Source organism: Podarcis bocagei (assembly GCF_964188305.1).
Source record: "Podarcis bocagei genome assembly, chromosome: 4".
NCBI classification, from domain to species: domain Eukaryota; kingdom Metazoa; phylum Chordata; class Lepidosauria; order Squamata; family Lacertidae; genus Podarcis; species Podarcis bocagei.
In genome coordinates this window covers 2,596,211-3,170,998 of record NC_138128.1, presented here as the reverse complement: position 1 = coordinate 3,170,998, position 574,788 = coordinate 2,596,211, and the positions used below count along the sequence as shown (strand labels likewise).

Genomic DNA, 574,788 nt, shown 5'->3' with positions numbered 1-574,788 from the left:
CTTTATATGTCCAGCTGTCCTTTGTCAACAGCAAACTGTCACTGTTCTTTTGTGTTGAATATATGCTGCATGGTAATTTATGGACGTAATTACATCATAGGAGCCCACACAAAACGGCTGCTGTATGTAGGTTTTGTTTTATTTGTTTTTTCTCTTATATTTTGGAAATGTACATCCAGGTTTTTTTCCCTTTAAATTTTTTGGGGGCCCCCAAGAGAGTGGGACCCTAAACTACAATATAGATTGTTTATTTTATATGTAAATCTGGCACTGGATTCGGGGCATCATCCAGACTGATACTTCTCCAAACTCATAACAATAAATTGAAAACACTACCATGACAAAAAACCCTATACAGTGGTACCTCAAGTTAAGTACTTAATTCGTTCCGGAGGTCCGTTCTTAACCTGAAACTGTTCTTAACCTGAAGCACCACTTTAGCTAATGGGGCCTCCTGCTGCCGCTGCACCACCAGAGCATGATTTCTGTTCTCATCCTGAAGCAAAGTTCTTAACCTGAAGCACTATTTCTGGGTTAGCGGAGTCTGTAACCTGAAGCGTATGTAAGCCGAAGTGTCTGTAACCTGAGGTACCACTGTAGTTTTTGTAAAATGTGAAGTCCCCCCCCCCATTACCTAGGATACGACATTGATACTCGGCTATTTCCTTCATGCAATGTGCTCAGTTCCAACACATCACCACCCATCCTCACATAAGAACATAAGAAGAGCTTGCTGGATTAGACCAGTGCGCTATCTAGTCCAGCATCTTATTCCCACAGTGGCCAATGAGATGCGCATGGGAACCACGCAAGCAGCATTTGAGTACAAGAGTTGACTCTCCCCTCCTATGGTTTCCAGCAACTAGCGCTCTCCTCTTCCATGAGTTTGTCTAATCTTATTTTAAAGCCATCCCAGTTGGTGACCCTCACTCACTGCCTCCTGTGGGAGGGAGTTCCATGGCTTAATTACGTGATGCGTGGAGAAGGGCTTTATTTTATCTGTCCTGAATCTTCCAATGTAACACTCCTTGCACAACTTGAATCAACTGAAACCATCCCATTTGCCACTCCCCCCCAAAGACACAACCATCTCTTTGGAGAATACCATATTTTTTGCTCTATAAGGCTCACTTTTCCCCTCCTAAAAAGTAAGGGGAAATGTGTGTGCGTCTTATGGAGCGAATGCAGGCTGCGCAGCTATCCCAGAAGCCAGAACAGCAAGAGGGATTGCTGCTTTCACTGCACAGCGATCCCTCTTGCTGTTCTGGCGTCTGAGATTCAGAATAGTTTTTTTCTTGTTTTCCTCCTCCAAAAACTAGGTGCGTCTTGTGGTCTGGTGCGTCTTATAGAGCGAAAAATACGGTATATGGCATGGTACCTTCCCCGGGTCACGTTGGCTTGCTGATTCCAAATCTTCAAAGAAATGAGATCAAGGCACGCTGGCAGACAGGGTGCTGTGGGTGGAGGCCAGGCCTGCTGCCTGTGATGTATTTATTTCGAGAAAGTCCAGGGTTGCCAGCTCTCTGTTGCTAAATCTGTTTCTCAACCCAACCAAAATTAAATGCCCAGAGAGCTACACGTTCTCTCGAGTCAGTGGCTAGCTTTTTCCAGTGGGATTATTGCATTTAGCAACTCTATCTAGGCCACAACACCTGGGCGTTGATGGGGAAAGGTCTGTGCCCACAACTAAGACACCACAAATATGCTTCATGGTCGCCAGAAGGACAGAAATGCCCGGAAGGGGTTGGATTGGGGTGCAACTCGCATGGAGAGCACGAGAACCATGCCAATATAATGGAGACATGATGGCTATGAAGTAGAGTTGGCTTTGAAAGAAAGAAACTATGCCGCACATGGTTAAATTGTGGAGCTCTTTCCCACAAGAGGCAATTATGGCTGCCATCCTAGATGGCTTTATGAGAGGATTAGACAGATTCATGGAGGAGGAGATGGCAATTCAGAGTGTTGGTGCTGGCCTTTAAAGCCCTAAACGGCCTCGGTCCAGTAGACCTGAAGGAGTGTCTCCACTCCCATCGTTCAGCCCAGACACTGAGGTCCAGCTCCGAGGGCCTTCTGGCGGTTCCCTCATTGCGAGAAGCCAATTACAGGGAACCAGACAGAGGGCGTTCTCGGTGGTGGCGCCCACCCTGTGGAACACCCTCCTATTAGATGTCAAAGAGATAAACAACTACCTGACATTTAGAAGACATCTGAAGGCATCCCTGTTTAGGGAAGTTTTTAATGCTTGATGTTTTATCGTGTTTTTAATGTTTTGTTTAAGGGACGCGGGTGGTGCTGTGGGTTAAACCACAGAGCCTTGGACTTGCCGATCAGAAGGTCAGCAGTTCAAATCCCCATTTCGGGGTGAGCTCCCGTTGCTCAGTCCCTGCTCCTGCCAACCTAGAAGTTCGAAAGCACATCAAAGTGCAAGTAGATAAATAGGTACCGCTCCAGTGGGAAGGTAAACAGCGTTTCCATGCGCTGCTCTGGTTCACCAGAAGCAGCTTAGTCCTGCTGGCCCTCCCCAGCCAAGACCGGGCTCAGGGCGACTAACACCAGGTATAAAAACAATTGATTAAAATACATCTTAAAAACAAGATTAAAATACAACAATAAAATGCAGCCTCATATCAGTGGAAACTCAAATCAAAAATGTGTGGGGATGAAAACGTCAAGTCTTTACCAAGAAAGTTACTGATATTTTAAGGTTGTTTAAATGAATATTCTAAAATGTAAAACAGAAAATTTAATAACAATTAGGAAGGAAACAAAAGTGTTGCACAACCATTGGATCAGGGGAGTCTTTGCCCCTGCTCACGGCACCTGAGAGACTGGGGCAGTTCAGCGATTCCTTGAAAGTGTAGCTGTTCTGGTGAGGTCATGATGAATGGAGTTTCTTCACAGGCCATGGAAGGTGGCAACTTTGGGGGCAGTCATGGCCTTTTGGGGTGGTTTGGCAGTGTTTTAAATCTATGGTGTGAATGCGGCCAGACTATTAGTCCACCTGGTTCAGTATGGTCCACATTGATTGACAGCCGCTCTCCAGGATTACAAAGCAGGAGTCTGCCTGTAGATGCCATGGGGGATCAAACCTGGAACTTTCTGCATTCCAGGCAGATGTTCTGCCACTGAGCTGTGGCCCTCCCCAAATCTCGGGCTTTTGAGATGCACAGCACAGGGTTGGTGTATCGTGGCAGAAGCACTTGAGAATCTCTCTGAGCAAAAAGAAAATGAATTGTGCAAGAGGACACTCAACCTCTCCATTGATGGGATATCCCACACATTTATCTCAGCGTTGACCTTGGTGCTTGGGTGGAAGCTGAAGGAGGACAGCTATGTTGCTGTCTGGCTAGATGAGGGCAACAAACACCACATGACAGGTCTCCCCTGTTGTTGTTGTTGTTGTTTAGTCATTTAGTCATGTCCGACTCTTCGTGACCCCCTGGACCAGAGCACGCCAGGCACTCCTGTCTTCCACTGCCTCCCACAGTTTGGTCAAACTCATGCTGGTAGCTTCAAGAACACTGCCCCACCATCTCGTCCTCTGTCTTCCCCTTCGCCTTGTGCCCTCCATCTTTCCCAACATCAGGGTCTTTTCCAGGGAGTCTTCCCTTCTCATGAATTGGCCAAAGTCTTGGAGCCTCAGCTTCATGATCTGTCCTTCTAGTGAGCACTCAGGGCTGATTTCCTTAAGAATGGTTTGATCTTCTTGCAGTCCATGGGACTCTCAAGAGTCTCCCCGAGCAATCCTTGTTTAACCTCCCAATGGGAAGCCACGCCTTTCAAACACAGCTGAGTACCTTGGGTGCTCCAAGGACAGCTCCAGGAGGTCAACTCAGATCCTCTCTTCAGATGAAGCCTTGGTCAGTTCTCATTTCTTCCAGGAGACAGACCAGTTCACCCTGCTCCTGTTTTCACCTCCAGCCTGGGTGGGGTTCTGGCATCGCTCCCTTGGCTTTTGGACAAGTTGAGGTGCTTCAGAAAAGGGAAAATGAAGCAAGGCTGGAAGCAATGGGGAGACAAAAAGGTCCATGGGGAGTCCTTCATGGAGCAGCAGTAAAGCTGGGAAGCTCCTGAGATGTGGGCAACACCAGGCTGTGCCTTGATCTCTTCTGGATTCCCAGGTTGTTATAGATAGGTCTGGAGGAAATCTGGAGACATGAAGGTGCCTTGAGGGGAGGCAATGTCCGTCTTTACACTACTGCCACTATTATTATCTGTCACATTTTCTCTCTGCTCATTTATCAATTTATTTAAAAAATAGGGTGTATTTATTTTTAAAATATGTGTACAGTGGTACCTTGGGTTACAGACGCTTCAGGTTACAGACTCCGCTAACCCAGAAATAGTACCTCAGGTTAAGAACTTTGCTTCAGGATGAGAACAGAAATCATGCTCCGGCGGCACGGCAGCAGCAGGAGGCCCCATTAGCTAAAGTGGTGCTTCAGGTTAAGAACAGTTTCAGGTTAAGAATGGACCTCTGGAACGAATTAAGTACTTAACCCAAGGTACCACTGTATACTGCTGTGTCATATATGATTTAATAAGAACATAACACCATGCAACAAACACGAAAAAAGGTAAAAATAGACATCATTTAGCCACTGTGTTAGGCTGTTCCTCCTTCTTTGCAACCATAAGTCTAGCTCTCCACATTTCCACATCCATTTGTGATCGCCCCGGAAAAATCTCTCACAAAACTCACCAGTATTTTAGTGCAGATTCCTCCCCTTATATGCATTTTTTGTATGTGACTTTCCCTAACATGCACAATTTTTAAAACCAATTTCTGCTACTGCGATGCAATTTTGTGTGTTATTTTCACAAATGTGTGCATTTCTACGTACATTCCCCCCTGATGTACATACTGAATTCCACCAAGTAACAGCGGTATTATAGTAATACAAGAAACAGTGGATATCGTAATTAAATAGCACTTCATGAATGCTGGACCACTCGCTATTTAGAGGCGAAGGCTGCCATTCTGGTTCCACCATATGCAAAATGAAGGGAATTGGGGTGGATGTCTGAGGTACAAGAACATCCATATAAAAATAGGGAGAGTATTCATGAGAAGCTTTTTTAAAAGTGCTCCTCCACACACACACCGCATGCCTTTTCCAAAGATGATCCATTTGCATGTATAAATTTCACCTAGTAAAGGATAATCTGGGAAATGCTAGCAGGAGATTGCATTTGAAAGAAAGGCTTTATTAATTCTTGGAGATGAGCTAGCAATTGAGCAAATCTTCCCTGAGTGGTTGCCATGGGATCAGGATCCATTTGCTGTTTCATAGAGAAGGAGCAGCTGGGGGTAACCCACATTGTTTGGACAAGTATAGCACTTCACCGCCATAATTTGATATCTGTGGTCCTTATAAGGCAAATTGGACTTGCATTGTCTAGTTCAATTTCCAATCTTATTATAATACTGCAATTTGTTTTATCTAACATTGTGGCTGTCTCTACTATGCTGCGGTAGGAGATTTAGTGGTGCAAGAAGACATTGGATAGAAACACCATCTCCAGCTCCTTGAAAGGTTCCATCAACGGTGTCTCTGAAAATTTTTACACATCGCTTGAGAAGACAGGCAAACTAATGCCAGCATCCTGGAAGAAGCAAAGATCACCAGTGTCAAAGTGATGATTCTTCAACACCAACTTCGTTGGACTGGTCACGTTGTGCGGATGCCTGATTATTGTCCTCCAAAGCAACAACTCTATTCCCAACTTAAAAATGGAAAGCGTAATGCTGGTGGTCAACAAAAGAGGTTTAAAGACTGTCTCATGGCAAATCTTAAAAAATGTAGTATAAACACTGACAACTGGGAAACATTTGCCTGCGAGCGCTCCAGTTGGAGAACAGCCTTTACCAAAGGTGTCATGGGCTTTGAAGACACTCGAACTCAGGACGTAATGGAGAAACGTGCTAAGAGGAAGGCACCCTTGGCAAACCCTCACCGCGATCAACTCCTGCCCGGAAACCTATGTCCCCACTTTGGAAGGACGTGTGGATCCAGAATTGGCCTCCACAGTCACTTATGGACTCATTGTTAAAACCGTGTTCATGGAAGACAATCTTACTTGGCTACGAGTGATCGCCAAAGAGGAAGAAGAGGATAGAAACCTTGCGCAGAGTTTTGCTCAGGTAGGTGCTTGGACTTTACTTCAACGTTCCTTCTATCCATTGAGTTGTACCTGGCTGAGTCTTTACTCAGACCAGACTTATTTGAATCAATGGACTTCAGTTAGTAATGCCTAACCTAGGGAGCAATCCTCAGGCTGGGAAGCCAGTCGAAGCTCCCTTGGCTTGAGTTAAGCTGGTGTAAAGCAGATCTTCATGGATCACTGCCTTGTTGTGGCGAAGCAGCTTGAATTACTCCAAGAAGCTGTGAGCTATACTGTGTAGGGCCACCCAAGACTGACAGGTCATAGCCAAGAGTTTAGACTAAATGTGACCCACCTGGAGAAGGAACTGGCAAACCACTCCAGTATTTTGCCAAGAGAACCTCATGGACATAAAAAAGGAGAAGCTTTGAGAAGAAAGTGGGAGTTTCCAAGGCATGCTCTGGTTCATGGGGTCACGAAGAGTCGAACACTACTAAGATGACTAAACAACAACTAAACAAAGCAGACCAGACTCAGGTGCTGGAAGCCACAGGAGGAGAGAGGGCTGAATCCTGCTTGCAGGTTTGCCATTGGGGCATCTGGCTGATCACTGTGAGAACAGTGTGCTGGACCCAGGGATAAGCCATGAAACATGGTCCAGGACTGGTCCAGAATCTGAAGGTTCCTCTACTAGTCAGTCTGACAGGGCCAAGGCAGGACACGAGGCAGGAAACCAGGCAGGGACAAGTACAGGATCTCAGGCAGGATCTGGCATACAGCAATGTTGCTCCCTCAACCTGGGGCGGGGTCCGACAGCCTTTTATCTTTGTCGGGGTAACGGCTGGTCCTGATCCCCCAGTGACTCACCTCCCTGTTTTGCCTGAAGGCGAGCACTCCTCCTGCGAGTACCCAGGTCTCTCCTTCTCTCAGACCTCAGTCTCTGCAGCTCAGGAGACGTCGGTGGGTTACTAGACCCAGAGGCCGCCTCAGCCTCCCCTGACCCAAGTGGAGCAGCTGTAAGTGATGGCCCAGCTGGAGGCAAGGAGGTCATCCCCACATCTGGAGCCAGGGCAGGATCAGGCCCCTGACTCGGCCCAGCTGGGGTTTGTTGCAGGGGAAACTGTGCAGACTGGGACTCTTCAGGATCAGGCCCCAGACTTGGTTCAGATGCCGCCTGAGGCAAAGGATCCGGTGCAGACTGAGTCTCCTCTGGTTCTGAGTCTGAGCCCGAGTCCCCGGCCATCGCAAACAGGAAGCTAGACTAGACGGGTCACTAGCCTGATCCAGAGTCTCTTATTGCGTTATTACGTTCATACCTGCAGTCACCACTGTCTGTGGTCATTGTTGGCAGGATCACCTGGTGCAATGATGGTCTCAAGGGAACAGACAGGTCCACAGGGGGGCAAGTGGCGTTTCAGCTGCCCAGGTCCCCAGCCCATCCTTCCTCTTTCGAATAATTTTTCATTGAGTTTTACAAATTTTATCATCATCACAATCAAGATTATCTCAAAAATGAAACAGAATATAAATCCCCAACCCCCTCCCCCCTCACAACTTCCCTCAACTTCCTTTTCTGGTTCTTTGAATGTTTATTTCCCCTCCTTGTTTTATTTTACCTTAATATGCAATCTTTAACTTAAATGTTATTATATTCTTCACATTTTTATACCCTACTGATTTTTGCATTTCCTCTGGCACTTTATCATTTTCCAATTTTTACATCTTAATTTCTTTGTTGTTAATTGTAAATGTTTACGCAAACCCTGCTAGTGAGTCTACATCTTTACAGTTTTTCTGTAGGTACAACATAAATGGTTCCCAGTCTCTTTTAAAATCTCTGTTGTCCTTGTCTCTAAGTTTTGCAGTTAACTTTGCCATTTCAGCATATTCCATCAGTTTTTCTTGCCCATCCTTCCATCAGCTCCCCGATAAAAGTTTCTCCCTCTTTCGATCCATGCCGAACAGGGTCAGTATACTTTGGCACACCTAATCCAAGCTAGTTTAGCTCTGTTTACTTAAGAAAGGTATATCCTCTCCAATTATCAAGATATAGGCTGATAATAGACGTCAGAAGCAGATAACAAACACCAACATAATACGTACAATAAAGCAATCCACCTAAAATCAGCACGATCAAAATAGCACCATATTAAACGATACCATATGATACGATACGATAATCTTTATTATCATTGTCCCATACAGAACAACGAAATTGAAAAAATCTACATCAGACATTCAAAAACCAACAAGCCTGCTACCTCAGCTATCCCAGCCTGGTTAGCCCCCTAAAAACTCTGATACCCCATAATTAAATACAATATACTCCCATACAGACTCCTTACGCTGCGTTTAAAACCAAAGTCGCTTTTGGATAGAAACTGTTTCTCAGGCGGCTAGTCCTAGTCTTTATAACCCTGTCCCTTCTTCCAGAAGGCAGAAGCTGAAAGAGATCATTTCCTTTTTTTTTAAAAAAAAGATTTTTATTAGTTTTACAAAAAAAATTTAAAACAATACAAACATATAAAAAGACATACAAACATGTATAGTTTCATACCCTTTTTTTCATAAACCTTGTTTCTCGGACTCCCCCATACCTCCCCCTTCTGTATCCAAATGTCCAAAGTTTTTCAGCAACTTCTAAATAGTTCTGTGAAACGTCTGTCCTCTTAAACTTTCCTTCATTCTAATCTTATATCGCTGTAGCCCTTTCTTTCCCAAAACCTCGACATTCTAACATTCATGCAGTTTATAATAGTCCTTAAGGTAGACTTTAAACTTCTTCCAATCCTCTTCCGCCGTCTCCTTCCCCTGATCACGGATTCTGCCAGTCATCTCAGCCAATGTCATGTAGTCCATCACTTTCATCTGCCATTCTTCCAGGGTGGGTAGATCTTGTGTCTTCCAATACTTTGCGATAAGTATTCTTGCTGCTGTCGTGGCATACATAAAAAAGATTCTATCTTTCTTTGACACCAATTGACCAACAATGCCCAAGAGAAAGGCCTCTGGTTTCTTAGGGAAGGTACATTTAAGTACCTTTTTCATTTCGTTATATATCATTTCCCAGAAAGCCTTAATCTTCGGGCACGTCCACCAAAGGTGGTAGAAGGTACCTTCAGTTTCTTTACACTTCCAGCACTTATTGTCAGGCAAATGATAAATTTTTGCTAGCTTGACTGGGGTCATGTACCACCTATAGATCATTTTCATGATATTTTCCTTTAAGGCATTATATGCCATAAATTTTATACCGGTGTTCCACAACCATTCCCAGTCAGCGAACATAATGTTATGACCAATGTCCTGTGCCCATTTAATCATAGCCGATTTAACTGTTTCATCTTGTGTATTCCATTTCAGCAGCATGAAAGAGATCATTTCCGGGGTGCTCACTATCCTGCACTATCTCTGCAGCTTTCTTATGACACCTGGAAGCATAGATTTGATCTAAGGTGGGAAGAGGGCACCCAATTATTCTCTCCACAGTCTTTACAACCCTGGACACACCATCTACTGTATTTTTTGCACCATAACACTCACTTTTTTCCTCCTAGAAAGTAAGGGGAAATGTCTGTGCGTGTAATGGAGCGAATGCCTACGGATGACAGGGGGATGATCTGCTGCAGTCGTGAGCAGAGGAACCATGGTTACAGCCTGCACCAAAAAAATCATGCACCCACTGTTGCCTGGGGCCACAATGGTGCAAAAACATGGTTACAAAGCATGGATCCACATGGATCCTCAGGATTTTTGCATTGGGCCACCCCAAACTCACCGTCAGATCACATGTCTGTGGCTGCAGCATGAACCACAAAAATCATACATTCACTGTTTCGTTTAGAATATTTTTTTTCTTGTTTTCCTCCTCTAAAAACTATGTGGGTGTTATGGTCGGGTGTGTGTTATAGAGCGAAAAATACGGTATCTATCTATCTGCAAACTTTGTGGGAAATCCATGCTGTTAAGCTGTGGTAGAGCAACCATGTTTTTGCAGGATTTGGGGCAACCACAGAGAAAGATGAGCCACAAATCTCACCAACTTTGTTGCAGGGAGTTGGACTAGAAATAGCTCTGGGTCTCTTCCAACTCCACAGCTCAGTAGTATATTATTATTATTATCATTATTATTATTATTATTATTATTATTATTATTATTATTATTATTATTATTATTATTTGTACCCCGCCCATCTGGCTGGGTTTCCCCAGCCACTCTGGGCGGCTTCCACAAAAACCAAAAACACACTAATATGTCATACATTAAAAACTTCCCTGAACAGGGCTGCCTTAAGATGTCTTCTGAATGTCAGGTAGTTGTTTATCTCTTTGACATCTGGTGGGAGGGCGTTCCACAGGGCAGGCGCCACCACCGAGAAGGCCCTCTGCCTGGTCCCCTGTAGCTTTGCTTCTTGCAATGAGGGAACTGCCAGAAGGCCCTTGGTGCTGGACCTCAGCATCCGGGCAGAACGAGTGGAGTGGGACTCCACTCCTGATCTTAAGGGACAGGTAGTGGCATTCTTTGACACACGGGTGAAGAGAAAGTAGACTCAGCTGAGGGCCAGATCAACTATAAAACTTATGAAGCTTAAGCTTAATAATTCTGGAGAGGCCCAGAAGCAATTTTATTCATGCATGTATATAGCATTTCCCCAATTTTCACCCTCCCATAACCTCCCAAAAAATGAGGCACAGGAATTTTTTTATTCACACCAATGACTTTGACATGTGAGATAATCCAGTGCAGCAATTCTAATCAAAATCTGACGTGTAGTAGTTAATTTCTTTAAAAGAGTTTGTGGTGATCTTTCATTGAAGAACCCCACTGAAGACGATAACAGGGGTTACCCAGACCCTGATGATGATTGCAAAGGTGACCCCATAGCAGTTCAGGATTTATGGCCCCCCAAATGTAGGTCTGCCACTGGTACTGCCGGTGGAACTCTGGGTGCGTAGAAGGAGATCAGTATAGGGATGGAAATCAAGATGCCGTCTCGCACTGTTCGTCTTTGGCGAATTGCTGAGCCCATGCCACTTTGCAGTGCTTTCTCTTTTGTGGTAAGACTCGCAGGCTGCGTACAAAGCGGAAGAAGTATCTTGACAATCTTCCTTTTGTATCGGCCTCCACAATGGAAATTCCCACAATTTCTGCCGGAGTGCAGCTTGCCTGCTCCCTGGCTACACTGCAACTTTGCGGATGAATTATAGGAACAGCTTGCCAGCTGGCACCCAAAACTGCTGTGCAAATATTCTCTCACCATGCTGGAGCTCTAACATCCCTCAAAGGTGTTTGCACCTGTTTCCTTGTGCATGGCGAAGCTGTCCTTTTACGCACCCAGGAATGATTCACTCATTGTAGTAGATCAGTAGTATTCGTGAGGGTATTAGCTAAGAGCTTTTTAAGAGCTAGTGAATTGTCCAGGTAGGAGTAACAGATACTGTGTGGGACATTCAAACTGAAAGGGTGGGTGGGAAGCCAAATCAATTATGAGCTGTCAAATCCTATTTTATGTCATCTTCACTTTGGAAACATGGGGAAACTAAGGTTGGTGGGATTGGAGCCCCAAAGTTGAAGGGTTGGGATTCAAATTCTAGGTTAAAGAGCTTATTTTTGAATGCTACACACACACACACACACACACACACACACACACACACACACACACACATGGTACAAGCTGTTTAACAGTGGAACAGACTGCCTCAGGAGGTGGTGAATTGTCTTCTTCATTAGAGGTTTTTAAGCAGACTCCGGGTGAACAGGAGGGACGGGGGAGAAGCTACCTTCGGTTTGCATTTAAAGCCAAATCAGATTTCCAAAACAATAGGAAAACCGAAACAGACATCCTTTGAGATTTGCACAAATCTGAATTTTGCACTGCAGTTCTCCAACCGAGGTTTACAAAAACATGAAGTTGGAGGGAAAGGGTACCAAAAGGACTACATTAGTGAAAACACCATGGAGAAATGCGTTATATTAGGAGGGATTCCCCGTGAAGATGTGTATCTTAACCAAAACTGCATACAAAAATGTGATTATTAGGAGAGATTTACCTTAAAATGCTTATTGTGCCCCCTCCAGGAGAGGTCTGGAGGATGGCGACATGGGAATGGGCCTTTTCTGTGGTGGCACCGGAAGTCAGGTTTCCGAGACCTCGCAAGGCCTCGTACAGCATCTCCAAGGTCTTGTGAGGCCTGGGACGTGACTTCCGGTGCTTCACGAGGCACTGGAAGTCGTGTCGGGGGCCCTGCAGTGTGGGGGCTACAACAATTTTTTTTGTGGGTGCTCTGGCCCCCAGGGCCCCCTATAGTTGGTGCCCCTGCAGCATTAAAACACAACATAAAAGTAATTTAAAACTACTTCCAACCATAAAAATAAGGTGGGTCATTTATGGCACATCATAGCTCTAATACCACCTATAGGGTGTTCATATAACGAACAATCAAGCATGCAATTGCCATCACGCCCAGAGTGCTGTCTGTTGGATTTTGGGAAACATGACAGTCTCAATTTATCGGTTTCAGCAAGGTTGACTTGAATCAAGAGACTCAATCTATACTGGTAAAGTTAAAATGGTTGCGAAATGTGTAGGACTCAAATTTAATGCACCTTGTTCAATTATTCAAGGCAGTGTTCTGTTGTGTTTTGTTTTCTTGTTGTTCTTTACCCTGGGAACTTGGGAATCCATTTGTATTATACATAATTCAAGGTGAGTGTTGAGTCAGTCTCACGTTGGTTCATGAAAAAGCAGGTGTCCCACCGCTGAACTATGGCCCTTTTCGGAGGGTGATCATCAAACAATTTTCTCCTCCAAGGGCCCTATTTTACTTCTCTAACGCTACCTCCTTCTCTTCCTCCAAGCTCATTGTACCAACCCATTTCTTGGCACCGCAGTCCAAGAAGAACATTGACAAGCTGGAAGGTGTGCAGAGGAGGTCAACCAAGATGTTCAAGGGTCTGGAAACCCAGCCTGATGAGGAACGGTTGAAGGAGTTGGGTATGTTGAGCCCGGGGAAGAAGAGAAGACTGTGAGCGGAATAGACTATATGGAGATGGCGGAAATGACTGGCAGAATCCAAGGCCAGGGAGAAGAGTTGGTGGAAGAAGATTGGAGGAAATTTAAAACTTATTTGCAGAAATATTGTAAAATTTTTGAATGCTGATGACATTGAAATGAATTGCAGGGGTTCTAGCAACAAGGTAAAATGTAAGATTGGATTAATAATAGATAAACTAATAGGACATGAATTTGCTAAACCAATTTTTAAAAGGGATACAAAAATGGGAGACTTTGGAAGTCAGGAAAATAAGTTAACTAAAGATGAGAAATTAAGAAAGAGGGAATTTTTGGTTTTTTATATGTGTTTTTTTCTTTTTCTTTCTTTGTGTTCAATGTCTGTATTTTTGTATTTTGTAATTTTGTATCTTTTTTGTTTTTGTATTTTTCTAAACTTTTCTATTGATAAAACCTAATAAAATATTATATGTATAAAAAAAGAGAAGACTGTGAGCAGATATGAAAGCCATATTCAAATATGTCAAGGACTGTCAACGGAGCAAGCTTGTTTTTTGCTGCTCCCGAGGGCAGGACCCGAACCTGGTGTGCGTAGTTGTTCCAGTTGATGGAAGTCCAAAGCTGGAGTCTAGGGGACACCTCCTTCAGCGTCAGGGCTAAAAAGGTAACTTGAATGAGGGGAGGTAAATCATTTCATCGGGGCAAATTCCATTTGCAAAAGAGTACAGTGGTATCTCGGGTTACATACGCTACAGGTTACAGACTCCGCTAACCCAGAAATATTACCTCGGGTTAAGAACTTTGCTTCAGGATGAGAACAGAAATCGTGCTCCGGCGGCGCGGCAGCAGCAAGAGGCACCATTTGCTAAAGTGGTGCTTCAGGTTAAGAACAGATTCAGGTTAAGTACGGACCTCCGGAACGAATTAAGTACTTAACCTGAGGTACCACTGTACACAGCCTCACCATTAGAGAAATGGTGGCAAACTCCAGCGGATGCAAAATGCCGTGTCGAAGCTCCTTACGGGGTCCTTGCCATGGGATTACATTCATCCAATGCTTTACCAACTGCACTGGCTCCCGGTGGAGAACAGGATTGGGTTTAAGGTGCTGGTTTTGACCTTTAAAGCCCTATGCGGCCTAGGACCCTCGTACCTATGGGACCGCCTCTCCTGGTATGCCCCGCGGAGGACCTTAAGGTCCACAAATGACAACACTTTGGAGGTCCCAAGTCGCAATATGGTTAGACTGGTCTCAACTAGGGCCAGGGCCTTTTCAGTACTGGCCCCAATTTGGTGGAATGCTCTGTCCCAAGAGACTAGGGCCCTGCAGGACTTGACATCTTTCCGCAGGGCCTGCAAGACAGAGCTGTTCCGCCTGCCCTTTGGTTTGGACTCAGTCTGACCCTTATGTTTCCCTCCCCTTATAGTTTTGATCTATGGGCTATTTTAAAAATGAGGCTGCATTTTAAACCTGTATTTTAAATTATTTTTTTTTCTCCCCCCCCCTTCCCTATTATGTTTTTACTGTAATGTTTTCTGTTGTCAGCCGCCCTGAGCCTGGCTCTGGCCAGGGAGGGCAGGATATAAATTATTATTATTATTATTATTATTATTATTATTATTAGTTTCGTTGATGCATTTGTTGGCTCGAATAAGAAAAATGACTTACTGCAGCACTCCATAGACTGGAGAATATGAGCAGAGAAGGAGCAAACACTTGTGCAATTCCATTGCAGTGGGAGAAATAGCTGCCACCTTTGACCAGGATAAGCTAAGCTTGCAAATGCAGAACACAAGGCGAGTGCCTTGTTCGCCATATTCACACTGACGCACCTGCAAACCTCCTATCTTTGTCATGGCAGCCTAATTCATTTCCAGTTCAAATTTAGGCACTTGCTCATATCTGGGGGCATTTGATAAGTTTCTTAACTTGTTTCTGTGTGCACCACATCAAATTGTGGCACGCACTCTCAACTCAGAGCCGCAACGTGAAGCCGGATGAGAGATGCTTCTTGCTTAAAGACGTAACGTCTTTAACCGATGCAGATTTTGCCAGCTGCTTAACATCAGCTGTGGCATTACGTGAAAGCAAGGTTCCCCCTCAATTTGCAGCAGAAAAAGGTGAGGAAAGCATTTCTTGTTGTTTTTTTAAAAAGAAATCAAATTATGTTTATAGGGGGCCGTCTTATTCACAGATAGTGCAAAGGGGGGGGGGTGATTTGTGGCAGCCGCGAGCTGGAGATTGTCAGCTGTGATTGGGCGGGTGATTGGTGGCTGCGGCAATCTCTGGGCAATCTCCCCCCATTTCCTTAATTTGGAGTCCCCCCAAAGTAAGGGTCATCTTATACACGGGGGCATGCTATACACGGGAAAATACAGTCTGTGGTGCTTTCCCCAAGGCATCTAGGGTGCCCTAACCCCTCAAAGTCCTTCCTCTGTCTCGCTGTCCCCTGACACTATGTGTTCTCCCGCAATGTTTGTCCTGGGAGTGCTCCTCTGAAGAGGATTTCTCCATCAGGGTCACAGCAGCTGAGACAGAGAGGCCCGTGGTCTGACTCAGTATAACACACATTCCCATGTCCCTATATTTCACAGGAAGGCAGAGAACGATAGGATCTTGCACACAGGCTTACCAACTAGATAAGCAAACATGTGTGGAAAAGGAAGAAGACAAGACAATGAAAAAAGAGAGAACACGAACTGCAAAATAAGACCACCTGACTTCACCATCTGCTAGAGGCCAGTCACTTCTGCGTTGCCCCCCAAAAAGGGGCAACTGCATAACCAAAGCAGACGGCAAAAGAAGACAAGGATTTGCATAACCTTTACATGTCTCCATTCATACATAGAGGTGTGAATTTTAAAATAATTGCTGTGATTTAAATAGAAATGTAATCTATCAGGCCATCGTGGGGGAAGCTGTGACCGGGGGGGGTGGGAGGTTGGTGTTCCTGCTGAGTCTGCATTTTCCAGGCTCCTCCTGCCATTCCTTATAGAATCATAGAACTGTAGAGTTGGAAGGGACCCCGAGGGTCACCTAGTCCATATCCTTCTTAAATGGTGGTGCCCTGAACTAGACACAGTATTTTAGGTGTGGTCTGACCAAGGTAGAATAGAGCGATACTATGACTTCCCTTGATCAGGACACTAGACTTCTGTTGATGCAACCTAGAATAACATTAGCATGAGTTTGCTGCTGCATCACGCTGTTGGCTCAAGTTAAGCTTGCTTATTAGACACCATAATCCTTATCAGGTGCTTCATCTTTAAACTAGAGTGACACCAGGCAGCCTGTGAAACAGAGAACCTTTAAGGAGGAGGCTGTGCTCAGCCTCAGGTTGCAATGAGGGAAATCTTTCTTCACACAGAGCTTAGGTAAACTATGGAACTCCCTCCCACAGCAGGCAGTGATGGCTGCCAACTTGGATGGCTTTAAAAGAGGTTGATGATGATGATGATGATGATGATATTTTATTTATATCCCACCCTCCCCAGCTGAAGCCGGGCTCAGAGCAGCTAACAACAGTAAAAGTAACACAGTTTACATAAAATCACAATCAATGAATAGAAATACATTCTAAAATCAATTCATTCTAAAATCAATTCAGAATCAAATTAATGGCAACCATTGGGCTAGAGTTCTATGAGGATTACAGAAGGAGAGAGGGGGTCAGACTGTGCCTTGGCCAAAGGCCTGGTGGAACAGCTCCGTCTTGCAGGCCCTGCGGAAAGATGTCAAGTCCCACAGGGCCCCAATCTCTTGTGACAGAGCGTTCACAACGGCCGAAAAAGCCCTGGCTCTGGTTGAGGCCAGCCTAACCTCCCTGTGGCCCGGGACCTCCAAGATGTTTTTGTTTGAGGACCGTAAGGTCCTCTGTGGGACATACCAGGAGAGGTGGTCCCGTAGGTACGGAGGTCCTAGGTCGTATAGGGCCTAGGCATGGCAAACAACAGTTGTTTGTGCTTTAGGCAAGCAAATGGGCACATCTGCTAGTGGGTTGGTCCTGTGAGGTTGGTTTCAAAGTGCTTGGTGCCAGAGGTGCCAGTTAAGTATCCAACTTACTCTCCTGGAGGAGGCTCCTTACTGATAGAAGGAACCAGCAGCTGCATCGACCCTATCGGAGGTGCCTGACTGGTATCACAGGGGTGAGAACTTCTCTGACAACCTGCTTGAACCTTCACCAGAATCAAACTCCTGATCAAAGTAGACAAATTCATGGAGATGGAGAGGGTTGTTGGTGGCCACTAGCCAGGATGACTGTGCTCTGCTTCCACAGTTGGAGGTCTCAGTGCTTCTGAATCCTCGTTGCTGGAAGTCACGGAACGGGAGAAGACAATTGTGCTCAAATTCTGCTTGCCTGTTTTGCATTGCCGGTTGGCCACTGTGAGAACAGGGTGCTGGACTGCATGGGCCACTGTTCTCCTCAAACGGCTCTTCACATGTTCTTATGTCCTCTTAAAGACTTTGAACTGGGAACTGCCCTCAGCAAAGTAAGCCACAGGGCCACACTGCAAGAGAGGTGTCATTTTGGGTTCAATCAACCTCTCTTCTCCAAGCTAAACCATCTGCTAGCAAGCAAGCAAAGTCCTTTGCCGGGTCCATTCTGTGGGACAACCAGCCTCATCCAACCAACATGCTGAAGTCCAATGAAGGGGTTAAGGCCATAGAGTAAGCTGTCCTGCCAGGCTTAGATCACTTTGGGAGGAAATGGGCAATGAAGCCTATTATTCAACCTCCAGTCTACCTGAGAAGCTCAGTTGCTCCAGCTCAGACCACATGGTTCTTGCAAGCCACTCTTGAGTTGCTATACCGATAATTTAGGAACTTTCACCGCTGTAACTAAACCAAGTTGTACTGCCTAAGCAACTTTTTCTGAATGCTGTATGGAAAAGCACATGAATCCAGCCTTTGAAGAGTTTGTAAGTAAACCATTTTAAGCTTAACAAATGTTTGGTCTTCTTCTATGCTAGGGGAAGAGAGGAACTGTGGAAGGATCTCAGAAGGGCATATTTTAAAGGTCTAACAGCCTATATTTCCAGGCGTTACTTTGCTGCATAATTTGTAATTTTAATTCTATGCTGGGGTTCTCTCACCAAAGAGTACTTGCCCCAAATTTGGATATTGGCATCCAGGAATTCTCCTTTTATACCTATTTCCCCCCCTTGCAGCCAACACATTCCATGGCGATATTTAAAGGGTCTCTGCTGTTATTCTGCCAGGCTTCTTAAGACCTTGGACTGTTTGGAGACCTGCAAAAAACCACACATGTCTTCCATGATCTTTTAATGGGTTGTTTTACGGTGTTGTCATACCCAGTTTACAGTGTGTTTATTGTAAGCAGCCCTGAGGGCCCAGTTGGGAAAAGCAGTCTATAAATTTAGCTACAACACAAAATAAGAAACAGGCTGGGTCTCCTGACTACTCTTTTTTCAAAAAAAAAAATAATAATTAAAAATTAATCCATATTACCCAAATAACAAAACAGAACTTGCTGAGACAAAGACATAAAATCTTAACTGAGCCGAGCCAAGGCTGGGACGGAGTGTTACATTCACAAGGAAAAAAAAATGATAACATCTGGATGTTTTTGATAAAACACAGATTAGAGGATTAGTGGAGAGCACCATCGTAAGAAACGAGAGAGAGAGATCAAGAGACGTGACACATGTAAATTGCAAAATGTACAGAAACGTAAACCTGAAACTGAAATCATCAGAGGCACAAGGAGTACAAAGAACAAAAGGCTCTGTATTACATCAATAATTCCCCTCCCCAGCCAATTAGACACTACTTATCCCAGCAACACGGGATGCGGGTGGCGCTGTGGGTAAAACCTCAGCGCCTAGGGCTTGCCGATCGCATGGTCGGCGGTTCGAATCCCCGCTGCGGGGTGAGCTCCCGTTGTTCGGTCCCGGCTCCTGCCCACCTAGCAGTTCGAAAGTACTCTTAAGTGCAAGTAGATAAATAGGTACCACTTCCTAGCGGGAAGGTAAACGGCGTTTCCGTGTGCTGCGCTGGTGCCGGCTCGCCAGAGCAGCTTCGTCACGCTGGCCACGTGACCCGGAAGTGTCTCCGGACAGCGCTGGCCCCCGGCCTCTTAAGTGAGATGGGCGCACAGCCCTAGAGTCGGACACGACTGGCCCGTACGGGCAGGGGTACCTTTACCTATCCGAGCAACTATTGATGCTACAAAGAACCTACATCTCAGTCCACTCTTCTTCCAAGGAGGTACATTCTTGTGAGATTCAGGTTATTCAAGTTGCCTTTCACTTGAAACATGAGCTGTGTTGACAAGTGTGTAGACTGTGGAAGAACGCCTGTTCAAAGATTTCTCCTGGACTACTGGCCATCTTCAAATCTCAGAAGAAGAAGAAGAGTTTGGATTTGATATCCCGCTTTATCACTTCCCGAAGGAGTCTCAAAGTGGCTCACAATCTCCTTTCCCTTCCTCCCCCACAACAAACACTCTGTGAGGTGAGTGGGGCTGAGAGACTTCAGAGAAGTGTGACTGGCCCAAGGTCACCCAGCAGCTGCATGTGGAGGAGCGGAGACGCGAACCCGGTTCCCCAGATTACGAGTCTACCGCTCTTAACCACTACACCACACTGGTTGTTGCATGCAAGACAGAGCAAGTTTGTTTTCTGTGGCTCCAGGGGGTGGGGCCTGAACCAGTGGAATCAAATGACCCAGAGGAAGGCTCCAGTGGGATACTGGGAGTGGCCTCTGCCTGCCCCAAGGGGGATGTTTAACCAGCTCCCTGGAAAATGGCGTGCCCTCCAACAGGAAGTACAACAATCCAGAATGTGCCAGCTAGACTGGTAGCTGGTAGGAGTCACTGGGGCCATATAACACCAGTCCTAAAAGATCTGCATTGGTTTCCAGTATGTTTCTTATCTCAATTCAGTGTTGGTACTAGCCGTTAAAGCCCTAAATGGCCTTGGCCCTGTATACCTGAAGGAGTGTCTCCACCCCCAGCATTCTGCCCAGACACTGAGGTCCAGCTCCGAGGGCCTTCTGGCAGTTCCCTCATTGGGATTATTCAAGTTACAGGGAACCAGGCAGAGGGCCTTCTCGGTGGTGGCACCCGCCCTGTGGAACGCCCTCCCATCAGATGTCAGGGAGATAAAGAGCTGTCTGACTTTTAGAAGACATCTGAAGGCAGCCCTGTTCAGGGAAGTTTTTAATGTCTGACATTTTATTATTTTTTCTATTTTGCTGGAAGCCGCCAGAACATTTCAGAACTCGAACTCCGTAAACCTGGAAGTAAATGCTTCCATTTTTGAACACACCTCGGAAGTCGAACGGAATCCGTTCCAGAAGTCTGTTTGATTTCCAAAATGTTCGATAACCAAGGCGTGGCTTCTGACTGGTTTCCGATTGCACAGGCGTGCCAGAAACAATAGCGGAAGCCACACCGGATGTTCAGCTTCCAAAAAAATGTTCAAAAACCGGAACACTCAATTCCAGTTTTCGATCATACGGGAGCTGTAATGTTCGACTCTCAAGGCCTTCGGGAGCCTAGGTACATCTGTATATGTTATTCTTCCCAATTTTCTCTGTTAGATTTGCAGACTGCCCTTTGCGCCTCGGTTTTCAGACGTTTCGGAATTCAAACAGTCTTTCGGAATAATAATAATAATAATAATAATAATAATAATAATAATAATAATAATAATTTATTATTTATACCCCGCCCATCTGGCTGAGCTTCCCCAGCCACTCTGGGCGGCTCCCAATCAGTGTTAAAAACAGTACAGGTAATTATTTATCTCTTTGACATCTGATGGGAGGGCATTCCACAGGGCGGGCACCACTACCGAGAAGGCCCTCTGCCTGGTTCCCTGTAGCTTCGCTTCTCGCAATGAGGGAACCGCCAGAAGGCCCTCGGCGCTGGATCTCAGTGTCCGGGCAGAATGATGGGGGTGGAGACGCTCCTTCAGGTATACAGGACCGAGGCCGTTTAGGGCTTTAAAGGTCAGCACCAACACTTTGAATCGTGCTCGGAAATGTACTGGGAGCCAATGCAGATCTCTCAGAACCGGTGTTATGTGGTTCCGGCCGCCACTCCCAGTCACCAGTCTAGCTGCCGCATTCTGGATTAATTGCAGTTTCCGGGTCACCTTCAAAGGTAGCCCCACGTAGAGCGCGTTGCAGTAGTCCAAGTGTGAGATAACTAGAGCATGCACCACTCTGGCGAGACACTTCGCGGGCAGGTAGGGTCTCAGCCTGCGTACCAGGTGGAGTTGGTAGACAGCTGCCCTGGACACAGAGTTAACCTGTGCCTCCATGGACAGCTGTGAGTCCAAAATGACTCTCAGGCTGCGCACCTGGTCCTTCAGGGGCACAGTTACCCCATTCAAGACCAGGGAATCCCCCACACCAACCCGCTCTCTGTCCCCAAAAACAGTACTTCTGTCTTGTCAGGATTCAACCTCAATCCGTTCCGCCGTTAGCCGGAATGGATTACATTGGAAAACCGAGGTACCATTGTGCTTTGAATTGGGCCTGGAAGGTCACTGGCAGGCTGAGCAGGCAGGGCAGGATCCGTGTCATGTGCTCAAAAGCTATCGCCAGACGAGTTCCACCTCTGTAGTGCTTCTGAATACCAGGGAACCACAGGTGCAAAGAGTGCTGTTGCGCTGATCTCTTGCTTGCAGACTACTCAGAGGTGGGGCTTTGGCCTGATCCAGGAGTGCTCTTCTCATGTTCTTATGTTCTCATGACATGCAAAGGACAGCATTAACCCTTCTCTCCCCAGCTGCAACTAACTTCTGTGTGGCAGTTAGGTTTGGGCAAAGCTCTGTGTGAGCTGTGGAGCCCAGAACATGGAACCATGCCAGCTTTGGGGCTTGCTGGTTCTCATGACTGGCAAAGAAGAGTTTCCCTTCATCTCAGCATTTTTGGGAACATTTGGGAGCAAAATCTCCTGAAGATGCCAACCTCGCCCACTCTGGTCTCCAGTCTGCGGCTGCAACAACAACAAAAAAGCCACCATGCCAACTGGAGCCATGAATTATGCACATGCCATGGATTACACTGGCACCAAGTGCAAGGCGTTGCTCTTGACTGCCAGCTGCGCCCATTTAGAACCCAGGAGCAGCACCCACCAGCAGTGTGCAGGAATAGGGGAGTGGGCAAAGGCAAGAGCGTACAAAACATGCAATCTGCCAGAGAAGCAGCTGTGCCGAACATTGGAAAAACTTGGAGGGAGGGAGCGTCATATTGAGTTTGTTCACATTATCAAGGCTGCCAAACATCTGTGGCACAAGTCCTAAACTTACTCTGGCTTTCGTCACTAAGGGTGGGTGAATCTCTCTGTCTTGGCTTCTCTCAGTTTCTCATTTTCCCAACCTTATCTTCAATTCCCCATATCAATTTGCATATTTTTTTTTAAAAAAATAGGCATTTCAGTGCAAATTTCTATAAATGCACACATTTTGCCGAATGTGCAGATTTTTCCCCATATCAATTTTCCCCATTATAATGCATCTTGGCGTGCTTTTTCATGAATATATGCATTTTTTAAAATGTGTGCTTTACCCTATTATATGCATTTCTGTGTACATTACTTGGTCAGAGAACTGCCTGGCAAAAAATACATTGCGGGAATGGCCTTCTTTCGGCCAATGTATCATTTTGGAAAGTGCATTATGAGGTAAATTTGCCTTTAAATGCAAACCAAATCAAATCAAATCCCTGTTCTTCACTAACAGTTTATTCTGACTTCCTTTTCATCTGCTGTCAAATACTACACACTCCACCTTTTTTTTTTTTGGTTGGGGAAATAAAAATTGATTCTTCCTGACCCTTTTTAAGAACATAAGCTTTTTTTCTCAGACAACTGTGCGCAACATGACCACGGAGGAGTTGTACAGTCTTCCTACGTGCTTAGCTTCTTCACACAAGCAATGTAATACCGGGACTTCTATCAATTTCATTTTTCGTTTTTTCCTATTTCCTCCCCAGTCTTAAATTCAGTTTGCCATATTTCTCCATCAGCTAGCATAACAATAACAAGTCCTCATGAAGATTTCTCAGCATTTTAGTGAGTTTATTTTCACAGTATTCAATTCATTTTTGGTCTAACACACACAATTTCCTGCTATGTAATAAAGCATTATTTTTTGTTATTTTCACTGATGTATTGGTTCTTTTTTTAAAAAAAATGCTGTATTGAAATTAGGGGGGGAAACAAAGTAATGTATAACAAAAAGGGGGGAAAGGGAAAAGAGATTATTGTTTGTTACATTATATCACATTCTTCTTAAGATTCTAATGACTTCCCACCAAACCCTCATGCCTCTAAACATTGTTTTACGTATTGCACTATTTATTTCAATTTTCTTTTGTTAAGTTCCATATATATTATGCTTTTTAATACTCATCCAATATCTCACAGAAGTTATTCAAGAGCTGCCACAGACTTTATGTTATCACAACAATCCTTGAGATACTTTTGTACATGCCCCATTTCCTAATAAAAGTTTGTTCAGTGTGGTCTCGCAGTTTTTCTGTTAATTTCGCCAAATCAGCATATTCCAACAATGTATTCTGCCTGTCCAGCTTTGTCAGTATTCTATCACCCTTCCAGTTCATAGCTATCAATATTCTTGCAGCCACTGTGGCGTACAAGAATATTTCCCTTGCATTTTTTGGTATTTCAGGGCCTAGTATCCCCAAGAGAAAAGCCTCTGGTGTGTGTTTTTTAAGATATCTTAAACATTCTTTTAAGCTCATTGTAGATATATTGGTTCTTAATGTACACTTCAAGCACAAACTCTGTATGCAAAATGAAAGTCTATTGTGCACTAGACATCTCAAATGCACACATGCATTTTTGAACCCCTTTTTTTGGGTTGGGCAACTGCATTACAAAATTTGGAGAAGTGCAAATCTCAAAAGATAACTGACTTAAGTTCTGCAGATTATTTCAGGAAGTGGAAACTGGGTAGGTCGCATTAAAAAGCCCAACTGAACTTCTCCTCCATCTCTTGCTGCCACCAAACCATTCTGATGTTCTTCTTTTTCATGGTGGCACAAGTAGAATCGCAGCCTCTGCATGCTGTATGGTCAAGGGAAGCGATAGTGTAGCTCTATTCTGCCTTGGTCAGAGTACACTTGGAGTCCGGTGTCCAGTTCTGGGCACCACAATTTAGGAAGGATGACAACCTGGAACATGTGCAGAGGAGGGCAACCAAGATGATCTGGAAACCATGCCTGATGAAGAACAGTTGAAGGAGCTGCGTATGTTAGCCTGGAAAAGAGGAGTCTGGGAGGAGATATGATAGCCATCTTCAGATATCTCGAGGGCTATCACATGGAAGACGGAGCAAGCTTGTTTTCTCCTGCTCTGGAGGGTAGGACTCGAACCCATGGCTTCAAGTTACAAGAAAGGAGATACAGACTAAACATCAGGAACAACTTTCTGGCAAAATAAAAAAATTCCTTCCAGTAGCACCTTAAAGACCAACTAAGTTAGTTCTTGGTATGAGCTTTCGTGTGCATGCACACTTCTTCAGATACACTGAAACAGAAGTTGCCAGATCCTTCTATATAGTGAGAAGGTGGGGAGGGGTATTACTCAGAAGGGTGGTGGGAATGGGAGATTGGCAGATAGCTGAGATGAGCCTGTTGACGACTCTTAACGACTGCAACTCATTACCAAACTCAAAACCCTGAAGAGACCTGGTCTGAACAGAGACATTGGATTCTTATCTCATTATACATGACTAAGCCATTTTTCACCTTCTCACCCCTTGCCTTTTCCTGTAAGACCTATTACAGTCGTTAAGAGTCGTCAACAGGCTCATCTCAGCTATCTGCCAATCTCCCATTCCCACCACTCTTCTGAGTAATACCCCTCCCCACCTTCTCACTATATAGAAGGATCTGGCAACTTCTGTTTCAGTGTATCCGAAGAAGTGTGCATGCACACGAAAGCTCATACCAAGAACTAACTTAGTTGGTCTTTAAGGTGCTACTGGAAGGAATTTTTTTATTTTGACTATGGCAGACCAACACGGCTACCTATCTGTAACTTTCTGGCAGCAAGAGCTGCAGAACAGGGGGACAGACTCGCTTGTGATGTGGTGGACTCTGTCCTGGATGCTTTAGCTGGGGCTAGACTAAATGATCCTTGGGGTTCCTTCCAGCTCTAAGATTCTGTGATTCTGTGGTGCTGCAGAAACTGGATTGGTGGAGGTAAACTTTCTTATTTACTGAGAAGCATCACCATTGGGGGCTGTTGGACCTTCCCCAATTCCCCGTTCTGTTGCCCCCTGCCCACACCAAAAGTTAAGTAATGAAAATGTTCCCCCAACTATTAAGCAGTTGCTTGCTGCTAGCAAAACCTCTAAACGGCAACATGAAGTCCGTTTGTCCCATTTTACAGACGGGGAACACAGGCGCAGGGATCAGCCATTTCTCCGCAGACGTTTCAGGCACAAGAGCTGCCGCTCTGTCCCAATTCACCCCTTTTTATGGGCAGGCAAGCATCCAAAAGTTCAAACATTTGGCCCATCAGGAATGAAAAGTCTTCATGAGTGCTGGGGTCCACCAGTGTACCCAACCCAACCCACTGGGCTGTCCCTCTGAAACCACCTACTCTGGTCTTTATCTCCTGGCCTAGATTTCTGCTCCAGAACGCACCTGGTACCCAATTCTTAAAATGCATTTTAAGCGTTGACAGCACTAGTTATTAGGCTACGTGCCTGGTGCAATCCTGAGCGTTGCTGTTTAAATTACAATGAATTACAACTTGTTCCCGACACCTATCTGAAAGGACGGGAAACTGTTGCCAGGGTGGTTGGAACGAGTTGTTACCAATATGGGGAGGACACCGATTCTATCTTTCTCTTCCACCTAAACAAGGAAAGGTGCTTGAGGCAGTAGGCTGGTGCTTTGAGGTAGTGATCTGAATTTGGGCTCATAAAGTGAAGCTGAATCTTTTTTTTTTAAAGATATTTATTAAAATTTTCCAATTTTTTGCAAACAAAAGAAAAAACAAACATAAAAATATTAAAAACAGTTAAATTTTACACCTTATTTTCTTGTAACTTATTTCCCCGACCACCTCATACCTCCCCTTCTTGTATACCCAGTTTGAATTATTTGTACAGCAAATCCCTATCTCAACATCTTAGATTATTATAGCTTTAAATTCTTACTTACAAAAAGAAAGTCGTTTTATCCTAGTTCCAGCTTGAAACCACTTAATTTCAATCCAGCATCATTCAACATTCCTTAATTTTACAATATTTTTGTAAATAGTCCTTAAATTTTTCCCAATCTTCTTCTGCCGACTCTTCTCCCTGGTCCCGGATCCTGCCAGTCATTTCTGCCAGTCCCATACAGTCAATCATCTTCATCTGCCATTCTTCCAAAGTGGGTAGGTCTTGTGTCTTCCAGTACTTTGCAATAAGTATTCTTGCTGCTGTTGCAGTGTACATAAAAAAAGTTCTATCCTTCTTTGGCACCACTTGGCCGACTATGCCCAGAAGAAAGGCCTCTGGTTTCTTAAGGAAGGTATATTTAAATACCTTTTTCAGTTCATTATATATCATCTCCCAGAAAGCCTTAATCCTTGGGCACGTCCACCAAAGGTGAAAGAATGTACCTTCAGTTTCTTTACATTTCCAACATTTATTATCGGGCAAATGATAGATTTTTGCAAGCTTGACTGGAGTCATGTACCACCTATATATCATTTTCATAATATTTTCTCTCAAGGTATTACATGCCGTAAATTTCATTCCAGTGGTCCACAACTGTTCCCAGTCAGCAAACATAATATTATAACCAACATCTTGTACCCATTTAATCATGGCCGATTTAACTGTTTCATCCTCAGTATTCCATTTCAACAGCAAGTTATACATTTTTGACAGAAAAATTGAAGCTGAATCTTGCCCAGACAGGGGTGTACTGAATTCTCACATCCTCAATGACAAGGAGCTTGCCTGCTGCAGACACACCTGTGCTTCCCCAGAAGGAACTTTGCGGCGAGACCGTTGCCCTGGCTCCAACCCTGAGGCTCAGGTGATGTCAGGGACTGGTTGGATGAGGAAGAGTGATAGATGCCACCTGCCCAAGAACCCCCCTGGGGCTTTGCCAGGTCAAACCCCCTAGAGGCCTCTGTTGTTGTTGTTTAGTCGTGTCCGCCTCTTCGTGACCCCATGGACCAGAGCACGCTAGGCACTCCTGTCTTCCACTGCCTCCCGCAGTTGGGTCAGACTCATGCTGGTAGCTTCGAGAAGACTGTCCAACCATCTCGTCCTCTGCCGTCCCCTTCTCCTTGTGCCCTCCATCTTTCCCAACATCAGGGTCTTTTCCAGGGAGTCTTCTCTTCTCATGAGGTGGCCAAAGTCTTGGAGCCTCAGCTTCAGGATCTGTCCTTCCAGTGAGCACTCAGGACTGATTTCCTTCAGAATGGATCGGTTGGATCTTCTTGCAGTCCATGGGACTCTCAAGAGTCTCCTCCAGCACCAGAATTCAAAAGCATCAATTCTTCGGCGATCATGAACATCAAAGCAGCAGAAATATGAGAGGATTGGACCCTTCTGAGCTCAAAGCATGGGTACCCCAACAAAAATTTTAAAAATTCGGCAAAATATTTGGACTTTATGATATGTATTGACATAATTCGGATTAATTAATGAGACATGATTGGATTGTTAAATGGAAATTTAATAAAAATTATTTTTTTAAAAAAATTCTTCGGCGATCAGCCTTCTTTATGGTTCAGCTCTCACTTCCATACATATGGAAGTGAGAGGCCTCTAGACAGTCAAAATCTCACCCGCCCACCTCCAAATAATCTCCTAATACGTTTTTGATTTGATATTTCAAGATCAAATCAACATTTATCTGGTACGCAGGCTGAGACCCTCCCTGCCCACAGACTGTCTCAACAGAGTGGTGCATGCTCTGGTTATCTCCCTCTTGGACTACTGCAATGTGCTCTACGTGGGGCTACCTTTGAACTACAACTAATCCAGAATGCAGCAGCTAGACTGGAGACTGGGAGCGGCCGCCGAGGCCATATAACGCCGGTCCTGAAAGACCTACATTGGCTCCCAGTACATTTCAGAGCACAATTCAAACTGTTGTTAGTGTTTTGACTTCTGCTGTGCACACTGCCTTGTGCAAGGAAAGGTGGGATATTGATTAATATAAATAATAGTTTCAAACTCCACTCTGCAGTATGGGAAGAATGATGCTGATGTGTCTTAAAATGTACCTGTAGTTGTTACCTAGAACAGCCTTTACCAAAGGTGTCATGGGCTTTGAAGAAACTCAAACTCAGGACGCAAGGGAGAAATGTGCTAAGAGGAAGGCATGTTTGGCAAATCTTCACCGTGGTCAACTCTCAGCCAGAAACCTGTGTCCCCACTGTGGATCCAGAATTGGCCTCCACAGTCACTTACGGACTCACTTTTAAAGCCGTGTTCATGGAAGACAATACTACTCAGCAGTAAATCTACATTGTTGTTTTGTTGTAGTAGTTTTTTTTTTTAATGTTTGATGTTCTACTGTGTTTTTATATGTGTTGTAAGCTGCCCAGAGTGGCTGGGGAAACCCAGCAAGATGGGTAGGATATAAATTTTAAAAAATTATTATTAAATCATCATCATCTTTCTTAGCGGGCTGTGCAAACTGCTATTCCGAAGAATGCTTTTTATAGGGTAGGGGGCACTGGGATGAGTTCATGGAACCAAGATGATCCAAAAACGTTTGGGAACCCCTGATTTGGCTCAGTACTCTGCTGACTTGCAGCTGAACTCCAGTGTTTAAGGCAGAAAATTGTCTTTCCCAGCCCTGCCTTAGCTGCCAGTGCTCTGCCATTGAACTCTCTCCCCTCACCTCAGGAATAAGGTGTGTGGGCTTTCTCTATTTCTTTTTATTTTGCAGAGTTTTCCGCGTATTACAACGAAACCTTTTAATAAAGGCAAGCACGCCTCTGCACTTCATCACCCTTTGAAATCGCAGCCTCAGCTGCCCCCAGGAAACGGGGTCATTCCCAGGGACAAGCGTTGCCTGCACCCGAATTGCATCATTTCCCGGGGTGCTTGAGGTTGCAGTTTCAATGTGCATGCTCTTGCAGCTGCCAGACTGAGCTCGCGTTTGTGCTGGGTTGGGGGTTAACCCAAAAACTATAGAAGGAACACGAGAAAAGCCAACCCTCTGGATCAGAACAGGGCCCAACCCAGTCCAGCACCCTGTTCTCACAGTGGCTACCCAGATGCCTGTTGGATGCCTTCAATCAGGATTCGAACACAAGAGTGAGTCTTCTGCTGTGGTTTCCAGAACTGGCATTCAGAAGCATCGCTGCCTCTGACTGTGGAGGCAGCGCAGAGCCACCCATAGTCTCTCCTCCTCCCTGAATTGGCCTGATCCTCATTTAAAGCCCTCCAAGTTGGTGGCCATCTCTGTCCCCTGTAAGAGGGCGCTCCATAATTTAACCCTGTGTTAGTAACACGTGAAGAAGTTTCTTGATTTATCCTCTTGCATTTCTGTCCTACCTTTCTTCCACTGACCGTCCCCAAGTAGTATCCCATCCAGGCATTGAGCAAACCCGGACCTGCTTATAGACTCAAAGACTCAGAGAACTGTAGTGTTGGAAGAGGAGGTTAAGGGGTGATATGATAGCCATGTTCAAATATATAAAAGGATGTCACATAGAGGAGGGAGAAAGGTTGTTTCTGCTGCTCCAGAGAAGCGGACACGGAGCAATGGATCCAAACTACAAGAAAGAAGATTCCACCTAAACATTAGGAAGAACTTCCTGACAGTAAGAGCTGTTTGACAGTGGAATTTGCTGCCAAGGAGTGTGGTGGAGTCTCCTACTTTGGAGGTCTTTAAGCAGAGGCTTGACAACCATATGTCAGGAGTGCTCTGATGGTGTTTCCTGCTTGGCAGGGGGTTGGACTCGATGGCCCTTGTGGTCTATTCCAACTCTATGATTCTATGATTCTATGATTCTAAGGGACCCTAAGAGTCATCTAGTCCAACCCCTGCAGTGCAGGAATCGCAACCTGGGGCCAGATCGTACCCTGGTCTGGCAGGTTCTAGAAGCCCCATCTGCACACACAGGGAGAGAAGGGCCTGTGCGCTGTCCCCTTGAGCCCAGATATAAAACATAAGTTGAATTATGCCTGCGTTGCAGAGGGTTAGACTAGATGACCATTGGGGTCTACAATTCTAGGATTCTGAGATTCTAAAAAATGTCAGTCCAGAAGAAAAAAAACTGATAGCCATCTGCTTGGATTCAGTGGTAGAAACTGGGTTTCCGGGGAAAATTTACGGGGCAAGGACAAGTCTGGATGAGGTCTTAGAGCAGTTGTTCCCAACCTTTTATCGGCCACCTAAGCACCTCTAAAATTCTGGTGCCTCACCCCCCCCCATGACATATAATTCTTATTACAGTCATACCTTAGGTACGTTAGGTTCATGTAGCAGACCTTCGGGTTGTATACTTCCGGGTATCGCCGTGCGTGCACACACAGAAGTGTTCTGTGCACTTTGCGCATGTGCAGGAGCGCTCTGTTTCATCACACGCACATGCAGAAGCGGCACTCAACTTATGGACTTTTCGGGGTGCAAATGGCACCCCGGAATGGATCACATCCATAAGTAGAGGTATCACTGTATTCAAAAAGTAAACTATTCACATGGAGGGTGCCTAAAAGGCCATCAACTGTTAATAACTCATTCTCGAATTATTCCCTTTAAATATCAAATTGCCCCCCTGTGGGGCGTGTGCCTACCATTGGGAACCACAGCCCTAGAGTGTGGAGTGGTAAAAGGTAAAGGGGCCCCTGACCATTAGGTCCAGTCGTGACCGACTCTGGGGTTGCGGTGCTCATCTTGCTTTACTGGCCGAGGGAGCTGGCGTACAGCTTCCGGGTCATGTGGCCAGCATGACTAAGCCGCTTCTGGCGAACCAGAGCAGTGCACGGAAACGCCGTTTACCTTCCCGCCGGAGCGGTACCTATTTATCTACTTGAACTTTGACGTGCTTTCGAACTGCTAGGTGGGCAGGAGCAGGGACCGAGCAACAGGAGCTCACCAGTGGCGTAGCGTGGGGGGTGCAGGGGGGGCCAGCCGCACCGGGCGCAACATCGGGGGGTGGAGGGGCGCGCTCGCACTCGCAGCTCTCTGCCCCTAGGGCAGAGGGGGCGCAAATTACTTGCCTTGCCCCGGGTGCTGACAACCCACGCTACGCCACTGGAGCTCACCCCATTGCGGGGATTCGAACCGCCAACCTTCTGATCGGCAAGCCCTAGGCTCTGTGATTTAACCCACTGCACCACCCATGTCCCTTGTGTGGAGTGGAGGCATGACCTAATAAGTCGCTGGGGTTTAAGCCACCTGTCCAAGCAGAGCAGACAACCAGGCCTCTAAGCCGGGCTTTGCCTTGTCCCTGAGCTGGGATTTAAAGTTCTGCTCCAGATGCAAGGGCTCCTCGCGAGGAGGGCTGGGCTGGCAACACTTCTTAGGAGAGAGGTTGGAATCCTGGAACCTGATTACAAGGACAGGGCAGCTTTCAAGGGCTTTCGCTGCTCCCAGGAGCTTAAACCCTGCAGGACAACAGCTGCACGCCTCCATGTGCATGACGGACGCGGCGATTGCATTTTGTCCTCTCTCCTCCCCAGCTCGAAAAAGGAATCCAGGACAAGGCTCCAAAGTGTAGGACGCAAGGGCGCATTCCAGGCCCGCGCGAGGCGGGGTCACCCGCACCAAATAGGCCTTTTCATAATAGCTTTCACACCTGCGAGAGAAGAGGCTGGTTTATTGCCTCGGTAAACAAAAGTTCGAATCCAGGCAAAGTACAAACTCTGCCCCGGGCTGTTCTGAGAGCACACCTTCTGTTGGTAAAATGAACTCGGTGAGATACAGGCGAGAGCCACGTGAGGGAATGGGGCGCTTTCTGGCTCTCTCAGCTGATGTGTCCAGGGTTTAAAAGTTCAGTTTTAATTCTCGTTCTTTAAGGTTGTTAAGGGAGTTTTATGCACCGTGGCTGCTGCCTCTTTCAGAAGCCTTCTGGGAAGCAACGCGGTGGTTGACTCTCAGGGTCCAGTGCTGGATTGACATATAAACTAAACAAGCTATAGCTTAGGGCCCCACTCTCTTGGGGCCCCCCAAAAAATAAAGGAAAAAAACCTGGATGTACATTTCCAAAATATAAGATAAAAAATAAATAAAATCAAACCTAAAGGTAAAGGGACCCCTGACCATTAGGTCCAATTGTGGCCAACTCTGGAGTTGCAGCGCTCATCTCGCTTTATTGGCCGAGGGAGCCGGCGTACAGCTTCCAGGTCATGTGGCCAGCATGACTAAGCCACTTTTGGCGAACCAGAGCAGCGCACAGAAACGCCGTTTACCTTCCCGCCAGAGTGGTACCTATTTATCTACTTGCACTTTGACGTGCTTTCGAACTGCTAGGTGGGCAGGAGCAGGGACCGAGCAACGGGAGCTCACCCTGTCGCGGGGATTCGAACCGCCGACCTTCCGATCGGCAAGCCCTAGGCTCTGTGGTTTAGACCACAGTGCCACCTGCGTCCCCTACATACAGCAAAAGTGTTTTGTCCATGCGGACTGATTTTAATTTGCTGAAATCAAAACATTCAGCCAGGGCGGTCTTAAGGATAACCAGCGCTGTGGTGCAAAGATCCCTCCGGCGCCCCCGTTTCCCAGAGTTGTCGACCTTTTCTCAAGCCTCTGCGGGGATTGCTCTGCTCCTGCAGAGGCTTGATTTGATCCTGGAATGTCCCGGTTTTCTTTAGGACCTCCTTATTTTCATCAGATAAATGTCGGAGGGTATTGCATAGCCCTCATGGCTAATAGCCCTCAATAGCATATTCTTCCGTGAATTTGCCTAATCCTTGTCTAAAGCCATCCAAGATGGCGGACATCACTGCGCCTTGTGGGAGGGAGTTCCACAGTTTAACTCAACCCTGCGCAAAGAAATCCTACTCTAAATTTTGCAACGTTCAGCTTCACTGGATGTCCCTGAGTTCTCATGTTATGAGAAGGTGGGGGGAAATCTTCTCTAACCATGCATAATGTCATAAACTTCTATCAATGTCCCCCAAAACCAGGGTGCCCTGCTTCTTCCTTGGTACTCCTCCCTCTCTGCTAGCTCTGCAGATATTATTAAAAGTAGAAGAGGCTTCTGCAAAGCTGGACACAGCTGTGCAACTCTGCAGGTGTGCATTTGCAGAAACTTTTTTTGAGGGGGGGAATCTGCACAGTTGTTCCCAGCTGTAGGGCAAGATCACATCAAAAATAATAACAACAAAGTTATACAGCTGACATACCAGCCAGCTCAAGGAAGATCAGGTAGGGGAAACTCAGTTGTATCCTTCTGGAAACCTCTCCAAAGATGTAAATGGGGCAGAAAGGTTCCCTAACAGGCTGTGCAGGCGAAAACACTTTCACTTTACAAATGTAAGGTCCTGTACTTAGGCAGGAAGAGAAAGCTGCAGAAGTAAAAGATGGACTCAATCGACCGCAAGCTTAACAAGAGTCAACAGTGTGATGCAGCAGCAAAAAAGGCTAATGCTATTCTAGGCTGCATCCACAGAAGTCTAGTGTCCAGATCAAAGGAGGTAATATTATCACACTATTCTGCCTTAGTCCAGACCACACTTGGAATACTGTGTCCAATTCTGGGCACCACAATTTACCATATTTTTTGCTCTATAAGACTCACTTTTTCCCTCCTAAAAAGTAAAGGGAAATGTGTGCGTGTCTTATGGAGCAAATGCAGGCTGCGCAGCTATCCCAGAAGCCAGAACAGCAAGAGGGATTGCTGCTTTCACTGTGGAGCGATCCTGCTTGCTATTCTGGTTTCTGAGATTCAAATTTTTTTTCTTCTCGTTTTCCTCCTCCAAAAACTAGGTGCGTTTTGTGGTCTGGTGCATCTTATAGAGCGAAAAATATGGTAATTATCTTGGGGGTGACCAAGATGATCAAGGGTCTGGAAACCAAGCCTTATGAGGAACGGTTGAAGGAGCTGGGTATATTTTACATGGTTAAGAGGAGACTGAGAGGAGATAGATAGATAAGATAAAACTTTATTCACATTAGCCAATGGCCATAGCAAAAGTAAAACATTACAGTATATAGTGGTACCTCAGGTTACATACGCTTCAGATTACATACGCTTCAGGTTACGGACTCTGCTAACCCAGAAATATTACCTCGCGTTAAGAACTTTGCTTCAGGATGAGAACAGAAATTGTGCAGCGGTGGTGCGGCAGCAGCAGGAGGCCCCATTAGCTAAAGTGGTGCTTCAGGTTAAGAACAGTTTCAGGTTAAGAACGGACCTCCAGAACGAATTAAGTACGTAACCAGAGGTACCACTGTACATGGAAAGGAAATTTGATATAAGAGCACAATCAGTCGTCAGTTAGTGGCCCTTATTCCGATTGCCCCTGCTATGAACCTAGCAACCTTTGCTGTTATCTGCTCATTTTGATCTGATAGAAGAAAGGACCTTGTGGCAGTGGTTGAGCGCCCGGGGATGGTTATAGAATCATATAATCATAGAATCATAGGGTTGGAAGAGACCACAAGGGCCATCGAGTCCAACCCCCTGCCAAGCAGGAAACACCATCAGAGCACTCCTGACATATGGTTGTCAAGCCTCTGCTTAAAGACCTCCAAAGTAGGAGACTCCACCACACTCCTTGGCAGCAAATTCCACTGTCAAACAGCTCTTACTGTCAGGAAGTTCTTCCTAATGTTTAGGTGGAATCTTCTTTCTTGTAGTTTGGCTCCATTGCTCCGTGTCCGCTTCTCTGGAGCAGCAGAAAACAACCTTTCTCCCTCCTCTATGTGACATCCTTTTATATATTTGAACATGGCTATCATATCACCCCTTAACCTCCTCTTCTCCAGGCTAAACATGCCCAGCTCCCTTAGCCGTTCCTCATAAGGCATCGTTTCCAGGCCTTTGACCATTTTGGTTGCCCTCCTCTGGACACGTTCCAGTTTGTCAGTGTCCTTCTTGAATTGTGGTGCCCAGAATTGTGGTTAGTACGAGTGGAGTGGTGATCTCGTTCCTCAGGTCTTTGTAGAGAGCACAGGACATGTGCCGCTGTTTCGGTGCTACTATCTCCACAGGGGCAAAGACATTTCTCAGGCGGGACCTTTTGGAATCGACCCTCAAGTACCGCAGATGGCAAAACATCCAGTCTTGCGAGTGTAAAAGCACATCTGTATTTTGGGAGACAGGCATCTTCAAATATCTGAAGGGCTGTCTTATGGAAGAGGGAACAAGCCAGGTTTCTCCTGCTGTGGAGGGTAGGACTCGAACCCATGGCTTCAAGTTACAATAAAGGAGATTCCGACTAAACTTACGGAAAGGCTTTCTGTTCGACAGAGGAACGGTCTCCCTCAGAAGGTGGTGGACTCTCCTTCCTTGGAAGTTTGTAAGCAGCAGTTGGATGGATGCTTTAGCTGAGATCCCTGCATTGCAGGGGGTTGGGCTAGACGACCTTTGGGTGCCTTTACAATTCTGTGATTCTGTGATCTGGAAGCTGCAGTTAGCGCAAAATGCTGCAGCACAATTGCTGTCGGGGTGAGGCCTTTGCTGGCATACAACACCTGTGCTCCGAGATCTGTGCTGATTTGCTATATAATGACCTTGACAACTCGGGACCAGTTTATCTCTGAGATCCCCTTACCCTAAATCTGTCCACTCCACCACTTTGTTCAGTAAAACTGGCTCTGTTATAGGTGCCATATAATATTCGTTCCACATTTGTTAGAACTTGATATTTTAGCACCTGAACTTTGGAACTCCCTGCCTAGTGATACCAGGCAGGTGTGTTCCCTCTTTCGGCACCTGTTAAAAAGATTTCTGTTTAGGCAAGCCTAGCCTGATGTTTAGGAAGTTGATGCGAGTTTTAATCTGCTTTTAGTCTATTCTTATTTTAACTTTCAAAGTTTCAAATTATTGCTGTTATTTCTTTGTAGTGATAATTTTATTTTTTGCATTTTTTTGTAAAGTGCTTTGAATTTTTTTTTTGGGGGGGGGGGTTGACAATCAAGCAATGTAGATTTCTCTCTCTCTCCAAAATACAAAAATAAAGCCACTCGTGCCATTAAAGCATAATGGTTGGCAAGACTGCAAACATTCATGTGATGGTGATGCAACATACCTTAAAACAGGCCACGGAGGGGAAAATTGGAGCCAAGAGGGGGAAGTTGCAGGGACGCATCTGTTTAAATGCAGGCTGTCAATTGTGTCCTGAGGATTATTGAGAGATCAAGACATTGCAGTGATTGTGTTGTGCAAACCTGTTATGCAAAATGCAAAACTCAGATTGGTAATTTGACCTGTGGTAGCACCTTCCGTGCATCGTCAGTCCTTACTAGACGGATTGCAGGAGCTGTAGGGACATAAGAAGTCACCTTGTACCAACTCAGCCCATGGGTCAATCTAACACAGTACTGTCTACACTGGCAGGCAGCACCTCTCCAGGGTTTTGGGCATGCCATTTGGGAATTGAACAATGGGACCTCCTGCATGTAAACAGATGCTGTACCACTGAGCTAAGGTCCTTCCCGTAGAAATAAAGATGCTAGTCCTCATGGTTTCGAACAAACACCTGATTTTAAATAGGAGCCTAGGAAGCTGCCTGACCCTGCGTCAGATCATTGGCCCGACACAGACTGGCAGCAGCTCTTGGGGATTTCAGTCTCTCTCAACACTACCTGAGGAATGGGACCTTCTGCCTGATGCTCTACCCATTGAACTTACAGCCCTTCCACTTGTTTGCATCTACTGCCCTTGCGGTAATGTTAAGTAGACCTGGAAATATGTGGGTAGCGCCAATCCCATGAGTGACCACCACCCAGGGCCTCTACAGGTTTTGGGGTGTGGGTTTGGGGTGGGTTGTACCCCTCTACTGCGTACAACACTCACAAGAAAGCACTTCATTGTGCAGCACAGAGTTAAACTATGGAACTCCCTGTCTCAGGAAGCAATGATACCAACCATCTTGGGTGGCTTTAAAAGAGGGTTAGGCAAATCCATAGAGGAGGCCACTAGCCAGGATGCTTAACTTGCCTCCACAGTTAGAGGCATCCATGCTTCTGAATACCAGTTGCTGGAAACCACAAGACGAGAGAGTGTTGCTCTTGAGCTCAGGTCCTGCTTGTGGGATCTTGTGTTCGAATCCTGCCTGCAGGCTTCCCACGAGCATCTTGTTACCCATTGTGGGAGCAGGATGCTGGACCAAATGGGCCACTGGCCTGATCCGGCAAGTTCTTCTTATGCTCTTGAGTCTCAGTTCACCGGTTCTCGCTCTTCCCAGGCTCAGAAAGGGCAAGTTTCCAACCCGGCCATGTCCTGCCTACGGCCTCATAACCACCCCTGATCCAAGCTATGAAGCAATTGCAGAGGAAGGACAGAGAATCAGTGAATCTTAGAGCTGGAAGGAATCCCAAGGTCATCTAGTCCAACCCTCTGGAATGCAGGAATCTCAGCTAAAGCATCCATGGCAGATGGCCACCCAACCTCTGTTTACAAACCTCCAAGGAAGGAGAGCCCACCACCTCCCGAGGGGCTTTGTTCCACTGTCCAAGAGCTCTTACTGCCAGAAAGTTTTTCCTGATGTTGAGTCGGAATCCCCTTTCTTGTAACTTGAAGCCATGGGTGTAGAGTCCTACATGGGTTCGAGTCCTACCCTCCAGAGCAGGAGGAAACAAACAGGAGCAAAGGGGGTCTCCCAGGTGGTGCTGCTTTGAAAGGACCAGTACCCCTCTCTCTGCTGCTGCAAGGTCTGAAAAGGGCGCCTTCGATTTGTGGCCAAAAAACGTTGGCGCTTGAAGTTGGCCTTGAGAAGGTTTTGCAAGGCGGGACATGGCTGTGAATCCTTTGCACACTGCTGCAATTTTGCAATGAAGGACAAGGTTAATTTCCAGGCTTTGAAAGCGACGCGGAATTCATTAGGCTTTATTAAAGGCAAAACAAATGATCCACAAAGAAACAAAAGCCCTCAACATTATAATGATTTTTTAACTGCAAGGGGGGGGGGGATAAGGATGCCTCTCTGCCAGCCAGTCACTGTTTTTTGGAGAGATGGTGTGTTTGGAGCGAGAGGGAGCGTTTCGTCAGGGGACGGGAGCCGGGCAGGGAAGGTGATGTCACCCGCAAGAGCGCGGAGTCAGCTTTCTAAGCAAAGCTTCTGTTGACCCAGTCACTTTGCCGGATTACAAAATAAAGGGCAGACTCCAACAGAGGCCTCTGACGTAGCTCCCATCCCTTTTAAGCAAGACAGCTTCCCAGCAGAGTTTGCCCTAAGTCACGACGGCTCCTTTTCACTTCTGGTGATGCAGTTCAATTTGTTGGCTCAGTTCTTTGCAAGCTTTATTAATTTTTTTTCTTCCTTCCCCCTCTGAAAGAAAGAGGGAGAAACATCTCAGAAGATGGGTATTTATAGACAGGAAACATGGATTTTGCAACAAAGATGACTTGCGTGAGGCTGGTGGAGAGTCGCTCCCACCGGCGGCAGCCCCCAATCTGCATGGCTTTAAAAAGAGGATGGCACAAATTTATGGAGGAGGGGGCTGGCTCCTAGCCAGGATAGCTCTGCTAAGCTCAGTCTCCCTAGTTTTGATTTCTCTGATTTAACAAAAAATAAAAACCCAAAGCTCTTCAGTTTTCCGCATGCAGCATTTAGACAGCTTCACTTCTGGCAAAAGGTTGGGTGAAGAACAAGGGACAGTGAGGAGACCCAAAAGGATCTCTCAAAGTTGAGTCAATGGGTGTTAAGTGATGCGCAGTGGAACAAACCACCCATCCCTAACTTCACCGTTATCTCGGTCCGTATGGACTGACTAGAAAAAGGGTCTTGGAGTAGAGAGCTGCATGAAAATGTCAGCTCTGGGTGCCTCAGTTGCGAAAAAGGCAAAATTCCAGGGTGAAAATTATAAACAGGATTGAAAGTGAATCTGCCAACATCATGACTGTGTTGTACAAATTTATGGTGATGCCTTACTTGGAGTACTGTGTACAGTTCTGGTTTCCTCTACCTGGGCCTTAGTGCATCACAATCAGGACACACCGCTGTGATGCATCTCTGTAAAATGCATGTTCAGACTCAGATGTCACACAACAGAGGAATAGTGTCCAGATCATGAGAAGTCATAAAGCCACTCCTGTCTCAGCACCAGTCAAGCCACATCTGAAGCTCTGTCCTGGATGCCAGATAATAATAATAATTTTTATTTATACCCTGCCCTCCCCAGCCAAGGCCAAGCCCAAGGGAATCAAATTGGCTCCAAGCCAAAGGCCAGGCGGAAGAACTCTGTCTTACAGGCCCTGCGGAAAGAAATCAGATCCTGCAGGGCCCTGGTCTCAGGAAGCAGAGCGTTCCACCAGGCTGGAGCCAGTGTTGAGAAGGCCCTGCCTCTGGTTGAAGCTAATCTAACTTCCTTAGGGACGGGGCCACTAAGAAGCACATTTGCTACCTGGAGCATGTCTTAAAGAAGGTGACTAAGATGTTGAGAGGTCTAGAAACCACATCTTATGAGAAACTTTTTTTCCAAAAAAGAGCTGGCCATGTTTCCGTTTAGCCTGGAGAAGAGAAGGTTAAGGGGAGGCATACTAGTGCTCTTCAGATATCAGAAGTATCGAAAACCTGCAGCTTGCAAAAGAGAAGGCTCTGCATGGGGCAGAGTGAGGAATATCCACATTCCCAGACTACCCCTGTACCTTTAACCCATCAGCTCACTTCTCTATCTCTTTGTTTGTTTACTAGACTGATATGTCTTGGGTTGCATCCCATTAACCCCTCCCCCCCTCAGCTTTTCTCTCAGACCTCAGAATGAAAGGTCCCCTTTGAACTATCCTCTGAGAGGACAGAGGAACAAGCACCGCTGCCTTTGCTCACCTCCAGACTAGCCAGTTGCACTACAGCTAGAAATCCAAGCGATGCATTTCCTAAAATAAGCAACTTTGTCATTTTATTGCATGCAAGCATTTCTCTTTCTGTGTTTTTGCAACAGGTGAAGTCTACCCTCTAACCAAGGTGTTCTCACCCTGCATTTTGAAGGGTTCAGTCAGTCATTGGACCCTGTGACCCTAATAGGACAGGCTGCACTATAAAAAGTGCAGTCAGATTGCTCTTTGGACTGCAGAGTTAGAAGGTAAAAAGGTAAAGGTAAAGGACCCTTGGACATTGAAGTCCAGCCAAAGGCAACTATGGGGTGTGGCGCTCATCTCGCTTTCAGGCCGAGGGAGCCAGTGTTTGTCCACAGACAGCTTTCCGGATCATGTGGCCAGCAGGATTAAACTGCTCCTGGTGCAACAGAACAGCGTGACAGAAACCAGAGCACACGGAAATGCAGTTTTGCCTACCTTCCACAGTGGTACCTATTTATCTACTTGCACTAGTGTGCTTTTGAACTGCTAGGTTGGCAGGAGCGAGGACAGAGCAATGGGAGCTCACCCCGTCGCGGGGATTTGAACCGCCAACCTTCTGATCGGCAAGCCCAAGAGGCTCAGTGCTTTAGACCACAGCTCTCCCATGAGTTAGAAGAGACCCCAACGATCATCTAGTCCAACTCCCAGCAATGCCGGAATCACAGCCATTCAGCCTTCATTTTTTCCAGAGGGCAGGACTAGAACCTATGAGTGTGAACTGCAAGGAAACAGAAACTCCCTAAGGGTTATGGGATCGCCTTTACTGGATGTATGTTTAGGCAGAGACTGGGCAGCTGCCTGTCAGGGATGCTGTCATCACATCCTAGAGGGCAGATTCTGCATTGGAAAGGGATGGGGGGTTTAGACTAGATAACTTCCAAGTCCCCATCCAATGCCTGGGCTTCTGTGAAACAGCCAAGAAAGCTGGATATCGTGTAAATTTCAGAAGGACATTACTGCTGAATTTCAAGTGGGAAGAGGCAGTTGAAAAAGGCAGGAAGGGATGAGAACCCGCACCCTGAGAAAGGTGTCAACAAGTAAAGTTAACACTTTGAGCACCTGATCCCCTGCAAATGTCTGGGAATTCAAGTAATCCAACACAAACACTTGCAAGAATGAAATTGAAGGGGAAAGAGTAGGCATAGGAAATCTTGTAAAAATCAACTCTTCTATCTTGTATAAATAAACAGGCACCTAAGCCACCGCCGCCACCACGGCATGTGTGATAATAAATAGAAATGGGAAAGAAACCTTTGAAAAAAGAAAAATCCTTTTGTTCACTTCACTTTCCCGTAAGCCTCTTCGATGATTAATCATGGGGAAAGTGCGAGTTACTTCAGAGCGCAAATGTTGGTCACGACGCAGGGCCTTGTTAGTTTCAGATTTGTTCAAAATCACTTTCTAGCTCTCACCAATTGCCGGGGAGGCTACTTTGCATTTTAAGATTTGGTCCCCGTTGAAATTGGGGCCCGTCTCTGAGCTTTGCAGACTGACTGGCTTTTGCAAATGTGGTCTTGGGCGCGGTCTCGGTGCAACATTTGTGCAAAGAGTCACATATACGGTATAAATGAAGCTCTTCCAGAAACTGCAAAGACCTCCTGGCATTAGGTTCTGAGCACCAGCCTCTTTGCGGCCAGCTTTCTCTTTTTCACTGTGACTCTTTTGGCTAAGCAGCTGAGACTCCAGGCTTGCTAGCCTCTCAGAGAGGTGGTCTGTTATGGGATGGTGACACATTCAAATACCAGCAGAGATCAGGAAAGCTTGCAAACGCTCAGAACAGACCGTGCCCCCTCCCTCATCCTTGCTCCCTGAAAATGAGGACTATTTTTAGGTGGGGTCAGGGGTCGTTTCAGCCCGGCCCTAGACGAAATAAATGTTTGCAGGTCAGATGAGGAAAAATACTAGTTGGTTGAGGAAACTGATCCCAGGGTGGGGAACCATGGGAAGCAATCTAGTCCTGCTCCACAGGTCCTTCAGACACTCCCTGGGCTTTCCTTGAATGCTTTTGCCTGGTGGAGTGGTGGTCTTGGACTCCCATGATGGGCCTTGCTGGATGCAGGATGCAGGATAGAGAGGGGTCTGTGTATAGTAAAAGGTATTCTACCTTACAAATGTGGGAACGTTCAGGGAGGCAGGAGAGGATATCCTTCCTAACTTGCGCTGATCACTGCAGATGGTGACAGCAGTCACGAAATTAAAAGACGCCTGCTCCTTGGGAGAAAGGCGATGGCAAACCTAGACAGCATCTTAAAAAGCAGGGACATCACCTTGCCAACAAAGGTCCGAATAGTTAAAGCCATGGTTTTCCCAGTAGTGATGTATGGAAGTGAGTGCTGGACAATAAAGAAGGCTGATCGCCGAAGAATTGATGCTTTTGAATTCTGGTGCTGGAGGAGACTCTTGAGAGTCCCATGGACTGCAAGAAGATCAAACGCATCCATTCTTAAGGAAATTAGCCCTGAGTGCTCATTGGAAGGACAGATTGTGAAGCTGAGGCTCCACCTCATGAGAAGAGAAGACTCCCTGGAAAAGACCCTGATGTTGGGAAAGATTGAGGGCGCAAGGAGAAGGGGACGACAGAGGATGAGATGGTGGGACAGTGTTCTCGAAGCTACAAACATGAGTCTGACCAAACTGCGGGAGACAGTGGAAGACAGAAGTGCCTGGCGTGCTTTGGTCCAGGGGATCACGAAGAGTCGGACACGACTAAATGACTAAACAACAACAACAACTTGCGCTAGCAAGTTCTATAACTTAGCAGAGTTTTACATTCCCCTTTTAAATGCACAGCAGATAGCTGGTTGCAGGCTTGTTAAGCCTCTCAATATTAGTGACCTGGTAAGTTCCCTTACAGGGACGCGGGTGGTGCTGTGGGCTAAAGCCTCAGCGCCCAGGGCTTGCCGATCGAAAGGTCGGCGGTTCGAATCCCCGCGGCGGGGTGCGCTCCCGCTGCTCGGTCCCAGCGCCTGCCAACCTAGCAGTTCGAAAGCACCCCCGGGTGCAAGTAGATAAATAGGTACCGCTTACCAGCGGGAAGGTAAACGGCGTTCCGTGTGCTGCGCTGGCTCGCCAGATGCAGCTTTGTCACGCTGGCCACGTGACCCGGAAGTGTCTCCGGACAGCGCTGGCCCCCGGCTAATAGATGTGAGATGGGCGCACAAACCCCAGAGTCTGTCAAGACTGGCCCGTTCGGGCAGGGGTACCTTTACCTTTACCTTTAAGTTCCCTTACATCCCTCTTAAAAGAATAAACACGTCACAATCTTGTGTAAAGTATATAAAAGAAGTTTACTCACATCATCAGTTCACTGTTGGATCCCTGAAGGTAGACCTAGTTACAAAGTATATACATGTGGATCTATCCCAAATGGAGATACAGTGGTACCTCAGGTTAAGTACTTAATTTGTTCTGGAGGTCTGTACTTAACCTGAAATTGTTCTTAACCTGAAGCACCACTTTAGCTAATGGGGCCTCCTGCTGCCGCCGCGCTGCTGGAGCAAGATTTCTGTTCTCATCCTGAAGCAAAGTTCTTAAACCGAGGTACTATTTCTGGGTTAGCGGAGTCTGTAACCTGAAGCGTGTGTAACCTGAAGTGTATGTAACCCAAGGTTCCACTATAGTCCCAGTGTCCTCTGTCGGCTGAGAGCCAACAGAGCAATTCTAGCTAAAAGTTGCTGCTCCAGCGACAGAGAAAGTCAAAGAGAAAGAGTATGCCGGCATGCCTTGTCCCTTTTTTTACCTGGACAGGTAAGGCCACACCCACCTCTAGTCACATGCAAAGGAAATATGTCCTAGCCAGGAGGAAACAGGGAGTTGTCGACTGGCTGGACCAAACATTCCCCTGCATGTCCACTCTAGGAAAACAAGGAATGCTGTACTTGACTGCTACTTGTGTATCACATCCCACAAGAAAGGTAAAATGATCAACGGTTGCCCTCCGGGCTCCCACTCACAGATTTGCTCCTCGAACTCTCAGCTCAATTCAGAACACAATGACATGAGGAGAGCCTGCTGGATCAGGCCAGCAACCCATTTAGTCCAGCATCCTGTTCTCACAGGTGGTGGGAAACTAGCAAGTAGGATTCATTTTTTTTAAAAATAAAATTTTTATTGGTTTGTCACAATTTTTATAAACACAAACATCACACAATAAAAACAAACAAACACATAAACAAACATGTATAATTTCAAATCCTTTTTTCTTTAACCTTACTTCACCGACTTCCCCATACCTCCCCTTTCTGCATCCCAATTTCCAAATTTGTTTCAGCAAATCCTACCCCTTAATTTTATCATAATTTCCCCCTAATCTTTTCCTTTACTTACTCTTTTACAGCTGTAATCCCCTTTTTTCAAAAACCTCAACATTTTAACATTCATTAATTTTGCAATATTTCTTAAGATAAATTTTAAATTTCTCCCAGTCTTCATCCGCCGTCTCTTTCCCCTGGTCACGGATTCTGCCGGTCATTTCAGCCAGTCCCATATAATCTATCACCTTCATCTGCCATTCTTCCAGGGTGGGTAGATCTTGTGTCTTCCAATACTTTGCGATGAGTATTCTTGCTGCTGTTGTGGCATACATAAAATGCCCAAGAGAAAGGCCTCTGGTTTCTTAGGGAAAGCACATTTCATTTCATTATATATCATTTCCCAGAAAGCCTTAATCTTCGGGCACGTCCACCAAAGGTGGAAGAAAGTACCTTCAGATTCTTTACATTTCCAACATTTATTATCGGGCAGATGATAGATCTTTGCCATCCAAGTTGGTGGTCATCACTGCCTCCTGTGGCAGCGAGTTCCACAGATTAACTATGCGTTGCAAGAAGAAGTCTTTCATTTTGTCTGTCCTGAATCTTCCAGCCTTCAGCTTCATTGGATGTCCACGAGTTCTGCTGCTATGAGAGAGGGAGGAAAACCTTTCTCTGTCTACTCTCTATGTTGTGCATAACTTTATAAACTCCTATCATATTGTCTCAGTGCGCAGACAAAATATCAGGAACGGGAAGAGTCATGACGCGCAAAGTATCCTGGGAGCCAAACGCTTTTTGTCCTTGGCCTTACTCTGTAGTCTGCATCGTGCACATAAAAACTGTTTGTTATATTAGCAAATGTGGCTTTACAAACAAATTAACATAGGACGCTGGTGGCGCTGTGGTCTAAACCACTGAGCCTCTTGGGCTTGCTGATCAGAAGGTTGGCGGTTTGAATCCCCGTGACGGGGTGAGCTCCCGTTGCTCTGTCCCTGCTCCTGCCAACCTAGCAGTTCAAAAGCACACCAGTGCAAGTAGATAAATAGGTACCACTGTGGCGGGAAGGTAAACGGTGTTTCCATGTGCTCTGGCTTCTGTCACAGTGTCCCGTTGCACCAGAAGCAGTTTAGTTCTGCTGGACACATGACCCAGAAAGCTTTCTGTGGACAAACACCAGCTCCCTCAGCCTGAAAGTGAGATGAGCGCCACAACCCCAGAGTCGCCTTTGACTGGACTTAACTGTCCAGGAGTCCTTTACCTTACCTTTTTTTAAACCTTACCATAGATACAAATTAAAAAACGACACCACCTGCAAATACATAATATCAATATTGTTAACTATTTGGAAAAAAAGAATTAAAATATTGGTCAAAATATATACTTTTGACCAATATTTTAATTCATTTTTTTATATATCAAAGCAATACTCATCATTTTGGACTACCAACAAAAATACTTTGTAGGCTTTGAGTGCCACACTCAAACATGTGAATGCCTTGTTGCATCTGGTGAGCTCTCCAAGAACACGAACTGCCCTTCTAAATGGAGCCTCAAAGCAGCAGGGGGGGGGGAATACCTATTTATTGCAAATTGTGCATTGAATACAAATAATATTAGTTTAACACACATCTCACCCCACACGTGGTACTTAGGTAAAGGTAAAGGGACCCCTGGCCATTAGGTCCAGTTGTGGATGACTCTGGGGTTGTGGCGCTTATCTCGCTTTACTGGCCAAGGGAGCCGGCGTACTGCTTCTGGGTCATGACTAAGCCACTTCTAGTGAACCAGAGCAGTGCACGGAAACGCTGTTTACCTTCCCGCTGGAGTGGTACCTCTTTATCTACTTGCATTTGACATGCTTTTGAACTGTTAGGTTGGCAGGAGCTGGGGGGAGCAATGGGAGCTCACCCCGTCGCGGGGATTCAAACCACCGACCTTCTGATCAGCAAGCCCTAGAGGCTCAGTGGTTTAGACCACAGCGCCACCCACATCCCTCCTACACGTGGTACTTACTTACTGGTAGTTTAAAAAACAGTTTGGCTACTGAGCCACCAAACATCCCTGTGTATCCTTGGGCTGCTATCTGGCTCCCCAATAAATTGGTTGGCAGACGTGTTCTCTTCTCTACTTCCAAGTCCTTCTGGGTGGTGTTACTGATAATGCAAATGCGAGTTATAAAAATAAAATAAAAAATTGCTTAAAGGGATGCCGCCAATATTTATCCCACAAAAGTGCAAACGTTTCCAGTAACACATATACGTAAATAACAGAAAATGTAACAACCTAACATTTATGTCTCCTTAGACTGATTTAGCGTGCTCACTCCTCCTGCCATCTGTCCTGCTTTGTGGCAGAAGACTCAGATGGAGGTGAGGAGGTCAGGTGAGTGGCACAGATCCACTGCATCTTCCACTGCTGGAAGCTGACCTGGTGAGGAAGGAAAGGCAGGAGAGAAGGCTCTCCTCCTATGAAGAGAGGTTGGAGCGTTTAGGACTCTTTTAGTTTAAAGCAGGGGTCAGCAAACATTTTCAGCAGGGGCTGGTCCACTGTCCCTCAGACCTTGTGGGGGGCTGGACTATTTTTTTTGGGGGGGGGATGAACGAATTCCTATGCCCCACAAATAACCCAAAGATGCATTTTAAATAAAAGGACACATTCTACTCATGTAAAAACCGATTCCTGGACCGTCCGTGGGCCGGATTGAGAAGGCGATTGGGCCGGATCCGGCCTCCAGGCTTTAGTTTGCCTACCCATGGTTTAGAGCAGCGGTTCTCAACTGGTGGGTCCCCACAGTGGTGTAGCGTGGGGGTGCAGGGGGGGCCGGCCGCACCGGGCGCAACATCTGGGGGGGCGCTCACACTCGCAGCTCTCTGCCCCTACCTGGCTCACTCTCTCTCTCTCTCTCACTGCAGTGCTGGCTGTGCGAATCCGATCCGAGCCGCTGGGTCGCCGCCCACTGTGGAGGGGGTGGGTGCCAGGTGTGCGGTGCGGAGAGAGAGCGAGGGACTATCTGGGGGAGGGACAGTGCAGCGGCCACCCAGCGCAGCGCTGAGCGCGGGAGAGAACCACACCAGACCAGACCAGGCAGCAGCAAGAAGAAGCTGGCAGCGGCGGCAGGTTAGGGGTTAGGGGGTGCAAATTACTTGCCTTGCCCCGGGTTAGGGGGCGCAAATTACTTGCCTTGCCCCGGGTGCTGACAACCCACGCTACGCCGCTGGGTCCCCAGATCTTGTTGGACTACAACTCCCATCATCCCTGAGCTCTGGCCTTGCTAGCTAGGGATGATGGGAGTTGTAGTCCCAAAACATCTGGGGATCCACAGGTTGAAAAAGGCTGGTTTAAAGAAAAGGTCAGAGGCAGCATGATAGAAGTTTGCAAAATCAGGAGCAGTGGGGAGAAAGTGGGGAGAAAAAAGTCGCCCCCCCTTGTAATACTAGAACTGGCAGAAATCCAATGAAGCTGAGAGTTGGAAGATTCAAGACATATACAAGAACATCCTTCTTCATGCAGCGCATTGTTAAACTATGGAACTCCCTCCCACAGGAGTTAGTGGTCCTAACCAATGTTGATGACCTGGTTAGTGGGGTAGAAGTGGAAGGATCATTAGGCGCGAGTGATCATGCTCTTCTGAAGTTTACTATACAGCGGAAAGGAGCAGCCAAGCATACTAGGACTTTATGGGTAAAGACTTGCTGGAAACCACAGGAGGAGAGAAAGTGCTTTCTGTGCTAATTTCATGCTTGCAAGCTTCCCACAGGTATCTGGTTCCCCCCGTGAGAACAGGATGCTGGACTAGATGGAGCAGTGGCCTCATCCAGCAGAAAGGTTCTCCTTCTGATTTTAATTACAGATTTCCTATTGACATATATAGCCAGGGATTTTTTCCAGCCGGAATTCACAGGAACTCAGTTCTGGTCCCCCTCAGGTGGGCTCCATGGCCATTACAGTGGTACCTCTGGTTGCGAACAGGATCCGTTCCGGAAGCCCGTTCGCAACATGAAAAGCCCGCAACCTGAAGCACCATGTCTGCGCAGGTGCACGGCGTGATTTGGCGATTGTGCGCATGCACGAAACGCAATTTAGTGCTACTGTGCATGCGCAAACAGCGAAACCCGGAAATAACCCTTTCCAGTACTTCGAGGTCACTGTGGGACGCAACCTGAAAAAACGTAACATGAAGCAAACGTAACATGTGGTATGACTGTATAAGAGAACAAAGGAGGTGTTCACCTCTTTTCCTAGGAAAAATAGCACTGCATATACTACAGCCTGGCACCCTCTAGGTACTGCTGGACTATAACTCCCATCATACTTGACCTTTAACCCTGCAGGCTAGGACAACTGGGAACCGAGTCTTCGAGGATGCAGAGAGCACCAGGTTGGGGAAGAGTAGCATGCCGTTTGATCTGGAAAGATGAAGCAGATGTTCTCTCCAGCAGAGCATTATGCAACAATTAATATCTTGAAATTGGAGTGACTCACCAGCTTCTGAATGCCGTGCCTGATAGGAACGTTGCAGGTAGGAGCTCGAAATATACAATCACCACCCAGTGTGACTAAGTGTCATTACTGCATTGTGGCTTCAGGGCTGCCCATGCAACAGAAGCTATCGCAGTTTACTCATGCACCATCCTAAATGAGGCTGCCAGCTGTTGGCACACAGATTTCTGGCTAACTGGGCAGGGTCACAGGGTGAAGCGCAAAGACTGTGCTCTGTTTATGTAAGGCGCACCACTCCTTGCGTGTGCGTACAAGTCCCCTGACACCGATGCTGCCTTGACATGATAACAGACCATCAGGGATCAAAGCAATGCAGCCCCAACTACAAGTGTTTCACAAGCACCGAGCAAGACGGAAACAAGCACATAGTAGTCAGTTGTGGAACACATTTTCTGCGCGCAGAAGGCCACCCTGGTTCCCGCCCAGTGCGAAAGAGATCTTTATGCAGGCAAGTAACTGTACAGGCTTGGCAGCAGAAACATGGAACAGTAGTCATGATTGAGGAACAGGTGAGAAGTTCAGAACTGGATGCGAGCAATGAAGATGTCCCAACAAGTTCGCTCACCCACTCCCACCAAGCTTTAAAAAGAGAGGCATGGCACACTCACTTGCAAGACTCTTTCACGTGGGAATATCAAGATTGCGAGCAGGCATTCCACCGCGGAAGGCGAATCAGCTCCCATCTGCAAAGGTGGTGCCTGGCTCTATATATTTATTTAACTGCATTTCTATCCCTTTTTCTCTGAGGAGCTCGAGGTGGTGTAGAAGGTTCTCCCCCTCCTCATTTAATCCCCACAACCATCCGGTGAAGTAGGTTAGGCTGAGAGAAGGCATTGACTGACACCCAAGGTCACCCAACGAACTTTGTGGCCAAGTGGGGATTTGAACCCAGGTCTCCCAGGTCTTAGTCTGATATGCCAGCCACTACACCACATTGGCTCTTGACAAAAAGACTGCATCCTCTTGTTCTGCTGCTGCCATCTCCTGCTCAGCCTTTCCACTGTGGTTGATCAAAGACCTCCCTAACTTCCTCTGCAGGCTTCCAGTCTGCACGGAGGTCAGATGTGAAAGCCAACATCCCTTATCTTCCAACCCACATTCCCGCAACTTAGAGCCCCTCTCATTTCTCCTCCTCCTCCTCCTCCTCCTCCTCCTCCTCCTCCTCCTCCTCTGTCAGAGCCTGCCTACCCATGTCTGATCTTGGTGTATCATGGCCAGTCCTAGATTCAACCCCCAGTATTATAGCAACGATGAGCAGACCTGTACTAAAGAACCATAGAACTGTACAGTTGAAAAGAGGGACGCGGGTGGCGCTGTGGGTTAAACCACAGAGCCTAGGATTTGCCGATCAGAAGGTTGGCGGTTCAAATCCCCACGACGGGGTGAGCTCCCGATGCTCGGTCCCTGCTCCTGCCAACCTAGCAGTTCGAAAGCACCTCAAAGTGCATGTAGATGAATAGGTACCACTCCGGCGGGAAGGTAAACAGCGTTTCCATGCGCTGCTCTAGTTCACCAGAAGCGGCTTAGTCATGCTGGCCACATGACCCGGAAGCTGTTCGCCGGCTCCCTCGGCCAATAAAGCAAGATGAGCGCCGCAACCCCAGAGTCGTCCACGACTGGACCTAACAGTCAGGGGTCCCTTTACCTTTACCTTACAGTTGAAAAGGACTACGGGTGTCATCTAATCCAAGCCCTGCAATACAGGAATCGCAGCTGAAGCATCCATGACAGATGGCCGTCCAACCTCTGCTTAAAAACCTCAGAGGAAGGAGAGTCCACCACCTTCCAAGGTAGTCCATTCCGCTGTTGAACAACCCTTAGTCGGAATCTCCTTTCTTGATTCGAGTCCTGCCCCTGGAGTAAGAGAAAACAAGCCTGCTCCATCTTCCGTGTGACAGCCCCTAAGATATTTGGAGGTGGTTTTTACATCTTCTCTCAGTCTCCTTGTTTCAAGGCTCAACATACCCAGCTCCCTCAACTGTTCCTCATAAGGCCTGGCTTCCAGATCCTTGATCATCTTGGTCACCCATCCAGATTTTTCTGGACTCCACCTCCCATCATCCCTGAAAACCGGCCAAGCTGGATGGAGTTGCTGGGAGTTGGAGTCCAACAATATCTCAAAGGCTACAGGCTCCCCATCCCTGAATCAAAGGCTCTTGGGCAGGAGAGATGGGAAAGCTCCTTCTCTGCCTGAGACCTAGGGGGGCTGCTGCCAGTCAGAGTTGATTATACCAGGCTAGAGCACAGTGTTGCTGCCCTGGGAAGATAATGGGGTTGGCTTTTCTCAAAACTAAAAGGTGTGCTGGGCCCGGGGTAACCCAAGCAACACGGTCTGAAGGTGAGCACTCCTCCTGTGAGTACTCAGGTCTCTCCTTCTCTCAGACCTTTGTCTCTGCAGCTCGGGAGACGTCGGTGGGTTACTAGACCCAGGGGCCGCCTCAACCTCTCCTGACCCAACCAGTAGTGGAGCAGCTGTAAGTGATGGCCCAGCTGGAGGCAACGAGGTCATCCCCGCATCTGGAGCCAGGGCAGGCTCAGGCCCCTGACTCGGCCCAGCTGGTGCTTGTTGTAGGGGAAACTGTGCAGACTGGGACTCTTCAGGATCAGGCCCTAGACTTGGTTCAGATGATGCCTGAGGTAAAGGATCCGGTGCAGACTGAGTCTCCTCTGGTTGCGAGTCCGAGCCTGAGTCCCAGGCCATCACGCAAGTTATCAGATGCTGCAACCTTTCGTCTTAAGCATCTCGCTCCATCCCTTTGATTGCCTTGGTTGTCTTGCTCTGAAAAATGGGAGTCAGGAAGGAAGGAACGGAGAGAAGATCTTCCACGGTTTCAGTACCAGCTTTCCCCCACAATGCTTGGTGCTCTTTGTAAATATATTTGGTTGCACAAATCTAAGCATATGGCTTGTGACATGGCAAAGACAATCTGTTTTTCTGGGAAATGGCAAGGACCAGTAGGTCATTGCAAAGGGTGTTTGGGGGCATCGTCTATCATTTAGAGAGCATCTCTCTAAGATGACATTTGGGTGCCTGGAAATCTCTTTCGATTAAGAAGAGCAATCCTATTGCTTTCGTTTCTTCCTTCCCCACCCCTCTCTAAAGCCGCTCCTTGGCCTGCTGCTTCCTCCAGGCGAAATTATGAAACGCTCAACTTTTTGAAGTCCTTATTATGTCAAAACAAATGGAGACATATCAGGGCACGGATTAGCTTAATTCTCCAAAAGAGGTCAGTCTGACCTTGCCAGGAAATGTGTCAAGAGTTGCTGGAGCAATGTAGGGCACAGAAGAGCTTTCACTGACTTGAACCCCTGACTTGGTCTTCAGGTAAACTTTGGAAACAGGTGAGCACTGGGCTGGCACACAGGTGGTAGGAGAGAGTTGGCATTTGCTGCCCAGTTTGTGAGCTTCCAGGTTCCACTGGGGGAAACAGAAGGTGCAATGTAGTGGTTATGGTGTCGGACCAAGACCTGGGATCCCAGGGTATTTCAAATCCCTACTCAACCATGAATCTCACTGGGTGACAGTGGGGGGCAAGTCACGGCTTCTCAGACTGACCTATCTCACAGGGTTGTTGTGTGGATTAAATGAGGAGAGATAGAACCATGTACATCACCTAGAGTTGCTTGGAGGAAAAGGTGGGATATAAAAGCAAACAAGCAATAAATAAATAAATAAATAAATAAATAAATAAATAAATAAATAAATAAATAAAATTGTATTAAATTATATAATTAAATTATTAAATTATTTTCTTGGGAGAAAAGCCATGGCAAACCTAGACAGCATCTTAAAAATCAGAGACATCACCTTGCCAACAAAGGTCCGTTATAGTTCAAGCTATGGTTTTCCCAGTAGTGATGTATGGAAGTGAGAGCTGGACCATAAAGAAGGGTAATCGCCGAAGAATTGATGCTTTTGAATTATGGCGCTGGAGGAGACTCTTGAGAGTCCCATGGACTGCAAGAAGATCAAACCTCTCCATTCTGAAGGAAATCAGGCCTGAGTGCTCACTGGAAGGACAGATCCTGAAGCTGAGGCTCCAAGACTTTGGCCACCTCATGAGAAGAGAAGACTCCCTGGAAAAGACCCTGATGTTGGGGAAGATGGAGGGCACAAGGGGAAGGGGACGACAGAGGACGAGATGGTGGGACAGTGTTCTCGAGGCTACCAGCATGAGTTGACCAAACTGCGGGCTGCTTCTTGAAAACACTGACGTGTTGGATTTAGAAGGTTTCAATAATGTATTTGGTTGGCATGCATATTTGTGGTACGATAAGGTAAAAGCACATAAACCGTTTAAAAACCATATTGTTAGGAAAGCATTGTTTAATGTTTGGATAAGATATAAAGATTTGTTAGAAAAGAAAACCCCAAGATTGTTGTCACCAATGGAAGCGAAGGCACAGAAAAAACTCAATATGGAGGCCAAATGGCCGAAATATTGGGAAATTCTGGATCAAGATGGAGACAGAATAAAATTGCAGAGCTTTGAAAAATTGAAAAATAAAGTGCGAGATTGGCTCCATTATTATCAAATAATGGAGGCATACAATTTGGACAAAAAAGTTGGTTTCCAGGTGGAAAAATCAAAATTGGAAACAGAATTGTTAGATTCCAAAATTAAGAATGTGTCAAAAATGTATAACTTGCTGTTGAAATGGAACACTCAGGATGAAACGGTGAAATCAGCTATGATTAAATGGGCATAAGATGTTGGACATAACATAATGATGGCTGACTGGGAACAGTTATGGACCACAGGTATGAAATTTACGGCATGTAATGCCCTAAGAGAAAACTTAATGAAAATGATTTATAGGTGGTACATGACACCAGTCAAGCTTGAAAAAATTTACCATTTGCCCGACAATAAATGTTGGAAATGTAACGAGACTGAAGGCACATTCTTTCACCTTTGGTGGACGTGCCCAAGGATTAAGACATTCTGGGAGATGATTTATAACGAAATGAAAAAGGTATTCAAATATACCTTCCTTAAGAAACCAGAGGCCTTTCTCCTGGGCATGGTCGGCCAATTGGTGTCAAAGAAGGACAGAACTTTCTTTATGTATGCAACAACAACAGCAAGGATACTCATCGCGAAGTATTGGAAGACACAAGATTTACCCACCCGGGAAGAATGGCAGATGAAGTTGATGGACTATATGGAACTGGCGGAAATGACTGGCAGAATCCGAGACCAGGGAGAAGAGTCGGTGGAAGAAGATTGGAAAAAATTTAAAGATTATTTACAGAAATACTGTAAAATTAATGAATGTTAGAAAAATGTTGGAATGAAGTTACATGGCTTTAGTAGAAACGTTATAAGGAATTAAGTATAAATAGATTAATAGAGTATTAAAGGAAAAAATAAGGTTAGAATGAGTTAAGATAATTATAGGATAGAAAACAGAGGAAGATGGAAAGGAATTGCTGATATAATTAACAGAAGTGGAATACAAAAAGGGAGGTGTGAGGAGGTCATGGAAATAAGTGAATGAAAGATGGGATAATGAAATTGTTTGATTTATTTTATTGTTTTTATTTTAATGCATTGCACTGTAATGTATTGCATTGTATTGTCTTTTTAGTGTTTAAATTTTTGTAAAAGTAATATTTTTTTTTTTTAAAAAAAGGGGGGGTTTGACCAAACTGCGGGAGGCAGTGGAAGACAGGAGTGCCTGGCGTGCTCTGGCCCAGGGGGTCACGAAGAGGCGGACACGACTAAAGGACTCAACAACAACAAGGCTGAGAAAGCCACCTGAGAGGGTTGGATGTAGAAGCACCTCCCAAGGTACAGGCCTATTCCTTGCAGGGGGTGAAGATCGGCCCAGCAGAGCCCACCTCCCCACCTTTTGAACTCAAAACACCTAGCACCAACCTTTCCTCAATCCAGTTTCAATTTATTGGCTCACGTCCAGCTCATCAACACTTCAAAGCACTGGTGAAGCACCTCAACCGCCTCCCCTGATTTAGATGGAGCAGAGAGATAGAGTTGGGTGTCGTCACCCGTGCGTTGGTGACACCTCACTCCAAATAACATCTCCCAGTGGTTTCAGATAGGTGTTTAATAGCACAGGGGACACTAAGCTATGGATTGTAATTTAAATCGCAAAGCAATGGATTGCGCCAAGTGTTCAAGCACGGTCAACGATTGCGCCAAGGGTAGAGCGGCCGGCTTTTGGAAAAGGGAAAGGGAAAACTGGTTCCTAGTGTGTTCTGGAGCAGAATTCTCGGTCAGGAGATAAAAATCAGAGCAGGTGGAGGTGGAGCTAGTGGCTTTTGGGCGTATGCGCTGGTGGACCCCAGCACTGATGCAGACTATTTACAGAATTACATAGCTGGATGGGACCCCATGCAATGCAGGCACCACAGCTAAAGAATACCTAACAGAGATATTCATCGCAGCTGGGCGTCTCTCTCTCTCTCTCTCTCTCTCTCTCTCTCTCTCTCTGGGACAGCTTTCCATCTTTTGCATTTTGCATTCCTCTATCTAGTTATCTAGCTCTCTCTCTATGGTCTGGAGCATAACAAGATCTTTGTTGGGTTGGCAGCTGCCATTTCAGATTTCCCAGAATGCCATGCTCTAAAAAGAATGGCCCTTGCCGCAGGAATGGTGCCGCCATCGCGACGGCTTTAATCCTACCCCAAAGTGCCCATCAGGACAGTGCATTCTGGGAAATCCAAAATGGCGGCTCACCCCCGCACAGAACATCAAGAACTCTGGTACATTTCTCCCTCCAGCTCCTGAAATTATTCCCCCAAAGTGGCTGGGAATTGTTTCGAAACGGAGCCACAAAAGCTGGTGCGGCTGAGCGGAGATGACTGGCAGAATCCGAGATCAGGGAGAGGAGACGGTGGAGGAAGATTGGAAGAAATTTAAAATCTATTTGCAGAAATATTGTAAAATTTATGAATGTTAAGGACATTGAAATGAACCGCAGGGGTTTTAGCAACAAAGTAAAATGTAAGATTGGATTAACAACAGATAAATTAATAGGATATGAATTTGCTGAATTAACTTTCAAAAAGGGATACAAGAACGGGAGACGTGAGGAAGTCCAGAAAATAAGCTAATTGAAGATGAGAAATTAAGAAAGAGGGAATTTTTTGTTGTTGTTGTTTGCTATTATATGTGTTTTTATCTCTTTTTCCTTTTTCTTTTGATGTGTTTAATGTTTGTATTTTTGTATTGTATTTTTCTTTTTGTGACTTTGTATCTTCTTTGTCTTTTATTGTGAAAACTTAATAAAATATTTATATAAAAAAAAGCTGGTGCGGCTGAGGAACGAATCCTGCTACTTGCTGTATTTACAGAGTGCCTTTCAGCTCTAACAGATCCCCAGGCAGTTTTACAATTAAAAGCAAAGTAATGCGATACACAGCTAAAGCAATCCTGGTCTGAAAGGCAACACCAATGTCTAACCAGTAGGACATTTAAGCAGGATGAGCCTCAGAATTTGCTCAGCCTCATGATATGCTCACAGAATCCCAGGACCGTCCCTATTGCCCAACACAAGGTAAATGATATATATTTGATATAGGCCATCTGACACCTGGCAAGGGTGATGATATCTCTATGAATCATTGTGCCTCTCCTCCACCCCAGCGACACTCTCTCCCGACTGCTGAGGGTTGCACTCAGACAAGACCAGCTGCCTCATCTTAATAGTGCAAACTAGGTCAGCTTTATCATCCACAATCATGTCCTGGATGAATTCCATGTGTTTGTGTATCTTTGGCAAAATGAATGACTGATCATGCCGTAAGCAGCCTCACATGCGCCAGCTACCCCTCGATCGTCTGTAGTTTTGACTGGAAAGGGAGGATATTGTATTTCGTGGAAAAGTTAAGTGAGAATAGCCAGAAGGGTCAGCTTTCAGAAATGGCACAAATGCTGCCATCTTGGATCACACCCACCAAGTGTTCCTGTTTTCCAGGAACAGCCCTGGATTTACAGAAGCCTTAAATAGCTCAGGAGCGCAATACCTCAAGAAATGCCTCTTTCCATATGAACCAACCCGGACTCTGTGCTTGGCATCTAGGACCCTTCTCTATGTCCCCCCAAGAGGTCCTGAGGGTGAGAACACGAGAATGGGCCTTTTTTGTGGTGGCTCCCTGTTTGCAAGATGCTCTCCCCAAGAAGGCTCACCTGGTACCCTCTTTATGTATCTTTAGGCACCAGGCAAAAACTGTCTTCGAGGCCTTTGGCTAATTAAACACTCTATGGCCTTTAAAACCAAGGGAGGATATTGTCTTTGCTTGTTGCTGTGGGATATATTTTTGTGTTTGTGTATTGTAAACAGCAGTAGAGACATCACCTTGCCAACAAAGGTCTGTATAGTAAAAGCTATGGTTTTCCCAGTAGTGATGTATGGAAGTGAGAGCTGGACCCTAAAGAAGGCTGATCGCTGAAGAATGGATGCTTTTGAATTCTGGTGCTGGAGGAGACTCTTGAGAGTCCCATGGACTGCAAGAAGATCAAACACATCCATTCTGAAGGAAATCAGCCCTGAGTGCTCACTGGAAGGACAGATCCTGAAGCTGAGACTCCAAGACTTTGGCCACCTCATGAGAAGAGAAGACTCCCTGGAAAAGACCCTGATGTTGGGAAAGATGGAGGGCACAAGGAGAAGGGGACGACAGAGGACGAGATGGTGGGACAGTGTTCTCGAAGCTACAAACATGAGTTTGACCAAACTGCGGGAGGCAGTGGAAGACAGGAGTGCCTGGCGTGCTCTGGTCCAGGGGATCACGAAGAGTCGGACATGACTAAACGGCTAAACAACAATTGTAAACAGCCCTGTGATCTTCAGATGAAGGGTGATATACAAAGTTAGTAAGTAAATCAATCAATATGGCATCAAATTGGCTAACCCTACGCAGGTCCAGGTAGCCAGTTTGACTGGCAGTGGCTCTGCAAGGTCTCAGCCCGAGGGTCTCTTCTCCAGGGAAGCTACCTGAGATAGTTCTGATGAGCAATGCTGTGCTTTGAGCCCATGACATTCTGCATGTCTAGCACCTGCACTGCCACTGAGCTACATCGCCCCTCCCACAGCCTCGTTCAACCCAATTTTACTGCCCAAACCGGTATGATCCTGGCTGTCTGGCAACCCTGTTCCAGAAAGTGTTTCATCGCTTTCCTTCCTTCGCCTTTGGAATCCAGCCAAACGGAAGATTTTAGAGGCACATGATGCTCCTCTTCCAAATGTTACGTTACGAAATACGTTTCCTCTAGGAAAGTGGGGGGTCACATGGTGGAGAACTCCTCCTCCCCTCATAATTCCATAACAAGTCATAAATTGTTCATGCCACCGATCGTCGGAGATCAGAGCTCCTCCACCAGAGCGGAATTATGAAACTGTTAATGTCTTAAAAGGGCTGGATCCCTGGGAGGGGCTGTTTGTGCAATCGGTGGCTAAATTTAGCCTGAGATTTTCGTCTTTGCCTACTGTTTTCACACACTGGGAGAATTAAAATCTTGCCCTTCCGAGTTCTTGGGGTGGGGTTGGGGTATGAGTGGCGCAACCTCAAGGGGTTGGCGGGGTACAAAAGAGAAAGCCATTAAGGAGTTACATTTGTGTTTGTCGATCTCTTACCACAGGCTCCTCTGCAGAGGGAGGACACAAAGATCAGTTGGCTTGTGTTACGCAAAGTTATGTAACTTTTATGCTAAGCATGGGAGAGCAGAAAAGGACCCAGCCGAGCAGTTGTTCTGTTGGAAGGCTCAAGTTCATAGAGACCATTTCCACCAAAAATATCACAGTCTGGAGGAGGGTGGAAGATTGCAGAGCAGCGCATTTGTATGTCTAGGGCTGCAATATAATATCAGCCTGGTCCAGTCATTCAGCAAGGTGTTTAATGAATCAGTGTGCTTGCATGTATGCACCAGTGGCTCGGAATCTCAGGAGGAGAGCGTGCACCTGAGTTCGAATCCTGATTGCAGGTTTCCCACAGGTATCCAGTTGACCACTGTGAGAACGGGGTGCTGGACTGGGTGAGCCAACGCCTGATCTAGCAGATGCTTATTATGATCCAATGGGCAGAGGGCCTTCTTGGTGGTGGCGCCCGCCCTGCGGAATGCCCTCCCATGAGATGTCAAGGAAATAAACAATTGTGTGGCGAGTTCCCGCCCCCCCCATGGAAATAATGACACATGACACAGTTATTAAGGCTAATGGGCTAAATAAGGCCACAACTTTTATTGGTTACGGGTGATGAGCAGTATTGGCTTAGGTATTGGTCCTACCCAACTATATCGGAATTCAGCCTGTCCGCTTGAAATCCGGGAAGGGTTAACCACCAGTAGGGGGAATCCTGCTGATGCACATCAACTAGGAACTCCCCCGGGGCCACTGCTAGGGGGCGTGCCTTAGGCCCTCACCTCCCCAGGCTTCGGACAGGGCCACGCCCCCCGGGATCCTTTATCGGACTACACTTCAATATGTGGGGCAGGTGATGGCGCTTCCTCCCCTCTTCCATCTACAGAGCAATACCAATGCCCAACTGCCAATACCCAGAAAGTTGTGACGGTTTGCAACGAGGTAGGTGAAAACCAAGTGGCTGGTGCCAATTTGCCAAGTGGAACAATTCCTACCAGGCCCCTCAATGGTGACCAACCAAGGTCCATAGCAAGGTCAAGGAACGAAAACCTTATAGGGCAGGAGGGTGGGAAACACGAACAGCTGGTAGGCAGCAAAAGAGGGAGATCCCCAGCCGCGTCCTGCCTTTATAGGGCAGGCCATGCCCACAGAGCCAGCTGATTGGCTGGCCAAGGGATCATGCGACAGGGAATCCCCCCAATTGCATGGGGCTGGCTCCAGCTGCCGCGCGCATGGTGGGGCCATGAAGCCCACAAATCTACCTCCTTGAAGTGGCTCTATCTGCCTTTTAGAAGACATCTGGGAAGTTTTTAATGTTTAATGGTTTATCGTGCTTTTAATTCTGTTGGGAGCCGCCCAGATTAGCTGGGGAAACCCAGCTAGGTGGGTGGGGTACAAATATATTATTATTATTATTATTATTGGATTGCAGTGGCAGGATACGCCCCATGTCCCGCACCTCAAGAGCTCAGGAGCTCTCACTCGCATGGTTGCAAATCCTGCCTACATACATTAACCTGGTGGTGGACAGAGGCCACGGCACATATAGCAGGATACAGCGATGGTCACTGGTGTAGGTTGAGCGGGTCTGTGGGGGTGGTGGCCCCGGGCACATGATTCTGAAAGGGTGTGAGAAGGCACAACCAGGACAAATTGAAATTGCAGAGTTTCGAAAAATTTAAAAAAAAACAAAGTGAGAGATTGGCTTCATTATTATCAGATAATGGAGGCATATAATTTGGACAAGAAAATCGGCTTCCAGGTGGAAAAGTCAAAATTAGAAACAGAACTGTTAGAACCCAAAACTAAGAATCTGTCAAGAATGTATAACTTGCTGTTGAAATGGAATACTCAGGATGAAACGGTGAAATCAGCTATGATTAAATGGGCACAAGATGTTGGACATAATATTATGTTTGCTGACTGGGAACAGTTATGGACCACAGGTATGAAGTTTACGGCATGTAATGCCTTAAGAGAGAATATTATGAAAATGATATACAGGTGGTACATGACCCCAGTCAAGCTTGCAAAAATCTATCATTTGCCCGATAACAAATGTTGGAAATGTAAAGAAACAGAAGGTACATTCTTTCACCTTTGGTGGACGTGCCCAAAGATTAAGGCTTTCTGGGAAATGATATATAATGAACTGAAAAAGGTATTTAAATATACCTTCCTGAAGAAACCAGAGGCCTTTCTCCTGGGCATTGTCGGCCAATTGGTGCCAAAGAAGGACAGAACTTTTTTTATGTATGCTACAACAGCAGCAAGGATACTCATCGCAAAGTATTGGAAGACACAAGATTTACCCACTCTGGAAGAATGGCAGATGAAGGTGATCGACTACATGGAATTGGCAGAAATGACTGGCAGAATCCGAGACCAGGGAGAAGAGTTGGTGAAAGAAGACTGGAAGAAATTTAAAGACTATTTACAGAAATATTGTAAAATTAATGAAAGTTAGAAGGATGTTGGATAGAAACTCAGGGGTTTCCAGCTGTAATGCTTTAGGAGATACGAAAAAAAAGGTTTACAAATGGGTAAAAGTTTAATGGTAAGGATTTGCTGAACTAACAAATTGAAGTGGAATACAAAGAAGGGAGGTATGAGGAGGTCTGGGGAAATAAGCGTAAGGAAGATATGTTATGGAAAATTATTTGTTTTTTAACTGTTTTTATGTTGTATTTTGTTTCTTTTTATTTTTTATTTTTTTCATTGTTATATTTTAAAAAACTTTAATAAATATCTTTTGGGGAAAAAAGAGAAGGCACAACCAGGTGCCCCCACAACAGGCACCCTGCGGGGAGGTAAGCTGCTCCAGGGCTGGGCCTTTGGGGCTGGGACGGCAACCCCTTCTTGTAGAGAGAGTGGAGAGTGCAGCTCTGCATTGGCTCTCTGGGGTCCGCCCCACCAGAGTCAAGTAGGCGCGCACTGCCTGCTCACCCACTCAGTGCCCGCCCCGAAGGAAGCATTGGAGGCATCAGTGCCAGGGGCTCCGTTGACCCTCTGCTCCCTGCCCCCTCCCCATTTGTGGTTTACCTTTAAATATACTCACAGCAGAAGGGCTTGAGTTAAATAAATGGCTTCACCCAGTGCCTATGGCAAACCTTTCACATCTGTAGCCTATTTGAATCCCAAAACTAAGGTAAAGGTAAAGAACCCCTGGACGGTTAAGTCCAGTCAAAGGGGACTATGGGGTTGCAGCACACTTCTCGCTTTTAGGCCGGGGGAGCCGGCATTTGTCCACAGACAGCTTTCCAGGTCATGTGGCCAGCAGGACTAAACCGCTTCTGGTGCAACGGGACACAGTGACAGAATCTAGAATGCATGGAAATGCCGTTTACCTTCCTGCCGCAGCAGTACCTATTTATCTACTTGCACTGGTGTGCTTTCGAACTGCTAGGTTGGCAGGAGCTGGGACCGAGGAACGGGAGCTCACCCCGTCGCGGGGATTCAAACCGCCAACCTTCTGATCAGCAAGACCAAGAGGCTCAGTGGTTTAGACCACAGTGCCACCGGCGTTTCCGTGCGCTCTGGTTTCCATCACGGGGTCCCATTGCGCCAATAGCAGTTTAGTCCTGCTGGCCACATGACCCAGAAAGCTGTCTGTGGACAAATGCATTGTAGGTATTTCAAGACAAGTGTTATGTGGTCCCGGCAGCCACACCCAGTAACCAGTCTAGCTGCCGCATTCTGGATTAGTTGTGGTTTCCAGGTCACTTTCAAAGGTAGCCCCACATAGAGCGCATTGCAGTAGTCCAAGCAGGACATAACTAGAGCATGCACCACTCTGGCGAGACAGTCTGTGGGCAGGAAGGGTCTCATCCAGTGTACCAAATGTAGCTGGTAGACAGCCACCCTGGACACAGAATTGACCTGCGCCTCCATGGACAGCTGTAGGCCCAAAATGATTCCTAGGCTGTGCTCCTGGTCTTCAGGGGCACAGTTACCCAATTCAGGACCAGGGAGTCCCCCCCACCCGCCTGACCCCTGCCCCCAAAAAACAGTGCTTCTGTCTTGTCAGGATTCACCCTCAATCTGTTAGCTGTCATCCATCCTCCAACCGCAGCCATGAAGTGGGAATCTAAGGCCACCACAGAGGAGAGGCGCTCTGAATCATGCCAGGAGGGTACAGAGCCCAGGAGACCCCAAATGGCAACGCCAGCAGCGCCTCCTATTTCTGACGCAACTGTCGTCGAGGTGGCATGTGGGGAACTTGCCAGATCTTGCCTCCAAGGAGCACATGGCAGTGGCGCCAGGAACAGGCAATGCATTCCTCGCAGACCAGCTCTGCCGCTGCCCCTGTCAATCCTGCCACCCGAGGCAGTTGCCTCCCCTTGCCTGCTGGGTGGGCCGGCCCGGTGTTGTAGTCTTCTCCCCCATTCACACTTTGACTGTGGAGGAACTCAGTCGGGTTTTGTGGGGCAATGGTCAAGCCATAGTGAGCACGAGATGGTGTAGAATCATCACCAGCAGGCTGAAGAAACCAGGCGCATGCCTTGACCTACAGCTGTGGTCAAAGAAATAAACAAGTCCCCCTCTGTTGGGAGGACCTGGGACTTTCCAGATCTATCGGACTCTGAGTGCCTTCAACGCCAGCCACAATGGCCAGTGTTCGGGATATTGGGGACTGTCATCCAGCAAGATCTGGTCCTCCGCCCTCTGTAATCACCATTCCCAGTGTCTTGTCCATCTCTCTCAGCTTTCCAGTTGTGAAGCCAAAAGGATACAATATGATAATCTTTATTTATTGTCATTGTCCCATACAGAACAACGAAATTGAGAAAATCTACATCAGACATTCAAAAACCAACAAGCCTGCTATCCTAGCTATCCCAGCCTGGTTAACCCCCTAAAAACTCTGGTACCCCATAATTAAATACAATATATTCCCATACAGACTCCATACACTGCGTTTAAAACCAAAATCACATTTGGATAGAAACTGTTTCTCAGGCGGCTAGTCCTAGTCTTTATAACCCTGTCCCTTCTTCCAGAAGGCAGAAGCTGAAAGAGATCATTTCCGGGGTGCGCACTATCCTGTGCTATCTCTGCAGCTTTCTTATGGCACCTGGAAGCATAGCTTTGATCCAAGGTGGGAAGAGTGCACCCAATTATTCTCTCCGCAGTCTTTACAGCCCTGGACAGCATTGTTTTTTTCCTAGCCGTGCAGCTCCCAAACCACACACAGACCATAAGTTAATACACTCTCCACAGTACAATGATACAATGGATTTCAATGAGATTAGCCAGAGCTTTTCGGAAGAGCTTCTCACCTCTCTAGGTATAGCTCACTGCAGACCTACCTGACTTGTGATCCTGTCCGGCCGCCATATAATTGGGGGGTTGGAGAACCAGGGCTTCCTGCCAGGCTCAATCTGCAAAAGCAGGGAGCCTAGGTCCCAGTGGCAGGTCCATGATAGATGGCTGCCGGCCTGTGCTTGGCTTGGTGGGCCACGCATACTCTCCCCCCCCCGCCAACATTTCTCCAATTAAAATAGGGACATCCTAAGGAAAAATTTCCCAGTAGTGATGTATGGAAGTGAGAGCTGGACCATAAAGAAGGCTGATCGCCGAAGAACGGATGCTTTTGAATTATGGTGTTGGAGGAGACTCTTGAGAGTCCCATGGACTGCAAAAAGATCCGACCTCTCCATTCTGAAGGAAATCAGCCCTGAGTGCTCACTGGGAGGACAGATCCTGAAGCTGAGGCTCCAAGACTTTGGCCACCTCGTGAGAAAAGAAGACTCCCTGGAAAAGACCCTGATGTTGGGAAAGATGGAGGGCACAAGGAGAAGGGGACGACAGAGGACGAGATGGTGGGACAGTGTTCTCGAAGCTACCAGCATGAGTTTGACCCAACTGCGGGAGGCAGTGGAAGACAGGAGTGCCTGGCGTGCTCTGGTCCATGGGGTCACAAAGAGCTGGACACGACTAAACGACTAAACAACAACAACAACAACATTGAAAAGTGGGACATTCTGGGATCAAACCAGATACCGGGATGGCTTCTTTAAATCAGGGGCGTCCCTGGATAACAGGGATACTTGGAGGGTCTGCCACAGTCAACACAGGCTTGGCTTCTCCTTGTTTCAAAACCTGTTCCTCTGTACAGATTGCAGGCTGGGGTGACATTATCTGTAAATGCAGCAAGCCAACCTGATAGGGCAAGAAGGAAATTTAAATAAATGAGATAGGACAGTGTGCATGTTGCTGCTTGACTCTGCACACTGCGCAAAGCTTTGTCTTTTTGCCTCAAGAAACCAGTTGCAAGGTTCAGGCAAGGAGCTTGGTAATGGGCCTTGGTCTCTTGCAACATCCCGGAGAGCTGAGAAAACAGCCCAAATTCTAGATCTGCACTGATTTCCTCCAAAGACTCCCCGACACATCTCTGAGAACCTGTGAGGTTCCCAACAGGTGTAGCCTCCTGGTTCCCACCCTTTCTCCCCAACTAGAACGATTCTATCTTCCCTTCTGCAATATCCCACAGAACCAAACACACCCCTGCAGGGAAGAACAGGGATATCTCCAGTTCAAAACAAACCAATTGTGGCTTTTTAATTAAAGTCAAAGACAGACTTTCACTGGATTGAGGCAATGGGAGGAATGCAAGAAAAACACACAGGAGGAGGAGGAGGAGCGGAAAGTTGCAATTGCTCCGTGAGAAAAGATCCTGCAGGTTACATCCAGCCCTTTTTGCGTCTCACGTAGGTATGATGTCTCGTGAGATAAAGCCCGCCAGCTGAACAAATTGGTTCCTTTGGAATGCATAACTAGAAACGCATTTGACAATCTGCATCCCTTTTCTCCCCTAGAGTAAAGAAAGGTACTTTCCGGTTTATCAGTACGATGCCCAACAGCTTGTGATGGCTTTATTTGTTTTATTTATTCCATAAAATTTATATGCTGCTTGTTTGTTTGTTCTTTAACCCTCTAAGTGGCTTGAGAAGAAAATGAAACAATAAAATTATCTGTGAAAGCATATTCATTCAAAACCTAAAATCAACAATTAATTGAAAACGCATCAAAACATACCTACGTATTCTACACGTCTGCATAGGCTTGTCTGAACAGGAATGTTTTTAGCAGGCTACAAAAAGAGTACATTGAAGGCACCTTTCTGATGTCAATAGGCAGGGAGTTCCACAGTGTAGCTGTTGAGGGCCAAGGCCCTGTGACCCAATAGCTCCCTATGGGTCATGACAGCAGCATGTAGCTTTGGGGTTTAAATAGGCTACAGATGTGAAAGGTTTGGCATAGGCATTTATTTAACTCCAGTCCACCTGCTGGGAGTGTATCTAAGGTTAAACCACACATGACCCCCAAGACTTACATCACATAGGGGTACCCCCAAAGGGTAGGAGGAGTTCTATGGCCCAAGCCCCCATCTGGGCATCGGACAGAAGCAACTCAAAGTTCCCTTCGACGAGATACCCTTAACCAAGGAGGGGCTACAACCTTCCCTCCAGCCAAGGCTAGGCTTAAAGATAAAGGTAAAGGACCCCTGACAGTTAAGTCCAGTTGCAGACGACTCTGGGGTTGCGGCGCTCATCTCGCTTTACAGGCTGAGGGAGCCAGTGTTTGTCCACAGACAGTTTTTCCGGGTCATGTGGCCAGCATGACTAAGCCACTTCTGGCGAACCAGAGCAGCGCACGGAAACGCCGTTGACCTCCCTGCTGCAGTGGTACCTGTTTATCTACTTGCACTTTTTGGCGTGCTTTCGAACTGCTAGGTTGGCAGGAGCAGGGACCGAGCAACGGGAGCTCACCCCGTTGCAGGGATTCGAACTGCCGACCTTCTGATTGGCAAGCCCAAGAGGCTCAGTGGTTTAGACCACAGCGCCACCCGCGTCCCAATGCCACTGGGAGCCAGTGTGGTGTAGTGGTTAAGAGCGGTAGTCACGTAATCTGGGAAACTGGGTTCGTGTCTTCGCTCCTCCACATGCAGCTGCTGGGTGACCTTGGGCCAGTCACACTTCTCTGAAGTCTCTCAGCCCCACTCACCTCACAGAGTGTTTGTTGTGGGGGAGGAAGGGAAAGGAGAATGTTAGCCGCTTTGAGACTCCTGAAGGGGAGTGAAAGGCGGGATATCAAATCCAAACTCTTCTTCTTCTTCTAACCTCACAAAGTTGTGACGACTTGTCCATAAAGAGTCTGTAAACAAATAAATCTTTCTATATACACAATTCTTATTGTTTGTCAGATAGACAGATAAAGAACAACTATATACAAAATGGATAAAGACAATGCGGAAAATTTAGAGACGATATAAAAAAAGCCAGAGGAAGGAAGGAGGGATTTCAGCTCTTAGGAGCAAGTATAAATGTAAAATGTAATGTAATATGTGTATGTATAAGGTAAAGGTAAAGGGACCCCTGACCATTTGGTCCAGTTGTGACCGACTCTGGGGTTGCGGTGCTCATCTCGCTTTACTGGCCGAGGGAGCCGGCGTACAGCTTCCGGGTCATGTGGCCAGCATGACTAAGCCACTTCTGGCGAACCAGAGCAGCTCGTGGAAACGCTGTTTACCTTCCCGCCAGAGCAGTACCTATTTATCTACTTGCACTTTGACGTGCTTTCAAACTGCTAGGTTGGCAGGAGCAGGGACCGAGCAATGGGAGCTCACCTCCCGTATAGTATGTAACTAAAAAACTAATAAAGATTATCTTGGGGGGGGGGGAGTTGTGACAATTGCTATGAGGTAGGAGAAAACCAAGTGCCAAGTGGGAAAATGGCTGCCCAGCTCCAAATATCTCCACAGCAATGTCTTAGCATGAAAGAAGAAACATTTGAAAAAGGGAGGGGTGAGTGAGAGATCCGACAAAAAGATCGAGGAGGAGCTGGGCCAGCCTTGATTCCCCCCGGGCCAGACCCAAGCAATGCCCATTCGGCAGTCGGACCCACCTTCCGGCAGACCACCTGACCCAAGCCTGCCTGCCTACTGTAAGCCAATCAGGTTGTGGATTCACTCATATCTGGAGCATGATTGGGTGGTTCCTGCCAACCAATCATACTGCTGCATTGTTCTTGGACCAATCAGACTGCTGCAGTTTGGATCCTATTCAACTCAGTACATAACACTGCCATTGGCTAATCCGCTGGCGTGGGGCCTGTGGCTGAACCACGCCAAAGGTTCGATCTCTTGCAAGTGCGAGAAAGGTCTTACGTGGCACCTACAATGGTGTCCGTTCCTATGTCGCTGTGAAGTGGGATGGCATGTGGTCAGAGTGCAGGTGGTGAATGCAGTAGCATCTCTTGAAAGGCGGCCATCAAATGGTCACCAATACCTGGACTCTTTATCCAGCTCAATAATAATAGTAATAATAATAATTTATTATTTATACCCCGCCCATCTGGCTGAGTTTCCCCAGCCACTCTGGGCGGCTCCCAATCAAATGTTAAAAACAGTACAGCATTAAATATTAAAAACTTCCCTGAACAGGGCTGCCTTCAGATGTCTTTTAAAGAAAGGATAGCTGCTTATTTCCTTGACATCTGAAGGGAGGGTGTTCCTCAGGGCGGGCGCCACTACTGAGAAGGCCCTCTGTCTGGTTCCTTGTAACCTCACTTCTCGCACTGAGGGAACTGCCAGAAGGCCCTCTCTGCTGGACCTCAGTGTCCAGGCTAAATGATGGAGGTGGAGACGCTCCTTCAGGTATACAGGACTGAGGCCGTTTAGGGATTTAAAGGTCAGGACCAACACTTTGAATTGTGCTCGGAAACGTACTGGGAGCCCATGCAGATCTCTCAGCACCGGCGTTATTTGGTCCCAGAATCAACCACCCAGAATCCATTTCTGTTGTCACAGATGGAGAAGAGCCCTTGCTTTTGACAGATGCAGCAATCTATCTACAATCGTGGATATGGAGAAATCAATTTTTTCCCTCTTTTTTTGCAGGACTTTATCAAAGGGCTTTGGAGCCATGTATATTCTGATGGCTTTTGAGTCACCGTGAGGCTGATGAATATCTAGTCTGGGCTTTTCTCTGCCGGTTTCAAAATTCCCCATCATTGTCAACTTTGCTGCTCTTCTTTCAGAGGGTGCAAGAAAAATGCAAGTCCTTCACACTCGTGCCAGTGCTTATTTCAGACACTCCGTCTAGCTGCCTATTTACATCAAATGCATCACTGGACCCCTGTGAAGACTTTGATGCCAGCTTCTCTCTTGATTGGAGCTTAAAGTCAGCCTCCACTCCACTTTCAATATGTCCCAGCATTGCGTCTATATCAGGTGAACAGCTTGGGAATACCTCAGCAGAAGGCCCGATGATCTGGTTCTCTGGTCATCGCCAACCCCAAACTTTGGACTGGTATTTCCTGTTTTCATCTGATCTGTCAGGTATCTTTTTATGTTCCTAAGCTGTGTTTAAGTACAGATTTCAGAGCGAGGGTTCCCAAACTGGGCTGTGTGAACCCCCCCGGGGGGGGGCGCAATGGGATTCAGGGTGGGCAAGCGCTCAGAGGCAAGGGGTTGGCAGGGTGGGTGTTGGAGGTGTAAATGACCATCAGCCTTTGAAAACCTGGTATCTATGGATCAAGTACCCCTGCTCTGTTGAATTAATGAGACTAAACTGCTTTAATTGAACTCGAATGAATGTGTGATTAATTGTTCCCCTTCCGAATTTTACTGTGTCGTTATCTTCCTTAGTGGGCTGTGCAAACTGATATTCTGATTAATGCTTTTTTATGGGGTAGGAGGCACTAAGGGGATGAGTTCATGGATCCGAGAGGGCAGTGGCCTCAAAGGTTTTTGGGAACTGCTGTTTTAGAGAGCTCTCTCAGGCTGCAGTCATGTAACCTCTCACCTGGGAAGTCAAGGGGGTGGGGGGTGGGGTGGAATTATTTCCAAATCACCAGGTGTCCATGTGTACAGTTAGACTGTGGCCTCTTCCTCCCTGGGCTGGAGGAGCTGGGTGTTGCTCTCAGCTTCTATCTGCCTGCATTTAATGGCTCTTGCGTATCTCTGCCACGCTCACACGCCCACAATGTGTTAATTAGATCGGTCCAGATTGGATGGTGACGAAACCATCTGCCAACAGCTGCCTCTGGTTAGACTCCGAACTAACCTGGCCCAGCTTCCATCATTCTGGAGTAATTAGGCTAATGACCCCCAAGAACACGTCGTATCCATTGCTTATCTCCTCCTTCGTGGGATGGCAAGGATAACATTTTATTTATTTGATGGGATATGTATGCCACTTAAATAACGAAAACCTCTAAGAGGGGAAGGGAACGCTATTGGGTTGTTTTTGTTTTTATTATGTATTTTGCTGTAAAAGACAGGTCAGAGTCTTGACTGGTTACTCATGAGCAACCACCAGCAGCATCTGACAGTGGGGAACTTTGAGTGACAACCCTAGTTATAGAACGGTCACAGGGACCGTGATTGAGTTTGTTGCGTCAGACGAGGATAAGATGCAAAGTGGGGAATCCTCTGAGTCAACCACACATCAGTCATCAGTCACGGATGCATTTAATATTGCTGACCTACATTACAGGGTTCTCACTCACTGGATCATCACCTTGTCGTGGTGAGTGGGCTTGCATGTTCCTATGACCCTTGTGAGCGAAGCCGTTGGGAATCTCGTACTCCCAGCCGGGTCACCCAAGGCGGTAAGGCCAAAGGGAAGGAGCTAGACAAAGAATGATCCAAGAAGTCCTCAACGGCAGAACAGGCGGATGATAACAAGCGGTATGTTACAATGGCTGTGAAGGCGGATGAAGGCTGCAGAGGATAAGAATCTACCGGTCATCACGAGTACTCGTGCCATCGGATCAGAGCCTTACTGCGAAGACTGATCTACACACATAAAACAAATTCATAGCACAGGCATCTTCCAAAAACCCATCCCAAACCCCAAAAGTCCCATGGCGATCGGCAAATGGTAATGGGGGCAGGATCGTGGAAGCCCCTAATAAATAATAATAATAATATTTTTTTATTTATATACCACCATCCCTGGCCAAAGCTGGACTCAGAGCGGCTAACAGTAAAAATAGCACAATTTACATAAAATCACAGTCAATTAATTAAAATACATTCTAAAATCAATTCAGAATCAAATTCATGGCAACCATTGGGCTATAGCTCTATGAGGATTACAGAAGGAGAGAGGGGGGTCAGACTATGCCTTGGCCAAAGGCCTGGTGGAACAGCTCCGTCTTGCAGGCCCTGCAGAAAGATGTCAAGTCCCGCAGGGCCCTAGTCTCTTGGGACAGAGCGTTCCACCAGTTCGGGGCCACGACCGAAAAAGCCCTGGCTCTGGTTGAGGCCAGCTTAATCTCCCTGTGGCCTGGGATCTCCAAGATGTTTTTATTTGAAGACCGTAAGGTCCTCCATGGGACATACCAGGAGTCATGAACAGGCACATGGGCGGTGGATACAGAGTCAGTCGTTCTGACACAAGGAACGAGGCAGCTGAGCAGCTCGGCAGCTGTATCCATGACTGAGCAGCCCTTTTTGGGATCCACTCTGCTCACCCCGTAAAGGGGGAGGGGCTAGAAGAGGTGCCCTAAGGCATCCTTGGCAAATCCACACCGTGATCAACTCCCACCCTGTGTTCCCACTGTGGAGGGACGTGTGGATCCAGAATTGGCCTCCACAGTCATTTACAGACTCACGGTTAAGACCGTGTTCATGGAAGACAGTCTTACTCGGCTATGAGGGATTGCCAAAGAAGGCAACGACACTACAGGGTTGTTTTAAGAAATGCTGGGATAATAATGCAGAAATCCTTGCACTTAGGGTCGCGGCCTTGGCTCAAGGGTGTGGATGCAGAAGTTGCCAGGATCGGTCCGTGGCATTTCCAGGTAGGACTGGGAGAATGTTCTGCTGAAATTTTTGCAACGAAAGCAAATGCAATATTTTTCAAAATGCGGTGCTCAAATTAATGCAAAACCATTTTTAAATCAGCTAAATTGATAGATCGGCTAACTAAGGAGGCAATCCTGAGGGGGTTGTTGTTTTGCAGCGGAACGTACTTCAAAGGAAAATAGGCGCAGGATTGCACCGTGAAGCTTTTACAATGCCATTTACCTTGCATAAAGCATCTTGGTTGCTAGGCAGTCATTAAGTTTCTCCAAGAACCATCCTGCCTGCAAGACTACAGTCTGAAAGGAGGATTAATCAGTGGGGCTTATTTTTAAAGGCATACTGATTCAACCTTTTTGCAGTCACCTTGGTTCCAGTGTGTTAATGCAATATCAGTCGGTGGGCTTGGTGGTGCTTACCTGACCTCTTGCCCTGGTGCTAATGTAGCTTCCCAGCAGGGAGAGAGACGCAAGGCAGCTGGGAGGTCAGCGCAGTGCACACACACCGGCAGAAATGCCAGAATGCTTCTGCACTTGTTCTGGGCCAAACTTGCCACGGCTTTATTGCTCCCCCGTCTTGGTAAATGATGCTGGTGACTGAAGGCTGGGTAATTGCAGCTGCTGCTGCTGCCACCTGCTTCTGTGCATGCATCCCCTCCAACATTTCTCCGATGAAAACAGGGGTGTCCTATTCTACACCAGGAAGCTTCTCCTGAGTTTGATCTCTTGCAGAAATGGATGTCCTATACATATCGACATCGGTCACCTTGAGCCAATGACAGCCTCTAACTCCCATCTGTTGCGGGGGTGCAATTAGTGCCAGCACCGTCCGTTAAGAGTTTGGGTGTAATCTTCGATACCTCCCTCTCCATGGAGGCGCAGATTGCAGCTATAACAAAGGCGGCATTTTTTCATCTCCGCCAAGCTAAGCAGTTGGCTCCTTACCTCTCTCGCCCTGACCTAGCCACTGTGATCCACGCGACGGTCACCTCCAGACTGGATTATTGTAACTCGCTCTACGTGGGGCTGCCCCTGAGACTGACCCAGAAACTCCAGTGGGTGCAGAATGCCGCAGCGAGACTCCTTACGGGGTCTTCGCTGCGGGATCACATTCATCCGGTGCTATACCAGCTGCACTGGCTCCCAGTGGAGTACAGGATCAGGTTTAAGGTGCTGGTTTTAACCTTCAAAGCCCTATACGGCCTAGGACCCTCGTATCTACGGGACCGCCTCTCCTGGTATGCCCCACAGAGGAACTTACGGTCTTCAAATAAAAACATCTTGAAGGTCCCAGGCCTCAGAGAGGTTAGGCTGGCCTCAACTAGAGCCAGGGCTTTTTCGGCTGTGGCCCCGATCTGGTGGAACGCTCTGTCACAAGAGACCAGGGCCCTGCGGGACTTGACATCTTTCCGCAGGGCCTGCAAGACAGAGATGTTCCACCAGACCTTTGGCCAGGGTGCAGCCTGACTCCCTCCTTTGGCAATCATCACAGAACTTTAGCCTAATGTTTGCCATCAATTTTGATTTTAATTAATTCTTTGATGTTTTATAATGTTGCACTATTTTAGTGTTGTTAGCCGCCCTGAGCCCGGCTTCGGCTGGGGAGGGCGGGATATAAATAAAATTTATTATTTATTATTATTATTATAAGTCGAACCTACCTTGCAAGATTGTTGTAAAGAAAAAAAATGTGTGAGGGACGGGATCCTGTACAAGACCTTCCACAGATAAATGGAGTGAAATTGTATCTGTAAGTTGCCTTGACTCCCTGTCTGGGGAAAAGGCAGGATATAATAATAATGATAATGATAATAATAATAATTATACACACACATTATATTTTTATATATATTATATATATAAAATAATATTTTCCCCCAAATGACACTTGAATTTTTCTTGATATTGATGCTGCATTTTACGTTGCATTTTATGCTGTTTTATGCTGTTCTTAAGTCGCATTTTAATCAATGTTTTATATTTGCTATTAGCCACCCTGAGCCCGGTTTTTAAACTAGGAAGGGCAGGGTATAAATAAATAATAATAATAATAATAATAATAATAATAATAATAATAATAATAACAACAACTCTGAGAATGCTCAGGAACACAGCAGAGAGTAAATCCTGTTGAACTCAGTGGGACTTACTTCTGAGTAAAAATGGTTTGGATTGCAGCTTAAGGCTGCCCAGTCTTCACCCAGATACCTGGGAGTGAGTTCCATTAATACATTGGGGCTTACTTCTGAGCAGCCAGAGGAAGGCTTTTAAAAATTTTATTTTTAATTTTTACAATAAAGGAATAAACACTCCGTGCATTTCCTAAGAAACGGCTGACTGCTGAAGCATTGCAAAGAAAGAATATAAAATGGATTGGTGACTTTTTCCTTCAAAATTATAGGAAGGGCTTTGTATGCCAGCCTCACTGTTTCCTTCACTCGGTGCAGGATTTTTATGTATATTTTCATCTCCTCTCACCCCTCACTGTTGGTCACACGGGCTGAGTTCACCACCCCTGATGTAGGGAAAGAAAAAAACGTAAAATTGCAGAGTTCGAAGGGACCCCAGAGGCCATCTAGCCCAACCCCCTGGGATGCCCCTGCCTACAGTACAGAGAATCCCTTCAGCTAACCATTTCCTAAGAACAGTCCATGTTTCCAATTCCAAAATGGAGCTTTGCTGCACAGCAGCTTTCTTTGTCCCATAGATTGGGGCAGACTTGTCCCTGCTCAATCCTGAACAGTTCCTTCCATCTCTTCAAGAGGCAAGGCTTCCCCAAAGGCCGCTAGGAAGCTTCCAAACAAACAAATGTTATTGCATAAACGTATTTAAATGTAATCAAGGAAATAATCAATTAGTTGATTACAAGGGAGATGGCTAATCAACGTAAACAATCCTTAATCGGTTGACGTTGGCAGCTGTTTTTATTATTATCATCGTCAGGGTGCTGGAGATGCAAAACAAAGCTGAAGAACTCAGAATCCAGCCAGCCCCCTGGAAACCTGGGACTGTCCGTAGCTCCTCTGAGTATTTTGTCTAGGGTCATCTAGTCCAACCCTCTGCAACACCCGAATCCCAAACACTTGTTCAGATCAGATAAGGGAAATGGCTGCAGGACTGGAGCTGCTTGTCTTGCTGGGTGTGTGTCTGTCGGACTGTTCCAACTTGCTCCAGCTTCTGATTTATCCTTTGAAGCTGTAAACAAAGTGAATGTCATTATGGAGTGGGCAGGAGTCCTCAACGCAAGACAGCTGACCATGTAAACAAGCCCAGAGGCTTAACTGCACCTGAATCTGGCAAGCTGAGGAGTGACATTCCTAGAATTTCTCCTTCCAACCATTTCCTCCCCGGCTTTGTTCTGGGTTACTTTGAGGAACTTACGCTCCCAAGAGAAAAGGCACGGTTTGTGATTCCTCCGGCCTTCTCCGTCCCCTGGGAAATGGATACCAGGCGACCACCGTTTCCATTGCAGCAAATTCCGAGGTCTCCTTTACTTTGCGACACAGACAAATCAGCCTGAAGGATACAGAACAACCACCACCAGAAATTTCACTGAAACTCATTGGGCTCCCCTTGCCTGTCACCCCCTTTTATTATTTAAATTTAAACAAAAATCTGTATTGATTGCAGGAAAACCTCTCGCCACTGTGATCCACGCGACAGTCACCTCCAGACTGGATTATTGTAACTCGCTCTACGTGGGGCTGCCCCTGAGACTGACCCAGAAACTCCAGCGGGTGCAGAATGCCGCGGCGAGACTCCTTACGGGGTCCTCGCTGCGCAAGCACATTCACCCGGTGCTATACCAACTGCACTGGCTCCCGGTGGAGTACAGGATCAGGTTTAAGGTGCTGGTTTTAACCTTTAAAGCCCTATACGGCTTAGGACCCTCGTACCTACGGGACCGCCTCTCCTGGTATGTCCCACAGAGAAACTTACGGTCTTCAAATAAAAACATCTTGAAGGTCCCAGGCCACAGAGAAGTTAGGCTGGCCTCAACTAGAGCCAGGGCTTTTTCGGCCGTGGCTCCAATCTGGTGGAACACTCTGTCCCAAGAGACCAGGGCCCTGCGGGACTTGACATCTTTCTGCAGGGCCTGCAAGACAGAGCTGTTCCACCAGACCTTTGGCCAGGGCACAGCCTGACTCCCTCCCTCGGCAATCTTTGCGGAGCTCTGGCCCAATGGTTGCCAGTGGCTTTAATTAATTAATTTTATAATGAATGATTTTAGAGTGTTGTTTGTGCTGTACTTTTGTACTGTTTTATTGTTGTTAGCCGCCCTGAGCCTGGCTTCGGCTGGGGAGGGCGGGATATAAATAAATTTTTTTTTATTATTATTATTATTATTATTATTATTATTATTATTATTATTATTATTGAATAACAAAATGATCAATGAAAGCAGATGAAAACAATTTAAAGCATTTGGAAATAGTACAAACTAATAAAGATTTTAAAAAATTAAAACATCTACATGTCTGGATAGGCTTGCTGAAGGGAAAAAAAATGTTTTAAGCAGGAGACAGCAGAAAACAAGCTTTCTCCATCTTCCATGTGAAGTGGCTGAATCGGTCAGTGGGTCTTAATTGGTCAGTCTGTTAACCTGAAGGTTGGTGGTTCAAGCCCACCTAAGGATGGCTGTGGGCAAGATTCCTGCATTGCACAGGTTTGGACTAGGTGATCCTTGAGGTCCCTTCCAATTCCACTCTTCTATAGGAAGGAAGTTGAGCAGTTGGGGGAGTGAATGGAGAGGTTTGATCTTCTTGCAGCCCATGGGACTCTCAAGAGTCTCTTCCAGCACCAGAATTCAAAAGCATCCATTCTTCAGCGATCAGCCTTCTTGATGGTCCAGCTCTCACTTCCATACATCACTACTGGGAAAACCATAGCTTTAACTATATGGACCTTTGTTGGCAAGGTGATGTCTCTGCTTTTTAAGATGCTGTCTAGGTTTGTCGTTGCTTTTCTCCCAAGAAGCAGGCGTCTTTTAATTTCGTGGCTGCTGTCGCCACGAAACAGCAGCATAGCAAAAGCAATATACGATGGAAGTTCCCAGCAGACTGTGCTGGAAGTAAACAGACATGTAGCATACAACAATCTAAACATCTGTTCTAAAGGTGGGATGGAACTATATCCCAACAGAGTTATGGCTCTCCAGCCCCTTCCTAAACGCTTTGCCCCTTTGTGTGAGTAACGAGGGAAGAGGCTTTCTCCTAGCACAACACGGAGGAAACCTCTCCATGACGCAACCTGCAAGGGCCGTAAGCAAGGTGGCAGAACACCTGCCTGGCATTCAGGTCACAAGTTTGATCTGCGGCATTGCCACTGATCACGCCTCTTCTGCAAAGTGGTTGGATACGATTGGCGCCCAAAGGTCTTTGTCCTTCACAGCTGAGCAGAAGCGTCCCCACGAGGGGGTGGGGGGTCTGGAGGTAGCATGTGACAGCCCTGTTTGCAGCCACACCTCCTCCAGGTGCAACAGTTTGGAATGATAACCTGCCATTCCATTGGGATGATCTGCTGGCAGAGATTTGCATCCATCGCAGGAAGGGGAGAGGATCTTGTGCCGCGTGACTCACTGGGTGATGTTCCAATCGTGGGGAGGGGCAAAGCTAGATAGCACCCGTCAGGTAGCTGATTGCGCCCACACTTGTTCATAAATCAACAAGTGCTAGCTTTAAACAAGGGCCGCAACTTAATTACCAGATTTGCAACAACCTAATTCCTACTCTTTGCATCAACCTCATTCCTGCTCTCCTGCCTCCACCGTGCAGCTACAGTTCCCTGAACGGAAGCAGAAGTCCTACTGTCTCGCCCCAACTTTGAGTGAGGACCCTTGTGAGAATGTAAGAAAGGCTTGCTGGATCAGGCCAATGGTCCACCCAGACCACATCTGGAATACTGTGCACAGTTCCAGTTGCCTCACCTCAAAAAGGAGGTTACACAGTATTCCAGATGTGGTGGCACCCAAGATTTGTATACTTGTATTATCATACTGGCCACCATTTCCATTCTGCAAGTATAATGACTTAGTTAGATGCAAGCAGTGCTCTTTTCTGGGGGGACGCAGGGGGGGGTGCATACCCCTAAACATTTTGTGAATCTTTGTAATTTTGTCCATTTACTGTATTTATTTTTCCTGATTTGAACTATAAAATGGTGATTTTCTTGAGTCAAAATGAGAGTACCTCTAAACATTTTTTTTTATAGAAAAAAAGCACTGTCTGCAAGCAGTGGATTGCTTCAAGCTACCTACTTTAAAAATGGAGCTAGTCTTCACTATTATAAAATGTACTTCTGATTGAAGGACTGTGCAATCATATTCTTTAGGCCTCGCCATGAACCGCAACCCTTCCTGCTTTTTAAAAATAATCTTAGTCCTGATTCACACATGCATGGACGTCACACGCAGTCCCCTCATCGGATGACTCACAGCTCAACGTGTGAACCACCTCAGGTGAAAAGATCTCAGGAGCTTGCGGTGATGCTGAAAGTGAAATGAAAACTTTCTCTCTCCCTTTCTTCTCACTTTTAATCTACGGCTGGCAAGTCAGAGGTGGGTCAAACTGGAACATGTGCAGAGGAGGGCGACCAAGATGACCAAGGGTCTGGAAACCAAGCCTGATGAGGAACGGTTGAAGGAGTTGGGGATGTTTAGCCTGCAAAAGAGGAGACTGAGAGGAGAGAGCCCTCTCCAACTCTACAATTTAATGAGATTCAGGACAGACAGAAGTCGCCACCATCAGTACCCGGTAACCTCCCCCGAAACACAGCTGTTCTTACTATTAATCATTATGGATTATTACAATTATTGCCTGTTGTCTTTGTCCATGGAGTTTTCTTGGCAGGGATACTGGAGTGGCTTGCTGGTTCCTGCTCCAGGTGGATCACATTTGGTCAAAACTCTCCACTATGACCTGTCCATCTTGGGTACCCTACCTGGCATAGTACATAGCTTCTCTGAGTTATTCAAGCCCCTTCGCCACGGCAAGGCAGTGATCCATGAGGGTGAAAGAGGAGAGCGCAAAATATGGTTTGAAGCTCAACATCAAAAAAGAAGAAGATCATGGCCACTGGGCCCATCACCTCCTGGCAAATAGAAGGGGAAGAAATGGAGGCAGTGAGAGATTTTACTTTATTGGGCTGCATGATCATTGCAGATGGTGACAGCAGCTGCGAAATTAAAAGACGCCTGCTTCTTGGGAGAAAAGTGATGACAAACCTAGACAGCATCTTAAAAAGCAGAGACATCACCTTGCCAACAAAGATCCGTATACTTAAAGCTATGGTTTTCCCAGTAGTGATGTATGGAATTGAGAGCTGGACCATAAAGAAGGCTGATCGCCAAAGAATTGATGCTTTTGAATTCTGGTGCTGGAGAAGACTCTTGAGAGTCCCATGGACTGCAAGAAGATCAAACCTCTCCATTCTGAAGGAAATCAGCCCTGAGTGCTCACTGGGAGGACAGATCCTGAAGCTGAGGCTCCAAGACTTTGGCCACCTCGTGAGAAAAGAAGACTCCCTGGAAAAGACCCTGATGTTGGGAAAGATGGAGGGCTCAAGGAGAAGGGGACGACAGAGGATGAGATGGTGGGACAGTGTTCTCGAAGCTACCAGCATGAGTTTGACCCAACTGCGGGAGGCAGTGGAAGACAGGAGTGCCTGGCGTGCTCTGGTCCATGGAGTCATGAAGAGTCGGACACGACTAAACGACTAAACAACAACACAATTATTGCATTTGTTAGTCGCTTTCTACAGTCTGAAGCAACCTAACAGCATGATAAAAGTATAATCAATTAAATGACAAATCAAAAACAATATGCAATACAACATCCCCTCCTTCTTTGTTTCTCTCTTTCTCCCCTTCTCTCTTTACCAAAGGGGATGTCAGAAGAGTGGTTTTTCAGCCATAACCGGAGGGCCAAGCAGAGTCCTTTCATTGGCCCAGATTTGGCGTGTGGGCCGCAGGTTGCTGACACCTGCAAAGAGCGCTCATCCGGTTATAAATAGGACAGGGGTCACATTCTAGCAGGAGGTGGTGTTTGCAATAGCTGCTGCCTCCCTCCCAGGCAGCTGTGGTACCAAAAGGCTGTATATCATGGAGGCCCCAGAGGGCTCGTGCCAGGCCACCTGATCACCCCGTCTCCTCCCTTGACAGCTGTGCTGATAGTGGCTTTCCGTTCTGTTTGGCGGCAGCCCTTACCTCATTCCGTCCCACCTACGGAGGGAAGAGCCCCCAGCTAAGCCAGTTCTCAGCTGACTGAGCAACACCCGGCTCACTTGCATTCCAGTAAATTTCCAGGCGCAGTTGCTCTGGGTTGTTGTCGAGCCAGCAAGGCTCTGCTGCTGACTTCCCTTGTGTTGGTGATCTCGCTTCCTGGATCTGCTGTAGATGGTGACTTCTGAAGAAGGGTGTGCAGCCCCTTATCCACGGCTCTCCTTTGCCTCTGGGGCGCACAGTGAAGAACAATGCATGTTCTTACAAATTTACAGAGCCCTGAACAACTTAGGCTCCATCCTTATATCCCAGGTCAGTCACCGAGATCACTCGCTGGAGCATCACTGAACATTCCCCAAGTTGGTAAGGCTCATCCGATAACAAGAAGTTGATCCTTTAGCGTCATCTGACCAGTCCTGTGGAACTCCCTGCCACTGGAGATTCAGCAGGCTTCTTCCATGCCAACTTCTAAACACCCACTGAAAACTTTTCTATGCAAGCAACTAAGAACGCGTCCTTCCACGACGGTTGATTGTTGCCTGTTTTAAGCTTTTTCACATGGTTTCTGTAGTGTGGTTTTATAGTTTCATCACGGTAAACTGCATTGATATAATTTTTTTTATGAGCTAGCGATGTCCAGCATCTAGTTCCCACAGTGGCCAACTGACTGACTTCTGACTGTGGAGGGAGAACATAAACATTGTTGCCATCGATAGCCCCTCTCCTCCATCGTGAATCTGTCCAAAACTCTTTTACAGCTATCCAAGTTTGGTGGTCATCACTACCTCTTGTGGCAGAGAGTTCCGCAGTTTAACTCCATGCTGTGTGAAGAAGCAGCTGCTTCTTCCAACATTCAGCTTCATTGGATGGCTGGGACTCTTGCATTATGAAAAGACTTTTCAGCTGGGAGGGAGGAGATTTTGCCCAAAGACCTCCACTTCCTACCTTAAGGACAACTCTGAATTAGAGATGGAGGAGAACTGTGCTTGATTCACATTTTGATCAGGATAAACCAAGTTCACTGTTTCTCAACCACTACAAAACCCGAAACACAACTGTCCTTCAAAATTCACAGTTCTCCAAATTTCTGGATGTACGTCTCCAGCCAAAAGATGTGTACAAAAAAAAGAAAGATGCATTTTAGGGAAAGTGTTCACAAATGGAAGTTAAAATAATGCCTAAAAAATGTGTAAGATTTGGGGAAACAGTTTCCAAGAATGAGGAGAACTGTGTACAAAAATGAGTACAATTTTTGTGAGTGCAGACTTTGCCAAAATAAATCGCCGACTGATGTAAAAAAGGAGGCCAGTTGCGCTTCAGGGAGGAAAGACAAGAAACCAAAACTGACCGCCGATTTGCCCATTCCCACCGAGACCCCCTTTTCCAGCTGTCCTCTGGATGACACATCTTCTTGATTGTGAGAAAGGGCAGGCAGTCGGAGATTCAGAGGGCACCACTCTGTTGCTCTCCAGGTATCAAGTCTTTGGCAGCTGCACACATAGCTCAGGCTTTCGGCCTTCCTGCCTGCCTTCATCCTGCAAGTCTGGAGGCCGAGAGAAGTCTAATTTCACAAAGACAGAGAGATGCTGGCTGGTGAGTCACTTTCCATGCTCAGTTTCAGCGGCACGACTTCCTGAAGGCAAAGCAGCCGCTTGCATTACAAAGGCCAGGTGATCGGCCCACCAGCTCCGGAACTGAAACCTCTAATTCATTTTCATGGAGAGATCTTGCTCTTTGGCGTGCAGCCACAGCTGTGCGTCCCGGAGATAAATAAGTCTCCCCAAAGCATCCTTTAGCCTGAGAGTCACATGCTCGCCTGACATTTTCCTGGGTTAATAGGGACTTTATAGGCACCTGCTCAGCAACACGGCTGCTCGGGATGTTTGCTCAGCAAACCGAGTGTGAAATTTCCTTTATCACACCCTTTTATATTCCTTTTCTGTTTTCTTCTTCTGCACGGAAAGGATCCTTTCCAATAAAAAATCCTTGGAGGTGAAGGGGACATCGAATCATAGCGTTGTGGCAGGAAGCGCAGTTAAAGGGCCATTGAGAGGTGGAAACTCAACCCAGCCACTGTTTAAAAAACATTCCATGGAAAAGCAGAAGAAAGCAGGAGAGAGGAAAAGGAGAGCGAGAGAGAGAGAGAGAGCGAGAGAGAGCGAGAGAGAGAGAGAGAGAGAGAGAGAGAGAAATATTTAGAAGTGAACAGAAAGGTCTGTTGTTGTTGTTTTTTTGTTTAGTCGTTTCTGCCTCTTCGTGACCCCCTGGACCAGAGCACTCCAGGCACTCCTGTGTTCCACTGCCTCCCGCAGTTTGGTCAAACTCCTGCTGGCAGCTTCAAGAACACTGTCCAACCATCTTGTCCTCTGTCGCCCCCTTCTCCTTGTGCCCTCCATCTTTCCCAATACTAGGGTCTTTTCCAGGGAGTCTTCTCTTCTCAGGAGGTGGCCAAAGTACTGGAGCCTCAGTTTCAGGATCTGTCCTTCCAGTGAACACTCAGGGCTGATTTCCTTCAGAATGGAGAGGTTTGATCTTCTTGCAGTCCATGGGACTCTCAAGAGTCTCCTCCAGCACCAGAATTCAAAAGCATCCATTCTCCTACAGACCTTTCTTTGAAGAATTGAAGAAAGGTCTGTAGATGTACTGAATCAGTGTCATCTTCAGCTCTCAGGTAAAAAATATATCTTCATGAGCCTTCCTGCCCATCTCCTCACTGCAGCTGGTCCAGGGACCCAACTATGCTAACCCCTGATGTACAGCAGGGGTGAATTTAGGGCAGCGCAAGAGGCGCAGTCACTCCAGGCATTCAGCCAAGAAGGGCACCTTCTCAAAGCCTAGTAAGCACATGCCCGACTTCAGGAAGGAGGTGTGAGGGCTCTAGCAGGCTCCTGGGGTGCTCCTGCCTCTTTTGCAAACTTGGACAAGCACTGCCAAGGAGGGAGGAGGGCTCCAGGACCCTGCCAGAGCCTTGCGCTTCCTTCCCGAAGCCCAGCTTAAGTTGGTGCCATGAGGGCTGGGGGGAGGGCGTCAAATGTTGGGCCTCACATAGGGCAGCATATTGCCAAGGCATGCCCTGTGTACAGAATTCCAGGTGATTCAGCCAGTCTTTTTGTGGTGATGGCTAAGGACACACTGAACATCTTGATGCAAAAGGGGAATACAACATTTTGAATGGATGAAAATTATTCATGCAGTGCATCGTTAAACTACAGAACGCTCTCCAGCAGGTGGCACCGGCCTGGATGGTGCTATAAGAGGATTGGACAAATTCATGGAGGAGGAGGAGTTTGAACTTGATATCCCACCTTTCACTCCCCTTAAAGGTAAAGGGACCCCTGACCATTAGGTCCAGTCGTGGCCAACTCTGGGGTTACGGTGCTCATCTCGCTTTAATGGCCAAGGGAGCTGGCGTACAGCTTCCTGGTCATGTGGCCAGCATGACTAAGCCGCTTCTGGCGAACCAGAGCAGCACACGGAAACACCGTTTACCTTCCCGCCAGAGCGGTACCTATTTATCTACTTGCACTTTGATGTGCTTTCGAACTGCTAGGTTGGCAGGAGCAGGGACCGAGCAACGGGAGCTCACCCTGTCGCGGGGATTCAAACCGCCAACCTTCTGATCGACAAGTCCTAGGCTCTGTGGTTTAACCCACAGTGCCAACTGCGTCCCTGGCACCAGCCTAGATGGTGCTGTAAGAGGATTGGACAAATTCATGGAGGAGGAGGAGGAGGAGGAGTTTGGACTTGACATCCCATAGGCGCCGACTCCATGGGGCTTGAGGGGGCCCGAGCCCCCTCAAAAATTCGTTTGGGGGGGCTCTGCCCCCCCAATAATCTCCGGCGCCCCTCCAGCAGAGCGCCATCGCCGCCCCTCCCCCAGCCCAAAATGCATAGGGGCGGGCTGCATGCCTCCTGCCCTCCCTCCCGAGCAAAAGCTCCACCCAATTTCCTTCGGAGCTGATTAATAGGCGCAGCACGCTCTCCCCTATTCGGTCACGAGGAGGCGGCACCACTTTATTTGCATATTCATGAGCTTATTTATTATTCATGAGCTTTCCCGGCCCCCCCCCCAATATTTTTTATAAGTCCGCGTCCCTGTGACATCCCACCTTTCACTCCCCTTAAAGAGTCTCAAAGCAGCTAACAATCTCCAAGGTCACCCAGCAGCTGCATGTGGAGGAGCAGGGAATCGAACCCAGTTCACCAGATTACGAGTCCACCACTCTTAACCACTACACCACTGCTGGCTCTCAATGTCTATTGGTCAGGATGGAGGCTATGCTTTGCCTCCACAGTTCATAGAATTGTAGAGTTGGAAGTGTTCCCAAAGGTCATTTAGTCTAAGTCCCTGCAATGCAGGAAATTGGGGGCAGAAATGCTTCTGAATGCCAGTTGCTGGAAACCACAGGAGGGGCAGAAAGTGCCCTTGTTCTTGGGTCCTGCTTGAGGGTTTCCCACAGGCATTTGGTCAGCCATTGTGAGAACACAATGCTGAGTGTCAAGAATGAGCCAGCTCCTGGAGAAGGTGTGCAGCCAGGAACAGGGAGACTCAGATGTGAGACAGGCAGGGGAGAACCGGCAACTGCAGACTTTGGCTCTTCCTTACCTTGACAAGCAAGCTGATAAGGCAGTAATGGAAGGCAGGCTAGAACACAGCCAAAGCTCGCCGAGGCAGCAAGAGTCTCAGAGGCAGCCTCTCAGACCAGTAAGAAGGTGGAGCTGACCCACTACATCCTAAGTGTCAGTGAGTGGGAGGGTTGTTAGACAGGAAGCAAAACAAGAGACACAAGAGTCGTAAGTTCAATATCTTCTGTAGATCCCGGAAGGAGTCTTCAGAAGGGTCATCTTGAGTCATGATACCAAAGGCTTTGTTCGAGCCGTCCGGAGTTATCTGTTTGTTTTTGCAATAAATCCTCCTTTTAATTATCTATGCTTACTGTGTTACCAAGCTGCGAACTTGGACTCCTGACATGGAGCTAGATGAGCCTTTGGCCTGATCCAGCAGCCTCTTCTCATGCTCTTACAACTCAGGGAGGAAAGACCTCAACCACGAGTCCCAGTTTGGATCGCACTCTAAGCCAAACCTTGGTTTAGCTTGGAACAGAAGGACCCGAGAGGGGGGAAAGTGACCTCAAACATCTCTTTGGGAACCCACATGTTGTGATCCCTGGTTTGGCTTAAGATATCATGCAAACTCAGCTCCCAGACAAGACCCCTGCACTAGGAAGCCATCATTCCATCTCGCCAAGTCAAGATACAGCTTTGGCCAGAGGGCAACCATTAGGAGCGGCTCTGCTTTGCAGCCCGTCTCTCGCTAGGTTGGTGCAGAAGACCTATTCCCCTCTTGGTGGCCAACCCTGGTCTATTTCCAGATATAAGCGAGAGCTGAATCTTTTAATACCCTTCCTGCAGAAGCAGAGAGCGCACATGGACTGACATTTAGTGAAACCTGAGGTTTATGTAAAGCATCTGATTCAAACCCCGATTCTCTCAGCAGCCTGGCTGGAGATCGAAATAGCGAGATGCATTCAAAACAAGCCTCAGGGCTCAGCAAACGGGAAACCCAAGTGAAATTGCACATCCTGGCGATATTTATTGTTCTGTGAGATTCGTTCTCTTTCTCTGTGTGTGTCTCTCTCTCTCTCTCTGCCAAATCTGGCATTTAGATATGTTCTTGCAATATATGATCAATATATATTGCTTTTAAATCTCCTTTCTCCCCTTACTTTCTCCTACACGGGTGGATGCTTTGAGCTGGCTAGTGACTGGCAAGTATTGCTCTCTGGGGGAATTGGCATGTGTGCCCACGAACAGCCTGACTGTTCCCAGTTGGTAAGATGAGTGCAGCCTTCAAGATAACCTATGAGTAAAGGGGATTGGGGCCCAGGAGTCTCCACCACTGCCTTCTCCAACACAGCAGCCTCCAGATCTTGCTGGAGTCCAACTCCCATCATTCTTGACCAAAAATGGCTGACATCTGGGTGACGCCACATTGTGGAAGGTTTCTCAGCTCTTCCTCGTATTAATAGATAACTTGTGATTCTGAAACCGCTAGAACTCTGCTGCAAAATTATGAGACTATAGTGGGTAGTTGTCAAGAAAGTTTTACTCAGAGTAAACCCACTGAAATTAATGGATCTAACTTAGAGCACACCTACAGTACGGCTTAGGGATGCGGGTGGCACTGTGGGTTAAACCACAGAGTCTAGGGTTTGCTGATCAGAAGGTCCGCGGTTCAAATCCCCGTAATGGGGTGAGCTCCCATTGCTCGGTCCCAGCTCCTGCCAACCTAGCAGTTCGAAAGCACATCAAAGGGCAAGTAGATAAATAGGTACCACTCCAGTGGGAAGGTAAACGGTGTTTCCGTGTGCTGCTCTGGTTCGCCAGAAGCGGCTTAGTCATGCTGGCCACATGACCCGGAAGCTGTATGCCAGCTCTCTCTGCCAATAAAGCGAGATGAGTGCCGCAACCCCAGTCGTCCGCGACTGGACCTAACGGTCAGGGGTCCCTTTACCTTTACCTTTACAGTACGGCTTCCCCCAAAGAATCATGGGGGCTGCAGTTTGTTATGGGTGCTTGGAAATCATAGCTCTGGGAAGGAGAAGCTACAATTTCAAGGATTCTTTCATGGGAAGCCAAGTGATGCAAACATATGCTTTACATGTACGGTGCAGATAACTCTTTAGTCACTGATTTGATCATCATCATCACCATGCATACATTCTCCCCATCTCTGATGAAGAAAAGAAATCAGAGCACCGTTCCTACACTGAGTGGAAGTATGACATAGTAGAGGCAGAAGGAGGAGCTCAACCTGGTGGACACCAGATCTCGCATGGTTAGGGCTGACAACCAGGCACTGATAATGTACCAGTACTACCAGCAAATCTTTTCTCAGACAACCAGTGTTGAAGGTCTAAACAGCAATAAATCCTAGTTCTGACCCGGCTCTGCCCATCACCCAGCGAAGTCCACCAGTGACCCACCAGAGTCTATTGTGCTGCATCAGCTCTGCCTTGCAAAATCCATCCATGCTCTCTTCTGACTCAACAACTGTGTGTGTGTGTGTGTGCGGGGTTGCAAATATACTGCAGAAAAAGGGTCTGTTTGCCTGTTCTTTTTAGCAGACCTTAAAGGTGCCATAATTCTGACCAATAAAGTTTCAAAGGAAGATTCAGTGTGAAGCCACCAAACCGAAACTCATTAGCACTTCGGAGACGATTTAATTTGACCTCAATAAATCCTGCCTCTCGCTCATTACAGCAATGAATTGTCCCTCTTTAGGTGTCTGCTTACACTGTTGCTCTTTCTGTGTCTTTTCACCACTAAATGGTTACTTAAATCCAATGCAATTAGCAAAATCTGAGGCCCAATCTGGACATTCAGACTAAGTGTGGTATCGCACCAATTTTTAGCTAGCATGGACCCACCCAAATGAATGAAGACGACCAAGTTAGGTCCATCAATTTCAATGGGTTTGCTCTGAGTAAAACAGAAATTGAAAATTGCATATCGTGTTCATTAGGTAACTGTGATGAAGTTACTAAACAACAACAACAAAAAATCCCCCCAAATTCAGTTTGGAGAAAATGGTAGGGTTTGAAAATTTCTCTCTGTTTGGCTAAATGCACCCACGTTCTAAAACAAATTACCTAAGTTGGACACTCTTGTGTGCATTCTGGCCACAAGCTTCCTATTGGTTTTAATGTATCTGTGTCAAGTTTATTGTCTATTTGTTTGGTTGTAAGCGGCTTTGGGTTGCCCTGGGCAAGAGAAAGCAAGTGACAAATGTAACAAACAAACAAACAACAGCTAGGAACAGATAATCAGAAGTAAAGAAAACTTTAATGTAAACTGCTTAGAGTTGGGGTTTTTTTTGGTGTTTTTTTTTTGCAAACAGGCAGTTCATAAATTCTATTAAAGAAAAAAATATCTGATGTTAGAATCCTTATTCCCTCCCACCCCAGTTGTAATCAGATTGTTATATGGGCAGCATTTAATAGATGTGTGGACATTTAGCTATCATCTCTTCCAAAATTGCATTCGGATGAAGCGGGCAGGGAAGATGTCAGCAGCTGCCTCAGTCTGGTGGGGCTGGAAAAGGTTAATTTGCTGGGGGACAGACGGTCTCCTCAGGTCTCGGCTCACAACTCGCGGTTTGAGAAAGTGCATTTGGCATATCTGAAAAGAGGCTCATGAAGCCACAACCTAAACTGGCCCGGCCAGCGTTGCAGTTGCAGAATGACAAAAGTTCTTAAAATGGCAAAAATAATCTACTGAAAATTTCGATACAGAGAGGAAAAGAGGATAGAGAAACCAAGACTAGTTTTGGTAAGTAGGAGGTGAAAACCAGCTCAGAGAAGTTCTGTTATAGCTGCAAGACTCAGCAGCCTCCTTAAGCCGGAGAGTTTCCAGTTTACACCAAAAGCTGGGTCAGATCAACTCTACTTTGTTTTCACTTTTTCCCCCTCGTTCTGAATTATTATTATTTTTAGTCTGTTAACAGAAACTCTTGCCCCTCTTTCATTCCATTTGTGTGTTGGTATGACATATATAATGGGAAGGAGTTGCTGTTTTTAGCTGCCGGAAGGGGCATGTGGGTAGGTGAAAATTAGCAATGATACTGTGGAACTCCCTGCTACAAGAAATAGTCACGGCCACTGACTCAGGTGGCTTTAAAAGGGCTCAAGACAGCTCCATGGAAGATGAGGCTATCAATAACCACCTTCCAATATCTACAAAGGGCTGTCACATGGAAGATGGAGCAAGCTTTTCTTCCTGCTGCTCTGGAGGGTAGGACTCGAACCAATGTCCTTGTTCTCCTTGCTCCAGAAGCTGCCGCTACTGCCTCCCCATCTCCCCCAGCCACCTGAGGCAACTGCCTCACTTTGCCCAACGGCAGAGCTCGGTGTGTTCAGGGGAACATTTTAAAATAAAGTCAGGAATCAAAGACGGGAATCAAATTCAAAGTGCTGATGTTGACCTATAAAGCCTTAAATGGCTCAGGACCGCAATACTTCAAGGACCGCCTCTCGCCAAATAAACCACCCCAGACTCTGCGTTCAGCATACGAGGCCCTCCTTCGCGTGCCTCTTCCACAAGACATCCAGAGGGTGGCAACACGAGAACAGGGCCTTCTCTGCAGTGGCTCCCCATCTGTTATATATGGGGAAGGTCTGGCACCTTCATTATATATTTTTAGATGCCAGTCAAAAATGTTCCTCTTCAACCTGGCCTTTGGCTGATTAATATTCTACGGCTTTTTAAATGTGTTTGTGGGAGCAGGGATTAGAATCATAGAATCTTAGAACTGAAGAGTTGGAAGGGACCCCAGGGGTCATCTAGTCCAACCCCATGCAAGACAGGAATTTCAGCTAAAGCATCCATGTCAGATGGCCATCCACCCTCTGATTAAAAACCTCCAAGGAAGGAGATTGTTTTGTTTTGTTTTCTATTTGTGCTTTTATCCTGTATTTTGTGAAATGCCCTGGCATCTTCAGAAGAAGGGGGAGGTATACGAATTTAAGAAACAAGAATAAGAGCAAATAATCCATATCGCTTTCTCCTTTATGCAAGAGCCTTGCTTCTCTTCTTGCTGCATTTATGCTTTCAATAAAAGGGGGGGGGGGAGCACACAGTTACTTGACCTATATCTTTATCTCCTCCTGCCTTAAAGCATCTATATTTAGTTTGTGGTTAAGAATGTTTTTTTCCTGTGTAAAGGTCAGACCTCACACATCTAGGGAGGGGGCAAGGAAGAAAGAAAGAACCCTGCTTCTTGCTAAAAAGCAGGCAGGTGCATTTGCCGAAATGAAGGGGGGGGGGTCGCAGAAGAGGGGAGGTTTCTCATCTCTGAGCTGCCAGCTGCAATGGAGCAAAAAAACACAAAACTCTGTCCCACTCAGCTTGTTTGGTGCTCTGTTGAAAACAAGTCAAAGAATCCCTCTCCTTTCTCATTGCAAGCAATTGCATTTGCACTGAACCACAATTGCAGAGAGGCATGAAACTCCTACAGGGAATTATGCCGTGGAATCCATTCCCTTGGTCTGCAGACACATATTTCATATATATACATTCATTCACTTTAAAATTTTCATGCATCCTGTCAATAGCATTGTTTGTCTCAGTTCACATGCCCTGGATGCTGTTGCACACGACCAAACATGCAAACACTAAAAAAAAATGTATCTCACCAATACTGCACCATGGTTTGTGTAGTCCGCTAGCTTATTTCGCCCTGCATCATGGGTTCTGTAGTCTTCGGTGAGCAAAGGCCATTAGTACATTCATATTAGAACTTCAAGCAAAATATCTCGGCTTGAAAGTTGTACTATCATTCCACGGCAAAAGTCTGTCTGGTTATTTTGCTGATGGAAGCGCCGCAGGTTGCTAAAAATCTGCCAGGGGTTATGAATACAAGCGGGGGAAATGCAATTACACTCTGGCCCTGCTTTCAGACTTCTCACTGAGGCCTCTGGGTGAGAACAGGATGCTGGAATAGATGGGCTCGATCCGGCTGCCAGGCTCCATACTGTTGTCGCTCCAGGCAGTGTAGGCAGAAGCCAGCCAAGTAGCAGAGTCTCGGGGGGTACTGGCCTGGAGGGTCCAGTCCAGTCCCAAGGTCAGGAGTATCTCGGTTCATGTAATCAGATGATCCGGGGGTCCAGAAAGTCGAGGGTCCAAGATCATGAGAAACAAGAAGCAGCAAGGTCTGGCCAGGAACAACGAATGTTGTTTCCAACAACTAACTGAGGCCGCAAACCCTGCTTAAGGAAGCTGGAGCCCAGTGGCGTAGCGTGGGTTGTCAGCACCCGGGGCAAGGCAAGTAATTTGCGCCCCCTAACCCGTGGATTTGCACCCCCTAACCCGTGGATTTGCGCCCCCTAACCTGTGGATTTGCCCTAACCCCAGATGTTGCGCCCGGTGCGGCCGGCCCCCCCTGCACCCTCCACGCTACGCCACTGCTGGAGCCAGCTGGTTCTCATCAGGAGCAGGAAGGCTGATTAGCAGCAGGTGGAGTCACTTCGCCTTCTGCTCCTTTAGGCTGCTGCTCAACAGGTGAAGCCGACTCCTGGCCAACGACACATATACCAAAGCAGCAGAACAGCAGAACTGTATCTGAATAGTGATGGGGTCTTCTTTGGCGATTCCTTGTAGTTAAGTAAGATGGTCTTCCACGAACACAGCCTTAACAGTGAGTCCGTAAGTGACTGTGGACACCAATTCTGGACCCACACTTCTTTCCACAGTGGGGACATTGGTTTCCGGGCGGGAGTTGATCACGGTGTGGATTTGCCAAGCGTGCCTTCCTCTTAGCATGTTTCTCCCTTGCGCCCTGAGTTCGAGTGTCTTCAAAGCCCATGACACCTTTGGTAAAGGCTGTTCTCCAACTGGAGCACTCACAGGCAAGTGTTTCCTAATTGTTGGTGTTTATACTACATTTTTTAAAAATGTGCCTTGATACAGTCTTTAAACCTCTTTTATTGACCACCAGCAGTGATGGGGTGGAGAGTGGAAGGCAGCACTTCTTTGAGGGAGGAGCTCCAAAATTGGGGTGCCACTACCAAGAAGGCCCTGAATTAGAACACCAACCCTCAGCGCTAACATCTTGAATTGGGCTTGGTAGCTCACAGCCAGACAGTGCAGAGCTTTGAGTTTTCAGCAAAAATTGGCACACACACCCTGGCTCTTGCCTTCCATTCTACATCATTGTTGCGGCACCACCTCTTGGCTTGGCACTCAATACGGGCAAACCGGTCATGTTCCTCTAAATCCGTCTCTGCTAGGTGCACTTTTCAGGCTGTCTTCAAGGGTTGCCCCATGTAGAGTGCATTGCAGCAGTCCAGCCATGAGGTTATTAGAACATGGCTTACTAAGGCCAGGTTGCATCACTCAGTGAATCAGCCGCAGCTAAAAAGACCCTGTGCCTCCAGTGAGAAAATTGAGATCAGATTGAGAAGAACCCACAAGCTATGTACCTGTTCCTTCAGGTTGCGTGCGACTCCATCAAGGAAAGGCCACCTCTATAAATCCTGGATTCGAGAACCATGACCCATAGCATTTCCATCATACTAAGATTCAGCTCCAGTTTATGGGGCTCCATGATCACTGCAGATGGTGAGAGCAGCCACGAAATTAAAAGACGCCTGCTTCTTGGGAGAAAAGCAATGACAAACCTAGACAGCATCTTCAAAAGCAGAGACATCACCTTGCCAACAAAGGTCCGTATAGTTAAAGCTATGGTTTTCCCAGTAGTGATGTATGGAAGTGAGAGCTGGACCATAAAGAAGGCTGATTGCCAAAGAATGGATGCTTTTGAATTCTGGTGCTGGAGGAGACTCTTGAGAGTCCCATGGACTGCAAGAAGATCAAACCTCTCCCTTCTGAAGGAAATCAGCCCTGAGTGCTCACTGGAAGGACAGATCCTCAAGCTGAGGCTCCAATACTTTGGCCAGCTCATGAGAAGAGAAGACACCCTGGAAAAGACCCTGATGTTGGGAAAGATGGAGGGCACAAGGATAAGGGGATGACAGAGGACGAGATGGTGGGACATTGTTCTTGAAGCTATGGACATGAGTTTGACCAAACTGCGGGAGGCAGTGGAAGACAGGAGTGCCTGGCGTGCTCTGGTCCAGGGGGTCACGAACAGGCGGACACGACTAAACGACTAAACAACAACAACAACATCCAGCTAAAGGGTCTCGAAATCAAGCTTTCCAGGAACGGTTGAGGGAGTTGGACAAGTTTAGCTTGGAAATGAGGAGGCTGAGTGGAGATATGATAACTGTCTTCAAAGATCTTAAGGGTTGTTCCACGGAAGATGGAGGAAGCTTGTTTTCTCCAGCTCTGTAAGAGAGGATCTGAACCAATGGCTTCAAGCTACAAGAAAGGAGATTCTGATTAAACACCAGGAAGAACTTTCTGACAGTGAGAGCTCTTTGACAGTGGAGCGGTCTCCCTCGGGAAGTTGCAGACTCTTTTTCCATGGAGGTTTTTAAGCAGAGTTTGGATGGACATCTGTCTTGGATGCTTTAGTTGAGATTCCTGCATTGCAGGGGGGTTGGACTGGATGACCCTCAGGGTCCCTTCCCTCAAAGCAGTTTATGAAAACTAAAACAATAAAGTCAAGAGGCAAAAAGCAAGCATACTTAGAGGCACATGAAGATTGTTGATAGCACTTCACCTCCAAATCCTGAGATGAAAGCTGCTAGTGCTATCATTTAGGTAAAGGTAAAGGGACCCCTGACCATTAGGTCCAGTCGTGGCCGACTCTGGGGTTGCGGAGCTCATATCATTTTATTGGCCGAGGGAACCGGAGTACAGTTTCTGGGTCATGTGGCCAGCATGACTAAGCCGCTTCTGGCGAACCAGAGCAGTGCACGGAAACGACGTTTACCTTCCCACCAGAGTAGTACCTATTTATCTACTTGCACTTTGTGCTTTCGAACTGCTAGGTTGGCAGGAGCAGGGACCAAGCAATGGGAGCTCACCCTGTTGTGGGGATTCGAACTGCCGACCTTCTGATTGGCAAGTCCTAGGCTCTGTGGTTTCATTTACTTGCTATCATTTACTTATTGATTAAATTTGTATACTGACCTGCATCTGTAGATCTTAGGGTTGTTCCCAAGATGCAAAAACAAAAACACAAAATGCACAATAAAAATAAGAGCAAAAGAAGCAACAACCACAAACCAATACACACACACACACAAGCACCCTGCTGCCACAAACATGTTTAAAAGGGTGTGATTCATTCATGACAACAAGGTGACTATTCCATTGGTTGGCTCACTCCCAAATTTGCAAAAAACAAAACAAAAACAGCTTGTGAGTGTGAACTGCAGTATGTGTGTTGGGCAAGTGGGGCATTGAGTTTTGTGGCTAGAACTTTAAGACCAGAGAAGAATGGCAAACCAAGTTGATGGACTACGCTGAAATGGCAAAATTAACCAGGGAGCTCAGAAACCAAGAAGACAAGAACTTTAAGAAAGAATGGGAAAAGTTTATAATTTATTTACGAAACCTCTGTAAGCAGGTTAAAACACTGGCAGGATTTTAACCACACTTTTAAAGTAACAGAAAGTATGGATAATTTAGGAGGAAATTTAAGGACTATTTGAAGAAATATTGTAATATAAAAAATTAGAAACTACTTGAAAGAAACAAATAGGCCTAGGATTAAACTAAGTTATAATTAAATAAATGGGATTTAGAATATTAAGAAAAGTGAATAAGATGGAATATAATAGGAAATTGTTTTAGTTTAATAATGATATTGGAAAGCTGTTACTTTTAATTACAAGGAAACTCAGAAGGGAGGGACTAGAGGAAGTCAACCAAGATGTTTAAAAGGTTGGATTTGTAATGAATTAACTTTGTTGTTATTGTTTATCTGTTTATTGTTCCTTTTTTCTTCTTTCGTTCATTGATGTATTTTTCTTTTTCTTTGTTTTTGTGTGTCATTCTGCTTTGTGGCTTTTGTTATAATTGTGGAAAATCTAATAAATTTTTTAAAAAAGAAAAGAAAGTATGGATAATTTAGAAGTATAAAAATTTGGATAAGTAAGGCTGCACTTTGCCTCCCAGGATCCTTCAGTACATGCTCTGGTACCCCCCCCCCAATATATTTTTTCCGAAGTCCAAGGCCTGACACTGAGGTCCCTAGGCTTTGTCGGAATGCAGCTCTGCTTACCTTACCCTGAAATGTTCCAAGTTCCTTGAAAGCATCCGCACTGGAAGCAGGACAGGGATAAGAACAACAAGGAAGGCGCACAAAGCGAGCTCGATTTGCAGAACAGCTGCCAAGCTGCGCAGACACACACTGGCATTCCTTGCATCCTCATTCCGGAACATTTCTGTGCAGCAGTGTGCAAAAAAAAAGGGGGGGGGGATCCAATTCTTCAAAAAGCTGCAGAGAGAAACTGGAATGCAGCCCATTTTGTGCTTTTGTGTTTGTGTGTGAAAGAGACAAAGAGAGAGGGAGGGGGAGGCCCAGTATCATTCGGATGTGAGGTGTGGGGGGACGATGCTCTGCTATTTTCGGCAGAATCAATCAAAGGTTCAGTTTACTGGGGATCCCCAATAAAGCAGCCAAGCCTGTTTTCCCCCAGCTGACCTGCTGTGATCCTCATGGCATGTCTGGCTGCAGCAGCTGTGGATGAGACCAGGAAGCTGCATGCACGCACATGCACACATTGAGAGATTCACCCCGCTGTGACCTTGCAAGCATTCACCCCATTTGCCCTTCTCTGTTCCCACCATCTGGCCATCGGGAGAAGCGCTAATTGACTCCAAAGGATGGGACAAAGGCAGACAGAAGGAGGTAGCAGCTGAGGGACCAGGAATGCCTTGCAACCTGAAGGCCTGATCTGAGCAAGGTTGGAGCTGAAGGGTGCTCAACCCGCAGAAGGTGCTGGGTTCAATTCCTAATGGCAGCTCCAGGTAAGGGCGAGGAATGTCCCTTTTCTGAAATCTCGGAGTTCAGCTGCCAGCCAGAGTAGACAATGCTGAGCTGAACGGAGCAATGGTCAGACTCGTTTTTAATTTCTGCTGATTCAGATACTACCTACTGGGGTCTCATCCTGCATACCAGATGGAGCTGGTAGACAGCTGCCCTTGACACAGAACTGACCTGCACCTCCATGGACAGCTGGGCTTTGAAGGTCAGCACCAAGACTTTGAATTGTGCTTGGAAACGTACTGGAATCCAATGTAGGTCTTTTAGGACAGATGTTATGTGGTCCCGGCGGCTGCTCCCAGTCACCAGTCTAGCTGCCGCATTCTGGATTAGTTGTAGTTTCCGGGTCACCTTCAAAGGTAGCCCCACGTAGAGCACATTGTAGTAGTCCAAGCAGGAGATAATTAGAGCATGCACCACTCTGGCAAGATAGTCTGCAGGCAGGGAGGGTCTCATCCTGCGTACCAGATGGAGCTGGTAAACAGCCACCCTGGACACAGAACTGACCTGCGCCTCCATGGACAGCTGTGAGTCCAAAATGACTCCCAGGCTGCGCACCTGGTCCTTCAGGGGCACAGTTGCCCCATTCAGGACCAGGGTGTCCTCCACACCTGCCTTCCCCCTGTCCCCGCAAAACAGTACTTCTGTCTTGTCAGGATTCAACCTGACCAGATGGCCCTTGATCCCTCCCAACCCTACAATTCTACCTTTCTATGATTCGCCCCTTGCCTCCGTAAAGGGGAGAAAACTATGCATGTTCATCTCAGCCACAGTTAAGCAACCAGAGCGTGGTCCTCATACAGCTGACACAAGATCTGCACCTGGCCTGCAGACCCATCTTCTGTTTATTTCACTGCTAGGTGCCTTGGACCAAGGAGAAGGCAGCGGGGAATGACGATCCGCCCTAGTGAGCCCGATCCACCTGCAGGGCCCAGCTGCATCTCCTGGCGGGCAACTGGGACCCGGGCAAGGTGAAATCGAGCACAGGCTTGTGGCTGGCTGGTGGCGATGTTGCAGGGATGTTTTCGCACTAATACCAAGAGCAAAACAAGAATTATATCTGCTGTTGTGAGTCAAACTGAGAATCTGTTTGTGCGACAAGCACGGCTTGAGGCAGGAAGAGAAACTGTGGGGCTTAGTCAAGACAAGCACTGCTTGCAGACGCTTGCAAGGGGCCGGGGAGTTTGGCCTCGGCTCTACCCTGCGATGGCCTCTTTATTTCTTTGTTCAAATGTGCTTATTTGTTTATATATCTCTTCCCATCACCCACCCAAGCGCTTGGTGCAGAGCGATATTTTCAGAAAACAGCTTTGCATATTGAATATCATAACTCATTCGCAGGCCCTGTTAACAGTGGTGGGAGAATTGCACAACAGCTAGAAAGTTGATAGTGGCTCTAGGCGTCGCGATGATGTGATGTGGTCGAAGTCTGTGGGAACCCAGGTTCAGTTCTCCAGGAACTTTATTTGGGAAAACATGAGAGAGAGAGAGAGAGAGAGAGAGAGAGAGAGAGAGAGAGAGAGAGTGTTTTACATAACAAATTTGCAGTCAAACATTAAACATCAACATCATCATTTAGGATTCCCTGATTCCATCAACTCCCCTCCACCCTTCCACGGTTACCATTATCAATCTTTTTTTAACTGCCTTCCTTATTTTCTCTAATTTTAAGGAAATAATCCATTTTTACCATAGTTCTTTGTATATTACAGTGGTACCTCAGGTTACATACGCTTCAGGTTACATACGCTTCAGGTTACACACTCCACTAACCCAGAAATAGTGCTTCAGGTTAAGAACTTTGCTTCAGGATGAGAACAGAAATCATGCTCCGGCAGCATGGCAGCAGCAGGAGGCCCCATTAACTAAAGTGGTGCTTCAGGTTAAGAACAGTTTCAGGTTAATAACGGACCTCCGGAACGAATTAAGTACTTAACTTGAGGTACCACTGTACAAGCATTACTCAAATCCTTCCAAAGTTTTTAGCTGTTTGCAGTGTTCTCCTAAGTACCGTATTTTTCCGTGTAAAAGACTAGGTTTTTTTTAACCCAAAAATTAGGTTTAAAATTGGGGCTCGTCTTATACATGGGTAGTGCTGAGGAGTGTTTTCTTAATTTGGAATCCTCCAAAATACACTGTGGGGTCTTATAGATGGAAAAATACAGTATGTTGTAAGCTTTCCCCATTTCTTCTTAAAGTTCTTCTCTTCTTGGTTTCTGATTTTCCAGGTCAATTTCACCATTTCGGCGCAGTCCATCGTCCATTCGTCTCTGGTTGGAACTTTATCGTCTTTCCATCTCTGGGCCAGTAGTAGTCACACTGCTGTCGTCGTATTTGGGAAAACTCTTGTACCCATCACCATTTTGCAGCCTAGCCATCCTTGCAGGCTTGTGCAGAGAGAGCTGTGGAGGGAAAGCATGTTTGCCACCCTGAGCAACTTGGGAAAGGGATGGGATAAAAACAGTTGGTAGCTTTATGTACAGAAATAAAGGGTTCCCCCCCCCCTTTTCCTTTTACTGTGTACACTCCTAGAACAACAAACACTTATTGCGGTGTAACCAGTTGCTGGAAACCACAGGAGGCCAGAGTCGTTCTTGTACTGGTCTGCCCCCCGGAGGACCTTAAGGTCCACAAATAACAACACTTTGGAGGTCCTGAGCCTCAAGGAGGTTAGATTGGTCTCAAGCAGGGCCAGGGCCTTTTCAGCACTGGCCCTGACGTGGTGGAATGCTCTGTCATAAGAGACTAGGGCCCTGTGGGACTTGGCGTCTTTCCGCGGGGCCTGCAAGATGGAGCTTTTCCACCTGGCCTTTGGTTTGGACTCAGTCTGACTACTGCAATGCACTCTACGTGGGGCTACCTTTGAAGGTGACCCGGAAACTGCAATTAATCCAGAATGCGGCAGCTAGACTGGTGACTGGGAGTGGCCGCCAGGACCACATAACACTGGTTCTGAGAGATCTGCATTGGCTCCCAGTACATTTCCGAGCACAATTCAAAGTGTTGGTGCTGACCTTTAAAGCCCTAAATGGCCTCGGTCCAGTATACCTGAAGGAACGTCTCCACCCCCATCATTCTACCTGGACACTGAGGTCCAGTGCCAAGGGCCTTCTGGCGGTTCCCTCACTGCGAGAAGTGAGGTTACAGGGAACCAGGCAGAGGGCCTTCTCGGTAGTGGCGCCTGCCCTGTGGAACGCCCTCCCAGCAGATGTCAAAGCAATAAACAACTATTTTACTTTTAAAAGTCATCTGAAGGCAGCCCTGTTTAGGGAAGTTTTTAATGTTTGAAGCTGTACTGTTTTTAATATTCAGTTGGAAGCCGCCCAGAGTGGCTGGGGAAACCCAGCCAGATGGGCGGGGTATAAATAATAAATTATTATTATTATTATTATTATTATTATTATTATTATTATTATTATTATTACTTTATGTTTCCCTCTCCTTATGGCCTTGATTTATCAGCTACTTTAAAATGAGACTGCATTTTAAATTGCATTTTAAATTGGTCCCCCCCTCTCTTTCCCCCCTATGATGTTTTTACTGTGATTTTATTGGTGTTAGCCTCCCTGAGCCCGGCTCTGGCCGGGGAGGGCGAGGTACAAATAATAATAATGATTATTATTATTATTATTACTTGAAACTTGCTTCCCCCCCTACTTGAACCTTGCTTGTGGGTTCCCCATGGATATCTGGTTCGCCACTGTGAATAAAAGATGCTGGACTAGGTAGGCCATTGGCCTGATCCAACACTATTTTCTCATCAAAGTTGCAGGTAGTGGTGCTTCCAAAAACCAGTTTGCTGATGTTCTGGACATGACAAACAGTTGGCATCATGTTTTCAAGATCTGGCTCCCTGGGAATACGGAGGTGGAAACACAGCCATCCTAGCGAGTAGCCATCAATAGCCTCTCCTCCTCCATGAATTTGTCCAATCTTCTTTTAAAGGCTTGGTGGCCATCACTGCCTCCTGTGGCAGGGAGTTCCATAGTTTAACTCTGTGCTGTGTGAAGAAGTCTTTCCCTTAATCTGTCCTGGATCTTCCAGACTTCAGATTCATTGGATGTCCGCAAGTTCTAGTGTTAGGAGAGAAACTGCTGCCAGTTAAGGATAAATAATATTAAGCTAATACTAATACTAAGACAAACAATCTGATTCAGTGTAGGGCAGCTTACAATATGCTTGGGTGTTCTAGAAAACTTTTTGATCTCACTAATGAGTATTGTTTAGATTTTCCCCATCCAAAAACTGCCGAAGTGTATCTGTACAGGAAACACATGAACAGCGCTCCCAGGGGATCAAAGGACAGAGAGAAGCGAAAGAAAGAAAGAAAGAAAGAAAGAAAGAAAGAAAGAAAGAAAGAAAGAAAGAAAGAAAGAAAATGAATATATACCAGTAATAAATCTCCAGAAAGGGGAAACAATTATTTGCATGACTGTTACATTTTTATTCCTGCCCTTTGCACAATGCACAATAGGAGAACTCATTGCCACATCATCATCATCATCATCATCATCATCATCATCAATCTTTATTACGGTCCAGAGACCCAACAAATTGTTACAAAGCAATACACAATTCACGCAGTCTACCTCCAGGTTAAACAAGCATTTTGTTCAGAATATAGGGATCATTGGTTCTTGCAAGCACTGCTAAAAACTTCGCCACTGCTGATGTTCTAGCATTTGTCCGGTCTTCCAATAGGAACCTGACATAGTGAGCCTCTGATTTTCCCGGGAAAGGTACCAGCAAGGGTAGTATCAGTTCAGCCCTGGCTTGCTCATATTTTGCACAGTGCAGCAAAATATGTTTTATGGAATCAATGTCTTGAGCACACGAGCAAAGTCTGTCCTGGTAGGGAACTCCTCTCAACCTGCCATCCAACGCTGCAGAAGGAAAAACGCTGAGTCTGGCTTTGGTGAAAAGCCTTCGATAGTTTGGTACTGCCAGGTTTTTAAGGTAAGATGTTAACTTAAAGACATGCCCATATTGTACTCCTACTGCCAGCAGACTACAGACTGCGTGTGATCGAGATTGCAAGTCACTGTCTGCATTGCCACAAGATGATGTGAAGACCACTAGAATGGTATTTGAAAGACAAGCGCTGGGACAAAATGTTGCAGTGCGGAGTGATGCTGTTTAGGCAGCCTGCCGTTCTTACAAGTTGCTAAATTCCATTCTCTTTCCCAGGGCAAATCTCAAAGCTGTCCAGCAACCATCAATGCAGTTTCCCCTGTCCTAAGGCATTTCACAATTAGAAGCAAATCCAGAAATAAGAATGGGGGAGGGGAATAAATAAACAAAACTAATAAATGCTCTTTTTTTTGCAGCCACTGGGAGTTATGCTTCAGGTTCTATGGGAAACCTTTCTAGCCATCCCTGATGGGGCAACTTCTGGAGTTTCCCTTCTCTGATTTCTTGGACGCCGTGATCAAGCCTGGAATGATCCTCAGGAACGTTGAGGAGCCACTGGAGAAGGTAAATGACCCTTGGGAAGGGGAGACGTTTTCTGGGCTGGATTCCATAGGAGGTTCCAGCCGCCTCATTGGTCATCGCCGGAAGGCAGAGCCCCTGGCCTGGCTTCCTGATTGGCCAGACTGACTGCTGTGACCCTGTTCTTTTGAGAACACTGAGTTAGCTTTCGTTCGGGATGACCTCGTTGCAATGGCATCATTCTCCGACGCCCAGAATAGATGCAAGTGAAGGCCAGAGGTGAGGTTCTGAACTCGTTGGCCCTAATATGAGACCAAACTGATTTTATGCCAGAGGTTTTTTCCCCCATTTTCATTAATTTTCAATATAGGAACAAACCTGCAATCAGTTACAGCTCCCCACCCGTAACAACCCCAGATATGTCCAGCTGTAATAGCAATAATAAAATAAAACATTAACTCAAGAGCTAGTAATTTAGAAAGCGTCGTTCCCGTGCGTCTCGGTTTGGTTTCTAAGCATGTGCTTCTTTTGCTACAAATGAAATAAAAGCAGACCACATTTTGTAAAAGTTTTGTAGATTCGTATGTTGTCTTCTTTCTCATAAAATCATAGAAATGTAGAATTGGAAGGGATCCTAAGGGTCATCTAGTCCAACCCCCAGCAGTGCACTTTTTTTTGTAGAACCTAGCCCTGTCTTTAGCATATACGCCACCGGGGTGCAAAGATTCGCCTAGCGCCCCCAAATTTAGTTTAGCCCCCAAATTAACTTTTATTATGCTTGTGTCAGTCACCACGCTTACGCTTCATAGAATCATAGAATCATAGAATCTCATAGAATCATAGAGTTGGAAGAGACCACAAGGGCCATCGAGTCCAACCCCCTGCCAAGCAGGAAACACCATCAGAGCACTCCTGACATATGGTTGTCAAGCCTCTGCTTAAAGACCTCCAAAGGAGGAGACTCCACCACACTCCTTGGCAACAAATTCCACTGTCAAACAGCTCTTACTGTCAGGAAGTTCTTCCTAATGTTTAGGTGGAATCTTCTTTCTTGTAGTTTGGATCCATTGCTCCGTGTCCGCTTCTCTGGAGCAGCAGAAAACAACCTTTCTCCCTCCTCTATGTGACATCCTTTTATATATTTGAACATGGCTATCATATCACCCCTTAACCTCCTCTTCTCCAGGCTAAACATGCCCAGCTCCCTTAGCCGTTCCTCATAAGGCATCGTTTCCAGGCCTTTGACCATTTTGGTTGCCCTCCTCTGGACACGTTCCAGTTTGTCAGTGTCCTTCTTGAACTGTGGTGCCCAGAACTGGACACAGCACTCCAGGTGAGGTCTGACCAGAGCAGAATACAGTGGCACTATTACTTCCCTTGATCTAGATGCTATACTCCTATTGATGCAGCCCAGAATTGCATTGGCTTTTTTAGCTGCCGCGTCACACTGCTGGCTCATATCTCTTGTTGTGAATGACAAGCGCCGTCGTTCAATCTGACAAGCGCCGCTGTTGTGAATGACAAGTGCGGTGCATCTTTGGTAAATTGGGTCCTCCCTTAAAGAGGGCACGTGTTGCGGTGAGACCTGACAACCAAACCCTGTGTTGTGGGTGGGTACGATTGTTTAACTGCAACACCCTATTGGTAGGTCCCTCGATGCTGGGCTTAATCAGGCCAATGGGATGCAAGCTACACGGATCAAGGGACCTATATATGCCCATGCACATGACCCAGAGCTTCCTCTTTCAGCTCGTGCATTGGGACCCCCGCCCACCTCTCCCTACTTTTAGGGCTTTGCGCTTGACCTTGCTATGCCGTCGTGTGTCGTCTGTCGTTGGGACAGGGGCATGGCAGGAATTTTCCCCACTTGGCTGATTGGCTGTTGCCATTTGGGTTTCGCCTGCCGTGTCACAACTTGTAAGGTTGCGGAAAGGCTCTGGTTCAGGTGACAGGGATGGGAGAATGCTCTCGCGATCCCTATGTGAAGGGTATTCCGTTAAAGGAATCCAGGGACTCAATGGATTTGGTCAACCCTGTGAGGGGGTTGTGCCCATGCCAGAGTTCAGGGGGACATTTGGGTGGTGGAGATAGCCTGTTCCGGGCTTTCCACTTATCCAGGTATTCACCCTTGGCTGACCTATGCTGGAACCCTGGATCAGCGCTACCTGCAACGGTGCAGGGAGCTAGTCGAACCAGAGCCTATGCAACCAATCATTTTCTGTAATCAATAAAGTTGCGGCCTAAATTTTGTCAAAAACCAAAACTTAAGTCAAGTGTGAATTTATTTAGGGGGAAGGTTTCTGGGTCTGAGCACGCAAATGAGTGCACAAAGTTGAAAGTCTTTTAGTGAAACAGTAGTTATACATTGCAGTAATGCCTAGGTATATATGTATTTTGTTTTTCTAGCTTGAACAAAATTATTTATTATTTCATAACAGGTAGATAGCTAAGAGCTTAGGCGGCTTCAGTGGCGGGCGCCTGAAGCCCCCCAGAATTCGGCGCCCGGATGCCCCGCACCCCTTGCACCTCCGGGTAAAGACGGCCCTGGTAGAATCAAGACACCACTCAAACTTTTGCAATTTTGGGAAGTGGGGATTCCAACACCCTCTTCAATGCAAGGTGGTAGCTTGCTTTAAAAGTTGACTTGGGGAAAAACAAGCTCATTGAGCCATTCTGTCCATGCTCATTTGCCAGGAATTCAGCCCTGCCTGGCCCACAAACCTGGGGTGTCCTAGAGGAGGAGCAGGGGAGGCAAGACTCCCCAAAACACACACACACACACACACACACACACACACAGACACTGCCGGGCCCTCAATAGCCACTAGATCCAAGCCCCAGGGCTGGAGGCCTCCACCCCATATATCTGGCAGTCCACTGTGAGAAGCCCAATCACCTTTTCCCGGTGGGCGGCATTGTGGCCAGGCTTAGGGGGCAGAGGGTTGCCGCCTCCTTTCTGTGTCATGCCAGCCGTGTTGTTGTTGTTGTCCCTTGCGGGACAGCCTTGACCAATCGGGTATCAGTGTGGGTGTGGCCGCGGGCGATTTAACTGTGGTGAGGCTGGACTCCACCCTCTCTCTCACCCCATCATCTGATCATCCAACCCACCACCATCTTTTCATGCTTTGCTCAGATATGACCTTGCTATGGACAATTTGTCAGCTGCCATGTTGTTGGCAATTTTCCCACTTGGCAAATTGGCACCGGCCATGTGGTTTTTGCCTTCCTAGTAGCAACCGTCACAACTTTTGTGAGGTTAGGCATTGGGTAAGCCTTTGTTTGGTTGGAGGGGAGGTTGTAGCCTTTGCCTGCCCCTCCTCAGTAAGGGTACCCTGTTAAAGGGATCCAGCGTGCGAATCCTGTCCGAAGCCTGGGCATGGGGACCCTTCGAGGTGGTGCCACTATCTGATGCGAGTCATAGGGCACCCCCTATCGGTGGTTTTCCCTTCTGTGGATTCCCTGCAGATGGGCAGGAGTCAAGATATAGCCTGGCTTCACCCCAATGCCTAAGCCAAACTGCTCACATCTGTAATCAACCAAGTTGTGGCCTATTTGAACCCATAAACCAAAATACTTTGTATCCATGTTCTTTATTGTTCTCCTGGGAACTTTGTGGTCCAGTAGACCTGAAGGAGCGTCTCCACCCCCATCATTCTGCCCGGACACTGAAGTCCAGCTACAAGGGCCTTCTGAGGGTTCCCTTCCTGCAAGAAGTGAGGTTACAGGGAACCAGGCAGAGGGCCTTCTCGGTGGTGGCACTGCCCTGTGGAACACCCTCCCACCAGATGTCAAAGAGAAGAACAACTACTAGACTTTTAGAAGACATCTGAAGGCAGCCCTGTTTAGGGAAGCTTTTAATGTTTAACAGACCACTGTATTTTAATACTTTGTTGGAAGCCGCCCAGAATGGCTGGGGAAACCAAGGCAGATGGGCGGGGTATAAGTATGATGATGATGATGATGATGGCTCGGGTGTCTTGGCAACAGGACACTGGACTTAATGGGCGATTGGGCTGATCCTGCTAGACTTTTGTTCTTGTGGAAGGCTTCAGTAGACAAGAGTTAGAATCCTATAACTGTAGAGCAGAAGGGATTGCCAAGAGTCATCTAGTCCACCTCCTGCAAGAATCCTTGGCAGATGAACATTCAACCTCTGCTTAAAAACTTCCAAGGGATGAGAGTCCACTCCCAAGGGACTCGATTCCACTGTTGAACAGCTCTTACCATCAAAAAGCTATTCCTATTGTCCAAGTATCTAGATCAGCCTTTCTCCACCTGTGGGTCCCCAGATGTTGTTGAACTACAACTCCCATCACCTCTAGCTAGCAAGGCCAGAGCTCAGGGATGATGGGAGTTGTAGTCCAACAACATCTGGGGACCCACAGGTTGAGAACCGCTGATCTAGATAGATAGACCATTGATCTCCCCCAAAATTGCAAAACCACAGTGAAACATCACACATGACAACTTCCCTATGCAGGGGCTGCCTTGAGATGTCTTCTGAAAATCAGATGGTTGTCTATTTCCTTGACATCGGATGGGAGGGCGTTCCACAGATAATAACAATGTATTCTTCTATGTTTCCATTATTATTTTGGGAGGAGGGTTAATAGAGAAAGTCGGTTTAGATCAGCATCAGCAAAAACCTGACGCACAGGACACATTTCTGCATTAACTGTACCAATCTGATTGCAACAAATTTAAACGAGAGGCCGTGATCACAGCCGTGCAACTCAAGCCATAGTCAAAGCCAGCATAACTGTACTTTCTCATCTGTCTAATAAACCACCACAGTTCTGGTGGAATGGAAATCACACACAGTCAAGAAACAGCGCTCTTATCTGCTGTCCAAGATTATTTCCATAAACACTCATCCCTTTTCAGGAGCACAGAAAACTGCAGAGCCTTCTCTAGGCTCCCCCCACAAAAAAACCGCAGACTTAAATGGGAATCCCCACATATAATTGATATGTAAATACTGCAAGTGAATTGTGAGAAATTTCAGAAGCCTACGCCTTTCCTAGGCACTTTTGAAGATAAATCAGATAAAACCAGTATGTACCAAATGTTCTCCCATTTTGATTTTCAGACGAAAAGTCGCCTTTTGTGGTCGACCAGGAGGGAGGGAACATGCCAGTCGGGCATGTGTCTCTGCCAGGGTCCTACTCGAGTGTAGGATGAGCTCCTGACAGAATGTGTGCTTTTATTTAAAATGCATCTCTGGGTTATTTGTGGGGTATAATAATTTGTTCATTTCCCCCCCCCCAAATATAGTCCAGCCCACCACATGGTCTGAGGGACGGTGGACCGGCTCACGGCTCATGGCTGAAAAAGGTTGCTGGCCCCTGTCCTAGTCTAACACAGGGTCTAAAGTTTTCCAGAGGACAGGACTTTCTGCAGTGCTAGGTAAGGCTGAACGGGCACACCCACCCATCCAAATAAAATTTCACAGTAATATTTCATCCCTGGCAGCTGATAGGCTGTAATTTTTATGCCCCACTTTCCAGAGGGGAGCAGAAAATTGACAACCTGGCAGAAGGCTGGGCAGTTAGCTACAGATTCAGATCTTGGGAGCTGTCTGCGGGGGGAGGGATATTTTTTTGGGGGGGGGGTCATTGGAACGATAGCAAAGTGGTGAGCCTGCCTTACCTGCCAGCCCCAACCTGTGGATATTTGCAGATACTTAACAAGCAACCCCTCTCCAATATGTTGTTCTAGGTAGCAATGAACTCATGTCCAAAACCAAATAATAATACATATTGTCAGGGTTGGATTAGATTACCCTTGGGGTATCTTCAAACGCGGTTTCCAGTTTCATTTTCCCATGTTGGGCGGGCCTCCTGGGATCACCCTGAATTCTCAGCATCTTTTCCAAGCCTTGTGCATCTTCTCCTTGCTTTGAGTCCCCCTTGCATTCAGTAGACGCTGACAAGTTTGCGGGCACAAGTGCTAAACCCTGTCTGTGGTGCCTACTCCTATTACCTCAAATGATGAGACAAGAGACCGGAGTATGGGTTCAAATTGGCCACAACTTTATGGAGCTTCAGAAGTGGGAAACTTGGCATAGGCCTTGGCAGGTAACCCTCTCAGCCCACCTGGCTGAAGATATGCAGGCAGATGAGGTCCAGTGAGAGGGGACTGCAAAGCGCAAACTTATACAGAATGCCCTTCCACCGACCTCGTCCTGGGAGTTTGACCTACATGCCACCGCTCTAGGGCCAGGGACTCCCGGTTTTTGCCCTTTAATGGCCCCTGCAAGCACTGCCGCATGGGGAGCATGAATGCACCCCCTGACTTGATGTTAGACTAAAGGATACCTTGCCAAGGCCTAAAACCGCCAGCCGAGTCCCTAAGGGCGTCGCCACCAAGTCCCACAACTGAGGACCAATCAAACCCTGTAGTCTACTGTTATGTACTGAGTTGAATAGGATCCAAAATGCAGCAGTCTGATTGGTCCTAGAACAATAGGATCCAAAAGGCAGCAGTCTGATTGGTCCTAGACAATAGGATTCAGAATGCAGCAGTCTGATTGGTCCTAGAACAATGCAGCAGTATGATTGGTCTGCAGGAGACACCCAATCCAGCTCCAGATGGAAGTGAATCCACAACCTGATTGGCCTACAGAAGAATTCCGGAATTAGCCAATCACATGCAGCCCATTGTGTAAATAATGTATATAAAGCAGATACTTTGAGGGGACATTCATTCCTCCTCACCACTATGAGCTGAATAAAGAGCATGAAATCCACTCTAGACTCTGAGTATATTTCATCTACCCAGTCCCTAAGGACTTGTTGCAAGTCGTGCAGCCAGAGGTCATTACCCAGTGGGGTCAGGTGCACTCCATCCTCCCGGAATAGGTCAACCTTATCTGCCCTGATGGTGGGATGTGGGATAGAGAACCCACCAATTTGCCACATGGTATCGTGCATGGCCCTGTTGATTTTTTTTCCACACCATAATTGATGCGAGGGGGATTGGAAACCCCCCTCCAGCTCATGTCCAAAACCAAATAATAATAATAATAATAATAATAATAATAATAATAATAATAATAATAATAATACATATTGTCAGGGTTGGATTAGATTACCCTTGGGGTATCTTCAAATTCTATGATTCTGTGACAGGTTTCGGTTTCCAGTTTCATTTTCCCTGCTAGGCAGGCCTCCTGGGGTCACCCTGAATTCTGAGCATGTTCTCCATGCTTGTGCATCTTCTCTTGCTTTGAGTCCTCCTTGCATTCAGTAGACGCTGACAAGTTTATTGGGTTATGGGAACAAATGAAAGAGGCTCAACGCAGAGCTCTAAACGAGGGGCAGGGAGCAAGGGGATATGCAGGGAAGTTGGAGAAACGAGGTGGTAGACTGTGAAGCAGACTCAGTGAGCCAGGGCAGGAGGGAGTGGGGTTGGGTGTGGGGAGGAGTGTCGGTGGATGATTCACAGATAATGGCCCAGAGCAGGGTCCCATGAACTCTGAGCCAAAAAGGCGGGGAAGGATTCAAGAAGAGGGTAATTGGAGCCAATGGTGAAATCTAAGCACATCACACAGATTAGTTTCAGTTGCATAATGAATTCCAGTTGAAGAATTCGATCTGCATGGGACTTGGACGCTCTTTTTGCAGAAGAGCGTGTCTGACATTGGAGTGCCTTTCAGGATAAGGCCCATAACTCACCGGGAGAGCAGGCAGGTTGCATGCAGAACACCTCAGGTTCAATCCTGGTCATATCTCCAATTGTTCTTTTTCAAGTGATCGGGTAGCTGTCAACGGCAAAGCTGAATGACAACGCTTCAAGGAGCAACTTCGAGCTGTGAACCGGCTGCTTTGAGGAGACTTTGAGGGGACTAGTTAAACTACGGAACTCAGTCCCACAAGAAGTTGTGGTGGCCACCAAACAATGTGAATGGCTTCAAAAGGGGACTGGACCAATTCGTGGAGAACAGGAGCTACTAACTGCCATGAGCCATGACCTTTAAAGCCCTAAACGGCCTCGGTCCAGTATATCTGAAGGAGCGTCTCCACCTCCATCGTTCTACCCGGACACTGAGGTCCAGCGTTGAGGGCCTTCTGACGGTTCCCTCACTGCGAGAAGCAAAGCTACAGGGAACCAGGCAGAGGGCCTTCTTGGTGGTGGCGTCCGCCCTGTGGAACGCCCTCCCACCAGATGTCAAAGAGAACAACAACTACCAGACTTTTAGAAGACATCTGAAGGCAGCCCTGTTTAGGGAAGCTTTTAATGTTTGATGCATTACTGTATTTTAATATCTTGTTGGAAGCTGCCCAGAGTGGCTGGGGAAGCCCAGCCAGATGGGCGGAGTATAAATAAAAAAATATTATTATTATTATGAGTCACCATATTCAGTCATAATATACCCGTTGCTGGAAAGGGCAGGATGGGAGAGTCCTGTTTCTCTCAGGCCTACGTCGAAGCTGCCTTATATAGAGTCAGACCAATGCTCCACTTAGCTCCGTATTCTCTAGCTCAGACACTCTACGGCTGAACTTCCCCCGTGGGCATCTTGGAGGATGCTGGACTAGACAATGTATGTAGCAAGCTCTCCTTACATTCTTACGGAATAAGTAGGTGATGATGTCTTCATTACAGAGGTGCATTCCTGCTGGTTTACTAGAGAGAGAGGGAGGCTTGTTTTGTTTTTCCCTCCTCACACCAGCATCTGAGTCACTCTCTTGACTAAGCCGACTAAACTCTTGCTGGAGACGTCTGTTAGCCCTAACAGTCTGAGCAGCAAGCCCATCTCTTCTGGTGCTCTGCAAGTCACAGATAACGAGGAGGAAGCGAAGGGAACTTGACACCGAGGTGGAACTGATGAGCGTTTGGATCCAACGGGGACTGAATAATGCACGAAGGCTAAGCAGATCCCTGCCCTTGATGGATCAGGCCAAGGGTTCATCTGATCCAGCATCTGGATTCCAGCTGTGCTCAGCCCAGGTGACTTGGAGAAACCCACAAGTCCGCCGTCGTTTCACCCAGTGCCTGGTATTTGCAGGTAAACAGCCTCTGCTCCTGGAAGCTCCATCTCACCATCATGAACCCATAAATAGATGATGAAGAAGAAGAGTTTGGATTTGATATCCTTTTTATCACTACCCAAAGGAGTCTCAAAGTGGCTCACAATCTCCTTTCCCTTCCTCCCCCGCAACAAACACTCTGTAAGGTGAGTGGGGCTGAGAGACTTCAGAGAAGTGTGACTAGCCCAAGCAGCTGCAGATGGAGGAGTGGGGAAGCGAACCCTTTTCACCAGATTACGAGTCCACCGCTCTTCACCACTACACCACACTGGCTCTCATGTATCCTCCATGAATTTTAATCCAGGTCTGCAATGTGATTGAGGCTCCCAACCTGACTATACAAGCCAGCATTAACTGGGGTTCCCCCCCACCCCATGCAACTGTCTTTTTAAATCTTTTTTATTTCATAAAAATATTTATTTCATTGCTTGCTTGATTATTTTTTTTAAAGCGGTTTCCGGAAAAAGATTTTAAAAATAAAATTATCAATAAGGAATAACAACGGATATTCAAGACTTTCAAAAAGTTAAAATAACAGTAGACTACAAACAGGTGAAAACTCATGTTCACTTTCTAAACTTCTGGGTAGGTTTGTCTAAATACAAATGTTTTTCGCAGGTAAAGGGAGCGAAAGGGCTCTGCCTGCTGAATTAAGGTGGGAGGGGTTATGCAGCTGAAACTCTGGCAACTCTCACTAACAGAATTTTAATTCAGAGTTCCCAAAGGTGTGTGTGTGTGTGGGGGGAATAGCATCAAACAGCCACGGGGACATTTTTTTAAAAAACTGGGGCTCTCCCTGGTAAATAGCTTATGTAAACATGATTAGGATCTGGTTGTAAGGGAGGTGGCTGGATCATAGCAGGGCTAAGTAAACCCATTGCATAAACAAAGGCAAAGATCGGATGGGACTCAAATGTTATGAAATGGTTCACAGCTGAGAAGTTAATCATTGTGTGCGTTAATTAGCAAGCCTGAGAGGGCGGCAAAGAAGGCTGCAATACGATTCACGTTTACCTAGAAGTCAGTTCCACTGGACTCAGAGCTCCTGTTCTGGAGAAACATGCCAGGGTTTGCCTCCAAACTTTCTGTGTAGGGTGAGAGGTGGAGATCGAGATGAAGTCCGTTAGCAATAGGGACAGCGAGGGGTCATTTCTGGAGAAACCGATTTACCCGTTAAGGGCTGCGCCTGGTTTCGAAAGACCTTTCTTCACCTCAAGCATCTTCTAGGCATTTGTGATGGACCGTAGGCTCGCTTACCATGAGTTAAATCAAAGGTCAGCCGGAATGGATACGTTCTGTTCCCTCCTTCTGTAGAAATGCTGCCCCTCCTTCTGTAGAAAAGATGCGGGTTTCCTATATGTCTGAGAGAGGACGTTGCTGCAACAGGCTTTCACCACAGGGAGAAGCGGAGTTTGTTGGCTTACAAGTGTTATGACATAAAGTACCTGGTGATGCAACACTCAAAAGAGGACACTGGAACATGCAGATAAATATCTGTTATGACTATCTTGATCTTATGCATGTTTGCAGGCTGGCAGTGACGTTCCCTGGAGTGTGTTGTGGGCAGAATTGTAGGCCAATGCCACAATCCTGTACAACATGTTTCCTTGGAGGAATATTTCAGAATAATGTCCAGCGCTGGCCCAAGACCTTTTGCTACCTGAGACAAAGGACAAGCCTCTCTCTCTCTCTCTCTCTCTCTCTCTCTCTCTCTCTCTCTCTCTCCCCCCCCCCCCCTTCACAATCCATGTGCAAAAGCCAATACTATAAAGCGGGCATCATCTTCTGTTATGCTCAAGAGACACTGGCTAGATTAGGGCAAGGCATGTGATATACGCTCAGATGCCGCCCCATTGCTGCTGCCTGAAGCAGCTGCCTCACTCTGTCTAATGGCAGGGCCCTAGGAAGGCCTCGGGCAGATTTTCTTAGAAGTCTCTCTATTTCCCATTTTTCCAGGGTTAAGTCCAGCTCTCCACATTGCTACATTGCTTTGAAAATTAAAGCCCTCGTGAAAATTCAGCAGCATTTTAGTGTGAATTCCCCCCTGCATGATCCGAACCCCTGCAATGCAGGAATCTTTTGCCCAACCTGGGGCTCAAACCCACAGACTTGAGATTAAGGGTCTCATGACTGACTGAGCTATAGAGACCATCTCAATCTTCTACACTGACTGCCAGTACGTTTCTGAGCAAAGGTGTTGGTGCTGATCTATAAAGCCCTAAACGGCCTTGGCCCAGAAGGAGCGTCTCCACCCCCATCGTTCAGCCCGGACACTGAGGTCCAGCGCTGGGGGCCTTTTGACGGTTCCCTCCCAGCAAGAAGAGAGGTTACAGGGAAGCAGGCAGAGGGCCTTCTCGGTAGTGGCACCCGCCCTGTGGAACGCCCTCCCATCTGATGTCAAGGAGATAAACAACTATCTGACTTTTAGAAGACATCTGAAGGCAGCCCTGTTTAGGGAAATCTTTAATGTTTGATGTTTTATTGTGTTTTTATATATAATGTAAGCTGCCCAGAGTAGCTGGGTAAACCCAGTCAGATGGGTAGGGTATAATAATAATAATAATAATAATAATAATAATAATAATAATAATAATTTCCTGAACTTAGAAGAACACCCACACCCACCCTATGTTTTCTAGTTAGTTAGTTCGTTAATTAGTTAATTTGCTTTTAAATTGCTTTATTGAAACTATAAAAGAAAAATATGTAACAAAATTATATGTAATAAAGAATTTTTTTTAGTAATTATTGCATTGTATTAAATTCTTGAAATTCCAATGACTTCCCGCCAACCCCTTATGCCTCTAAACATTGTTTTACCTATCACACCTTTTATTTCAGTCTTCTTATTCATTATATCTCATGTATATTATCTTTTCTAGAACCCATCCAGTCTATCACAGGAGTTAGTCTACAGCTGCCACAGACCTCATATTATTACGATATTCCTTAAGATAATTTTTGTACGTACTCCATTTTCTAATAAAGGTTTGTTCCGTACGGTCTCTCAGTTTTTCTGTTAGTCTTGCCAATTCAGCGTACTCCAACAATTTATTTCGCCAATCCAATTTTGCCGGTAACACCCTTCCAATTAGGGGCTATCAATATTCTCGCAGCCACCGTAGTGTAGAGAAACATTTCCCTTATATGTTTTGGTGTATCCGGGCCTGTAATCTCCAGGAGGAAAGCCTCTGGTTGTTGTTTTTTTAAAAAAATGATATCTTAAACATTCTTTTAAGCTCACTGAAGACTATCTCCCCAAATGCCTTAATTTTCTTGCATGTTCTCTAATTTAGACAACCTGCCCCCTAAAGAAAAAACTCCACAGCTTCTCTTGCAAATGCTTATTGCCCAACTCTTGGTGGCTCGGCGGGTCGGGAACTTGGCAAGCTCCGAAGGGGTGTGCTGTTTTACGAGTCAGCAGCCAGTGCGCGCGGAGAGGGCTGTGGGTGGGTGTGCCATGGCCAACACACCTCTTTTTCTCTCTGTCTCCGGCAAAGCTAGTTGCTGATCAGAGCCCTTCTCTGAAGCTTCTCCTGTGGAGCAAAGCCTGCGCAGCCGTTGGCACAGGCTCTCCGAGTTATCTTTATGGGCCTTGACCTTCGGCCGACGTGGAAGAACAGCCCCACCAGCTCTCGCCCCCAAACCCTAATCCTCGCTGTCTCAAATTCCAACTCCATTCCCTGCAGAGCAGATGTTTTGCTTCTTGAGGGGGAACAGGCAACGTTCTGCAAGGGGCGGTCTGTGGCTCAGAGGCAAAGCGTCTGCCTTGCTAGCAGAAGGTCCTGGGTTCAATCCCACCCACCCCCATGGCATCTCCAGGTAGGGCTGGGAGGAACCCCTGCCTGAAATCCTGGAGCTCAACAAACCCCTGTGTTGCAAACTTCACACAACAAACAATACAGGCAACACGAAGACCAGTTTACTAGACAGCACTGCAGTTCTTATTGCATAGTATACATGATTTAGTACACCAAAAACGAAATATATACACTGGGTGTCCATCAATATGCAGATGACACCCAGCTCTACCTCTCTTTCAAATCAGAACCAGTGAAGGCGGTGAAGGTCCTGTGTGAGTGCCTGGAGGTTGTTGGAGGATAGATGGTGGCTAATGGATTGAGGCTGAATCCTGGCAAGACAGAAGTGCTATTTTGGGGGGACAGGGGGCGGGCTGGTGTGGAGGACTCCCTGGTCCTGAATGGGGTAACTGTGCCCCTGACAGACCAGGTGCGCAGCCTGGGAGTCATTTTGGACTCACAGCTATCCATGGAGGTGCAGGTCTATTCTGTGTCCAGGGCAGCTGTCTATCAGCTCCATCTCGTACACAGGAGACCCTCCCTGCCCGCAGACTGTCTCGCCAGAGTGGTGCATGCTCTGGTTATCGCTTGCTTGGACTACTGCAATGTGCTCTATGTGGGGCTACCTTTGAAGGTGACCCGGAAACTACAACTAATCCAGAATGCAGCAGCTAGACTGGTGACTGGGGGCGGCCGCCAAGACCATATAACACCGGTCCTGAAAGACCTACATTAACTCCCAGTACGTTTCTGAGCACAATTCAAAGTGTTGGTGCTGACCTTTAAAGCCCTAAACGGCCTCGGCCCTGTATACCTGAAGGAGCGTCTCCACCTCCATCGTTCTGCCCAGACACTGAGGTCCAGCGCAGAGGGCCTTCTGGCGGTTCCCTCATTGCGGGGAGCAAAGCTACAGGGAACCAGGCAGAGGGCCTTCTTGGTAGTGGCGCCCACCTTGTGGAACGCCCTCCCATCAGATGTCAAAGCGATAAACAACTGCCTGACATTCAGAAGACATCTGAAGGCAGCCCTGTTCAGGGAAGTTTTTAATGTGTGATATTTTAGTGTATTTTTGGTCTCTGTGGAAGCCGCCCAGAGTGGCTGGGGAAACCCAGCCAGATGGGCAGGGTACAAATAATAAATTATTATTATTGTTGTTGTTGTTGTTATTATTATTATTATTATTATTACTTGTGAATGCTCTAATATATTTGAAAGCGAATGAACACACGTCTGTCAATCTTTGAAAGTCCGTAGAAGCATAATAAGTCTGTGGCGGAAACAAAGTAATAGATGCTATCCTGTCGGCTAAGCGGTAAAACTTTTTAGGTGTTCATGGTGCTGAAGTAATAAGTGAAGAACAACGTAGGAAAGTGATCCCGGATAATCTGACTGTTTCGCTGGAATCTGTTGCCTGTATGGTTTGTTGAAATCCTGGAGAGAGCTGTTGCAAGTCAGTGTACTGGGCTAGATGGGAGCAATGGTCTGACATGGTACAGCGATACCTCCAGGGCCGTCTTTACCTGGGGGTGCAAGGGGTGTGGGGCACCTGGGCGCTGAATTCTGGGGGCAGCTTCAGCCAAAATCCTCCACTGAAGCCGCCTAAGCTCTTAACTATCTACCTGTTATGAAATAATAAATAATTTTGATCAAGCTAGAAAAACAAAATACATATATACCTAGGTATTACCGAAATGCATACCTACTGTTTCACTAAAGGACTTTCGACTTTGTGCGCTCAATTACCAAAAATGCACTGCGCCAGCGGTGGTGCTTGTCATTCACAATGGCGGCGCTTGTCAGACTCAACAACGGCGCTTGTCACTCACAATGGTGCTGTGCACATGAAATTAACTCTAACAAAATATTGTGTTACGTATTGTATTGAGCTGCTGTGAGGCAGCGGGGTGAGGCAGCGGAACCTTTGACACGACTGATGTTTCTCCTAAGTAGGTGCCTAAACAATACTTATAAATTTAAGTGTGGTGGTGTTGCATACATAAGTATAAGTGTCTTGTAAAGAAATGAGTAAATAAAAAAGTTTGTTTCTTTTTCCTCCCTTCTTCCGTAAACGAGAGATATGGTGTAAGCGTGGTGTCTGACATAAGCATAAGTTAATTTGGGGGTGCTAGGCATATCTTTGTACCCTGGCGGCACATATGCTAAAGGCAGCGCTGGGTACCTTGGTTCTCAAACTTAATCCATTCCGGAAGTCCGTTCCAAAACCAAAGCATTCCAAAACCAAGGTGCTCTTTCCCATAGAAAGAAATGCAAAATGGATTAATCCGTTCCAGACTTTAAATACAACCCCTAAAACAGCAATTTAACATGAATTTTACTATCAACGAGACCACTGATCCATAAAATGAAGGCAATAATCAATATAAAAAAAGTAAAGGACCCCTGACAGTTAAGTCCAGTCTCGAACGACTCTTGGGTTGCGGCTCTCATCTCACTTTACTGGCCGAGGGAGCCGGCGTTTGTCCACAGACAGTTTTTCCAGGTCATGTGGCCAGCATGACTAAGCTGCTTCTGGCGAAACCAGAAATAGCTCACACAAGGACACGGATATTGTTCTTTAGTCATTTAGTCGTGTCCGCCTCTTTGTGACCCCCTGGACCAGAGCACGCCAGGCACTCCTGTCTTCCACTGCCTCCCGCAGTTTGGTCAAACTCATGCTGGTAGCTTCCAGAACACTGTCCCACCATCTCGTCCTCTGTTGTCCCCTTCTCTTTGCGCCCTCCATCTTTCCCAACATCAGGTTTGATCTTCTTGCAGTCCATGGGACTCTCAAGAGTCCTCCTGCACCAAAATTCAAAAGCATCTATTCTTCGGCAATCAGCCTTCTTTATGGTCCAGCTCTCACTTCCATACATAACGCCTGGGAAAACCGTAGCTTTAACTATACGGACCTTACACGGATATTAGGTTTATGTTATTGGGCAATTTTGGCCACAACTTTATTGAATTACAGAATGTGAGCGGTATTGGCTTTGGCATTGGTTAGACCTGACTATATCTGACTCCTGCCTGCTGCGGTAAGTCCGGTAAGGGTAAACCACCGGAAGGGGGAGCCCTGACAACACGTACCAACTCGAGCTTCCCCAGGTGTTCCCATCAGGGTCATGTCATGGCCCTAGCCCCCGACTGGGCTTCAGACAAGATCAACACCCCCGGATTCCTTTAACAGAATACCCTTAAGCATGGAGGAGCAGGTGATGGCCACACCTCCCCTCCCCCACACAAGGTCAAACAATGCCTAACCGCAACCCTAACAAAGTTGTGACGATTGCTACGAGGTAGGCGGAAACCAAGTGGCCAGTGCCAATTTGCCAAGTGGAAAAATTCCTACCAGGCCCCTTGGACAACCAAGGCCACCAACCGAGGTCCATAGCAAGGCCAGTGCCTAACCTGCAAAATAGGGAGGGAGGGAGGGTGATTGAGGAAGCGAACCAAAGAGGAAGTCCTCTGGCTCGCTCCTCGGTTTAAATGGTCCCGGCCATGCCCCCCTGCTCTCACGTGACCAGGATCCCCGGGGCAACGGGGGATGGGGAGGCCACACGGTCCCCTGCAACTCCTCCCCACTGGGAAGTGGAATGGATTTGCCCACATCTCAGGAGCTTCCCAGCTTTACTGCTGCTCCATGAAGGAGTCCCAAGCCATTTATCTCCCCATCCCACCCCATCCTATCACTTCCCTTCCCTTCTCACCCTTCCACCTCCTCTTTCCCAGATCCCTCAGATGGGCACAGAGTCTTTCTTCCCAAAGCCCTTGATGTCCCAGCCAAGCATCCCAGCAGGCACCAAATTGGCGCAGCTCTCTGGGTGGCAGGCTGCCAACTGCTCCCAGCCTTGCTTCTCCTCCTCCTCTCTTTGCTTTCTTTTCTCAAGCACCTCAACTTTCCCAAACGCCGAGAGAGCGATGCCAGGACCCCACCCAGGCTGAAGGGGGGGAACGGGAGCAGGATGGGCTGGTTCTGTTGCCAGAAGAAAGGAGAACTGGCCAAGGCTTCATCTGATCTGAGTTGACCTCCTGGAGCTGTCCTCGGAGAACCCAAGGCTGTGTTTGGAAGGTGCAGCTTCCCTTTGGGAGGTTAAACAAGGATTGCTAGGGGAGAGACCTGTCAAGTGGTGTTTGTCGCCCTCATCTCGCTAGATGGCAACATGGCTGTCCTCCTTCAGCTTCTAATCTTGATCGGATGCCAACTTTAGGAAGGCAAGCACGAGGGCGACCTAGATATTAGCCAGCACTGACATAAATGTGTGGGATACCCCACCCATGGAGAGGTTGGGTGTCCTCTCACACCTGATGCAGCTCAATTCATTTCCTGTTTGCTCAGTGCCTCTGCCATGACACACAAACCCTGCTACTGGGCACCTCGAAAGCCCAAGATTTGGGAAGGGCTGTAGCTCAGGGGCGGAGTATCACTGCTTGGAATGCAGAAGGTTGCCGGTTCAATCCCCCCTGGCTGCTAAGGTTACCAGATTTTTCTCAATGAATCTGGAGAGACTTTAATTAATTAATTAAATGCTACGCATTCAGGACGTGGATGCTGCAGCGATGGCGGTGGCAGAGGGGTGGCCGCCACCTTGACCTCAACCGCCACGTTTCTCCTTCCTCTGAGGCTTCTATCTTCTTTTTCCATGAGCCTGGGCAGCCCCTGAGTTGTTGGTTCTTTGGTGGTGGTGGTGGTGGGGAAGCGGTGTGCGGTGGGTCAGGCATGGAAGGCAGAGAAGGAGGACCCAGAGTGGTGGTGGTGAGGCTTGGGCAGCGCAATGCCTCCCTTCCCATTGGAGCAGCCCCAATCCCACTCCTACTTGCATGCAAGCAGGAGGAGGCGGGGATCCCTCAGCTGGGAAGTATGAAGTAATGAAAACCACAAGAAGAGGCCTCTCTCCTCTTGCAATTGGTCTCCAGAAGCATTGCTGTCTCCAACTGCGAAGGCAGAGGATACTAACATGGTTAGTAGCCATCAAGAGCTCTCTCCTCCTCCAAGAATTTGTCCAATCCTCTTTTAAGACCATCTAGGTTGGCCATCACTGCTTGCTGTGGCAGCGAGTTGCTGCATGAACATGGACTTTATTTTTCTGTCCCGAATCTTTCAACGTTCAGCTTCATCTTATGCCCGCAATTGGAAACATAGCTCCTCAAGAGTCCACATTCACACGGAGAAAGCATTGCACCCCACATACAGTGGTACCTTGGGTTACATACACTTCAGGTTACATACGCTTCAGGTTACAGACTCCGCTAACCCAGAAATAGTGCTTCAGGTTAAGAACTTTGCTTCAGGATGAGAACAGAAATCGTGCTCCGGTGGCGCGGCGGCAGCAGGAGGCCCCATTAGCTAAAGTGGTGCTTCAGGTTAAGAACAGTTTCAGATTAAGAACGGACCTCCGGAACGAATTAAGTACTTAACCTGAGGTACCACTGTATATAGGCCGCTGGGAGAGATCATCAGGGGGTTTGGACTGGGTGTTCATCAGTATGCAGATGACACCCAGCTCTACCTCTCCTTTAAATCAGAACCAGTGAAGGCGGTGAAGGTCCTGTGTGAGTGCCTGGAGGCGGTTGGAGAATGGATGGTGGCTAACAGATTGAGGTTGAATCCTAACAAGACAGAAATACTGTTTTTGGGGGACAGGGAGCGGGTTGGTGTGGGGGATTCCCTGGTCTTGAATGGGGTAACTATGCCCCTGAAGGACCAGGTGCGCAGCCTGGGAGTCATTTTGGACTCACAGCTGCCCATGGAGGCGCAGGTTAACTCTGTGTCCAGGGCAGCTGGTGACTGGGAGTGGCTGCCGGGACCACATAACACCGGTTCTGAGAGATCTGCATTGGCTCCCAGTACGTTTCCGAGCACAATTCAAAGTGTTGGTGCTGACCTTTAAAGCCCTAAACGGCCTTGGTCCTGTATACCTGAAGGAGCGTCTCCACCCCCATCATTCTTCCCGGACACTGAGATCCAGCGCCGAGGGCCTTCTGGCGGTTCCCTCATTGCGAGAAGTGAGGCTACAGGGAACCAGGCAGAGGGCCTTCTCGGTAGTGGCGCCCGCCTTGTGGAACGTCCTCCCACCAGATGTCAAAGAGATAAATAATTACCTGACATTCAGAAGACATCTTAAGGCAGCCCTGTTCAGGGAAGTTTTTAATATGTAACGCTGTACTGTTTTTAACACTGATTGGGAGCCGCCCAGAGTGGCTGGGGAAACTCAGCCAGATGGGCGGGGTATAAATAATAAATTATTATTATTATTATGATTATATAGGTGCTCTGCAGACGTCTAGATAAATATTCAAAGGTCAAAGGATGGAGCTTGCTTCCATGAGGTCACACAGTCTGCCCTGCCACCGCATCCATTCAGTGAGCATGTACAGAAGACCCTTCAGGGTCTTCCTGTGTGTTTCAAGCTTGAACTTGACTGCCTCAGGCACTGTCAACAAGGGTAGGAAAAACTGAGAAACCCAGATGCAGTTTGACTCTTCACTTGAAGGCTGAGATATCAAAATGAAAGTCAGTGTGTTTCATTTAGGACAGCATTCTGCATTGAAAAAATGAGCCAGTTTCGCCCACAGGGCCATTTTCCAGTTGTGGTGATTTTTTTTGGGGGGGGAGGGTGCAACTGTGCAAAACACAACACATTGTGGTTTAGCTTCCTTTTAGAAAGGTTATGCTTTCATTCTCTCCCTCTCTCTCCTTCTCCCCCTCTCTCTCTCCCTCTCTCTCTCTCTCTCTGGTATGATGGCTTGAAATTTGATTTTCTGGGTCCTCTCATAAACATGATAAATAAATGTGCAAATTTCAGCATGAAAGTTAGCTTGTATATTTAGGACAAACTTTCTCTTTCAGTTGATGTCTCAATGTACTAAATCTCATTTGCGAATCGCTCACGAGAAACCTCTCACAAGCGATTTCACACTCTCAAAGGTCAGCAACGAGAAGATATATAGAAAACAATCTTGTGTATAAAAACAATTAAAAACAATCTCATGCAGAAAAGCAGTGTTCACATATAAATATCTAAATGTATGAAAACATGTTCAAAACTGAATCCTCGCCCCCGGTGTGGTTTCAAGAGGGTGAAGACAGCCCGTGGGTTAAGGACAGGAGAATCAATTTCACTTTCTCTCATTTTCTCATTATTCAGATCTTAAGTGCATTTGTCCACATTTTCACATCAGTTTCACATCAGTTTGTGATTTTTTTAAAAAAAAGTGCTCATGAAAATTCATCATTATTTTTAGTGCAAATTTCCCCTGATATACACTTTATTTATGTATGTGTTTATTTATTTATGTATTTATTTATTGAATTTATTTACCACTCTATACCCAGAGGTCTCAGGGCTGTTTGCATTCTTGCTTTAAGCATGTAGGCAAGCATTCTACCCTAACAGAATACATTTTTTTGTACGCTATTTCCACCAATAGACGCATTTTTGCCCAGATTGCAGGACTGGAGAACTGCGTTGCAAAATTCAGAGAAGTGTGGTATCTGAAAGGATGGCTGTGCTTTCATTTGCCTGCTGTTTCAGAAAGTGAAAAATTGGGTGGTTTCACCTTTCAATGGGAACTGAGTTGAATTTCTCCTCCATCCATTCTTCCTTTGTTTTCCTAAACGGATTAACTTGAGAAAGAACTTAAACAGATTCGCCTTCCTAGATGGGAGAGAGCCCACTGTGTCTGAACAGCTGGAGCATTTGGAACGGGGCAGTATACTCTCTCTCTCTCTCTCTCTCTCTCTCTCTCTCTCTCTCTCTCTCTCTCTTTCCTTAAAAAGAAAATACATATACCATCCTCCACCCCCACTTCCTAACATCTAAGCAGGAGTGAATTCTGCTGCAAACACTCTCTGCTTTGGACTGCCACACAGTTCATTGTTTGAGATGGCTGCAAATTGGAAAATAAAGCATTGGGCGATTCTTAAATGCCGCACAAGGGGAGTGAGGTTTCCCAGGGGTAGAAAAAAAGCATTGCTGTGGGTGGGACTGTCCTGACAGCCTCTGACATGGCTAGATTCAGCTCATGGGGTGTCTCTGTTCCCAGTGCAGCACAAATTGGTGTTTATGTGGTCCATGTTGCATAAGTGTACAGTAAGGTTGGAAGTACAACAGCTTTCTAAACAAGCATTTTGGTTTCCCTGAGAATGAAGACAGACGTACTAATGCCAGTGTCCTGGAAGAAGCAAGGATCACCAGTGTCAAAGCGATGATTCTTCAACACCAACATTTTTGGACTGGTCATGTTGTGCAGATGCCTGGTGATCGTCTTCCAAAACAACTACTCTACAGTGGTACCTCGGGTTAAGTACTTAATTCGTTCCGGAGGTCCGTTCTTAACCTGAAACTGTTCTTAACCAGAAGCACCACTTTAGCTAATGGGGCCTCCTGCTGCTGCCGCGCCCCCAGAGCACGATTTCTGTTCTCATCCTGAAGCAAAGTTCTTAACCTGAGGTACTATTTCTGGGTTAGCGGAGTCTGTAACCTGAAGCGTATGTAACCTGAAGCGTATGTAACCTGAGGTACCACTGTATTCAGAACTTAAAAATGGAAAGCATAATGCTGGTGGTCAACAAAAGAGGTTCAAAGACTCTCTCAAGGCAAATCTTTAAAAATGTAGTATAAACACCAACAACTGGCAAACACTAGCCTGTGAGTGCTCCAGTTGGAGAACAGCCTTTACCAAAGGTGTCCTGGGCTTTGAAGATGCTTGAACTCAGGATAAAAGGGAGAAACGTGCTAAGAGGAAGGCATGCTTGGCAAATCCACACCATGATCAACTCCCGCCCGGAAACCCACCGTGGAAGGACGTGTGGATCCAGAATTGGCCTCCACAGTCACTTACGGACTCACTTTTAAAATCTTGTTTATTGAAGACAAAAGCAACTACTATACTCCATACTCAATAAAAGCGCTAAGAGGAAGGCACACTTGGCAAACCCTTACTGTGATCAACTCCCGCCCCAGAAACCTATCTCCCCACTGTGGAAGGATGTGTGGATCCAGAACTGGCCTCCACAGTCACTTAGGGACTCACTGTTAAAACCGTGTTCATGGAAGATAATCGTACTAGGCTATGAGGGATCACCAAAGAAGCAGCAGCAGCAGCAGCAGCAGAAATAAGGGGGGAAAGCCAGAGAATAGTAGTAATAATAATAATAATAATAATAATAATAATAATAATAATAATGCCTATTGTTTTTGTCCATGGAGTTTTCTTGGCAGGGATACTGGAGTGGCTTGCCGGTTCCTGCTCCAGGTGGATCACGTTTGGTCAAAACTCTCCACTATGACCTGTCCATCTTGGGTGGCCCTACACGGCATAGCTCATAGCTTCTCTGAGTTATTCAAGCCCCTTTGCCATGGCAATGCAGTGATCCATGGAGGAGTAGACTCTTGAGACTGCAAGAAGATCAAACCTCTCCATTCTGAAGGAAATCAGCCCTGAGTGCTCACTGGAAGGACAGATCCTGAAACTGAGGCTCCAAGACTTTGGCCACCTCCTGAGAAGAGAAGACTCCCTGGAAAAGACCCTGATGTTGGGAAAGATGGAGGGCACAAGGAGAAGGGGACGATGGAGGATGAGATGGTGGGACAGTGTTCTCGAAGCTACCAGGTTTGACCAAACTGCGGTATTGTATTGTATTATTGGATGTTTTTTCTTTTTTGGTTTTTTGTAGTGTTGTGTTCAATTTGTTGGAAAACCAATAAATATTATTATATAAAAAAAGACCAAACTGTGGGAGGCAGTGGAAGACAGGAGGGCCTGGCGTGCTCTGGTCCAGGGGGTCACAAAGAGTCGGACACCACTAAACGACTAAACAACTAAACAACAACGACCCCCCCCCCAAAAAAACCTGCCAGTATTCTGGTGGCACATAGCTCCACATTCAGGGGAAACAAGCATGACAACCATATGTCAGGAGTGCTCTGATGGTGTTTCCTGCTTGGCAGGGGGTTGGACTCGATGGCCCTTGTGGTCTATTCCAACTCTATGATTCTATGATTCTAAGCAATCTCTCGTGACTCAGGGTCCCACGTGCTGGGATGCCTTTTGCAAGTCGGAGAAACTACCAGCTTCCTTGATCAGAAAGATCATGCAAGACTCTGCGGGTAACCCCAGGACAACCAGAACCTGCGTGTCACATTCAAAGGCTGAGGGTGGCGTCACTCTGATGGGGACCCAAACAGGAAAACACCTCTCTTGCTCAATCTCTTGGCTTCTCTGCTGTGTGTGAAGCCTTGACCAGCCATTTCCCCCTCTGCTTTCAAAGGTTTTGCTTTTCCCCTTTCTATTTCATGTGCAATGCTTTGAACTTGTGAGTCTCGAGCCTTAAGAGGGGTGTTGTGCTGTAGTGGTTAGAGTGTCATACTAGCGCCTGATAGAGACCAGGGTTCAGGAACCAGCTGTCTGAGCTGCACATTCGCTCCATCCCAATGGATCTTGCCCTAGGATTGCTCCCTTATTGAATTGCCTGGAAAGGTCAGTGGCAGCGGAATATACAGAATTACATTACCTGCAAGAAGGATGCTTTGCTGGAACACAGAGTAGCTCACACACTCCCTATTTGAGAATATTTTGCAGCTCTCAGCAGATTGACACATCACCTTAGAGAAGAAAAACCAAGGTGTGCAGGTTTTGTGGTGAGATGGAAAGACTTCACTGCGTGTTGCAGAAAACAGATGGTCGCAACCCAACGAAAGCTACCCATTCAAAATGCATCGAGATCCTGGGAATGTAAAAAAGTAAAGAACTTCTGGGAAATGATATATAATGAGATGAAAAAGATATTGAAACACATTTTTTTTTAAAAAACCAGAAGCATTTTTACTTAGTATTATAGGTCAGGACATTAATAGGCAAGATGTTAAATTGTTTTTATATGCAACAACTGCGGCAAGAGTATTGTTAGCCCAGAAATGGAAACTAGAAGAAATTCCGACAAAAGAAGAATGGCAGACGAAATTAATGGACTATGCAGAATTGGACAAAATGACAGGAAGGATTCGAAACTTGCGGGACCAGAGATTTACAGAAGATTGGAAGAAGTATATGAATTATTTGAAGAGCAACTGTAATGAACAAATTACGCTAATAGAACTACAAGAAGTTTTGTAAGGAGAAATATACGAAGTGTTACAAAGTAGAAAAAGATATAGATATTGGTTATGAGTTTGAAATGTAATAGGGAAGATAAGAAATGCATACTGAGAGATTAGATTGGAAAATTTTCAGACAGGATTGATGGAAGTCAAAAATTTGAATAAGATGTAAAAGTATGTTTAATTACTGTTGAAAATGTATCTGAAGGTGTATCTGAAGAAGTGTGCATGCACACGAAAGCTCATACCAAGAACTAACTTAGTTGGTCTTTAAGGTGCTACTGGAAGGAATTTTTTTATTTTTACTGTTGAAAATGATATGTTAAATAAACTAATAAAAATTATATCTATCTATCTATCTATATCTATCTATCTATCTATCTATCTATCTATCTATATATATATATATAAGAAAACAAAATGTATCAAGATCCGACGGAAACAGCTCTGGAAATATTATAATTCAGCAACTATCGTGTCTTCAACAGGGCAACACCGTTCTCCTTATGAGTATGGCGTGATTTGTCTGAGTCGGTGACATTTTGCAACTGATGGTGACCTTTGATAAAAACTATGCTGTATCAAGCATGTTCATGGAAAGAGTGGGTAGCTGAAAGATCTAGACACCCAGCATGGGAAAGGCTGTGGCTGTCAGCAACAATGGGGTCCTGCCAGGGCAGTGGAGCTCAGGTACTACTACTGTTGTTGTTGTTTAGTTGTTTAGTCATGTCCGACTCTTCGTGACCCCATGGACCACAACACGCCAGGCACTCCTGTCTTCGTACTACTACTACTACTACTAAAATATTATTTATACCCTGCCCATCTGGCTGGGCTTCCCCAGCCACTCTGGGCAGCCTCCAACAGAATATTAAAAACATGATAAAACATCACATCTCTAAACAGAGCTCCCTTCAGATGTCTTCTAAAAGTCAGATAGTTCTTTATTTCCTTGACATCCGATGGGAGGGCGTTCCACAGGGAGGGCGCCACCACCGAGACGGCCCTCTGCCTGGTTCCCTGTAACCTCACTTCTTGCAATGAGGGAACCACCAGAAGGCCCTCGGAGTTGGACCTCAGTGTTCGGGCTGAGCGATGGGGGTGGAGACGCTCCTTCAGGTCTACTGGGCTGAGGCCGTTTAGGGCTTTCAAGGTCAGCACCAACACTTTGAATTGTGCTCAAAAACATACTGGGAGCCAATGTAGGTCTTTCAAGACCGATGTTATGTGGTCTCAGCGGCCACTCCCAGACACCATGCTGGGAATGTAAAGAAATGGAAAGTACATTTTACCATATGTGGTAGACTTGTAGAGTAGCTAAAGAATTTTGGGAGATGATACATACAGTGGTGCCTCGCAAGACGAAAAGAATCCGTTCCGCGAGTCTCTTCGTCTTGCGGTTTTTTCGTCTTGCGAAGCAAGCCCATTAGCCGCTTAGCGGATTAGCGCTATTAGCGGATTAGCGGGCTTAGCGGATCAGCTGGTAAGCGGTTTAGCGGCTTAGCGGATCAGCTGATAAGCAGCTTAGCGGATCAGCTGTTAAGCGGCTTAGCGGCTTAGGGTCAGCTGATAAGCGGCTTAGCGGCTTGGGAAAAGGGGGGGGGGAGGAAAAAAACCCCGCAGGAACTCGCAAGACATTTTCGTCTTGCGAAGCAAGCCCATAGGAAATTCATTTTGCGAAGCACCTCCAAAACGGAAAACCCCTTCGTCTAGCGGGTTTTCCGTCTTGCGAGGCATTCGTCTTGCGGGGCACCACTGTAATGAGTTGGGGAGGGGGATATTTAAGACGAGAATCCCAAAGAGACCTGAAAGGTATAACTGGGTCAGACGTACCAAAGAATCAAATGAACTTATTTCTGTATGCAACTGCTGCAGCGCAAGTATTAGGTAAAAGTAAAGGGTAAGGGGACCCCTGACCGTTAGGTCCAGTAGCGGATGACTCTGGGGTTGCGGCTCTCATCTCACTTTACTGGCTGACGGATCCGGCGTATAGCTTTCAGTTCATGTGGCCAGCATGACTACCAGAACAAATTTCCTCTGACCATGGAGCGTCATGGCTGGGAATCAACTAGGAATCAACCCTGCCTGAGCTTCACCAAACAGGGCAAGAAAATCCAGTGAGTTGAGGGCAACACAGGTGATTTTTTTTCTTGGGCAGATGAAAGTTTGCAAAGGAAAGGGTTAAACCACTCCTTGACCTCACTGGGTTCCTCCTGAGATCACACGCAGCTGCTTCATTATATGACCAAAGTAGTTTTACTCTCGTTTCAAAAATAGCAATCGGTATTTAAATTGGCGGCTTTAAGAACTGTGTATTTTTGACATACATGTGTCATTCTGGGGGGGACCAAGAAGAGAGTATGCTTTTAAAATAATAATGATAGTAATAGTCATAGTCATAATAATAACCTTTCATGAACACTTTATTATTGTCATTATTTCTTTCCCGTTTTTGTTACTTGATGTCAAACAATTCGAAGAGAAGGAAGAAATCATAATAGTAAAAGAACAAAAAAACAAACAATCCACTAGATGAAATAATATTTGGGAATTTGTCATCTGTGTGGCTGTATTGTTATTATTTCGATTTATTAATCACTTTCCACCGAAGCCTCAAGGGCATCACACAATTAATATCAAACATAGATTTTTAAACAACGGAAAGAACATGTGAATATAGGTTTTAGATCAGTACAACACAGTTATATGCATACAGCATGTACTTACATTAAAATTCCTGTTGTTCAGATCTACAAATGGGGAAAAGCAATAGTTTGAAAGTGATGAGCCTAGTTGCAGTGGTTTTTTTGGCACACATTTTTTGCGATAAATGGGGCATTCCCCACAGTGCATGAAAAGGGGGGCGGGTGTGCAGTGGGGCAGCAGCTCTCCATTAAGACAATGTCTGTCAGTTGCAGCGTTTATAGTAACCTGCTCTAGATTAAATTCTACAACAGAAAAATAAAAATATCAAAATTATATTTCATTTCCTTGAGGGTTTTTTTTTTTTTTTTTGCCTGATCAGATGTGCTTCCAATCAGGCTAAATCTCAGGGATGGCTCATAGAATCACAGAATTGTAGAGTAGACACTGAAAGGACATCTAGTCCAACCCCTGTCGTGCAGGAACGGCAGCTGAAGAATCTATGACAGATGACCGTTCAATCTCTGCTTTAAGAAATCCAGCAAAGGAGAGTCCGCCTTCTGAGGACGTCTGTTCCGCCATCGAACGGCTCTTACTATCAGAAAGTTCTTCCTGACATTTAGTGGAAATCTCCTTTCTTGTCACTTGAAGACATGGGTTCGAGTCCTACCCTCCAGAGCAGCAAAGAAAAGTTTTCTCTATCTTGCATGCACTGGCGGAGGAACAGGGGGCGGGGGGAGCGCACCGCCCCAGCACCACCGGGGAGAGGGGTACCGTCGCAGCCGCCCCCGACGCAGGGCGCCACGCCCCCAGGACACACGCCACGCCCCCGGGACACGCACCAGCCACACCCTTGCCTGTTCTCCGCTCCCGGTGCTGGAGCATGCAGCTTCGCCACCGCTTGCATATGATGGACCTTCAGATATTTGAAGATCCCGCAGTTGGGTCAAACTCATGCTAGTCGCTTCGAGAACACTGTCCAACCATCTCGTCCTCTGTTGTCCCCTTCTCCTTGTGCCCTCCATCTTTCCCAACATCAGGGTCTTTTCCAAGGAGTCTTCTCTTCTCATGAGGTGGCCAAAGTCTTGGAGCCTCAGCTTCAGGATCTGTCCTTCCAGTGAGCACTCAGGGCTGATTTGCTTCAGAATGGAGAGGTTTGATCTTCTTGCAATCCATGGGACTCTCAAGAGTCTCCTCCAGCACCAGAATTCAAAAGCATCCATTCTTCGGCAATCAGCCTTCTTGATGGTCCAGCTCTCACTTCCATACATTGCTACTGGGAAAACCAGAGCTTGAACTATACGGGTTTGATCTTCTTGCAGTCCAGAAGCAAGGAGTCTCCTTCAGCATCACACCCAATTCCCTCAACCCCTGGCAGGTGGCCGGCCAATCTCTGCTTCAAAACCTCCAATGAAAGAGAGTCCACCACCTTCTGAGGGAGTCTGTTCTACTACCAACCATCTTTTGCCATCCGAAGGGTTTTCTAATGCACCTTTTCCCAGCTGATTAAAAGCTTTTCAGCCAAGCTAACAGGTTCATCAATCAAAGCTTTTGTGGAATCGGCAACAGCAATGATCTCCTGCTGACTGGGGCAGGCTAGCCTCCTGTTAAAGGAGAACGTGCAGGAGTTGATCGTTTTGTTGGCACCCCAATTTTCATAGAAAAATAGAATTGTAGAGTTGGAAGGGACCCTGGCAGGCATCTAGAATCATAGAATCATAGAATCATAGAGTTGGAAGAGACCACAAGGGCCATTGAGTCCAACCCCCTGCAAAGCAGGAAACACCATCAGAGCACTCCTGACATATGGTTGTCAAGCCTCTGCTTAAAGACCTCCAAAAGAGGAGACTCCACCACACTCCTTGGCAGCAAATTCCACTGTCGAACAGCTCTTACTGTCAGGAAGTTCTTCCTAATGTTTAGGTGGAATCTTCTTTCTTGTAGTTTGGATCCATTGCTCCGTGTCCGCTTCTCTGGAGCAGCAGAAAACAACCTTTCTCCCTCCTCTATGTGACATCCTTTTATATATTTGAACATGGCTATCATATCACCCCTTAACCTCCTCTTCTCCAGGCTAAACATGCCCAGCTCCCTTAGCCGTTCCTCATAAGGCATTGTTTCCAGGCCTTTGACCATTTTGGTTGCCCTCCTCTGGACACGTTCCAGTTTGTCAGTGTCCTTCTTGAACTGTGGTGCCCAGAACTGGACACAGTACTCCAGGTGAGGTCTGACCAGAGCAGAATACAGTGGCACTATTACTTCCCTTGATCTAGATGCTATACTCCTATTGATGCAGCCCAGAACTGCATTGGCTTTTTTAGCTGCCGCGTCACACTGTTGGCTCATGTCAAGTTTGTGGTCAACCAAGACTCCTAGAAGACAGAGCAAGATTGTCTCTCCTGCTCTGAAGGGTAGAACTCAAACCAATGGTTTCAAGTTTTTGTTTTGTGTTTTGTTTTGTTTTTAAAGCCACTTCCGCCCTGCAGAGAAGGTGGGATTGTGGGCGTTACAGCCCCACCACGCGCGCTGTGGCTGGAGCCCAGCCCCTGCGCGACTGGGGGAATCCCCATCCACGTCACCCCCTGGCCAGCCAATCGGCTGGCTCTGGGGGTGCGGCCTGCCCGATTTAAACGCAGGCGCGGCTGGGGATCTCCCTCTTTCCCTGCCTGCCTTTTCCCACCCTCCCACCCTATAAGGTTTTCTTTTCTTTGACCTTGCTATGGACCTGGGTTGGTCACCATTGAGGGGCCTGGTAGGAATTTTTCCACTTGGCAAATTGGCACCAGCCACTTGGTTTTCGCCTACCTTGTAGCAAATCGTCACAACTTTCTGGGTATTGGCGGTTAGGCATTGGTATTGCTCTGTAGATGGAAGAGGGGAGGAAGCGCCATCACCCCCCCTGCATATTGAAGGGTAGTCCGATAAAGGATTCTGGGGGGCGTGGCCCTGTCCGAAGCCTATGGAGGGGAGGGCCTAAGGCACGCCCCCTATCGATGACCCCGGGGGAGTTCCTAGTTGATGTGCATCAGCAGGACTCCCCCTACTGGAGGTTAACCCTTCCCGGACTTCAAGAGGACAGACTTAAGTCGGATATAGTCGGTTAGGACCAATGCCTAAGCCAATACCGCTCATCACCTGTAACCAATAAAATTGTGGCCTTAATTAGCCCATTAACCTTAATAACTGTGTCATGTGTCTTTATTTCTACTGGGGCGGGTGGGGGGGTGGGAATTCGCCACAGAAATGCTTTATTGGTTGGAAATTGCATAACATAAGATGATCAATTGATGTTGAACACAAAAGAAAAACAAAAGTATACAATGTTTCATTCCTTAATTGATACTTGGTTTGTACATCGTTTTGTAATTCAATTTAACTTGACCTCTGATCCTCCCGTTGCATTCCCTGATAAAATTATTTAAATATGCACTTGTAAAATGCAATTTGAAAACAATTAAGGTATGAAAATGACTAGAATATCACCATATTTAACTTAGAGATTGCAATATCAAGGTAGAATAAAACAAGCAGGGGAGTAAATATTCAAAGAACCCGAAGAGGAAGTTGAGGGAAGTCCTGGGGGGGGTGGGGGTGGGATTTAGGTTCTTTTCTGCCTTTGAGATAATATTGATTGTGATGATTGTAAAATTTAATAAAAAATATTTACAAAAAATAATAATTAATGGGTAAGTTGAATCCTGCCAAATGCAATCCTACCTAGCAACTCTTGGAAGAACTAATAAGCCGTAAAGATATGGGAGGCTCTTCTGTCGAAAAAGGACCCAAATGGCCCAGGAGAAAGCAGAACAGAACTTTCCCCCTCCTCTCCTCGACCGCCTCCTTCTTCCTTTCGGGAGAGCTATTCTGAGCCCCTCATACAGGCTCGCTTTGCATGTCAGTTATGCTATTTCTGAATCTATTTATTTTTATTTTTCTTCCGGTGACCAGAACCCCATCGCCAGCTCTCGCTTTGCTCCTTTCTACTTCCTCTCACTTTCTGGCTCTGAAGCTTCCCTCGCTGCGCAGCTGCCTCTCTTTCTCTGCAATAAAATAAAATTAAAAATTAAAAAAAAAAAGATCGGGTGCTGATTATTATATTTTTAGTTCATTTTCCAAAATATGTGTGTGTGTGTGTGTGTGTGTGTGTGTGTGTGTGTGTGTGTGTGTGTCAAGCTAATAAGGGACACCAGCGGCTTAATTTGTGTTGGCGGTAATGTTTCGTTTTGTTTTATTTTTAAAAGAAGAAGAAGAATAGACCAATAAAAGAACGACTAAGGAAAATTAGCAGCAATAATTTGAGACTTTGAAAAAATAATAACAACAATAGACTTCCTAAGCATCTAGGAAGGCTCGTCCAAACAAGTATGTTAATAATAATAATAATAATAATAATAATAATAATAATAATAATAATAATATTTTATTTATATCCCGCCCTCCCCAGCCGAAGCCGGGCTCAGGGCCGCTAACAACAACAAATAATACAACATTCTAAAATCATTTCATTATAAAAGTTCATTTTAGCAAGTGCCGAAAAGAATGTAGGGAAGTCTCCTGTCTGATATCAACAGGCAGGAAGTTCCGAAGTGTAGATTTTGTCACACTAACAGGTTGAATTCTTATAAATGCAGAATGAAGTAGTCAAGTGGTCGTATATTGGATAAGGCAATCTCGCAAGTATTATTTTTTTTAAAAAAATGATATTTATTAGTGTTTCACAAACAATAAAAACAAATCCCAACATTTAAATTACAAAAACAAGACAGATAAAAGATACACAGTAGAAAAACAGTTGATAAAAGAAAGAAGAAAAAAGGAAGAATAAAGAATAAGAACAAAGAGAAAAGCCAAAAATCAAAACTAAAAATAAATTAATATTTTCAAATCTTATATTTTCTTCACTAGTTTCTTGACCTCCTCACACCTCCCATTTTGTATTCCAGTTCAAATATTAGATTCAGCAAATCCTTACCCTCTAACATTTATCCTTACTCCATATATTAACCTATTATTATAAATATCCGTTTCCAATTATCAATCCCTATTTACATTTTCTTAAGCATCTCTTTGCGAGTACCACTTATTTTCAATCAAACGTCATTTCAACATTCCTTAATTTTACAGTGCTTCTGCAGGTAATTTTAAACTTCTTAGAGTCTTCCTCCACCGACTCTTCTCCCTGGTTACGGATTCTGCAATCTCTCAAGTAAACTGTCTTTCTTTCGTGGCTGAGGAAAACCCCTGTGTTGCAATACAGAAGAATGTGAAAGCAACACGTGGCTAAAAATGTATTACCAATCATTTGATCATGCTATAAAATGTACAAATCATAAACATCCACATATGAGACATGCAAAGTTATGCAAAAGTTCATTGGAAAGAAATACTAAGCGTAATCAGTCGCTATCAGGGAGCAAGATGCCTTTCAATAGTCAATATCCAGCAATATTGCAGCAATATTGTAGATCCTCAAAACGTAGGAATAATGTACAGTGGTACCTCAGGTTAAGTACTTAATTTCTTCTGGAGGTCCATTCTTAATCTGAAACTGTTCTTAACCTGAAGCACCACTTTAGCTAATGGGGCCTCCTCCTGCTGCTGCTGCGCCGCCGGAGCACAATTTCTGTTCTCATCCTGAAGCAAAGTTCTTAACCCGAGGTAATATTTCTGGGTTAGCGGAGTCTGTAACCTGAAGTGTATGTAACCCGAGGTACCACTGTATTCGAAGTGCTGTAGGATGCAGCAGTAAACAGCAAACAGAACAGAACAGTTTTTCCAGGATAAGTAAACTTGTGAGTACTGATCCATAGTCATTATTTGTACCTGAGAGGACAATTTGTTTGGAATTTGTGAAGAATCATCCTTGAAACCCGATTTACTGAACAGCTTGTTTTGGACCTGGAAAGGGAACTTGGGGGTCACGGTGGATGACGGCTCAATCAAAATGATGACTCAGAGTGCGGCAGCTGCAAATAAGGTGAATTCTATGCTGGGAATTATTAGGAAAGAGACTGAAAATAAAACTACCAGTAACGGCAATTCCCTTGCAGAAATTTACGAGGTGGGAGTGCCGTCAAAGGACCTAGAAGTGAAACTTGCCTCTTCAGAACTATGGAAGAATTGTCAACGAGAGCAAACATTTCACATGCAGATCTCCAAAAACAAAACAGAAAGCAGAATAAAGTATTGTGACATTCAACCCTGTTCAAAAACAGTTTGCGGCAGGTGGAAAAGCAATTCCAAAGAATTTACTTATCATGTCGTGGATCGAAGAGGAAAAGATAAATTTAGAAGTTTCTATGTTTGGAAAAGAAGAAGAAGAAATGGGATGCTCAGCTACCAAGGCTGCCATCGAATAAAAATATTCAAACAATCTTAGAAAAGTTGCAAGTTAGCCCATTATTCTTTCACTTTTGATAAATCACATTACCTATTTGAGTAAGATAGCAAAAGGAATTGAACTGAAAAGACCGAATCTGGAAGTGGGGGAGGTGTCAGAGAGAATGGAGGAAAAAAATATTTTCGAAATTCTGTCATATATTGTCAAAACAGTATTACTAATGAAAGCGTTGTTACAAAAATAGAGCAAAGATACCGAAACATTGGTTACAGAAGAAGTGTAAATTTTTTGAGTGATAAAAGAGCAACTTTCATGGCACTGTAAAGAATCTGTTAAGAAGCCGCCATGATGGTGTTGGGCCCCTGTGGAAAGCAGAGCAACATGGGGGATGCATAGAATCGTTGATTTGTAGAGTTGAAAGGGAACCTCAAAGATCATCTAGCCCAACCCCCGACAAATTGCCTTCCAACCCCTGCTTAAAAACCCCTTAATGAAAGGTGAGTCCATCACCTCCTGAGGGAGTTTGTTCCACTGTTGAATGGCTCAAAAAGTGCTTCCTGATGTTTAGTCGGAATCTCTTTTATTGTAACGTCAATCCATGAGTTCGAATCCTACCCTCTGGAGCAGCAGAAAACCAGCTAGCTCCATCTTCCATGGGACAGCCCTCGAGATATATATATATTTTATCACACTGTATATTTCATAAAAACTTAACATTAAATTATGTAATTTTATTTGAGACGCACATAGTTATAAAAGAGTTCACCTGAAATAATACCCCCCTTTTTTACACAGTATCAATACACAGTTAATGATTAAGTTTACAAGTTAACCACATGATAAGTTCACATTATCTGCCAGAGCTTTTCCACTTTAGGCTTTTGGAGTATCGAGAGTATGTGCTTCACACATGGCAGAAAAATTATGTAAAAATTAGGCTCTTCTGGATCACACTTTATTTCTCAGAATTTAGTATGTCTCATTAAAATTGTAAGTTCAAGGGAGAAACATGATCTTTGGGCAGAAAAATATATTCGTAAGGCCATAGGAACACACTACAAATTCCCCTGAAGCTAGGGAAACTTATCTAAGCTGTTTATCAGCTCCATCTGGTACGCAGGCTGAGACCCTCCCTGCCCACAGACTGTCTCACCAAAGTGGTGCATGCTCTAGTTATCTCCCGCTTAGACTACTGCAATGCGCTCTGCGTGGGGCTGCCTTTGAAGGTGACCCAGAAACTACAACTAATCCAGAATGCAGCAGCTGGACTGGTGACTGGGAGCGGCCACCGAGATCACATAACACTGGTCTTGAAAGACCTACATTGGCTCCTAGTACGTTTCCGAGCACAATTCAAAGTGTTGGTGCTGACCTTTAAAGCCCTAAATGGCCTCGGTCCAGTATATCTGAAGGAGCGTCTCCACCCCCATCGTTCTGCCCGGACACTAAGGTCCAGCTCCGAGGGCCTTCTGGCAGTTCCCTCGCTGTGAGAAGCCAAGTTACAGGGAACCAGACAGAGGGCCGTCTCGGTAGTGGCACCTGCCCTGTGGAACACCCTCCCACCAGATGTCAAAGAGATAGACAATTATGTGACTGAAGGCAGCCTTGTTTAGGGAAGCTTTTAATGTTTAATAGGTTATTGTATTTTAGGGTTCTGTTGGAAGCCGCCCAGAGTGGCTGGGGAAATCCAGCCAGATGGTCGGGGTATAAATAATAAATTATTATTATTATTATTATTATTATTATTATTATTATTATTATTATTATTATTATTACTAAGAAGCTCTGTATTGACATGTATTTTAAAATGAAAGGCATAAGACTAGAATATGGTGATACCAGACATACTGTTAGCCCCTGCAGTCTTTGTGTTGTTGTTGTTTAGTCATTTAGCACGCCAGGCACTCCTGTCTTCCACTGCCTCCTGCAGTTTGGTCAAACTCATGCTGGTAGCTTCGAGAACACTGTCCCACCATCTCGTCCTCTGTCGTCCCCTTCTCTTTGTGCCCTCCATCTTTCCCAACATCAGGGTCTTTTCCAGGGAGTCTTCTCTTCTCATGAGGTGGCCAAAGTCTTGGAGTCTCAGCTTCACGATCTGTCCTTCCAGTGAGCACTCAGGGCTGATTTCCTTCAGAATGGATACTTTTGATCTTCTTGCAGTCCATGGGACTCTCAAGAGTCTCCTCCAGCACCATATTGCACTAGCCCTTGAGATATTTGAAGCTGGCTCTCATATCTCCTCTCTTCCAGGCTAAACATTCCCCATTCCCTCAACCGTTCCTCATAAGGCTTGGTTTCCAGGCCCTTGCTCATCTTGGCTGCCCTCCTTTGCACGTGTTCCAGCTTGCCAATGCCCTCCTCAAAATGTGGCACCCAGAACTGGACACAGGACTCCAGACGTGGTTTGACCAAGGCAGAGTAGAGCAGGACTCTTCTTCCCTTGATCTGGACACTAGGCATTAGACCAGGCATGGCCAAACTTGGCTCTCCAACTGTTTGGGGACTACAACTCCCATCATCCCTAGCTAAGAGGACCAGTGGTCAGGGATGATGGGAACTGTAGTCCCAAAACAGCTGGAGGGCCAAGTTTGGCCATGCCTGCGTTAGACTGTTGATGCAGCCTGGAATAGCATTTGGGGTTGTTGTTGTTTTGCTGCTGCATCACACTGTTGGCTCTGCTGGATCAGTCCACCAACTTCTGATGGACAATTTAGAAGGATTGGGTCCAGTATCATTGAAATATACTCCGAGTCGAGTATGGATTTCATGCTCTTTATTCAGCTGATAGTGGTGAGGAGGAATGGAAGTTCCCCCACAATGTCTGCTTTATATACATTATTTACACAATGGGCCTCACGTGATTGGCTAATTCCGGGATTCTCCTGTAAGCCAATCAGGTTGCGGATTCACTTCCACCTGGAGCTGGATTGGGTGGCTCCTGCGGACCAATCAGACTGCTGCATTCTGGATCCTATTGCTCTAGGACCAATCAGACTGCTGCATTCTGGTTCCTATTGTTCTAGGACCAATCAGATTGCTGCATTCTGGATCCTATGGTTCTAGGACCAATCAGACTGCTGCATTCTGGATCCTATTGTTCTAGGACCAATCAGACTGCTGCATTCTGGATCCTATGGTTCTAGGACCAATCAGACTGCTGCATTCTGGATCCTATGGTTCTAGGACCAATCAGACTGCTGCATTCTGGATCCTATTGCTCTAGGACCAATCAGACTGCTGCATTCTGAATCCTATTGTTCTAGGACCAATCAGACTGCTGCATTCTGGATCCTATTGTTCTAGGACCAATCAGACTGATTGGTCCTCATCGACCCCATAAAGTCAAGTGTGGAGGTTTACTTGACAGGCATAAAAGCATATTGGTAGCAAATATATACAGACATTCACCACTGCCATCGCCAAGGCACGCTAAGAGTCCGACAAGAGCCTAAGACTCTCTCTCCACTTCTCTTAACGCCAAAAAAGAACAGTTTTCAAAGAAAACATCCTTTCACAGACATAACAATCTCCGCCTTCTGCTGCTTCTTCAAACTCCTTCTCTGTTCTTCCCTGTTTCTGGAACAAATGCTTCTCTCTCACACAGAGCGAATATCCAACAGCCTCATGCTAAGCTTGTGGTCTTTACTGAAGATGTCTTGCTCTCCAACAGCAGTTGCCCACTCTGGGAAGCAGGAGGTTAGGCAGCCATGGCTCAAGGAAAGGGGTCTCCTTTAATGTTCTTCTGCTCTGGGCAAAATTTCAGAGCATACGAAGGCCCTTGAGAAGCCACCCCAGTTTCAGAATGATGCATTTCTGACAAAATTTTACTATTTGTGTCGCTAGAGTGCTAGCACATGTCAGCGAAAGGTGGAGGAGAAGGAGAGGTGCGGGCGGATGGAAGGAAAGCTCTCCAAAGCTCACAGAAGAATCAGCAAACTCAAAAACTGTGTGCCGATGTTTGAATTTATACTTCAATCAAACATTTAATTGCCCAATTTTTAAGCCAACCCTACTGTTGCATAAAACGGTTCTTAGAAGAGTCCAGGGTGTGCAAGAATGGGATTTCAGTTCCTATGTCCTTGTTTCTCAAGACGAGCTGAGAACAAGGTTCTGTTTTCTTCCTCTTTTCAGTCTGTTTCTCAAAACCACCTTGCAATATGTCCAGATTTCAAATTGCGGTAACACAGCCGGGATTTGACACTCAGTGTTTTGACCCTTGGCATGAAATATTTGTTTCATAAAGATTACACACTACTTGATTGCTGAAGAACTTCAAAACAGTTTACAAATAGATTATTATTATTAATTATTATTATTATTATTATTATTATTATTATTATTATTATTTCTTCTGTTTGCATCCCATCTTTCCTCTGAGGAGTCCGAGGGGGCTTTCATACATAGAATCATAGAATCATAGAAGAGTTGGAAGAGACCACAAGGGCCATCGAGTCCAACCCCCTGCCAAGCAGGAAACACCATCAGAGCACTCCTGACATATGGTTGTCAAGCCTCTGCTTAAAGACCTCCAAAGTAGGAGACTCCACCACACTCCTTGGCAGCAAATTCCACTGTCGAACAGCTCTTACTCTCAGGAAGTTCTTCCTAATGTTTAGGTGGAATCTTCTTTCTTGTAGTTTGGATCCATTGCTCCGTGTCCGCTTCTCTGGAGCAGCAGAAAACAACCTTTCTCCCTCCTCTATGTGACATCCTTTTATATATTTGAACATGGCTATCATATCACCCCTTAACCTCCTCTTCTCCAGGCTAAACATGCCCAGCTCCCTTAGCCGTTCCTCATAAGGCATCGTTTCCAGGCCTTTGACCATTTTGGTTGCCCTCCTCTGGACACGTTCCAGTTTGTCAGTGTCCTTCTTGAATTGTGGTGCCCAGAATTGGACACAGTACTCCAGGTGAGGTCTGACCAGAGCAGAATACAGTGGCACTATTACTTCCCTTGATCTAGATGCTATACTCCTATTGATGCAGCCCAGAATTGCATTGGCTTTTTTAGCTGCCGCGTCACACTGTTTGTATCCCGCCCAAATCCCCAGCCACTCTGGGTGGCTTCCAACAGAGACCAAAAATACACTAAAATGTCACACATTAAAAACTTCCCTAAACAGGGCTGCCTTCAGATGTCTTCTAAATGTCAGGTAGTTGTTTTTCTCTTTGACATCTGATGGGAGGGCGTTCCACAGGGTGGGCACCACTACCGAGAAGGCTCTCTGCCTGGTTCCCTGTAGCTTTGCTTCTTGCAATGAGGGAACCACCAGAAGGCCCTTTGCGCTGGACCTCAGCATCCAGGCGGAACCTTCCCCTTAAATAAATTCAGGCAAGACTCAAAATTTTGGTTTTGTTTTTGGCAGAATTTAGGCCGCAACTTTATTGATTACAGCAAGTGAGTGGTTGCATAGGTTCTGGATTGACTAGCTCCCTGCACCGTAGCAGGTAGTGCTGACCCAGGGCACCAGCATAGGTCAGCCTAGGGTGAACACCCGGATAGCCGGAAAGCCGGGAACAGGCTATGTCCACCACCCAGATTGTTAAGTTGTGGGTGCACATATCAGACGACACAACAATTCTTCAGACAGCTTTTGTTTATTCACAGGCCAGAACACAACTGGGCTGAAGGGTTCAGCCAACCTGGTTATATAGAGCTCAACTACAAAGCAACAGTAACAATTTACTGTAACTATCCAATCACTGAACATCACTTGCAATTCCTTATTTGCATATGTGGACCTGAGTGAAAACTATCTACAGTATCCCCCTGCTGGCCCACTGTGAGAACTTCAGTACATAACACAGATGTCCCCCTGGACTCAGGCACGGGCACAACCTCCTCACAGGGTTGACCAAACCATCGAGTCCCTGGATTCCTAAAATGGAATACCCTTCACATAGGGATGGCGAGAGCGTTCTCCCATCCCTATCACCTGAACCAGAGCCTTTCCGCAACCTTACGATCTGTGTCAATTTGGTACGCGGCAGGCAAAACCCGAATGGCAACAGCCAATCAGCCAAGTGGGGAAAATTCCTGCCGTGCCCCTGTCCCAACGACAGACGACACACGACGGCATAGCGAGGTCAAGCGCAAAACCCTAAATATAGGGAGAGGTGGGTGGGTGTTCCAATGCACTGGCCCAATGAGGAAGCTCAGGGTCATGTGCATGGGCATATATAGGTCCATCGATCCGTTTGACTAGCATCCCATTGGCCTGATTAAACCCTGCATCAAGGGACCTACCAACGGGGTGTTGTGGCTATCCAGTCGTACCCGCCCACAACACAGGGTTTGGTTGCCAGGTCGCACCGCAACACGTGCCCTCTTTAAGGGAGGACCCGATTTGCTGGAAACGGCAGAAGTGGAGAGAGTTGCTCTCGTGTTTGAATCCTGCTTGAATCCTGTGGCATCTGGTTACCCTCTGTGAGAACAGAGGTCTGTATGGGCCACCGGCCTGATCCTGCGGCAGGCTATCCTTATGAGAAGGAGATTTTCCCCCCCTCCCTTTCTCATACCATAAAAATTGAGGAGAGGAGATGATTTGCCAACAGGCTGACGTGGGGCAGAGGGAGCTGTTTACACAAATCCCATTAATTACAGCCCACTAAGTAGATTGCAGGGGAAGCCCCAGAGAAAGAGGGCGCTGATTTGCATGCATTTTGCATTTGAAATTTATATGCAGAGCAGCTGATTTGGAAAATCATGACAAAGAGGGCGTGAGCACGTGCTTTGCATGCAGAAGGTATGAGGCATCTCCAGGCCGGGCTGGGAACCTCTCCTCTCTGAAACCTATTTTCCTATTATGTTAAAATAGAAATTCTGCACAGCCTATAAAATTTTTATTGGTTTTACAACATTTTTAAGAAAAACAAACAAACACAAAAAGTGACAGACATACATGAATAGTTTCAAACATATTTTCATAAACCTCTTTTCTTAAACTTCCCCATACCCCCCCTCTCTGCATCCCAATGTCCATAATTCAACTAGCAACTCCCAGTTGTTACTTTCTAATCTCTGTCATCTTAGTCCTCTTTTATAGTCTAGCCTTGTATCCCTGTACCCTTTTGCTTCTGAAAACCACAACACTTTAGCATTCATTAAGTTTATAGTAGTCCTTAAGATAGCTTTTAAATTTTCTCCATTCTTCTTCCACCGTCTCTTTTCGTTGATCACGGATTCTGCCTGTCATCTCGGCCAGTGTCATATAGTCCATCACTTTCATCTGCCATTCTTCCAAAGTGGGTAAATCTTGTGTCTTCCAATACTTTGCGATGAGTATTCTTGCTGCTGTTGTAGCATACATGAAGAAAGTTCTATCTTTCTTTGTCACCAATTGGCCGACAATGCCCAAGAGGAAGGCCTCTGGTTTTTTAGAAAAGGTACATTTAAGTACCTTTTTCATTTCATTATAGATCATTTCCCACTGTTGGTCAGAAATTAAAAAAGATCTAGAAATATGGTCAAATTTGAAACTGTCAATGTTAGGCCGAATTGCAGTAATTAAAATGAATGTATTGCCTAGAATGTTGTTTTTGTTTCAGACCTTGCAGATTCTTGACAAGATGGAATGTTTTAAGAGGTGGCACAAAGACATTTCGAAATTTGTCTGGCAGGGCAAAAAGCCCCGAATTAAATTTAAAATATTGACTGACGCTAAAGAAAGAGGGGGTTTTGCCCTGCCGGACCTAAAATTGTATTATGAGGCAGCAGCTTTTTGCTGGCTGAAAGAATGGATGCTCCTCGAGAACACGGACATCTTGGATCTGGAAGGTTTTAATAATGCTTTCGGTTGGCATGCATATCTTTGGTATGATAAAGTTAACAGTGCCTTTAAAAATCACATTGTTAGAAAAGCATTATTTAATGTTTGGATAAGATATAAAGATCTATTGGAAAATAAAACCCCTAGATGGGTGTCACCAGTGGAGGCTAAAGCAGTGAAGAAACTCAATATGGAGGTCGGATGGCCGAAGTATTGGGAAATCTTAGAACAGGATGGAGATAAATTCAAACTACAAAGTCAGGAGAAATTGAAGCATAAAGTAGAAAATTGGTTCCAATATCGCCAAATAATGGAATTTTTTAAACAGGATAGGAAAATTGGTTTCCAGGTGGAAAAATCAAAACTAGAGACCGAATTGTTAGAACCCGATACTAAGAATTTATCTAGAATGTATAACTTGTTGTTGAAATGGAACACACAGGATGAAACAGTTAAATCGGCTATGATTAAGTGGGCTCAGGATGTTGGACATAACATTATGTCAGCTGACTGGGAATGGTTATGGAACACCGGTATTAAATTTACGGCATGTAATGCCTTAAAGGAAAACATTATGAAAATGGTTTACAGGTGGTACATGACCCCAGTCAAACTGGCAAAAATCTATCATTTGCCCGACAATAAATGTTGGAAGTGTAAAGAGACTGAAGGTACTTTCTATCACCTTTGGTGGACATGCCCGAAGATAAAGGCCTTCTGGGAAATGAAATTCTGCACAGCCTAGTGGGAAAGATTGTGTGTCCACTGAGATCGCTACTTGGATAGATGGGCAACCTCTAGGCCAGGGGTCTGCAACCTTTAAGACAAAAAGAGCCACTTGGACCCGTTTCCGAAGGGGGAAAAACTGGGAGCCGCAAAACCATTGCGACATTTAAAACAAATATATCTCCGGAGCCATGATCTGACAGCGGGCGGGAAGGTGACGTCGGGACGGTGCATGACTAACGCATGCACCGCCCCCATGCAACATCACAGCCAGTACAGCGCCCGCCACAGTGGGGAGTGTCGGGGCGCACAATGCGCCTCCTCCCCTCGCTAGTATCCGCCCCGGAGCCGCGGCAAAGGTGTAAAAGAGCCACATGCGGCTCCGGAGCCGCGGGTTGCAGACCCCTGCTCTAGGCTCTCGGTGTGGTCGTGGTGTGTTGGCTGTACAGCAGGCAGGCAGTCCTCTGTTTGAAAGTGTCCTGTATAAAGGAAGGAAGATAAAGTCCCGACCAGAGAAGAATAGCAGATTAAGTTGATGGATTATGCCGAAATGGCTAAAATGACTTTTGGGCATAATGGAGATGTAAAAGATTTGGATTATTATAAAAGATGCAGGAGGAAATGACTAACGATAGGACCCACAAAGGGGAGGAAGTAAGTCCAGGAGATTCTGTGGAATCTGGTTTTTATGATGTATGTTGGATATGTGGTTGTAAAACTTTGATCTGAAAAACCAAATAAATAATGGTGTTTTTGTTTGTTTTTAAAAATAAAGTGTCCTATATTTGAAGGACGGTCCAAGCCTGATTAAAAGAAAATGTTCCATGAAAAGGGGGAGAACAGGAGGTGTGAAGCTGTCCCTGGGCTGATGAGATGCACTATATTTCTGCCTAAATGGCCAGTATCCAAAGCCCACGTTCGGTTAGCGCAAGGATTTCTGCCTTTGCGATGGCACTTTGCCTTCTCTCCTTCCCACATGCAGACCCTGTACCTCCCCCTCCCCCAAGAATATGCTCCAGAGCATTGGGGAGAGGGGCAGGGAACTCTGGAAGATAAGATAAAGATAAATAAAACTTTATTCGCATTAGCCAATGGCCATATCAACAGTAAAACATTACAGTATACGCAGAAAAGGAAATTTGATATAAGAGCACAATCAGTCGTCAGTTAGTGGCCCTTATTCTGATTGCTCCTGCTATGAACCTCGCAACCTTTGCTGTTATCTGCTCATTTTGATCTGATAGAACAAAGGACCTTGGTGGCTGTGGCTGAGCGCCCTGGGATGGTTAGTATGAGTGGGGTGATGATCTCGTTCCTCAGGTCTTTGTAGAGAGTGCAAGACAGGAGGACATGTGCTGCTGTTTTGGTGCTACCATCTCCACAGGGGCAAAGACGTTTCTCAGGTGGGATCTTTTGGAATCAACCCTCAAGTACCGCAGATGGCAAAACATTCAGTCTTGCAAGTGTAAAAGCACGTCTGCATTTTGGGATAATAGGCTTGTGCAGATATGGGGCCAGAGAATCAAAATGGAGAGGTGGAAACTGAACGTACCAAGGGCAGAATTTCCATATAGTAGCCAGGTTGTTCTGATCCTCGATATCTTTTGAGACGTTGACCAATTAGACTGTCTGCTTTAGTGGGGCCCATAGTGAGTAGGTGTTGTGGGGATAGGCCACGAGAGTGAAGTTTTTGATAGACGGTTTTAAGCCAGGCGCTTTTATGGGAGTCTTGAAATACTAGGGACAGTAAACCAGGGAAACTCTGGAACGTGCGAGGAAATAAAGGGAGGAGTTCTGTTGCCAATGCAGAAAATTTAAGAAAGTGTTTAAGAGACAGCATGGGTTTCTCAATAATCAAGTCACGCCCGATCTCTTTATTTTTTAAGAGTTACAAGCTTGGTGGATCAGGGGAATGCAGTGAACATAGTATATCTTGATTTCAGTAATGCTTTCGACCAAGTCCCCCATGACATTCTCATGGAGAAACTGATAAAATGTGGGCTGGATTTGTAGATTTGTAGCTGGTTGACAGACTGGATGTTTTCCTGGGGAAAAGTCACAATTGGGGTACCACAGGGTTTTCTCCAGGGGCCTGTCGTTGTTCAATGACTGTACAAGCAACTAAGATGAAAGAATTGAGAAGATACTCAACCAATTTGCAGATGACACCAAACCGGGGTGGGTGGAGTAGCTAATGTTGCAGAACCGGAATTCGAAATGACCTTAACAGATTGGAGAACTGGGCCCAAACTAACACAATGAATGCCAACAGTGACAAATGTAAAGTTCTGCACTTAGGCAGGAATAACCAGCTGCATCAATATAAGATGGGGGACACCTGGCTCGCCAATACTACATGTGAAAAGGATCTCGGGGTCTTGGTGGACCACAAGCTTAACACAAGTCAACAGTGTGATGCAGAAGCAAAGAAAGCGAATGCTATTCTAGGCTGCATCAAAAGAAGTCTAGTGTCCCGATCAAGGGAAGTCATAGCACCACTCTGTTCTGCCTTGGTCACACCACACTTGGATTACAATTTCCAGTTCTGGGAACCACAATTTTAGGATGTTGACAAGCTGGAACATATGCAGAGGACGGTGACTGAGATGATCAGGGGTCTGGAAACCAAGCCTGATGAGGAATGGTTGAAGGAGCTGGGTATGTTTAGCCTGGAAAAGAGGAGACTGAGAGGAGATATGACAGCCATCTTCAAATATCTCAAGGGTTGTCCCCTGGAAGATGGAGCAAGCTTCTTTTCTCCTGCTCTAGAGAATACGACCCCAACCAATGGATTCAAGTTACAAGAAAGGAAATTACGACTAAACATCAGCTTTGTGGGAATAAGAGCTGTTTGACGGGGGGGGGGGCTGTCAGGAGGTGGTGGGCTCTCTTTCCTTGGAGGTTAAAAGCAGGAGTTAGATGACCATCTGTCTTGGATGCTTTCGTTAGCATTTCTGCATTGCAGGGGGTTGGACTAGATAACCCTTGGGGGAACCTTCCAATTCTAGTAGTAGTTGTTATTTGGTGATTTGATGTTTTATGGAATTATTATTATTATTATTAAATCTATTTGTCTTTTTGTAAGCCTCCCTGTGGCTTGCACAAAAGAGGGCCATAGAATAATCTATATAGATAATTCCTTGCACTAAAGGAGCAAGATTATTATATTTTTTTAGCACTACTCTGCATGCGCACTGATATTTCTAAACTGCACCTATACAGGTAGACTGCCATGTCCTAACTGGCTTTAATTTCAGGCAGACTTTGAAGTCCTCGGCGAAGCAGCCTGAACGGTTGTTTATGCACTTGAAAGTTTGAGTGGGGGGGGGGGGAAAGAAGACTAGAAAGCAAAAAGGAACTTGGGTACGAGAAAGTTCGGAAACGGACCGAAAATCTTGTGAAATGCCCCTTTCTCTAGAGGGGAAGAAGAATACTGGAAGAGAACAGAGGGCTTCCTACTTTTGCTGGTGACGAGGGGGAAGTGGGATGACGAGATGCAAAAGAGGAGAGTCCATCTGGAACCTGAAGAATTACGCAAAAGGAGATTTTGCAAAAGCAGAATGCTTAACATTTATCTAGCTGTGATCCTCACAACGTTTCTGCAAAGCAAACCAAAAATTACGCTGGCAGAAAATTGTGATTCTATGAATTTCCTGGCCTGGATCAGACCAGGGTCATCTGAGGACTGCAGTCTAGAACGCCTTCCAGTCTTTCAACGCAGAGGCACCAAACTGGACAACTCGCTTGTAGGATAAGCGCCTTGTGCGTGAAAAGGTCTCAGGTTTAATTTCTGGCCTCTCTGGCTGGGATGATCTGGTTACAGGAAAGACCCCTTCCCACATCCCGAGACCTGACCCCTCGCTGAGATCCACTGCCAATCAAACTGGCAAACATGGGCTAGGTGGACCAATGGTCTGACTCAGTATAAGGTACCTTCAAATATCACCTCTGCAGACTGGATTACTGCTTTGGCCCTTCTCGTCCACTTGGGCTCTCTTACTCTTACTTACATCATCAGCACCAATTTCCCTATCCAAAACGAAATCTGGTCACCTCACCTCAAAATGGGTATTTTGAGAAGGTTCAGAGAAGGGCAACCAAAATCACCCAGGTGATGGAGTGACTTCCCTGTGGAGGAAGCTTGCAGCTTTTGGGAGCTTTTATTTAGAGAAAAGGCGAGGGAGAGGGGACATGATAAAAGTTTACAGAAGTATTCATGGAATATCTCGTATTCCTGGAACTCATGAACATTCAGTGAAGATTCAGGGCAGAGAAAAGAAAGTAACTCCTCCATGCAGGACAGAGTCAATAAACTGTTTCCATTCCTCTATAAGAAGTTTATCTGGATTTCTTATTCTTCCAGTGAGTTTCACCATTTCTGCATATTCCATAAGTTTTTGCATCGAATCTTCCTTTGCTGGGACTTCTTCTTTCAATTTTTGGGCAATTAACACTCTTGCTGCTGTAGTCGCATACATGAATAAATTTCTATACAATTTAGGTAGTTCTATCCCTATAATTCCCAAGAGAAAGGCTCCTGGTTTGTTTGTTTTACAAATGTTATTTTAAACATCCTTTTCCTTTCATTATATATCATTTCCCAGTAAGCTTTAACCTTCCTACAAGACCACCGCATATAATAAAAAGAATCTTCTTTCTCTTTACATTTCCAACACTTATTTGACTTAGTTTTATACATTTTTGCCAGTTACTTCGGTGTCAGACAGCATCGATAGATACGTTTAAAGAAGACTGGAAAATGTTTGCTGGATATATGGGGGGGGGCTGTGTACATTTGAAAACATTGGCAGCATTAAGATAAATGCAACAGTGTAAACAAGTCTTGATGGATGTATTAATGGAATACTGAACGGTTTAGTTTATGTAAAATATGCAGGGATTTATGATATGCAGACTCAACCATGGAAAGAGAAGAAGGGAAGTCATTGACATTTTAAGGTTGTTTAATGAATATTTTAAATTGTAAAATAGAAAATGTAATAAAAATTATATACAACAAGAAAAAAGAGAGAGAAATACTGGTAACTAACTGACCAATCACATTGGTTCTGCCCCCCCCCATATAAAATCCTGGCTACACCCATGCTGGACTCGATGGGCTGGTGGTCTAATCTAGCAGGCTATTCCCATGTTCTTATTAACCAGTTAAGCGTTACACGAAGGAAGGTGGAGCACACCTGCTGTTTGTCATCACAGTGTACCCATCAGTGCTGGATTGTATCATCTAAACAAGCTATAGTTTAGGGCCCCACTCTCTTGGGGCCCTAAGCTAAAATTTAAAGGGGGGGGACTGGATGTACATTTCCAAAATATAAGAAAAAAACTGTTAAGTTGTGGGTGAACATATCAGACGACACAGCGATTCTTCAAACAGCTCTTGTTTATTCACAGGCCAGAACAGAACTGAACTGAAGGGTTCAGCCAGCCTGCTTATATAGAGCTCCAGTACAACGCAACTGTAACCACTTTCTGTAACTATCCAATCACTGAGCGTCACTTTCAATCCCTTATTTGCATATGTGGACCTGAGTGAAAACTATCTACAGTATCCCCCTGCTGGCCCAGGGTGAGAACTTCAGTACATAACAAAAATAATAAAATAAAACCTACATCCAGCAACAGTGTTTTGTGTTGTGTCGGCTGCTATGATGTAAGTCATGTGCCCCACCTGCTAGCCTGCTCCCTAAAATATCCCTGGTTTGCTCTTTTCTATACCAATTACTTTGATAAAATACATATTTTGTTATGTGCAAACGGCTTGAGATACCTACGAGGTCCATCAATTACCATATAGGATATGTTCGACACAAAAACAGCGACTTTGATCTTGACAAAGGACAGCTGGAGATATAAAGGGCCCCATTACCTTCAGTAGCTTAGGGCCTCATCAAACCTAAATCCGGCGCTGGTACCCATGCGGGAGTCTGCCGTGCTGCGGGATCTACCTCCAGGTCTTGATGAGACCCAGGAGGCATCTTGGCCCGGGTTCAGGGAACGCAGAGGGGGCAGAAGAGGGTGTTTAATCTACAGCATGTCTGTGTAAGCTCCTGACTTTTACTGCTGTAATGTGCCTTTGGTGGAGATGCCTTTGAAGACGATGCAAAACTACAGCTGGTTTGAAGCAGGATGGCTCTCATCCAGGCAGGGTGGGCGGGTGAGATGATATGCTGGGTCTCTTTGATAGCTTTCCAGGCACAATTGAAGTTCACAGCGTTTTTCTCTCTCTTTCCCTCCCCACGGTGGCTAAAGGGTGGGTGCGTGGGGACAAATCGCCACCTTCGTTTCAGCTGGGTTCTACTGTGGCTGAGAACTTTCTCAGCTACCCCCCCCCCCCTGCTAAAAGCTCTGCGGCGCAAAAGGATCACTCACCCATCAAACGCATCGCCAGCCCCTGCGCACAATTAAATCCACACAATCTGGTCCGAGCTCCGAGCAGAGAACAGGTGCAATTAATCACATGAAAATATATTTATATGAATGAATCTGCTTTGTGCAGTTTCTGCAAACAAGGCATAGGTAATGTAGGGTTAACAGACATCCCCGTTTCCTGGGGACAGTCCCCAGATTTGTGAATAAGTCCCCGGACAAATTCCATCCCTGGAATGTCCCCGGATTTCACCTAATGTCCCCGGGAAACGCAGCAGCGGCAGTCTCAGAAGCCCGGAGCAGTTGGCTCTGGCTGGCTTCAGGAGCTGCTTGGAAGTCCCCGTATGATGGTGGAGCAGGGGCTCAAAGGTGCAACTTCCAGGCTGCCTCCACCTTCCCTGACCCCAGCAACTAAGGTGTGAAGGGAGGCTTCACGCTGCCTATCGGAGCAGCCTCCCAACTCCTACTTGCGTGCAAGCAGGGTGGGGATCTCTCAGCTGCGAAGGGAGGCTTCACACTGCCTATCAGAGCTTGCGTGCAAGCAGGAGGGGCAGGTATCTCTCAGATAGGCAACGGGAAGCCTCGCTTCCCAGCTGAGGGATCCCCACCCCCTCCTGCTTACACGCAAGTAGGAGTTGGGATGGGGCTGCTCCGAAAGGCAGTGTGATACCTCCCTTCCCTTTGCCACCGACATCGCTGCAGAATCAACGCAGACCACCAGAGCACAGGGATCTTGACGCAGACCACCAGAGCACAGGGATCAATGCAGGGGGGTATTTAAAAGTTTGCTTTATGCCACAATTCACTCTCCACATGCTTGTTCTATTGTGCACCCATGATGATTTGTGCTCCCGCTTTCAATGCTTTTTCAGCCTGCAAATTTGTTTGGCGTGGCCATGCGCCTTCATTTCCAATCACCGTGCCTATTCTCAAACTTCCTGCTGAAATCCCGTAACTTTCTCTACACCACAAACGTCCCGGTTTGTTTTGGTTCTGCTTTCGTCGTACCACAGCTCCTCTGCAGAGGGATAATGCGGTAACTTTGGGGAAGCGTTGCAGGGCAATGCAGGACAATGCTTGAATCTTGGGGAGGCGGTGGTTCGTATGTTCGGGAAATTGGCAAGTTCCCTACTCTGGATGGGGTTGGGCACCCTCTGGGGGAGCAAGTGCATAGCTGGCAGGTGGTCTTAGATACACCATTGTCACCAGAGGCCCCAAAATGCCTTCTGTGGCTAGGAGGGCCTTTTGTGAGCTCTGTCTGGTTCATCAGCTATGCCTGTTCCCAGTTGGAGATAGCCTGACCTCTGCATTCCATGCACCATGCATGTCTCGATTTTTCAGGGATGGTCCCATAATGACAGAAGCCATCTTGGTTTCTGATTGGATCCTGTTGGAATGTCCCTGTTTTTCCTTTTCCCTCCATGTCTCAGAGAACAATTAAAAGTGGTGTGCAAAAATGGAGTCCTGTTTATCCTGAAAATAAAATCCCTGCACCAAACAAAGGATCCAGTTACAGATAGGTAGCCATGTTGGTCTGCCATAGTCAAAATAAAAAAATTCCTTCCAGTAGCACCTTAAAGACCAACTAAGTTAGTTCTTGGTATGAGCTTTCGTGTGCATGCACACTTCTTCAGATACACCCTGAAGATACACCCTGTATCTGAAGAAGTGTGCATGCACACGAAAGCTCATACCAAGAACTAACTTAGTTGGTCTTTAAGGTGCTACTGGAAGGAATTTTTTTATCCAAACAAAGGAAACAGTGAAGCTGGCCTACGAAGCCCTTCCTATGAAGTTGAAGGAAAAGGTCACCAATCCGCTTTAAATTATTTCACCGCAACGCTTCCACGGCCAGCCATTTTTTTAGGAAACCCAAGGAGTGTTGATTCCTTGACTGTAAATGGAGCCAGACACTGTCTACTCAGAAGGAAGTCCCACTGTATTCAATGGAGCTGACTCTAAGGCAACTAGGCACATCCGACACTGACAAGGAGACATCCAGGAAAAATCTCTGTTTCATCACCCTTCTTCAGGTTGGTCCAAGTACATTGACAAACAGACAACTTTGTTGAGAATTCAATTGCCTCCATCAATGTACTTGGACCAACCTGAAGAAGGGTGACGAAGCAGAGATTTTTCCTGGATGTCTCCTTGTCAGAGTCCTCCTCGTACACAGTTTCTCAACTACAAGATTTAACACAAAGAATCTACACTCTGGTCTTCAGTACATTACAGCTGAACTCTTGAACCTGGTGACATTGAATAGTTATCTGTAAGATTGTATATATCTCTTCAAGACTGATTTGAGTGTGTGTTTGTGTACATCTATCATCTATCTATCTATCTATCTATCTATCTATCTATCATCTATCTATCATCTATCTATCATCTATCTATCTATCTATCTATCTATCTATCTATCTATCTATCATCTATCTATCATCTATCTATCTATCTATCTATCTATCTATCTATCATCTATCTATCATCTATCTATCATCTATCTATCATCTATCTATCTATCATCTATCTATCATCTATCTATCTATCTATCTATCTATCTATCTATCTATCTATATCTATCTATCTATCTATCTATCTATCATCTATCTATCTATCATCTATCTATCTATCTATCTATCTATCTATCTATCTATCTCTATCTATCATCTATCTATCATCTATCTATCTATCTATCTATCTATCTATCATCTATCATCTATCTATCATCTATCTATCTATCTATCTATCTATCTATCATCTATCTATCTATCATCTATCTATCATCTATCATCTATCATCTATCATCTATCATCTATCATCTATCATCTATCATCTATCTATCTATCTATCATCTATCTATCTATCTATCTATCTATCTATCTATCTATCTATCTATCATCTATCTATCATCTATCTATCTATCTATCTATCTATCTATCTATCATCTATCTATCATCTATCTATCATCTATCTATCATCTATCTATCTATCATCTATCTATCATCTATCTATCTATCTATCTATCTATCTATCTATCTATCTATATCTATCTATCTATCTATCTATCTATCATCTATCTATCTATCATCTATCTATCTATCTATCTATCTATCTATCTATCTATCTCTATCTATCATCTATCTATCATCTATCTATCTATCTATCTATCTATCTATCATCTATCATCTATCTATCATCTATCTATCTATCTATCTATCTATCTATCATCTATCTATCTATCATCTATCTATCATCTATCATCTATCATCTATCATCTATCATCTATCATCTATCATCTATCATCTATCTATCTATCTATCATCTATCTATCTATCTATCTATCTATCTATCTATCTATCTATCTATATCTATCATCTGTCAACTTCATTGGACTGGTCATGTGGTGCGGATGCCTGATTGTCGTTTTCAACTACTCTATTCCAAACTTAAAAATGGAAAGCGTAATGCTGGCGGTCAACAAAAAAGGTTTAAAGACTCTCTCAAGGCAAATCTTAAAAAATGTAGTATAAACACCGACAACTGGGAAACACTGGCCTGCGAGCGCTCCAGTTGGAGAACAGCCTTGACCAAAGGTGTCATGGGCTTTGGAGACACACGAACTCAGGACGCAAGGGAGAAATGTGCTAAGAGGAAGGCACGCTTGGCAAATCCACAGCGGGATCAACTCCCGCCCAGAAGCCTATGTCCCCACTGTGGAAGGACGTGTGGATCCAGAATTGTCATCCACAGTCACTTATGGAGGGCACAAGGAGAAGGGGACGACAGAGGATGAGATGGTGGGACAGTGTTCTCGAAGCTACCAGCATGAGTTTGACCAAACTGCGGGAGGCAGTGGAAGACAGGAGTGCCTGGCGTGCTCTGGTCCAGGGGGTCACGAAGAGTCGGACACGACTAAACAACAACAAAATTTTCTTCAGAGAAATGTTGGAGGGGAAACATGCATTGGTACCCTCAATATTAGATGACTGTAGTGTTCTGTATGTGGCGTTGCCCTTGGGTTTGGTTTGGAAACTGCAGCTGGTGCAAAATGCTGAGGCCAGACTGCTGACAGGACCTTCTGGTCGAAAACATGTGGCACCAGATGGAGGCAGCGATGCTTCTGAATACCAGTTGCCGGAAACCAAAGGAAGGAAAAGCTGCTTTTGTGCTCAAATCCTGCTTGTGGGCTTCCCTTCCAGGCTGGCCACTGTGAGAACAAGTTGCTGGGCTGGATAGGGGCCTCTGGGGCCTGATCCAGCAGGGACTTCTTATGTTCTTAGGAAACCTTCGAGTCACTGTTGATTTTTCAGCAAGGCACATCCATTGTTGCACTTGAAATTCATGGAATCATAGAAGAGCAGGAATCACAACTAAAGCATCCTCTTACTTTCTCATTTGTTTTGCCCCTTTTTGCATTTTTTTAAAAATAAAATAGCCTGCTTGAAATTTAATTGGCACACCTTGCAGTGCAATTCTCTCAGTGTACCCATCTTTATATGAAAGACACACATTTCTTCAAGCAACGTTCCCTGATACGATGCATATTTCCATGTTATTCTCACTAATATATCTATTTTTTAAAGTGCACTTTCCCCTAATATATGCATTTTCAAACACACTACTGGGTTGGAGAATTGCACCGCAAAATTCAGAGAAATGTGACTTTTGAAGGGTAGCCTGCCTGTGGGTTTGTGACGTGTAAACTGCTGGACCTAGCTTCTCACCCATATGGTATGCATGGGAGACATTGTTCTGTGCAAATGCAGAGCCCATTTTCATAAATGACGCTTCATCTGCATAGAAATAACTCTTAAGGGGGTATTTCAGTCTTGGTATACAGCTAAAGCATCCGTGACAGATGATCATCCAACTTCTGCATAAAAATCTCCAAGGAAGGAGAGTCCACCACCTTCCAAAGAAGTCCATCTCACTGTCCAATGGCTCTTACCACGAGAAGGTCCTTCCTAATATTTAATCAGAATCTCATTCCTTGTAGCTTCCAGTCCATTTCTTTGAGTCCCCCATCTAGAGTAAGAGAAAACAAGCTTGCCCCATCTTCTGTGTGGCAACCCTTCAGGTTTTTTGTTGTTTTTTTGAGTCTTTAACTTTTTAATTTTTTAAAAAAAGCAAATCCATAAGAATGCATGGTTTTTAGAGTCTACACACATTTTACATGTTTATATTTACAAATTACGCTTTAATACATATTGTGACTTTTGAGTTTCCGCGTTATTTGATTTTTTTCAGACTTCATAGCAGCAGAAATATTCAATACCCCTGTTTCCACAGTAGTCAAAACACCAATTTTTTGAGTAACCCTTGACCTAGTCCATCCAGTCTTTTCCTTTTCAAATCTTGCTCTTTCAAGATGGCTCTCATATCTCCTCTCCTCTGTGGATGTATGCTAATCTGCAACCTCTGTAGCCCATGGATTTGAGATCTCCATTTGGTAGCTACTTGCATCATATGACCCACGTGGAGTGGGAAGGAGCCCCCATCTGATACCCCCCTCCCCATGCTGCAAAGCTCATGTTGGGAAGGGTTTTTCCATGCCTCTCGTGACTGTCGCTTCAGAGAGAGGGAAGGCAGTGCCGTGACGGGATGGCCCCGGGCTAATTCCGACCTGATTCGACCCCACCACACGGCAGGAGACGTTCATCTTCCCCGGCAAGCAGAGTGGTGGCAGCAGATGGCTTTTCCTCTTCCCAGATTGCAACAGCCAAAACAAATCTGCATGCCCAGCTGAAGGCAGCGGGGGAAGAGAAGAGAAAATAGACAGGTTGGGTGACTAAGCACCAGTGACTCAGCTGGGGAGCAGGAAGGGGGGGCTGGGAGGAGAGTGAGAGCGAGGAATCGGTGGGTTGCTCCTCTTCAATGAAGGCTGCCTTGTGTAGCCATCGCCCACTCACTGCAAGGTCTTGGAGCAAGTCCTTTTGCACAATACTTGGAGGAGCACGTTTACAAGAGATTTAAAAAGCGTGGGTGGACATTTTCCATCTTGCATGCACACACACACACACACACATATCCATATCTATATCTATATCAGAAATTTTAATCTCTTGCAGCGAAACCTTTCAGCTTCCTCCTTTGTCAGTTGCTCTGATAAGAAGCAGTTTCGAAGGTGGCTGTTGCAGATCTTTAAGAACATAAGAAGAGGTTCTGGATCAAGCCAATGGCTGATGTATTCCAGCATTATGTTCTCACAAGGGCCAACCAGATGCTTATTATGGGAAAGCAGGATTTGAGCACGAAAGCAACTCCCCCCCTCCTTTGGTTTCCAGCACTGTTGCCTCCACTGTGGAGCCAGACCATAGCCAACATGGATAAAAGCCTTTGATGGCCCACTCCTCCTAGGTTAAGCTGTCTGATTCTCTTCCAAAGCCCCCCAAGTTGGCAGCTGTCAATGCCTGCTGCATTTCTCCCTCTCTAATAACACTAGAACTCACTGGAAGATTTGAGACAGATAAAAGAAAGTGCATAGTTAGACTGCGGAACTCTTTCCCCCAGGACCCAGGGAAGGCCATCCATTTGAATGGCTTTGAAAGAGGATTCGACAAGTTCATAGAGTAATAATATAATAATAATAATGATTTATTATTTATACCCTGCCCATCTGGCTGGGTTTCCCCAGCCACTCTGGGCAACTTCCAACAAAATATTATGTTCAGTTTCTGTTAATTGGTTCTTGTGGGAAACTTGCAGAAACTCTGCTGGTTTTATTTTTCCTTTTAATAAATCCTGTAAATAGTTATTCTGAGTCTAGCTGACTAGTCATTACCGCCGCGACTAGCTTCTTCGCTGTGCAGGAAAACTCTGCTACGTTTGGGCTAAAGCCAATAGGGCTATGCCTGACACTCCAAAGTTCCATGAGGTTATGGGCATTGTGCTGCCAGCCTGAGTTGCGGTGGTGTCAGCATCAACGGCGTTGGTTCCAGTAGTTCCAGAGGTTGTTGTTCCTGGCTGGTTCCTGACCGTGGTGAGCTGGTGACGCAGCGGACACAAGGACAACAGCTGCAGCGTGTGAGTGCTGGGTGCTGTGGTTCCTGTTTTCTCTCTCGGTGGCCGTGAGTAGCTGGTTCCGGGTTCCAGGGACATCGCTCTCAAGATGGCCTCACAACCAGTTCAGATGGCTTTTGAGCGTCTGAATGACTCCAATTACTTGCTGTGGTCGGAACGCATGCAGGCAGTGCTGCAGAGGGATCGTCTCTGGCAAGTGGTGAGTAAGTTTCCTACGAAGCCTGATGATGAAGACCTCGATAAAGACCAAAGAGCAAGGGCCACAATTGTCTTGGGGCTGGAAGATTCCCAGTTGCCGTATGTGAGGGGAATCAAGACAGCTAGAGGTGTGTGGCAAGCACTTAAAGAACTCCATGTGCGTGAGACAGCGGTTTCCAAGCTGTTCATTCGCAAGGCATTGTACAAGGCAATGTTACAGCCTGGGGTTACAATGCAAGAACACCTACACAGTTTACAGTTAAAGTTTGCTGCGCTACAGGAAAGAGACTGTGCGTTAGACCAGCAGGAGAAGGTGGCTATTATTTTGAGTTCTCTCCCGGAAAGCTGGGATAATTTAGTTTTGTCTCTAGAAGGCATACAGGAGCATGATTTATCAGTCAGTTACGTTACTGGGCGTTTGATTGAAGAATGGCAGAAGAGGCAAGAAAGGTCGGTGGCTGCAGAGGCTTCTACAGGTGGGCGGTTTGGAAGGAGTTCTCATGCCGTGCCAGAGGTGAAGCAAAAGCAGCGTACCGGTGAGGAGTCAGCGTTTGCTGTTAGGCGTTGTTTCCGATGTGGGTCTTCAGCGCATCTAAAACGACAATGTCCGGAGTTGGTCAAGTCTCAGTTGCCGGTGCAGGAGCAGAGACGAGATCAGCAGCAGCAGCAGCGTAAAAGGAAATTCTTCAAACGAAAACAGTCGGCTCAGCTGGTGACCGGCGAGGTCAAGATTGCTGATGAGAAACAAGCGGTCTGGGTGGTCGATTCGGGAGCGTCTCGCCACATCGTGAATTCAGATGAATTGTTTGTTTCCAAGAACTCAGCACAGCGCAGCCAGGTGGCTCTAGCACAGTGTTTCCCAACCTTTTTTGGGCAAAGGCACACTTGTTTGATGAAAAAAATCTCGAGGCACACCACCATTACAGCCCCGTGACGTCAGCGCGCAGCGTCACGCCGGGAGGGACGCATGAAAGTGTAAGTTTCAATTTTTTTCCCTCCCCCTTGCCGGGGAACCTCCAAGCTTTGGGGGTGGGGGGGAGGAGGCAGCAAAGCGAGGCAGGAAGGAGAGCGCGGCTTGGCTGGGTGAGCTTTGGCAGGGGCAGGGAATGAGAGCCGCGAGGCGAGCGCTGCGGACGGAGGCGCTGCCCGCCGAGCTCGCAGGCAGCCAGGCAGGCAGACGGCGAGAGCCCCGCGCTGGGCGGCCTCTCCTCGCCGCCGCCGCCCCGCCTCTCGCCGCCTGACTCGCCCACCTCCCTCCAGGCAACATCTCGCGGCACACCAGGCAACATCTCGCGGCACACTAGTGTGCCGCGGAACAGTGGTTGGGAAACACTGCTCTAGCAGACGGAAGTACTTCCGAAGTGATTTCGGGGGGTGCAGTTTTTGTTCCTTGTCTTCGTGAATGCCTGAAAAATGTACTTTGTGTGCCGTCATTAAGGAGCAATCTGATGTCTGTAGATTGTTTGCTAAAAGCTGGGTTTAAAGTGTATTTTGAAGGAGACAGTTGCATGATTAAGAAGGCTGGTGAGATTTTAGGCACTGCTAAGTCAGAGGGAGGCTTGTTTTGGCTTAAAGCAGGATCTCAAGTTGCAGCAGTAGTCAGTAAATCTCAGCCTGCAGTGAATAACAAAGCTATACATGACAACTGTGTGCACTTATTGCATAGGAAAATGGGGCATGCTTGCTGGAAAAGTGTACTAAAAATGTCTGAATTGGCTGATGGGGGTAATTTAAAGAGTTGTAACAAGTACCTTGATTGTAATGTCTGTAAAAAGGTTAAAACCCACAGAGTCTCTTACCCCAGAAGTGACAGAGTTAGTGAGTCACCGCTACAGCTGGTTCACATGGACGTAATTGGTCCATTTGCTGTAAGCAGGGGTGGATCGCGCTTTTCACTAACAATTGTGGATGACGCCACGCGTTACTCCTGGGTTTTTCCCATGAAGAATAAGGGTGACGTGTTCACTAAGTTTAAAGGCTGGGTGGCATCCGTGGAAAGATTTCTGTCCATTAAACTCAAAAGGATTCAGACGGACAGAGGTGGCGAATTTATGTCAAATGCCTTTAGAGATTGGTTGCAAAAGCGTGGCATTGGGCATAGAAAAACGAACGTTTTTTCCCCAGAGGAGAATGGCGTTGCAGAACGAAAAAACAGATCTTTACAAGATATGATGTTTGCCATGCTTGATGATGCTGATTTACCCATGTCTTATTGGGGGGAGAGCATGCTCACCGCGTGTTATCTCCAAAATAGGCTCTTTCATCAAACAATAGGTACAACCCCATACTTTAAATTGTTTCAGAAAAAACCCAAAATTGACCATTTGCATGTGTTTGGATCAAAGGCCTGGGTATTAATTCCGAAACAAATGAGAAAGAAGGGAGATCCTAAGACCAAACAATTAGTGTTTGTGGGTTACCAGGAGCTGGGAAAAGGTTTCCGTTTTGCTGAAGGGACGAATGGCATTGTGATCTCCAGGAATGCCAGTTTTTGTGAACATAGTGGCTGGGAGAGACTACATGCCAATACTGAGGTTTGGTTTGAACCTTCCCAGGAGCTTCATGACTCTGAAGGTAGACACAGAGAATCAGAGTCTGAGGGGGAGGAAAGTTCAGATAAGAGCTCTCAAGAAAGTGGAGTTAGCCAGAGACCAGTTGCTAAGCAACAAAAGAGAGGTCGTAGTTCTGAGGAGGAAAGTGGGTCAGAAGAAAAATTTTCTCCCAGAAGATCTAAAAGACAAAACAAAGGAGTGCCTCCGGTGCGTTTTTCTCCTGATACTGCAAATGTGTTTAGTGTAAGTGCAGAGCCCAAGAGTTTTCAGGAGGTGTTAAAGTTACCAAAAGAGGAGGCAGAGCTCTGGAAACAGGCAATGGAGGAAGAGATGTCCTCTCTGAATGAGCACAAGGTTTTTACACCAGTAGCAGCGCCTGAGGGGGCAAAGATTGTAGGCTGCAGGTGGGTGTACAAACTTAAACCTCTGGTGACAGGAGAGTACAAATACAAAGCTCGTTTAGTGGCTCAAGGATATTCTCAGAGGCCTGGAAAAGATTATGACGAGACTTTTTCCCCTACTGCTAAGGGGGACAGTGTAAGGCTGATTCTAACGCTTGGAGCAAAGAGAAAACTCCTGTTGAACCATTTTGATATTCAGACTGCATATTTACATGCACCAATATCAGAAGACCTGTATCTAGCCGAACCGCCTGGTTATGAGACAGGTTCCAATAGAGTGTTGAAATTAAACAAAGCTCTATACGGTCTCAAACAGGCTGCAAGATCTTGGAACAGATGTTTCCATGAGGCCTTAGTGTCCTTTGGTTTCAAGCAGAGTACAGCTGACAATTGTGTTTATGTACGTGGTACAGGCAGTGATCAAGAGTTTTGTCTGATTTATGTAGATGATGTATTGTATGCCTGTAAAACAGATAAACAAACTAAAAGATTTGCCAAGCAATTGTCCAGTAAGTTCAAAGTGAAGGACTTAGGCCCGGTTAGGACATATCTAGGGTTGGAAGTGTGCTGGGCCCAAGATGGCAGCTGCCTAATTAGTCAGCAGAACAAAGTTAAACAACTACTGACTACATACAGGATGCAGGATTGCAAAGGGGCAGCGGTGCCTATGGATCCAGGTTTCATAAAAACACTTCACATAGATGAGAGTCCTGAATTTGAACATCCTGATGTATATCACTCTGTAATTGGAAGTTTATTGTATCTAGCACAGTGGTCCAGACCTGATATTAGCTATGCAGTAGGCATATTAAGTAGATTGGTCTCAAAACCCACACTAAATGCCTGGAAAGGGGTAAAACAAGTTCTGAGGTATCTCAAGCAGACAATTGGCTATATGTTACAATTAAATTCTTCAGAGGATGAAATGTTGAGTTGCTACTGCGATAGTGACTGGGGAAATTTGCCAGATAGAAAATCTGTCACAGGACTAGTTATAATGGTCGGTGGAGCTTTAATCAGCTGGCGGTCGCGCAAGCAAGACGTTGTAAGTGTGTCATCAACGGAATCAGAGTACGCCGCATTGAGTGAATTGTGCAACGAGGTGATTTATTTCAAGCATTTGATGGCAGATTTAAATGTAAATTGTGGAGAACCGGTACAAGTTTACATTGATAATCAAGCTTGTATAACCTTAAGTAAAACAGAGGGTTTCAAATCGCGTTCCAAACATATCTCTGTAAAATACCAAAATGTACGTTGCTGTGTACAAGACAATGTAATCACCTGTACTTATGTGTCAAGTGAAGAAAATGTAGCAGATGTATTAACTAAACCATTGGCAAAGATAAAGAACAAGCGAATGTGCAAGGGTTTAGGTTTGCTGGAAAAATGATCTCCTACATAGGTGTATTTGGTGTTAATTGTTCAGCAGAATCTGTGAGGGGGTGTTCAGTTTCTGTTAATTGGTTCTTGTGGGAAACTTGCAGATTCTAGCTTCACCAATTAACTCCAGCTGGTGTCAATTTACTCTTGGCAGAAAGCCCAGGTCTGCTTGACCTAGAAACTACTCGCTCTGATTGGTTAACGAGCAGCACTCAACTCTGTTATCTAGGGATTGCTAGCACAGTTTGATGTGAGGTGTGTTAGGAGTTAGAAGTGCTGTGTATGGTTATGAGAGAGAGAGAGTGAGAAAGAAAGAGAGGGTTTATTTTGCTTTTATTTGTATGCAGAAACTCTGCTGGTTTTATTTTTCCTTTTAATAAATCCTGTAAATAGTTATTCTGAGTCTAGCTGACTAGTCATTACCGCCGCGACTAGCTTCTTCGCTGTGCAGGAAAACTCTGCTACGTTTGGGCTAAAGCCAATAGGGCTATGCCTGACACTCCAAAGTTCCATGATATTAAACTACAATAGTGCATCAAACATTAAAAGCTTCCCCAAACAGGGCTGCCTTCAGATGTCATCTAAAAGTCTGGTAGTTGTTTTTCTCTTTGACATGTAGTGATACACCCATTCCACAGGGCAGGTGCCACCACAGAGAAGGCCCTCTGCGTGGTTCCCTGTAACTTCGCTTCTCGCAATGAAGGAACCGCCAGAAGGCCCTCGGCACTGGACCTCTTGAAAGACCTACATTGGCTCCCAGTACGTTTCTGAGCACAATTCAGAGTGTTGGTGCTGACCTTTAAAGCCCTAAATGGCTTCAAAGGCCCAGTAGACCTGAAGGAGCATCTCCACCCCCATCATCCAGCCCAGACACTGAGGTCCAGCTCCGAGGGCCTTCTGGCGGTTCCCTCCCTGCGAGAAGTGAGGTTACACAGAAACAGGCAGGGGGCCTTCTCGGTAGTGGCACCCGCCCTGTGGAAAGCCCTCCCATCCGATGTCAAGGAAATAAACAACTATCTGACTTTTAGAAGACATCTGAAGGCAGCCCTGTTTAGGGAAGCTTTTAATGTTTTATTCTGTTGGGAGCCACCCAGAGTGGCTGGGGAAACCCAGCCAGATGGGCGGGGTATAAATTATTATTATTATTATTATTATTATTATTATTATTATTATTATTATAGTTTTCTTGGCACAGGTGCAGAGGAAGGTGCCTTACACGGAGACAGACCAATGGTCCATCTGGGTCCACACTCGTTGGCAACAGTTCATCAGACTCTCCGGCAGGGAATGGTCTTTTCCATCTGATCCTTTTAATCAGAGATGCAGGGGGACTGAAGAGCTGGGACTTTCTGCCCAAGCCATGGGCCAAGTCTTCTCCAAGCCCACCCACCCTGCTCTTCTCCCTGCATAGCCTCAGAGGGACAACCCCTGAACCGCAGCATCTTCAGGCTGTTGTGCAAGAGGGGAGCCACACACGATGTCTCACGCCCTTAGTCACACACCCTTTCTTGCAGGGTAGTCTCTCTCTCTCTCTCTCTCCCCCACCCCCAGGCAAATGCTCTGTGGGTCATCGCTGACTTGTCTCTGTCGCCAAAGGGAGCTTTTGCTCTTCTTGATCACGTGAGGGTTTCGCAACGCACCCACCCTGCTCTAGGAAAGAAACTGAAATCTGGGTCAACGGGGCCATTTGGCACGGATCCAAGGAGAGTTTAGGAGCAGTTCAGAGGGCGCATCGAGCAAAAGCTCAAGGCAAGCCCAGGCTTCAGGGCTTTAGCTGAGATTCCCCTGCACGCTGGTGGGTTGAAGCGGCTACAGGTGACTCACAAGAGGTTGTAACAGCCAGTTTGCATGAGTGCAGAAAGGGGGAACTCCCTGAATATCCCAGATGTTTTGCTCACCCCAAACAGAGATGCCTGCTGGGACAGGAAGAGGGGCGTATCCGTGGAAGGCAGAGATTGAATTCCAGTTTGCTTCGTAAGAACATGAATACGTAAAACGTATCTGCTGAATCAGGCCAATGGACTGTCTACCTCAGCACCTGTTCTCTCTCTTTGTTTAATTTTTTATTGATGCAGCAAGAAAGGAAAAAAGAGAAAAAACAAATACCAAATTACACACAAGAATAACAATAGATAATGACTTTTCTTAACAAACAATAAGACACAAATTGGTCTTAACACTAAAGACCCAACTTCCGGTCTATTCCATATTTCGATTTTATATAACTTATTGCCAGTACACACCTTTATCATTATTAATTCCTTTCTTAATATATCTTAATTCTTATACCTGCCTTGCAACTATTACGGAAGTTCCTCGAATGCTGCAACCGAGTTTAAACTATTTTATTTATATTTCAGATATTCTTTGAAAACCTCCCCTTTTGAAAGAAATTCCTGTTTTGATTTCTCACAGTGGCCAGCCAGATGTCTGTGGGGAAACCAGCAAGCGAGATCTCAGCACAGTGGCCCATCTCATCCAGCTTCCTAGAATCCGAGAATCTTAGAAACATAGAATTGTAAAGTTGGGGGGCGGGGAATCCCATGGGTTATCTGGTCCAACCCCCTGCAATGCAGGAATCTCAACTAAAGCATCCATGACAACCTCTGCTTTAAAATCTCGGAGGAAGGAGAGTCCACAACCTCCCAAGGGAGACCATTCCATGGTCTAACAGCGCCTACGGTCAGAAAGTTCTTCCTGACGTTTAGTCGGAATCTCCTTTCTTTTCACTTGAAGCCATTGTTTTTGGGGGACAGGAGGCAGGCAGGTGTGGAGGACTCCCTGGTCCTGAATAGGGTAACTGTGCCCCTGAAGGACCAGGTGCGTAGCCTGGGAGTCATTTTGGACACACAGATGTCCATGGAGGCGCAGGTCAATTCTGTTTCCAGGGCAGCTGTCTACCAACTCCATCTGGTACGCAGGCTGAGACCCTCCCTGCCCACAGACTGTCTCGCCAGAGTGGTGCATGCTCTAGTTATCTCCCGCTTGGACTACTGCAATGCGCTCTACGTGGGGCTACCTTTGAAGGTGACTCGGAAACTACAGCTAATCCAGAATGCGGAAGCTAGACTGGTGACTGGGGGCGGCCGCCGAGACCATATAACACCGGTCTTGAAAGACCTACATTGGCTCCCAGTACGTTTCCGAGCACAATTCAAAGTGCTGGTGTTGACCTTTAAAGCCCTAAACGGCTTCGGCCCAGTATACCTGAAGGAGCGTCTCCACCCCCATCGTTCTGCCCGGACGCTGAGGTCCAGCGCCGAGGGCCTTCTGGCGGTTCCCTCATTGCAAGAAGCAAAGCTACAGGGAACCAGGCAGAGGGCCTTTTCAGTAGTGGCGCCCACCCTGTGGAACGCCCTCCCATTAGATGTCAAAGCGATAAATAACTACCTGACATTTAAAATACATCTTAAGGCAGCCCTGTTCAGGGAAGTTTTTAATCTGTGATATTTTAGTGTTTTTTGGTTTCTATGGAAGCCACCCAGAGTGGCTGGGGAAACCCAGCCAGATGGGCGGGGTACAAATAAATAATAATAATAATAATAATAATAATAATTATTATTATTATTATTATTATTATTATTATTATTATTATTAGTTCAGGTTCTACACTCCAGAGCAGGAGAAAACAAGCTTGTTCCATCTTCCATGTGACAGCCCTTTAGATGTTTGACGATGGCTATCATATCATATCTATTATGGTGCTGGAGGAGACTCTTGAGAGTCCCATGGACTGCAAGAAGATCAAACCTCTCCATTCTGAAGGAAATCAGCCCTGAGTGCTCACTGGAAGGACAGATCCTGAAGCTGAGTCTCCAAGACTTTGGCCACCTCATGAGAAGAGAAGACTCCCTGGAAAAGACCCTGATGTTGGGAAAGATGGAGGGCACAAGGAGAAGGGGACGACAGAGGATGAGATGGTGGGACAGTGTTCTGGAAGCTACCAGCCTGAGTTTGACCAAACTGTGGGAGGCAGTGGAAGACAGGAGCGCCTGGCGTGCTCTGGTCCAGGGGGTCACGAAGAGGCGGACACGACTAAATGACTAAACAACAACAAGAAGAAGATAACTCTTATTAGAATAAATAAAAAAAATTCCTTCCAGTAGCACCTTAACGACCAACTAAGTTAGTTCTTGGTATGAGCTTTCGTGTGCATGCACACTTCTTCAGGGTCAGGGTTAGGGTTAGGGTTAGGGTTAGAATAATTAGAATAATTAGAAGAAGCAAGAAGCAAGCCTGCTCACAGGTGCCAGGCCACAGCAACTCTGTGTCACAAAGAGTCTGACACCACTAAACGACTAAACAACAAATCATATCTCCTCTCAGTCTCCTCTTAGCTAGCTCCCTCAACTTTTCCTCATAAGGCTTGATTTCCAGATCCTGGATCATCTTGTTTGCTCTCCTCTGCCCTCTTCTGACAGTGACCAACCAGATGCCCTTAATGGGAAACCTCTAAGCAGAAGTTGAGCACAATGACGCTCTCCCCTCCCAAGGTTTCTAGCAACTGGGGTTCAGAAGCTTTAGGCTTCATGTGAAGCTGTTCTAATCCTTGGATTCAACAAGTGCTAAAATATAAGCCAGGCTAGCTTCCTGTGTTGAGGTGATAGCCTGGGTGATGGGCCATTAAGGAGAACAAAGGCACGGGGATCTGTGTGAGATGGCAAATGGTTGCCCTCAGCTCACGGTTCATTAGAAGGACAACGTCTGAGTTTAGGGCTGAATTGCAGTAAGATGACCTAGAAGAAAAACACCAAACTGGAGAGAGAATCAGAGCAATGTTTGAGAGAAATGTCCAGTTTTTGTTTCAAACCAAGGCTATGGGAGAAACAAGACCCCCTTGGAGTGTTAATGCCGTCCATCATAGCCCCAGGTTGTATATATTTGTAAATAAACCATATATCATAAATATACCACAGTGTGTACTGAGCCTCATTCTCAAAGAAAACTTGAACCCCAGGAGCCTGGAAACCCTGGAATATCACACAATTAGGGGATTAGGGTGGTGTGCAACACTGGTGTCAGAAGTGGGATTTGTGTTTCCTGAAGGAGCACCAGTGAGCAAAGTTTGACTGAGTCGAACTGGAGGGAGAAATAGCAACATTCCTGGACCAGCTGAGGTTAATGAGGATGCAGAGTGTCAACGGGCAGCTGAGGGGCTGAAATTGCAAAGAGATGCAGTCAGCAGCTGAAGACAAGGGGGAAGATGATGCTTCAGAGAGGAGCAAGTTGGATGGAGCTGAGGAGCTCCTGCTGATTCATTTCTCCACTCTCTGTGAGCCTGCTGTGGAAGACGGGAGGCAATAGGATTGCATACATGAACAGGAGGCGTCGGAGGTCCTTGCCAAATCGCAGGGGGAGCAGCCAGCACCTGAGGAAATGGCAGTGGAAGAAAGCATGCAGAAAAAGCTTGAGGCATGTGCATGCACATGAGGAGCAGCCAGCAACTGCTGATTTGGAGAGAGGGTCAGAGCAACGTTTGACAGCAGTGTTTGATTTCTGTTTGAATCCAAGGCTAGGGCTATGGGGTAAACAAGACCGTTTGGGGTGTTCATGCTGCGAACCCCTCTATTGCAAGGTCAGGTTGTATATGCATGCAAATAAACCACATATCATAAAGACGCCACAGTCTCCTCTATGCCTCATTCCCAAAGGAAACATGAACCCTGGGACCCCTGGAATCTCGCGCCACTTAGAGATTGGGGTGACATGCAACATGAGTCATGCAAGGCTGTAACAATCCATTTGCATGAGCGCAGAAAGGGGGAAATCCCTGAACATCCCAGATGTTTTGCTCACCCCGAACAGAGATGCCTGCTGGGACAGGAAGAGGGGCGTGTCAGTGGAAGGCAAAGAGTAGATTCCAGTTTGCTTCATAAGGACATCAATACACAAAAAGAGCCTGGTGAATCAGGCCAATGGTCCATCTCATCCTGCACCCTCTTCTCGCAGCAGCCCACCAGGTCCCCTTAACAGGAAAGCCATAAGCTGGGTCCAACACAAGAGCAACTCTCTCCCTTCCTGTGCTTTCTAGCAACTGGGATTCAAAAGCATTGCTGCCTCTCTTCTTTTTATTTTATTTAAGCCGAGAGGGAGAGAGTTTGTATTTTATCTTGCTTTTTGCTGCAGGGAAAGAGTAACAGGAGCTTCCTGCTTCCCTGTAGCTCAGCTAGCAAAATCCTAGAAACAGGAGAGACCGAGTTCTGCTCTGCTAAGTGTGTTGACAGAGCAGATGCTCAGAATGCAGGTCGGAATCAAGCGAAGGCTGATCCCGGGAGAATCCCTAGTGCTGAACCTTTGCGGCAAAGGAGTAGGACCCAATTCCCTGTCTTTTCCTTGCCAACAAAGGTCTGTATAGTTCAAGCTATGGTTTTCCCAGTAGTGATGTATGGAAGTGAGAGCTGGACCATCAAGAAGGCTGATTGCCGAAGAATGGATACTTTTGAATTCTGGTGCTGGAGGAGACTCTTGAGAGTCCCATGGACTGCAAGAAGATCAAACCTCTCCATTCTGAAGGAAATCAGCCCTGAGTGCTCACTGGAAGGACAGATCCTGAAGCTGAGACTGCAATACTTTGGCCACCTCATGAGAAGAGAAGACTCCCTGGAAAAGACTCTGATGTTGGGAAAGATGGAGGGTGCAAGGAGAAGGGGACGACAGAGGACAAGATGGTGGGAAGTGTTCTCAAAGCTACCAGCATGAGTTTGACCAAACTGCGGGAGGCAGTGGAAGACAGGAGTGCCTGGCGTGCTCTAGTCCAGGGTGTCACGAAGAGTCGGACACGACTAAATGACTAAACAACAACAACAAAGACACAGACTGGAATTTCAGACTGGAATGTGTGGCTCTGTGTTGCTGAGATTGGTGATGCATCAACTGAGGGCTTATACACAACCTGCATTTGCGATTTGTTGCACCTCTGCTTTTAAAGAGTGGGGTTGTGTTTTTTTACTATTATTTTTTGGGAGATCATAGCCAGGTTTCTTGCAACACACAGTGAAGACTGGTGAATGTTACACGACAGCATTGCAATTGTTGATGACATACAAACTGCGGGACAAGGACAACTGTGACTTTAAGGAAGAATGGGAGCTTTTTAAAACTTATCCAAAAAGACAACAAAACGAATTGGACTCCTTGGCAGGTTTTGAATAAACAAACACAAATTTATTAGTTGATAACATGGTAGATAGATAATGTAAGGACATGTATAACTTTATAACATGCAGAGAGTAATATGTGTTGAGAAATCAGAGAGAGGAGCTGAGGAAAGTCTTGGGGGGGAGGGTTTGAAGGGGGGAAAGGTGGAAAAAATAAAGAATATGATATGTTTTGACAATTTGTTATTTGGAATTTGTTAATAAAAACATTTTTTTTAAAAAAAAGCATTGCAATTGTTGGATGCAGATTTTTGCCGAGTGATTTTATTCTGCTATAAACCTTTCGGAATTTTGTCTATATGCCAATATAGGTTTGAGAACGATGGACTGAGCAGGTTATTGTGGGTGACGCTATAGGAGGCTGGGGAGAGAGAGAGAGAGCTCTCAGACATGGAGTTTTAAAGCAGAGACCTGGGCCTGGAAAGAGTAGGGCAGAAGTTAAATGTGGATAAGCCCTGAGAGAAGAACAGCTTCTTGCTTTGAAAAACCCTGACTTTCTACCTCTTTCTGATGCTTCCCATATGCCCACTGACCTTGCTCATCTGTTTTTGCTGAGAAATTCATTTGTGAGCAGGGGAAAGGAATGCACTCACACGCACATGCGGCGTTGCAGCTGGGATTCTGTGTTGGCCGAGCTCAGCTCAACGCAACACACACACAAAGAGAGATTTCTTGGGAGTCCTGGGCGGCACGCTTTGGTCGGAAGAGAATGGAAGAGGGGAAAGGCCACCCAAATGATCCAGGGTTGGAGCGAAAGGTCGTAGCATTTTGACTTTTTAGTTTAGAGAAAAGGCAAGTAAGAGGCGACATGATAGAAGCTTGTACAATTATGCCTGGCATGTGGAGAGTGGATGGGGATCTTTTTCCCCTCCTTCTCTCATAACACTGGAACTCCTGGACATCCAGTGAAGAAGATGGTTGGAAGATTCAGGACGGATAAGAGGGAGGACTTCTTCACAAAGTGTATGATGGTTAAACTGTGGAACTCACTGCCACAGGAGACAGTGATGGTCACCATCTTGACTGGCTTTGAAAGAGGATTAGACAAATTCAGGGAGATGATGATGGTGATGATGATGATTGTTAAGTTGTGGGTGAACATATCAGACGACAAAGCGATTCTTCAAACAGCTCTTGTTTATTCACAGGCCAGAACAGAACTGAACTGAAGGGTTCAGCCAGCCTGCTTATATAGAGCTCAACTACAAAGCAACAGTAACAACTTTCTCTAACTATCCAATCACTGAACGTCACTTTCAATTTCTTATTTGCATATGTGGACCTGAGTGAAAACTATCTACAGTGTCCCCCTGCTGGCCCAGGGTGAGAACTTCAGTACATAACAATGTTGATGATGATAATTTATTCTTTATACCCCGCCCATCTGACTGGGTTTCCCCAGCCACTCTGGGTGGCTCACAGCATATATCAGAACATAGTAAAACATCAAACAATAAAAGCTTCCCTAAACAGGGCTGCCTTCAGATGTCTTCTAAAAGTCTGGAAGTTGTTTTTCTCTTTGACATCTGATGGGAGGGCGTTCCGCAGGACGGGCGCCACCAGCAAAAAGGCCCTCTGCCTGGTTCCCTGTAACCTCACTTCTCGCAGCAAGGGAATCGCCAGAAGGCCCTCAGCGCTGGATCTCAGTGTCCGGGCAGAATGATGGGGGTGGAGACGCTCCTTCAGGTATACAGTACCGAGGTCGTTTAGGGCTTTCAAGGTCAGCGCCAACACTTTGAATTGTGCTCAGAAACGTACTGGGAGGCAATGAATGTCTTTCAGGATGGGTGTTATGTGGTCTCAGCAGCCGCGCCCATTCACCAGTCTAGCTGCTGCATTCTGGATTAGTAGTAGTTTCCGGGTCACCTTCAAAGTTAGCCACATGTAGAGCGCATTGCAGTAGTCCAAGCGAGAAATAACTAGAGCATGTGCCACTCTGGTGAAACAGTCTGCGAGCAGGGAGGGTCTCATCCTGCGTACCAGATGGAGCTGGTAGACAGCTGCCCTGGACACAGAATTGACCTGCGCCTCCATGGACAGCTGAAAGTTCAATAGAAGGATGTCGATGGCTCTTAGGCACAATGGCTGTGCTTGTTTCTGAATACCAGCTGCTGGGACCCACAGGAGTTCCACTTGTGAGAACAGGATGCTGAGCTAGATGGGAAACTGGCCTGATCCAGCAGCCCCTTCTTATGTTCTTACATTCTATACAGACAGAAGTGGTCTTCCAGAAAATCATAAATGCAGGGAGCAAAAGTGGAAGAATTATGTGCCACCCTGTCCTTGTGGCAGTTTCTGGCTGTTAGTGCTTTTTTGGGGGTGGTATTCAGTCAGTTTGGAGTTCCTGTGCAACAAAGCCACTCCCCCACTCCCATTGGAGTTTTTGCAATAAGGGGGGTGATGGTGGATGTACTGGGAAACTTGAGAGAACAACACTTGCTGGACACAACTTTGTCTAAGCTCCCCACCAACAAGCAAGAATGGATAGGAGAGCTGGACATACCCATGGTCTGGTATAACTGTAAGTTTTCAGTCTCTGCTGAACTTCATACAATCTGTGCTTTATCGAATCCTAGAACTGTAGAGTTGGAAGGGACCCCGGGGGTCATCTAGTCCAACCCCCTGCCAAGCAGGAATCCCGGCTAAAGCATCCAGGACAGATGGTCAAAATCTACAGTTGTTCCTGAACCACAGTGTTTTCTGCCACCTCAGTCAGTAGCAGTAACTCATCTGTCATCATCAGCAAGATCCCCCATCCCACTGTCAAATGCTTTGACATTTGTGTAATCTCACTGTATACAAGTTGTACAAGTGACAATAAAGTATTTCAATTCGAGCTGTTAGCAAGGCGTTGGTTATGTATTCAGTGTTCTGTGTTTGCCTGAGATTGAGTCTGGACTAAGGAATCTGAGCTCCTGATTCGATCCATGTTGTCCAATCACAGAACATTTCAGGATTTGGGCCTCTGCCATTGGCCCTTGAACTCTGAGCCGTGATTTGCAGCTTGGAAGTTTAGACAGCCAATCACGTTGGGCATGGGAGTGGCCCAGGATTTCAGGAATGTATATAAGCTTTGCCCCTGTTTCCCAGTTATGTAGTTAAATAAAGGTTCTTGCTATTATCACGGTGTCTTGCCTCGTGGGAACCCACCTACACTTCAGCGTTTTTGCTCTCAATTCTTTTTTCCCACTTCACTTCCTGTCTAAGGATCCATCTGCCCTATATGTTCAAAGCTGTAGCATGCCACTTCAAACAGCCAAGGCCCCCCACGAAAGAATCCCAGGAACCTCAGCCCATCACGGGTGCCACAATCTTCCAGAAAACCCTCCTATTCTCACAGAGCTACAACCCGTGTTATATTCTTCGTTGCAGAGTGCCTGGCACTCCAGTAAAATAATAAACAAACATTAGGCCAACCCATAGCAACCACAACATATGGGGTTTTCCAGCCTTTGTTATCCAATGTTCTGTGACCCATCCCATGACTAGAAGAAGCCAAGTCCGTTGTGCAATAAAGGATATTTGATTTATGTCTTTAATTCAGATCATAGGATTGAGTTTTTCTTGGCTCGGAATCTGGGTTCCTTTCGTGCAATTTTCTAGCTGTGGCGGCAGTTGTTCGTTTTGTTTTGTAAAATATCATTGAAAGTGCCCTGCATTTCACAGGTTTTCTTTCAGAAATCTTTGCAACAACCCTCTGAGGTAGACCAGGACGATTATCCTCATGTCCCCATGACTTGGAACGCTTCTGCACATCAGAGAAGGTGCGTGGCCCAGCTGAACAATTCTTTTTCCAAGACCACTTTTTTCCAAGCAAAAGACTTAAAAACAAAAAAAAAATGTTGGCAGTGGTAAGGCTAGAAACCACATGATGCATTGTAACAGCAAGAAAAAACCCAGCCTACATGAACATAGGGACACAGGTGGCGCTGTGGGTTAAACCACACAGCATAGGACTTGCTGATCAGAAGGTCGGCGGTTTGAATCCCCGCTATGGGGTGAGCTCCCGTTCTTCGGTCCCTGCTCCTGCCAACCTAGCAGTTCGAAAGCACATCAAAGTGCAAGTAGATAAATAGGTACCGCTCTGGCGGGAAGGTAAACGGCGTTTCCGTGCGCTGCTCTGGTTCGCCAGAAGCGGCTTAGTCATGCTGGCCACGTGACCCAGAAGCTGTACGCCGGCTCCCTCGGCCAGTAAAGTGAGATGAGCGCTGCAACCCCAGAGTCGGCCACGACTGGCCCTAATGGTCAGGGGTCCCTTTACCTTTACCTTTACCTGAACATACCTATAGTTAAACTGACAGATGCCAAACCCAGGCAACACAAACAGAAGCATTGCTGATTATTGATTTAGATACAAACAATCCAGTTGAATACTGAACTGAATTCAGTCATACTGAAACTGCTCTCTTTTGGGTCATGGCAATTCTAGTTCACTCCAGAGTGTCCCTGATTTCCAGGGGCAACCCCAGATTTACAGAAGCCACCCCGGTTTCTGATTTGTTTCCAGAATGTCCCGTTTTTCATTGGGACGCCCCTATTTTCAGTGCTTTTCTTCTTCAAGGGTACGCAGTACCGCTACACGCCTCTCTTAAAAAGTGTAGCACTTACTGTAACAACTTCATGGTGAATTCCGGCACCTATTTTTCTAGGAAAAAAGCACTACTTATTTTCATTAGAGAAACGTTGGAGGGCATGGAGTTATGCAACCCCCCAAGGAGATAAGTAACTATACAACCTTTGGAAGACACCTGAAGGCAGCCCACTATAGGGAAGTTTTTTAATGTTTAATGTTTTATTAAATTTTTACATATGTCAGAAGCCGCCCAGAGTGGCTAGTGCAACTCAGACAGATTGGGGGGGGGGTATAAATAATAAAGTTATTTTTATTATGGAACAGGACGTCCCTATTTTCATCAGAGAAACGTTGGAGGGTATGTGAGAGTAGTTCATAGTTGAATGTGCTCTGTAAGAAAGCCAGACAAGCTGTATCCAAAGTGTTGTAATTACAAAGTTCAGCACCATATATGGAGAACACCAGGCTAGGGAGGAGAGGACATTGGCATTGCTCATTAACAGCTCTAGCTTCCAATATAGGGCCTGAAATACCGTAAGTGGCTTGAAATGTGGCTAGTAGTGGGGGCGGAAGACCCATAGCCTTCAGGACCTGTTGGGCTGCAATTTGCTAAGGACATTCCCCTTTGGATGGAATACCACGTCTCTGAGTCTCATGCACTTATGTGAAAAAAAGTTATGAATATGTTGGTTTTGCAATGCAAGTTAATGGGAATACTGATGAGTCAGATTTTCTAATTGCAATTCAGATCTGGGGTCTGTACTTGCAGCGCAGGGGGTTGGACTAGATGACCCTTGGGGATCCTTTGCAATCCTACAGTTCTATGATTATCTGCTTTGAGTAGAACTTACTTGGTTGTGATCTAAAGTGGCTTTAAATTTAAAACAAAAACAAAACCAAAAAAGGCAAGAAATTCACTCTGGAAGGATGTGATCTTTCTTACCGGTCAATTTTGCCAAATTCCAAGGTTCAAAAAATTCACTGTGCAGAGGCAGGGAAACAGACAGAAACACAGAGACACCTGTTGCCATTTCCTGAACTGTGTTTGTGTTGAAAGACTTTGCACTTTTGTTTCCTCTGTGGCGGGTTTGCCAGCCTTGCACATTTGAAAAGCGTCATCGAACCGTTTCCTCATCAGATAACATCATCACACCTTAATGATTTCGTTCTCCACGAGTCATTGTTGACAGTTTTGTCAACTTAGATTCATACCAAAGCAGAGAGTCAAAGAGGGTATTTTCTTCTTTCTTTCTTTTCCACACCCTGGAGCTGCCACACAATAATATATGTTGCTTAAAAGTTTTTTTAAAAAGGAAAGCAAAAATTGGGAGTTCCTGCTCTGTCAAAACATTTGAGGCGTTGGGGAGAGGAGAGAGACAGGTCTGATAAAGGGAGAGAGGAGTTTCAAAGAGTAGGATTTGGGATTCCTTGCAACCTTTCACCTTCCTTATCTTGAAATGATTAAAGTGAGATGGTAGCGAAGGGAGATGGTTTGAGGGAGGAATAGCAAGAGCAAGATTTATAAATGGCATCTTGGGTAAGATTGAAAATATGAAGAAGCCTGGCTCTCAGTTGAAACCTTTGGTGCTGCTCCTTGGGCTGCAGGCAGCTCGCCAGGGCCACAGGGACCTCACCTGACCCTTTTACCTGGAGGTGCCAAAAACTGAACTGGAGACCTTGTATAGGTAGAACACCTGTATGATTTGGACACTGAGCTATGACCCCTTCCAAGACCAGCTCTGCATCTCAGAGACATTTTCGGTAAAGCCAAATTGATGACTTTTCTTTCCAATTTTGGAGATCTTCGTTTTTCTTAGCCCTCCAGCAAAAGAAGCCCACTTTGCAAGATAGTCTCCAAATTTTCTCCACGTTCCCTCCCATGGGGCCTGCCATCCTCCACTCCCACAGACAGATAAAAAGAAACACACACACACACACACACACAGAGAGAGAGAGAGAGAGAGAGAGAGAGAGAGAGAGAACAAAATTTGGTAATGGTGAGACCCAACTTCAAGAGAAACTGTTGGAGAATTTCTGCTCTCCCTGGAGAAATTGAGTACAGTGGTACCTCGGGTTACAGACGCTTCAGGTTACAGATTCCGCTAACCCAGAACTAGTACCTCGGGTGAAGAACTTTGCTTCAGGATGAGAACAGAAATCATGCTCTGGTGGTGCAGCGGCAGCAGGAGGCCCCATTAGCTAAAGTGGTGCTTTAGCTAAAGTGGTTAAGAACAGTTTCAGGTTAAGAACGGACCTCCAGAACGAATTAAGTACTTAACCTGAGCTACCACTGTATAACAAACAGGTATATTGGGCCAAGGCCGTTTAGGGCTTTCAAGGTCAGCATCAACACTTTGAATTGTGATCGGAAACGTCCTGGGAGCCAATGTAGGTCTTTCAGGACTGGTGTTATGTGGTCTCGGCAGCCACTCCCAGTCACCAGTCTAGCTGCCGCATTCTGGATTAATTGCAGTTTCCGAGTCACGTTCAAAGGTAGCCCCACGTAGAGCGCATTGACATCTGGTTGTCCACTGTTAGAATAGGATGCTGGCCTAGATGGGCCATTGGCCTGATCCAGCAATGTTCTTCTTAGGTTCTTAAATAATAATAAATGGAAGCCCAGGAGCAGCCCATAGAACGGTATAATAATTTGTGATGGTCTTTCCAGGAACTGCATCTTCTGAGGAATTCAGAGAACCTAGGGGAATGCTTTGCATGGAAGGCCTTTGCGTCACTCCCTGGCCCTCTGTCTTCCAAGGACCCAAGAGCAGATCACGGTCTGCTCTGCCCCTGCAGCCCATCCACCCCGGAGAGCGATTTCCCAATGTGGTTAATGTGGCAACCATAAATCACAAAGGCGAGCGTAGGAAACGCAACTGCGGTTGTCTTAGTCACCCACAGTTAAGCAAGCGGTGGTCAGTTCCCGAGCGCCACCAAACGGAATGTGCCCAGCGAGGCCCGGAAAGTCACAAGACAGGAGTCGGCGCCGTCAGGGCTGTGGCTTGGTGGCGCAACAGGGCTTCTCGTCACCTCTCCCCACCGACTGCTGCTACTGTCATCCCACAGCCCTGTACAATATCTACAGTATTATATAACAGCTGGCTTGTTGTCTTTGTCCATGGAGTTTTCTTGGCAGGGATACTGGAGTGGCTTGCCGGTTCCTGCTCCAGGTGGATCACTTTTTTTGTGGGAGAAAAGCAATGACAAACCTAGACAGCATCTTAAAAAGCAGAGACATCACCTTGCCAACAAAGGTCCGTATAGTGAAAGGTATGGTTTTCCCAGTAGTGATGTATGGAAGTGAGAGCTGGACCATAAAGAAGGCTGATCGCCGAAGAATGGATGCTTTTGAATTCTGGTGCTGGAGGAGACTCTTGAGAGTCCCATGGACTGCAAGAAGATCAAACCCCTTCATTCTGAAGGAAATCAGCCCTGAGTGCTCACTGGAAGGACAGATCCTGAAGCTGAGGCTCCAATTCTTTGGCCGCCTCATGAGAAGAGAAGACTCCCTGGAAAAGACCCTGATGTTGGGAAAGATGGAGGGCGCAAGGAAAAGGGGACGACAGAGGACGAGATGGTGGGACAGTGTTCTCGAAGCTACCAGCATGAGTTTGACCAAACTGCGGGAGGCAGTGGAAGACAGGAGGGCCTGGCGTGCTCTGATCCAGGGGGTCACGAAGAGTCGGACACGACTAAACGACTAAACAACAACAATAACAGCTGGCTTCTCCAGCCAGACCCATTCCCCCCAAAGCATGGAGGGGATATGACAGCCGGCGGGTGTTCAGGGAAGCTTGCACCCACAAAATTCCTCATGAAGGGCCGGGGCACCCACAAATTTCTATGCCGGGGCCATGCACGCTGCATGGCACCCACGGCCCTGGGCACCCGCAGTCTCAGGACCAAGTTGGCACTCCTGTCACAAAATATACTGTTGCAGGTTTGGGGGAGTCAGTCTGGATGATGCTCACTCAATTCTAGGGATCCTGTGTCTATGAGGATAGAGCCAGCATGCCAAACCAGTCCCTTTGTCTCCAAGCAGTGGTTTGGAGTGGTTAGTTAAGCACCATGATTGGTGTAACCAAATAAGTTGCTCTTTGCCATAGAACAACTCCCCCACCAGCCCTCAGCTAGCTGCAAGGTAGGAGAACGATAGCCAAAGTTGTTCCCCTCCCCCCCCCAATCACTTCCCTCCTGCACGGAGAATGGACCACAATACCTCAAGGACTGCCTCTTTCCATATGAACCTCCCCAGACCCTGAGATCATCTTCCGAGGCCCTCCTTCATATGCCTCCTCTTCAAGAGGTCCAGAGGGTGGCAACACGAGAACGGGGCCTTCTCTGCAGTGGCTCCCCATCTGTGGAATGCTCTCATAGAATCATAGAATCATAGAGTTGGAAGAGACCACAAGGGCCATCGAGTCCAACCCCCTGCCAAGCAGGAAACACCATCAGAGCACTCCTGACATATGGTTGTCAAGCCTCTGCTTAAAGACCTCCAAAGGAGGAGACTCCACCACACTCCTTGGCAGCAAATTCCACTGTCCAACAGCTCTTACTGTCAGGAAGTTCTTCCTAATGTTTAGGTGGAATCTTCTTTCTTGTAGTTTGGATCCATTGCTCCGTGTCCGCTTCTCTGGAGCAGCAGAAAACAACCTTTCTCCCTCCTCTATGTGACATCCTTTTATATATTTGAACATGGCTATCATATCACCCCTTAACCTCCTCTTCTCCAGGCTAAACATGCCCAACTCCCTTAGCCGTTCCTCATAAGGCATCGTTTCCAGGCCTTTGACCATTTTGGTTGCCCTCCTCTGGACACGTTCCAGTTTGTCAGTGTCCTTCTTGAACTGTGGTGCCCAGAACTGGACACAGTACTCCAGGTGTGGTCTGACCAGAGCAGAATACAGTGGCACTATTACTTCCCTTGATCTAGATGCTATACTCCTATTGATGCAGCCCAGAATTGCATTGGCTTTTTTAGCTGCCGCGTCACACTGTTGGCTCATGTCAAGTTTGTGGTCAACCAAGACTCCTAGATCCTTTTCACATGTACTGCTTTCAAGCCAGGTGTCACCCATCTTGTATTTGTGCCTCTCATTTTTTTTGCCCAAGTGCAATACTTTACATTTCTCCCTGTTAAAATTCATCTTGTTTGTTTTTGCCCAGTTCTCTAATCTGTCAAGGTCGTTTTGAAGTGTGATCCTGTCCTCTGGGGTGTTAGCCACCCCTCCCAGATTGGTGTCATCTGCAAATTTGATCAGGATGCCCTTGAGTCCATCATCCAAGTCGTTGATAAAGATGTTGAATAAGACCGGGCCCAAGACAGAACCCTGTGGCACCCCACTAGTCACTCTTCTCCAGGATGAAGAGGAACTTCCCTCTCCCCAGGGAAGTTCGCCTGGCGCCTTCATTATACACTTTTAGGCGTCAGGCAAAAACGTTCCTTTTTAACCACCCTATATCCTTTTAAAATGTGGCTCTTTTCGGTGGGGGGGGGGTGTTATTGGGTTCAGGGCCAGATTTAGGTATGATGAGGCCCTCAGCTCCTGAAGGTAATGGGGCCCTTTATTTGTCTAGCTGTCCTTTTTCAACAGCAAACTGTATATATGCTGTATATATATGCTGTACGGTAATTTAGATGCCTAATAGGTATCTAAAGCCATTTGCACATAACAAAATATGTATTTTATCAAAGTAATTGTTGAACTGAAATACAATTAAGAAGAAGTATATTAATAGTGATATTGGGGGGGCAAGAGGGGGGCCCCTCAGCTATAGCTTGTTTAGCTTATACATCAATCTAGAACTGATTGGGTTGTTGTTTTATTCTGATTTTATATGTTGTGATCTTTTCTGCTTTGAGACCTCTGGGTATAGAGTGGTATATAAACTCAATCAACAACAACAACAACAACTATACAGTGGATGCTCAGGTTGCGAACGTGATCCATGCGGGATGCAAGTTCGCAACCCACAGCGTTCGCAACCTGCAGCTGCACGTCTGCGCACACATGGACTGTGATTCAGCACTTCTGCGCATGCACAAAGCGCAATTTAGCGCTTCTGTGCATGCACAACCACAGAAACCCGGAAGTAACCGGTTCCAGCACTTCCAGGTTTCAGCGGTCCATAACCCGAGAAAGCGCAACCTGAAGCGTCTGTGACCTGAGGTATGACTGTATTGATGGCAGATGCAATAAGCAACTGAAAGGTCAGCTGCCCTGACTTGAGGAGAAAGGTCCTAGTTCTGCCCTCTACTGGAAGTCATTAGAAGTCCACTGCAATGTGCCAGGGCCAACAGGCAGTAGCCTTTGGCTATGAGTCTTCTTTCCCCAGCTCTGTATGCTGCAGCCCCTAAAGACACCGGTGGAGAGGAACCACAGAGAAGAACCACTTGTTCCCTTCTCTTGCCAGTTACAAGCATAGAACTGTAGAGGTGGAAGGGACCCCAAGGGACATTAGTCCAACCCCCTGCAATGCTGGAATCACAGCTAAACAGTCCAAGACAGATGGCCTTCCAATCTCTTTTAAAACGAAACAAAAAAACTCAAATGAAGGAGAGTCCACCACCTTCCAAGGGAGCTCATTCCACTGTTGAACAGCTCTGAGTGCCAGAAGGTTCTTCCTAATGTTGGGTTGGAATCACCTTTGTTGTCATTTGAATCCATTGGTTTGGGACCTGCTCTCTGGAGCACGAGAAAACAACCTTGCTCTACCTTCCATGTGACAAATCAGATCTTTGAAAAATGGCCGTCCTATTACCTCTCAGTCTCCTCTTCTCCAGGCTGTTCTTGTTTAGTCGTTTAGTCATGTCTGACTCTTCGTGACCCCCTGGACCAGAGCACACCAGGCACTGCTGTCTTCCACTGCCTCCCGCAGTTTGGTCAAACTCATGCTGGTAGCTTCAAGAACACTGTCCCACCATCTCGTCCTTCTCCTTGTGCCCTCCATCTTTCCCAACATCAGGGTCTTTTCCAGGGAGTCTTCTCTTCTCATGAGGTGGCCAAAGTCTTGGAGCCTCAGCTTCAGGATCTGTCCTTCCAGTGAGCACTCAGAGCTGATTTCCTTCAGAATGGATAGATTTGATCTTCTTGCAGTCCATGGGACTCTCCAGAGTCTCCTCCAGCACCATAATTCAAAAGCATCAATTCTTCGGCGATCAGCCTTCTTTATGGTCCAGCTCTCACTGCCATACATCACTACTGGGAAAACTATAGCTTTTACTATACCGACCTTTGTTGGCAAGGTGATGTCTCTACTTTTTAAGATGCTTGTCTTCATAAGGTTATCATCCTGGTCAACCTCTTCTGCACTGTCCCAGTTTTTCAATATTCTTCTTAAACAGGGGTGCCCAGAACTGGACACAAGACTCAATCTGGGGCCTGACCAAAGCAGGATAGAGTGGGACTATTCCTTCCCTTGGACGCTCAGATAATACTCTATATCTTTCTGGTTGCCTCACCTCCCGATAGGTGTCATGGAGTTGGAAAAGCTTGGAGAAGGACCACCAAAGTTATCAAGGGTGTGGAGTTGCTCCCCTAGTAGGAAAGGCTGCAGTGTTTGGGACTTCTTAGTCAGGCAATATGATGGAAGTTTATAAAACGGCGCATGGCCTAGAGAAAGAGGCTAGGGGAAAGCTTTTCTCCCACAAGAACCTGTTGACACCACTAAGCTGAATGTTGGAAGATTCAGGACAGATAACCTCTTCATGCAGTTAAACTATGGAACTGCCTGGAATGATATAGAATTCAGTTTGTAAGTGTTGTCCACTGACATGCCTTGGGCCACCTGAACTCATGAACCATGGGTGGTTTGCGAACCTAAGACCCTCCAAGTGTCCCTGTTTTCCAGGGATCGTCCCAGATTTAAAGAAGCCATCCCAGTTTCTGATTTGATCCTGGAATGCCCCACTTTTCCTTAGGTAAAGGTAAAGGGACCTCTGACCGTTAGGTCCAATTGTGGACGACTCTGGGTTTGCGGCGCTCATCTCACTTTATTTATTTTTGTTTAAATGATATTTATTAAAGTTTCAAAAAAGGTTACAAAATTAAGAAACGGGGAAAAAAGGAAAAGGAAAAGTACAAAATACAGAAAATAAAAACATTTAAAAACAAATCAATCTTTCCACATCTTGTCTTTCATTTACTTGTTTCCCTGACCTCCTCACACCTCCCTTTTTTGTATTCCAGTTCAGTTAGTTAATTCAGCAAATCCTTTCCCTCTTTGTTTTTATCCTAATCCTTTAATTTAATATATTATAACTTTGGATTCTCACCTGTTAACAAACCATTTTTACATACTCCTTTGTAACAGTGCTGCTAAAACCACTTAACTTCATTCTGACATCATTCTAACATTCATTAATTTTGCAGTATTTCTGTAAATAGTCTTTAAATTTCTTCCAATCTTCTTCCACCAACTCTTCTCCCTGGTCTCGGATTCTGCCAGTCATTTCCGGCAGTTCCATGTAGTCCATCACCTTCATCTGCCAGCTCATCTCACTTTATTGGCCTAGGGAGCCGGCGTAAAGCTTCTGGTTCATGTGACCAGCATGACTAAGCTGCTTCTGGCGAACCAGAAACAGAAACGCCGTTTACCTTCCCACTGGAGTGGTACCTATTTATCTACTTCCACTTTGACGTGCTTTCGAACTGCTAGGTTGGCAGGAGCAGGGACCGAGCAACGGGAACTCACCCCGTCAAGGGGATTCGAACTGCCGACCTTCTGATCGGCAAGCCCTAGACTCTGTGGTTTAACCCACAGCGCCACCCGTGTCCCCTTTTCCTTAGGACGTTCCTATTTTCATCAGAGAAATGCTGGAGGATATGAGACCTCCGTTTGCAAACCCCAGATCCTGTTCACCTGGATGAAGCTTGCAACGACACCAGATCTAAGCTGCTTTCCTTCACGAAGGGAATATGGGGGGAGAACAACACGCTGAAATGTCTGAGAGAGGTTGTGAACGTGAGCACCTTACAATGTCTGCACCACCAGGCCCAAGTCCAGCCCAATTTCCGTCTTGAGAAGTCACTGGCTCAGTGTTCTGTAGGCATCCCAATAGCTCCCTTTCCTTCATCTATGACTTCCTGGCTGTTTCTGGATCAGCAGTTTAAGACTCGCAATGGAAAAATACCTGGTTCGAGTTTACTGCTGGGAGCAAAGGGTGTGTGTGGCTGGGCAGGGGCGAGGGTGGGAGTGGCACGGCCAGCATTCCTCGGCCATTGGCTTCCGCCTTTGTACGGCGTCTTGCCTCGGTGTTTTCGAGCCACTAAGGTCATTCCTAGTTAATCGTTGGCTAGGAATCAATAGTCGTGGAGCGATGGCTGGGAACGATAAAATACATTTTGCACAATCAGATCTCTGCGCAGTTTATCTCCCGGGCTTCCAAGTCAGCGCAGCCGTGCGTTGCTTGGGCTGCAGCTGTGCAAATTCCCCTTTTGGAAAGCCTTCTCTGCAGAGGCGAGAAAGGCTGGCTCAAAGGGGATTGAGGTACCCCAAGCCTCCTTGACTTGGTGCCAAAATAAACCCAGCAAAGGCAGGTTACAGAAGAAGAACGGGGCTGCTGGTCAGATCAAAGGGGACTTGCCCAGTCCAAGATGCTGTTGTCACAAATGGGAAACCTGAATCGAGGACCTGAGTGCAGAGGCAACTCTCCCCAGTGCAATCACTGGGTAATAATAATAATAATAATACAGTGGTACCTCAGGTTACATACGCTTCAGGTTACAGACTCCGCTAACCCAGAAATAGTGCTTCAGGTTAAGAACTTTGCTTCAGGATGAGAACAGAAATCGGGCTCCAGCGGCGCGGCAGCAGCAGGAGGCCCCATTAGCTAAAGTGGTGCTTCAGGTTAAGAACAGTTTCAGGTTGAGTACGGACCTCCGGAACGAATTAAGTACTTAACCTGAGCTACCACTGTAATAATAATAAATTTTATTTATACCCCGCCCTCCCCGGCCAGAGCCGTGCTTAGGGCGGCTAACACCAGTAAAAATTACAGTAAAAACATAATAAGGCGTAGGAACCAATTTAAAATACAGGTTAAAATGCAGTTTAAAATGCAGCCTCATTTTAAAAGTAGCCCATAGATCAAGACCATAAGGGGAGGGAAACAGAAGGGTCAGACTGAGTCCAAACTAAAGGCCAGGCAGAACAGCTCTGTCTTGCAGGCCCTGTGGAAAGATGTCAAGTCCTGCAGGGCCCTAGTCTCTTGTGACAGAGCGTTCCACCAAGTTGGGGCCAGTACTGAAAAGGCCCTGGCCCTAGTTGAGACCAATCTAACCATCTTGCAACTTGGGACCTCCAAGGTGTTGTCATTTGTGGACCTTAAGGTCCTCCGCGGGGCATACCAGGAGAGGCGGTCCCGTAGGTACGTGGGTCCTAGGCTGCAGAGGGCTATGATGATGCCTCTTCCTTTTCTGGATGGAGACTAGAAAGGACCCCGACTCAACTGCCACTGTTAACATGTGCCATGTGATACCTGTTCCACATCCAGAAGAAATCAAGTGTAGTGACAAGGACACTTTGGAACTCCCCGCCTAGTGACATCAGGCTGGTTCCTCCCCTTTACTCTCTTCAGCACCTGCTAAAAACTCCCCCCCCCCCCTGCCAAGCCTACCCAGACACATGGAACGTTGATGCATGCCTTAATTCTGTTTTTAATTTATTGCCAGTTTTGGTTTTTGAATGTTTTTAAAGAATTGTTTTTACTGATAATTTTCTTGTTTGGTTCTCATTGCAAACCATTTTGAGGTTTGTTTGTTTACAATCAAGCAGTGAATACAGTGGTACATCGGGTTACATACGCTTCAGGTTACATACGCTTCAGGTTACATACGCTTCAGGTTACAGATGCCGCTAAGCCAGAAATAGTGCTTCAGGTTAAGAACTTTGCTTCAGGATGAGAACAGAAATCGTCCTCCGGCGGCGCGGCGGCAGCAGGAGGCCCCATTAGCTAAAGTGGTGCTTCAGGTTAAGAACAGTTTCAGGTTAAGAACAGGCCTCTGGAACGAATTAAGTACAGTGGTGCCTCGCAAGACGAAATTAATCCGTTCTGCGAGTCTCTTCATCTTGCGGTTTTTTCGTCTTGCGAAGCACGGCTATTAGCGGCTTAGCGGCTATTAACGGCTTAGCGGCTTTAAGAAAAAGGAAACAAACTCGCAAGAACTCGCAAGACATTTTGTCTTGCGAAGCAAGCCCATAGGGAAATTCGTCTTGCGGAACGACTCAAAAAAGGGAAAACTCTTTCGTCTTGCGCGTTTTTCGTCTTGCGAGGCATTCGTCTTGCGGGGCACCACTGTACTTAACCTGAGGTACCACTGTAGATTTTATGAAATGAATGAATAAATTGTCTGCTCCATTTCCGCCCGGACGTCTCGGGGTGGAAGGATGACTTATAAATGAAATTGTTAAACTACGGAACTCCTTCCCACAGGAGACAATGCTGGCCCTCAACTTGGATGACTTTAAAAGAGGATAGGATGAATTAAAAGAGAATTGGAAATGAAGGCTGTCCAGGGGCGGAGATACCTGCCCCAGCACCTGGAGTGGTGCAGGGGCGGAGCTAGCCGGCCTGCAGGGGCGGGGCTAGCTGTCTACTGCCCGCATGGCAAGCATGGGGGTGCGCTGCTAGCAGCCCGTGGTAGCATTGTTCCTAGTGGCCCACCGCCCGCGCAGCGAGCAGGGTGTGTGTGTCGCGTGGCGATGTCACCCACCCTCAGGGCTGATACCAAGTGACACCCAGTGCCCGCCTTCCTCTGCCGGTGGGGCTGTCAATGACTACCATATTTTTCGCCCTATAGGACGCACTTTTCCCCTCCAAAAATGAAGGGGAAATCTGGGTGTGTCCTATGGGGCGAATGCAGGCTTTCGCTGAAGCTTGGAGAGCGAGAGGGGTCGGTGCCCACCGACCCCTCTCGCTCTCCAGGCTTCAGGAAGACAACCGCAGCCTAGGCAGCCCTGTGGGAGTTCCCGCAGGGATGTCTAGGCTGCAGATAGCAGCCTGTTTCCCAGAGCGCCGGGCGCGCTGAAAGCAGAGTGCCCGGGACTTCGGGAACACATCCGCAGCGTGGGGAGCCCTGCAGGAGTTCCCCGCAGGGCTCCCCATGCTGCGGATAGCAGCCTGCTGCCCGGCGGGTGGGGCGCCCTGAAGCAGAGCGCCCCTCGCACTGGGCAGACATCAGCCAGCCCCACAAGCTCGGGTGACAGCAGGTAGGCGCAGCGCCGCCATCCCGCTGTTCCTTGACCTTGTTCAGTTTCCCTGACCTGCTTTTGGGGGGGACATAAAGGGGATTTTTTCCCCCCCTTTATTTCCCCCCCAAAAAACTAGGTGCGTCCTATGGGACGGAGCGTCGTATGGGACGAAAAATACGGTACTAGCCAAGATGGTTCTGCTCTGCCTCCACAGGAGGCAGCAATGGTAATGTTGCTCAGAATGGAATGCCCTAAAAGGTCCCCCACCTCTCTGATCTAGTATATTTGGAAATAAATCAACCACAAAAAGAAAAGCCCTGCAAAGTTTCCAGAGGTCTCTTCTCCAAAGGCAGTCAAAACCTGGCAAGCGTTCTCCCTACAATACTTCACTCCTCATGGAAGTGGGGAGCACGCAAAGATATATGTTGTTGTTGTTGTTGTTGTTGTTGTTGTTGTTTAGTAGTTTAGTCGTGTCCACCTCTTCGTTATCCCCTGGACCAGAGCACGCCAGGCACTCCTGTCTTCCACTGCCTCCCGCAGTTTGGTCAAACTGGTAGCTTCAAGAACACTGTCCCACCATCTCGTCCTCTGTCGTCCCCTTCTCCTTGCACCCTCCATCTTTCCCAACATCAGGGTCTTTCCAAGGAGTCTTCTCTTCTCATGAGGTGGCCAAAGTCTTGGAGCCTCAGCTTCAGGATCTGTCCTTCCAGTGAGCACTCAGGGCTGATTTCCTTCAGAATGAAGAGGTTTGATCTTCTTGCAGTCCATGGGACTCTCCAGAGTCTCCTCCAGCACCAGAATTCAAAAGCATCCATTCTTCGGCGATCAGCCTTCTTTATGGTCCAGCTCTCACTTCCATACATCAATACTGGGAAAACCATAGCTTTAACGCAAAGATAAACTACAACTAATCCAGAATGCGGCAGCTAGACTGGTGACTGGGGGTGGCCGCCGAGACCATATAACACCAGTCTTGAAAGACCTACATTGGCTCCCAGTACGTTTCCGAGCACAATTCAAAGTGTTGATGCTGACCTTTAAAGCCCTAAACGGCCTCGGTCCAGTATACCTGAAGGAGCGTCTCCACCCCCATCATTCTGCCCAGACGCTGAGGTCCAGCGCCGAGGGCCTTCTGGCGGTTCCCTCATTGCGAGAAGCAAAGCTACAGGGAACCAGGCAGAGGGCCTTCTCGGTAGTGACGCCTGCCCTTTGGAACGCCCTTCCAGCAGATGTCAAAGCGATAAACAACTACCTGACATTCAGAAGACATCTTAAGGCAGCCCTGTTCAGGGAAGTTTTTAACGTGTGATATTTTATTGTATTTTTGGTTTTTATGGAAGCCGCCCAGAGTGGCTGGGAAGGCCCAGCCAGATGGGCGGGGTATAAATATATTATTATTATTATTATTATTATTATTATTATTATTATTATTAATCCACAGGGGCAAATCATGCAAGGCAGGGATAACCAGCTGCACAACTATAAGGTGGGGACACCTGACTTAAGGCAGTACACGACGTGAAAAGAATCTAGGGGTGCCAGCGGACTGCAAACTGAACATAAGCCAAAAGAGAGCAGTAATAATAATAATAATAATAATAATAATAATAATAATAATAATGATGATGATGATGATGATGATGATGATGATGATGATGATAGACCCTTGGTTTAACTTCCAACCCTACTTTGCCAATTCCATGCAGAATCACAAAATCCTGGCTTTAAAATGCAGCATCGTAGTCACACTGAAGCTGCGGTCAAAGGCAGGAAAAGGTGAGAAGGTTATTTGCCAGTCTTAGCTTGCAGGTGGGAGGGCTGCATCCTCATGTTAGCAGCCCAGCATTTGATGGTATTTGGATTTTCCCCTCCATTGCTTTGGCACGTGCGTGGGGGGGTTTTGTGTGTGTGTGTGTGACACGCATTTGCATCCTGGCATTGAGCCTGACCTGAAACCAAAGGCCTTTCTGGGCTGATAATGCGAATCATGTAATGAGGCGAGGGACACTGAGCGGTCGTTGCACTTCTGGGCAGGAGGCGATGCCAGCTGGTTCACGAGTGGAGAGGGGTCATTTGGGAGATAAACAACTGCACAGGAGTCAAACAGCTCCTTGCATGAAGACGACGCCCCTTCAATTCTCCATGGAGGTACAAACTTAATAATAGCAAACTTAATAATATTAATAATTTCATTACAGTGGTACCTTGGTTCTCAAACTTAATCCGTTCCGGAAGTCTGTTCCAAAACCAAAGCGTTCCAAAACCAAGGTGTGCTTTCCCATAGAAAGCAATGCAAAACAGATCAATCCGTTCTGGACTTTTAAAAACAACCCCTGAAACAGCAAGTGAACATGAATTTTGCTGTCTAACGAGACCATTGATCCATAAAATGAAAGCAATGAACAATGCACTGCAGTCACACAATCAATCAATCAATCAATCAATCAGTAGCTGAACCGGGTTCCACACAGTCACAAAAAAAGAGGCGCAAAAACAAAAATGCAGAATAAATAGGCACTCAAAATGGAAGCGTAACACTCAAAACGGAGCACGTTTGGATTCCGAAACAAGTCTGCAAACCGGAACACTTATTTCCGGGTTTGCAGTGCTTGGGTTCCACGTTGTTTGAGTACCAAGGCGTTTGAGAACCAAAGCACCACTGTATTTATACCCCACCCATCAGGCGGGGTTGCCCCAGCCACCCTGGGCAGCTAAAACCCCTTTAATTGTTATTCCTGCTTCTCTCAAGACTGCAGTTGCGTCTATGAAGGAGAAGAGGCACCCCTCATTGAATTCTCAACCGTTTCACCAACCTGCTGGCCCCTGATTCCTTGTGAGAGGCTGTGATCCTCTCTGCATGGTATTTTGTGTTTGTGCTTATATCCCACCTTTGGGTGGCACACATGGCCCCCACCCCTCCTCATTCAGTCCCAACAACACGCCTGCCAGGTAGGCTAGACTGAGAAGCAGGCAGTAACTGGTGTCCAAGGTGACCCAGTGAGCTTCATGGCTAAGTGGGGATTCAAACCCTGGTCTCCCTGGTCCTAGTTTGACACTCTAACCACTACAACACGCTGTCTCATAGAATGAGCCAATGGAATCCTGGGCTGGATTCCTTGAAGATGCTGGTGAAAATGGGTGGGGGAGTTGTTTTGAATGCCCCACCTACATTATAGTAGTTCCCTGCATGTAATAAACTAGTGAGTCAGCATTTCCCATTGACATGAAATAGGAGGAAACAGTTGGCAAAAATGAGATTTCAGGAGCACAGCTCTTAAGCTAAGGATACCAGACTTTTTTCAAAGAATCCGGGGACCCTTTTTAAAAAAAGGGGGGGAGTTATTTTAAAAAATAATTTTATTTTTTTTAAAAAAAGAAGTAATATCTTCTCTTCTGTGGTCTCCTCTGTCGGGCAGCCTTCCTCTGGGCCCAGGGGTCTGCAACCCGCGGCTCCGGAGCCGCATGTGGCTCTTTTACACCTTTGCCGTGGCTCCGGGGCAGATACTAGCGAGGGGAGGAGGCGCATTGTGCGCCCCGACACTCCCCACTGTGGCGGGCGCTGTATGGCTGTGACGTCGCATGGGGGCAGTGCGTGTGTTAGTCACGCACCGTCCTGACGTCACCTTCCCGGTTTTGCGGCTCCCAGTTTTTTTTTCTTCGGAAACGGGTCCAAGTGGCTCTTTTTGTCTTAAAGGTTGCTGACCCCTGCTCTGGGCCCTGGCCTGCTCTCTTGGAGCATTAGCCACAGAGGAGTAGACTTGGGTCAGGCCTGGGCTTGGCCACGTGTCCTTGTCCTCCCAGTGCTCTCCTACCTCTCCTCCTCAGCGGTGGCAGTGGCGGCATGGCAAGGTCGGGGCTCCCCTCTTTTTTCTCATTCCTCTTTCTCTTCCTTCTCCTTCTCCTTCTCCTTCTCCTTCTCCTTCTCCTTCTCTTTCTCCTTCTCCTTCTCCTTCTCCTTCTCCTTCTCCTTCTCCTCTCCTCCTTCTCCCTGCGTTCGCTCAGGGGTTTTCCTGGCCCCAGAACGCCACTGGGAAGTCAGCCAAGTGGCTGGGCGCTCTTGTTCCCGGCTCAATTTGGGTCACAGAGTGAGTGTGTCAGCGGTTCCCCCAGTTGACGCGCTGGGCACCCCCAGTTCCCCCTTGGCAGTGGCAGTGGCGGCAGCAGTCTCAGCAGCCCAGAGCCAGCCTGGTAGCGCAGTTGGCTCTGGCTGGCTTCAGGAGCTGCTCACTGCCATGGTACCCACCATTTTGCCTCACCGGAAGTCCCCATATGATGTGTCTTGTGCCGTTGAACCGATCACGCAACATTCATTCCCTGCTAATAAATCTACAACACTTAAAATATAAATCCGGGGACATTAAATGAGATCCGGGGACATTCCGGGGACAGATTTGTAAATCTGGGGACTGTCCCCGGGAAACGGGGATGTCTGGTAACCATATCTTAAGCACGATGGTGGAAGGAGGGACAGGCATGGAGCAAGAAAAGGCAGGAAGTGTCTGAGAGGGCAAGAATGGAAGAATATGAATATAAGAAGCTGCAGAAGGAAGATGGCCTTCACTGCCTTCTGTGGGAATGGGTTCCACAGTTTAAAGGACTTTCCTTTATTGGGGTCCTGAATCTTCCAGCCTTCACCTTCACGGGATGCCCCCAAGTTCCAGTGCAACCAGCCTCCCTTGCCCTTTCTCATTGCACTCTTGGCTCGAGGTTTAAAACGCAATAACCCTGGTTTGGCCGCTGTAGCTCTCAGCGAGGAACCAGGAGGAATGGAATTAAGGTCTCGGTTCATTAAGTGAACATGGAACACAAAGCAGCAGTTTAACTGGAGGCAGTAATCGTCAGCTCATTGTCATTAGCTGGCTAAGCAGAAAGAGGAAGGGCAATGGGAGGCACAGAGCAGAACTTTGCTGCAGCCTCACGGACTAGAGAGACTAGAGGAGCCTCAGAATCATAGAACTGTGGACTTGGGAGGGACCCTGAGGGTCATCTAGCCCAACCCCGGCAATGCAGGAATTTGCAGCTGTCTCATATGGGGCTCAAACATCCTGTGTAGGGCAGAATTCAGCATACAGTCATACCTTTGTTGTCGAACGCCCTGGAACTTGGAGGTTTTGGCTCCTGAATGTCGCAAACCCGGAAGCGACTGTTCTGGTTTGCAAACTATTTTGGGGAACCAAACGTCCAACAGGGCTTCCACAGCTTCTGAACATTTTGGAAGTCAAACGGACTTCCAGAACGGATTCCGTTTGACTTCCAAGGTACGACTGTATATTGGGAACAACTTGGTCTCCTAGAACAGCAGCACTGGGTTCAACATAGGGATGGGCAAATCTATGGAAGATGCTTTGTAAGTTCCTTTTAGATCAGCGGTGGGGACCTTGAGTGGGGACCCCTAACGTTCTGCCCGGACACCGAGGTCCAGCTCCGAGGGCCTTCTGGCAGTTCCCTCATTGCGAGAAGTGAGGTTACAGGGAACCAGGCAGAGGGCCTTCTCGGTAGTGGCACCCACCCTGTGGAACACCCTCCCTTCAGATGTGAAAGAAATAAACAGCTATCCTATCTTTAAAAGACATCTGAAGGCAGCCCTGTTTAGGGAAGTTTTTAATATTTAACGCTGTACTGTTTTTAACACTTGACTGGGAGCCGCCCAGAGTGGCTGGGGAAACTCAGCCAGATGGGCGGGGTATAAATAATAAATTATGATGATGATGATGATGATGATGATGATGATGATGATGATGATGCAACACTTCAGATTTTCCTGGAACCCCAGTTTATACTACATTCCTGCTAAACAGAGTGAGGATCTGACTAACTAAAACAGTGATTGGTACTCGAGTTTTTTGATTCAAAGCCCACTGGTCAAATACAAATGTGACAGGGTCAATATTAATGTGACATAAAACTGGGGCAAACAAAGCACCAATTTCAATAAGTGGAGATACTTTTTTTTTTCCCACGGTCTGCATCTGTATTGGGTTCGAGATTGTTTTTATGCATGAAATTGTTACTGTGCATGTGCTTATGGTTGACATTATTTTGTTAGATACCAATGAGAGGTTTCACAGGATGCTAAGGCCATCCTGGGACAAGTGAGGTTGGGGGGTCATGATGCCGGGGTGTGGGGTATGGGGGCAGCCAGGAGGCAGAGCCTGGGAAGGTGAGAAATGCCATAGCCACAAAGGTCAAAGGCAATAGGAAGAAGAGTAGCAGGAAGAAGATAGCATCTCCATGCCTTTTCTTATCCTGCTCTGGGGACTTTTAGATAAAGCCACTTCCGCCCTTCAAAGGAGGTGGAGTTGCAGTCTTCATGGCCCCACCACGTGTGCAGCGGCTGGGGGGATTCCCGGCCACGTCATCCCCTGGCCAGCCAACCAGATGGCTCTGGGGGCGCGGCATGCCCTACTTAAGGCAGGATGCAGCCAGGGATCTCCCTCTTTCCCCGCCTGCCAGCTGTTCCTGTTTCCCACCCTCCCACCCTATAGGGTTTTCATTCCTCGACCTTGCTATGGACCTTGCTTGGTCACCGTTGAGGGGCCGGGTAGGAATTTTTCCACTTGGCAAATTGGCACCAGCCACTTGGTTTTTGCCTACCTCGTAGCAAATCATCACAACTTTCTGGGTATTGGCGGTTAGGCATTTGTATTGTTCTGTAGATGGAAGAGGGGAGGAAGCGCCATCACCTGCCCCCCATATTGAAGTGTAGTCCGGTAAAGGATCCCGGGGGGCGTGGCCCTGTTCAAAGCCTAGGGAGGTGAGGGCCTAAGGCACGCCCCCTATCGATGACCCCGGGGGAGTTCCTAGTTGATGTGCATCAGCAGCACTCCCCCTACTGGAGATTGACCCTTTCCGGACTTCAATCGGACAGGCTGAAGATGGATATAGTCGGTTAGGACCAATGCCTAAGCCAATACCGCTCAACACCTGTAACCAATAAAGTTGTGGCCTTATTTAGCCCATTAACCTTAATAATTGTGTCATGTGTCATTATTTCCACGGGGAGGGGGACTGGTCATGCAACGCCACTCAGCACAAAATAAATTGAAGATACAGCTCTCCCTCTCTTGCAACAACAGGTCACAATCTGATACGCAGGCTGAGACCCTATCTGCCTGCGGACTGTCTCGCCAGAGTGGTGCATGCTCTGGTTATCTCCCACTTGGATTACTGCAATGTGCTCTACGTGGGGCTACCTTTGAAGGTGACCTGGAAACTACAACTAATCCAGAACGCGGCAGCTAGACTGGTGACTGGGAGCGGCCGCAGAGACCACATAACACCGGTCTTGAAAGACCTACATTGGCTCCCAGTATGTTTCCAGGCACAATTCAAAGTGTTGGTGCTGACCTTTAAAGCCCTAAACGGCCTTGGTCCAGTATATCTGAAGGAGCGTCTCCACCCCCATCGTTCTACCTGGACACTGAGGTCCAGCACCGAGGGCCTTCTGGCAGTTCTCTCACTGCGAGAAGCCAAGTTACAGGGAACCAGGCAGAGGGCCTTCTCGGTAGTGGCGCCTTCCCTGTGGAACACCCTCCCACCAGATGTCAAAGAGAACAACAACTACCAGGCTTTTAGAAGACATCTGAAGGCAGCCCTGTTTCAGGAAGCTTTTAATGTTTGATGTATTATAGTATTTTTATATTCTTTTGGAAGCCGCCCAGAGTGGCTGGGGAAGCCCAGCCAGATGGGCGGGGTATAAATAATAAATTATTATTATTATTATTATTATCCACAGAGGACCAAACTGACCAGCCGCTGCTTGGAGTGGGGGAAGGAAGAACAGCCACCTTCTCAAACATCACTTTTAAGTTCCAAAGAGATGGCTGATTGGCCCGCAAAGGCAAGGCAGAGTCCTGTGGCCCCTTAAAGGCTAATGCGTTTATCTTATCAGACGCCATCGATCGTGGGCACAGCGCAAAGAGGAGAGTGGAGGGCCTTTTTTCACAAAGTGCAGCCAAAAGGTCAGAGCATGCGAGGGATTACATTGCAGAGCATCGAGGGAATCAAGGTCGTGCCACATATATATATGATCTTATCTGAGGGAGTGTGACCTAACTGGCAAAACAAGATGCGTATAGAATACGAAAACAGCTCACAGGGGACAATGACTTTCTGTAGCAAAGCAGACCAGGCCTAGCTCAGCCTCAGCCTGACGCTGCTGTATTTGAGAAATGAACTGCAACTCAGCAGATTCGCCCTGCAGCCTCCTCCCCAAAGCCGGTTGTTTGTTTGTTTTGGATCAAGCCTGTTACTATCAAGGACAGCCGTGATGCAAACCATTTAAGCTGCATCCCAAGCGCTCGTTTTCTCTCCCTTCCTGCACGCATGTGCAATTTAGTTTTTGTTTGGTGCTACGTTATGTAATTTTGCGGTTTTATATTGGAAACTGCCCTCTGGTCCTTGGATGAAGGGTGGGATAGAAATTGGAAGAAGAAGAAGAAGAAGAAGAAGAAGAAGAAGAAGAAGAAGAAGAAGAAGAAGAAGAAGAAGAAGAAATAATAATAATAATAATAATAATAATAATAATAATAATAATAATAATAATAATGGGAATAATAGCCCTGGTCAAGCTTACTGGGTTGTTGTAAAGACTGGGGATGGATTAATCTTCTCGCTTCCGTGGGAGACAGTGATAGCTACTCTTATGTTCCCTCACTTTCTCCTGTTTTTCCAATCTTAAATTCCATTCACCAAATTGATACATCAGCTTGTGAATTTTCTTCAAAATCCTCATGAAAATTCAGCAGCATTTCGCTGAACATTTCTCCTAATATTCACATTTAGCTGTGCAATTTTGCATGACGTACACCTTTTCTTTGGGGTAAGCTATTCCCCACTCTGCCACCTCACTAACATAATGGATTTCCGTAATTCATTTTCACTAATATGTGTGTTTTAATGCACGCTTTATGGCTGTGTTTCCGTTTGCATCTTACTTTTGGGAAGCACAAATTGCCCAGGTTTGCATTAAGAAGCAACCTGTACCATCTTTCTCCTGCATACCTAGGATTAGCAAGTTATCTTTGTGAAGTGCTTTGACCATTCAAAAAGAAGGTGGATTGAGAGAAAGAGTCAGAGACAACTCTTGTTTGATTTGAAAGCTCGAAAAACAGGCAAACATAATTTTCTCCTGTTCTGTGCCTGTATTGGTGTTCTACTCTCTGCAAATCGATTTCCTTATGCCTTCAAACTGGAACTGCCCCCTATTTCTAAATCCTCCCATTGCTCCGCTTTTGGCAGTTTGCAAAAGATGTGCCACTTTGCAAAAGACTGCCTTTCCTTGCTTTATCCTACATATCACATGCCTGCTTTCGTTTAAGAAGGCTTAGCCTGAAGTGTGTGATGGAAGATTAATTGAACAAATCTCAGAAATGGCATTTTGCATGTTTTGTGTTTTATCTTGTTTTTAGAATCTGTATTCATTTTTCCTCACACTGGTTTGATAGCCTCTGGTTGTGAAGCTGGTTAGGAACAGAAGAACACAAGAACAGACCATGTACCCTTATTTTCCAGGGACAGTCCCGGATTAACAGAAGCCGTCCTAGTTTCCAATTTGATCCTGGAATGTCCCTATTTTCTTTTCTTTCTTTTCTTTTGTTATTTATTGATTCCAAAAAGAAAACAGTCAACAAAAACACTTTAACACATTACAAAAATATATAATAGTTTCATAATACATATCTTCTATGGCGACTTCCCTTTTTTTATAAATATTTTATTAAGTTTTAACAATAGAAGAAAATTCAAGAAAAATACAAAAACAAGGAAAATACAAAGTCATAAAATACAGTACAAAAATACAAACATTAAACACAACAAAAGAAAAAAGAAAAAAAAGATAAAAACACATATAATGACAAAAGAACAAAAATTCCCTCTTTCTTAATTTCTCATCTTCAATTAACTTATTTTCCCGACTTCCTCACGTCTCCCGTTCTTGTATCCCTTTTAAAAATTAATTCAGCAAATTCATATCCTATTAGTTTATCTGTTATTGATCCAATCTTACATTTTACTTTGTTGCTAGAACCCCTGCGATTCATTTCAATGTCATCAACATTCAAAAATTTTACAATATTTCTGCAAATAAATTTTAAATTTCCTCCAATCTTCCTCCACCGACTCCTCTCCCTGGTCTTGGATTCTGCCAGTCATTTCCGCCATCTCCATATAGTCTATTAGTTGCATCTGCCAGTCTTCCATGGTGGGTAAATCTTGTGTCTTCCAATGCTTTGCGATGAGGATTCTTGCTGCTGCTGTAGCATACATAAAAAAGGTTCTATCCTTCTTTAACACCGATTGGCCAACTATGCCCAGGAGGAAGGCCTCTGGTTTCTTCGGGAAAGTATATCTGAATACCTTTTTCAGTTCATTATATATCATTTCCCAGAAGGCCTTGATCCTTGGGCACGTCCACCAAAGGTGAAAGAATGTACCTTCAATTTCTTTACAGTTCCAACATTTGTTATCGGGCAAATGATATATTTTTGCAAGCTTGACTGGGGTCATGTACCACCTATACATCATTTTCATAATATTCTCTCTTAAGGCATTACATGCCGTAAATTCGATCCCGGTGGTCCACAACTTTTCCCAATCAGCAAACATAATATTATGGCCTATGTCTTGTGCCCATTTTATCATTACAGATTTTACCGTTTCTTCCTCAGTATTCCATTTCAACAGCAGGTTGTACATTCTTGAAAGTATCTCTTCTATGGCGACTTCCCATCACCCCAGCATGATTCCTTAGTGCTTCTTGGTTTGTCACACTTATCTTTATCACTAATAATACATCTTAGTTCTCTTAGATTTCTACGGTTTCCTACTTTCCTACGGAAGTCACTCCAGGCCTGCCAACGAGTTCAGGTTTTCGCAGTGCTCCCTGAGATACTTTCTATACATGTCCTAAAGGTAAAGGTAAAGGTACCCCTGACCATTAGGTCCAGTCGTGACCAACTCTGGGGTTGTGGTGCTCATCTCGCTTTATTGGCCGAGGGAGCTGGCGTACAGCTTCCGAGTCATGTGGCCAGCATGACTAAGCCGCTTCTGACAAACCAGAGCAGCGCACGGAAACGCCGTTTACCTTCCCACCGGAGCAGTACCTATTTATCTACTTGCACTTTGACGTGCTTTCGAACTGCTAGGTTGGCAGGAGCAGGGACAGAGCAACGGGAGCTCACCCCGTCGTGGGGATTCGAACCGCCGACCTTCTGATCAGCAAGTCCTAGGCTCTGTGGTTTAACCCACAGCACCACCCGCGTCCCTGTCCTATTCCCTCATAAATGTTTGTTCAGTCAGGTCCCTTAATTTTCCCATCATTTTTGCTAATTCTGCAAACTCTAACTGTTTTGATTGCCACTCTGGTTTAGTCGGTGTTACATCTCCTTTTCAGTTTCTAGCTATTAGAATTCTTGCTGCCATGGTGACATAGAAAAATACATTCTTCTCCTTTTTTGGTATATCTGTGTCTATTTAAGGGGAAGCGGGAATTGTAGAACTGAATATTCCTGCATTGCAGCGGGTTGGACTAGATGACCCCTGGGGTCCCTTCCAGCCCTGAAGTTCTATGATTCTATGATCCTATGATATAAAAAGGTCTTCAAGAGCAGCCCCTCTGAGTGTCCCTTGTACAGTCATACCTTGAGTTACAGATGCTTCAGGTTGCGTGTTTTCGGGTTACGGATGTGCCGAAACCCAGAAGTACCGGAACGGGTTACTTCTGGGTTTCTGTGCTCGCGCATGCACAGAACCACTAAATCATTCTTTGCACATGTGCAGAAGCGCCAAATCGCAACCCGTGCGTGCGCAGACATGGCGCTGCAGGTTGCGAATGTGCCTCCTGCACGGATCACGTTCGCAACCCAAACGTCCACTGTATATGATCTGATTCCAGAATGTCCTGCTTTTCCTCAGGATGTACCTCTTTTCATCGGAGAAATGTTGGAAGGTCTGGAGTTATGCGACCCCCGAGCCAAGGAGATAAGCAACTATACAACCTTAGAAGACAGCGGAAGGCAGACCTGTATAGGGAAGTTGTTTAATGTTCATCCACAGAGGCTAACCAGATACCTGTGAAAAACCTCCTCCTCCTATTTTTGGTGCAACGTGCATAAAAGGATGGCAGTTCATCTTCCCTCTGTGCCTCCACACCTGAAAGAATTTTATCCCAGATTCATTAAAAATAACGGCGGTGATGTAGCTTACCCCTTTGCTGTCCTGCACCGACTGTGTGCCGGCCTGCACCGAATGATTTATTTTTTTTAAGGAAAGGACTTTTAAGAGTGCTGTGCTGTTTTTGCCATTTGCATTTTAATAAATTTCTTTTTTATATATTGTTTTAATTCAATTAGAGTTTAATTACTGTTTAGTGTCTATATCATAGAATCAGGGGTTTTGTTTTAATGTTTGAAGTTTTATTCTGTTTTAAATGTTCTGATGAAAGCTGCCCAGAGTGGCTGGGGAAACCCAGCTAGATAGGCAGGGTAGAAATAATTTATCATCATCATCATCATCATCATCATCATCATCATCCTTAAGTTAGAAGGGACCATGAGCATCATCTAGTCCAGGGGTGGTCAGCTTCCAAGAGACTGCAGTCTACTCACAGAGTTAAAAACTGGCTGTGATCTACCCCCTTTTGGGGGGTTAGGGTCAAAGTTGTTGAGTTTTTTCAGGGAGGAGGTAAAATGTTGAGCTTTTTTTAGGGGAGCCACAGTTGTTCAGCTTCTTGGGGGGAATGATCTACCAGTGATCTACCGCAGATGTCCAGTGATCTACTGGTAGATCACGATCTACCTGTTGGACATGCCTGGTTCTAGTCCAGTGATTCTGCAATGCAGGAATCTCTTCACCCATTGTGGGGCTCGAACCCACCCCCCTGAGATTGTTTTTAGTTTCTTCTATTTTATCTGTGCTGTTTTAATTTGTGTAAGCTGCCTTGAGTCTATTAGTATTATAATAATAGTGAAAGTGAATTGAAGCAGGGGATCATGGGAATCAGAGTTTCTGCCGTGAGCACAAAGAAACAGAGAGAAAAATGGTGCCAATATCATTTCACTGGCTGCTCCAAATTTGTGGGAAACCAGGCAAGATTGCCATTGCAGGTGTTCGTGTTGAAGCAATACCTCAACCATGATGGGACCTGATTAGAGGCCTCCCCGTGAAGCCATCGTTAGGTAACAGCACCTCAGGTCACCTGCGGTCGGAGAAGGATATTTGCGAGATAGTAAATATTTGAGGTCCACACTCTTTGCGGCCAACAAGCCTGGCATGGAAGTAGGAGAGGCCTTGGCATTTGCAAGGGGAAAACCAAATCTGGGACATCTTTGGTTGTGTTTTGCATAGCGAATGTCAGCCCAGCGCAAATCCCCAGCTGCTTTGATTAGGAATTTCAGTGAACCCGAACCGCTATTCAAACCATGCCAGGGAGCCTGATACAGAGAGACAGGCACAGAGGAATAGCCTCTGTTCCTTTCATTTAAGACACCCCAGTGGAAAACAGGAGGGATGCAGCCAAAGAAATTCCACGGAGAGAGAGGAGAGCCACCTCACCAACCCCACCAGCTGCCCCGTCAGCTGTTTTAGGCAAGATCCCTCGCTGGCACCCCTGGGAATCTGGAGTCTCCAATGGGCAGCCAGTTGCTAACCCCCGATACAAATCGATTCGTGAGTCATCCACTCTGCCTTTGATCTGCTTCCATGTCACGGCCATATTTCTTGGTCCTTGGCTATGCCAGGACCACAAACACGATAGTTACCATGGCCAAGACAGCTGGCAAAGTTCATCCAGCAGCCTCTGCCCATCTCTAGACAAGATTTCTAATGCAATTCTGGGCTGTGTCAACAGAAGCCAAGGTGTCCAAATCAATGATGTGTTTAGGGGTACTCCTAAATATCAAAAAGTTGTTGTTGTTTAGTCATTTAGTCGTGTCTGCCTCTTCGTGACCCCCTGGACCAGAGCACGCCAGGCACTCCTGTCTTCCACTGCCTCCCGCAGTTTGGTCAAACTCATGCTGGGAGCTTCGAGAACACTGTCCCACCATCTCGTCCTCTGTCGTCCCCTTCTCCTTGTGCCCTCCATCTTTCCCAGCATCAGGGTCTTTTCCAGGTAGTCTTCTCTTCTCATGAGGTAGCCAAAGTCTTGGAGCCTCAGCTTCACGATCTGTCCTTCCAGTGAGCACTCAGGGCTGATTTCCTTCAGAATGGAGAGGTTTGATCTTCTTGCAGTCCATAGGACTCTCAAGAGTCTCCTCCAGCACCATAATTCAAAAGCACCCATTCTTCGGCGATCAGCCTTCTTTATTGTCCAGCTCTCACTTTCATACATCACTAATGGGAAAACCAGAGCTTTAACTATGCGGACCTTTGTCAGAAAGGTGATGTCTCTGCTTTTTAAGATGCTGTCTAGGTTTGCCATTGCTTTTCTCCCAAGAAGCAGGCATCTTTTAATTTTGTGGCTGCTGTCACCTAGACTCTGGTCTTGGAGGGGGGCAAAACAGCCTTGCTGATTCTAATACCCGCAGCTTGTTCTGTCATCTCTTAGGCATCTGTTGTGCTGACAGCATCCTTCAGCCACTACCTGTTCAGCACAGAGCACCTCACACAAATGTCTCCTCACTTCTTTGCCAAGGAGCACAGTGCAATTAAGAAGGTCAATGGGATAACGCAAGAGCTGATCTGATCACCAGGAGAAGCTGTCATTACACTCACGGCAAGAGGAAGCAAACAGCTCTTCTGTCTCTGCACAACAAAGAGATTGCCAAAACCCGACTGTTCTTGTTATTCTTATTTTGGTCCTGCAAAAGCAAGATGGGAGAACGTGGTCGATATTTATTCCTTGCATAGGAAGGCAGGAGATGAATCATAGTGTCCCACACCACCCCAATCTCCGAGCGTTGCAAGATTCCAGGGTCCTGGTACGCTTACCAGGGTCTGTGTTTCCTTTGAGCCTCTGAGGCACAGTGGAGTCTGTGGTGTCTTTAAGATATATGGTTTATTTGCACATATTTACAACCTGCATTAGATGGAGAAAGTGCAGAGCATTCGCATCTCAGGAACGTCGTGTTCCTCCCATTGCTGCAGCTTCAAATTCCAAGAAATGTCAAACATTATGTCTGATCTTCTCTGCGGCATAAAACAGGCTGCCCCAGCCAGCCCAGATCCTGCTCCGCCCTCCATCCTGCTCCCCAAAGCACTCGCAAAATGAACACTCTTTCCCTCTTCGCTTACATTATTCACCCTGAAATCCTAGCCCCTGTGGACTCTGCCCACCAGCGTACAGCTGGAGGAGGCAACGCTCTCCTCCTCGCCTGGCAGTCTTCACTCTCCTATGCTTGATGGAACATCTTTGTTTCCTAACGCTCTCCATTCAGCTCACCCTGTCAGGTTGGCTCAGCTCCTCACAGAAACTGCATCCAGCAGCCTTTGGCACAGTTCAGTCAAACCTCAATGAATTCGAACTTTTACTAAACCCAAGAATTACGAGTGTGCTGCACCCACAAAACTCTGGCACCCCAAGAAATAACCATTTGTCCTCTCGTCATGCTAAGTTGAACTGGTTTCCTCCTTTCCCTGGAGGGTGTAAAAGAAGGGGGAGATGGAGGTGATAAAGTGGGAGGCTGGGAGGGGATCCTAGGCCATCACTGTAAACGGTCTGGTGAACTTCCGGAGGTCTCCTCCAGTCAGCATTCTCAAAGGACTGTAGAGTTGGAGGAGACCTCAAGGATCATCTAGTCTAACCCCCTGCAACACAAAAATCTCAACTAAAGCATCCATGACAGATCCAGCCTCTGCTTTAAAAACTTCAATGAAGCAGAGCCCACCAGCTTTCAAGGTCGCATATTCCACTATTGTTCTTGCCACCAGAAAGTCCCAACTAATGTTTAGCTGGAATATCCTTTCTTCTCATTTGAATCCATTGTTTTGAATTGTAGAGTTTTAAGGGACCCCAAGGGGCATCTAGTCCAACCCTCTGCAATGTAGAAATCTCAACTAAAACATCATGAGTTTGACCAAACTGCGGGAGGCAGTGGAAGACAGGAGTGCCTGGTGTGCTCTGGTCCAGGGGGTCACGAAGAGTCGGACACGACTAAATGACTAAGCAAGACCAGAGTCCTCTTTAAGCCGATAGAAGAGAAAGCATCAAGTCAAATCTGGTGACAGCACCGAGAGTTCCAATCAAAAATGCAGATTGCATTCAGACATGGGAAATATCTAATTAGTGCTCCTGGTTTCAATGCTGGTCCTTCTGTCCCTAATGTTCTTTTCATACTGCAGTAAGTGGAAGTGTGGATTTTTGATTTTCTGCTAAAGGCAAATTCTATGCTAGGGGTCATTAGGTAAGGGACTGAAAATAAAACTGTCACTATCTTGATATCGGTATACAAAACGACGGTGCGACCGCATTTGGAAAACCATGTGCTGTTCTCGTCGCCTCGCCTCAAAAAGGATATTGTAGAGTTGGGGAAAGTTCAGAGCAGGGCCGCCACAAAGTTTGAGGGGGTGTAAAGACTCCTCTAGGGGGAAGAGTAGCAGTGTTTGGGAACTTTTAGTTAAGAGAAAAGATGAGCGCTCATCCAGGCCTGTGCTTGTCCAGCACCTATAAAACATGAGTTCAAGTTGTTTTTCTGCTTGTTTCATGCTTTCCAGGCATGGGTCCAAGTGGTTCTGCCCCTGGCCTGTTGCTTCCCCCCCCTGGAAAAAGCTGCGCTTTAGCCCTAAGTCAGGGGGAAACGTCAATCCAGAGAAAACGTGATTCACGTTTGCTCGCATGCAGAAGTAAACATCAGGTTTCCCCAGGGGAAAGTGGTGGGTCAAAGGGGAATCTGGATGAGCCCTGCGAATAATGATAAATAATAAAATAATAATATTTTATTTATATCCCACCCTCCCCAGCTGAAGCTGAGCTCAGAGCGGCTAACAACAGTAAAATAATACAGCATTCAAAAATCAATTAATTATAAAATCAGTTCAAATCAAATTGATGGCAACCATTGGGCTAGAGTTCTGTGAAGAATTACCAAAGGAGGGGGTCAGGCTGTGCCTTGGCCAAAGACCTGGTGGAACAGCTCTGTCTTGCAGGCCCTACGGAAAGATGTCAAGTCCCGCAGGGCCCTAGTCTCTTGGGACAGAGCGTTCCACCAGATCGGGGCCACAACCGAAAAAGCCCTGGCTGTGGTTGAGGCCAGCCTAACCTCCCTGTGGCCTGGGACCTCCAGGATGTTTTTGTTTGAAGACCATAAGAAGTGACATCATAGAGGTGTATAATATTAACCATGGCATGGAGGAAGTGGTTTTCATCCTCGTAGCACAGGAACTTTCAGACATCCCATGAAGTTGAAGGCTGGAAGATTCAGGATGGGTAAAAGAAAGTCCTTTGTACAGCACACCATTAAACTATGGAACTCACTCCCACAAGGCCCAAGCTAAATGGCTTTAGCATCATAGATTCATAAAGTTGGAAGAGATCCCAAGGGTCATCCAGTCCAACCCCCTGCAATTCAGGAATCTCAACTGTAGCTGGAGTCAGTCCAGAATCTCAACTGAAGCATCCATGACGGATGGCTATCCAACCTCTGCTTATAAACCTCCAAGGAAGGAGAGTCCACCACCTTCCGAGGGAGACTGTTCAACTGTCAAACAGCTCTTACCCTCAGAAAGTTCTTCCTGTTGTTGAGTTGGAATTTCCTTTCTTGTAACTTGAAGCCATTGGTTCGAGTCCTGCCCTCCAGAGCAGGAGAAAACAAGCTTCCTCTATCTTCCATGTGACAGCCCTTGAGGAGAGTCCCATGGACTGCAAGAAGATCAAACCTATCCATTCTTAAGGAAATCAGCCCTGAGTGCTGACTGGAAGGACAGATTGTGAAGCTGAGGCTCCAAGACTTTGGCCAGCTCATGAGAAGAGAAGACTCCCTGGAAAAGACCCTGATGTTGGGAAAGATGGAGGGCACAAGGAGAAGGGGACGACAGAGGACAAGATGGTTGGACAGTGTTCTTGAAGCGACCAGCATGAGGGAGGCAGTGGAAGACAGGAGTGCCTGGCGTGCTCTGGTCCATGGGGTCACGCAGAGTTGGGCACGACTAAATGACTTAACAACAACAATCATATCTCCTCTTGGTCTCCTCTTCTCCAGGCTAAACATGCCCATTTAAAACAGGATTAGACAAATTCATGGAGCCTATGGGTGGTTACCGGCCACTATGGCTATTCCCTATGCCCAAGGTCAGAGGAAGCGATGTTCCTGAATCCCAGTTGCTGGAAACCGCAGGAGGGGAGTCATGGAACTTTGAAATGTCAGGCATAGCCCTATTGGCTTTAGCCCAAACGTAGCAGAGTTTTCCTGCACAGCGAAGAAGCTAGTCGAGGTGGAAATGACTAGTCAGCTAGACTCAGAATAACTATTTACAGGATTTATTAAAAGGAAAAATAAAACCAGCAGAGTTTCTGCATACAAAACAAAGCAAAATAAATCCTTTCTTTCTCTCTCTCTCTTAACCATACACCACACTTCTACTCCTTCAACACACCTAACCCCAAACTGTGCTAGCATTCCTAGATAACAGAGTTGAGTGCTGGTCGTTAACCAGTCAGAGTAAGTAGTTTCTAGGTCAAGCAGACCTGGGCTTTCTGCCAAGAGTAAATTGACACTGCCTTGAGTTAATTGTGTGAAGCCAGAATCTGTAAGTTCCCATGAGAATCAATTAACAGAAACTGAACAGGGAGAAGTTTCTTGTGATCAGATCCTGCTTGTGGGTTCCCAATAGAGACATCTGGTTGGCCACTGTGAGAACAGGAATCTGGAATAGGTAGGCTGGCCTGATCCACCAGGCTCTTGTTACGTTTTTAAATTTAATTCACACCAGTCAGCGTGGGGTGACACAAAAGTGCTGCCAGTGTGGTGTAGTGGTTAAGAGCGGTAGTCTCGTAATCTGGTGAACCGGGTTCGCTTCCCTGCTCCTCCACCTGCAGCTGCTGGGTGACCTTGGGCCAGTCCCACTTCTCTGAAGTCTCTCAGCCCCACTCACCTCACAGAGTGTTTGTTGTGGGGGAGGAAGGGAAAGGAGAATGTTAGCCGCTTTGAGACTCCTTAAAGGGAGTGAAAGGCGGGATATCAAATCCAAACTCTTCTTCTGCTTCTGCTTCTGTCCCTGAGCATCTCTCCCCGTGCCCCAGTGGCATCCATACACCAGTCCCTCCCAGAGTTCCCCCATGAAAACAGCAGGAAATAGACAGCTGAAAAAATATATATATTTACAAATAAAGCTGTATTCGATGGATGAAAGGACATATGATTTCTGACATGACTGAGAATCGCAAAGCCAGGGATGGAGAACTTTAAAGCGTGAAGATCAGAAGGTGAAAAATATGAAAACAATGAGAAGAGGCAGGAATGAAGGTTTGGATATATCCTTCAGAGGTCCAGACTATGGAGAGCCCAGAAAAATCAACAATTACAATTTGGTCGGTTTTTTTATTTTAGTTTATTGTTTTTAATTGGATTATGATGGAGATATGTTGATTGGCTGTTTTTATTGGAAAATCAATAAAAATGATTTTAGAAAAAGAAAAAGAAAAGAGCAGGAAAGAACTGTGTGCCCAGAGACCGCCCCAAATTTCATCACTTACCGCCTGCAATTTTCTGGGTTGATGGGCTGCAAAGAATGGAAGCAATGAACACGAATCTTCCACCAGAGTTTCGGAAGTGGCTCTTATGTCTTTTGAAAGCTAAGATGTAACGCAGAAATTAACAGTTAGGGAAATGTCAAGGGAATGGAATAAACTGCCGTGTATATCTCAGTAGCATTGCAACTAGCACAAAATGCTGCAACCAAGGTGCTGAGAAGTGCTAGGCCTCAATCTTCTGCATATATATATATATATATATATATGCAGGTTTTGGTGTCTTCGGGTGTCTTCCCGTGTAAGAGTTGGGGTGTCTAGGCGACGTTTCGACGAGGTCTCACTCGTCATCTTCAGCACCAGCCTGAAGATGACGAGTGAGACCTCGTCGAAACGTCGCCTAGACACCCCAACTCTTACACGGGAAGACACCCGAAGACACCAAAACCTGCATTCCTGTACCCGTGAAAATCTACGAAAGTATATATATATATATATATATATATATATACTACTGAAATCTGCATTTTATTGCAAGTGTTTGATCTCAAAATATGCATTTCTGACCATGTTTCAGCCTAAAACAGGCAGTTTTTCATTCATTTTGTTTGTCACCACCCCACCCCCTCAAAAAATCTTTAGGGTTTATTTCTCCAAACCTGCTCAGACTCCATATACGATAACTGACATTTGGAGGAATTTAGTTTGCTATTGTGATGCAGAACCAAATGCTAGAAATTTCCTCAAAGGACATCTAGCCCAACCTGCTGGAGAACCGATCTTTCGGTAGCCTCCTTAATCTTTTGTTTGTTTAAAACAGAGATAGAAGCTCTTCAAAATAAAGCAGAACTTGTGTCACCTGCTTCCCTTGCCTCCAGAGTTTACAATGCTGAGAATCCCATTATGAACTGGGTCCCTGGTAGGTTTGAAAAAATGCAGTGTGGATTGGGGTGTGTGGAGGAGAGATGCCACCCACCCACAGAAATAACTTCTGCTTGAAGTGCTTTTGTGTGCAAGTTTGCCTAACGCATCTCTTGAGGAGCCTGAGATGTTCTCAGTGCCTTTGAGGCTCCGGTTAAGTACCAATTGCCATGTTCCTGAAACACACTTAGCAGATAGAAGTGTTTGTTTCCTTCCATCGCTGGCGGATTTTATTATCCTTCTGGCGTATAATCACATCCCATTTGGGCCGTTTTCATCTTTCTCTTAGACACGGCCCCAAAAGAGAGAGGAAATCTATAAAGGAGGACAAAGAAAGGCGCTGAAAAAGAACAAGGGAGCCTCCAGGGATAGGCCTTCAGCCTCGGGGCATCAAGGATCAGTGAGAACCTGTTGTTGTTGTTTTGTCGTTTAGTTGTGTCCGCCTCTTCGTGACCCCCTGGACCAGAGCATGCCAGGCACTCCTGTCTTCCACTGCCTCCCGCAGTTTGGTCAGACTCATGTTAGTAGCTTCGAGAACACTGTCCCACCATCTCATCCTCTGTCGTCCCCTTCTCCTTGTGCCCTCCATCTTTCCCAACATCAGGGTCTTTTCCAGAGAGTCTTCTCTTCTCAGGAGGTGGCCAAAGTCTTGGAGCCTCAGCTTCAGGATCTGTCCTTCTAGAGAGCACTCAGGGCTGATTTCCTTCAGAATGGATGTGTTTGATCTTCTTGCAGTCCGTGGGACTCTCAAGAGTCTCCTCCAGCACCAGAATTCAAAAGCATCAATTCTTCGGTGATCAGCCTTCTTTATGTTCCAGCTCTCACTTCCATACATCACTACTGGGAAAACCATAGCTTTAACTATACGGACCTTTGTCGGCAAAGTGATGTCTGCTTTTTAAGATGCTGTCTAGGAGAGATCAATACAGGTTTCCACAACCTGGTGCCTTCCAGGTGCATTGGACTACAACTCCCACCAGCCCATGCCAACGCAGGTGAACTCAGCATCATAGGAGCCAACTCCTAGGGGACACGGGGGCTTTGGCCCCCACAATAAAATATTTGAATATTTGAGGGGTGCGGTGGGCCCCCCAAAGTTGATGGGCATTCAAATTCAAATGGTGTGTGTGCACTACAACTAATCCAGAATGCGGCAGCTAGTCTGGTGACTGGGGGCGGCCGCCGAGACCATATAACACCGGTCTTGAAAGACCTACATTGGCTCCCAGTACGTTTCCGAGCACAATTCAAAGTGTTGGTGCTGACCTTTAAAGCTCTAAACGGCCTCGGTCCAGTATACCTGAAGGAGCGTCTCCTCCCCCATCATTCTGCCCGGACGCTGAGGTCCATCGCCGAGGGCCTTCTGGCGGTTCCCTCATTGCGAGAAGCAAAGCTACAGGGAACCAGGCAGAGGGCCTTTTCGGTAGTGGCGCCCGCCCTGTGGAACGCCCTTCCAGCAGATGTCAAAGCGATAAACAACTACCTGACATTCAGAAGACATCTTAAGGCAGCCCTGTTCAGGGAAGTTTTTAACGTGTGATATTTTACTGTATTTTTGGTTTTTATGGAAGCCACCCAGAGTGGCCGGGGAGGCCCAGCCAGATGGGCGGGGTATAAATAAATAAATAAATAAACAAAACAAACACTGCAACATGTGATTGATTATGTGGGGCAGGGCTTACCTGGGCGCCCACAATATTTTATTCAAGTTGGCCAGTTCAGCAGTGCCAGTTTCTTCTGCGGCTCAGCTTCCATGGCTCTGACTGCTGCAGAACCAGGGGAAGTCCAATTGCATGGTCATAGAATCATGGAAGTTTTGTAGAGTTTTTAATATTTTGTTGGGAGCCACCCAGAGTAGCTGAGGCAACCCAGTCAGATGGGTGGCTGCTGCTGCTGCTGCTTCTTCTTCTTCTCCTTCTTCTTCTTCTTCTTCTTCTTCTTCTTCTTCTTCTTCTTCTTCTACACACACACACACACACACACACACACAACCTCAGATATGCAGATGACACAACCTTGATGGCAGAAAGTGAGGAGGAATTAAAGAGCCTTTTAATGAGGGTGAAAGAAGAGAGCACAAAATATGGTCTGAAGCTCAACATCAAAAAAAAAGATGAAGATCATGGCCACTGGTCCCATCACCTCCTGGCAAACAGAAGGGGAAGAAATGGAGGCAGTGAGAGATTTTACTTTCTTGGGCTCCATGATCACTGCAGATGGTGACAGCAGTCACGAAATTAAAAGACGCCTGCTCCTTGGGAGAAAAGCAATGACAAACCTAGACAACATCTTAAAAAGCAGAGACATCACCTTGCCAACAAAGGTCCGTATAGTTAAAGCTCTGGTTTTCCCAGTAGTGATGTATGGAAGTGAGAGCTGGACCATAAAGAAGGCTGATTGCCAAAGAATGGATGCTTTTGAATTCTGGTGCTGGAGGAGACTCTTGAGAGTCCCATGGACTGCAAGAAGATCCAACTGATCCATTCTGAAGGAAATCAGTCCTGAGTGCTCACTGGAAGGACAGATCCTGAAGCTGAGGCTCCAATACTTTGGCCACCTCATGAGAAGAGAAGACTCCCTGGAAAAGACCCTGATGTTGGGAAAGATGGAGGGTGCAAGGAGAAGGGGACGACAGAGGACGAGATGGTTGGACAGTGTTCTCGAAGCTACCAGCATGAGTTTGACCAAACTGCGGGAGGCAGTGGAAGACAGGAGGGCCTGGCATGCTCTGGTCCTGTTTTTTTTAGCCGTGACATTGTTTTGCCAACCTGGCTAGTGCTGAATGATAATCCTGCTCCACCCACCTGGAACTGTCATGGTCACGGCGTGTCTGTGTGCGCAAAAAGATGACTCCCTTTGCCAAGGGTGTCTCTGGCGAAAAAATCCTAAATGAGCCGCAGACTAGAAGAGACTTCGCTCGGTGTTTATTTTTAACCAGCTGCAAAATTCTGCGCTGTACCGTTCTCTGCACCCTGAATAGATCAGCTGCCGGTTTACTGCCGTAAGCTGGTGAATTTATGGTGCTGATGTCACACACTTCGTTAGAGACACACATGATGGTTCTCCCATAAGGAGCCAACAAAGTGGGTGCTGTGATTTCCCAGCGGTTTGACTTCACCCTCGGAGGTGCACTCCATTGTCTCTTGAGAGAGATGGTTACCAACAACAACATCACCAGCCATCATCATCACCAGCTCCTTCCCCTCCCTCCACGGGCCGAGTTTGACCAGCGCATGAGGCCACCATGCTGTCAATCGGCTGATGTCATGGTGATATCAATTGGTCCGTTTTTATCCATGCACTTTGAAGTTAAGCAACATTGGCGTGGTGGTGCTTGGGAGTTCTGGCAACCAGCTGAACACTCAGGGAGGGGGTGAAACCGGGCAAGAAAAGTGGGTGGCTTAGGAGGGAGTCCTGAGAGCATTCAAGGGCCCCTGAGGCTGAAGTTCCGCACTCCAGTTTTCTTTTTGCCCTGATCCCTTTAAGAGATGGATGAATGAACAGATAGATCAGATCCAAAACACCTCGTGTTGCCCTAGTAAAGGTAAAGGGACCCCTGACCATTAGGTCCAGTCATGAATGACTCTGGGGTTGCGGTGCTCATCTCGCTTTATTGGCCAAGGGAGCTGCCGTACAGTTTCCGGGTCATGTGGCCAGCATGACTAAGCCGCTTCTGGCGAACCAGAGCAGCGCACGGAAACGCCGTTTACCTTCCCACCGGAGCGGTACCTATTTATCTACTTGCACTTTTTGGGTGTGCTTTCGAACTGCTAGGTTGGCAGGAGCAGAGACCGAGCAACGGGAGCTCACCCCGTCTTGGGGATTCGAACCGCCGAACTTCTGATCGGCAAGCCCCAGGCTTTGTGGTTTAACCCACAGTGCCACCTGCTTCCCTAAGCCCTAGTAGGGTGGACTATAAATAAGTTTGACAGACATCCGTAGGAGAGGCTCTTAGCATCCAAGGCAAGAACTGGGCAAGATACTATTTCCCCAGGGAGTTGCCATCACACGCTGCCATTCTGCACGTCTGGCAAGGCTGACACCTTTCCGAGCAAAATGCAAAAAAAAAAAAAAAAAAAAAAAAAAAAGGAAGAAGAAAGCATACCAGGCCCTGGGCTATAATTTCTTCTGAGAGCGCCGAGTAATGGAAGGGGATGGCTGAGGAGGAGCCAGTGCACCTGTAGTTGACAACGCCATCGCTGCCACTTTGATGAGAAGATTGGCTGTCTGTGGCAAGCGCTCTGATATGAAAGGCCTCAGTGAGGAAAGAGCTTCTGTGCAACTGACCCGGTGAAAATCAGGATCTGCCTTGCCCTTCTCCCTGCGGGAGGTTAAATCTTCCCAGTTTCCCCAATCCGTGCCACCATCGCAGGTGCTCAGCAACTTTTTGAATGAGTCACACTAAGCTGGTGTGTGGGAAGGGAGGGAACAGAAAGCGATCCCTCATAGCCGAGTAAGATTGTCTTTCATAAACACGGTTTTAACAATGAGTCCATAAGTGACTGAGGAGGCCAATTCTGGATCCACACGTCCTTCCACAGTGGGGACATTGGTTTCTGAGCAGGAGTTGATCACGGTGTGGATTTGCCAAGCATGCCTTCCTCTTAGCATGTTTCTCCCTTGCGTCCTGAGTTCAAGTGTCTTCAAAGCCCATGACACCTTTGGTAAAGGCTGTTCTCCAACTGGAGCGCTCACAGGCCAGTGTTTCCCAGTTGTCGGTGTTTATACTACATTTTTTTAGCTTTGCCTTGAGAGAGTCTTTCAACCTCTTTTGTTGACCACCAGCATTATGCTTTCCATTTTTAAGTTCAGAATAGAGTGGTTGCTTTGGAAGATAATCATCCGGCATCCGCACAACACGACCTGTCCAACGAAGCTGATGTTGGAGAATCAGTGCTTCAACAAGGTGATCTTTGCTCCTTCCAGGACACTGGTATTAGTTCACCTGTCTGCCTAAGTGATATGTAAAAAATTTCAGAGACACCGTTGATGGAATATTTCAAGGAGTTGGAGATTGCGTTTATAAGTGGTCCTCTCTGTGGGAAGTTAAATCTTCCCAGTTTCCCCAATCTGTGCCACCATCGCAGGGGCTCAGCAATTTTTTGAATGAGTCATACTAAGCTGGTTTGTGGAAGCGAGGGGAGAGAAAGGGAGGGCCCCCTTCTCTGGACACAGGTTGTTCCATCATTTCTCTGTGCATGGATGGAAAATTAGATCTCCGCAGGATCCTTTGTGTTCGTGTGTCAAGAAGCAATTATGTTAAGTACTTTGAATAAAGCGAGGAGTGTCTGACAAACACTTGCTATTTTTCCAATCATGCGCCTGCCGGTGACTACAAAATGTGCCAGAACAGTGTTCTTTATGGGATGGAGTGTGCTCGCCTGGCAATACGAAAATAAGAGTTGGCTTTCGCAGTGGGAGGAATGATGTTGATTATTATTTTATGATGATGATGGCTATTTATACAGAAGGCATCAAGCCCGCACAGCCACCTAGCAGAGCTTTTCTGCAGGCAAGAGCTGACAGGTGTTTGGCGAAACGTAGTTTGCGAGTGCATTGCAAAACATTTGCTCACTTTAAAATAAGGGATAGGGGATTGGTTCAGTTTGGTTCTTAGCTAGATCACACTTCTTGATGCATTGCGCAAAATGAGCTTACAGATGAACTGAGAGTTAAGAAGGGCATGTACAGTATGAGAAATGGAAGAAAGGAGGAATCACAAAGGAGGAGTATAAATGAGGAGCCAGCAGTCGCAGGGGGGGAAGTCAGACTGGCTAAAGCTCAGAATGTGCTCAGGCTTGCAAGAGAGGATAAAAAAAGGTTTCTTCAGCTATGTCCAAAGTAAGAGGAATGTTATGTACTGAGTTGAATAGGATCCAAAATGCAGCAGTCTGATTGGTTCTAGAACAATAGGATTCAGAATGCAGCAGTCTGATTGGTCCTAGAACAATAGGCTCCAGAATGCAGCAGTCTGATTGGTCCACAGGAGCCACCCAATCCAGCTCCAGGTGGAAGTGAATCCGCAACCTGATTGGCCTACAGGTGAATCCTGGAATTGCCAATCACGTGGGGCCCATTGTGTAAATAATGTATATAAAGCAGACATTGTGGGGGAACTTCCATTCCTCCTCACCACTATGAGCTGAATAAAGAGCATGAAATCCACACTCAACTCCAAGTTTATTTCAAGGAAGAACAAGCAACTGGTTGGTCCTCTGTGTGGGGAAGATGGATAAATGCTATTGGATGACAGAGAAAAGGCAGAACTACTCAACACCTACTTGGCCTCTGTCTTCAAAGGAAAGCGATGCCCAGCCTGGTGATAACAAAATATAATAATGATGGCAATGCTACTATTTATACCCCACTCATCTGAATGGGTTGCCTCAGCCACTCTGGGTGTCTTCCAACATATATAAAAGCATAATAAAACATTAAGCATTAAAGAACTTCCCTATACAGGGCTGCCTTCAGATGGCTCGGGGGTCGGATAGCTGCATACCCTCCAACATTTCTCCAGTGAAAATAGGGATGTGCCATGGACAGCAAGAAGATCAAACCTCTCCATTCTGAAGGAAATCAGCCCTGAGTGCTCACTGGAAGGACAGATCCTGAAGCTGAGGCTCCAATACTTTGGCCACCTCCTGAGAAGAGAAGACTCCCTGGAAAAGACCCTGATGTTGGGAAAGATGGAGGACGCAAGGAGAAGGGGACGACAGAGGATGAGATGGTGGGACAGTGTTCTCGAAGCTACCAGCATGAGTTTGACCAAACTGCGGGAGGCAGTGGAAGACAGAAGTGCCTGGCGTGCTCTGGTCCAGGGGGTCACGAAGAGTCGGACATAACTAAACAACGATAACAACAACAACGAAAAGCGGGACATACCGGGATCAAATCAGAAACTGGGACAGCCGCTGTAAATCCCTGGAAAATAGGGACATTTGGAGGGTGTGTAAGAGACGCTTTGGCTGAGATTCCTGCATTTCTGGGGGTTGGACTAGATGACCCCGGATGTCCCTTTGTACTCTAGAATCCTACTTGAAAGCTGACTGGAGGAGGCCTCTGGAAATCCACCAAACTGTCTACAGTGGTGGCCGAGGATCCCTTCCCAGCCTCCCACTTTGTCCCCTCCATTTCCCCCTTCCTTTACACCCTGCCGTCCCCACCTCCAAGAGGAAGCCAGCTCAGCTTAGTGTGACAGGCAGGACGCAGAGGTTAAAGGTCACAAGGTCCCCAGGAGAGGGAAAGGAGGGGTGGCGCAGGGTGGCGGGGGCAGCAGCCCACTGCTGCAAATGTGGCGTGACAGGACTGAGCACCGACACACGCACACAGACTCCTTGCCAACTCGGGTGTCGCAGGTCAGGTGCCAAGCGGTCTGCCGCCCGCCTGCCTTCTCCGGACCCCGTCCCCCCAGGTAGCGGCTGACCGCTGGCCTTGTTTCGCCAAGCCTGCGACTCGAGAAGAGAAAAGTTTCCTAATCAGCCGAGACAAGAAGCACATTCGCCCCCAGCAGTGACATTTTTAGCAGGGACACTTGACTTAAAAAAAATAAATAGAAGCAAACGTGTTCTCTCATTCCTCCCGCCAACAAGCTCTTTGCTTCTTGGACACTGCTGTTTTTTTGCTTAATCTCCTCTTTTCTTCGCCCCCTCTCTGCCGCCCTTTTCTGACCCCCTTCCCTCCTTTTTCCGGCAAATCACAATAGCCTTTTAATGCACAGCTTTGCACCTTGTGAAACACACCACGGCCACAGAAGCCACACAGAGAATGGGTTGCACCCATAATCAGAGTAAATCGCATTCAGAATAGGCTCGTTGGAAATATTGGAGCTAAGGTTGCCATTTTGAGCAGAGGATGCTTGTTACTATTATTCATTAATTTATTTTTCCTCTTCTAAACCACTGTCTCAAGGCAACTGTCCTGTTTTTTTAAGGGACTTTTTTTAACAGTGCTGTGATGTTTTTATTATCCGTCTCTTAATAAATTCATTTCCTTATGTCATTTTAATTTTATTAGCATTTAAAAGCATTCTGGTTGGCTTTTTGAAAAAAATATTTATTCTCTTTTCTGTTACACATTCTCCACTGATACATAGACTGCATACAGAATACATAAACTAAAACAATCAAAACTAAACAAATAAATAATCTTGTGACATTTGATAGTTTTCTAACAAGTGTCTTTTATATCAGCTTTTGGCTTTTTGCATTTTATCTGGGTTGTTTTTGATTTGTGAAGACCACCTTGAGTTCTGCTCCAGGAAAAGGCAGGATAATAATAATAATAATAATAATAATAATAATAATAATAATAATAATACAGAAGATAACAGAAAACAAGAAATGCATTTAAAACACACCAAAAACCCTAACAAATTGACACTTGTGCTAAAGACTCATCCAGCCATCCATTTTATTATTGTTCATTTCATTTGCATGGACAGGCGGAGACCCCCCAACCCCAGGCCGGCTCCCGCATGAAATAAAGACACATAACAATGTGTTTGTTGTTGTTCTTGTTTAGTCGTTTAGTCGTGTCCGACTCTTTGTGACCCCCTGGACCAGAGCACGCCAGGCACTCCTGTCTTCCACTGCCTCCCGCAGTTTGGTCAAACTCATGCTGGTAGCTTCGAGAACACTGTCCCACCATCTCGTCCTCTGTCGTCCCCTTCTCCTTGTGCCCTCCACCTTTCCCAACATCAGGGTCTTTTCCAGGGAGTCTTCTCTTCTCCTGAGGTGGCCAAAGTATTGGAGCCTCAGCTTCAGGATCTGTCCTTCCAGTGAGCGCTCAGGGCTGATTTCCTTCAGAATGGAGAGGTTTGATCTTCTTGCAGTCCATGGGACTCTCAAGAGTCTCCTCCAGCACCAGAATTCAAAAGCATCCATTCTTCGGCGATCTGCCTTTTTTATGGTCCAGTTCTCACTTCCATACATCCTATTGTCTTTGTCCATGGAGTTTTCTTGGCAGGGATACTGGAGTGGCTTGCCGGTTCCTGCTCCAGGTGGATCACGTTTGGTCAAAACTGTCCACTATGACCTGTCCATCTTGGGTGGCCCTGCATGGCATAGCTCATAGCTTCTCTGAGTTATTCAAGCCCCTTCGCCACGGCAAGGCAGTGATTGCGTTATGGGATTAAAATTGGCCACAACTTTATTGGGTGTTTATCCCTCCTTGGGCGTTTATCTCTCCCAGTCCCCGGCCAGGGAGCTGGGGAACATCAGGGATATCCAGATTGAGTGGGGATTTGGCTGGCTCTGGAGAACATCTGTCCAAGCAGAGAGCCCCCCCATTCGCCGCAACATGGGGGAGACCAATCACAGCCTCTCGACTTATGGCCAATGACTCCCCTCAGAACAACCCCTTTAACTGGGAACCCTGGGATTGCCGCCATGGGGGGCGTGGGTCCCTGCTTCATGCCCCCCCCCCATTTTAGGGAAGAAAGACTAAAGGATTCCACCCAGTTCTGCTGTCTGCCTGCTGCCTCCCCCCCCCCAGCTGTAAGGTGGCTGAGGCCCCACAGCACGCGGCAGTGCCCACAGGGAGCGTGGCGCTGAGCACGGGGGCCTCAGCTGTCCTGCAGCTGGGGGGAGGCAGCAGGCGGACAGCAGAACTGCACGGTATCGCACCAGGCGCCCGGAAACCTTCCTCCGCCACTGGCAGGCAAAATTTTCAGAAGTCAGTTATATGGCAGCTCATTTGGGAAGTGCTGGTGATTATTATTATTAGAATCATAGAATCATAGAATCATAGAATCATAGAATCATAGAGTTGGAAGAGACCACAAGGGCCATCGAGTCCAACCCCCTGCCAAGCAGGAAACACCATCAGAGCACTCCTGACATATGGTTGTCAAGCCTCTGCTTAAAGACCTCCAAAGTAGGAGACTCCACCACACTCCTTGGCAGCAAATTCCACTGATGAACAGCTCTTACTGTCAGGAAGTTCTTCCTAATGTTTAGGTGGAATCTTCTTTCTTGTTTAGGTGGAATCTTCTTTTGCAATTTTCCATAAAAAGATATTTTGCAACAGATCTGGCTTTTCCATTTGTTGTTTGGACCCAGCACAGAGCATGCAGGTCTCTGTGTCTCCAGCTTCCAGCTCAGCTCACAACCCTGACTCTGGCTATTGTCCTACCTAGCAGACAGGTGAGGGGGTGTAGGAAGAACCTGCCAATTGCCCAAGGGCCTCATCGCTTGCAACCTGGCTGTTGCAACCTGACACATTCTTTGGAGAAGCTTATGAGGACATCCAAGTGGTCAGCTGAGGGCCTTGTCTTATAAAGAAACCAGTTCAGCAATAGAATCTGACCTTCACTGGGTACAGGACCCCCACCCCCAAGAACTGGAAGGGATACAGGGCATCATCTAGACTGACCCCCTCTCCGCAAACCCACAGCATCACATCAGGAGCTGGCGAGCCTTCAAGGCTGTGGAGAAGCTAACCAGAGAGCTTACCGGCTATGGGTGGATTCGAATCTGGGGCTTGCCTGTCAATGCCAGCAGTTCCCTCCCTCCCACGGCATATTCCTCGCCGGCGCCTCTGTACCCAGCAGTTTCAACAAGGCAGCGATCTTTTACTTCCCTCAAAGCCCAGGAGTTGAAAGGCAAAGCGCAGTCCTTAAAAGTCTCCCTGCTCAAGAGTCCTTCCACAAATCCTTTGGCATTCAAGGACGCCGATGACAAGATGGCAGTGACTCAGGCTCTGTTGAAAGGCGGGCGATAAATGGAGGCGGTGATAGGAATGAGATCCGGCAGACAGGTGGATTGCCCCATGAGGCATCGAGAGAGTGACACGACATCTCTGGGCCAAGACGATAATCGCCAACATGGGATGGGTGTCTGGTTTCAATGCCTACCACACCTTTTAAATCAAGTAGGGGAAAGGTGCCAGACCTAGCATGGTGAAATATTCATTCATTTGCTTTATTTATACCCCACCTTTCCTCAAGCGCAAGGTGGCGTACGTGGCTTAACTTGTCCCCAATTTATCTTCACAGCACCCCTGCAAAGTAGGCTAGGCTAAGAGATTCACTCAATCAGCTTCCGGGCTGAGTGAGGGATTTGATTCCTGGTCTTCCTAAGCTCAACATCAAAAAAAAACCAAAGATCATGGCAACTGGTCCCATCACCTCCTGGCAAATAGAAGGGGAAGAAATGGAGGCAGTGAGAGATTTCACTTTCTTGGGCTCCATGATCACTGCAGATGGTGACTGCAGTCACGAAATTAAAAGATGCCTGCTTCTTTGGAGAAAAGCAATGACAAACCTAGACAGCATCTTAAAAAGCAGAGACATCACCTTGCCAACAAAGGTCCGTATAGTTCAAGTTATGGTTTTCCCAGTAGTGATGTATGGAAGTGAGAGCTGGACCATAAAGAAGGCTGATCGCCAAATAATTGATGCTTTTGAATTCTGGTGCTGGAGGAAACTCTTGAGAGTCCCATGGACTGTAAGAAGATCAAATGTCTCCATTCTGAAGAAAATCAGCCCTGAGTGCTCACTGGAAGGACAGATCGTGAAGCTGAGGCTCCAAGACTTTGGCCACCTCATGAGAAGAGAAGACTCCCTGGAAAAGACCCTGATGTTGGGAAAGATGGAGGGCACAAGGAGAAGGGGATGACAGAGGATGAGATAGTTGGACAGTATTCTTGAAGCTACCAGCATGAGTTTGAGCAAACTGCGGGAGGCAGTGGAAGACAGGAGTGCCTGGCCTGCTCTGGTCCAGGGGGTCACGAAGAGGCGGACACGACTAAACGACTAACAACAACAACTTCCAGGTCCTAGTCCTCAATTAATCCCCACAACAGCCCTAGGAGGTAGAATAGGCTGAGAGGCAATGACGGGCCTCACCCATTGAGATTCGGGGCCGAGCAAGGATTTGAACCCAGGCCTCCCAGAGCCGGTCCAGGCATTAGGCAGGGTGAGGTTGCTGCCTCAGGTGGGGTAAGCCCCCAGGGTGGCACCCTCACAGGCGCCCCACCTGCCCTGACACTGCTGCCATCGCCGCCGATTTCAGGTGAGATCATTTTGGGCAAGATCTCGCCTGAGAACTTGTGGAGTGTGCAAGATCTCAGGGGATTTGGGGTGAGACTGGCATGATCTTGCCTGAAATTGCTGCCAACGGTGGTGCTGCTTCTCTGCCAAATAGGGGGATCGTGAACTGATGCAAAAATGGGAGGGCTACGCTATGTCAGCAGCAAGAATCCTGGTGGCTAAGTATTGGAAAGGGAATCAGTTACCCGCTAGGGGAGAGTGGCTATGTAAGCTCTCAGAATACTTAGAATTAGCCAAATTGACAGACTTATGTGACAAAAACCAAAAAGTGAAGTAAAAAAAGAATGGGAGTGCCTAAATGAATACCTCAAAAGTCAAGGTTCGAGGACAGAAATCTGGCTGAGTCTGGAATAACCTTGTGAAGCGAAAAGATATGAAAGAGGGATTTATATCTAGATGTTAGGATAGAGATGACAAAGAAAACAGGAAAACAGGAAAACACAATGAGAGATAAAGGAGGTGCTGTGGGATTGGTGGAAGTCAGTGTCTTGTTGTCGCTGTTTTAGTGTTTATAATATTAACTTGTAAGATATGGATTTGTTTTTTGTTTTTGTTTTGTTGTTGTTGCTTTCTTTAGTTTCTGAATGTTGATTTTTGTGTGTTGTATCTTGTTATTTTTCGATATCTTTCGTGTTATTGTTGAGTGGAAAACACTAATAAAATTAATATTTTAAAAACAGAAAAAAGGGGGGAAAAAGAAATTGGAGGGCTGAACCTGGAAAAATGAAGAAGAAAACGAAACTCACAGACCCGTCATGAGAACATAGTAAGAGTCTTCTGGATCAGGCCAATGGCCCATTGAGTACAGCCAGCATCCTTTTCTCCCAGTAGCCAACCAGATGCCCATTATGGGAAACCTGCAAGCAGGATTCGAACACAGGAGCGACTCTCTTCCTCCAACTGTGGAGGGCCCAGCACAGCCATCCTTGCTAGTAGCCAGCCAGCCAGACATAATTTTATTTGCAAGCCACTGTTTCACAGTTCAAACCATGCTCAAGGCGGCTCACACTATGAAAAAAACCCAAGCGCAACAAAACAACAGGGGCCATAAACAATAAACAAAATGTTTAAAAATACAAAACCAATCTGAACAATTTCTGCATGATTCTAGATTCAGGTAGGTAGCCATGTTGGTCTGACGCAGTCAAAATAAATTAAAAAAATTAAAAATTGTCCAGTAGCACCTTAGAGACCAACTAAGTTTGTTATCGGTATGAGCTTTTGTACACATCTTCAGATACCTGTACAGTGGTACCTCGGGTTAAGTACTTAATTCGTTCTGGAGGTCCATTCTTAACCTGAAACTGTTCTTAACCTGAAGCACCACTTTAGCAAATGGGGCCTCCCGATGCCACCACGCCACCGGAGCACGATTTCTGTTCTCATCCTGAAGCAAAGTTCTTAATCTGAAGCACTGTTTCTGGGTTAGCGGAGTCTGTAACCTGAAGTGAATGTAACCCGAGCTACCACTGTATCTGAAAGTATCTGAATCCGAACCTGTATCTGAAAGTACCTGTATCTGAAGTATCTGAAGATGTGTGCATGCACACGAAACCTTATACCCAGAACAAACTTAGTTGGTCTCTAAGGTGCTATTGGACAATTTTTTAATTTCTGCATGAATAATAACAGAATATAAAATAAAGATTTTTATTTTTAAACCAACAGCAACAACCCTATTGCAACAAACTACCCCCCCCCCAACAACCGCCATCCAAAACAACAGCCTAGCCCAAGCATCTGTTCAAGCATCAGTCTCAGCTTTTGTAGCTGGAGTCAGTCCGGACCCCACCCTCCCAGGCCAGGTGGGAAAGACCTGCAAGGCAGGGATCAGGTCTTCCAGGACTCCCAGCCAAGAAGGTCTGCCATCGATCACCCTCCCCTAAGGTCAGACTCGGCCTCAGCTTTGCTGTTTTGCAAGTCCGTTGTGTGTCCTCGTTGCAGCATTCCTTTTCACCACCCTCTAGCTAATCTGCTCTACAGATCTTCCTCCATCAGGAACACCTTCTCTGCGTTCCTGAGCCTGCCAGATACTTTTCACCTTTGTTTGGGAGGGGATGGAATGTACGCAGCTTACCTGAGAAAGCAGGGATAGAATGGCCTCTAATGATACGTTGAGGCAGCGCATGATTATTCCTTTTAACGTAATGATTGTTTGTGCTGACGGGACCAGGAGAAGATCTCCTGGGACATGCCGTATTCAGAGCAAAACCTTTTCTTCCTGGAGATCAAATCCACACTTGGGTATTCTGTTGTGTGTCAACTCCACCTCTACCTCTCTTTCGAATCAGAACCAGTGAAGGCGGTGAAGGTCCTGTGCGAGTGCCTGGAGGCGGTTGGAGGATGGATGGTGGCTAATGGATTGAGGTTGAATCCTGGCAAGACAGAAGTACTGTTTTTGGAGGACAGGAGGCGGGTGGGTGTGGGGGATTCCCTGGTCCTGAATGGGGTAACTGTGCCCCTGAAGGACCAGGTGCGCAGCCTGGGAGTCATTTTGGACTCACAGCTGTTCATGGAGGCACAGGTCAAATCTGTGTCCAGGGCAGCTGTTTATCAGCTCCATCTGGTACGCAGGCTGAGACTCTCCCTGCCTGCAGACTGTTTGGCCAGAGTGGTGCATGCTCTAGTTATTTCTCGCTTGGACTACTGCAATGTGCTCCATGTGGGGCTACCTTTGAAGGTGACCCGGAAACTGCAAGTAATCCAGAATGCGGCAGCTAGACTGGTGACTGGGGGTGGCAGCTGAGACCTCATAACACCGGTCTTTAAAGACCTACATTGGCTCCCAGTATGTTTCCGAACACAATTCAAAGTGTTGGTGCTGACCTTTAAAGCCCTAAATGGCCTTGGTCCAGTATACAGTGGTACCTCGGGTTAAGTACTTAATTCATTCCGGAGGTCCGTTCTTAACCTGAAACTGTTCTTAACCTGAAGCACCGCTTTAGCTAATGGGGCCTTCTGCTGCCACCTTGCAGCCAGAGCACAATTTCTGTTCTCATCCTGAAGCAAAGTTCTTAACCTGAGGTACTATTTATGGGTTAGCGGAGTCTGTAACCTGAAGCATATGTAACCTGAAGCGTATGTAACCTGAGGTACCACTGTACCTGAAGTAGCGTCTCCACCCCCATTGTTCTGCCCAGACACGAGGGTCAAGCGCTGAGGGCCTCCTGGTGGTTCCCTCCCTGCAAGAAGCCAAGTTACAGGGAACCAGGCAGAGGGCCTTCTCGGTAGTGGCACCCGCCCTGTGGAATGCCCTCCCACCAGATGTCAAAGAGAAGAACAACTAACAGACTTTTAGAAGACACCTGAAGGCAGTCCTGTTTAGGGAAGCTTTTAATGTATAATAGGCTATTGTATTTTAATATTCTGTTGGAAGCTGCCCAGAGTGGCTGGGGAAACCCAGCCAGATGGGCGGGGTATAAATAAATAAATAAATTATTATTATTATTATTATTATTATTATTATTATTATTATTATTATTCCTCCCAGCACAATTACAAAACTGAAGAGCGATGACTGACATAAATTCTCTAGTGTTGGGGAAGTGGTTTGAACTCTCTCCTCCTCTGCATTCTGGGTCATCTATTCTGTGGGGCAGAAGATCAGACCGTGTGTGGAGTTCAACTCCAGCCCCTCTGCCTTTGAACACCTGCCTGTCTTCAGCCTTACTTAAAAGAGCAAACTCCCAAGAGTGTGTTTCAGCCACCGCAGCAACAGAGCAGAGAGTCCCAGGGCGATTGCTGAGGCTGCTCCAGTGTTTATCACTCACTGCAGTCGCTTCCTCCCCAAGGGCAAAGGGGGGGGGGGCAGGGAGCCGCAAGAGGAACAGTTGGCAAGGCTTTGAGCTGCCAAGAAAGTGCACATTAGGTCATCTGCGGAGATGCGCAGGTAGTTCTCGAGAAAGGTGTCGCAACGGTTGTTGATCCAGGTGAAGCTGCGAAACAAAAGAGTCCGATCCAGGAACGAAGAGCGAACAGAGAGGGTGTGTCTGGAAGTGCTGTCGTTTTAAGATGCTGTCACTCAACAGGCCTGCAAAACCAACAATGCCCGGGCCATTTCCATAGCTTTTATTTTCACGCTGTGCAATCTCTGTGAGTTTCAAATGTAAAACAGTGCCGTGATGTGCTTGCCAGGCAAAGGACAGCGGCTGTCAGGAAGATCAAGACACACAGGGATAGGTAACTTTTCTCTGTCCTGAATCTTCCAGCGTTCAGCTTCCTTGGACGTTCACGAGTTCTAGCATTATGAGAGAAGGAGAAAAACTTTTATCAAGCCACTCTTCTCCAATGGACGACTGCAATGCGCTCTACGTGGAGCTACCTTTGAAAGATCTACATTGGCTCCCAGTACGTTTCCGAGCACAAGTCAAAGTGCTGGTGCTGACCTTAAAAGCCCTAAACGGCCTCGGCCCAGTAGACTTGAAGGAGCGTCTTCACCCCCCATCGTTCTGCCTAGACACTGAGGTCCAGTGCCGAGGGCCTTCTGGCGGTTCCCTCCCTGCGAGAAGCCAAGTTACAGGGAACCAGGCAGAGGGCCTTCTCGGTGGTGGCACCTGCCCTGTGGAACGCCCTCCCACCAGATGTCAAAGAGAACAACAACTACCAGACTTTTAGAAGACATCTGAAGGCAGCCCTGTTTAGGGAAGCTTTTAATGTTTAACAGACTACTGTATTTTAATACTCTGTTGGAAGCCACCCTGGAGAGACCCAGCGAGATGGGCGGGGTATAAATAATAAATTTTTATTTTATTTTATTTTATTTTATTTTATTTTATTTTATTTTATTTTATTTTATTTTATTTTATTTTATTTTATTATTGCCTTTTCTCTAAAGTAAAAAGTCCTGAATGCTAGAACCTTTCTTCAGAGCGCAGTCCCTTCCAGTGGCGTAGCGTGGGTTGTCAGCACCCGGGGCAAGGCAAGTAATTTGCGCCCCCTAACCCGTGGATTTGCGCCCCCTAACCCTAACCCCCAGATGTTGCGCCCGGTGTGGCCGGCCCCCCCTGCACCCCCCACGCTACGCCACTGGTCCCTTCATCCTGCTGAACATTTCAGTGGTCCTTTTCTGAACCTCCTCTCTGAATTCTGGCCCTATAGCTGAATGTGCCTAATGACCATCCCTTTCCAGACCCTAAAAGGAGCTCAGAGAGCCCATCCCCTGCTTGGCTCAGTGGAACTTTACACAGGCAGTGAAAACTGAGATGTCCCCATTTGCAAAGGGATTTTGCTATTTTTATGTAACGAGCGGAGCCCAGTGAGGAAACCTTTTGTTTCCTGGACAAAATGCCTGAATTACAGATGAGGAAATTTCAGCGGATAATCTCTAAAGCAAACAAGCCAGGATAAGGGAAAGCCAATCCCTTTGCTGAGCTAGAGAGGTGTTTTCTCCCACCCAAACTTAACACCTCTCCCTGCAGTTTTATAACCACAACCATGAGCAAACAAACAAACAAACAGACAAACACTTGGAGCCAGTTTGCACTCAGAAATATTTGGCTGGAGGATTTGTGTGGCAAACCTTGACTGGGGTTTCCGGCCACTTAAGAAAGACTCCCTTTTGTACACCTGAAGCATTTAAGGGCAAGCAGGAATTGAAGAACTGAAGATTCCTGCATTTCAGGGGGTTGGACTAGATGACCCCAGGTTCCCTTCCAGCCCTGCAGTTCTATGATCCTATGATATAAAAAGGTCTTCAAGAGCGGCCCCTCTGAGTGTCCCTGGTTTCTGATTTGATTCCAGAATCTCACGCTTTCCCTTAAAGGTAAAGGTAAAGGGACCCCTGACCATTAGGTCCAGTCATGGCCGACTGCGGGGTTGCAGCGCTCATCTCGCTTTACTGGCCGAGGGAGACGGTGTACAGCTTCTGGGTCATGTGGCCAGCATGACTAAGCCGCTTCTGGTGAACCAGAGCAGCGCACGGAAACGCCGTTTACCTTCCTGCCAGAGTGGTACCTATTTATCTACTTGCACTTTGACGTGCTTTCGACTGCTAGGTTGGCAGGAGCAGGGACTGAGCAACGGGAGCTCACCCCGTCGCCGGGATTTGAACTGCTGACCTTCTGATCGGCAAGTCCGAGGCTCTGTGGTTTAACCCACAGTGCACCCCATGTCTGCTTTTCCTTAGGACGTCCCTATTTTCATCAGAGAAATGTTGGAGGGTATGGAGTTATGCGATCCCTGAGCCAAGGAGATAAGCAACTATACAGCCTTTGGAAAACTGCTGAAAGCAGATCTGGAAGTTATTTAATATTCAATGTTTTATTATTTTATATGTGTTGGAAGCCGCCCAGAGTGGCTGGGGCAATCCCGTCAGATGAGCAGGGTATAAATAGTATTATTATTATTATTATTATTGATGTCCCTATTTTTATGGGAGAAATGTTGGAGGGCATGCAAGAGATGACTACACCAGGAGTTGGTTCTCCCTGTCACCTTCCTCCTCCTCCTCAGCCTCAGAGTTGCCCTTGTAAAACTCAACAAAGGAGAGAGGAACAGAGCCAAAAATCGAGGATTAGCTGGCTCCTCCTCTCGTTGGCTGCTCCTAGCAGTGCCTCTGGCTCCCCCTGCTGTTTGCCTCCCCGCCTTCTCCCCTATCAGCCCCCAAAGGCTGCAGCTGCCAATGCTTTTGCGTAGCTGGAAATGATGTATCCTACTGACACCGGTGGCACTTTCCCCCCCTGGGCCGGCATACTTTTGTTCCTCCGGCCTAACGCACCATTGGCACATGGCCACCGGAAAGTTGTCCTGCAGGATGGACTATTGCCTTCCAAAGACTGGAACACACCCTGCACCCCTGGATTACGACGAAGGATCACCACAGACAACCACTTTGAGCGCAACCTGTGCAAGGCAAACTAGCTGGCTCACCTCTTAAGCGACGAGAAAGCCCCTGGCAAGGGGGCGGGTGGGTGATAATTTTTCATAAACAAGGCTGAAACGGCCAACTCATTTCCCGCTTGCTCTACATTATTTTGTCAGTACATTTTGCTAAGAGCTCTGGGTTTAAACAGGGCCTGTCTGTTCCTTGGCTTCTCGCGGAGGTAATTTTCTTCTCTTGACAGCTTGTCCAACGTTCTCCGGTGCCAAGAGAGAGAGGAAGACGGGCTCCTTTTCTGCCGACTTCGCTGCTGTTCCAACAAGCTGCTGCCGTTGTTCATCTCCCTGCCATGCGAAGAGGCTGGCTGGGGCTTCCGAGATTTTTCCTTCCAGTTCCGGACCCATTTCCCCTGCCAGATATAATTCCTTGATTTCTGAATTAATATCCTGCCCTTCCTCTCAAAGGAGAGTGGCGAGGAAAGCGGCGATGACATGATACCATTTCTGAAATATTAAAAAGGTAAAGGTAAAGGACCCCTGACCATTAGGTCCAGTCATGGACGACTCTTGGGTTGCAGTGCTCATATAGAATAGAATCATAGAATCATAGAGTTGGAAGAGACCACAAGGGCCATCAAGTCCAACCCCCTGCCAAGCAGGAAACACCATCAGAGCACTCCTGACATATGGTTGTCAAGCCTCTGCTTAAAGACCTCCAAAGTAGGAGACTCCACCACACTCCTTGGCAGCAAATTCCACTGTCCAACAGCTCTTACTGTCAGGAAGTTCTTCCTAATGTCTAGGTGGAATCTTCTTTCTTGTAGTTTGGATCCATTGCTCCGTGTCCGCTTCTCTGGAGCAGCAGAAAACAACCTTTCTCCCTCCTCTATGTGACATCCTTTTATATATTTGAACATGGCTATCATATCACCCCTTAACCTCCTCCTCTCCAGGCTAAACATGCCCAGCTCCCTTAGCCGCTCCTCATAAGGCATCATTTCCAGACCTTTGACCATTTTGGTTGCCCTCCTCTGGACACGTTCCAGTTTGTCAGTGTCCTTCTTCAACTGTGGTTCCCAGAATGAACTGTGGTGCCCAGAAATCACCCATATCACTTTACTGGCTGAGGGAGCCGGCGTACAGCTTCCGGGTCATGTGGCCAGCATGACTAAGCCGCTACTGGCGAACCAGAGCAGCGCACGGAAACGCCGTTTACCTTCCCGCCGGAGTGGTACCTATTTATCTACTTGCACTGGTGTGCTTTCGAGCTGCTAGGTGGGCAGGAGCAGGGACCGAGCAACGGGAGCTCACCCTGTCGCGGGGATTTGAACCGTCCACCTTCCAATCGGCAAGCCATAGGCTCAGTGGTTTAGACCACAGTGCCACCCATGTTTAAAACAATTGAAATCATCTAAACATAGGAATGTAACCCACAAGCAGGAATTTGAGCACCAGAAACTGCTCTCCTACTCTGATTCAAGTGGGATTCAGAAGCATCGCTTCCTCTGACTGGAAGCGAAGCAGAGCCATGGCTAGTAGCCATCGATAGCCCTCTCCTCCCTGCATTTGTCTAATCCTCCGTTAAAACCATTTATGTTGTCGGCCAGCACTGCCTCTTGTGGCAGGGAGTTCCACAGTTCCCCTCTGCGCTGCATGAAGGAGGACTTTCTTTCCTCTGTCCTGGTTTCTCTGGTTGTGGGGTGTATGTGTATGTGTGTAAACAGGGACGTTGGAAGGAAATGGAATTCAAGTTCCCGCAGTGATAATTACACGGCTGTTCACACAGAGAAAACAGTGTTTGACAACATAATCTTGGGAGTGATACGCCAATTAATTCGCACGGTAGTGTAATAAAAATCCATTGTGCAGATTCAGTGAACAGGTGAAAGCGCTGTCTCTCTCGAGGCGTTGCAATAAAACACTCTTAAGAGCTCACTTAAAAGGGGCAACGAGGCTTTCCCACGATTTAGGCACCTCACCCTAAAGAGGCTTTTTTGCACAAACACCCTTTTTTAACTCTACAAGTCGCACCATGGCTGGAGGGGGCACAACAAGAAAAGCCCTGGAAATGGGTGGCAATTGTGTGTTGATTCATATGAGAAAATAATTTTCAAGCTCGTTTAGGGTTTTAAGGGAGAAAATCAACTTCTCAAATGGAGCCCAGGAAATAGATTGGCAGATACTATTAGAGAGTAGCATCACTAGTTCTTTTTTGTTGTTGTTGTGCACGGGCAATGATTTATGCTCATGACGCTATTGGGAGATTTATATGCGACCCCACTTTCAATACTGTGGGCGTCTGCAAAGGCGTCGGGGTGGGTGCCCTACACCCTTGTGCAAATTAGTTAAAACAAACAATGTCGTTTATCATACAAAACTCACATATACATACATTAGTAACGGATATGACCTCCGCTATTTTTAAGCAGCATTTGAACACGGTTTGGCATGGAGTCTACTAGTTTCAAACAGTCTCTGTTGATTTTCGGATCCCTGCACCACACTTGAATCAGTGCCTGAATGAGCTTCTCCAGAGTCGTACAGTCTACAGCATGGAGGCGACTTTTTGCATACAGCCCACCAATTCTCAATGGGATTTACATCTGGGGAATTCCCTGGCTAATCAAGTACCTGCATTTGCTGCTCTTTCATGAATTTCTTCACCACTTTCGATGGGCTAGGTCCTGCTGCAATATCCCAGTACCGTCAGGATACCTCTTTTCCAGCTCTGGAATTACTCTCTTTGGTAGAACCTCAATATATTGTGGTGAGCGCATCATTCCTTCTATTAGCTGCAGGCACCATAATGATCAACTGACTTTTTCGACACCATAATGATCAACTGACTTTTTGTGTTTGTTTTAAGTACAGGATTACGAGTAAGATAGAAAACTTGCTTTGTTTCAATTAATTTGCACAAGGGTGTACAGTGGACGCTCGGGTTGCGAACGTGATCTGTGCGGGATGCATGTTTGCAACCTGCAGCGTTCGCAACCCATGTCTGTGCAAGAGCGGGTTGCGATTCAGCGCTTCCGCGCATGCCCGAAGCGCGTTTTAGCGCTTCTGTGCATGTGCAACCATTGAAACCTGGAAGTAACCCATTCCGGTACTTCCGGGTTTTGGCAGTCCACAACCCGAAAAAACGCAACCTGAAGCGGCTGTAACCCGAGGTATGACACTACTTAGATTTCCAATTAGCAAGTGTCCCGTAGCTTCCTGCTGAAATCCTGTAACTTTCCATCCCGCAAATATTCCAGGGTGCCTATGTTTTCTGTCATCTTTGTCCATGGAGACAAACCTAGACAGCATCTTAAAAAGCAGAGACATCACCTTTCCAACAAAGGTCCGTATAGTTAAAGCTCTGGTTTTCCCAGTAGTGATGTATGGAAGTGAGAGCTGGACCATCAAGAAGGCTGATCGCCGAAGAATTGATGCTTTTGAATTCTGGTGTGGGAGGAGACTCTTGAGAGTCCCATGGACTGCAAGAAGATCAAACCTATCCATTCTTAAGGAAATCAGCCCTGAGTGCTCACTGGAAGGACAGATCCTGAAGCTGAGGCTCCAAGACTTTGGCCACCTCATGAGAAGAGAAGACTCCCTGGAAAAGACCCTGATGTTGGGAAAGATGGAGGGCACAAGGACAAGGGGATGACAGAGGACAAGATGGTGGGACAGTGTTCTTGAAGCTACCAGCATGAGTTTGACTAAACTGCGGGAGGCAGTGGAAGACAGGAGTGCCTGGTGTGCTCTGGTCCAGGGGGTCACGAAGAGGCGGACACGACTAAATGACTAAACAACAACAACAATGTTTTCTGTCCCACTTTTGCCTCACTACATAGGAAGACTGACCCTCCAGATGACAATAATGCGATAAGGTTGGGGATGCCTTGCTGAACAACCAACCAGGTGGAATGATGTGCATTATGATTGACACATGGCAGAACACACCCACAAACAAAAAACCACACCAGCTTGGAGGGGCTGAAAAATGGATGTTGAGTCAGTGTGCAGCATCTGTTAAATGGACAGATCCCATGCTAGGAATAACGAGAAATGAACTGAAAACGAAACAGCCGATATAATGACGCTGTTAAAGAAATCGACCACATTTGGAATACCGCGGGCAGTTCTGGTTACCTGTCTCAAAAAGGATACTGTAGAGTTGGAAAAGGTTCAGAAAAGGGTAGCCCAAGTGATTGATGGGGAGACTCCCTGATGAGGAAAGGCCACACAATTAATGGCCTTCAATTTAGAGAAAACATATATTCAAAAATACAGTAAAGGTTTGCTATCTATGCTAGCATTTGATTGCCATTGGAATGAGACTGAGTTGAGAAATAAGACTAAGAGCACATATTGATATAGGAATGTATTAGATAAAATGTAAAGAAATATACAATAATAAGAGTACATTCATTTGTAAACAAGGAATATACAACAGGATAGACAGGAAGTCTAGTGTGTTGGTATGTATATGATTGGGGGGGATTGTTTTTATTTTTTCCTGTTTGTTCTATTTTTTTGTTTCATTTTCTTTCTAGGTATATAAAATTTGTATATAATTTTTGTATACATGTTGGAAATTATATTATAGTAAGTCCTGTAATGTAATATGACAACGTCTACCGATGTAATATAAGAATGTTAACAAATAAATAAAATGCAAATTAAAAAAAAAAGTTTAGAGAAAAGGTTGGACATGCATATTCCTGCACTAATGGGGTTTGGACTTGATGATCCTCAGGGTCCCTTCCAAATCTAGGATTCTATGAAAATTATGCATGACAAGGAGAAGTATATATAGAGAATACCTCCTCCAACGTAACGGTAGAATTTGTAGGCGTCCAATGAAGCTGAATGTTGGAAGACTCAAGGCTGATAAGGGTACTTCTTCACACAGCCCACAGTTGGACTATGGAACTCCCTGCCACAGGAGGCAATGATGGGCGCCACCATGTGCATCTTTAAGAGAGGACTGGACAAATTAATGGAGGAGGGTTGGGATTTCGGTGGCTGCGGTTGGTGCTGTGGGTTAAACCACAGAGCCTAGGACTTGCCGATCAGAAGGTTGGCGGTTCGAATCCCCATGACAGGGTGAGCTCCCTTTGCTCAGTCCCTGCTCCTGCCAACCTAGCAGTTTGAAAGCACGTCAAAGTGCAAGTAGATAAATAGGTACCACTCCAGCGGGAAGGTAAACGGCGTTTCTGTGCGCTGCTCTGGTTCGCCAGAAGCGGTTTAGTCATGCCGGCCACATGACCCGGAAGCTGTACACCGGCTCCCTTGGCCAATAAAGCAAGATGAGCGCCGCGACCCCAGAGTCGGCCACGACTGGACCTGATGGTCAGGGGTCCCTTTACCTTTTAGCTAGGCTCTGCCTCCACAGTTGGGCACAGCAATGCTTCCTATTACCAGTTGCTGGAAATTTCAGTAGGGGAGAGCGCTTTGGGGGATTGGGTCCCGTTTGCGGGTTTCCTGTAGGCATCTGCTTGGCGCTGTGAGAACAGGATGGTGGACTAGATAGGCCATTGGCCTCATCCAGCAGCCTTTCCTTTATGCCCTTAATTTACATCCCTGCCCTTTGCCCTGTGTGATTTCTCAATCTCAAACCAGGGCAACGCACCAACTCCACGCCCCTTGCAACACAATCCCTCTGGCAATCTAATTGTCTGACAGGTTTCTTTTTGCTCCACATCTGTGACCTGGGAAGATCCCGCCTGATCCCAACGGCGGTGCCTTTGTTGGCGAGCACAGAGTGAGCGACACAGGAGAGAGGAAATACAGGAACGAGGTAAAGCGATATCTTTATATCAGGGCATCTTCTGTTTGTGTAAAAAACATTAACATGACACAGAGCTCGCTAGGCAGGCCTCAACAGCTGGGCCCAGGGAAGATTTCTGAAATATACTCGGAGTCGAGAGTGGATCTCATGCTCTTTAATCAGCTCATAGTGGTGAGGAGGAATGGAAGATCCCCCAGAATGTCTGCCTTATATACATTATTTACACAATGGGCCCCACGTGATTGGCTAATTCCGGGATTCTCATGTAGGCCAATCAGGTTGCGGATTCACTTCTACCCGGAGTTGGATTGGGTGGCTCCTGTGGACCAATCAGACTGCTGCATTCTGGATCCTATTGTTCTAGGACCAATCAGACTGCTGCATTCTGGATCCTATTGTTCTAGGACCAATCAGACTGCTGCATTCTGGATCCTATTGTTCTAGGGCCAATCAGACTGCTGCACTCTGGATCCTATTGTTCTAGGACCAATCAGACTGCTGCATTCTGGATCCTATTGTTCTAGGGCCAATCAGACTGCTGCATTCTGAATCCTATTGTCCTAGGACCTATCAGACTGCTGCACTCTGGATCCTATTGTTCTAGGATCAATCAGACTGCTGCATTCTGGATCCTATTGTTCTAGGGCCAATCAGACTGCTGCATTCTGGACCCTAGTGTTCTAGGGCCAATCAAACTGCTGCACTCTGGATCCTATTGTTCTAGGACCAATCAGACTGCTGCACTCTGGATCCTATTGTTCTAGGACCAATCAGACTGCTGCATTCTGAATCCTATTGTTCTAGGACCAATCAGACGGCTGCATTCTGAATCCTATTGTTCTAGGACCAATCAGACTGCTGCATTTTGGATCCTATTCAACTCAGTACATAACAATTTCTGTGTAGCCTAGAAATACACCCTCCTACGTTCTTCTGGCAAAAGATGGCAATTCATTGTCCTTGCTTTTTTCCTCTGCCTTGAGCCACGCTATTATTGAACCCCATCCCAGCTTCCCAAAGAACGTGGCTCATCCCTTCTCAAGAGCCACCTCCTAGTTTTGCCAAGGCCCTTTCCCGCTTTAAAATAGGAGTGTGTAGCCTTTGACCTGCCAGCTATTGTTGGACTACAATTCCCATGAGCTCTGGTGCACCCTGTTTTTGTTTTTTCTTAAGGGGTGATGCCAGAGAAAGGGAACAACCTCATCCAGACTGGTTCCAGCCACTTGCAGTTTTCCTAACGGCTTATATTGAAAAGCAATTGCATTCAAAGCAATGAGCAAACTGGGGGTCCCTTCTGAGACAAACTCAGTAAAATCAGTAAAAAAAAAGAGGGACGTTTAAAATGAATAACCTAAGGAGAACTTTCTGGATCAGGCCAAAGGAATCCAGTCCAGCATCTTGTTCCTCCACTGGCCACCCAGATGCCACAAGGGAAACCTGCAAGCAGGATTTGAACACAAGATCACTCTCCCCTTCTTTGGTTTCCAGCAACTGCTATCCAGAAGAATCGCTGCCTCTGATTGCTGAGGGCAGAACTCAGCCATCCTGGCTAGTATCCACCAAGAGCCTTCTCCTCCATGGATATCTCCAATCCCCTTTTTGCAGCCACCCAAATTGGTGACCATCACTTCCTCCATATAGTTCAAGCTCTGGTTTTCCCAGTAGTGATGTATGGAAGTGAGAGCTGAACCATAAAGAAGGCTGATCTCCGAAGAATTGATGCTTTTGAATTATGGTGCTGGAGGAGACTCTTGAGAGTCCCATGGACTGCAAGAAGATCCAACCGATTCATTCTGAAGGAAATCAGCCCTGAGTGCTCACTGGAAGGACAGATCCTGAAGCTGAGGCTCCAATACTTTGGCCGCCTCATGAGAAGAGAAGACTCCCTGGAAAAGACCCTGATGTTGGGAAAGATGGAGGGCACAAGGAGAAGGGGACGACAGAGGATGAGATGGTGGGACAGTGTTCTCGAAGCTACCAGCATGAGTTTGACCAAACTGCGGGAGGCAGAGGAAGACAGGAGTGCCTGGTGTGCTCTGGTCCATGGGGTCACGAAGAGTCGGACACAACTAAATAACACCACTTCCTCCTGTGGCAGTTAGTTCCATATTTTAATCTAACCTCCCTGAACTTGGTGCTTTCCAGGTTCTTGTTGGGTTCCTGATTCCCATCAGCTCCAGCTAGCAGGGTCCAGTCAGGGAGGATAAGATTCTTTGGCCAAACATCTGGAAGGGACCACATTTAGAAGGGCCAATCAAACAGATGAACGCTTGCAGCCCGAGCAAAAGACTGGAGGACGTGTTATTTATTTCCTTATTTAAGCCCAAGGGCCTTATTCCCTTGTGAGCAACCTTCCTGAGAGACTCTTTTCAACAACAGGGCGATGAAACATTTCAAAAAGAATGGGGGAAATTTATGTTATACGTAGGATAAGGTGAAATGGTGAAATCAGTAGAATGGAAATAAGCCTCATAATGGGAAATTAAAAGAAACTTTATTGGATATTAATGACAACATGAATTAAAATGTAAAATACAATCAAGGTAACTAATTGTATCTGTAAATGAATATAGACAAACAACAAGACGTGTATATGCAGAAAGATTTATCTGTATATAGACACAGTACGGATAAAGTTGAAAGAAGAACAACAATATACAAAATCGATAACGACAATGCGAAAAACTTAGGGACGATATAAAAAAGCCAGAAGAAGGAAGGAGGGAAGTCAACTCTTAGGAGTAAATGCAAATATAAAGTAATGTGTATATGTGTAGTATGTTATAATAAAATCAGTAAAGATTATCTTCAAAAATAAAAGAAAATAAAATAAAAGAAAGAGGGGTATGACTCTCATCACTTTGCAGGAAGTGGCATTTTAGCCACGCTAAAGCTGGGTTTCAGCACCAAACTGGCTCAGCCCTCTCCACCCAAGCAAGCGGTTCAGGGACACATTTTCTTGAGAGTTGTCACCCTGTTATAAAACACTTTACTGATACAACCCTGAAGAATGGCCGCCATCAAAACCACAGATTGGCCTTTTTTTTTTTTTTTGCAAATTTAACTAGATTGAGGTGTCCTGGAGGGGGAAAGTGGGATTTCATTTTTGCCCCTTTTTCCTTTTGTTGTAATTGTTATATATTGCAAATTAATACACCATTTTTATTTTATTTTATTTTTTTGTAGAAAGGACCCATCCCAGCCAGGCCAAAGCCCTCAAGGAGGGGGTGATATGGGCCCTGGAGTCACTCCCAAGGCCTGTCCGCAAGGCAAGGAGGCCTGAAGTTCCCCACAAAGGGACTCCTCCATCCCCAGCTGTTTGGTCCAAGCATCTGACACCCGAAAGAGATACTGCCACTAAACTTGGAGGTTCCATTGAGCTGTCACGTTTGCTTTGCAAGCTTGTCCAATCCATTTGAAAAGCCACCAGAGGCCATTGTGGCTTCTCAGGGCAACGAGTAATAATAATAATAATAATAATAATAATAATAATAATAATAATAATAATAATTTATTTATACCCCGCCCATCTGGCTGGGTTTCCCCAGCCACTCTGGGCGGCTTCCAACAGAACACTAAAATACAATAACCTATTAAACATTAAAAGCTTCCCTAAACAGGGCCACCTTCAGATGTCTTCTAAAAGTTTGGTAGTTATCTTTCTCTTTGACATCTGGTGGGAGGGCGTTCCACAGGGCGGGTGCCACTACCGAGAAGGCCCTCTGCCTGGTTCCCTGTAACTTGGCTTCTTGTAGCGAGGGAACCACCAGAAGGCCCTCAGCGCTGGATCTTAGTGTCCGGGCAGAACGATGGAGGTGGAGATGCTCCTTCAGGTATACTGGACCGAGGCCGTTTAGGGTTTTAAAGGTCAGCACCAGCACTTTGAATTTTGCTCGGAAACATACTGGGAGCCAATGTAGGTCTTTCAAGACTGGTGTTATATGGTCTCGGCGGCCATTCCCAGTCACCAGTCTAGCTGCCGCATTCTGGATTAGTTCCAGTTTCCGGGTCACCTTCAAAGGTAGCCCCACATAGAGCGCATTGCAGTAGTCCAAGCGGGAGATAACCAGAGCATGCACCACTCTGGCGAGACAGTCTGCGGGCAAGGAGGGTCTCAGCCTACGTACCAGGTGGAGCTGATAAACAGCTGCCCTGGACACAGATTTGACCTGTGCCTCCATGGACAGCTGTGAGTCCAAAATAACTCCCAGGCTGCACACCTGGTCCTTCAGGGGCACAGTTACCCCATTCAGGATCAAGGAGTCCTCCACACCTGCCTGCCTTCTGCCCCCCCCCAAAACAGTACTTCTGTCTTGTCAGGATTCAACCTCAATCTGTTAGCCACCATCCATACTCCAACCGCCTCCAGACACCCACAGAGGAGCTCCACAAGGCAGTTATGCATGGGTCATTTTCAACCAGAACATCTCTCTCTATTTGCTGAATTCCCTCGCACTCTGGACAGAGCAGTCCAAGAATTCTGCCTGCCTCTCTGGGCAGATCCCCTTGCCAGAGGGTTTCTGGCATTCCCCCTGCCTGTTTTCCTCCAGCGAGGTTGATTTGCCACGCTCATGCCTTACATGGTCAAAACGGCCTTCGGGGAAACATAGGAATTTTGGGTCCTGACGTCAGCCCCGCAGCCAGGGTTTTGGGTAAAGTGCAGGAAGAGGCTAGAAGGGGGTGAGGAGAGGAAAGGGGGGAGGCATTAGCCCAAGAGCAGGAGCTGCAGGCACATTTCACATTCGCTTGGGGGGCAGACCTGGACGCCCCTCCCTCCCTCCCCTTCATTCCAGGGATTCACCTGGAGGAAAGGAAGCAGGCCAGGTAAGGTGTGGTGCCAGAAGATGCTGGTGAGGTAGGAGATTTTAATTGGGGGGGGGGGCTAAGAACGGTGGGATGTGGTGATTCAGAGTGGAAAAGGAGGAGAGGAAAAGGATGAAGGAGGCAGGCAGGGACAAGGAAGGAGGAGAGGCGGAGATGGAGTGGTCCATGGCAGGTGAATGAATGAGAATGAGAGGCAGGGTGGTGTAGTGGTTAGAGTGTAGGACTAGGACCTGGGGGACCAGGGTTTGAATGCCCCCACCCTTGGGGTACCAGCCGCTGCCCCTCTCAGCACAGCCTACCACGCAAGGAGACCCCTGGAAGAAAGCTGCTATGTATGTAGGCAATGCTTTGAACAGCTGCCGAGACGCAATACAGTGGTACCTCGGGTTAAGTACTTAATTAGTTCTAGAGGTCTGTTCTTAACCTGAAACTGTTCGTAACCTGAAGCACCACTTTAGCTAATGGGGCCTCCCGCTGCCGCCGCACCACCGGAGCACGATTTCTGTTCTCACCCTGAAGCAAAGTTCTTAACCCGAAGTAATATTTCTGGGTTAGCGGAGTCTGTAACCTGAAGCGTATGTAACCCGAGGTACCACTGTATTTGATCATGTCCACAGTCTGGTGGTATTGCTTTAGTGGCAAAGCTAGAGAGGTCCCTGTCCCCAGGAAACTTACAATCTAAAGTGAGACAGCAGGCAGCCCAGTGGAGACGAGGGAAGCAAAGGTTCAGAGGGGCGAATGAGTTTTGTTGCGTTCTGTATCATTAGATGGGGATAAGGACCGGGATGATGATGTGAAGGCTTCACTGCATTTTTGTGCCAGTCACAGCCTCTCAGTTGATCCTACCTCACAGGGTTGTTGTGGGGAGCAACTGAGGAGTGGGAGACCCATGGACGCCATTTTGATCTCCTTGGAGAGGAAGGTGAAGACATAAACGCTATATAAACAATACTACGCAAGCGACTCAGTCTCGACAGCTCAGCAGGTTAGAGCGTGGGGCTGATAACGCCAAGGTTACAGGTTTGATTCCCGTATGGGGCAGCTGCAGATTCCAGTATTGCAGGGGGTTGGACTAGATGACCCTCAGGGTCCCTTCCAACTTGACAATTCTAGGATTCTATGAACTCAGTAAAGGCAGAATGTCATCTGGTCTCCGTTGTAAGCACCGCGCAAGCAAACCGGGATGGAGGTTGCCCGCTGTGAGAACAGGGTGCTGGACTAGTAGGGCGGCTGGCCTGATCCAGCCAGGCTCTTCTTATGAGAAGGGAGACCATGGAAGAGGAAATGAGCAAGAGGAAACTGGGGCAAAAGCAGAGCATGGCAAAAAGCAGGCTGGATTTTGAAAGCGGGGAAGAGAAGAAAGCAGGGAGCAGGAGGAGAGAGAGAGAAGGGGAGGGCAGCACACCGCCATAACTCAGGCATGGGCTAGCTAAGTAGAACCTCCATGCATAGGCACAGTCTACCTGCCACAGTCCCAGGAGGCTGGGAGTGGTGTGGTCTTCCCTAGACTAGACACCTGGCTCCCAACCACCTTGGGAAGTGGAAGGCTTGGGTGGGGTGACCCCTTCTTTGGTCCTACCCGGCAGGGCTCCTTGCGGGGTGAAATGGGGCTGGACTGAGTGCAGAAGGCGAGGGAGCAGTACCCCCCCCAAAAAAGAGGCTCTGTTTTTGAAACAGGCAGGAATGCGAAGGGCGAAGCCTCTGCTTGATGCGAGCCAACCGTTTTCCCCCCAAGGGGAAGTAAAAGTGACAAGCAAAGTGGGGCGAGGAGCTGGGTTGGAGGCGCGGCACTGGGAGGCTGGAGTCGGGCGCTTCCCTTCCCCCTCGGCCCCAGCTTGCAGGGAGAAATGGGGCTGGGGTTCGCGGGGGGGGGGAGGGCAGCAGAACCTCCCACCCACCCCCAGGCCCTTTCCAGAGGCTCTGTTCAGCCGCTTCAACCACGCTGGCATCTCCAGAGGCTCCCTGGTTGAAACCCCGGAGATGTAGTGCGGGAAATATTGAGCTGGATGCAGCTTCCTCCGTTGCAACAGGCAGGAATCCCACCGGTCGAGCGTTCCCCGGCGGCGGGGAGGCGGGAATAGGGACCGCGGAGGCTGCGTCCCTCCATCCTTCCAGCCTCCTCCTGCGCTCGGCGGCGGCGGCGGGCGGAGCGAAGCGTCCGCGGGGCGGAGGCTGCTGTGCCGTCCGGGCTGCGCTGGGCTGGCTCGTCCGCCGGCTCCTCCTCCTCCTCCTCCGCTGCTCCTCCGCCGCCTCCTCCTCCGCCGCCGCCCGAGGCTCCCTCCCCGGGCCCGGCGCCGTCCGCTGCCCGCCCGCGCAACGCTCCGCTCCGCCCGGCGCAGGTACGCCAAGCTGCCGCGCCTCGCGGGCGCCGCGATCGCCGTCGAGGGCGCAGCAGCGCCCGCTTGGGCTGCTCTCCCTGCGGGGCCGCGGACGCGGGTGGGGGGGGGAGGGAAGGGGTGGGGTGGGGGTTCCCAAAGCTGTGCGCGCCCCCTCCCACTTCCCCCTTTCTCCGTCTGAGTGGGGATTTTGGGGAGGGGGAAAGCTTGGGCGCTCCACCCCCCGGAAGGAGGATCCGGGAGGGGGGGTAAAAGGAGTTGGGGGGAGGGAGGAAACATGGGGCACCGCCCCCAAGGAGGATTTGGGAGGGGGGTTAAGAGAGAGGGGGGAGGAGTTGGGGCAGACACCCCCCTAGAAGGAAGATCTAGGAGGAGTTAGCGGAGTTGTTTTGGGGAGGGACTTTGGGCACCCCAAGGGGAGTCTGGGGACGGAAGGGAGTTGTTTTGGGGAAGATATGGGGCAGCCAGGGGGATTTGGGAGGGGGTGTGGTGTTAAGGGAATGCAAGAGGGGACCTGGGACAGTCCCCCCCCCCCATAAGGAGGACGTGGGAGGGGGAATTAAGGGAGTGGGGAGAGATTTAGGGCAGTCCCTCCTCAAAGGAGGACGAAGGAAGGTGAGTTAAGGGACGAAATATGGGCACCGGGATTTAAGGTGCTGAGGGGTTGTCTGCTCTTTTGGGATCCGGGGAGGGGGCGCCCAAAGAGTCATGGGGGGCTGTGGCGGCTGCTGGCCCCCTTTGCAAGAGAATGTGGGCCCCTGGCTCAAGGAAGTGGCCTAGCTTGTGGCTGAGCACTTGCCTTTTTCAACTTTCAACTTTCCCAAATGAAGGATGCTGAAAAGTTGTATCGCGACATATATTGTTGCAGCGTGAGTTATAAAAGTTGCCATGTCAGTTATTTTAGTTTGTTTGTTTGTTATTGCTATTATTTAGCATCACCCGGCATTTTCAGAAGGCAAAATTAAAATTCTCTGGTCCCCCCCCCCAAAGCAGCTGATGTGCTTCTTCATCAGATGTAATATTGCCAAGCTAACTGTTGCCCAGTTGCAAAAATAACAGCAGATTTCAGTTCATCCCACCCAAAAATGTATTTTAAAGAAATTGGCAAAAGTTAAGTTTATTCCCCTAAACATGATACGCCTTGAGTGAAGAAGGCCCGGGTTGGACTGGGAAAGACCCCTAGATTGCAACCCTTATTTATTCCTAGAATCATAGAACTCTATGATTATGAGTTGGAAGGGACCCCAGGGGTCATCCATTCTGACCCCCCTGCAGTGCAGGAATCTCAGCATCCATGACAGAAGGCCACCCAACCTCTGCATAAAAATGTCCAAGGAAGGAGAGTCCACCATATCCCAAGGCAGACGGTTCCACTGCCCAACAGTCCTTACTGTCAGAAAGTTCTTCTGAATGTTTAATCGGAATCGCCTTTATTGTAACTTGAAGCCATGGGTTCGAGTCCTACCCTTCCAGAGCAGGAAAATACAAGCATGCTCCCTCTTCCATGCGACAGCCCTTGAGATATTTGACTTGTATACCACCCTTTTATCCAAAGATGCACAACATGAACAACATAAATTTATGGATCATCATCATAAAAACCGTAGAATTGTAGAACTCCCTGCAGTGCAGGAATATTCCTCTGTGGGGATTGAACCCACAACATTGACATGATCAGTGCCACAACGGAGCTAACTTCCTTGCACATAATAATAATAATAATAATAATAATAATAATAATAATAATAATTTATTTATATCCTGCCCTCCCCAGCCAAAGCCGGGCTCAGAGCGGCTAACAACAGTAAAAATAGCACAGTTTACATAAAATCACAGTGAATTAATTGAAACACATTCTAAAATCAATTCAGAATCAAATTAATGGCAACCATTGGGCTAGAGTTCTATGAGGATTGCAGAAGGAGAGAGGGGGTCAGACTTTGCCTTGGCCAAAGGCCTGGTGGAACAGCTCCATCTTGCAGGCCCTGCGGAAAGATGTCAAGTCCCGCAGGGCCCTAGTCAGACAATAATAATAATAGATAGCATAATAAAAAATAACCATAATAACAGTGCCCTCAGCCATAACTTTAAAAGGACTTACCGTATTTTTTGCTCTATAAGACACACTTTTTCCCTTCTAAAAAGTAAGGGGAAATGTGTGTGCGTCTTATGGAGCGAATGCAGGCTGCGCAGCTATCCCAGAAGCCAGAACAGCAAGAGGGATTGCTGCTTTCACTGCGCAACGGTCCCTCTTGCTGTTCTGGCTTCTGAGATTCAGAATCCCCCCCTTTGTTTTCCTCCTCCAAAAACTAGGTGTGTCTTGTGGTCTGGTGCGTCTTATAGAACGAAAAATATGGTATATCATTTATAGGCCAAAGGCCTCGGGAAAGAGGAATTTTTTTTTCACCTGGTGCCTAAAGACATGTAATGATGGCAACCAGGCGAGCCTCTGGGGAAAGCATTCCACAGTCAGGGAGCCACCACAGAGAAGGCCCTTTCTTATGTGGCCACCGTCCAAACCCCTTGAGATGGGGGGGGCATAGTGAAGGGCCGCTGATGACAAGTGCAGGGTCCAGGTTGGTTTGTATGGGGAGAGGCAGTCCTTGAGATATTGTGGTCCTGAGTCATGTAAGGCTTTATAGGCCAGCACTGGAAACTAACCAAGTAGCCAGAAAACACTATTATCATGGCTGTGAAGGTTATTGTGATTATTGGGTCATTCATTCAGACTAGATGATGCTGAGCTTGCGAGGCCTGCAGAGGTCTGGCTCAGCCAAAGGGCCGTAGCTCAGCGGCAGGTTGGGCTGAGAGAAAGGCTCTGCCTGAAATAATAATAATAATAATAATAATAATAATAATAATAATAATACAGTGGTACCTCAGGTTACATATGCTTCAGGTTACATACGCTTCAGGTTACAGGCTTCGCTAACCTAGAAATAGTGCTTCAGGTTAAGAACTTTGCTTCAGGATGAGAACAGACATTGTCCTCCGGCGGCGCGGCAGCAGCAGGAGGCCCCATTAGCTAAAGTGGTGCTTCAGGTTAAGAACAGTTTCAGGTTAAGTATGGACCTCCGGAACGAATTAAGTACTTAACCCGAGGTATTATAATAATAATAATAATAATAAGAATAAGAATAAGAATAATATATTATTTATACCCCGCCCATCTGGCTGGGTTTCCCCAGCCACTCTGGGTGGCTTCCAACAGAATATTAAAATACAATAGTCTATTAAACATTAAAAGCTTCAGATGTCTTCTAAAAGTCTGGTAGTTGTTCTTCTCTTTGACATCTGGCGGGAGGGCGTTCCACAGGGCAGGCGCCACCACCAAGAAGGCCCTCTGCCTGGTTCCCTGTAACTTGGCTTCTCGCAGTGAGGGAACGCCAGAAGGCCCTTGGCGCTAGACCTCAGTGTCTGGGCAAAATGATGGGGGTGGAGACCCTCCTTCAGGTATACTGGACTGAGGCCATTTAGGACAGCTGCTGTCCGTCGGTGTAGACAGTACTGAGCCGGGTGAACTAATGTTTTGAGGCAGCTTCGTAGGCTATCCTCACCAGCGCAGAGTCAGGAGCAGAGACGTCAGTGGGCGTTTCTTGAACCTCTTCCAGCATAAAAGTTGTTTGACACCCAGTCTCCTCCTCCTCTCACTGCGCGGGAGTCTTCTGCGCAGGGAAGGCGTGGGTAGCGGAGGACCTGGGCTCTCCTCACTGATGTCCAGTGAAGAGTCCTGGAGCCCTCTCTCCGATTCCCCCATCTGCCCCCCTTTCTCCCTGGTGTTGCGCTGATTGGCTTCCCCCTCTACTGAGCTGTTTCTCCCCCTGCTGCTGGGTCCTTCGCCAGCATCATCTGGGAGCCTCCCCTTCGCCTCTCCCTCCAATGTCAGTTCCCTGACAGTAGAGCATGAGACTCCTAACCTCAGGTTCGTGGGTTTGAGTCCCACGTTGGGTAAAAGATTTCTGCACTGCTCGGGGTTGGACTAGATGACCCCTGTGGTCCCTTCCAACTCTCCAACTATGCAATTTCTATGAACACGTGGCTGAGCATTTCCTTTTCTTCATTTAGTAAATCGTATGTGCCACTGAACTGGCGAAAGCCTCCAAGCGGTTCCTTTGCTTATTCTGATTTATTGCGTCTCTATCCCACCTTCTTTTCCAAGGAGCTCAAGGCAGACATACATATTTTCCCCACAAACAACAACCCTGTGAGGTAGGATGGCTGAGAGAAGGCCGTGACCGGTCTCACACCTAGTGTATTTCTTGGCTGAGTGGGGATTTGAACCCAGGTTTCAGCCTGACAACTGCAGCACACTGCCATCCGGTTTTCACAGGAGGATACAAAATGTTTGTTAAACACTCCAACCCCAAACGTTGTCAAAAAAGAGGAGGTGTAAAAATAAATAAATAAATATTGAAATATAAACCTGATCAGCAGCTTAGGAAAAAAAATATGCATGTACTGTAACAAAATGGCATGTTAAAGTTATATGTCTGGGTTAGCTTGCATAAATTAAATACATAAATACATAAATAGATAAATTATTTTGTCAGGCGCTGGAAAAAAATCTGCACACGTGTGTAGCAATCTTTCAGCTGGGAACCTTTCACTCTTTGCCGCAAGCGCAGAACTCTTCACAGAACTCTAGCCCAATGGTTGCCATCAATTTGATTTGAACTGATTTTATAATGAATTGATTTTAGAATGCTGTATTATTTTATTGTTGTTAGCCGCTCTGAGCCCGGCTTCGGCTGGGGAGGGCGGGATATAAATAAATTATTATTATTATTATTATTATTATTATTATTATTATTATTATTATTATTAAATTGGAAAGGGATCCCCAGGTATCATCTAGCCCAACCCGCTTGCGAGGCAGCCACAACTTAAGCTCATATCTGTGTAAAGGGTGTGATTGTGTGTGTGATATTGCCCCTATCTGAGTTTAAGGGGGGATTTTTTTTCTGCATAGACTTGTGACCTCAAGGACTCAAGAGACCTGCTTTTTGGGGTTTGTGGTGCGCTACCCAAGAGGAGCTTGGGGGGGGCATCAGTTGTGGTGATCACAGCTGTAGAGTTTGAAAGGTGCAGAAATCCTTGTGAGGCCTGTGCAGGCCTGGCTTATGGATGATGCCAGGTGTGCAGAGCACAGGTGAGCGATGCTTTCTGTAGGGTGGGGGTGTGTGCAAAGGAAAGGTTGTGGGCTCTTCATCTATCTGTGGCTGGAGAAGGACAATGGTTTGGTTTTTTCCGTTGCCTGTGGCGATCTCTCTCATTTCGACTGTGCCTCTGTCTTTCCTGGCCAACCCGTTTGGTGGCTTCTAACTTTGCAAAAAACCTCCAAAGTCTGTTTAGCGGAGATGAGGGAGGGATGAGTGTGTGTACCGCATCTAGCGATGCTTCAAGTCAAGCCACTTATTCCCCTGAAATCTCTCCGCAGTCCTTGCGGCCGCTGGTGCGTGTATTGATTTGCCACATCCGAAACACCCGGATGAGCCTCTGTTCAACCTGTTGAACGGTTCAGCTTGCCCCACTTGGAAACTGGGACTGGTAAATTTGCCAGCTGGAAATTGTGTCTGTCGAAGTGGCTGAGTCAGCAAGAGGCTATCTATGTGCAAATTGATGCCAGAGATGTGCAAACGTGACAAAAATGTGCAGGTCTATGACACATCGATGTGAAAGTGTGTGTGGGGGGGGGGGGAGAGAAATCTCTGTTTTGAAATGCTGATCTCCTGATTGTTGTGGCGGGCCGATGCCCTAGTTCATTTGGCTTGCAAAATAATCTTATGGCACAACATCTCTCCGTGTCAATAATCTAAAAAGAGTGTGCTTGTTTTGTGTGCCTGTTAACTATATGGGGTGCGTGTGTCGGGGCTGGGGAAGCATTTCTGCTGAGCGAATGATACAGGGGCAGGTGTGCTTAGACAGGCAGAGGCTGCGCATGGCTAGGTCATGCCATGTCAATATGTGCAGCAGATATGAGCAGGGAATGGCTGTAGCTCAGTGCTGGAGGAACATCTGCCTGGCAGGTAGAACGTTGCAGGTTGAAGCCCCAATGGCATCTACTGATACGGCTGGGAGAGACTTCTGCTTAAAATCCTGGGACACTGCTGCCGCTCAGTGTGGACAATCCTGCGGTCAACTTGAGCACAGCACCCTGATCTCACAGTGGCCAACCCATTGTCTCTTGTTTTCTCCTACTTTGGAGGGTAGGACTTGAACCCATGGCTTCAAGTTACAAGAAAGGAGATTCCAATTCAACATCCAGAAGAAACTTTCTGACAGTGAGAGCTGTTCGACTGTGGAACAGTCTCCCTTGGGAGGTGGTGGACTCTCCTTCCCTGGAGGTTTTTAAGCAGAGTTTGGATGGCCATCTGTCATTGATTTTTTATAGCTGAGAATCCTGCATTGCAGGGGGTTGGACTGGATGGCCTTTGGGGTCCCTTCCAACTCCTAAGATTCTTCTGCAGGCAGGACCCAAGTACGATAGTGCACACCCAACAAGAGTTTCGTTGTTGTCGTCAAATTTATTGCTCTCATTTCACCAGGAGGTCCCAAGGCAGGTTGCAGCAATGATTAAGAATTGTTGTTGTCGAGTCGTTTAGTCGTGTCCGACTCTTTGTGACCCCCTGGACCAGAGCACACCAGGCTCCTGTCTTCCACTGCCTCCTGCAGCTTGGTCAAACTCATGCTGGTAGCTTCGAGATCACTGTCCCACCATCTCGTCCTCTGTCATCCCCTTCTCCTTGTGCCCTCCATCTTTCCCAACATCAGGGTCTTTTCCAGGGAGTCTTCTCTTCTCATGAGGTGACCAAAGTATTGGAGCCTCAGCTTCAGGATCTGTCCTTCCAGTGAACACTCAGGGCTGATTTCCTTCAGAATGGAGAAGTTTGATCTTCTTGCAGTCCATGGGACTCTCAAGAGTCTCCCCCAGCACCAGAATTCAAAAGCATCCATTCTTTGGCAATCAACCTTCTTTATGGTCCAGCTCTCACTTCCATACATCACTACTGGGAAAACCACAGCTTTAACTATACGGACCTTTGTTGGCAAGGTGATGTTGGAAGTGAGTGATGTCTCTGCTTTGTAAGATGCTGTCTAGGTTTGTCATTGTTTAAGCATTAAGATTAAGAATTAGGCACAGTTGAAACACAGCACTGTCGCAGGGCCTGAAAACACACACTGAAAACCTGGGGAAAGGGGCATCTGCAGCATTTCCTGAAATCTCTGTTTTCCCTGAAGGATGGAAGTAAAAGGAATTGTTATGGGGTAGAACCTCCTGCTGCCTTGCAGAATAACAATGGGAGCATAGATCCTCAGTCCACCCAAGGAGCTTACAGTTTCAAGGAGAGAGAAGGAAGGATGCCATTAACACACACTTCCAGCATGAGAAACGATTAAATTGCGAACCAGCAGTGCGCGTATTAAGAACGTTTGCTGTGGTTGCACCATGCCTTATGATAATGGCAGCGGTGATAACAAAACAGAGAGCTGTCAATGCTCTTTTGTTTGTATACAATTTGTGCCAGCCGCAGTGGCTGCTTCCTGCCTCCACTATTGGAGTCCGTATTCCTTTGGATGCCAGATCCTGGGAACCACAGCAGGGCCTGATCCTGCTACAGGGCTCTTCCTATTTCCTTACGCTTTGGGGATGCATACTTAGCTCATAGTCTCCTTGAATTGATCACCAAAGCCTACACCCATCCCATTTGCACATAGCACTAAGCTGAACCATGGATTTGTGTCTGAACCTGAGCAAACCAGACAAACCACAAGCGGTAAACCGAGGACAAACCTTGGATACAAACTCATGGCTCCTCTGGAGTGAGACAAACCATAACCCCGGGTTCAGGCACAATGCTGAGCTAAACCATGGCTTAGCTCTGGTTGGTCTGATAATTGCACAACTAGGTGAGGGGTTAAGTGGCTGTGATTTTTCTTGTGAATACCTATAATAAAATCATTTATGGCGATCTTCAGCACATGGGTGAAGACACCTTGTGTTCACACAGGCCTTTATGTTTCAGAGTACAGGTTTTTTTTCCATTTTTTTCCATTTAACATTTTTAAAATAGTTTTAGAGTCATAGAATTGTAGAGTTGGAAGGGAGCTAAAGTGTTACCTTGTCCAACCCCTTTGCAGTGCAAGAAAGCACAGGTAATTACATCTGCATACTTGCACATTCATGGTTAGTCATGGTTTGGCTTAGCCTTAGGGTTATTGCATAGAACACATTATTATTATTACTTCTTTATTTCTACACCTCTTTATATTTTTAAGAAAAAAATCTCAAAGCTGTTTACAGCCTACATTAAAGTATCAAATAAAACAACCCCAGATAAAACATCACTGAAGAAAGTCAAAGTTAAGATGCACATTTAAAACAGCATAATTAACAAGAGAATATTTTATTATCATAAGCAGAGAACGTCTCTGCTGCTGAGGCTGCCAATCCGGTGGTGGTTCATGGCGGCGATGGAAAGTCAGGCTCGATGACCTGGGTCTGCACTAAGAGGAAGCCAAGATGTTCTCTGGCTTTTTCAACAGCGGCAGCTTTTGTAGCTGGAGTCAGTCCGGGCTTCACCCTCCCAGGCCAGGCGGAAAATCAGGGCAGGGAGCAGATCTTCCAGGACTCCCAGCCAAAAGAGCTTGCCATCTGTACCAGAGGAATGGACTGAATTGTGTTTGGTGGGGAAAGTCTCCTTGTTCTCCCTCAGTGGCCCCAGGGCTCATTCCTATTTCCCTCAGGGAGGGGTGGCGCATGTTTTGCACGATAGAGCGCAAAACGCCAAAAGGAGGAACAGTCCTTTCAGGTGGTTTCCCATCACCTGCTCTGCTTCTGCAGAAGGGAGTGGCAGATTTCCCCAGCTAGATGAGTCTTCTGATTTTATTTTTGATTTGTGCTCTGTTTGAGCTGCCAAACCATGTTCCCCTGCTCCTTTGCGGCTCACTTGGCACCTCAGCTCTCTCTCGGGGGCCTTTCCCAGTGAGTAGAAGGTGCTGATACGTGGCAAACTCAGCCGACCGTCACTACATTTCCAACATGAGATTGTCTCTGGCTGTGGAAGACGAGTCGGATGAATCTTTGCAGAAGCTCCTCCCAAATATAGTTTGCTGGGATTTCGGGATTAGTATCCCCCATATTAGGGACGCGGGTGGCGCTGTGGGTAAAACCTCAGCGCCTAGGACTTGCCGATCGCATGGTCGGCAGTTCGAATCCCCGCGGCGGGGTGCGCTCCCATCGTTCGGTCCCAGCGCCTGCCAACCTAGCAGTTCGAAAGCACCCCCGGGTGCAAGTAGATAAATAGGGACCGCTTACCAGCGGGAAGGTAAACGGCGTTCCGTGTGCTGTGCTGGCTTGCCAGATGCAGCTTGTCACGCTGGCCACGTGACCTGGAAGTGTCTGCAGACAGCGCTGGCTCCCGGCCTATAGAGTGAGATGAGCGCACAACCCTAGAGTCTGGCAAGACTGGCCCGAACGGGCAGGGGTACCTTTACCTTTACCTTTATCCACCTGGTAAGACTTTTTGTTTTGTTTGGCCTCTAACTCTTCCCGTCACCTTTGCTAGCTGCAAGTATTCTACCATTAGTGTTTGCCAGTCTGATATATTAGGTCTTCAGATACCTGAAGAAGTATCTGAAGAAGGTGCTACTGGAAGGAATAGTTCTGCAAAGCTATTTCCCCAAATGTAACGCATTATTGCATGCTCTTTTCACTAACACATACATTTTGTCCCCTAGCAAGTGCATTTTTCTGTGCCCTCCTTAGCCAGAGAACAGCACTGCAAGATATAAAAGGTAAAGGGACCCCTGACCATTAGGTCCAGTCGTGACCGACTCTGGGGTTGCGGCACTCATCTCGCTTTACTGGCTAAGGAAGCCGGCGTACAGCTTCCGGGTCACGTGGCCAGCAGGACTTGCGATTTCACACAGGCTGGCAATGACCCGGAATGCAACCCGCAAGCAAATCAGGGGTTGCCTGTATATTAGGCATAACTGGGCATACCACCAAATATATGTATCAGCAGAAATCCACATTCTCAGTGGTACTCATTTTCAAGTAGATTTTTGCAGGACCAATGCAATGAACGTACTTATGCATGAGCAAACCCTTCTGAGCTCTGAGACACCATCTTCTTGGTGCTTAGGATTGCAGTCTGAATTAAAGGTACAAACGACACAGGAGATGAATAAAAATGAAGGCCTGGTGGTTTCCCCGAGGCATCTGAGGTCTGGGCAGGCGGCCGGTCCCTTTTCTAAGGTGCAGGGTAGAGGACCAAAGATCTGATTCTCGCTCTGTCGCTTGCGGTTGCTTTTAGACAGAATGCACTGGCAGAAGACCCTGGCAAAGTCTTAATGCACATGGACCCCTCTGAATTGCCAGCAGGGCACTGAAGGTCTCAAGGAGGAGGACGAGGAATCTTGCCAACTTTCTTACGGTTTACGAAAGCACCCTCAGCTCGTCAATTGGTGCTGGCTCTCTCAAGGCCGCCAGGTGAGTGGCTTGATCTCTGAAGGTTTTGTCATTTACAAATACTGGGTTGTGCTAGGCAAAGGACAGGACAGGTAGCTGTGTTGGCTCAAGAAAAACGCCAGATCCATCGTCAGGCGAGGCTTTAATTAGACCTGCCAAATGTCACATAATAGCATTTCAACACTGTTTTTAACACTTTTCCGAGCTCTTAAGGCTAGAACTCATGGACTTCCAGAAATGCTGAATGTTGGAAGGTTCGGGACCAGGGCTAGATTTAGGTTTGATGAGGCCCTCAGCTCCTGAAGGTCATGGGGCCCTTTATAGGTCCAGCTGTCCTTTGCAACAACAAATTGTCCCTGTTTCTTGTGTTGAATATATGCTGTATGGTAATTTATGGACCTCATAGGGATCTCAAGCCATTTGCCCATGTTGCCCTGCAACCAGTCCATGCAGAATGTAGGCGCCCTATATATAGAAAGGAGCAAACCAGGGATATTTGAGGGAGCAGGTGAGCAGGCGGGGCCCATGACTCACATCATAGGAGCCGACACAACACAAAACACTGTTTCTGTATGTAGGTTTTATTTTATTTGTTTTTTATATTTTGGAAATGTACATCCAGTCCCCCCCCCTTTAATTTTTTTTGGGGCCCCCAAGAGAGTGGGGCCCTAAGCTAGAGCTTGTTTAGCTTATACGTAAATCTGGCACTGCTCGGGACAGATGAAAGGAGGGACGCCTTCACGCAGCGCCTAATTAAACTGTGGAACTCCCTCCCACCTAGATGGCTCCATGGAATCATAGAATTGTACAGTTGGGAGGTATCCTGAGGGTCATCTAGCCCAACCCCCCTGCAATGCAGGAATAAGAGGATCGCACAAATCCATGGGGCAGGAGAGGGCTGTCAATGGCTACTATAGTCAGGGCCATCTTAAGCATATTCGGCGCCGTGGTGCAAAGATCCTTCCAGCGCCCCCCCCCCCGGAAGCTCCAAAACAAGGGAGGGGCAGTAGAAAATGTCCTTTGCCTTTCCCAACACCCTGATCCATGGCGTGGCGATCCGGCAGGAGAACGTGCTGGCGGACATGCTCTATGGCATCAGGGCTCCCGAGAAGGCAGGCTGGGAAGGCTGCACACTGCCTTTTGCTAGGAAGCAGAAGGAGGACAACGACTGCTGCGTGGATTGCTCTCCTGTAGAGGCTTGGGAAGAAAGCTGCAAGCCCGCCCGCCAGCCATATAGTTGGTGGGGCACAGCTGGTGGGCGTTCAGGGAAAGGGGAGGCCTCCAGCAAAGCCGCGCAGCTCCTTCACTCGCTGGGGCGCCCCTGAGAGGCCGGCGCCCTGGCGCAACGAACCATTAACACCAATGGGAAAGATGGCTTTGACTACAGTTGCAGGCACTGTGGGAATAGGGTGCTGGACGAGATTCCTGCATTTCGGGGGGGTGGACTGGATGACCTTTGGGGGTCCCTTTCAACTCTGATTCTATGACTAGATGGACCATGGGCCTGATCCAGAGGGCTCTTCTTATGTTTTCGACGTTGAAGCAAGTGGGAAGACAGTAGGAGGAAACAAATGTGGTTGATATTGTAGCCGCAGAGTTTTCATTCCGTCTCAGGGTATGTGGGAGGTGGTAGCAGATGATGAGATTAGGTTGCACCATGTGGGTGCCAGAGAGCCTCTGGGCTGCAACCCAGGATTGCTGGGACAAAGAAAATGACAGGGGTCGATCACTTTTGAAACTATAACACCCAGCTGTCCCTTGGATCTTAGGCAGAAGGCACAGGTCATCTGGAAGATTGAGAACAGAAGCAAAAGTGAAACTAGACAACATTTATAGTAACAAAGCTGGAAATGAATTTTAGACCACATACTAGGGCTGGGGGATAAGTGGTCTTCAATATGGCGTTATATCAGCAGCCAAACATCGCAATACAGTAGTCCTTCCAGTTACGTAACCCTCTGGTTACGTAAACTTCAGGATGCGAAAGTGGCAAACCCGGAAGTATTTGACCGAGTTTCTCCCCGCGCACATGCGCAGAAGCAGGCTGTAGAAACCTCGGGATCCGACCAAACCTCCAGAACGGATCCCGTCCGCAACTGGAGGTGCTACTGTATATTGATATACCATGATATCCGAAATAAGGAAGGAACTATGCAGAGGTGAACAGGTGAACGTCCTGGCAACTGCTACTAAACAGAATAAATGACAGTATTATCAGTCATCACACACTCAGTTTCATCAGCAGGCAAGCCAGAATGCATCCCAACAGGACTTTGGGTTTTGGACTTGGCTATCAAATGGTGATATTTGGATTAATCAGGTTCGGCAGGCAATGAAGAGCACATCTTTCCACCATGGTTAGCTGATTTCTGATTTCCACTTTTTATACGGTTCATATTTTTAGGTATGGTTATTCTGAGCCTCTTTGATTTTTTTCTTTTTTGATGAATTAGCAGTGTATGAATATTTTTCTATAAATAAGACTGATAAAGTGAGAATGGACAGATTAGCCCATCGCTCACTGGTCGTTCAGATTATGCCAGCAAATCTATGTATCCTTTCGTAGCATTGGGTGCTGGGTACGGATGGGAGCAGTTTGGTTCAGTTGGCATTTCAGGGTGAATCTTCCAATTTGGCGCTTTCCAAAGCAACAGGAGATCCAAAACTTGGCCGCCTTTCGAAATTTGCCCTGAATTCTGCAATGCAAAATGCATGTGTTAGGGGAAAACTGAGTTTAGCGAGAGCTATTTTAGTGCAACTAACACCTGGAAACGTTTGTGTTTATTTATATATTTATTTATTTATATGCCGCTTGAATGTAGAAAGGCAAGAAAACCCTCAAAGTAGTTGAGACGCATTACATTTGGGGAAATTCCTTGCAAAAATATGCACATTGGTCAAAACTGCATGCAAGGATGTGCTCATTAGGAGAAATTTGCCCTGAAATGCTGCTGAAATTTCCATGAGGGTTTTCTCTCGCTAAAGAAATTGCAGATTCATAGAATCATAGAATCATAGAATCATAGAGTTGGAAGAGACCAGAAGGGCCATCGAGTCCCACCCCCTGCCAAGCAGGAAACACCATCAGAGCACTCCTGACATATGGTTGTCAAGCCTCTGCTTAAAGACCTCCAAAGTAGGAGACTCCACCACACTCCTGGGCAGCAAATTCCACTGTCAAACAGCTCTTACTGTCTGGAAGTTCTTCCTAATGTTTAGGTGGAATCTTCTTTCTTGTAGTTTGGATCCATTGCTCCGTGTCCGCTTCTCTGGAGCAGCAGAAAACAACCTTTCTCCCTCCTCTATGTGACATCCTTTTATATATTTGAACATGGCTATCATATCACCCCTTAACCTCCTCTTCTCCAGGCTAAACATGCCCAGCTCCCTTAGCCGTTCCTCATAAGGCATCGTTTCCAGGCCTTTGACCATTTTGGTTGCCCTCCTCTGATTGTTGCAGCAGGGTGGAGAACTGAATTTAATGTTGGAAACATGGCAGACTGAGGGAGCCGTGATGGACGAGCCCTTTCCTCCCTCGTACTAAATGGCCCTCTGCATTTTTCTGGGGCCTTAATATGACTCTGACTCACAGGCTCCAGCGGATGGCTACCTTGAGCTGGCCTGGCTTGTCCTCGGCTCCTGAACGCTCCCAGAACTACCTAGGCAGGGCATGGGAAAAAGCACCACACGATCCCTGCAGTGCCAACACGCTCCTCTCCAAATGGTCCACACCCTTCCGATTGCTGCAGACAGTTTCCCCCCTCCTTCCCCGTTTGCTTTCCTGACAGCCGTGTGAATTTCTTTAATGCAAATCCTCTGGCGGGATGTTCTGTGCTCTGCCTTTTGGCGCTTGTCCCTGCTGGATTCTCTGTTGATTTATGGATTCCGTTTGTCGGAGAGCAGAAATCGGAAGGGCGTTCCTCCCCCTCGTGGCGGGAGAAGCATCCTTGCTGTATCCAGACCTTCCTAGAGAAGCTTTCTGTTCTGAACGCCTCGTCTTTCCTTCTGAATGTGGCCGTTGACCCAACTTGGTGCCCCAACTTGATGGATCTTCAGCTGTGGCTCGCGATCTGCAAGCAAGTCACTAGAACCGTGCGCTCCCACCGAAGCTGAATTTTGGACAATTCAGGACAGATAGAATGAAAGGTCTTCTTCACGCAGCAGGAGACAATGATGGCCACCAACCTAGATGGTTCAAAAAGCTTTTCACAGAGGCGAGGAGCTGTGGCTCCTTGGACATGACACTGTATAGCTTCCTGGCCAACAGCACAGAGTGAAAGCTCATTAAATAACCAAGATCATCCAATCCCTCAGCAAACAATTTAGGAGGAAGGCTTGACAAATAGGTCATTGGGAAGCACCTCTCAGATCTCACGAAAATGATTGACCTATGCCTGGGTTGTAGTGCTTTAGGCCATTTGAGAAGTCCCACCCAAGGAGGGGGGGGAAATGTGGATGTAGAAAACCAAGATGTCAGGGACAGCTTCCCCCCTGAGTTGCTGACTTTCTGCATGCAAGGAATTTTTTATTTGTGGGATGGAGCCTTGGTTTGAACTAGTTCACACCCTGTTTTAGTGACGACCCAACTGCTTAGAACTCCTTGTTCACACTCAGCGCCCGGCCAGAGGACAGACAACTTGACGGAGAACAGCAGGCGATAAAGAGTTTTCCAAACATGGGCATGAGAAAGAAGGATGTTGCAAGCGTTTCATATTAAAGGAATTGTGGGCGAAATCTGAAAAAGAAGAAGAAGAAGACGTTTTGAGTGTGTGTCCATGTGCCCCTCCCTCTCCCCCTCCTGGAGAGCTTCTGAGTTTTGCAAAATAGAAGCAAAACCAGCCCCAAACAGAAGATAAAGTCAAACTGAAAACCACAGACCCCAAAAACCCCCTTGAGACAACATGTTTTTGGTGCTGTGAGTGCATGCCCAAGAAACTGGGTTAGGCGGGTGTGATAATTTGGTTGTTTTTGCTCGGGAGGCCTGGAGGAATACAGCGTGCGGTTATGTTACTAATCCTGATACCAAGAAGGTTGCCTGATTGTCGAGATTAAAGAGCATTTAAGATGAATGTCGGAGGCACTTGAGTTGCAATTCTGCCTTAATCCCGAGGAGATTAAGCTCAGCGGTAAAGCGCAAGTTTTGCAGACAGAAGGGCTAAGCCTCCACCTTTGGCATTGCCAGCTGAAAGGTCTGTGGAATCATAGAATCACAGAAATGCAGAGTTGGAAGGGACCCCCGGGGTCATCTAGTCTAGCCCACTGCAATGCAGGAATCTCAGTTATAGCATCCATGACAGATGGCCACCCAACCTCTGCTTGAAAACCTCCAAGGAAGAAGAAGAAGAAGAAGAAGAAGAAGAAGAAGAAGAAGAAGAAGAAGAGGAGGAGTAGTAGTAGTAGTAGTAGTTTGGATTTGATATCCCGCCTTTCACTCCCTTTAAGGAGTCTCAAAGCGGCTAACATTCTCCTTTCCCTTCCTGCCCCACAACACACACTCTGTGAGGTGAGTGGGGCTGAGAGAGTTCAGAGAAGTGTGACTAGCCCAAGGTCACCCAGCAGCTGCATGTGGAGGAGCGGAGACGTGAACCCCGTTCACCAGATTACAAGTCCACCGCTCTTAACCACTACACCACACTGGAGAGTCCACAACCTCCTGATGGAATCTGTTCTTACCGTCAGAAAGTTTTTTCCTGACTTTTGGTCGGAATCTCCTTCTTTGCCTTACCCTCCAGAGCAGTTTGTTCCCTCTTCCATGTGACAGCCCTTCACATATTTGAAAATGATTCTTATATCTCCTCTCAGCCTCCTCTTTCCCAGGCTAAACATACCCAGCTCCTTCAACCGTTCCTCATCAGGCGTCTGGTTTCCAGACCCTTGATCATCTCGGTCTTCCTCTTTTGTACACCTTCCAGCTTGTCAACATCCTTCTTAAATTGTGGTGCCCAGAACTGGACACAGGACTCCAGATGTGTTTCCTGGATGCCAAAGACCAAAGGAGGCAGGGCTGGTGGGCCAAATCCCCTTAAGAACTGACTTGCAGTTTCATAACTTTTTAGAAGGAGGCTGAGACTCATTGGGAGAGCAAATGTTCTGCATGTGAGCACCTTCTCTTAAAAGGACCTCAGGCAGTAATATAAGGGTGGGGGACATAAACTCTGCATCGGTTGTTCCCAAACATTTCTGGGGTGCTGCCTGCTTGGTTCCATAAACTCACCCCCTGTCCTAGAAAAAGCAGTATTCAAAACAGTGTTTTTTGCACAGCCCCTTATTCAGCAGCCGATTCCTATGTTCTTTATAAAGACCCCTGAGTCTCCATTTTGGCTTCCGGGATCTTTCGAAGCACTTAACTCAACTGTATTGGTGAACTTCGTAAACCACCACAGCAACACGCCCCCCCACTGAGTGCTTTCACTTGGTTTCCACATGGTGGCTGTAACGTTTAAATAGGGAAGCTTCAAATATCTGCATCTCTGATGATTGTGAAGCAAACAAGGTGCATTTGCTTGTTGCAGATAAATACTCCGAGGAGTTTTGGGAAAGTGTGTGTGTGTGTGTGTGTGTGTGTGTGTGTGTGTGAGAGAGAGAGAGAGAGAGAGAGAGAGAGAGAGAGAGAGAGGAAGCAGCAACTTGGAGCCCCCCAACTCTTCATGTAAGCATTTAATGCTAAATGGGATTTTAACATGAGAGGAGTCCTGGATCAGGCCAGTAGCCCACCTCTCCTGTGGTTTCCAGCAACTGGTGTTCAGAAGTATGGCTGACTCTGTCTGCGGTTTATACTTTTGCAAAGGAAAAGAACACAGGGCAGTAAGCCAGAAACTACCTTGGAAGGTTGAAGAGCAACGATGAAAGCAACTTACTTGCAAACGCTGGCCAGATGGGGTCACGCTGACTTTGGGAAGATGCGAGAAGCGTGCGAGGCTTTGAGCGACCTTGCACGTTAACCCTCCCTTAGCCGGCAGCATTGCAGGAGTTTAAAAAATGGGGTTTAAAAGCCAGGAGGATCCTCGGAGCTCAGGTGGTCAAACTGCCCAGTCAGTGCAGGGGTCTTGCAACTGCAGCCTCCTCCCAGATAGATGGCTGACCAATGTCTGTTTAAATACTTGTATCGAAGGAGGATGTCACCTGAGGATGTCAATCATGTATCTTTCTGGGGAGAAGTCTGTTGCGCTCGAATCCTGCATACAGGTTTCCCACAGGGTCTTGGGAGAACAGTCTGCCATTCTGGCCTGGTCCGGCAGGCTCGTCTTATCTTCTTCCGTCCTCAAAATTTCGCTGCAATCTCTTTCCCCCGATGTTTCCACCTCCTGGTTTCTCCCGTGTCTTCCGGAGCAATAGTCACCCTGTTCCTTCTTGCACATTGCAAGCCTTATGATATTTCAAAATGGCAGCTCTCATGTCTCCTCCTGAGAAACAGAAGCCGCTCTTCCACGCCTTCCACACCGGACTTGGTTCATCAAAGCTTCTCCAATTCGAACCCATGTCCTCTTTTAGCTGTGAGCTCTGAGCAGGCCAGGGGAGAAAGAACACACCCAATGGCTTAAAACAGAGGCGGGGGTCTCGCAATGGAGGAAAATACCCCGGGTCTTCCTGCGTTCTTTGCACATGCCTCTCCGGTGCTTACAGGTCTCTGCTGGCTGAGATCCGCCTGCTTCTAATTTCTTCTCCTGCAAGCAGGCGTCGTAATTACATGGTTGTAACAGCAGCAGCGAAGGGGGTGGAACCCGGTTCCCGGATCAAATGTACGCTCGAGGGTTTCCTTCATCCGGATCCTTGGCAGTCCCCATTAAATCTAAATATCCGCTGGCAGTCTCTGATAGGTCTGCTTGCAACTTTGCAGCCTCCTTGGGGCAGGGGACCTAGCTATCTCCCTGCGCACCTGGCAGGCAGGTGCTGTCGGTGATGGTGTTAAATAGCGCCCCTGTGTGGTAGGCCAGTAGCTCAGCAAAAGGGGTTCAGCTGTTGTCTGTCCACATACTCCATAATGACATTTGTGGTGAAGCCTGGAGATGGGAATATAGGTATCATGTGACACCTGTCAGTTTCGCTGATCAAAGCAACCAAGTGGGTGCATATGGGGCAAGGTACAGTGGTACCTCGGGTTACATACGCTTCAGGTTACATACGCTTCAGGTTACAGACTCTTCTAACCCAGAAATATTACCTCGGTTTAAGAACTCTGCTTCAGGATGAGAACAGAAATCGTGCGGCAGCAGCGGGAGACCCCATTAGCTAAAGTGGTGCTTCAGGTTAAGAACTTTGCTTCAGGATGAGAACAGAAATTGTGCGGTGGCAGCAGGAGACCCCATTAGCTAAAGTGGTGCTTCAGGTTAAGAACAGTGTCAGGTTAAGAACGGACCTCCGGAACGAATTAAGTTCTTAACCCGAGGTACCACTGTAAAAGAATTGTACATCTAGTCCAGCCTCCTGCAGTCGAGGGAGTTTGGTATGTTTAGCCTGGAAAAGAGAAGACTGAGAAGCGATATGATCGCCATCTACAAACATCTCAAGGGCTTTCACATGGAAGATGGAGCAAGTATGTTTTCTCCTGCTCCAGAGGGCATTGCAGGGTGTTGGACTAGATGACTGGATGTCCATGGAGGTGCAGGCCAATTCTGCGTCCCGGGCAGCTGTCTACAAGCCCCATCTGGTACGCAGGCTGAGACCCTACCTGCCCACGGACTGTCTCGCCAGAGTGGTGCATGCTTTAGTTATCTGTCGCTTGGACTACTGCAATGCGCTCTACGTAGGGCTTCCTTTGAAGGTGACCCGGAAACTACAACTAATCCAGAATGCAGCAGCTAGAATGCAGACCGCCAAGACCACATAACACCGGTCCTGAAAGACCTACACTGGCTCCCAGTACGTTTCCAAGCACAATTCAAAGTGTTGGTGCTGACCTTTAAAGCCCTAAACGGCCTCGGCCCAGTATACCTGAAGGAGCGTCTCCACCCCCATCATTCTGCCTGGACACTGAGGTCCAGCGCCGAGGGCCTTCTGGCGGTTCCCTTTCTGCAAGAAGTGAGGTTACAGGGAATCAGGCAGGGGGCCTTCTCGGTAGTGGCACCCGCCCTGTGGAACGCCCTCCCATCAGATGTCAAGGAAATAAGCAACTATCTGACTTTTAGAAGACATCTGAAGGCAGCCCTGTTTAGGGAAGTTTTTAATGTTTGATATTTCATTCTGTTTAATATTCTGTTGGGAGTAGCCCAGAGTGGCTGGGGAAACCCAGCCAGATAGGCGGGGTATAAATAAAATTATTATTATTATTATTATTATTATTATTATTATTATTATTATTATTATTATTATTATTATGACTCTTAGGGTCCCTTCCCACTCTACAATTCTATTCCATGAATGCAGGAATCACAGCTAAAAAAAATCCCCGACAGATGGCTGCTCAACCTCTGATTTAAAATCTCCAAGGAAGGAAAGTCCACAACCTCCCGAAGGAGTCTGTTCCACTGCCGAACAGCTCTTCCCGTCAGAAAGTTCTTCCTAACGTTTAGTTGGAGTATCCTTCCTTGCCGTTTGGAGCCACCGTTTTGGGTCCTCCCCTCCGGGGCAGGAGAAAACAAGCTTATTCCCTCTTCCATATGACAGCCCTTAAAATATTTGAAGATGGATAGCATATCTCCTCTCAGTCCCCTATTTCCCATGCGGAACATACCCAACTCCTTTGGAAAGAGCAATACCCGTATGAAGAATGTGATTTTGTGATGATGTGATATCTGTGCAAGAATTGGAAGGCCCCGTTCCTGCATGTGGAAGGGGCCTGGATGAACGATGTGGCTTAGCTCTTGAGTTGGGACTTTTCGGGAAGTGAGACGTGTGGCAGACCAACTCCTCCAGGGACAAATGTACCCCCAAGAGCACCCCACAGCCTTTCTGATTCCCTTTTTTCTTTAATCAACAGTGTTTCTGACGTCCAGCCTTCGTAGCTGGACCAGGGGGCGGGCATGGGTTTTGTTTTCCCTGCGCAGCCCCTGCTAATAAGAGAGTTGCGTTTGATTTGGTTATTTCAGCTAATTGCGAGGCACCAGGAGAGGCTGCCTTTCCACAGTAATTATCCGGGATAAAAAGAAGAAAATTGCACCTATTACCAATTTGCTTCCTCACTCCTACTGGGCCTTGATCTGCAGAGCCCGAGAGACTAATGCGGTTGCCAGCAGTTTTCATTATGAATCGTGTCAATTTAAAAGGGACTGTAAAAGCCCCCCTCTCCACGACTCCAAGCCTGGCAGGAGTAATTTTGTGCAGTGCTCCAGCGAAGGCTAGGGATTGGTCTAGGCTTGGGGTGGGGGGCACCGGTTGGCTGGCTGGCTGCCAGCCCCTTCTGCAGGCAGACTGGAGAGTTGGGGGAAAGCTAGACTGCTCTCTTCCCCTAGTTTTAAGCCTTATGCTAGGTAAAGGTAAAGGGCACCCCTGACCATTAGGTCCAGTCGCAGATGACTCTGGGGTTGCGGCGCTCATCTCGCTTTATTGGCCGAGGGAGCCGGCGTACAGCTTCCGGGTCATGTGGCCAGCAGGACTAAGCGAATCAGAGCAGCGCATGGAAACGCCGTTTACCTTCCCGCCAGAGCGGTACCTATTTATCTACTTGCACTTTGACGTGCTTTTGAACTGCTAGGTTGGCAGGAGCAGGGACTGAGCAATGGGAGCTCACCCCGTCGCAGGGATTTGAACCGCCTACCTTCTGATCGGCAAGTCCTAGGCTCTGTGGTTTAACCCACAGCGCCACCCGCGTCCAAGCCTGATGCTACAGCCTTGCAAAAGCAGCCTCCTCTAACCAGGAGCCCCGAAAATGTTTCTAAAGACAAAGCAAAAGAGCATAAGGTGGGGCCTCTTCCCACTTTTATGATTCCGTGATTCTAAGTTTGTGGTCCATTGCTGCCAGCTGTATGTGTGAAGGAGGCCTTAGTTAAACTGCAAAAGGGTTGTGCTTCTCTGCAAGGATTGTGGCTCAGTGGCAAAGCATCTTCTCTGCACGCAGAATGTCCCATGTTCAGTTCCCCAACATCATTTCCAGGCAGGGGAGGGGGGACGACTTCTGCCTGAATCCTTGGCGAAGCAAGTCTCAGCAATACTGAGCCGGACGGATGACGAGTGAAGGCAGTTCCTCTGAGGACAGTTGCCTGGGGGAGACGGGTATGTTTTAGGCTGGAGAGAAGGAGATTAAAGAGGCCATGCTGACAGCTTCCAAGTGTTTAAAAGTATGTCGGGAAGAAGCTAGGGAATAGTTGTTTTCGCCCATCAAGTGAGGATCAGACAAGAGGCAGGGGATTTGAAATCAATGTTGCCGTTACGTGGGGAGATCAGTGTGATTTCGCCTGTCCTATGAGGTTGCTCGCCTGCAAATGTTAGCAGAAGTATGCAGAGGTATCTTTCAACACCAGTTTTAATGGCAGACAATTGGAATGGGGATCCCCTTAGGATAAGTGTTCCAACCTTCAAGATCAGCTCACCAAGCAGGCAAGCAGGACGTCGTTCTCTTTTCCTAACTTTTCCTAAGAGAAACTTTTCCTAAGAGAAAGCTGGTCCACTTCTTCTTCTTCTTCTTCTTCTTCTTCTTCTTCTTCTTCTTCTTCTTCTTCTTCTTCTTCTTCTTCTTCTTTTTAAAGAGCATTAGATAGATCAGATGCAATATAAAGAACAGTGCTGTAACGAAGCAGAAAGATTACACGGATAAATAAAGGTAAAGGTAAAGGTACCCCTGCCCGTACGGGCCAGTTGTGTCCGACTGTAGGGTTGTGCGCTCATCTCGCTTAAGAGGCCGGGGGCCAGCGCTGTCCAGAGAAACTTCCGGGTCACGTGGCCAGCGTGACGAAGCTGCTCTGGCGAGCCGGCACCAGCGCAGCACACGGAAACGCCGTTTACCTTCCCGCTATAAAGCGGTACCTATGTATCTACATGCACTTAAGAGTGCTTTCGAACTGTTAGGTGGGCAGGAGCTGGGACCGAACGACGGGAGCTCACCCCACCGCGGGGATTCGAACCGCCGACCATACGATCGGCAAGTCCTAGGTGCTGAGGCTTTACCCACAGCGCCACCCGCGTCCCTTACACGGATAAATATTGCCCTATAATTCCTACCACCCCTAATGATTTTTATTGTTTTTTGTTTAAGTACAAGAACAACATACAGTCATACCTCGGGTTATGGACCGCCGAAACCCAGAAGTACCAGAATAGGTTACTTCCGTGTTTCGCCGGCTGCGCATGCGCAGAATCGCTAAATTGTGCTTTGTGCATGCACAGAAGTGCTGAATCACAACTCGCGCAGACGCGCAGCTGTATAACCACAGTAAATTGTTCAATGGTTCAGTGGTACCTTCCTGTTAAGTTTAATATGCAAGACATAATACACACGCAATATGTTTATTTATGTATTATCAATCCAAGTAGCCTCTCCGCAGAGAATCTTGTGTTGAGGGTGGAACAGAAATATTTTCTGTCTCTTTTATGAAGGAAAAGGAAGGAAGCGAGGTCTCACCAAAAGTGTCTATCCCTGAAATGCCTTTAGTTATCCTTCTGTGAATTTCACCGTATAATTTACTGTTTCAAAATACAATAGAGTCCACCGTAAAACAAATCTGTTCAGTGCTTGTTCTTTTATACTATTTTACAATAATTTGTTTCACAAATTTATGTAGCACATGATTGTAAAAAACACATACCTTCAAATACAGTTAACAATACAATTATCACAAAGGAAAATTAACAGTAACAATGTAAAATTTTGTAAATTGAAAATAACCATAAGCTGAAAACCGATTCAAAGTTGCATCAACTTTCTAAACATTTGGGTAGTTTGGCACTTTGCTCATTATCCCAGATTTTTTGAACCATTCTGAAACTAAAGGTGCCGCTCAGCACCCCGTAACCCCCCCCCCCCGAAATGTTCAAAATACATAAAAGCCACTTTCAGATATATAGCGGAATATGTTGTTGTTTAGTCGTTTAGTCGTGTTCGACTCTTCGTGACCCCCTGGACCAGAGCACGCCAGGCACTCCTGTCTTCCATGGAATATAGTGCAAGTTTATTGCTCGTTTCCATGTAATTTGCTTCCAGGGATGGGGAGACGGGGACCCTTTTTGCAAATAAGATGGAAGTATTGATCGCTTCTATTTCTATGCTGTTTTTTATTCAAATAAATTCCAAAGCGGCTTACAAACAAAAGATAAAAATAACATAATGGAACATCACGAATACAGCAGAAATCGTATAGAATACTTAACCAATCATCACTAAAACTATCCCAAATTCCCAATGAAACAATTACCATCTATGTAACACTATTGCCAAAACAACTAAACAATAATATAAACATCAAAAATCATATTATAGGATTCACAAAGTACAGCAGCATTCATATCTATAAAACAATATTAAGAACATTAACAAAATAGCAACAAAACATAGTGTTGAATTTGTACACATTTTTCCCCAATAAATGATTTTTATTGGTTTTACATATAATCACATTACGTAACATCGTAGCCTCTTATTTTATCTCTTTGGCTCGACTGAGCCCAACAACTTCCCTCCCTCCCATCTGATGGTTTACAAAATGTAAACTTTACATCTTTACATTTCGCTTCGTTTCCTATCCTGTTATATCATTACCTAAAATATTTTATTACTCATCCTGAAAAGGTTGCTATTTCATCTTACGTATAACCCCGCTAGTGATGTTAACTGCTTACAGTTGTCTTTCAAATACAGTGGTACCTCGGGTTAAGTACTTAATTCGTTCCAGAGGTCCGTTCTTAACCTTGAACTGTTCTTAACCTGAAGCACCACTTTAGCTAATGGGGCCTCCCGCTGCTGCCGAACTTTGCTTCAGGATGAGAACAGAAATCATGCTCCGTCAGCACGGCAGCAGCAGGGGGACCTATTAGCTAAAGTGGTGCTTCAGGTTAAGAACAGTTTCAGGTTAAGAACGGACCTCCGGAACGAATTAAGTACTTAACCTGAGGTACCACTGTATTCCTGTTGTGCTTTGTGATTTTCCTGATGTTGTAAGTGAGACGGAACTGGTCTGTGACCATAATAATACAATTCCATTTAAAGCTCAAATATAATGCGGGAATTAGCAGGGGAACCTTGTGAAAACGGAATGAAACTGCCATGGGAATGCGTGGTTGGTTGGGATTGTGGGCTGGTATTACCCAAGCGAGGCCTCTGCCAGAGCCACCAACCCTTTTACTGGTTTTGGAGGTATTATAGCTGCGTCTTTTGGGAGAGAGATAAGGAGAGACTCTCTGCTCAGGGAGCAGCAGCAGCCCTTGCTCAACACCTTGCTTACCTTGGCTGGGCGTGGAAGGCGCTAACTGTGGGGTTAAGGGGAAAGGTCGACGCTTAGTCATTCTGCTCTTGCCAGCAAGGCATTCGCTTTCTGGGAGAGACTCCCTGAGGCAGACACACTTGGTGCCTCTTTCACACTTCACCACTTGACTCGATTTCACCCAGTGGCACCACCAATTCAGCTGATCTCTCCCACTGCCTCTCACTGTGGGATGTCTTGTCGCCACGGACTGGCGGAGGCATTGAGTCCCAGTACATCTGACCATGGCACATCTGGTGCCCTGGGCAACGGGAGAGCTGGGCCGGGCACCAAATTAAGAGAAACTGAGCTTTTAATGTCATGGGCCCAGTCCTGTGGAACTCTCCGCCACTGGAGATTCAGCGGGCGCCTTCTGTGCCAACTTCTAAGCGTCTGCTGGGAACTTTTCTATTCTTCCAGGCATGTGCAGGCAACTCAGAATGCATCCCTTCACAGTGGTTTATTGAGGCTTTCTCCTTTAAAATTTGTGGCTTTTAATTTTTTAAGACGTTTTCATGCTTTTATTGTATGGGTTTTTAAAATCTTTTTAATGCTGTAAACCACTTTGACTTTTTAATGATTTGTTGCTAAAAAAATAAATAAATTTGGGTCCCCAAAGCCATTAATAAGTTTAATTTGCAGAGGCTATTCATATTCCACATAGCCATCGGGGATCAATTCATTAGATGCACATTTTAACGGGAACCTAGCTAATCCTCATTTCCTGAAAACTGAAACACAGCCATCCTTTGACATTTGCACTGCTCTGCATTTTGCAAGGCCTTTCTCCAGCAGCCGTGCGCGGGAAAATGTGCATATTTGGAAAAATAGCGCACAGAATGCATCACATGTAAGGATAACTGGCTGCAAAATTTGTGTGTTAGTCAGAAGTTCCTATTAAAGTGCTTAGTCATTTTTTTATATATACTTTTAGTATTTTTCAAATACCTTTCATAGTTTTTATTCCTGTGACAAGCCTACTCAGGTGGTGCCTTGCTCCATCCATCTCTCCTGCGCCTTGCGGGCGAGATCCCGATTGCGGAGACCTCTCAATCATTTCTAACGTGGCAGAAGTAAACACCGCTGCCTTTCGTGTTTCCCTTGCACCCGCGTCTTCTTGTTGATGGATGGGGCAAAAGGACTTGTGTGCCTGAACATGGAGGTCCAGGGGGTTTGATGTTACGCTATTTCTTTCTACTCCTCTGGCCTTTGAGATGCGGATTCTGTTTTGATGAAGGGAGAGGCATCGCTGAGTGGCAAGGGAACTGCGGCTTTTGGGGAGCTTTCGGGGTTGCGAGAGGGGACCGTGGAAGTCGGCTTCTCAGCTGAAAGGGTGGGGAAACCTCTTCCCCCCCCCAAGGGATGCACCACTTTGGGGAAACTTTTGTAGACTGGCTGGGCTGAGAGGCAGCAGTGGGTGGAGCGATGGCGCTGACTCTCTGTGCAACCTGCGGTGCAAAAAGGACAAGGTTTTTACATCTTAAATTTCACATTTAAGCAGATAGATGGCCTTCTGTCCTGGATGCTTTAGCTGAAATAATAATAATAATAATAATAATAATAATAATAATAATAATAATAATAATAAATTTATACCCTGCCCATCTGGCTGGGCTTCCCCAGCCACTCTGGGCGTCTTCCAACAAAATATTAAAATACAGTAATGCATCAAACATTAAAAGCTTTGCTAAGCAGGGCTGCCTTCAGATGTCTTCTAAAAGTCTGGTAGTTGTTTTTCTCTTTGACATCTGGTGGGAGGGAGTTCCACAGGGCGGGTGCCACCACTGAGAAGGCCCTCTGCCTGGTTCCCTGTAACATCACATCTCACAGTGAGGGAACCGCCAGGAGGCCCTTGGAGCTGGACCTCAGTGTCTGGGTAGAACGATGGGGATGGAGACGCTCCTTCAGACATTCCTGCATTGCATGGGGTTGGACTAGATGACCTCTGGAGTCCCTTCCAGCTCTACAGTTCTGTGATTCTATTATCTCCACCTGTGCCATCTGAGCAGTTTCTGTTCAATCCAGCAAGAGTCATTGTCACCTATTGTACCCCTGATCCAGTTCCCACCCACCAGAAACTGTCTTTAAAAATCAGAAAAGCAAGCTAGCCATGGCTGATCCTGGTAGAATCATAGAATCGTAGAATTGGAAGGGACCCCCAAGATTCATCTAGTCCACCCCCCTGCAATGCAGGAATCTCAGTTAAAGCATCTGAGACAGATGGTCATCTAACCTCTGCTTAGAAACCTCCAAAGAAGGAGAGTCTACAATCTCCCGAGGGATTCTGTTCTACTATCAAACAGCTCTTACCGTCAGAAAGTTCTTCCTGATGTTTAGTCTGTATCTCCTTTCCTGTAACTTGAAGATGTGGGTTCGAATTCTACTCTCCAAAGCAGGAGAGCCCTCTTAATGTGACCTGGAATTACGGAACTATAGAGCTAGAAGGGACCCGAAGGGCCATATAGTCCAACCCTCTGCAACGCTGATGTGGCAGCCTGTTGCAACCGTGGCACGGCTGACTTGGGACACAATCATAGAATCATAAAATTGTAGGGTTGGAAGGGACCCTGAGGGTCATCTAGTCCAACCCCCTGCAATGAAGGAATCTCAGCTAAAGCATCCAGGACAGATGGCCGTCCAACCTTTGCTTAAAAACCTCCAAGGAAGGAGAGATCTGAAGAGCTTCTGGCAGAATACTTTTTCAGGACTTGCATGTCTGCTTCTGTGTAATACAGTCATACCTCGAGTAACAGATGCTTCAGGTTGCGTTTTTTTGGGTTACAGACTGCCGAAACCCGGAGGTACGGGAATGGGTTACCTCTGAGTTTTGGCGGCTGTGCATGCGCAGAAGCACTAAATCGCGCTTTGCGCATGCGCAGAAATGCTAAATCGCAGCCCGCGCATGCGCAGACGTGCAGCTGTGGGTTGCGAATGATGCGGGTTGTGAATGTGCATCCCGCATGGATCACGTTCGCAACCCAAGAGTCCATTGTAAAATAATAATTATTATTTATGATTTATGATTTATGATTTATGATTTATGATTTATGATTTGTGATTTATGATTTATGATTTATGATTTATGATTTATGATTTATGATTTATGATTTATGATTTATGATTTATGATTTATGATTTATGATTTATGATTTATGATTTATGATTTATGATTTATTATGGACGCGGGTGGCGCTGTGGGTTAAACCACAGAGCCTAGGACTTGCCGATCAGAAGGTTGGCGGTTCGAATGTGACGGGGTGAGCTCCCGTTGCTCAGTTCCTGCTCCTGCCCACCTAGCAGTTCGAAAGCACGTGAAAGTGCAAGTAGATAAATAGGTACTGCTCCAGCAGGAAGGCAAATGGCGTTTCCGTGCGCTGCTCTGCTTCGCCAGAAGTGGCTTAGTCTTGCTGGCCACATGACCCGGAAGCTGTACGCTGGCTCCCTCGGCCAGTAAAGCGAGATGAGCGCCACAACCCCAGAGTCGGCCACAACTGGACCTAATGGTCAGGGGTCCCTTTACCTTTATTATTTATACCTGCCCTGGCTGAGTTTCTCCAGCCACTCTGGGCGGCTTCCAACAAAATATTAAAAATACCTTAAAAGTGTAGGACTTGATACGATCCTGTTCCGCACCAACCTGTATCAGATTGGCGTGTGCTTGCGTCCTCCCCACCTCTGGGTCTGTGCAGCCTAGGGATCAGTTGTGCAGACTGACAACGCCCCTGGCACACATGCACAGCCCGACTTTCCTATCCCTCCCTGTGAAATCTGAGCGATATCCTGTGCTGCCGCCAGATCTTCTCTGCTGCTGGCCTAAGTCCCCTCTGAGCCCTGCAGTAGTACATCATGAAGCCAGTTTCTGAGCAGATCCTTGCCATATATGGCCAAAGCCCAGGACTCCTGCTCCTTTGCCTGCAGAACTGATAAGTGTCTTGTTTTAAGAGAGCAGCCACAGCCTGCCCCCGCAATCTCCAGCTGCGTCACAGCCTTTTTCTTCTGGATTGCGCATTCTTTAGATTTTCGGTCCTCAAATCGCGGAGAGAGGACTGTTTGCACTGGGAGGGCTGTCTTGTCTTCTGCAACTGGCCCCCAGGGAAAATAGATAAATAAAATAGAGGGCATATAAAGGCTGCAGTCCCATTGAACTCTCTCACCCCAGGGCCCAAGGAGGGGGAAATCCGAAGGCTTCCCAATCCAGGGAGGGGGGAGAATTACATTTACAAGGCAAAGCATTGTAAGCCACTCTTGGGCTCTATGTGTGTGTCCTCTTTTCCGTTCGAGCTGGAGAGGGGGTGCATGGAAGGATTATTTATTATTATTATTATTAAATTTATATATTGCCCTATACCCGGAGGTCTCAGGGCAGTTCACAGAACAAAAGCAAAATATAAAACCACAAAACATATAATGAAAATAAAAACAACAACCCAATACACCCCCCAAGATCGGTGGGGGCTGATCTTGTACTTTCTTATTTCTTTTTTTTTAATGCAGTTACAAACTTGGTAGATCAGGGGAATGCTGTGAACATAGTGTATCTTGATTTCAGTAAGGCTTTTGACAAAGTCCCCCGTGATATTATTGCGAGGAAGCTGGTAATATGTGGGTTGAGTGAGGTAACTGTTAGGTGGATTTGTAGCTGGTTGACTGACCGAACCCAAAGAGGACTCATTAATGGTTTCCCGTCATCCTGGGGAAAAGTGGCGAGTGGGGTGCCCCAGGGTTCTGTCCTGGGCCTGTTGTTGTTCAATGTCTTTATAAATGACTTGGATGAAGGATAAACAAAATTCCTTCCAGTAGCACCTTAAAGACCAACTAAGTTAGTTCTTGGTATGAGCTTTCGTGTGCATGCACACTTCTTCAAGAAGAAGTGAAGAAGAAGTGTGCATGCACACGAAAGCTCATACCAAGAACTAACTTAGTTGGTCTTTAAGGTGCTACTGGAAGGAATTTTGTTTATTTTGACTATGGCAGACCAACACGGCTACCTATCTGTAATTGGATGAAGGAATTGAGGGGATGCTCATCAAATTTGCAGATGACACCAAACTGGGAGGGGTAGTTAATGCCTCAGAAGACACAATTGGGATTCAAAATGACCTTAACAGATTGGAGAACTGGGTGCAAGCTAACAAGATGCAGCCCCACCCAGCATGGCTGCTGTAAAGGGATGATAGACGTTAGAGGGTTCCAGCAACACCTGAGCCGTATAGGCAATGCTGTGTCCATGTGTCCAACCCCAGGTGTGGACCTGGTAAAGCCACTGCTTTGCTGAAAGCCTTGTCTATGCCAGAGCTCCTGTGGTCATCGGCACATGGCAAGGCCATTGGCTGCTTGTGAAGCCCTGTGCTTTGTGAGAGCTGCTGATCAGCTGGGGTTGGCGCTTGGTTTCTGCCAGGTGATGGGCAGACAGGCGGCCCCCGCCACCTCTCCAATGTGGGAGAGATAAGGATTCAGTCAGCTGCCCGGATCCAATTGCCCACCTGTGTTGTTGCTACAGGAGTGAATGGATGCACATAGTCTGAGGAAAGCCCTTTCCAGCTCTGGATTCGACAGTTTGCAAATAAAGAGCATGGCAGTTGCCCTGTTGCATCAGATAGATTTGTGGAGTCATAGAGTCGAAAGGGACCACTGAGGGCCATCTAGTCCAGCCCCCTGCAATGCAGGAATCACTGCTAAAGCATCCCGGGCAGATGGCCGTCCAACCTTAGCTTAAATCCCTCCAAGGAAGGAGAGTCCACCACCTTCCGAGGGAGACCATTCTGCTGTTGAGCAGCTCTCCGAAACTGCTTCCTAATGTTGAGACGGGATCTCCTTTCTTGCCATTTGAATGCCCTCTGGAGATCAAGCAGTCCGGCGTCCCGTTCCCCGCAGTGGCTAAGCAGATGCTCTCAGGAGTGGCGACCGTCGTCGGGAGGTGCTCTACCTCTGAGCGTGAGACTTCCACTTTGCTAAGAGCTGCTGATAAGACTCTCAGGGCTTGCTGAACCCACTGAGGAAGAGAAACCTGCAGGAGCTGGTGGCCTTTGCAACGCCTTTTGTAGTTTGTAGTTCCCTGCAACGTTGGCAAGGCGCTGACCTGGCAGGCCAGCGAGGCCCAGCACCCGGCTTGACGTTAATCATTGACCCACAGCGGGGGAATTCCGCCTCTGGAGCAGCCGTCCCCAAGTTGCCCGAAGAAGGGCGATTTTCCTGACATCCTTTGGTAGTCGTGATCTCCATATTTGGAAATGTTTACCCATGCTCTGATCTATTGGAAGGGGAGGGGAGGTGACTCAGGGCCTGGTGGAAGCGAGATTTGAATTCCTCCAGGCAGGAGAAGTTTTTCCCCTTCCTTCCTTCTTTCTTTCTTTCTGCCTGCCTCTCTCCCTCTTCCTTGTGCTTGTGGTCACTCCGGCAGTTTCGCTCACTCCTGGAGCCGGTTCCAAATTTGTTCCGCTCTGGGACAAGGGAGAACAGCCCAGCCTCCAGTAAGTACCTCCTTATTGGCCTCGTGAGCGGAATGGCGAACAACCAGGGTGGCAGGGTGAGGGGTCACAACGGAGCTTGCATCGTGCCATGTGGGTCCGGTTAGCGAAGAGGCAAAATGCCCAGTGCCAGACAGCAAGGGAGGGCAAGGGGAGGAGGAGACAGGCAGCTGTGCTTCAGAGTCCTTTCCGGCAGACTGTCAAGGTCCTTGCCAGTGAGGCTCAAGGCTGGCCTTGGCATAAATTGGCAGTGCCAGCCATGGTTTGCAGTCCGTTGTTGCCATTTGCCTTGAGTCCCAGGAAGGCGTCAAAACAGCCTTTATGGTTCCTGACATGCTTTGTCTCCAGAAAGAGCTGCCTGCCCATGTATGGTCCGTTGAGCCGGAGGACTTATTCATTGCTCGAGTTAATATTTATCTCTGATCCATCGAAGGAATGGAGATCTCAACAGGAACAGTTTCTTCAGCTCGCAACTTGTTTTCTGTTGGTGCCGTAATCGCCTCTTGTTTTCCTCCAACGTGCCAGCCCACATTTTGCGTGCAAAAATTTAGAAATCTGACCAGATAGGGAGTACGTAGGAAGCTACCTTGCAATGAGGGAGACCATTTAACTTAGTATTTCCTACACTGACTGGCAGCGCTGGGTTTTGGGCAGGAGGGTCTCGCAATCCTGCTCGGCCCCAGCTTCCCTCCTTTATCTTACTTTGCAGGGCTGCTGTGACGCTGGCCACAGATTCAGGGCATGCGGGAGAAAGTTCCCATAGCGCATTGTTCCCCTGTGGAACTCACTGTCACATGAATGTGACAGTTGCAGGATTCGGTAGCTTAGAAGGCGGAATTGTGCAAGAGAGGGGCTCTTTTGTTGCAGAAGGGGAATGTTTTTTTGGGGGGGTTGTGGAATACCCAGAGGACACCAGGTTGGGAAGGACTGTTCCAGGTGGTCCTCTTGATCTGAACCAGTGTCCTTAAGATTTTAGGGTGCATGCCAAACCTCTGATCTGGGTTGTGTGTGTGTGTGTGTGTGTGTTGGAAGGGGTGGAGGTCTGATTCCCCCCAGCCTAGAACAGCTACACTGGCATCTATCTGCCCATGGAGGGGTGCCATTTCTCTGCCGGTGCCCAGCTCCCTGCTTTGTCCGGGTTGAATTTCTGTGAAATGGGCGTTACAGGGGAGGAGCTGAACTGCTCAGGATCCACTGGGTCGTGAGTTGCCCCCAATTCTGTCACTTCAGCAGGCCCAATTCGGGCCCAATGACTAGGCCAGCTCCGAATTTGCACCTTGTTTTTATTATTGTTATGACTGATAGCATTTATACCTCGCCTTCTCCTCCCAAGGAGCTCAAGGTAGCGTACGTGGTCTCCTTGTTCTTCAGCTGATCCACACAACAACCCTGTGAGGTGGGCTAAGCGGATAGGCAGTGTGACTGGCCCCCAAGGTCAGCTCAGTCAGCCTCATGGCCGAGTGGAGATTTGAACCCTCATCTCCCCCCGGTCCTAGTCTGGCCCTCTAACCATTACACCATACTGCCTCAGAACCTAGCCCAGAGCAGACTTTCATTTGCCCCCTGCCTTTTGCCCCAGTTGGAGTGATTAACCCCCCACCCCACTGCCCAGCCAAAGTCCCGGGTTCAGTTCCTGGCATCCCCAGGTAGGAGGATAAAACTTTGCTCTTCCTTTTAGTTCTGTCCCCTTGGTGTGTTTATTTTCATAGACTCACAGAATTGCTGGAAGGGACCACGAGAGTCTGGGACGCGGGTGGCGCTGTGGGTTAAACCACAGAGCCTAGGACTTGCCGATCGGAAGGTCGGCGGTTCGAATCCCTGCGACAGGGTGAGCTCCCATTCCTCCCTCCCTGCTCCTGCCAACCTAACAGTTCGAAAGCACGTCAAAGTGCAAGTAGATAAATAGGTACCACTCACAGCTGTTTGCGTTGTTTCGTACTTTGCTTTGATAAACCCCTTTCTGGGTCACGTTTGCTGGACTTGGGAGGGCGGGATGCAAAACGTTCTGAACATGGAAAAAAAAGCAACAAAAAAACCGTTTCTGCCACTTTGAAATAAACTCTTATAAGGCCAAGTACCCCTGACGCAAATCCCAGTTTCTGGAAGCCACAGGAAGGGAAAGTTGCTCTCGGGGTGGGATCCCACTTGCTGGTTTCCCACTGTGGCATCTAGTTGATTCCAACAAGAACAGGACAATGGACTTGATGGCTCATTGGCCTTATTCAGCAGATGGTCTGTATGTCCTTATGCCAGTTCTGGGAGGTGGAGAGGTGTTATGTACTGAGTTGAATAGGATTCAAAATGCAGCAGTCTGATTGGTCCTAGAACAATAGGATTTAGAATGCAGCAGTCTGATTGGTCCTAGAACAATATGATTCATAATGCAGCAGCCTGATTGGTCCTAGAACAATAGGCTCCAGAATGCAGCAGTCTGATTGGTCCACTGGAGCCACCCAATCCAGCTCCAAGTGGAAGTCAATCCGTGACCTGATTGGCCTACAGGAGAATCCTGGAAATAGCCAATCACGTGGGGCCCATTGTGTAAATAATGTATATAAAGCAGACATTCTGGGGGAACTTCCATTCCTCTTCACCACTATGAGCTGAAGAAAGAGCATGAAATCCACTCTCGACTCCGAGTGTATTTCATCCCAGAGATCCCTGTTGGATCAACAGTGCCATAATACATTGGGTGACCCCCAAAGGGAGAGATCCCAAAGGACATCACCCCTTGGGGTTTGGCCCCTCAGGGTCTCCAAAGGGCGAAGGCGCTCCTCTCCCTTCTTTTGTGTGTTTGTGTGCACGCACACATTTTCGCTCTCTGGTGTTATTGTGGAACAAGGGGGTGGGAGGTTTCTGCCGTGGGTGTTGTGGGCAATGACTCATACCGGAGCCTGGGTGGGTGAGGACCGGGGTTGGAAGTTGTGAAGAGGCTCACAAGCCACAGAGCGAGGTGCACATTGCGTGAGAGACAGCGGAAGGCTACGTGGGATGGCCCAGGTGATTGAGGGGGTGAGAACTGTCGATCGGGGTGTTTTCTAGTTTCAGTCAGCTGAATGGCCTGTTTTTTTAATCTGGGTCTTCAATTAAATTGGAAATTCTGGGTGTTGCTCTCGTCGTTGTTTTATTTTATGCTGGAGTTTTTAATTTGTAGTTATTTCTTGGATTTGTTTTTATGGAGTCTGTAATTTTTGCGTCTTGCTATCTTGTGTGTTACGTGTATATTATTTGTTGTTGTTTAGCCATTTAGTCATGTCCGCCTTTTCGTGACCCCCTGGACCAGAGCATCCACTGCCTCCCGCAGTTTGGTCAAACTCATGCTGGTAGCTTTGAGAACACTATCCCACCATCTCTTCCTCTGTCGTCCCCTTCTCCTTGTGCCCTCCATCTTTCCCAACATCAGGTGTCTTTTCCAGGGAGTCTTCTCTTCTCATGAGGTGGCCAAAGTCTTGGAGCCTCAGCTTCAGGATCTGTCCTTCCAGTGAGCACTCAGGGCTGATTTCCTTCAGAATGGAGAGGTCTGATCTTCTTGCAGTCCATGGGACTCTCAAGAGTCTCCTCCAGCACCATAATTCAAAAGCATCAATTCTTCGGCGATCAGCCTTCTTTATGGTCCAGCTCTCACTTCCATACATCACTACTGGGAAAACCACAGCTTTTACTATACGGACCTTTGTTGGCAAGGTGATGTCTCTACTTTTTAAGATGCTGTCTAGGTTTGCCATCGCCTTTCTCCCAAGGAGCAGGCGTCTTTTAATTTTGTGGCTGCTGTCATCATCTGCAGTGATCATGGAGCCCAAGAAAATAAAATCTCTCACTGCCTCCATTTCTTCCCCTTCTGTTTGCCAGGAGGTGATAGAACCAGTGGCCATGATCTTCGTTTTTTTGATGTTGAGCTTCAGGCATATTTTGCGCTCTCCTCTTTCACCCTCAATAACTTTATTTCATTGTTTGCTCTGGGATGGAAATATTCAGTGGGAAGCAGGCGATAAATTTGCGCTGGCCGATAAATATGCATCTTCCAGGACAAAAAGCCATTTCAAAGATGTCCTTTTTTACCTTTAACACCTGTAGAAATGAGGGAGGGAATTCAAGAGATTGCAAAAAAAAAAAGGAGGATGGGTTTTGCAATTCAACCAAAATGCGACACTTTACATTTGACTTTAATCCCCAAATTTTGAGTTGTATCTTCAAAACCTTGCATTTGAATAGTGAGCTTTCAGAAGCTCCCAAATCAGGCCTGCAGCCAGATATCCTATGGCGAATGATCTAACCTCTGGGCCTAATCCCACTGTAGTTAGATTAAGTTGTGATTAAGTGCTATATAGCGGGGTGGGAATTTAATTGGCTTGGTTAGTTGAATGGTATTATTGATGTATCGTGGCCCGGAAATGAGTTGATTTTCTTCTGCCTAATTTTCTCCCATGTTATTTTTTAAAAAAGGTTGAATTTTGTACTTCATTGCTGACCTTCCTTTGTAATATTTTTCATGGTTGTTTTCTGTGCCTATTAGGAATTTTCATTCTATTTTTGTAGCTGATCTTTTAAGGTGCAATGTTTATTTTGGTGCTTGAAAGAGGACGCTCTGTTTAGTTGTTCATTGTGTTTTAGAAAACGTAGCCACTCCCTGGTTGTTGTTTTTTTAAATAAACCATGATGATGGCCAAGTGACTGATCACGTGCAAAGTCCCTCACTACAGAAGGGCACCTTCTCATATGTGTGTGCTAATTTTTTTTATATATAAAGTTACAAAGCAGCCACTTATCAAACACTCCCTTGCCTCTGCACTTGCCATTTAAGATATTTTAACCTATTGTGTGTCGAGGTCCCCAAGCCATCCCAAATAACTCACACATCACATGGAATTTTTGTTTAAGGTTTTTGGCATAATTTTGGCCACAACTTTATTAAATTACAAAATGTGAGTGGTTGCTTAGGCATTGGTTGCGACTATCTGCTCCCCAGTGGGGGACAGACTGACATTTCGCAAGCCTGTGAAAGTCAGAAAAGGGGAATACATTTTGGGGATAGCGACGGAGCAGGGAACCTGCCCTCAGCCCTCCCCAAATGCAACCAGGGGCTCTTGCATGGCCCTAGCCCCTTGACAGGGTTCGGACAAAAGCATGGAGAGCCCCTGGGTTCCTTTAACGGAAAACCCTTGCAGCAGCAGCATTGGAGGGGCAGGCACAGCCAATCCATGTCCCTCAACCAACCAAACCCTAAACCAATGCCTAACCACGAACCTTACAAGTTGTGACGATTTGCTACGCAGTAGGCAAAAACCAAATGGCCCCAGCCAATCAGCCAGATGGACAAAATTCCTACCGGGCCCCTGCCCCAAGAGCAGACCACCCCACGACAGGCATAGCAAGGTCAAGCGAACAACCCTAAATATAGGGAGGGGGGGACGGGCAATCCGATGCACGGAGCGATAAGAGGAAGCTCTACGCTTCGTGCAGGGAGTTTTAACAATTCTGGCTGTCAATCACAGAATGGCAACATTAACTTCTTCCCAACAACAAGGGAAGCCCAATCACAACCGTGGCCAGTGATCAATTTACCCGCCCCACAACTTTGGAGTGTCTTGTCGGTCCCCACCGCAACACGTGATCTCCATGAAGGAGAACACGCTTTATGCAAACTGCGGGGAGTTTTGTTGTAATATGCGCAGTATATAAACTGTCCGATGAAATAAAATGCATTCAAAAGGTTCTCCCAGCTTAGGAAGTTCCACACATTTCTGCAAGGAAAAGCACAGGTGGAAGAGGTGAATTCACGTGTGCTGAAGGGTTCATTGGGTACTGGGTGTCCTTTTTCAGGTGAAGCAATTCTCTCTACGAAGTAGGCAAAGTTGACAAGACTGGAATTGGAATGGCTGTTGTTTTTTTAAAAAAATCCCTGCAGCTAAATGATGGGGTGAGTGTGGAGGAGCCTCTTTTTGGGGGTTTTGATGAAAGTTAGAAATCAAAAGGGCGGCATTTGTTTGGGGTCTGAGGCAGGCCCATCTCTGAGGGTGCATCTCTGATTTTGATGTACTGGACAGACACCTTCCTCAGGCAGACTGTACAGCTTTTAAAAAAATAATCTTCAAGGAGGAGAAGAATGCTAGGACTGTGTCGTAAAAGTGAATTATGCTGCGTGTCGGATACAGTCTAATGAGGTTTACGGTGCATAATAATAATAATAATAATAATAATAATAATAATAATAATATCCCGCTCTCCCCAACCAGAGCCGGGCTCAGGGTGGCTAACACCAGTAAAATTACAGTAAAAACATAATGGGGGGGGGACCAATTTAAAATGCAGCCTCATTTTAAAAGTAGCCCATAGATCAAAACCATAAGGGGAGGGAAGACATAAGGGTCAGACTGAGTCCAAGCCGAAGGCCAGGCGGAACAGCTCCATCTTGCAGGCCCTGCGGAAAGATGTCAAGTCCCTCAGGGCCCTAGTCTCTTGGGACAAAGCGTTCCAACAAGTCGGGGCCAGTGCTGAAAAGGCCCTGGCCCTAGTTGAGACCAATCTAACCACCTTGCAACTTGGGACCTCCAAAATGTTGTCATTTGTGGACCTCAAGGTCCTCCGCGGGGCATACCAGGAGAGGCGGTCCCGTAGGTATGAGGGTCCTAGGCCACATAGGGCTTTAAAGGTCAAAACCAACACCTTAAACCTGACCCTGTACTCCACCGGGAGCCAGTGCAGATGGTAAAGCACTGGGTGAATGTGATCCCGCAGCGAGGACCCCGTAAGGAGCCTCGCCATGGCATTCTGCACCCGCTGGAGTTTCTGGGTCAGCTTCAAGGGCAGCCCCGCATGTGGATGGTTAGTGGTTTGTTAATGGAGCCATGGATGGCCGAGTGCTGTTGAAAGTAATCTATCGGAATCCTGTGGATTATTAGGGATCTGGTGCTTGGCAATGATTTAGGAGAGCTGCGTATTTCCCGCCCCGCCCCCATTTTCTATAAGAGGCGGATTCGTGCTACAGTGAGTGAATCTTCGTAAGTAAGTCTGTTTGCATCACATAGTTCAACTGTGGAACTCCCTGCCACAGGAGGCGATGGTGGCCACCAACCTGAACGGCTCTGAGAGTGGATTAGACAAATTCCTGGAGGAGGAGAGGGCTACCGATGGCTACTGGCCAAAATGGCTTTGCTCTGCCGCCGCAGCTGGAGGCAGCCGTGCTTCTGAATTGCTGGAAACCACGGAAGGGGAGAGGGGCTGTTGTGGTGGAATCCCACAGGCAACTGTGGGAACAGATGCTAGACTAGATGGGCAATTGGCCTGATCCAGAAGACACTTTTAACGTTCTAATGTTCTTATGTAGATAATACAGGACTCTTTGCTGCCTTGGTGTGTTTTCAAGTGATTTTCTGCCACCCTGAGGCCTAGTAACGTAAACGTGCGTGGTGGAAATGCGAAGATCTTGAGATTTCCCTTTTCTCAGATCTAGGATGAGATGGCCGTACCTTGCATTGCGTGGTGATTCATAGTAAGGCAGATTGGTAAATCCCCGTCTCTCCTTCTTTGAGTAGGAGTCCCTTTACCGCCGCTGCCCTTTAGAAACGAAAGCAAAATTGCAATTAACCTGTGTAGCAGAATGATTGCTCGATTTTTGCCTTGACAGTGGTCCCATTTATCTTCCTTTAGTTGCCTCATCCCTGCCACAAGCAACTATTTTGCGGGCAAAGGAAGATAAACTTTTCTAAATTTTTTTCTATAAAATTTTATTAGTTTTTTAACATACCATTTTCAACAGTAATTAAACTTTTACATCTTATTCGATTTTTTTGACTTCTATCAGTCCTGTCTGAAAATTTTCCAATCTAATCTCTTAGCATGCATTTCTTATCTTCCCTATTACATTTAAAACTCATAACCAATATCTCTGTCTTTTTCTACTTTGTAACACTTCGTATATTCCTCCTTACAAAACTTCTTGTAGTCCTACTAGCATAATTTGTTGGTTACAATTGCTCTTCAAATAATTCATATACTTCTTCTAATCTTCTGTAAATCTCTGGTCCCGCAGATTTCGAATCCTTCCTGTCATTTTGTCCAATTCTGCATAGTCCATTAATTTTGTTTGCCATTCTTCTTTCGTCGGAATTTCTTCTTGCTTTGAGGAAGATAAACTTTCCTAAACTTGGGTTGCCCCCAGCTTTGCTGCAAGAAGCAGACTCCTGATTTGCCCGTAAACTGGGCAGCAGAGGGCAAGACGGGGATTCAGAAGTGGGGGTACCAACCACCTTTGACTGGCTTTGGTAGCCATTATTTTTGGTTGTGTTCTGCCCCCCCCCCAGGGGCAGGGAATTGTCCAGCCTCTCGCTTTGAGCCGCCAGCCCAAAGAATTAAGAGAAATAATTGATAATATTTATACCCCTCCCTCCTGACTCGGTTGCCTCAGCCAGTCTGGGCGGCTTCCAGCATGCATAAAAACATAATAAATCATTAAAGATTAAAAAGCAGGGCTGCCTTCAGATGTCTTTGAAAGGTTGTATAGTTCCTTATTTTCTTGACTGGGGGGGGGAGGGGTCACATAATTCCACGCCCTCTAACATTTCTCTAATGAAAATAGGGACGTCCTAAATGGTCAAAGGCCTGGAAACGATGCCTTATGAGGAACGGCTAAGGGAGCTGGGCATGTTTAGCCTGGAGAAGAGGAGGTTAAGGGGTGATATGATAGCCATGTTCAAATATATAAAAGGATGTCACCTAGAGGAGGGAGAAAGGTTGTTTCCTGCTGCTCCAGAGAAGCGGACACGGAGCAATGGATCCAAACTACAAGAAAGAAGATTCCACCTAAACATTAGGAAGAACTTCCTGACAGTAAGAGCTGTTTGACAGTGGAATTTGCTGCCAAGGAGTGTGGTGGAGTCTCCTACTTTGGAGGTCTTTAAGCAGAGGCTTGACAACCATATGTCAGGAGTGCTCTGATGGTGTTTCCTGCTTGGCAGGGGGTTGGACTCGATGGCCCTTGTGGTCTCTTCCAACTCTATGATTCTATGATTCTCTGAAAAGCGGGACATTCTGGGATCAAATCAGAAACCGGGATGACTTCTGTAAAGTCCGCAACTGTCCCTGGAAAATAGGGGCACTTGGATTGTCTGGCATTGAGTGTTTGTCCCATCGTGATGGGACAAGTCTCTCTCTTTCCCTTTCTCTCGTGTTTTTCCAAAACAGAACACACACTCACGGTCCGAATCCTTGCAAAGACCTCATGCACACACCTTCACGCCAGATTTACGTATAAGCTAAACAAGCTCTAGCTTAGGGCTCCATTCTCTTGGGGACCCCAAATTTATTTAAAGGAAAAACAAACTGGATGTACATTTCCAAAATATAAGATAAAAAACAAATAAAATAAAACCTACATCCAGCAACAGTGTTTTGTGTTGCGTAGGCTCCAATGATGTAAGTCATGGGCCCCACCTGCTTGCTTGCTCCTTCAAATACCACTTCTTTGCTCATTTCTATATATAGGGTGCCTATATTTTGCATGGACTGATCACATGGCAACATGTGCAAATGGCTTGAGATACCTATTAGGTCCATCAATTACCATATAGCATATATTCAACACAAAAAAAATGACAATTTGTTGTTGACAAAGGACAGCTGGACATACAAAGGGCCCCATGACCTTCAGTAGCTTAGGGCCTCATCAAACCTAAATCTGGCCATGTGAGACCATCAGACCACAAGTGCTGGTAAGGAACTGGAAGAGGTCCTCTAGCGAAACCTTTTAATGCACAGTTACTGCAGTTCGGTCCAGCTGTTGAATCAGAGCGGCGTTTTCCAAGGAGTGCATTTCACATCTGAAAATTGGATGCCTCTTTGCCTGGGTGTGTTGAGTTTCTGCGCGGATGGAGGCCCTGACGCTTTTTATTTTTGAGCGGGCTTCATGTGTACCAGAAGAATAACAAAGCCAATTCCATCTTTTATCTGTTGCCTCTCTGGGCTCTGCTTATGGGGTGGAGAGCATAGCACCCGAGCCTGCAGGATAGCTCAGTGGGTAGAGCATGGATAGACTCTGAACCTCAGGGTCGTGGGTTGGAGCCCCATGTTGGGCAAAAAGACTCCAGCATTTCAGGGGGTTGGACTAGATGACCCTCAGGGTCCCTTCCAACCTGACTGTGCTATGATTCTATTATCTCTTGGCAGTCTTAGCATCAAGACTTGTGGGTCTTGTGCATCAAAAAACCAAATCTCATCCCAGGCAATACAAATGAAAGCTGATTTTTTCAGGTTGTATGTGCCTTTCAAACTGAGCAGTTTTATTTGTCTGATTTTGGTGTGAGTCATTATTTTGCCCAATTTGTTTCCCACTTGCTTCTAATGGGGTCCACAAATTCACTTGCTGTGGCCAGCAATCCCTCCCTATCCTGGTCCCCGCATTTTTTTAGGGGGGGGGTTAATTTTCTTTTTTTAATTCCCTTAATATTTTTCCTTTAAAAATGTCTTTTTTAAATTAAGGTTTTATTAAAGCTTTTCCATAATAATCGAATCTAAACCAAAACAAAAACAGAGAGAATAAGAGAAAACACCAAAGGAAAACAAAAATGAAAAGAAGAAAAAAAGAAAAGAGGAAAAAATAAAAACAAGAGGACTTTTGATTTTCTCTCTCAGTTACATAAAAGAAACTATTCAAAATATTCACCCTAGAATTGCATCCAACTAATCTGCTTTCTGCTGGGCCATGTTTTCCCAATCTGCCTAAAAAAATCTTGTACAAATATGCCTTTTTGGGGTGGCTCCCCTGCCCCCAAGCCTGTTGACTTGTCCGTAGGTTGATAACCATTTTGCCTACAATACAAAGGGCACTTGCAGCCCGAACATTGTGAAAAAAGAGGGAATGGGGATTAATGGCAGCGTGATGAACCTCAAGTGCTGTCGGCCCCCAAGAAGTGCATGTGTGTACAATCAGTGTGACACTTTTCCTGGTTGACGGATCTTTCCTATAAATGCCCGGCGCCGAGTTCTAGTGCCGCGGTAATCAGTGGTGGCCGCAATTACCTCCTCCTCCTAATTGTGGATGTGAGGACAGCAAGAATGGCTTTTCTGCTCCTGGAGTTCTGTGGTCTTTAATCTCCTTCATATTATCGGGCGAAAAGTGCTCCCAGGCTCCCTGTATTGTCGCATTAGCTAGACAATGGCCACTTTTATCATTGCTCCTCTCCTGCAAGATGCACTCACAAATGCTTCAGGTAGAGGGAAGAGGGAGGCATAAATCACTCCATTTCAGTTTGCCTCTGTTTGTATTTTCGCCCAGTCTTAAATTCAGCTCTCCACATTTCCACAGCAATCTGCATCCCTCCCCTGCCCGTTTTTTTAAAAATAATCCTCATGGAATCTCTTCTGCAATTTTCTCCTAACAAACACATTTCGCATGCAATTTGGCCCAATATAAACATTTTTTGCAAAACATTTTCCCCCAATGGAATGCACTTATGTATGTTCCCACCCCTTTGAATATGTGTATTTTTTTAAATGCACGCTTACTCACTCCCAATGCATGTCAATTTTTGTTAGTGGGTTGTGTTGCAAAATTCGGAGAATTGCGGTGATTTCAAAGGGTAGCTGTGATTCGTTTTGCGTGTTGTGAATTAGGTGGAGAGGCAATTGCATCTTCCTGCCCCCAATTGCAGAAACCAGGAATTGTCGTTGGCAACATTGAATTCGCAGCTGGTACTTTCAAAGCAGAACGCTGCAGCAATGCTTCTGTTGCACACTTCGGGGGTGCATGTTTCCTTTAAACATTTTGGAGGGCAGGTGGCATAGTGAGATTCTCCCTCCCCCATGAAGTTGCCTGGAATTCTCTTGGGACGTGGAAGGAGTGAGGAAGATTAGGAGATCTTGAGAAATATGCTTGGCATTCAGAAGCGCCTGATCCAGTCATTCTTATTTCAACAACAACAACAACAACAACAATAATTTATTTATACCCCGCTCATCTGGCTGGGTTTCCCCAGCCACTCTGGGCAGCTCCCAACAGAATATTATACAGAATAAAACTTCAAGCATTAAAAACTTCCCTAAACAGGGCTGCCTTCAGATGTCTTCTAAAAGTCAGATAGTTGTTTATTTCCTTGATATCTGCTGGGAGGGCGTTCCACAGGGCGGGTGCCACCACCGAGAAGGCCCTCTGCCTGGTTCCCTGTAACCTCACTTCTTGCAATGAGGGAACCGCCAGAAGGCCCTCTGAGCTAGACCTCAGTGCCCGGGCTGGACGATGGGAGTGGAGACGCTCCTTCAGGTATACTGGGCCTTTGAGGCCGTTTAGGGCTTTAAAGGTCAACACCAACACTTTGACTTGTGCTCGGAGCCAATGGAGGTCTTTCAGGGCCGGAGTTATATGTTCTTGGCCCCCACTCCCAGTCACCAGTCTGGCTGACACATTTCCAGGTTAATGTTGGCATCCGTCTGTCTCGAGAGACAATGGAGCGTGCCTTTGGGGGTGAAGTCAAACCCCTCTGTTCGCAGCCCTGAAATGACCTCTCTGGGACACAAGCCTGGGCAGTGTATCTGGAGGTCTTGGGCTACCCAGACCACAAAGACCCCCTCTCTGCCTGGCTGAAGTGGTCCAGAGGAAAGCTGAGCAATGTGTTTGGCACCAGCTTGGCTGCAGGAAGGAGGCATGCAAGACGCCATCCAACTGTTTTAGGAGCTCTGTGCCGAATTTGTGTGGGGTTTCCTCCTGAGCCTTCCAGGTGGATGTGGATTGTCGGAGGCCACAGACGGTCAGACGGTTTCTCCACCAACACTCTTGACTGGGAGCAGATCTCTTTCCAGGGGCTCAGGCAGAAACATGAATTGCACACTGCCTGCTTCCGGATCCTTTTAAATGGAGGTCTTGGGGGTTGGATTGCAAAGCATATCTTCTGCTCTCGCTGCAAGGGATGCAGGTGAGGGGGGAAATTCTCCAGGAGCCCCTGCCGCCAGTTTAGAGAGCACTGGGCTAGATGGACTCAAGTTCTGACTCAGAGAAGGAGAGCTGCATGAAGTTCCTATGGCAGAGCCTTCTTCGTCGTGGCCCCACAACTCAGGAATTATCTCCCCAGGGAAGATCTGACAGCTCCCTTTCATATGGGCTCCGAAACCCTTTGTATTTGGGAAGGCACTTTTTACGGCGGATTTATTCCTGTTTTAGCTAATCATCTGGTTTTTCCGCTGTGGCATTTGCTGTGTCTTATTTGCAAGAATATTTCTGCCTCTTTTTCTGGAATGCACTTTCATAAGCCTGTTAAATGCAGGTTATATATAGCCATGGACCGTAGCTAAGCTTTGGAGCAGCTCTTTTGAATACAGAAGGCGCCAGGTTTTTATTTATTTCTTCATTTACTGCATTCACACCCACCTTTTCATCCCAACGAGCTGAAAGAGGCATCCATGGTTTTCTCCTTCCTCATTCAACCCCCCCCCCAACAACCCTGTGAGGTTGGTTAGCCTGAAACACAGTGACTGGCACCCAAACTCACACCCAGTGAGCTTTATAGCTTAGTGGGGATTCGAACCCTGGTCTCCCACTCTTCAGACACTGGTTCAATCACACACATCTCCAAGTACAACTGGAAAAGATTCCCTGCCTAAAATCCCAGAGAAACACTGCCAGGAGCTAAAGGGACCCGTGGTTCTTGGTTTCTTGTGTTCCTAGAGGTAAAGGGACCCCTGACCTTTAGGTCCAGTTGTGACCGACTCTGGGGTTGCGGCACTCATCTCGCTTTATTGGCCGAGGGAGCCGGTGTACAGCTTCCGGGTCATGTGGCCAGCATGGCTAAGCCACTTCTGGTGAACCAGAGCAGCGCACGGAAATGACATTTACCTTCCCGCCAGAGTGGTACCTATTTATCTACTTGCACTTTGACCTGCTTTCGAGCTGCTAGGTTGGCAGGAGCAGGGACCGAGCAACGGGAGCTCACCCCGTCGCGGGGATTCGAACCGCCGACCTTCTGATCAGCAAGTCCTATGCTCTGTGGTTTAACCCACAGTACCACCTGCATCCCTGTGTTCCTAGAAGTAGCTGAATAAAACAGATTTCCAAGTGAAGCTCACCCACTTATACCGAAAGTGAGGATCTGTGTTTGAACACAAACACACTTTGGAAGCCCACAAACTTTTGCGCATTAGAGAGGTCTGAGGTTTGTGGCTTAGCAAGGAAGGTTAAGGATCAAGGGTTTGGTAAACCCCAACCTCCTGGCTATGATATCCGAAAGCCCCCTGTGTTAAACCTCAGGCGATCGCAATCTTGCATGGAGAGATGAGATTAGGAGAGGTTGGGGTAGCCATGCAAATCCCCCCCTCTTGATTCAGCCTTGCAGCAAAAGAGACACTGTGAGATCATACTAGATAAGAGTTTCAAAAAGCATGGGGAAAATGCAGAGAATACTTCACAAAACAGTGCGCTAAAATACATACCTGGACATGTTTCGATTAGTGTCTGCAGGTGACTTTGTGGATATTTACCGTATTTTTTGCACCATAACACTCACTTTTTTCCTCCTAGAAAGTAAGGGGAAATGTCTGTGAGTGTTATGGAGTGAATGTCTGCGGGTGGCGGGGGGGATCTGCTGCAGTCGTGAGCAGAGGATCCATGGTTCCCCTTCCTTCCCTCCTCCGTGGTTACAAAGCACGGATCCACATGGATCCTCAGGATTTTTGCATTGGGCTACTCCAAACTCACTGTCAGATCACATGTCTGTGGCCACAGCATGAACCACAAAAATCATATATCCACTATTTCGTTTAGAATATTTTTTTTCTTGTTTTCCTCCTCTAAAAACTACGTGCGTGTTATGGTCTGGAGCGTGTTATAGAGCGAAAAATATGGGTAATTAGAAAAATCTTAATAATTACTCATAAAGGAAACAGCTTATAAGAAGTAAATAAGGAGGCCAGATACAGGACAAAGGAAGTATTTTATTTGGTTGTTCTGCTCCTTCGGCCTATAGAGCGAGATGAGCGCCACAACCCCAGAGCTGTCTGCGACTGGACCTAACGGTCAGGGGTCCCTTTACTTTTACCTTTTTATGTTATGCTTATTGTATGTTATGTTCATGTTTAATGAGGGTGGGTTTCTGTATTGGGAGGTGGGAGGTTATGTTGTAAATAAAATTTCTAATAAAAAAAACAAAAACAAAAGAGACACCGCGAGTTCAAAGCAAAGGGAGCTTTGGGTCAGGTGTGGCCCAGGGCGTTCCTGGAATGCCGATCTTCCTTATTTATTGCTGTGCTGCAAACGACCCCCATAAATGTATATGGCACTTAGCAAACAGACGAGGGCCAAGAATTCCAGGCCTGGGAAATTTACAGCCCGAGAGGAGCCCAGACAGGTAGAAGGAGCAAGAATATTGCTGCCGTGTGATAAGAGCGGTTCGAAGAAATGCAGGCCTCCTCCTCTGGGGGTCGGCAGGACCCTGTTTGGGCTGCATTGCTGCAGAGGGCAAGAGAGGACTCACTCCACAGAATGTTGTTGTTGTTGTTTAGTCGTTTAGTCGTGTCCGACTCTTCGTGACCCCCTGGACCAGAGCACACCAGGCACTCCTGTCTTCCACTGCCTCCCCCAGTTTGGTCAAACTCATCCTGGTAGCTTCGAGAACACTGTCCCACCATCTCGTCCTCTGTCATCCCCTTCTCCTTGTGCCCTCCATCTTTCCCAACATCAGGGTCTTTTCCAGGGAGTCTTCTCTTCTCATGAGGTGGCCAAAGTCTTGGAGCCTCAGCTTCAGGATCTGTCCTTCCCGTGAGCACTCAGGGCTGATTTACTTCAGAATGGAGAGGTTTGATCTTCTTGCAGTCCATGGGCCTCTCAAGAGTCTCCTCCAGCACCAGAATTCAAAAGCATCCATTCTTTGGCGATCAGCCTTCTTGATGGTCCAGCTCTCACTTCCATACATCACTACTGGGAAAACCATAGCTTTAACTATACGGACCTTTGTTGGCAAGGTGATGTCTCTGCTTTTTAAGATGTTGTCTAGGTTTGTCACCACTTTTCTCCCAAGAAGCAGGCGTCTCTTAATTTCGTGGCTGCTGTCACCATCTGCAGTGATCATGGAGCCCAAGAAAGTAAAATCTCTCACTGCCTCCATTTCTTCCCCTTCTATTTGACAACCTCAGATATGCAGATGACACCGCAGAATGTTATTGCACACAAAAAGGCAAGGTGCTGGTCCTCATGATCTCAGAGACGGCTGAGTGGCAGCGTTGTCGCTAAGGGTGGGTCAAGAGAGTCGTGGGTTTAAACTGCAATGCAGGAGAATCTCAAGGATAAAGCCCTAATTGTAGGAATACAACAGCCCTGCAAGGTTGGTCGTTAATGTGGCTCACATATTATTTATGGGAGGGCAGAAGCAGAGGTGTAAGAGTACCAGGAGAGCCTCTCGGATCAGGCCAGTGGCCCATCTAGTCCAGCACCCTGATCTCACAGTGGCCAACGGGGTGCCCTAATGGGAAACCCGCTAGCAGGATTCGAACACAAGACCTCTCTCCCCTCCTCTGGCCTCCAGCGACTGGTATTTAGAAGCTTTGCGGCACCAAAAACACATGTGGCACTCCACGCAGAAAGCAAAAATGTCTACGTACAGTTCGTCAGCCTAGCCATCCTTCCTGACACGCTGGTCTTCAAAACGACAACAAACCTCTGGTTACGTGAAACATATTCAATAAACACACAAGACGTAACCGGCTGTACGTTTGAAAAAATAATATATACTATTCATTGTATTGAATTGTAGATTTCAACAGAAGTAGCTCATAAAGTTAAATGGAAAAAGTAGAAGACCCAGTGGATCAGTTCATTCTCTAATCAGTTTATGCATAAGGTGAAAGTGTCTATTCCACCTGTCTGTTCATAGAGTCCAACTATCCACACAAAAGGTTGTTGCAGTTCCACAGAATCCTTTCATAGACCCTAAGACAAGGATTTCCAGAATATTAGCCTTGTTTTGCTGTCCTGGGCTTCATCAGTGGTACAAACTCTAGGTAATGCAAATAAATACAATATCGTAATCTCGCACATTTTTACAGCAAAAATAATTTAAAAACTGTCAACAACCGTACATACCATATATGATATGACAGGACAGTGGATCTCATATCATAGCAGTAGCTTCTGTAAGCAGCGACTTTTACAGAGTGGGCTCCTTCTTATGTTCTTAATTTCATTTATATCTGAGTCATCCTCCGAGGGAGCGTGTGTTGATGCACATTGTTCCCATTTATCTTCCCAGCAACCCTGGAAGGTGAGCCGGGCTGGGATGTGGCTGCCCCAAGGTCGCAGTGTGACCGAGTAGAGACCTGAACCCTGCTCTCTCTGGTCACAGTCTGAAACCGTGACCACTATACCACACTGCCTCTACTTTTTTAAAAATAAAGATTCTTTATTGATACAACAAGAAAAAAGAAAAAAAAACACAAATACCAAATTACATACAGGAATAACTAGAGACACATAATTTTCTTAGCAAACAATATAACAATATAACTCCATATTTCGAGTTCATATTACTTATTGCCAATACACATGTTTATCATAATTAAACTTATTCTTAATATATCTAATTTCGTATATATACCTTGCAACTATTACTCAAGTTCCTCGAATGCTGCAACAGAATTTAAACTACTATATTTATTTTTCAGATTTTCTTTGAAAACCTCCCATTTTGAAACAAATTCCTGTTTTGATTTATTCTTTATTTTTTTCTGATAGGCCATCTAATTCAGCATATTGTGTTAGCTTTTGGATCCAATCTTGTATAGAGGGGATTTCATTACTCTTCCATTTTGCCGCGATCAGAACTCTTGCTGCCGCCGTCGCATATAAAAAGATACTCTTCCTCTTTTTATACCACACTGCCTCTAGCAGGCTCCTCCCCACACCCCGTGGCCCTTATTTCAATGACGGGGTTCCCCTGCAAGAACCACCTGAGGCGTTTGCCCTGGCTGCTTGAACTTCCTCGACAGCTAGCTAGTAGGCAGGGAAGCCCTTGCAACGATCCACAAAGCCATCATTATTTAAAACCCAGAAGCCCACACGCTCCGCTGCCTTTCCTTCTGCGGGATTTTCTCATTTCCTCAAAAAACCGCCCGGACTGGTCTGCTTCCCTGCAGAAAGCTCTTTTGGGTTTCCTGGAGAGAACGTCTCCTCGCCTGACGCAACGAGGCAGTTAATCCATTGCATGAGCGAGGCCATGTGTTCCTAGGTGGGGTGGGAGAGACCGTAGGGAAATGCGTCAAAAATAAAAATGCAATAATAATCCGGGGATCCTGCTCATCAGCTTGTCTCCATAGGCTGCAGTTCTTTCCTGTCTGCAATGGAGATAACAAGGCCTTTGGTTCTTTTGCAGCAAAGGGATGTGAGCACACAGGAGAGTTTGTCTTTCTCTTTCTCTCTCTCTCCCTCTTGATCTCCCTCAAAATAAATCCAGCTCGAAGGGATTGCGCTCTCCGCACGACTACCTGAGAGGCCTCGCCGACAGCCCCAAGCAGCGTCGAGCGTGCAAAAAAAAGGCTGTCAGGTTTCTTTGCTTTTTGGGCAGTCTGGGCTGCCACAACAGCTTTAAAAATAAAATAAAGTAACTTGGTTGATAAGACGCTTGGCTTAACATTTATCCTGTGGGGGTGCGGGGAAGCGCTATGTGAATAGGAACAAAAGTCAGGTGACACAGCAGCGGTTTGTGGTAAATGGTGACTTCGTTTAAAAATGAAAACCATAGTTAGGATTCTAGTCCTCATGGTTATGGAGAGATAAAGTACTATAGGAAGGCTGCAATTGAGGGATAAGGGGCAGCAAAGGCTTCTTGAGCCAGATTCAGTTTTAAGGTGGTGTCCAAAGGTCATTGGGAAAGTTAGCAATTTAGGGTGATCTGCAAGGGGGGGTGAGGGGGTGAGTCACAAATGTTGGTGCTAGGATTAGGGATAGGGTTAGATTCTGTTTGCACTTATCGGTACTTTTTGAAATAGAAAACCGAACTGAAACACAACCGTCTTTTGAAATTTGTACCTCTTCTGAATTTCGCAACTTGGGCAAAACGTGTGTACAGAAATGTCCATATAGTGTAGAACATGAGATACAAAACGGCGTTGCGTCTTTGCGATTGCTTGCAAAACTGGGCCTGGCAGGCAAAACGGCATACGGAACAGGCACATTGAGAGAAAGGCACACTGAAACATTGCAGATTTTTGTGAGGGTTTCTCCTTTTGAGAGAGAGAAAATCGCAAGCTGGTGTGGAAATGTGATGGGAAGTGAGCTGGTGCCTGGTGAAACGAGGAATGGTGCAAAACCCAACCTGGCAGGTCCTTCCATCCTTAGGGAGGGTATCCGTCTTGGATGAGCAAAGGTTTTTGGATTGTAGCTCAGGCATAGGCTGGTCTGCCTTCTGCTAGAATAATAATAATAATAATAATAATAATAATAATAATAATAATAATAATAATTTCTTATTTATAACCTGCCCTGCGGAAAGAAATCAGATCCTGCAGGGCCCTGGACTCATGAGACAGAGCATTCCACCAGGCTGGAGCCAGAGTTGAAAAGGCCCTGGCTCTGGTTGAAGTTAATCTGACTTCCTTAGGGCCCGGGACTTCTAGGGTGTTGCTATTTATGGACCTTGAGGCTGTCTGTGGGGCATACCGGGAGAGGCGGTCCCGTAGGTACGAGGGTCATAGGCCATGAAGGGCTTTAAAGGTCAAAACCAGCACCTTAAACCTGACCCTGTACTCCACCGGGAGCCAGTGCAGCTTGAAAAGCACTGGATGAATATGCTCCCATGGCAGAGACCCCGTGAGGAGCCTCGCTGCAGCATTCTGCACCCGCTGGAGTTTCTGGGACAGCTTCAAGGGCAGCCCCGCGTAGAGCGAATTACAGTAGTCAAGCCTGGAGGTGACCGTCGCATGGATCACTGTGGACAGGTCGGGGCGGGAAAGGTAAGGGACCAACTGCTTGATGCGGCGAAGGTGGAAAAATGTTGCCTTGGCTGTTGCTATAACCTGTGCCTCCATGGAAATGGAGGCGTCAAGGATTACACCCAAACTCTTAACGGAAGGCAATGGCACTAATTGGGCCCCCGCAAGAGAAGGGAGTTGGTCCCTCATCCCCATGCCATCCCGACCCAGCCATAGGACCTCTGTCTTCGAAGGATTTAGTTTCAATCGGCTCCCACGAAACCATCCAGCCACAGCTTCCAAGCATCTGGTCAGTGTGTCCGGGGCTGAGTCGGTGTGGCCATCCATCAGCAGATAGAGCTGAGTGTCATCAGCATATTGGTGACAGCCCAGCCCAAAGCTCCGGACAATCTGGGCAAGGGGGCGCATAAAGATGTTAAAGAGCATCGGGGAGAGGATTGCGCTCTGCGGCACTCCACACACCAAGGAGTGGCGCGACGACATCTCCCTCCCTAGCGCCACCCTCTGTCCCCGACCAGAGATAAAAGAGCACAGCCATTTAAGGGGGAAACGCAGAAAATCCCAGGTCAACCTTGACTCCTGCCATTGGAGGTGTCTTGCCCAAGAAGGCCCTCCACGGTCTCTTGCTGGAGGGGGGGGGCCCTTGACCCTTGCTGACCCCTGGTGCCGTCCTTGGGCAACTGAGCCCCCTCTCCTGTCTAAGAGACAGGACATCTCTCTTCCTCCTGTCAACAAGATATATGCATCTCCCTCCCTGACCCCTTGAGGGGCTTTGCCAAGGAGGATGCTTCCAGTGGTGCCGCAGGGTTTGAACTCAGCGGGACCCCCTCGGAAGCCCCTGCACTGCAGATTCTTACAACCTGACCTACGTTGGCTGCAAATGTTGTACATCATATCTGCGCTCCCTGGCTGTGCGCAGATCTATATATAACTCTCCACGGTGGGAGGTATTTTGGCTGATACACTCGCAGCTATGATCCGCGGCGAGAGATTTAAAAATATCTCGCTGAGAGCACACGGTGACAGAAGCCGTCGAGAGGGCCGTGCGTGGCAGAGACCGCAGAAAGAGGCTCGTGAAAGGGAGGAGAGAGAGAGAGGGGGGGGGGAGCGCTTGTTGCTATCACTCTCTGCATTTGTCTCCTGGACTGTTTGCTACTTTTCTTCCCCTGGCAAAGCTCCTTGTTTTTCTCCTGCCAGAAACGTTTTGTGCTTCCAGTCGGGGGGGGGGGAGCAGCTGTCTCTCTTCCCCTCCCTCCTAATTCCCACTTCACTGGTTCTGATGTCGGTGGGCAGCGTTCTAGGCAGTTTCTCTGGAGCCAAGGAAGCCCCGAGTCACAGGAGAGGTCTGGGTTGCTCTCGCATTTAGCCAACAGCCAGGGTGGCGCATGGTTTGAGAGGGCACATCCAGTCTGCAAAACCTCTCCACCTAGAAGGATGGATTGGTTTTCTTTCCAGAGAGCTGGGAAGTGGGTCGTTCTGCCAAAGATGGATTGTTTGCATGCTTCAAAGCGGCACATTCTAGGGCATTGGCATTTGAGGAAACAGAGCCTAAGACTTGCCGATGAGAAGGTCGGCGGTTTGAATCCCTGCAACGGGGTGAGCTCCCGTTGCTCGGTCCCTGCTCCTGCCAACCTAGCAGTTCAAAAGCACGTCAAAGTGCAAGTAGATAAATAGGTACCACTCCGGCGGGAAAGGAAACGGCATTTCTGTGCGCTGCTCTGGTTCGCCAGAAGCGGCTTAATCGTGTTGGCCACATGACCCGGAAGCTGCACGCCGGCTCCCTTGGCCAATAAAGCGAGATGAGCGCCGCAACCCCAGAGTCGTCTGCGACTGGACCTAACGGTCAGGGGCCCCTTTACCTTTAAGCTCAGATAAATCTAGGCAGAAGGCAGTTTGGATGCACTGGGAGCACTGGGCTCAACCCTGGAGAGTGTGCAGAGAGAGACTCAAACTACACGCAATGTTCATCACACGTTCTTTCCATACAGGCACCCCTTTTAGTTTGAATCCACGATGATTTGTGCTCATGATGGTTTCGGGGTGCTCATACATGATCCCACTTTCAGTTCCATTTGCAGCCAAAAAGTTTTGGGGCTTCATTTCCATCCAGTGCATGCCCCCGTAGCGTAGCTGAAACCCCATAACATTCCATAGCACAAATGAGGGGTTTTTGGTCCCACTTTTGTGGTGCTATATCACAGGGGTGGCAAACTTCCAAGAGACTGCGATCTACTCATAAAAACTGGCAGTGATCTACCCCTTTTGGGGGGGGGGTTGGGTCAAAGTTGTTGAGTTTTTTCAGGGAGGAGGTAAAATGTTTTTTAGGGGAGCCACAGTTGTTCAGCTTCTTTGGGCGGAAACCAATGATCTACCAGTGATCTACTGCAGATGTCCAGTGATCTACTGGTAGATCACGACCTACCTGTTGGACATGCCTGCTATAGCGTAAAGCAGCTCCCCCTGCAGGAACAATAATGTGTTAACATTGGGGAAGCATTTCAGAAGAAATAAATGAAGCAAAATGATGTGTGGACAGTCCGGTGTAAATCTGCCACATATGCGTTACTAATTGCATCCATGACAGGTGGAGGAATATACCTGCAAGATCAAAACCAGTTGGGAGACACACCCCCCCCCAGTCTTTCCTTCCACCCCCAGGGCAACCTCCTGTCTGGGTGATGGAGGGTGTGAAAGTAGTGGTTAGAAGTTATGCAACCCCCCCCCCCCTGAGAATTCGTTAGTGTTACGGCCAGATCTGATTGTGAGGGGACAGGTGGTTGCACAGAGAGGGATAAAACCATTGGCGTACCTTCCAGTTCTACAATTCTGTATGTTTCTTCAGATTTGGCTCATGTTAGGATCTTGAAACCAAGCCCAACTCATTTCCAGGGCTCCCCGTAAGCTGCGAGGGAAATAAAAGGTCCTGCGTCTTGAACCCGGGGCTTCACCTACCATGAACTCTGGGCCTTGGGCTTGGAGTCTCGTGGCCTTAGCCCAGAGAGTTGCCCACAACTGTGTCTCTGCGCTGCTGAGAGCTCTTTTTAAGCATAGATACGTTTTTGCAAGAGAACCAGTGTAGTGTAGCAGTCAGAGTATTGGACGAGGACCTGGGAGAGACTTGGGTTCGAATCCCCCACTCGGCCATGAAGTTTGCTGGGGTGACCTTGGGCCCCTCACTGCCTCTCAGCCCAACCTTCCCCTCAGGGTTGTTGTTGTGATTAAATGAGGAGGGAGAGAACCCTGTTTGCCTGACCTTGAGCTCCTTGGAAGAAAAGGAGGGATTTAAATGCAATGAATGAATGAATGAATGAATGGGTCTCTAGTAAGGAAAAGGAAAGGGACCACGTAAAACGGAAGGGACCACATCCGTGGTCTAGTAGAGAGATGCTGAGAGTCGCGACAAAGGTGGTGTGTAGGGAATAAATGGAACTGGCGAGACTCTCTGGATTTAGCTCAAAGTTGTGGTCCGATTAGGCACACTCTTGCCTTACTCGAATCCTTGAGGACTCCTTGTTTAAAACATATAATTTTTATTAGATTTCCTGCTTTACAATTTTGAATATGCATTTAAACAACCGTAAAATATCAACGACTTCCCTTCTTCACTTTCCATGGTTCATTTTGCATACCATAAATCCCTGCATATTTTACATAAATTAGAGACGTCACCTTGCCAACAAAGGTCCGTATAGTAAAAGCTCTGGTTTTCCCAGTAGTGATGTATGGAAGTGAGAGCTGGACCACAAAGAAGGCTGATCGCCGAAGAATTGATGCTTTTGAATTATGGTGCTGGAGGAGACTCTTGAGAGTCCCATGGATGGCAAGAAGATCCAACCTCTCCATTCTGAAGGGAAATCAGCCCTGAGTGCTCACTGGAAGGACAGATCCTGAAGCTGAGGCTCCAAGACTTTGGCCACCTCATGAGAAGAGAAGACACCCTGGAAAAGACCCTGATGTTGGGAAAGATGGAGGGCACAAGGAGAAGGGGACGACAGAGGACGAGATGGTGGGACAGTGTTCTCGAAGCTACCAGCATGAGTTTGACCAAACTGCGGGAGACAGTGGAAGACAGGAGTGCCTGGCGTGCTCTGGTCCAGGGGGTCACGAAGAGTCGGACACGACTAAACGACTAAACAACAACAAAAACCATTCAGTATTCCATTATTACATCCATCAAAACTTATTTACCCCGTTGAATTTATCTTAAGGCTACCAACGTTGTCAAGCGTACACAATTCCTCCCCCATATTCAATAAACATTTTCCTTGAGGGCTCTTGAGGGCAGCCCCGAAGGTTGAAGGTTCAAATCTTCTTCTGGCTCCCAAATCCGGCTTACTTCGTTGCAAGCATGTCACAAACGCTACCAGGGATCTGGGCGTCTGTGAAAAATTTGAGGTGGGTGAAAAAACAACTCCTGGCACAGCCAGGGGCACGAGCTAGCCGGGGCGTGAAAAACGAGCCCAGGTCAGAGTCGGACAAGAACACCTAAGTCGGAGGCCCCGTGCGACGCGGCTGGGCACCCACCCCTGCCATGCGCCATCTCTGGAAGTTGTCGGCAGCTGCGAGACCCAGAGCACATCTTGTACATTCCCCCGGCTTCTCGGAGACTGCGATGTAAGCCTCCTGTCCTCAGCCTCCGCTGTAGGAAGGCACGGGATGAGCTGGAGGAGACGAGAGCGGCCGTGGCAGTTTTATGTTCCCCTGCTGGGCGTCTAACGTGGCTGGCACTTAATTATGGTGGCACCTGCTCCTCTCGCTCGGTTTTCCCTCCCCGGAGCGAGACGTTGTGGGCTTGTTTCGCCAGGCCGGAGGCGCTGCCTGTAAACAGGACGGGCTATGGGGTTTCCGCTCTGCCTTGTCGGTGTAACCTTAGACTCTTCTTCCCAGGCAGAGCTGACACTCCAAAATAATCCCTCTCGTCATGCGCCTCGCCTGAGCTCATCTCCAGAGATGCTTCTGACCTTGTTCGCACCAGCGGAAAGGCGCCTTCGCTGGGGGCTTAGCCCCAGAACCTGTTTGCAACGGGAGGGGCTAGATCTTCTCTGTTTAACATAAAAAATAAGCTGCTTCTCTTTCCTGGTCGGCCTGTTAATGTTTGAGTACTGCGGTGAGACTCCCTCTTCTAAAATCTATCTAAGACTAATAAACTTATAATAATAATTTTATTATTTGTACCCCACCCATCTGCTGCCCATCTAGTCCAGCACCCAATTTACTATGGTTTAGAGATGGGTGGATCTGTCAATTTAGATTTCTTCCGGTTTCTCATCCCCCACCCCCAATCTTTAGGTTTCTGCATTTGTTTGTGATACTTCTTATTCTTTTTAAAAATCCTCACAAGAATTCACCAGCATTTCTCTCGATGTGTCCTGTGGTGTACACTTTTTGTATGCAATTTTGCACGATAATACACTTTTTTTTTGCACAAAATGTTTTCCCCTGTCATAATGCACATTTGTATGTTATTTCCACCAATGCATGCATTCTTCTGCACACTTTCCCTATGTCTATTCATTTTTGTACACATTAACTGGCTTGAGAAATGCACAGCCAGATTTGGAGAAATGCGAGTTTCTTTGGATCCCTATATTTTGTTTCATGTACTGTTTGGGAAGGCACAAAGTGGATTAAAAAGGTAAAGGACACCTGACAGTTAAGTCCACTCGCGGACGACTCTGGGGTTGCGGCACTCATCTCGCTTTACTGGCCGAGGGAGCCGGCGTACAGCTTCCGGGTCATGTGGCCAGCAGAACGAAGCTGCTTCTGGCGAACCAGAGCAGCGCAGGGAAACGCTGTTTACCTTCCCGCTGGAGTGGTACCTATTTATCTACTTGCACTTTGACGTGCTTTCGAACTGCTAGGTGTGCAGGAGCAGGGATGGAGCAAGGGGAGCTCACCCCGTCGCGGGGATTCAAACCGCCAACCTTCTGATCGGCAAGTCCTAGGCTCTGTGGTTTAGGCCACAGCACCACCCGCGTCCCTTCTGCAAAGTAGATTACTTTCCCTTTAAATGAGAACAGCGTCAGATTTCTCCATCCTTTTCCGTCATGGCAAGCTGGACATGAGCTCAAATGCGCCTTTCCGAATTTGCTACCCTTGCATGGCTGCTGTCACTTCTTGGCCCGCCAGACCTCCAGCCCCAACCAAACAATGTCCCTATGGAGAAATACTGTTTGTTTCCTCCACAAGTGTCTCTAAACCAATTCTAATTCCATGATAGATGTGATACCTTTCAGATGCCTCAGTAAGGGGAGGCTGTGCTTTATTAAAGTCCTCTCTGTATTGGTTCTCTGTAGTACCATATTCCATGCCCACTACCGACCATAGACTCATGGAAGGAACCTCAGCAGTCATCTAGTCCAACCCCCTGAAATGCAGGAATCTCAGCTGAAGAAGGCCACCCAACCTCTGCTTAAAATGCTCACAGAAGGACCTTCCAAGGGAGTCTGTTCCCTGATCAGCTGGACAGCTCAGTTGGTTAGAGTATGGTGCTGCTGATGATGCCAAGGTTGCAGGTTCGATCCCCGTTTGGGACACTTGCATATTCCTGCCTTGCAGGAAGGTGGACTGAATGATCCTCAGGGTCCCTTCCAAATCTGTGATTCTATGGTTCTCCTATCAAAACAGCTCTCACAGTCAGAAAGTTCTTTCCTAGCTGGAATCTCCTTTCCTATGATTTGAATCCGCTTGTTCAGGTCCTGCCCTTTGGAGCAGCGGAAAACCTGCTTCCCCACAACCCCATTTGACAGCGCTCCAGAGATCCTGGAAGATGACTCTCACCTCTTGGTCTCCTCTTCTCCAGGCTAAACATACCCAACTCCCTCAACCATTCCTCATAAGGCTCGGTTTACGTGTCAGTAACATGACACAGTCTTTGGGACCTCAGCTACTTCCAGTTGGGCTGAGCGGAGTTTCTGATTCCTCGCCCCGTCTGCACACCCCGTGCTCTGCGGGGTGACAGGATGGCCGAATGTAGCTGGGGGGGGGGGGAAGCTGAGAGCTTAGAAGGGAGGGAGACCAGCCACCTTCCTGTGTGCACAGAAATAGCATTCAATCTCTTCTGCAGCAGGATCTTTCTGGTTCCTAAATGTTGGGAATATTGAGGGTTAAAGAGACACATGTTTCTGACACTGTGCGTTAAACAGTTGGCTCAACCTCTCTAGAATTAAAGGGACCCAGGTGGCTCTGTGGGTTAAACCACAGAGCCTAGGACTTGCCGATCAGAAGATCGGCGGATCGAATCCCCGCAATGGGGTGAGCTCCCGTTGCTCGGTCCCTGCTCCTGCCAACCTAGCAGTTCGAAAGCATGTCAAAGTGCAAGTAGATAAATAGGTACCACTCCGGCGGGAAGGTAAACGGCATTTCCGTGCGCTGCTCTGGTTTGCCAGAAGCGGCTTAGTCATGCTGGTCACATGACCTGGAAGCTGTACGCCAGCTCCCTCGGCCAGTAAAGCGAGATGAGCGCCGCAACCCCAGAGTCGGTCATGACCGGACCTAATGGTCAGGGGTCCCTTTACCTTTACCTTTACCTAGAGTTAAGTATGTAAGGAGCCAGGCAGCTGGGACATGGCTGGCTGGTGCATCAGAGTAGATCTGGTGGGACCCACTTTTCAGGGACAGAGGGAGCAACGCCCCTGCCTCCTTCCTCAAAGGCAAGGCTGGAATTGAAAATGGGATTATAGCATTGTGGGTGGGTGATGGGGCACATTCGCCATTCTGGCAATTTGAAAAGGAGCCTTGAAAGAGACATCAGTTACCTTAAATTTAGACTCCCAATTTACATTTTTGCAAAAACGAGCTGGCGTTGAGAAACCCAAGGGCAATAGAAACGTATTTCTCAGACCGAGATCCAAAAAAATAAATAAATCAGCGTGAATAGCCTGAAAGTAAAACTGGCCGGGAGCCAGTGGGAAAACCAATTTGGTTAGTGTTTTTCCTCTCCTCCCCAAATTCTTGAGGCTGAAAGGAGAAGAGAGAAGAAAATAAGAAATCAAAAGAGCTGAATTCAGAGGGAGGGGAGAGACATGCGGAAGCCCTGTGTGGGAAAGTTTTATACTGCATTTCATTTTGTTTCTTTCAATACAGCTGCATTTCTTCCCAAGCACCTAACTCGGATTGCACATAGCATCCTACAAATAATTGAGTGGACACGATCCGCTGGGGCGTCTTTTGCACAAGCCCTTGGAAATTGCTGGGACTTGTGCGAGTCTTGCTTTTGGGCCCGTGTTGCTTCTAAAGAAGAATAAAGTTTAGGACAACTTATGGCACAAACAGGGAGGTGTTAGGGAGCAAGACACTGAATCCCTAGTTCCTCTAAACTTCCCCATAAGTACATGTTTGAAGTAGAACCACTGTTTGGGGAATGCCTCATCTTAAGACTATTTTGACACGGAGCCTCTGGACGACTGGGCTGCCATGTTCTGGGGCCTTCTGTTGTGTTAAAAAAAGCGAGTGGTGAAATCAGACGAGATTGCTAGCCTGTCGTATCGCTTGCTTGTTTTGCTTCTTGTCTGCTGCGTGGATGCCTTGGAAATGCAAACATTTCCCTGACTGCAAAGGCATTTCGCGGCTCGCTCGCCATGAGGCCAGCGACGCTGGGATGCTTTGAGCCTTGCTGTTCAGTTCGTGGAAAACAGGATCGCGTTTCGCCATGCCTGTCTCTAGTAAACACATTGCTCGCCTTTCTGGAAGCGGCTGTGACTCAATAGAAGGCCAACTTTGTACGTTCCTGGGGGGGGGGAGAGGGGGCGATTATGCAGCCGTAGAGCAACATGCACAGCTTCCAGAAGGGCTCCAGGTCCTCAGTATCTCGTGTTACAAGGCTCAGGGGAGGGTCCTTACCTGCCCAAGCCCCCCAGAGAGCCACATTAAACCATGTGGAGGTAGAGGAGCCCTGACTGTAAAAGGCAGCGTCGAATGTTCATACTTGGCGGTTTGGAAAAGCACCAAAGTATGTTTGACCTCTTTTGCAGTGGCTCGATTCGGCGTTGCTGGAATTCTGCAAAGTCACTGTCTTCCTTGAGCTTGCTATGAATTGCTGGTTGGCTTCAAAATTCAGGGAAGCAATTTGCACACGTTTCTGCTGAGCGGCCCCCAACATGCTTGTGGGCACATTGCGGGCCATGCTCAGTGAGCACAGTTCCAGTGGCGCACCGGGGGAAAGGGGCTTGCTTTTGCTCCCCCACCCCACCCCTAATCATGAGCTATACACCCCCAAGACTCTCCTGCAGCTGCAGATGGGTGTCTTGCCTTTGGAGAAATTTTGTGCAACGTTTTAAGACATCGTTTCTAAAATGAGGCATCCTAGGGCTAATGCCCTGATCCTGTGGAAGTTAGGCATGCTTACCTGGGGTGTTTCGGCTGCTGTTACTTATGGGTTCAGGGCAGCAGGTTTGAGTGCTGGCATGGAAAAGAGAATGTGGAACTGAGCCCTGGCTCAAGCTGTAGCCCAGGGGTCGGCAAAGTTTACCTCGCCTGGATCGGTTCACTCCAGCCAAGATCCCTTCATGGGCCGGATCCCGCATGCGCCCACGATTTCTGGCGTCTGTACAGACCCAATTTCTGGTGTCTGAGCATGCGCAGAAACGATTTCCAGCACTGTGGAAGCAAGTCCCCGTGCTGCGCTGCACCAGTTTAGCACAGCATGCGGGGACTCGCCGAGTGGGTGGCTTGGTTGAGGGGTGGCTTGTGGGCCGGTTCAATGCCCCCCGTGGGCTGCTTGTGGCCCATGGGCCTTAGGTTGCCTATCCCTGCTGTCGCACTTCAGCCTTGCAGTCCCTGTTTGGTTATGTGAAAAGGTCACCTGAACAGGGGAGCTTTTATGCACATCTCTGCATGTGCAGCTGCCATTCATTTCAGGGGGACCTCATGCAAATGATGGTCCTGATGTATTTACCTGGTAAAGCTTCCTCCAGGCCATATGCTCTTATCCAGTTTCTGGAAAGGGTTGATTCAGGACTGCTGGGATTTGGACCCCCGAGAATCTACTCTAACAATGTAGGTTCCTGGTCCTCATTTGTTAAGAGTTTGAAACCAGGAGGTGGTGCCCGTGAAAGGTCCAGGCAGTGTTGCCAAATGGCTACAGACCCTTTAAAATATCAGAGTTCAAAATGAATCCCATAACTTTGACGATTGCTTTGCAAACAGTGGTTTAATAATTTGCAGGACACGTTTTGACCAAGGAATTTGGAGCTGGATTTGGTGGTTGTCTATTGCGTTTTCCTTAGGAATCACTATCCTTTCAGGCTTAATAGCTTATTGTTGAGGTCTGCTGTAGTCAGACCTTTTTAAATTCCTTGCATCTGTTCTCCCCACACGTGCTTCAGATATTGTATTCTGGGGTGGGGGAACCACTCAGCTTTTGTTTGAGAAATGCCTAGCCCCTTATATTGATGTCTACCACTTAACAAAAGTTGCAGGTAACTGTGTTGGTCTATTAGGAAAGCAAACAGATATTCCCACAAAACAACAAGAGGATAATGTCCTTATTATCTCACAAAGGGAAAGTTGCTCAGGTGAACTTCATTAGGCATTCAAATCATGCATAAGAAGGTTGCTTGAGCCTGACAATGTATTGGACAAGTGTGAGAATCATAGAATTGTGGAGTTGGAAGAGACCTCCGAGGGTCATCTAGTCCAACCCCCTGCGATACAGGAATCTCAACTAAAGCATCTCTGGCAGATGGCCACCTAACCTCTGCTTAAAAACCTCCAAGGATGGAGAGTCCACCGTCTACCTCCTGAGGGAGTCCGTTCCACTGTTGTACAGTATTTAGTGTCAGAAAGTTCTTCCTAGTGTTTAGAGTCCATTGGTTCAGGTTCTCTGGAACAGCAGAAGACTAGCTTGCTCCATCTTGCATGTGACAGCGCTTCAGTTATCTGAAGGTGACATGACAGCCCATATATTAGCAACACTGGGGATGAGTTTTGAGGGTGTGTTGATACCTTAACATTAGTAAAGGTAAAGGGACCCCTGACCATTAGGTCCAGTTGTGACCGACTCTGGGGTTGCGGCGCTCATCTCCCTTTATTGGCCAAGGGAGCTTCCAGGTCATGTGGCCAGCATGACTAAGCCGCTTCTGGCGAACCAGAGCAGCGCATGGAAATGCCGTTTACCTTCCCGCCAGAGTGGTACCTATTTATCTACTTGCACTTTGACGTGCTTTTGAACTGCTAGGTTGGCAGGAGCAGGGACTGAGCAACGGGAGCTCACCCCATCGCGGGGATTCGAACCACCGACCTTCTGATCAGCAAGTCCTAGGCTCTGTGTTTTAAACCACAGCGCCACCCATGTCCCACCTTAACATTGCCAAGTGCTTAACCTGGTTAACAATAATGGCTTTGTTTTATTTCCGCAACACCCTGTCCCTGCCAGGTAGGCCAAACAGCCCGTCAATGTTCGAACGCAGGACTGTTTTGAGACTAAACCTCTTGCTTCTCTTTGCTTGCTAGGCCCAGTCGGTTCTCCAGAGCTCTCCTCCTGAAATCACTTCCCAACAGACAACATTCCTTTTTAAACTGTGGGATCCAGAACTGAGCAGCAGACTCCAGGTAAATCCTTGCCAGAACTGAAATCTGCAGTGCTGATTAACTATTGCATCTTCTGATCTGCACAAGGAACAGCTAATACGATGTATTGGTTTAAAGGCATGAGAAACTGGGTTCAAATCCTCACGCAGCCTCAAAAAATCACCATCTGATCTTGGGCCAGTCCTGATTTTGATCTTGCAGCCTCTCCTACCTCGAAGGGCTGTTGTGCAGCTAAAACAGGTGATCCCTCAGATTCCTGGAGGAAAGGCAGGATAGAACTGCCAAAGATGGTTGCATGGGATTATTGAACGTGGACCTCCATGTCAAACAAAATTCCTTCCTTTAAAAAAACTGCACACCAGGGAGAAGGCTGAGAGCAAGAGAACTCATTTCCCTGACACCCGACTTTTCCGTGTCCTTGCATCACACGCTACCCTCTCGTTTGCTTTTCGGTCCAAGGTTGAATGTTTTCGTTTCTGCTGTTCTGGTAGCTTTGTGGCCCTGGCAAAGGTGATTTGGGGTCAGCAGAGCGGCTTTACAATGTGTGTGTACACAAAAGCCCTCTCCGAAGTGATGGAGCATTGATTTCTTCAAAGGCTTGCCTTTTTCCACGGCTCTTGTTGCCCTTCCTTTGCTACGCTTCTCTCTCTCTTCTTTCGCTCTTTAGTAAAGTAAATAATGCATGCAGGATGCAAACGAGGACTGAAATTTTAGAAGGGCTGACCCAACACATTACTGCAGATCAATCCCTTCGGTTACGCGAAGCACTTCTTTAGAGGAGGAAAGGAACTCTGGTGTCGAGAAAAGAGCTGGGGTTTATTTTGGGACTCGGTTTAGCTGCTTCTCCCTGCATCTGGGGCAGAGGGGCGAAGATTCTTCGTCAACAAACAACAAGCGCTGCGTGTGCCACTGCCCCCATTCCCTCGCGCTGCCCAAATTCATACCTTGGAACAGTTAGAGTGCAAAGCCAGGGGTGCCCCCAACCTTTTTGCTCCTGGTGAGAATGCAGAGAGGGCGGGGAATAATCTGCAGCCGGGTCCTGGAATTGTGCATGCCACTTCCTGTACTTTATTGCAAACTTTGGTTCCGTCCATCACTGAGCATGCCAGCGTCTTTGCAGCACCTTTCAGGATGAGACTTTCCTTCCCCGACTACATTTCCAGAACCCTCCTGAGTTTGCCTGTCTAATATGTCCCCAACCTCACTATCCCTGTACCAAATTTAGTTTGCAGCAGGGATGGCTCATTGTGGAAGGCTGCCTGCCTGGGCTGGCAAAATACCAGCAACCCAGTTCCCCCCCCCCTTCATAAAATTTATTTGTTGTTGTTGTTTAGCCGTTTAGTCGTGTCCGCCTCTTCGTGACCCCATGGGCCAGAGCACGCCAGGCACTTCTGTCCTCCACTGCCTCCCGCAGTTTGGTCAAACTCAGGCTGGTAGCTTTGAGAACACTGTCCCACCATCTCGTCCTCTGTCGTCCCCTTCTCCTTGTGCCCTCCATCTTTCCCAACATCAGGGTCTTTTCCAGGGAGTCTTCTCTTCTCATGAGGTGGCCAAAGTCTTGGAGCCTCGGCTTCAGGATCTGTCCTTCCAGTGAGCACTCAGGGCTGATTTCCTTCAGAATGGAGAGGTTTGATCTTCTTGCAGTCCATGGGACTCTCAAGAGTCTCCTCCAGCACCATAATTCAAAAGCATCAATTCTTTGGCGATCAGCCTTCTTTATGGTCCAGCTCTCACTTCCATACATCACTACTGGGAAAACCAGAGCTTCCATAAAATTTATACTTGATTGAAAAAATAAATAAATCTGAAATAACCTCCAAATGGATCACAAAAAGATTAAACAAGAAAATAATAATAATAATAATAATAATAATAATAATAATAATAATAATAATAATAATAATTTATTATTTATACCTCGCCCATCTGGCTGGGCTTCCCCAGCCACTCTGGGCGGCTTCCAAAAGAATATTAAAATACTATAATACATCAAACATTAAAAGCTTCCCTAAGCAGGGCTGCCTTCAGATATCTTCTAAAAGTCTGGTAGTTGTTGTTCACTTTGACATCTGGTGGGAGGGCGTTCCACAGGGCGGGTGCCACTACCGAGAAGGCCCTCTGCCTGGTTCCCTGTAACTTGGCTTCTCGCAGTGAGGGAACCGCCAGAAGGCCCTCGGTGCTGGACCTCAGTATCCGGGTAGAACGATGGAGGTGGAGACGCTCCTTCAGGTATCCTGGGCCAAGGCCGTTTAGGGCTTTAAAGGTCAGCACCAACACTTTGAATTGTGCTCGGAAACGTACTGGGAGCCATAAATAAAGGGAAAATGGCAACAATGGTTTAAAATATATAAGAAGTTAAAATACTCAAAGCAGGTTAAAACTCTCAGCAGCTTCCTAAGCATTTGGACCAGCTTGTTTAAACAATAATGTTTTTAGCTAGTGCCGAAAATAATGCAGCGTAGGGACCTTCCTGGTGTCAATCGGCAGGGAGTTCCAAAGGTGCTGCCACACTGAAAGACTTGAGTTCTGAAAGTGTCTGCGTATTGGGGGAGGGGAACGCCTCGCTCTCTTTTCTTTATCTTCGAAATTCTCCTGTATTGTCGCTTAGAGCCGCTGCTCTCTTTTTCTGATATTAATATTTTATTGGAAGAATTTCCTGTATAAAAAGAAAGAGTGATTAAAAGGAAAAGGAAGGGAAAAAAGCGCGTATGAAAATAGAAATGAAGGGAAAATGCTCAATACGTATGTGCTTAGTCCTATTGTCCTGGTAGAAATATATTTATCAGTAACCTAATATATTCTGTGTAAAGTCTTTCCAAATATCATTATATTTATCCAAAGAAAGGTTGCATCTGTATGCAGTCCATTCATACGTTGCTAATATTGTCATATTTTCAGGCCATTGGTGAAGGGGAATAATAATAATAATAATAATAATAATAATAATAATAATAATAATAATAATAATAATAATAATTTATTTATACCCCACCCATCTGGCTGGATTTCCCCAGCTACTCTGGGCAGCTCCAACAGAATATTAAAAACCCGATAAAACATCAAACATTAAGAACTTCCCTAAACAGGGCTGCCTTCAGATGTCTTCTAAAAGTCAGATAGTTGTTCATTTCCTTGACATCTGCTTGGAGGGCGTTCCACAGGGCAGGGGCCACCACCGAGAAGGCCCTCTGCCTCGTTCTCTATTCTTCTAGTTCACCAGTTTCAATCTCTTAGCCATCATTACTGGACCCACAGTTCCGCCAGCAGCAACTGGCCTGCCTATCAGCCTTCTCTCCCAAGATCATGAGGACCAGAATCTTGACTTTTATAAAAGGGCCGGTTGTCTGAATGCCGTTCTGTGCTGATCTGAGCTCGTGCTGGGCGGCTCTTCCTGTTCCGTCTATAGCTCCCCAGACTCAGGAAGCTAAGATGACGGGGAGAATTGTTTGTCGGAGGCAGACGCAGCTGTTATCTAAGCCCACTTAGCCTCAAAAACAAGTCCTTGAAGAGTCTGCCTGCAGCAGTCTGAATGTTTTCAGCTGTTTGAGCTGCTCCCCGGTCAGACAAAAGCAATCTGTTGCCTGTTCTATAAAGGGAGGTTTAAGAGCGGAGAGTCTCAAGCTTGGAAAAAGGGGCTTTGGAAACGGAGGGGAGATGATGGTTATTTATAAAATCGAAAACGGTGTGGAAAGGATGAATTCCGGGGCCAATTCTACTGACTCTCACAACCCCCCTTTGTATCAATCACCCGCTGACTGGCGACAAGTCTCGGGTGAGCAGGTCCACACTCAAGACATAAACCCGAGGAACGGATTGCTGCAGGCTTGTTGTGGTAGCTGCCGGCAAAAGCGCTTTGGGGGAGAGAAGAAAATATCCGAAAGAAGAAAGGATTAGGCAACTTCACAGAGGTTTGATAGAACCTCCATAGCCAGAGGCAGTTTAGCTTAAGTTACCAAACGCCAGGGACAAACACGAGGAGATGCAGGAAAATTTCCTGCAGGCATTTTCTCTGTTCTTACTTAAACTGTCTTTGGGAAACTAGGAAGGTGCCTTATAGTGCGTATGACCATTGCTCCATCTAGCTCAGGCATCCCCAAACTCGGCCCTCCAGCTGTTTGGGGACTACAACTCCCATCATCCCTAGCTAACAGGACCAGTGGTCAGGGATGATGGGAACTGTAGTCCCAAAACATTTGGAGGGCCGAGTTTGGGGATACCTGATCTACCTCAATATTATCTATCCTGACTGACAGTGACTGGCCAGGTTTTCTGACAGGGAATCCTTCCCAGCCCTACCCAGAGACCACTGAATCAGAGAATTGCAGAGTTGGAAGGGAACCCCTAAGGTCATCCAGTCCAACCCCATGCAATGCAGGAATTTCAGCTAAAGCATCCCTGACAGATGGCCAGCGGATCTCTGCTTAAAAACCTTCAGTGGAGGAGAGCCCATCACTTCCCTGCTTTCCTGACTGGGGCTAATGGTTGTTGTACCTCACAACTGGGTAAGAGTGGTGGACTCGTAATCTGGGGAACCGGGTTCGCGTCTCCGCTCCTCCACATGCAGCTGCTGGGTGACCTTGGGCCAGTCACACTTCTCTGAAGTCTCTCAGCCTCACTCACCTCACAGAGTGTTTGTTGTGGGGGAAGAAGGGAAAAGGAGATTGAGAGCCGCTTTGAGACTCCTCAGGGTAGTGATAAAGTGGGATATCAAATCCAAACTCCTCTTCCAAACTCCAATGTGCCCTATGCTTGGCTTCCCTTGGGCTGAGTCCGGAAACTGCAGTCAGTGCAGAATGCTGCAGCACGATTGCTGACAGGAGCGAAGCCTTGTCCACATGTGACACTTGGGCTCAGATTTGTGGCTGGGCCAAGTTCAAGTGCTTATTCTTAGTCTATAAAGCCCCTAACAACTTGGGGCCAGTTAACCTGCAAGATCTCCTTTCCCCATATTTTCCCCACTCGATAACTTCAGTTGGAACAACTGGCTGGATAATCCTTGCTCCGCTTTTGTAATAACTCAGTCTTGCAGACCTTAACTTTGGAACTCCCTGCCTATTGATATCAGGGAGGCCCTTTCCGTGTATTTTTTTCGGCGCCTGCTAAAGCATTTTTCTGTAGGCAAGCCTACCAGGTGTTCAGAAAGCTGATGCCCTTTTTAACCTGCTTTTAGTCATTCTAGAGGGACGCGGGTGGCACTGTGGGTTAAACCACAGAGCCTAGGACTTGCCAATCAGAAGGTTGGAAGTTCTAATCCCCGCGACGGGGTGAGCTCCCATTGCTCGGTCCCTGCTCCTGCCAACCTAGCAGTTCAAAAGCACGTCAAAAGTGCAAGTAGATAAATAGGTCCCGCTCCGGCGGGAAGGTAAACGGCGTTTCCGTGCGCTGCTCTGGTTCACCAGAAGCGGCTTAGTCATGCTGGCCACATGACCTGGAAGCTGTACGCCGGCTCCCTCGGCCAATAAAGCGAGATGAGCGCGCAACCCCAGAGTTGGTCACAACTGGACCTAATGGTCAGGGGTCCTTTTACCTTTACTAGCCATTTTAACCTTTCAGATGTTTGGAATCACTGCCATCAATTCTTCCTTGATTGTAGTTTTATCGTTTCCTCTGTTTGGCGAACTGCTTTGCGCTCTCCCCCTTTGCACTCAAGGGTTGTATTAACCTTCTGCGAAGCAAACTGATGTCTTGTATTAACCTTCTGCGAAGCAAACTGAGGGCACCAGGTTGGGGAAGCTGGCCCCCTTTGCTCACATGCCTCCTATTCCTAGAGGGAGACGCTGGCTTTCCAGCAAAGACAAACAGAGGTGGAAACCTGAGCGCGCCTTGTTGCCGCATGTGGCTGCTCCGTGACCCGGGGCCTTGCCACACTCGGCTCCATATACGGCCCGGAGGAGCGAGACGATGCGGAGGCTCTGGGAACGAGAGCGCAGCTCTGAATACCAGACATACATTAAATTCTTCCCGGCTGTGCTTCCCCCTCTGCTTCCCCATTAATTCAGAACATGAGCAGGGCGTCGCAGACAGAGAGAATCCAATGTTCTGAGTGTCACCTCCAGGGAACACTTAATTCCTGTGCATGTGTGTACTTAAAAAAACAACAACCGTCTCCTGCATATTTGAAGGCCAGATTGTCCCCAAATGCCCAGGGGCTTCTTGGCACACCGTAGGCAGGTAGGCTTTTTGGAAAGGATTGTGAACGGAGAAATCCGAGGGCTCCCTTGGACAAAAAAACAAGGACACCAGCCAGGAATACCAGAGCAAAACAGCAGCCAGTAGGCTTGGTCTTTATTGAAGACTGTTGCGACAGGACTCCCACCTGCCACCAGGTGAAACAAAATGGAAGCCCAGAACAAAAGAAGACCCCAACTTTTATTAGTTACTAATCCCCCAAACTACACCCCTAGAACTACATCACAACTACATCATGACTACATCACTGACACATCACAAAAAGGAGGGGTTGAGGGAGGAGTTGTGGAGGTAACCTGAGTGTCCTGTCACCTGGCTGGTTCCTCCCTTCCCCCTCCCCATGAGTCATTTCCAGGAGACAAAGGGGAGCTGGCAGTTTCCTGCCCCCAGAGGGAAGATCTGATCATTGTCCTTTGTTTCAGTCCATGCTGAATCCACTCCCATATGCAAGTCCTTTGTGACCTGGATGGTCTTCTGTCTGGGACCATCAAGGCTGTCATGCCAACTGGGTAGGGCTCCTGTGTATGTGCTGGTACGGTTAAGAGATTATGGCCGTCCTGTATCAAACCACCCCCCTTTGATAGTCCTTCCTTCATGGAGCAAAATAAAAGTGGAGCGGTGTAAATCTCATGTATGGTTGATTTACCATGAATTTATAACAGAAACAGCGTGTATGTTGTGTGTGTGTCGTGTTTGTACAAACTGAATGATTGGAGAGGGGGAGTTCCTGCAACAGGATGAATTTTGCTCTCTTTCGCTGTCTGGCTCTGCACCATCCCTAGTCCTCTCTCCTCGCTCCCTCGGCCTCCTCTCATGGGCAGCTGCCAGCAGAGGGTGAAGGGATCCAGTCAACAGGAGATATCTGCTCAGAAAGCCCCAAGCTGGCTATCCAAAAGGAGCCCTGCCAAATCAGGACGGTGGTCCATCCATTCCAGCATCTTTTTCTCTCAGTGGGCAACCTGATGCCTCTTTTGGGAAATCTGCAAGCAGGACCCGAGTGTGACAGGGACTCTCCGCTCCTGTTGGTTTTCTAGCAATGGGGATTCAGAAGCGTCACTGCCTCTGACTATGGGTGCCGAGTGTGGTCATGGTGGCTCCACTGCAAGGAGGACGGGGGCAGGCAGGAAGAGTGTCCATACTGGACAGGACCTAGCTGTTGTTGTTGTTTAGTCATGTCTTCGTGATCTGTCCTTCCAGTGAGCACTCAGGGCTGATTTCCTTCAGAATGGAGAGGTTTGATCTTCTTGCAGTCCATGGGACTCTCAAGAGTCTCCTCCAGCACCATAATTCAAAAGCATCTATTCTTCGGCGATCAGCCTTCTTTATGGTCCAGCTCTCACTTCCATACATCACTACTGGGAAAACCATAGCTTTTACTATACGGACCTTTGTTGGCAAGATGATGTCTCTGCAGGACCTAGCTAGGAAGGGGCATATAGAATCATACAATGGCGGAGTTGGAATCATAATTTATAATAATAATAATTTATTATTTATACCCCGCCCATCTGGCTGGGTTTCCCAAGCCACTCTGGGCGGCTCCCACCGAATATTAAAAACAATACAGCGTCAGACATTAAAAACTTTCCTAAACAGGGCCACCTTCAGTTGTCTTTTAAAAGTCAGATAGTTGTTTTTCTCTTTGACATCTGGTGGGAGGGTGTTCCACAGGACGGGTGCCACTACCAAGAAGGCCCTCTGCCTGGTTCCCTGTAACCTCACTTCTCGCAGGGAGGGAACCGCCAGAAGGCCCTCGGAGCTGGACCTCAGTGTCCGGGCTGGATGATGGGGGTGGAGACGCTCCTTCAGGTATACAGGACCCAGGGTAATCTATGCCAACCCTGTGCTATGGAGGCGTCACAACAAAAGCATCGCTGGCAGATCTCGGCGCACTAACTCCGGCTTCCATCTCCGGGGGAAGCGGGTTCAGGTGCTGCTCCCCTCTGCTTGAGAACTTGGTCAAGGCCTTAAGAGGACGGGCGCAGCATCATCCTTTGGTGAGCGGATGAGAGAGAGGGAGGGAGGGATGGTGACGAGCCCCTGCCCATTCCAAAATCAATTGAGGAAGGAGCAAAGTGTCTCATTACCGTCTCTCATCCCTCCTGCAGCAACAATAGGTGGTGAAATTGTGAGAGGAAATTAATCACGGAGACCAAACCCTTATAGCCTCTGTGTTTTCCCGGAACTGTGGAAGGTAATTAGCAGGTCTGACTATCCCCTGGGTTCAATACGAGATTAGCTGTGTGACGTAAATGGAGGTGGCTTTCTTTTTTGTTTTTTTTGTCCTTCTGGGGGTAAATTTGAAGGAACGGATTGCTGCGAAATTCAGCGGTGCCGATTCTGATTTAACCTTGTAGGGAGGACTAAAAAACACACTATCCCATATATATGCGGCAATTAAAAATTTAATTCAACATGCCACTCAAAATCTTGTTTTCTTATGAATCATCCCTTTAATTGAATATGGTGAGCTTGGGGAACCTTCCTAGCAACAAAAGGTGTTTTATTTTGGCCTGGGCCAAAAAGTTCTTGTAGGAGACAAGCCTCATAGGCTCAGGCAAGAATGCCAGAGCCAGTGAAATCTCTGTTATAACATTGGTAGCCACTGTTATAACATTGCTTGCCTCCACGGCCAGAGGCAGCCCTGCTTCTGAATACCATAGAATCTCAGAACCGTTGAGTCAGAAGGGACCCCCAATGGTCATCTAGTCCAACCCCCTTTGGTGTGGGAATCACAGCTAAAGAATCCCTGGCAGATGGCCACCCAACCTTTGCTTAAAAACCTGGGGGGAAAGAAACCTTTAAAAATGGGCATAATTGTGTAGGCCGCCTAGTTTTCCCCGGCGTCTCCAAGCGTGAGGCTTTGGGGAAAGGCAGAAGGGGCGGATGCCCCCAGAGGCAGATACATCTCGGTCCCCCATCTCAATCTGAGAACCTGCGCTTGCTTTTGTGTAAAGGACCTGTGCTGCCTCCTTCAGCCGCTGCTGGGAATGCCAGCCTTGGGGGTTAGAATTATAGAATCATAGAGTTGGAAGAGACCACAAGGGCCATCGAGTCCAACCCCCTGCCAAGCAGGAAACACCATCAGAGCACTCCTGACATATGGTTGTCAAGCCTCTGCTTAAAGACCTCCAAAGAAGGAGACTCCACCACACTCCTTGGCAGCAAATTCCACTGTCGAACAGCTCTTACTGTCAGGAAGTTCTTCCTAATGTTTAGGTGGAATCTTCTTTCTTGTAGTTTGGATCCATTGCTCCGTGTCCGCTTCTCTGGAGCAGCAGAAAACAACCTTTCTCCCTCCTCTATGTGACATCCATTTATATATTTGAACATGGCTATCATATCACCCCTTAACCTCCTCTTCTCCAGGCTAAACATGCCCAGCTCCCTTAGCCGTTCCTCATAAGGCATCGTTTCCAGGCCTTGGACCATTTTGGTTGCCCTCCTCTGGACACGTTCCAGTTTGTCAGTGTCCTTCTTGAACTGTGGTGCCCAGAACTGGACACAGTACTCCAGGTGAGGTCTGACCAGAGCAGAGCAGGGTTGTGGCTGCTCTGGGTAACTTTAAAAAAACGCATTAGAGGAGCTTGGTCTCTTTGAAGCCGTGAGAACCCTTAACAAACTACAACTCCCAGGATGCTTTGAGGCATGGAGGGGGGGAGCCATGGCTGTCTATAGCAGCCTGGTGCTGCTTTAAATGTGCAGCGTAGCTGGGACTTTGGTTCGGATACCACCTCCCTGGTTCAGCTTCATATTACCCCCCATTCTTTGTCCTGCCTTCTGGCTGATAAGAGTCGATTCTTTGACATTAAGCAGATTTATAGGGGGCTGGAGGGAACTCGTGAGTGTGCTGTTGGGGGGCCTCTTAGCATTTTAGTGTTGGAAGGGATCTTGGAGGTCGCGCAGACCAAACCACTACTAATCTGGGGGAGGGGGTGTGGACATCCATCATAAAGTATGTCTGAATCCATCATAAAGTATGTCAAAGAAAGTTAATATTCACCTAGAGTTAAGTGCGATTATTTATTTTTTTACTTAAAAATAAAATTGAAATTAAGGACATATTGATTTTCTATATATTCCCCGTTAAGTGGCATCCTTCAAATGCCATATCCATAAATACGAATAAGGTTTTCTGATTCCAATTTTCAGGTAAGATTAGCTTATCACCGAGCGCACCATCTGCTATGTGTTATACTTCACATTTACATCCTCTCTGGGTTATTATCATAATTGAGCTGCTTCAGAAACAATATATATATATATATATTCACTCATCAAACAGACGCCTTTCCCTCCCTGGCAATTTGTCACTTGAGGCTTTTTAACTTAATGTCCCACGAGTCTTATTTATTATCTTACTAAAATTGGGAGGATAAATTATTAATTTGTTCTGCGTGCGTCGGGTGCTTGACGATAGGTGCCAAAAGAAAAAAGAAAAATCAACTTGGAAATACTTTAAGGACTTTTTACTTTTGTTCTGCCCTGCGAATAAAACAGTCAGGTTGTTAAACAGAAAAGAGAAGGGGATGGTATGGTATGGCTTTGAAAATGGGCTTGATTCACTTTGCTAAGATGAAAAAATGAAAGGAAAGAAGGGCAAACTACTTCTTTTTTTTAAAGGCAGGAAGGAAGCCCCAAAGCTGGCTTGCGGGTTTCGAGTTTGCTCTGAATGAAATGACTGCTAGTTTCGTTTGAGGTCTCATCCCCTGTGAGGGAGGCTTGGGAAAAATCTGTAGGCTGGGCAGCCCTGGTTAAAAAAGTTCTGCCAATTAGAATGACAGTCAAAGTCTTTCCAAAGTGTCTGGTCGTTCTGGCGGGCAGATTTTCTGATATAAAATTGGATGCACTTTGGACACCTGAAAAGAGAGTATGTGTATTTTTGTTGTTGTTTAGTCGTTTAGTCGTGTCCGCCTCTTCGTGACCCCCTGGACCAGAGCACGCCAGGCACTCCTGTCTTCCACTGCCTCCCGCAGTTTGAAGAAGAAGAAGAAGAAGAAGAGTTTGGATTTGATATCCCGCCTTTCACTCCCTTTAAGGAGTCTCAAAGCGGCTAACAATCTCCTTAGACCCGGCCAGTATGGCCAACTATCGCCCAGTCTCAAATCTTCCATTCTTGGGCAAGGTGATTGAGCGTGTGGTTGCTGAACAACTCCAGGCACGCCTGGAGGATGCGGACCATTTGGATCCCTTCCAATCAGGGTTCAGGCCTCATCATGGGACTGAAACTGCCTTGGTCGCACTGGTTGATGATCTCCGGCGAGCTAGGGACAAAGGTGAGAGCTGTTTCCTAGTTCTGCTGGATCTCTCAGCGGCCTTTGATACAATCGACCATAACATCCTTCTGGACCGTCTAGAGGGGTTGGGAGCTGGGGGCACTGTTATACAGTGGTTTCGCTCCTTTCTCCTGGGCCGTGTTCAGAAAGTGGTGGTGGGGGATGAGTGTTCAGACCCTTGGGCCCTCACTTGTGGGGTGCCTCAGGGTTCCGTCCTCTCCCCCATGCTTTTTAACATCTATATGAAGCCGCTGGGAGAGATCATCAGGGGGTTTGGACTGGGTGTCCATCAATATGCAGATGATACCCAGCTCTACCTTTCTTTCAAATCAGAACCAGTGAAGGCGGTGAAGGTCCTGTGTGAGTGCCTGGAGGCGGTTGGAGGATGGATGGCGGCTAATGGATTGAAGTTGAATCCTGACAAGACAGAAGTACTGTTTTTGGGGACAGGGGGCGGGCTGGTGTGGAGGACTCCCTGGTCCTGAATGGGGTAACTGTGCCCCTGAAGGACCAGGTGCGTAGCCTGGGAGTCATTTTGGACTCACAGCTGTCCATGGAGGCACAGGTCAATTCTGTGTCCAGGGCAGCTGTTTACCAGCTCCATCTGGTACGCAGGCTGAGACCCTACCTGCCCGCTGACTGTCTGGCCAGAGTGGTGCATGCTCTAGTTATCTCCCGCTTGGACTACTGCAATGCGCTCTACGTGGGGCTACCTTTGAAGGTGACTCGGAAACTACAGCTAATCCAGAATGCGGCAGCTAGACTGGTGACTGGGGGCGGCCGCCGAGACCACATAACACCGGTCTTGAAAGACCTACATTGGCTCCCAGTACGTTTCCGAGCACAATTCAAAGTGTTGGTGCTGACCTTTAAAGCCCTAAACGGCTTCGGCCCAGTATACCTGAAGGAGCGTCTCCACCCCCATCGTTCTGCCCGGACACTGAGGTCCAGCGCCGAGGGCCTTCTGGCGGTTCCCTCATTGCGAGAAGCAAAGCTACAGGGAACCAGGCAGAGGGCCTTTTCGGTGGTGGCGCCCGCCCTGTGGAATGCCCTCCCATCGGATGTCAAGGTGATGGACAACTACCTGACATTCAGAAGACATCTTAAGGCGGCCCTATTCAGGGAAGCTTTTAATATATGATATTTTAGTGTTTTTTGGTTTCTGTGGAAGCCGCCCAGAGTGGCTGGGGAAATCCAGCCAGATGGGCGGGGTACAAATAATAAATTATTATTATTATTATTATTATTATTATTATTATTATTATTATTATTATTTCCCTTCCACCCCCACAACAAACACTCTGTGAGGTGAGTGGGGCTGAGAGACTTCAAGAAGTGTGACTGGCCCAAGGTCACCCAGCAGCTGCATGTGGAGGAGCGGAGACGCGAACCCGGTTCCCCAGATTACGAGACTACTGCTCTTAACCACTACACCACACTGGCTCTCGTGGTCAAACTCATGCTGGTAGCTTCAAGAACACTGTCCCACCATCTCGTCCTCTGTCTTCCCCTTCTCCTTGTGCCCTCCATCTTTCCCAGCATCAGGGTCTTTTCCAGGGAGTCTTCTCTTCTCATGAGGTGGCCAAAGTCTTGGAGCCTCAGCTTCAGGATCTGTCCTTCCAGTGAGCACTCATTCCTTCAGAATGGAGAGGTTGGATCTTCTTGCAGTCCATGGGACTCTCAAGAGTCTCCTCCAGCACCAGAATTCAAAAGCATCAATTTTTGGTGTGTTGCAATTCAGCAAGGACTTCCTGCCCTGAGAGAAGATCCAGCCTCCTGCATATTTAGCAGATTGGGGAGTTTCTTGGAAGAAAAAAGGTCAACCCCCAGAGTCCTGGATTGGCAACCAGGAGAATCCTAGAGGCATTTTGCTGCAACTCTGTATTGGGGTTTGTGGTGTAGCCGGACACATACTGGCACCTCAGAGGGCAGAGCCCAACTCATGTCCCCTCTCCCCTGCCAATAAGCTGAACACTGTGATATTCTGCAGGGAGGAAATAATAATAGTAGTAGTAGTAGTAGTAGTAATAGTAGTAGTAGTAGTAGTAGTAGTAGTAATAATTTTTATTTATACTCTGCCTACCCTAGCCTTGACTGGGCTCAGGGCGACTAACAACCGATATAAAAACAAATTGATTGAAATACAACTTAAAAACAAGGTTAAAATACAACATTAAAACATTAAAATACAGCCTCATTTCAATGGAAACTCAAAACAAAAACTTTTGGGGGGATGTAAACGTCATCTTCACCAAGGCTAACTTAGGAAGGGGGTTGAAATTAAAATAATGCAACATTACAAAGATGTGGGGTGTATTGCAGAGCTGGAAAATGTTCAGAAGAGGGCAGCCAAAATGATCAAGAGGCTTTAGGGTTGCAGCGCTTGGGATGTTTCAGCTCAGAGAAAAGGTGAGGAAGAGACATCACATAGGAAGTTTATAAAATTCTGCATCGCTTGCAGAAAATGGGCAGGGGAAGGTTTTTCTCCCTCTCTCATAACACTGGACCTTGTGAAAATCCAACGACGCTGAACTTTGGAAGATTCAGGACAGAAGAAAGGAAGTCCTTCTTCAGGCAGTGTGTAGTTAAACTATGGAACTCATTGCCACAGGAGGACCACCCACCTAGATGGTTTGAAAAGAAGATTGGACAAATTCGTAGGGGAGGAGAGGGCCATCGATGGCTATTAATGGCTATGCTTTGCCCTCCATAGTCAGAGACAGCAATGCTTTGGAATACCAGCTGCTGGAAGCCACAGAAGGGGAGAGTTGGTCTTGTGTTCAAATCCTGCTTGGGGGTTTCCCATGGGGGCATCTGCTTGGCCAATGTGAGCTGCTGAACCAGATGGCCTGATCTAGCAAACTCTTCTTATGTTTTATGAGGGAGACATATTTGCATTTGAGCATTATTAGGTTACGGCAGCATATTTTTCAGCAGGGGGCCAGTCCACTGTCCCTCAGACCTTGTGGGGGGGGGCAGACTATATTTTTTTTGGGGGAAAGAATGAACTCCTATGCCCCACAAATAACCCAGAGATGCGTTTTAAATAAAAGCACACATCCTGCTCATGTAAAATCACGCTGATTCCCGGACCGTCTGTGGGCTAGATTGAGAAGGCGATTGGGCCGGATCCGGCCCCTGGGCCTTAGGTTGCCCACCCATGGGTCACGGGTTCAATCACAACACTGCAAAACTCGTCACCGGAGAAAGCAGCCAATTACTAACCCAGAAACCGAAAGTTAAGACTGTGTGGCCAAATTCCCCCCTTGCTATGGTTAGGAAATTCTTGCCATCCACTTCAGATTGTAATCTAAGCACAATTAGAAGCTTGCAGTCAAGGAATGGTCTCAGCTCTTCATTTCCTGTATACTCTTGCTTTCTTCATTCCATCGACAGCTGTACTTCAGCCACCTTCCCTCCGGGCCTTCTAACCCCTGAGCATTCCTACTTCCTGGGCAACTTTTCAGGTCTCGGTCAATCTTTGCCCCAGTGACTGCGTGGGATTTTAATCCCTGCCAAACTGACAAGTTTCACTTCCCTTTCAGAAGTTGGGCTACCAACATTCCAACAGCTTTCCTCTGTGAGCAATGGAAGTCTTTTGAGCGCAGCAGGCCAAATCACAATCAAAGAAGCGTAACTTCGGTTTATTGGGCGATGACTGAATTGACTAGGCACTGGATTTGACTAGGCACTGGACTTTAGGAAATGTAAACTGAATATTCAGCCACTTATTATTGAGGGGAGGTGCGTGGAACAGGTCTCGGTGTTTCAATTTCTGGGAATGGAGTTGAGAGATGACCTAACCTGGGGAGAAAACAGCAAAGACCTGATGAAGAGAGCACCGCAGAGGTTATATTTTCTGAGAATCCTCCGGAAAAACAATCTCTCAAAGGACCTGTTGATGACATTTTACCATTGTACTGTGGAGAGTGTATTAACTTATGGTCTGTGTGTGGTTTGGGAGCTGCACGGTCAGGGAAAAAACAATGCTATCCAGGGTTGTAAAGACTGCGGAGATAATAATTGGGTGCACTCTTCCCACCTTGGATCAAATCTACGCTTCCAGGTGCCATAAGAAAGCTGCAGAGATAGCGCAGGATAGTGCACACCCCGGAAATGATCTCTTTCAGCTTCTGCCTTCGGGAAGAAGGTACAGGGTTATAAAGACGAGGATCAGCCGCCTGAGAAACAGTTTCTATCCAAATGCGATTTTGGTTTTAAATGCAGTATAAGGAGTCTGTATGAAGGACGCGGGTGGCGCTGTGGGTTAAACCACAGAGCCTAGGACTTGCCGATCAGAAGGTCGGTGGTTCGAATCCCCGCACCGGGGTGAGCTCCCATTGCTCGATCCCTGCTCCTGCCAACCTAGCAGTTCGAAAGCACATCAAAGTGCAAGTAGATAAATAGGTACCGCTCTGGCGGGAAGGTAAACGGCGTTTCTGTGCGCTGCTCCGGTTCGCCAGAAGTGGCTTAGTCATGCTGGCCACATGATCCGGAAGCTGTACGCCGGCTCCTTTGGCCAATAAAGCGAGATGAGCGCCGCAACCCCAGAGTCGGCCACGACTGGACCTAATGTTCAGGGGTCCCTTTACCTTTACCTAAGGAGTCTGTATGGGAGTATATTGTATTTAATTATGGGGTATTAGAGTTTTTAGGGTGCTAACCAGGCTGGGATAGCTGGGATAGCAGGCTTGTTGGTTTTTGAATGTCTAATGTAGATTTTTTCAATGTCGTTGTTCTGTATGGGACAATGACAATAAAGATTATTGTATCGTATAGCAAATCAGATTTGGAGGTGGACTTGCAAATCATGGTTTGATGTGATGTCTGAATATAGAGACCCGAATTGCTGGCCAGGAGGGAAAGAGAAGCATATCTAAACCATAGGTTGTGTCCACAATGCGAAAACATGGTTTGGGTACTAAACTGGGGCTAGCGTAAACCGTGCTTTGGCATGATGGTGCCGTCGAACTTCCATGTTGCAGGTGGAGAACATGTCCTTCTAGATATAGTTTGACTCCAACTCCCATCAGACCTGACCAGCACAGCCAGTGATCTGGGATGTTGGGAGTTGGAGTCAAGCAACGTTTTGAGACCACCATTGCTATATTGATACATACAGAAGTGGGAGAAGCCATCTCAGTTCCTACGAGGTCTTCCTTTCAGCAAGGTTGGAGAGACACTTGCCAGAATCCTTCAGACCAACGTAATGCCCCCGTTTCGTATTTCTTGGACCACAACTCCAGCGGTGCTGTTGCTGATGGGAATTGTAGTCTCAAAAATCTGGAGGGCACTGGGTTGGCGAAGGCTCTTTTTAGGCATAGGACACACCCAGTTTTAGCAAGGAGGGAAGACAAGATAACCTGGTTTGAGGAGTCTGTGACGTCTGTTGGCCAATAATGGATCCATTATCTAACCTACGGGTCACAACAATATAGGATACCCAAGGGCTCTGTGGCAAATGGGTCGGAGAGCCCATCAAATTCAGACGATGCTTAGCACATTAAGTTTTTACAGCGTCCAGGGCCTGCCAGCTCTCTTGGTTCCCCTTTCAGGTGCCAAAACCTCCTGTACGACGAAGCTTTCAGGCTTTGCTAGTGATTCGTAGCATGGCTTGCTTAGAAACAATAGTTGCAGACTCACACACCACTCTGGTATGTTTAGTTAGACTTTCATATCCACTAAGAGGAGATGGGGAAGTCCCGCGCTGGCCTTTCCAGCATAGGGGATCTTTTACGGTGAGTTTTATGCACGGATGAGGTTTTGTCTCGGTCTCGTTGTGGTCCCTGTAAGCCTGTGGTGTTGCAGTGTGTCATGCGATTCACCGAGTGTGGTTAAGAACACACTAGATTCGTAGAATCAGAATGGACCTCAAGGACCATCTACTCCAACCTCCTTCGATTCAGGAATCACAGCTAAGAAGAGCTAGATGGACCAATTGTCTGACTCAGTACAAGTTGGCCTCTGATGTTTCTGTGTTTCTGTGTAATAGCGGGGCAGTCTCTTGATTCCATTGAGGAGTGTGTTAAGTTGTGGGTGAACATATCAGACAACACAGCGATTCTTCAAACAGCTCTTGTTTATTCACAGGCCAGAACAGAACTGAACTGAAGGGTTCAGCCAGCCTGCTTATATAGAGCTCCACTACAACGCAACTGTAACCACTTTCTGTAACTATCCAATCACTGAGCGTCACTTGCAATCCCTTATTTGCATATGTGGACCTGAGTGAATATTATCTACATATGTAAATAAGGGTGAGAACTATCTACATATGCTGGCCAGGGTGAGAACTTCAGTACATAACAGAGTGGACAGAGGTCGACGGTGCCTTCCCTTCCATCGGGATGTTTGCAAACATTCCGTGAGGTCACAGCAGTCTTGCCAATGGCTTGCTGCACACAGCACATGCCCAGGAGTTAGAATTGAGCTTATTTTGTATATGAGAGTCAGCAATATGTACATTGCACCCATTTCAGGTGTTGCTGCTGAGGGGAACCCCTTGCAAAGGGAGATTAATTACAAGGGAATTAACGGACCCCTCCCAGCTCCTTCCTACATCTCGAGTTTAGCTGCAGGCCTGCTCTGGATAAACCACTCTTATTTTTTATTTGCAAAGCCATTATCTAGTCCCAAGAAGCGAGGAAGGAGAAGGAAGTAAGGTAGTCAGAGAGCAGATGCTGGGATGACTCAGCTGGCAATTTATGATCCTGGCCTATTTCTGTCCCATTTTTAACACGCGCCTGTTCCTTTCTCTTAACGTTAGATCATTGCTGTGCAATAATGCCGTCCTCAGCTGCGCAAAGCAAGGAACACTTTCTTTTCCAAAGCTTTTTTCTCCCCTCATTACCAGGCTGCTGGGGGCCAGTGACCCTTCCGCGCGGCCTCACATTGTTGCAGGTTACACCGAGTCTTGCTTCAAAGCCGCTTGATCTCTCTACGCCTCTCGGTTGTGAGACGCTGCTTTGAATCCAGGGCCCCTGTTTCCTTCAGGTGGGAGGTCAGGATAGATGCGCATGGCGGATTAGCCAGCACAAAAGCTCAGGCGGCGTCGGAGGGGCCATAGGGCAGGAGTTGCACAGCGAGAGCAAATTGCAGCGGTATCTTGGTTCTCAAACTTAATCCGTTCCGGAAGTCCGTTCCTAAACCAAAGCATTTCAAAGACCAAGGTGCACTTTCCCATAGAAAGTATGGGGGGGGGGAGAGAGAAAATCTGCTCCAGACTTTAAAAAACAACCCCTAAAGCAGCAATTTTGGGACACGGGTGGTGCTGTGGGTTAAACCACAGACTTGCCGATCAGAATAATAATAATAATAATAATAATAATAATAATAATAATAATAATAATAATAATAATAATTTATTATTTGGACCCTGCCCATCTGGCTGGGTTTCCCAAGCCACTCTGGGCGGCTTCCACAAAGACCAAAAATGAACTAAGGCGTCACACATTAAAAACTTCCCTGAACAGGGCTGCCTTAAGATGTCTTCTGAATGTCAGGTAGTTGTTTATCGCTTTGACATCTGATGGGAGGGCGTTCCACAGGGCGGGCGCCACTACCGAGAAGGCCCTCTGCCTGGTTCCCTGTAGCTTTGCTTCTCGCAATGAGGGAACTGCCAGAAGGCCCTCGGCGCTAGACCTCAGTGTCCGGGCAGAACGATGGGGGTGGAGATGCTCCTTCAGAAGGTTGGCGGTTCGAATCCCCGCGACGGGGTGAGCTCCCATAGCTCAGTCCCTGCTCCTGCCAACCTAGCAGCTCGAAAGCAGGTCAAAGTGCAAGTAGATAAATAGGTACCACTCTGGCGGGAAGGTAAACGGCGTTCCCGTGCGCTGCTCTGGTTCGCCAGAAGCGGCTTAGTCATGCTGGCCACATGACATGGAAGCTGTACACTGGCTCCCTCGGCCAATAAAGTGAGATGAGCGCCGCAACCCCAGAGTGGGTTAAACTCTGTGGTTTAACCCACAGTGCCACCCATGTCCCAAGGTTGCGGTTAGGCATTGGTTTTAGAAAACTCACATTTTTTGTATTTGTGGCCAAAATGATGGCAAAAACCTTAAACAAAATTATGGTGTGAAGTGTGAATTTATTAGGGGTGGCCTGGGGACCTCGACACACAACTCCAGTCTTGCAGCAACGGCTGATGCCCCCACCTGGGTTCACCTTCGGTGACTCTCCTTTGGGACCAGGGAGCCACTGTCTACCTTCCTTCCTCAGGTGGAGTTCTGAGCCCCCAAACTGTGCTCAGACCCAGGTGTGGCAGGGATGATGAATAAGATTTTCTGCTGCGTAGATGGCCGTTTGTTGACAAAGTGAGCAAGCATTCTCTCCTGTTAACTTGTGTGTGTGTGTGTGTGTGTGTGTGTGTGTGTGTTACTTCTGTATGCTATCCCTTACAAGTTTTTATTTTTGCTTCATTATTTTTGGGTTCGGCTTCTGATTCCCCCCCAAATATCCCCCCCCCACTCCCATCTTTTTATAGAAGATTGAGTGTTGTTTGGGGAGACCTTGGTTAACAGCTTTCCTGCTCACTAAATGTCATCTCGTTTGTTCTAAAGTGAAAATGGAGAGTTAGAAATGGAAAGTGTGTATTTTGTGGGAGGCTGATTGTGGGGAAGTTGAGCGGCATCCCAAAGTCTGCTAGCAAATTTCTTAACTGATAGGGGATTTCGGCTACTGCAGCTCAGCTTTCTTGCACAGCTACTTTCTTAAAGCCCATCCAAAGTGGCTTACGGACATAAAATAGCAAGAGATGGCAACACAATAACACAGAACTGAACACTGAAAATCAAACAACTCGTCCAAACACTGTCTACAATAATAATAATTAATAATAGCCGGGGGGCGGGGCGGGGACCATAATTCAACAGAGCCCAAACTTAACCTGTCTATTTTTGCACGATTTGCACCTGGTTTAATTTGCATATATTTGCAATTAAATTGATTTCTAAATTTTCTAGCCCTGTTGACCCAAGAGTTTTGGATCAGCAGTGACATTAAAGAGGGTTTCACACATTATTTTTTTTTGGGGTGGGCGTATAGTTGAGAGTGTGTTGTTCAAAGGCAACAAAGCTGTTCCTCATTAGGTGCACCATTGAAGGTTGTGGGTTCAGTGAAAGATCTTTGGTAAATCAAGTTAAAATGCAATGGCGATCCTTTCAGAACTCACAGATGCATGCATGCGTGGACTCATACAAAAGTTTAAATAAAAAAATTCCTTCCAGTAGCACCTTAAAGAAAGTATGAGCTTTCGTGTGCATGCACACTTCTTCAGATACACTGAAACAGCTGTTTTACTACAAAGGAATTTCAGAAATAGACTGGAAAGAGAAGCTGCTGAATTGCAACTCATTACCAAACTTAAAACCATGGAGAGACCTGGTTTGAACAAAGACATTGGATTCTTATCTCATTATACATGACTAAGCCATTTTTCACCTTCTCACCCCTTGCCTTTTCCTGTAAGACCTATTGCAGTCGTTAAGAGTCGTCAACAGGCTCATCTCAGCTATCTGCCAATCTCCCATTCCCACCACCCTTCTGAGTAATACCCCTCCCCACCTTCTCACTATATAGAAGGAACTGGCAACTTCTGTTTCAGTGTATCTGAAGAAGTGTGCATGCACACGAAAGCTCATACCAAGTACTAACTTAGTTGGTCTTTAAGGTGCTACTGGAAGGAATATTTTTATTTTGACTATGGCAGACCAACACGGCTACCTATCTGTAAACAAAAGTTTAAGGCAGTGGTCCTAGTGCGCAGCCTATCACTCTCTGGACCAGGATACATAAAAGCAGGGTGTTGTTGTTTTTTCTAGAAAAGGAAGTGCCGAAACTTGTTGACCTTTTTTCTAGATAATCTAGAAGGAGCTGGCATGCTACTGCTGCTGTTTAAAGCGCTTTATAATATTTTTAACTGTGTTTTTACATGCCTAATGCTTTAACTCTGTTTATTGCTGTAGATGTTACTACATTGCAAATTGTTTTGGGATGCCTCGTGGGAAGCAGTAAATGAAATTATTATTATTATTATTATATATCTTTATTGCGGTCCAACAAAACAGTTTCAAAACAAGATACAGTTAAGACAACCAAACAACAGGCGAAAGAGACTAAATGAAATTAGTAATAAGGATAATAATAACCAATGTGCGCTTCTTTAAAAGGAAAATTTGTGCCCAGTATAATTTTGAAACCAGACCAGATGGAGAGAGAGAGAGAGAGAGAGAGAGAGAGAGAGAGAGAGAGAAAACCAGAAAATCAGTCCTGCTCTTATATTTTTCCTCCTTTCCTTTGGCTCATAACCCTGCTGGACCAAGGCCTTAAAACGGACTTCCTTTGATAGTTTCCTTTTTGCAAAATTAAAAAAAAAAGCAGGGAAACGAAAAACCGAGGCGGGTTAGGAGAGGAAAAGGTTAAAGATCAGGTGTGGATTTTGATTTGTGGCAGGTCCCTGTTAACGACTGATATGGCATTAGCCAGGGATTAAGTGCAACATTAAAAGCAACAAAGCTGGCTTGTCAGGAGAGGGGTGGCTGCGATCCTGCTCACAATATATGACCCGCACACTGGCGGGCGGATGCAATAATTAATTTGCTTCGTGGAGAACCTTGTCATTCCAAAGTGATTTCTCGCGCCTCTTGGATTACCGCTGGACGGGACAAATAGAATTTCCTCCACAAGTCATGTTCGTCAAGGTCGGAAGTCCTAGCATCTTAATTGCTTGGGAATTCTTGCCAGAGGATAATGTTTAACTAATTCCGGCCCCTCCCCGCCTGAATCTACACGTTCCAATTTTACATGACAAAGCTAAAGGCAGAAGCCTTTGCACACACAAAACCTATTCTCAAGATTTGCGCACCTCTCCCCAATTGACCTGCATGTTGCAGCGTTTTTATTATTCTTATTTTGATCACCGTTTGCCCCGTGGGTGGCCTTGCGGAATGCAGACATTCCCCCCTCATGGAGACATTCCCCCCTCATGGAGGAGGGGGTTGTCAATGGTTACTAGCCACAAGGGGGGGAAAAGCTAATTCAAGGCTGCATTAATAATGTTCTGATCAAGAAAAGGAATTGTTGTTTAGTCGTCTCCGCCTCTTCGTGACCCCCTGGACCAGAGCACGCCAAACTCATGGTCAAACTCATGCTGGTCTCTTCAAGAACACTGTCCCACCATCTTGTCCTCTGTCGTCCCCTTCTCCTTGTGCCCTCCATCTTTCCCAACATCAGGGTCTTTTCCAGGGAGTCTTCTCTTCTCATGAGGTGGCCAAAGTCTTGGAGCCTCAGCTTCAGGATCTGTCCTTCCAGTGAGCACTCAGGGCTGATTTCCTTAAGAATGGAGAGGTTGGATATTCTTGCAGTCCATGGGACTCTCCAGAGTCTCCTCCAGCACCAGAATTCAAAAGCATCAATTCTTCGGCGATCAGCCTTCTTTATGGTCCAGCTCTCACTTCCGTACATCACATGATAGAAGTTCATAAAATAATACGTGGTTTGGAAAGAGAAAAGTTTGCTAAGTTCACCAAGAGACCAGAAGCCTTTTTATTAGGTATCATAACAACAGAAATTAAGAAGAGGCTTTGACCGTTATTCATGTATGCCACGACTGCAGCCAGGATTCTAATTGCGGGAAATTGGAAAAGCGAAACCATCCCCTCAAAAATCGAACGGCAAGCCAAATTGATAGAATACCTACGGTTAGCAAGGATGACTGGAATAGCGAGAGGAAACTCGATACAAGATGTTAATAAAGAATGGATAGTAATTAAAGAATACCTCTTATATGTACAATCATATCTCATGTTATGTTTTCTTCAGGTTACGTTCTTTCAGGTTACGCCCTGTGGCCACCCGGAAGTACTGGAAAGGGTTACTTCTGGGTTTTGCCACTCACACATGCGCAGATGCACAAAATGACATCATGCGCATGCGCAGAAGCGGCAAATCGCAACCCACATGTGCGCCGATGCAGGTTGCGCTCTTTTCATGTTGCGAATGGGCCTCCAGAATGGATCCCATTCGCAACCAGAGGTACCACTGTATTTTAAGGTTTCTGTATAATAAAGGATTATAAAAAATAAAAAAAAGGAAAGAGAGAAGTTTGCAGGAGGATAAAAGACTTGAGAAGAGAGAGTAAAAGCAAAGGACATTAGGAAAGTCTCACGCTTATCAAACTTCTCAAAGCTGGGTGAGGTTTTGGAGTCTGTAAGTTTTGTTCTGGTCTGATGTGGGTCAGCTCCCGAACCTGGTATTAGGCACATTACTTGTGCCCGCTCCTTAAAAATAATATGCTAATCTGTAGAAATTGTTGAGAGGAGTTTCGCCCATGCCAGTTTTTCTCCCCACTCGGTTATTTAATGTGGCACCAGCCTGCTCTGGTTTACAGCCCACGCGGCCGATTGGCATTGAAACTTGCCGCGGACTTTTGCCGCAAATGGAGACGCGGTTGAAGGAGGCGCAGAACTTCCCCTGGAGGGTTTTTGCAGTGTGTTCGCATCCTTCTTTTCCATCCCCGCTCCACATCCTTGCAGATCCTTTCGGCCTGATCTGAATCCTCAAAACGTGCCTGGGGTTTTGGCTCCTCGGAGGCCACCATTGCTCAACAGGGGAGAATAAACTATGTGCCGCACGCGTCATGGGTTCGGAGTGGCTGCATCCGCCTCAATCTTTCCTCTAAAGTTTTGCAACATTGCTCAGCTCTCTCCCCATGATTTAAAAAAAGGCAAAACAGGAAAAGAAAAGAAAAAAGCAAGCTGATTTCATTTCGAGAGTGACGGGGGAGGGAATTGAGAAAGCGAGAGCCTTTACAGTAAGTCTCGGGTTTTCAATGACAGAAACTCGACTCTTAGAAGTCTCTGGGTGTTGCAGAAACCCACTTTCACATCACGAAAGACAAAAAAACTCCCCTGAAGTTGGAAATATCTGCAGGACGTTTCAGAAACCACAGAAAGTAAAAGGGTGCTCTTATTTCCCCCACCACTCGTTTGGGTGGGCTCGGTCCTTTCTTGATAGAATGATCTCCAAATATTCCTGGATGTTCAGACTTGCTGAGCTGCCTAAGGCTGCTGCCGGAAGGTGTAGACTTGTTGATGTGCACAGCTCAACTGTGGTGTACCTAGACTGTACACTTGTTGTACACTGTATGTGGGTGGCACTGTGGTCTAAACCACTGAGCCTCTTGGGCTTGCCAATTGGAAGGTCGGCGGTTCAAATCCCCATGACGGAGTGAGCTCCCTTTGCTCTGCCCCAGCTCCTGCCAACCTAGCAGTTCGAAAGCACACCAGTGCGAGTAGATAACTAGGTACCACTATGGTGGGAAGGTAAATGTGTTTCCATGCTCTCGGCTTCCGTCATGGCGTCCCTTTGCACCAGAAGCAGTTTAGTCCTGCTGGCAAACATGACCCGAAAAGCTGTCTGCGGACAAATGCTGACTCCCTCAGCCTGAAAGCGAGATGAGCTTCACAACCCCATAGTCGCCTTTAACTGGACTTAACTGTCCAGGGGTCCTTTACCTTTACCTTTTACGAGTGTACAGCTCAATTATTTTTGTAAACAGATACAGTGGTACCTCGGGTTAAGAACTTAATTCGTTTTGGAGGTTTGTTCTTAACCTGAAACTGTTCTTAAGCTGAAGCACCACCTTAGCTAATGGGGCCTCCTACTGCCGCCACGCCACCGGAGCACGATTTCTGTTCTCATCCTGAAGCAAAGTTCTTAACCTGAAGCACTATTTCTGTGTTAGCGGAGTCTGTAACCTGAAGTGCCTGTAACCCGAAGCGTCTGTAACCCGAGGTACCACTGTACACCCATTGAATGTAACATGGCAGCCCACCTGCGTAGAGATGCAAGAAGACATAGTTTACTGTTCAGCCCTTTGTTGAATTGCCAGAGATGCATTTTAAATAAAAGCACACATTCTACCCTTGTAAAAACACCAGGCAGGCCCCACAAATAAACCAGAGATGCATGTTAAATAAAAGGACACATTCTACTCATGTAAAAACATGCTGATCCCCGGGCCTTAGGTTGCCTACCCATGGGTTAGAGCAGGGGTGCCCAAACTTTTTTCAAGGAGGGCCAGATTTGATGAAGTGAAGGGCCGTGAGGGCCAACCAAAGTTGTTGCGCTTTTTTTAGGATTGAAGTTGTTGAGCTTTTTTTTTTTTAGGGTTGAAGTTGTTGAGGGTTTTTTTGAGGATTTTACCCCATAAACTGCCGAAGAGGCCGGATTAGGCCCCCGAAATGGACTTTGGACATGTCTGCGGTAGAGCCTTTGGCCAACAAGGGAATCAAAGGTGTGCTAAAGGTGGGAAAGGAGATTGCAGAGGAGCTGAACGGATTATTTGCATCTGTCTTCAGAGCAGAAGACTCGCGAGTAACATAAAAGTAATAAGGAGTGATGCGAGCCGGGAAGGGCGACAGAAGGGCCGGGCCGGGCGGCGACTCACCTCGCAGGCGGTGCGCCATCCCTTTGGCCCAGGCGAGGCGGCGGCAGCTGCTCAGTGACCTCCTTGCCCGTCTCCTCGTGAGGGAAACGCGGGGTCGGGGCGCCTCCGGCGGAGCAAGGCCGCTGGCTTGCCTTCCCCTCCGCCTTCCTCCTTTTCACCGCGCCGCCTGCACCTCCGCTGCCTCCCGCTCTCGGCGGGCCCTCCCGGGCGTCGGGCTCCGAGGGCGAAGGCACCCCTCCTCGGCCCCACTCCACCATGCCCATCTGCAGCACGGCCCCCGCCGCCACGCTCCTGCCAGCCGCCCTGGCCGCTTCGCCCGCCTCCTCCTCGGGCTCGAAGCCCGGGTTGTCCCAGCTCCAGGCCTGCCTCGAGCAAGACGAGAGCGGCAGCAACGGCGAGCAAGACAAAGGAGAAGGAGAAGAAGCGGCGGCGACTCCACCGCCGCCGCCGCTGCTGCCCGGCAGGTCCCGCAGCCGCCCCAGCTCCAGATGCTCCAGGCCGCCAGGAGGGCAAAGTCCTGCTATGGCCCCCCGACCCTGGACGAAGGCCGCCGCCGCCTCAGAAATTTTCTCTCCGGCCGGCCAAGTAACGGCGCGGGAAGGGAGCGCCTTCGCTTTCTCCACCGTCCGCCTTCCAGCCCCCCATCCCCCCCATCCCCGCCCACAGCGCGCCGCCTCGCAGGGGGAAGCAGGCTGGCAGCTACACGGGCCACATGACAAGGTCTGGCGGGCCGGATTCGGCCCGCGGGCCTTGTGTTTGACACCCGTGGGTTAGAGTGTCAATATAGGAGGACCAGGAAGACACAAGTTCGAAAACCCCTCTCCCTGCCTTTCAGCCTAGCCTACCTCTCAGGGTTGTTGTGGGGGTTAAATCAGCAGGAGATGCTGGACTCTCTGTCTCTGGAGGCTTTTAAGCAGAATTTGGATGCCTGTCTGCCAGGGATTCTTCCGCTGTGGTTCCTGCATTGCAGGAGGCTAGACTGGATGGCCCTGGGGGGTCCCTTCCAACTCTCTGATTCCATAATATAGTAAACACATTGGAAGAATAATTTCTCTCTGTCTCTTCTCTTTCTCCAAACCCCATAAGACAAGCCCTTTGGAGGTGGGGGGGGGGGTTCCCCAGGCAAAAGCATCACACACAGTTCTTATTGTTTTCTTCCATCCTGAGAGAGCAACTCTCCCCCCCACCCCCCCCACCCCGGAGAGGGAAGATATGGGGTGTGCAACCTTTCAGAAAAGAGTTTTGGAGCAGTTTGGAGCTGTTCTGCGTGTCTGAAGTCACTCTGGGAGATCGAGGGATTTGCAGGAAAGGTCACTCGGAAGAAGAGGGAAAACAGGCTTGTTTGGAGGGGGGCGGGGAGAGCAAGGGACATTCTCTCTCTCAAGCTGTGGATTTCCCCTTGCTATAATAAAACCTGCAGCATCTTCTCCAATGGCTCTGCGGAGAGTCATAAGTTCTGCCACTCACGCTCTGTTAATCCCAGCTTGCCTTCTCTTATTTGATTAAGACGCTGGAAAGAAAGAAGACGATGCAAGCGATTTCCCCCGCCCCCGTGAGCTGTGATGCGAGGGAAGTTTCGGCATAAATGCCTCTTGTGGAGGTAGCCCCGAAAAGGCCGCGTCCAGAAGGGGGAGGTCAGGCCAACGGGGATTTTCTTTCAAAAAGCTTTCTCCTTTCTGCTCGCGAAACGGCCGAAAACGCAGAACGTTGCATTTGCTGGTCCAGAACCCGTCCTCTCGGAAATGCCAGGAGCCTGCTGGGCTATTGCATTCTCTGCTGGCAGTTGGCAGGGGACTGGAGTGGCATTTCCTGGATTTGAGCTGCAGAGAAGCAGATGGAAGGCCAACGACATCTCTCTAGCTGGCAGGAGATTTCGGCAACAGAACATGCCACTGCCTAGGAACAGGGCAGAGGCACCGGGCTATTTTTTGGGGGTGTCTGGCATGTTCCAGCTGGTGCCCCCTGTTTTGGCTCCTCCCTTTGCATGGCCAAGTGGCGATTCGAACCCAGGTCTCTCCCAGGTCCTAGCAGTCGAACACTCTTAACTGCTGAACCAGGCTGGAGAACCTTGATTTGACTTACAAGGGTAGTGGGTGGCGATTGCGCTCTGGGGGAGAGGAAAGAGCCCCCAAATCTCCCCAGTTTGCTTCATTATCCCCCCCCCCCCAGAGAACTGAGGCGCACCCCAAGGATTTTGATCTCCCCCAGGGATCTGCCAGGGGATCCAGTCAATCACTGGGTCTTCTTCAGCAGCGCAGGCCTGTCCCAAGGCACAGTTGCAAAAAAGTGGGGAACGAAATTGTTGTTGTTTAGTCGTTTAGTCGTGTCCAACTCTTCATGACCCCCTGGACCAGAGCACGCCAAGCACTCCTGTCTTCCACTGCCTCCCGCAGTTTGGTCAGACTCATGTTAGTAGCTTTGAGAACACTGTCCAACCATCTCGTCCTCTGTTGTCCCCTTCTCCTGGGGCCCTCCATCTTTCCCAACACCAGGGTCTTTTCCAGGGAGTCTTCTCTTCACATGAGATGGCCAAAGTCTTGGAGCCTCAGCTTCAGGATCTGTCCTTCCAGTGAGCCCTCAGGGCTGATTTCCTTCAGAATGGAGAGGTTGGATCTTCTTGCAGTCCATGGGACTCTCAAGAGTCTCCTCCAGCACCATAATTCAAAAGCATCAATTCTTCGGCGATCAGCCAAAGAAACAGAATAATGGCGTTTATTGCAATGGGTTCAGAAGCTCCAAGTGTCCTGATTTTCCTGGGACAGTCCCATAATTATGAAAGGCTTCTGATGTGATCCCAAAATGTCCCTATTTTCCCTGCCAGCCTTGCTGCTTGGGAAGGAGGGCTTCCCTGGGTGGGAAGAAAAGGCAGAGCAGATCACAAGAAATCTTGATCTTTTAAAATAATAATAATAATAGAAAACGCCTTGTGCATCTGCGTCTAACCTTGTCTTCTTCCAAAAAATTATTTGTTGGTGTGTGCTTTTCTTTCTGTAAATCCACCAAACAATAAAATAAAATTGGGTTTATGGGTTTTTCTCAGGACGGTGAAAGCTGTGTGTTGTATGCCATTGGTTTGGTGGGGCTGGCAGTCACCCTTCTGATAGTCTGGGAGGTGGGGGGGGGGCAAAAAGAGGGGGTTTGAGGGGGGTCAGGTGGTGAGGGCATGAGAAATGCCCCTATTTTCATCGGAGGAATGTTGGAGGGTATGTGAGTTATTTGCGGGGTCTGTGAGTCGACCCTCAAGGTCCCTTCCAGCGCTACAATCCTGTGACTCTTCTCCTGCGCCACTTAGACTTGTTGTAAGCAAACGGTGTTCAAACTGTCAGAATAAATAAAAACCCCACGAAGAAAGAAGGAAAGAGAAACTTCTGGAGATCTGTAATTAACACAGCCAGCCCGTGACTGGAGCAGGTTTGCGGCGAATGAGCATCTTTGCTCAGCTTTGATGGTTGTGATTCAGAAAAAAAAGTTATTAAACAGACAGGAGGTAGGAAGACTATATATAAATACGCAAAGCTGTGTTTCAAGTCAGCCTGTGAGGAAGGAGTGAAAATTGCATCTTTATTTCTCTCTTTTCTGAGTCATCTTCAAAGGACAGATCATAATGATACAGAGGTTTGGCCCAGAGAAGGCTAATGTTTTGGAGACTGTAGGAGAGGAATGCCAGCCTTTGCAGCCCCAAATGTGGGGCTCTGTGTGGGCTCTGTTGTATGTCTCTGTTGTTTAACCATTGGCAATTTTATTGACTGACTAAGGGATCTGTAAGATTTCTTACCAGCCTTCCACCGCAAGCTCCCAGGGTGGGTTACAGCAATAGAATATGCAATTATATATGGAAAAACGAAAGCTTCGCGGCGATAAAAGAAGGGGAATCATTTGAAATGGGGCAGAACCGTATCGGTTTTGCAAAAGAGATGGGTCCCACGAAAGAGAAACTTGATAAGTGTCAAGGCCAGGACAGAGGTCCCTCTTTGGAAAAGGGTGAAAGTTGTATAATGAAAATCAAAGAATAATAGAAGTTTGAAGGGACCACAGGGGTCATCTAGTCCAACCCCCTGCAAGGCAGGAATCTTTGCCCAATGTGGGGGTTGAGCGTGTGATGACCTGGGACTCGGACTCAGACTCGCAATCAGAGTTAGTCTCCGTCTGCACCGGATCCTTTGCCTCAGGCATCATCTGAGCCAAGTCTGGGGCCTGATCCTGAAGAGCCCTAGACTGCGCAGGTTCCCTTGCAACAAGCAGGTAAAGGGACCCCTAATGATCAGGGGTCCCTTTACCTTTTTAACCTAGCAGAAAACCTGGCTAAATCTTTCAGATATTGCTTTGAAGGAAAAAATAAAGACTTCTACTTTGGCCACCAGCATTCCAAGATTTCAAAGGAAGGTCTTTCTCCATCACCTACCATGTCAGGTATGAGGATCATGGAATTGCAGAGTGGGAAGGGACCCCGAGGGTCATCTAGTCCAACCCCCTGCAAGGCAGGGATCTCAGCTGAAGCATCCATGACAGATGGCCATCCAACCTCCGCTTAAAAGAAAGAAGATTCCACCTAAACATTAGGAAGAACTTCCTGACAGTAAGAGCTGTTGGACAGTGGAATTTGCTGCCAAGGAGTGTGGTGGAGTCTCCTCCTTTGGAGGTCTTTAAGCAGAGGCTTGACAACCGTATGTCAGGAGTGCTCTGATGGTGTTTCCTGCTTGGCAGGGGGTTGGACTCGATGGCCCTTGTGGTCTCTTCCAACTCTCGTTACAGATAGGTAGCCGTGTTGGTCTGCCATAGTCAAAATAAAAAAAATCCTTCCAGTAGCACCTTAAAGACCAACTTTCGTGTGCATGCACACTTCTTCAGGTATCATACCAAGAACTAACTTAGTTGGTCTTTAAGGTGCTACTGGAAGGAATTTTTTATCTTCCAACTCTATGATTCTATGATTCTAAAAACCTCCAATGACAGAGGGACTACCTTCTTCCAAGGAGTAGATTCCATTGTCAAAGAGCTGTTAAAGTGATTCCTACTGTTTAGCCAGAATTTCCTTTCTTGAAATTTGGAAAGAAAAGAAACTTGCTCCATGTTCCATGTGACAGCCTTTCAGAGAAGATGGCATGATACTCCTTATAGCAACAATCAGTGCCGGATTTACGTATAAGCTAAACAAGCTGTAGCTCATGGCCCCACTCTCTTGCCCCCCCCCATCACTTTTAATATACCAATACTTCTTCTTAATTGTATTTCAGTTCAACAATTACTTTGATAAAATACATATTTTGTTATGTGCAAATGGCTTTAGATACCTACCTATGAGGCCCATAAATTTCCATATAACATATATTCAACACAAAAAACAATGGCAATTTGTTGTTGACAAAGGGCAGCTTTCAGGCCGAGGGAGCTGGCGTTTGTCTACAGACAGCTTTCCAGGTCATGGGGCCTATGCAGCCTAGAACCCACATACCTACGGGACCGCCTCTCCTGGTATGCCCCACGGAGGACCTTAAGGTCCACAAATGACAACATTTTGGCGGTCCCAGGTTGCGAGGTGGTTAGATTGGTCTCAACTAGAGCCAGGGCCTTTTCAGTACTGGCCCCGACTTGGTGGAATGCTCTGTCACAAGAGACCAGGGCCCTGCGGGACTTGACATCTTTCTGCAGGGCCTGCAAGACAAAGCTGTTCCGCCTGGCCTTTGGTTTGGACTCAGTCTGACCCTGATGTTTCCCTCCCCTTATGGTCTTGATCTATCGGGTACTTTTAAAATGAGGCTGCATTTTAAATTGCATTTTAACCTGTATTTTAAATTCGATTCCCCCCCTATTGTGATTTTACTGTAATTTTACTGGTGGTAGCCGCCCTGAGCGTGGCTCTGGCCGGGGAAGGCGGGGTATAAATAAAAAATAAATAAAATTTATTATATTATTATTATTTATTATTAAACGACTTCTGGCACAATGGAACACTGTGACGGTAACTAGAGCAGCGCACGGAAACGCCGTTTACCTTCCCGTCAGAGCGGTACCTATTTATCTACTTGCACTTTGATGTGCTTTCGAACTGCTAGGTGGGCAGGAGCAGGGACCAAGCAATGGGAGCTCACCCCATCGCAGGGATTCGAACCGCCAGACTTCTGATCGGCAAGCCCAAGAGGCTCAGTAGTTTAGACCACAGCGCCACCAGCATTTCAATGACCACTGTGAGAACAGGATGCTGGAATATATGGGCCACTGGCTTAATCCACAAAAGGCTCTCCATATATTCTTAATAAAAAAATTCCTTCCAGTAGCACCTTAAAGACCAACTAAGTTAGTTCTTGGTATGAGCTTTCGTGTGCATGCACACTTCTTCAGATACACTGAAACAGAAGTTGCCAGACCCTTCTATATAGTGAGAAGGTGGGGAGGGGTATTACTCAGAAGGGTGGTGGGAATGGGAGATTGGCAGATAGCTGAGATGAGCCTGTTGACGACTCTTAACGACTGTAATAGGTCTTACAGGAAAAGGCAAGGGGTGAGAAGGTGAGAAATGGCTTAGTCATGTATAATGGGATAAGAATCCAATGTCTTTGTTCAAACCAGGTCTCTCCATGGTTTTAAGTTTGCAACTCATTACCAAGTTTGCACCGACCCCTCTTGCTCTCCAGGCTTCAGGGATAGCCCCCTGAAGCCTTCGGAGCACAGCACAAGTTCCCGCTGCATTCTGGAGGCTTCAGGTTCCTTTCGCTGAAGCCAGGAGAGTCTCTTTAGCAAGGCTAAAGAGGAATCCAAAACAGCGAGCGGGATCCATCCCGCTCCTTGCCTTGCCTTGTGCCATAGGCCTGCGCAACCCCTCCGGCAGGGAGAGGTTGCGCAAAGCCTGTATGCTGCTCTTTGGGGCTGGGGGGGAAAATAAGATTTTTTTTTCTTGATTTCTCCCTCTAAAAACTAGGTGCGCCCTATGGTCCGGTGCGCCCTATGGAGCGAAAAATACGGTCTTTAATTTATTTATTTAATGGTTATGATTATCATGAACTATAGCAGCTGCTTTACACAAGAGGTGTTGGACTCTTCTTCCTTGCAGGATTTTTTAAAGCAGAGGTGGGACGGTCATGCATGATCTAGCTGAGATTCCTGCATCGCAGGGCAGAAGTCTTTTCTTCTTCCTTCAAAGCAATATCTGAAAGGGACCCCTGGTGTCCCTTCCCACACTAAGAGGCCTATTCTTCTTCGCTCTCTCTGCGGAGAGGGGTCTGAAGGCTGGGATCAGAGAACACCTGGCATCTTCCTAACACCACAGCTCCGTCTCTCTCCCTCTCGACGCAGCAAAGTCAGTTTCCAAGGCACGAAATTCTGCCTGAGCAAAAATGTGCGACTTACCCCCTTGTTACCATTCTAAATATACCCCGGTTGCCAAGGCAACAAAGGGGAGACTGACGGGTCTCGCACACGTCCTGCATCTATCTAATTGTCAGCATTTCAAGACTGACTCAGAAGAAAACATCGCCCGAGATGTCTTATCGCCATGGTTACCACCGGCTTAAGCTACAGGTGTTTTCAAGCTGCCAAGCCGAAGTCCACCGACTGATTGAGGGTCGCAGGTGCTGTTGGCTGCTAGGTTGTGGGGTGCAGGGAGAGGGTGGAAAAGCTCTTGCAAGCCCCCAAAAGAAAGGGGAAAGGGTAAAGGACCCCTGACAGTTAAGTCCAGTCGCGGACGACTCTGGAGTTGCGGCGCTCATCTCACTTTACTGGCCAAGGGAGCCAATGTTTGTCCGCACACAGTTTTTCCGGGTCATGTGGCCAGCATGACTAAGCCACTTCTGGCGAACCAGAGCAGCGCACGGAAACGCCGTTTACCTTCCCGCCGGAGTGGTACCTATTTATCTACTTGCACTTTGACGTGCTTTCGAACTGCTAGGTGGGCAGGAGCAGGGACCGAGCAACGGGAGCTCACCCCGTCGCGGGGATTCGAACCGCCAACCTTCCGATCGGCAAGCCCAAGAGGCTCAGTGGTTTAGACCACAGCGCCACCCGCGTCCCCTTTCTGCTAGGTTACTGAGATGCTAAGGAAAAGAAAACAAAAGAGCATCTTGGCAAACGCTTCATTTTTGGGTGTGCTTGTGCTGTTTGTGTTTGGCAAGTGGGATGTGGGAAGAGAGGACAAATATTCGTGTAGCTCGGAGGGCATGACCTTAATCTGGCAATATTTGTAGCCACTCCTTCAACCTACAAATACACTCAAGGAAGGCTGGCTAACTTTGGACTTCCTGGGGCAAGACTCTGCCTGCTGAGGTGAGAGGTGAAATGAGCAGTCCCTGAGGGTCCATGCAAGCAACTGGGTACATTGGTCACTTGGTCAGTCTCAGGGTCACATTTAAGTGCAGTTGCCCTAATCACGATCTGGTGCCACCTTGAGAGCAGCTTTGTTTTTTTTTTAAAAAAAATATTTTATTAAGTTTCCACAATAAAAAAGCATACAAAGACAAAGAAAATACAAAATCACCCAGACAAAAAAAACCCAATACAATACAAAAATACAAACATTAAACACATCAAAAAAGAAGAAAAAAGAGATAAAAACACATATATTAACAAAAAACAAAAATTCCCTCTTTCTTAATTTCTCATCTTCAATTAACTTATTTTCCCGACTTCCTCACGTCTCCCATTCTTGTATCCCTTTTTAGAAATTAATTCAGCAAATTCATATCTTATTAATTTATCTGTTGTTAATCCAATCTTACATTTTACTTTGTTGCTAAAGCCCCTGCAATTCATTTCAATGTCCTTAACATTCATAAATTTTACAATATTTCTGCAAATAAATTTTAAATTTCTTCCAATCTTCCTCCACCGTCTCCTCTCCCTGGTCTCGGATTCTGCCAGTCATTTCCGCCATTTCCATGTAGTCCATTAGTTGCATCTGCCATTCTTCCAAGGTGGGTAGATCTTGTGTCTTCCAATGCTTTGCGATGAGAATTCTTGCTGCTGCTACCTTGAGAGCAGCTTTGGGGAACCTTTGGCCTTCCAGATGCAATACAGTGGTACCTTGCTTCTCAAACTTAATCCGTTCCGGAAGTCCATTCCAAAACCAAAGCGTTCCAAAACCAAGGCACGCTTTCCCTTAAGAAGTAATGCAAAATGGATTAATCCATTCCAGACTTTTAAAAACAACCCCTAAAACAGAAATTTAATTTTACTATCTCTGTTGTTGTTCTGTTAATGGTTCTCTTGGCTTTGCAACTTTTATCCATTTCCGCAGTCACACAATCAATCAGTAGCTAAAATGGGTTCTACACAGTCACAAAAACAAATGAACTGAAAAAGGCACACAAACAAAAACACAATTCTTTTAAGCAGAAACAAAAGCACCCAAAAAAGCTCAAAATATCTAATCGGAAGTGGGGGATTCAAATCAGAAACAGAAGACTCAAACAGGAAGAGGAACACTCTAATCGGAAGCAGAGGACTAAACATGGAGCATGTTTGGCTTCCGAAAAAGTGTTCGCAAACTGGAACAGTCACTTCCGGGTTTGCAGCGTTTGGGTCCCAAGTTGTTCGTGAACTAAGCTGTCTGAAAACCAAGGTACCACTGCAAGACAAAAATACAAACATACAACAAAAATAAGAGTATACCTTTGAAAGAAAGAAAGAAAGAAAGAAAGAAAGAAAGAAAGAAAGAAAGAGCAGTATATCTGAGAGAGGCTTGATGTCAGACTAGTTACAGGTAGGTAGCCATGTTGGTCTGCCGTAGTCAAAACAAAATAAAAAATTCCTTCCAGTAGCATCCAAGAGACCAACTAAGTTTGTTCTTGGTATGAGCTTTCGTGTGCATGCAAAATTCTTCAGATACACTGAAACAGAAGTCACCAGACCCTCCCCACCCTCTCACTATATATAAGGGTCTGGTGTGTATGCACACAAAAGCTCATACCAATAACAAACTTAGTTAGAATCATAGAATCATAGAGTTGGAAGAGACCACAGGGCCATCGAGTCCAACCCCCTGCCAAGCAGGAAACACCATCAGAGCACTCCTGACATATGGTTGTCAAGCCTCTGCTTAAAGACCTCCAAAGTAGGAGACTCCACCACACTCCTTGGCAGCAAATTCCACTGTTGAACAGCTCTTACTGTCAGGAAGTTCTTCCTAATGTTTAGGTGGAATCTTCTTTCTTGTAGTTTGGATCCATTGCTCCGTGTCCGCTTCTCTGGAGCAGCAGAAAACAACCTTTCTCCCTCCTCTATGTGACATCCTTTTATATATTTGAACATGGCTATCATATCACCCCTTAACCTCCTCTTCTCCAGGCTAAACATGCCCAGCTCCCTTAGCCTTTCCTCATAAGGCATCGTTTCCAGGCCTTTGACCATTTTGGTTGCCCTCCTCTGGACACGTTCCAGTTTGTCAGTGTCCTTCTTGAATTGTGGTGCCCAGAACTGGACACAGTACTCCAGGTGAGGTCTGACCAGAGCAGAATACAGTGGCACTATTACTTCCCTTGTAGTTGGCCTCTAAGATGCTACTGGAAGGAATTTTTTTATTTTATTTTGACATCAGACTGGTAAAGCACTTAGGAGCATTATGAAAAGCAACTTTCACATTGTATATTTTGCACAAAAGAGAAAATCTCACCGAACACAGGATTTTCATGGCCCTTTGTGCCTTTGACAACATGCAGTTTACGAGTTACTGTTTCTGCTCATTCTAAGCTTCCCATATTTTTATCCCAAAGCAAAAGTCACACGTCTTGTAAGGCTTTCCATTTTTAATCCATTCCATTGTTAATGTTGATTTATCCCTCGTTCTTCACCCCGGGGTCTCAAGGTGGATTGGAACTTTCAAACAACATTGAAAACAGTTCAATACAACTTGCAATCCTAAGAAATAAGGTGGGCCCTGGAAACATCCACCACAAGTGCCAAAAGCCACAGTAAAAAGGTGCGTCTTCAGCATCAATGAAGGTGCCAGGCACACCTCTGTGCGAAGGGAGTCCCAGAGCTTAGGGGCCACCACAGAGAAGGCCCTCTCTCCCTGGACTGGCACCAACCTGAGCCTCTGAGGGCACAAGCACTGACAAGGGGGTGCCAAGCTCACCACCCGAGAGCACCTGCGGGAAGGAGGCGGCCTCCCTGGTACAGTATTTGGGGCTTGAGTCGTTCAGGACTTTAATCACCAACATGAACATTGCGCCTGGAAACAATCTGGAAACTGGTGCACCCATTTTAAAACAGGAGTTATGAGCCCCAGACAGGAATCTGCATTTTGGATCAGCTGAAGTTTTTGAGTCATTTGCAAGGTCAGCCTCGCCATAACACAGCTTGGAAGTTACCGCGCCGAACTACAACTCCCAGCGCCTCTGACCATTGGCCATGCTTGCTTGAACTGATGGGAGTTGTAGTTCAGCCATACCTGGAGGGCCTAGGAGAGGTGGCCAATGTGTTTGGGGGTCTCTTTTCTTTAAAAATGTGGACTCGCTTGAATATTGCTTCCCGGTTATTGTTATTCTGCTACAAGGTGTTTCTTCATTTGGTAGATTTAGGTGCTATCTTCCCTGCTGGCATGCTGGAGGCGACTCGTGAAACATGTCACTGCACAAAACAAGCTTTCCAACCAGTTGCCTTCCAGATGTTCCGATGGCAAATGCAGTCCCAGACATCTGGAAGGCTACGGGTTGGGAGACGCTGCTGTCAAGCAAAGCGATTCTGTGCTAGCGTCGTAACAAACATGGGGGCCTTTGTAGGGAAAGCGATCCTTACTGGAAACTTGGTGGACCTCTTTTTCTCTCTCCATTCTGCTGCCTCCTGTTGGCTCAGAATCTTTCGATTGTAGAAGCAATGATGGGGAAATGGAGGCTTGGGGTTTGCCCCACTCTCTGCTGACATCAGTTTCTTTGACAGCAGAAGAACTGGAAAAACGTAGTCTTCTTCGGGCGTTTTTGAGCTCCTGAAGTCCTCCAAGTATGCTACTGCAATGCACTCTGCATGGGGCTACCTTTGAGGGTGACTCAGAAACTACAGCTAATCCGGAATGTGGCTGAAAGACTGGTGACTGGGAGTGGCTGCCAGGATCATAAAACACCGGTCCTAAAGGATCTAAACTGACTCCCAGTACATTTCCGAGCACAATTCAAAGTGTTGGTGCTGACCTTTAGAGCCTTAAACAGCTTCAGCCCTGTATACCTGAAGGAGCGTCTCCACCTCCATCGTTCAGCCCAGACTCTGAGGTCCAGCTCCGAGGGCCTTCTGGTGGTTTCCTCAGTGCACAAAGTAAAGTTACAGAGAACCAGGCACAGGGCCTTCTCGGTAGTGGCACCTGCCTTGTGGAATGCCTAGGAGATAAGTACAGGGGAGTTTTTAATGGTTGATGTTTTCAGCAACATCACCATCATCTTGTCATGCATGTAAAAGCCCTGTGAGTCAGTACTCTCTCCCCATCATTTGCATCTGGGGATGTGGTCAGGCAAATAGCAAGCCTAAAGCTGCTTAGTAAGTTCATGGGACATCCTGAATGGCAGCTCAAATGTTCTGCAACGTCACAGCTCAGTTTTTTGCTTCCACCTTTTCTCAGATAGCATAGAGGTTTGTGTGTGTCAGGGAGCTCAGGCCTCGAAGCTGAATGTCACCCTCCAGACCCCTCTCTCTGCATCTTGGGGTGCTTCCATCCCATGCCACACCTCTCAACAGCCCTGGGTCAAGTTTTCCTCGAGTGCTTTTCCCTGGGTAGAATATCTCTTTGAACTGCAATTGTTTCATTGGACTGGATGGCCTTTGGGCCCTTTCCAACTCTGCAATTCTGTGAACTGTGATACTCTGTTTGGAGCGAACATGCAGTAAATCACACAGAGTAAGTGAAGTTAACTCTTTATTTGAAAAAAACAGCATCTGCACATCAATTTTTTCCTGGCAGTCCATGAAAATCAGTTGCCAAGACTGAAAGCTGCCTAAGTTCCCCAAGCAATCTGAGACTGTGCCTGCATGAAGCGAACTTCTCTGCTCTTTTCATGTCTCTTCTGGTTCTGGGAGACCAGGGGGAGGGGAGTTTATTGCAGCAGGAGGAGGAGACACCCAAGATACTTTACCAGCCGGACTCATGGCCTCCCTCCTTCCACTCTCCTGCTTCAGCTTCTGCCTCTGATTCTTGACTTCTCTCTGTCACAGACTCTCCCAGCTCACTAAGCCCTGTTTCCTCTTCAGCTTCCAATAGGTTGAAGGAGTGCCAGTTTCCTCCCTCTTCTCCCTCTGACCACCCATCGTTGTCCCACCACCAGTCCCTGGGCTCTTTTCTACTCTCTCTCTCTCTCTCTCTCTCTCTCTCTCTCTCTCTCTCTCTCACACACACACACACACACACAGTGGCACCTTGGATTAAGAACTTAATTTGTTCTGGAGGTCTGTTCTTAACCTGAAACTGTTCTTAACCTGAGGTACCACTTTAGTTAATGGGGCCTCCTGCTGCCGCTGCGTGATTTCTGTTCTCATCCTGAAGCAACGTTTTTAACCCAAGGTACTATTTCTGGGTTAGCGGAGTCTGTAACCTGAAGCATCTGTAACCTGAAGTGTCTGTAACCCGAGGTACCACTGTGTGTGTGTGTGTGTGTGTGTGTGTATGTATGTATTTAAATTTTCTAAATTACATTTCAAAATATTCATTTAAGCAACCTTAAATCAATGACATCCCTTCTTCTGCTGTATTGTTTTTAACACTCAATTGGGAGCCACCCAGAGTGGCTAGGGAAACTCAGCCAGATGGGCCGGGTATAAATAATAAATTATTATTATTATTATTATTATTATTATTATTATTATTATTATTATTATTATTATTTCTCTTTTGGTGGTTCATTTTGCATATCCCTGCATACTTTACATGAACTAAACCATTCAATAATCCATTGTTACATCCATCCAAACTTACTTACACTGTTGAATATATCTTAATGCTACCAGCATTTTCAAATACAGTGGTACCTCCGGTTGCGGACGGGATCCGTTCCGGAGCTCCGGTTGGATCCCGAGGTTTCCACAAGCGGAGGTGCCTGTTCTGCGCATGTGCATGACATGGTAGAGCACTTCTGTGCATGTACGTATGGCAAAACCCGGAAAAATACTTCCAGGTTTGCCGCGTATGTATCCCAAAGGATATGTAACCGGAGGTGAACACAAGTAGAGGTACCACTGTATACACAACTTCCCCCCATATATTCAACAAACATTTTCCAATCTTCTTTAAATGTATGTTCGTCTTGTTCTCTTATTCTAAGTCTGCAAGCTGCACATATTCCGTGAGCTTAAGTTGACATTCTTTGGTTGGGACCTTGCTCATTTTCCATTTTGGGGTTAACAAGACATGGGCCGTGGTAATGGTGCACATAAATAGTCTTTTTTGACACCTGGGAATTTCCTTCTGATAGTCCCCGGACTCTGAACCTTCTTCCCTTGATGATTTCCCAGCTGGTTCCTCTGTATCCAACCTGTCCATCGCACCCTGCCTCTTGCTTGCCTGGTCGGAAGACGAGGTATTTGTGCATGAGGCTGCAACAGCGCCTGCTTATGAAACATCCAGGGATCCACCTCCTTTTGCCCCTGGCTCCACCCGCCACAGGCACGTGGTCCCCGGCAGATTCTCCTTGAAGTTATGTGGTCCTCAGTCCCTCTCGCTGCAAGAGGGAATGCATCAGGTAATCTGCAGCAATGTCACAGCAAGTTCACATTCATTTTGGCTGCACCGAGGGAACGGCCAGCAGTAGGATGTTGATAAGTTGTGCCGATTCCATCAGACTCACAAGTGTTCAATTCAGCTTCAAGAAACAGAGCATTGCTTGGTTTCTTGGGGGACGAGAAGTGGGGGCAGAGAGGGAACTTCCGCAGCCGATGTGAGCTAGCTTGCTTTCAGGGCAAGGTACGTGAGATACAGCACAGCGCTGTAGGAATTCAGCTGATAAATAATTTGTGCCTGCGTCGGAAATCCCAGCAGCTCCTTGTCTTGGCGTGACGAGGATCCTCGCAGACGGAGCAAAAGGACGCCTGGCAGATGTGCAGCTCCATCAAACACATGCTTACTTGAAAGTAGGTCCCACTGTTTGCTGGCTTAGGTTTGCAGGCTTAGAATCGTAGAATTGTGGAGTTCTAGTCAACCCCCTGCAATGCAGGAATCTCAACTAAAGGTCTCTTTAAAATACACAGTTCTATGATTCTACAGGGATGCGGGATTCTGAAGGGACGCAGGTGGCGCTGTGGGTTAAACCACAGAGCCTAGGACTTGCTGATCAGAAGGTCGGCGGTTCGAATCTCCGCAATGGGGTGAGCTCCCGTTGTTCGGTCCCAGCTCCTGCCAACCTAGCACTTTGAAAGCATGTCAAAGTGCAAGTAGATAAATAGGTACCGCTCCGTCGGGAAGGTAAACGGCATTTCCGTGCGCTGCTCTGGTTCGCCAGAAGCGGCTTAGTCCTGCTGGCCACATGATCCGGAAGTTGTCTGCGGACAAACGCCGGCTCCCTCGGCCAGTAAAGCGAGATGAGTGCCACAACCCCAGAGTCATCCGTGACTGGACCTAATAGTCAGGGGCCCCTTTACCTTTAGCTTATGATTCTGCAGGAGGGAGATGGGTGGCATTGTGGTCTAAACCACTGAGCCTCTTGGGCTTGCCGATCAGAAGGTCGGCGGTTCAAATCCCTGTGATGGGGTGAGCTCCCGCTGCTTGGTCCCTGCTCCTGCCAACCTTGCAGTTTGAAAGCACGTCAAGTGCAAGTAGATAAATAGATACCGCTCTGGCGGGAAGGTAAACATGCGCTGCTCTGGTTTCGCCAGAAGCAGCTTAGTCATGCTGGCCACATGACCTGGAAAAACTTTCTGCAGACAAACGCTGGCTCCCTTGGCCAGTAAAGCGAGATGAGCACTGCAACCCCAGAGTCGTCCGCGACTGGACCTAATGGTCAGGGGTCCCTTTACCTTTACCTTTTTATGATTCTACAACCCAAAGAGTCCCATGTTGCACTAGTCTCCCTGTTAATACGCACAGTTTGGGCCACTGCAATGTGTGGGGTGCAGCTGTTTCAACGAGCCTTTCTTCTTCCAGTGCACCTTATCTTCCTCCCCATCAACTCCTCATTTATCTCCAGCCTGCAAATTGCAAAGGACGCCAGGTGGGGCTTGGCCATCTTGTTTACCACCAGCAACTGCGGGCATTAATAAAGGGGCGAGATGGAGAGGCAGGCAGGGGATTAATAAGAGTGCGTCAGAATGTGGTTCAAGGCCTGCTTCTCCTAGTTGCCGGGATACAGGAGTTTAATGGCTCTGTCGCTCCGGCTAATTTTGCTCTCTCAAAAGTCCGCTCCAGAGCTGGGAGGAATGAAGGCTACAACGACAGCAATGGACGCTCACCATGCCAGATGCTTTGGTTTTGTAACGATACAGGTGATGTTAGCTTTTCCCAACCCGGCATCCTCCAGAGCTTTTTATGGCACTGTAGTGTTGGAAGGGATCCCAATGGCCATCTAGTCTGATCCCCATGCAGGGCAGAAATAAATCATTCTGCCTGGCCGGCCCTGGCCATCCAGAAATAATGTCTGGAGAGACCACATTGCGGATGACTGACCCGATGCTCTCTTGTTTTATTTAAAGCCCGCCTCTTCGGAAATGTTCTGGGCACGCTTGCAAATCAAAACAGAGCACACAGCTTGACATAATTCAGGGCATCATAAACAAAGATAAAAACAGCAAGGCCAGTGTGGCAGCAATGAAACGGCCTGCTTGGAATCTGGAACAGCGATTCAAGTAAGAATTTGCTGGATTAAAAAAATGGTTGTGCAAATGAAACGGGCTTTGTCTGGCCCTAGGAGCTCAAGACAATCAGTGCTGGGTGCATGGACTCTGGGAATGGCAGGGAGCATTCAACAGATATGGTGCCACCATGAGAAAGGCCTTCTTTCAAGCTTCTATTTGCCTAAGCTCAGTAGACTAGACGTGTTCATAGGTGACGTTCAATGAGTGTTCAATACGTCTACCCATGTACAGTCATACCTCATGTTACGTCCGCTTCATGTTACGTTCTTTCAGGTTACGTCCTGCAGTGACCTGGAAGTACCGGAAAGGGTTACTTCTGGGTTTTGCCACTCACGCATGCGCAGAAGCGCAAAATAACATCACACGCATGCACAGAAGCAGTGAATTGCAACCCGCGCATGCGCAGACATGCCGCTGCGGGTTGCACTTTTTTCATGTTGTGAACGGGCCTCCGGAACGGATCCCATTCGCAACCAGAGGTAGTGGAGTCATATGCATCAACAAGCATGCACCATTTTCCTGCAAAGACTTGTCCAAGACAGCATGTACCTGTGATCAGTGTAATATGTGAATATGTGGGAGGAAGCCAATACAGTTTTAAGTTGTTTAAACAGTTTTTTTAAAAGTTTTTTTTTTCATTTGTGCAACCTGCCCAAGGTCTTTAGCCTGAGGGGCAGGTAAATAAATAAATAATAATTTATTATATAATATCAGGCACAGCTGATAAAAAGGACTCCCCGTGCTAGTAATGTGGTGACCAGGAGTCAGTTATGACCCTGCAAAGGCCTTCTTTAGCTTTGTGATTCCGGCATTGCAGCGGGTTGGTCTAGATGAACTCTATAGTTCTCTGATCTTTCGTCGCTTGCGGTCCTCTCTGCCCCTTTCCCCCTTCTGGAGTTTAGGCTCCTTGCGCTGGGGGAAGGATTGCAGGAGCAACTCGCATGAACCTCTCTCTTCCTCCACATTTGATTCCCGCCCTCCCTCCTCCTCCCCCCCCCGACCGCCATCACCAAAAATACATCCTGCTCGGCGGCTCACGACTAACAAAATATTTTTGTTTCCTTTTCCCGAAAGCATATGGGGAGCTCCGGGGAAGCATATGGGCCTTTTCAGGAAAACATATTGGTGAATGGACAAATTAGAGCAGTTGCCAATCTGCTTTGGGTGTCTGGCGAGACCACCAACCACGGCGACTCCGCTTAGATTTCCCGCAAGACTTCCCAAGGTGGAAGCCAGGCAAGCAGGAGGGATGGTGAGAGCTCCATGCGCTGACGCAGAAACAGAGGCATACAGGGATCGGTGCTTACATTTTAAAAGAATGGTGCAAATCCTGATTTCCCTGTCTGGGTCTGCTCACTGATCAACTGCCACGGTGGATCGGGCCCCCAGCAGGAAGTCAGCTTAGAAATATGGGGGAGTGTGGGGGGAGCTCACTTAACTTTGTGTGTAAATGTGTGGACATACCTAATCTGCAGTTTCTGAAACTATACAAGCGCAGTGTCTGAAATTCACACTTCTTTGAATTTTGTAATGCGGTTCCGCAGCCAGGTCGTGTGTTCGAAAATGCATATACCAGTGCATTAAATTGCATATAATAGGGGGAATAGCTTACAAAACAAACAAACAAACAAAAACACAACCCTGTTGTATTACGGAAAATTGCTAGCAATGATGTCTTTATTAGGCAAAATGTCATAAAAATGTGTAGATCAAAATGCCCAAATTCTCCAGCTGGGTTTTGATGAGCCTGGGATAGCATGAGACTTTTAATCTCAGGATTGTGTGTTCAAGCCCCACGTTAGGCCAAATATTCCTGCATCGCAGGGAGTTGGGTAGCTGACCCTAATTGTCCCTTCCAACTCTGCAATTCTGTGATTCTAAGCAAAATCTGTGAAATAAAATAAACAAGTATGACTGCGATCTACTTTCAGAATTAAAAACTGGCAGCGATCTACCCCCATTTTTTAGGGGTTCAGTGCATGGCAATCACAGCATTAAAATCCCCAGTACTCTTCCCAAACGACAGTTCCCAGGATTCTTTCAGGGGCAAACAGTGCATATGCAACCTTCCACCTGCTCTGACTATAAAAATGGCCGCACATTTAAAGTCCTTGCTTGGTTGCTAATTCCCAGGGCAGCTGGGGGATTTGCTGGAGGCTCATGCGCCCACACGCCGTTCCCTTAAAGAGGCGCTTTGCCTTGTAGGATCTCCTCCCCACCACGCTCTGCTTTGCGAATCTTCCCTACTTATAGACAGAGCAAAACTAGCAAATCCTAAACGTTACAGTCCTCTGGGGGGCGGGGGAGACTCGGCTCTGTTCTTTGTCACAATATTGAACACGAGTTGCTATTTACAGTAATGAATCGAAATGTCAGCTATAAAAATACGGAGTGTCAGAGCGCTCCTGCATCGCTCAAAAAAGTTTGATTTGACAGTTTGTTAATCATACGATGATTAAACGTGTTTCGCGGCGTTGACTGCCCAGGTCTTCCTTCCTTCTTTCCTTCTCACCACCAACCCTTCCCCTTCCCTCCCTCCTTCTCTCTGCTGTTAAGCCATGGTTGGCCATGCCAGGGGGCTGATGGGATTTGTAGTCCATCAGAATCTGGAAGGCGCCAGGCTGGGGCGGAAGGCTGCTGCAGCGATAGCTGTGTGACAGAAGAGCCTTGTTCTCAACTTTACTTGGCTTCATTCGGCTCTCGCTTGGACCTCTGGCCCTGTTTTCCTGCCCACCTCACTTTCCCACCGACTCATTGCAGAGATTGTGCAGACTGGGGAGCGGCTGTGGGCAGGTGTGCAATTAGCAAGGCATGAAATTCAAAGTCCCCCCGGCGCAAGCAGGGAGAATCGCTGGCTGCCAAGCTCCTTATATTGGATAATTAAGGCGCATGCAAGAGAGCCTCTTCACTGCCTCTCTCCAGCAGTCCTGGCCCAGGTGCTATTTAACTAATAGAAACGCCTCTTTCTCCCGCAACCTCAACCCCAACAGGACCTGGGTTTTGAATTCTGCCTGTGCCTCAGTAAATCCGCGTTTTGGACAGCGATGAACCCTTCGGTTGACAATTCTGGAGGAGGAGGAGGAGTTTGGATTTGATATCCCGCCTTTCACTCCCTTTAAGGAGTCTCAAAGCGGCTAACATTCTCCTTTCCCTTCCTCCCCCACAACAAACACTCTGTGAGGTGAGTGGGGCTGAGAGACTTCACAGAAGTGTGACTGGCCCAAGGTCACCCAGCAGCTGCAGGTGGAGGAGCGGAGACGCGAACCCGGTTCCCCAGATTACGAGACTACCGCTCTTAACCACTACACCACACTGGCTCTCAATTCTGGCAATGTTTTGAGGCCTGGGAGGGAATCAATGGGCAGGGAGGATGAGTTCTCTGCCTCAGAGAACTCCTTGTCATCAGTGTAACAAAGGATTTGGGCCCATAAAGGTAAAGGGACCCCTGACCATTAGGTCCAGTCGTGGCCGACTCTGGGGTTGTGGCACTCATCTCACTTTATTGGCTGAGGGAGCCAGCGTCCAGCTTCCGGGTCATGTGGCCAGCATGACTAAGCTGCTTCTGGCAAACCAGAGCAGCACATGGAAATGCCGCTTACCTTCCCGCCGGAGCGGTACCTATTTATCTACTTGCACTTTGATGTGCTTTCGAACTGCTAGGTTGGCAGGAGCAGGGACCGAGCAACGGGAGCTCACCCCGGTGCGGGGATTCGAACCACCGACCTTCTGATCGGCAAGTCCTAGGCTCAGTGGTTTAACCGTATTCAGGACCATAGAAAGCCCCTAAAACAATACAGCAGGATCCTGAAAGGCAGAGCATAAATCCAGCCCGTCCCCTGACCTTATCTTCAGAGGCCCTTCTGGGTGTGCCACATCCCATGCAGAGCCATCTGGTGGCAAAGATGAGGCCTGATGATGAACGGTTGAGGGAAGTGGGTAGATTTAGCAGCCTGGGGAAGAGAAGGCCGAGAGGTGACCCGAGAGCCGTCTTCAGATAGCTTAAGGGCTGCCACATGGAAGGTGGAACAAGCTTGTCTCCTGCTGCTCCAGGGGGCAGCCAGTGGATTCCAGTTGCAAGAAAAGCGGCGAACCGCATGTGCATTGTAGGAAACCTGCAAGCAGGGTTTGTTTTGTTTTTTACTATTATTTATTAAATTTGTATACTGCCCTTCATCTCAGGGCTCAGGGTGGTTCACAACATAAAAATACAAGATAAAAATGCAAAATACATTAAAAAACAAAAGCCACAACCCAATACCACCCCCATATGCTGCCATATAAGAAAGGATCTGAGTGGTTTATGGTTTTTTAAAAATGCAAATAATTATGACACACATGGAATTTGAACAAAACAAAACCAGCAACAGCATCCAGGGTCCTTTATATTCCATGAAGACGCCCTCTAGCCCTAGATAAGTGGCTCCCTCTGAACCTCAGCTGCAAAACAGGTATTCCAGTGGCCCACCTACCAGGCTGGCATATGAGCCAACCACCCCCAAGAATTGCAAAGAGCTTTGCTGATTAAAATTAGGAATAGTGGCATCCGCAGTCAGCGAGCTGGTATCTGGACAGACGTGGTCCTCGTAGTAGCCAACTACTACGGAAAAGGCAAGGGGTGAGAAGGTGAGAAATGGTTTAGTCATGTATAGTGAGATAAGAATCCAATGTCTCTGTTCAGACCAGGTCTCTCCATGGTTTTAAGTTTGGTAATGAGTTGTAATTCAGCAGCTTCTCTTTCCAGTCTATTTCTGAAATTCCTTTGTAGTAAAACAGCTACTTTGAGATCTTGTATAGAATGTCCTGGGAGATTGAAGTGTTCTCCTACTGGTTAAGCCATTTCTCACCTTCTCACCTTCTCACCCCTTGCCTTTTCCTGTAAGACCTATTGCAGTCGTTAAGAGTCGTCAACAGGCTCATCTCAGCTATCTGCCAATCTCCCATTCCCACCACCCTTCTGAGTAATACCCCTCCCCACCTTCTCACTATATAGAAGGATCTGGCAACTTCTGTTTCAGTGTATCTGAAGAAGTGTGCATGCACACGAAAGCTCATACCAAGAACTAACTTAGTTGGTCTTTAAGGTGCTACTGGAAGGAATTTTTTATTTTGACTATGGCAGACCAACACGGCTACCTATCCAGCTGTGAAGACTGAGCACAGCCATCCTGGCTAGTAGCCACTGGTGGTAGTAGTAGTAGTAGTAGTAGTAGTAGTAGTAGTAATTTGTTATTTATACCCCGCCCATCTGGTTGAGTTTCCCCAGCCACTCTGAGCGGCTCCCAACAGAATTAAAAGCACAATAAAACACCAGACATTAAAAACTTCCCTAAGCAGGGCTGCCTTCAGATGTCTTTTAAAAGTCAGATAGTTGTTTATTTCCTTGACATCTCGTGGGAGCGTGTTCCACAGGGCGGGTGCCACCACTGAGAAGGCCCTCTGCCTAGTTCCCTGTAACCTCGGCTTTTCACAGGAGGGAACCAACAGTAGGCCCTTGGATGTGGACCTCAGTGTCTGGGCTGAATGATGGGAGTGGAGACGCTCCTTCAGGTATACTGGACCGAGGCCGTTTAGGGCTTTCAAGGTCAGCACCAACACTCTGAATTGTGCTCGGAAACGTACTGGGAGCCAATGTAGGTCTTCCATGTTCTCTTCCTCCATGAATTTGTCTAATCTGCTTTCAGAGCCATCGAAACTGGTGACCATCACTGCCTCCTGAGGTCAGCAGGTTGCAATTCTCCTGCAGCCTGAAAGCAATCCAGGATGAAGATTGCTTCCAGAATTCACTTGTTGCAGATTTCCCTCCCTCTTGAGATCAGAGTGTCATTAATAGTGAACGGGTTATCATTTCTGTCAAAATCAAACTCCCCAAATCTTGCACAAACTGACATCCCCACCGTAAATGGTATTATGTACCAAGTTTATTGCAAATCCTCCAAACAATTTTGTGGTGCCGAAGAAAACATTTTTGACATTTGCAAAGAAGACCTATATACCATCTGTGTTAATAATCCTAAGGAGTTTTCCCCAAGAAAACGTATTCGTGATGTTCCATTATGTTATTTTTATCTTTTGTTTGTAAGCTGCTTTGGGATTTATTTGAATAAACAGCAGCATTAAAATAAAATAAAACAATTCTCAGTCCTTGTGAAATACACCCAGGACAGCTAACAAGGAGGGGGAAGACACAATGATCCTGCATCTCTAACGAGTCTTTGCTTCTAAGTCTCGTGGGGCCACAAGGAATTTGCCCAAAATCTGAAGTCCAAAGGATGGGGCCTTGAATGCCAAAGCTCTTTCTCGCCTTTTTGGTGAGAATTTGAAATTTAAAGGCAGCTGATACAAACTTTTTCAAATAGGAAAATATGTTATTGCAAAAAGGGGGAGACAATTACAAATGAATTTCATCTATATATGTAAACATAATTTTGTATTATAAAGTGTTCTGTTCCTGTGCAAGAAGTCAATTATGGTCGGAAGAGGGTTGCATGGAATTAATAGCTTAGGCAGACTTGGTTACAATTACGTTTTTAAGCAAGGCGTCCAATTGTATGAGTTAAAATTATGCACAAGGTTGGACAATGTCTCCGAGTTTTATATTATAGTAATTAGCAAACAGACTCGTTTCCCCCATAAATTTGAAAGGCTGTTTGTGCATTTTAAGGCCACAACTTGGGACTTTCGCCTGTCCCACAGCATCTATTGTGTTGTCCTTTCCTGGGTAGTCTGCAAATTGTCTCTCCTCCACCCTAGACAGATTCTTTCTTCAGCCTTCTGCAACAAATTCCTCTCCTTGATACCAAGCAGGTGAAGGCAGCAAAATCATTTTTCTCCTGGTTTACTTAATTATGTCCATGGCTACTCTGTGGTGGTTAACATCAGCTGAATTGTGGTGTTGTGGGTTAAACCACAGAGCCTAGGACTTGCCGATCAGAAGGTTGTTGGTTCGAATCCCCGCGATGGGGTGAGCTCCCGTTGCTCAGTCCCTGCTCCTGTCAACCAACCAGTTCGAAAGCACGTCAAAGTGCAAGTAGATAAATAGGTACCACTCCGGTGGGAAGGTAAATGGCATTTCCGTGCGCTGCTTTGGTTCACCAGAAGCGGCTTAGTCATGCTGGCCACATGACCCGGAAGCTGTACGCTCGCTCCCTCGGCCAATAAAGCGAGGTGAGCGCCACAACCCCAGAGTCGGTCACGACTGGACCTAATGGTCAGTGGTCCCTTTACCTTTTTACTGTTTAAGGATGACCTTTTGGTTTACCTGCAGGTACACAACTCTTCACATTTCCACATGCGTTTGTGATTTTAAGCGAGACAAACTCACGGAAACCCATCAGTGTTTTCATCCTACTTTCTTCCGATATGCCCAATTTCCTTTGCAATTATGTACTTTTGCAGGCTGTTTGATAGACCACAATGCATATATTTTTTTGGCCTGTAATTTTCACTCATCTATGGATTTATCTGAACACTTTACCCAACCCAGTGCGTGCATTTTTTGCTGGAGAGCTGCATTGTGAAATTCAGAGAATGGCAAATTTCAAGGGATTTCGTTTCGTTTCTCATATCGTTTCAGGAAGTGTGGAGCCGATAGGTTCAGCTTTGGCCCCGATCCAATGCAGAACCAGGCGTGCTCAAGCCGTTTGATTCTGACAAGCTGGAGTGTGTCTTGCTGTCTTCTGGATGACACCCAGGGGCTAGTAAACATGGATCCCCAGAGCATATTTTTGTTAACAGGCTCCTTCATCATGGAGCATTTTCTCCCCTTTCAATTTTTTTATTTTTGCAAAGCAGTTTCACATCATGATGAACGGCCTTGGGTGGCCAGTGGTTATACACCAGGCCACCGGGATGGACTTCTGTCATCATAGCCACTCTCCTTTCTTGGAAGCTGCAAAACAACAAAACAACTCTCTTTTTTTGCAGTTTACATGTGAGGCAGAAGGAAAATAAAAACCCCCAAACCTGACCACAATCAATTTCAGATTCAAGGAGTTTAAAGTTAATTTTCTTTGTTGAGGTTGCAGCCTCTGAGACCAGAGTTTTCTGGGCAGCAAGAGAGTTGCTAAGAGATTTCTGGCTGGGGGAAGCAGTTTCTAGGATGCAGGATCACAGGAGACTCCCTTGAACTGAGTCAGACCATTGGTCTGTCTTGCCTAATGTTGTCTACACTAACTGGCAGCTGCTCTGCAAGAGTTCAGACAAGGGATTTTCCCTGACCTACCTGGAAATGCCAGAAATTCAACCCAGGACTTGTTGCTCTACGGCTACTTAGTTTGTGCGTTTGTGATGAACACCAGAATAGCCCTGCTGGATCTAGCATCCTCCCAGTGGCCAAACCAAATGCCTCTGGTAAAACCTACAAGCATGACCCATGTGCAACTGTTATAGAGAGGTGCGCTGCCTCTGATAGTGGAAAGATAACATAGCCTTCATGTCTAGTGGCTGTCGAAAGCCTCATCCCCATGAATTTTGTCTTTTCAAGGCTTCCAAGTTGCTGGCCGCTGCTACGTCTTGTGGCAGGGAGTTCCACAGTTTAACTATGTGCTGTGTGACCCCCTGGACCAGAGCACTCCAGGCTGTCCTGTCTTCCACTGCCTCCCGCAGTTTGGTCAGACTCAGCTCGTCCTCCGTCGTCCCCTTTCCTTGCACCCTCCATCTTTCCCAACATCAGGGTCTTGTCCAGGGAATCTTCTCTTCTCATGAGGTGGCCAAAGTCTTGGAGCCTCAGCTTCAGGATCTGTCCTTCCAGTGAGCACTCAGGGCTGATTTCCTTCAGAATGGAGAGGTTTGATCTTCTTGCAGTCCATGGGACTCTCAAGAGTCTCCTCCAGCACCAGAATTCAAAAGCATCAATTCTTCGGCAATCAGCCTTCTTTATGGTCCAGCTCTCACTTCCATACATCACTACTGGGAAAACCAGAGCTTTAAGTATACGGACCTTTGTTGGCAAGGTGATGTCTCTGCTTTTTAAGATGCTGTCTAGGTTTGTCATTGCTTTTCTCCCAAGAAGCAGGCGTCTTTTAATTTTGTGGCTGCTGTCACCATCTGCACTGATCATGGAGCCCAAGATAGTCTCCTATTTGTGTTTTCTAAAAAGCCCCAGATGTTGTAACTTTTCCTCCTCGCAAAGCTGCTCCATCCCTTGATGGCTTGGGCTGCCTTTTCCAATCCTTTGCAAGGCTCTTTTTGAGGCAAGGCTGTGGACGTAGACCAGAGGGCCACTAATATTTATTTATTGCATTGCCCCCCTTTTCCTCCCAGAAGCTCAAATTGTCATAAATGGTTCTCCACCACTTCCTCATTCAATCCCAGCAGCAACCCTGTGAGGGAGGTTAGGCTGAGAGGCAGTGACTGCCCCCCCCCCCCAAGCTCACACCCAGGGAGAGAGCTTCATGGCCCAGGGGTGGGGATTTGAACCCAGGTCCTAGTCAAACACTCTAACCGTGGCGACTCTCCATTCTATTCCAGTCTTAACACACACACCCTCCTCTGCTGCAGAGGGACAGATCAAACGTGTTGGGTAACAGACTCTCCAACGGACAGATCTCACTCCTCTGTGACTGTAAAAGTGGATCTATAGAATCGTTATAACATATAATCTTCTGTTGTCCATTACATTCAGCTGCACGGTCCAAGTTTCTGGCCCCATATTTATCGAGAATTGCTGACGGTCCTCAGGAAGCCCAAATAATATACTTATTAAACGACGGAGATTCAAGTAGATCCCTTGCAGTCGCTAGATACCTGATTAATGTTTTATTTCAAAAGAGGAGAAATGGATCACTGTATGTCTCTGACAGCTTAGCTAAACTTAAAAACCATCAATAAGTGCCAGAACTAATACGCATACCCCCCAAAATCTGATGGATCTGAATTGCGGTTTACATAGAGGGAGCTTACTGTGTATAGTGTTTACTTAACTGAAGTAAAATTGGTTCTATATGGGTGTTTTAACTTGGAACTGTTTAAATTGTATTTTGTATGGATAAATTCTGATGTATTGTTTTCGATATGGGCCAATGGCCGCAATAAATCTATCTATCTATCTATCTACAGAGGGACAGACCAGCTCACAACTGATCATAGCTGTCAACATTTCCCTTTTTTTAAGGGAAATTCTGAATAGGATTCCTCGCCAGAAAAGGGGAAAGTTGACAGCTATTCAACTGATCCTGCCTCCAGATCGGCCGTCCCAAAGCGCCAAGCCCCTCTTGTCCCGACTTGCGCCTTAGCGTGCCACGAGTTTTGCCCAGCCGTGCCAAAACCTCCAGAACCATAGGGAGGAAAACTATTTTCAAATTCATTTTGCCGCTGCTAAAGGCAGATGGCAGAAGGGAGATGCAGAAACACATTGCCCTGTGTTGCCATTTGCAGATGCGAAGGCAGCTCTGGCGGAGAGTGGCTGCTTTCTCTTCTATTTTACCCATATTAGGAGAGGCGATTTTGCTGCTCTGGTTCATTTTCTTCCCAAACAATTTACGGCGGTTTAGTAGCAATCGAGGCTCCCCGCTGCGAGGGCTTGTTTTGCTTCCCTAAACTGGGACAATTTGAGCTCTGAGCTTGGCAAGGCTGCCCGGCGTCCTCCTTCCTCCGGTTTTCAATCTCTGTTTCAACATCTTTTGCAACCCTTTTGTGTTCCTTTGAGCTGGCAAAGGCTGCAAGCAATGAAGAGAAATGCCTTCTCTCCCTGGCCCCCCCTGCCCCCCCAAAACCCCACTCACCCTGTATCCATGCCTTTTCTCATTGCAGTGCAGAGGGGCCGCAGGACAATGTTGTTGCAACAGAGGCATGCGATGGAGATATGGGGAAAATTGGGTCTGCGCCTTCCCTGGGGTGCTGCAACCATCTTGCAGCATGGAGAGTTTGGGAAGAACGTTAACTAGCTGCAGAACTGCCGAGGTGATAAAAGGCTATGCCAGGGCCAAAGCAGATATAACTTTTTAAAGCAGTAAGGCCAGATGTCAATTCAGGGTGGGTGGGTACAGTGGTGCCCTGCAAGACGAATGCCTCGCAAGACGGAAAACTCGCTAGACGAAAGAGTTTTCCGTTTTGGAGGTGCTTCGCAAAACGAATCTCCTATGGGCTTGCTTCGCAAGACGAAAATGTCTTGCGAGTTCCTGCGTGTTTTTTTCTCCCCCCCTTTTTCTAAGCCGCTAAGCCACTTATCAGCTGATCCGATCAACAGATAAGCCGCTAAAAGCCGCTAATAGCGCTAATCTGCTAATCCGTCAATGGGCGTGCTTCGCAAGACGAAAAAACCGCTAGACGAAGAGAATCACAGAACGGATTCTTTTCGTCTTGCGAGGCACCACTGTACATAGATCAGGGGGTCAGGATCCAAGCAGAATGTGTTAGCTGCAACAGTGCAGGCTAGCTGCCCCTGATCCCTATCACTGTTTTGCATTTCAATTAAAGGGTGTTTTGTTTTAAAACTCATAAGGCAGATAAATGCAGTGATTCTTGCTCAGGTCTCTGCTTGCGGGTTTTCATCTGGTTGGTCGTTGTGAGATATGGATGCTGGACTCGATTGGACCAGGGGGCCTGATCCTGCAAGGCTCTTCTTGCATTTTTAATCCTTGACTCTTGGTGCTAAAGGTTGCAGATCAGCAGATTGACATTCTGAGTTGGGGGGGCGGCGTGTATTCCCTTCCACCCAATTCCTATCCGCCCCACCTCCGAGATGCTTCGAGGCTTCCAGTACAGATTTTGTCAGATGAAACCGTCAGCCCTTCTTCCCCAAACTGGGTTTCAGATCCAAGTCTCGATTGCTTGCATTTCCATATTAAGCCAGAGTTCAGCCTTGCTGCAAAGGGGCCACTTCCCCCAGTTGGGAGCCCCTCCAAACCGCAGTGAGATTTTCCCCTCCTCCACAGACAGGGTTTTGCTTTCCAGTCCATTCTCTCTGCTTCCTTAAACGCGAGTTTCATTTCTGTGTCCTTCGGCACTTCTAGAAACTCATTCCCGAAAGTAAAGAGAGAGGGGTGTGGAGGGGAGGAAGCAGCCCAGGAATCTATGACCCCACCAAACTGGCTGCCATTGCTTGTGGGCAGTGAGGAGACTCAAACCCCTTCCAGCAGCTGAGCTTCAGCAGCCTTGTGTGTGTGTGTTTTTGTGTTTTTCTGAGTGCTAGTAAAATTCATGTTAAATTGCTATTTTGTGGGTTGTTTTTAAAAGTCTGGAACGGATTAATTCATTTTGCATTGCATTCTATGAGAAAGCATGCCTTGGTTTTGGAACGCTTTGGTTTTGGAACGGACTTCCGGAAGGGATTAAGTCTGAGAACCAAGGTATACAGCCTAAGAGAGATGTCCTCCTTGCTGGATACAGACCAGCTTTTGTCTTCCCCATCTTTGCAGGGGAGCTGTTTCTAATATGCCCATTTTAACGAGCGATCTCTCCTGCAACGATTACTCAACCTTTGACGGCTGGCGGGCTGGAAGTGTGAGCTGTCTGTGCTGCATTATCAGTATTGCACTTGAGCCGACGCTGAGCGGGGCGAAAGGTTTCTATATGTGGCGCGTGGTCTGAGACAACTCATCTTCACGTGCATCTGATCCCCAGAGCCTGGCTCAGTCACATGCTGGGCATGAGTAGTGCCAGCCACGAGGAAGGACTGCTCAAAAGGACTGCATCCGGTAGCCTCAACCCTAGAGGAGGGTCACCCGTCCTCCAGCAGTTTGGCATCAATCTGAAAGTTGCCTACGCTCTGAACAGTGCTTTGGCACCCCATAATTTTTTTTAAGGGATGTGCATGCGTACATCTCCCTCTGTGAACCTGCCTGGGTGCTAAGATCATTGAGTGAGCAACTTCTCACAGTCTCTCCAACATCGGAGGCACAGATGGTGGCGATGTGAGAGACAGGGCCTTTTCTTTGGTGGCTCCCAGGTTGTGGGATTCCCTTCCAAGAGAGGTTAGATTGGCTTCCTCCTTGTTATCCTTCTGCTGACAGGCTGAGATCTTCCTCTGGAAACTAAGGCGCTGACAGTGCAGACCGTCGGGCTGCCGCCAAAGCACATTATATTTTACTTGCTGGTTCTAAAAACCTTGCAATGCATTTTCGCTTGTTGCTTTCATCATTCTATATTTTGCATTGATATTTTTACATGCAGGCATCGTTTTATATGTACGCTACCATGCAGCAATTCAAGTCATGCTCAAAGCTGCTTACGACCTGGGAAAAATCCCTAAGTGCAACGTAACAAAAGTAGCCAAACACAATAAATGAAACATTTAAAAAATGCAGAACCGAAACAGTTTCCACATTTATCACAGTATCTAAAATGAAGATGGAAAATAGTGGAGAAGGCGGGCAGCAGGTCTTCCAGGACTCCCAACTGAGATGTTATGCCACCTTTGCATAGTTAAAACTGTGTTCAAGGTGGCTTACAACATGAAAACAAATACAGTGGTACCTTGGCTGTCAAACTTAATCCATTCCGAGAGTTGGTTCAACTCCCAGAACGGTTCGAAAACCAAGGCACGGCTTCTGATTGGCTACAGGAGCTTCCTGCACTCAAACGGAAGCCGTGGAAGCTGTGTTGGACATTTGGCTTCCAAAAAACGTTCGCAAACCAGAACACTCACTTCCGGGTTTGCAGCATTCGGGAGCCAAAACGTCCGAGTACCAAGGCATTCCACAACCAAGGTACGACTGTACATATAACAGAATAATAATAATAATAATAATAATAATAATAATAATAATAATAATAATTTATTGATACCCCACCCATCTGGCTGGGCCTCCCCAACCACTCTGGGCAGCTTCCAACAAAATATTAAAATACAATAGTCCGTCAAACATTAAAAGATTCCCTAAACAGGGCTGCCTTCAGATGTCTTCTAAAAGTCTGGTAGTTGTTTTTCTCTTTGACATCTGGTGGGAGGGAGTTCCACAGGGCGGGTGCCACTACCGAGAAGGCCCTTTGCCTGGTTCCCTGTAACCTCACTTCTCGCAAGGAGGAAACCACCAGAAGGCCCTCGGCGCTGGACCTCAGTGTCTGGGCAGAACGATGGGGGTGGAGATGCTCCTTCAGGTATACTGGACTGAAGCCTTTTAGGGTGTGTCACCTTGAATCACAACTTGGAGGAAAGGAAGGATATGAATACCTGAAATAGAAAAACAAAGAGCCCTCCACGAAAGACCCAGATTGTTGAGTGAGCTACAACAATGTGATGCTGAGGAGCAATTGGGTGATGGCTTAGTTGTAAATTCATTATGTTTGCTGACCCTAAATAGCATGGGGAACTAAGGGGGCATCTCTTGAAAAGCTTGTCTTGCCTATATCCATCCCGAAGGAGCCACAAGGCACCTCATTCCTTGCAAAGTTTGCGTCTCATTCCTTGCAAAGCGAATCTTGGCTGCGTTCGCCGTTGAGGAACGAACATGTGTCCACTTACGAGACTGTAATTGTTGAATAAGCAGAAGCGGTTGCATTTAGAGTGAAACCACCGGGAACAAAGGGTCCCTCTTGAGTCTCTCTTGTTGGGGAGGCGGCCTGGCCGTTGCTGGAAAATTATTCTCTTTTTCATGTGGCGCCTTTTAAGGGAGGCTTCCTGGAGGGTGTTTTTTTTCTGCCATTACTCGAAGATTTGCTCGCTCGCAGAAGAAAAGAGCAAGCCATCTGTTTGAGCAGGAGATGGAATAACGAGACAGATCTGTAGCTAAATAAGTTCACATCTGCTGGAAGGAACCATCAAAAGACAACTGAAGGTTCTAATGAGAGCCACATGCGGATGAAACCCGAGAAATATTGAGGGAGATCGGCTGCCAAGAATTGTGTGTGTGCGTCTTTGTGTGTCTCTGTGTGTGATCTGGGCCAGCTTGCTTTCCTCCTCCTCCTCCTCCTCCTCCTCCTCCTCCTCCTCCTCCTCCTCCTCCTTCTTCTTCTTCTTCTTCTTCTTCTTCAGCTTTTCCTTTTCGAGTCACGCAGAAGCAGAGAGAGGGCGAGATCTAGGTGACAAGACGCCATCGCTGCTCTCAAATCTCAGCCTTGTATCAGCAGTTTGGGGTCGTAGCAGAGAGGTTTGCTGGTGTGGGGCAGCAGACAAAAGCAAATGGGGGAGCCCTTCCCCACGAGACTGTAAGAAGAGGTTGCTGGATCAGGCCATTGGCCCATCTAGCCCATCATCCTGTTCTCACAGGGACCAACCGGATGCAAAATTATCCCCCATCATGACCGAAAATGTTCTGCTGTTATTTTGCAACATTGCTCCTTCCTTGGGAGCACAGAACTTGCAGTTTCAGTTCCGAAAATGTATATATTCACAAATTTTAAAAAAGTGTTTCCAGTTACAGATAGGTAGCCGTGTTGGTCTGCCATAGTCAAAATAAAAAAATTCCTTCCAGTAGCACCTTAAAAGACCAACTAAGTTAGTTCTTGGTATGAGCTTTCGTGTGCATGCACACTTCTTCAGATACACTGAAACAGAAGTTGCCAGATCCTTCTACATAGTGAGAAGGTGGGGAGGGGTATTACTCAGAAGGGTGGTGGGAATGGGAGATTGGCAGATAGCTGAGATGAGCCTGTTGACGACTCTTAACGACTGTAATAGGTCTTACAGGAAAAGGCAAGGGGTGAGAAGGTGAGAAATGGCTTAGTCATGTATAATGAGATAAGAATCCAATGTCTCTCCCCGTCAACAGGCTCATCTCAGCTATCTGCCAATCTCCCATTCCCACCACCCTTCTGAGTAATACCCCTCCCCACCTTCTCACTATATAGAAGGATCTGGCAACTTCTGTTTCAGTGTATCTAAAGAAGTGTGCATGCACACGAAAGCTCATACCAAGAACTAACTTAGTTGGTCTTTAAGGCGCTACTGGAAGGAATTTTTTTTATTTTAAAAAAGTGGAGAGGGGAAACTTTTCTCTCCCTCATTGCACTAAAACTCATGGGCATCCAAAGTAGCTAAATGTTGGAACATTCGCTTTCTAATGTTGCACACCACCCTGAGAGCTTTTGATAAAGGGTAGTATAGTGGAGCCTCTGGTTGCGAATGGGATCTGTTCTAACATGAAAAGAGCGCAACCTGCAGCGGCGCATCTGCGCAGGTTGCGATTCGCCGCTTCTGTGCATGCATGTGGTGTCATTTTGCGCTTCTGCGCATGCGCGAGTGGCGAAACCCAGAAGTAAGCCTTTCCAGTACTTCCGGTCGCTGCGGGACGTAACCTGAAAGAACGTAACATGAAGCGGACGTAACATATGACCGTATAGAAATTGAAATAATACTAATGCTAATAACAGGAAGGATTCACGCAGCATGTAGTTAAACTAGGGAACTGGCTTCTGCAGGAGGCAAAGGTTGTCCCCAGCTTGGATGAAAGAGAATTAGCTAAGTGTGTGGAAGAGGAGAATCCACAGCCAGAAGTAGCAATGCTTCCGAATGTCAGTTCCTGGAAACTGCAAAAGGGTGCTCTGGTGCTTGATTCCTGCTTGCAGGTTTCCCAGAAAAGGCTTCTGGCTGGCCACTGTGAGAACAGGATCATAGCTGTCAACTTTTCCCTTTTCTTGTGAGGAATCCTATACGGAATAAGGGAATTTCCCTTAAAAAAGGGGGAGCAGTTGACACGGAACCAAGAGAATTAAAGCAAACTTGGATAGCTCAATTGGTTGGAGCGTGGTGCTGATAACGGCAAGGTTGCATGTTAGACAGCTGCATATTCCTGCATTGCGTGGAGCTGAACTCTGTGATTCAGCAGACCCAGTTAGGAACCTGGAGTTTATCAGATACTACTGAAATTTGGGACTGCAGAATGGGATGCGGGTGGCGCTGTGGTCTAAACCACTGAGCCTCTTGGGCTTGCCAATCAGAAGGTCGGCAGTTTGAATCCCCGTGATGGGATGAGCTCCCTTGCTCTGTCCCAGCTCCTGCCAACCTAGCAGTTCGAAAGCGTGCCAAAAAGTGCAAGTAGATAAATAGGTACCACTCTGGTGGGAAGGTAAATGGCGTTTCTGTGCGCTGCTCTGGTTTCGGTGTTCCCTTGCATCAGAAGTGGCTTAGTCCTGCTGGCCGCATGACCTGGAAAAACTGTCTGCGGACAAACGCTGGCTCCCTCGACCTGTAAAGCGAGATGAGCACTGCAACCCCAGAGTTGTTCACGACTGGACTTAACTGTCAGGGGTCCTTTCCCTTTTTACTGCAATAGAACAGAGCTCAACTTAACATGGTTGTTTTGAGTCTAACTGCCGCTTAAGAAGAAGGCCTACCCACAAGCCAACGGTCTTCTTGCTTTTCTCTTTCCCCAGTACTGAGTGATGTCTCACCCGTCATGGCTGCCCCCCAAGAACCCCAGCGAGCCCGTGGGCCATGTGACCGCGAGGATGGAGACCACCCATTCTTTCGGGACCCCCAGCATCTCCATATCCACTCAGCAGACCCCAAAGAAGTTTGCGCCAGTCGTGGCCCCCAAACCGAAGTACAATCCCTACCGAGCGGCTGAAGGGGAAGGTAAGAATTGTTGGTTGCCGTAGTTCATAGGATGCCTCCATATATTAAACAGCAATAACGTACGATAAGTCTGTGAAACAGTAATAAATACAGCGGTATCTTGGTTCCCGAACTCAATCCGTTTTGGAAGTCCATTTGACTTCCAAAATGTTTGCAAACAAAGGCGCGGCTTCTGATTGGCTGATTGGCCCTGGAAACAATGGCAACAGCCAAAGCAGACATTTGACTTCTAAAAAAAGTTCGCAAACCGGAACACTTCCGGATTTGCAATATTCAGAAGCCGATTTGTTCGGGATGCAAGCCGTTCGGGAACCAAGATACCACTGTGATGGAGAGAGAAAGGGAGTCAGTGTCGATAGAAGGAAGGAAGGAAAGTGGCAATTGCGGTATACGGTTCCTTTTTAATTGTGGCATTTTTATCCTTTCGCTATTTGATTTTTTAAAACTTCCCTGCAAGGCGCTCTAAGAACCTGTTGATGGGGAGGTAAAAACTGAATCAAACATACCCATAAATAAAACAAACTGCAGCTCCTCACAAAGGTGATTCAAATCTCTCTGGCAACAGCTATGCGGCTTCACTCCGTGGAAGAAGCAGACGATTCGAAGCACCGTGCCGCTCACCCCACGTCGCTCCGGATCCCTGAAACCGGGTCTCCCTGCGAGTAGGGGAGGCGCAAAAGGTGCCCGCCGAATCCCACGCTCACAGGCTTCTCCTGCCTGTGATTTTTACGGGTCTCCGCCTTCGCTGTGGCGGCCAGACCCAGATTTCCACGGAGCAAATTCCTCCCGGTCAGAGGAATTCAGCCATTACCAGAGGCACCTCCCCGGAAGTCCCAACCATCTCGTCCTCTGTCATCCCCTTCTCCTTGTGCCCTCCATCTTTCCCAACATCAGGGTCTTTTCCAGGGAGTCTTCTCTTCTCATGAGGTGGCCAAAGTCTCAGCTTCAGGATCTGTCCTTCCAGTGAGCACTCAGGGCTGATTTCCTTCAGAATGGATAGGTTTGATCTTCTTGCAGTCCATGGGACTCTCAAGAGTCTCCTCCAGCACCAGAATTCAAAAGCATCCATTCTTCGGCGATCGGCCTTCTTTATGGTCCAGCTCTCACTTCCAGACATCACTACTGGGAAAACCATAGCTTTAACTACACGGACCTTTGTTGGCAAGGGGATGTCTCTGCTTTTTAAGATGCTGTCTAGGTTTGCCATCGCCTTTCTCCCAAGGAGCCGGCATCTTTTAATTTCGTGACTGTTGTGCAGAGCACTCTTAAGCCCATCTCGCCCCTCCTTTGTGGGCTTCTTGGATTCCACAAGGGCCTGCCCACACCTTTTCCAAATCTTTCCTTATCCATAAGGGCTAGAAAACTGAAAGAGGGAATGGAATAATAGAATCATGGAACTGCAGACTTGAATGGGACCGCAATGGTCAACTAACTCAAACCCCCACAATGGAAAAGTGAGAAAGCGCCAATTCTATACTTGAAGGGTATTAAGAGAGCCTTGGGGTGGGGGGGATATTTTTGGCTGGTGGGGTCAACCGACCATCTGGCATCCGACCCACCAGCCCACTTGTCGAAATTGGCTTGCAGAGGTTGGCGTGGGTGCCGACAGTGACCAAGTAGGATTTGGGGGGTTCCACCTGCTTCCTGCGTCTCATCCAGCCCCACACCAGCTGTGTTTCTCCCTGCCCCACACCTGACACCATGTAGGAGATCAGTTGTGGGGCAGGTGGGTGTGTTTGGTGGGCAAACGACCTCTTGGGGGGCAAATGGAGGTGGCTGGAGGGACAGGGGGTCCTTACCACCCTGGGATGGAATTGAGAGTGACCAGATGTAAAGAAGGCGCCTTGGCTTGTGGGGTGAGGTCCCAGACGCACCTGTGGGCCTGAGATTCTGCCCCTTTCTTGTAAGCCGCTCACTATCTCTGCGATGTTGGACGGGGTTTCCCTTCTCCTTCCAGAAACATAATTAGCTGAAGAATAGAACTGCTATTTCTTACTCGGCTCTGTCGGTTAGTTACTCCGATAGAAGCCATCTGGTTTCTTCTTACAAACTTGTATCCAAAGAAACGGAGGATTCCCCCCCCCCTGCATACGATGTCAGTCTCTGTGAGCGTTTAGAGCCTTTTCTTTCTTTTGTGCTCGGCTGCACCCGAATAATTTTTTTTTTTGGGGGGGAGACACAAATTCCGTGCATTCCTCATTCCTCTTGCTCCTTTGCGGTTTTCTGTCCTACCCCCCCCCCAGGGTAAAACCTTGCTTGTCCCGCGCTGGGCGGCTGTGGTGCTTCTGTCAGCTTTCAGCTGCCCTTTGGAAACTGCTGTCATAGAATTGCAGGGCTGGAAGGGACCTCAGCGGGCATCTAGTCCACCCCCCTGCAATGGAGGAATCACGGCTAAAGAATTCATGGCAGATAGCCATCCAACCTCTGCTTCAAAGTCTCCAAGGAAGGAGAGTTCACAACTTCTCAAGAAAGTCTGTTCCTCTGTCAAATGACTCTTACCCTCAGAAAGTTCCTCCTGATGCTTAATCAAATCTCCGTTCTTGTAACTTGAAGCCATGGGTTCGAGTCCTACCCTCCGGAGCAGGAGAAAACAAGCTTGCTCTATGTTCTGTGTGACAACCATTCAGATATGTGAAGATGGCTATGTTGGGATACTGCCAGGGAGATAAAGTCCATCATGGCCCCAAGCCGTCTGCCGGACGATCCATCGACCTCCCATAGACACGCAGTATCAGCAATTAAGTGACATGAGCTCCAGAACATTCTAGAGCCGATGCACACTCTTTATTAGCAGATAATGCACAGCCAAAAGTTGCACTCAGGAGAGCATTATTTACAAGCTTTATTCAGCGTTGATCAGAACAAAGAAAGACATGACTGCCTGCGTCAGTGTCTCCAGACACAGAGAGAGAAACGAAAGCAAAGACACAACAGAAACATCCTGTGAAAACAGGAAATACGCAGGCTGTGACACAAACATCCTGCTCCCTTTTAAGGTGGAACGGAAATATCCTAACAGGCTATTCTATCCCCTCCCAGTCTCCTCTTCTCCAGGCTAAACATACCCAGCTCCTTCAACCATTCCTCATAAGGTTTGCTTTCCAGACCCTTGGTCATCTTCGTCGCCTTCCTCTGCGCATGTCCAGTGTCATGGGATTTCACCAAATACTTCTCACATACCTTAGGCTGGGGGATTAGTTGTGGGTTGTTGTTTTTCTGGCAGGGAGTTATTTCTGCTGTTGCTGTTGGTTTCTTGTGTCTCTATTTTAGATCTTGTGATTTATGCAGAAATGGTTCAGTTCGTTTGTGGGTTTTGAAATATTGTTAATGAGTACTTTTGTTACGTTGCAGCTATGCAGCTTTTCATGTTGTAAGCCGCCTTGAGCAGGGCTCAAACTGTGGGAAGTCGTCGCACAAATAAAAGTGTGCATGTGTGAATGCATAAGAAATAGAAACTTAAAAAGATGGAGGACTGGCAGTCAAAAGTTTCCAAACTCTTGTGTCTGATAGGGATTTATATGTTGATGCTCACTTGTACATATTGTCTGCAATTTGGGCGAATTAAGTTTCCTTGGATCAGCACTCCAAGGTGAATGTTGAATTTACATCTGGGACTCTACGTTGTTCTGGGACAAAAAAACGAAATGCTGCAAACACGATTATTTTTCTTTTAATGAACTTGCAAGATTTTAGAACCATGTTTTCCTTTTGGAACATAAAAATGGGCGTGTTTCTGATTGACATTGTACACCCTTGTGCAAATTAATTGAAACAAACAATGTTGTTTATTGTACAAAACTCACATATACATACATTAGTAACGGATATGACCTCCGCTATTTTTAAGCAGTGTTTGAACACGGTTTGGCATGGAGTCTACTAGTTTTGAACAGTCACTGTTGATTTTCGGATCCCTGTACCACACTTGAATCAGCGCCTGAATGAGCTTCTCCAGAGTCGTACAGTCTACAGCATGGAGGCGACTTTTTGCATACAGCCCACCAATTCTCAATGGGATTTACATCTGGGGAATTCCCTGGCCAATCAAGTACCTGCATTTGCTGCTCTTTCATGAATTTCTTCACCACTTCCGATGGGCTAGGTCCTGCTGCAATATCCCAGTACTACCAGGATACCTCTTTTCCAGCTCTGGAATAACTCTCATTCATGGAACCTCAATATATTGTGGCGAGCGCATCATTCCTTCTATTGGCTGCAGGCTTCCGACACCATAATGATCAACTGACTTTTTGTGTTTGTTTTGAGTACAGGATTACGAGTAAGATAGAAAACTTGCTTTGTTTCAATTAATTTGCACAAGGCTGTACTCTGCTGAAAATCTGGGCAAATATATAGAATTTATCTTACCAATAATAATAATAATAATAATAATGACAGCTATCGTCTGCTGTTCTTGCTCATTCTGATATAGAGATCGGGAAAGTGGTTTCTCTGTTTTTTTCCAAGCATTTGGAAACCGACACGGGTTTTTAAAAAGTCCTTTCCTCTCTGCTTTACGGCATTCCTAAAGTGAGCGACATGGGTCAGTCAAAGAAAACTTGCTCACTGGAACACCAATAATTCCCTTTGCCAGCATATAGCCTGGCCTGCTTAGTTTAAATAATCTCTGCAACCTTTTCATGCCAAACCCTCATCTTATCTGCAACACACAAGAAAGAAAGTACATTACCCAGTTAACCCATTACCTCTAGAACTTGACTGTGTTACTTACCTGTCTTGGAGGACCTGTGCAAATTATAAGAACAAGAGAATAATAATAACAACCTCAAAGTGCAAATGTCACTCCTGTAGCTGGCTGACTTTGGTTTTGGTTATGACTGCAACTAGTTATAAGTAAATTATAGCTATGATTTTTGAATCTTGTTTTATTTTGCTCCTCTATTTGAAGGTTTTGTTTAATATTGCCCAGGTTCAATATCCCACAGATGTATTGCAACCAAAAATGAGGGGCTTTGTGAGAGCGGTATTGAATTTCCTTTGTGTACCATTTCAAAAGTTTAAATTACATTAGAGAGGAAAGGGAAAAGGGGGAAAGAAAGGAGCTTACTCATGGTCTGTGCTCTGCTTCTGCAGCAAAAAACCCACACGGCTGAATGACGCAGATATAGATGGAATAAATTGCAAATTGAAGGGGGAGACTTGAAGAGGGACAGGAGATTTCTCCTTAGAACGGCTAAGGCTGATTCTGAAGAGCCCTCCAGAAGTCATTGATTTTTGCCTAATGGCATCTGCTCCCTGCTGGCCCAACGGATAATGGAGCTGGCTGGTGATTTGCGGGGGCCTGAAGACTAAACCAAGACAAGGCCCTCCTGCAAGGCCAGTTTGGAACTCCCCACCTTGAAAAAGATTCCTTGTTGTTGTTGTTGTTTTCTATCCCACCCTTCATCCGAAAATCACAGGGCTGCTTACCACTATTATTACTATTATTATTATTATTATTAGGACTATCCTAGGATCATAGAACTGTAGAGTTGAATGGGACACCAAGGGTCATCTAGTCCAACCCTCTGCAATGCCAGAATCTCGTTGTCGAAGAAGTGCAATATCCCTTTTCAGGAGTGGCAATCGGGACTGTCTCAAGTGTGGCTGCACCATAGGAACAATGGAAGCTGCCTAATACAGAGTGAGATCAATTGGTCTATCTTGTTGTTGTTGTTAAGTCGTTTAGTCGTGTCCGCCTCTTCGTGACCCCCTGGACCAGAGCACGCCAGGCCCTCCTGTCTTCCACTGCCTCCCTCAGTTTGGTCAGACTCATGTTTGTAGCTTCGAGAACACTGTCTATCTAGATCAGCCTTTCTCCACCTGTGGGTCCCCAGATGTTGTTGAACAACAACTCCCATCACCCCTAGCTAGCAAGGTCAGAGCTCAGGGATTAGGGGAGTTGTAGTCCATCAACAGGGGATGCGGGTGGCACTGTGGGTTAACCCACAGAGGCTAGGACTTGCCGATCAGAAGGTCAGTGGTTCGAATCCCCACGACGGGGTGAGCTCCCCCCGCGGGGATTCGAACTGCCGACCTTCTGATCGGCAAGTCCTAGGCTCTGTGGTTTAACCTACAGCTCCACCCACATCACCTTGATATGCTTAATCCCGCATAAATAGGGATTTGATCCTCCCCTGCTTTCTTGCAGCCCCAAAATCTTTTGGGGGGAGTAGGGGCTGGGGGGACATGGCCCTTAAAAGCCAGGATCTCCATCTCTTTTGAAAACCGTGTCAAATTAGTGGCCAGCACCCCAACCAGATGCTATATTTAATGTTTTCGCCTCGCCATCATTGCAAACTCTTGCCTAGTGATTCATCCAGACAGTGTCCTGTTTGTGAACCACAGGATATTAATTTGAGCAAAAGGGTGTGTGTGTTTTTTTTTTTGGGGGGGGCGAGAAATCTTGGAAAGGGGGCGGGAAGCGAAATTAAAAATCCTGACATACTTAGTGATGGCATGAAAATTGTGTTTTTGAGAACAGCTACTGCCAGTACATCTCTCCTCGGCTATATTAAACCTGTTTTGAAAAAAGATAAAGGTTACTCTGTCTATATTTACCCATGGTGTTTGTGCTTAATGAAGGTACAACATTCTAGCAAAGAGAAAATGCTTTTAATGACAGAAAGCAGCAAGACGAACGCCTCGCGAGACGAAAAACTCACAAAACGAAAGGTTTTTTCGTTTTCGAGTTGCCTCGCAAGACGAATTTCCCTATGGGCTTGCTTCGCAAGACGAAGCTTGCCCCGGGGACAGCGGGTCTTCTCTTTTGAAGCAAGGGGCTGCGGGGAAGCTAAGCGCTTCTTCCCTGCTGCCCCCCGACGTCTTTTGCAGCAAGGGGCTGCAGGGAGATCGCTATCTCCCTGCAGCCCCTTGCTGCAAAAGACGTCCGGGGGAAGCGGGGAAGAAGCCGCTTCCCCCGGACGTCTTTTGCAGGGTTGCCGCCATGCCGAAGCCTGTGCGCGCTGACATCAGCTGATGTCAGCGCGCGCAGGCTTCGGCATGCCGGCAACCCTCCGCCAGCAGCAGCAGCGCTGCCGCTGCTGGCGGAGAGGTCCGCGAAGCCTGGGAGCGCTGATGTCAGCGCGCGCAGGCTTCGGCATGCCGGCAACCCTCCGCCAGCAGCGGCAGCGCTGCCGCTGCTGGCGGAGAGGTCTGCGAAGCCTGGGAGCGCTGATGTCAGCGCGCGCAGGCTTCGGCATGGCGGCAACCCTCCGCCAGCAGCGGCAGCGCTGCCGCTGCTGGCGGAGAGGTCCGCGAAGCCTGGGAGCGCTGATGTCAGCGCGCGCAGGCTTCGGCATGGCGGCAACCCTCTGCCAGCAGCGGCAGCGCTGCCGCTGCTGGCGGAGAGGTCCGCGAAGCCTGGGAGCGCTGATGTCAGCGCGCGCAGGATTCGGCATGCCGGCAACCCTCCGCCAGCAGCGGCAGCGCTGCCGCTGCTGGCGGAGAGGTCCGCGAAGCCTTGGTCGGACAGCTTTTGAAGGCAGGCGGGGGGGGGGAGCAAAGACTTTCGCCCCCGCCAGCTTTCAGAAGAGGAAGGCTGGCGAGGGGCAAAAGTCTTTGTCCCCCCTGCCTGCCTTCCCAGGGGCTTTTAAATCGCCCCGGACAGCGGAGAAGTCCTCCGCTGTCCGGGGCGATTTTAAAATGCCGCCCGCCAGCATTTTAAGATCGCCCCGGACAGCGGAGAAGTCCTCCGCTGTCCCGGGGTTTTTTAAAATGCTGGGGGTGGGAAGAAAAGCCCTTGCCCCCCCCCAGCCTTCAGAAGAGGTCCGGGGACAGACTGTCCCCGGACCTGGTCTGAAGGCGGTTTCCCTAGGAACGCATTACTTGATTTTCAATGCATTCCTATGGGAAACCGTGCATCGCAAGACGAAAAAACCGCAAGACGAAGAGAATTGCGGAACGAATTAATTTCGTCTTGCGAGGCACCACTGTACCAGCTCCATCTGGTACGCAGGCTGAGACCCTCCCTGCCCACAGACTGTCTCGCCAGAGTGGTGCATGCTCTAGTTATCTCACGCTTGGACTACTGCAATGCGCTCTACGTGGGGCTACCTTTGAAGGTGACCCGGAAACTACAACTAATCCAGAATGTAGCAGCTAGACTGGTGACTGGGAGCGGCCGCCGAGACCACATAACGCTGGTCTTGAAAGACCTACACTGGCTCCCAGTATTTTTCTGAGCACAATTCAAACTGTTGGTGCTGACCTTGAAAGCCCTAAACGGCCTCGGCCCAGTAGACCTGAAGGAGCATCTCCACCCCCATCGTTCTGCCCAGATGCTGAGGTCCAGCGCCAAGGGCCTTCTGGCGGTTCCCTCACTGCAAGAAGCGAGGTTACAGGGAACCAGGCAGAGGGCCTTCTTGGTGGTGGTACCCGCCCTGTGGAACGCCCTCCCGTCAGATCTCAAGGAAATAAACAACTACCTGATTTTAGAAGACATCTGAAGGCAGCCCTGATTAGGGAAGTTTTTAATGTTTAATAGGTTATTGTATTTTAGTGTTTTGTTGGAAGCCGCCCAGAGTGGCTGGGGAAAGCCAGCTAGATGGGCAGGGTATAAATAATAAATTATTATTATTATTATTATTATTATTATTATTATTATTATTATTATTATTGACTTGACAATGTGAATGGGGAACCCAGGAGGTCCCAGTGGTGGCAACAAGTTGACAGAAAACTGAACAGCGATATCAACTTGACCTTGCCGTGAAGATGCATTCTGGCTTGGTGGAGATCAGCCGTGCAAAAGGGGAGGATGATAACATTTATTAAGTTATGAGGAGCGTGTCTGCAGTTTGACAGTGATGCACAGGAAGCACTCCATTTTACCTTGCCTTGATTTTTAATGCTTGGCCTTCGCTTGTTATTCAAGTGCCCTGGAGAAGACGCTTTTTTTGTTTTTGCTGCTGAATCGAGCAGCCTGGTTACGTAGGAACTTAGGAAGCTGCCCTTGTACCGAATCACAATATTGACCCACAAGGCTTGGTACTGTCTACACTGACTGTATACACAAAATTGTGGTCTGACCAAGGCAGAAGAGAACAGTTCTTTTACTTCCCTTGATCTGGACACTGGACTTCTGTTGATGCAGCCTAGAATAGCATTAACCTTTTCTTTTTCTTTTGCTGCTGCATCACAGTGTTGACTTGAGTTAAGCTTCTGGTCCACCAAGACCCCGTGATCCTTTTCACATGTACTTCTAGGAAGCCAGATGTTCCCCACCCAATATTTCTGCATCTGGTTCTACCTGCCTAAGTGCTGAACCTGACATTTGTCCCTATTGAAATTCATTTTGCTCCCAGTTCTCCAGTCTCTTAAGGTCATTTTGAGCCTTGATTCTGTCTTAGCTACCCCTCCCGGTTTGGTGTCACCTGCAAATTTGATGAGCATCCCCTCAATTCTTTCATCCAACTTGTTTATAAAGGCTTTGAACAGCAACAGGCCCAGGACAGAACCCTGCAGAACCCCGCGTCTCACTTTAACGTCTTCCCACTAATAATGTTTTCACCCTTACTGCAAGCCTCCCAGAGTGGCCAGGGCAACCCAGTCAGGTGGGTGGGATTCAATCAATCAGTCAATCAATCAATCAATCAATCAATCTCTTTGATTTGTTGCACTTGGGCATCATACTGCCTTAATCCACTTTGAATGCACAAATCTAATGTCCTTGACTGCTTTGGCAAAGAGTGAGGTTCTGGAGGCACCCTCTGCCTGAAGGTTCTCAGATCAGGAGGCAGGGGAGTTTTAAGGCCCATTTTTTTATTTTTTTAAAAAGAGGGATGGAGATGGAGAGACTGCCAAGTGGTGCTTCCAGATCTCCACAGAGACTACTCCCTGCCCCCTGCCCGCCCCACCCCAGCCAGGGTAGTGGAGAGTTTAATGTGCCTCATCGCCCCACAACATGCCCGGCGTTTGAGGCTGCGCTCAGGCAGCCTTTGCCGCTTGCCATAATCGGGTCAAAAGAGAACGCAAAGTATTAGTGCGTTCCTTAGCAACTGGTCCCAGGAGAAAGGAAGAAAAAGAACTACGCAAACAAGAAAGACTACCTGGGCCAGGGAAGTGGAAATATAACATATATTTCTTTCTTTCTTTCCTTTTCTCTAAAGCTCTCCTGGGAAGGTGGCGGGGAGAATCATTCCTCTCGACAGAGGAGGGGCATTTGTCTGTCAAATAAAGCTTCCCCTCTCCATCTTTCCGCCTGCTATTTCTTTCCAACAAAACCATCCCAGTGCAATAATGGAATCGCCTGAGGCCATACTTTGAAGGAAGCAGTCTGCGGGCGCTTGTTTGGATAATCACCCTTTTTTTTTTTTTTACTTCGTTTATTATATCCCACCTTTTTTCTCCAAGGAACTCAAGGGGGGGGGTGTATACACTTCTCTTAATCTTCATTAAAAATTATTAATATGTAAAGTGGGGAACATTTGAATAGAGCAATCCCTAGAAAGGTGGTGGCTGAATCGGAACGGATCTGTCTGGCGTGCCTTTCCTTGTTCGTATAGAAGTGATCCTGCAGACGATCTGTTGCCGAAAGCCTTTCTGAGCTGTAGTGGCAGGCCTTGGGCGTGCGTTTCGGTAGAGGGATTTCTCTTGCACAGCAGAAAACGGTGCGTGAGACATCTCCGAGAGCAAGAAAACCTTGACATTTAGTTGGATAAGTGTGGCGTTGCTTGTGCAGACATGGGATGCTCAGAAACCAGCTCAAGGGTCTCTGGCGGAGAACAGCTCCAGGATGTGGGTCCTTGATCCCATTTCCTTCCCCGGCGTCTGCTGTGCCACCATAATAATAATAATAATAATAATAATAATAATAATAATAATAATAATAATAATAATAATAATTTATTATTTATACCCCGCCCATCTGGCTGAGTTTCCCCAGCCACTCTGGACGGCTCCCAATCGTGTGTTAAAAACAATACAGCATTAAATATTAAAAACTTCCCTAAACAGGGCTGTCTTCAGATGTCTTTTAAAAATAAGATAGCTGCTTATTTCCTTCACATCTGAAGGGAGGGCGTTCCACAGAGCGGGCACCACTACCAAGAAGGCCCTCCGTCTGGTTCCCTGTAACCTCACTTCTTGCAGGGAGGGAACCGCCAGAAGGCCCTCGGAGCTGGATCTCAGTGTCTGGGCTGAATGATGGAGGTGGAGACGCTCCTTCAGGTATATAGGACCGAAGCCGTTTAGGGCTTTCAAGGTCAGCACCAACACTTTGAATTGTGCTCAGAAACGTACTGGGAGCCAATGTAGGTCTTTCAAGACCGGTGTTATATGGTCTCGGTGGCCGCTCCCAGTCACCAGTCTGGCTGCCGCGTTCTGGATTAGTTGTAGTTTCCGGGTCACCTTCAAAGGTAGCCCCACGTAGAGCACATTGCAGTAGTCCAAGCGGGAGATAACCAGAGCATGCACCACTCTGGCGAGACAGTCTGCGGGCAGGGAGGGTCTCATCCTGCGTACCAGATGGAGCTGGTAGACAGCTGCCCTGGACACAGAACTGACCTGCACCTCCATGGACAACTGTGAGTCCAGAATGACTCCCAGGCTGCACACCTGGTCCTTCAGGGGGCACAGTTGCCCCATTCAGGACCAGGGAGTCCCCCACACCTGCCCAGTCTGGCTCATGTCGGAAGATTCAGTACCGATAAAAGAAAGACACTTAACCCATGGAACTCTCTCCCACATGAGGCAGTGAAGGTCACCCAATTGGATGGCTTTCAAAGAGGATTAGACAAGGTTACTTTTGTGAAAAAAAACAGAAGATTTTCTTTTAGGTCTGATGGGTGGGGAAGTACCTACTGAAACAGAAAAAAAATTGCTTATGTATGCTACCCCGGCTGCTCAAATGATTTAAGCTGAAAGATGGGAGGAAGACGTGGTTCCAACTGAGGAAGACTGGCCATTTAAATTAAAGGAATATGCAGAAATGGCAGAACTCGCCAGAAGAATAAGAAATCAAGAAGAGAGACTTTTAAAAAATAGAATGGGGGAAATTTATTGATTACTTGAGGAAACACTGTTAAACAAATTAAAACATTAGCAGGATTGATATAAACACATGCAGATAATTAAGGGGAGGATACGGGAAAATTTTTAAGTATTTTTGAATTTGATATGCAGTTATATGAATACAGGAAAAAAATAACCGCAGAAGGGAGTGGAAGGAAGTCAAAGGGAAGGTAAATTAGATTTGTTCTGGCTTTGTTTTTCTGGATATAATGTTTCTTAAAGTTGAAAATGAAAAATATTTTTTAAAAAATAAAATAAAAGAAGATTAGGCAAATCCATGGAGGAGGAGAGGACTATCAGTGGCTACTAGCATTATAAAGATGCCTGCAAGCATGAAATGAAGGTTGTCAGTACCAACCCTGCCAGTGACTGCAGTGCCTGGAGGCGGACAGTCAGGTCATGTGTCTGTCGCAGTGACCAGAGGAGGAATGTGCACTGGGATAAGAAATGCCATGGTGCATCTTTCTTTATCTCGCAGGGAGTTGACCTGGCTTGTGTGACGGAGACCTGGGTGCGCGAAGGGGTAACTGTTACCTTACGAGAGATGGCGCCCCCGGGTTTCTCCGTCCTCCACCAGTCACGGACTGTGGGCCGGGGGGGAGGGGTGGCAGTATTAATCCGGGAAGATTGTTCTTTCAGGGCTCTACCATCGCCATCGATCCCCGGCATTGAATGTGTTGGCCTAGTGTGGGGCTCCGAGGAGAGCTTGGCTGTCTGGCTGGTGTACCGGCCACCTAGCGCACCAGCAGCCACCCTGTCAGGCCTGCTGGAGGCGGTGGCCGGCTGGGCCTTGGAGTTCCCTAACCTATTGGTATTGGGAGACTTCAACTTCCACGCTGATGCCACTCCCTCCTCACAGGCTCTGGACCTGGTGTCTTCCATGGCGACACTAGGGCTCTCCCAGTTTGTTTCGGGCCCCACACATCAAGCAGGCCACACGCTGGATTTGATCTTTGGCGCCGGTATAGATGTGATCATGTCTCCTTCGATGAAGGTGCCATGGTCTGATCACTACGCTCTGAAAGCCAGGATTGACTTTCCACCCCCACCCTGCTTAGGTGGCGAGCCGATTTGGGCTCGCCCGCGGAGGCTGATGGACCCGGATAGATTCCGTCAAGCCTTGCGGGACCATGCTCCCCCTGGCGACTCATTGACTGAGCTTGTTGAGGGCTGGAATACCCAGCTCCTGTCAGCCATCGATGAGATCGCACCTAAGCGCCCTCTGCGACCCCGCAGAAACCGGGCTCCCTGGTTTACCGAGGAGCTTCGGAAAATGAAGCGGGACCTCAGACGGCTAGAGCGAGTATGGCGGGGTGCCCGTGACGGAGCCTCAAGAACATCTTATAGGGTTTTTATGAAAACCTATGAGATGGCAGTGAAGGCTGCTAAGAAGTCTTACTTCTCGGCCTCCATTGCATCCGCTAGCTCTCGCCCGGCGCAATTATTTAGTATAATTCGGTCTTTAACGTCCCTTGAAGGACAGCCAAATTTAAATAACAATCTGACACACAGCTGTGAGGCATTTGCAAGCTTTTTTGCGGAGAAGGTCCTGTTGCTCCGCCATGACCTCCCTGCCAATTTGGATACAATAAAGGAACTGGAGGCCCCTCGACTGTCCTCGGGTCCAGTATTGGACCACTTTGACCGGATATCTCCAGCCGATGTGGACAGATTCCTCCAAGCTGGAAAGCCCACCACCTGTCCTCTGGACCCGTGCCCGTCATGGCTGATTAGAGCGTGTCCAGACGAGGTGCGGGGCCCCCTGGGGGATATCATCAATTTGTCCCTTGGCACCGGGATATTCCCAGGGGAACTGAAGGAGGCGGTGGTGCGTCCGCTCTTAAAGAAAACATCATTAGATCCCTCAGATCTATCCAATTACCGCCCGGTCTCGAATCTTCCATTCCTGGGTAAGGTGATTGAGAGAGCGGTTGCTGAACAGCTTGGTAGGTTTCTGGATGAAACATCTGCTCTGGACCCATTCCAGTCCGGCTTCCGCGCTGGTCATGGGACCGAGACGGCTCTGGTCGCCCTAACAGATGATCTCCGCAGACAGCTGGATCGAGGCGGGTCGGGGCTGCTGATTCTTCTAGATCTGTCAGCAGCCTTTGACATGGTCGATCACGAACTCCTGGACCACCGCCTTGCCGACGTGGGGATCCAGGGCACAGTCCTTCAATGGCTGCGCTCGTTTCTCTCTGGTCGGGGACAGAGGGTGGCGCTTGGGGGGGAATTGTCATCACGCCACTCCTTGGTGTGTGGAGTGCCTCAGGGTGCAATTCTCTCCCCGATGCTTTTTAACATCTTTATGCGCCCCCTCGCCCAGCTTGTTCGGAGTTTTGGGCTGGGTTGCCATCAGTATGCTGATGACACCCAACTCTATCTGTTGATGGATGGCCATCCTGACTCGGCCCCAGACACACTGACCAGATGTCTGGAAGCTGTGGCTGGATGGTTACGTGGGAGCCGGTTGAAGTTAAATCCTTCGAAGACAGAGGTCCTCTGGCTGGGGCGGGACGATATGGGATCGAGGGGGCAACTCCCATCTCTTGCGGGGGTGCAATTAGTGCCAGCACCGTCCGTTAAGAGTTTGGGTGTAATCTTCGATACCTCCCTCTCTATGGAGTCGCAGATTACAGCTATAACAAAGGCGGCATTTTTTCATCTCCGCCAAGCTAAGCAGTTGGCCCCTTATCTCTCTCGTCCTGACCTAGCCACTGTGATCCATGCGACGGTCACCTCCAGACTGGATTATTGTAACTCGCTCTACGTGGGGCTGCCCTTGAGACTGACCCAGAAACTCCAGCGGGTGCAGAATGCCGCGGCGAGACTCCTTATGGGGTCTTCGCTGCGAGAGCACATTCATCCAGTATTATACCAGCTGCACTGGCTCCCGGTGGAGTACAGGATCAGGTTTAAGGTGCTGGTTTTAACCTTTAAAGCCCTATACGGCCTAGGACCCTCGTACCTACGGGACCGCCTCTCCTGGTATGCCCCACAGAGAAACCTACGGTCTGCAAATAATAACATCCTCAAGGTCCCAGGCCTCAGAGAGGTTAGGCTGGCCTCAACTAGAGCCAGGGCCTTTTCGGCTGCAGCTCCAAACTGGTGGAATGCTCTGTCAAAAGAGACTAGGGCCCTGCGGGACCTGACATCTTTCCGCAGGGCCTGCAAGACAGAGTTGTTCCGCCAGGCCTTTGGTCAGGGCGCAGCCTGACTCCCTCCTCTGGCAACCTGCACATAATTCTACTTAATTGGTTGCCATCAATTTGATTTAATTAATTTTTATAATGAAATATTTTTAGATTGTGTGATTATTTGATTGATTATTTTATTGTTGTTAGCCGCCCTGAGCCTGGCTTTGGCTGGGGAGGGCGGGATATAAATAAAATTTATTATTATTATTATTATTATATTATTATCTCTGCAACAGCCCGACCGGACCCCTTCCTCTGCCCCGGCTGCAACAAAACATGTCTCTCCCACATCGGGCTCTGCAGCCAACAGTGGGCACAGTTTGACTTCAGTCCCAAAGGCACACTCCTCCCTTGTCTTCTGAGACAGATGCCTAATAATAATAATAATTAGGCTGTGGGTTAAACCACAGAGCCTAAGACTTGCTGATCAGAAGGTCGGCGGTTCGAATCCCCGCAACGGGGTGAGCTCCCGTTGCTCGGTCCCTGATCCTGCCAACCTAGCAGTTCGAAAGCACATCAAAGTGCAAGTAGATAAATAGGTACCGCTCTGGCGGGAAGGTAAACAGCGTTTCCGTGTGCTGCTCTGGTTCGCCAAAAGCAGCTTAGTCAGGCTGGCCACATGACCCGGAAGCTGTACACCGGCTCCCTTGGCCAATAAAGCGAGACGAGCGTCGCAACCCCAGTTGGTCACGACTGGACCTAATGGTCAGGGGTCCCTTTACCTTTATAATAATAATAGTAATAATAATAATAATAATAATAATAATAATAATAATAATAATAATAATAATGATGGCCAGGAGAGCAAACTGGCTACTGAGCAGTAGCTCGGCTACCAATGCCGAAAAGCTTCCCTTTCTTGCCTCATTGGCAGAGCGAAGAAAGAAAAAGTTTTCTTCCCCGGTCTTCAGCAAGAGAAGACTTTCCTTTGCTATTTTTAGGACTACCGGTAAGAGAGACTTCCGGATGTTTTCCCCTCACTGCTCTGCAGAGAGAGAGAGCCCCAGGAGGCTGGCGGCGGTGACTCAGGCCAAGAAGGGAGAAGAAGCTTCCTCAGAGCTACCAGGCAGTGTGACCACGGCCAAATGCAGAACTTCTGCAAAGCTGAATCTGCTTTAGGCTCTGCCACATTCCCCACCCTCCATGCTGAATGAAGAGTTTCCTATTTTTGCTATTTGTGACCTGGGCTTAATTTCTCCCTCTCTCTCTCTATCAGGGATGGATTGAGGTTTGATGAGGCCCTAAGTTCCTGAAGGTCCTTTCTTTGTCCAGCCCTTTCTTTGTCCAGCTGTCCTTTGCCAACAACAAATTGTCGCTGTTTTCTGTGTTGAATATATGCTATATGGTAATTTATAGACCTAATAGGTATCTCAAGCCATTTGCACATAACAGAATATGTACCGTATTTTTCACCCTATAAGACGCACTTTTCCCTCCTAAAAAGTAAGGGGAAATGTGTACGCGTCTTATGGAGTGAATGCAGGCTGCGCAGCTATCCCAGAAGCCAGAACAGCAAGAGGGATCGCTGCGCAGCGCTCCCACTCACTCTTCTAGCTTCTGGCTTAGCCGTGTGAAGCCTCTTCAGGGCACGGGGACCCTTCATCCCGCTGCCCTGAAGAGGCTTCGCAGCTATCCCAGAAGCCAGAACAATGATCCCTCTCGCTGTTCTGGCTTCTGGGATTCAGAATATTTTTTTTCTTGTTTTCCTCCTCCTAAAACTAGGTGCGCCTTATGGTCTGGTGCGTCTTATAGAGTGAAAAATACAGTATTTTATCAATTGTTGAACTGAAATACAATTAAGAAGAAGTATATTAATAGTGAAATACAGTTAAGAAGTATATACCAGTCCGTGCAGAATGTAGGCACCCTATATATAGAAAGGAGCAAACCAGGGATATTTGAGGGAGCAGGCTAGCAGACGGGGCCCATGACTTACATCATAGGAGCCTACACAACACAAAACACTGTTGCTGCATGTAGGTTTTATTTTATTTGCTTTTTATCTCATATTCTGGAAATGTACATCCAGTTGTAATTTTTCCCTTTAATTTTTTTGGGGGTCCCCCAAGAGAGCGGGGCCCTAAGCTATAACTTGTTTAGCTTATACATAAATCTGGCACTAGGAACAAGAATGCTTCCTGTTGCTCCAGAGAGCAGGATCTGAGCCAATAGATACAAATGGCACGGAAGGAGATTCCGACTGGACATTAGGAAGGAACTTTCTGACAGCAAGAGCTGATGGGCAGTGGAACGGACTCCCTGGGAAAGTGGGGCGATTCTCCTCCCTCGGAGGTTTTTAAGCATTTGACATGGATGCTTGGGTTGCGACCCCTGCTTCTGTGGAGTTTCATGGTGTATGTGCTGCCACACCGAAAGAGCTAAATGCAAATTCTGCGGCACCTGTAGCAGGACCAGTTCCACAGATGGAAGTGGTTGACTGGCCCCGTACGAGTTAAGACTGGTCCCAAGTTGTCAAGGGCTTAATATACTAACATTGACACCTTCAGCTTGGCCAAGTAGCAAACGGGAAACCTGTTTGGATTTCTGAGTGCGGGAATTAGATGCTGACAAGGCCTTACCCCAACCAGCAATCGTGCTGCAGAATCCCGCACTAACTGTGTGGGATGTGATCCATGAGAGGCAGTCATGCTTTCTTCTTCTTCTTTGGCGATCCCTCGTAGCCGAGTAAGATTGTTTTCTATGAACACGGTTTTAAAAGTGAGTCCATAAGTGACTGTGGAGACCAAATCTGGATCCACACATCCTTCCGCAGTGGGGACATTGGTTCCCGGGTGGGAGTTGATCATGGTGTGGATTTGCCAAATGTGCCTTCCTCTTAGCACGTTTCTCCCTTGCGTCCCGAGTTTGAGTGTCTTCAAAGCCCAGGACACCTTTGGTCAAGGCTGCTCTCCAACTGGAGCGCTCACAGGCCAGTGTTTCCCAGTTGTCGGTGTTTATACTACATTTTTTAAGACTTGCCTTGAGAGAGTCTTTAAACCTCTTTTGTTGACCACCAGCATTACGCTTTCCATTTTTAAGTTCGGAATAGAGTGGTTGCTTTGGAAGACGATCGCCAGGCATCTGCACAACATGACCAGTCCAATAAAGTTGATGTTGAAGAATCATTGCTTCCTTGCAATGCTAGAGAAGACATGCGAGGGAATGTTTGGTCCAGCCAGTCAAAAACTTCCTGTTCCTCCTGGCTGGAACATCCTTCCTTTTGCATGTGATAGAAGGTGGGCGTGACCTAAACTGTCCAGGTAACAAGAGGATGAGTCACACAGCACACCTCTCTCTTCCTTTTCACTTCCTTCTTCACTTGACCAGCTTTTAGCTAGGACTGCTCTGCTAGCTCTCAGCTTGCAGAAGCACAGGGATTATTCCCCCATATGGGGCAGATCCACATGTACATATTTGTAACCAAATCTGTCTCCAGGAATCCAACTGTGAACTGATGTAAGTAAACTTCTTTTATTGACTTTGAATAAGATTGTGGTGTCTTTATTCTTTTAAGTGGGATTTAAAGGGAACTTGCTAGGAACTATACAATTCAATCTGAGACAGACGGAATTGTATAGTAGTGAGAGGCTCACACGAGCCTGCAACCAGCTATCTTCTGTCGATGAAAAGGGGAATGTAACTCTGCTACATAAAGAAACTTGCTAGCGCAAGTTAGGAAGGATACTAATTAACAATATATCCTCTCCTGCCAGCCTGAACATTCCCACAAACTGCAGCTTTCAGATCATGTGCAAGGGAAGCCCCATATAGACCTTTTTGGGGTCCTGCCCACAATTCTTTTCCTATGCATTTGAGCTCGGACCCTATCCTGTCTTTGGGTACCTACTCCATCTTTGGCTCTGTCCTTTCTCCTCTGCACAAGTCCTGCTTCTCAGACGAGAGTCGCCAACTTTTTGCAAACTCTAAATCAGACCTCACAGCTCTCTCTGTCTCTGTCTCTCTCTTTCTCTCTGCTGCTTTTATTATTATTATTATTTTTAAAAATAAGCCTACAATTAACTCCATAGGTTCTTTTGTCTGCCTGCCGTGGTATTCGTCACTCTCTCCGATTGCACCCTCGTTCCTATGGAGACCGGTGCATCTTCGCTCATTTTCTCGTCTCTGCCAGAGAGGGCATCTGGACAGGTGGGTGGACGTGGTCTGCTAATGATTGACCCATCCACACCAGGAAACCTGTAGTGCTCAACTAAGCGGCTGGAAGAGAGCAGGAGAGGTGAAAAGCACGGTTGTGGCACCCGCAAGGGTACCAATTAGTGCGCTCAGTCATAGAATCACAGAATTGTAGAGTTGGAAGGTACCCCTGGGGGTCATCTAGTCCAACCCCCTGCAACACAGTCAAAAAACGACTACCTAGCTCTGCAAGGGGGGGCAGGGTGGAACCAGCTAATATATTTGCAGGTTGGTTTAGGTACCGTATTTTTCACTCTATAAGATGCACCTAGTTTTAGAGGAGGAGAACAAGAAAAAAATGTTCTCTCCCTCTCTGCTTAGCGCCTCTCCAGCAAAGCGGGAGGAAAACTGGAAGGGGCTCCATTTCTCCTCTCACTTTGCTGAAGGGGCGCTGCGCAGAGAGGGAAAGATGTGCAGTGGCTCTCCAGCAAAGCAAAGCCTCCGGAGCGCAGCGGGAGGAGCGCTCCTCCCGCTGCGCTCCGGAGGCTTTGGGCGGCTACCCTGAAGCCAGGAAAGCAAGAGGGAATTGGTTCACACCGATCCCTCTTGCTCTCCTGGCTTCAGCGAAAGCTGCAAATCCTGCATTTGCTCCATAAGACACACACACATTTCCCCTTACTTTTTAGGAAGAGAAAAGTGCGCCTTATAGAGTGAAAAATACGGTATGTTTGAAATTCTACGTGTGTATGTTTGCGAAGTGGGTGGAGGGCAGACTTGTGGTTTCCCATCTGCATTGGCACACTGTTGCCATCACGGACAGTCCATAGGCGTTTCGGCTTCGGAAGAGTGTGGGGTGGTGCTGGGGTCTCAGCGGTCAGCGCAGCTGCTGTGGGTCAGGCGGGAGGTTTGTTGGGTTGAAGGGAAAGTTACTTGTCTGGGGGCAAGGGATGAGTCCGAGGGTTGAGCGAGACGGGATCAGGGCCTTGAGGAGGAGGAAGAAATTTATTGCAATTTATTAATAAATTGTTTTGGGAGTGGGAAGGAATGGCAAGTTGGTGAAGGCTAAATTTTAATGGAGACTCTCAATCACTGGGTTGTGGGTTCGAGTCACACACCGGGTGAAAGATTCCTGCATTGCCAGGGTTGGACTAGATGACTCCAACTCTACAATTCCATGATTCTATGTTCTGATTTGAAGCCGGATTTTGGACTGTCAATCTCTGATGTGCCTCTGCATATCATTCTTATCCATATACAGTGGTATCTTGGTTCTCAAACTTAATCCATTCCTGAAGTCCATTCCAAAACCAAAGCGTTCCAAAACCAAGGCACACTTTCCCATAGAAAGTAATGCAAAATGGATTAATCCGTTCCAGACTTTCGAAAACAACCCCTGAAACCGCAATTGAACATGAATTTTACTATCTAACGAGACCATTGATCCATAAAATGAAAGCAATAAACAATGCACTGTACTGTAAAATAAATAAGACAGTATTGTAGATGATAAAAATTATCATCCACACAGTCACAAAAACGAATTAACCGAAAAAGCCTCAAAAACAAAAATGCAAAATAAATAGCAAAAACAAAAGCGCTGAACTTAATCCGTTCCGGAAGTCCGTTTGACTTCCAAAATGTTCGAAAACCAAGGCTTCTGATTGGTGCAGGCGCCCCAGAAACAAGAGCCGGCAGCCACATTGGACGTTTGGCTTCCAAAAAACGTTTGAAAACCAGAACACTTACTTTTGGGTTTTTGGTGTTTGGGAACCAAGGTGTTTGAGAACCAAGGTACCACTGTATTGAAAGCCCATTTATAAATTGCAATGTGTCTCTGGCTTTGCACCAAAGCGAAGTTTGATAGGTAGTGTTGCGTAGTGGTTAGAGTGCCAGCCGAAGGACCCATCCACTCTTACATTTTGCCCCTGCTTCCTGAGCAAAGGCCTGCGGTTTCCCAGGCCATGTCTTTATTCTTGTCCCACCACGTTACCCAGGAAAGCCCGCTCATTAATGCCTTTCAGGTTTTCCATGGATTACTGAGAGCATTAAAGAACAGAGAGAGCAGCAAGGGACCCCCCCCCCCAAATGCTTTGACACGAAAAGTGTGGACCTGTGCTTAGAAAGTGTGGAGGGGAAACAACATGTCTGGTCCCTAAAACCTGGAAGAGACCAGGGTTCAAATCCCCACCGGGCATCTTTTTGGGTGCCAGTCTCCACCTCTCAGCCTGCTACACCCCCTTCCTGTCCCTATCTCTTGCATCTCCTATTACCCAGGAAGCTTTGTTGTTGTTGCTTAGTCGTTTAGTTGTGTCCAACTCTTCGTGACCCCATGGACCAGAGCACGCCAGGCCCTCCTGTCTTCCACTGCCTCCCGCAGTTTGGTCTAACTCATGCTGGTAGCTTCCAGAACACTGTCCCACCATCTCGTCCTCTGTCGTCCCCTTCTCCTTGTGCCCTCCATCTTTCCCAACATCAGGGTCTTTTCCAGGGAGTCTTCTCTTCTCATGAGGTGGCCAAAGTCTTGGAGCCTCAGCTTCAGGATCTGTCCTTCCAGTGAGCACTCAGGGCTGATTTCCTTCAGAATGGATAGGTTTGATCTTCTTGCAGTCCATGGGACTCTCAAGAGTCTCCTCCAGCACCCGAATTCAAAAGCATCCATTCTTCGGCGATCAGCCTTCTTTATGGTCCAGCTCTGACTTCCATACATCACAACTGGGGAAACCATAGCTTGAACCATACGGGCTGTTCTGGGGATTAAATGAGAAGAGGGAGAATCGTGTCTGTCGCCTTGAGCTCCTTGGACAAAAAGGATGGGACATAAATGCAATGTAATAAATAAATGCAGAAGCCCCCTCCCCTCCCGTGTGGTGTAGTGGTTAAGAGCAGTAGACTCGTAATCTGGTGAACTGGGTTCGCTTCCCCGCTCCTCCACATGCAGCTGCTGGGTGACCTTGGGCCAGTCACACTTCTCTGAAGTCTCTCAGCCCCATTCACCTCACAGAGTGTTTGTTGTGGGGGAGGAAGGGAAAGAAAGGAGAATGTTAGCCGCTTTGAGACTCCTTAAAGGGAGTGAAAGGCGGGATATCAAATCCAAACTCTTCTTCTTCATCTTCTTCTTCTTCTTCACAGACGATGACGGGAGAATCTGGGTGGAAACATGCTGAGAGGCAAGTTCTTTGGCTTGGTGGAGAAGTTATAAACTCGTCGAATCGTTTATTTGCATTGCTGGAAATAAATGATTTGCAGTCCAACCCCCCCACCCCCACCCCGCAATGCAAATTTATACCCCAGCTACCCCACACGGAGAGTGGGAAGATCCAAAATGTGCTCTGTGATTTGTGTGAACTGAGACGGGGAAAACCCCGATGCGAAACTTTGCACAAAGCTATTAAAAAGCGACAGTGCTCAGAAGTGTTAGCAATTTGCTTAGGATTTCCCCACGATTGTTAATAAACAGAAGCAGTAGCTCTTTTGAGGATTCAAGATGCCTTATAGGGACAGTCCCGTCGTCATGTGGCGTTTGTGGGAGATTTGTGGTTCCTCAATAGCTCTTCGGGAGAGACGTCTGGTCATGCTGGGGGGGGTCAGCGCCAATTTCACATAAGCCTCTTCTATCCTATTTCTGCATTAATTTGCAGTTTTGGGGTTGTTGTTTTTTTTTAAAAAAGTAAAGCATGCAAGTTCATACCTGTCCATGCATAAAAAACCCCACCTCTAGTTGCGATTCTAATTTGTTTTAAAGTGTTAATGTTGTGTTTTTCATCCACGTGACTCTTTTGGCGAAGGGTGGGTGAATAATAATCATAATTATATGGATGCAAATAATTCATGCTTAAATACTTGTTTGATTATGTAATTAAATGTGGTTCTGTGTACTCTAAATGCTCATTTTATCTCAATTTCCCGACATATCCTATGATGTGAGAAATATCTCTTATCGTAAAAGAGGGGCTTTTAATGCATGTCAGGCCGTGTGTGTGTGTGTGTGTGTGTGTTATGTGTGTTGCCTTCTTTTTTAAGGCTGAGAACTGAGTTGCAAAATGCAGAGGAGTGCAAAATCTGAAGCTTAATTGCATCCTGATCCTCATATTCCACCAGGAGGTGCGATTTGGGTCCATTTCCTTTAAAAGGCAGAACAAATGAAATCTCCTTCCCTGGTCATGGGAAAGAAAGATTGCTCAAAGAAAGATTGTTGTTGTTGTTGTTTCATACCCCATCACTTTCCCTGACAGAGACTCAAGGCCTATAATTCAGTCACAGTTCTGCAGCCACAATTCACACACACACACACACACAGTCATGTCTAGTGTCAAGTGTGTTCCACAATGCTCTGAGTGCAGAGATGCCGACGCCATAAAGTTGTGCATGGGTGCTGTGATGGGATGATTAGCTGCTTGTGCGTAAAATCGTGGTCCCTCAGAGTTTGTGCACCTCCACAAACCTCTGTGTGTGACAGAGCTCCTCAAACATGTCTGCCCTAGTCACTCGTAGATTCCGACAGTGGTTGTCTGCGGAAGCGCTTCCAGCATAGAAGCTCCTTAACGGAAACGCGTCTCCTGGACTCACGACGTGGCAGCTTCCGGCGAAGCATGGGTCTCCCTATGGGAGCTTCTGACACCTCCCCGCTGTTCTCGCTGGACGTGTCCCTGATCCCTCCCTCTTCCCTGCTAGTTCCTGCATTTGCTGCTGTGTCTCTCTCCGCATTCATGAGACCTTCCTCCAGAGACCCCTCTCTCCCCCTGCTGGTCCCTGCTTTCGCTACTGACTCCTTCCCAGCCTCTGTGAGCCCTTCCACCTCCCTTTCCTCCGATGGCAGTTCCCTGACATCCACCTCCCCTCCAGGGCCCCCTTCCCCCCCGCCCATTCTCTCTCCTCTGGGCGGTGAGGAGATAAAACCCCGAAAAGAATCCTCTTCATCTTCCGACGTCTCGAACATTTCCCTCCATCGGTCTTCGTTCCGGCTCACTGAATCCTCCTCCTCCTCGGAATCAGGGAACCCCTCCAACTCTTCTTCTTCGTCGGTGGTGGCAAAGTATTCCCTCCGGAACCTCGCCACTGGCTGAGGTTTACGTGGGAACCTCTGATGAAAAGTTTCTATTAAAACCTCGTCATCTACATCCTCTGCCATGACCCAGGTGTTTTCCGACTCCGGTTCCCCTTCCCACATTACCAAATACTCTACTTGATCTCCCTTCCACCTGGAATCAAGAATCTCCGCTACATGGTAGCTGTGTTCCTTCTCCTCCATTGCTGGTCCCCTATTGACCCTCCCTTCTCTGTCCCCTTTATACGGTGACAGCAGCGACCTGTGGAAAACTGGGTGCAGCTTCATGTGGTTCGGTAACCGGAGTCTGAAAGCCACTGGGTTGACCTGCTGCGTGACTTCAAATGGGCCCAGTCTTTTGGGTCTTAACTTCTTACAACCCCCTTTGAATGGTAACCCTTGGGTTGACAGCCACACCTGGTCCCCCACCCTAATGGTTTCACCTTCTCTTCTGTTTTTGTCTGCCTGCCTCTTATATTCCTCCTTAGCCCTGTTTAAGTTAAGTTGGAGCTGGCGATGGATCGCCTCCATTTCCTCTACGAACTGTTCTGCAGCTGGAACGCTCCAGTTCTCCCCTTCCCCCCCTGGGAAGGCTCGGGGATGGCACCCGTAATTAGCCAAAAAGGGGCTCATCCCCGTGGACACGTTCTCTGCATTGTTGTAGGCAAATTCTGCCAACGCCAGCTTCTCCACCCAATCATTCTCTCTGTCATTCACATAACACCTCAAATATTGCTGGAGGACGCCATTAGCTCTTTCCGCCTGCCCGTTGGTTTCAGGATGCCGGGCAGTTGAGAAATTAACCTCTACATGCAGTAAGCTCATGAGCTTCCTCCAGAACCTGGAAGTAAATTGTTTCCCTCGGTCTGAAACCACCCTCAAGGGGGCGCCATGCAACCTAAACACATTTTCTACAAACAATTTAGCGGTTTCTTCTGCCGTGACCGCATGTGAGCAGGCTATAAAGTGGGCCATTTTGGTTAACAGGTCTACCACAACCATGATGGCTGTTTTCCCTCTGGACCTTGGCAGATCAGTCATGAAATCTATTGCCACTGCTTCCCATGGTCTTTCAGGTGTGGGTAGTGGTTCTAATAACCCTGCCGGTGCCCGCCTCTCCCCCTTGGCTCGTTGGCATTGGTCACACCCTCTCACATACTCCCGCACATCTTCCCTGACCTTGGGCCACCAAAATTCCCTGGTAACCAGCCACATGGTTTTGTGTTGCCCAAAATGCCCTGCTGTGGGGCTATCGTGCAGTTGCTTGAGTACCTTCTCCCTCAATTCACCTTCAGGTATATATAACGCTCCCTTGTAATACAACGCCCCGTTTCTCTCCTCAAAACCCCCGGGTTTGTATCCCTCCCTCCTGAGACCCCTGAGTTTGTCCTGGGCGTATTCATCATGCACCGTTCCCTCTACCAGTTCCCTTTGCCCCACCAGTGCCGCCCCACACACCCAGCGGTCCTCTGGAATGACATGGGTCTCTTCGGGTGCTCCCTCCCCCTCCAAATATTCAGGTTTGCGTGAGAGAGCGTCCGCCCTAACGTTCTCTGGGCCTGGCACGTAACAAATCTCAAAGTTAAATTTGGAAAACTCCTGGGCCCATCTCAACTGCCGTTGGTTGAGCACTCGCGCAGTTCTCCAATACTCTAGGTTCTTATGGTCCGTGCACACTTGCACCTTATGTTGTGCACCAATTAGCAGGTGCCTCCATCTCCGGAAAGCCTCATGGATAGCAAGAAGTTCTCGATCGTACACCGTGTAGTTCCTCTCGGATTTGTTCAGTTTTCGCGAAAAAAAGGCACACGGTCTCCACTCTGACTCCTCCCCCCCTGGCTGCAGGAGGAGCACCGCCCCAATGGCTCTGTCTGATGCGTCTGTTTCGACTCTCATCTTTTTTTGTAAATCCACATGCAGAAGTTGTTCTTCAGAGGCGAAGGCCCTTTTTAGCTCCTCAAAAGCTCGCTCCGCCTCCTCAGTCCAAACAAATTTCTTCTTACTGCTGAGACAGTCCGTTATGGGCGCCGTCAGGTGGGCAAAGTTTCGGATGAACTTACGATAAAAGTTCCCAAACCCTAGGAACCTCTGCACATCCTTCTTGGTTTTGGGAGTTTTCCATTCCAGCACTGCCTGGACCTTGCCGGGATCCATAGCCAATCCCTTGTCTGACAGGCGGTACCCCAGGAACTCTACCTCCTTGGTATGAAACTGACACTTCTCCAGTTTCACCCACAGCCGGTTGTCTAGCAGCCTGCGCAACACTTCTCTGACGTCTCTCACATGCTGCTCCTCATTCTCAGAATACACCAACACGTCATCCAGGAAGGCCACGCAATTCTTGTACAGCAAAGGCCCTAGTACGTGGTTCATCAGCGATTGAAAGCACACTGAGCCTGCTTGTAATCCAAATGGCATAACTAAATATTCAAATGCCCCCAAAGGGGTGAACATGGTGGTTTTCCATTCATCCCCTTTCCTTATACGTATCAGGTTGTACGCCCCCCTTAGATCCAGCTTTGTAAAAATCTTTCCCTTCCGCACCCTGGTCAAAATGTCATCAATCCTGGGCATAGGGAAAGCCACTGGTTCTGTCACTGCATTTAACCCCCTGAAGTCACACACAAGTCTCGGCTTGTCCGTGTTCTTTTTATCCACAAAAAACACTGGGCTACCCCCCGCTGCTTTGGACTCTCTGATGAAGCCTCTCTTCAGGTTCTTGTCAATGAACTCTCGCAGCTCCTGCATTTCTCTGTCTGACATGGCATACAACTTGCCTACAGGAAGCTGTGCTCCAGGGAGTAAATTGATCTGACAGTCAAAGGGCCTATGCGGGGGTAGTTGGTCGGCTTCCTTCTCGCTGAACACGTCGCTGAGATCTGCATATTGTGGTGGTACCTTCACCTTCTCCATTACGTCTGTCCCTGCTAGGGTGGCTTGGGCCCCTGCTGAACCCTTTCCCCCTTTGCAGTGTTCTAAGCAATGTGCTGAACCAAAGGAAACCACTCTCTGATGCCAGCCCACCAGCGGATCATGTAGCGCTAGCCAGCTCATTCCCAAAATAATGGGAGCGCCTCCCAAGGTGGCCACATTAAACGCTATCAGTTCTGTGTGCCTTGCCACCCTCATTATCATTGGGACGGTCTGCAAGCTGACTCCTCCTCCCAACAACTCCCTGCCATCGATCGTGGTCACCTGCAGGGGGTTGCTTAAAGGGATCGTCTGTATCTGGTGTTCAGCAGCAAACTCTTTGCTCATAAAATTGCAGGAGCTGCCTGAGTCCAACAGCGCCTTTATCTTTAGGGGGTGTCCATTTTGCAGCTCTAGCGACACTTCAATCACTAGAGCAGGTTGAGGAGCTTCTGGCATGGGCACTTTCACTGCTCTTTGGCCTGGCTGCTGTGCCCCGACTGTGGCAACCAGGCGTTGGCTTTTACCTGCTCCGGTTCTCCCTGCTCTCTTCCCTCAACAGCTCCCACCATCCCTTGCCATTCCTTCCTCTGGGGGCAGACTCTGGCAAAGTGGCCTGGCTGTTGGCAGAGATAGCATTTCCGGGCGCCTTTTCCCTCCTTCTTAGCCCCCTCACTGGGCTTTGAAACTGCGCGCGCGCGCGCTGTTCCGATTTCCATCGGCTCTGCCAGCGGGAAAGTTGTCTCTGGAATCTCAGGAATGCGGAACTCCTTCCAGCGTTCCCCTTTCCCTTCCCGCCTCTCCAAAGCTCTCGCCTCCTGGCGCGCTCCTATGGTCAGCGCAGATTTAGTCAGCTGATCCATGGAATCCCCCCTAGGACCCCGGGACAGCTCGTCTTTCACGGTCGAAGCCAGGCCTTCTTCAAATAGCATTTGAATGGGTGCTGCCGATAAGTCCCACCCCAATCTGTGAACCAGCATAGTGAACTCAGTCCAGTACTCACGGACAGATCGGCTTCCCTGCTTGCAAGCCATCAGCTGTCTGCGCACCACTCCTTCCTCAATATCGCTGGAAAACATGAGATCCATTGCACGAAAGAACTTCATGGTGTCCTTTAGTACGTCATTGTGCGTTGCCATCAGGGGCCTAACCCAGTCTCTCGCCCCCCTCTCAAGATGCCCAATCACGAAAGCAACTCGCGATTCCTCGTCAGGGAATTCATCAAACTGCACATTGAGAGCATATTGCATCTCTGTTCTAAAGGCATGATAGTCCTTGGGGTCCCCCCCAAATTTCTGCACCAATCCTGTTACCTTTCTGTTGAACTGGGTGGCTCTCCCCTTCTTGTCTGCATCCTGAGCCCTTCTCTCCTCAAGCCTAGCCGTCTGCAGCGCCAATTGGATTTCCAACGCTCGGTACCTATCTTCCAAGCTTGGACCCGCTCCAACTCCTGCCTCTCCGGCTCCGGCTGGGTCGCTCATGATGCCTTCTCCTGCACAGGCAGCTTACAAAGACTGTCGGAATGCTGTGATGGGATGATTAGCTGCTTGTGCGTAAAATCGTGGTCCCTCAGAGTTTGTGCACCTCCACAAACCTCTGTGTGTGACAGAGCTCCTCAAACATGTCTGCCCTAGTCACTCGTAGATTCCGACAGTGGTTGTCTGCGGAAGCGCTTCCAGCATAGAAGCTCCTTAACGGAAACGCGTCTCCTGGACTCACGACGTGGCAGCTTCCGGCGAAGCATGGGTCTCCCTATGGGAGCTTCTGACACCTCCCCGCTGTTCTCGCTGGACGTGTCCCTGATCCCTCCCTCTTCCCTGCTAGTTCCTGCATTTGCTGCTGTGTCTCTCTCCGCAGTTCCCTGACAGGTGCCATTCTAGGATGTGCCATTTTAGGGGGTGAAACTTAATTTTTGCAAATTTATTCAGTGAGAGGTCTTAATAATGCTTTTTGGAGTACAAGGAATTCAAATCTGCTATTATTTTTGCAATGTGACAGGATTTCACTCGGTAAATAGACATTTGATTGAAAAGCACATCAGCTGCTCTCGGGAAAATGAAGAATTTTAGTTTTACCTTCTGAGGTCTTGGAGCCTCAGCTTCAGGATCTGTCCTTCCAGTGAGCACTCAGGGCTGATTTCCTTCAGAATGGATCAGTTTGATCTTCTTGCAGTCCATGGGACTCTCAAGAGTCTCCTCCAGCACCAGAATTCAAAAGCATCAATTCTTCGGCGATCAGCCTTCTTTATAGTCCAGCTCTCACTTCCATACATCACTACTGGGAAAACCATAGCTTTTACTATACGGACCTTTGTTGGCAAGGTGATGTCTCTATTTTTTAAGATGCTGTCTAGGTTTGTCATTGCTTTTCTCCCAAGAAGCAGGCGTCTTTTAATTTTGTGACTGCTGTCACCATCTGCAGTGATCATGGAGCCCAAGAAAGTAAAATCTCTTACTGCCTCCATTTCTTCCCCTTCTATTTGCCAGGAGGTGATGGGACCAGTGGCCATGATCTTCGTTTTTTTGATGTTGAGCTTCAGACCATATTTTGCGCTCTCCTCTTTCACCCTCAATAAATGGCTCTTTAATTCCTCCTCACTTTCTGCCATCAAGGTTGTGTCATCTGCATATCTGAGGTTTTTGTTGTTTCTTCCGGCAATCTTAATTCCGGCTTGGGAATCATCCAGCCCAGCCTTTCGTATGATGAATTCTGCATATAAGTTAAATAAGCAGGGAGACAATATACAGCCTTGCCGTACTCCTTTCCCAATTTTGAACCAATCAGTTGTTCCATATCCAGTTCTAACTGTAGCTTCCTGTCCCACATAGAGATTTCTCAGGAGACAGATGAGGTGATCAGGCACTCCCATTTCTTTAAGAACTTGCCATAGTTTGCTGTGGTCAACACAGTCAAAGGCTTTTGCATAGTCAATGAAGCAGAAGTAGATGTCTTTCTGGAACTCTCTAGCTTTCTCCATAATCCAGCGCATGTTTACAATTTGGTCTCTGGTTCCTCTGCCTCTTCTAAATCCAGCTTGCACTTCTGGGAGTTCTCGGTCCACATGCTGCTTGAGCCTTCCTTGTAGAATTTTAAGCATAACCTTGCTAGCGTGTAAAATGAGTGCAATTGTGCGGTAGTTGGAGCATTCTTTGGCACTGCCCTTCTTTGGGATTGGGATGTAGACTGATCTTCTCCAATCCTCTGGCCACTGCTGAGTTTTCCAAACTTGCTGGCATTTTGAGTGTAGCACCTTAACAGCACCATCTTTTAAAATTTTAAATAGTTCAGCTGGAATACCATCACTTCCACTGGCCTTGTTATTTGCAGTGCTTTCTAAGGCCCATTTGACTTCACTCTCCAGGATGTCTGGCTCAAGGTCAGCAACCACACTACCTGGGGTGTACGAGACATCCATATCTTTCTGGTATAATTCCTCTGTGTATTATTGCCACCTCTTCTTGATGTCTTCTGCTTCTGTTAGGTCCTTACCACTTTTGTCCTTTATTATGGTAATCTTTGTATGAAATGTTCCTTTCATATTTCCGATTTTCTTGAACAGATCTCTGGTTCTTCCCATTCTGTTGTTTTCGTCTATTTCTTTGCATTGCTCGTTTAAGAAGGCCTTCTTGTCTCTCCTTGCTATTCTTTGGAAATCTGCATTCAATTTCCTGTATCTTTCACTATATCCCTCACATTTTGCTTGCCTTCTCTCCCCCGCTATTTGTAAGGCCTCGTTGGACAGCCACTTTGCTTTCTTGCATTTCTTTTTCATTGGGATGGTTTTAGTTGCTGCCTCTTGTATAACGTTGCGAACCTCCATCCATAGTTCTTCAGGCACTCTGTCCAGCAAATCTAAATCCTTAAACCTGTTCCTCACTTCCACTGTGTATTCATAAGGGATTTGGTTTAGATTGTATCTTACCGGCCCAGTGGTTTTTCCTACTTTCTTCAGTTTAAGCTTGAATTTTGCTATAAGAAGCTGATGATCTGAGCCACAGTCAGCTCCAGGTCTTGTTTTTGCTGACTGTATAGAGCTTCTCCATCTTTGGCTGCAGAGAATATAATCAATCTGATTTCGATGCTGCCCATCTGGTGATGTCCATGTGTAGAGTCGTCTCTTGTGTTGTTGGAAAAGCGTGTTTGTGATGACCAGCTTGTTCTCTTGACAGAACTCTATTAGCCTTTGCCCTGCTTCGTTTTGATCTCCAAGGCCAAACTTGCCAGTTGTTCCTTTTATCTCTTGATTCCCTACTTTAGCATTCCAATCCCCTATAATGAGAAGAACATCCTTCTTTGGTGTCACTTCTATAAGGTCTTGTAAGTCTTCATAGAATTGGTCAATTTCAGTTTCTTCAGCACCAGTAGTTGGTGCATAAACTTGGATTACTGTGATGTTAAAAGGTCTGCCTTGGATTCGTATAGAGATCATTCTATCATTTTTGAGATTGCATCCCAGTACAGCTTTCGCCACTCTTTTGTTGACTATGAGGGCCACTCCATTTCTTTTACGGGTTTCTTGCCCACAGTAGTAGATATGATAGTTATCCAAACTGAAATCGCCCATTCCCGTCCATTTTAGTTCACTGATGCCCAGGATGTCAATATTTATTCTTGCCATCTCATTTTTGACCACATCCAACTTACCCAGGTTCATGGTTCTTACATTCCAGGTTCCTATGCAATATATTTCTTTACAGCATTGGACTTTCCTTTCGCTTCCAGGCATATCCGCAACTCAGTGTCCTTTCGGCTTTGGCCCAGCCGCTTCATCAGATCTGGATCTACTTGTACTTGTCCTCCGCTTTTCCCCAGTAGCATGTTGGACACCTTCCGACCTGAGGGGCTCATCTTCCAGCGTCATAACTTTTATATGCCTGTTGTCTTTGTCCATGGAGTTTTCTTGGCAGGGATACTGGAGTGGCTTGCTGGTTCCTCCTCCAGGTGGATCACGTTTGGTCAAAACTCTCCACTATGACCTGTTCATCTTGGGTGGCCCTGCTTGGCATAGTTCATAGCTTCTCTGAGTTATTCAAGCCCCTTCGCCACGGCAAGGCAGTGATCCATGAAGGGGAGGCAGACCTTAATTGGCAGCTAATCCTGAACCACCACGTTAAGCTGAGCTCCATTGCAATAGCTGCAATAAACGCCGGGTCCCTCTTGGATCATGGGCTTGACTTAATTTCCTTGGTTCCGTGTAAAAGGTTGTTACCCCTCACTCGGGTAATGAACAAAGCAATGAAGAAGTGAATTAGTTCCACAATGGTGACACCACAGCAGCGTGAACAGCCCTGTGACGTTTGGGTGAAGGGTGGAATAATAATAATAATAATAATAATAATAATAATAATAATAATAATAATAATAATAATAATAATGTGTTGCCTATGTGCTGACATCACAGAGTGTCAGTAAAGCCACTTCACACAGAAGTCGAGGCATTCTGAAGCGGCCAAAACTCTCGCCTTATTTTACAGCAATAACTGGGGAATTGGCAAGGCCGCCGAGTGGGCAGGGGGCATCTCAACAGTGAAATGTATTCGCACCCCCCTCCAGTTCCTCACACTTTCCCCACTCAACATTGCTTTGGGTTGGGCAAGGAGAAAGCCAATTCTAGATGGCGAATAAATGTTAGCACTGTTTTAATCATGACCCTTATATGTATATCCCCATGGCAACCACATTTCAGCCTGTTCCTGCCTGGGTTGTCTGTTGCCTAATATTACTAATTCGCGATGAAAAAGGTCCCTTTGCTTTCTACAGCTCTGAAGCCCAAGTTTGGTTGCTCCAACTTGCTTCGCCATCCATCTATGGAAAGAGCAGGATATAAATAAATGCAGTTATAATAGCAATAATAACCACAGGGTTCTGCTGATTGCCCCTGATCAGTTTCAGTTGCTTAATCCACCCACCCAACCCAAAATCCATTGGGTGGTGGCCTTCTTGGAAACCGTAGCTAGTGGCAAAATTCTGTGGCTCTAAGCTGGAAGACCTGTTTTAACCAGCCCAACAGCAGGAAGAGAGTTGGTGAGAGATCCCTCAACACTTTTGTGGGGTCTTTTTTGGGGGAAAAGGAATGACAAACCTAGACAGCATCTTAAAAAGCAGAGACGTCACCTTGCCAACAAGAGGTCCGTATAGTTAAAGCTATGGTTTTCCCAGGAGTGATGTATGGAAGTGAGAGCTGGACCATAAAGAAGGCTGATCGCCGAAGAATGGATGCTTTTGAATTCTGGTACTGGAGGAGACTCTTGAGAGTCCCACGGACCGCAAGAAGATCAAACCTCTCCATTCTGAAGGAAATCAGCCCTGAGTGCTCACTGGAAGGACAGATCCTGAAGCTGAGACTCCAAAACTTTGGCCACCTTGTGAGAAGTGAAGACTTCCTGGGAAAGACCCTGATGTTGGGAAAGATGGAGGGCACAAAGAGAAGAGGGTGATAGAAGACTAGATGGTTGAACAGTGTTTTTGAAGCTACCAGCATGAGTTTGACCAAACTGCGGGAGGCAGTGGAAGATAGGAGTGCCTGGCGTGCTCTGGTCCAGGGGGTCACGAAGAGGCGGACACGACTAAATGACTAAACAACAAACAGTGTGGTTAGTTCATTGTTTGGTTCAGAAAACCACCCCATCCATCCCTGAAACTTCACCAAATGTCTCACCAAACCTCCTTTTGCTTCCCTCTGAAATGCCTCGACTCTTTTTAGAACTTTGAGACTTCCTGCATTACAGAGGGTTGGACTAGATGACCCCTTGGTGTACCTTCCAGCTTAAAATTCTCTGATTTTATGAGGCTGTAGAGGGATGGAAACAGCAGAAGGAGGGCCTGCCCCAGAGGCTGCCCAGCCGATGATATGAGAACAGAAGGAGCTTTTTTCTTCTTTTTTTCTGTTGTGCAAATACTCTGGCGCTGCTTTTGAGGACGTTTTTGACGAGGATGGCACGAGATGACCTTTCCGGGGGCCGGGGAGGGATTCTCAGCGTCCTCCCCCCATGCCATTTCTAATGATAGGCATCCCATCTGTCCATGTGTGGTGTTTCCGAGGGGAGGAGAGCCGGAGAACGAAAGCCGCAATCGTTTCATATCACAATTATTATGGTAGCTTTAACTCTTGGGCTTGGTGCTTACGGAAGGAAGGAGTCAGGTCTTTGCTCCTGCCTGAATGATCACTGTAAGGAGAGATGCCACATGGCTGACTACATCCTACAGAGAGATCGGGCTGTCCGGCACTTTGCCAACCATCGGAGAACATCATCAGAACATCAGGAGAGCATCTGCTGGGTCAGGCCAATGGCCCATTTAGTCCAACATCATGTTCTCCCAGCGACCAACCTGATTCCGCACTGGAAAACCCACAAGCAGGATTCAAACACCAGAGCAGCTCTCTCTTCCTGGGGTTTCCAGCCACTGGTCTCCAGGAGCATTTCTGCCTCTGATTGTAGACTCAGAGTAGAGCCATCCCGGCTAGGAGCCATCAAAAACCTCCTCCTTCTCCGTGAATTTGCCTCCTCCTCTTTTAAAGCCATCTTAAAACTTGGGACCCAAAGTAAGAAAGACAAATTCTCTTTCGTTTGGTATGACTTTATTAGTTTTGAGATGATATACAGTGGTACCTCGGGTTAAGAACTTAATTCATTCCGGAGGTCTGTACTTAACCTGAAACTGTTCTTAAACTGAAGCACAACTTTAGCTAATGGGGTCTCTTGCTGCTGCAGCGCCGCTGGATTTCTGTTCTCATCCTGAAGCAAAGTTCTTAACCTGAAGCACTATTTCTGGGTTAGCGGAGTCTGTAACCTGAAGCGTATGTAACCTGAAGCGTATGTAACCCAAGGTACCACTGTATATTTTTTAAAATGCTTTTTATTAGTGTTTCATTTAATACAAACAAACAAAATACAGTAAAGTTCAACAATCATTTACCCACATTCTTTCCCCACACTCCGCTGAGCATTGACTTCCTTCCCTCCCTTCAACAGGTTTTCTTATGTCAGTTACTTTCCCACAGTTTGTTATTGTAACCAATCCTATCTACATCGTCAGATTTATTTCAGTCCTGCCAGAGTCTTCAGATTTCTACAGTTACTATTTATGTACTCCATAAATTTACTCCAATCTTTTTGGAATTTTGCTTCCTCCTGATTTCAGATTCTACAGGTCAGTTTTGCTAGTTCCGCATAATCCACCATCTTCGTCTGCAACTCCTCTATTGTTGGTAATTCTGGTACTTTCCATTTTTGGGCTAACAAAGTTCTGGCAGCAGTTGTAGCAGACATAAATAACCTTTGATCTGCTTTTTCTATTTCCTCTCCCATCAAGCCTAGCAGGAAAGCTTCCGGCTTTTTTGGGAAAGTGTATTTAAATATCTTTTTCAATTCGTTATAAATCTGTTCCCCACCCCAATCCGTTGTATACAAATGAATAAGGTTAATCCAATATGACCTAATTACTGGATTCTGCTTCTTTTGTGGACATAAACATAGAAGGCACATAGAATTGGAGAGCTTGAAGGGACCACAAGAGTCATCTAGTCTATCCTGACTCAAAGCAGAATTAATACATTACATACCTCCCTCCCAGAGACATCACCTTGCCAACAAAGGTTCGTATAGTTAAAGCTCTGGTTTTCCCAGTAGTGATGTATGGAAGTGAGAGCTGGACCATCAAGAAGGCTCTGGTCCAGGGGGTCACGAAGAGTCGGACACGACTAAACGACTAAACAATAACACTGCAATGGAAAGGGCGACTTCTTTTTTATTTTTTAATATATATATTTTAGCAAAGGCGCTCTAGAACCAATTAACCGCAGGAGAACGAGTGACCGTCTTAGCAGTCCGAGGGACGGTCCACAGACAGGAATCCTTTTGAAGCCGTGCAAAGGCAAACTGGAGAGTGCAGGGTGTGGAACAGGAAGTTTTGCAAAGGTGAAACCGTATATGGAGGGACATGAAAAATTCATCGGGGAATTTAAGCTACTTCCAAAACGCATGAAATATTAAATGTTCCTGCCGAGAAGAGTGTGGTGTCGCTGATCAGTACAGCCTAGCCTACTTCATTCTCCTCCACCTCCCTGAGGTTGCTTCCAGTTGCGTTCTACTCATGAGTTGTTGTTGTTGTTTAGTCATTTAGTCATGTCCAACTCTTTGTGCCCCCCTGGACCAGAGCATGCCAGGCACTCCTGTCTTCCGCTGCCTCCCGCAGTTTGGTCAAACTCATGCTGGTAGCTTCAAGAACACTGTCCCACCATCTCGTCCTCTGTCGTCCCCTTCTCCTTGTGCCCTCCATCTTTCCCACCATCAGGGTCTTTTCCAGGGAGTCTTCTCTTCTCATGAGGTGGCCAAAGTCTTGGAGCCTCAGCTTCAGGATCTGTCCTTCCAGTGAGCACTCAGGGCTGATTTCCTTCAGAATGGAGAGGTTTGATCTTCTTGCAGTCCATGGGACTCTCAAGAGTCTCCTCCAGCACCAGAATTCAAAAGCATCCATTCTTCGGCGATCAGCCTTCTTTATGGTCCAGCTCTCACTTCCATATATCACGACTGGGGAAACCATAGCATTAAGTATACGGACCTTTGTTGGCGAGTAGACCCATTGAAATTAAGGGACCTGAGTAAGGACAGGAGAAGAGCCTGTTCAGTGGGTTGAGCGTCTGCCTTGCAAGTGGAGGCTCCCGGGTTCAGTCCCCAATGGCGTATCCAGGCAGGGCTGGGAGAACATCTCTGTCTGCAATCCTGGAGAGCCATGGCTGCCAGTCAGTGTAGGGAATACTGAGTGAGATGGACCAATGGTCTGACTCTGCATTAGGCAGCTTCTGATGGTCCTGGGAAGGCTCAGCCACCAATCGGGTAGTTCTTAGCCCTGTTTCCTGTGGTTTCCCCACCCTGCCTGACTCGCCGACCTGCTCCATGTCTGTGTGCACCCAACACATCTGAGACTCAGTTTGAATCAAGATTTAGGCCACAGACAGACCCAGTCAACAGCCGAATAAAGAAGGGGGCCACCACCAAAAAAAGGCCTTTCGTGTGTTCCAGCTGGGGTAATTGTACATTACTATTACCAGTGCTTTTTTCTAAAAATAAAAATAAAATAATGTTTAAGGGTACTCTCATTTTGACTCACCATTTTATAGTTCAAATCGGGGGAAATAAATACAGTAAATGGACAAAAGTACAAAGATTCACAAAAATGTTTAGGGGTATGCGTCCCCCCAGAAAAAAACACTGACTATTGCTATTTTGCACCCCACCAACTGAATGGGTGGGGAGGTTCCAATAGATATAAGAACACAATAAAACATCAAACACTAAAAACTTCCCTATACAAGGATGTCTTCAGACGTCTTCTAAAAGTTTCAGCTGCACAATTGAGTGGAGAAAAAGAAAATCCACGTGGCCATGATTTCTGGAGCTCATTGGCTATCGATTTTGTACTTGACACCCCACAAGTGGCAGATTTAGAAGCAAGTCCTCTGAGCTGATCTCAGCGATGGGCAGATTCATATAGGGATGCAGGTGGTGGAGTAAACCAGCCCCAAACTCTGAAGGGCTTTAAAGGCCGTACAAAGCAGTTTGAAATTGGGCCCCAAAGTGAACAGGGGCCAGGGTGGCAGCTGTGGTCTCGGAACAATCTGTTCCACTTGCCCCCACTCCAATGGAGAAACATCTGGGCAGCTGCATTTTGCACAGGGTGGAAATTTCCAGACTGTCTTCAAAAACAGCGCTATCTAGACGGCATTGCAGAACCTTACAGTGGTACCTCTAGTTGCGGACACGATCCGTTCTGGGGTGCCGTTTGCACCCTGAAAAGTCCGCAACTAGAGCAGTGCTTCTGCACAAGTGCGGAGTGCGATAGAGCGTTTCTGCGCATGTGCAAAGCACACAGAACACTTCTGTGCATGCGCAAAGCACACAAAATGCTTCTGCGCATGCATGCGTGGCAAAACCCGGAAGTATACCCTTCCAGGTTTGCCTCATTCACAAGCCGAAAAGACGCAACATGAACCTAACGCAACACAAAGTATGACTGTATTTCCGTTGGATTTGAGGGCCAGTGGGGAGGGGGGAAAAACCCTGAAAGATCTTGAGTAGATAGGAGTGTTCTCTCCTTCAGGCCTCTTGAAGTGAAGTAACCAAACCCCAGATTGCCTAAAAGCTTCTGTGAAGATGCCTGTGGACCATTTGGCTCCTGGGGAAGAGCACCCTGGCTGGAGCTCTTGAGAGGGAGAGAGCCTTTCAGCCTGCGGTCGAGGGGGCTGGCGGGGTGTCAAGTGTCAGGTCCAAAGTGGGGATCGATAGCTGATGAGCACCAGAAAGCTGGGGCAGGTGGGTTTTCTTTTTCTCCATTTGCGCTGCTCAAATGTGAAGGAAGGAGGAAGTACCGTATTTTTCGCTCTATAGGACACACTTTTTCCCCTCCAAAAATGAAGGGGAAATGTGTGTGTGTCCTATGGAGCGAATGGAGGCTTTCGCTGAAGCCTGGAGAGCGAGAGGGGTTGGTGCGCACTGACCCCTCTCGCTCTCCAGGCTTCAGGCAGCTATCCGCAAGCCTTCTGAGCGTGGCGGGAGTTCCCGCCGGGCTCCTAAGGCTTGCGGATAGCAGCCTGTTCTGGGGGCTGGGGTCAGGGGAAGCTCGGGCTTCCCCCACCCCTGCCCTGTAGCTAAAAATGAAGCCAAGACAGTGAGAGGGATCCATCCCGCTCGCTGTCTTGACTTCTGCCAAAGCCGCGTGCAGCGTCTCCCGGCTGGAGAGGTTGCACGTGGCTAAAGAGGAAGCCAAGACAGCGAGCGGGATGGATCCCGCTCGCTATCTTGGCTTCTTTGCTCTTTGGGGCTGGGGGGGGAATATATTTTTTTCTTTATTTCCCCCCCTAAAAAGTAGGTGCGCCCTATGGTCTGGTGCGCCCTATGGAGCGAAAAATACGGTAATCTAGAGAAGTTCGTGCAACTACTGAAAGCGAAGTGGGGATGGGGCCTCGAGGTTGCTGGATGAGGCCAGGGGCCCATCCAGTCCAGCATCCTGTTCTCACAGTGGCTGACCAGATGCTGCTTTTACGCTCGAATCCTGCTTGCTGGTTTCCCATAGGTATCTGGTCGGCCAAGATGAGAGCAGGATTCTGGACTAGTGTGGCCGTTGGCTTGATTCTGCAGGCTCTTGTCAAGTTCTTATGTTCCGTTCTTAGGGTCAAGAATAGGGCTGTGGAGTTTGCAGGGTGTTTGTGTGAGTATTTTGGCAGGGGATGCATGCAAGCAACAGAAAAGGCAATTGACGTAGAAGGCGGGCGGTCAGAAAGAGAAGGGCTGTGGCATCTGAATTGAAGCTGTTTCTCTGGCAAACGCCCATCCTTTCCATAGCCAAGCCCAGAAGACCAAAGGGGGTGTCTTATACCATGGTGACCCACAAAGGATAATTTGGATTATTTTCAGGCTGTTTCCTCTGGGAGAGAAGCACCGGTACCTCCCAATTGGGGCCAAAGGCCCAGCTCTACTGCTGAACTAGATTCAGAGGATGAGTCTGTCTTTGCCATCTGGTCTTCTGTAAGCCAGTGGCTATAGAACCAGGCACGGCCTCTTTAAGCACCCAGTCAGCTAGCCAGCTCCTCCCCGGCCACCCTCCAGGCCTGGTCAGCCTAAATAAAGGCTTCATTCCGGCTTGGCTTTCTGCAAAGGCAACATCTCCCAGAGCTGCTTTAGCAGGGGCAATTGGAGCTCTCCAAGGTGCTGTCTGTTCTCTTCTTCACCGGACGCTACCTGCTTCCTCTCCAAAACGCAAGTGTGCTGGGCCCGGGGGTACTCCGTGAAATGTGGTCCAGGACTGGTCCAGAATCTGAAGGTTCCGCTAGGAGCCAGTCCGACAGGGCCAAGGCAGGATGTGAGGCAGGAAACCAGGCAAGGACAGGTCCAGGATCTCAGGCAGGATCTGGCATACAGCAATGTTGTTCCAGAACCTGGGGCAGGGTCCGACAACCTTTTATCTTTGTTGGGGTAGTGGCCGGTCCTGATCCCCCGGCGACTCACCTCCCTGTTTCACCCAAAGGCAGGCACTTCTCCTGCAAGTACTCAGGTCTCTCCTTCTCTCAGACCTGAGTCTCTGCAGCTGGGGAGACGTCGGTGGGTTACTAGACCCAGAGGCCGCCTCAGCCTCCCATGACCCAACCGGTAGTGGAGCAGCTATAAGCGATGGCCCAGCTGGAGGCAAGGAGGTCATCCCCGCATCTGGAGCCAGGGCAGGCTCAGGCCCCGGACTCGGCCCAGGTGGTGCTTGTTGCAGGGGAACCTGCGCAGACTGGGACTCTTCAGGATCAGGCCCCAGACTTGGTTCAGATGATGCCTGAGGCAAAGGATCCAGTGCAGACTGAGTCTCCTCTGGTTCCGAGCCCGAGCCCAAGTCCCAGGCCATCACATCAAGCTCTCACTGATCTGGACAGTCATGGATGGACACATGCTGGGAGTGGGGGTTTGTGTGACCCTTGTCTCCTCTTTCTCCTCCTCCTCCTCCTCCTCCTCCTCCTCCTCCTCCTCCTCATCATCTTTTATCATAGAATTGTAGAGTTGGGTGGGACTCTTATTGCTTGTAAGCCGCTCTGAGCCCGGCCTTGGCTGGGGAGGGCGGGGTATAAATAAAAAATTATTATTATTATTATTATTATTATCTAGTCCAACCTCCTGCAATGCAAGAATCTCAACTAAAGCATCCATGACAGGTGGCCATCCAACCTTGGCTTAAAAAATTCCAGTTGTCCTAGGTTGGCCATTCAACTGTCAAACAGCTCTTGTCAGAGGGTCCTTCTTCTCCTTCTTCTCCTTCTCCTTCTTCTTCTTCTTCATCTTCACCAGCAAGTGTGCCCATAAAACTTCTGGTTCTGATCTCAGCTCACCCAGAGATCTCCTTCTTACTTGCAAGCCCAGAGCGTATGGCTTAAATATCACCACGCACATTTTCAAAAACCATCTTGGCTGCTGCTCATATCTGGCCTAAGCGATGCGTCAGTCCCCTGCACACGCCTGAGTGGAGGCCTGCCATGTGTGCCCGGGCGAAGCCGAGTGTTTTTCGATTGGGTAACCATCCACTTGGAATATTCCCGGCACGTCTCACTGCCCTAATCCACCCGGAATTTGATGGCTTCAGGAACGGGAGGAAAACATCCACATACGCCTTCGGCGGAGGGCAAATTATCGACTTCTGAAGCTGGAAACAGCAGAGCGGATTTCTGTTTGTTCAACATTTGGCTTCTTAGAATGATGGTGTCGCGAGGGAGTTACTTAAACAAATTGCTTTATTATTACAACGTGGCATGGAAGAATTAAGGAGTGTGTGTGTGTGTGGAACTGAACTTCTCCTTTTATCTCCCGTAAGAAAAGTTACTTCATTATCACTTTCTCTTCGTGTAAGCTCCTTGCTTTTAAGATGTAGCCTACCTCCTAGGGTATCACGGTTATTTATTCTGAGTTTTAGCCCGGATGTTTTCCACGTGGGCAATATTTAAACCTTATTTCATGTAATTATTATCATATCTTTGGGAGGTTTGTGCCAATTGGGCTGCATCTCTTTAATGTGCTGTCAGTGATGGAGGGGAGAAGAAGCAGTCAGGCTGGCTCTGGGCCTCCTCAGAGCTTCCACCTATGGGGAGGTACCCTGCCTCTCTGGGAACTATAGCGCAGAATTGGTAAACTCGGTGCAGAGTTAAGAGCCGTTGCTCACCCTTCACCAACCTGCTGACCTCCAGATGTTTTGAACCTCAACTCCAGCAGCCCCAGCTGGCATGAGAAGTGTGGTGTAGTGGTTAGAGCGCTGGCCTAGGACCTAGCAGACCAGGGTACTAGTTCCCAGGTGGCCATAAAGCTCACCAGTCTTCCAGCCTAAAATGGGCTGGAATTCCAGGCTAAATTGGGAAGGGGAGAACCCCACACTCACATACCTCTTGGCTGGGCCATGCTGTAGAATTGGCACTTTCTGGGAACGTGACGGAGACTATAATAGGTGTGATGGCCTGGGAATTGGATTCAGAGGCTGAACCTGAGGAATCCCAGCCTGCACAGGAGTCCCCACCTCCAGAACCAGCTGAGCAGGGGCTGGGGCATGAGCCTGAAGGGTCCTCACCTGTGCTGGGTCCTCAGGTGCAGGCACCAGCTGAGTCGGCTCTGGCTCCCTAGGTGATGGAGGACCCATTGCCTGCAGGTGCTCCACTCTCAGCCCCATCAGGGGAAATTGAAGTTGCCTCTGGGTCCAGTAACCCTCCAGCCTCTCCTGAGTTGCAGAGGCTCAGGGCAGAGAGGCGGAGGGAACTAAGTTCCCGCAGGAGGAGTGCTCGCCTGCAGGCCAGGAGAGGCGAGTCACCAGAGGATCGGGGCCACCCTATGCCTTGGGGCAGATAAAAGCCAGGCAGCTCCAGCCCCAAGTTGCGGGAGCAACATCGTTGGTTGTTGGTTCCAGCCTGATCCCTGACCTGCTTCCCTGCCGGAGCTCCTGACCTCACCCGACGCCCTGCCCTGCACCCAGCTTCGACTTCTACGGACTGCCTTCCTATTGCACCATCGACCTCGGACTGGACTCGGACCTCACCTCTTGGCTAGCCCCCGGGACCAGTACAATAGGATTAATAAAACAGGACGGGCATTGTAATAGGATCAAAAGTGAGAAGGACTTTGGGAACACATTCAAAGCCAAAAGAAAGGGCATCTGTTTGGGAGAGAATGAAGGCTACCTATGACTTCTAGTAATAAATACATAGACACAGAGCTTGTGCAGAAAGCACTCTTGTGCAATTGAAAGAGATGGTGGGCAACTTCAGAAGGTGGGTGCATTTTAAGTGCTTCACCGCCAAATGTGTGAACAGCCTTGCGTTTGAAGTGATATGAAAGCTTTTGTCTGCTGTGTTCGATCTGCAACGGCTCTGTCATCTTTTCCCTTGGCGGTGGCTTCAATGGCCTTGATTTTAAATCAGCCCACTTTGCCGCGTGTCCTGACCTTGCACGGAAGCCGGAGCAACGATTGGCCTTTAAAAACTCTCCCCTGGGTGGCAGCAAAGCTGTGCCTGGCTAGGGGTTGGTGGAAGGTGTGTGTCTCTGCGGCCGAGCAGGGTGTGGGATTGGGAATCAAACCAGGTATGATTTATCAAGGAGCACCTCAACGGGCTGCTTTTGTAGTTGGCTAGTTGGATGGGTTCATTGGCTGGGTGCATTGATACCCACTCGCTGGATCATCACCTTGTTGTGGTGAGTGGGCTTGCATGTTCCTATGACCCTTGTGAGCGAAGCCATCGGGAATCTCGTACTCCCAGCAGGGTCACCCAAGGCAGTAAGGTCAAAGGGAAGGAGCTAGACAAAGACTGATCCAAGAAGTCCTCAACGGCAGAACAGGTGGGCGATAACAAGCAGTATGTTACAACAGCTGTGAAGGTGGATGAAGGCTGCAGCAGATAGGAATCTACCAGTTTGTTGTGACTACTTTATGCCATCAGAACAGAGCCCTACTGCAAAGACTGTGCATTGGTTAGCATGCACTGATCTACACACATGAAGCAAATTCACATACAGGGGTCTTCCAAAAACCCACCGTGTTTATGGAAAACAATCTTACTCGGCTACGAGTGATCGCCAAAGAAAGAAAGAAAGATTGATGATAACACCAGAGAATTGTAGAGTTGGAAGAGACCCCCAAGATTACAGAATCATAACGCGGTAGAGTGGGAAGGGACCCTGAGGGACATCTAGTCCAACCCCCTGCAATTCAGGAATCTCAGCTAAAGCATCCCTGATAGATGGCCATCCAACCACTGCTTAAAGACCTCCAAGGAAGAAGGTAAAGGACCCCAGACAGTTAAGTCCAGTCGTGAACGACTCTGGGGTTGCGGCGCTCATCTCGCTTTACTGGCTGAGGGAGCTGACGTTTGTCCGCAGACAGTTTTTCTGGGTCATGTGGCTAGCATGACTAAGCTGCTTCTGGCAAAACTAGAGCAGCGTACAGAAACACCGTTTACCTTCCCGCCGGAGTGGTACCTATTTATCTACTTGCACTTCAAACTGCTAGGTTGGCAGGAGCAGGGACTGAGCAACGGGAACTCACCCCGCCGCGGGGATTTGAACCACCGACCTTCCAATCGGCAAGGCCAAGGCTCAGTGGTTTAGACCACAGCGCCACCCGTGTCCCCAAAGGAAGGAGAGTCCACCACCAATATTGCAAAGGAATAAAACATGGGGAGCTGAACTTAAACTTGGAGAAATATAATTTGGGAGACACCGGAAATGACAAATTTGTACCTCACTCTTTGCAATGTGGGGAAATCTGGTTCTTTCGGAGGAAATCTCGCCACCCGCTGTGACTGACGTGGTTCGCAGGTTAGTAAGGGACCTCCTGGCTTTGAAATCTGCAAGTCCGTATCGTGGATCAGGGCCAGTCACGGTACAGACAAGAGAATGGTTATACCTTGTGTTGCCAAAATAGCTTGTACTGCCTGGAACGGCCTCCGCAGAATCCGCGTGGCCAGAACGCCTTCCGTTTGCGTGCCTTAATTGCGGATAAATACTGTGCTGTTTGAAGAAATGTCTTTTAAAAGCCAGATCCCTGGTTCGCTGTTGGGATCAGTGGGGCGCTAATGCGCCTGCCTCCCGGCTGAGAGCGCCTAATTCAGCATCTCATCTTGCCGGCACACTCTCGGCCTAACTGATTTCGCCTCTTGACGGGCTTGAAATCAACAGGAAGGCTAATTGCCATTCCTCCCGCATCAGACGACGAGTCCTGGAGTAATTTGCCCCAGATAAGAAGCAGACGAACCAGCCCTTCTAATGAGATCCCCCGAAATGTCTTCTTTGCTTCCGAATTTTCTCTCCTCCCTGCTAGGAGATGCTGGAGAAGGTTAAAGCTGCTTTAGTCTTGATAGCTTCGAACAAAGGGCGACCCCTCACTGCACACTGGCTCACAGTGGAATCTCACTGCAGGCTCGGGGTCAACCCTACACAAATTGGAGTCCCTAAGACGGTTGGATGGTGCCAGTGTGGTGTAGTGGTTAAGAGCGGTTGACTTGTAATCTGGGGAACCGGGTTCGCTTCCCTACTCCTCCACATGCAGCTGCTGGGTGACCTTGGGCCAGTCACACTTCTCTGAAGTCTCTCAGCCTCACTCACTGCACAGAGTGTTTGTTGTGGGGGAGGAAGGGAAAGGAGAATGTTAGCCGCTTTGAGACTCCTTAAAGGGAGTGAAAGGCGGGATATCAAATCCAAACTCTTCTTCTTCTGTGTTGTTTTTGCTGCATTAGCAGCACCAAAGTGAGCTCTCCAGGTCGCAAGCCTGGACAGCGTTTCTGGGGGTCCTGGGCTGCCCAGGAGACAAAAGCCCTCTCTCGGCCTTGCTGATGTGGCTCAAAAGAAACTCCCAATCACTTTCTAAACACCAGTTTGTCTAAAGTTAAGTTTGTCTAAACAAAAATGTTTTTAGCAAGTGCTGAAAAGGGTAAAGTGATGTTGCATACCTAATAGTGATAGGCAGCAATAAAAATACATGAGGCCTCTCTGCAAATTCCCCCCCCCCAAAAAAAAATATTTGGTGGCATCTCAAAGCCAACTCAGAGTATGGACCCTCGCTCTGCATGAACTTTATGGACCTTTGGAGACAGAGGAGATTGGATTTCACATATGCACACAAAAGCCATATACACTGGGCACCAGCTCTGCCCCCAGTGGGCTGGGGAAACTCAGCCAGATGGACAAGGTATAAATAAATTATTATTATTATTATTATTATTATTATTATTATTATTATTATTATTATTATTATTACAGATTGGTTGATATTTGATCCCCTTGCAAATTCCTGTATTTTGCCTCCTCCTTTGTGCCATTTGGACATTTTTGAATTAGGTGTCGGCTGAAAGCAACACAGGGACGCGGGTGGTGCTGTGGTTTAAACCACTGTGCCGCTTGGACTTGCCGATCGGAAGGTCAGCGGTTCAAATCCCCGCGACGGGGTGAGTTCCCGTTGCTCGGTCCCTGCTCCTGCCAACCTAGCAGTTCGAAAGCACGTCAAAGTGCAGGTAGATTAATAGGTACTGCTCTGGCGGGAAGGTAAACGGCGTTTCTTTGCACTGCTCTGGTTTTGCCAGAAGCGGCTTAGTCATGCTGGCCACATGACCTGGAAAAACTGTCTGCGGACAAACGGTGGCTCCCTTGGCCTGTAGAGTGAGATGAGTGCCGCAACCCCAGAGTTGTTCGCGACTGGACTTAACTGTCAGGGGTCCCTTTACCTTTACCTAGAAACCAACACAAAGCAGGTATGGATCTCGCTCCATGCTTATGTTAGCCTTGCTGTTAAGAAAACCTGCCACTGCCTTTCGCATCCTGCGAGCAGCTCCTCTCCAACAGCTTGGATTTCCAGGAGGGTACCTCACCTGAAAGACGAAAACCAGAGCCGACAAGCTCACGGCGAGGATATGTGAGAAGCTGCCCCCCGGAGAGTCTGTTTAGACTCGAGCCGCGTCTTCAACCATCTGGTACCGACAAGGCTTCCCAAATCACGGCTTGGGCTGCTTGTTCCAGACATCAATATTATTTATGTATATAATCAAATCTCTATAAACAGCCGCAGCGTGTGTTCGGGAGCCTACCGGAATATATCTCAGCAGAAGAGAGGCAAACACCAGAGGCGCAGAACTTTATGGGGAAGGGGAGAAAACATCCGCCAAGCTGTCAAGGTTGTAATAAAGCCATCTTTATTTAGTGGCACCCTGGCCATCTCCAGGGTCTCAGTCGGGCGCCGGTGATGTGCAGTGTGCGTTCTGAACGCCGCACAGGTACGGAGTAGGCCTGAAATTTATGCGAGGGGTTTATGTTCTGGGGACTCGCACACAAAGGCATCATCACGCAAGTTCGGGAAGACACACTGGGATCTCCCCCTCTGGAGATTTAGCCTTGGGGGGCAATTTCTCTCAGTGGAAATTCAGAAAGTGGGCCAAAGATGTGACAAAATCGGGAGGGAGGTGGCTCCCTTTTTCTGTCCCAGCAGCAGCAGGACACATGGAGCAGACGTCTCCGGGGTTGCCGGGCGGGCTGTGAGTGGATAGCCGGCCGCCAGCCAGGCAGTGAGAATTCTGTCCCACCTTAAGGAACAGACGTGTGGAATTGTTGTGTGTCACATGTCTGTTTACATTCCAGCACAGTATGCTGGGAACGTCCGTTTGTGTTTAGCTTTCTGTTCTACTTTGGACACAAAGGAGATCAGACATGTTTCCTTTTGTCCTGATCTACGCTTAATAAAAAGGGACGTGGGTGGCGCTGTGGGTTAAACCACAGAGCCTAGGACTTGCCGATCAGAAGGTCGGTGGTTCGAATCCCCGTGATGGGTGAGCTCCTGTTGCTCGGTCCCTGCTCCTGCCAACCTAGCAGTTCGAAAGCACGTCAAAGTGCAAGTAGATAAATAGGTACCGCTCCGGCGGGAAGGTAAACATCGTTTCCGTGCGCTGCTCTGGTTCGCCAGAAGCACCTTAGTCATGCTGGCCACATGACCCAGAAGCTGTACGCCGGCTCCCTCGGCCAGTAAAGCGAGATGAGCACCGCAACCCCAGAGTCGGCCACGACTGGACCTAATGGTCAGGGGTCCCTTTACCTTTACCTTATGCTTAATAAAACCTGCTTGTAAATATGCTCATACAGCCTCTCGTGCCACTTCTGTCTGCGCAGCGTTTTCTCTGCTGAATAGCGTGCTCAGTCTTCTAAAGCCTGGGTCACAGATTTATGCTGCACCAAGGACCGGAATATGCCTGGCACCCCGACCAGTGGGCCGGGGCCGGCTGGGGGCCTGCAAATTGCCCCCATTTCCTTGGGTGCATGCCAACAGCCAGGCCCTCCCTTGCCAGGATGGAGCCCCCTCTCATTGCCCACCCCTTTCAGCATCTCGTGGTGGCGCGCCACACGCTTCTTATGCCATGGCTGCCGCCGCTGCCGTGTGCAACAGGTTGCTGCTGTTCTGGGTTGTGCCCTCAGATCCTTCCTGCCCTAGGGCTGCCGGAGAACCCCCAGCCGAGGTTCATCAGTACGGAAGCAGGCTAGCAGCACAGCGGCTTCTGGGCCTGACAGGCAGATCTTCCTGTGGGCACACTACAAGCTAGTTGCAGTGCCCCATCTCTTTCGCACCTTGCCCCGGGCACTGGCAACCAACGCTATGCCACTGTCTCCCTGACAGCTCTCCTTTCCTTAATGGGCTCTGTGGCAGTTGTGTGAGGCTTCTGGGAGGCCGTGGGAGATCTCTCAGGGCCTTCCCAAGATCTCAGATGGCCCCAGAGTATCTTGTGGGGTCCCACAATTTCCCCAGAGCCCCATAAGCAAAGTGGAGGACTTACAAACTCTTTCCATGCCACAGAAAGAGCTTTATAAGAACTCCAGCTTGCTTAGCAGGGATCTGGAAAGGTCCACTGGAACGAGCACCCTGTGGAAGGCCTCAGATGGCAATTGCAGGGTCTGAGGCTCCCAGCTTTTGCTAGAGCAGGCATGTCCAACACGTAGATCATGGGGGGGGGGGGTTCCAGGTAGATCGTGGGATCCCCAGGGTGCTCCTGATCGATCCCCCAGAAAAGCTCAACAACTCTGGGGCACCCCTTCCCAAAAAAGGATCAACAACTCTGATCAACCCCACCCCCCAAAAAAAAGATCAACAACTCTTGGCAATGGGTAGATCACTGCCATCAATGAGTAGATCACAGTCTCTTGGGAGTTGGACGTGCCTGTGCTAAGAGCATTGCTTCTCAGACTTTTTTCTCTGAAGTACACTTTCAGAATAAAAAATTGCTCATGCCGCACTGAATTTTGTATTGATAAGATATACATCGGAAAACAAAAAGGAACAGCTCCCAGCAGTGCTTGATTTATAACACAGAACACAGCGGTCACAGGACAGCCAGAAAGTATAAAACAACGCAGCTACATAAGAAGATTAATCAATCCCACAATATAACTATCAATGAGCCTCTTGCAGACGTACCTTGAGTATTTTATGCAAACCCAATGAGAGGTGTGATCTTGCTTTTGCCGGGTAATCCCATTTATATAAGGTCTCATTTGAGACAAACCAACTCTCCTTTCCGCATCAACACAAAGAAGCCTTTGTATTTTCCAATCTTTCATATGTGTCAGAGCTGGAAATCTCTGCTCACAGCAATATGTCGTGGAGAACTGTAGAAGAACAGCCAACGCTCTTGAAGAAAGATATAGATACTGTTTCTGGTTGTATATCCCACCAAATTACTTTGATATTATCTTGTCCTATACTAAACTGAAATGTTTCAAGGTTTCTTTGATTGCCCTCGAATGTTCCCTCCACACTTTTCCTGCCATACCCTGGGGGAACCTGTGGCCTAGGGGGATATTGTATTTATCTTGTGTTCAGCTTGATCATTGATGGGTGTGGTTCAAATAATAAAATTATTATTATTATTCCTGTCATCTATAGGTGACTTCCCACCACCACCACCACCTCCACCTCCTTCTGATGATCTTGGGAATCCTCCTCCACCGCCGCCCAGTGCCTTTCTTCCTCCTCCTCCTCCTGATGAAGCCATGTTCAATGTTCAGGTAAGAAGGCATCCATGGTGCTGCCAAGGGCACGGATGGGGTTCTTGTGGTGCCCGGCTGTGGTCAAGGCGAATCAAGTGCCCATGGTGCTAGGTGCTGTACAGCGGCACCAAAAGAAAGAGCTGCTTCACGTGGCTTGTAGTTAAACTGTGGAACTCCCTGCCACAGGAGGCAGTGATGGCCAAATTTGTGGAGGAATTGTGCTTGAGTTCTGCTTGGTGTATCTGGTCGCCCACGGCGAGAACAAGATGCTAAATGGGCCATTGGACTGACCAACAGGCCTCTTTGTATTTTCTTAGAACGGTACCTAAAAAATCCCAGTCTTATTGCTTTCTCATTATATGTTAAACCATCACTTGTATTTACTTTATTTATAATGTTAGTCTTCCTTTCCTTTTTAATCCCCCCCATTCTAGCACTGTTGTTGTTTAGTCATTTAGTCATGTCCGACTCTTCGTGACCCCCTGGACCAGAGCACGCCAGGCACTCCTGTCTTTCACTGCCTCCCGCAGTTTGGTCAAACTCATGCTGGTAGCTTCGAGAACACTGTCCCACCATCTCGTCCTCTGCTGTCCCCTTCTCCTTGTGCCCTCCATCTTTCCCAACATCAGGGTCTTTTCCAGGGAGTCTTCTCTTCTCATGAGGTGGCCAAAGTCTTGGAGCCTCAGCTTCAGGATCTGTCCTTCCAGTGAGCACTCAGGGCTGATTTCCTTCAGAATGGAGAGGTTTGATCTTCTTGCAGTCCATGGGACTCTCCAGAGTCTCCTCCAGCACCAGAATTCAAAAGCATCCATTCTTTGGCGATCGGCCTTCTTTATGGTCCAGCTCTCACTTCCATACATCACTACTGGGAAAACCATAGCTTTAATTATATGGGCCAGTGTCGGCAAGGTGATGTCTCTGCTTTTTAAGATTCTGTTTTTTAAGATAAAAAACAGCAAATAATGGAACCCAAAGAACAAAACAATAGCCCTCCTCCCCACAGATCTTTTTAAAAGGCTGTAGGATATGAATCAGCCCAAGGCCTTGTTGAACTGGTCACATTTGGGGCAGAAGAGGCTGCCTGATATTGAATCACACTGGGGGCTCCCTCACCCAGCTGTTGCCTCTTGCCTCTCCTGAACGCAAAGCAAAACTCCCTTACCTGAACTCTGATAGAAAGGCGAATTTTCGCCCGGAGCATGAGAAGGGTTCGCTTCCTCCGAGAACATCAGGAGAGCCTGCAGGATCAGACCCAAAGGCCACCTACTCCAGCAGAGCCTCTCTTTGTATCGTGGTGACCAGACAGATGTATCTGGGATGCCCAGAAGCAGAATAGGTGCAAGGGAGTCTTCTCCCCATTCACACTCCCCAGCGAATGGTGCTCATCTGGGGATGTTGGAGAATTTGGGATGGCTTTGAAAGAGGACTGGACAAAGCAAAAACAGAAACGGAAATTGAAATTGCCAGCGTTCCCTTATTTACCCCAGGTCTGGAACGGAAACCAATGTGATGTCCGTATTTGGAATTCACGACTTTGGTTGCTTTCAGTCTGCAAATCTTACATAAAGGATTGCATTTCCCACCCACCTCAATCGGTATTGCGCTCCCTTTTAATACCGCCCCCTTTTTTAAGAATAGCAACATTGGACGGCCTTATCAAGGCTATCTGAGGACTGCAATATCTCAAGGACCACCCCTTTCCATATGAACCTACCTGGACCCTGAGATCATCTTCTGAGGCCCTTCTTCGTGTGCCTCCTCCTCGAGGAGGGTGGCAACACGAGAACAGGGCCTTCTCTGCAGTGGCTCCTGTCTGTGGAATGCACTCCCCAGGGAAGTTCACCTGGCGCCTTCATTATACACCTTTAGGTGCCAGGCAAAAATGTTCCTTTTTAAGCAGGCCTTTGGTTGATCTGATGGACATCCTAAAATGTGCTTTTTGTTGGTTTATTTTTATTTTTATTATGTATTTTGTGGTTTTATTCTGTGAACCGCCCTGAGACCCCCCTGGTATAGGGCAGTATATAAATTCAATTAATAATAATAATAATATTAATAATCTCCCAACCACCCCATGGGGTTTCTTCAGATAATCTTTGGCAGCCAGATGGGCAAGGTATAAGTAATAAATCATTATTCTTATATTATTCTGAGCCATTGGATGGTACAATGAACTCCCTAACTGGGTAATGGACTCTCCTTGCATGGAGGTTTTCAAGGACATGGAATCATAGAATCATAGAGTTGGAAGAGACCACAAGGGCCATCGAGTCCAACCCCCTGCCAAGCAGGAAACACCATCAGAGCAGTCCTGACATATGGTTGTCAAGCCTCTGCTTAAAGACCTCCAAAGGAGGAGACTCCACCACACTCCTTGGCAGCAAATTCCACTGTCGAACAGCTCTTACTGTCAGGAAGTTCTTCCTAATGTTTAGGTGGAATCTTCTTTCTTGTAGTTTGGATCCATTGCTCCGTGTCCGCTTCTCTGGAGCAGCAGAAAACAACCTTTCTCCCTCCTCTATGTGACATCCTTTTCTATATTTGAACATGGCTATCATATCACCCCTTAACCTCCTCTTCTCCAGGCTAAACATGCCCAGCTCCCTTAGCCGTTCCTCATAAGGCATCGTTTCCAGGCCTTTGACCATTTTGGTTGCCCTCCTCTGGACACGTTCCAGTTTGTCAGTGTCCTTCTTGAACTGTGGTGCCCAGAACTGGACACAGTACTCCAGGTGAGGTCTGACCAGAGCAGAATACAGTGGCACTATTACTTCCCTTGATCTAGATGCTATACTCCTATTGATGCAGCCCAGAATTGCATTGGCTTTTTTAGCTGCCGCGTCACACTGCTGGCTCATGTCAAGTTTGTGGTCAACCAAGACTCCTAGATCCTTTTCACATGTACTGCTCTCAAGCCAGGTGTCACCCATCTTGTATTTGTGCCTCTCATTTTTTTTGCCCAAGTGCAATACTTTACATTTCTCCCTGTTAAAATTCATCTTGTTTTTTTTTGCCCAGTTCTCTAATCTGTCAAGGTCGTTTTGAAGTGTGATCCTGTCCTCTGGGGTGTTAGCCACCCCTCCCAGTTTGGTGTCATCTGCAAATTTGATCAGGATGCCCTTGGGTTTGATCAGGATGACATATTGGGTCCCATCTCTCAGGGATTCTCTAGGCGTCCTTTCTGCACTGCAGGGGGTTGGACTAGATGACCCCTGGGGGTATCAATTCTATGAGAAGATGAGACTTGGGAGGGCGAGTTCTCCCACGGCTCAGTTACGGAGGGCGAAGATGGAATTCCCGTCAGAAGTATTTTCTGCGGCGACGGGCGCATGCGGATGGTGTCTCTGCATGACCCGTTGGTGACATTCTGTCGACTGGCTGAGAACGAGAGCTTCTGGTTTGTTGAGAATCTCTCCCCAGTCGCGGCTGCCGGACTTGTCCTGCGCCAGGAAGCCTCCCTTCTCCTCCTCCTACGATTGTTCGGCGTGCCACCTTGCCGCCAGAGACCGTTAATTCTATTTAATGGCTAATTAAACGCTAATTCATGCTGCATTTGGAACAGGATTAAGGTCGGCGGGGGTGGGAGCCAGCAAAGAAACGGGAAGCTCTCACAGTGGCCATAATTATCGATAATGAGCTCTGGGCTGTAATTTTATTAATTAAAAGGGGAGAGAAGAGGCAATATCCTCTGGAGCTGTTCTCCGTCAGAAAGAGTGCTGGTGCTGGGAAGAGGTTTAATGACCTTTTCGGATGGGCTTGGGTCTTGGTCTTCATCCCCAGATGGGACGCAAGTGGGGGGGCAAAGGAGCTGGGGGGGTTTGGGGGGGGCAGAAGATGCCGCACCACCTCCTATTCCCTCTTAACGCTGAAAACACACCCCAAGACACAGAGGTTTTCCCCAAAAACAGTGTAATTTCCAAGCCAGATGCAGCTTTAATTCTAGCCAAGCAATAATGAGTTGTCTTTACAACAACATAAACCGATTTGATGTGCAAAGTAGTTTCTCTGTGTTCTTCCGCCTCCCTGCGACCGAGATAACATCCATGGGTCTCTTGTTTTTCCTGCATTTGCTATTGGCCAAATGCATCCAGTATTGATGCGTTAGTATAATTCCCCAGAAAGCAGGGTTAAAGTCACCTGAGGGTAGCTTTCATTTTAGAATTCTTCTTTATATATAATTTTTATGGAGTTTTCAATTTTACATTTCAAAAGAAACATTTTGCGAACTTCAAAATATCCAGTGACTTCCCTTCTTCTCCTTCCATGGTTCATTTTAAGTATCGTACATTCCTGAATATTTTACTGTAACCATTCAAATCAGTTTTCCACTTTTACATCCATCAAAAATCATTTACTCCGTTGAATTGATCTTACTGCTGCCAGCGTTTTCAGGTGTATACAGTTATTTTCCAGATATTCAATAAATGTATTCTACTCTTCTTTAAATATATGTTCTTCTTGCTCTCTTATTCAACGTGTTGAATCTGCAAGTTCTTCATACTCTATCAATTTAAGTTGTCGATCCTCTTTAGTTGGGGCTAACAAAACATAGGCCACAGTTGTTGCATACATAAATAACCTTTTCTGACACCTAGGAATTTCTGTCAGGGTTATTCCCAACAGGAAAGACTCTGGTTTTGCGGGGAAAGTGGTTTCAAAAATGTTTTTCAATTCATTATAAATCATTTCCCAATATCCTTTTACCTTGTTTCATGTCCACCACATGTGAAAAAAGGCTCCCTCTGCTTCTTTACACTTACAACACATATCTGATTCTGTTTCATAAATCTTAGCCAACCTACTCGGAGTTAGGTACTATCTATGAATCATTTTCAAATAATTCTCTTTCAGTGAATAGGTAAAGGTAAAGGGACCCCTGACCATTAGGTCCAGTCGTGGCCAACTCTGGGGTTGTGGCGCTCATCTTGCTTTACTGGCCGAGGGAGCCGGCGTTCAGCTTCTGGGTCATGTGGCCAACATGACTAAGCCGCTTCTGGCGAACCAGAGCAGCGCAAGGAAACGCCGTTTACCTTCCCGCCAGAGTGGTACCTATTTATCTACTTGCACTTGACGTGCTTTCAAACTGCTAGGTTGGCAGGAGCAGGGACCGAGCAACGGGAGCTCACCACATTGCGGAGATTCGAACCGTTGACCTTCTGATCAGCAAGTCCTAGGCTCTGTGCTTTAACCCACAGCGCCACCCACGTCCCTATCTTTCAGTGAATAACTTGCAGTAAATTTCAGGGTGCTTTCCCAAAGTTTCTCCAAGAAGTGAAGATGTATATTGTGTCCTATATCTGTTGCCCAGTGTTTCATTGAAGCTTTAACTAGCTCGGCTTTTGTTTCCCATTCTGACAAAAAATTACACATTTTAGACAGAAGTTTATCCTTATTTTGTTTCTTTTTCAAATTGGGAGCTTTGATCCAGAAATCCATTCTTTCTATCTCATTTAAACATGTTGTATATCTGGTGAAATTGCAACCAATCTGTAACTTGGCTCCTTAAGTTTTCCATTGATTTCAATCTGGGTTACCCCCCACCCACTGTAAAATCCAGCAGATCCCTGTAAATTGCCCATTGTCTGTCCATATTAACTTTTAATTGTAATTGCTTCATTGGGAGATGCCTGTTGTCTTTGTCCATGGAGTTTTCTTGGCAGGGATACTGGAGTGGCTTGCCGGTTCCTCCTCCAGGTGGATCACGTTTGGTCAAAACTCTCCACTATGACCTGTCCATCTTGGGTGGCCCTGCACGGCATAGCTCATAGCTTCTCTGAGTTATTCAAGCCCCTTCGCCATGGCAAGGCAGTGATCCATGAAGGGGTATCTCATTGAGAGATAGCCATAAAGGTTTTTTTTTTTTTCCAGCCGATTTTTATATTTCTCCCAGTCTCTATACACATTCTTCCTAAGAATGTGGTTCAAAAAACTCTTATGGATTTTAGCCTTCCCATACCAAAGACATGCATGCCAACTGAATTTTAATTTATGACCTTCTAAATCTAAAATGTCTGCATTGTCCAATACTATCCATTCTTTCAACCAACACAAACAAGCTACCTCATAATACAATTGCAGATCTGGCAGGACATAGCCTTCTCTTTTGTTTATATCTATCATCCAATGGCATTTCAGGCCCGGCTCAATGGAGACGAATCGCAGCTCTCCTGGTTAGCAGGGTGACTTGAGTACGTTCTCAGAGTTGACTCAAGAGGGATCACGTCCCCATTTTTAAAGGACAGCAGCTGCCATGCCTCGCTCCCCCCCCTCCCCTGGCTTCATTCTCAGCACACAAATATGCAGCACATCTTGGATGAGAAGCCCAAGAGGAGCTTTGCTTCCAGGCTGCTTCCTTCCTTACTCTGCTATCCTTGTTTTTTTTTCTTTTTTCTTTTAAAAGATATTTATTAAAATTTTCAAGATATTACAAAATGAAAAAAGAAAAAAGAAAAATACAAAATAATTAAAAAAAAACCAGTTAAAAACAACTCAATCTTTCCATTACTTATTTTTCATTAGCTTGTTTCCCGGACCTCCTCGCATCTCCCTTTTTTGTATTCCAGTTCAGTTTGTTAGTTCAGCAAATCCTTCCCCTCTTTATTTATCCTAATCTTTAATCTTAAAATATTGTGACATTAAATTTTTACCTATTAGTAAATGTTTCATATTCCCTTATAGTATTACAGCTAAAAACCACTTAATTTCTATCCAACATCATTCTAACATTCATTAATTTTACAGTGGTGCCTTGCAGGACGAAAAGAATCCCTTCTGTGATTCTCTTCGTCTAGCGTTTGTTTGTTTTTTTTTGTCTTGCGAAGCAAGCCCATTGAAGGATTAGCGGATTGGCGCTATTAGCGCTATTAGCGGCTTTTAGCAGCTTATCTGCTGATCGGATCAGCTGATAAGCGCCTTAGCGGCTTAGAAAAAGGGGGGGGAGGAAAAAACCCTGCAGGTTTTTTCGTCTTGCGAAGCAAGCCCATAGGAAATTTATTTTGCGAAGCACCTCCAAAACGGAAAACTCTTTCGTCTAGCGAGTTTTCCGTCTTGCGAGGCATTCGTCTTGCAGGGCACCACTGTACAATATTTCTGTAAATAGTCTTTAAACTTTTTCCAATCTTCTTCCACCGACTCTTCTCCCTGGTCTCGAATTCTGCCAGTCATTTCCGCCAATTCCATATAGTCCATCACCTTCATCTGCCATTCTTCCAGAGTGGGTAAATCTTGTGTTTTCCAATACTTTGCAATAAGTATTCTTGCTGCTGTTGTGGCGTACATAAAAAAAGTTCTATCCTTCTTTAACACCAATTGGCCAACTATGCCCAGGAGAAAGGCCTCTGGTTTCTTCAGGAAGGTATATTTAAATACCTTTTTCATTTCATTATAAATCATCTCCCAGAAAGCCTTAATCCTTGGGCACGTCCACCAAAGGTGAAAAAAATGTACCTTCAGTTTCTTTACATTTCCAACATTTATTGTCGGGCAAGTGATAAATTTTTGCAAGCTTGACTGGGGTCATATACCACCTGTATACCATTTTCATAATATTCTCTCTTAAGGCATTACATGCCGTAAACTTCATACCTGTGGTCCATAACTGTTCCCAGTCGGCCATCATAATGTTATGTCTAACATCTTGTGCCCATTTAATCATAACAGATTTCACAGTTTCATCCTGAGTATTCTATTTCAACAGCAAGTTATACATCCTTGACAAAATCTTTGTTTTGGGTTCTAACAGTTCTGTTTCTAATTTTGATTTTTCCACCTGGAATCCATTTTTTTTGTCCAAATTGTATGCCTCCATTATTTGATAATAATGAAGCCAGTCTCGCACTTTGTTTTTTAATTTTTCAAAACTCTGCATATCCTTGTTTTTTTCAATAATTTATTATTATTGGGGAATTATATAACCCATCAGTGTCTTGACAGCGGTTGTAAATTGATGCTTTGTTGCCTGAGATCCAAAGGGCCTTGGTGGAACAGGTGGGCAAGGGGAGCGTCCCCCCTCAAAAAAATTCTCCCCCCTGCTGCCCAAGAGCATCTTCTATTACCACCCAACAAGCCAGATTTCAAGGTGCTCAGAGAAACCTCCAGTGCAGAACAAAGCCCCCAGCTCCTTGCAGAGCAAAATGGGGGAAGTGCTTTTGACACCCCTGTTCTCCACCGTTCATAAGTGAGGTGGGCTGTAACGCGATAGCAAAGGATCTGCTTTGAATGCAAAACGACCCAGGTTGAGCCCCCTGCATATCCAGGAAATGCCCCCTGCCTGGGGGGGGGCAGTCAGTGTAGACAACACATAGCTCAATCAATGGCTTGGTCTGGTACGAGGCAGCTTCCATCGCCACCCTTCAAATTGCTGAAGGCTTTGCAGAATCACACCCAGCGATTACGCCCCAGAACACACTGTAACCCCATCCCTTGAGAGACGCGTCTGAATTCTTAAGCTGGGGAAAGGCGGAGATCTGTGGCAGAGTTATTTCCCTGACATTCAGAAGGTCCTGGGTTCAAATCCTGCCCTCTCCAGGTAGAGTTGGGATCATCTCTTGCCTGAGACCCTGGAGAGTCTCTGCCAGCCCAGTGTGGACAATACTGCAGCATTTTTTCCTGGTTGTTCTCAGGTTGTTGGTGAGACATCACCATTATTATCACCTTTTCCTAGATTGTTTCTAAATTCTTTGGGTTCCAAGTTGTTTTTATCACAGAGGCACTGTCGTCGTCATTGTCATCGTCGTCATCATCTATTATTTATAGAGTTTTCCCCAACCACTCTGGGTGGCTAACAACAGAATTAAAAGCACAATAAAACATCATGCATTTAAAAACTTCCCTATACAGGGCTGCCTTCAGGTGTCTTCTAAAAGTCTGGTAGTTGTTGTTCTCTTTGACAACTGGTGGGAGGGCGTTCCACAGGGCGGGTGCCACTACCGAGAAGGCCCTCTGCCTGGTTCCCTGTAACTTGGCTACTTGCAGCGAGGGAACTGCCAGAAGGCCCTCGGAGCTGGACCTCAGTGTCCAGGCAGAATGATGGAGGTGGAGATGCTCCTTCAGGTATACAGGACCGGAGCCATTTAGGGCTTTATAGGTCAGCACCAACACTTAGAATTATGCTCAGAAACGTACTGGGAGCCAATGTAGGTATTTCAGGACCGGTGTTATGTGGGCTTGGCGGCCGCTCCCAGTCACCAGTCTAGCTGCCACATTCTGGATTAGTTGTAGTTTCCGGGTCACCTTCCAAGGTAGCCCCACACAGAGTGCATTGTGAGAGATAACTAGAGCATGCACTACTCTGGTCAGACAGTCTGTGGCAGGAAGGGTCTCATCCTGCATACCAGATGGAGCTGGTAAACAGCTGCCCTGGACACAGAATTGACCTGTGCCTCCATGGACAGCTGTGAGTCCAGAATGACTCCCAGGCTGCGCACCTGGTCCTTCAGGGGCATAGTTACCCCATTCAGGACCAGGGAGTCCTCCACACCTGCCCACCTCCTTTCCCCCCAAAACAGTACTTCTGTCTTGTCAGGATTCAACCTCAACATGATTTGTATTACATTTTTTTAAAAATGATATTTATTAAAAGTTTCACAGTTACAGAAAAAAGAAAAAAAGACAATGAAAAGTTACAGTATATCAAAAAATAAAAAGCAAAATAAAAACAATACAGCAAAACAATTAAAAAAAACATTTAAAAACAAAAACATTTAAAAACACATCCATATCTTTGTCTTTCATTTACTTGTTTCATCGACCTCCTCACACCTCCCTTTTTTGTATTCTAATTCAATTAGCTATTTCAGCAAATCCTTTCCATCTTTCTCAATTTTTGTTCTATAATTTACCTTAACACAATCTTTGTATTTGTATTACAAATCTTTGGATTTGTATTACATTTTTTCCTGATTTTCCCCGCTCTCTCTCTCTCTTTCTCTTTCTGAAGCACCCATTTCAGAGGCATCAGTATTCTCGCCACCTTTCCTCCTGCCAGGCCCACAGCAAGGATGGTTGTTTGAGGACAGGGGTGGCAAGCACAGTGCAAAGGCAGAAACACTACAATTCCTCATATATATCTAATTTTGACATAGGTAAATGAAGAGTTGTTGTTTTTGTTTAGTAGTTTAGTCGTGTCTGACTCTTCGTGACCCCCTGGACCAGAGCATGCCAGGCCCTCCTGTCTTCCACTGCCTCCCGCGGTTTGGTCAAACTCATGCCGGTAGCTTCGAGAAGACTGTCCCACCATCTCGTCCTCTGTCGCCCCCTTCTCCTTGTGCCTTCCATCTTTCCCAACATCAGGGTCTTTTCCAGGGAGTCTTCTCTTCTCCTGAGGTGGCCAAAGTCTTGGAGCCTCAGCTTCAGGATCTGTCCTTCCAGTGAGCACTCAGGGCTGATTTCCTTCAGAATGGAGAGGTTTGATCTTCTTGCAGTCCTTCGGACTCTCAAAAGTCTCCTCCAGTACCATAATTCAAAGCATCAATTCTTCGGTGATCAGCCTTCTTTATGGTCCAGAGAATGAAGAGAACTCCCCCACAGGCCATAAATTCACCTCTGACTCCACCTGTCTCCACCCTTAATGCCAAATTCCTTCATTTCTTTGTTCCTTCGCTCTTCGTCTAGGTCAGCGCCGGCGGCAAGACCCTGGAGGAGAGGCGTTCCAGTCTGGACGCGGAAATTGACTCCTTGACCAGCATCTTGGCTGACTTGGAGAACAGCTCGCCTTACAAGCCGCGGACGCAACAGGTCAGAGTTTGGGAGAGATGGCAGAGGGACACAGGGTCCAGCGGCCACACTCAGCCTCTTCTCTCGGACGGGGGCTTGCGTTGGGGCCGTACATTGTCACATGCTGCCTGTTGCATTCAAAACAGACTGTGAAAAAGTGGCAAGGTTTTTTTTTATTTTTCATAAATACCGCGTAGAGCAGCACGCTGGTTCCTACCACATCAGTGTTTCGTGCCTCTATTCTGTTAGCAAACTGCCTTGAGAATGATGCAAGCCACTAGTGAATCCCTCCCCTTTTAGCAGGTGAAAGACAAGCTTTCCCTCAGTCCCTCGCTCTGCTGCCGCCGTCCCTCAGTCCCTCGCTCTGCTGCCTCCTCCCACCCCGGCAAGGGGGAGGGAAAAAACTTTCACTTTTGTGCGTCCCTCCCGGCGTGACGCTGCGCGCTGACGTCACGGGGCGGGGCTTTAATGGTGGTGTGCCGCGAGATTTTTTTCCGGTAAACAGGTGTGCCGTTGCCCAAAAACGTTTGGGAAACACTGCTCTAAACTATGATTATTCATGGACCTTAAGGTCCTCTGTGGGGCAGACCAGGAGAGGCGGTCCCGTAAATACGAGGGCCCTAAGCCACAAAGGGCTTTAGCTGAGATTCCTGCATTGCAAGGGGTTGGACTAGATGTCCTTCGGGGTCCCTTCCCACTCTCAGATTCTATGATTCTGTGAATGCTTGCAGGCCAGGGTGATGGTAGCAGGCACAGCCTTGCTTTCCCCTCCACATTTAAGTGCTATGCACGGAGCCTCTGCACAGATACCTGTGAAGAGAAACTAGGCAATTTGCTTTAAAAGAAGAAGCAACAGCCTCTCTTGGTCGCTGTGCCAGAGAATCTTTCCCTTCTGACTGCCGCTGTCGCTCCTGCGATCTGAGCTTCAAATTGTGCTCTCTCTCTCTCCCCACCCCCTACAGCCCCTCTTTGTTGTCTAATCCCCCCGGGCTGAAAACGCTCTGGAAACAGCTCTGCTATCAGCAGGGTGCCTGCGTCAGCACCGTGGGGTGAAACCGGGGTGAGGTGGGTGGCAGGGATGAGTCACACAGGAAGCCAGGGCTTCGGAAGAGCAGTTTTCTGTTTGTGCACCCAGAAGGAGAGTGTAAGGGGCTGCCCTGGAGGGATGGGACTCTGGGGATATTTTCCTGGAGGAGGAGGAGGAAGAAGAAGAAGAGGAAGAAGAGGGAAGCCCTCTCCCCTAACGCTAGGATTTGTGGGTACCCAATGAAGCTGAAACTTGGGATAATGCAGGATGGATAAAATAATGTCCTTCGTTAACCTGTGGAACTCACTCCCACAAGAGGCAGTGTTGAGCAACAACTGAGATGGCTTTAAAAGAGGATTGGGCAAATTCGCGGAGGAGAGAACTATCGACAGCAACTATCCAGGATTGCTATGCTGTACCTCCACAGTTGGAGACATAAAAAGGGGGGACCCCACTGTATGAAAATATACGTAAGTGGGGGGGAACAGGGGTTCAGGCCCAGGTAAGGTGCAATATAAAGTATAATATATAAAGCAAGTAAGGTTCAACAAATGTACCCGCAATTACAAAACATACCGTATTTTTCCATGTATTAGGCACCTAGAGTTGTTGACTGCCAGTCACCCACCCAGTTGCTGCAGCGTCAGCCAATCAACACTAGCCCTTGCCGCAGCAACCAATAACACGCCCAATAGCCACTGGCAGCTGCGGCAGCAGCCAATCAAACGTCCACCCTATGCACTATCCATGTATAAGACGACCCCCACTTTTTAGCATGATTTTTAAAGAGGAAAAACCTAGTCTTATACACAGAAAAGTACTGTACACCCTGCTTTAGGAGTGCCTCAATAAATTCCCTTCTGGGTAAACATCACCTTCAGAAAAAGCACATATAATTTTTCGCCATTTGGCGATTGAAATCTGACCCATACAACAGAATCAATACTCTTAAGACAAGAAATTAAGTTTGTCCATCTCTTCGGCACGATTGCATCCCATGGGCTGAATGCATCCTTTGATTTGGGTTGCTTCTTGGAACGTCTCTTTCAGAAGCCTCTGGTATTTTTTCTATGTCCACTATAAATGCTCACTAGATGGCTCCCTCTATGCTGTGCCGGCCAGTTTGCAGCAGGCACCTCCCTTGTACCCTTTGCGGGACCTTACTAACCTGACAGGGTGAGTCAGCAAGCTCACAGCCTCGGAAAGTTTGTTTCTTAGGGTTTGGCTTGGGTTGCTGTTGTGTATCGTTCTCAGCTGGAGTTTTCCTCTGAAACTGGGATTTACTGGCCTCCAGTCCTTTTACCACAGCTGCTCTGCCACTTCCAGGAACTTTCTTGCGCCAGAGATTTGAAAAAATATATATGTCATTTTAGTTTTGGACTTGCGCTGATAACTCTGGAGTATGCACTGTATGTTTTGTAATTGTGGGTACATTTTGGTGAACCTGATTTGCTTTATATTGTCCCTTACCTTGGCCTGAACCCCTGTTTTCCTCACTTGTGTGTATCCACATTTGGAAGCAGTTTCTGAATACCGGTCATGGGAAACCACAGTAATCCAGCTGTTTTGGAGTACCTCTCCCATCAGCCTCAGGCAAAAAGCAGAGAAAGCAGTTTCACTTGCTATCGTTTATGAAGGGGCTTCAAAATATTAATGGTCGTTATTCAAGCGCCTACAAGGCATATGAAATGAAATATAAAAAACTCACTTGGTGAACCGGCTAAAAAGCTCACAGCTGACTTTTCCTCCCATCTCATTTGTATCTACCTTCAAAATCCTTTATTAGGCATAACACACCACACATTAACAAACAAACATCATATACAGACTGTATAGAATACGGGCTCAGCGAACACAATTTATCCTAGTCTTATTCTTAACTCCAAGAAATGAATCAATATACAAAGATAATATAATACAACACAGCAACATCACCTACCATTAAAACCACTAAGTCTCTTTATCATGGCCCATTCTTTCTTCATGGACAGCACTTAAAAATTCAGCCGCTATTAAAGTAATTTGATTGTCGCTGTCTGCCAGCAGGTCCTGAACAGTTGGTTGTGTAAAAATCTGTCTATTAAATTTTAGGGCCTCAAATAATTGTTTTCTGGCATAACTGCCAAAACCACAGGAAAAGAATATATATTTGTATCTATGGAACTCCCTCCCACAAGAAGCAGTGACGCTCGCCAGCCTTGGATGGTTTTGAAAGAGGATTGGACAAACTCATAAGGGGGAGAGTGGCTACTAGCCAGGGCAGCTCGGCTCGGCTCGGCCTCTGTGGTCGCAGGCAGCGCTGCTTCTGAATTGCTGGAAACCACAAAAAGGGAGAGCGCTCCCGTGTTCGAGTCCTGCTTGTGTACTCTGGTTGGCCCCTGTGAGGGCCGGGTGGCCTGAGCCCCTTGGGCCTGATCCAGCAGGCTCTCCTTATGTTCTTACCTGGGTGGGGAGAGTTGTCAGAGACATCACCTTGCCAACAAAGGTCCGTATAGTTAAAGCCATGGTTTTCCCAGTAGTGATGTATGGAAGTGAGAGCTGGACCATAAAGAAGGCTGATCGCCGAAGAATGGATGCTTTTGAATTCTGGTGCTGGAGGAGACTCTTGAGAGTCCCATGGACTGCAAGAAGATCAAACCTCTGCATTCTGAAGGAAATCAGCCCTGAGTGCTCACTGGAAGGACAGATCGTGAAGCTGAGGCTCCAAGACTTTGGCCACCTCATGAGAAAAGAAGACTCCCTGGAAAAGACCCAGATGTTGGGAGAGATGGAGGGCGCAAGGAGAAGGGGACGACAGAGGACGAGATGGTGGGACAGTGTTCTTGAAGTGTTCTTTGACCAAACTGCGGGAGGCAGTGGAAGACAGGAGTGCCTGGCGTGCTCTGGTCCAGGGGGTCACGAAGAGGCGGACACGACTAAACGACTCAACAACAACAGAAGCAGCAGCAACAACAATCATCCCTGGCATAAAACAGTGAGGCTTAGTTTCTGCAGCTATCTCTTGGAAGTCTCCGAATTTGTTTCCTATATTATGTTATGTTGCTTTTCTCTTTCTATTCTGCCTTTCGGTCCCAAAAGGCCCCCAAGGCAGCTCATAATGAGCAAACGAATGTGAATCCAAACAATGCAAATGATGCAAACTGAAAAACAACGTTTCAAAAATGGGGGTACTTCCTTTGCTGTCACTTGAGGCTCAGGTGGTCTCAGTGGCACTGAGGGCCTTCCATCAGCTTCGGCTGTTGGCCCAGCTGTGCCCCTATCTGAACAGGGAGACTTAACTTCTGTTGTCAATTGTAAGCTCTTGGTTAGATTACTGCAATGTGTTGTATGCTTGTGAAACATGGACCACTTATAAAGGCCATCTCCAACTCCTCGAAAGATTCCATCAACAGTGTCTCTGAGAATTTTTACACATCACTTGGGAAGACTGGCGAACTAATATCAATGTACTGGAAGAAGCAAAGATCACCAGAGTTGAAGCAATGATTCTTCAACATCAACTTCGTTGGACTGGTCATGTTGTGCGGATGCCTGATCATCGTCTTCCAAAGCAACTACTCTATTCCGAACTTAAAAATGAAAAACGTAGTGCTGGTGGTCAACAAAAGTGGTTTAAAGACTGTCTCAAGGCAAATCTAAAAAAAAAAAAAGTAGGATAAACACTGACAATTGGTAAACACTGGCCTGTGAACACTCCAGTTGGAGAACAGCCTATACCAAAGGTGTCCTGGGCTTTGAAGACACTCAGGACGCTAGGGAGAAACACACTAAGAGTTTGCATGTTTGGCAAACCCTCACCATGATTAACTCCCACCCAGAAACCAATGTCCCCACTGTGGAAGGACATGTGGATCCAGAATTGGCCTCCACAGTCACTTATGGACTCATTGTTAAAACCGTGTTTATGGAAGACAATCTTACTTGGCAAAGAGGGATCGGCAAAGAAGAAGAAAACCTATGAGACTTCCTCTGAAGACAGTTCGGAAACTTCAGCTGGTGCAGAATTTGGCAGCCACTGCGGCAAGACAGTTTGAGCAAATAGCAGCGATCCTGGCCCGACTACACTGGTTGCCAATCGGTTTCCAGGACCATTCAACAGTTCAGGACTGTAATGCCTCAAGGACTGCCTCTCCCCATATGGGCCTAGTGATCACCATCTATTCTAGACCCTTCTTCATGTGACTCCTCCACGAGAGGCCCAGAGGGTGGCAACACAAGAACGGGGCCTTTTCTGTGGTGGCTCCCCATTTACAGAATGCTCTGCCCGGGGTGCCTTCATTACATCTCTTTAGGTGCCAGGCAAAAGTGTCCCCCTTCTCCCAAGCCTTCGGTTGATAAAACAATCTATGGCCTTTTGCGAGAGGGGGTGTTTATTGGCTCGTTTTGTTCCTGCTTTTGTTGTGCATTTTGTGTTCTTATTTTGCATTTTTATGTTGTGAACTACCCTGTGATTTTTGGGGATGTTGGGCAGTATACAAATTTTGATGATGATGGTGATAAAAAACAACTTAGGCAGCAGCTTCGCCTTTTAAGGATCCCTTGCCGAGTGCGTTGGGCTAGGCAGCTGGGAGAACTGGTGCCCCTTGATGGATCCAGCAGTCTCCCCCTCTGTATTCATTTGGCCCAACAGACTGGCCTGTTTTCAAGGATGGGAGGAGTGGGGGTACAATAACATTCCCCTCCCTGGTTTGCACACCTGAGAAGGAGCATTTACACCCCACCTTTCCTTCATACAAGGTGACGTACATCGTTCTCCTCCTCCCACATTTAGCCCCCACAACAACCCTGAGAGGTAGGCCAGGCTGAGAGTGAGTGACTGGCCATCGAGTTAATGGTTGAGTGAGGATTCGAACCCCAGTCTCGTAGGTCCTAGTCTGACACACAACTCCTGGTTATATGCCCTCCCCTATCTGGAAGTTCTCCTCTCAATCTCGGAAATGCGTTTGGCTAGTGTTGTGGTGAAAAGGCACTCTGCATATGCTCCGTAGCGCTGCATTATTCCTTTGTGACCTGGAGCTGTAAATAGGTTCGGGGGCTGAGCTCTGGTGAGCCCCCCAGTGAGACAACGTCTCCATCCTGTGTGGTATGTGAGTGTTTTAGGGAGCAGGGGGAAAGGCAAAACGTTTCGTCTGCGGCGCTGTTTATCTGCCAGACCCTGCTCCCTCCTGGCAGGAAGAAATACATGATGCGCTTTTAAAGCTCCAGACTGCTTTGGAACAATTGCAAGATGTTCTCAGTACAGAACAGTTTAGCTGTGGGTGGAGGATACATCTCTCAGACACTTTGTCAGAGAGCCGTCTGCGCCTCTTCCCTCCCTCTCTCTTCCCTGGGCTTGCTTTTTTAAAAAAGAAACAACACAAAATATATTGATTGCCTTTTGCAGCGCTGGCTGCGTGGAACATATTGAGATCTGTTTGCGGATGTCTGGACGTGCCTTTGCTTTCTGTATATATTAAAGTTTCATTGACTTCAAGAGGAGAAACCAAAACTCATTTTATCTCTCTCTGGATGAGAGAGGTGGGAACTGGTCCCATCCAGAAGGGAGGAAGGGATGGGGCTGGTTTCAGGACGCTGCAGCTTGTGTTCTTATAGAACCCTAGAATTGTTGACTTCGAGGGGACACCAAAGGTCATCTATCCCAACCCCCCGCAATGCAGACATCTCAGAATCCCTGACAGACGAGGGCCAACCACCTTCCATAGAACTGCTCTTACCGACAGAAAGTTCTTCCTGTTGTCTAGTTAGTCCTTTTCTTGTAGCTTGAAGCCATTGGTCCTCCTTTCTGGAGCAGCAGAAAACAAGCTCGCTCCATCTTCTGCCAGCGAGCATCTCTGTTCCTTTCTTCTGGTTCCCCCTCCCTCATTATTATTTTTTAAACCTGCTTTTGTTAATTTCCAAAACAGACCAATCCCACACCTGAGTTCTGGGGGACCATGACTCAGTCGCAGAGCAGTTGCTTTGCATTTAGAACATCCAAGGATCAGTCACCAGCCACTTAAGGGAGCTCAGCTTGCAGGACCTTGGAGAGCGGCTGCCAATCTGAGTAGACAGGGCTAAACTAACTGGACAAAAAGGGGATACGGCTGCCTTAGCAGGCACTTTATTGACCAGTAACCACAGGAAGGGCCATAGGTCAGTGGCAAAGCATCTTCTTTACATACAGAAGGTCCCAGGCTCCGTCCCTGATGACATTTCCACCCAGGACTGCCTGAGACTCCAGAGAGCCAGTTCAAGTCCGTGTATGAGCCTTCTGAGCTCGGTGGCCCATAGGTCTGTACAGTGGTACCTTGGGTTAAGTACTTAATTTGTTCCGGAGGTCCGTTCTTAACCTGAAACCATTCTTAACCTGAAGCACCACTTTAGCTAATGGGGCCTCCTGCTGCTGCCGCAGCCCGATTTCTGTTCTTATCCTGAAGCAAAGTTCTTAACCGGAAGCACTATTTCTGGGTTAGCGGAGTGTGTAACCTGAAGCGTATGTAACCTGAAGCGTCTGTAACCCGAGGTACCACTGTATAAGAGTATCAGCCTTACATGCTGAGCTGGGCTGGTCCATTCTGCATTTTTCCAAATACAGTGGTACCTTGGGTTACAGACGCTTCAGGTTACATACACTTGAGGTTACACACTCCGCTAACCCAGAAATATTACCTCGGGTTAAGAACTTTGCTTCAGGATGAGAACAGAAATCACGCAGCAGCGGCACGGCAGCAGGAGGAGGCCCCATTAGCTAAAGTGGTGCTTCAGGTTAAGAACAGTTTCAGGTTAAGAACGGACCTCCAGAACGAATTAAGTTCTTAACCCCAATATTTCCCAGCTTCTCCCCTCTGCAGCCTCTGAACTATGTCCTTCTGCAAACCACTGTTCTAAATCTATACTGTCTCCCTCTTCTCTGGGAAGTGCCGGAGGAGGGGGGCAGCGGACTCCACCGTTCCTCCTCTTCGGACCAGTCCCTGACAGCAAGTCCTACATTGCAGGGGTTGGACTAGATGACCCTTGGGTGCCCTTCCAGCTCTGTGATTCTGTGGACCCTTGTCTCCAGCTCCCGCCTGCCTCCTGGCTCGTTCCTCTGCTGGCTACCCCTCCCCCCTGCGCTTGCCCTGCCCGCCCCTCCACCTTCTGTCTGTCTGATTTATCTCCCCGCCTGCCCACGCAACATACACACAGTACAAGGAGTTTTACATCTCCAGTACAAAGCTGCAGCGAAGCGACTGACAGCAATGCACAGTATTATGCCTGACCTGACAATTAGGCAGACTTATTACTGTGTCAGCTTGCCAGATGGATCACCTCCTAGGCGGGCAGCACGTTTCGTGTGTGAGCTTATGAATTTGCTGCTTCTTGAGTTATGTTTCCCCGGATTGCCGGGGGGGGGGGGCAGAAGAAAGGGGAAGCTGATTGATTTGAACTCAGCTGCCCCCATCCCCAATGCACTTTCAAGCGTGCTCAATGACAGCGAGGGGCAGCGGAGTCACCCCGAATCCTAGAGAGCATTGATTTGCGCCTTCAGAAGGTTGAAGAAAGCAGCTAAAGGGGTGGAGGGAGAGAGAGAAGGGAAGAGAAGGGAAAGGGGCTGGTTTTTTAAAGTAAAAATAACTCCTTTATCTCACCCACTTGAGGGAAGCCTGGTTTTCACTGGTTTTCTTCAAGCACCAATTCTGACGGGGATCAGGGTTGGAAGTTCAGGAAGAAAACCACCCAAGAGAATCGGGCCCTTTTTGCTTGCACCAGTTGCTGTCCAGGCCAGATCTGATTCCCAGGGAACAGGTGGGATTGTCACACAGGGAGGGATGCCTTTGCCTCCAGCACTTGCAATGATTGAAGAAGTTGGTGAACAGCACAAACTCCATCTTCTGGGTGGGAGATGCAAAGTTCTTAGCATCAGGGCACCTTCCCGTGCTCTCTGACCAGCTTGCACAGCTGCACCCTCCAAAGTCATGGGTGGAAGGCCCACCCCTTGCAAAAGACCCTTGTGGTTATGGGGACCTCGGCAGGGGGTCAGCTTTTTAAAATGGGGAGAGGCACGGCCTGTTTATCTCAAGAGCTTCCAGTGTCTAGGAGAACTTTCCCCAAGCCACACGAAGCTGCCATTTGATGGGCAAGCATCTAACAAAAGAATTTAAGCAGCACCTTCTGGATCAGGCGAAAGGAAGCCCATCTCATTCAACATCCTGTTCCACAGACACCGAACAGGAAAACCAGGATCTGAGAACGAGAGCTCTCTCTCTTCCTGTGGTTTCTAGGAATTGGGATTCAGAAGTGTTGTACTCTCTGAGGCAAACAGAGGGTGTCAAATTTAGATTGGCTTGCAAAGGAACAGGGTCTACTGCTTATCTCTGTGCCCATCCGAGTTGCTCCAAAAATGTGTCTCTTTTCTCGGGTTGTCTTTTGGTGCTGGAGGAGACACTTGAGAGTCCCATGGGCTGCAAGAAGATCCAACCTCTTCATTCTGAAGGAAATCAGCCCTGAGTGCTCACTGGAAGGACAGATCCTGAAGCTGAGGCTCCAAGACTTTGGCCACCTCATGAGAAGAGAAGACTCCCTGGAAAAGACCCTGATGTTGGGAAAGATGGAGGGCACAAGGAGAAGGGGGCGACAGAGGACGAGATGGTGGGACAGTGTTCTCGAAGCTACCAGCATGAGTTTGACCAGACTGCGGGAGGCAGTGGAAGACAGGAGTGCCTGGCCTGTTCTGGTCCAGGGGGGCACGAAGCGGCGGGCACGACTAAACAACAACAACAAAGTATTTTCTATATAGCGGTTACATATGATGGAGGGGGAAAATGTTCATCTTAGAGGAATGAGCAGACAACGTTTATATATTTGTGGAAAGCCACCTGCTAAGGCTGCAATCCTAACCTGGGGTGTGAGAAAGGTAAACAGATCAGTGGGGCTAACATCCCATGTATTTGTCCTGCCGTTCAGAACAGAAAAATACAAAATAAGAATACAAAATGTGCAATAAAAGAAAAACAAACCAATAACCCCCACAAGTACATTTAAAAAGCCATCAGCCAAACGCCTTGTTGAAGAGAGACGCTTTGTCTGCTGGCACCTAAAGATATGTAACAAAGGTGCCAGGTGAATTTCCCCGAGGAGAGCCTTCCGCAAACGGGGAGCCAATGCAGAAAAGGCAATGGAAACGTGTTGCTGAGACGGCTAAATGCACATAAGGTGCGACCATACCGTCTTTTGATATTTCCCGTCCTTATTCTGACTTCTTTTTCCAGACAAAATTGGAAATGAATATAGAATCTACTCTTCTCCCATAAGAAGATAAAACTTTATTCATATTAGCCAATGGCCATAGCAACAATAAAACATTACAGTATACACAGAAAAGGAAATTTAAGAGCACAATTTAAAGTCCTGAATCAGCCATCAGTTAGTGACCCTTATTCCGATTGCCCCTGCTATGAACCTCGCAACCTTTGCTGTTATCTGCTCATTTTGATCTGATAGAAGAAAGGACCTTGTGGCAGTGGCTGAGCGCCCTGGGATGGTTAGTACGAGTGGGGTGATGATCTCGTTCCTCAGGTCTTTGTAATGAATACAAGACAGGAGGATGTGTGCCGCTGTTTTGGTGCTACCATCTCCACAGGGCAAAGACGTTTCTCAGGCGGGACCTTTTGGAATCGACCCTCCAGTACCGCAGATGGCAAAACATCCAGTCTTGCAAGTGTAAAAGCTCGTCTGTATTTTGGGATAATAAGTTTGTGCAGATATGGGGCCAGAGAATCAAAATGTGGCCAGCTCAGTAGCAAGCGAGCAGCTCAGATCTCAATGGCACCGTGTCAGAAAGGGTGGAGCCCAGCATATAACTCAGCCAGCTCCCACTCTTCAACCTCTCCAACCTCCAACCTCTGGCCCTCTGCCGTGAATGCTTTAGTTGACATTCCCCCATTGCAGGGGGTTGGACTAGATGACCTGTGGAGGTCCCCCGCAACTCGACAACCCTACGATTCTATGAGAAACCGAGCCTCGCATTCTGTTCTTGCGCTACTTAGCCAGCCGTTCTCCTTTGGCGCACGGATCTCGTTCAGGGGAATGAAATTGCAGCGGTGTGTCTTCAGAGGGGGAGAACTGGGCCAAATCACTGTGTTTAGCCATTTGGCGAAGCACAAGGCAACCACGCCGAGGCCCTCTGGAAATCTGGCTCGCAATTGCTGGAGATGCTGGTGAGACGTCTTACCAGGCAGCAGATAATTAAATGTAGCATCGGGTCGGGCATGTAATTGCTATGTATCCATCAGCTTGTCTCTGCCTCTAATAATTTCAGTGCCAGAATATGATTTCTGCATGAATATGTTCCATCCCCCTACCCCAGATCCCCCAACTTGCAGGCAAACATGTAAAGGTAGCAGAGATTTCTGCAGATAAAAAAAGCAAAGCATCGCAACTGAGGCACGTTCTGGCTGCCCACCTGCTGAACCCACAAAGCTCCTTGTTGTATGAAAGCCCCCACCTCTCCACCCATCACTAAGAAGGGGAAATTTCCTAGTCTGTAGTAAACCGCACAAGCAAGTGGGATGTTGAGATGACGATGATTGTTGTTATTATATCTGGGTCAGAATAAAATCAGACTATAGAGGGACGGGGGTGGCGCTGTGGGTTAAACCACAGAGCCTAGGGCTTGCCAATCAGAAGGTCGGCAGTTCGAATCCCCACGACATGGTCAGCTCCCGTTGCTCGGTCCCTGCTCCTGCCAACCTAGCAGTTCGAAAGCATGCAGTTCAAGTAGATAAATAGGTACCACTCCGGCAGGAAGGTAAACGGTGTTTCCGTGCGCTGGTCTAGTTTTGCCAGAAGCGGCTTAGTCATGCTGGCCACATGACCCGGAAGCTGCACGCCGGCTCCCTCGGCCAATAAAGCGAGATGAGCGCCTCAACCCCAGAGTCAGTCACAACTGGACCTAATGGTCAGGGGTCCCTTTACCTTTACCTTTACAGAGCCACAAAGATCTCCGTGTGCCCCATCACAGAGGCCATTTTTGCTCACTAGAAATCCAAGCGGCCTCTAGGATCACCAGACATTTGCACAGCTTGGGACACAAGCAAAGCAGCTTGGCATCCTCTGTGGTTGTGCAAATGCACATTTTCTTCACAGCCAGCAGCAGAGAGGTCGGGAGCAGAGAGCTTAAGGAACAAAACCGTTCCAAGCAGTGCTGCCTTCCTCCTGGCATTGAGAGCATCCTAAAAACTGTCTGCTGCTGCCTCAGGCCAGTGGCCTGTTGAGTCCAGTCCCCTGTTCTCACAGTGGCCAACCAGTTGTCCCCGTGGGAAACCCGCAGGCGAGATCCGAGCGCCAGATCCCTCTCCCTCCCCTGCTGCTGCGGTTTCCAACGACTGGGATCCTTTTCATAGAATTGTACAGTCATACTTCATGTTGCATTTGCTTCATGATACGTTTTTTCAGGTTGCGTCCCACGGCGACCCAGAAGTACCGGAAAGGGTTACTTCCGGGTTTCGCCACTTGCACATGTGCAGACACGCAAAATGACATCACACGCATGCGCAGATGCGGCGAATTGCGAAGCGCAGACGCGGCTTGCGTTCTGCTCAGGTTGCGAACGGGACTCTGGAACGGATGCCGTTCGCAACCAGAGGTACCACTGTAGTTGGAAGGGACTGTGCGGGGCCCAAAGCAAGGCCACAGGAGGAAGTGATGAAAGAAAAGACTGCTTCGCACAGCACAGAGTTAAACTATGGAACTCCTTGCCACAGGAGGAAGGGATGGCCACCAATTTGGATGGCTTTAAAAGAGGATGAGGCAAATTCATGGAAGAGGAGAGGGCTATGGATGGCTCCTAGCTAGAGGCAGCATTGTTCCTGAATGCCAGTTCCAAAGCGGGGCCCAAACCCACAGCGCTGAGATTCAGAGCCTCACGTTCTACCAAACTGAGCTATCCCTTCAGTCTAGAAGCACTGCAGCCTGCTTCTTCCTTGCAAGTGGGGAGAGGTGCTCAGTGGCTGCAGGGAGAGAGGAAAGCCATCGGTGCAGGATTCTCCCTTGCCGAGGATCCTTCCTGCCAATGTCACGGCTTCTCCTCTCCCCCCCCCCTTGCTTGTAGTGCGACTAAGTAGCGGTGACGGCATTCAGCGGCTGCCAGCATTAATTATTTCCGCAGGCTCTGTTTACTTTCCTGCGCCTCGGGGGAATGTTGTACGTACAGATCGCGGCAGCTCCCGTTCCATCTCGCCGGCGAGCATCACTGACGCAGCAGTGCTCCCCGGCATCATCCTTCTGCTTCCCTTCATGCGTAGGATTTTTATGAAAACACACACACACACACAAACCCCACCACCCTGCTCTCGTTAATTCGGTCGCATCCACGGCGGGGAAGGACCCCAGGTTACCCCAGTAACCAGCGCTGGCTGGCAGGCTAATCCCCGCCATCTATTCCGGCTCAGGTCTAATGAAATTAGCATGTCTCTGACGTCCGTTCCCAGGGAGGCGATTCTGACGTGGCGACCCCAGCAGGGACCTGCGCCCTTAACAGTTGTGCTCATCTTTGTGGCAGGACCTTGGCGAGGAGCGTGCAAGGATCAGGCCTTGCACGCTTGGCTCGTGGTGTTCGGAACAAAAGGTGCCACGGACCTGGAGCGGAGAGGTTGACGCAAATGCTGCCTGCAGCTTGAGCAAGCCGTATCAGGCCTCCCACGGGCCCCTCCATATGAATTAGAACTCGAGCCTCTTGCTTTTCGCCATCTGCTGTTGCAGCGCAGGTGGAAGGGAAGGGAGCCTGGGCCTGGCGGCCTCGCTTCTAGACAACTGAAGAGGAGAAAGAGAGGCAGAGAGCAAGGCTGGGCTGCAGGGCTGGGTTTGTCCCTTTCTTGGGAGCTTTAGCGCTGCACCCGGTTTTCGTGATTTCTTTCCGATACACATGTTGCCAAGGGGCAGAGAGGGTACCATTCCTCCCCATTGCATAAACAGACAAACACAAACCTGCCATCCACTCTTTCATGTGCTTTTCAGATGCTGTTCTGGGATAATGTAAGAACGAGAGCTTGCAGGATCAGGCCAGTGACCCAAATAGTTCAGCGTCCTTTTCTCGCAGGGGCCGACCAGGTGCCAGCCGAACACCCACAATTCAGGATCTGAGCAGTGGCAGATGTTGGGGACTCAAATTTCAGCAGTGCCTTGTGCATCCCCAATCCCCAATCTCACAGTCCATTCCAAATAATAGTTGTGTCGTCTCTGGTGGCTCCCTGAGGCTCTGTGCTCAGCGCCACCAAACCAGTTGGACCAATCTGCCTCTAATCTGAGCCAGTGCCGGATTTAAAGGTAAAGGGACCCCTGACCATTAGGTCCAGTCGTGACCGACTCTGGGGTTGCGGCGCTCATCTCACTTTACTGGCCAAGGGAGCCGGCCGGCAGATTGGTCCAACTGGTACAGCTTCCAGGTCATGTGGCCAGCATGACTAAGCCGCTTCTGGCGAACCAGAGCAGCACACGGAAACGCCGTTTACCTTCCCACCGGAACAGTACCTATTTATCTACTTGCACTTTGATGTGCTTTCAAACTGCTAGGTTGGCAGGAGCAGGGACCGAGCAATGGGAGCTCATCCCGTCACGGGGATTCGAACCGATGACCTTCTGATCAGCAAGTCCTAGGCTCTGTGGTTTAACCCACAGCGCCACCCAAGTATAAGCTAAATAAGCTGTAGCTTAGGGCCCCACTCTCTTGGGCCCCCCCCCCCTCAAAAAAATAAAGGGGAAAAAACCCCGGATGTACATTTCCAAAATATAAGATAAAAAGCAAATAAAATAAAGTCTACCCACAGCAACAGTGTTTTGTGTTGTGTAGGTTCCTATTTGTTATGTGCAAATGGCCTGAGATACCTATGAGGTCCATAAATTACCATATAGCTTGTATTCAACACAAAAAGCAGCGACAATTTGTTGTTGGCAAAGGACAGCTGGACATATAAAGGGCCCCATGACCTTCTGTAGGGCCTCATCAAACCTCAATCAAACAACTCTTTCCTCCTGTGGTTTCCAGCAACTGGTATTCAGAAGCATCGTAGTCATTGATAGCCTCTCTCCCTCTGCGGATTTGTCTGATCCTCTTCCGCCGCCACTTTCTCCTGCATCAGGGAGTTCCGCAGTTTCACCCTGTTCTGTGTGAAGGAGGACTTCTTTCAGCCTGCCCCGAATCTTCCCACTTCCAGCTTCTTGATTTTGCCTTACAGCCTCTTAACTTCTGCTGCAAGCTGCCCTGGGAACATGAGGTGCGCATCCGGTAAAGGCATAAGCGCGCATTTGAGGTCCAAGACTCTTTTTCCGCTCCCCATCTGCACAGCGCGGGGATCTGGGGCCCGAGACTTCGTAGGCGGCTTCAGAGACCAAAGCTAATCCTTAATGGCGGGGAAATTAATGGCCTACCCGTGTTAATGCGTTAGATAAAAAAGCAGCCAAAGCTTTAATTGAAGTTCATCCCCTCGTGAATTTCCCTTTTCTGGCACAAAAGGCTTGAAATCAGCAGAATGGCCTTCAGGAAGCTTGTTATTTGAATGGATTATTATATGGCTTTTATTATATAACTTGCATCTCATTTCTGTTTAGAGGGAGAAGAGGGGCTCTCTCCCTCCACCCTCCCTGCTCAGATACGGGTATAAATATATCCTTCATGCGAAGAGCAAATTCAGCCCTCTAAAGCAGGATCAGGCCACTTTAAACAGTCATGGCTTCCTGGGAGCTGTAGTTTGTTAAGTGGGTGCTGAGACTTGTTAGGGAGACCCTTGTTTCCTCCCCCCCCCCCCGCTACGATTCCCAGAGCGGTCTAACAGTCAACCAATCTCCTCTGGGAGCTCTGGGAATTGTAGTTCTCTGAGGGGGATGGAGCAGGGTCTCCTAGCAGCTCTCGGCATCCTGAACAAACTACAGTTCCCAGGGTGCTTTGGGAGGGAGCCACAGCTGTTTGAGGCAGCATGCTATGGTTAATGACAACAACAATAATAATTTTTTATTTATTTATACCCCACCCATCTGGCTGGGTTTCCCCAGCCTCTCTGAGCAGCTCCCAACCAAATACTAAAAACACAGTACAGCATTAAACATTAAAAACTTCCCTAAACAGGGCTGCCTTCAGATGTCTTTTAAAAGTCAGATAGTTGCTTATATCCTTGATGTCTGATGATAAGGCGTTCCACAGGGCAGGAGGCACCACTGAGAAGGCCCTGTGTCTGGTTCCCTGTGGCTTTGCTTCTCGCAATGAGGGAACGGCCAGAAGGCCCTCGGTGCTGGACCTCAGTGTCCGGGCTGAACGATGGAGGTGGAGACGCTCCTTCAGGGATACTGGACCGAGGCAGTTTAGGGCTTTTAAGGTCAGCACCAACACTTTGAATTGTGCTCAGAAACATACTGGGAGCCAATATAGGTCTTTCAGGACCAGTGTTACGTGGTTTCGGCGGCCGCCCCCAGTCACCAGTCTAGCTGCCACATTCTGGATTAGTTGTAGTTTCCGGGTCACCTTCAAAGGTGGCCCCACGTAGAGCGCATTGCAGTAGTCCAAGCGAGAGATAACCAGAGCATGCACCACTCTGGCGAGACACTCTGCGGGCAGGTAGGGTCTCATCCTGTGTACCAGATGGAGCTGGTAGACAGCTGCCCTGGACACAGAATTGACCTTTGCCTCCATGGACAGCTGTGAGTCCAGAATGACTCCCAGGCTGCGCACCTGGTCCTTCAGGGGCACAGTTGCCCCATTCAGGATCAGGGAGTTGCTACGTGCTGTGCTGAATTGGGGTTTCTCTGGGTTTCTGGGGGTCACACCTGAGGCATCCCTCCTCCCTCCTGCCTCCTGCCCAGGAAGGACCAGATGTGCTTACAAGCTCATTTTCGGTTTCCGCCAGTGCTGAGTCACCGACACAAAAGCAGGGGTGGAAACGCCTTGCATTTGCAGAAACATGTATGCTTTCCAGAGAATTCTTTCTGCCACCCCCTCTGTTTCTCATGCATTGTGAAAAGAAGCTCTTGTTGAAAGAGACAATGGGAATTTTTTGTTCAAAAGTGGGACACTAAGTACATGGATGGGTGAATATCCCGATTTTGGTTTCTTCCACATCTCTAGATCACTTCTTTTTCTCTCTTTTTTAAGTTCCTCCAAAATCCACCAGCGTTTTCATTCATTTCACAGGATTCACACACACTGCAGGGTTTTAGTTTTTTTTAAATAAAAAAAAACTAAACTAAAAGAAGCCAACCTCTTAAAGCACTTTCCAATGAGAGAGAAAGAGGTGACAAAATTATGGGTAAATGCAGTTAAAAGCAACCATTTGCAGCATTGAAGTGATTTTAAAATGAATTAACTTTTAAAAGTTGGCTAAAGCCTAAGAACAGATTAAAGCACACATCAACACTAATACAAGGTAGAGTTGTATTTTTTTTTTTAAAAAAAATTGTTTGTTTTTTTAAAGAAAGAGACAAAAAAAGGTACAGTAAAGGCACCTGCCAAGTCAAGTGGCAGGCAGTTCCAAAGTGCAAATGATGCACATATTTTCACCCAAGGCACACCCTTTCGCTTAAGCATTTTTCTGAGTTTCGAAGTCATTTTTCTGAGTTCACTTTGTGCCTTATTTCAGAAGGTACAGATCAGGCAGACGGCAGGAAACATCTGTAGGGATTAAAAAAGGGATTTTCAGTATGTGCGGTTTAATGCCGCCAAATTTCTGAGCCATCCTTCCCTGTGATCGTATGGCCTCCTTGCTGTTCGCTAAGACAAGATATTGGAGGGAAAGCCCTTGCTTGCCACTGGTTTTGTAAGACTTCCTATTTATTTAACCAGAATCTAATCAGCCGCAACCGCTGTAATGGCACTCTCCAAACCAAACATAGACAGTAGAGTAGAGAAGCTTCATCATGTCAGTTATCTTCATTTTCAAAATGTTTTGCTGTGGTTAACAGTTGCATTCAGAACTAAAAATAGGAAATGGCAAGATGGAAATTAAAACCAAAGTAAATATCTGGCTGAGCCAGCCTCGGTGATTATGCAGTTTGTAGGATCGAGTGCCAGGTCTTAATTAAGTTTCTCCCCCCCTCCTTATTGATTTATGCTTCATTCTGATTTATTCCCCATAACATTTGTTACTACGTCTCTTTCCCCTGTTTATATTGCGAATGACCTGTGGTTAAAAGCAATAAATTTGAACCCAGCTGAGTTCTATTATTTGTGCATTTCCAGCTTCTGAAGACACCTGTGCTTCTAAATTGCTTCTTCCCACCTAGCCAGGGAAGGAAACAGTGGCAAACCAGTAAACATGTCGCGTCAGGGTCATCCTCAGGGTCGGATTTAGGTTTGATGCGGCCCTAAGCCACTGAAGGTAATGGGGCCCTTTATATGTCCAGCTGTCCTGGACAGATCTCAAGCCATTTGCACAAGTTGCCCTGCAACCAGTCCATGCAGAATTTAGGCACCCTAAATTCTGGGACATGATTTATAACAAAATGAAAAAAAAAAACTTTTTAAATACACCTTCCCAAAGAAACCGGACGCTTTTTTTTGCTAGGGATAACAGGGAATGAATTAAGAAAAGAGGACCACAATTTATTTACGTACGCCACGACTGCCGCTAGGATTCTAGTGGCTCAAAAATGGAAAACCCAGGAAATCCCAACTTGAATGGAGTGGCAGACGAAAACGTTTGAATACGTAGAATTGGCAAAAATGACCTGTAAGATTCGGAACCAAAAAGTAACAAAGTTCGAAGAGGAATGGAGTAAATTTGCTGAGTATATACAGATTAATTGTAGAAGCTTAAAGACTGTAGCAGGGTTAATATAAATCTTGTGACGTGAACAGAGTGTAAATAAGAATCTGTAAGAGTGGATGTTAATTGTGAAAGCCGATGTAGGGAAGGAGGGAAGTCCGGGCGCGATAAATGTTGAATGTAAGAGTATATGTTTTATTTATTTTTGTTTTGGAAAATCAATAAAAAGCATTTTTTTAAAAAAAAAGAATTTAGGCACCCTACATATAGAAAGGAACAAAGCAGTGATATTTTAGGGAGCAGGCTAGCAGGTGGGGCCCATAACTTACACCATGGGAGCCGACACAACACAAAACACTGTTACTGTAGGTAGGTTTTATTTTCTTCGTTATTATCTTATATTTTGGAAATGTACACCCAGGGGTTTTTTTCCCCTCTAATTTTTTTTGGGGGCCCCTAAGAGAGTGGGGCTCTAAGCTATAGCTTGTTTAGCGTATATGTAAATCCGGCACTGGGTATCCTATAAGGGAGGAAGCTGATATTAGGATTTGTGGACATCCAGTGACACTAGGGTTGCCATGGACCTGGGATTTATCAGACATATCTGGAATACTGCAGTCGGAAGCAGCGTCCGGGTGGAAATAATAATAAAAAAATGTATAAGAAAATCTGGACGTAGGGCAGCCCATGTCGGCAGTGTCGTTTTTGGCAGTTTCCCTTTTTAAAAAGCCCAAAAACTTACTATTTTTGGCCAAAAAAGGGGGGAAGGGAGCTCAATAATGTTGCCCAAAAAGGTTTTTTGTCCGGATTTTCACATTTTTGAAATATGGCAACCCTAATGAATCTGAATGCTGGGAAATTCAGGAGAGATGAAAGAAAGTACTCCTTCACACAGCACAGAGTTAAACTACGGAACTCCCCGCCACAGGAGGAAGGGATGGACACCAATTTGGATGGATTTAAAAGAGGATGAGACAAATTCATGGAAGAGGAGAGGGCTATGGATGGGTCCTAGCCAGAGGCAGCATTGTTCCTGAATGCCAGTTGCTGGAAACCCCAGGAGGGGAGTTGCTGGTCTTGTGTTCGAATCCTGCTTGTGGCTTTCTCATTGGGGCAGCTGTTCAGTCACTGTGAGAACAGGATGTTTGACTAGATGAGACACTCGCTTCACCCAGCAGGCTGTGGGGTTTTCTTTAATGTTCCTGTGTCCTGGGATTCAGTGTGTTGGCCACTGTCCACATAGGGACGCAGCTATCTCGCAATGTTTGCCTCATTCCTGTTGCCAAAAAAGCCTGCGTAATTTATGTCTCCAGGAAAGTGTGCCTTAAAAATATATGTCAAGATAAGGTACCAAAATGCATTAGAACGGGCAAAACAGCGTACAGAAACCTGCTGATTAGGACCAGGGCGCTTTAAAATGCTAACATTTCGTGATGGACTACATGGAATTGGCAGAAATGACTGGCAGAATTTGTGACCAGGGAGAAGAGTCGGTGGAGGAAGACTGGAAGAAATTTAAAGACTACTTGCAGAAGCACTGTAAAATTAAGGAATGTTAAAACGATGTCTGATGGAAAATAAGTGGTATTGGTAAAAAGATTTTTAAGAAAATGTAAATAAGGATTGATAACTGGAAAATTGATATTTATAATAGGTTAATATCTTGAGTGAGGATAAATGCTAGAGGGTAAGGACTTGCTGAATTTAATATTTGAACTGGAATACAAAATGGGAGGTGTGAGGAGGTCAAGAAACTAGTGAATGAAGTATAAGATATGAAAATACTAATTTATTTTTTGCTTTGTTTTTTGGTTTTCCTTTCCTTTCCTTTTTTCCTTCCGTTCTTTTGTTAATTTTTTTTGTGTGTATTTTTTATGTGTTTTGTTTTTGTATTTTTTCATTTTTGTAGTTTTTCTTATGCTTAAATTTTGAAACTTTTCATTGTTTGTGAAACTTTAATAAACATTATTTTAAATAAAAAATAAAAAATAAAATGCTAACATTTCCACGAGAACTTCTTTGTTTTGAAAAATATGGAAATGTGGCCAACTGATTGGAAGAAGACGAGACACCAATAGAAACTCAAATGAACAGACCCAATCTGCCCCTCTGCTATTTCAGAGTGCAGGCTGATGCCAGTCGGACTGGGGAGGTGATGCACACTGGCCTGAATTCTCCTCCTTGCAAATATCTCCTTGCACCTAGAAAGCCAGCATGTCAAGGAGAAGGGCAACTCACAACCCCTCTTGCTAGATTCTGGTTTTCTGCAAGGAGGGAATGTGTTTGCACGAGCCGTTTGACACAGGCTGACACGCAAACACGCACAGCCGTGAGAACAAAAAAAAAAAGGATGTGAGGAATCTTTCAGGGTGCAAACCTGTGCCTGTTATTTCCTTGTTGCTTCCTCCAACCGCACCTTTCTTGAGATGCCTCCTCCTCCTCCTCCTGGCATTAATTCCTTTTCTGAGCACCCCCCCCCCCATCCCAAATCCCTCTGCCTTCAAGTTTGGCTCTTTGACAGAGGCTGCTTTGTTCTGCCTTAGTGAGATATCGATTTTTTTCTTTTTAAACATCAGTAGCCGGCAATGCCTTTTAGCTCTTAAAAAACACATACAAAAAGACCTTCGTTTTTCTTTAATGTGGCTTTAACGCCGGGTTTAAAGCAAAGGTGAGCCAAACTTTCCCCTGCATCTAACACCCCTTTCCTACACCCCCCCCCACCGCTCCAAAAACTGCTCCCAGGCAGCGGAGGCAGAGCTTGAGCTCTCTGTAGCTTGATCTCTCCTTCCTGCCAAATCACTTTTTTCTTTTTTGCAGGTGCAACTTGTAAATGAAAGCAGGGAGGGAAATTAACCTGGCTTAACCTGGATTTTATTTTTATTTTTTTTGCCTTTCTCCCAAGAGTCCAAAATGAAGACATCAGCGCTGAATGGTGTTTCAGGAATTTTTAGCAATAGAAATTGCTAAAAATTGGAAAAAAGAAAGTGTGCCAACAAAAAAGGAATGGCAAGACAAACTGTTAGAGTATATTGAACTGGCTGGATTAACAGAGGCAATTAGAGCTCACAGTAGACAAGAGTTTCGAAAAGCATGGGGAAAATGCGGAGAATACTTCACAAAACAGTGCCCTAAAATACATAGCTGGACTTGTTTCGATTAATGTCTGCAGGAGACTTTGTGGATATTTAAGTTATAATTAGAAAAATCTTAATAATTATTCATAAAGGAAACAGCTTATAAGAAGTAAATAAGGAGGCCAAATACAGGATAAAGGAAGTCTTTTATTTGGTTGTTTGTATGTTATGCTTATTGTATGTTATGTTTACGTTTAATGAGGGTGGATTTCTGTATTGGGCTTGTGGGGGGTTTACGTTATGTTGTAAAATTTCCAATATTTTTTTTAAAAAAAGAATGGTGTTTCAGGGAATCACAGAATCTTAGAATTTTAGAGTTGGATGGGACCCTGTGGGTCATCTATGCCAACCCCTTGCAGTGCAAGAAGCATCTCAAATATAATTTAATCCTGGGATTTTAATGTCTGGGGTGAGTGATGACTCTAGATGGGAGGAAATGTCCACTTTCCCCCACTTACAACTAATTATACCATCGTACCTTGGATGTCGAATGGAATCCATTCCGGAAGTCCAGTTCAACTTCTGAAATGTTCGGAAACCAAAGCGCAGCTTCTGATTGGCTGCAGGAAGTTCCTGCAGCCAATCAGAAGCCATGGAATCCCCGTTGGACAGTCAGCTTTTGAAAATAGTTCGAAAACCAGAACACTCACTTCCGGTTTTTGATTGTTCGGGAGTCGGAACGTTCTACTCCCAAGGCGTTCGGGAGCCAAGGTACGACTGTATATATAGGACCCAATTCTACTTTTGGACAGGTCACCGATCTTTAGATAGCCAAAGTCCAGTTGCAGGAACTCATGAATGATGAATGAAACTTTTTTTGTGTCAGCCATCAGCCACAGCAGCAAAGGAACATTGCAATATACACAGAACAAAATAAAACGTCAGTGTTATAAAACAGGGTTTAGGGTCCTGAACCAGCAGTCAAATAGTGGATCTTATTCTGATTGCCCCAGAATAAGATCTTCTTTGGTTGGGACCTCGTGAACAAGGCTGCTCTTAAGCCCTCTTAGCTTGGACAAAACATAAAGGTAAAGGGACCCCTGACCATTAGGTCCAGTCGTGGCCAGCTCTGGGGTTGCGGCACTCATCTCTCTTTACTGGCCGAGGGAGCCAGCGTACAGCTTCTGGGTCATGTGGCCAGCATGACTAAGCTGCTTCTGGCGAACCAGAGCAGCGCACGGAAACGCTGTTTACCTTCCCGCCGGAGTGGTACCTATTTATCTATTTGCACTTTGACGTGCTTTCGAACTGCTAGGTTGGCAGGAGCTGGGACCGAGCAACGGGAGCTCACCCCGTCGTGGGGATTCAAACCACCGACCTTCTGATCGGCAAGTCCTAGGCTCTGTGGTTTAACCCACAGCGCCACCCACGTCCCTAGCTTGGACAAACCAGTACGTAATGGGGCAAATCTTCAGGCGCATGTTATTCCTGACCCGAATTAATGGTCTGTTGCTATTGTCTCTATTCCCACATGCAGGGCTCTGGGATTCCGGGCGGCTCTCCCATCGCTACGCCTCCGATGGCCACCCCAGTCACTGGCCACAAGCGCATGGTCATCCCAAACCAACCTCCCCTGACGGCCACCAAGAAATCGGCATCCAAGCCTGGCTCTCAGCCCATCCCGGTGACCCCAGTCGGCACCTTGAAACCTCAGCCGGTTCCGGCGTCTTACAGCACGGCTTCCACCCCAAACCGCCCGACCTTCAATGTGCAAGTGAAGTCGGCCCAGCCGGCCCCCCACTTCCAGCCACCAGCTCCCCAGTATAGCAGTCTGGCCCCCAACCAAGCGGCTCAACCCGCGTCTTCCCTGGGTCCAGGGCCCTACGTGCCGTCTCAGCCCCGGGCTGCGGATTATGGCTACACGCCCCAAACTGCCCCCCACCCAGAGCCAAGCTATGGGTACGGGGGCCCCCAGGGTCGCTACCAAGAGCCGGCCTACCCCGGAGGCTACGGAGGGAGGACTGGCTCGGATCCATCCTACGTGCCGCAAAATGCCTGGAAGCCGGAGGCGACATACCCTTCTCCCGGGTCTGCGGCCCTGAATCCCACAGGGCAGTACCCGTCGTCTGGAGCCAAGAAAACCTATATCACGGAACCGGCCACCGGGCCTCAGCCCCCTCTGCTGCAGCCAAAGGTAAGAGGCAGCGTCCGACCCCGGGGATGGGTGTGGGAAACGGGGAAGGGCATGGGTCTTGATTCCCACGGGCAGGTGGAGCTGGTGATTGCATTTCTGTACAGTCATACCTCATGTTACGTCCGCTTCATGTTACATTCTTTCAAGTTATTTCCCGCGGCGACCCGGAACTACCAGAAAGGGCTACTTCCAGGTTTCGCCACTCGCGCATGTGCAGACGCACAAAATGACGTCACACACATGTGCAGAAGCAGTGAATTGCAACCCGTGTGTGTGCAAACATGCCGCTGCGTGTTGCGCTCTTTTCATGTTGTGAATGGGCCTCCAGAACGGATCCCGTTCGCAACCAGAGGTACCACTGTATTTCGCTTCACACATTCAGAGGCGCCCCAAAGCGATTCGCAAGAAGACAGGGTGACGTGTGAAACACATTTGGATAATTAGTAATACAGCAGCTATTTATTTATTTGTTGACTTATTTCGTGAAATTTATAGGCCGCTTGATCTCAGAACCCTCGAAGCAGTTCACAAGAAAAGACAACACAATCCAATTATCAACAGGGAGAATTAGCAACAACAATGCAAAAAGCTAAGATAACAATAGACTAAAAACAGATTTAGGACTTTCATCAACTGTCTAAGCATCTAGGTAGGCTTGTCTAAACAGGAATGGTTTCAGCAGGTTTCTGAAAAGAGTGCAGTGAATTAATGAATGTTAGAATGATGTTGGATAGAAACTAAGTGGTCTTTTGCTGTAATGCTATAAGGGAATATGAGAAAATGGTTATTAATAGGTAAAAAAAAATAATGTTATAATATTTAAAAATTGAAGATTAAGATGAATGAAGATGGGAGGGATTTGCTGAATTAACAATTGGAACTGGAATACAGAAAAGGAAGGCATGAGGAGGTCCGGGAAATAAGCAAATGAAAATATGAGATAGAAAGATTGAACTGTTTTTTAATTATTTTGATTTTGTATTTTTCTTTTTTCTTTTTCTTTTTCTTTTTTATTCTGTAATTTTCTTGAAAATCTTAATAAATATTTTATATTAAAAAAAATGAAAAGAGTGCAGTGAAGGCACTTCCCTGATGTCAATAGGCAGGGAGTTCCAAAGTCTAGGAGTTGCCACACAAAATGGCTAAGTTCTTACAAATGTGGAACAGGTCTTATGCGGCCCCTGTAGAGGTACAAATTCCACCGACTGAAGCGGTCAAGGGGGCAAATGTTGGGTGAGATGATATCGTAGGCAAACTGGTCCTGAGTTGTTAAGAGCTTCATATACTAATAACAGCATCTTGATCTGGTAGCAAATCACCAAGCCATGGAGATCTCTGAGCAGGAGCGGTATATGCCTGTCAGCCCTGCCTCCTCTCAGCATCCTGCCCGAACTGCAGCTTCTGGTTCAAGCGCAAAGGAAGCCCCACGCACAAATCCAAACATGCAAATACAAAATATTAAAAGTGTTCATCCAAAGAAAAGTAATCTGAAAGAGCTCCAAATATCCACAGTTGGAGGCAGCAGTGCTTTTCGGGACCAGGAAACCACAGGGCAGGAGTCTGCTCTTGTGTGTGAACCCTGCTTGTGGGTTTCCTGCAGGCAACTTTTTGGCCTTTTTGAGAGCAGGATGCTGGAGTAGATGGGCCTCTGGCCTGATCCAGAAGCTGCTCTTCTTATGTTCCTAACCCATGGTCCATATATAAAGCGAACCCCTTCCACCTCTACACTTCTGTGATTCTGGAAGATTTACAAGTGGGATAAACTTTGGAGAGCCCATCCTATTCTGCGCAAACAAAGCCGCCAGCAAGTCTTGCTATATGATTTAGGACCAGGGGTGGCTGTGTGTTGCTTTTACCCTTGCAAACATTGTTTTCAGAAGACGCGCTTTGCCTGCCCTTTAGCAAATCAGGGATTTCCATGTCCGTCTTAAGCACTTGCAGTCACCCCCATCTAACCAGCAGCATTTCGGTGTGCAAATTGGAATTTCCATTTCCACCTTCGCAGGCTGTTGCTCCTTTGATGCCACCATGAAAATGTGTTTTGTATGTGCGGGTGATATGAATAACATCAACATTGGGAGGGGAAGGGTTTTTTTTGCAGACCAGGTGCACACACCTTGCATGCGCCGAATCATCACCTTGCCATGTGCCCCGGAGTGTCACCCTGCTCCCCTGTGCCTCTGCTGTGCTTGCTGTCCTTCACAGGAGGCCTTTAAGCAGAGGTTAGATGACCACATTAGGGATTCCTTAGTGGTGATTCCTGCATTGTGGGGTTAGACTAGATGGCCCTTGGGAACCCCTTCCAACTCTACAATCCCATGACTCTGTGCACAGGGTTGCTGGAGCTCTGCAAACAAGTCAGCCTGCATGAACAAAAGGCCTTAGTCGGTCCATGGGAGGTGCTAAGCAAACTTCTGATTCCAGGTCAAAGGGTTGCATCTAAAGTTTTGACTGTGGCTTTCCCAATGGGACAGCACCCCCTCAGAGTTGATTTTGGATTTGTCCTCCTCTTGAGGAACGCTTAAGCAGCTCTGATGATGCTTAACATGGGGTTGCCTGCGCTTCAAGCAGATAATTCAGCTAATTAACTCAGTGTGTTCCTGGAGCAGGCGAGGGCAGAACCTCTTCGAGAACAACAAGACAGCAACTGAAACCCGCAGCTTTGAAGTGCAACCTTCCAGACCCTTGATCATCTCAGTTGCCCTCCTCCGCACACCTTCCAGCTTGTCAACATCCTTCTTAAATTGTGGTGCCCAGAATTGGACACAGTATTCCAGGTGTGGTCTGACCAAAGCAGAATAGAGTGGGACAATAATTTCCTTGATCTGGACACTAGACTTCTGTTGATGTAGCCTAGAATAGCATTAGCTTTTTTTGTGGGTTGTTTGTGGGCTAGCAATGTACTGCACATGAATGTGCAAGAGGCCCAGTACCTGGATGCTCCTTTTTTATTCCTCTTAACTTAACTTTGGGACAAGCCTTCTTTGGATTCATCTTTCCAGTTAGCTGAGGAATCAGGAGTGGTCTAGTTGGAGCCACAAGCCCTAGAAGAACTCTCTGAAGAGTCATTGTTAGTTTTCTTTGATTCTTACATTTTTCATATGGATGCAGATATAAAATCTAATATTTCCTGCCCTCCTTCTTGAGGCTCCAAGCAGCTGACAGACAATGTTGTTGTTGTTGTTTAGCCGTTTAGTCATGTCCGCCTCTTTGTGACCCCCTGGACCAGAGCATGCCAGGCACTTCTGTCTTCCACTGCCTCCCGCAGTTTGGTCAAACTCATGCTGGTAGCTTCGAGAACACTGTCCCACCATCTCGTCCTCTGTTGTCCCCTTCTCCTTGCGCCCTCCATCTTTCCCAACATCAGGGTCTTTTCCAGGGAGTCATCTCTTCTCATGAGGTGGCCAAAGTATTGGAGCCTCAGCTTCAGGATCTGTGCTTCCAGTGAGCACTCAGGGCTGATTTCCTTCAGAATGGAGAGGTTGGATCTTCTTGCAGTCCATGGGACTCTCAAGAGTCTCCTCCAGCACCATCATTCAAAAGCATCAATTCTTCGGCGATCAGCCTTCTTTATGGTCCAGCTCTCACTTCCATACATCACTACTGGGAAAACCAGAGCTTTAACTATACGAACCTTTGTTGGCAAGATGTTGTCTCTGCTTTTTAAGATGCTGACAGACAATAGCCTGCATGAAAACTGTTTCTGCTGCAAATTTCTAATAAATCTCTTTCCTCTACGCCAAATCGTCTTTGTTCAGCAGTTCAGCTGCCAACTTCCTTTGCCTTGGACAGATTCAGAGAGGAGAGGGCCACTGGCGGCTAGTAGCCACAATGGCTATGGTCTGCCTCCACATTTGGAGGAAGCGATGCTTTTGAGTCCTAGTTGCTGGTAATGGCGGGAGGGCTGTTGTGCAAGGGAGCAGACAAACCTGTTGGCCAGCATTCTGCCAAGATGGCCTTGCATTTCTGATGCCCCCAAAGGGGCAGAGGAAAGAGGGCATCTGGCCTTGCAGATTCTGATTGCTTTTTAGAGCCAGCGTTACCGAAAACCAGACATTTTCAGAAGGCATTTCCTTGCATAACGAAGCCGTAATAACGGGGAGTGTTTGTCCTGTGGGCCTTATTAGGCCCCTTCCGTTCGATGCGCACAAGCCATGATTTGTTTTTCCACTTTCCTTTCGGAAGCCTTGTTACCGAGCCTTGCAAAGCGTACCTCCTCTCATTTCCCTAGCAATGCCAGCACCTCTCGCCGAAGCCTGCAATTAGACGCTTTGCAGAATAATAGGGCTAAAAGGGGAATGGCAGGATCTTGTCTGCGGCCTCCAAACCGACCCCATTTGTATAAAATTATACGGGAACACAAAAGATTAAGCGCTCGCTCCGGTGCGCGGATGCGCCCTCTCAGACCAGCCGCTGCTCACGGTCTTTTTTTGGTAACAGAACACTTTGTACTTTGGAGATAATTGACTGTGGAATATAACATTGTTTATTCAAAAGCAGGTCACGCAGAAGAGAGCCTCTTGCCACGCTCCTGCTTGCACCTTGCCTTTGATGCCCATGCAAATTCATGAGCATGTGTGCCTTCGTACAGCCTAATATATAGAGAAATATATATATTGTTTTAAATCACACATGCGATTCAATTTCAGCCTAAGCTGGGTTTGCAGTAAGGTGGTGCCCAGTGCTTTTTTTTCTGGGGGTGCGCATACCCCTAAACATTTTGTGAACCTTTGTACAGTACTTTGTCCATTTACTGTATTTATATCCCCGAGTTGAACTAGAAAATGGTGGTTTTCTTGAGTCAAAATGAGAGTAAGGTAAAGGGACCCCTGACCATTAGGTCCAGTCATGGCCAACTCTGGGGTTGCGGCACTTATCTCGCTTTACTGACTGAGGGAGCCGGTGTACAGCTTCTGGGTCATGTGGCCGGCATTACTAAGCCGCTTCTGGCGAACCAGAGCAGTGCACAGAAACGCTGTTTACCTTCCTGCCGGAGCGGTACCTATTTATCTACTTGCACTTTGATGTGCTTTCGAACTGCTAGGTTGGCAGGAGCAGGGACCGAGCAATGGGAGCTCACCCCGTCGCGGGGATTCGAACCGCCGATCTTCTGATCGGCAAGTCCTAGGCTCTATGGTTTAACCCACAGCGCCACCCGCGTCCCTCAAAATGAGAGTACCCCTGAACATTTTTTTAAGAAAAAAAGGACTAGCAATGCCTCTCCCTCTGCTAAACTGCGATGTTGAGGGTGGGAGCCTAGAAGCTGGTCTGGTCACCATCAAAGTAAATTTGTCTGGTTTTTAGGTTGTATTCTAAGCTGCGCGTTGTTTGAGGAAGTGGGACACAAAGCAGAACAAACACAGAAAAAGACCTAGTGTCTTCGATGCTTTGCAACATCAGAGTGAGACCTTGCCTGAGGCTTCACGGCAACCTGCAAGCGAGCTGCTACCTGGCACCTGAGACTTCACCTGACATTGTAGTAACATAAGAAAGGCCTGCTGGGTCATAGAATCATAGAAATCATAGAATCATTGAATCATAGAATCATAGAATCATAGAATCATAGAGTTGGAAGAGACCATAAGGGACATCGAGTCCAACCCCCTGCCAAGCAGGAAACACCATCAGAGCACTCCTGACATATGGTTGTCAAGCCTCTGCTTAAAGACCTCCAAAGTAGGAGACTCCACCACACTCCTTGGCAGCAAATTCCACTGTCAAACAGCTCTTACTGTCAGGAAGTTCTTCCTAAGGTTTAGGTGGAATCTTCTTTCTTGTAGTTTGGATCCATTGCTCCGTGTCCGCTTCTCTGGAGCAGCAGAAAACAACCTTTCTCCCTCCTCTATGTGACATCCTTTTATATATTTGAACATGGCTATCATATCACCCCTTAACCTCCTCTTCTCCAGGCTAAACATGCCCAGCTCCCTTTGCCGTTCCTCATAAGGCATCGTTTCCAGGCCTTTGACCATTTTGGTTGCCCTCCTCTGGACACGTTCCAGTTTGTCAGTGTCCTTCTTGAATTGTGGTGCCCAGAACTGGACACCGTACTCCAGGTGAGGTCTGACCAGAGCAGAATACAGTGGCACTATTACTTCCCTTGATCTAGATGCTATACTCCTATTGATGCAGCCCAGAATTGCATTGGGTCAGGCCAGTGGCCCATGTAGTCCAACATCTTGTTCTCACAGGGGCCAATGCAGATCCCCACATTGGGAAACCCCCAAGCAGCATTCACACACACAATCAATTCTCCCCTCCTGTGGTGTCCAACAACTGGGATTCAGAAGCAACTGGGATTCAGAGCAGAGGCATCCTGGCTCATAGCCATAGCTGTCAACTGTCCCTTATTCGGCGGGACAGTCCCTTATCCCAGCGCCGTGTCCTGCTGCTGTCCTTTATTGATGATGTCCCTTAAATTTCCCGGGTTTCAAAGGAAGCAGCTCCTCTCCCTGCCAGCCAGGGAGGAGGGAGGCTCCAACCGTGTTGCTTGGCTGCCCGCCCCGCCCCCCCCGGCCTCCCCTCACCAGCCTCGGCCCCCGGGAGCCCCTCCCCGCTGGGACTTAGGAGCCTTGAGAGGAGAGTGAGGACAACCATAGAGAAAGCAGTCCAGACAGAGGAGGAGGAGGCAGGTGTTCCAAGGGCTAACCATAGAGGGGGAAAGCGGAGGAAGGACCGCAAGCACTTCTCCCATAGATTTGTAGTGGTAGACTAGCATAGATGGTCTGATCTGCGGGTTTACTTCGGGCGCTATTTCCCGCCCCACCTGATGGAATTGAGAGCTGCAGATGGAGCACGAGAGAAAAGATACAGAACTGCAGCAGCATCTTCATAGCTTGGACTTCGTTTTGCGCGGAAAATGGTTGCTGCTTGTAGTTATTTAATTGCAGTGTTTCATCAGCTGGTGTCTTGAGCAGCAACCTCTGGAAACAAAGGGCTAAAAACCGGCGCTGCTCCCCCAAATTATCTGGTCCCTTTTAACTTCGTATTTCAGCTGGTTGACTAAAATCCCTTATTTTGGCTGCTGATCCCTTATTTTCGAGGCTTCTGGTCCCTTATTTTCAAATCTGTACGTTGACAGCTATGCTCATAGCGGCTGATAAGTTTTTTCCTCCTCCATGAATTTGTCTCACCCTTTTCTCAAGCCTTCCAGGTTGGTGCTGGCACCACTGCCTCCTGGGGAAGTGAGTTCCACAGTTTACCGTATTTTTCGCTCCATAAGACACACTTTTTTCCTCCTAAAAAGTCAGGGGGAATGTCTGTGCGTCTTATGGAGTGAATGTGTGGTCGATCGCTGGCTCCCTTTCTGGCCCTTAGCCCAGGCCTCCATTGTTGAATGTTCTGCACGTGACTGGCTGATTAGATTATCTGTCTGGAAACTGTAGAAACAGCTCCCGTTCCTTTCCTAATGAATCTGCAGAACTGTGAGTTGAACCCCATAAAAGCAGGATTTTTTTCCCTTTGCAAAGTAAGCTCAACAACTGTGAGGTGATCCTCAAAAAAATGGGGCTTCCCCCTTTTCTCCTGTACATGAATAATTCCTGTCTGTTGTCTGTCATGAGAATTCCAGCATTCGGCATCACTGGATGTCCACAAATTCTAGTGTTAACGAGAAAAAACTTCTCTCTCTGCACTTTCTTCTTGCTAATACAGTCCGTCAAGCTGGCAAGTACCGCAGAGAGGGACTTCTCTGTTTTGAACCCATCATTATGGAGCTTCCTTCTTTGGAAAGTTCTTGGCAGCCTTATTGACTGCTTTCAAATTGCCTCTTGTTTCTATCCACTTTTAACTGACTAATCTGAAGCTGGTCCAGAGTTTCTAGGTGCAAATAAAGTGCTGTTTTTCCCCTGCTATTTTCCCCTTTATCTTATTTTTTTCTGTTTTACTGCTGGATTTTCAATTGAACTGTTGTCGTTGTTGTGTGTGTTTTGCCCTTTTAACCTACCTTGTTGCGTGAGCTGCCTTGAGAGGGCTGGGTGCCCTATGAAAAGCAGTATATAAAAAATTAAATTAGCTTAAGGAAGAATTTGAATTGTTCTCTAGACAGTGCCCACTATAAACACCCGTGCCTTGCATACTTTTGGATCTGTTGGCTGGGTAGTAGACCTGCGTTTGAGTAAGTCCAAAAGGCCAATATTTGAGGTTCCTATTGAAAACAAGGAATATTCTGCTCGGTATATTTTTTTTCCAGTTATCCATGCAACAACCCTGCAAGGTAGGGACTATTATTGCCAAGTTGCATTGGCAGCGGGAGGAGCAGGCTGCTTCTGGGCAACCGGTGAGTTGCTTGGGGAGAGATCTCAACTGGGGCATCCCAGTTGAGAGCAGTACATGTGAAAAGGATCTAGGAGTCTTGGTTGACCACAAACTTGACATGAGCCAACAGTGTGACGCGGCAGCTAAAAAAGCCAATGCAATTCTGGGCTGCATCAATAGGAGTAGAGCATCTAGATCAAGGGAAGTAATAGTGCCACTGTATTCTGCTCTGGTCAGACCTCACCTGGAGTACTGTGTCCAGTTCTGGGCACCACAATTCAAGAAGGACACTGACAAACTGGAACGTGTCCAGAGGAGGGCAACCAAAATGGTCAAAGGCCTGGAAACGATGCCTTATGAGGAACGGCTCAGGGAGCTGGGCATGTTTAGCCTGGAGAAGAGGAGGTTAAGGGGTGATATGATAGCCATGTTCAAATATATAAAAGGATGTCACATAGAGGAGGAAGAAAGGTTGTTTTCTGCTGCTCCAGAGAAGCGGACACGGAGCAATGGATCCAAACTACAAGAAAGAAGATTCCACCTAAACATTAGGAAGAACTTCCTGACAGTAAGAGCTGTTCGACAGTGGAATTTGCTGCCAAGGAGTGTGGTGGAGTCTCCTACTTTGGAGGTCTTTAAGCAGAGGCTTGACATCCATATGTCAGGAGTGCTCTGATGGTGTTTCCTGCTTGGCAGGGGGTTGGACTCGATGGCCCTTGTGGTCTCTTCCAACTCTAGGATTCTATGATTCTATGATCCGCCGTGGATTTCCATCCTTTAAGTGACAGAACTGGCAAAACTGCAGCCCCCCCCCCCCGGGAAAGCCAGACTCTTCTCATTATCCAACCTAAGGTAAAGGTAAAGGGACCCCTGACCATTAGGGCCAGTCGTGGCCGACTCTGGGTTCTGGCGCTCATCTCGCTTTACTGGCCGAGGGAGCCGGCGTACAGCTTCCGGGTCATGTGGCCAGCAGGACTAAGCCGCTTCTGGAGAACCAGAGCAGCGCACGGAAACGCTGTTTACCTTCCCACCGGAGTGGTACCTATTTATCTACTTGCACTTTGACGTGCTTTCGAACTGCTAGGTTGGCAGGAGCAGGGACCGAACAACGGGAGCTCACCCCGTCGCGGGGATTCAAACCGCCAACCTTCTGATCGGCAAGCCCTAGGCTCTGTTGTTTAACCCACAGCACCACCTGCATCCCATTATCCAACCTATCCCATTATTATTATTATTATTATTATTATTATTATTATTATTATTATTATTATTCCCATTTTAACACTTCCAGGCCATTGCCATCATACCCGTTTTGGGTATGAGAAAATGTTAAAAGCCCCAGTTAAACAGAGAAGGGAATTGATCAAAGCGTTGAAGGTTTTGGAGGTTTTTTTAATTTCTGGGGTGGTTCCCCCCCCTCTTTTCCCCCACCCCAGTCTCCAGGAGCGATGGCAGCTTCTGCAAAATTATTTATCTTCTATTTTAGACCTTGGATAGTGACTCATTGTGCCCTGGAAATGTAATGGCTGTATTTCTCTCTCTCTCTCTCTGTTTCTCCCTTTATTTTTCAAGCGGCGGCTCAGCTCAGCGTTAGAGGCCTGGGCACTTACAAGCCAAGGCGCCTGTCAGAGTCAGCCCGGTGCTCTAAAAATACAATATTTGCTTTTACCTTTTAGCTGTCAACAAGTTTTCCTTCCATCCTGTCTGTGTCACACACGCACGCACGCAAATAGCAAGTCGGGGGGGGGGGAGGGAGGGAGAGTGGCCTCTTAAGAAGCAGATCCAGAAAATTTGCCCAGAGGGGAAGCTTTTTGGAAGATGGTCTTTCTTCTCCTATGGCAACTCAGATGTTGCAATGTTCTCCCCAGTGCTTGGATCCTGCTGCAGAAACCCAATGCTGCCTCTTGCAGATAAGTGTTCCAAAGAGGTGACCCTCCGTTGGGCAGACACTGCACATGTCAAGCACTATGATGCCCCTTCACTCTCATGGCTGCTCCCAAAGAATCCTGGAAACTGTAGTTTGTTGTGGGTGTTTGGAGACAACCCCCCCCCCACCACCATTCCCAGGAGATTAAACAATCAAGCCTTCTTCCTGGGGAACTTTGGGAATTGTAGCTCTCTGGGGGAGGGGATAGGGGGTCTCCTAACAGCTCTCAGCATCCTTGGAAAACTACAATTCCCACATCTGTCTCTCAAGTAACCCATTATTGAGCTGCACGGGGGTGTCTTCCAGTAGCACCAAACTCTTGAACTTGGGCCTGTGGCAGTGCAAATCTGACAAGCGGAGTTTAAAAGCCAACAAATGTTTTCACTTCTTGCTCTCTCTTGGTTGAGAAAATGCCTCCATCTTTCCCCAAAGGACTCGTGGATCTTGCTTGGGGCTTCCTCTCTGTGTACATAACATTTGCGTGTCAGTGCGAAGGACAGGAACAGGTGAGGCAGCGGGGGGAGATAGGCATTTTGTCTAATCCTCTTTTATAGCTATCTAGGCTGGTGGTCATCGTGGCCTCTTGTGGCAAGGAGTTCCACAGTTTAACTCTGTGCTGTGTGAAGAATGACTTTCCTTTTACCCGTCCTAAATCTTTCAACCTTTACTATAATAAAATAATAATTTGTTATTTATACCCCGCCCTTTCCGGTTCAGAAAACCGGGCTCAGGGCAGCTAACAACAAATTTAAAACACTTAATTGATGCAACAAAAAAACAGCATAAAATACAATATAAAACTTGAATAACAATAAATTCAGAATTGAAAAACCAGTTTTGGGGGAAATCCATCCAGTAAACATTAGTTGTTCATCCATGCATTATTGGATGTCCACTTTTCCGGGGCCATGTATAATTTTTATGAACATCTATCAGGTCTCCTCTAAATTGTTTGCCCTCTAAGCTAATGGCTTCTTTGGTCATTCCGAGAAATCATTAAGGTAAGGGCTGTTCAGTCTTATTCGCAACCCTGCAATATTTGTGGGTGCCTCAAAAAGGAAGGAACCGTTTTCGGCCATCAGGGACATCCATGAGAAGCCCTCCTTTCCTAACCTGTTTTACCCTCATTTCTTGGGGCCACCAGTAAATGGAAGCTGTTGATTTTAGAAAACCTCCCCAGCTATTCTTGGTGGTGGGTTTTAGCCGCTGCACGCCTTAGCGGCTTCTGGGAAGAGGAGCCCACAGCAAGAGCAAATTGTTGACCTTTACGAAACCAACCTTTGAGCTTTGTTTATTCTATGTTTTTATCCGTTCCCGTCTCAGCCTGGGCGCCTCCCTCCTTTTAAGGCTTGCTAATCAGAGATTGCGGGTAATTCAGCGAAATGGCACCACAGGCCATCGTGTGGCATTAAAGGTGGGAGAAAAGCAACGACAAACCTGGACAGCATCTTAAAAAGCAGAGACATCACCTTGCCAACATAGGTCTGTATAGTTAAAGCTCTGGTTTTCCCAGCAGTGATGTATGGAAGTGAGAGCTGGACCATCAAGAAGGCTGATTGCTGAAGAATGGATGCTTTTGAATTCTGGTGCTTGAGGAGACTCTTGAGAGTCCCATGGACTGCAAGAAGATCAAACCTCTCCATTCTGAAGGAAATCAGCCCTGAGTGCTCACTGGAAGGACAGATCCTGAAGCCGAGGCTCCAATACTTTGGCCACCTCATGAGAAGAGAAGACTCCCTGGAAAAGACCCTGATGTTGGGAAAGATGGAGGGCACAAGGAGAAGGGGACAACAGAGGACAAGATGGTTGGACAGTGTTCTCGAAGCTACCAGCGTGAGTTTGACCAAACTGCGTGAGGCAGCGGAAGACAGGAGGGCCAGGCATGCTCTGGTCTGTGAGGTCACAAAGTGTTGGACACGACTAAACGCGTAAACAACAAAAAGAGCAGGCTTCCTCAACCTCAGCCCTCCAGATGTTTTGAGACTACAATTCCCATCACCCCTGACCACTGGTCCTGCTAGATACGGATCATGGGAGATGTAGGCCAAAAATATCTGGAGGGTTGAGGAAGCCTGGCTTAGAGTATCCGAAGTCTCCATCAGATGAACCAGCAAAGGTAGGACCAAAGGTTGCCAGGTGAGAGAAGATGGAGAATAATGGAATGGCCGTCCTAAGGATTTCCTGTCTGCAACTGGAACATAGAAAAATGCCTTGAACTGAGTCAGAACAGGATAATAGCCCTGTGGCTGAATCAGGCCAAAGGCACATCTAGGCTGCCCTTTTTAGGGAAGCATATAATAATAATAATAATAATAATAATAATAATAATAATAATAATAATAATTTATTTAAGTCCCGCCCATCTGGCTGGGCTTCCCCAGCCACTATGGGCAGCTTCCAACAAAACACTAAAATACATTAACCTATTAAAAATTAAAAACTTCCCTAAACAGGGCTGCCTTTAGATGTCTTCTAAAAGTCTGGTCGTTTTTCTCTTTGACATCTGGTGGGAGGGCGTTCCACAGTGCAGGTGCCACCACCGAGAAGGCCCTCTGCCTGGTTTCCTGTAACTTGGCTTCTTTCAGCGAGGGAACCGCCAGAAGACCCTCGGAGCTGGACTTTTAATGTTTGATGTTTTATTGTGTTTTTACTGTTCTGTTGTTGTTGTTATTCACATGGCAGCTCCAGTGTCATGTTTGCCGTATTTTTCACTTTATAAGACACAGCAGACCATAAGACGCACCTAGTTTTTGGAGAAGGAAAACAAGAAAAAAAATATTCTGAATCTCAGAAGCCAGAACAACAAGAGGGATCGCTGTGCAGCGGAAGCAGCAATCCCTCTTGCTGTTCTGGCTTCTGGGATAGCTGCGCAGCCTGCATTCGCTCCATAACACACACACACATTTTCCCTTACTTTTTAGGAGGGAAAAAGTGAATCTTATAGAGCAAAAAGTATGGTAGTTTCCAAATTATGTTTTTTCTTTCGCATCATGTAAAAGCCAGTTCTGGAAAACAAATCGAATATCGGACTATATAGTGGCAAGGTGCAAGATGGTTGAAGGTCTGGCAACCAAGCCTTATGAGAAACTGTTGAGGGAGTTTGGGCCTGTTTAGCTTGGAGAAGAGGAGACTGGGAGAAGAAATGAGCTGACGCCAAACTGGGAAGGGTAGCTAATGCTGTCAAAGACAGAATTGGGATTCAAGGTGACCTTAACAGACTGGAGAACTGGGCGCAAGCTAATGAAATGAATTTCTGAAGAAGTGTGCATGCACACGAAAGCTCATACCAATGACAAACTTGGTTGGTCTCTAAGGTGCTACTGGAAGGATTTTTTTTAATTTTGTCAAAATAAAAAAATTCCTTCCAGTAGCACCTTAAAGACCAACTAAGTTAGTTCTTGGTATGAGCTTTCGTGTGCATGCACACTTCTTCAGATACACTGAAACAGAAGTTGCCAGATCCTTCTATATAGTGAGAAGGTGGGGAGGGGTGTTACTCAGAAGGGTGGTGGGAATGGGAGATTGGCAGATAGCTGAGATGAGCCTGTTTTTAATTTTGTTTCCACTACAGCAGACCAACACGGCTACCTACCTGTAACTAATAGGGACCAAGTTAAGGTTATGCATTTAGGCAGGAAGAGTCAGATGCACAAATATAGGGTGGGGGGCACCTGGCTTACTAGCAGTACATGTGAAAAGGGTCTAGGGGTCTTGGTGGACCAGAAGCTTGACAGGGGCCAACAGTGTGATGCAGCAACAAAAAAAGTGAATGCTATTCTAGGCTGCATCAACAGAGGTTGAGTGTCCAGGCCAAGGGAAGTAATAGGTAAAGGTAAAGGGTCCCCTGACCATTAGGTCCAGTCATGACGGACTCTGGGGTCGTGGCACTCATCTCGCTTTATTGGCCGAGGGAGCCGGCGTACAGCTTCCGGGTCATGTGGCCAGCAGGACTAAGCCACTTCTGGCGAACCAGAGCAGCACACGGAAATGCTGTTTACCTTCCCCCAGGAGCGGTACCTATTTATCTACTTGCACTTTGACGTGCTTTCGAACTGCTAGGTGGGCAGGAGCAGGGACCGAGCAACAGGAACTTGCCCCGTCACGGGGATTCGAACCAGCAACCTTCTGATTGGCAAGTCCTAGGCTCTGTGGTTTAACCCACAGCGCCACCCGCGTCCCAAGGGAAGTAATAGTCCCCCCTCTATTCTGCCTTGATCAGACCACACTTGGAATACTGTGTCGAATTCTGGCCTCCACAAATTAAGAAGGATGTTGACATGAGAAGAACGGTGCCTGTAGCTCTTATCTCATATCTCAGGTTTTACAAGTGCCGTAAACTTGCTATTTTAAAAAAGAATGGAGGATGGGAATCGGAGGGTTATGATTCATGTGGAAAATTTAAAATGGATCTTGTGCCTTCCTGGCAGGGTGGGGTCTCATGGGGTAGCCCTTACTGTATTCCTTGCTGCCTCTAAGCCCTGTGCGGTCGGAACCGGACCACGCTCTTAAATATGTGGTCTAAAACCATTTAGGCAACAGCTAAACGAGACAGACCAGAAGTGACGCAGGAACAGAATTTTGTCTGATGCTGTTAAATGCCCAGGCCTGTTCCCTTAACAGGGCCAGACAGTGAGGAATTAAAATAAATAAGTGTGTTAAATTTGAAAGCTCCCGAGGTGTGCTTCAGCCATGAGGACGGAGGGCTCTCCCGGGCCTGTCGGAGCCTTTCAGGGAAGCTCTCCATCTTCTCAGATGCCGCGCGCCTCATTAATAAACATTAGCCTGGCAGTTAGAAGAAGGGCGCTATCTACATTTAATGAACTCTGGGATGGGCTTGGGAGACACAGCCCATCGATAAGGTGTCAGCAGCCCTGACGCGAGACAAGTTCATCTGGGGGCTCGGACGCCAGCCCAAAGTCTGGGAGGCAATACTAGGTAAGTGACTAGGCAGAGCTGTTGACACACAGACACACCCACCCCTCCAATTATAAGGGGGGAAAATACCCCAGTATTGGTGGCCGATGATGAACCATTTTCCAGTGACTAAACTGAATTCCTTGTTGCATTTCCTGTAATTGCAGTCCGCGTTGCATGGGTGTGAGCACGTAGGGGAAACAAATTATTTTCTTAAGGAAATAAAAAGCCTGCAGACTTTTGAGTTCAAGCTGCTAGGTAAATCATTTCTTCTTCTTTTTTTAAGGAGAAGAAGGCAGCCCTGAGTTTTCAGTTTCCTCCATGAAACAGGGATAAACATCTGCAAAAAGAAGTTTTGTCTTGCAGGTTCGGGAGGTCAGTCTACATGATGGTTTGAGCTCCTTCCCATTCTTGCAGTCCTGTATTAGCAAAGGTCAGAATCTAACAGAGGAGTCTATTGCTGAACTGGTCAAATAAGAGTCTTTGTAAGTCAAGGGCCTTAGCTGGTCACTTGAGTGTCCTCATCAGCATCCCAAAGGAATAAGCTGGGTTGCAAGAGCTACAACTGATAGGTGAGGGGATGGAGGAAGGATCCACCTGTCTACTAGGTAGGAGAATAGCCAGTCAGGAAGCAAGCAAGAAGCCGCAGACACAGAGATCTGCTTGCTCTGTGCTGGATCCAAAGCTGTGACTAATGGATTTGCAAGATCTGTTGCAGTGTTGATGCTGTGAGCCTCTCCATCCTATGCTCAGGTTGTATGTATGTGCAAATAAATGTCATAAAAGCAGCACAGTCTCTAGTGACCAAGATGATCAAGGATTTGGAGATGGTTGAAGGAGCTGAGTATGCCTGGGAAAGAGGAGACAGAGGGAAGATAGGAGAGCCATCTTCAAATATCCCATGGAAGAGGGAGCGGCACGGCAGCAGTGGGAAGCCCCATTAGCTAAAGTGGTGCTTCAGGTTAAGAACAGTTTCAGGTTAAGAACAGACCTCCAAAGTGATTTAAGTACGTAACCAGAGGTACCACTGTATATACTAAGAGCAACACCACAGAATTGGCCCTGCGGCAAACAGGCAACCGGTACAGATCTCTGAGCACCTGCTTGCTGGCAAGGTCTTGGCTCGGTCAGCAATCATGCTGCAGCGTTCTGCGGCGAGTCGTTTGTTTTTAGGAAAAAGAAAACGAGCTTTCCAAGAGTCAGTCGGCGCAGAGATGCAAAGGTCTTTTTCTGCGTGTGCGTGCGGCTTTCGAGGGTTTTGCCTCTCCACCCTCCCCGACTCAACCCCCGCCGAGTTTTGCATTTAGGAATCTCGCCGGATTAGCAGCGGGTCGGCCCTGCCTCCTGCGAAGCCAGGATGCCGGCGTACGGGAACAGCAGCGAAGGACGGCCTGGTGTGACGTGAGGACAAGTGCCTCCCCCCGTCCAGATTGGCATGAGCGCCGGGGGCAGCGTTGGGAGCCCAATATTGACTAATTATTTAGCTGTGAATGGCAGCTGTGAACATTGTGTTCCTTGCGCATGGCTTCCTGCATTTATTGTGAGTCTAATTACAAAGGCAGGGGTTGGAGGGGGGGCAGGATCCTGCGCCTTCCTCCTCTGCTGTCAAGAGCCCTGGAGCTGCCCTGGCCAGCTGCGCAGAGAGGGGAAAAGGGCAGGCGATGGGGGGGGGGGGCGAGGGCCACAACTTGTGGAATTCTCGAGTCAAATCTTTTTTATTAGGTTTGCGGATTTAAATGCAAACATTAAACATCAACGTCATCATTTAGAATTCCCTGAATCCTTTGACTCCCCTCCATGGTTACCATTATCAATCTTTTTCTAACGGCTTCTCTTATTTTCTCAAATAATCCATTTCTACCATAATTTTTTCCCCCAATTGCTTTATTAAGATTAAAAAGAAGTAACAAACAAATGGATTAACCAAAATAACAATATTTGTTACATGACCTCACAGTGCGTTCTTAAGTTTCCAGCGACTTCCTTGAAGGCTTTTCAGCAGAGGTTGGATGCTTTAGTTGAGATTCCTGCCTTGCAGGGGGTTGATCTATATGGCCTTCGAGGTCATTTTCAACTCTACAGTTCTATGGTCTCTCCATGATGATTGAATTCCTGACACCTGGGCTCCAGTGTGTGGCTCTGGGCCCTACACAGCTCAACAAAGTGGTGCAAAATGAGCCAGGAGTTGGGCTCAGCTGAGATATTGTGCCAAACCATAGTTGTTGTTGTTGTTTAGTTGTTTAGTCGTGTCCGACTCTTTGTGACCCCATGGACCAGAGCACGCCAGGCACTCCTGTCTTCCACTGCCTCCCGCAGTTTGGTCAAACTCATGCTGGCAGCTTCAAGAACACTATCCAACCATCTCGTCCTCCGTCGTCCCCTTCTCCTTGTGCCCTCCATCTTTCCCAACATCAGGGTCTTTTCCAGGGAGTCTTCTCTTCTCAGGAGGTGGCCAAAGTCTTGGAGCCTCAGCTTCACGATCTGTCCTTCCAGTGAGCACTCAGGGCTGATTTCCTTCAGAATGGAGAGGTTTGATCTTCTTGCAGTCCATGGGACTCTCAAGAGTCTCCTCCAGCACCATAATTCAAAAGCATCAATTCTTCGGCAGTCAGCCTTCTTTATGGTCCAGCTCTCGCTTCCATACATCACTACTGGGAAAAACATAGCTTTAACTATACGGACGTTTGTTGGCAAGGTGATGTCTCTGCTTTTTAAGATGCTGTCTAGGTTTGTCATTGCTTTTCTCCCTAGAAGCGGGCTTCTTTTAATTTCGTGGCTGCTGTCACCATCTGCAGTGAACATGGAGCCCAAGCAACCGTAGTTAGAGAAGTCTAAACATGGTTTGGTTCCATGTTGATCTTGGAACTGGTCCAGTCTGCCTTGCAATCTGCCGACAATCAGGAGCCAGAAACATTTTTTGAAGAGGATTTGCAAAGCATAGTGTGGGCCAGCATGGGCCAACGTTGTGCCCTACAAATGTTTGGGGCAGTGCACTGTCTAGGGCAGTGGTTCTCAATCTGTGGGTCCCCAGATGTTGCTGGACTAAACACCAGGAAGGACTTTCTGGCAGTAAGAGCTGTTTGACAGAGGAACGGCCTCCCTCGGGAAGTTGTGGACTCTCCTTCCTTGGAGGTTTTTCAGCAGAGGTTGGACGGCTGTCTGCCATGAATACTTTAGCTGAGATTCCTTCAATGCAGAGGGTTGGACTAGATGACCCTTGGGTATCCCTTCCAACTCTCCGATTCTATGATTCCCTGAGTAGATGGGTCATTGACCTGATGCATGGGCTTCTTAGGTTCTTAAGGTGAGCACGCTTGCCTCGGTGAGTCTTGGGTTCAAATTCCCGCCTCCGCCATGGACAAATGTTGAGGTTTTGAATGAGGTTTGTGCTCTCTCTTTCTCTCTCATTTGCAAATCTGCAGTGATGCTCATGATCTGCTGCGCAAGGTTGTTGTGAGGGCAACTGCATTCGGGACTGCGGAAATGTTATCAATTGATTTTCCAGCGCAGGCTCAGAGAGGGACGCAGCAGCCTGGCCTCAGAGAACATGTCTCAGTGCAAACATGCAAGCACGCACTAAAATACTGTAGAAATCAGGCATTCCAAAACCTTTGGCCCTGCAGATGTTGCTGGACAAGCTAAATACCTCTCAGGACACATCACACCTTTTAATGACCCTGTTTCATTCTCAGTCAGGGCAGCGATAGGCTTGGATTTCTCCCACGACCACAATACTTGCTTGTAGGTGAAATGAGGACCCCAACCCTGGTCTGTTGCGCAGGACCACAAAACTAGGAGGTGGGGAGGAAGGAATGCACCCTGTTTTAGAGCCTGATCTTCAGCGTGTGACACCAGACAACTTTGGGGTAAGAGCACATGGGAAGCGAGCCTCGGTTTGTTAGTAGGCATTCAACCTGTTCACTGGAATTTCTTCCAGGCAGCCAGACAGAGAGGATTCAAACTGGAAGAACATCCGACTTCCTTTTATTTCTGACAGTGTGCTGAAGGTTACAGGCCAGTGGACAGGAGAGCGTTTAAAAACAGAGACCTCGATGCTGATCCTTGCATTGCAGTGGGTTGGACTAGATGACCCTCAGGGTCCCTTTGAACTCTACGCTTCTACATTCCTCAGGCTGCACTCCTGCTTCGTCCTGCGTTGGCCACCCCCTGTGCCCTGCATGCCCTCCTGTGTGGACCAGGATGCTGAAGAAGAGGTCCGGATGCGTCCGCCGTCAGGCAAATCCCACCTCGTCATCCGGAACGGGTTGCGTGAGCCAGGCTCCTGCTTACGTGCTGAATGAGAGAGAGGTACAAATAGTCAGGGGAGCCGGCGAAAAGGAGAGAAGCGCGGCTCGTAGTGTTTCCAGAGCAACCAGCAGCACCGAAGAGAGCGGCTCGGCATCCGATCTCATTTATCGGCACAGCTGTGCGGATCACATGTTCTTTCCTCCGGGCGCATGCATGGAACGGCGCACGGGGCTGCAGTGCGGCTGGAGCTGTCGACACACATGTCGCCACAGATCGCCCAAAGGCATGCTTCCCCCTTAGGATGGATGGGGTCACTTTTGTTGAAAGGCAGGAGGTTGTTTGGTATTTTGCTCTCTGCCAGAGAAAGTGGCCATCTGCACATAGAAAGAGCCTGTCTGGATCAGGCCAATGGCCCATCTAGTCCAGCATCCTGGCCTCACAGGGGCCAACCAGATGCCTCAATAGGAAACCCGCAAGCAGGATTCGAACCCAAGAGCAACTCTCCAGCATTGCTGCCTCTAACTGTAGAGGCAGAACAGAGCCATCAAGACTAGTTGCCACCGAGACCCCTCTCCTCCTCCATGGATTTCTTGAATCCTCTTTTAATCCAAGTTGGTGGCCATCGCTGCCTCCTGTGGCAGGGAGTTCCACAGTTTAACTATGTGCTGCATGAAGAGGGGCTTCATTTCTCTATTATTATTATTATTATTATTATTATTATTATTATTATTATTATTATTTATGGAGAAGGGGATAGAGAGGGTGTTTAAATGGGAATAGAAACTGCAGCTTGCTGTACAAATGTTAGATGCCCACTCATTGCCTTATCCACTTTTGCTTCTGGGTTAGCGGACCAATATCATGTGACCCCTGGAAACTTTTAATAATAATAATAATAATAATAATAATAATAATAATAATAATAATAATAATTTATTATTTATACCCCGCCCATCTGGCTGGGCCTCCCCAGCCACTCTGGGCGGCTTCCATAAAAACCAAAAATACAGTAAAATATCACACGTTAAAAACTTCCCTGAACAGGGCTGCCTTAAGATGTCTTCTGAATGTCAGGTAGTTGTTTATCGCTTTGACATCTGCTGGAAGGGCGTTCCACAGGGCGGGCGCCACCACCGAGAAGGCCCTCTGCCTGGTTCCCTGTAGCTTTGCTTCTCGCAATGAGGGAACCGCCAGAAGGCCCTCAGCGCTGGATCTCAGCGTCCGGGCAGAATGATGGAGGTGGAGACGCTCCTTCAGGTATACTGGACCGAGGCCGTTTAGGGCTTTAAAGGTCAGCACCAACACTTTGAATTGGGCTCGGAAACGTACTGGGAGCCAATGTAGGTCTTTCAAGACCGGTGTTATATGGTCTCGGCGGCCGCCCCCAGTCACCAGTCTAGCTGCCGCATTCTGGATTAGTTGTAGTTTCCGAGTCACCTTCCGAGTCACTAATAATAATAATAATAATAATAATAATAATAATAATAATAATAATAATTGCCCCAGTCACTCTGAGTGGCTTCCAACTTATATAAATGTGGCCCACTGACTGCACAGGATTCTACACCTCTGGGTAGGAATCCAGATTTTAATTGATTGAGGAAATTTGTTTATCTATACACATTTGCATACCACTTAGTATTTCACAAATGGTGTTGCTGTCGATAGGAACAAATATATTGCGTGAAGGAAGGAAACATAAAATTATTTCCACTTTGGAAACTGTATGGCCGCTTTTAATAAAGATGAGGGGAGGAAGGGGCCCTTTTTTGCATCAGATGAAGATTTTTAAAAAGGAAGGGAGAGAGAGAGAGGAAGGAAGGAAGGAAGGAAGGAAGGAAGGAAGGAAGGAAGGAAGGAAGGAAGGAAGGAAGGAAAGAAGGAAAGAAAGAAAGAAAGAAAGAAAGAAAGAAAGAAAGAAAGAAAGAAAGAAAGATAAATACAGTTCCAGATTTGACTAAGAGGACATCAGGGGGATTGGGCTGATGAGTCAATAAATGCATGGCCTTTGGGAGAAGTGAGGAAAAGAGACAACTCAACAAGATCCATGTTTAGCTGTCAAAACATTCCCTGGCGCTCAACGGCTTATCTGAGCGCACTGCTGCCACCCTGCCTGCAGCGCAAGGGGGTGGTGGTGGTGGAGGCAGCTGCAAATGAACTGATCTCGATAATTGGTCAAGAAATTGCTGGCAGGGAGTAGGCGTGCGCAGGGAGGCAGAGGTGGCGCCCAGTCCAGCTTCGGCCGAAGAAGTCGAGGTTATGGTACGTTCCTGCTCGTCTATACACTGCCATTCGGCCGAAAAAGGCTCCCAGCAAAGGAAATCCCCTGTGTTGCAAAACAGACAACTGAACCATCGCAGGCAACACGCGGCTAATAATGTTCTAACAAAATATTTGTAACGTGTTATTTCACAATTCACCAACCGAAACTATGTAACGGAGTCACAAATAATAGAAGTCAATCAAGGCGGCATGAACAAAATTAGAAAATGTTGTTCATCAGTATCTAAGAGGCAATGGATGTTCCAAACGTAGAACAGTTTTTTTTCCGGATGATGAACTGTTTCGATAGTATCTCTTCTCAGCTGGCGATGATGTAAAATAAAATCCATTACATTCAAATATCATATGAGATGAACAGGTACATGCAGTTACAAAACAAACACTGCAAATATGGTTGGCTGGCATCCATCTGTCTCTGGAGACAATGGAGCGTTGCACCTTTGGGGGTGAAGTCAAACTGTTGGAGAGTTGCAGCGCCTGCTGTGGCTGTGGAGACCGATAAGGGAGAGTCATGATTCAGCTAGGTAGCTGTGTTGGTCTGACACAGTAAAGGTAAAAGTAAAGGGACCCCTGACCATTAGGTCCAGTCACGGACGACTCTGGGGTTGCGGTGCTCATCTTGCTTTACTGGCTGAGGGAGCCGGCGTCTGTCCGCAGATAGCTTCCAGGTCATGTGGCCAGCATGACTAAGCCGCTTCCGGCGAACCAGAGCAGCGCACGGAAACGCCGTTTACCTTCCCGCTGGAGCGGTACCTATTTATATACTTGCACTATGACATGCTTTTGAACTGCTAGGTGGGCAGGAGCAGGGACCGAGCAACGGGAGCTCACCCCGTTGCGGGGATTCGAACCACCGACCTTCCGATCGGCAAGTCCTAGGCTCTGTGGTTTAACCAACAGCGTCACCCGCACCCCTTAGTCTGACACAGTAGAAATATATATATAATTTTAATTGTCCAGTAGCACCTTAGAGACCAACTAAGTTTGTTCTTGGTATGAGCTTTCATGTGTATGCACACTTCTTCAGATACACTGAATGACTCCCAGGCTGAGCACCTGGTCCTTCAGGGGCACAATTACCCCATTCAGGACCAGGGAGTCATCTTAATTTGCCAGCCTTCATGTCGTGTTTGCAGATGTCTTTGTAGCACAGAGCTGGTGTGCCAACAGGCCTGGCGCCTGCAGCCAGTTCTCCACGGAGCCCCTCCTTGGGGGTCCTGCCGTCTGTGGACATGACCAAGGTGCTGAGACAGGATGGATGGAGAAGGGTTGCGAAAGGAGGTGATAGAATCAGAAAGGGAGGCAATAGGGGCATTGACAGGGAGAAGGTGAAGCAGCTCTTAGCCACGTGCAGAGGGCCATGTCCAATCCTGGCATCTGCTGTGTTGTGTGCATGTTTAAGGGGGCATGTTCAACATAGGAGATGGCAAGCCAGCGCAGAAGGCTAAGCAGGTAGAGGAAACAAGATTTTGTGGATTTTTCTTTTTTTTGGGGGGGGGGGAGATTTCCTAAGACTTTGCAGGCACCATAGGAGGTACTGGTAGGCACTGAACATTGACCATCCTTCCTCCAGTTTGCATTTCCCCTCTTCCTGTTCAAACAATGTCTAGAAAAAGCAGCAGCTTCTCTCCATCGTTGGTCATTCCTAGAAACAAATGTGCTTGGTTTTGCTTATTTTTTTACACTGACAGATGTTTCTGAAGACGTTTGCTGTGATCTACCAGCCAGCAAGGCAAAGAATGAAGGAGCCCGTGTCCTTATTTTCCTCCCCTTCACTTGTACGGAAAGTAGGGTATCAACTTTGCACGGAGGAAGGGAGGGAGAGCACCAAGGTGCCTAATAAATACCAGGCGGAGGTGGGATTCGAATTCAGGGCCTCCGGATCCCAACGCTTCGTCCGCGGGGCTGCCCTTGCGCTCAAAGACACAGCCTCAGTTCGGTCTCCCGAAGCGTTGGGACTTTGCCAAGAAACTTCCGAGGGCGCCGGCCAAACGGGAAATCATTTTTATAAGTACATTGGATGAGATAAATGATAATATGCCTGACAGGCTCTTGGCTTGGCCTTCTCCCCCTTGTGCGGAGTGTGGAACTTGGCTCAGCCGCTGCCTTCAAAAAGAAGAAGACGTTATTGTGGATTGTTCCCTGGCAGGGAGACGTGTGAGCGTCTCGGGCGGGGATGAAGCCCTTTCTGTCATTAGAGGCTTAAGTCACATTTGCAGGGCTGGGTTATCCGTAAGGCATAGTAAGCCCCAGCGAATGCTTGCCTGCGCAGAGGAAGAATGGGCTAATCCTGTGACCGCCCTCCATCCAGCTGAGTGCCTGGCAGCTGCTCAGAGTGTGCTGAGGCTCCTTCAGAGGCTGCCAGGGGACAGGGGACGGTTTCACTGTATCGTCAAACTGTAGAGTTGCAAGGTACCCTGAGGGTCATCCAGCCAACCCCCTTCTGGCAGTTTTCTCTCTTTCTTGTTCATTCATTTCACACACTGCTTGGTTGTAGAAACGAAACAGAACTCAAAGCAGATTACCGAAAGAGAGAGAGAATTATCAATGAGAAAAATTGTTGTTGCTATTTAGTCATTTAGTCATGTCCAACTCCTCGTGACCCCATGGACCAGAGCATGCCTGGCCCTCCTGTCTTCCACTGCCTCCCGCAGTTTGGTCAAACTCATGCTGGTCGCTTCGAGAACACTGTCCCACCATCTCGTACTCTGTTGTCCCGTTCTCCTTGTGCCCTCCATCTTTCCCAACATCAGGGTCTTTTCCAGGGAGTCTTCTCTTCTCATGAGGTGGCCAGAGTATTGGAGCCTCAGCTTCAGGATCTGTCCTTCCATTGAGCAATCAGGGCTGATTTCCTTCAGAATGGAGAGGTTTGATCTTCTTGCAGTCCGTGGGACTCTCAAGAGTCTCCTCCAGCACCAGAATTCAAAATGAGAAAAATTAGCGGCTATAATTCAAGGCTTCTGAAAAGTTAAAATAGCAGTAGACTAAAAGCAGATTGTGGGACGCGGGTGGCACTGTGGGTTAAACCACAGAGCCTAGGACTTGCCGATCGGAAGGTTGGCAGTTCGAATCCCGTGACAGGGTGAGCTCCCGTTGCTCGGTCCCTGCTCCTGCCAACCTAGCAGTTCGAAAGCACATCAAAAGTGCAAGTAGATAAATAGGTACCACTCCGGTGGGAAGGTAAATGACGTTTCCATGTGCTGCTCTGGTTCGCCAGAAGCGGCTTAGTCCTGCTGGCCACATGACCCAGAATTTCTACACCGGCTCCCCCAGAGTCGGTCATGACTGGACCTAATGGTCAGGGGTTCCTTTACCCTTTACCTTTAAAAGCAGATTAAAGCTCGCGCCAGCTTTCTGGGAAGGCTGCTCTAGTCAAGGATGTTTCCGTCAGGCACCGAAAGGAGAGCAGTAGTGAAGGAGCCCGTCTGGTGTCAAGAGGCAGGGAGTTCCAAAGTTGCATGTGCTGCTACACCAAAAGACTGAGCGCTTATAGATGCAGATGTAAACTGTCAAGAGACGCCCACCACCACACAAAAGCAGTCTGGGGGTGTCCAACATTAGGGACCCCCTGCCCTTATATCCTCACCCCCCTCTAATTTTTATTAAATTTTCTGCTTTACATTTTAGAATATTCATTTAAATTAAAATATCAGTGACTTCCCTTCTTCTCTTTCCATGGTTCAATTTGCATGCCATAATTCCCTGCACATTTTACATAAACTAAACCATTCAGTATCCCATGATTACATCCATCCAAGCTTATTTACACTGCTGAATTTGTCTTAACGCTGCCCACGTTTTCAAATATACACAGTTTCACCCATATAATCAATAAACGTTTTCCAATCTTCTTTAAAGGTACGTTCTTCTTGTTCTCTTATTCTATATGTTAGGTCCGCAAGCTTCGAATATTCCATCAGTTTGAATATCCCATCATTCTTCTTGGGTTGGGACCTCGCTCGTTTTCCATTTGGGGGCTAGCAAAACACGACCTGCCCTTATATCCTGACTCCTCCCACCCACTTTTCCAAGTCCCAGAAACCATCCGAGTTGCATCCTGGATTATTGGAACTCGCTCTACGTGGGGCTGCCCTTGAGACTAAGCCAGAAACTCCAGCGGGTGCAGAATGCCGTGGTGAGGCTCCATATGGGTTCCTTGCCGCAGGATCAAATTCACCCGGTGCTATACCAGCTGCACTGGCTCTCGGTGGAGTACTGGATCAGGTTCAAGGTGCTGGTTTTAACCTTTAAAGCCCTAGGACCCGCATACCTACAGGACCACCTCTCCTGGTATGCCCCACGAAGGACCTTATGGTCTTCAAATAAAAACATCTTGGAGATCCCGGGCCACAGGGAGGTTAGGCTGGCCTCAACCAGAGCCAGGGCTTTTTCGGCCGTGACCCCGATCTGGTGGAACGCTCTGTCCCAAGAGACCAGGGCCCTGCGGGACTTGACATCTTTCTGCAGGGCCTGCAAGACGGAGCTGTTCCACCAGACCTTTGGCCAAGGCACAGTCTGACCCCCTCTCTCCTTCTGTAATCCTCATAGAACTCTAGCCCAATGGTTGCCATGAATTTGATTTGAACTGATTTTATAATGAATTGATTTTAGAATGCTGTATTATTTTTCTGTTGTTAGCCGCTCTGAGCCTGGCTTCGGCTGGGGAGGGCAGGATATAAATAAATTATTATTATTATTATTATTATTATTATTATTATTATTATTATTATTATTATCCTTGCCCGTCTCCAAACTCCCAAGCTAGCTGGGACCGGTATGGAGTCATGATAGATGCTGTGAGAAGAGGGCAACCTGGGTGTATTAGGTAGAAAGCAGGGAACATACAGGGCAGGGCCTGGAACACCATTTCATGGAATCTTAGGCCCTCAGAGTTGGAAGGGACCCTGAGGGTCATCTAGTCCAACCCCCTGCAAGGCAGGAATCTTTTGCCCAGCGTGGGGCTCCAACCCGTGATCCTGAGATTAAGAGTCTCATGCTCTACTGGCTGGACTATCCTGAGTTCTGTTCCAAGCCACACGAATACCGAAAGCCATCTTCCTCAAAAAAACAACCTTGCAAATATGATGCGCATCTGAAGAAGCGGGAGGCAAAGGGGGGGGACACACGAAAAAGGGGGGGAAGTAAATATCAGCAAGGGATGTTTTTTGGCAGCTTTTCAGTTCTAAATTGAGCTAATTCTACCTTCTGAAAGGAAGATAATTTCCATGTTTCTTTGGTTGAGAACACATAATTGAAGTTATTTTCCTTCCAAGAAAGGAGCCTCTGGAACATCGTTTACAAATGGACAGGAAAAAATGAATGTATCCGGCGCTGCCGGAGCCGCGGGGCGTTCATTGCGGCACAGTCTCTGAAGGCTGCTGCCACTTTCCCAAAGGTGTTTATCACTTGCTCAGGTGTCTTCCTCCCCCTCTCCTTTCTCTGGCCCCCCTCTTTTCGAAGGGAGAGCGAAGGTGGGCCGAGCCGAAAGCGAATGGCGCTAAACCCAGTGAGCCGTGGGAAAGTGGAAGCCAGATTGTTATCAGGAAGGTTTGGAGTGAAAATTGGAGGAAGAAAACTCGAGGATCTCTTAAACTGAGCATTGCTTTTGGGGGAGGCGGCAGCCACTGTCTCCTTGGCCTGTGGATTCCTCCTTAAAACCGGCATCTCAAAAGCCAAATGTTAACAAAAGTGCTGAGATGGAAGAGATCAAAGTTGTAAGAGTTTATGAACTTCCAGAGTGGTTTATTGCGATCTCTGCTGCTCATTTTGGTTTTTAAAGCCCCAAACGGCTCAGGCCCCAAATACCAAAAAGGCTTCCTCCTCATCGCAGCCTCCTGTGGGAGTGAGTTCCACAGGTTAACTCTGCTCTGCGTGGAGAAGTCTTTCCTTTTATCTTTTAAGCTGGAAGGTGTGTAGCCAAGATGATCAATGGTCGGGAAACCAAGCCTTATGAGGAACGGTCGAAGGAGCTGGGGGTGTTTAGCCTGAAAAAGAGGAGACAGAGGAGATAAGAGAGCCATCTTCAAATATCTGAAGGGCTGTCCCGTGGATGATGGAGGAAGCTTGTTTTCTCCTGTTCTGGAGGGTAGGACTCGAAGCAAGGGCTTCAAGTTACAAGAAAGGAGATTCTGACTAAACATCGGGAAGGACTTTCTGACAGTAAAAGCTGTTCGACAGAGGAACGGTCTCCCTCTGGAGATGGTGGACTCTCCTTACTTGTAGGTTTTTAAGCAGAGGGTAAAGGACGTGGGTGGTGCTGTGGGTTAAACCACAGAGCCTAGGACTTGCCGATCAGAAGGTCGGCGGTTCGAATCCATGTGATGGGGTGAGCTCCCGTTGCTCGGTCCCTGCTCCTGTCAACCTAGCAGTTCGAAAGCACGTCAAAGTGCAAGCAGATAAATAGGTACCGCTCTGGCGGGAAGGTAAATGGCGTTTCCGTGCGCTGCTCTGGTTCGCCAGAAGGTTCGCTTAGTCATGCTGGCCACATGACCCAGAAGCTGTACACCAGCTCCCTTGGCCAATAAAGCGAGATGAGCGCCGCAACCCCAGAGTCGGTCACGACTGGACCTAATGGTCAGGGGTCCCTTTACCTTTAAAGGTAAAGGACCCCTGGATGGTTAAGTCCAGTCAAAGGTAACTCTGGGGTTGCGGCGCTCATCTTGCTTTCAGCCCGAGGGAGCTGGCGTTTGCCCACAGACAGCTTTCCAGGTCATGTGGCCAGCAGGACTAAACCCCTTCCGGCACAACGGGACACTGTGACGGAAACCAGGGCATACAGAAATGCCATTTACCTTTCTGCCACAGTGGTACCTATTTATCTACTCACACTGGTGTGCTTTTAAACTGCTAGATTTGTAGGAGCTGGGACCGAGCAACAGGAGCTCACTCCGTCGCGGGGATTCGAACCGCCAACCTTCCGATTGGCAAGCCCAAGGGGCTCAGTGGTTTAGACCACAGCGCCACCCGCTCCCTAATGCAGAGGTTGGAAGGCTTTAGCTGAGATTCCTGCATTGAGCGTTTGGGTCGCTTCCAACTCTTAAGATTCAGTGATTTCCTAGAGACCCTCTCAGCTGCTGAGATTGGCAGAGGGGCCCCTCTTGAGAGTCCCTGCACCCTCAGAGGCTTGGGGTAATAGAGACCCGGGCGGTAGGAGTACCTCCTCTTCTCTGCCGGACAAAGAGGACCATGATAAGGTCATAGAATCATAGAATCATAGAGTTGGAAGAGACCACAAGGGCCATCGAGTCCAACCCCCTGCCAAGCAGGTCCATTTTATGCAGTGAAGAGGAATTGTGGGCAAATGTCGGTTAATGCCCAGTGGTTGCCATTAATTGGATTTTGAACTGATTTTAGAATGAATTGATTTTAGACTGCATGTCAATTAATTGATTGTGATTTTATGTAAACTGTGTTACTTTTATTGTTGTTAGCCACTCTGAGCCCAGCTTCAGCTGGGGAGTGTGGGATATAAATAAAATTTTAGTATTATTATTTATTATATGCTGCCCTGTGATCCCATGGGATGAAGGGCAGTTTAGAAATGACAGTGACGATGAAGATGATGATGATGATAGGATATCACAGAGTTGTCGGGGGGGGGGGCTACGGAAAACCTCACACATCGTCTAAAATCTGTTTGCTGCTAGTATGAAAAGACCGCACTTACAAGCAAGCGCAGTTTGGGTGTGGGGAAAAGCTTTCGTTGTTAAATCACGATAAAATCCAAGAACAGCAATGCCAAAGGGGAGATTTCCCAAAATGTTGCCTGTGTACAGCAAAACCGTGGTTGTTTTATTTTAAAAAATCTTTCAATTCCCTCACCCAATTTTGTACCAAACTATGCGAAAAAGTCACATTATGCAAACTGGGACTAGATTGATGTAGATTTGCTTCCAACTGCGCTCATTCTGAGCACTGTGGAGTTCTTTGGCCAGGGGGAGGAGGGAGCCTGAGTGCAGGGAACATGCAAATCAGCTGGTTTTAGTATAATTGAAAGTATTGCCCTTAAGAGATGGAGACCGTTAATGATTAGAGTGGGTCTGACGAAGAAGCCATAGTGTAGGCAGACATTTTGTCTCTCTCTTTTTGCATCTAACCAGAGAAGATTTGGGGGGGGGGGGGAAGGAGGCCAAATTCAGAAAAATCCCATTACCATAATTCAGAATAGATTGTCCCAATGTGGTGGTCCAGGAGTCTCTGAAAAGTGGACCATGCAACCACTCGTGAATACCTGCATCCCAACCCCTGGTATTTTTTTTTCAGGTGAAGATGCCCATTCAGAGTGAGGGCAGTGCTAGTTCATACGCGATTGCCTTCGCTCTCCACTGGCTTTGTGACAACATTGATTGTGATTTACTTTCCAGCACCGTCAGGCTGCTGTGTGATCCCTGCGTAATCCCAAACTGGGTTATTTTATTTTTTAATGGTGTTGCATTTTCAGCTGATTGCAATGAAAGAGATGGGGGAGGGACAGAGGTCTTGCCTATTTACAGATGCCACCAGTTGACACTATATTTTGAAGAAATCGCCATGCATTTGGCTGCTTTGCCATATGTTTAATAAATAACCTTTCCTCCATGGGCCTACTTATCAGTCCATGTACAGTTTCGCTCGACAGCATGCCCCTGGTCCAAAAGGAAACGTCAAAACTTGCCTCTTTTTCCTCTTCCAGAGTGGACATGGCAGTCCCAACCCTGCCTCAAGTGCTCCTTTGTTCAGACCGGAGGATGAGCTGGAACACCTGACCAAGAAGATGCTGTACGACATGGAAAACCCACCTTCCCAGGAATACTTTGGTAAGCGCTCCAACCTCTCCCGTGTTCTGGTGGCAGAGAGTTCCACAAGCCATTGGTGCATGGTGCAAAAAATAAAATAAAATAGTTAGCTACCAGAGCTAATGAACTTAGCCATGCCCATGATACAGTTTTGTACAGTGGAGGCCCGTTGCCCCAGGGTGCAGGAGGGGTGGGGGTCAGCCAAAAAATGAAAACAGAGAGGGGACGGCCCAGCGAAATTGACTCTAATTTGCATCAAACATGTTTCCCCCAACCCCTCGGGGATTCAGTGCTGCGGTAATCGTAGCAGGCCAGATAGCTGCCCACTAATCGTATCATTAGGTCAAATTTAGAAAGCTGCATCAGAGCATATTAAAAGTCGGTTGAGAGCAGATAGGTTTTGAATGCAGCGATCTAATTAACCTTACTGGAGAGCTCCAAGGCATTGTATTAAGTCATGGAAATAATTTGTTCCAAATAATTACATTCGAAAAGCCAGCAAGGATCATTCGGCGGGTCGGCCTCTGCTCAAATGGTGGGCCGCTGGCTCCCATCAGAGACTTTCCTTCCTCTCACATCACGGGGGATTCCCCCCCCCTGGTGTTGTGTTTCAGATGCCCCCCCCCCAAAGGGGACTGTTGTGCTTGAGAGATGGGTGGAAGCTCATCCCTTTAAAAGGACCATTTATTTAGGGATGCAGGCGTCCTGTCTCTCTGGGAACTGTGGAGGTTTAAGGTCGTGGGTTGGGGCTGAAGTTCGTGGCTCAGGTGAGGATGCTTGCTAAACTTGGTTTCGGGAAAGATGCTCAGGTGTTTCAGCGACTGTTTGAGCACTCAGAAAGGCCAGTTAACTTTCAGGATGAGTGTTGGGGCTTGAGCCCGTCCTGCGCAGAGAGAGAGAGAATGAGGGCAATGTGGGGGGTTTTTGGGGGGGTGTGGAGGGAAATAAGCCAAAAGGGGTGGGAAAGAGGGGCAAAGCACTCCCCACACGGTCAGTACAGACCTCTGGCAAGGACAGATTTTCCCCTCCCCTGGGCAGGATGTGCTGGGCCCGGCGGTAACCCAAGAAACGCGGTCCAGGTCCGATCCTGAATCCAAGGGTTCCGCGAGGAGCCAGTCCGACAGGGCCAAGGCAGGACACGAGGCAGGAAACCAGGCAAGGACAGGTGCAGGATCTAGCATACAGCAATGTTGCTCCCACAACCTGGGGCGGGGTCCGACAGCCTTTTATCTTTGTCGGGGTAACGGCTGGTCCTGATCCCCCGGCGACTCACCTCCCTGTCTCGCCCAAAGGCGAGCACTCCTCCTGCAAGTACTCAGGTCTCTCCTTCTCTCAGACCTCAGTCTCTGCAGCTTGGGAGACGTCGGTGGGTAACTAGATCCAGAGGCCGCCTCAGCCTCCCCTGACCCAACTGGTAGTGGAGCAGCTGTAAGTGATGGCCCAGCTGGAGGCAACGAGGTCATCCCCACATCTGGAGCCAGGGCAGGCTCAGGCCCCTGACTCGGCCCAGCTGGTGTTTGTTGCAGGGGAACCTGTGCAGACTGGGACTCTTCAGGATCAGGCCCCAGACTTGGTTCAGATGATGCCTGAGGCAAAGGATCCGGTGCAGATTGAGTCTCCTCTGTTCCAAGTCCGAGCCCCAGTCCCAGGCCATCACACAGGGAAGGAATAGGGGTGAAGGAGAACGAGAGAGAGAGAAAGGGGGTGGCAGAAGGAGAGAAGGAGAAAATGGGTGGCAGGAAGAGAAAGGGGGCATCCTAGCCCTGCTCACCAGCAGCAGCATGCAAGCTCCCTCCCCCCCCCCAAATGTCTAAGCTCTCCTTCGACATTCAGGAGGCAGCGATGCTTCTGAATCCTGGTTGCTGGAAACCACTGGAAGGGAGAGGGATTTCTCACTCGGATCCTACTTGCAGGTCTCCCTTTTGGGTATCCCTTTTGGCCACTGTGAGAACAGGACGCTGGGCCAGGTGAGCCACGGGCCTGATCCAGCGGCTCTCCTTAAGTTCTTTGATTCTCAGACGTCTGGTTCACACATCGTGCTAAGCTGTGGCTTAGTTCACCAAAGCTAAGGTTGGCACAGCACATAGTTGAAGTGTGGAACCCGCTGACACGGGAGGCAAGGATGCTCACCAACTTGGATGGCTTTGAAAGGAGGATGGAGACAAATTCATGGAGGACACGAGGGCTATCACTGGCTGGCAGCAACAATGCCTCTGCTTCTGTTGCTGGGAACTGCAGGAGGGGAGAGGGCTCTCGCACTCGGTTCCTGCTTGCAGGTTTCCTTTTGGGGGCATCTGGTCGGCCCATGAGATCAGAACTGGCCTGGTCTCGCAGCCTCTTTTTACATTCTTACTACCTAGGAAGAAATGCAGTTCTTAACTGGGAGGGGGAAAACATCCCTCATTCCTGCCTTAGATGCTCCCCCCCCCCCAGACACAATTAGGTTAATGGGATAAATAAGTCCACAACTTTATTGGTTACAGGTGTTGAGCGGTATTGGCTTAGGCATTGGTCCTAACCGACTATATCCGGCTTCAGCCTGTCCGCTTGAAGTCCGGGAAGGGTTAACCACCAGTAGGGGGAGTCTTGCTGATGCACATCAACTAGGAACTCCCCCAGGGTCACCGTTAGGGGGCGTGCCTTAGGCCCTCACCTCCCTCGGCTTCGGACAGGGCCACGCCCCCCGGGATCCTTTATCGGACTACACTTCAATATGTGGGGCAGGTGATGGCACTTCCTCCCCTCTTCCATCTACAGAACAATACCAATGCTTAACCGCCAATACCCAGAAAGTTGTGACGATTTGCTATGAGGTAGGCGGAAACCAAGTGGCTGGTGCAAATTTGCCAAGTGGAAAAATTGCGACCAAGCCTCTCAACGGTGACCAATCAAGGTCCATAGCAAGGTCAAGGAATGGAAACCTTATAGGGCGGGAGGGTGGCAAAACAGGAACAGCTGGCAGGCGGGGAGGCCACGTCCTGGTTTAAATTGGGCAGGCCACACCCCCAGAGCCAGCCGATTGGCTGGCCAGGGTGTGATGTGGCTGGGAATCCCCCCAATTGTGCAGGGCTGGGCTCTAGCTGCCGCGCATGGTGGGGCCGTGAAGCCCGCAACTCCACCTCCTCTGTAGGGTGGAATTGGCTTTCTCTTGCATTTTGTCCTTCAGCACACCAAAGGAGTGTGACTGGTTCGATGGAACTGGGTGCAACTATACTTTAGAGCAGAGTGCAAGGGGGGTGGGGAAGCAAATGTTGGTATTGCCCAGGGCGCCGCTGAAATTTGAGACCCCGAGGTCTGCCAGTGAACACACACCCTCCACCCAAACACCTCAGGTCTCTGCAGCACCCACACACCTTTCCAGGCTGCAAGCTGCCCACCCAGTCCACCCTCCCCATTTCATCTTGGAGGCTGAGCTCAGAAGCAGGCCAGCCCCGTGTCGCATGGCTCCTGAGTCCTGCCTGTTCTTCCGTTTGATGGAAATGAGGGGCAACTCTCATGGACATTCGGGATGGAGTCCGAGCCAATACAAATTAGAGGAGGAAATTGCATTAGCCCACCGACTTGTCAGCATTGGGGAGGGGGTGTTCCGCTTTGCTTTGGGAGCTGACAGCAGGCTACCGGGCAAGGAGGTGGGTGGTTGCAAGGCTGGAGCATCAACCAAACGGTCAGGGTTTCGAAAGGCTGCTTAAGACCCTCAAGGGCCAGCTGCAGATATTTTGCTGCCTGACGGGAAGGACAGACGGTTGTTATGCAGCCCCAACAAGTCACAATCAGAACCCCAGCAGGGTTGCAGTCGGATCTTACTTCAAGGCTGGTGTGAAGAACACAAGGACATAAGAAGAGCCTGCCGGATCAGGCCAGTGACCCATCTGGTGCAGGATTCTGGTCCCACTGTGGCCAACCTGCGGGAAACCTGCGAGCAGGATCCGTGCGCAAGACCAACCCTCTCCTCTCCTGTGGTTTCCATCAACTGCGGATTGGGAGCCACAAGTGGAGCAAACTTCTTTGGTGTCTGCTGAGATGCTGGGGGGTCCTGAAAGAATGAGTCTTGCTGGGGTTCTTGGGGGGCAGCCATGACCAGGTGAAAGAGAAACGAAAGAGCATTGGCTTATTAATTCCATGCCTTTTATAACACCCTTCCAGGGGGGCTTAAAGTGGTGAAAAGGACCACTACAAAAGCAACATATCAGAGCATAAGAAGACCGCGCAGGGTCTGGCCCATAGCCCATCTGGTCCATCATCCTCTTCTCAAAGTTTCTGAACAGATGCCTCTTCTGGGAAGCCCCCAAGGAGGACCCGAGGGCAAGAGAAACTGGGGTCCAGTAACTGGCATTCAGAAGCATCGCTGACTCCAACAATGGTCACAGAGCAGAGCTAGTAGACATCAAAAGCCCTCTCCTCCCTGAATTTGTCTGGCTGGCCACTGTGAGAACAGGATGGTGGACTAGATGGGCCACTTGATTGATCCTGCAGCCCCTTCTGGTTTTCTTAAGACCATAAGAATGGCCGTAGCAGGGAGGGCTCAGGCCGGAGATTTGACTGCACTAATTCAGAATACTGGGGGGACTGGCACTTTTGAAAGTTCCCTGCCCCCTGTTATAAAGTCCCTATAAACATACAGCTTACACACCAGGGAGGCATGAATGGTTTTCCAGCCCTTTGTGTTCTGTATCTTTCTTGTTTTCCTATATGCTGGGACTTCTTAAGATGGGGCATTCCTAACTGTGATCTCACACCTGCTGCTACCTGCGAAGATTGGGCTTTGTGCCCCTGGGGCAGCTTTCTGGAGGAGGGGAGCCTCTACTGTCTTGCAGAGCCCCCTCTGCAGATGGCCTGGGGGTGGTGCTGCGGCCCCCTGCTCTTCAGGGGGTCAGACAATTCACCCTGTAAAGCTGATGGCTAGGGCTGATTTAGCATATGCGACGCCGGGGTGCAAAAAACTGCCCTGTGTCCCCAACTGGGGGGCAGGCCAAAGTTGTTGAGCTTTTTAGGGGGGGCACACAACTCTCTCCCATGCCGCACACAACTCTCTCTCGACGGCCCTTCAATCCCAGGTGCGCAGGAGGGCCGAACTGGCCAGCTGCCTCAGCACCCTGTGCTGCTCCAGGTGCAAACTGAGAAGCAAGGTCCGAGTCCAGTCCGAGGTCGAGGGTGCGGTATGGAGGCCGGCCGTCAAAGCTGAAGCGGGGTCCAAGGCGGGGAGTCGGGTGAGGTCAGGAACTCTGGCAAATGAGCAGGACAGGGTGCCGGCAGGAACAGGTTACCAACAACGTTGCTCCCGCAACCTGGGACTGGGGCTGGTTGGCTTTTATCTGCCCCGAGGCATAGGGCGGCCCGATCCTCTGGTGACTCGCCTCTCCTGGCCTGGAGGCAAGCACTCCTCCTGCGGGAACTTAGCCTCTGCAGCTCAGGAGAGGCTGGAGGGTTCCTGGACCCAGAGGCAACCTCCGCTTCCCCTGACAGGGCTGGGAGTGGAGCACCTGCAGGCAATGGGTCCTCCATCACCTCAGAGGCCAGAGCAGACTCAGCTGGTGCCTGCACCTGAGGATCCAGCACAGGTGAGGACCCTTCAGGCTCAAGCCCCAGTCCCGGCTCAAGTGGTTCTGGAGACGGGGACTCCTATGCAGGCAGGGATTCCTCAGGTTCAGCCTCCGCGTCTGGGTCCCAGGCCATCACACACCCACAGCAAAAAGAAACCTGTGGCGCTCCGACACACTCTGCTCCGCTCGGCAGCAGCTGTCGGCTGGCCTGGCTCTTCAATCCCCAGACTCCAAATCTCAGCCCCGGACTCTCGACCTGTCGCCCCCAAGAGCCCTGCACCCCTAGCGCCTATGGGTAAGCCAGCCCTGCTGTTGGCTATTCAGCGCCTGCCAGGCTGGTCATCGCTTTGTTTGAAGACCACCAGCCCTGACCCCCCTTTCCTGCATTGGCAAGGGGAAAGAGTGTATGCCCCCTGCCCAAAGGTGGTCCTGTGATTCACATGCGCCTGCGGTTGCTGAAGGATCACTTTCCTTTGTGTGGAAACGATCCGGAAGGGTTAATCCCGGGAGCAGATAAGGGGCAGGGGGAAAAGAAGCGCTTGACAGCCACCAGAGGTTTTAATTGAATGTCGGTGCTGCTGGAATTTGCTGTCGCACTCAGAACTCCGGATAATGCTCCATTGTTATGAAAACTGATAATCCAGCCTTAGCAATGGGTTGTTTCTTTCAGCATGACAATCAGCTCTGTCATTTTGGGGGTGGGCATGTTTCCGTTGGGTGTAGATTGTTCCCTACACTTAGTCTCTCTCTTCCCCACACTTCCACCCACACCTTTTCCCTTTTGAAAGGAGAGGGGGGGCACCTTTTAGCTGCGCTCGTTCTCGGATAATTTTGGAACGGTGCGGGAATGGAGGATGAGATCTCAGAAGGCCACGGCAAAGGGAGAGGCATTAGCAATCAGATGCAATTTTGCGCGCTGAATGAGTGCTTTGATCAAGCGATGCCTTTCATATCTCTCTCCTCCTAAAATACGAAATATACCGTAGTTGGAGTATTTTGGAATGAACCGAGCAGCAAACATTTCTGCTCTGCAAAGAAAACTCATCTGAAACATCAACCCTGGGAAATTACCTGGGAGTCACGAGATCTTCTTGAACCTGACCAGGTGGGAAGCAGGCAGTCTGTGGCCTTGCCCTGTTGAATCACAAAATCCTAGAACTGTATAGTGAAAAGGGATCCAAAGGGTCATCTGCCCCCTGCAATGAAGGAATATTTTGCCCAGCAATTCAGGCCAGGAGCTGGCAGGGAGGGGCATTGTCACCCCTCTGACCTCCCGGCAGAGGCATCACTGCTTTTTACCCAGAGGGGCAAGGAGGTTGGTACTCTTCAGGAGCACTGGTGAGACCACCACTTTGGCTCTGCAGGGGTACTCACGCAGCACCCCCTCCCTGATGCCTCACCCCCCTTCCTCCCAGAAAGCAACAGCAAAAGAAGCTGAATGCTGGAATATTCGGGACAGAGAAAAGAAAGTGCTTCTCCACAAAGTTAAACTGTGGAACTCTCTCCCACTGGAGGCAGCGGATGTCTTTAAAAGAGGATTGAAGGAGGAAGGCTACAAAGCAGAACGGCTGTGCTGTGTCTCCACAGTTTGAGGCAGCGATGCTTCTCAATATCAGTGGCTGGAAACCGCAAGAGGAAAACGTTGCCCTTGTGTTCAAATCCTGCTTGTATGCTTCCCTTTGCTGCGAGAACAGGATACTGGGTTTGATGGGCCCGATCCAGCAGGCTCTTCTTACATTCATAAGTCTACAGGCCTCCCAGCTCTACTGAAAGCCTTCATAGAATCACAGAACAGAGTTGGAAGAGACCATGAGGGCCATCTAGTCCAACCCCAATGAAGGAATTTTTTGGGTCCAGTGTGGGGTTCAAACCCACAACACTGAGCATAAGGCCCTGGTGCTCTACTGACCGAGCTATCCCAGCTCAGCTTGACTTCTGTGACCGCATTGCAGAGTTAAAACATTCAACAACAACGAGAAGAAAGGCAGACCCAATGCTGCTCTCTTTCCCCCTCTTCGCAGAACACCGTGTCCCAACTATTCTTATCCCTTGCCGTCAAATGGCTGTCGTGAGCAGAAGGTCTTAAAAGATTAAAGTGTGGTCACCGGTGGCCTTTGACTGGAAGGGAAATCCATAAGAGCAAAGCTCTGTGTGTGTTTGCGCGACACGCACCGTAGCCGGGATTCGGGGCGGGCGAGGGTTCGACAAGGACCAGGAACGGAAATCTTGTTAGGCTGCTGACTAGAAACGCTGTTCTGTCATCGATATTTCTTCATTAGGAATAATGATTTTTCCACGTCCGCTGCCAGTGGGTTCCCGGCCGTCCAAAAGCCGGGATGTGCCATGAATCTCTAAAGCGCACTTATCGGAGGGACTCCGAAAGCGGCGAGAATTCAGAAGGCGGCGAAGGAGGGGGGCAGGTTGCACGCACTGCGACGCCGCAGGAACAGCGGTTATTGATGGCACCTGTGGGAGCCCTTAGGTGGATATTTCAGTCTGATGTATTTACATAAGAAAGACGTCCTGGCTCAAAGACGGCGTGTTCTGTTTCTCCAGCTCTCCGTCATGTATCACTCTGCAGCAGCGGCGGGGGCTCTGGGGAGCGGCGGAAGCAGGCGCATGTAACCGTGATGAAGGCATCTCCTTGCAAGCCAAAGAAGCAGGGAGGGGTGGCTTTGGCTGCCGCATCATCTCGGAGCGTTCGCCCGTTCCTTCCAATGCCTCGCCTGACCTCTTAGGAACAGTTCTTGTTGTTGTTTAGTTGTTTAGTCATTTCGTGACCCCCTGGACCAGAGCACGCCAGGCACTCCTGTCTTCCACTGCCTCCTGCAGTTTGGTCAGACTCATGCTGGTAGCTTTGAGAACACTGTCCCACCATCTCGTCCTCTGTCATCCCCTTCTCCTTGTGCCCTCCATCTTTCCCAACATCAGGGTCTTTTCCAGGGAGTCTTCTCTTCTCTTGAGGTGGCCAAAGTATTGGAGCCTCAGCTTCAGGATCTGTCCTTCCAGTGAGCACTCAGGGCTGATTTCCTTCAGAATGGAGAGGTTTGATCTTCTTGCAGTCCATGGGACTCTCAAGAGTCTCCTCCAGCACCAGAATTCAAAAGCATAGATTCTTCGGAAAATAGCCTTCTTTATGGTCCAGCTCTCACTCGACCAGAACAGTGCTATCATTGATTAAATTGATGTGCCCCCATCCTTCCAAAAATCACAGGGCAGTTTAGAATGTAACAACGTAAGGATAGCATGCTGGATCAGGCCACAGGGCCTTCTCGCCCAGCATCCTCTTCTTACAGTGGCAAGCAGGACCAGAGCTCAAAAGAAACTCGCACCTTCCTCTGGTTTCCTGCAATGCTACTTCCGCCCTTCAAAGGAGGTGGAGTTGCAGGCATCACGCCCCCCCACACGATTGGGGGGAATCCCAGCTGCATCAGCTCCTGGCCAGCCAATCGGCTGGCTCTGGGAGTGTGGCCTGCCCTACTTAAGGCAGGACGCAGCCAGGGATCTCCCTCTTTCCCTGCTTGCCAGCTGTTCCTGCTTTTCCCACCCTCCTGCCCTATAAGGTTTTCTTTTCTTTGACCTTGCTATGGACCTTTGTTGGTCGCCGTTGAGCGGCCTGGTAGGAATTTTTCCACTTGGCAAATTGGCACCTGCCACTTGGTTTTTGCCTACCTCATAGCAAATTGTCACAACTTTTGGGTATTGGCGGTTAGGCATTGGTATCGTTCTGTAAATGGAAAGAGGGGAGGAAGCGCCATCACCTGCCCCCCATATTGAAGGGTAGTCGGATAAAGGATCCCGGGGGATGTGGCCCTGTCTGAAGCCTGGGGAGGTGAGGGCCTAAGGCACGCCCCCTATTGGTGACTCCAGGGTGAGTTCCTAGTTGATGTGCATCAGCAGGACTCCCCCTACTGGTGGTTAACCCTTCCCAGACTTCAAACGGACGGGCTGAAGTCGGATATAGTCAGTTAGGACCAATGCCTAAGCCAATACCACTCGACACCTGTAACCCATAATGTTGTGGACTTAAGGTAAAGGTAAAGGGACCCCTGACCATTAGGTCCAGTCGTGGCCGACTCTTGGGTTGCGGCGCTCATCTCGCTTTATCGGCCGAGGCAGCCGGCGTACAGCTTCCGGGTCATGTGGCCAGCATGACTAATGCTGCCTGGTTCCCTGTAACTTCACTTCTCGCAATAGGGGAACCGCCAGAAGGCACTCTGTGCTGTGTGAAGAAGGACTTTTATCTGCCCCGAACCTTCCAGCATTCAGCATCCTTGGGTGTCCACGAGTTTTAATGTAATGGGAGAAATTAGTGGACTGGACTTAGTCATGTTGATTCATATCAATGGGTCCTCTCTGCGTTATACTTACTTGAATGCCACCCTCTATAAACATGAAATAGGTAAGTGGGACCCCTGACCATTATGTCCAGTCGTGGCTGACTCTAGGGTTGCGACGCTCATCTCGCTTTATTGGCCGAGGGAGCCAGCGTACAGCTTCCGGGTCATGTAGCCAGCATGACTGAGCTGCTTCTGGCGAACTCAATGTCAGAGCAGCACATGAAAACGCCGTTTACCTTCCCGCCGGAGTGGTACCTATTTATGTACTTGCACTTTGAGGTGATTTCAAACTGCTAGGTTGGCAGGATCAGGGACCGAGCAACGGGAGCTCACCCCATCGTGGGGATTCGAACCACCGACCTTCTGATCGGCAAGTCCTAGGCTCTGTGGTTTAACCCACAGCGCCACCCGTGCCCCAGACATGAAATAGAAGTTTACAAAAATCTAGAAATCATAGAATCATGGAATCATAGAGTTGGAAGAGACCACAAGGGCCATCAAGTCCAACCCCCTGCCAAGCAGGAAACACCATCAGAGCACTCCTGACATATGGTTGTCAAGCCTCTGCTTAAAGACCTCCAAAGTAGGAGACTCCACCACACTCCTTGGCAGCAAATTCCACTGTCGAACAGCTCTTACTGTCAGGAAGTTCTTCCTAATGTTTAGGTGGAATCTTCTTTCTTGTAGTTTGGATCCATTGCTCCGTGTCCGCTTCTCTGGAGCAGCAGAAAACAACCTTTCTCCCTCCTCTATGTGACATCCTTTTATATATTTGAACATGGCTATCATATCACCCCTTAACCTCCTCTTCTCCAGGCTAAACATGCCCAGCTCCCTTAGCCGTTCCTCATAAGGCATCGTTTCCAGGCCTTTGACCATTTTGGTTGCCCTCCTCTGGACACGTTCCAGTTTGTCAGCGTCCTTCTTGAACTGTGGTGCCCAGAACTGGACACAGTACTCCAGGTGAGGTCTGACCAGAGCAGAATACAGTGGCACTATTACTTCCCTTGATCTAGATGCTATACTCTTATTGATGCAGCCCAGAATTGCATTGGCTTTTTTAGCTGCCGCGTCACACTGTTGGCTCATGTCAAATAAACATTGCCAATTTAAAGCAGACTAATGAACGGGGGTGGGGAGTTCTAGGATGCATTAAAATTTAAAATAGAAAAGAAATGCAAATGCACAGTAAAAATAATCCACATATAAACCACCATTAGCAATGTAACAAACTAACTGAGATAGCATCCTTTTCATGCAGAAGTTGCTGTTCTTTGAGACGCTTAGAATCTCCTGGTTGGACTCTGTATGGAAGCAGGAGACTTTACTAAACAACCCCTTGGGTTGACCCAGCAGGGCACTTCTGACATTTATTTTATTTTTAAAAAACATTTTTTAAATTGTTATTCTTTAAATTTCCTCAAACATTCCTCCAAAATGCATTGTTAAAACCTGTGCATATGTCACAGCCTATAACAGTGGACATCTGTAAAATATGTCCACAGGTTAATATGGGAGCTGGTCTTTAGTTTGTTGTAGAATTTGTGAATGAAATGAAGCTCCGCCCTCCTTGCGCAAAGGTCTCTCTTCTTTGTTCCTCTTAAATTGTGGGTCATTTTTTCAGTCAGGGCCTCCCGTGAGAGCGAGTTCCACAGTTTAAATATGCGCTGCATTTTATTTCACTTAATCTGCATACCGCCTTTCTATATTACTATGCACAAGGCCATCTACAAGCTGAAGAAACGGCAAAGTAGACAGCAAAGTTCACACACATAATAAACAATCTGTTCCGATACAAAAAGGCAAACAGTAAAACTAAATATTAGCAAATAATAATTGAACAGTTTACACTTCTCAGTTTTTACTAAACTGTTGTTGTTGTTGTTGTTGTTTAGTAATTTAGTCGTGTCCGCCTCTTTGTGACCCCCTGGACCAGAGCACGCCAGGCACTCCTGTCTTCCACTGCTTCCCGCAGTTTGGTCAAACTCATGCTGGTAGCTTTCAGAACACTGTCCCACCATCTCGTCCTCTGTCGTCCCCTTCTCCTTGGGCCCTCCATCTTTCCCAACATCAGGGTCTTTTCCAGGGAGCCTTCTCTTCTCATGAGGTGGCCAAAGTCTTGGAGCCTCAGCTTCACAATCTGTCCTTCCAGTGAGCACTCAGGGCTGATTTCCTTCAGAATGGGTCGGTTTGATCTTCTTGCAGTCCATGGGACTCTCAAGAGTCTCCTCCAGCACCGTAATTCAAAAGCATCAATTCTTTAGCGATCAGCCTTCTTGATGGTCCAGCTCTCACTTCCATACATCACTACTGGGAAAACCATAACTTGAACTATACGGACCTGTGTTGGCAAGGTGATGTCTCTGTTTGTTAAGATGCTGTCTAGGTTTGTCTAAACTGTAATCAGCAAAAATAACTGCAAGTCACAATGCATGAAGAAGTCCTTCCTTTTCTCTGTCCTGAATCTTCCCATATTCATCTTCATTGCTTGTCCGCAAGTTCTAGTATTAGCCGAGATGGAGGAAAGCTTTTCCCGATCTGCTTCCTCCGTGCTGGGTCTAATAAACTTCCACCCTGCCTCCTCTTCCTCCAGCTAATGACCACTCCCCGCATTAAATGGGAGGCGCCCTTTGCGTGGTTGCACACAGCCCCTGAACCTATGCGGCACCATTAGCACAGGCTTGGCTTCACCTCCCCCCAGGTGGGATACCTGGAGGTCTCCACCCACCTCAGTCAGTTGCCCAATCCCACCTGGGGAAGCGTTGCCAAGGTGATCAGGCCAGGTAGGGGGAGGGACCACCTGCCCACACAATAGAGGGAGGATCTTACCTGGGAATCGCCAGTTGGCTCCAGAGCTTCTCCCACCCTCAGTTAAGACTTCTTTTGCAGGTTAACTTTTCTCCACAGGTACGCGGGCGCTGCTACGTCAAGGTCGCTGTTGAAGGGCCGGAAAGGAATTCCCCTGCATTGGCAGGTTTGCCTTTCCTGTAGCAAAACGTCACAACTTTGTCGGTATCAGGCCTTGGGCGGAATCCTTTAGTCTATCTTCCCTGAATGGGGGGGTGTGTGCAGCGGTGACCCATGCCCCTCCTCTTTGTGGCAGCGATACCAGGGTTCCCCATTAAAGGGGTTGTATTAAGGGGAGGCTTTGGCCGTATGCCTAGAGGTTGTCATTGTTCTCCCCTGCGATGGCAGCGTAATGGGGGCAGACACTCTCTGCTTGAACATATGTTCTCCAGAGCCAGCCCATCCCCCCCACACACACTGGATAACCCTGATGCTCCCCAGTTCCCTGGCGGGGGACTGGGAGGGATAAACGCCCAATGCCTGAGCCAAGGTCTACCCACATCTGAAACGTAATAAAGTTGTGGCCAATTTTAATCCCATAGCACGTTGTCTTGAGTCGTTATTCCACACGGGGGGGGCGCCCAGGGCTTGGGGGACTCCACCTGTCCATGCAAATCCGGTTGATGCCCCCTTACGTTCCCATGGGGGTCTCCTTCACGGTCAAGCACCATGAGTGGTCCCTAACTCCAGGCCCCTCTCTGCCCTCCAGGTCGCTGTGCCCGCTGCGGGGAGAACGTCGTGGGGGAAGGAACCGGCTGCACCGCAATGGACCAGGTCTTCCACGTGGAGTGCTTCACCTGCGTGACCTGCGGCAACAAACTGCGGGGCCAGCCCTTCTACGCGGTGGAGAAGAAAGCCTACTGCGAGCCCTGCTACATCGTAAGTGCCTCCGACCGCTCTCTCCTTCTGGCGGAGCTGGGTGTTCATTCATTGTGTTTCTATCCCACCTTTTCCTTGAAGGAACTCTCCCCCTCCTCATTCAGTCCTCACAACAACCCTGAGCGGTAGGCTTGGCTGAGAGGCAGTGAGCGGTAGCCAAAGCCACACTCCATTGAGCTTCATGGCCAAGTGGGGATTCAAACCCCAGCCTCTCCCAGATCTTAGTCCGGCGCTCTAACCACTCCACTCCACTGACAGGTGTCTCTTTGGATTCAGGAAGACCGTTTGTATGTTCTGTGTCTCTCTGATTCTCGAGTCCCCACTTGCACCAGGGGTCTCCGTGTGAGATGTACCTGCCCCTGGGGTGCAATGGGATTATCTTTGGGGTGCACCAAGATGCAAGGGGGTGGCACAGTGCGCTGGAGGTCATACCTTTCGATGTTGACGCTCATTGGCTGTCTGGAGGACTCAGGTGTGAGGAATCTTCTTAGGAATTCATTTCTGGGAATCCCCAAAGCATGCGCTGCTTTGTGTCCAGCTAAGCTACTTGGAAAAAGTATCTCCTTTGACCCAGATGATGAACGCCTATTTATTGCATTTCTAGCCAACCTTTTTCTCTATAAGGAGCTCAAGGCAGTGCACCTAGTGCTCCTAAACTCCACATTTTATCCTCACAGCAACCCTGCGAGGTCAGTTAGCCTGAGAGTGAGTGACTGCCCAGAGGTCTCTTCCATTCTACAATTCTATGAAGTCAAGGACTTAGATCTTTCTGGAGCAAAAGGGGACCCTTTGATGGATTCCTCTTTAGCATGTGTTTTGGGTAGGTAAGCCAACCCCGCCCTTTGCACAACAGAAGAGTCAAGAAACCCACTTTATACGGTGGTCAGGAAGGGGAGACCACGCAGCAGTGTCAAAGTCAAGTCCCGTAGCCTCTGCTTCTCTTACCCTTCAGCATTAGATAAAAATTTACAGCAACATAAAACTAAACATTTATGGTCAGCCTCATTGCATTTATGTTTCTTACTGGAAAGGAAGGACAATTTCTTTGGGAGGAAGGTTCCTGGGGAAGCTGTCTTTATTTCACTTTCATTTCATTGGCCAAGGTGGGAAGGAAGGACGTTGCGCAACTTCAATCCCAAAGAGAAAGACTATGTAGGAATGTGGCAGAGTATATGCATGGCATACAGAAGGTCTCACATTCAGCTCTTCCCATCTCCGGTAGTGAGGTGGAAAAGACCTCTGCCTGATGTCCCAGAGAGGTCAGAAAGGAGAGCAAACTAGGCAAGGAGTTCTGTGGGTCACTGAGCCCCTGCCCCACTTGACCAGTGGACATTCATAAAATTTGGGACAATCCCAAAATTTATCTCAAATCCCAGTCAATCCCCAAGTTCAATCCCAGTTCAAAGGATCTTGGGTTGGCAGACATCTGAGAAAGACATCTGAAGCCACCTATCATATTGGACAAGTTGGGGTTACAAGGACCAATCTCCTGACTTCGTTCCAAGCATCTTAACAAAGCTGTTCCCCTGTGTTGTTTGGAGGCCAGCCCTGTCACTCACAGGATAGCCCCTCCCTCTGGCTGAGACAGACAGGATCTAGCATCTTTAGAGTCCTATTCCCGGGGAAGGACCTTCACACCCCAGATCCTGCCTAGGATCTTTTGGAAGAGCCTGGGATCAGCCAGGGGGACATTGTAGCTACACACGAACCACTGCAATTGGGGGGGGGGTTTAGCAATGAGGTTTTGTGCCCACATCACCCCTACGTTAGGAATAAGGTCACTGGCCTTACAAATCCAAGGAAGGTCGGTCAGTATATCCTGCTTCCCCAGATGAGCAACTTGGAGGGAGATCAGATTCAGGACCCTGGATAGTTCACCTGCAGCTGAGACCAAACATCTATGTTGTCTCAGCAAGGTTCTGAGTCTTCTTCTGGTTCTCCTCCTCCTCTGCTTCTAGTTCTTCTCCTCTCCCAAAACAGCATAAGAATAGCCTGCTGGATCAGGCCAATGGCCCATCTAGTCCAGCCTCCTGTTCCCACAGTGGCCAGAAAGATGCCGCTAAGGGAAACCAGAAAGCAGGCTCAAGAGCAACACTCTCCCTTCCTCTGGTTTCCAGCAACGGGATTTCAGAAGCATTTCTGCCTCTGACTGTGGAGGCAGATTATAGCCTTCATGGTTAGTAGCCATCAATAGCCCTCTCCTCCATGAATTTGTCTAATCCTCTTTTGAAGCCACCGCTGCCTCCTGTGGCAGTGAGTTCCATAGTTTAACTTCCTTTTGTTGCTTTATGCTGCCGCAAGGCCGAGGATGGGCCCTATTACCACTCCCTACCAGCAGCTCACTTCCGTCGCAGCCTTTCCTTGAGCTTCATACCTCTCAAAAAAAGCTCCATTGCATCTCTACGGCTGGGTGGTCTCCATCCCTGGAGTGCTACTTCCTGGCCAGTTGAAAAGTCTTCTTCTGCAGCTGTTGGCTCCTTTGGGGCTAATGGAGTTTCCAACTGTGAGGCATCTCTCCCCAAGGTGACTGTGGACCAGCCATGATGAGAGTCTCCTTCAGGCACAAGGAAGGGGAGGCAGTTCTGGTGACCCACATGAGATGGACCAGGGCATCCTTCTCCTCAGAGCTACACTTTCCAGAGGACTCTGTCTTGGAGGAGGCCTGGTCCAGGGTCACGATCCTGCACTCGCGAGAGCAGAGAAATCTTTCAAAGGGAAAGGGAGGCCCTCCCTCCTGTCTCGCCCCGAATCTGCCATAGCTTTGAGGTGCATCTGCCTCAGGCAGCCCAATAATGGTTTTGAGATTATTTAATCTCATTACTTACGCACTTCATTAGCCTGAGTGAATTGCTGGCGAAGGTTCAGTAAGATTCCTCCGTTCGGAGATAAAAGGATGAGCAAGAAAATGCAAGAGGATCCTTGTCCTCTCGCCCGCTTTCAGATTTATCATCTAATCTTTGTTAAAGCATAAAAGAATGGTAATTGGCCGGCGGCGTGAGCCTGATCCTCAGCGCAGCTTTGAGCGCTGGAGGGGCAGGATGACAACCCTCATCGAGGACAATTGTCCCAGAGCACCGCAAGGACATCTTGTAAGCAACCACCGAGGGTCCCCAGGGGCTCCAGAAAGCTAGCGACATTTAAGAAGAACCGGACATTCAAAGGAAATGCAAATACAAAATAGAATAATAGAATTGTGGAGTTGAAAGAGGTCCACAAGGGTCATCAACACTCTGCAATGCAGAGATCTCAGCTAAAGCATTGGTGACAGAGGGCCATCCAATCTTTGCTTGAAAGCCACCATGGAAGGACTTCTGAGGGAGTCCATTCCACCGCTGAACGGCTCTCACCACCACAAAGTTCTTCCTAAGGTTTAGTTGGAATCTTCTTTCTCGTAACTTGAATCCATCGGTGGTGAGTTGAACCTCCGGAGCATTTGAGGGATTAACTATTCATCAGTTAAACATCAGGAATAACTTCCTGGTGGTAAGCACAGCAGAACAGACTTGGTCAAAAGGAGGCAGACTCTCCTTCCTTGGAGGTTTTTAAGCAGAGGTTGGATGTCTAGCTGAGATTTCTGCATTGCAGGAGATTGAACTAGATGGCCTTTGGGGTATTTGAAGATCGGTGTCATACGAACTTTCAGTCTCCTCTCCTGCAGGCTTTGCTGTTGTTTAGTCATTTAGTCGTGTCCGACTCTTCATGACCCCCTGGACCAGAGCACGCCAGGCACTCCTGTCTTCCACTGCCTCCCGCAGTTTGGTCAAACTCATGCTGGTAGCTTCAAGAACACTGTCCCACCATCTCGTCCTCCGTCGTCCCCTTCTCCTTGTGCCCTCCATCTTTCCCAACATCAGGGTCTTTTCCAGGGAGTCTTCTCTTTTCATGAGGTGGCCAAAGGATTGGAGCCTCAGCTTCAGGATCTGTCCTTCCAGTGAGCACTCAGGGCTGATTTCCTTCAGAATGGATAGATTTGATCTTCTTGCAGTCCATGGGACTCTCAAGAGTCTCCTCCAGCACCAGAATTCAACTCCTGCAGGCTAAACATGCCCAACTCCCTTGATCATTCCTCAGAAGGAAAGTTATGAGGAATGTTCAGAAGGTGGTGCCTGATGTTCCTGTGGATTCAACAGCCAAGAGCCCCCTACTGAGACCCACCCTCTTCCCCCTGGGTAGGGAAGGAAAAGGAATCGGTGTAAATCCAACACTCCTTCCCCCAAACGCAACTCTCGCCTTGAACTAGACGGGGAATTGGTTGCTTAGGATGAAAAGCAGGACAACGGCCGTGGGCCAGCCCTGCGTGGTTTGCATTGCAAATGCTAAATCTTGTAATGCATTTCCAATTATCTGGCCTGCACCTTCGCTCAGTCTCTCTCCATTTACCATTATTCATATCGTCTGAGAAGCCTTGCTGGTCTCTTCCCGCCCCTCTCTGCCTCCCCCAGGATGCTAAAACGGTCTCACAAATAACCTGGGGTGGTGGTGGCAGAAACATGTCCATGTCGCCACATGGGACGAGGAATGGGCAAATCTGTGCATCTCAGTTTCTCATTTTTCAAAGTTCAAGTTGTTTGCACCAACTAGCGTTTTTTATTGTATTTCTTTTTTTAAAATACCCTTTAGAAGAATGGTAAGCCTTTTACTGTGGATGTCTCCTAACAGACAGGCATTTGCATGCAATTGTGTCTAATATACATGCTTTCGCAAAGCAAGTATACACACTTTGCTATAATAGGTGCATTTCTTGGACGTATTACACGGCTGGAGAACTGCGCTGCAAAATTCAGAGAAGTCTGTGTTTCAAAAGGTGGCAAAATCGGTGACAGGGCACCCAGAGAGAGGGAGGGAGGAGAGGAGAGGAGAGGAGAGGAGAGGAGAGGAGAGGAGAGGAGAGGAGAGGAGGGTTTGAGAGAATGCAGTGCAATGACTATCAGGGCAATCCTGCTTGTGTCTACTCATCAGTAAGTCCTATTGTGGGCCAGGTAAGTGGGGTTTGTATTCCAGCCTAAGAGAGAGAGCTCGGAACCAGTCCAGATCTCGCCTAGAACTTAAGCACACCAAGAGGCCCAAAGATGAGATTCCAACAGGGGTTGGACCTTACGGCTCTCAGGATCCCTTCCAACTAGATTTCCACCACCACCAGCAGCAAACCTGTGCCTGCCACCTGTGCCCGTTGTTGCGGCATTTATGCCCTGCCCTTTAGCCAAAGTAGGGTGGGGAAGGACTTTCAGGAAAGCTCACATAGTTTCTTTGATTCTCTGTAATGATAGCCCAAGCACCATTTTTTCAATTGGAAAAACCCGCTGCCTGCGAAGGCACTCAAGAGCAGAGCAGAGATACAGTGGTACCTCGGGTTAAGTACTTAATTCGTTCCGGAGGTCCGTTCTTAACATGAAAATGTTCTTAACCTGAAGCATCACTTTAGCTAATGGGGCCTCCTGCTGCCGCCGCGCCGCCAGAGCGCGATTTCTGTTCTCATCCTGAAGCAAAGTTCTTAACCTGAAGCACTATTTCTGGCTTAGTGGAGTCTGTAACCTGAAGCGTATGTAACATGAAGTGTATGTAATCTGAGGTACCACTTTATTATTATTATTATTATTATTATTATTATTATTATTATTATTATTATTATCAATAATACCCCACCCATTTGACTGGGACTCCCCAGCCACTCTGGGTTGCGTGCAGCAGAATATTAAAATACAATGATTCATCAAAGATTAAAAGCTTCCTTAACAAGGCTGCCTTCAGATGTCTTCTAAAAATCCGATAGTTGTTTATTTCTTTGACGTCTGATGGGAGGGCGTTCCACAGGGCGGGCGCCACCACCGAGAAGGCCCTCTGCCTAATAACCAAGGGGAGAAGCGAAGAGGTCCCTCTTCCTTTCCCCATCCATCAGTTTTCTGCCCCAGTGGCTTCCCTCTTCCCCATGGGGTTTCCCATAGTTTCCTACTCTTCCAGCTGCTCAGCTCAACCCTACCAAAAGCAGATTTTCCTGATTGAAAGGGACCTTTCATCACCCACCATTTCTGTACTGCATGTCGTCTCAAGTCCCTTTCCCCTCCCAGCCCATGTGCAATATGGGCATTCGTAGATTCACAAAAACGCAGGAATCGACAGATGGCCATCCAACCTCTGTTGAAAAGTCTCCAATGAAGGAGAGTCAAGCACTGACCTGTCGGCATGCAGAGGTCCGGGAGGCCAGCTGGCTAGCCCCGGCCGGGCTGTTCCCTTCCAGCCGTCCTGCTGCATGGACCATCGGCCTCTGCTCCAACATAAATCAGCGCTCCGGGCTTCAAAGCTAGGGCACACTATCAGCAGATTGAACTGCGCACCCAGAATAGGCGTGAGGCTTGTGGAAGCATACTACAACTACGGATTTATTAATCATAAATCAGGACAAAGAAACATGTCGCCTGTCTCTCATGTCATCTCAGAGTGAACAGCTAAAAGCAAAAGCTATACACAACGGAAGTTCCCAGCATACTGTGCTGGAATGTAAACAGACATGTGACACGTAAGAATCCCATGTCTGTTTCTTAAGGTGGAATGGAAATGTCAACATGACCTCCCTTGCAAGATTGTTGTAAAGACAACTCTAGTCATGCAAGCAAAGGGCTTTGAACACCGCAAAGCCCTGAGTCCCTCTAGACATCATTTTCTATGGAGCTTTCATGATGATTTGTGTCTGTGATGCTGTCATACGTTGATTCCGGTTTCTTCTTCTTTTTTTGAATATATATTTTATTGGACAATTTTAGCAAACAAATTATCAATCAACATAACCGTTTGCATTCTCCCCTTTTTTCTCTCCCCCCCTCTCCCCCCCCAGCACTTCCATCAGCTCCCCTCCCTGGTTTCTTCACACATATTATCCACTGCATATTATAAAATTATACATATCATTGCCTTATCTACCATCTATTCAACTGGTAACTTTGTGAATGTTTATTCAAAACCTGCCAAGGAGTCAAAGTTGTTTTGTTGTCTTTTTAGTTAATTTGTAAAAAGGTCCTAATCTTCCTTGAAGTCACAGTTGTCCTTATTACGTAGTTTGTATGTCAATTTTTCTTGCCACTGTTCTTTCGTTGGGATTTCCTCATTCTTCCATCCTTGTACTAACAAGAATCTTGCCGCTGTTGTAGTGTACATAAATAGATTATTTGTTTTTTGCCTGTCTTGTCCTACAATCCCTAACAAAAATGCTTCAGGTTTCTTTATAAATGTAATTTTAAACATTTTTTTTTCAATTCATTGTATATCATTTCCCAAAATTTTTTAACTTCTCTACATTCCCACCACATATGATAAAAAGTACCTTCTTCTTCTTTACATTTCCAGCATATGTTTGACACGGTTTTGTACATTTTTGCTATTTGTACTGGTGTGATATACTATCTGTACATCATTTTCATATAGTTTTCTTTCAAAAGAGAACAATCTGTAAATTTCAGATCTACTTTCCACTGTGGATATGTTGATTCCGGTTTAAATGTCGTTTGCATCAGCAAAAGTTTCAGGGGAGACATACCGCTTCATTTCCAATCAGTTCATGCCTGCGTAACTTTTTCCTGAAATCCCATAACTCTTCATGCCAGAAATGTTCTGCTTTTGGGTAGGTGAAGTCATCCTGCCTTGGTTGCACTATAGCACAAGAGTGCCCCTCCGGACAGCAATAATCTAGTATCGCTGGGGAGTTGGAATGGCTAATAAAGCAGAATAAGGTGCAATATGATTCCATTAGGGACGTGGGTGGTGCTGTGGGTTAAACCACAGAGCCTAGGACTTGCCGATCAGAAGGTCGGCGGTTCGAATCACCGCGACGGGGTGAGCTCCCGTTGCTCGGTCCCTGCTCCTGCCAAAGCTAGCAGTTCGAAAGCACGTCAAAGTGCAAGTAGATAAATAGGTACCACTCCAGTGGGAAGGTAAATGGCATTTCCGTGCGCTGCTCTGGTTCGCCAGAAGCGGCTTAGTCCTGCTGGCCACATGACCCAGAAGCTGTACTCCCTCGGCCAGTAAAGTGAGATGAGCGCCACAACCCCCGAGTCGGTCATGACTGGACCTAAAGGTCAGGGGTCCCTTTACCTTTTTATGATTCCAGTGCACTTGTTGCAGAAAACTGTCATCTGGAGGGACCCTCTGCTTAAATACTCAGCAATATTTTTATCAGCAGCTTTGATGCCTGAGCTAGATGCCTGAGCTTGGGTTGGGCGAGCCTTAAATATTGCCCAACGTCTTGTTTCCTTCCCAGAGATATGAATGCGATCATAATCGCCATTCTTACAGCACCTTATCTGCCAAATAGCCTAAATTGAGTTCTGCCGCACTGCCCCACTGCATAGGAAAGAAGGAAACCTGAATCAGGAGGCTTTCACATTCCGCTTGTTTGGAATGAGATGCGAACTCCTCTGTGCCTCTAAGCAAACCTCTGCTTGGAGAATGTTTGCCTGTTAGTTATAGAAAAAGGGGGGGGGGGAGCAGGTGGCATATTAATTTCTGCGAGGAGACCTGGCAGCCAAAGATTTGCTGGTGGTGACAGTGGGCAAATCTGTGGCAAGCAGAAAACAAGGGTGCATAATAACCAATAATGTCATCATTAGTCTCTTTGGTATGTGGCTTACCATGCACAGATCGGGTCTGTTATTATTATTATTTATTATTTTTATCTCCCACATTTATCTGCCAAGGAGCTCAAGGTGACCTCCATGGTTCTCCTCCTCCCCATTTCATCCCACAACAACCCTGTGAGGTAGGTTAATAATAATAATAATAATAATAATAATAATAATAATAATAATAATAATAATAATATATTTATTTATACCCCGCCCATCTGGCTGGGTTTCCCCAGCCACTCTGGGCGGCTTCCAACAAAACACTAAAATACAATAACCTATTAAACATTAAAAGCTTCCCTAAACAGGGCTGCCTTCAGATGTCTTCTAAAAGTTTGGTAGTTATTTTTCTCTTTGACATCTGGTGGGAGGGCGTTCCACAGGGCGGGTGACAATACCAAGAGGGCCCTCTGCCTGGTTCCCTGTAACTTGGCTTCTCGCAGCGAGGGAACAGCCAGAAGGCCCTTGGAGCTGGACCTCAGTGTCTGGGTAGAACGGTGGGGGTAGAGATGCTCCTTCAGGTATACTGGACTGAGGCCGTTTAGGGCTTTAAAGGTCAGCACCAATACTTTGAATTTTGCTTGGAAATGTACTGGGAGCCCATGAAGATCTTTCAGGACCAGTGTTATATGGTCTCGGTGGCCACTCCCAGTCACCAGTCTAGCTGCCGCGTTCTGGATTAGTTGTAGTTTCCGGGTCACCTTCAAAGGTAGCCCCACGTAGAGCGCATTGCAGTAGTCCAAGCGGGAGATAACCAGAGCATGTACCACTCTGACGAGACAGTCTGTGGGCAGTGAGAGTCTCATCCTGTGTACCAGGTGGAGTTGGTAGACAGCTGCCCTGGACACAGAATTGACCTGCGCCTCCATGGACAGCTGTGAGTCCAGAATGACTCCCAGGCTGCGCACCTGGTCCTTCAGGGGCACAGTAGCCCCATTCAGGACCAGGGAGGGAGACCAGGGAGGTTGGGCTAAGAGCTGATACCTGGCCCCAGGTCCCCCAGTGAGCTTCATGGCTGAGTGGGGATTCGAACCCTGCTCTCCTGGGTCCTAGTCCGACACTCTAACCATTGCTCCACACTGCCTCTCAATTCCACCAACCCTGCCCCGCTTGACGTCCCCCCGGCTGCTCCTCCCATTGCCTCCCCTCCCCCTGAAGGTCTGGAAAGATGCAGCAAAGCCACGGCAGCAGTCTTGGGGCGGAAAGGGAAGGTTAGTTGCAATATCCTTGCATGCGCTGTTATAAAAGATTGACGAGTGCGATGCTCGCCTTGTGCCAGCTGTCAGCTTTCCAGCCTCGGTACTTATCAGAAGGACGTCGCCCAAGGACGAGCGACTTGCTCAGGCTGGGGACACGGCTTCGCTAGGCAAATGCGCCGTTTGCCGATGTCCTGATGACATTCTCCCAACCAGGACCGTTTTCCTCCCGTGATGTCATCTCTGTTCCCTGTGACCTGTTGCGGCCCCTCATTTTTGCAAGTATAATGAGGCAAGTTAAGTCTTCCTTTCTGCTGCTCACCTGGAGCTCTGCAATGGCCTCCTCTGATATACTGTATTTTTTGCTCTATAAGACTCACTTTTTCCCTCCTAAAAAGTTAGGGGAAATGTGTGTGCGTCTTATGGAGCGAATGCAGGCTGCGCAGCTATCCCAGAAGCCAGAACAGCAAGAGGGATTGCTGCTTTCACTGCGCAAAATACGGTATATACCGTATTTTTCCGTGTACAACACGCCCTCATGTATAAGATGCCCCCTATTTTTGGGGACTCAAAATTAAGAAAATTGGGGGGGAGATTGCCCAAAGTTGTTGAGCTTGCACGCATCACGATAGCGCTTATCATCTGTCCCATCACCCGCACAATTAACGAAGCAATAGCCAGTAAACACTACCCCTTGCCACAGCCGGCAATAACAATGTCTGGGTCGCAGCAGCAGCCAATCACACATCAACCCTATGCACTATCTGTGTATAGGACGACCCCAACTTTTTAAGCTTTTTTATTTTTATTTTAAAAAACCCTCATCTAATACATGAAAAAGTGCAGTATATTGATTATATTTGTATCCCACCTTTTCTCTCTTTCAGGAATAATAATAATAATAATACTACAGCCCCTTTAGTGTATTTGTTGTCATTGTTACACACCTCCACAATCTCTGAGCGGTGAGAGACCCCAGGAGTCCCAAGCACTTGCCCAGGACTTCATTTCATTGTAATGAAGGTCAGCAGAGACTACGGTGTCTTTAATATATATGTGGTTTTATTTACATGTACATCCAACCTGAGTACAAGGTGGTGGTGCCTCACAGCATTGACACTCAGCAGACCTTGCTTCTCCAGCAACCTTTGGATCCAGCCCGGAGCAAGCAGCTCTCTGCATCTCTTGCTTCCAGCTTACCTCCAACTCAGCTCCCACACAACTCTGGCAATAATAATAATAATAATAATAATAATAATAATAATAATAATAATAACAACAACAACAACAACAACAACAACAACAACAACAACAACAACAACAACAACATTTTATTTATACCTTGCCCTCCCCAGAGACAGGTGCAGGGTGGCTAACAACAGTAAAATTGCAGTAAAAAACATAATGGGGGGGACCAATTTAAAATACAGGTTAAAATGCAATTTAAAATGCAGCCTTATTTTAATAATAGCCCATAGATCAAAATCATAAGGGGAGGGAAACATCAGGGTCAGACTGAGTCCAAACCAAAGGCCAGGCGGAACAGCTCAGTCTTGCAGGCCCTGTGGAAAGATGTCAAGTCCCGCAGGGCCCTGGTCTCTTGGGACAGTCTCTTGAGAGCCAGTGTGGTGTAGTGGTTAAGAGCGGTAGTCTCGTAATCTGGGGAACCGGGTTCGCGTCTCCGCTCCTCCACCTGCAGCTGCTGGGTGACCTTGGGCCAGTCACACTTCTTTGAAGCCTCTCAGCCCCACTCACCTCACAAAGTGTTTGTTGTGGGGGAGGAAGGGAAAGGAGAATGTTAGCCGCTTTGAAACTCCTGAAGGGGGGTGAAAGGCGGGATATCAAATCCAAACTCTTCTTCTTCTTCTTCTGACAGAGCGTTCCACCACGTTGGGGCCAGTACTGAAAAGGCCCTGACCCTAGTTGCGGCCAATCTAACCAACTTGCCACCTGGGACCACCAAAATGTTGTCATTTGTGGACCTTAAGGTCCTCCGCAGGGCGTACCAGGAGAGGCAGTCCCATAGGTGGTAACAACAACAACAACAACAACAACAACAACAACAACAACAACAACAACAACAACAATTTTATTTATACTCCATCCATCTGGCTGGGCCTCCCCAGCCACTCTGGGCGGCTTCCAATAAAATTTTGTTGTTTAGTCGTGTCCGACCCTTCGTGACCCCCTGGACCAGAGCATGCCAGGCACTCCTGTCTTCCACTGCCTCCCACAGTTTGGTCAGACTCATGTTTGTAGCTGCAAGAACACTGTCCAACCATCTCGTCCTCTGTCGTCCCCTTCTCCTTGTGCCCTCCATCTTTCCCAACATCAGGGAGTCTTCTCTTCTCATGAGGTGGCCAAAGGATTGGAGCCTCAGCTTCAGGATCTGTCCTTCCAGTGAGCACTCAGGGCTGATTTCCTTCAGAATGGAGAGGTTGGATCTTCTTGCAGTCCATGGGACTCTCAAGAGTCTCCTCCAGCACCAGAATTCAAAAGCATCCATTCTTCAGCGATCAGCTTTCTTTATGGTCCAGCTCTCACTTCCATACATCACTACTGGGAAAACAATAGCTTTAACTATAGGGCCCTTTGTTGGCAAGGTGATGTCTCTGCTTTTTAAGATGCTGTCTAGGTTTGCCATCGCCTTTCTCCCAAGGAGCAGGCATCTTTTAATTTCGTGACTGCTGTCACCATCTGCAGTGACCATGGAGCCCAAGAAAGTAAAATCTCTTACTGCCTCCATTTCTTCCCCTTCTATTTGCCAGGAGGTGATGGGACCAGTGGCCATGATCTTCGTTTTTTTGATGTTGAGCTTCAGACCATATTTTGCGCTCTCCTCTTTCACCCTCATTAAAAGGTTCTTTAATTCCTCCTCACTTTCTGCCATCAAGGTTGTGTCATCTGCATATCTGAGGTTGTTGATATTTCTTCCGGCGATCTTAATTCCAGCTTGGGATTCATCCAGCCCAGCCTTTCGCATGAAGAATTCTGCATATAAGTTAAATAAGCAGGGAGACAATATACAGCCTTGCCGTACTCCTTTCCCAATTTTGAACCAATCAGTTGTTCCATATCCAGTTCTAATAAAATATCATACATTAAAAACTTCCCTAAACAGGGCTGCCTTCAGATGTCTTCTAAATGTCATATAGTTCTTTATTTCCTTGACATCTGGTGAGAGGGCGTTCCACAGGGCGGGCGCCACCACAGAGAAGGCCCTCTGCCTGGTTCCCTGTAACCTCACTTCTCGCAGGGAAGGAACCACCAGAAGGCCGTCGTAGCTGGACCTCAGTGTCCGGGCAGAACGATGGATCTCAAGGTGATGTGTGTGGCTCTCTCCCCCTCGTCTTTTAATCCTCACAACAACCCTGTGAGGTAGAGGTTAGGCTGGGAGTCAGTGACTGGCCCCCAATGTCACACCCAGCAAGCCTCATAGCTGAGTGAGGATTCGAACACAGGTCTCTCCCAGGTCCGAAACTCTAACCACTAAGGGCACACCCTGGGTCTGTGGTCTCTTGCTGGGTCTGAATCTGTTTGGAGGTCGTCTGTTTGCAGGATCAGGTCTAAATGAGTTCCCCTGCCAAGTCTTGCTGACATATTAAATTGTGTCGCTTCGCACTGCTTTATTCCCAGTTCCCTATTCTTTTTATTCTTTTACACCTGGTTTTAGAGGGTTTGACCCCAAATGGAACAATTTACAGCAAAATACAGATACCCTCGCAATAACAACAGGAATTGATAATAATAGTAGTAACTGTCGTTTGAAGGCAAGCCTCTCTGAGGCCCAGATCCAACGTTCCTACTCTCTTGGTGTCAAATGGGGCTTGGGCAGGAGAACCTTTCTTGCGGTTTGTGCCTTCGCGTATAAAAAGAAAGCAGATGCCAGATCCATACTGTAAAGAACAGCTATTTTTAAAATAATATAATTCATTTGCTGTTTTTTTTCCATAAAAGAGATTATGAAGAAGAATAGCAGCCAAGTAAGAATGTAAATCAGATGCAAGAAGAACATTTAGAGAATATATATATATATATATATATATATATATATATATATATATATGCAGGCACATTTTAAAAAATCCTGTATTTTTGTTTTTATCACAACCCAAATTGGAGAGTAATTTACGGAAAGTGCTTCTCTGTGTGTGCTGCTCCCAGCGCTCAGTAATTTGAATTTTAACTGCTCAGTGGGATCATTAAGACTATTATGTTTGTTTCCCAAAGAGTATAAAGAATTCTGAGTGACTACTTGAAAAACAAAAGGGTGGGGAGAAGAAAGATGAAATTCATTAAAATGCCTCTCACACTCTTTGAACTGAAGAACACCTGAGCCCGTTCAGGATTTCACCCTCTGTGGGCACTTGGCTCCCTCTGCAGGTATAGATCAAATACATTGCTTAGGGTTGAATTTGGGGGAGCTGGGGGCTTTTGTTTTGCCAGTGTCAGAAAGTAAAAAAAGGTAAAAAGGTAAAGGACCCCTGGACGGTTAAGTCCAGTCAAAGGCGACTCTGGGGTTGCGGCGCTCATCTCGCTTTCAGGCCAAGGGAGCCAGTGTTTGCCCACAGACATGTGGCCAGTAGGACTAAACCGCTACTGGCACAACGGGACACTGTGACCGAAGCCAGAGCGCACGGAAACACTGTTTACCTTCCCTCCACAGTGGTACCTATTTACAGTCATACTTTGGGTTGAAGTAGCTGCAAGTTAAGTATTTTTGGGTTGCACTCCGTGGTGACCCGGAAGTAACAGCGCGTTACTTCGGGGTTTCGCCACTTTCACATGCGCAGACGCTCAAAATGATGTCATGCGCGGAAGCAGCGGAACACGCAGACGCACAGTCATGTCTTACGTTTACTTCAGGATGCGAACGGGGCTCCGGAACGGATCCCGTTCGTATCCAGAGGTTCTACTGTATCTCCTTGCACTGGCGTGCTTTCGAACTGCTAAGTTGGCAGGAGCTGGGACAGAGCAATGGGAACTCACCCCATCGCAGGGATTCGAACTGCCAACCTTCCACAGGAAATGATATTATTTTGAAATAAACCAGAGAAGGAAGTGAAGGAAGTTGGGGGGAATGGGGGAATTTAGGAATTTAAAAGAAGCAAGGAGGATGTTTGCCTTTTGCAAAGTGCAAAGTTGGTCTAATTAAGGAGAACAGCAGGCGCACCTGTGACGTGGGCTGAGAGGGAATTGTCAGCCTGGAAGGACGCCATAAGAAAGGCAAACAAAGGAAACCGCATGGTGGACATTCCAGCATGGATGGAGGAAGAGAGAGGCTTTTTGCAGGTGCTCAGGACCAAGTTTCCATCCAAGGCAGCAGGATCACCTTGACTGCGGAATCTCAAGGCTAGAAAAGTCAAACCACCCCCCACCCCCGGAGAATAATGGATGGAGGGTAATGAGATGCAGCCGTTTGCAAACAGAACTCCTTGCGTTTTGGGTGAGCTGCTTGTGGCGCCTGCCAAGGCAGAGAAGCAAAAGACACTGCGTCCCTCTTTTCACGCGATGTTCTAGCACAGCGGCTAAAAGTCCCAGCTCCTGTTCCTGCCCCGTCCTGCAACCTTGGAGAACTGCCACCAGTCATTATGGACCAGAATTGGACCTGGACAAAGGTCTGGATTGCTCTCTGCCCCACCCTCCATGGACCAAGTTAGACAGGTGAAGAAGGCTGCCCACCCTCTGATCTCCTGATGTCACGGTGACATCCATTTTCACCTACGCAGTGAGAAATTACCGTATTTTTCGCTCTGTAGGACGCAATTTTCCCCCTCCAAAAATGAAGGGGAAATGTGTGTGCGTCCTATGGAGCGAATGCAGGCTCCTTGGCTTCAGTGATAGCAACGCGAAGCCTCCGAAGCCCAGAGGGAGAGCTCCCCCCGCACTCCGGAGGCTTCATGTTGCCTTCGCTGAAGCCGCCTGAAGCCCCCGGAACGCAGCGGGAACTCCCGCTGCACTCCGGGGGCTTCAGGCAGCTATCCGCAAGCCTTCGGAGCACAGTAGGAGTTCCCACTATGCTCTGAAGGCTTGCGGATAGCCGCCTGAAGCCTGGAGAGTGAGAGGGGTCAGTGCACACCGATCCCTTTTGCTCTCCAGACCAGACTTCACTTCCCTGGAGAGGCGCTGCACAGTTTCCCCTCTCTGCGCAGCGCCCCTTCAGCGAAGCGGGAGGAGAAATGGAAGGGGCTCCATTCCTCCTGCCACTTCGCTGAAGGGGCGCTGAGCAGAGAGGGGGATAATTCCCCCCCCCCCGTTCTCCCCCTCCTATGGTCCGGTGCGTCCTATAGAGCGAAAAATACGGGAATACTGTGCGAGTGCAAGCTCACCACGTGCTACGCTTTGAAGATCCAGCATTCAGCTGGTGCCTGGGGCTCTGAGTGCTGCACACAGCTCCCAGAAAGCACCCAACATCAGTGCTTGCAAAAAAAAACAGCTGGGGCTTTGCAGGGGCTCCCAATCAGCTGATCATTGGCACCCCCAAACCCTTTTTTTGGGTCTGACCTAATTTTACCTGCCAGGTGTAGGGCAGGTGGGCATGGAGGTCCGATGGAGAGTTCTGTTGCTTTCACGTCTTGCCTGGGGACACTTCCTGGGGGTGTCTGGCCACTGGGAGAAGTTCTGTTGCTGAGAACTTTCACAGAATCTTTGAGCTGGATGGAACCTCAAGGGTCATCTAGTCCAACCCGCTGCAAGGCAGGAAACACGACTAAGGCACCTGTGACATATGGCCATCCAACTGCTGTTTAAAAACCTGCAATGAATGAGAAAGATGCTGAAATATACATTCATTAAAAAACCAGAAGCATTTTTACTTGGCATTGTAGGGGAGGATGTTAACAGACAGGACTGTAAGTTGTTTTTATGTGCAGTAACGGCAGCAAGAATACTATTGGCACAGAAACGGAAGCAAGAAGAATTACCGACGAAAGAAGAATGGCAAATTAAATTAATGGACTATGCAGAATCAGATAATTTAACAGGAAGGATTCGAAACCTGCGGGACCAGAGATTCTTAGAAGACTGGAGTAAATATTTGAACTATTTGAAAAGCAATTGTAATAAGCAGATTATGCTAGTAGGACTGCAGGAAGTTCTGTAAGGAGGATTATATGAAATATTGCAAGGATGAATTATTAGTTAATGATAATTAAAAGTAATAGAGAAATTAAGAAATGCAGAATAAGTGATAAAGAATGGAAAATCTTCAGAGGTTGTTGACGGAAGTCTAAAATATTGTATAAGATAAGAAGTTATGTTAAATGACTGTTGGAAATGATATGTTAAAAATTAATAAAATTGTGTGTGTGTGTGTATGGACACAGGTGGTGTTGTGGGTTAAACCACAGAGCCTAGGACTTGCAGATCAGAAGGTCAGCGGTTCGAATCCCCACGACGGGGTGAGTTCCCATTGCCTGGTCCCTGCTCCTGCCAACTTAGCAGTTTGAAAGCACGTCAAGTGCAAGTAGACGGGAAGGTAAACAGTGCAAGTGGCGGGAAGGTAAACAGTGTTTCCGTGCGCTGCTCTGGTTCGCCAGAAGCGGCTTAGTCATGCTGGCCACATGACCCGGAAGCTGTACGCTGTACGCCGGCTCCCTTGGCCAGTAAAGCGAGATGAGCGCTGCAACCCCAGAGTCTTCCTGATGTTTAGTCAGAAACTCCCTTCTTGTAACTTGGAGGCCTTGATTCAAGTCCTACCCTCCAGGGAAGAAAACAGACTTGCCCCCTCTTCCATGGGGTAGCCCTTGAGATATTTGAAGATGGCTCTCATATCTCCTCTCAGTCTCCTCTTTTCCAGCCTAAACATACGCAGCTCCTTCAACCGTTCTTCATATGGCTTCATAAGACCCTTGATCATCTTCGTCTCCCTCCTCTGCACACCTTCCAGCTTGTCAATAACTTTCTTAAGCTGCGGTGCCCAGAACTGGACACAGGACATCATGTTTCCTCAACTGTTCCAATCTGTCAGTAGCTCAGGACCAGCTGAACAGAGAGGAGAGATGCTGTTGTAGTTTCTAATGTATTTATTTAAAATATTTCATCTTCAAAGGTCTCTCTCCAGGATTCAGAAATGCTGGCACATTCACACCCTCACACTCCATGTCCAACTTGGGCGACACAAGGCAGGAGAGGAACGTTTGGAAACAGCCCCTCCCCCAACGACCCCTGATGCAGGAAGGACCCCCTGTCTTCTGTGTCCTGTTGTGATGCTGTAATCCCTGAGACACAAGACGCAGCATCTCAGCCTGTTTCTTGCGCCCTCTCCATTTAGAAGTCAGCCATTCATGAGCTGTGATTCCTGTGGAGTAGATAAACTCTACGATTTATGGTGGGGAAGAACGGAACCATTGCGCTCATTGCCCAAACTTCATGGAGCAGAATGAAGCCATCCCACCCACCCCTTCTCTAGCAGAAAAGGGGGGCTTTGAGGTCCAGAAGTGACTTCGTAGGTGGCATTAGCCAGAAGTGTCCAAATACGGTAACACAGAAGGAAGACCGTGCTTAACCTTTGATTCTCCTGCCATTTATCTGCTCACAATCACCCTCCACAAACTGATTTTCTCTCTGCAAGGGAAGAGAGATTTGTAGATCCCTCATCCCTTTTGCCCTTGTGGCTGGGAAATAGCTAGGAGAGGACCCTTTGGAGTGGGAAAGCATCCGCAGGCGAGATGGTTAAGAGGCCCGCTGCCCCTCTCCCACTTAAAATCACCCCGGGCTGCTTTGCAGTGTAAAACCTCCAGGAGCTGCTCACCTGCCTACGGTTGTAGCTTCTAGTATATCTGCTTTCATTTGCTGGTGGAAATTCACAGAGCTGCTGGGCCAGAGGCAGGGTCTCTGGTGCCAGCCAGGCCACAGTTTCCCCTTTGTAATTTGGAAAATGAAGCTTTTGCCTTGTCATCTTTTTTTTTGTACTTTATTAATTTTTAATTCCGTTAAGTGTTTGTGGATGGGGGAAATGCATGGGCTGTAAGTGCGATCTGTTATTCCATTCCTGTGCTCCGTTGCAAGGGGCAAAATATCAATAACAATAAAGGAGTTGTTAGCCGTACTGAATACTGAAAAGGGCTGTGGGTGCGCAGGGTAATAAATGTGCTATTCGTGTGACTGTGGGTGTCTTTTGCCGTAAAGAATCACTCTCTACTTTGATTTACAAGCACCCTCATTTTCTGAAACTCTTATGCTATATAGATATACATACACATCTTTTTCTGAACTGGCAGCCAGGTTATCACTTCATTCTCCTGCCTCTTCTTCCAGACTTTCCTTCCCCATCACTTCATTTTTTTATTCTTTATTCTTTTTAAACCCTTTTTATGGAGCCCTTACATCTGTTAATAAAAACCCTTAATTCATTCTGAACATTTTACAGCCACTCCAGATAAAAGTTTAATCAGATGGAATTATTGCCCTTCTAATATTCCCTTAACCTTTGCGTTCCAGATCCACACTGTATCACTTAAAATTTTAAACCCCTCATTTACGGACTTAGCTTTTTCCCTCCCCACTTTCCTCTCGGAGAAGTTTTTGGCACCTGGAAAGTGTCCTGGCGCATCCTCTGGGTCGCGGGATACTAAACCCGTGTTCCAACCAGGCCTCCTGTATGCCCCGTTAATTATCTTAATGGTGACATGCTGCTTTAAGAGACACCTTTATTAATCCCACTAAATCTCCTCTTTTTATTGTTGCTTAAACACTTTTTCCTATCCATTACGTAGATGTGTTTAAAGCAGCCTGTCTGCTGGAATGAATGGCTCCATAACTCCGCACAAACTGCCCCGGTGCGTTCCGATATTCGTGCCCTCGGCAGAAAGGGAGAGGGATGGAGCGGGGAGCGAAAGGGTGTGTGGGAGACGATGTCCTGTTCTTTGCAGAGCGTCCCTTTCCTCGCAAGGCGAGGCTGCCATCAAATCTGGGTGGCGGAGGCATTGTGAGGAACAGGCTCCCCGCCGGAGCCACAAATCCTACCCCGCGGCTGCTAATGATATGTTAAATTATGGCAACACAAAAGCAGTTTAAGCTCCTCATTTACTCTGTGCTTCAGCACCGCACATTTTCTTAGCTTTGGGCGTTCTCCTCCTCGCTCGTCTCCTTTGTACGTTTTCATATGCCGTCGATCGTACGGAATCGTAAGTCGGTTGCAGCAAGGCCGGCCCAGCGATGTTTCCGCAAAGGATTTATTGGCACTCCACAAATAATTGTTGTTCAACTCGTAGGTTTCCAGGGCTAGTAAGTCAGGAGCTGGGAGATGGATCCAGCGGGAGGGTGTAATAACCAATGTGGGGTGAGTTTCTCCTTGGGGGTTGATTAATCAGTCGAGTTAATGTGTTTATATACTGCTTAATGCGCATAAGAGCCTCTAAGCAGCTTACAAAATAATAAATGCAATATGTAGCAAACAGGAAAAAAACGAGAAACTACAATATTATGCAGTGCAGCACTGAGCAAAGCTATACTAAATCTATGGCAACTCAAAAACATAGCAGCATATTTTGAGACATTTTGGATTCAGGGATCCTCCTCGGGCCGAGGCACAGTCCTAACTTGCAAAATTCTGCACATCACACCAAAACCCTTCTTTACATTGACACCATCATTAAAGGAAACCGTGCGACTCCATTCAGTCTCACTCATCAAATTCTACTCCCAGACCTCCACCAATACGCACAAAGACAACATTCACCCCATTGGTGCACGTAAGAACTGAAGTTCAAGTACAGAGGCTCACATCCCATTCACAGCTTGTTGTTGTTGTTGTTGAGTCGTTTAGTTGTGTACGACTCTTCGTGACCCCCTGGACCAGAGCATGCCAGGCACTCCTGTCTTCCACTACCTCCCGCAGTTTGGTCAAACTCATGCTGGTAGCTTTGAGAACACTGTCCCACCATCTCGTCCTCTGTCGTCCCCTTCTCCTTGTGCCCTCCATCTTTCCCAGCATCAGGGTCTTTTCCAGGGAGTCTTCACTTCTCATGAGGTGGCCAAAGTCTTGGAGCCTCCGCTTCAGGATCTGTCCTTCCAGTGAGCACTCAGGGCTGATTTCCTTCAGAATGGAGAGGTTGGATCTTCTTGCAGTCCATGGAACTCTCAAGAGTCTCCTCCAGCACCATAATTCAAAAGCATCCATTCTCCGGCGATCAGCCTTCTTTGTGGTCCATCTCTTACTTCCATACATCACTACTGGGAAAACCATAGACATTATTCAGTAATGTGTTACTGGACAGATTCGGAAGAGTCCATGGGAGCATTCCTATTGGCTTACTTGCAATACATGTAAAACGGATCTAGGGACCTTGGTGGACCACAAGCTGAACATGTGTCAACAGTGTGATGCGGCAGCAAAAAACAGCTAATGCTATTCTAGGCTGCATCAACAGAAGACTAGTGTCCAGATCAAGGAAAGTCATTGTACCACTCTATTCTGCCTTGGTCAGACCACACTTGGAATACTGTGTCCAATTCTGGGCGCCACAATTTAAGAAGGATGTTGACAAGCTGAAAGGTGGGCAGAGGAGGGTGACCAAGATGGTGAAGGGTCTGGAAGCCAAGCCTGATGAGGAACGGTTGAAGGAGCTGGGCATGTTGAGCATGGAAAAGAGGAAGTTGAGAGGAGATAAAGGTAAAGGTACCCCTGACCATTAGGTCCGGTCACAGGCAACTCTGGGGTTGTGGTGCTCATCTCGCTTTACTGGCCGAGGGAGCCGGCGTACAGCTTCCTGGTCATGTGGCCAGCATGACTAAGCCGCTTCTGGCGAACCAGAGCAGCGCACGGAAACGCCGTTTACCTTCCCGCCAGAGCGGTACCTATTTATCTACTTGCACTTGGTGTGCTTTCGAACTGCTAGGTTGGCAGGAGCTGGGACCGAGCAATGGGAGCTCATCCCTTCGCAGGGATTTGAACCGCCGACCTTCCGATCGGCAAGTCCTAGGCTCTGTGGTTTAGAGGAGATTGAGAGGAGATCGCCATCTTCTATTATCTCAAGGGCTGTCCCATGGAAGAGGGAGCATGCTTCTTTTCTCCTGCTATGGAGGGTAGGACTCGAACCCATGGCTTCAAGTTACAAGAAAGGAGATTCTGATTCAACAGTCAGCATAAGAGAGCTTCCTATGCCTCTCATAGGCTGTGTTTACTATTCCCACCCTTGCTTCTTCCCACTTCCTTCATCTCATAAAATAATAGTAATCGTGTTTTCAAGATTAATATAAACAGATTGCAACAGTATGTGCGCGCTCTCTCTCTCTCCCTCTCTCCAATGGGCAGATAAATATATTCCTCCTGCAAAGGAATGATTAAATAATTCACGAGGCGCCGCAAACCCAGGAGTAATAAGCTCTCCGTTTTCTTGGGTAAATTCCGAGATCCCAAAGGAGCTCATTGGTCCGCCTTTCTTCCTAATGTTCAATAATTTTCTGCAACCTGGCACTGGCCCCTCGAGCCCGCCAGAATCTTCCACTGGTCCCCTCCCTCCACACCCACCTCGAAATACCTTGCAGGTGTCAGGGGAAAGAGAGGGAAATTCATGGACTTAATTTCCTCCAGTTCTTCTGCTCCAAAGGCTGATCCTGCCTTGAAATCGTATCCCTTATCTCTTTGCATTCAAACTCGCCTGTGTGTGTATCTTTCCAACTTTCCCCCCAGCAAATAAATCCTCAGTGGTGGTCCAGTTGTGGTGGTGCGGCCTGCTTCACCCTTCCCTCCTTGTGCTTTTTCCTGCTCCAGATCTCTCCCCCAGCTATTTTTCACTCCACCAGGGAAAAGATGACTCTTCATATCTCCCACTCTCTATGGTGAAATGTATTTGGGGGACATGATTTTTCAGCAGGGGAGGAAAATACCTCAAAGCGAGGGAAAGTAAGCAGACGGCTCTCATTCCACTCTCCTCAGCCTTGTTTGCTGCTTCTGAGGCCGCTTTTTCCATTTCCTATAATTGTTGAATAGTAGAGATGGAAGGGGTCCAGGGTCATCTAGTCCAACCCCCTGCAATGCAGGAATCACAACAAAGAAGGTCACTGACAGATGGCTGTCCAACCTCTGCCAAAAAACCTCCAAGGAAGGAGACACCACCATCTTTCAAGGGAGACCGTTCCACTCTTGAACGGCTCTTACCATCAGAAAGTTTTAGTCAAAATCTCCTTTCTTGAGCCGGTGAAGGTCCAGTGTGTCTGGAGGTGGTTGGAGGATGGATGGCAGCTAACGGATTGAGGTTGAACCCTGACAAGACAGAAGGACTGTTTTAGGGGGACAGGAGGTGGGCGGGTGTGGAGGACTCCCTGGTCCTGAATGGGGCAACTGTGCCTCTGAAGGACCAGGTGTGCAGCCTGGGAGTCATTCTGGACTCACAGTTGTCCATGGAGGCACAGGCCTATTCTGTGTCCAGGGCAGCTGCCTACCAGCTCCACCTGTTACGCAGACTGAGACCCTTCCTGCCCACAGACTGTATCGCCGGAGTGGTGCAAGCTCTAGTTATCTCTCGCTTGGACTACTCCAATGCGCTCTATGTGGGGCTACCTTTGAAGGTGATCCGGAAACTGCAACTAATCCAGAATGCGGCAGCTAGACTGGTGACTGGGGGTGGAGACGCTTCTTCAGGTCTACTGGACCGAGGCTGTTTAGGGCTTTCAAGGTCAGCACCAAAACTTTGAATTGTGCTCGGAAACGTACTGGGAGCCAATGTAGGTCTTTCAAGACCGGTGTTATGTGATGCTTCTGGATCTCAGTTGCCAGAGAGCACGGGAGGGGATAGTGGTCTTGTGTTCAAATCCTGATTTCTGGCTTCCCCTTGGGGCATCTAATGAGGCCCTGTGAGAACAGGGTGCTGGACCAGATGAACCACTGGCCTGATCCATTAGGCTCTGCTGAAGTCCTTTCATTTCTGTGACCAGGCTGCCTCCGGCCACAGAGAGCCCAGAATGCGCAGAATGCAAGATTTGTGCTTGCAACCCTAAGCCTGGAAACACGTGTCCAGTTGTGCTGCAGAGGAGCAGTCTCCCTCGAGAGGTGGTGGACTCTCCTCCCTTGAAGGTTTTCAAGCAGAGGTTGGATGGCCGGCTGTCAAGGAATGCTTTAGCTGAGATTCCTGCATTGCAGAGGGTTGGGCTAGATGACCCTCAGGGTCCCTTCCAGCTCTAGGTTCCTGGGTCCTGCTGCTCAGATTTTGGGCTTCCCATGAGGGTGTTTTGTTGGCCACTGCAAGAACGGGACGCTGGTCCAGTTAGGCTGCTGGCCTGATCCAAGAGGGCTCTTACGTTTGTAAGTGTGAAGGAGATCGAGTTTCTCCTAATTCCCTCCGAAAGCAGGGAGGTTCCGTATTCGGGCACCAGAACCTTCTCGTTTCATGCTGAAGCAAAGACCGAGAGAGAGAGAGAGAGAGAGAGAGAGAGAGCGCTGCTGGGTCTCCGCAAGAGATCTTCTTTCCCCCGCATTCATCCAGCGGTGTCTTCTTTGGCCATTATAATTTATAACCAGCAATTGGCGATTTTATCACCCAGCTAATAATAATAAAAGAGTCAAGCGTAGACTGTGCTTGCTTCCACCTCTGAGAGTTTTTATGATCTTTTAACGAGCTTAATTAATCTGGCTGTCATTGTTGGAGCTGCGTGTTTCTCAGGGAGCGAAGGCCCTCTGCCGTTCCCAGACACAAAACTCCATCTCAGGCGTGCAGAGATTCAGGATTAGAAGCCTCGACAACCCTCGTCTTCTGTGGCCTTCCCCCAGTAACGAACTGGGTGCTCCTGGGTCTTGAGCGAAAGGGAGTCCAGAGATAAAAGGACAACGGTTACGAGGTCAGGGAAATCTTCCAAGATAAACCCGCACCTCCTCTGTGTTCCAGTAAGCCTGCTTGAATGATCTGGGAGTGGTCAGATCATGCAAACCTTTGCTGCAGTCATGTTTGGAATACTGGGTACCGTTCTGGATGCCTCACCTTAGAAAGGAGGAAGAAGAGTTGGAAAGGGTTCAGGAAAAGGCAAGCAAAATGGTCCATGGGATGGAGAGACCCCCTTATGAAGGAAGGTTACAGCGTTTGGGACTTTTTAGACTAGGGGAAAGGTGAGTTAGAGGCATCAGGATCAATGTTTATATAAAGATGTGCAGCAGGGAGAACGTGGGTAAAATTCTCTCGTAAGCTAGAGGCATCCACTGAAGCCGGGTGTTGGATGAATCAGAACAGATAAAAGAATAGTCCTTCTTCAGGCTGTTTGTTGGCATCCATCTGTCTCAAGATGCAATGGAGTGCGCCTCCAGGGGTGAAGTCAAACAACCGCTGGGGTGCAAGCCTGGACAGTGTGTCTGGAGGTCCTGGACTGCCCAGGCGACAGGCCCCTCCCCTCAGTCCCGCTGATGTAGTTAGACTGTGGAACTCACTCCCACAGGAGACAGGGGCTGCCAATAACCTGGATGGCTTTAAAAGAATTAGACAAATTCTTGGAGCCATTGATGGCTACTAGCCAGGATGGCTGTTTTCGACCTCCATAGCTGGAGCCAGTGTGGTGTAGTGGTTAAGAGAGGTGGACTCGTAATCTGGGGAACCGGGTTCGCGTCTCCGCTCCTCCACATGCAGCTGCTGGGTGACCTTGGGCCAGTCACACTTCTCTGAAGTCTCTCAGCCCCACTCACCTCACAGAGTGTTTGTTGTGGGGGAGGAAGGGAAAGGAGATTGTTAGCCGCTTTGAGACTCCTTGTTGTTTGTTTAGTCATTTAGTCGTGTCCGCCTCTTCGTGACCCCCTGGACCAGAGCACGCCAGGCACTCCTGTCTTCCACTGCCTCCCACAGTTTGGTCAAACTCACGTTGGTAGCTTTGAGAACACTGTCCAACCATCTCGTTCTCTGTCGTCCCCTTCTCCTTGTGCGCTCCATCTTTCCCAACATCAGGGTCTTTTCCAGGGACTCTTCTCTTCTCATGAGGTGGCCAAAGTATTGGAGCCTCAGCTTCAAGATCTGTCCTTCCAGTGAGCACTCAGGGCTGATTTCCTTCAGAATGGATAGGTTTGATCTTCTTGCAGTCCATGGGACTCTCAAGAGTCTCCTCCAGCACCAGAATTCAAAAGCATCCATTCTTCGGCGATCAGCCTTCTTTATGGTCCAGCTCTCACTTCCATACATCACTACTGGGAAAACCAGAGCTTTAAGTATATGGACCTTTGTCGTCAGGGTGATGTCTCTGCTTTTTAAGATGCTGAGACTCCTTAGGGTAGTGATAAAGCGAGATATTAAATCCAAACTCCTCCTCCTCCTCTTCTTCTTCTGAAATAAAATAAGTTTCCCAAACTCCTTAGCTGAAGCAGCATCAAAAATATGAAGGAGATCCACATATCTTGAAATAAAAATTTAGCATCCTAGATGATTGGCTGGCATCTGTATGTCTCGGGAGACAATAGAGGATTGTACCATTGGGGGTGAAGTCAAACGGCACCAATACAGGAGAGACATGTTTTGTTGCAGCTGGGGCAGATGAAGGCGACCGTTGGGCTGCTGCAGATGCACCATGGTCAACTGTTTGTCCCAGTGGGAAGTCTGCAAGCAGGACCTGGGTGCGAGAACACTCTCCCCTCCCGTGGTTTCCAGCAAATGGTATTATTCAGAAGCACATTGATCCTGGTCATTGGTGTGGGGCTCCTCTCCCTCAGGAAGTGAGGGAACCAAGCCTCACAGCTCATGAGGTCCTTTGGCTGGTGAACTATTTCCCCAGGAGATTCCTTAGGGTAGTGATAAAGTGGGATATCAAATCCAAACTCCTCCTCCTCCTCCTCCTCCTCTTCTTTCTTTCTTCTTCTTCTTCTTCTTCTTCTTCTTCTTCTTCTTCTTCTTCTTCTTCTTCTTCTTCTTCTTCTTCTCCTCCTCCTCCTCCTCCTCCTCCTCCTCCTCCTCCTCCTCCTCCTCCATCAAGCTGATTTCCAGAACAGGATTTCACTAGATATGTCATTGGCCTGATCCTGAAGGCCCTTCTTACGTTCTTAACCCTCTTGTTTTTAGCATCAATGCTGTCATTTCTTCATTTTGGTGGCCGCCAACTCTCTTGACCTTACAGTGTTCACAACTGAAAAGGATTCACGTAGCAATCATGACAGATTTATCTGCAGAATGCTTCAAATCTCTGCACATATCTGGTTGGTGGACCTTGGGGTCAGCCCATCAATGATGCTTCAAGTTGTCCCCCAAAGCCTCTGGGTGACTGTAACAGATATTGACTGTAGCAGCTGCTACAGTCACCCATAGAGAGCAGCTTTCCAACCTTCTCAGCGTTGTCACTCACTTATCCTCCAGCAGCATATGACTTCTTGCAGCAAGGAGACAGAGGATCAAAGAAACTGCAATAAAAAGAGTAGATAGGTAGCCGTGTTGGTCTGCCATAGTCAAAGTAATTTTTTTTTTTCTTCCAGTAGCACCTTAAAGACCAACTAAGTTAGTTCTTGGTATGAGCTTTCGTGTGCATGCACACTTCTTCAGGTATCTGAAGAAGTGTGCATGCACACGAAAGCTCATACCAAGAACTAACTTAGTTGGTCTTTAAGGTGCTACTGGAAGAAAAAAAAAATTTTTTACTTTGCAATAAAAAGAGGAACTTCTATAACTAATCTGTACCTCTCTCTTGCTGAAATAGGAAGCCACTTGCTGCTATTAGGTAATTCAGTAATGGTTCTGAGTGGGTTTCTGGGGAAAGAGTTCCATTGGTGCCGGTAAAGGTAAAGGTAAAGGGAGCCCTGACCATTAGGTCCAGTCGTAGCCGACTCTGGGGTTGCAGCGCTCATCTCGCTTTATTGGCCGAGGGAGCCGGCGTAGAGCTTCTGGGTCATGTGGCCAGCATGACTAAGCCGCTTCTGGTGAACCAGAGCAGCACACGGAAACGCCATTTACCTTCCCGCTGGAGCGGTACCTATTTATCTACTTGCACTTTGATGTGCTTTTGAACTGCTAGGTTGGCAGGAGCAGGGACCGAGCAACGGGAGCTCACCCCGTCGCAGGGATTTGAACCGCCGACCTTCTGATCGACAAGTCCTAGGCTCTGTGGTTTAACCCACAGCACCACCCATGGCCCATTGGTGCCGGTAGGAGCTGTCAAAACCAGCGGCTGCCACAAGCACCTGCAGGCTTCTAGGTGCATGTGGAGTGGCCTTTTATCAAGGGGAGATTTTGCAGCTGGGAACAATTCATAGAATCATGGAATAGCAGGGATGAAAGGGACACCTGGCAATGCAGGAATCTCAGCTAAAGCATCCGAGACAGATGACCATCCAACCTCTGCTTGAAAACCTCCAAGGAAGGAGTCTACCACCTTCTGAGGGAGTCCATTCCTCCGTCAAACAGCTCTTGCCACCAGAAAGTCCTTCCTGGTGTTCAGTCAGAATCTCCTTTCTTATAACTTGAAGCCATGGGTTCGAGTCCTACCCTCCAGAGCAGGAGAAAACAAGTTTGTTCCCTTTTCCATGTGACAGCCCTTGAGCTATATTAATATGGCTCTCCTATCTCCTCTCGGTCCAGGCTAAACTTACCCAGCTCCTTCGAGCGCTCCTCATAAGGCTTGGTTTCCATTCCTTTTCCGTTTCTTATATTTCTATGCCCCTTGTCACAAAGCGGCTTACAATCAGTAAATAATAAAATAATAGAACATCACAAATACAGTCATACGTCACGTTACGTTTGCTTCAGGTTGCATGTTTTCAGGTTGCGTCCCATGGCGACCCGGAAGTAACGGAACAGGTTACTTCCGGATTTCACCGTTCGCATATGCGCAGATGCATAAAATGATGTCATGCGCAGAAGCTGCAAATCGCAATCCGTGCGTGCGCAGAGGCGGGTTGCGTTCTTTTCAGGTTGCGAACCCGCCTCTGGAACGGATCCCGTTCGCAACCAGAGGTACCACTGTATTTAGATAAATCATATAGAATACTTAACTAATCATCAGTAAAAGAATCACATAAGGAAAACAAGCCCAATTAATAAAACGCAATTAGCAAACAAGCAAACCAACAAAATAAGCTAAACAGCACAACCGCAACAAAAGTCATATTATAAGATTCAGAAAGCATTGCGGAACGTAATAATAATAATAATAATAATAATAATAATAATAATAATAATAATAATAAATACAATAACCTATTAAACATTAAAAGCTTCCCTAAACGTTGTTATTAACAACGTTAACAAACCAGCCACCAAAAGACAAACTAAGCAGTGTTGAATTCACACACACACACACACACACACACACACACACACTCCAAATCCCCAGGACTCGACGCAGACTCAACTCTGTTCTGAAGGCAAGGCAGGTGGAGAAAGCCGTTGCCTGATGGCCGGTGCAAAGTCTCATTCCCCTTGATCATCTTGCTTGCCCTTCCAGCTTGTCCATGCCCTTCTTAAATTGGGCTGCCCAGAACAGAATGCAGGACTCAATGTGAGGTCTGAGCAAAGCAGAACAGAGCGGGACTATTACTTCCCTCCATCCAGACACACCGCTGCTGCGGATGCTGCCATCATTATTGTAATGTTTTGTAGGGAGGGAAGCAGGCTGCGAGAAGGCAGCATCGCAACCACATATTTATGGCCATTGGCTATAATTTTATTGAGCAACACAAAGAGGAAAATGAAGCGAGAACCTGAGAGGGTTTCTGAGTGCCGCTTTTGTGCGAAGACACACCGGCTGCTGATAGATCTTCTTTTGCCCCGGAAAGAAATTGCTCATCCCCCAAATGGGCCGTGGAACGAGAAAGCGTGAAGCGTGACAGGGACGCTTCAGCCCAAATGGGTCAATTTCCTGCCATTTCCCCCCATAATTGCATGTAGAGCGTATAGCATTTAATATACCAGGCAGAGGCAGGAGACACACACACACACACACACACACACACACACACACACACACACAGAGTTTCCATTCTCCTTACTCCTGTTATTTTATTTCTTTTACGGTTGGAGTGGAAACGGTTTCTGAGCTCAGCCCTGCCTTACAGAGCCACTCTTGCCGGCTGGCTAATAACCATCCATTTCCCAGCAAGGGCTTTTTATTTATTTATTTTACCTGCATCGTAAGATTGCCTCACCTGATAGTTTAAAAACAAACAAAACGAAAAAGATAAAAAACCCGAGAAACATTTGCAATATAGCTTTGAAGCGTACAGAAAGTTAAGAGATTGAAACGACGATTGTTGTCCTGGGATATCTCGGTTGGTAGAGCGCGAGACTCTCGGGGACGTGGGTTCGAGTTTGGGCAAAAGATTCTTGGTTTGTAGGGGGTTGGACGGAATGACCTTTGTGGTACCCTTCCAACTCGACAATTTTATGATTCTACGAGGCTTCGGCTGTTGCCTGCAGACATTCCTGCTCCTTGTCGATTTTCCCCTGGAGTTATTTTCCTGGGTGGCTTTTCTGGAGAGCTTCTCCGTTCCCTGATGATCCTGCCTGCCCTCCAGAGATCTAAAAAGCCCAGCGCCAGAAAGCTGTGCAAGCCTGCAGGTTGACTCTCGCTAGCCACCTCCCGGCTGCCTGCGCCGCCGCCCCCCCCCCCCCGCACATTGCCAGAATCTGGCTTGGCAGCCTCATTTTTTCCACCCATGAAGAGGTGCAGAAATAGCCAGAGTTCCCCAACTGCCCAGAGGCACTTTGGGAACCAGTTTGCGGTGAGGGGTAACTGGAGTTTAAATCTTAGGACGACCGCACATGTTTCCAGAAGCCTGGTGATTAGCCGGAGCAGTTTTATAGACTGTTTCTGGCTTCGGGGCCTCGGTGTACTTTTCAAAACAAAGGCTAACAACAGAAATATCTTAGTTTGAGGTCTGGAACGTGTGTCTGGTCACTGTAGGAGCGGACAGGGGACCTAGGGGTCGTCTCTTCGATTTTTGACATGCCCCACCCCATGGAACAGGCCCAGGGCTGCCGTGAAGTGGACACGGAGGCTGCTCCAGAGAAGCGGACACGGAGCAATGGATCCAAACTACAAGAAAGAAGATTCCACCTAAACATTAGGAAGAACTTCCTGACAGTAAGAGCTGTTCGACAGTGGAATTTGCTGCCAAGGAGTGTGGTGGAGTCTCCTACTTTGGAGGTCTTTAAGCAGAGGCTTGACAACCATATGTCAGGAGTGCTCTGATGGTGTTTCCTGCTTGGCAGGGGGTTGGACTCGATGGCCCTTGTGGTCTCTTCCAACTCTAGGATTCTATGATTCTGTGCCGTGCACCTGTTTGCAAAGAAGCATAGGAAGGTGGAGTTGTGCCACCGAGGGTCATCTAGTCCAACCCTCTGCGGTGCAGGAATCGCAGGTATAGAATTCCTGGCTGATGGCCATCCAGACATTGCTTAAATGCCTCCGGAAAGGAGAGCCCACCAACTCTTGTGGGAGTCTGTTCCCCTGTCAAACGGCTTTTACTGCCAAAAAGTTCTTCCTGAGGTTGAGTCAGAATCTCCTTTCTTATAACTTGAAGCCACGGGTTCAAGTCCTACCCTCCAGAGCAGGAGAAAAGAAGCATGGGATAGCCCTTCGGATATTTGAAGATGTCTCTCCTATCTCTTCTCAGTCTCCCCTTTTCCAGGTTAAACATACCCAGCTCTTTAAGCGCTCCTCATAAGGCTTGGTTTCCCGACCCTCGATCATTTCTTTAAAGAAAAAAAATATATACTTTTCAAATTTATACATTTCATTAGTTTTACAATCAATTTCACATTTGAAAATGTGACTTCCTTCCCCCTCTTTCTGCGGTTCCTTAAATTTATTTTTAAGTATCTTCTGCATATCCAAATTCATTTAATTTCCTCACTTAATCTACTTTAAATATATACTCTTATAAAACTGCAGGTTATTACAATAATCCTGCCAATGTTTTTATCTGCTTGCAATTTATCTGTAAATATTCAATAAACCATTTCCATTCACTTATAAAAAGTTGGTTATCTTGATTTCTTATTCTTCCGGTAAGTTTCGCCATTTTTGAATATTCCATAAGTTTTTGTACCCATTCTTCCATTGCTGGGACTTCTTCTTCATTCCACTTTGGGGCAAGTAGCATTCTTGCTGCTGTAGTAGCATACATGAATACATTTCTATACCATTTAGGTAGTTCTGTCCCTATAATTCCCAAAAGAAAAGCTTCTGGTTTTCCCCACAAACGTTATTTTGAACATCTTTTTCAATTCATTGTATATCATTTCCCAGTAAGCTTTTAACCCTTGATCATCCCGGTTGCCCAACTTCCAGCTTGCCAGCATCCTTCTATTCTTTTGAGCATGTGCAGAGTTGCTTTTCCTCTCTCCAAAGGGACCCCAGCCAGCTCACTCTCAGCCTTGGACTTGAGGTCGGGGCATCTTAATCTTCTGGTCTCGCCACCAGGAAGGCAAAGAGCGTTTGACACAGAGGTATGGGAGCTACGTGCCACGGAGGCCGAGCAGGAAGCTAGCAGCCGCTTGCCCTGAGCTGTGTGTACAGCTGTTAAGATGTTAGATCGCCGCTTGACGCTCAGGAAGGCTTCCCATCAGAACACATTTACATCATGGAGGGATTAATTTGTCTATCCTGTCATCCTGGTGGGAGCAAAGCAAATTCCACAGCAAGGGCGATTCCCCTCCCGAGAAAGAGGAGGAGAACAACAGAATAAAAACAGAGGCTGCTGTAGATCCAGAACTGCGTGCAAGGAGGGAAGAGGACCGAGCAATAAAGTCGCAAGGGTAAATTGCATTTATTTAAAACTATTTTGGGGACGCGGGTGGCACTGTGGGTTAAGCCACAGAGCCTAGGGCTTGCCGATCAGAAGGTCGGCGGTTCGAATCCCCGCGACGGGGTGAGCTCCCGTTGCTCGGTCCCAGCTCCTGCCCACCTAGCAGTTCGAAAGCATGTCAAAGTGCAAGTAGACAAATAGGTACCACTCCGTCGGGAAGGTAAACGGTGTTTCCGTGCGCTGCTCTGGTTCACCAGATGTGGCTTAGTCATGCTGGCCACATCACCCGGAAGCTGTACGCCAGCTCCCTTGGCCAGTAAAGCAAGATGAGCGCCGCAACCCCAGTGTCGGCCACGACTGGACCCTAACATTCAGGGGTCCCTTTACCTTTAAATCTAAAGCAGTGGTTCCCAAATGTTTCTGGGTGGCTGACCACCCTGGTTCCAAGAAGTCATTCCAAATACCTTTATGCTGCTCTGGAAAAAAAGCATTATTCGGAATAGCGCTTTGCACAGCCCACTAAACAAGATTATAGCAGACAACAAGGCATGAAGAATATTTTGAAGAAAGCACAAGGGTGAATGGATGAAATATTTCCTAGAATCCTAGACTTGTAGAGTTGGAAGGGACCCAGTCCCGACCAGGGAAAGAATGGCAAACCAAGTTGATAGGGACTATGCTGAAATGGCAAAATTAACCGGAAAGCTCAGGAACTAAGAGGACAAGAACTTTAAAAAAGAATGGGGGGGGGCGGGGAATTATTATTTATTTAGGAGACCATTGTAAGCAGATGAAAACATTAGCAGGATTTTAATCTCACTTGTAAGGTAACAAAGACTACTGACAATTTAGACGGATAAAAATGTGGATAATCAACTGATATGCAGGTGTAAATATTGATATTAGGACCCATGAAGGGGAGGGGAGGGAGTCGCGAGATTCAGAGTTATCTCGTTATATGGCTTATTTAATTGATTTTGTTATAAGTTTACATTTTTAAAAATCAAATAAATATTCTTGTTGTTTTTAAAAAAGAAGATCATAGCAGACAACGTTGCATGAAGAATATTTTGATGCATTCGTACTAAAGAAAACACAAGGGTGAATGGACAAAATATTTCATAGAGTCCTAGAATTGAAGGGTTGGGGGCACCCCAGGGGTCATCTAGCCCAACCCCCTGCAACGCAGGAATCTCAGCTAAAGCATCCCTGGCAGATGACCACCCAACCTCTGCTTAAAAACCTCCGAGGAAGGAGAGTCCGTGCCACTGCTGAACGGCTCTTACCATCAGGAAATTCTTCATAATGTTTGGCTGGAATCTCCTTTCTTCTGACATGAATCCATTGCTTTGGGTCCTTCATCTTCCACATTTGGAGACAGAAATGTTTCCAAATCCCAGTTGCTGGTTCTGCTTGCAGGAATCTGGCCAGCCACTGTGAGATGCTGGACTCAATAACAATATATTATTATTATTATTATTATTATTATTATTATTATTATTATTATTATTACTTATACCCCACCCATCTGGCTGCCTTTCCCCAGCCACTCTGGGCAGCTTCCAGCAAAATATTAAAATACAATAATTCATCAAATATTAAAAGCTTCCCTAAACAGGGCTGCCTACAGATGTCTTCTAAATGTCATATAGTTGTTTATTTCCTTGACATCGGACGGGAGGGCATTCCAAAGGGCGGGCGCCACCACCAGTAAGTCCCTCTGCCTGGTTCCCTGTAACCTTGCTTCTCACAGGGAGGGAACCGCCAGAAAGCCCTCGGCACTGGATCTCAGCGTCCGGGCTGAACTATGGTGAGGAGACACTCCAGGTCTACTGGACCGAGGCCATTTAGGGCTTTAAAGGTCAACACCAACACTTTGAATTGTGCTCAGAAACTTACTGGGAACCAGTGTAGGTCTTTCAAGACCGGTGTTATATGGTCTCGGCGGCCGCTCCCAGTCACCAGTCTAGCTGCCACATTCTGGATTAGTTGTAGTTTCCGGGTCACCTTCAAAGGTAGCCCCACGTAGAGCGCATTGCAGTAGTCCAAGCAGGAGATAACCAGAGCATGCACCACTCTGGCGAGACAGTCCGCGGGCAGGGAGGGTCTCAGCCTGCGTACCAGATGGAGCTGGTACACAGCTGCCCTGGACACAGAATTGACCTGCGCCTCCATGGACAGCTGTGAGTCCAGAATGACTCCCAGGCTGCGCACCTGGTCCTTCAGGGGCACAGTTGCCCCATTCAGGACCAGGGAGTCCTCCACACCCGATCACCCCCTGTCTGATCCAGTAGGTTCTTCTTGTTCTGTTAAGCTTAAATCAGGACTGCACAAGTTGGGTGATTCCTCAAGCCCAGTGCGGCTTTGCCAGCTGCCATCTGGAACCAGACAAACTCCCTGCCTGGAATTGGAGAAATGATGGCATGTGGAAGCGCTCAGTTTTCTAGCCCTCGACAGGCTGCAATGAACGGATTGGTTCAGCTTGGCCAGTCACCAGTTGCAGAGACCCACCATGTCGGATGGCCAAGGGTGACTGGCCATGTGCATACCGACAGCTTCCCCTGTCCAGTGGAGAGCGGAGCTCAGCGTCCTGTTTCTGATTAAAATTGAATGGCCACATTGCAAGAGGCTGGCACCACAATGAAAAGCGGCTGTTACCATCGTGGGTGAGTGCAACACCCGTGACGTGTGTTCGTGGAAAAGAAAAACGTTGAAATTAAAGTTACAGATAGGTAGCCGTGTTGGTCTGCCATGGTCAAAATAAAAAAATTCCTTCCAGTAGCACTTTAAAGACCAACTAAGTTAGTTCTTGGTATGAGCTTTCGTGTGCATGCACACTTCTTCAGATACACTGAAACAGAAGTTGCCAGATCCTTCTATATAGTGAGAAGGTGGGGAGGGGTATTACTCAGAAGGGTGGTAGGAATGGGAGATTGGCAGATAGCTGAGATGAGCCTGTTGACGACTCTTAACGACTGCAATAGGTCTTACAGGAAAAGGCAAGGGGTGAGAAGGTGAAAAATGGCTAAGTCATGTATAATGAGATAAGAATCCAATGTCTTTGTTCAGACCAGGTCTCTCCATGGTTTTAAGTTTGGTAATGAGTTGCAATTCAGCAGCTTCTCTTTCCAGTCTATTGCTGAAATTCCTTTGTAGTAAAACAGCTACTTTGAGATCTTGTATAGAATGTCCTAGGAGATTGAAGTGTTCTCCTACTGGTTTCTCTGTTTTGTGATATCATGCACACGAAAGCTCATACCAAGAACTAACTTAGTTGGTCTTTAAGGTGCTACTGGAAGGAATTTTTTTATGTTGAAATTAAAAACCAAGACACGTTTTGAACATGTAAAACCAGCCACGTTGTCTTTGTAGGCAACGATTTCAAGGTTGCCAGGAGAAGGCAGCGTGGCGTAGTGGTTAGAGTGCCAGGCTGGGACCTGGGAAACCAGGGTTCACATTTCTTTCTTTTTTAATTGGTTTTCACATATTACATTACAATACAGATGTACTGTACTTTTTGCTCTATAGGATGCACCCGGCCATAGGGCGCACCTTGTTTTAGAGGGGGAGAACAAGGAAAAAAAATCTCCCCCTCTCTGCACAGCGCATCTTCAGCGAAGTGACAGGAGAAACGGGGCCCCTTCCATTTCTCCTCCCGCTTCGCTGAAGGGGCGCTCTGCCTTAGCTGAAGGGGCACCTAGCCTTCAGCGAAAGGAACCCGAAGCCTCCTGAGCGCAGCGGGAACTCCCACTGCACTCCGGAGGCTTGAGACCGCTATCTTTGAAGCCTGAAGAGTGAGACGGGTCGGTGCGCACCAACCCCTCTCGCTCTACAGGCTTCAGCAGAAGGTAACCTGAAGCCTCCGGAACTCCCGCCGCGCTCCAGAGGCTTCAGGCGGCTATCCGGAGAGCAAGAGGGGTCGGTGCGCACCGACCCCTCTCGCTCTCCATTTTATATATATATATAAATTTTTATTGGTTTTTCACATTTTATATAAACACGAACAATACACAATACACAATGCAGACATACAAACACATAAACATACATGTATAATTTCAAATCCTTTTTTCTTAAACCTTACTTCACCAACTTCCCCATACCTCCCCTTTCTGCATCCCCATTTCCAAATTAGTTTCAGCAAATTCTCCTCCTTAATTTTCACTTGTTCTTTTCTTTTACTTAACCTTTTAAAGCTGTAATCCCCTTTTTTCTATACCCTCGACATTTTAGCACTCATTAACTTTACAATATTTCTTAAGATAAGTTTTGAATTTCTTCCAATCTTCTTCCACCGTCTCTCTCCCTTGGTCTCGGATTCTGCCAGTCATTTCAGCCAGTCCAATATAGTCTATCACCTTCGTCTGCCATTCTTCCAGAGTGGGTAGATCCTGTGTCTTCCAATACTTTGCGATGAGAATTCTTGCTGCTGTAGTAGCATACATAAAAAAGTCCTATCTTTCTTTAACACCAATTGGCCGACAATGCCCAGGAGAAAGGCTTCTGGTTTCTTGGGGAAAGTACATTTAAGTACCTTTTTCATTTCATTATATATCATTTCCCAGAAAGCCTTAATCTTCGGGCACGTCCACCAAAGGTGAAAAAAGGTACCTTCAGTTTCTTTACATTTCCAGCATTTATTATCGGGCAAATGATAGATCTTTGCAAACTTGACTGGGGTCATGTACCACCTGCAGATCATTTTCATAATATTCTCTCTTAAGGCGACCCCTCTCGCTCTCCAGATAGCGTCGGGTTCCTTTCACTGAAGCCTGGAGAGCAAGACTCTCCTGGCTTCAGCAAAAGGAACTTGAAGCCTCCTGAGCGCAGCGGGACCTCTCGCTGCGCTCCGAAGATTTAAGGCAGCTATCTCTGAAGCCTGGAGAGTGAGAGGGTTCTGTGCGCACCAACCCCTCTCACTCTCCAGGCTTCAGCGAAAGCAACGCGAAGCCTCCAGAGCGCGGAGGGAGCGCTCCGTCGGCGCTTCGAAGGCTTCACGTTGCTATCGCTGAAGCCAAGGTGCCTGCATTTGCTTCATGCACACACATTTCCCCTTCATTTTTGGAGGGGGAAAGTGCGTCCTATAGAGCGAAAAATACGGTACCAAAACCAACACCGTTTCTTCCCCATCCCCCCATACATTCACATGTATATTTCCTCAATCCATCATATTATTCTTTTCTCCTTTCTCCCACTTCCCTGAAACATGAAGCTCCTTGGGCATAACCATCCCCTGCCTCTCAGCCTAGCCTACCTCACAGGGTTGTTGTGAGGATCAAAGAGGGAGAACTCTGCACGCCCCCTTGAGCTCTTTGGGGGAGAAGTGGGAACTTAATGCAACAAGTAAATAAAATAAGCATTGTTCGTGCATCCAAGGCCTGAGAGCATGCCATGTCTAGGAGCGAGGGGCCTGGGGAGATTTGCAGGCTTGGCGCGACTGACGGTCTCCGGCTGCCTTTTCTCTCTGCAGAGCACCCTGGAGCAGTGCAGCGTCTGCGCCAAGCCCATCATGGAGCGCATCTTGAGAGCCACCGGCAAGGCTTACCACCCTCACTGTTTCACCTGCGTGATCTGTCAGCGCAGTCTGGACGGGATCCCCTTCACCGTGGACGCTGGCGGAAACATCCACTGCATCGAGGATTTCCACAGGTGGCTGTGCTTCTCTTCGCCTCTCTTTGGGGGGCTCAGGGAGGGGAAGAAGCAGAGGTTTGCGTTTGGGCTGGTGTTTAGGCCTTTTGCGATGTGGGAGGGACTGCTATTATCTTATTATTGTGCTGCAAGTTCATTTCGGCTCAGCCAAAAGCACCTGTGGCGTTCGTACAGAGCCCCCGGTCGTTTCACAGACTATTGACCTGTTCACCACTACTTTATCCTTCCACTGCCACCAATTTTGTGTGTGGGGGGGGGAAACCCAGGGTTCCCCGGTAACTTATTGAGTCACAGTCAGGTAGAGTTAACAATGAAGATTAAAGTTTATTTCAAACAGAAAGAAGTTGCATGGCGAGTTCCCCCCCCCCCAATGGAAATAAAGGCACATGACACAATTATTAAGGTTAATGGGCTAAATAAGGCCACAACTTTATTGGTTACAGGTGATGAGCGGTATTGGCTTAGGCATTGGTCCTAACCGACTATATCCGATTTCAGCCTGTCCTCTTGAAGTCCGGGAAGGGTTAACCACCAGTAGGGGGAGTCCTGCTGATGCACATCAACTAGGAACCCCCCCAGGGTCACCAATAGGGGGCGTGCCTTAGGCCCTCACCTCCCCAAGTTTCAGACAGGGCTAAAGGACAGGGATTCTGCCCCCCCCCCCGAATCCTTTATCGGACCACCATTCAATATGGGGGGCAGGTGATGGTGCTTCCTCCCCTCTTCCATCAACAGAACAATACCAATGCCCAACTGCCAATACCCAGAAAGTTGTGATGATTTGCTACGAGGTAGGTGAAAACCAAGTGGCTGGTGCCAATTTGCCAAGTGGAAAAATTCCTGCCAGGCCCCTCAATGGTGACCAACCAAGGTCCATAGCAAGGTCAAGGAACGAAAACCTTATAGGGTGGGAGGGTGGGAAAAGCAGGAACAGCGGGCAGGCGGGGAAAGAGGGAGATCCCCGGCCGCGCCTCCGTTAAATAGGGCAGGCCACACCCCCAGAGCCAGCTGATTGGCTGGCCAGGGGGTGACGCAGCTGGGGATTCCCCCAATCACGCGGGGGGAGCGTGAATCCCGCAACCCCACCTCCTCTGCAGGGTGGAAGTGGCTTTTTAAAATATATTCGAAACGCTGTCACTCTCTTCCTTCTCAGTCTTGTCCCTGTCTCTAACTCACTCTGACTCCTCTATCTCCCCCCCAAAAAAGAACCAACCGAACTAGTTGTCAAAACCTCTGAGCTGAGCCTCAAAATAAGGTAGGCTCTGCCTCTGGGCTTTCTTATTGGTCAACCTATTAACCCTTTCTCTCCCCCAATACAAACATATCCCCAAAGAATGGGCAAACGCCACAGCATCCTTTTCAGTGTACCACCCGCCCATCACTTGCTGAACATCGAAACCTCAGGTGGTGATATTCTTTGCTTGAGCCCTGGAACTTCCAGCGTCAGCGCAGGATGCACAGATTCCGCTTGGCTCAATGAGCAGAGCTTTCACAGCAAACTTTCTCCGTTCCCTAGGAAATTCGCTCCCCGCTGCTCTGTCTGCAAAGAGCCCATCATGCCCGCGCAAGGCCAAGAGGAGACTGTGCGCATTGTGGCCTTGGACCGTGACTTCCATGTGGAGTGCTACCGCTGCGAGGTCAGTATCTTCTGCGCATGCAGAGGATGTGCTGTGCATAGATCAGTGGTAAAGGTCCCCTGGATGGTTGATTCCAGTCATAGGCAACTGCAGGGTTTCTGCGCTCCATCTTGCTTTCAGGTGAAGGGAGCCGGCGTTTGTCCACAAGCAGCTTTCCAGGTCATGTGGCCAGCAGGACTAAACTGCTTCTGGCGCAAGCCTGAAACCTTAAGTTGCTGTTTTAGGGGTTGTTTTTAAAAGTCTGGAACGAATTAATCCGTATTGCATTACTCGCTATGGGAAAGCAGTGTGCCTTGGTTTTGGAATGCTTTGGTTTTGGAACGGACTTCCGGAACAGATTAAGTTTGAGAACCAAGGTACCACTGTAGAGTCATTGTGAAAAGGTGCCTGCAAACCTGAAATCGTTTAATGCGTCTTTCTCACCCTCTTGTACAGGACTGCGGAGGCCGCCTGTCCGAAGGCGACAACCAGGGCTGCTACCCCTTGGACGGCCACATCCTCTGCAAGATGTGCAACTCTGCCCGGATCCAGGCCCTGACGGCAAAGTCGAGCACCGACCTCTGAAGGCCCCCGGAGCCTCACGCCATCCTCCCCCTCTCGCACAGCTGGAAGGCTTTGGGACAAGCAGAGCGGCTTGCTAGGGGCTCCACATTATGGCGTCTCCCCCCCCCCCATGTCTACACTACAGATTTAACTCTTTGAGCCTGCAATCCCTCTCTGCAAGGCACCCTGGGAAATGTAGTTCTCTGGGGCTCTTTCCGAGAAAGGTCTCAGGACACCCCTGCAAAACTACAGTTTCCAGGATGCTTTGAGGAATGCCATGATGCTTAAACTGGTATGAAACTGGTAGATGTTTGTAGTGCAGATGGAACCCCCCCCCCCAAGTCCTCGGCTGTCTCCATCCCCTTCTGGTTTCATCTCCTCTAAATCCGAAACCCATTAGCTTGTCCTATGCATTTTATCCATTCCGACGTTCCCGCCACAGATGCTTACGCCTTTTCCTTTTCTTCTTCACACGAGCTTCTTTGCACATTAATATATGGGGGGGGGGGGACGACGAACGGGGACACTTTATATCTAGTTCTATAGCCTCATATGATAACGTATTGCAATATTTCACTAGTGCCTTAAAGACAACTATGCAGAGTAAGGAGTTAGGGCTGCGATTCAGGGATGGGAAAGGCGATTAGGGAATCTGCGGGTGCTTGCGAGGGAACGTGCTTGGCACTTGAACTGCGCTCAAGGTCCACCTCTGTCGCACCTCCATGGACCCAACTTGCTGGGTTCTCGCGACCAAAACACAGCTTTTAGAGCTGGGACCATAAGCACACCATTTACTGTAATCTCCGCCTGAAAAGGGAAAGAAAAAAAAAGTTTTCTGAGGGGAAGGTAAAAGGACCTCTGGACGGTTAAGTCCAGAAACACACGCTCACACTACAGCTGGAATAAAAAATCTCGCACAGATTTGATCCTCAGCAGTTCTTAAGGGCTGAAATTTCGCAAATTCCAAAGGTCCGATTTGCGGACAGGTCCCTGAGAGACACTTAACTCGCCGTAAGCCGTGTAGGGCAGCAGTATTAAGTATGGCACTTGTCAAGTGCAGTGACTTATGCCCCCTGCCTCCCCCCCCCAAAAAAATAACCCTCTAAATATCCAAACACTAACAAAAGAAATGTTCTATCCTTGAGGTCCAAGTTGAATTAAACACATTCACCAGTTAGAAAGGTAAAGAGGGCGATGTTCCTGCTTCAAATATCCTTCTCCCTGTTGGGCGTGGGAGCCCAGTACCAGAACTGGGAAGGGGATTCCAGCGAAGAAGGGGTACCATTTTGGTGCTGTCCCCACTGCATGCAGGGCCAGTGCTGCAGTGGCGCCTCCCTGCCCCGCCTGTGACTGTGTTGCAGAGGACCAGTAAAGGGACCCCTGACCGTTAAGTCCAGTCATGGACGACTCTGGGGTTGCAGCGCTCATCTCGCTTTACTGGCCGAGGGAGCCAGCGTACAGCTTCCAGGTCATGTGGCCAGCATGATTAAGCCACTTCTGGCGAACCAGAGCAGCACACAGAAACGCCGTTTACCTTCCCACCAGAGTGGTACCTATTTATCTACTTGCACTTTGACATGCTTTCAAACTGCCAGGTTGGCAGGAGCAGGGATCGAGCAACAGGAGCTCACCCCGTCGCAGGGATTCAAACCGCCGACCTTCTGATCCGCAAGTCCTAGGCTCTGTGGTTTAGACCACAGCGCCACCCAAGGGGTCAGTAAAGACTGTTCTCAGGCATGTGTAGCTTGCAAGGACATCTCTTCCTTGGTTTGAAAGACGAGCACCCCCAGTTATAAGAGGTGGGAAATGAAAGTAGGGCCCTGAGGGCGATATTCTCCTGTCCAGAAGTTTGCGACTGGGGTTGGACTAGATGACCGTTGTGGGCCCCCTCCAACTGTACAGTTCTACATCAGCTAGCTCTGCACTGCAACCTAGCAGTTTGAAAGCACACCAGTGCAAGTAGATAAATAGGTACCGCTGCGGCGGGAAGGTAAACGGCGTTTCTGTGCGCTCTGGTTTCCGCCACGATGTCCCGTGGTGCCAGAAGCAGTTTAGTCCTGCTGGCCACATGACCCGGAAAGCTGTCTGTGGACAAACGCCAGCTCCCTCGGCCTGAAAAGCGAGATGAGCACCACAATCCCATAGTCGCCTTTGACTGAACTTAACCGTCCAGGGGTCCTTTACCTTTTTACCTGCACTACAGCAGTCGCTTTCGACCTCTCTCCCAGAGACCCAGGAGTTTTTGAGGGATCTTTGGATGGGAAGGTCAATAGCGGCAGCCGAGCGTCCGAGAGGCCTGCGTTCCATCTCTACACACTGAAAGCAGCCTAGTCGGTGTTGCAAGCAGAGGTGTCCCCTGGGCTGTACTCCAGAGCCCGCTGCAATTGGCCTACAGGGTCTTCTGTAAATATCGTATTTTTTTTGCTCTATAGGACGCACTTTTCCCCCTCCAAAAATGAAGGAGAAATGTGTGTGCATCCTATGGAGCGAATGCAGGCTCTCGCTGAAGCCTGGAGAGCGAGAGGGGTCGGTGCGCACTGACCCCTCTCGCTCTCCAGGCTGTAGGCAGCTATCCGCAAGCCTTCTGAGCGCGGTGGGAGTTCCCGCTGGGCTCTGAAGGCTTGCGGATAGCAGCCTGTTCTGGGGGCTGGGGTCGGGGGAAGCTCGGGCTTCCCCCACCCCATCCCCTCGGTTGGGGGGGGGAAATAGTTTTTCCCCTTTATTTCCCCCCCCCTAAAAACTAGGTGCACCCTATGGTTCGGTGCGCCCTATGGAGTGAAAAATACGGTAAGTCAATGTGGGCAAAGGTTTGAAATCTCTGCCCTGCAGCAAAACGCTATAACCTCAGCAGCGGGGTCACTCCCCTTGCCATAAACTCCATAGCAAGGTAATCCCCCTTGCTTGGAGAGCGGATGCCTCAGACGTGGTCCCTCTGGGAACAGGGACAGCAGGGGGAGGGTAGATCACCAGTCTTCCCATTTCAAAAATAGGTTTCCTTTGGCTAAAGTCAGAATCTGGATTTAAGTGGAGATAAAGAGCTACAGGCTATTCCACCCAATGTTTTATCATTCAGTCATGGTTTGCCTCTCTCCATTAACACAGAGGAACTGTGTCACTCCAGATAGCAGGAAGGTTATCCTCTAGCTGAACCGGGGAGCCAGGATCCTTGCACCTCTAGAGCTAGCTTCTCAGGGAGAAGGCTAAGTAAGGACCCTGACACACTAATTTTCTTCTTGCGGGGATGCATGCATGAACCTGCAGTCCTAAACGCTGTTAGCCCAGCCATTGCTGCACCGCATAGTTCTCCAACCCTCGCATTTCAGCGCTTAGACGTTTCTCTCTCTGGAGAAGAGCGGGGTAGCGTTTCAGCCTGCTAAGGAGCTGAGTCCTTACTGAGAAATGTAGTAAATTAAGCAGAGTGCAACAGGGTGTTACGCTCATAGGGCTTAGTCACCATAGCAGAGTATATATTTATTACAAAGCTTTATTTAACCTATTGCAAAGAAAACACACACGCACACCCCTCTTTTTTTGCCAAAGAAACCTTGGCCACGATCCACTAGGAATGCCTTTTGCATGAGCCCTACACCAAGGAAGGAGAGCACCAATGCATTTCAATGCTGCACGTTCAGGGGATGTTCCTAGTGGATTGGGCCCGTGGGTGGTTGCTGTGGTTTTTCTCTAAAGTATGCAATATTTTTTATTCCTGAAAAGTTTATAACCTAAGATTTCCCTGCGCCTTTCCCCCAAATATATAGGATTTTTTATATATATAAAAATTATAAATGTATGTATACTTAACAAGAAATATATATGTCTACTATTTTGATTAAACTTTTTATGTATGTAAGTTAGGTCGAGATGAGCCGAGGGCAGTGGGAACGTCATTTGGATGTTGGATGTTCTTGTAGATGAGTCGGTGCCTGGACAATTGCACTCTTAGTTTTAAGACGAATACTTAGCAATCAGTAGACTTAACCCTTATTCCCACTGATAATAAATAGGAAACCCTACAAAATGATAATAAATGATAATAAATAGGAAACCCTACAAAAAACCCATACAGTCCAAGTTTAAGAGAGCCCGAGGTCCCAAACCTCAAAATACGGTATTGCAATCACCACTCCTTTGCTAGACCCTTTGAAGCAAAAAGTGTCTGGATCAGAAACTTCTCTCCTGTTGGGCTAGCTGCCTGTATTTTATTTTATTTTGCTTCATCGTGCACACTCGTTGGAAGGAATATTGATTGCGCTGTAACCCTAATTCCAGTCACTGGGAAGGGGTGCCGAAATGAGATTTAGGAGAGAGGTTTGTGAAGCTCAAGGCAATGTCCAGGTTTCACCCTTCAGCTATGCTTAAGGCAGGACGGAATCCAGTACAGTGGTGCCCCGCAAGACGAATGCCTCGCAAGACGGAAAACTCGCTAGACGAAAGAGTTTTCCGTTTTGGAGGTGCTTCGCAAAACGAATCTCCTATGGGCTTGCTTCGCAAGACGACAATGTCTTGCGAGTTCCTGCTGGTTTTTCCCTCCCCCCCTTTTTTCTAAGCCGCTAAGCCGCTTATCAGCTGATCCGATCAGCAGATAAGCCGCTAATAGCGCTAATCCGCTAATCCGTCAATGGGCTTGCTTTGCAAGACGAAAAAACCGCTAGACGAAGAGAATCACAGAACGGATTCTTTTCGTCTTGCGAGGCACCACTGTATAAACAAAATCCGACTGGGCCACATCTGGCCCCCGTCCAGATGTTTTGGGCCACATGTCCCATCGGCCGAAGCCAGCACAGCTTGTAATCCAAAACAGCTGGAGGGAGGCCAGTTTAAGGCTAAGGCTGGATTCACAGAGAGATGGCCCTGGGGCTGCTCGGTGGAGCCTCCATGTGCAAGGGCAGTGTACCTCTGAACTCCAGAACGGGGAGCCTTTTTCTTTCTAGTGCCTCTGATGTATTATTTGCACTCAATTCTTTCCCCATTTTGCCTTGTCTGCTCAGAGGTAAGTCCTGCTGCCTTCAGTGGGGCTTACTCTGAGTAAAGTAGGGTTAGGATTACAGCCTTGACGCAAAGCAGCAAGGTCAAGGTTTCTCATGCTGTGTCACTGGCAGGAAAAGGAAATGCTTTTGTGAACAACGTGACGACCACCGATCTCTCCATCTTCTTTTGCTCCTTCTTTCTTTCTAATGAACAGTGAAGAGACTGGGCACTTTCTGAGTTTTGCGTCGCCCAGCACTGCAAGGGGTCAGACTAGATGGGCATTGGGGGTCTCTTCCAACTCTACATTTCTATGATTCTGCGAGAAAGGGCACATCTTTGAATGCATTGCATCGTAGAGCTGGGATGGAGGGACCCCAGTGGCCATCTAGTCCAACCCCCTGCAATGAAGGGATCTCTTTTTTAAAAATATGTTTTATTAGTTTTTAACATAACATTTTCAACAATTATTAAACATACTTTTATACCTTATACAATTTTTTAGACTTCCATCAATCACATCAGAATTTTTTCCAATTTTTCACCTAATTTACATTTCTGACTTTCACTATTACATTTAAATATCATAACTAATATCTCTCTTCTTTCTCTTCTTTGCAAAATTTCCTATTTTCCTCCTTACAAAACTTCTTGTAGTCCTACTAGCGTAATTTGTTGATTACAGTTGCTCTTCAAATAATTCGTATATTTCTTCCAACCTTCTGCGAATCTCTGGTCCTGCAGGTTTTGAATCTGTCCTGTCATTTTGTCCAATTCTGCATAGTCCATTAATTTCGTCTGTCATTCTTCTTTCGTCAAGGTTTTTTCTTGCTTCCATTTCTGGGCCAACAAAACTCTTGCCGCTGTTGTTGCATATAAAAACCATTTAATGTCCTGTCTATTAATGTCCTGACTTAAAATACCAAGTAAAAGCAATGAAGGAATCTCAGCTCAAAAATCAGTGACAGTGAGCCCTCCAGCCTCTGCTCTAAAACCTCCAAGGTAGGAGAGCCCATTTTCCAAGGGAGTCCGTTCCACTGCCAAACAATTCTTAGTGTCCTTGTTTTCCTCCTGCTGCCCAGTACATATTTGCTAAATCCAATAGTCCCTTCATTTCATACGAAGGTCAAATGCGGACGCCCTGAGATGCTAAAGTCCTCAAACAAGCAGCGTCCTTTGGTCCTCGGTGTGAAATCTCAGGGGCGCTGCTGTACATTGCATTTTCAGCTTTGACCGGCCAGGCTTAGAAGGGGCTGGTGGAGAGGAGGGGGGTTTTTTTTGGGGGGGGGATCCTGAGAGAGCGTTTGATAGCGGCTGCCTGGGAAACTGCACAAGTCAGCTTTTTCAGAAAAAAATAAACCGCTTATTGTAATTTGCCAGATCTGATGCACAGCTGACAGGCACCTTCCTGCGGGCGGTGGGGTTACAATAACTCCTGCTGGCCAACCCACCACCAATGCAGAAGGAGGAGGGGGGGACGTGTCTCTAGCCAGGAATTATATTTAGCCTTTTGGTTTCATAACAGTCGGCCAGCTCCTCTCTCTCTCTCTCTCTCTCTCTCTCTCTCTCTCTCTCTCTCTCTCTCCTCTGTAGGTCCTTTCCCTGAGAGCACACAGCCCCTTATCGATGAGCAAGCTTTATTTTTAACAAAATAAATCAAATATCTGCATTGGGTGCATTCTCCAAATCTCTGGCACGCTGAATTATTTCTCTCCTTTTGAGACCAGGTGCATTGTGAGAGTTGAGCTGATGTGAATTTCTCCCCTGTACAATCTGCAGGCAGAAAGCAGGTTGTCAGAATGTGGGGCAAAGCTGATTTCGGCCGGCAAAAGTCCTAAGTATTTTATCTTTGGCAGGCTGTTGGGTGTTTGGGTTTTTTGGGGGGGGTCAGCTGTTAAACTAGAATCACATAATTGTGGAGTTGGGAGAGACCCCCAAAGGTCATCTATCGCAACCCCCTGCAATGCATGGAACTTTTAAAGGTCCATGCTATTTCAAAATGTTTAAAAAGCTGGGGGGGCGGACTTAACATCTCTCTCCCCCCAAAAAAAGCTTAGACTTAGAATGACAGTTAAACAATTCTGCATCTGGCCACGTTCTGCAGATGAAAAAATGAAGTGGTCTGGATTTGATCAAAAATGGTTCTCTCTTGGGCTGGTGAAGCTGTGCCCCGTCACTGCCACCTCGTTAAGTTTTCTGTTAAAAATAATAACGATGCAGACAGGGGGGAAATGGGTTTAAAACAAGTGAATAAAACCAGTTGCAGCTCAGGACAGTACTGAAAACCCCGCTAAGAGAGAAATCAAAGCAGAGGGTCAGGATAATTCAGTTTGAATTCCTGCAAGATCTTCCTAAAAAGTTTCCACCCTCTGGGGCCAGCAAATAAATGGAAACACCGTACAGATGGGGCTCCCTGTAGAGGATTTTCTGTGCCTAAATGTCACACTAGACTAGAAGAAACTCTTGTATTCTTCATGCCTTTGAGGAAGAAGGAAACTCACAGTAGATCCTCGTCCTTTTTTCTTTTCCCTTTCTTTTTTACTGAGCTGTGGGCTCTTGTCTAACACAAACGTAGATAAGGTGGTTTTGAGACCTAAGCCGGAATTTCTCAGCATGTGTTTTTTCTTGGGGGGAAATTCTCCACCTTGCGGTGTTTGGCGTTCCCATTTCCCCAGGCCTAAAAAACAAGTCCGAGAGACCGCCCTGAGTTTCCCGGAGACCACATTGAGACACATGGTGCGTCACAAATTCAGCAGGCCTGTTCCTAGAGCCTCAACCCTGCAAGGTAATGCGCTGTGGAAGGAAATGGATGAGTCCTTGTTCCAAACATCAAGTGCAGAGAGGACTGAATTTATTTAATTTATGGATTCAGTCCATTTATATACGGCGCTTTATCAAAAGATGTGTGCAACATTAGAAACACATTGCAAAACTTCCATGATAAAAGCACAGCTAAGCCCCTCTCTCTCTTTTGTAATTGGTCCAGGGATTTGTGAACTTAATGCACATATAGCCAGAGAGTTGCATGCATGAAATATTTAGGCTCTCCTATTTCTGGGGTGTTTTTGGATTTTGCATTTGTGGGACCCCTTGTAAACATCTTCAGAGAGGCAGGGGTTGAATTAAAAGCATGCTTGCGCTAAAGGCGGATGGAATTCTTACTTGTGGAGAATATCCTTGGGTACTTTGCATATGCTGCAGTCCTAATTACTAAAATTGATCTGTGTAATCCAGAATGCGCACAGGTTGAGGAGCATTAGAGGAGAAGTTAATAAAATTGTTTCAGTGTTGAGAACAGGAAGCAGGACTAGATGGGCCCTGGGCCAGATCCAGCAGGCTGCGTTTACATTCTCCTGTGCAATCCAGAGGAAGGTTCCTTGCACCATTACCCGTGAAATGTTAGTTGCTCAAGAGCTCTCCCAGATGCTCTTATGCTACGTAGAGATGCCTGGAATGTCTTCGGGTGGGATGCGTCCCACTCGAAGACATTTCAGGCATCTCTACGTAGCATAAGGACATCAGGTCCTGTGGGATCCCACCAGCGAGGGCTGTTAACGGAAAAATCCGAGAGCTCCCTTGGACAAAAACAAAGACACCAACCAGGATTACTTGGAGCAAAACAGCAGCCTGTAGGCTTGGCCTTTATTGATCTGTTGCAACAGGGTGCTCCCCTCACCCGCAGGAGAGAGGAGGGACCCAGAAAAATGGTGCACAAGGCCTTATAAAGACTTTTGAAATTGCCACCCTGTAGACCAAGACCACGCCCAGAAACATCATACATACATCACAGAAGGGGTGTAAGCTAAGACCACCCCTCAGATACATCACACCTACATCACAGAAAAGGCGGTCTAAAACAGAAATTTTAATACTGTTTTTCTCCTGTTGTTGTTTATCTCCTGTCTGGCAGGGTACTTGATTGGATTTCCTGGGTAGCCTGGCCAGACTTTTGTAATGATAAATACTTAGTTCCTGGGCCATGTCACAGGCTCACACCCTATTCAAACACAGACATACCCTTAAGACAGAATTTGTGAAGGAAAAGGCAATGGGGAGGCTTTTCCAGGTTGACCTTGCAGAGAAAACATTTGCTCAGTTTAGGAATCAAAATGGTTCCAGGTCTGTCTTCCTGTGCTTGGTTGGTGAACATTACCATATATCTAAGACCATAAAATTCCTACCACAGGGCAAATCTATTCATTTATTTATTTCCGAAAATTCACACACTGCTTGCTTGTGGGAAGAGCCTCAAAGCAGTTTGCAAAAAGATGAAACAATAAAATGACCAGGGAGAAATTCCCGCCATCGTTAAAACGGAACAAAAGGTTAAAACGCCAAAAGAAGTTAAAGCTCGCATCAACTTTCAAAGCAACTGGAAACATTTTTTTTTTTTTGCAAGCACCAGAAAGAATGCAGAGAAGGCGCCTGCTAGTATCAATAGGCAGGGAGTTCCAAAGTGTAAAAGATCGAGTGCTTTCAAATGCGGAACAGGGAACAGGGCCAATTTGGCGATCTCGTAGGTAAACTGGTCCCAAGTTGTTTAGCCCCTCATCCTGTTCTCACAGTGGCCAAGGATATACCTGTGGTAAATCTGCCGTCAGGATTTGAACACAAGACCCCTCTCCCTACCCCTAGTTTTCAGCAAATGGGGTTCAGAAGCTGTAAACTAAGATAGTTGTTTGGTTTGCATGAGATGGGCAAAGGGTTGGTTTGTTTGTTTGTTTGCTGCGAGAAACGAGTTCCAACTGCAGATTTTTATTTTTATTAAAAAGGAAGAGCACAGGCCAGTCATTCTTCATGTTTAGGATCTCTCTCTCTCTCTCTCTCTCTCTCTCTCTCTCTCTCTCTCTCTCTCCCCCCTCTCCCTTTTATCTCCAGCATCTTCTCATAAAACTTAGGCATGAGAAAAATGCTTTAATGTGGAAAATTCCGTGAACTGAAAGTCCCATAAGTCCTGTGCAAATATTGGCTTGAGCTTGTGGCTTCAGCTGGAGGCAGCAGCCCTGGTGTTATTTCTGTGGGGAGGGGGAAGTTAGGAAGTTTGCATTAGACATTAAAAGTGGGGGAAATACCCAGTGGATCGTTTTCTGCGTTTCCTTTTCTCTTGGCAAAATTGCGTGCATATATATATATATATATATATATATATATATATATATATATATCCCTCTTGCCATAAATAGAGTTGAAGCATCTCTATTTGCAGTTGTGTCTTTATAAAGCATGATTCTCTTGCTGGGGGGGAAAGTGAGAAGGATGTTGTTCTCTACCCCCCCCCCCCCAGCTGCTATTGATGGGGCTGTGTGCAATGATTAACTCTGGTTAGGCGAGACACTTCTTTCTAATTCCTAGTTCCTTTTCGTAGCTCAATTCCATCTCCCAGGTGGTTGGTTCATTGCTTTGCAATATACAGCCGTACGTTGGATCTCAAACGCCTCGCCAGTCAAACATTTTGGCTCCTGAACACCGCAAACCCAGAAATGAGCGTTGTGGTTGGCAAATGTTCTTTGGAACCCGAACATCCAGCGCAGCTTTCGATTGGCTGCAGGAGCTTCCTGCAGCCAATCAGAAGCCACGCTTTGGTTTCCAAACGTTTTGGAAGTCAAACAGACTTCCAGAACAGATTCCATTTGACTTCCGAGGTACGACTGTACATGCTTTGAATCACCAAATCTGCAGCGGTTACAGTGAGTTTATGTGTGTGCATATTTTAAAATCTATTATTATTATTATTATTATTATTATTATTATTATTATTATTATTATTATTCCATGGTTATAAGATGAATAGAAAACTCCACAGTTGCAATCTAAGTATTTTAGTCTAAGATGGACAGGCAGCCCTTGGTTCAAATCTCACCTGTGCCATGAGTCGAAAAAATGTAGTATAAGCACCGACAACCAGGAAACACTGGCCTGCGAGCGCTCCAATTGGAGAACAGCCTTCACCAAAGGAGTCATGGGCTTTGAAGACACTCGAATTCAGGACGCAAGGGAGAAACGTGCCAAGAGGAAGGCACGCTTGGCAAATCCACACCGTGATCAGCTCCTGCCCAGAAACCAATGTCCTCACTGTGGAAGGACGTGTGGATCCAGAATTGGCCTCCACAGTCACTTACGGACTCACTGCTAAAACTGTGTTCATGGACGACAATCTTACTCGGCTACGAGGGATCGCCAAAGAGGAAAAAGGCAGTCACTACCTTCTCAGCATCATCAACCTTGTCCTGTACACACACACACACACACACACACCTGTCTTCCAGAAAACTCTTGAGAAAAGTGAGATTTAGGACACCAGAATGATCTGGGCTGCTGCTTTCTGTCACACAAACACCAGCGCTCTTAAACACAGTTATTGCGGCACGAGGATTACTTACTTGTAAGGTGTGCACACAGACTGGAGGGGAGGATCGTCCCCCCTCTTAAACTGAGAGCTCTCCTAGCATATTTATAAAAGATATAAAAATGAGATGAATTACTCTTTTGTATGCCTGTTCTCTATCGTTAACCTTCCCTGAACCACAGATTCCTGATTCACCAGCACATACTTTTGTATTCAACAGACACAAAGTGCCTTATTGCTATTTTTTTAGGAGAAATCAAAGTATTTCAAGCATATATTTTCTGTACGTTGTTCTTGTATGCAATTATACAACTGTGCCTTTCTGCCTTTTCGCTCTGCTCTTTGGGTTATCCTTTTGTTGCATCCTTTTAAAAAAATCAAGTTATACTTTCCGAAAGAAAGAAAAAAAATCCTCTCTTTTTGTAAGAATAAAAATACACAGCATTTTCTGAAGGCTTGCTCTTACTTTTTTTTGAGGGGGGAAGGACACAAAAATTGCAGATGGTTTGAAGAACGTTTTAGCGACCTAATAAACTCTCAATACACTTTGCTTGGGCCCGTGTGTGAACCTCTTCTTCCCTTTTCCATTTGCAGCTGCTTTCTTTACCAGGAGCGAAACATGGTTCGTTACTTGGCTGGTTGGGAAGGGTGACCCTGGGGTGATTTCAGAGGATGCTTGCAAACATTAGGACTTGTCGCAAAGCCCCAAGTGTGTAGATTGAATTTATTATTTCGGTCACAGACCAGTTCCAGCCCACATACAATATCAAGGAAGTCATAAAACACAATAGGGATACATTTGAATTTGCAATTAGGTATAACAGGGACAATACAGATAAAGCAACAGTTAAAAATATATATAAATTAAAACTTAGTCACTAACATATAACCTAAAATTATCATTTAAGGCCTTAATCATTATGATAGCGCAGCTTGTTCCCTAAGTTTTCTGGCAAACGCACAGAATTTGGCTACCCTTAACGTGATCTCAGGATCCTTGTCCTCTACCAGGGATTTTAGACACTGAAGTTCGGATTCATTTGGAGATTTTTGCCTAGCAGGGGTAATAAATGCTGAGCGTATATCCCCGTAGAAACGACAGCGTAACAAGGCATGAGAGACAGTTTCTACCTCCATCAAGCCGCAGGGGCAGATATTCGTTCCGCGTACGGTTTACCCTCGAATCTGCCCTGCAATAAGGCAGATGGTAGCACGTTGAATCTAGCGAGAGTAAACGACCGTCTGTATTTGTCATTTTGACAAATGATTTGCTGGGGTAAATCCTCTCCCATTATCTTTGATTGCTGGGTGTTTATTCATCTTGCTCGTGTGGCAGCCCCAAGTGTGTCAAAGTTTGCCATCTAACGCCAGCACCCTGCTCCAGACCATTTACAATGGTGCCTCGCAAGACGAAAAGAATCCGTTCTGTGATTCTCTTCGTCTAGTGATTTTTTCGTCTTGCGAAGCAAGCCCATTGAAGGATTAGCGGATTAGCGCTATTAGCGGCTTTTAGAGGCTTTTAGCAGCTTATCTGCTGATCGGATCAGCTGATAAGCGGCTTAGCGGCTTAGAAAAAGGGGGGAGGGGGGAAAACCCCGCAGGAACTCGCAAAACATTGTCGTCTTGCGAAGCAAGCCCATAGGAAATTCGTTTTGCGGAGCACCTCCAAAACGGAAAACTCTTTCGTCTAGCGAGTTTTCCGTTTTGCGAGGCATTCGTCTTGCGGGGCACCACTGTAAATTTGAAAGTGCATTCTATCAAGAGGTCTGGAAATCATATCAGAACTACATTATTAGCCTACATTAAAAAAAGATATTACTATGTGGCAAAACATTTCTTTAAAAATCTCTAAATGGTTTTCTCAAAGGCAGAAATAGAAGCAGACTCGGAGAAAGGTAGACCTCATACAATTAAAAACAGGAGGAGAGTCTAGATGCTGGATCGTTCCCTAGATCGGATGGGTGGGAGATGGCCTGCTCTTGATGGGGTTACACTTCCTCTGAAGGAGCGGGTATGTAGCTTGGGGGTCTTCCTGGATTCTTTGCTGTCGCTTAAGGCTCAGGTGGCCTCAGTGGCCTGGAGTGCCTTCCATCAGCTTTGGCTGGTGGCCCAGCTACCCTCCTATCTGGACAAGAATAGCCTAACTCCTGTCGTCTGTGCTCTGGTAACCTATAGGTTAGATTACTGCAATGCGTTATATGTAGGGCTGCCTCTGAAGATGGTTCAGAAACTTCAGCTGGTGCAGAATTCAATGGCCAGGTTGCTCACCAGAGCAAGACGGTTTGAGCATATTGCACCTATCCTGGTCTGACTGCACTGCCTACCAAATAGTTTCTGGGCCCAATGCAAAGTGCTGGTTTTGACCTATAAAGCCTTAAACAGCTCAGGACCACAATACCTCAAGGACCGCCTCTTTCCATATGAACCTCCCCGGACCCTAAGATCATCATCTGATGCCCTTCTTCATATGGCCCCTCCTCAAAAGGTCCGGAGGGTGGCAACACAAGAACGGGGCCTTCTCTGCAGTGGCTCACTGTCTGTGGAATGCTCTCGCCAGGGAAGTTCACCTGGCACCTTCCTTATACACCTTAAGGTACCAGGCAAAAACGTTCCTTTTTAAACAGGCCTTTGGTTGATTCTAGAAGTCAGATAGTTATTTATTTCCTTGACATCTGACGGGAGGGCGTTCCACAGGGCGGGCGCCACCACCAAGAAGGCCCTCCACCTGGTTCCCTGTAACCTCACTTCTCGCAGGGAGTGTACTGCCAGAAGGCCCTCGGAGCTGGACCTCAATTACCAAGCTGAACAATGGGGGTGGAGACGCTCCTTCAGGTATTCTGGGCCAAGGCCATTTGGGGCTTTAAAGGTCAGCACCAACACTTTGAATTGTGCTTGGAAACGTACTGGGAGCCAGTGTAGGTCTTTCAGGATCGGTGTTATGTGGTCTCAGGAGCCACTCCCAGTCACCAGTCTTGCTGCTGCATTCTGGATTAGTTGCGGTTTCTGGGTCACCTTCCAAGGTAGCCCCACGAAGAGCACATTGCAGTAGTCCAAGCAGGAGATAACCAGAGCATGCACCACTCTGGCCAGACAGTCTGCGGACAGGGAGGGTCTCATCCTGTGTACCAGATGGAGCTAGTAGACAGCTGCCCTGAATGCTTAGTCAGAATCTCCTTCCTTGCCATTTGACTCCAGCGGTTCAGGTTGTCCCCTCTGGGGCAGCACCTTCCATGTATTTGGTCTCTAAGCATGCAAAGAATTGCCTTGCCTGTTCCATTCCATTGCAGATAGAAATAAGGATCTCGCTAATGTTATCTCCATGCTTAATTAATGGGTAGCATTTGCCACCAGCATATGAGGCAATAAAGGGTTTTAATGGGTGATTAAATACTGACTTGGAGGGCTTTAATTGCTGGAAAAGGCAGCGTCCGCCTGCCAGATCTGAACCTGCTAAGGCTGTTCCTGCAGGACAATGACCTACAGCAAGCAAGGAAGTCTTACATGAACAAAGCAGGCATTTCGCCTGAGCCTCAACACAGAGTCTTCCTAGGCTTTTACACGTGGACTGGGGCATCCCTTTCTCTTCGCATCAACAAATGAGCTTGGAATGGAGAAAGATGCAAAACAAAGATGTCTTCTTCATAAAAGATGTTGCAAGCAGGAGATATGCCGGCCACTTGTACCTCTGTGGCCAGCCCCGCAAGGGCAATCGGTAGCACCCTACTTCCCTGGCAGGTTTTATTGGGGGAGGAAGTGTGCTGCCGTCAACAGCAACATTTGAACCTAAATTAGGGGGTGTGGGTTGATGAAGCGGGCAAGGAGTTCCCCTTGGGATTTGGGAGGGAAGAGGAGGTTCCACCAGAGATGAAACAACTCTGGAATTCCCCAGGGAACAAAGATTTAGAATAAAGGAATCGTACAGCTGAAAGAGACCTCAAGGGTCATCTAGTCCAACCCTCTGCTATGCAGGAAACAGCTCAAGAATCCCTCACAGATGGTCATCCACCCTTCGCTTTAAAACCTCCAATGAAGGAGACTTCACCACCTTCCAAGGAAATCCACTCCACTGTCTCTACAGCTCTTACCCTCAGGCAGTTCTTTCTGATGTTCAGTCAGAATCCCCTTTCTTGTAACCTGACACCATTCCTTTGGGTCCTACCCTCTGGTGGCTCCACCTTCCTGTTAGAATTCCTGCTCTGTGATTGCAGTCATGGGGTTGTTGTCTATCACATGACAGTGTATGTTTTGACTCCACAGAGTGGGAAGTGACGGAGACAGGATGTTTGTGTTACTGTGTGAAGTGGGACTATTGTCTGTTGTTCTTTTTCCTCTTTGCTGTCTGATGCTAGAGAGAGGGAACCATGTTGCAGTGCTCCGTGTGTGTTTATATGTAAATAAAGTAGATTAGCCAAAATGCTGAGTTGCTGATGTCTGTTATACAAGGTGTGCAAACTCTGTGGATCCCTAAGTGTGCCAGTGTCGCTTGGCATCAGTAGCTGTGATGTTTGGGCAGAAGAAAGCTTTTGAAGCTCCCGAATGATTAACCATGAGAGAGAGAACATGCCATTCGGGCATTTGTCTCTGCCAGGGTCCTACTCAAGTGTAGGCTGAACTCCTGACACTTCCACCATCATCATAATCATTATCATCATTTTATTTGCATGTCGCCTTTCCATAGTTGAAACTATGCTCAAGGCGACTTTCAACATGGCAAGATTTACATAATTACAAACATAACAGAAGTCATAAACAATAAAAACCGCACATCAAAACCTAATGGAAACAATTGCCACGTAAATCATAAGATCTAAAACTAAGGATACAACAATAATATCAAAAACAGCAACAGCTCTCTCAACCCCCAGGAAACAATACTTCAGCCCAAGAATCTGTCCAACACCCTCAGTTTTTGTAGCTGGAGTCAGTCCGCACTCCACTGTCCCAGGCCAGATGGGAAAGGGCCAGCAAAGCAGGGTGCAGGTCTTCCAGCGCTCACAGCCAAGATGGTCTCATGTAAAACAACAGAGATAAAAATAAAAAAAGTTTAAAAGCAGCTGCAGTCCTTGTGGAGCCTGTCTAGCCCCACCCCAAGCCAGGAAGAGAGAGGCAAAGGCAGCGTCCATCAGGCCTTCAGGAGGCAGTCCCTCCATGTGACAGCAGCCTTTCAGATATTTGGTGACTATCTCCTGCTCTGATTTTCTCCAAGCTAAACAGACCCAACTCCCCCCTGAACCATTTTTATTGGCCTTTCAGGTGATTCCCCCATGTCCATCTCAGACACAGAGGAGTCAAGCCCACATCTCCTAGACCCAGCCTCCTCTTTTGGGAGCAAAGGTTTTGCATTAAGACCTGTGAAAATTCAGACTTTCTCATTATGGGACCGAACTGCAGTTGTCAATTCAGCTACATTGAAGAGGTGGGTGGGAATGGCCCCTGACCTCTCCCCACCAGCTTTGGACGTCTTCCTGAAAATCAGCAGGTAGTCATAATACTCTTTGCATAGAAGGGCCAAGTCGATAACAACCCGAAACTAGGATTCCTACTGCATTTCTTTCACAATGAAACATCAATGTAAATTTTCACAAAGCATTTTTTAAAATAAATAAACCCAGACTCCTTTTGCTCTGCTCCCCAATCCCTTTCTTCACACCCAGGGCAGCCCTCCTGCCCTCTGCCAGCCCCTCAGAGCCAGCACATCACATGGAGCCAGGCCTTTGGGGCTGCAGTCTCGCCTCTCCTCTCCAGCAAATGTCAAGTGTCCTTGAAAAAGCAAAGATCCCCAGTGTCAAAGCATTGATTCTTCAACATCAACTTCATTGGACTGGTCATGTTGTGCAGATGCCTGTTTATTATCTTTTATAGCAGCTACTCAACTTAAGAATGGAAAGTGTAATGCTGGTGGTCTACAAAAGAGGTTTAAAGACTCTCTCAAGGCAAATCTAAGAAAAGGCAGCACAGTCGTACCTCGGAATCCGTTCTGGAAGTCTGTTTGACTTCCAAAATGTTTGGAAACCAAAGCGCAGCTTCGAATTGGCTGCAGGAAGCTCCTGCAGCCAATAGGAAGCCGCAGAAGCCCTGTTGGATGTTTGGCTTCCAAAAATAGTTCACAAACTGGAACAGTCACTTCTGGGTTTGTGGCGTTCAGGAGTTGAAACACTCAAGAACTAAGCTGTTTGAAAACCAAGGTATGACTGTATAAACATGGATAATTTGGAAACACTGGCCTGCGAGTGCTCCAGTTGCAAAAGAGCCTTGACCAAAGGTGTGATGGATTTTGAAGACGCTCAAACTCAGGACGCAAGGGAGAAATGTGCTAAGAGGAAGGCACACTTGACAAATCCTCACTGTGATCAACTCCCGCCCAGAAACCTATGTCCCCACTGTGGAAGGACGTGTGGATCCAGAACTGGCCTCCACAGTCACTTACAGACTCATTGTTAAAACCGTGTTCATGGAAGACAATCTTACTCGGCTACGAGGGATCACCAAAGAAGAAGACAAGCTGTCCAAGGGAGGAGGCTAGCAGTGGCAGCCATGGAGAGGCAACAGGGTGCTCCCTCGCTGCCACTCGCACTCAGGACAAGCACAGGCTCATTCTTCTTGATGAGCTCAGCAGCGACAGCAGTAGAAATAGGGAGCTTCCGGAATTAAATCAGAAGCTGGCGAGGGTTTCATAATTCTGGGGCTGTCCCTGGAAAACTGAGACACTTGGAGGGTAGGTGGCTGGCCATTATGAGGACAAAGTCTGGATTGGACGGGCCACTCACCTGATCTACCGGGACTTTTACTATGTTTACATTAGGAAAAAAATTGGGATTGCTTGAGTTCCAAGATGTTTTCAGCTCCATCCTCCAACTAAACATTAGGAAGAACCTTCTGAAAGTGGAACAGACTCCCTCGGAAGCTGGTAGATTCTCCTTCTTGGGATGTTTTCAAGCACAAGTCGGACGGCCATCTGTCCTGGATGCTTTAGCTGTGATTCCTGCATTGCAGGGGGTTCAGCTAGATGACCCCTGAGGGTCCCTTCCAACTCTACAATTCTACAGTTCTCTCAGTGACTCAGTTGTTAATAATAATAATAATAATAATAATAATAATAATAATAATAATAATTTATTATTTATACCCCGCCCATCTGGGCGGCTTCCAACACGATATTAAAACACAGTAATGCATCAAACATTAAAAGCTTCCCTAAACAGGGCTGCCTTCAGATGTCTTCTAAAAGTCTGGTAGTTGTTTATTTCCTTGAAATCTGGTGGGAGGGTGTTCCACAGGGCGGGTGCCACTACCGAGAAGGCCCCCTGCCTGGTTCCCTGTAACTTGGCTTCTCGCAGGGAGGGAACCGCCAGAAGGCCCTCGGAGCTGGACCTCAGTGTCTGGGCTGAACGATGGGGGTGGAGACGCTCCTTCAGGTATACTGGGCCTTTGAGGCCATTGATGGCTTTCAAGGTGAGCACCAACACTTTGTCTTGTGCTCAGAATCGTACTGGGAGCCAATGTAGGTCTTTCAAGACAGGTGTTATGTGGTCTTGGTGGCCGCTCCCAGTCAGCAGTCTGGCTGCCGCATTCTGGGTTAGTTGTAGTTTCCGGGTCACCTTCAAAGGTAGCCCCACGTAGAGCGCATTGCAGTAGTCCAAGCTGGAGAAAACCAGAGCATGCACCACTCTGGCGAGACAGTCTGTGGGCAGGGAGGGTCTCATCCTGCATGCCAGATGGAGCTGGTAGACAGCCGCTCTGGACACCGAATTGACCTGCACCTCCATGGACAGCTGTGAGTCCAGAATGACTCCCAGGCTGCACACCTGGTCCTTCAGGGGCACAGTTACCCCATTCAGGACCAGGGAGTCCCCCCACTTGCCCGCCTCCTGTCCCCCCAAAACAGTACTTCTGTCTTGTCAGGATTCAACCTCAAACTGATAGCTGCCATCCATCCTCCAACTGCCTCCAGACACTCACACAGGACCTTCACCCCCTTCACTGGTTCTGATTTGAAAGAGAGTTTGTTGATGGAAAGCTGTGTCTTTCCCCACATTTATTTTTTAATGTAGAACACGGTGAGGAGATGGGGAGGGGGGTGGATGTTTGCCAACGCTCCTGCTCCCCCCCCCAACCCACCCCCTGGTTGCAGGAATTTCCTAGAGAAATCCGCTCTTCGAAAATCCTTGGCAAGGAAGGAGCGGAAGGCAGCCTTGGCGCACACACCCCCCCTTCTCCTGCTGGCATGACCAAGCCTCATATTTAAATGTTGACGAGCTTCTTGCTGCCAATTAGCAAGGGGAAAGCACAGACTGTGTGCTAAACCGGGGCTGGCAGTGGCTCCCCAACTGCCACACTGTTTGTGCAACTTTCTGCCTACCTACTTCCTCCTTGGTGGAAGAACCTTCCGTTGGGAAGAATCTGCAGGAGATTTTTAGAGAGAGGTTGGACGGCCGCTTGTCGGGGGTTCTTTAGCTGTGATTCCTGCCTTGCAAGGGGTTGGGCTAGATGGCCCCTGGGGGCCCTTTCCATCTCTACAAGCCCATGGCTGTATGACGTCAAAAACTTGTGAACTTCCTTGGGATTCTTAAGTTGTGGCTCCTGCATTGTAGACACTAGAAGACAGTTTCCTCTGCCCTGTGGGCTACTAAATTCTAGCCCCACTTGTGGGCTACCTTCTCATGGATTATTATTATTAGTAGTAGTAGTAGTAGTAGTAGTAGTATCCCACCCTACACCCATAAATCTCAGGGTGGATCTTACCATCCCCTTTAACCTCAAACTTGCAAATACCCAGAGTCTCAGTTTCTTTTTTCTTTTTATATATATATATCTTTATTAATTTAAAATAAATACATTTATGAGAAAACAGACGTACGTACAAGTAAACAAACATGGAATCAAACAAACAAACATGCAATCAAACAAACAAATAACAGAAAAAGCAAACAAACCACCACACTATAAGATACAAGAAGATTAATATAATTGTCATCATATATACTCCTGATACTCAACACAATTATAAAACTTAGAGAGAAGAAATTTAAAACGGACTTCCAATGAATCTCATTGTACTTTATCTATCCATTACTTTATACAGCACAGTTACTAATTTCTTATATAATTTCTTTTTACCTCCCTACGAACTTATATTTATACAATACAGGGATCAGTCTGATTCTGCCAAGATGTTTCCTTTTATTCCATAGTTTTCTAAATATTCTTTAAAGATTCCCCCAGAGTCTCAGTTTCATAACTACTCCAGGATCAGGCCAACGCCTATCCAGCCCATCACCTCCTTTCCACCAGCAGAGCGGCTTTTCCGTGAATGGAGGGTTTCGTCCCAGAGCCAACCACATTCACGTCGAGAGTGTCTCTGAGCATGCACAGAGTGCATCGGCGCAGAGAAAGCTCCAGGGGTATCTGGTTAGGAAGCCGCATTCCACCGGATAAAACTTCCAGGCGAGGAGCTTTTGCGAATACAGGAGCTGCCTCTGGTGGTCCTTACCTGGACTGACCCCTTAGACAAATGTGGGGAATAGTGCTGAGTGTGGGGCTCTGTGCCCCTCTAGTGGTTGGTCCTGGGAATGCAGCCACCTGAAAAAGAAGACCCCCCCTCCCCCAAATGGGAGGAACTGGGCAGGGTGAGGGACAGAGCCCATCTCTCCTGGTCTTCTATACCTTCAGCACTCCTAACACAGCCTGGTAATGGGGGCCTTGTAACCATGATGGCCTGAGACTGCCCCCTCCTGCCTCTTGGACTCAGGTGGGGAGGCGTGGGGTGGGAGCAGGTCACCCCCTCCCCGTAAGACTGTAGGAGATAACCGACTGTTATTCTGAAGCACCAATCATTGCAGATCACACACAGCTTCTGCCAGCTGGGAGAGATCATCTTTGATTCCAGCGCAGGACTAAATTTGGGGGTTCCGCTCGACGACCCAGCTTCCAACGAAACAATGATTTGCTTCATTTGAGCATAGCTCGAATGGCCCACCGACCAGGGAATCTTGAGCTGCAGTTCTTGTGTCGCAGGGGGTTGGACTAGATGACCGTTGGGTGCCCCCTCCCAATCCAGAAGGTCCCAGCATCAGTCCCCAGAGACATTTCTAGGCAGGGCTAGAAATGGCCCCTGGAAACCACAGGAGGGGAGAGGGCATGAGGGGGTTAATTCTGCTTGCTGGTTTCCCACTGTGAGAGCAGGATGCAAGGGCCACTGCCTGATCCGTCAGGCGATTCTTATGTTCTTAGGCTGGGATTCTTTCACTGGATTCCTGCATTGCAGAGGGTTGGTTTGGATGACCTTTGGGAGTCCCCTCCGACTCTACGATTCTTCCATGCCTTCTTCTCACAGCAGTTCCATAGAGTGGACCTTTAAAACTGGCTGAGAATGTCCTCCAGCTCTTTCTCTCTCTCCCCCCTCCCACTATCACTGCTCCCCACATGCACAGCAGGAATTGTGTCCCTCTGCTAGGGGGCGTCCGATGTGCTTTTGGTCCCCACCCTCAGCCCCCTGCTCTTCCTCTTCCTCCTCATCACCAGAAGGCCTTCGCTTTCCACCTCATGGGGCTGCTGGGGACAGAGAATGCAAACTTCTGCATTTGGCCCCTCTGATTTAAAGGAGGGAGGGAGGGAGGGGGACACACGTCGGTGGGTGGGGGTCCAGGAGGCTGGCACCCGCAGCGCCAGAAGCCAGCTGCCACATCCTGGCACCCATCCCCTCTCACACACCCCCCCAATGTCCTCACAGGTCCCTCTCCCTCTCTCCTCCCTGCCCCAGCCTCTGGCACCCCCCAGAGCAGGAAGTTGGTTCTCAGCTACCAGATCCTCTCCGCCGCCCCCCCTCCTGCGGGGATTTGGATCCAGGGAGAATCAGGAGGCCTGTTGGGTCTCTGTGGAGGAACTGTTCAATTATCTCAGCCGCGTTTGCCGGGGGATCCGCTCCCCTCTGCGGTGAAATCGCGCTTCGGAGCAGCATTTCCAGCTCGGAGGTTTAAATTTAGCAAGCGGTGCTTCCCCTTTTCCAAAGCCAGATTCAACCCCCCCCCCCCTTCTCTCTCCCTGCCTCTTTGTCGCATTACACGGTAATCCGAGCTGCCTTGGCTGACCTCCAAGGAACAGAATGTACTTGGCAAGGAAGCCGCTCTTAATGTCTGCAAAATGTCGGGAGCCGCAGCCAAGAACCGCTAACTGGGTCATTAACCTCTCAGAGAAGGGTGAGGACTATCGTTCCCGGCCTGCCTTCCTCTTGCCCGTGAGAAGGCCCCGGATGCCGGACACGGATAGGGGCCGGGACAACTGGGTCGCCGCGCTGGGCCACAGGGTCCGCTGATGCGCCTGAAGCGAAGGATCCCAGAATAACAGCATTGTAGACTTGGAAAGGGTCCCCCAAAGGCAATCTAGTCCAGCCCGCTGCACTGCAGGGGTCGCAGCTAGAGCACCCGTGACAGGTGGCCACCCGACCTCTGCTTAAACACCTCCCGTGAAGGAGAGAGTCCGTTCCCCCGTCAAGCAGATCTTGACATCCGAAAGTTCTTCCTAATGATGTCTCTGTGCAGATTTATGGGGCTGAATGGGGTCAGTGAAAGTGACACAGACCGTGTGTGTGTGTGTGTGTGTGTGTGTGTGTGTGTGAAACGAGAGATGTGAGAAAGATATGCTTCACTTTGCATTCAAAGGTGAATCTGCCCAATTCACCCTTTTAATGAAACGAAGCCGGCTAAAAGAAAGTCCTTCTTCATGAAGCATTGAACAAGAAAAAATTCTAAAGACTGAGCAGACAGGCTTCAGGAAGGATCGATCCACAGTGGATCACAGGCTTGTCCTATAGCGCTTGGTTTGAAAACACACAACTGGTTGGAGGTGCACTTTATGCAGACTTTAAATCTGCTTTTCTTCTTCTTCTTTGGCGATCTCTCGTAACCGAGTAAGATTGTCTTCCCTAAACATGGTCTTGAGTCCATAAGTGACTGTGGAGGTCGATTTTGCACATGACTTGGGAAGACAGACGAACTAATACCAGTGTACTGGGAGAAGCAAAGATCACCCATGTTGAACCAATGATTCTTCAATATCAACTTCATTGGACTGGTCATGTTGTGCGGATGCCTAATCTTCCAAAGCAACTACTCTATTCCAAACTTAAAAATGGAAAGCGTAATGCTGGTGGTGAACAAAAGAGGTTTAAAGGCTCTCTCAAGGCAAATCTTTAAAAAGGTAGTATAAACACTGACAATTGGGAAAGCCTTGCCTGCAAACACTCCAATTGGAGAACAGCCTTTACCAAAGGTGTCATGGGCTTTGAAGACACTCGAACTCAGGACGCAAGGGAGAAACGTGCTAAGAGGAAGGTACGCTTGGCAAACCCTCACCAGGATTAACTCCCACCCAGAAACCTATGTGGAAGGATGTGTGGATCCAGAATTGGCCCCCACAGTCACTCACAGATTCATTGTTAAAACCAGGGGTCAGCAAACTTTTTCGGCTGGTTCATTGTCCCTCAGACCTTGTGGGGGGGGCGTATTATATATATATATATATATATATATATATTTTGGGGGGATGAATTAATTCCTATGCCCCACAAATAACCCAGAGATGCATTTTAAATAAAAGCACACATTCTACTCATGTAAAAACATACTGATTCCCGGACTGTCCACGGGCCAAATTTAGAAGGCAATTGGGCCAGATCCGGCCCCCGGGCCTACTCATGGTTAAAACCGTGTTTATGGAAGACAATCTTACTCGGCTACGAGGGATAGCCAAAGAAGAAAGAAGAAGACACACATCCGTCCACACTGGGGACATAGGTTTCCAGACGGGAGTTGATTTGCCAAGAATGCCTTCCTCTTAGCACGTTTCTCCCTTGCGTCCTGAGTTTGAGCATCTTCAAAGCCCAGGACACCTTTGGAAAAGGCTGTTCTCCAACTGGAACGCTCACAGACCAGTGTTTCCAAATTGTTGGTGTTTATACTACATTTTTTTTAGATTTGCCTTGAGACAGTCTTTAAACCTCTTTTGTTGACCACCAGCATTACGCTTTCTATTTTTAAGTTTGGAATAGAGTAGTTGCTTTGGAAGACGATCATCAGGCATCCACACAACATGACCAGTCCAACGAAGTTGGTGTTGAAGAATCATCAATGAGTTTGAGCGTCTTCGAAGCCCATGAAGCTATGGGGCAAGCTTGTAGAAACAAATATAGATCATTGCTTATTGACTATGCAGCACATAGCTAAACTATGGAACTCACTGCTTGAATCCTGCTTTCTGTTTTCCTACAGGCAACTGTGAGAACAGGATACTAGACTGGATGGGCCCTTGGCCTGTTCCAGCAGACCCTTCTTATAGGAGAACCGAAGCAGAGCCGCCCTGCAAAATTCGCACCTCTTTGAATTTTGCAGAGCAGATCTCCAGCCAAGCGTTCTGCACGGCGATACTTATAACTGGGGTAAAATGTGCATCAAAATGCATATCACCGTGCAAATAATATACAGAATGCATTATATCGGGGGAAATTGCTTTGAAAAATGTATATAATTGTATATGATGCGTAAGTACATGCAAAAAGTGTATACATTAGGGGGGAAATTGTACTAAAATGCAGGCAAATTTTCACGAGGAACATGGGAAGCTGTCTTACAGCGAATCAGATATATTGGTCCTCCTAGTTTTGTGTTATCTGCCCTGACAGCAGCAACTCTCCAGGATTTTAGGTAGAAGAAGAAGAAGAGTTTGGATTTTATATCCTGCTTTATCACTACCCTAAGGCGTCTCAGAAGACAGGAGTGCTTGGCATGCTCTGGTCCATGGGGTCACGAAGAGTCGGACACGACTAAACGACTAAACAACAACAAAGGAGTCTCAAAGCTGCTAACATTCTCCTTTCTTTTCCTCTCTGCCAACTCTACCTAGAGATGCTTCTGGGGGTTGAAGATCAGACATTCTCCTTGCAAGGCTGATCAGCCTCTACCCCTGAACTGCAGCCCTTTTCCAGAGGGTCAGAGATTTCGCCTTCCCCAAAAAGTTGGGCTCAGGAGAAGGAATCCGGATGCAAACTGCATCTTGGGCTCAGAAGACCCCGTCCACAGCAGTCGGCCAGCCGGAGGAAAATTCTCCTGCCCAAACCTCACTGAGCTGGTTCTGCAAGAATATCCGATGCCCTGAGCTAATCTGGGAGGAAATTTAATAACTGCCCCTCTTAAAATTTATCTACCACTTGCTTGGTGGGGGGAGGGAAACCACACCTCGAAGCAGTTTACAAAAGGAATAAAACAAAAAGAATATTGGTAAAGACAAAATATTAAAAATAATAATCCCCCCCACATTGCAGGGGCTGGGGGTTGGACTAGATGACCCTCGGATACCTTCCACTTCTATGATCTTACATCAGCATTCTTAATATCTGGGTAAGCTTCTCTGAACAGAGATGTTTTTAGCAGGCAAAGGCAATTGACAGGGAGTTCCAAAGTGCAAAGGCCGCCAAACTAATTGATTGATTTTTTACAGGAGCAGAATGTATCTGATGTGGCGACTGCAAGTAAGTAAAATATAAGAGCCTGCCATCCTCTTGCTGAATGCTCAACAGTTTTGCAGGACTCAGGTATCAAGTCAGTTTACGTGGCGGAAAAGGGAAAGTCCCTTCTCCACTCAATTTGCCCATCTTTTGGTCTTTCTGTCCACAGGGTGACAAACCCTGCAGAATTGCGCTTAGTAAACTTTGCGAGATCTGGGGCCAGGAAACTAATTATTTCCCCCCTCCAGGCCATTTTTGAAGAGGAGAGGGTGATTCTTCCTTCTGGGGGCATTTTGCTGAAGACATTATTATTTAGACAACCCTATCCAGATGTTTAGAACGTTTGCAGGAGTTTTGATTTGTTTTAGTCTATTCTGTTGCCGTTTTAACTTCCGAGATGTTTCAAATTATGGTTGTAAATACTTTGGTGATAATTTTATTGTTTCATTCTTTTTTGTAGAACTGCTTTGAAGGTTTTTTCCCCTACAATCAAGCAATATATAAATTTCATTACATGTGTGTGTGTTCTGGAGACAGTGATGTTTCCTCCCAGCTGCTGATTTATTGTGGACCACTTTTATCCCCCTCTCCCTCAAAATTCTCTGGATTCCCCTAATGCCTCTGGTGGCCAGTAGATTCAGGAGAAATAACGTGAAGCATCATGAAATTTGTATACCTCACCCATATAACTATGTTGCCCCAGTCACTCTGGGCAGGTCCCAACAAAATATTAAAAGCACAATAAAACCCCAAACATCAAAAACTTCCTGATGCAAAACTGCCTCCAGATGTCTCCTAAATGTTATATAATTGCTCATCTCCTTAACATCTGATGGGAGGGCGTTCCACAGGGTGGGCACTACCACCGAGAAGGCCCTCTGCCTGGTTCCCTGTAACCTGGCTTCTTGCAGGGAGGGAACCACCAGAAGGCCCTCGGAGCTGGACCTCAGTGTCCGGGCAGAACGATGAGGGTGGAGATGCTGAGGCCGTTTAGGGCTTTAAAGGCCAGCACCAACACTTCGAATTGTGCTCGGAAACGTACTGGGTATTAGCTCCTGGGTAAATGTAAACAATGTGTCTTCACACAGCACATATTTAACCTGTGGAACTCACTGCCACAAGACATGCCGATGGCCCCTGCATTAGGCAGCGTTAAAAGAGGATTAGATAAATCCATGATGGAGGAGGAGGAGATGGCTATCGACGGCTATTAATGATGATTACTAAATGAGGCTTCCTTGTTCAAAAGCAGTATCGCTATATACCAAATGTTAGGGAGAGAAACAATCCTGTTTGGTACTGTTACTCCGTCTGGCTGCTGCTTTCTGGGTGCAATATTTTCACACAGCCAAACAGAAGTTATCTTTTTCTGGATAGGAGGGCATAGGTGATCCCACCTAATTTAGGATCCTGAAGCGAGCCAAGGTGCTGACATCACGTCTACATTTCATAGCCAGTCTCAGTGTTGTTGTTGTTATTTATTTCCTAAAATTCATTCACTGCTTGATTGTAAAACAAACAAACAATAAACTCTCAAAATTTACAAAAAAGATAAAACAATAAAATTGTCACTAAGAAAAATTCACAACAATAGCTCGAGACTTTCAAGAAGTTGAAACAATAGACTGTAAAGAGTTTAAAACTTGCATCAATATTATAGGCATCCGGCCAGGCTTGTCTAAACAAGGATGTTTTAAGCAGGTCCAGTGAAGGAGCCTCATTTATATCATGAGGCAGGGAGTTCCAAAGTGTAGGTGCGGCTACAGATTAAGTTCTTACACATGTAGAAGGGGAATTATGTGGCACGTGTGGCAATGCCCATTCCGCCGATCAAAGCGGTCAATTGGGCAGATGTGGGGTAAGGCGATCTCTCGGGTAAAGTGGTCCCATGTTATTAAGTCCTTTATATATTCATAGACTCCTAGAATTGTGGAGTTGGAAGGGACCACGAGGGTCATCTAGTCCAACCCCCTGCGATGCAGTGACACCTTGAACCTGGCAGCAAGTTGGCAACCAGCACAGATCTCTGAGTGCCAGTGTTTGATGCTGACAAGGCAAATGAGGGCCATGGAAAGTGAGGGCAATTGAAACAAACGAGGGGAGATTCCCACCAAATAGTCCTGGAAAAGGGGAGCCCCTTTTTCAGCCGGGTCAAAATCTCCCTCCTAAAATCAAGCCTTTGCAAAGCCCTGGTGGGGACTTCCCAATGAGTTTGGTTCAGCCAGGCCCTGATAAGTTGAGAGAAAATATCCCAGAAAATATCAGGCCCTTGCAAAATGTGGGGCTGAGTTTGGGTCCCTCTTGGCCTGACCTCGACGGGCCTTTCTCGTGTTCTCAAAGTCAGAGAGATGCATTCCTCGTGCATTGCAGAGTCATGCATGTTTGTGGGCTGGCTCTCATTTCTCCTAGCAGCCATGGATAAGATGTGGGGAGCCTCTCTTTGCAAGAAGCCCCAGATTTGCTTAGATCTCCCAGAAGCTGCTTCTGTTGTTGTTGTTTAGTTGTTAATCATGTCCGCCTCTTCGTGACCCCCTGGACCAGAGCACGCCAGGCACGCCTGTCTTCCACTGCCTCCCGCAGTTTGATCAGACTCATGCTGGTAGCTTCAAGAACACTGTCCCACCATCTTGTCCAATGCCGTCCCCTTCTCCTTGTGCCCTCAATCTTTCCCAGCATCAGGGTCTTTTCCAGGGAATCTTCTCTTCTCATGAGGTGGCCAAAGTCTTGGAGCCTCAGCTTCAGGATCTGTCCTTCCAGTGAGCACTCAGGGCTGATTTCCTTCAAAATGAATCGGTTGGATCTTCTTGCAGTCCATGGGTCTCTCAAGAGTCTCCTCCAGCACCAGAATTCAAAAGCATCAATTCTTCGGCGATCAGCCTTCTTTATGGTCCAGCTCTCACTTCCATACATCACTACTGGGAAAACCATGGCTTTAACTATACGGACCTTTGTTGGCAAGGTGATGTCTCTGCTGCAAGGGAGCAAATTCTATGCTCCCTTCTTTCCTCTCCCCCCCCCCCGGATCTTCTTACTAGCCTGCCCTCTGCTGCCTGCAGAAAAATGGTGCGTTTTCACCTCCCCCAGCTCAATAGCTGCCGATAGCAGAATCTGTCCATTTCAGTTTCAGTTTTTCCTCATTTTTGCATCCCTTAATTTCAGTTTGCCACAAAAAAGCTTGCATTTTTAAAAAAAATCCTCATGGAAAATTGTTGATGTGAATTTTCTCCGGTATGCACATTTTTAAAAAATGCAATGTTATTTATTTATTTGTCGCAGTTATTGCATTTTCTCCAAAGAGCTCAAGGAGTCTGTGCGTTGCTCTCCCCTTCCTTGTTTAATCCCTGCCACAACTACCCTGTGAGGTAGGCTAGGCGGAGAGGCAGAGACTGGCACACAAACTCACCCATTGGGCTTCATGGCTGAGTGGGGGATTTGAACCCTGGCCCCTCCCAGGTCTGAGCCCGATGCTCTAACCACTACACCACACTGCCTTGGTGATTTTTGCCTTCATAGTATTGCCGTGCTTGCTGCTTGAGTTTCTTACAGGGTGGCTCAAAGCGAACTGACATGACACCCAATTCAAAACAGCAATCAGTCCCTAAAGAGGCAAGATAAAAGACTAACAAGCACGAATAAACAAACAGGCAACTGCAGGTCTTGCCCCACAGAAAGAGGGCACAATATCCTGAAAACTAGGGGTCAAAAACCCTGAGAAGAAAAATATGGAGGGCATTGCTTGGCGCCTCAAAAAGGAAATTGTAGAGTTGGAAAAGTTTCAGAATAGGCTGCAGAGTATAGGCATCATGGTGAGTAGCCATCAATAGCCGTCTCCTCCAAGAATTTGCCCAATCCTGTTTGAAAGCCATCTAGGTTGGTCTTCTTATTTGGCGATCCCTCGTAGCCGAGTAAGAATGTCTTCCATAAACACAATTTTAACAATGAGTCCATAAGTGACTGTGGATCCACACGTCCTTCCACAGTGGGGACATTGGTTCCCGGGCGGGAGTTGATCACGGTGTGGATTTGCCAAGCGTGACTTCCTCTTAGCACGTGTTTCCCTTGCGTCCTGAGTTCAAGTGTCTTCAAAGTTCGAAGTCGGTAGCCCTCACTGTTTCCTGTGGGAGGGAGTTCCACAGATTAACTTCCAACATCTAGCTTCATTGAATGTCCAGGAGTTCCAGTGTTATATGAGAGAAGGAGAACAACATTTCTCTCCCCAATTCCTCCATCCCATGAATGGTTTCGTAAATTTCCCTGTCGCCTCTTTCTCGCCTTCCCTCTAAACGGAAAAGCTGCAGCTTTCCTTGACCATTTTTCCTTCTCTTTTCTACACCTTTCCCATCTGTAAGGTATCTGTGGGGGTCCTGTAGAAATTTGCACACTGGGATTGTAAGGTAATTAAAAAATTTTGGGAAATGATATACAACGAATTGAAGAAAATGTTCCATTTAACATTTGTTAAAAAACCCAAGGCATTTTTGTTGTGGATTGTAGGGAAAGACCTGCCAAAAAAGCTGAAAACCATCTTCATGTATGCGACAACGGCCGCGAGAGTTCTGGTAGCACAAGGATGGAAGACTGAAGAAACCCCAACTAAAGAATCATGGCAAGAAAAATTGATGGACTATGCAGAACTGGCAAAACTGACATATAAGCTACAGGACAAGGATAACTGTGACTTTAAGGATGAATGGGAACCCTTGACAAAGTATCTGAAGACGCAACAAAGCGAACTGGACTCCTTGGCAGGTTTTGAATAAACATTCACAAACTTTTTATTGATAACAATCAGCTAAATAGTTTGAGGATCTATACAACTTTGTAACATGCAGGAAACAGCATTTTCAGAGAAACCAAAGACTGGAACTGAGGGAAGTCGGGGGGTGGGGGTGGGTGGGTTTTGTGTGGGAGGGGGGAGGGAGGAAAAATGGGGGGAAAACAAGGATGATATGTTTTTGGATAACATGTCTTGTTATAATTTTGTTTTTGTTTTTTATAAAATATTTATTAAAGGTTTTAAACAATATAACCAACTTCACATTCACAACCAAAGGAGAAAAAAAACACCATCACAATCGATACAAGAAAAACATACAAAACATACAAAAAACAACAACAGAAAAAGCATAAAAAAGACATAAAAAAGAGAAAGATTCAATTTCTTAAGTATTATTTCCATAACCCTCTTTCTTGACTCCCTCACATCTCCCTTTTCTGTGTTCTCATTTACAAAATCTTATTCAGCAAAACTTCACCTTCTTTCAAATCTTATTTTATATTATACATTTCAACTATTATGTCTCCAACTTTTCCCCCTTTGTTTATGAATTATTTAAACTTGACATAATATTGTTTGGTTTTCAACTTTGTTCTTATAAACCAATTTTGCATACTCCTCTCAAATATATCACTAATGCCCATGTCTTGTTATAATTTTGAATAAAAAAGAAATTTGCACATGTTCAGGAGCGCCCTGAGCCTTGCTGCCTCCGATATCCCAGGACTTCAGACCTGCCCTGAAAATGGATTTGCTGGAAGGGCCGCGCAAAGCTCTGCTTCAAATTACATCCTGGAAGACGGAGGATTTCTCAAGTGTGGTCTTTGCGCATTTGCGAAAACGATCTGCTAATAACTCCTTAACCAGACAGCTGGAGGAACTTCATTTCTCCTTAGTTAAGAGACTTTCTTTTTTTTTGCACTCCACGTTGGGCACTTTCTCTGTTTTCAAGACCCACCCTGACGCCAACTTTTTATTAACTACCCCTTGATTACCTTGCCAAACGGGTAATTAAATGCCTCCAAAATTCATTATGGACTTGCTGTATTAAGAGGAACATAATTAAGGGATGCCAGCCGCAGTTTATTACCTGCGCTCTGATTTATCTCGGAGGCGATTCATTAAACTTTCGTGGCAGCCTTGTTTGGATCAATGGAGGCCCGAGAGTCAATAAGCACCTTATTAGAGCCAAACGAGGCCCTTAATTGAGAGAAAAGAAATGTCTTTGGAGCAAAAATGTCTGGAGGAAAGACACCCTAGGTAAGGTTGCCACATCGAGATTCTGCAGGGGCTCCTGTGCCTCTATGCGTTGCAGCAGGACAGATAATTTTATCAGAAGTAGTTCCCCCCCACCCCATCACAGATGTGTGACATAAGGATAGAGTGGTGCAATGAGGCAGAATGAAATGGATCTAGCGGTCTTAGTGAACCGCAATCTTCACATAAGCCAGCAGTGTGATGCAGCAGCAAAAAAGGCTAATGCTATTCTAGGCTGCATCAACAGAAGTCTAGTGTCCACATCAAGGGAAGTCATAGTACCGCTCTATTCTGCTTCAGTCGGACAACATTTGGGGTCCTGTGTCCAGTTCTGGAGAGACATCACCTTGCCAACAAAGGTCCGTATAGTGAAAGCTCTGGTTTTCCCAGTAGTGATGTATGGAAGTGAGAGCTGGACCATAAAAAAGGCTGATCACTGAAGAATTGATGCTTTTGAATTATGGTGCTGGAGGAGACTCTTGAGAGTCCCATGGACTGCAAGAAGATCCAACCTCTCCATTCTGAAGGAAATCAGTCCTGAGTGCTCACTGGAAGGACAGATTGTGAAGCTGAGGCTCCAAGACTTTGGCCACCTCATGAGAAGAGAAGACTCTCTGGAAAAGACCCTGATGCTGGGAAAGATGGAGGGCAGAAGGAGAAGGGGACGACAGAGGACGAGATGGTGGGACAGTGTTCTCGAAGCTACCAGCATGAGTTTGACCAAATTGTGGGGGGCAGTGGAAGACAGGAGTGCCTGGCGTGCTCTGGTCCAGGGGGTCACGAAGAGGAGGACATGACTAAACGACTAAACAACAACAACAGCAATGTCCAGTTCTGGGCACCACAGTTTAAGAAGGATGTCGACAAGCTGGAAGGTGGGCAGAGGAGGGCGGCCAAGTTGTTCAAGGGTCTGGAAAGCAAGCCACATGAAGAACGGTCGACATATCCTTCTGACAGTGAAAAGGCCATCAATGATTTTTCAGGGCTGCAGGTAAGTATCCTGAACCCTGTGGATCTCAATGAGATAAGCTAAATGTTCTATGTGGATTTTGGTGTCGTGAGACCAGATGGGCGGGGTATAAATAAATTATTATTATTATTATTATTATTATTATTATTATTATTATTATTATTATTATTATTATTAGGAACCTAAGAAGAGCCATTGGCCCACCTAGTCCCGCCTCCTGTTCTCAAAGTGGCCTGCCAGATGCCTGTTGGAAACCACCAAGCAGGATTGGAACACAGGAGCAACTGTCCCCTCTTGTGGTTCCAGCAAGTGAGATTCAGAAGCATCGCTGCCTCCGACTGTGGACAGTCCCCTCTTTTAAAGCCATTTAGGATGCTAGGCCACAACTGGCTCCTCTGTCATCAATCACGCTCGAAAATATGCAATTTGACGAGGTAGGCAGGGATTGCCAATGCTGGGTGAAAAATTAAGATCTTGTTTCAAAGGGGAGGGGAGGGAATGAAAATTAGGAAAAACAACTAATAAAAAGTCTGAAATGCGGTCCCATTCGCAGCGTGAGAGATTAAGGAGACATATTTCCTCTTCTCGAAAGCTTGGAAGAGCCTTAAAGGAATCTTCTGAAAACCTTCCAGAGCTAATTCTTTTCTTTCTTTCTTTCTTTCTTTCTTTCTTTCTTTCTTTCTTTCTTTCTTTCTTTCTTTCTTTCTTTCTTTCTTTCTTTCTTTCTGTGTTTAAAACATTTTGTCTTTTCCTCCTTTCAAAACTTTAAAGAGGTTCCCAGAGGAAAACCGGGCATGGCCACACGGGGGGGGGGGCAGGGGGTGTCCCCTTTTATTTCCCCCTCCTTTTCTGAGCGAGGAGAGCATAAACAACCGAACAGAGAAGGCAAGGAGGAGAATAAAATGTTTCTTGGAAATGGACGATGAGCGAATCGCTTGGCCGAGCCTTTTCTCTTTGGGGAGAAGAAAAGGAGAGAATCGGGTCAATGTGGACGAAAGACAGTCGTGGAGGCCTGGCCTGGCCAGCTCCCCACAGACGCCCCCCCACACCCCCACTTTCCCCACCCACCCCTTTTATTTCGTTCCCTCCTCACCCCTCCTCTCGAGGGTGCAATCGGCACAGGCCAAAATTGTGCACCCTGCTTTTGAGGGCACCTACGGTGCCAACTTACAACACACTTCCAAGGTTCCTTTGGAAATGGGTGCCAGGTCAAAGATCTGGAGAGAGAAAATTACCCTAAATCGAAAGAAACAGCCCTGAGCCCCAGCTCTGCTCACCCCAAACCCTGTTTGCATGTTCGTGGAAGTTTCGGGAAAGGGCTTTCCAATTTTCCACCAAATTCACGAAAATACTAATTATATGTCCAATTTATTTGGGGAGGGGGGGGAGAGAGAGAGTTGTTAGAAATAAGTCCTCTCCTGCCCCCCATTTCTCCTCTGAGGGCCATTAAACCTTTTTTATATATTTTTATGAAGAGCATAAACAGCATGGAAATCAAAGATTTATTTTTTTTACGAGTGTTTTGCTTGGGTGTTTCTCCCCCCCTCCCTCCTTTCCTTTTTTTTACATCGCTGTGATTTTCCAAAACATCTCCTCCAATGTTGGGAGCTGTTTGCCAAGGGAACGATTAAAAAAACAGGAGAGATCCAGCTTGTTTTTCCTGAGGGCGAGCACAATGGGGACAGACGGAGCACCCCTCCCTGCTCACCAGCTTTCTGGGCTCTCTGCGGTGGGCAGGCAGGTCCCGCAGGCGCCTCCTCGCAGGAAATCCTATTAGCCAGGCTTTTCTCCATTTCCAGGTGCTAAAATTGCATTCCCTCTCGCTTAAGGATACACTGGGGGTTTGTGGCTGAGGCGAGGGACTTCTTTCAAGCCTCCGCAAGGATCCTGTCCTCATCAAGGCAATGAACTCGTGTCCAGGCTGCAACATTTCAACTGGCAAATGATGGGGGAGAGCTATCCGATGGAGGTTCTTCATACACGGGAGTAGGGCAAGGGGGAAATATACCCTGCACACTGAAAGCTAGCATGTCATCGAGACATTTCCTCCTGATGTGCTGCCTTTCTATGTGCAGGGCAGGAGTTTTTTGCCAGTCGGAACTACCTGGAACTCAGTTCTCTCAGGTGCATACCCTCCAGCACTTCTTCGATTAAAACAGGGATGGCCTATTCCATAATAATAGGGTTGCTTTAAGACAGCTTCCTGTACATTCCTGGAAACAACTGGTATCTGAAGTTTTGGAGAATCCTTCCTGCAGCTGTACCTCTCTTTCAAATCAGAACCAGTGAAGGCGGTGAAGGTCCTGTGTGAGTGCCTGGAGGCGGTTGGACGATGGATGGCGGCTAACAGATTGAGGTTGAATCCTGACAAGACAGAAGTACTGTTTTTGGGGGACAGGAGGCGGGCGGGTGTGGGGGACTCCCTGGTCCTGAATGGGATAACTGTGTCCCTGAAGGACCAGGTGCGCAGCCTGGGAGTCATTTTTGACTCACAGCTGGCAGGTCAGTTCTGTGTCCAGGGTAGCTGTCTACCAGCTCCAGCTGGTACGCAGGATGAGGCCCTACCTGTCCGCAGACTGTCTGACCAGAGTGGTGCATGCTCTGGTTATCTCCCGCTTGGACTACTGCAATGCGCTCTATGTGGGGCTACCTTTGAAGGTGACCCGGAAACTACAACTAATCCAGATTGCGGCAGCTAGACTGGTGACTGGGAGTGGCCGCCGAGACCACATAACACCAGTCTTGAAAGACCTACACTGGCTTCCAGTACGTTTCTGAGCACAATTCAAAGTGTTGGTGCTGACCTTTAAAGCCCTAAATGGCCTCGGTCCAGTATACCTGAAGGAGCGTCTCCACCCCCATCATTCTGCCCAGACACTGAGGTCCAGCTCTGAGGGCCTTCTAGCGGTTTCCTCATTGTGAGAAGTGAGGTTACAGGGAACCAGGCAGAGGGCCTTCTCGGTGGTGGCACCCACCCTGTGGAACACCCTCCCAGCAGATGTCAAGGAAATAAGCAGCTATCCTATCTTTAAAAGACATCTGAAGGCAGATCTGTTTAGGGAAGTTTTTAATAGTTAATGCTGTATTGTTTTTAACACTCGATTGGGAGCCGCCCAGAGTGGTTTGAGGAAACTCAGCCAGATGGGCGGGGTATAAATAATAAATTATTATTATTATAGCAAGTCCTCTTTCCAGGAATGCTCGCATCCTGCAGAGGACTCTGGCAGGGCAGCCCTCTGGGTGAACAGTCCCACCAGGCCTGAAGGTCTGATAACGCATCCCAAAGCACACCCCACACTTCCCAGCAGCTGTGCACATTGCAGAGAAAAATCAGCCGCAGGGGCCAAGGAGCTTCTCCAGAACTGCTGAGCTCCTCGCTGTGGAATCCCTCCATCAGATTCCGAGGAACGGCAGAGTTCCCTGGAAGACAGAAGATTGTTTTTCTTACAGGCATAGATTTATAAATAAGAAAGGATTGCTGGATTATATTCCTAGGAAAAGACAGAAGGGTTTGTTATGGGGCACGGAGGGAGGCAGGCCAGAAAGCCCCATTCTCACCCCCTTTGACGTTTCTGTGTCACATGTTGCAATCTTCGCGTGTGGCTGGGACTGAGCCTGCGTGTCCGATGGACTTCATTATTCCCATATGTGGAAAATGTTCAGCTGTGGCATGTCTTTTGCCAGACACTTAAAGTCCATTTATCTCCTTGCCCTAGATTTCTGCCTGTCACTCGTTGAGGCACTGCTTTGGGACGACGCTGCCTCCTTGGGTTCTAGATCTTGCAAAAACCCATCTCCCCAAATGTTTTTGCCTCCAACCCTGCAAGTTCTCTTTTGCCCCATGCTTCTTTGACTTGTCTGTCTCAAAATAAACAGACAGTATGGGCTGTGAATGTGGGATGCGGGTGGCGCTGTGGGTTAAACCACAGAGCCTAGGACTTGCTGATCTGAAGGTTGCGGTTTAATCCCCGCAACAGGGTGAGCTCCCGTTGCTCGGTCCCTGCTCCTGCTAACCTAGCAGTTTGAAAGCATGTCAAAGTGCAAGTAGATAAATAGGTACTGCTCCAGCGGGAAGGTAAATGACATTTCTGTGCGCTGCTCTGGTTCGCCAGAAGCGGCTTAGTCATGACGGCCACATGACCTGGAAGCTGAACGCCGGCTCCCTCGGCCAGTAAAGCGAGATGAGCGCCACAACCCCAGAGTCGGTCACGACTGGACCTAATGTTCAGGGGTCCATTTACCTCTACTTATGGGCTGTGAATATAACGCACCCATGAAACAGCACAAAAAGGCTTAGTTAACTTAGGGGCAACGATACACAGGAAGCGATGGTTGAGTGATACGTCAGAAAAAGGCCACGGAAATGGAAGAGTCAAGCTGGCGTCTGAAATGAAGCAATGCTTGAAAGTGAAAGTTCTGCCACCCACTGTTCCCAGCTTAAATACATTCTGTCTTGTAGAACTTAAGAACTTAAGAAGATCAGGAGAGCCTTCTGGCTCAGGAGAAAGGGGACCCAATTAACCCAGCATCCTGGACATATTGGAGGTTTCTACACAAAGTTTGGATGGCCACCTGTCAAGGATTCTTGAACTGTGATTCTTGCATCGCTGGGGGCTGGACTAGATAAGCCTCAGGGTCCCTTCCAACTCGACAGTTCCACGATTCTGTGATTCTGTCCCGTTCCCGCAGGAGTCTACCAGATGCCCCAATGAGAATCTCACAGGCGTGTGGCAAGAGAAACGGATGGACTACGCGGAACTGGCGAAACTGACACACAGACTACGTGGCAAGGACAACTGTGATTTTAAAGAAGAATGGGAACCTTTTACAAAGTATTTAAAGAAACAACAAAATGAACTGGACTTCTTGGCAGGTTTTGAATAAACATTCACAAACTCTTTATTGGCAATATACAGATAGATAAATCAAGGATCTTTACAATTTTATAATATGCAGAGAATAACATGCGCTGAGAAACCAGAGAGAGGAGCTGAGGGAAGTCTGGAGGGGGTGGGAGGGTGGTTTTTTTCTTTCTTTTGGGAGGGGGGAGGGGAAAAAAGGGAGGGAGGTTGATGTATTCTTGATAAACTGTTATGTTGAAATTCCTAATAAAAATAATAGAGAGAGAGAATATCCCACAGGCGTGATTTTTGTTCAACAGCCCTCTCCCCTCCTGCAGTTTCCAGCAACTGGGATTCAGAGGCCTACTGCCTCCCAGAGCCTCATCCTCCATGAATTTGTCTAATCCTCCTTTAAGGCCATCCGAGTTGGCCAGCTTTAGCCTCCTAGGATGCCCATGAGTTGATGGTGCCCCAAGCCTCTTTGTGTTACAAACCTCATGCCACAAAACATGTGTTCCTCTTTTAAGATGGCATCATCACAAGGCTCTGGTTTTGCTCTCTTTCGTGTTTTAATTAAAGATTTCACCACGTCTCCACCCTTGCTCCAGAGAGCCACAAAATGTTGTAAAAGTAGAGTCTTCCCCAATGTGAACAGCATGTAAACTCTCTTCCAGCCTTTTCCAGCCTTGTGCCCTCCAGATGTCTTGGGTTGCTGTCAGGAGGGGCAGAAACTCTATCTGTGGTCCCTTTCACAGATTCATAGACTTTAACAACAACAAAACCCTGCCCATCTGGCTGGGTTTCCTCAGCCAATCTGGGCGGCTTCCAGCAAAGACCAAAAATACACTAAAATGTCACACATTAAAAACTTCCCTGAACAGGGCTGCCTTCAGATGTCTTCTGTGACATCTGGTGGGAGGGCGTTCCACAGGGCAGGTGCCACTACCGAGAAGGCCCTCTGCCTGGTTCTCTGTAACTTGGCTTCTCACAGTGAGGGAACCATCAGAAGGCCCTCGGTGCTGGACCTCAGCGTCCGGGCAGAACGATGGGGGTGGAGTCGCAAGGGACTGCAAGAGTCATCTAGTCCACCATCCATGACAGGTGACCATCCAACCTCTGCTCAAAAACCTCCAAGGAAGGGGACTCCACATTCTGCTGCCAAACAGCCATCAGAAAGTCATTCCTGCCATTTAGTTGGAATTTCCTCTTGTAACTTGAAGCCAATGGTTTGGGTCCTACCCTGCGGAACAGAAAAAACAAGTTTGCTCCATTTTCTAGGGGGGGGGGCAGCCCTTGGGGTATTTGAAGACGGCTCTCATATCTACTCTCAGTTTCCTCTTTTCCAGGCAAAACATACCCAGCTCCTTCAACCGTTCCTCATCAGGCTTGGTTTCCAGACCCTTGGCCATCTTGGTCGCCCTCCTCTGCACACCTTCCAGCTTGTCAACATCCTTCTTAAACTGTTCAGGAGTAATTTTTTTGGTGTGGATTTTTAATAAGCCTGTTATGTACTGAGTTGAATAGGATCTAAAATGCAGAAGTCTGATTGGTTCTAGAACAATAGGTTTCAGAATGCAGCAGTCTGAATGGTCCTAGAACAAAAGAACCCAGAATGCAGCAGTCTGATTGGTCCACAGGAGCCACCCAATCCAGCTCCAGGTGGAAGTCAATCCGCAACCTGATTGGCCTACAGGAGAATCCCGGAATTAGCCAATCACATGGGGCCCATTATGTAAATAATGTATATAAAGCAGACATTTTCAGGTGGAACGCAGGTGGCACTGTGTGTTAAACCACAGAGCCTAGGACTTGCCGATCAGAAGGTCTTAGAATCATAGAATCATAGAATCATAGAGTTGGAATAGACCACAAGGGCCATCGAGTCCAACCCCCTGCCAAGCAGGAAACACCATCAGAGCACTCCTGACATATGGTTGTCAAGCCTCTGCTTAAAGACCTCCAAAGAAGAAGACTCCACCACACTCCTTGGCAGCAAATTCCACTGCCAAACAGCTCTTACTGCCAGGAAGTTCTTCCTAATGTTTAGGTGGAATCTTCTTTCTTGTAGTTTGGATCCATTGCTCCGTGTCCGCTTCTCTGGAGCAGCAGAAAACAACCTTTCTCCCTCCTCTATGTGACATCCTTTTATATATTTGAACATGGCTATCATATCACTCCTTAACCTCCTTTTCTCCAGGCTAAACATGCCCAGCTCCCTTAGCCGTTCCTCATAAGGCATCGTTTCCAGGCCTTTGACCATTTTGGTTGCCCTCCTCTGGACACGTTCCAGTTTGTCAGTGTCCTTCTTGAACTGTGGTGCCCAGAACTGGACACAGTACTCCAGGTGAGGTCTGACCAGAGCAGAATACAGTGGCACTATTACTTCCCTTGATCTAGATGCTATACTCCTATTGATGCAGCCCAGAACTGCATTGGCTTTTTTAGCTGCCGCGTCACACTGTTGGCTCATGTCAAGTTTGTGGTCAACCAAGACTCCTAGATCCTTTTCACATGTACTGCTCTCAAGCAAGGTGTCACCCATCTTGTATTTGTGCCTCTCATTTTTTTTGCCCAGCTCGGCGGTTCAAATCTCTGCGATGGGGTGAGCTCCCGTTGCTCGGTCCCTGCTCCTGCCAGTTTGAAAGCACGTCAAAGTGCAAGTAGATAAATAGGTACCGCTCCGGCAGGAAGGTAAACGGTGTTTCCATGCGCTGCTCTGGTTCACCAGAAGTGGCTTAGTCATGCTGGCCACATGACCTGGAAGCTGTACGCCGCAACCCCAGAGTCGGCCACGACTGGACCTAATGGTTAGGGGTCCCTTTACCTTTACCTTAAGGGTTTTCAGGGGATACAAAGAACTGCCAGAAACTGCAAAGTTAAATATGCAAGCAAGAATGCATCCCACTCAGCAAGCTATGGAGAACGGTGAATCCCTTTGACTTCCCTTACAAAAATCCCCGGGACCTTTTTGTCCGCAATTTAGCAGGCTTAATTCACCCTGCAGTGGCTCCTTTCACTCACTCTGACTGAAAAAGGGGAAATGTCATGGCCATTTTTAGATTTCCCATCATAGTAAATGGGGAACAAAGTGCTTTCATATGTACAGGGCTTTCATATTTAAGGTGGGGAAGGGCACAGAAACATGCTGGAATTTCTTTAGAAAAACCGCACAGATGCTGGGCAAATCTTTGGACTTCCACGCACCCCTAGCGCAAGATAGTTTTTTTCTTCCTTTTGTATCATCCTGAGACTCAAAGACAATGGAAACTCCAGTTTGCTTTCTTTTATTTCTGAAAACCTTGACGACGGAAAAACTTGAATCGCGCCATGTTCTGGGGTGGCAGTCAGGATACAACATGATGTCCACCTTGCCTCCTTTTTTTAATTAAATGTTTTATTTATACTTTTCAAGTTTATACATTTCAATAATTTCACCATCATTTTGACATTTCAAAACTTGACTTCCTTTCCCCTCTTTCTGCGGTTCCTTAAATTTATTTTTAATATCTTCTGCATATCCAAATTAACTTAATTTTCTCATTCATTCCTCTTCTTTAAATATATACTCATATGAAACTGCAGGTAATTACAATAACCCTGCCAATGTTCTTATCTGTTTACAATTCATCTGTAAATATTCACTAAACCATTTTCACTCTTTTATAAAAAGTTGGTTATATAGATTTCTTGTTCTTCCGGTAAGTTTCGCCATTTCTGCATATTCCATAAGTTTTTGTATCCATTCTTCCTTTGCTGGGATTTCTGCTTCGTTCCATTTGCGGGCAAGTAATAGTCTTGCCGCTGTAGTCGCATACATAAATAAATTTCTAAACAATTTAGGTAGTTCTGTCCCTATAATTCCCAAAAGGAAAGCTTTTTGTGTGTGTTTTTTACAAACGTTATTAAAAATATCCTTTTCGTTTCATTATATATCATTTCCCAGTAAGCTTTAACCTTGCTACAAGACCAACACATATGAGGAAAAGTACCTTCGTTCTCTTTACATTTCCAACACTTGTTTGATTTAGATTTATACCTTTTTGCCATTTTACTCAAGAACAGGAGGCTGGACTTATGCTTATGTTAAGATTCATGAACCTGGCAAATATGGTGGGCAAATCCTTGACAGCCCTGTGGGAAAACTCGGGGGCAGGACAGGAAAGGTATTACAGTGGTGCCTCGCAAGACGAAATTAATTCGTTCCGCAAGTTTTTTCTTCTTGCGAGTTTTTCGTCTTGTGAAGCACGGTTTCCCATAGGAATGCATTGAAAATCAATCAATGCGTTCCTATGGAGACCGTCCGGGGACAGAGGGGAAGCACCGCTCTGTCCCCTCTTTTGAAGCAAGGGGCTGCGGGGAGTAGATAGCTTCTCCCCGCAGCCCCTTGCTTCAAAAGAGGTCCGGGGACAGCGGGAAGCGCTTCCCGCTGTCCCCGGACCTGGGGCTGCGGGGAGAAGATCGCTTCTCTCCGCCGCCCCTTGCTTCAAAAGAGGTCCGGGGACAGCGGGGAAGACCCGCTGTCCCCGGAGCTTGCAGGGCAAGCTTCATTTTGCAAAGCAAGCCCATAGGGAAATTCGTCTTGCGAGGCAACTCGAAAATGAAAAAACCTTTCGTTTTGGGAGTTTTTCGTCTCGCGAGGCGTTCGTCTTGCAGGGCACCACTGTATCTCGATTGAAATACAAAAAACGCCCCCATAGAACCCTTGTTATGTACGCAACCATGGCGGCTAGGATTTTGATAGCAAAAAATTGGAAAGGCAACTTAATCCCGACAAAAACTGTCCGGAAAGCGAAGATGATAAAATATTTAGAACTCGCAAAAATGACTGGGAGAATAAGAGGAAACTTAAACCAGAAAGTCAACAAAGACTGGATAATATTGAAAGTATACCTTAGAAAGTATTATGGTAATGTAAATCTCCTGACTGGTTTAGAATGACACTTGAAGTATCAGGAAACTGTAAAAGTAAAATTTCATTTTGATAAGTAACAATATAATAATAATAAATCAGTGCGTATAGATTAATAAGGTGTAAAAAGTGCAATGAAGTGAATCGGAAATTAATGAAAATCTGAATTTATTGTTATTCACGTTTTATACGGTATTTTATTGCATGAATTAAGTAATTTTTTGTTAGCCGCCCTGAGCCCGGTTTTCCAAACCGGGAAGGGTGGGGTATAAAGAAAAATTTATTATTTAGTATTATTATACAGTATGTTGTTAGTTAGTGTCTGTGTTTATTCATGTGTTGTTGTTGTCCTGTTTATGTTATATGTAAATTGATTTGTAATAATGAATTGTAATAATAATAAGAATAAATAATAATAATAATAATAATAATAATAATAATAATAATAATAATAAAGTTGTTTAGTCGTTTAGTCGTGTCCGACTCTTCGTGACCCCATGGACCAGAGCACTCCAGGCACTTCTGTCTTTAATAATATTAATAATAATAATAATAATAATAATAATAATAATAATAATAATAATAATAATATAGAAACAGTGGTGGACTCTCCTTCGCTGGAGGTTTCTCAGCAGAGGTCGGATGCCGATCTGCCAGGGATGCAACAGCTTCAATTCCTACACTGCAGGGGGTTGGACTAGATGGCCCTTGGGGATCCCAACTCCTCAGGTCTACGATTCTGCGATTGCCCTGCCAGATCCTCTTGCTTGGCTCCCACCTGTCATTTCTCACCCAGGGTCCCAGAGGTTGTGCTTGGATGGAGGCGTGGAATATTTAGCGAGGCCTTTGCAGGAGACCAAAACACGCCCCGCCGTTCCTCCAGTGACTGCCTGCTGAAGCCGACTCATCCCACAGCTGTCTTGGCACAGGCGGGAGCAAAGCGCTCTCCAGCCAGAGATTTTGTGGCTCCGTTCGAGGCTCGGCTGGGCCTCAGATGACGGCTGAACTCAACAGAAGTCCCTCCCCTCCCTTTGCTCCATATGGAAGAGTCCCAAACTGAGATGTCAATGGCTCCTTCTTCTTCTTCTTCGGCGATCCCTCATAGCCGAGTCAGATTGTCTTCCACAAACATGGTGTTACGTACTGAGTTGAATAAGATCCAAAATGCGGCAGTCTGATTGGTCCTAGAACAATAGGATTCAGAATGCAGCAGTCTGATTGGTTCTAGAACAATAGGATTCAGAATGCAGCAGTCTGATTGGTTCTAGAACAATAGGATTCAGAATGCAGCAGTCTGATTGGTCCTAGAACAATAGGATTCAGAATGCAGCAATCTGATTGGTCCTAGAACAATGCAGCAGTATGATTGGTCCGCAGGAACCACCCAATCCAGCTCCAGATGGAAGTGAATCCGCAACCTAATTGGCCTACAGGAGAATCCCGGAATTAGCCAATCACGTGAAGCCCATTGTGTAAATAATGTATATAAAGCAGATATTTTGGGGGAACTTCCATTCCTCCTCACCACTATGAGCTGAATAAAGAGCATGAAATCCACTCTCGACTCTGAGTATATTTCACATGGTTTTAACAATGAGTCCACAAGTTCTGGACTCCACATGTCCTTCCACAGTGGGGACATTGGTCTTTTACGACCGCTGGGTGGTGACCCCACTGGGCGCAGTGATCCAGTCAGGGGGAAAGGGAGGCAGACTATGTTTAGGGCACCTTTTCGAGCCCCTCCCCCTTTTCGGGGTGAGCAGAGTGGATCCTAAAATGGGCTGCTCAGTCATGGATACAGCTGCCGAGCTGCTCAACTGCCTCATTCCTTGAGTCAGAATGACTGAATCTGTATTCACCACCCATGTGCTGGTTCATGACTAGGGGCTTCCAGATTTCACGATCCTGCCCCCGTTACCATTTGCCGATCGCCATGGGACTTTTGGGGTTTGGGTTTGGGATGGGTTTTTGGAAGACGCCTGTGCTATTAATTTGTTTTATGTGTGTAGATCAGTCTTCGCAGTAAGGCTCTGATCCGATGGCGTGAGTACTCACGACGACCGGTAGACTCTTATCTGCTGCAGCCTTCATCCGCCTTCACAGCCATTGTAATATACCGCTTGTTATCATCCACCTGTTCTGCCGTTGAGAACTTCTTGGATCATTCTTTGTCTAGCTCCTTCCCTTTGACCTTACCGCCTTGGGTGACCCTGCTGGGAGTACGAGATTCCCAACGGCTTCGCTCACAAGGGTCATAGGAACATGCAAGCCCACTCACCACAACAAGGTGATGATCCAGCGAGTGAGATGTCAATGGCAGATCCTGCTGAGAACTAAGAAAGAAATGAAAAACATTGATTAGATCCATGTGGGTGACAGGTTTGATCCTAAACCTATGGGGTCATTCAGTTCAGTTCCTTTTGCACTTGTTGGGTGGGGACTGTGTCTAGAGCTATAAGTCTTGGGTCCAGGGCTATTGGGAACTTCTCATATTATCCTCCCCAGGCTCCGAGTTCGGGGGGAGGCCCTTCTCTTGGCCCTGCCACCATCTCAGGCCCGCTTGATGAGGACGTGGGAGAGGGCCTTCTTGGTGGTGGCTTCTCCCAGACAACTATGGAACTCCTTTCCTAGTTAGCCTGGCTCTCTCCTTGAGGTCCTCCTTCCGGCAGGTAAAGATTTTCTTGTTCCAATAGTCTTCTGGAAACAGCTTCTTAAGGAAAGGGATGGTGCTGTGGTGTTCTTAGATTAGAAAGAGAGAAAGAGAAAGAGTGCTGCTGAAATTTGAAAGACCAAAGTCCACCTCTGTTTTGAATACCAGGAAACCAAAGTTTTATGCTATATTGTAGATTGCTTACTAAGAGTGCATTTTACAGATGGCAGCGTATGTACGGGAACACAAGTTTTCTTTTTAAAGAACAAAATTGAACAAGGGAAGGCCTTTCCCTTGTTTATTCCCAATCTTTTGGAATTTGGGGATATACTGTCTCTGAACATGCAGGTTATCTAAAGCTTTCTTAAAGGTAAAGGTAAAGGGACCCCTGACAGCAGCAACTCTCCAGGATTTTAGGTAGAAGAAGAAGAGTTTGGATTTTATATCCCGCTTTATCACTACCCTAAAAAGGTAAAGGTAAAGGGACCCCTGACCATTAGGTCCAGTCATGGCTGACTCTGGGGTTGCGGCGCTCATCTCGCTTTACTGGCCGAGGGAGCCGGCGTACAGGTCATGTGGCCAGCATGACTAAGCCGCTTCTGGCGAACCAGAGCAGCGCACACACAAACGCCATTTACCTTCCTGCCAGAGCAGTACCTATTTATCTACTTGCACTTTGATGTGCTTTCGAACTGCTAGGTTGGCAGGAGCAGGGACCGAGCAACGGGAGCTCACCCCATCGTGGGGATTCAAACCGCTGACCTTCTGATTGGCAAGTCCTAGGCTCTGTGGTTTAACCTACAGTGCCACCCGTGTCTTTTGGAATTCGGGGATATACTGTCTCTGAACGTGCAGGTTCTCTAAAGCTTTTTTAGCTAATGCTAATAAACATGTTTAGAGCTCTCTGCTTTAGTTCTTTTTAAAGTCACCTAGCTAATGGACACCCTCATTTCTTGTTGGACAGTTAATTTTATACAATTTTATGCAACATTTATGTTGTTGTTTTTTAAAAGCAACAATTAGGGAAATGCCAAATGTCAGTGGAAGTGCACGATATAATAACCTCCTTAAATTCCTCTCCTAGCCAGGACTGCCAGACGGGCCAGCGTCCCATTTTGGTGCTTCAAGCAAAGGCTACTTTTCCAAGTGCGTTGACCAGGAAAAACACACCCTGCTCTGCTGTTGTATAATGTTTTCATCCCGCAGGATCCAGATGTTTCGATTCTGGCCGGCAAAACGAATCTGCCCGCCAAAGTTACGTTAACCAACCGGCCCCTCTCTCCTTCCCCGCCTCCAGCAAGTAGCTCCCTGGATGACAAAAGCTTTAATATGAAAACCGGGCAATAATCCCTGCTAAGAAATGTAAATCTTTGATACTTTCCAGGGTTGTCTGCCTAACCCAGCAAATGCGAGCCTAGTGTCAGTACGGGCGAAACAGTGTGTTTTGACAGACAGATGGAAGCCATTATTCCCCTGACGCCTGAGGCCAGTGTAGATGGGCGCTGATGGTTTTAAAGCTCAGCTTCGCCTGACCCTGTCCAAAGTCTGGAGATGAATTACGTAGGAGACCAAGGGGCACGTGTTTAGTAAACCTTGGAGTGCCAAGGTTGGAGTTTTGGCTCTTCCAGACTGAGATGGCTAAGCCAGAATAAAAGCAGGCAGAGCCTGCAAAAGGCAGCCTTTAGTGCCCACCTAACAGAGGACAGAGCAGTTTTCATGAAATCAGGATTTCAGTAGGTCTGCTCTTGATGGGGTTACACTTCCACTGAAGGAGAGGGTTCATAGCTTGGGGGTCCTCCTGGATCCTCTGCTGTTGCCTGAGGCTCACGTGGCCTCGGTGGCACAGAGGGCTTTCCATAGCTTCGGCTGGTGGCTGAGCTGTGCCCCTATCTGGACAGGGAGAGCCGAACTTCTGTTTGTGCTCTGGTAACCTCAAGGTTACCTTTGCCAACAAAGGTCCATATAGTTTAGATTTAGATTTAGA

The 574,788-nt window shown here is 47.3% G+C and overlaps 1 protein-coding gene and 1 long non-coding RNA gene across 2 annotated transcripts; one reads left to right on the top strand and one right to left on the bottom strand.

The window, feature by feature from the left end:
* The first annotated feature begins 246,283 nt into the window (after positions 1-246,283).
* Positions 246,284-530,293, top strand: LPP (LIM domain containing preferred translocation partner in lipoma). The gene is made up of 11 exons (XM_081190316.1): positions 246,284-246,459; positions 298,583-298,681; positions 358,571-358,772; positions 408,489-408,610; positions 419,204-419,326; positions 442,649-443,305; positions 473,605-473,728; positions 487,144-487,313; positions 525,234-525,412; positions 526,929-527,049; positions 527,485-530,293. Exons 3-11 carry the CDS (start codon positions 358,580-358,582, stop codon positions 527,611-527,613), a joined length of 1,818 nt encoding a protein of 605 aa, XP_081046442.1. The 5' UTR covers positions 246,284-246,459; positions 298,583-298,681; positions 358,571-358,579; the 3' UTR covers positions 527,614-530,293.
* Positions 530,294-530,319: 26 nt separating this feature from the next.
* Positions 530,320-531,964, bottom strand: LOC308585184. Its single transcript, XR_014007127.1, has 2 exons — positions 531,639-531,964; positions 530,320-531,602 (listed from the first exon to the last, which is right to left on the bottom strand). It is a non-coding gene; the product is annotated as an uncharacterized lncRNA (long non-coding RNA).
* Positions 531,965-574,788: the final 42,824 nt, after the last annotated feature.

Excerpts from the sequence above, each read along its gene's own strand:
- LPP (XM_081190316.1), top strand. The coding sequence starts at position 358,580 with ATGTCTCACCCGTCATGGCTGCCCCCCAAGAACCCCAGCGAGCCCGTG. Across the intron at positions 473,729-487,143 it reads ACCTTCCCAGGAATACTTTG|GTCGCTGTGCCCGCTGCGGG; the intron begins GTAAGCGCTCCA and ends TCTGCCCTCCAG. Across the intron at positions 487,314-525,233 it reads ACTGCGAGCCCTGCTACATC|AGCACCCTGGAGCAGTGCAG; the intron begins GTAAGTGCCTCC and ends TTCTCTCTGCAG.